The 565,412-nt window shown below is 44.6% G+C and overlaps 2 protein-coding genes and 4 long non-coding RNA genes across 16 annotated transcripts; 2 read left to right on the top strand and 4 right to left on the bottom strand.

Annotated features, from left to right (window-relative positions):
- Positions 1-61,550: 61,550 nt before the first annotated feature.
- On the bottom strand, positions 61,551-134,434 carry LOC145534770 (uncharacterized). 2 transcript variants are annotated; one of them, XR_014074978.1, is made up of 9 exons: positions 134,348-134,434; positions 130,726-130,899; positions 130,547-130,611; positions 129,783-129,912; positions 129,241-129,398; positions 71,049-71,284; positions 67,623-67,680; positions 63,778-64,579; positions 61,551-63,331 (listed from the first exon to the last, which is right to left on the bottom strand). It is a non-coding gene; the product is annotated as an uncharacterized LOC145534770 (long non-coding RNA). The 2 variants fall into 2 exon arrangements; XR_014074979.1 differs by having other exon boundaries at positions 63,778-64,574.
- On the top strand, positions 79,814-82,803 carry LOC145534775 (uncharacterized). Its single transcript, XR_014074984.1, has 2 exons — positions 79,814-79,948; positions 81,484-82,803. It is a non-coding gene; the product is annotated as an uncharacterized LOC145534775 (long non-coding RNA).
- A 9,553-nt stretch (positions 134,435-143,987) lies between the features above and the next one.
- Positions 143,988-545,381, top strand: CCBE1 (collagen and calcium binding EGF domains 1). Of its 9 annotated transcripts, none has more exons than XM_081563021.1 (13): positions 143,988-144,123; positions 145,246-145,276; positions 254,758-254,841; positions 328,080-328,160; positions 507,093-507,145; positions 517,707-517,841; positions 520,511-520,663; positions 530,002-530,105; positions 538,444-538,564; positions 543,114-543,253; positions 543,333-543,368; positions 544,096-544,131; positions 545,032-545,381. In XM_081563021.1, the coding sequence occupies exons 1-13, from the start codon at positions 144,000-144,002 to the stop codon at positions 545,263-545,265; spliced, it is 1,332 nt and encodes a 443-aa protein (XP_081419147.1). In that variant the 5' UTR covers positions 143,988-143,999; the 3' UTR covers positions 545,266-545,381. The 9 variants fall into 9 exon arrangements, with proteins under 9 accessions (XP_081419147.1, XP_081419148.1, XP_081419152.1 ...); XM_081563026.1 differs by lacking the exons at positions 143,988-144,123; positions 145,246-145,276 and adding exons at positions 241,297-241,452; positions 241,709-241,816; XM_081563022.1 differs by lacking the exon at positions 328,080-328,160.
- PMAIP1 (phorbol-12-myristate-13-acetate-induced protein 1) lies at positions 197,767-201,157 on the bottom strand. 2 transcript variants are annotated; one of them, XR_014074645.1, is made up of 3 exons: positions 200,935-201,157; positions 198,448-198,609; positions 197,767-198,416 (listed from the first exon to the last, which is right to left on the bottom strand). XR_014074645.1 is itself a non-coding variant. In XM_081561965.1 (2 exons), the coding sequence occupies exons 1-2, from the start codon at positions 200,990-200,992 to the stop codon at positions 198,503-198,505; spliced, it is 165 nt and encodes a 54-aa protein (XP_081418091.1). In that variant the 5' UTR covers positions 200,993-201,157; the 3' UTR covers positions 197,767-198,502. The 2 variants fall into 2 exon arrangements, 1 of the variants encoding a protein (XP_081418091.1); XM_081561965.1 differs by having other exon boundaries at positions 197,767-198,609.
- On the bottom strand, positions 282,810-286,941 carry LOC145534774 (uncharacterized). The gene is made up of 2 exons (XR_014074983.1): positions 286,771-286,941; positions 282,810-284,465 (listed from the first exon to the last, which is right to left on the bottom strand). It is a non-coding gene; the product is annotated as an uncharacterized LOC145534774 (long non-coding RNA).
- A 5,775-nt stretch (positions 545,382-551,156) lies between the features above and the next one.
- Positions 551,157-555,485, bottom strand: LOC145534773 (uncharacterized). The gene is made up of 2 exons (XR_014074982.1): positions 555,291-555,485; positions 551,157-552,087 (listed from the first exon to the last, which is right to left on the bottom strand). It is a non-coding gene; the product is annotated as an uncharacterized LOC145534773 (long non-coding RNA).
- Positions 555,486-565,412: the final 9,927 nt, after the last annotated feature.

Genomic DNA, 565,412 nt, shown 5'->3' with positions numbered 1-565,412 from the left:
ACTCAGAAAGGAGTAAATCGAGTGTCCCAAGGACAAGAAAAATGCTGCACATGGCGTTGTTTCATTTTTTGTGGCTGAGTAATATTTCATTGTGTGTGCGTACACACTGCGTCTTCTCTATCCACTCCTCCGTCAGTGGCCGTGGGTGTGCTTCCACGTCTTGGCTGTTGTAAATAATGCCGCTGTGAACATAAAGGTACAGGTTTCTAGTTGATTTTCATCTTTTCCAGATATACGTGGAGGAGTGTGATTGCTGGGTCATTTGGCAACTCTTATCTTTAGTTTATGAAGGAACCTTTATACTGTTTTCCTTAGTGCCATCTGTTTTCCTTAGAAGCATCTTTTCCAACTTACATTCCCAACAGTGTAGGAGGATTCCTTTTTCTCCACACCCTCTCCAGCACTTATTATTTGTAGACTTTTTGATGGCCATTCTGATTGGTGTCAGGTGATACCTCGCTATAGTTCTGATCTGCTTTTCTGTAATAATTAGCGATGTTGAGCATCTCTTCGTGTTCCTGTTGGCCATCTGTATGTCTTCTTTGGAGATATGTCTGTGTAGGTCTTCTGCCTATTTTTTGATTGGGTTGTTTGTGGGGTTTTTTTGATGTTTAGCTATATAAGTCATTTGGATATTTTGGAAATTCAACTCCTGTCAATGACATAGTTTGCACAAACATTTTTTGGCATTCTGTAGGTTGTCTTTGTGTTTAAAAAAAAATTTACATATTTTGCACAAGGTTTTAATACATATTGCCAAATTGTTTTCCAGAATAGTACGTTAATTTGCATTTCAACCAACATTTTAGTCAATTTTCTTGCATCATATGGACGATATTTGTTTAAAAGTTGTAGCAAATTTGATCGATTAAAATGTTTGTTCATTTTATTACTAATCAAAATGAATAAACTTGTATTGGTTTTTGAATGTTTGATTTATTCTTCTCTGTTGTCAGTTGTATAATCTTTGCTTCCATTTATACTATGTTGTTCTGTTTTATAATTTTATAGAAGCCCTTAATATGTTAGCTCGTGGTCAGTTTTATAGTTTGCTAACAGTTTTCTGTTTCTCATTTGACTTATATTTCATATGTTGTTATCCAAATAGTTTTAAATATTGATATTCATATTGTTTTTACTTTTATTGTTTTTGCCTTTTACTTCAAGCTTAAAAAGACCTTCTTACCCTAGTTCAATTCCTGATAAATGAACCACTTCCTTCAAAGTGATACACTTTCAGTGGCCATTACCTTACATTGTTAATGCTTGAAAGCAACTGGATTATTTTTCCGTTATACAGGATACCACAAATACAGGGTCTTTTAGTACAAATCAGAATAATCACCGCTTAGTGTTGATATGTTACTCAGGTATTTTATGAATAGAAAAGGAAAGTTTTCTACCCATAAAGAAAAAAGTTACTCAGAGTGCACTAAGGAGACTTTCAAGGCATGGAAATTACAGAGTGTTAGTTTCCCTTACTTTTTTTCCTCCTGGAATATTCCTGAGGGTAGAGGAAAGTGATTAATTTTCCCCAGGATAAGTGGCAGCAGAGCCTAAGGCAGCTGAAACAGCAAGCGATCCTTTGAATTTTCATTCTAAAGCTTAAACGTTTATGCACAATTTCCCTTCCCTGCCGAAGCTATCCATTTGGTTTTCTCTGTGTGCCCAGTTGCACAGTTGTGTCCAGCTCTTGGCAACAGCCAGGCTCCTCTGGCTCAGCTGTGTGCCCCTCTTTGCAACCCCGTGGACGGTATCCCGCCAGGCTCCTCTGTCCATGGGATTTTCCAGGCAAGAATCCCAGAGTGGGTTGCCATTTCCTGCTCCAGGGGATCTTCCCAACCAGAGATTGAACCTGAGTCTCTTGCCTCTCCTGCATTGGCAGGCTGATTGTTTACCACTGCGCCAGTTGGGAAACCCTGGTTTTCTTTAAGCCGGATTTATTGAGGTGTAATTTATATACAGGACAAATTACTCTTTCAAGTTGTATAGTTATGTTAATTTTGATAATGTATATAGCTGTGAATCATAACCACAATCAAGATACAGAACATTTCCATCATCCCAATAGTTTCCTTTGTGTCCATTGCAAGTGATACCCTGTCCTCACCTGCAGCCCTTGGGCACCACTGCCCTGACCTCTGTCCCTGTAGCATTGCCTTTTGGTAAATGTCATATAAATGAAACTGTAGGTTTTTGTGTTCACTTTTTTCATCAGCATAAATGATTTTGAGACTCATCACTGTTGCATTTATCAGGACTTTACTCATGTTGACTGCTGATAGTGGCCCATTGTGTAATTTTACCTGTGTCCATTCTTCGTTGACACTAAAATTTTTTCCTTTTTTGGCTGTTAGGAATAAGTGAAGTGAAAGGCACTCAGTCGTGTCCCACTTTGCGACCCCGTGGACTGTAGCCCGCCAGGCTCCCCTGTCCATGGGATTCTCCAGGCAAGAATACTGGAGTGAATGGCCTTTCCCTTCTCTAGGGGATCTTCCCAACCCAGCAGCTGAACCCAGGTCTCCCACATTGCAGGCAGATTCTTTACTGTCTGAGACGCCAGGGAAGCAAAGATACCATGAAATCTTGTGTACAGGTCTCTGGAGATATAGTTTCATTTGTCTTATTCAAATACTGAGGGATGAGACTGTGACTAGTATGATCATTGTATGTTTAAGTGTAAAAGAAATTGCCAACTTGGTTTCCAAAGTAGTTGTACCACTTTGCATTCCTGTGAGCGCTCTGTGAAAGTTCCAGTCATTCCCGATCCTTGCTTGTCAGATTTTAAAGTTTCAGCTATTCTGCTAGGTGGATAGTACCATCTTACTGTGGTTTTAATTTGCATTTTCCCAATAACTGTTGATATGAGTACTGGTTTTTAGTGCTGTGTCATCTGTATCTCTTCTTTGTTAAAATATCTTGTCTTCTTTTTTTTTTTGGCCAGCCAAGAAGCTTGTGGGATCTTATCAATAGCTCCCTGACCAGGTGTTGAACCAGGGCTCGTGGCGGTGAAAGCACAGCCCTAACACTGGAGCACCAGGGAATTCCCTTCTGCATTTTCATTGAGTCCTTTTTCCTATTATTGACTTGTGAGTTACTTAAATTTTAGATACAAGCCCTTCATTATAGATGTTTTGCAAATGATTATTCCATTCTGTGAGTTGTATTTTTATTCCCTTAATAATATCATTCAAAGGTCAAATGTTTCGGTTTTTTTTCAGTAAATGTTTAATTCTAGAATAGGTTCGGATTTACAGAAATAGTTGCAAAGGTTAATGCAGGAAGCTCCTGTATACTCCTCACCAGCTCCTCCTACTTTCACATCAACTATCATGATATGGTTGTCAACTAGGAAACCAACCTTGACACATTATTACTAACTGAACTCCAGGCTTTGTTTGGATCTCTTTCTGCCTCAAGAACTTCTTTTAGTTTGTGCAGGGAACTGGCAACAAATGCTCTCAGAGCTCATTTTGCTGAAAATGCTGTATTTTACCTTTGATTTGGAAATTTCTTTTCTATTTAAGTATAGCATTGCCGCGAACATTTTCTTTCAGATGTCATTCCGTTGTCTTCTGGCTGGGAGAGTTCCTGAAGATGTCTCTAATAGTTCTCAGCTTTGTTCTTCTCGGTGAGGTCCCCTCTTTTCTCGGGCCGCCTCTGGAAGGCTTTCCTTTTGTCAGGAGTTCTCAGCAATTTGATTTACTTTGGCCTGGTTTTCATTAGATTCATTCTATTTGGGGTTATTTGAAGTTTCTTGAATCCATGAATTTATAGTTTTCAGAAGGTTTATAAATCCGAGGGCCATTTTTTTCTCCAAGTATTTTCTGCACCCCTCTCATCTCCCCTCCTTTCGAGACTTCAATTACGTGATGTCACTATCACTTAAATTCTAATTTATTCCTGTCAATTTTCTCTGAGTTTCACTTTGGATAATTTATATTGTTATGTCTTCAAGTTTATGGATCTTTTCCTGTGTCATATCTAATCTGCTCTTAATCAACTGATACTTTGAATTAGATGTTATGCTTTCTATCTCTAAAGATTCCATTTCATGATGTTTTTAAATCTTGAATTCTCTCTTCATGTAATTAAAACTTTCTGCATGCCAAACACATTTACAACAGCTGCTTGAAAGCTTGTGAGATAGTTACAAATTATCTGTCATTTCCAGGTTTCTTTTATATACTGATTCTTTTTCTGATAATTGTCCTGCTCCTTTACATAGCTTGGGCTTCTCTGGTGGCTCAGAAGGTAAAGTGTCTGCCTGCAATGTGGGAGACCTGGGTTCAATCCCTGGGTGGGGAAGATCCCCTAGAGAAGGAAATGGCAACCCACTCCAATATTCTTGCCTGGAGAATCCCATGGACAGAGGAGCCTGGTGGACTACAGTCCATGGGGTCACAAAGAGTCTGATATGACTGAGTTACTTCACTTTCTTTCTTTTACATAGCTAATAAATTTTTTTTTCATAGCTAATAAATTTTAATTGGATTCTAGATAATGAATTTATGTTTTAATTTCTGTGTTTTATTGCTTTCCTTTAGAGAATTTTGGATTTGGATTTTGTAGGCAGTTAAAGCACTTATAGGTTGATTCTCTGGTGCTTTTATTAGGACTGGAAGCTTTTTATCAATTCAGTCCAGTTCAATTGCTCCATCGGGTCCAACTCTTTGCAAACCCATAGACTGCAGCACACCAGGCCTCCCTGTCCATCACCAACTGCCAGAGCTTGCTCAAACTCGTGTCCATCGAGTTGGTGGTGCCATCCAACCATCTCATCCTCTGTCATCCCCTTCTCCTGCCTTCAATCTTTCCCAGCATCAGCGTCTTTTCCAATTAGTCAGTTCTTTGCATCAGGTGGCAAAAGTATTGGAGCTTCAGCATCAGTCCTTCCAATGAATATTTAGGACTGACTTCCTTTAGGATGGACTGGTTGGATCTCCTTGCAGTCCCAAGGGACTCTCACGAGTCTTCTCCAACACCACAGTTCAAAAGCATCAATTCCTCAGTGCTCAGCTTTCTTTATGGTCCAACTCTCACATCCATACATGACTACTGGAAATACCATAGCTTTGACTAGATGGACAGAGCAGGTATAAAGGATACTTTACTTTACTTCAGGGCTAGTTTAGCCCTGCTACTAAAGTGTGACCCTCTCAAATGCTCTATTAAACTTGTGTATTCAGGGATATGAATTTCTTTGCCTTTAACCCTCTTGGCTCAGCTGGTAAAGCATCCGCCTGCAATGCGGGAGACCTGGGTTTGATCCCTGGGTTGGGAAGATCCCCTGGAGAAAGGAAAGGCTACCCACTCCCGGATTCTGGCCTGGAGAATTCCATGGACTGAATAGTCCGTGCGGTCACAAAGAGTTGGACACAACTGAGCGACTCACTCCCTCACTCTCTACTCTAGCTCTTGAAAACTCAGTCTATCCACAGCCCTTTTTCCTGCGTACAGTTCTCCCTCCAGTAATTGCTGTTTCTTGGAATTTGTACTTCCTCGGTCTTGCGAGGTTTTATTCTATACATACTCAGATTGGTATTTAGCCGAAAACACGGGGGACTCCTGCATGTCGTAATTGCTTCTTCTCTAGAACTCTGTCCCGCAAAGTCTGGCAGCCTAGGCTCCTTGAACTCCTTGTTCTTGAGTTGTCCGAGCGGTTTTAGTGATCGGTTCAGCTCATCAAGACCTTGCTGAGTGCTGCTTGGCCTTCTCTTTCGTGCTTTAGGAATTATCTCAGTGCAAAAAAGCAAGCCCACCTTAGGGTTCATCGCGCTTATTTACCTTATCCCAGGGACCATGGCCCCAGGGTGTCTGTTGTCTAATTTTAGAAATCAATTACTACTACCTGTATTCTTTCCTGTTTTCTAGTGGTTTCGGATGGGAAATGTGTTGTTACTCTTTCAAGGCCAGAAGCACCATATTCACTTTTTTTTTAAGTCAGGTTTTTTAATGAAATCAACAAAACTCACTAATTCAAATTAAATTATTTTGAATGGTTTCTCAATTATATTTAAGCATATTTAAAACCCACTTCACTAAATTGATTGGTGGGCTTGGTTTGCTGGCCTTAATTACCATTGTATCATGATTTTTATTTATAAGGTCATTTGTTTATTTGGTTTTTTTTTTCAGTCACTAAATGAATATTTATTCAGATGGTAATTGTATAGAAATTCTGGCCTAGTTATGGAGAATGCAGAAGAAAGTCGCAGCTAAATGAATTGTTTAGTAATGAAAGTACTTTAATTTTTATTATAAAGATTATGCATAAATAAACATTTAGAAACCACTTTGCCTTCTTTTCAAATGGTATGTATTCATTTACTATATACATATCAACTGTTTATATTTTCAAAATTCAGTCTCTCAGTTGTGTGATATCTTCTAGTATATCTTTCAAGTCAACAGACTTGAGTTTTCTATAGTTAAGATTTAATCTCAAAACTGGAATGAATTTACTTGAAATATATTTTGATAATAGTAACTTTTCTCTGGATTAGAAAAAAAATTTTTTAGATTTATAACTGTTCCAGATTTGTCACTTAGATTTTTAAGTTTTGAATATTTTTTTCTTGCAGAAGAAAAAAGGGGTCTTTTAACAATATTTATCCCGGAAAGTATATTTATTCTTTTTACTAATATTTCTTTTATGAAGAATTTCCAATTAAAAATGAAGAGAAGTTGTTTTGATTTCACATATTTTTCATACATCCATTTGACTTTGGAATTTAAAGAGAAATTTATCAGAGTGCAAGTAGTGAGGATGAAAAGCATCTATAGAACATGTAGAAATTTGATTTGAAGGAAGTGAAATGGACGTTGTGCAACCAAATTTACAGTTTTTAGTTTTCCCTTCCCAGTGAGTAGATGTCATTAGAGATTTGTTTGTTGCTTATAAGGTCAAAATAGCCATGTCTTAAACTTCATTAGAGGACATGAGAAAAACTGGTGACTGGATCCCTTCTCGGACAGGGAGGGAAAAACAATGACCCAGCGGGCTCAGACGTAAATTTCAAGTCTCTGATTTGCAGTGTAAGGAAGGGTCTTGCCATGAACAATTATGATTTGGCTGTTACAGGAAAAGATGAATAGAGAAGGTCCTAATTCATTCTACTAAGAATAACAATTTTTCTTCAAACATCTTTTGTTTGGCTCTTTAAGGAAGAATAAGGAAAAACTGTATTTTATTCATTGTTCCGAGGGGGCCATTTGTAATTGATAACAAATAATACAGGTAGCTCAGTGGAAAAGAATCTACCTGCAGTGCAGGAGACACAGGAGACGTGGGTTCAACTCCTGGGTCGGGAAGATCCCCTGGAGAAGAAAATGGCAGCCCACTCCAGTATTCTTGCCTGGAGAGTCCCGTGGACAGAGGAGCCGGGCGGGCTACAGTCCAGCAGGTCGCAAAGAGCCGGACACGACTGAAGCGAGAGCATGCGCACGCGCGGCAGAAGAAATAAAGAGAACACTTTGGCGTCGAGCAACAGGCTGCCCGTGACTCACGAGAAAACGGAAACCAGAAATAAAAGAAGATACTTTTAAACTTAATTTGTTTTTTTTTACCTTGGCTTGAGATGATATCCAATACGTGTCATCTTAAAATAGTCACTGGTCTAAGGCCATGAGAGGCACTCTCATACTTTGGTAAAGAAACAGATATGTGTATGTGTCCATGAACTTGCTTTTGATTACTCTGGGTTATTTTATACAAGCAGGACTGCAGCGACTGGGAAATGGTCATACAAATGTATTTCTCCATTATTGCAAAAACTAATAAGACCTTTGAAAGCGTCACTTAGCACAATTGACATCTTATTGTTACAACGTCATTTCTTTTGAAATCCTGCCACTTGGGGGTTTTTTGGCAGTTATGGTTCATCCTTCCCCACTTTCCTGAACTACTCAAGGCTCAAAAATTGTCAAGAGCTAATCTTTTGAAAATCCGTAGCTGGTTCTGTTTTTGTCTTGAGCCCACAAAGCCCACCTGTATCTGGACAACATTGCGTGGGGTTTTCTCCCTAATTGTTTCCTTTATTCGTTCGTGTCTTTGCTGCAGCGCGTGTTGCAGTGCACAGGCCTCTTGTTGGGGACCGTGAGCTCAGTGGCAGGTGGCTTTCAGCAGTGGTGTCGCAGTGACTGTTGCCCTGTGTACATGGGATCTTCCCAGACCAGGGATCGAACCCATGTCCCCTGTTTTGGCAGACAGATTCTTATCCAGCGTACCACCAGGGAAATCCTATTTTTTTTTTTTGTCCCATGCAGTTTTGGGTCATCAAGCACCTCACCTCAACCCCTTAAGTAGAAGCAGCTCTACTGAACACTCTGGATGACATGGGTGGTCAAAAAATTCAGGTCCATGTCACTCCCTAATTCCTCTCTTTCTTCCAAATTTACTTTTTCATTTTTCTACTGAACACAAAGAGGACTGGCAGAAGAGACAGGCCCTGCTTCTGAGGAGGTTTCACTGTATGGATACCCATCTTTTGGAGTTGGCCAGGGTCTTGACAACGAGGGCTGATGGAACAGATGAGGCTAGATTAATGAGTGTTTTCATGTTATTCTCTCAAACCATCACTCCAACAGCTTCCAGATGAAGCTGAATAGATGCCAACAGATGTTTGGTTGAAGATGAAGATGTCATCTGCCAGGTGCAAAAAGTGGCTACTTAAGTAAAATGACATGTAATACCCTCAAGTTGACTTCAAATGCTTTGCAGTGACCAGCTAACTCATGGGAACCGGATAAGAATAATCTAGTTTATAATAATAAGTATTTTTAGAGGATGACGTCTGATCATCTTTTTTTATTAATTTCAGTAGCACTAGAAGTTTTCTCCTATTACAAGTTATAGAATACTAGAAGCTTGACTTAAATAATTGAAGGAAAAATTTCAAAGTAATGATTATCAGAGGCAATATCAATCTATTATAGAAAATTAAAAGTAGTGGCTCTGGGATTATTAAACTGTGGTTAACAAATGATTGTTGTCCAATTTGTGTCCATTCTGTAGGTTTTTACCTTTAATATGAGGCTTCCCTGGTGGCTCAGATGGTAAAGCGTCTGCCTGCCAATGCAGGAGACCTGGGTTCAATCCCTGGGTTGGGAAGATTCCCTGGAGAAGCAAATGGCACCCCACTCCAGTACTCTTGCCTGGAAAATTCCATGGACGGAGGAGCCTGGTAGGCTACAGCCTTTAATATGAGGAACTTTTGTCTTTTTGAGGGTTGTTAATGAAACAGACTAAGTTAAAGCAGATATTTTACTTTTTGGCCATAAGCTATTCTGTGATTTTCTACAGGTTTGGTTTTAATTGAGTTGTTCAATAAGAAAAGAAAAAAACTTAGCTGATGCATGACATTCATCACTAAAATTTTATTTTTGTGATAAAATAATCAAGTTAGGTTCGATTTAGCCATTTACGTTATTTACCAGAAGCTCCATGATAATTTGTAAATCTGATGTTTGAATCATACTCACAGAAACACTGGTGAATTTTGTCATATTCGTCTTTTAAGCTCATTTTGCTGATGCGCACTTTGGAGGCTGTCGCAGATTTTTCCTTTGGGGAGCATTTCTTCTGTTCGTTAGGAGTTACTTAAGCACGGCTTTTCCCTGATTGCTCTTCTGCATGCTAGGAGGGGAACATAATCATCTCTGCAAGCTTGTCTCAGTAAGGATCGGTTCAATGGGTGACTTCAGCAACTATTTTTAAATGAAAATCACGGCAGCTCATAGTTACAGGGCGTTGGTTACAAAGACTCAGGAAATGAAGAGAACGCTAGGTGGGGTTTTAATTCCCCGTGATGCTGTCTGAGTGGTAACAGGTAGCTGTGAACGGTGACGGTGATGTCTTTACTACATATTCATTCATTCACTAATTTTTACCGTTTGGATGTGCTCACCACAATGAGAAACAATAAGATACACATAAGATACTACCACTGCCTTTCAAAGTGCTTATAGCCTTGTTTTTACTTAATTTTTATTGGCGTATAGTTGATTTACAATGTGTTAGTTTCAGGTGCACAGCAGAGTGAATCACTTATACATACATCCACTCCTTTTCAGATGATTTTCCCATATAGGTCATTACAGAGCATTGAGTAGTTTCCCGTGCTATACAGTAGGCCCTTATTAGTTATCTATTTTACTAATATATGTAGTAATGTATATATGTGGGCTTGCCGGGTGGCTCAGTAGTAAGGAATCCGCCTGCCAATGCAGGAGACACAGGAGTTGTGGTTTCCATCCCTGGGTCGAGAAGATTCCCTGGAGAAGGGAATGGCAACCCACTCCAGTATTCTTGCCTGGAGAATTCTGTGGACAGAGGAGCCCAGCAGGTACGGGCAACGGGGTCGCACAGAGCGGACGTGACCGAGCGGCTGAGCCCAGCGCGGCCGTGCCTCCCTCTCCTTTCCCCCTCGGTAACCACAAGTTTATTTTCTGCGTCTGTGACTCTCTTTCCGTTTTGTAAGTTCATCTGTACTGCTTTTGTAGATTCCACATATAAGCGATATCATGGATTTGTCTCTGACTTACTTCTCTCGGTATGAGAATCTCTAGGTCCATTCCTGTCATTCCATTCTTTTTAGGGCTGAGTAATATTCCATATGTATAGGTACCACATCTTTTTAAAAAAATGTTATTGGAGTGTAGTTGATTTACAGTGTTGTGTTAGTTTCTACTGTAAAAACAAAAAAAATTCTTTTAGTCTCCTTCTGTCTCAGTAGCTCTAAAAGCATGGAAGCCTCTTCCGGAATGACTCTGCCTCTGCCCCATCAAACTCACCCCAGTTCTCCCCAGACTGGTTCCCCACTGGCCTGGTCATTCCACTCTCCCTTTTAGAATTCCATTCCCTTTTCCTGACCCTTTCTCCCTTTACTCATGTAGATAAATCTAGCCTTTCTGGGCTTGTTCCAATTCTCCTGCCTATTGGTTCTCCAGACAAATGTACCCAAAATACCAAGCCCAGTAGTCTCCAAAGCAACAAATGCTTGTTCCTTTTTGAAGGTGAGGAGGAGAGAAGGCTATGAGTATGCACACATTGATATTTTTGCCTGCTTTGCACAATATCATGGATGTGACTACATTGTTTTCACGGTAACACGCTGCTTAGAGCTGGATAGAATCTCAGGCTGTCAGCTGGTCCTGTTTCTTGCTTCAAGTCATTGAGCTATTTATGCTCTAGATTATTCTGAGACTTGACAAGTTGGTTTGATACGCTACGGGTCGTGGATTTATGGAAAAGAACATGGATAACCCCCAGTCACTGACATTTTGATAGTGCTCTTCCAACCACACAATACTACTTGAATGTTTTTCATTTTGGCTGTTCCATATAGTTAATCTCTAAGAGTTCAATTTCAGTAAACTTCAATTTAATAACTAAATGTTGAACAATCCACCAAATTATAAACCCTCTACTCAGTGCTGGAGATTTTAAAAGTTACTTTTTATATCGCCCCAGCTTCAAGGTGTTCACAGTCTAGTGGAGAGGCGAATGCTCACCCTTCTACAGTCTAGGCAGCGGTTGACAGGCAGAATAAACACAACGAAATGAAACTGGGATGGCGCATAGAGAACAAACTGCTGTCTGAATGTTGAGCCGTGGCCACAAAGGTGATCTTTAGTGCTTTTGATATGTACAACCAGACTCGTGGCATAGCAATTAGAAGACATAGTTTTAATGCACAGTAAGTATTGAATCTTGTTTTATAAATGCTCTCTCCCTTTCTCTTCCTGGTTGCTATAAATGTTGTTCAGTCATCCAGTCGTGTCTAACTCTTTGCAACCCCATGGACCGCAGCACGGCAGGCTTCTCTGTCCTTCACTATCTCCCGGAGTTTACTCAAACTCAAGTCCATTGAGTCGGTGATGCCATCCAACCATCTCACCCTCCATCGTCCCCTTCTCCTGCCCTCAGTCTTTCCCAGCATCAGGGTCTTTTCCAAAGAGTCAGTTCTTTGCATCAGGTAGGCAAAGTATTGGAGCTTCAGCATCGGTCATTGCGATGACTATTCAGCGTTGGTTTCTTTTAGGATTGACTGTTCTGATCTCCTTGCTGTCCAAGGGACTCTCTAGAGTCTTCTCCAGCAGCACAGTTCAAGAGCATCAATAAATAAATATAAATGGATCATCTCTAGTTTGTCACCGAGTCATTTTCATTCCTCTGGTCTGCTTTATTTCTAGCCCCTTTTCTGAGAAGGTAAGCGGGTTAGTCAGCTAAACAGCCGTTGGGGGAACTACTTTAAATTGTTTTCTTGGAAATGGGAAGGTTGGTTTGGGGAAAAAAGTCGTCTCTGGGGACCATCCTGCCCTCCTACCTTTCTCTCTGTCTTCTTCCTTCCCTTCCTCCTCCTCTCTTCCCCGCCCCCCTCTCCAAGCTGGTGGTGGCTTAGCCACCTGTAACTTTTCAAGGGTGCCCCGGCTGACTAGATTAAGGACCTACTGAGTGCTTTCTTGTTCTGGGCCCATGGGAAAATCCTGAAATTTCTCCTTGTAATAATCCCATATTGGAACTAGGGGATAAGAAAAACAAAAATGCATGTTAACCTGTGTAAGGCAAATTCCACAGATTGTCATATGTGGCAAAGACTAGTGTGGGTTTAGGAATCGACTGGACTTATTTTAAATGGTAAACAAATGAGAATGATACTATGCTGGCCAACAAGTCTTGGCTCCAAGAAGACTTTTGATTTCTTAATGTTCTGCTTCTCTTTAAGATAAAATGTTTGAACTAACGGCCATTGGAACTTCACTTCTCTGACCATGTCTTCGGAACCAAAGGTAGATCTCAGTTCTGCATTGAGGAGGAGACGCAGATAGGGGCTGGCTCGTTCCCTTGGGTGGGAGCTGCAGGAGAGTGGGGGGCAGAGGGGATTGAGGTGGGGGCGAGGCTCCGAAAGGTCTGAGACCCTTTATAGACATGCTGGTGGGGGGAGGCGGCGGCCATTGATACAACACCCTTTCTCAGATGCTGGCCTGAATATTCTTCCTCATTGCCTCTGAATTGCACTGATGGGGGGACCTAGTGGTCCCAAAGGAGCATTCCCATCACGTTTACAGAGAGCTACATCCATCCATCTCAAGGGAAAGAATGCCAGGACTCTCTAACAGCTGTGCTCTGGCCAAGAAAGGGACCTGTCCCTTCTGTGTTCGGCACAGCAGTGGGAAGGACTCATTTCCTCTTTTCAGTGCCTCGTGCGGAAAGTGTTCGATGTGGTAGTTAGATATAGTGGAGTTCTTGTTTAGTCGCTAAGTCGTGTCTGACTCTTGAGACCCTGTGAACTGTAGCCCACCAGGCTCCTCAGTCCATGGGATTTTCCAGGCCGGAATACTAGAATGAGTTGCCAGTTCCTCTTCCAAGAGATCTTCCCAACCGAGGGATCAAACCCATGTCTCCTCCTTTGGCAGGCGGATTCTTTACCACTGAGCCACCAGCAAAGCTGGTGAGTTATAAAGCAAAACTTTGGCAAAACTCAAGTTATTGAGCTATTTAGCAAAGCTGTATTTAACTTATAGTTGAGTTAAAAAGCAAAACAAACACTTTTGCCGTGTCATTATTTAAGAGAGTCTGGTTTCCATTCAGTTTAGTGCTTTACATTCTTCAACACTGAACAGCAGTCAAGCCTCACCCTGCACACACCTCTCTCTCTTGTTCCGAAATTTCTGAAAGAAAATCACAGAGAAACCAGGAGAAGCCGGCTCTTGGGGGCCGCGTACACACAGCAATTAGGGGGAGTCGGTGTAGTTCACATGCTGCGTTTGTGACTCTGAAGTCACACGAAGTTCTCCAGTTTTCTGAGTTAAGGAAGGAAATCAGTGTCCGTTTGTTTCAAATGTACATCAAAACCACAGCCCTTTCCCCCCACACTTTGTGTCTCAGGGAATTAACAGCACCGGGAAACAAAGGAAACCGTGCTGGTAAAATTGAGCGACAGATACTGGACTCGAGCTCTAAAGCCTTTGAAGGTCCCCTAAGCTTTCTTAAAGCGTCTTCACAGATAATCTCTATCAGCTCTGTCTGCTCTAACTGGGTAGCATTTGAATTTTAAAAGAAACTCATTCAATCGTATGGTCCTGTTCAGGTTTGTCTTATGTATTGCGCTGTAGGAAGAACCCACACAGTTTCTGTTAAAGGTCATGTTTGTGTTCATTGGAGAAGTATCACAGTAGGCAAGGATCCCCGCTGTTTTTTCTTGGTGGGTTAGGTAGGTCTGTGTGATAGTCACAAACTCGCCTGTAACACGCAGACTGTCGTTTCTGTAGGAAGTTGTGAAGTCATGTTTCTAACGTTGACCTCCTGGAAAACCTAAGACACCAAATAAATACTGACAGCCGAAGGGGGAGCGTTTTCATTTTTCTCTTTCCCTCCTCCCTCCCCATCTCCCTCCCTCCAAGCCCCACCCCATATTGCTACCTAGCTATCATCTGTTACCCTTATCCCAGCGCTCTCTCCTTCACCTGTATTCTAAGTAGGCTTCCTACTTTCTGAGGCAGATCGTTTCCGTGTATCTTTTTTTACCACCTGACAAAAGACTGTGACCTGAAACAAATGGACAGCCAGGTATTTCTCCAGCCAAGATGGATTTATTTGAGATCATCAGAAAATTGCAGTTTGGGGTCTGCAATTATGATGAGCAAATCCCTGCAGGGCAAGGGAAGGGCCGAGTTTTTACAGAGGAAAAGGAAAGCCGGGAGAGTTATAGGAAACAGAGTCTCTGCTCTCCTCGGCTGAGTTCTTAGGAGGGAAGAGGCCTCTTCCACTGGTCTCTGCTTTCTTTCCTTGCAGGGCGAAAGAGCTCCCCCTGCTGGTCTCCCAAGTCTGTTTCATTGAGGTTTCTGGTTTTGGTTGTTGTTTAGTCGCTGAGTCATGTCCGACTCTTTGCGACCCTATGGACTGTGGGGGCCCACCAGGCTCCTCTGTCCATGGGATTTCCCAGGCAAGAATACTGGAGTGGGTTGCCATTTCCTTCTCTAGGGAATCTTCCTAACCCAGGGACTGAACCCAGGTCTCCAGCATTGCAGGCCGATTCTTTACTTCTACAACACCATAATTTCTTTTGTATCTTTTAAATCTCTGAATTTCTTAACCACTGCCTTCTTTATTTTTCTTGCCATTCTTGTCTTCCATAACTTTAGAAAAAAAGGCCATCTCCTATTATTCTTTACATTTATTTGGTATACAATATTTATCACTTCCTTCTTACTTCTTTAAGGATTAACTTTTCTGTCCACTTCTTTTGGAAACTTAAAATATTATCCAGTATCTTTTCTTGTCTGTGGCGATATTCTTTCCTTGGCGACTTTTCTGGTTCCTCTTTTTCTCCCCATCCCTTAACTCTGGCTGTAAATTAAGTGCCTTCATTTATGAGATAAGGCAGGCCGTGCAGTAGCTTCATGGTAAAAAACCACAGGCTCCAGTATCAAAAAGGCTGATGTTGGAATCCTGGATATTTGACCTTGGACAAGTTATTTAACCTCTGCAGTCTTAGTTTTCCTATCTGTGAAAAGGATACAGTAGTATTTGTAGGAGAAAGTAGTTGTAAGGCTTAAAACAGGTCTTTTATATTTAAAGGCTGGGCACAGGGCCTGACATGCAGTGAGCCCTCGATGACTGAGATATTAGTGTCCTTTGAGACATTTCTTCTTTGCTTCAAATATCATCATCCCTGTTAATAATTCCCAGACCTGTCCCCAGATATCAGTCCTGATGTGTGTCTCTCAGCTCAGCCCTGGATCTTCCATACCTACAGCAATATCCATACAGATGATGTCCAAAGTTGGCATGCCCCAAACTAGTTGGATTAAGAACATCCTGGAGAACACTGATACGGTGTCTTAGTAAGAATTCCTGTGACAGTGTCCTTTTGGGAGTTGACACTGTCAAGCAAACAACACTCTATAGTAAGATGGTTTTTCTCTGGTCTTTGGTGTGTCCATGGGTGCTCAGTCATGTCCAACTCTTTGCGACCCTATGGACTGCAGCCCGCCAGGCTTTTTAGTCCATGGGATTTTCCCGGCAAGAATTCTGGAGTGGGTTGCCATTTCCTCCTCCAACTTTGGTCTTTGGATTGTTCCCTAAATACAAGGAAACCTGCATGCCTTAAATATAAAGCCAACTGTTGCAACTTGATTATAATGTAGTGGTCTGAGTAGGTGTCTAGGCTACATTTGAAAGTTAAATGTAGCCATATTATCATTTTAAAGGACTTTGGGGTTATTTGTGCTTGATTGCTCTCCCTTCTCTACCCACACACACGTATCTTGTATTCATTTCAGGGAATTGGCTCATGTCATATGTGATTGTGGGAGCCGACAGGTTTGAAATGTGTAGGGTAGGCTGGAAATTCTGATAGAAATAGCTGCTGCGTCATTGAGGCAGAACATTTTCCTTCTCTGGGAAACCGTAGTTTGGCTTTTAAGGCCTTCCGACTGAGTGAATGAGGCCTGTTCACGTTACTGAGAATAACCTTACAAGTCAGCTGATTACAGATGTTAGCCACATGTACAAAATACCTTCACAGCAACACCTCGATTAAGGTTTGATTGAATCAATGCATACTATAGACCAGCCAAGCTGACCATTAAAACTGACCATTACAGACACTAACAAATTATCCCCAGGAGCCAACTCTAACCTTCTAGTTTTTACATTTCAAGACTTCGGGGAATTCTTGATGTAAGGTTCTATGTTAAGTAGCCCATTGACTGCTCTAAGGCTCTTGTTTTCCGCATGTCTCTGGATTTTACTCACCATAATAGACAGTATTGAACATGAGGTACTAGGCACTGGCCAGGTATGTGTGTGCTCAGTCGTGTCTGACTCTTCGCAGCCTCATCGACTGTAGCCCGCCAGGCTCCTCCATCCGTGGGAATCTCCAGGCAAGGTTACTGGAGTGGAGTGCTACTTCCTACTCCAGGGACTCTTCCTGACCAGGGATCGAACCTGCGTCTCTGGCGTTTCCTGCACTGGCAGGCGGCTTCTTTACCACTAGCGCCCCTTGGGGAGCCCAGCCAGGTGAGAGGTACACATATACCTGCATCTGTCCCCGGGGCTCTGCCACACCCTCTGCAGGTCCTCAGCACCCGATATTAGAATTACTGCAATAAGACCGTTCAATCTGACGTTACCTCTCCCTTGCTCTCCTCCTTTTATTGTTCTGGGAATTGACTGCATACTTTAACAGGCTGTCAACGCTCAGCATTAGTTTGTATATGGTTGATCTGAACCATCATTCCTGTTTCAGCCTGTCAGATTTTTCTGTGTGAGTGACTAAAGTTGCATGTACATAGGTATACATGTACTCACATTTACTTAGCTATTTAAATGCATTCATATTCAAAGCATTTATTCACACTGGATTTGTGTTCAATTTGTATTCATGTGTCAAAGTATTATTGAAACAAAAAGTAAATTTGCTTAAAGCCATTTAACAGCAAGCATAAATTTTCATTGTCGTGTTGCTATCCTAGCTTTCCTTCAGCTCCAAAAGGTCTACCAGATCAAAAGATCTACCATGAAGCCGTACCCTAACACGTGAAAGAATTAATTTTTAAACGAATGGATATGATTCTTCATCTGAATATCTTTCTCAGTTTATGTCTAAGAGCCTGAGTAGTTTTCCACTGTCATTTTTAAGTCCAGACAGCACTGTCTTCCTAAGGGGCTAATTTGTGAGGGGATGAATAAGGAACAGCAGGACTATTACCAATTGCCAAGGCAATTTACCGACCTAACTATCGCTAAGGACAGGAGGAAAGCCAAGCCAAAACTGTGTGTGCTTTGGCATAGCAACATGTCAATTAGAATATGGGCCTGGCACCCCAGTTTAAAACCTGAGGAAGAAATAAAATGGTAAAAAGACAAGTAAAGGAAAAACTGAAATGCAGTGAGCATCTTTAAGACAAGATCAGGATAGAATAGCTCTTGACTCAGCAAGACGCTATTCAGTTCCTTGCTTTTCCTTTTAAAACAGTTTTGCTGCTGTGATTGAATAATGTAACATTTCCCCTCTCTTTAATTCCCAGCTCCTTGGTAATATCCACTGCCTTAAGTGGGAGTGTTAATTAAACATGAATTCTCATATGGCAGGTGCTGTTCCTGTTTTGTCCATTTTTCTGCTAAAGGATGTTAACTCCACTGATCTGACATCTATGAATGGTATAATTAAGAGTATTTGTGAGGGCTTGCACACACAAATCTAGTCTTTATTGATGTAATACTCTTCATATTATATGACTATCAAGTGTTTATTATCTACATATCGTGGGAAACGACCCTACATTAACGTCTCCTTTGAGTAGTTACAATAATTTTTTCATAATAAATAATTCTGGGCAATAAATTCTTTGTCTAGGCACTGTGTATGTAGCAGCTATAGACTGTTTATTATTATTTGAGTTCATGGCAACCTTAATCAAGATGGAACATCTCACAGCTGTTTATGTCTTACTCTAAGCGACAGGGTTTAAATTTCTTAACGCTTCTTCATTTCAGATAACTCAGCCATCCATCAAAGCTGCATTGTTATTAACATAAAAATCAATGATTCAGCAAAGAAAGAGGATAGAAATCATATGTAAAAGACAGCCTTTGGCACCCTACTGGCAAGTTTACATATCCTCATTGTTACTATTATTTTGTTAACTTTAAAGTTCTGCCTTAGCTTCTAAGTTCTTTCAGCTGGGAGTATACTTTTTTTTAATATACTCCTCACTATAAAATTAGACTTCAGAAAAGCTATTCAGAGGCTGTAATAATAGAGTTGCAGTGAGTACAAGTCTGAGTCCACAAGCTCAGCTGGAAGAAGTGTTAGTCACTCAGTTGTATCCGACTCTGTGTGACCCCATGGACTGTAGCCCACCAGGCTCCTCCGTCCATGGAATTCTCCAGGCCAGAATACTGGAGTGGGTTGCCATTCCCTTCTCCAGGGGAATCTTCCCAACCCAGGAATCGAACCCGGGTCTCCTGCATGGCAAGCCGATTCTTCACCATCTGAGCCACTGGGGAAGCCCTCAGTTGGAACAGCACACTTTAAAAATGTTGTTTGAATGATCCTTGTTCTGCCTCTGGGCCCTCACTGGCATAGGTTCCTTTTGATAGGGTCACCCTAAGGTCCTGGGGCTTGGGAAGGGCCGTAACTTCAAAGAGGGGTCTTGAGGCCCTCCTGATCATGGATGAGACACCCCCATTTTCTTGCCTGTTGGGTCTCTGAGTTTTGTGGTCATCTTTGGCACGTCTCTGAACCTAGGGGTTTTATGCTGATTCTCCAATAGGTGCCCCACGGGCCCCCGGCACAGAGGTGTGAGCACATGGGGTGTGCAGGGGCTGAGAGCACTGCATCACTTCTGGTCCCTCCGGAGCCTCAGACCTGGCTCATCTGGGGTCTCCAGGAGCCTCTCCTGATGTCTCCTGTTGCTTCAGAGGTGCCATTCTCTGCAAAGGACTGAAATTTTAGAAAGAACTTTACAAAGGACTTATGCTTAAAAAAAAAAAAAAAAACCTGTGCATTCCAAAACCCTGGATACAAGAAATGAAAGACTTGAGCTACCCTGAGATGGGTGAGGATGCAAGAGAAAAATAATTAATTTATTAACATGAAATGAATTGCCATTTAGGTGTTAATGTTAGTCGCTCAGTCATGCCTGACTCTTTGCAACCCCATGGCCTGTAGCCTGCCAGGCTCCTCTGCCCGTGGGATTCTCCAGGCAAGGATACTGGAGTGGGTAGCCATTCTCTTCTCCAGGGGATCTTCCCTAGCCCATTTAGGTATTAATGCATCATCAGATTAATAAGTCAGCAACTTATCCTGCCACAAGATTTTTTTTCTCTATATGTAAAAAGTGCAGAGTGAGATTTGTAAGTTTTCAACACTTCTAATGTCTCTCTCTTCTGGTTCCAATTTTTTCTTTTCCTTCACGTGTCCAGTCACATGAACTTGAATTGATGGTAAAACAAGAGGAAGCATCTTTTAGTATGTTAAACAGATGATTCTATTCAAATTAAGAATCAAGGAAAAGCAAGCACAAATAAGTAAATGCAGTAGATATATATACTATAAAGCTTACTTGATAAGGATTGTTAAGATCGTTGAGCCATAGATCTCAGAGAAGATAAAATGTATTGATTGTCCTGATGCTGAGCCAGAAGAGTCCCTGGAATAGGATAACATGTGACAGCTGAGTGTGGAGGATGTGCTTGGTTCCAGGCTGTACTTAATGTTTGGTTCTATGGCTTGAAATATTCATACTTCTGTATCTTACCTACTCTTATCCACTCTTTTTATTAATTCATAACACCTGTTACTTAGTACATCCTTGTGTATTTTTCAGTGATGTGAGACACTGTCCGTGTATTTCCTTTCACATTTTGCTTTTAAGGGAGATTCAAAAGTATTAGCATTTAGTGAATTTTGCTCTATCAGGGGTGTTTGCTAGTAACTTCAAATAAGCTGTGTTATCTTCCCAACCACCACGTGTGAATATTTCCACATTACAAAAATGGTACCCACAGCTAAGGTGGGGTTAATAGGTTGCTGAGCTGGTACAGATTTGTATTCCACTCTTCTTTGATGTTCAGAATCAAAACATTTTGACTTCGTTGTATAAGTTTGAAGTTATATAGGCCTTCCATTCTGCTGATTCATTTGCAAAGTGACAATTTTAATCTTAAGAGAGTGTTATGTACTTTATTTAGATTTTCCATACTTTATTGATGTACAATCCTAGGACTAGACCAATATTCCCGGTACATACCCAGTTGTCGGTATAAATTGACAAAAATACAGATACTTGGGGAAGACCTCCTGAATTGGGGTCTCCAGGTGATTCTGTGACTGCAGTGTTCGGACTAGTTTGCAGATGCTGTTGGACAGGCTTAGTGGTGCCAGGCAAGGGCCATGTTTATCTGTCCGGTCGCCTCAGCGCTGACCCCTGTCATGCCCCTCTGGTCTCTCCACATTTGTCCTGGGCCAGGAAGAAGCCTCGGGGTTTCTCTAACACACCGAGGCTGCCAAGTCTTGACTGTGCCATGTGTTGCCACGCTCAGTCGTGTCTGCCTCTTTGCGACCCCGTGGACTGTAGCCCGCCAGGCTCCTCTGCCCGTGGGATTCTCCAGGCAAGAACACTGCAGTGGGTTCCCCTGCCCTCCTCCAGGGGATCTTCCCGACCCAGGGATCAAACCCACGTCTCCGGCCCTGGCAGGCGGGTTCTTTACCACTAGCACCACCTGGACTATGACAAATCACAAACTCTCTAGCCCCTGATGTTTAGTATGAGAATTTCTAGGTAAACACAGCTTGGTGCTTAACTTTCCTTCGGGTTTGTTTATTTCAGTGACCTCTGACCTTCCCGAATGGCGCGCCATTGCCACTGTCGGTGCTGCAGACCGTCTCGTGGAGACTGTGGAGCCAGAGCCACAGTCCCTGGCACTTGTGTCCCCAGGATGAGGCCAGGGCTCTTCTGGGAGCTAGTCAGAGGCCTTCGTAACCTGGCCCCTCCCCGGACCACTTCTCTCTCTCACACCGACGTTTGAGCCCTCACAAAAGTGAAGTCGCTCAGTCGTGTCCGACTCTTTGTGACCCCATGGACTGTAGCCCACCAGGCTCCTCGGTCCATGGGATTTCCCAGGCAACAGTACTGGAGTGGGTTGCCATTTCCTTCTCCAGGAGATCTTCCCAACCCAGGAATCGAACCCAGGTCTCCCGCATTGTAGGCAGACGCTTTACCGTCTGAGCCACCAAGGAAGTCCCCCCACACACCAGGCACGTGCTCTTCCCTTTTCCTAGAGTGCACGTCTCTCTCCTGTCTATCTGGAAAATCCCTGCTGATCATTAAAGCCCTGCGCAGGCCGTAACTTTTACATGAAGCGCTCTGAACCCTCCGTACTGTGTGACTTGCTTTTTCTCTGGTACCTCTTATGTTCTTACATAGAATTTGCTTTTTTGTGCATTACATTTCACAGTTTTATTTGTTGACAAGTTTGTCCTCACCAGACTACGTCTGTGAACATATCAGCAAGGTGGAGCCTGGTGCTGGGCAGACGGTAAACCCTGAAGTCAACCTCAGTACCTGGGGTGGACTGAATCCGATTCTCAAGCAGAGAGCCTTGGGCACCTATTAGAATGGCCAAAATCTGGGACAGCCAGCACCAAATGCTGGGGAGAACATGGAGCGACAGGAGCTCTCATTCTTTGCCGGTGGGAATGTGAGAGGGTACAGCCACTTCGGAAGCCAGTGCGGCAGTTTTTTGCAAAACTAAATGCAGTGTTAACCACATGACCCATTAATCATGCTCCTTGGTATTTATTCAAAGGAGTTGAAAAATGTATGTCCACACAAAAACCTGCATATGAATATTTATTGCCTATTCATTCATAATTGACAGAACTTGGAAGCAACCAAGATATTCTTCAAGAGGTGAATGGGTAAATAATCTGTGGTGCATCCAGACACTGGGATACTTCTCAGTGCTAAAAACAAAGGAGCTCTCAATCTATGAAAACATGGAGGAATCTTAAATGCATATTACCTAAGTGAAACAAGCCAGTCCCAAAAGCCTACATACTATAGGGTTCCAGCTATATGACATTCTGGAAAAGGCAAAATTATGATGACATAATTAGATGACAAAATTATGATGACAGTAGAAAGATCAGTAGATGCCAAGGGTTAAGGGGAAGGGACGGATGAAAAGCAGAGTCCAGAGAACGTTTAGGGCAGTGGAACGGCCCTGTACAGCACTGTAGAGCTAGACACAGGTCATTATAAATTTGTCCAAACCTGTGAAGTATGCAAGGCAGAGAATGAACTTAGTGAAAACTATGGACTTCGGGTGATTATAATTTGTCAGCATAGTTTCATCGGTTGAACACCCCCCCCGATGGGGGATGTTGATGACGGGGGAGATGGAGCGTGTGTGGCGGTCAGGGGGCGGTCAGGGGGTGTGTGAGAAAGTCGGTCCCTTCCGCTCAGTTTTGTTGTGTACCTGAAACAGATCTAAAAAATAGTATATTTTTTTAAGGTAATGAATATATTCATAGAGCATGATATACTAAAAAATACAGTATTCAAAACAGAAACATAAAACCTATCTAACATGGAAGGATTTCAATTTGCTAATTATTTTGAAAATACTTTAAGCTGTGCAGGAATTAACAAACATAAAAATGGTTTCATTGATTACCACTGGCAAAGACACTGACAACACCTATTTTCAACTTTGACCTAGTTACACCAGCTTAAAAATGAAATGTGGATAAATCATGATACACAAAAGTAGAGTTGTGTTATCTCTATTTTAGTATCTGGTGCTGGTTTATTTTTTCAATTCGTTAATCAGATGTATAAACACAACCTACTTGAGTCAGTTGGGAAGTGTTACATGGAGATATCACCACGTGGCTTCATGGTTTATGTATCTTTAATATCTGTAATTTAGGAAAATAATGAATACAGACGAGATTGTTTCTTTGGCCCAAAGGTATTCATCTGGTGGAAATAACCATTGGAACAACATCGGCATAAAATTAAAGTCTCAGACTTGAGAGACTTGACTGATAGAAATATAATCATTAAGAGCTTAGAATGCAAATTATCCGGTTTATTTTTCAACTATCTGTAAATATAAACTATTGTACAAACAGGTATTATTTGAAAGGTAAGTCTAAATGCCCCAGAGGCTAACCAGCCTTTCAGAATGCTGAAATGACTGAGCATTCATAAGTAAACCACAAGTTTCTAAATAAAATGGTTATTATACGCATGCAGGCACACTCAAATATATTTTTATATGTATCTATGTGATATGTATATTCCTTATTAGCTGATGTCGTAAACCCTACCATAACTACCTATTTTAGTATGTACATATAATATGCATGTGTATACGTATACCCACAATTATATATTAACACATGTTCTACTAACACAGTTTTTAAAACATACACAAATATTGACATTTTAAAAGTATAAGAGAAAAAATTTTAAGCCTAATATCTGACTTCTTTTTTGTTCATTTATGATATTGTTTTGAATCATTTTTCTCCCGCTATAATCTTACTAATGGTGTTCTCGTGGTTTACTTTTTAAATATCATGCTCATAGTGACCTCATGCTACCATGGAACGTTAGCTGAAGGCAGAATATGTATTTAGTATGAAGCTTATCATTAGTTATACCAGATGCAAATTCATGCGTTAAATAGTCTTGCTGATGTTAGTTTGGGGCTCTTGTCTGTTCCCATCAGATTATTATTATTTTAACCCTCCAGTGCATGGAGAGGAGCTGGTTTTAGCAGTAGGGAAAGGTTCACTCTGACATTTTCTCGCTCTTCTCATGTACCTTCACTATAAATATTTACCGATCACACATGGTTTCTTTGTGGGCATATTTTTCGACTTTTTATTTTGTATCGGGATATAGCCGATTAGCAAACAATGTTGTGATAGTTTCAGGTGAACAGTGTAGGGACCCAGCCATGCATACACATGTATGCATTCTTCCCCAAAGCCCCCTCCCATCCAGGCTGGCACACGACGCTGAACAGAGCTCCACGTGCTACAGTAGGCCCTTGCTGGTTATACATTTGTAGGATATTTTTAAGCAAAGTGTCCATATTGTAAAGAGCATTTGAGTTGAAATAATATATCCTATAAACACATTTAACCAGAAGCCCATCTTGTAATATAGAGTCCGCATCTTTATCGCCTTCTGCTGGTAGAACTGCCACTCTGCCCTGATTTCTGTCCTTGACACTTAACTAAGAGACATTTGTCAACCCCCATAGAAAATATTAGTAAAGCCTACATTCTTTCTTAGCTTTAGATAAATCTGCAAATAAAGCATTCATTTTCCCCACGCCCCAGTGGATTGTCTTGACAAATCCTGGTGTGAACACAAGCGTGCCACTTGGGAGGCCCCCGACCCCCATGCGTAATGGCAAGCGAATCGGCTCGCCACAAGAATGGAGTTCTTTGGGCTGCCTCTGTGCAAACAGCATCTTCAATCTGCAAACTATTTTCTAAATAGAGGCACAACTAAACATTTGTGACTTACTGAGTCTGGGCTAAAGCACGCACAGTACACTGAACACATGGACTGAGCAGGGCTCAGATGACCGGCTCCATAATACGGGGGACACGAAGCGAAGGCCACGACTGCTTGGCTTGCTGCGTGCTTTTCCACTGCTGTACGTAGTTCCATTCCTTCTTTGGATTTCCCAAATATTCATATAGTCCAGTGAACTAGTTGGATTCCAAAGGTACATGAAATCTCAAAGTTTAAAGGCACCTAGAATATATCTAATCTAACTCCTCCCCAAGGCATAAATCCCCTCTGCAAAGGCCTTAGAGGTGGAAGTCCAGCTTCTGGGTTTCCACCTGTAGAACGGACTGATTATTTCCTCAGTAGGTCAGATGTAATGGCTTCCATAATAGCTCCTAATCTTTTTAAGGTCAAACATCCACAGATCTTCAGCTGTAAGAAACATGATGAAGAATTTTCAACATACTGATGAATTCTGTCTAGGATCCTGTGATTTACTTCACCAGTCTTTTTCTAAAATATGAAATATATGTGCCATAAACATGAAACAGCAATTGAGAATGCTCCGAGTGCTTTGGTGCAGCATAAAAGTGATTGTATTAAGTCCTCTGATTTGGCCCTCACACTCTTAACGTCATGCAATCACTTTGCAGCAGATAAAATTTGATGATTCTTCATAATGCACGATTCCACCAAACAGACCTACTGTTTTTAAGAATTTTTGTAAGCATTTCTGCTAAGAGCCATCTCTTACCATTTTTTTTTTTTTTTGAGCATCTGACCTTTGAAAAGAATGAAATCCTAGAGTGTTTTTTTTTCTGCCTGTCTGTGTTCCTAATAATAACTCTATTGGTATGTTTTGATTTTGCATCCCTGGTTATCTGATGAACTAGCGCTAAGTTTTGTATCATATGTATTGCTTTGCCCCCACACCCTGCTCCACTGATTTGACTTGAGATTTTTCACAGTTTGAGAACCTAAACTATGCATCATTTTATTTGCCAAGGCATGTGATATACATTTTATAATATCAGATGCTTGATTGGATTGGATTCCCTGGTGGCTCAGATGGTAAAGAATCCGTCTGCAACGTGAGAGACGTGGGTTTGATCCTTGGGTTGGGAAGATCCCCTGGAGAATGAAACGGCAACCCACTCCAGGATTGTTGGCTGGAGAATCCCATGGACAGAGCAGTCTGGCGGGCTACAGTCCATGGGGTTGCAAAGAGTCGGACGTGACTGAGCAACTAACACACTTGATTTGATGGTCAAAGTAATGAACAATTATGTTGCAGCACTATTTTTTATTGTTTTTATTTATCATTTGTTTCTTGGCTTCACTGGGTCTTGCGCTGTGCGGGCTTCTCTAGTTGCGGGGAGCGGGCGCTCTTCTTAGGTGTGGTGTGCGGGCTCCTCATTGCGGGGGCTTCTCTTGTTGCCAAGCACGGGCTCGAGGGCTCGAGGGCTCCAGTAGTTGTGGCTCTTGGGCTCTAGAGCACAGGCCCCGTGGTTGTGGTGCACGGGCTTATTGCCCCATGGCATGTGGGATCTTCCCGGATCTGGGATTGAACCCATCTGCCTTGCATTGGCAGGTGGATTCTTAACCACTGAACCACCAGGGAAGCCCTAAGACCAAGTGTTTTTTGAAAAATAAGTTGGAATGAAGTGAGGCTAGGTATGCATGACTAATGAAAGAAGGAAGAGGTGTTGAAAGCCAGTGGACAGGGGAAGAAATGCCTGGTGGCAGCACAGGACTGTGAAGAATTAGAGCCCAGGCTGTAGGGAAAGCCCACGCGTGAGCGGCTGGTCTCCATGGCCTGGCACGTTCTGACTTTCTGGTTGGGAAGGACTTTTCTACATGACCCTTGTGTGCTTGTCCAACTCTTTGCAACCCATGGATGGACTGTAGCCCTCTAGGCTCCTCTGTCCATGGGATTCTCCAGGTAAGAATACTGGAGTGGGTTACCACGCCCTCCTCCAAGAGATCTTCCCGACCCAGGGATCGAGCCCTGGTCTTCTCTGTCTCCTTTGTTGCACGTAGATTCTTTACCTGCTGAGCCACTGGGGAAACCCATGAACCTTAGAGATTATTTGAATATTAGGATTAATATTAACATCTCCAACCCTAAGATGAATTTGTGCAGGTACCACTTATCATGTTTATGGTTAAGATGAGAACAGTCCCCCGACTCTTCTGCCCCGTATACATGTACAACTCGTACACGCCCCTGTTGACATCTGTCAGGCATATGCCCCTCCATGGGCCTGATGACAAAGTGGGCTTCATTGGCAGCTTCTCCCTTAGAGTGAATGAAGTTATTCAATCCTTTTCTGAAGCAGGTTTTCGTCTGCATATCTCTGACTTTCCTTGAAGAAAGGATATGTTGCAGGACCTTGAAGCCTCTATAAAACAGATCTTATGAAACTAACCTTTGTCTGGGGCTATCCTGCCTGTAAGAGCTTCCAGACTTTCAGTTAGAACTCCTGGTTGATTCCTGCCTGCCCCTGTTTCAGAAAGAGCCTTGATGATTTAAAACAATGGAAATTGGCAAACTGTATCAGAAATAGGGACATAAATCTTTCCTGAATGCTTCAAATAAATTGAAAAATAAGATAACGAAAAAAAAGCAACATTGCTCTGCTAAAGGAACAGCTTTCAGAAAGGTTAATGTAGCTTTACCCCTTCCTGTCTGTCAGGAGACTCTGGGTGGCAGGGAACTGCGGAGGTTGGGGGCCACATGGGCTACTAGGGATTTGCTATAGGGAGATCAAATAATGTAAGAGGGGAGGAATTGGGAATTCGGTCTATCAGATCACAGCAGAGGGCAGTCAGGACTTGTGGGTAGTCCACCTTTTTGTCACTGCTGAATATTGACAGGCAGCCTTGGACACCTGCTGCTGCTGCTGCTAGGAAACTGCCTTGTGGCTTAGAATCTCAAAAATTTGCCGATTTTCTATTTGGAGGCAATTTTAACACTCCAGATTTGGTCAGTAAGGATTTTTCCCATAATTTCATATTTGTTTAATGTTTACTACAGCCTAGGCATGCTGTTGTTTAGTAGCTAAGTCACATCTGACTCTTCTGTGACCCAGTGGACCATAGCCCACCAGGCTCCTCTGGCCATGGGACTTCCCAGGCAAGAACTGGAGTGGGTTGCCATGCCCTGCTCCAGGGGATCTTCCCGACCCAGGGATTGAACCCACATCTTCTGCTTGGCAGGTGGATTCTTTACTGCTGAACCACCAGGGAAGCCAGGGTAGGCGCGTTGGGAACAGTTAAAGAAGTTGAGGTCACGTGGTAGGGCTCATCCATCTCCTTCAAGGCTGAGCTTAAGCCCCGTTCCTTTTGATGGTTATGACGCCACTCTCTGATTTATATCATGGCCCTTACTGTATACAGCACTGTTTTTAAAAGGTGTAGTATTTGTTGAGCTCTTACCATATATCAAGCATTATTCTGACACTAATAATAAGGATTATTTCATCTAAGACCTTTAAGGAGCCCATGAGGTAGGGAGTAGTCTTGCCTTTGTTATCATTATCATTATTATTCTCACTCTCTGAAGCTATTTCAGTCCAGTGATGTTTTCACTTCTCTAAGCTCTTAGATTATGCAACAGAGCCAAGAAAGAACTGAGCCTCTTGAGCCCATGCTGTGTGGTTTATAGGGGTTAGCTGGGGAGGGGTGGGGGGTGTGGGAATCATGAGTATAAATATATTTTCTTCTAAAATGCATTTCAAAACTTAGTTTGTCTTGATCGTTGTCAGACCACCACAGTTATCCATCTGCCTTTAAGAAATGGCGTGGCTTCCCCACCTGCTAGTCCCAAGTCCCAGTAAGAGGGTTGGGAGTTCAGCATGTTGAGGAGAAGTCAGGGACATTAGGTTTGACCCTGAGAATCCGTGCAGAGGCTGTGTTGACTGTATAATCTTAGAGATGATGTATTCCTATACTGATAATACTTCTCAATGTTCTGTATATTGTCCTATGAATTAATATTTGGGTCTTTTAAATTAAGCTGTTCCCTCTGTCTACTCATAAACTCTTTTTGTTTTTTGGGTTTTTTAAATTAATTTATTTTAATTGGAGGCTAATTACTTTACAATATTGTAGTGGTTCTGCCATATATTGACATGAATCAGCCATGGGTGTACATGTGTTGCCTATCCTGAGCCCCCCTCCCACCTCCCTCCCCATCCCATCCTTCAGGGTCATCCCAGTGCACCAGCCCTGAGCACCCTGTCTCATGCATTGAACCTGAACTGGTGATCTGTTTCACATATGATAATATACATGTTTCAATGCTAGTCTCTCAAATCATCCCACCCTCACCTTCTCCCACAGTCCAGAAGACTGTTCTTTACATCTCTGTCTCTTTTGCTGTCTTGCATATAGGGTCATTGTTACCATCTTTCTAAATTCCATATATATGCATTAGTATACTGTATTGGTGTTTTTCTTTCTGGATTACTTCACTCTGTATAATAGGCTCCAGTTTCATCCACCTCATTAGAACTGATTCAAATGTATTCTTTTTAATGGCTGAGTAATATTCCATTGTGTATATGTACCACAGCTTCCTTATCCATTCGTCTGCTGATGGACATCTAGATTGCTTCCATGTCCTGGCTATTGTAAACAGTGCTGCAATGAACACTGGGGTACACATGTCTCTTTCAATTCTGGTTTCCTTGGTGTGTATGCCCAGCAGTGGGATTGCTGGGTCGTATGGCAGTTCTATTTCCAGTTTTTTAAGGAATCTCCACACTGTTCTCCATAGTGGCTGTACTAGTTTGCATTCCCACCAGCAGTGTAAGAGGGTTCCCTTTTCTCCACACCTTCTTCAGCATTTATTGTTTGTAGACTTTTTGATAGCAGCCATTCTGACTAGCGTAAGATAGTACCTCATTGTGGTTCTGATTTGCATTGCTCTGATAATGAGTGATGTTGAGCATCTTTTCATGTGTTTGTTAGCCATCTGTATATCTTCTTTGAGAAATGTCTGTTTAGTTCTTTGGCCCATTTTTTGATTGGGTCATTTATTTTTCTGGAATTGAGCTGCAGGAGCTGCTTGTCTGTTTTTGAGATTAATTCTTTGTCCATTGCTTCTTTTGCTATTATTTTCTCCCATTCTGAAGGCTATCTTTTCACCTTGTTTATAGTTTCCTTCGTTGTGCAAATGCTTTTAAGTTTAATTAGGTCCCATTTGTTTATTTTTGTTTTTATTTCCATTACTCTGGGAAGTGGGTCATAGAGGATCTTGCTGTGATTTATGTCAGAGAGTGTTTTGCCTATGTTTTCCTCTAGGAGTTTTATAGTTTCTGGTCTTACGTTTACATCTTTAATCCATTTTGAGTTTATTTTTGTGTATGGTGTTAGAAAGTGTTCTAGTTTCATTCTTTTACAAGTGGTTGACCAGTTTTCCCAGCACCACTTGTTAAAGAGATTGTCTTTTCTCCACTGTATATTCTTGCCTCCTTTGTCAAAGATAAGGTGTCCATAGGTGTGTGGATTTATCTCTGGGCTTTGTATTTTGTTCCATTAAACTCTTTTTGGGTCAGCGTACTGAAATTTTTTACCATGCAATGTGCAGTCAAATTGGGTGCTTCCCAGGTGGCTCAGTGGTAAAGAATCCACAGGCCAATGCAGGCGACGCAGGAGATGTGGGTTTGATCCCTGGGCCCAGAAGATCCCCTATAGGAGGAAGTGGCAACCCCCTCCAGTGTTCTTGCCTGGAAGATTCCATGGACAGCGGAGTCTGGTGAGCTACAGTCCACGGGGAGCAAAGGAGTTAGATATGACTTAGCAACTGAGCACACACAGTGTGTAGTCACAGTTACACTGAGCAGAGATGCTCAGAGGCCAGAAGATTCCCTTTGCTAGGAGCTGCAGAAACTGTCCTCCACCGTGCTTTTACCCATAGTTTTCTTCCTTCTTTTAGTGTAAGAAAGATGTCTTCTACTGATTTATTATATATTCCCTACCAGTGGAGAGCACAATGTTAGGGATACAAAGAACATTCATAAATATATTCATTCTAACAAAGAGCAAAGATAAACAGAAACTGAACCATCAGCTTTTTAAAATTTCAAGTCATTTATTCAGCTTGACTATGCAAGTGAATTTTCAGCCACACTGAAGCATTTTTAATCAAAGCTGTGCTCTCTCCAGCTAGCTTGGTAGTTCTGCCCAAACTGACTGATCCCAGTTAATAATGGGGAGCCACAATGGGTGGCATTTTAATTTAGAATTATTTTCTAGAATTTGAGTGACGTCTCACCACGACTTATATACCAACTACTTATCACCTTTTGCTCCTACCATGTCTCTTTCCACAGTAGATAATGGGGATTTTAAAAATAAAATACCTGTGGTTTGCTTTTTACATTGCTGATTATGCCCCAAGTCATTTTGAGTACTGATAAATTCCATAGAGTGGTTTTCACTCTTTCTTGCCAAATGATATATTACTGCAGCTTAATAATCCCTTCTTAAAGTCTCAGGGTGCCACGCTGTAGTGATAAAAGAGACTAATAATAATTTGAGGATTGGAGAGAACAGACTTGGCTTCCAAAACAGTTCCAAGCTAGTCATTGGAATAGGCTTCCTGTTATTTAATTGACCTCCCTAACACAGAGACGAGAAAAACAGAGTTTGTGGAGTAGAAGAACTAATTTAAATAAGACAACTTATGTTGGTTTAAGTATGTCTATTGGATCTAAACAATGAAGAGAGGTCATCACCAAAGCAAATACAGTTTCATATCATGGGTTCTTGTGTTGCCTGAGTGTTGGTCAAGGTTATTTTAGTTCTAGGCAACAAATGCTGACTCTGGCTAAAAAAATAAAAAAAGCACAAACAAATTTCCCAAAAGGACACTGGTTAGTGCTAAATATAAGGAGAACTGAAGTGAAATGATAGTCACTCAGTCGTATCTGACTCTTTGCAACCCCATGGACTAGACAGTCCATGGAATGCTCCAGGCCGGAATACTAGAGTGGGTGGCCTTTCCCTTCTCCAGGGGGTCTTTCCAACACAGGGATTGAAGCCGGGTCTCCCGCATTGCAGGCGAATTCTTTACCAGCTGAGCCACCAGGGAATTAGACTCAGGGAGAGCTGGTTGAGCCTCAGAAAGGGCAGGGCCAAATGGGACCAGTGTCCCTAGCACCATTTTGATTTGCGAGGTCTCCTTTCTATGCGTCTTCCTATAATGATATGGTTCTTTTATGCAAGCTTTTCCAGCTGGTGGTGGAAATGTCCAGGAGCAGGCTGATCAGCTTTTAACTTTGGGATTAGAGAGGGAAAGGACTGTCTTTGCCCAACTCAGAGTCAGAGACTCCTAGAAAGAAAGTCTCTTTGGTTTGGCTGGGATCATGTGATCCTCCATTATAAAGAGGTCTTGGAGGGTTAGTTCAGTTGGTAAAGAATCCACCTGCAATGCAGGAGAGCCTAGTTCGACTCCTGGGTTACAAAGATCCACTGGAGAAGGGATAGGCTACCCACACCAGTATTCTTGGGCTTCCCCTGTGGCTCAGCTGGTAAAGAATCCGCCTGCAATGTGGAAAACCTGGATTCGATCCCTGGGTTGGGAAGATCCCCTGGAGAAGGGAAAGGCTACTCACTCCGGTATTCTGGCCGAGAGAATTCCATGGACTGTACAGTCCATGGGGTCACAAAGAGTTGGGCAGGACTGGGCAACTTTCACTTTCACTTTAGAGGGTTGTGGCCCAAAGCACAGGCTCTGGAGGGGGACTGACTGCTTCCTCTGGGATCCTGGCAAGGTTACTCAGCCACCCTGCACCTCAGTATCTTCATGTGTAAGATGGGGATGATCATCAGCTTTTGAAGGGGGTTGCCTATAGACCCGGGCAGGAGGGACTCCCAGCGAGGTCCACACTGAAGAGGGCTGTTATCGGCTGAATTATGTCCCCTTTGAATTCATATATTCAAGCCCCAACCCCACTTTCAAAATGCTAGTGTGTGTGAAGTTAGTGTCTTTAAAGAAGTGATCAAGGTAAATGAGGTTGTCAGGGTAGGCCCTAATCCAGTTACTGGTGTCCTTATGTGTGTGAGGTGCTTAGTCCTGTCTGGCTCTTCTGTGACCCCATGGACTGTAGCCCACCAGGCTACTCTGTCTGTGGGACTCTCCAGGCAAGAATGCTGGAGTGGGTCACCATTTCCTCCTCGAGGGGATCTTCCCAACCCAGGGATTGAACCCATGTCACCTGTGTCTCCTGCATTGGCAGGCGGATTCTTTACCACTGAGCCACCTGGGAAGGCCCTGGTGTCCTTATAAGAGGAGGGAAAGAGGACGCACGAGAAGATATCGGGGTGAGGTGCACAGAGGAAGACCAGGCCAGGACACGGGGAATGCGGCCATTCACAGGCCAAGGAAAGAGGCCTCAGGGAAAATGACCTTGTTGAGAGCTCCCTCTCAGACTTCTAGCCTTCAACATTTCAGAAAATAAATTTCTATCATTTAAGCCGTGTGTGTGTGTGTGTGTGTGTGTGTGTCAGTGTCAGTGTGTGTGTGAGTCACTCCATCGTGCCTGACTCTTGCGACCCCATGGACTGTAGCCCCCCAGGTCCCTCTGCTCTTGGGATTCTCCAGGCAGGAACGCTGGAGGGGGCCGCCACCCCCTTCTCCAGGGGGTCTTCCCCACCCAGGGACCGGACCCGGGTCTCCCGCACTGCAGGCGGGCTCTTCACCATCTGGGCTGCCAGGGAAGCCCTTCGGGCCTGTCGTCTGCGGTCTTTTGTTCTGGCCGCCCTAACACTGGGGCTTTGCACACACCGAATATGGCAAGACTGTTTCTTCTTTTCACTCTCCTTTGAGAGTTTTGGAACACCAGTAACCAACTAGGCAGCTGGGAATTCTGGGAGAAGACCCCCTACACCAGGGGCAGTGCACCGAGCCCTGTGTGAAGTCAAGGGGACACCACAGCCTGCTTTTGCTGTAGACGCCCCCATGGGGGTGGCTGGGTGAACCGGGTTCCTCCCCACCCGTGACAGGGCTGTCCGCCCCTGCCCTTCTGCTCTGGTAGGACAGTTAGAGAGACTCTCCGAGGGGTCTAGAAATCCCAAGTGGGAAATGAGAGAGATGAGGGGAGAGTTCACGTGTACCCCTGTTCCCTGGGGACCCATTCAGCCCCTAGCTTGGTATCAGTGCTTTCACCTCAGGCATAGGCTTTATTTATAACCTTAAATTAATCATAAAAATGCAGCCCCCATTTTTGCTCTTGCCTGAGAACCTTACAAAACATTAGGGATAATATAAGTTAATACATGAATGTGAACATCTTCATTAGAAAAATAAGATAGCAGATATTTCCTTTACTCCCTAAACATTTTTCCCTAAAGTAAGGCGTTTACATGTGTCTTCATTTCAATGTATAGGCATAATTTTATGTTGGCTTTCTTCCCATCTCATACAGAATTACTAATGATAAGCGTCCTAAGGTAATGCATGGCCTCAAAATTTAAATAACATGATACACGTTATACTTGAAACCAAAACATTGGCATGTGACGGAAGATAAGGTAAAATAAATTACCCAGTTTACTGTAACTCTACCCCCTTGTTTTCACAAAACAATTTCAAGTGTTTTTAAGTGGAGAGAAATGTCCCATAATCTAAGTCGAGTTCTCTGAAGGACCTTTACCAACTCCAACTTCTGGGGAAGAAGATGAAAGAGAAACAGCTTTAGAGAAAGGAGAACAAAACTGTTCTTCCTACTTGAAAGAACAGGAATATAGAAGTTTTCGTCATTAACATGACGTTCACGTCTGCCCTGCTGCACTGCTGACGGAAACTCCAGAACGCGCACGCACTTGGGCTCCGTCACCGAGGAGCATGTTGAGCGGGTGAGGAGGCCTGGATGAAGTTTCGCTTTAGTCTGCGTGACCTAAGACATTAAAAATAGATAATAAAACTGTAGATTGGATTTGGTAATACATACGAAGTCTTTAATTTTATGCCAGAAGGAAATATTTCTTCTTGTCACCTCTGTCAAAATCACTCTACAAAAGATCTTTCTTAGTTTAACCTGAGATTTTATTCTTCAAGAGTATTTTTGAAACTGACTCAACTTGAAATAGTTTTAAATCGATCGCCTGTATAAACTGGTTCAGTGATACCTGTTCTTGTATCTTAACTATAGGAGTGAAGGGCAAGAACACTCCAGAGATGATGAGTTTTCGAGTCATGTAGTTGAAAATTGAGTGTATCTGTAAAAATTGTAGCCTTAGTAATTCATAGATTCATATCGTCTCTGAGAGTAGAATGTTAAGGCTATGTTTTAGTTCATTACAAAGCTCTGGGAAGAGCTTATAGGAAAAATAAAAAATAATATTAATGACAATAAGATTATAATATAAAATTTGTTGTATTTCACTTTTATAATAGTAGTATTAAGGACACTAATTCTTCCATTTAAAAATCCTTATGGAGCCCCCAGGACCCACTCAACTAACCTCTGTAGTAGTTGATAATAGTTGATAATCCAAACCAGGCTTGATCTCTGCCTTCTTAGTGCTGATGGCCTTGTGAGAAAAAAAGTATGACGTTTAACATCGTTCTTGTGACACTTGTTACCAAGAAGAGGTTTGTGTCAATATTAGTGCCTATGCTGTGGGTGCCAGACGTAGACAGATGGCTGCAGCAAAGTTTCCCTGAGAAAGTAATGCTGGCTCTGAGATCTGAAGGACAAGAAGGAATTAACTAAACAAAGAGAAAAGCAAAGAGCTTTCAAGGCATAAGGAACAGCATGGAGCACCGAAAGTAGGTCAGGAGGCCGAGATAATAAAGGGACTTAGGATGTCATCTGAGGCTGAATAATTGCTTTCAAAAGACTGTTAGTGTGTAAAGAGTTTGAGAGCGAAAAGGCTCTTTATGAAGTGATGCAGTTTGCTGCGCTGACAGTTGTAAGCCAAGTGCATAAAAGAATGAGGAATTAGATGTGCTGATTTTTTTACATGGCTCTGTCTCTGCCAATCAGTCACATTAACTGTTTGCACTGATGTCTGCAGGATCTGTCTGATTCACTGAGCCAAGTGATGGATGTTTGGTCCCGAAGCACATGGATGGCTTTTCCCATGTGTTGATATAAGATGTCCATTGAAAGCCATAGAAGGCTAGCTATAGAAGAGATGATAGAGGTCCCACAGGTCAGTCTTAACTTCCTCAAATAGAGAAACAGAGGCCAAGAAAAAGGAGCATTTTCTATGACTTCATAGCAACCTAGTTACAGAGGTGATATGAAAATATTAATTGATTGATTTCTATTCTATCACTTTTATTCCTCATAGGCAAGTTGTTGTGATGATATTACCTATTTTGGATTACTCGTAGAAGTAGTATTTTCCACTTCTACACAGCTTCAAAAAGAACATCACAGGTTTGAAAGCAGTTTAACACACTTTGGTTCTGTTAATGATATTGATGACCAGCTGTTGTAATATTAACAACACTGAATATTATCATGGCAGAGATCCAAATGAACAGAAGAGATTTTGTATATAGATTGCTGAATTATAGATTAAATACTTCATACAAACGAAAATCCTTTAAAACTAGACTTACAAGCAGCATGAATTGGTTTCTTGCTGCCAGCTGCTGTGAGTAGGCAAGTGTGGTGAAAAGGTACAGAAAATGAATCATCTCTATGAAAACAGAGCTTTGAATCCACTTTTCTTTTTCTTGAAGATTACCTTCTTGCTTTGTACTCACACATAATGTCCACTCACACAAACACACAAAAGTATTTTTCATCAGGCTTCTTTCAAATAGGTGGCATGATACAGCTTTTGGGAAGTTCAACTTGAAAACTACTCAGCCATATATCACAAGTCAATTTTTTAAAATTTTCTTAAATATTTATTTCCTTTGGTAAAAAATGGAATAGCTAAAAGGAGAACAGAAGGTATTTCTTTACAATCGTGCTCCAGTTCTATTTTTGTTGTTGTTCAGTCACTCAGTCATGTCTGACTCTTTGCGACCCCCTGGACTGCAGCACGCCAGGCTTCCCTGTCCATCACCAGCTCCCGGAGTTTACTCAAGCTCATGTCCATCGCGTCGGTGATGCCATCCAACCATCTCATCCTCTGTCATCCCCTTCTCCTCCCGCCTTCAATCTTTCCCAGCATCAGGGTCTTTTCAGTTCTATAGTCATTCTTTTTTTCATTTACTGAAGTATAGTTGATGTATTAGGGAAGTTACAGGTGTATAATATAGTGATTCACAATTTTAAAGGTTATATTCCACTTACAGTTATTTTAAAATATTGTCTGTATTCTCCATGTTATACAGTATAGCCTTGTAGCTTATTTTATTTTGTACCTCTTAATTCCCTACCCTTACATTGCCCCTCCTACCTTCCGTCTCCCCACTGATAACCACTGGTTTGTTCTCTCTGTGAGTCTGCTTCATTTTTGTTATACTCACTAGTTTGTTAAATTTTTTTAGATTCCACATATAAGTGATATCTTATGGTTTTGTCTTTCTCTTTCTGACTTGCTTCACTTAGTATGATATTCTCTAAGTCCATCCATGTTGCTGCAAATGGCATTATTTCATTCTTTTTTATGGCTATATAGTATTCCTGCGATAGAGGCACACCTTTATCCATTTATCTGTTGATGGACACAAGTTGTTCTGTATCTTGGCAGTTGTAAATAATGCTGCTATGAATATTGGGGTGTATATATCTTTTTAATTAGTGTTTTGGGGATTTGGGGATACATATCCAGGAATGGAATTTCTGGAATGTATGGTAGTTCTGCTTTTAGTTTGTTGAGAACCCTCCATACTGTTTTCCACAGTGGTTATAACTCTTTATATTCCCAACAACAGTGTATGAGGGTTCTCTTTTCTCCGTGTCCTTGCCAGCATTTGTTAGTTTTGTTCTTTTTGACGATGGCCATTCTGATGGATATCTCACTGTCGTTCCGATTTGCATTTCCCTGATGATGGTGATGTTGAGCATCTTTTCCTGTGCCTATTCGCCATCTGCATTTCCTTTTTGGGAAAATGTCTATTCAGTTTCTCTGCCAGTTTTTTAATTGGGTTGTGTCTGTATTCTCCATGTGTGTTTTTTTTTTTTTTGATGTGTGTTTTTTTGAGTTGTATGAGCTATTTATATGTGTTGTATATTAACCCCTTATCTGTCATATCATTTACAAGTATTTTCTCCCATTCAGTAGGTTCTGTTCACTTTGTTGACAGTTTCCTTTTCTGTGCAAAAGCTTTTAAGTTTAATTGGTCCCATTTGTTTATTTTTTGCTTTTACTTCCTTTGTTTAGGAGATAGATCCAAAAACATATTGCTCTAATTTATGTCAAAGAGTGTTCTATTCATGTTTTCCCTAGAGTTTTCTGGTATCCAACCTTACATCTAGGGCTTTAATCCATTTTGAATTTATTTTTGTATATGGTGTTAGAGAACAATCTATTTTCATTTTTCACATGCAGCTGGCCAGTTTTCCCAGCACCACTTGTTGAAGAGACCATCTTTTCTCCATTGTATATGCTTGCCTTCTTTGTTGTCAGTTAATTGGCATAAATGCATGGGTTTATTCCTGGACTTTCTATTCTGTCCCATTTGATGCTCAGTGTTGTGCTTAATAAAATGAGATTCCTCGTGTTTCATTATTACAGGTTCATTATTCATTATTAAAGGTTAGAAATTATTTCAGTTCTGGCTTTGTTTTGTTGAGGGGAGAGGGGTGCATCTCAAATACTGAAATTAAAAGTGATGAGAGACTTAAGTACCTTATTCCTGATGTTTAGGTTAAAAAAAATTGTTTGCATGTTTGAATGCTTCATTTCAACTCCTTTGTCTTTTATTGTATAGTAGATGCTTACATGGTGTTTCCTTAGCTAATTCTTTGCAGCAGAATTCACCATGTAAGTGTTTATTGTTATCTAAACTTTTTTAATGACTATTAAAATTTTGGAAAATAAATAAAATCACCGAGAAAAAAATGATGGGAGAAGCCACTGAGGATTTAACTGGTGTAACAGCTATTTGTGTGAACGAAGCACTAGGGTGTTTTCCTGCAATGCTCTTCATTGCAAATTCAGCATGTTGGTGAGCTTGTCTTAATGCACGGCTCCTCTAAGCTGGGCTGGAGAGGCCCCTCTGCGTGACCTTCCCTCTTGTGTGTCTCTCCGAGGACTCTGTGACCACAGAGCTGCAGTGGGGTTTGAAATGGATCCATCGAACTGTAAGGCCAGTGGCCAATGTTAAGCTGAGTTCTGTGTGTTTCATTCCCCGGACATAAAAAGAAGCTTTCTTCCTTTCCCACTTTGTATCCCTCCTACTGCTGCTGCTAAGTCGCTTCAGTCATGCCCGACTCTGTGCGACCCCATAGACGGCAGCCCACCAGGCTCCGCCATCCCCGGGATTCTCCAGGCAAGAACACTGGAGTGGGGTGCCATTGCCTTCTCCACCTCCTCATACTATTTATATATATTTGTCCTTTTTAGTACATGATGAGAATATATCATTGTCTCCCTGCAGAGCAGAAACTATGCCTCATATATGTTTCCATTCCCACAGTGCCACTTACCATGTTGAAGAAAACATGTGATCCGACCACCAAAAGCTGACCTAAAAATAGACTTTGAGAACAAACCACTTCTAAGTCGAGGGGCTCTAAGGAGTGTGTATGTACACACACCTGCATGGCATCACCTGGTAAGATCAGTCTGCATTCCATATAAATAAAGTGTGTATATTTGATTTTTATAAATAAAATGTATTATTTCTAAAATATCTGTATTCATGTGTTTCGTGCGGGCAAAAATATGGAGAAGACATTTAACTGGTGCTTTGTAATTAGTTCTGCGTGAATTTGTTGTTTTGATTTTTTTATTTACCATTCATCTTCATTTTCTTGAGTTCCTTTAAGAAACACATATATTCTTTCATCTGTAGTGTGTTGACCTGAGATAGACTGCCAGATGTTTCTCCAACAAAGATGAGTTTACCCAGGATCAGCAGAGAATTGTAACTTGGGGTCTGTAACCATAGCAAGCCATATGCCACACCGGTCCCGAGATGACAAAGAAAGGGGAACGCTTTCATAGAGGGGAGATGGAAGTGGGGAGGACTATGGCAAATAAAGAGTCCATGGGTTTTCAACTGGCTGAGACATTGCCAGGAAAGAAGAGTCTTTCTCCTTCCTGTTGGGCTCGGCCATGTCCCAGGGTGTGAGAGCTCCCCCTGCTGGTCCCCTAACTCTATTTAGTTGAGATTTCCATTTATTAATTTTTTACAAGAAACACAAAGGAAATAAAGCTTTAGAGCACTGATAAGACTTCTGATAAGAGTGAAGAATTGACTCATTTGAAAAGACCCTGATGCTGGGAAAGATTGAGGGCAGGAGGAGAAGGGGACGACAGAGGATGAGATGGTTGGATGGCATCACCGACCCGATGGACATGAGTTTGGGTAAACTCCGGGAGTTGGTGATGGACAGGGAAGCCCAGTGTGCTGCGTTCCACGAGGTCGCAAAGAGTCAGACACGACTGAGCAGCTGAACTAAACTGAAGAGGATGTTTGGCTCAGAGTAAGTGTAAGTGAAATGTAGATAGACGCTCTCCTGATGATAACTTGGTTTGCTGTTGTTCAGAATTGATTTCATTTGCTGACAGATTTGAAGGGATATGTAACTTTGATTTGGGGGTTGTAAGAAGGTGGTGCTAGGAGTTATAGTTTTCACTAGAACTCAACTTTAGGAACCAAGTTATCAGTGCTTCCCTTGTCCTGGAAATGGCTATGTAATAAATTGTACTCATGTGTTTCCTGACGTTTATCTTAAATAGAAATTCCTACATTGAAGGAATGTGGATATGCCTTCAGTAGTTCCTGCATTCAGAATTCTACTGAGCAGCAACTTTATCCAAACACTGTCTCAGACTCTGAGAATGCAGGGTGAATGGACTGTAGTCCCTCCTCTCGGGAAACTGTCTTTGCTGAAGAGCCTGTGCCTCCAGGTTAAACTGCAGGGGCTTGTTGGCACGCATGTGGGCATGCATGCCTGTGTTTCACCTGCCTTATCTAATTATGAGCATTCTTGTAGCATTTTCAATGCAAATAGATCCTAGGGGAAAGGTTTCTGAAAAGTGAAGAGCCCCAGTAACTACTCCGAGGCACCATCAGGAGGCAGTCATGGAGAACAGAAAGTACCTGGGCTTTAAAGCCGGTCAGACCTCGGCTGCAGCCTCCAGGCTTGCTTGCAGGTTTCACGCCTCAGGCTCTGGGCTTTGCCAGTAACCTGATGATACAAAACTGCCTCTCAGTGGTGCGCTAAAGATATGAGATATTTGGGTAAAGTGTCTGATTCCTGGTCAGCACTTAATAGTTGCCTAAGGTCATTTGAATACGATCGTAAATTATTATTATCAACAGTTTAGTATGGGAGAGCCAGCCTGCCATTGTGTTCAAGAGCCCTCTTCTGGAGTTCACCTGCCTGGATTCCACTTCTGGTCCTGCCAGGCTCCTAGTTTATTTGATTGTGGGGGAATCTCTCTGGGCCACTGCTTTCCCATTGGCATTTTAAATAAAGAGTCAGTTCAGTTCAGTCACTCAGTCATGTCCGACTCTTTGTGACCCCATGGACTGCAGCAGGCCAGGCCTCCCTGTCCATCACCAACTCCTGGAGTTCACCCAAACTCATGTCCATTGAGTCGGTGATGCCATCCAACCATCTCATCCTCTGTCGTCCCCTTCTCCTCCTGCCCTCAATCCTTCCCAGCATCAAGGTCTTTTCCAATGAGTCATCTCTTCACATCAGGTGGCCAAAGTATTGGAGTTTCAGCTTCAGCATCAGTCTTTCCAATGAACATTCAGGAATGATTTCCTTTAGGATGGACTGGTTGGAATTCCTTGCAGTCTAAGCGACTCTCAAGAGTCTTCTCCAACAACACAGTCCAAAAGCATCAGTTTTTCGGCACTCCGCTTTCTTTATAGTCCAACTCTCACATCCATACATGACTACTGGAAAAACCATAGCTTTGACTAGACAGACCTTTGTTGGCAAAGTAATGTCTCTGCTTTTTAATATGCTATCTAGGTTGGTCATAACTTTTCTTCCAAGGAGCAAGCCTCTTTGAATTTCATGGCTGCAGTCACCATCAGCAGTGATTTTGGAGCCCCAAAAAATAAAAGCAGTCACTGTTTCCATTGTTTCCCCATCTATTTGCCATGAAGTGATGGGACCAGATGCCATGATCTTAGTTTTCTGACTGTTGACCCTCAAGCCAACTTTTTCACTCTCCTCTTTCACTTTCATCAAGAAACTCTTTAGTTCTTCACTTTCTGCCATAAGGGTGGTGTCATCTGCATATCTGAGGTTATTGATATTTCTCCTGGCAATCTTGATTCCAGCTTGTGCTTCTTCCAGCCCAGCATTTCTCATGATGTACTCTCCATATAAGTTAAATAAGCAGGGTGACAATATACAGCCTTGACGTACTCCTTTTCCTATTTGGAACCAGTCTGTTGTTCCATGTCCAGTTCTAACTGTTGCTTCCTGACCTGCATAGAGATTTCTCAGGAGGTAGGTCAGGTGGTCTGGTATTCCTATCTCTTTAAGGATTTTCCACAGTTTGTGGTGATCCACACAAAGGCTTTGGTGTAGCCAGTAAAGCAGAAGTAAATGTTTTTCTGGTATTCTCTTGCTTTTTCAATGATACAACGTATTTTGGTAATTTGATCTCTGGTTCCTCCGCCTTTTCTAAAACCAGCTTGAACATCTGGAAGTTCACGGTTCATGTACTGTTGAAGCCTGGCTTGGAGAATTTTGAGCGTTACTTTGCTAGCATGTGAGATGAGTGCAATTGTGCGGTAGTTTGAGCATTCTTTGGCATTGCCTTTCTTTATGATTGGAATGAAAACTGACTTTTTCCAGTCCTGTGGCCACTGCTGAGTTTTCCAAATTTGCTATATTGAGTGCAGCACTTTCATAGCATCATCTTTCAGGATTTGAAATAGCTCAACTGGAACTCCATCACCTCCACTAGCTTTGTTCGTAGTGATGCTTCCTAAGGCCCACTTGACTTCACATTCCAGGATGTCTGGCTCTAGGTGAATGATCAGACCACCGTGGTTATCTGGGTCATGAAGATCTTTTTTGTACAGTTCTTCTGTGTATTCTTGCCACCTCTTCTAATATCTTCTGCTTCTGTTAGGTCCATACCATTTCTGTCTTTATTTAAATAGAGAGTAAGTTAGTGTTAATAATAGAATGTTAAGACTAGCTCCTAGTACATAGTAATTACTATGTGAGTTTTGTTAAAATTGGGGCTTCCCTGGTGGCTCAGATGGTAAAGTGTCTGTCTGCAATGCAGGAGACCCAGGTTTGATCCCTGGGTTGGGAAGATCCCCTGAAAAAGGAAATGGCAGCCCACTCCAGTATTCTTGCCTGGAAAATCCCATGGATGGCGGAGCCTGGTAGGCTACCGTCCATGGGGTTGCAAAGAGTCGGACACAACTGAGCGACTTCACTTTTGTAAAAATTAGTACACTCATTTTGATTCTACGATTAAGTTAGACAAAAACTTTCAAGATTTGGGAGACATTATTATCAATTTTTCAATAATGAGATGACATTATAATATCAAAGCAAACTACTAACTAGATTATCTCCACTCATGTGTTTGATGTGTCTCAGTAATAAAGATCACCAAGTAGACTAAGAAGATCTTATAGAAATAATTTTACTTTCATTCCTGTTTTGGGTACTGTTCTTTGTTTTTTGTTGCTAAATAACTTGAAGCTTTTGCATTTACATTGTATATGTGCTTATTCTCTCAGTCCTGTCTGACTCTCTGCATCCCATGGACTGTAGCCCACCAGGCTCCTCTGTCCATGGATTGCTCCTGGCAAGAATACTGGAGTGGGTGGCCATTTCCTTCTTCAGGAGATCTTTCTGACCCAGGGATCAAACCCCGTTCTCCTGCCTTGCAGAGCTCCCAGGGCAGCCCAGGCACGTTAGGGGAACACAAAGTCAGGCCTGCCTGGCCTCCCGTCTCCCTGGTGTCGGCACAGCCTCAGATGGGAGGGCTGTGCATCTGGGAAGTACGGATTCTCAGCATTTAGAGATGATTTATTTCAACCATCACATTTCATTGCTAGGGTAATAAAATTCCAGGGTGATTAACTGTCTCGTTTGCCACCTTGGAAATGTCTGAAGGTGAGAGATGTTGAAATTAATGGTTAAAATGTAACTTTTAAAATTACCACGGTGGCAGTCAGGATTTCCATAACCTGTTTTGCTCACTGTTACCAATACTGTTGGGCTGAACGTAGTTGCACAAGCAGGCTCACCAACATGACTCAGGTGGAATCAGCAGTGACATTTCTAGCAAAGGAGTCACAGCTGTCGTCATGGTCAGAGAACCAGATGTCACCGTTGTTACATTCCTGCAGTTATCTGAGAGTATAGCAGTGATATCGTCTGGACGTCATTAAGGCTAAGGAGAGTCTTATTTCACCAGTGTCAATACTGCACATATCAAAAGCCTAACTTATGTGATTTTTCCTCCCAAGATTTTAGAGATGTTTTTTAAAGCATCACTAAATTATCATACATTCTAAGAAACATTTGGAAAAGATAGTATTTGTGATACACACTGTCTAGTCTTGAAAGAAAATTTTGCCTGGTTTCTAAGCTATTTGATATTAAATTTTGTTACCTATCATTAAACAAGGTAACATTAAATAACTATCTTGAGATATTTAACTAATTTCATCTTTCTCATACTACTCTTTAAATGATACTGATAAATAATTAGGGTTGCCAGAAAAAATACAGTTGTCCAGTCAATTTAATTTCATATTAACAAAAAGAATATTTATACTATAAAATGATTCATTGTTTATCTGAATATCAAGTTGAACTGGGAGTTAAATGTTTTTATTTGCTAACTCAGACAATCCTATAAGTGTTGTCACAAGTCCAAGAAGACAACTTTGAAATCTGATGTTTGAAAGTCTAACACCCGTTTCAAGACAGAGTTAATAAGCACTATTTTTGTGAAATATCCTTGATGCCTCCAGGAAGAGTCAGGCCTCGCTCTAGCACCCATCTGTCTTGAAGGCGCCCACACCAGAGCATGTATCAGTTCAGGCCTCCCTTTAGCATCCCCCTGTCTTTAACATGCCCACACCAGAGCGTGTATCAGTTCAGGCCTCTCTCTAGCATCCCTCTGTCTTTAACGCGCCCACACCAGAGCGTGTATCAGTTCAGGCCTCTCTCTAGCATCCCTCTGTCTGTAACGCCCACACCAGAGCGTGTATCAGTTCAGGCCTCTCTCTAGCATCCCTCTGTCTGTAACGCCCACACCAGAGCGTGTATCAGTTCAGGCCTCTCTAGCATCCCTCTGTCTGTAACGCCCACACCAGAGCGTGTATCAGTTCAGGCCTCTCTCTAGCATCCCTCTGTCTGTAACGCCCACACCAGAGCGTGTATCAGTTCAGGCCTCTCTCTAGCATCCCTCTGTCTGTAACGCCCACACCAGAGCGTGTATCAGTTCAGGCCTCTCTCTAGCATCCCTCTGTCTGTAACGCCCACACCAGAGCGTGTATCAGTTCAGGCCTCTCTCTAGCATCCCCCTGTCTGTAACGCCCACACCAGAGCGTGCATCAGTTCAGGCCTCTCTCTAGCATCCCTCTGTCTTTAACGCGCCCACGCCAGAGCGTGTATCAGTTCAGGCCTCTCTCTAGCATCCCTCTGTCTGTAACGCCCACACCAGAGTGTGCATCAGTTCAGGCCTCCCTTTAGCATCCCTCTGTCTTTAATGTGCCCACACCAGAGCGTGTATCAGTTCAGGCCTCCCTTTAGCATCCCCCTGTCTTTAACACGCCCACACCAGAGCGTGTATCAGTTCAGGCCTCTCTCTAGCATCCCTCTGTCTGTAACGCCCACGCCAGAGCGTGTATCAGTTCAGGCCTCTCTCTAGCATCCCTCTGTCTGTAACGCCCACGCCAGAGCGTGCATCAGTGTGTTGTTGTTTTTCCTTACATCTCTCATACTCTAACCTGTGAGAGGAGGGGTCTGCTTTCTTCAACCTCGAGTCACCAGAATCTAGCTCTGTGCCTGACAGATTAAAGCAGATACTCGTGAATCATGAAAGCTCTTTGGTGCCCAGCCTGCAACCTCCTTCTGAGCTCCAGAGAAACGGGCATCCGAGGCACCTTAGCTGGTCCGCAGGCTCTTCCAGCTCAGCGTGTCCAAACTTGCTGTGCTGTCTCTTTGTGGGATCTGACCCTGTGCCTCCAGTTTCTGCCCTGGTCAGTGGCCGCACTGTTCAAGCCGTCAGCCAAGCGACCACCCTGGAAGCCCTGCGAGGTGGCCCCTTGCCATTCCCGCTTCCTTCATCTGTTCAGTGTGTAAGATCTCAAAGGTTCTCCTTTAGGATGTCTCGTACTCAGCCCTCCTTTCCAACCGCATTGTGAAATAATGGGGACGGATTGCAGCATCAAAGACCAAGTGGAACTGAAACTCAGAAATAATAAATTACTTCTGAATGTAAGCATTTTTGACTTCAGTGTCTATATGTAGTTCTAAAAACAACCACCCCCAAATATCTGATGCCCAGTTTCAAAAGAGAAGAACCTTTTACAGGGCTTCCCTAGTGGCTTAGCAGTAAAGAATCCACTGGCAATGCAAGAGACGGGGGTTCAATCCCTGGATCGGGAAGATCCCCTGGAGAAGGAAATGGCGAGTCTCCCCAGGGTTCTTCCTGGGGAATCCCGTGGACAGAGGAGCCTGGCGGGCTGCAGTCCACGGGGACACAACTGAGCGATTAAACAACAAATTTATGCCAAAAATAGTAGAATTTTTGCTTAAAGTCTAAAATATTCTATAGAGGAATATAATTTTATTTATAGGCAGTGACTGTACCTACAGGGTAACCTGATGTAAGTGATCTGACTTTGGTCATGTTTCCATAAATACTTTGAGTAGTTACTGTCCTCCTCAGGATCACGGGACTTGTTCTCACCAGGCAGTGGCAGGGTGCGGCAGGGTGGGGTCTTCTACAGCCTAAGCTAGTGCTTTTCCAAATATGTGCCTGACTTTGCCCTTTTTTTTCTTTAATTCTGAGTTTGTTTACTGTTCCACAAATAACTTTGTTAAGGAGATTATCATCTCTGTTTTTAAAATCAGTTTTATAATCACATAATCTTAAATATACACACACAACGTCTCCTCTAATGTCGTCTGAAAAATGCCATAGAGAAACTGTGTATCTGCATTTTTTCTGCTTATTAGCTAGCTGTCTCCCAGGAAGAAGAGTATGGGATTTAGAATGAAGAAGAATGGAATTCTTACTCCAATTTGGCTCCTTTCTGGCTGTTTGGCATTACATAACTTATCTGACCTAATGCTCAGTTTATTTTTAATGTGGGAGAATAAGACCTGTTTCTTATGCCTACTCTGTACCCAGCAATGTTGGTTTAGCTTCCTTTTTGTTGTTTTTGTTTAATAGCTAAGTCATGTCCGACTCTGTGTTACCCCATAGACTGTAGCCCACCAAACTCCTCTGTCCATGGGATTCTCCAGGTGAGAATACTGGAGTGGGTCGCCACGCCCTCCTCCAGGGGATCTTCCCCGCCCAGGGATGGAACCACTGTCTCCTCCGCTGGCAGTTGGATTCTTCACCACTGAGCCATCTGGGAAGCCCACCTTCCTTTTACCATCCTTTAAATGTTAGATGATTTACTCACATGAATAAAACTTTTTTCTCTCTGTTATAGCCTAAGTTATTTAATATTCCAATTATCTTTTTAAGAAGCAAATGGTCACTGCTGGGCTTCCTAGGTGGCTCAGCTGGTAAAGAATCCATCTGCAATGCAGAAGAGAGACCCGGCTTCGATCCCTGGGTCAGGAAGATCCCCTGGAGAAATAAATGGCAGCCCACTCCAGTATTCTTGCCTGAAGAATCCCATGGACAGAGGAGCCTGGCGGGCTGCAGTCCACGGGGTCGCAGGGTCGGACACGGCTGAGCAGCTAAACGCAGCACAGCACATGGTCACTGCTGTCTGGTTGTTTTGGCCGCAGACACCTGGCTACACAACACAGGCGCTGAGACATCGGTCTGGGGAAGTTTTACTGCTCTCTAAGTATAGTGTAAGTTTAAAACTGTTGTTGTAGTGAATCAATCTAATGTATCATCTCATCACATTACACTCACGTGTCTCCTGAGAAAGTTGTGCAGATCCGTGCCTGTGCTCATCACGGGCTAGGAAGGCGCACTGGGTGTGAATCGTTACCTTCATGCCCAGAGTTAATGGTTCTTTTTCCTGTATGCTGGGTCTTTTAGGAATTATGCTTTCCTTGAAAAACAACTACTGGATAACAAAGTATTTTTTGTGGTTCTTTTTTCATTGACATATAGTTCATTTACAGTGTTCCAGATATACAGCAAAGGGATTCAGTTATATATATTCTTTTTCAGACTTTTTCCATTATAGGTTACTGAATGTAGTTCCTTGTGCTATAGAGTGAGTCCTTATTAATCTTTTATGTATAGTACTGTGTATTTGTTAATCCCAAATTTATAAGTTTTCCCTCCCCTCTTTCCCCTTTGGTAACCAATAGGTTGTTTTCTATGTCTGAGAGTATGTTTCTGTTTTGTAAATAAGTTCATTTGTATTTTTTTTAGATTCCATGTGTAAGTGATATGTTTTTCTTTGTCTTTCTGACTTATTTCACTCAGTATGCTAATCTCTAGGTCCATCCATGTTGCTGCAAATGCCATTATTTCATTCTTTCTAATGGCTGAGTAACATTCCACTGTATATATGGACCACATCACCTTTATCCATTCATCTGTTGATGGACGCTTAAGTTGGTTCCATGTCTTGGCTGATGTGAATAGGACTGCTGTGAATATCAGGGTGCATGTACTTTTTCAAATTAGAGTTTTCATCTTCCCCAGATGTGTGCGCTGGAAAGAGATTGCTGGATCATACGGTAGCTCTGTTTTTAGTTTCTTAAGGACCCTCCATACTGTTCTCCATAGTGAATAGTATTTCCTATTCTCCACCAATTTACATTCCCACCAACCATGTAGGATCCACGTGCCCAGATCACAAGAATTCTCTTACCCTCTGAGTCCATGCTACATGTCTTCTCTCTTACACGTTGTTATAAGCTGAATTGTTCCAATGTTGAAGTCGTAACCCTGAGTACCTCAGAAAAGAAAGTGAAAGTCGCACAGTCGTGTCCAACTCTTTGCGACCCCATGGACTATACAGTCCATGGAATTCTCCAGGCCAGAATACTGGAGTGGGCGGCCTTTCCCTCCTCCAAGGGATCTTCCCAACCCAGGGATCGAACCCAGGTCCCCCACACTGCAGGCAGATTCTTTACCAGCTTAGCCACAAGGGACTCAGCATATGACTGCATTTGAACATAAAGTCTTTAAAGAGGTAACTCAGTTAAAATTAGGTCATTACAGGCGGCCCTAATCCAGCTGATCAGTGTCCTTCGAAGAAGAGAAAGCTTGGACACGTGGAAAGACACGGGGGAGGCAGCTCACAAAGACGGTGCCCGGACAGAGTGGACAGAGCGAGAGGGCGGCCACCTGCAAGCCAAGGAGAGGCCTCGGAAGGAGCCAGCCCCCTTGACACTTGGATCTTGGACTTCTAGCCTCCAGAACTGGGAGGAATAAACTTCCGCTGTCTAAGCTCCCTAGTCTGTTACAGTTTCTTATGGCCAGCCCAGCAAACTAGGAGTCACGAATGGTTTATGCACTGATAGACACTTGTTACAACCCACAGTGGGACAAGCACATCCCATTCCTGGGAATTTGAAAATGTCCTTAGGGTTGCATCGAAAGAACAAGCAGTCAGAAGTGACTCGTTTTTTAGGGAGGTTGAGAGAAAACGTCCATCATGTTGATTTCCAAAAGTCATGAGCATTTTGGATTTCTGTCCTTGCCATGGGTTAGTTTTTCAGCTACTCTGTGAACAGGTACAGTAAAAATGTCTTTCCACTAAAAGCCCTTTGCTCACTGATGAGTCAGAATCAATTCCTTCCAAATGAACTGAAGAAATACACTGAACACGCCCAAGCAAAGTTTATTTAAAGATGATACACATGGGGAAATGTTTTGTGAAATAACTCTTCTTGAGTTGGACTTGAATTAGAAAATTTTCAATTGGGAGTGTTTAATAACAAGTATGTCATCAAAATCCTCCCTCTTTCTGAACAAGAAATACTTTCTGGCTATGTGGATTTTAATTTGAATCCTCTTTTGTTGTTTAGATGCTAAGTCGTGTCCGACTCTTTGTGACCCTGTGGACTGTAGCCAGGCTCCCCTGTCCTTCACTGTCTCCCAGAGTTTGCTCACATTTATGTCCATTGATTTGGTGATACTATCTAATCGTCTCATCCTGTCACCCCTTTCTCCTTTTGCCTTCAATCTTTCCAACATCACAGTCTTTTCTAATGAGGCAGCTCTTCACATTAGGTAGCCAAAATGCTAGAGCTTCAGCTTCAGCATCAGTCATTCCAGTGAATATTCAGGGTTGATTTCCTTTAGGATTGACTGGCTTGATCTCCTTGATGTTCTAGGGAGTCTCAAGAGTCTTCTCCAGCACCACAATTCTAAAGCATCAATTCTTCAGTGCTCAGCCTTCTTTTACGGTCCAACTCTCACATCCATACGTGACTACTGAAAAAACCATAGCTTTGACTATACAGACCTTTGTCAGCAAAGTGATGTCTCTGCTTTTTCATACTCTTTCTAAGTTTGCCTTTATCAGGGCCTTCTTTGTCACTAGAGTAGGCCTTGCATGGCATTAGTGATTTAACAGGTAGCTTCTTTGGAGAGTGCAGGGAAAGATGTTAGTCCATGAGAAGAATGAGGTGTTTAATTGTCACTGTGATCCTTATGAGTCCTCCACTTTCCTTCCCCCTTTTCTGTGTTTGGACTACCGATAAGTACATGAACTTGACCTCGGAGCCGTAAGTTCATTGCTTCTGCAATGAGAAGAGAGCTGGGTGAGGAGTTAGACTAAGGTCTGCACTACTGTTTTAGTTCACTTGAAATCGAATCCTTTCTTGGCTTATATATCTCTTGTATTGTTCAGATATGCAGCTGTAAGTGAATTTCAGAGATGGATGATATATAAAAGCCTGTGCTTTCTCCAAAAAACATAATTATTTTTGTTGACTTAAGTGGACAGTTAGATAGATACTTCTAGACTGAGTCATTTTTATGTATAATAACAGGCATCATTTATAAAACTGGGACAAAAACTGATTATCACGTCCCTTTGGTTGTGCTTAGATTTTCTTCCTTTACAAGACCCACAGTTAATTATCAATTTTCCTTAAAAAGTTATTTATGTAAATATTACTTTAGAATTATATATATATTTTTTGTAAGGCTCATGGGGGAGATTTTAACAAAGAGCAAAGCTTTATTTTAAATAAACATATACACCTTGGCTAAGATGTATTTTTAAAATTGCCCTTTGCTATCAGCTGACCAAGATGGCCTCAATGCTCCCTTCCTTTGACCAAATTGGCCAAGTTTCTTCTTGACTATAGGCACCCACCTTCTCTTTTCTTAGAGCATTTATTTAGGAAACATGTAGTTATAAATTCTTTCTCTGTTCCATTTGAAATTAATAAATGTTAAAAAAAAAAAAAAGAACTTCTTGCTAAGGAATGTCTTTCTTAGGCACCTGTGAACAGTTCTTTTGAAATGTAATCTCGCCACGCTTCTCATCATAAAACCACAAAGACAGGAGAGTTTACTCTCCCTTTGTTGCCTGATTCTCTCACCTTTTCTCCAATCATCTCCTTCACTTGAACCATCCACTCCCATAGCCACACCTTGGATCTCGTCATCACAAATAATGACTCGGTCAGCTTTCCCCCTTCTCTCGTTGTCTGTCTCATTCCAGCCTGCTTGCCCAAATAACTCCCTTGTAACCATCCTCCACTCGCTCTGAGCCATCAGGCCACTGACCTGTTTCTTACCAATTCCTCCGTTACCGACTTCCATCATTTCTTGTCTAATTGAATCAGAAGCCATGACCTACAGTTGCAGCATTGCTCCTGTTGAAATCCTAAGTCCTGTCTTTTTCTCATCCAGTCCTGGGGGAATTTAGCTCTGCATTTTCTTCCATGCCTGAGCACAGTTGTCATTTTCTGAACGCTTCTGGAGAAAGTCGCTTGAAAAGGAGTATTAGTTCCAATATATTCAGGTTCCACTGGTTTCTAATGGACTTTTCACTTCCTTGACAATCCAACTAAAGTACTATTTAATGTATCTTCCAATCTCCAAAATGACTATTTCAAACTTTCTTTCTTCTCTGGAACATTCCAAACTCCATAATCCATCCTACTCTGTATTCTTAGCAGTTTTATCTAACTCTACTTTTCAGAAAAAGTACAAGGCATCAGATAGAAACTCCTTTATTCTCCACATCGAATATACATACCTACTTAGACCTGATTTCACCCTCTGATTCCCTTCTACTGCAATATGTGAGTTAAAGTATGCAGATAATACCCTTGAACATTTTTAAGCAGCTTTATTATATACAAAAAGCTACAATACTTATACAATTTGAGTTTAAGCTATGCATACACCCATGAAACTTATCACAACAAGGTGATAAACATTTCTGTCAGCTCCAAAAGTATCCTTGTGCAGTGTTGTGTGTGTGTGTGTGTTGTGATAACACAACATGAGATGTACACTCCTCACAAATTTGTTGAGTACCCAATGCAGCATTGTTGGCTCCAGGTACTGTGTCACACGTTACATCTCTAGAAATTATCCGTCTTGCGTAACTGAAGCTTCACAGCCATTGATCAGCAACTCTGCGCCTCCTCCTCCCCTAGTCCCTGGCAACCGCCATCATCTTCTTTGTGTCTATGAGTCTGATTATTTTAGATACTTCATATAAGTGGAATCATGCAGTATGTTTTCTGTGAATGGCTTATGCTCTCCAGGCTCATCCCTCTTGTCACATACGGCAGGATTCCCTTCTTTTTGAAAGCTGGATCATTCCCACCGTGCACATTCCTCACCCATTCACCTCCTAAGCCTGTTTTCCACACCCATTCTCCTCGGCCTCTCTGCCCACTTCGCTGGCTGCCTCCTGTCTCTTAAACACACACCAGGCATGCTCACAGCTCCGCACCTCTGCATTCTCCGATCCGTCTTCCTGGAGCGTTCTTCCCCTGCTCTGTTTGCATGGTCAGCTGCCTAGCTTCCTTGGGGTCTGAGCTCAGGTAGCATCTCGGGGAAGTCTTCCTTGGCTGTCTTATTTAAAATTGCACCCCCCTCTCCCCCTCCATCAGACACACCGTATTCCCCCATTTCACTTTACTTTCCTCTGGCAAACTACATATTCTGGCAATTTATTTATTTACTATTTACCTTGTTAAATGAGAAAGTTAGCCCAGTGAAAGTAGGGGGTATTTTTGTTCACTGCTGCTACCGCTAGCACATAAAGTGGGCTCAGTAAGAATCTAGCTGTTAAGTGAATGAATCACTCCTGGCAGTTTCTTCTTATGTAAAAAAATGAAATCAAAAGAGTCACATTACTGAGAAGAAAGCGAGGAAACCCAGATATCAAATGTAGAACACTCATTGTTCAGAAATGATGCTTTAGCCAAAGTTTATTCAAATCTAAGTTGGCTTATAGATAAAACCTATAACTTTTGTAAGTAACTTAATAATCTAGCCTAAGAATTTGTTAACTTGTAGATAGTGCAAACATTAAAAAAGAAATCTCAGCACTGTACAATCACTTATTTACCCCTAAGGGAACTCTGAGACACTGAGTGATTCTGAAGATTTTTATGAATATTTCAGGTGATAAAAGAAAATGATCAGAAATGCTTACGGACTAAATGCAGTTTCATCCATCCTGATTCCTTAAAAACTAGCAAATCCCCGTAGGGTTTGTGATACAAATCTTAGTGAGTCAGAAAATTCGGTCCACCAGAACACTCGATGCGTGCATTCAGACTTATTTACCACGTGCCTACTAAGTGCCAGACTCTCAGGTAAGGGTGTTGTGAGACAGGTGGGGGACACGGTCTCTGCCTGGGAGGGGTGCGTGCATGCGTGTTAGTCATCAGTCTCTCTGACTCTGCGACCCCAGGGACTGTAGCCCACCAGGCTCCTCTGTCCGTGGGATTCTCCAGGCAAGAGTGCTGAGGTGGGTGGCCATTTCCTTCTCCAGGGGATCTTCCCGACCCAGGGATTGAACCCATGTATCTTGTGTCTCCTGCACTGACAGGCAGATTTTTTACCGCTGCGCCACTTGGAAGCCCTGTGAGGGGTAAACCGTCTGTAAATAAGAAAGTTTACTGTATTTTCCTTCTTATCTCATCCTCTGTGTTGGAGACTGATACCCTTGTGTACCTGTCAAACAGACTCCTATGTTTACGAAAAGCACGTATTTTCTCTTTCTCAAGAGCACTACTTCCTAGCAGAGAATCTTCTCAACTAAAAAGTGACTATTTCTAAATATGCAGTTTGGTTGTTTAGTGCCTCAGTCGTGTCTGACTACTTGCCACCCCAGTGACTGTGGCCCACCAGGCTCTTCTGTCCATGGGATTCTCCAGACAATGATTCTGGAGTGGGTCACCATCTCCTTCTCCAGGGGATATTCCTCCAGGGATCGAACCCGTCTCTCCTGCATTGCAGGCAGATTCTTTACCACTGAACCACTGGGGAAGCCCAAAATATGCAATATCCTCTGCTTATTCACATGTGGCCTCTGAAACTATGACTTTTCATCTTTTATATCTGCTTTCTTCCTGTATCCAACATTATTTCCTCTTTTTAAAAAAATACAGCAATAATATTTCTTTGCTGTGGAACAGTGGCCCTAATTGGCATAGGTCATATTGCTTAGAGCATCAAATTGGTGTGTTGATGAGATAACTTATCTGACAGGTTTCTTCCCAATTTGGGGTTTATCTTATCAACATAATTACATTCATTTCCTTTGTTAAGTCAATCTCAGTTTACATTTCCCCTTACTTCTTTATTATCAGCCTCTGGAGATATTGATTTCATCTGTGATACATTATAACTGGAAAAATCGAGGCTAACATTCTTGCTTTGGCTAAAGGCAGTGTTTTAAAATGTGTGGTTTCTTCTTCTATGTGTAAATAATAAATCATGTCAAACCCTACCGAGTTTGGAATATAAAAAAACATTTGTTAGACTTCACCCCAACAGATTAATTCTTTCAGACTACAAGTGTGTCTATCCCTGGTCTCTGCTTACCTCCCAGAATTATCAAACTGCTAGAAGTAACAGGTGAACACTTGATTTCTTTAAAAGTATAATTAATTCCAATTTCTGAGTGATCAGATTAAGTATTAGGCATGATCTTTTATGCAGGGAACTCTATAAACCTGGGGATTATTATAGACATGAGAGGCATTTTGAGATACTAGCAAGAGGTCTGTATTAGGAATTGGGAGATTAAAAATCAGTAAGTGGTTTTGTAGTCTTCAGCCAATCTTTTAATCTCTATAACTTTGTTTCCTCTTTTGAAAAATGGAGCTGTCACTCACCCAGTTTATCTTGCAAGGAGCTTGAGATAATATAATGAGTTGTTGTTGTTGTTCAGTCACTAAGTTGTGTCCAACTCTTTGCAACCCCATGGGCTGCAGCACACCAGGCTTTCCTGTCCTTCACCACCTCCTGGAGCTTGTTCAAGCTCGTGTCCATTGAGTTGGCGATGCCATCCAAGGAATCTCATTCTCTGTCATCCCCTTCTCCTCCTGCTATCAATCTTTCCCAGCAGCAGAGTCTTTTCCAATGAGTCAGCCTTCAAGCAGCATAAAAACCGTATCTATGCAAATACTTTAAAAATTGTTAAAGGTGATATTTTGTAAATGTAAGACATTTCTTAACATTTGTAAGACCAACCTAGACAGCATATTAAAAAGCAGAGACATTACTTTGCCAACAAAGGTCCATCTAGTCAAGGCTATGGTTTTTCCAGTGGTCATGTATGGATGTGAGTGTTGGACTATAAAGAAAGCTGAGTGCTGAAGAATTTATTCTTTTGAACTGTGGTGCTGGAGAAGACTCTTGAGAGTCCCTTGGACTGCAAGGAGATCCAACCAGTCCATCCTAAGGGAGATCAGTCCTGAGTGTTCATTGGAAGGACTAATGTTGAAGCTGAAATTCCAATACTTTGGCCACCTGATGCGAAGAGCTGACTCATTTGAAAAGACCTTGATGCTGGGAAAGACTGAGGGCAGGAGGAAAAGGGGACAACAGAGGATGAGATGGTTAGATGGTGTCACAGACTCAATGGACATGAGTTTGAGTAAGCTCTGGGAGTTGGTGATGGACAGGGAGGCCTGGCATACTGCAGTCCATGGGGTCGCAAAGAGTCGGACATGACTGAGCGACTGAACTGAAGACATTTCTTATTTTATTTATGTTTTTGTTACTTTTAGCATTGGAAGGACCTTTAAAATTTTGTAGATTAATAAAAAAGTAATATCTGCTGTAGTCATGAGTCAATTAAACAAGATATCTGTTGTTAAACAGTCTATGGGTACATGCTCGGTCATCTCCGACTCTTTGTCACCCTTTGGACTGTAGCCCGCCAGGCTCCTCCGTCCTTGGGATTCTTTTGGCAAGAATACTGGGGTGGTTGCCATTTCATCCTCTAGAGGATCTTCCCAACACAGGGATCAAACCTGCATCTCCTGCATTGCAGGCGGATTCTTTACTGCTGAGGCATCGAGGAAGCCTCAGTCTATAAATGATGCTTAATAATGAATTTTTATGGAATTAAAATGTGCTAGCTCAGTCCTGATGCTAATTAGGAACTGAAAATAATTGTTCCTGTTTTCATTCTCAAGCAGAAATCTCTCTTGCCGTGCATCTGTGAAGCCCTAGTGGACTTTGTTCTGATTTATTCAGGATGTCCCCAGCTTATAAATGGATTAGGTTCCAAAAGTACATTTTAAGTAAGTGTTTTGGAACAGAGAAAAACGCTTTCTTCTTCCAATTAAAAAAGAAGAAACGTTTCATGCTTGGGGATTTTCCACCCTCTTGCCTTTCCTCGTACTTTCCTACCTGCCTGAGCGAGCTTGAATGTACTCTTTATCAAACCCCAGAACTGTGAGTTCTTTGAGAGCAGAGAATATATCATATTCACTTATGGGAACTGAGTGTTCCCGGTTTTCCAGGTCATTGGCCCATCCTTTCTTTCAATGTGCAAATATAATAGCAAGACTCCCCCATTGCCTCTAGCAAGACCATGAGGTCAGTGACGCTCTGTTACTCAGAGCGTCCCAGGGAAGCGCCACTGGGCCAGGTTCTGCTTGTCCTTCTCTGGGCTGCCCCTCCACATTGCCATGCAGGCTTCCCCGGCGCTTCCAGTTACCCAAGAAGAGGCTGCAGAGACTGAGCAAGTGTTCGACTATGACCCTGCATCACGCTCCTGGTAAAGAACCCACCGGCCAGTGCAGGAGACAGAAGAGATGCGGGTTGGACCCCTGGGTCAGGAAGATCCCCTGGAGGAGGAAATAGCAACCCACTCCAGAGTTCTTCTTGCCTGGAGAATCCCAGGGGCAGAGGAGCCTGGCGGGCTACAGTCCAAAATGTCGCAAAGAGTCAGACACGACTGAGCACTCATAACACCGCAGGAGAGGAATACTGAACTTGGGTCAGAGAATGTGTTCCTAGAGGCCCCGCGCCGTGCCTGCGGGGCGGGGTCCACTGCAGCCTCTTCACGTCTTGCCTTCTCCTCCCTGTGACCGCTTTTCTTTTCCCGTCGGGAATCCCCATCGATCCTGCCCTCGCTTCTCAAAGCACAGGTCCATTATTCCCCCTTTGTCCTTTCTCGAGCACACCGACAAATAAACCAACAGGAAAAGAAAAATCAGTTGACGTAATCTGTCAGACATCTGCCATCTCTGCCCCCAGTGATTGACACCATGAAGAGAACCTTTACAGAATATGGTTAGCCTGTCCATCAGAAGCCTTGGCTTATTTTTACCAGTGTTTAGGGCTGCCTTAAAACTGCAGAAAAAGAGGACTCATAGCTACAAAACTGCAGGCACTCACTAAAGTGGCTCCTGAGAGCAAAGAGGAAATTGGCCTTTCTTTTTTTTCCCTGTCATTCAGCTTTATTTTGAAATTGACTTTTCCAACCTTAGAAGTCACAAGAAATAAATTGCTTTCTAGCCACTTAGAAATAGTAATTTTGTCTTGTTTTTAACAATCAAGCGTTCAGAAATGGGCTCCATTTTATCTCCAGCATAGACCCAGTTGATACTGTGCAGTGGATTCATGTTTGTTGATGAAAAATTGAGTGAAGAAGCAGTAAGTGGCAACAAGCCTTTCCTAATTGTCCTTGTTGGAAGGAGCTTCAATCTGACTGTTAGCATTTTACATATACCTTCCAATTTTATCACTTTCTAACTTCTGTTATGATTCTATGTGTCCATTTCATGTTCCCTACTCTAAGTGCATTAAAAAGATGAAGCACATATTTTCATTATCATATATTTCATCCTATTTTATAAGTTTGTGCATATCCTATATGTTTTAGTGATTATGTTCCCAGGGAAACCTGTTTGACCATCCTTCTTTGCATCCATCCATTTCTTAGAGTAGCATAACAAGTGAGACATTCTGGCATGTTGCTTAAGGATGCAAGCATTGGAACATCACTTCCCCCATAGATAAGCTGAAAACAATAAATATACCTGCATCATAAGGTTCTTGTTCAGAACTGAATGACTGGATGCATGCAACATGCTTAGCTCAGAGCTGGATCTATAGTCAACCCTAAGAGAACTTTAGATATGATTTGTTGTTGTTACTAATTCAAGGGGGAAAAAGGGAAGTGTCTACTTGTCAGGACCTGTTGGGTGTTGAGGACAGAAAAGGGTTCATCTTTGGCCTAAAGGGGTGCACTGTCTGATGGGAGAGACAGACACGTGCGGTCAAATAAATACTCTGAAGAGCACAGAGGTGGAGCCTTCAGCCCGGCCTGGGGAGACAAGGCTGCGTCAGAAAGATTTCTTTGATTCCTGAGTTGTACAGTCACGTTGAAGCTAAAATGTAGTTACCCATAATAATCACTGGAAAAGTACTTATTTGGTATGAATAACTGAGCAAAACAGGAAAAAAAAATGCTGAAACTGAATCAACAATCATCTTTCAAGGCGGATTTAAGGTTGGCAATTGAGGAGGTGATAATTATACTTGTATCATTCGGCCAAAAACTTGGGGTTCCGAGGAAATGCAGGACCCCAGGTGTGGCACAGCCCAGAGGAGGCACCTGAGGTGAGTAAGGTACTAAGTCAGGTTTGGTCAGAATCCATAGTCACCATGTTCGTTCGTGGCTGGACCCGCCTCAGCTTCATGGAGAGGGGACTGAAAACCAGTTGCTTGAAGCCAGCCCGTGGTGGAGAGAGCTCAGTGTGGAAACCCTGGCTTTCTGTGCCCCTGGCCACCTCCATTAAGGGGATGGACAGACTCCCAGTACAAAGAAAAACTCTATAAATGGACAAGTCTTGGCAGACCCCAGCCTGCAGATGACAAGATTTTATAATTGAGAGAGGGACAACAAAGATAGACTCCTTTGGTCAGTAATTCCTGGTTCAGCTGATATGCAAAGAAAAAAAAGGTAAAGAAAGATGCTCCACAAATACCCTGTATTTACCATGCACAGAATTAAATTCATCTTCTTCCTTTTCCTTAATCAGCCCTTCTTCCTGCCGTCTTTAATTGGGCTTTGTCTATCTATACATTTGTGATGTGAAAGTCTCCCAGTCGTGTCCAACTCTTTGCGACCTTGTGGACTATACAATCCATGGAGTTCTCCAGGCCAGAATCCTGGAGTGGGTAGCCTTTCTCTTCTCCAGGGGATCTTCCCAACCCAGGGATCGAACCCAGGTCTCCTTTTATGCAAGGCCAGATGATAAATATCTTAGGCTTTGTGGCTATATAGTCTCTGTCCTCACTACTCGACCCTGCACTGTAACGTGAGAGCAGATATGGAAGCATGTGAGCACGTGAGCACAGCTGTATCCCAGTAAGCCTTTCATTACAGGCACTGGAATTAAATCTCACGTGACATAAAATATTACTCTTCTTTCCATTTTAAAAATCCCTGTAAAGGCATATAAACTATTCTTAGCTCACAGGTTGCAGAGAAACAGGTGGTGGGCCAGATTTGACCTGCAGACTGAGGTATTCTATTTTGTACTGTCACGAATGACCTTTCTAACAACTGCAGAAAGAATCAACATCAAATTGCTCATCAGAGACACTGGCCCCTTCACGGAATAAGTGCCTGCAACCTGTATTTCCACTCTCATCTCCAACCTTTTTCCCTGACTCAGATGCTTCCTGTGTTTCTGTCGTACTATTACCACATTGTCATTTATGATTCTAAAAATACATCAAGGATTTTAATGCCTTTGTGCCCTTTCACATGTTATCCTGTCAGAAAAACTTTTTAACTCATCTAATCAGCAGCTATCACAGGACACACATCAGATGTCTTATCTTTATTATCATTTTCTCTGAATCTGTAGTTCAGCAGAGTTCATCTTTTATTTGTATTCCCATTGTACTGCATACACATATTTTTTTCCATAAAGATTATCATGTGGTTAAAGTTTCTTTTTTAAAAACTTACTTAGCTTTATTCATCATCGTCATTAGAGTCATTTTTTTAAGTTTTTTTCACCTTAAATTTGCGTTTTATTTTTTTAAGGGTGATTTGATTTTTTAAATTTTATTGGAGTATAGTTGGTTTACAATGTTTTAAGTGTACAGCCAAGTGATTCAGTTATGTGTGCATATATATGTATATACACCCAGACATATATTCAGGTCATGAACTTCTTAGGAAAGTGTCCAATAAGTCTCTGTTAAGCAAATAGATATGTATTCCTATATAGCAAATGGGAATTTGCTGTATGACTCAGGGAACTCGAGAATTCCTAAAAATGCTCTTTGGTGTTCCATATTCCTTGATTCTTTCAAGATACTATCTATCTTACTGGTTATACTTGCAGTCTCTGGAGTCAGATTGCCTGGGTTACTAGCTCTGGCACTTACCAGCTAAATGATCATGGCTGAGTTTCCTAACCTGTTTCTACCTCATTTTATTCATCCATAAAATAGAATAATAGTAGTATGTTATAGGGTTATTGCAAGGACTAAGTAAATAAAAGTACTTAAAATAGTACCTTGGAGAAGGAAATGGCAACCCACTCCAGTGTTCTTGCCTGGAGAATCCTAGGGACGGTCGAGCCTGGTGGGCTGCCGTCTATGAGATCGTACAGAGTCGGACACAACTGAAGCGACTTAGCAGCAGCAGCAGCAGCAGCAAAATAGTACCTGGTAATAGGAAAAACTCAAATGATGATTATTATTATTTGTGCTTATTATCTTCTCCTTAGCAAGCTTTTTCAGTAAGTTACTATACATAAAATCCAACCAACTGGTCAAAAGTGTCAAAAGTATGTGAAGACATTTATTTGATATTGTAGAAATAAAAATCTCATATTTGTTTTATTGCTGTTCTAAATTTTCAACTTGTTTTTCTGAGCCATAGGTTATGTTTATTTCTACATCATGACTTCTGCTTTGGGTTTTCTGTTTAAATTTTTTTCCTCTTGTATTTCCAAATCCATTTAAATTTCTATATTATTGCCGTTCAACAGACTTCTACTTTATTTGCATGTATTCCATAAGTATAGCTCATCTTGAATTAATGGGGCTTAGGCAGGAGAAAGAACACCATGAAAATGTTCTGACTGAAACAGGCTGAGGCTAACTTCAAAAGAAACAAATGCAATTGGAATAATCTGTTTAAATCAGCTATTTGTCATGTAAGGGAAAAGAAAACAGTTCTTTTCATCTGGTCATTTTCTCCTTTGGTATAAAAAGTGTAGGCACCTAAGTTCAAGGTCACTGTGGAACCAAACTGTGGAAGTTTTTAGATGTTATTTCTTTGAATATTTTTCAGCCAAATCTTTCTCCCCACTTTCTGCATTTCCAGTGACATGAATGTTAGATGTTTTCTTAGAGTCCATCAAGCCCCCCAAAGTTCTGTTCATTCACTTTTTCTGGGTGGTTTCTGTTTTTCAGGTGGGCTATATCCTTCTGTCCTTCACGCTGATTAATTCTTTCTTTCGTCTCATTCTACTCTTGAGCCCATACAATGTGTTTGTAAATTTTCAGTTATGTTTTTCACTTCTCAAATGTCCCATTTGATTCTTCTTTATATTTCCAAATTCTCTGCTGCTTTTTCACATGTTTCAAGTGTGTTTGTAATTGCTTTTTGAAGCACTTTTATAACACTTGCTTTACAGTTTTTATCAAAGAACTCTGAGCTCTCCTTCATCTTGGCACTGTCTCATGCTCATTTAAGTTGTGACTTGCCTGGTTCTCTGTAAGGGTTTTATGTATGGAACTCTGGATCTTATTCACATCTTCTCTTTGATCTGGCTTCCTGTGACACCCCTCCATCAGGGGCTTGGGGGAGGAAGGGGAGGGTTTACTGCCGGTGAGGGTGGAGGTCCAGATTCTCCACTTGGCCTCCATGGCCCGAGGGGGTTTGGAGTGGGGTGGGAAGAGGGCTGAGAGCTCTGGCTCCTCAGCTGACACCCTGGCCAGGGGTACTTTTTCTTTTTTTCTAGGGTATTGGAGAGGGACTGGCTTTGTTAGCGTTGGGCCGTGGTGAAACTCCTGGTCTCCATTAGGCTTTCTTGACAACGTCCAGCGGTGGGGAGGAGGAAGGCTCTTTATCACTCATTACAGCTGGGTGCTGTGGAGGTAGGAAGGGAGATTGCTTAGAAGTTTTCTCTCTTACTAGGCTGCCCCTTTCGTGGTTATTGGCTTGAGAGAACAGGCTTTTGTTGGAGATTTTCAAATATCTCATCTCATCCATGTTTCTGAGTTGCTTCTCCAGCTCCAGATCTAGGTTGTGCAAGACCAAAACCCCAAGCAGCTCACCACCGTGTCATTTCTTGGGGCCCAAGATCCCTAGGTGGTCTGACTTCTCCCCACCTCTCCAAGCCTTCTTATGCTTGTTAAACAAAATGTCTCAGGTTTCTAGCTGTCCTTAGGGGGAAGAATAGGAGAAGGCACTTCTCTTGCATCTTTCCAGAAGTCAGGCATCTCAGACTTCTAACTAACATGAAACACTTCTTAACCTTTGAGGTTGTGCACATTTCCAGAAAAATAGACCAAGTCACTCAAATAAATTTAGTAGAACTCTTGTTCTTCCAACCTGTGATAAACATCCGTTATATGAGAGGTAAGAAAATATCTTCCAAATTTCTCTAGAAAATTAAGACTATCTTAAGAATAATTTTTAATATTTTATCACCACATCTTATAAAACACTTTCAATGTTTTATTTCCCAGCTGGATATCAAGTGTACCTTGGAGACAGTCTATATATCAGTGGAGCTGACTCAGCTATACTAAAAGTGAATTTAAATTTCGGTGCCTACATTTTTTAATACCAAAGGAGAAAATAACCAGATGGGCTCTTTTGTCCTTCCACCATAGCCCAAGAATAAACCCAGACAAAATTTCCATGAAAATGAATGAGCAAAACACAACATATAAACTAGAGTGAAGACTGAGCTTGACAAGTTTTCTGCATATTTCACATCATGTATTTTTTATCTTAAATTCAGATATAGGCACCACAAGCTACTAAATACTTACCAAGCAATCACAAATTGCCTACATCTCTATTGGAACTTGTACGATATCAGGTAAGCCTTTGTCATATCTATTCTGTTCAGCCTTTGTGTCATCCTTTTAATGGGTCTGTGGCATGTCGGGGTTGGGATGCTGTCTGTAGCTGTAGAATAATTTTTTGAGTTAGAGTGCTAAATGATCCAATCTCCCATTTGGGTGAAGTGTCAAAACATCATTGTCTAAGGCAGATTGTTTTCTAGAGCAGGTCTTGAGGACTCACGCAAGCATGCCTCTGGGAGGTTTTGATGATATGAGTAGTTACACCAAATTGCTCATGGCCATAGCTCTCTGGGGCCCTCCAGTGAGAATGTTAGAAATTAATTCAGTGGGTCAAACTGAATTGCTGTTTATGAGTCTCAGAATGTGAAAGAAAAAGAACTCAGAAAGAAAAAGAGAATACCATCCCGGGTAAATTCCCTCAGAGCCTTGTCAACAAGGTGTTGAATTTTTTTTTTTAATTAGTCCCTCATCAGCTCTATAGATGTGGTCCATGAGTTTCAGAAGAGATGTTTTCATGTCTTCTTTTAAAAGCAAAATAATGTTAGTCCCTTTGGCCACTGTTAACTTCCACTGAGAGGCTATAAAAGCACAAGCAAGGACTGACGCTTTTTTAACGTGCGCTGGCTGAAACCCCAAGGAACACAAGCACTTGTTTTATGAGGCTCTCACTGATGCTGTGTGTCCCCTGCAAGCAAACAGACTTCTAACTAACTTCAAACAGACTTCTTCTAGCCTTTGCTTGGTGTAGATTTCTTGCAAATCTGTACTGGGGGGAATAAAAAGATACCGTTTGAAAATGCATTGAGCAAGTCAGCTAAGAATAATATAAGCATATTTATTGTTTCTCTTTTCATTACTATTCAGCATACTGACGCATATTGTTCATGCTGTAGAAGAGGAGACTGGTAAAGGGAATGAATTAAAAGACATTTATATACGTCTCCTATTTTATCATTGGTAGGTTATCTGTTTAAAAGCATATGATTTCAAGAAACAGTTGGCTTTTTTTAGTCTTTTTTGTTATTTTTAAGATATAATTGACATATAACATTGTATTCATTTTAGGTGTACAACTTAATGATTTGATGTAAATATATGTTGCAAAATAAGTTTCATTTGTGTCTGTGCATGCATGCTAAGTCACTCAGTCATGTCCAACCCTTTGCAACCCCATGGACTGTATGTAGCCCGCCACCACACAATAAGTGACAAATTGTTTTTTCTTGGGAGAAAATCTGTTAAGATGTACTCCTTTAGAGGGGGAGCCTGGTGGGCTGCCGTCTATGGGGTCACACAGAGTCGGACATGACTGAAGCAACTTAGCAGCAGCAATAACTCTGCTTCAAAACAAACATATCAAATTGGTATTGTTTCCTATGAAAAGAGTGCTTGAAGATGCTGCCATTACAGAAATACTTAGGGACTTTCTGGTTCCTAACAGCTTTGCAGCCATGAAATTAAAAGACGCTTACTCCTTGGAAGAAAAGTTATGACCAACCTAGACAGCATATTAAAAAGCAGAGACATTACTTTGCCAACAAAGGTCCGTCTAATCAAGGCTATGGTTTTTCCAGTGGTCATGTATGGATGTGAGAGTTGGACTATAAAGAAAGCTGAGCGTCGAAGAATTGATGCTTTTGAACTGTGGTGTTGGAGAAGACTCTTGAGAGTCCCTCGGACTGCAAGGAGATCCAACCAGTCCATCCTAAAGGATATCAGTCCTGGGTGTTCACTGGAAGGACTGATGTTGAAGCTGAAACTCCAGTACTTTGGCCACCTGATGTGAAGAGCTGACTCATTGGAAAAGACCCTGATGCTGGGAAAGATTGAGGGCAGGAGAGGAAGGGGATGACAGAGGATGAGATGGTTGGATGGCATCACCGACTCGATGGACATGGGTTTGGGTGGACTCCAGGAGTTGGTGATGGACAGGGAGGCCTGGCGTGCTGTGGTTCATGGGGTTGCAAAGAGTCAGACACGACTGAGCGACTGAACTGAACAGCTTTTATAACAAATGTCCATTAAAATAAACATCATCTGTTGCAAATCTTCAGGTTTTGAAGGTAGGTTACTAGGTCACCTGAAACAAAGTCTTTTTGAATTAAGTAGATACAATAATAATTGAAAATCAAATAGTTTAGTTTAAATTAGTCTAGGAGCTGGAATACTGTCTTATCATGGAAACCAATCATTAAGCCAGTGTCCTACCTGAGTGTTGCATTATGTAAAAGTTATTCAATTTTCTACATGAGGAAATTGATTTTTTTGTGATGGGTTAAGGATCAACCAACCCTTCCACCTCAGGTGTGCAGAATGCCCTCTAGAATCCCTTCTCTTATTTTCTTGGAAACACTTGCTGTCTTGTTCAGTCGCTACCTCATGTCTGACTCTCTGCGACCCCATAGAGTGCAGCACTCCTGGCTTCCCTGTCCTTCACTGTCTCCCGGCATTGCTCACTCATGTCTGTTGAGTCGGTGACACCATCCAACCATCTCATCCTCTGTCGCCCTCTTCTCCTCCTGCCCTCAATCTTCCCAGCATCAAGGTCTTTTCCAATGAGTCAGCTCTTCACATCAGGTGATAAAAATATTGCTCTCTTGGTCTGGGAAGAATTGTAATTTCTACTGATGGTGGGGACTCATATCCTCATCTCAGCACGACTCACTGCCTTCCTCAAGAATTTACTCTTTTATGACTTTTTCTTTTCTTTTTTAGTTATCAGCAATCAGAAATTCAAGTCCCAGTCTTTATGAACAATGTTCCAGTTTGTTATCTTAAAGAGTTTGTCTTGAGCCATCATTTTAAACAGATAATTATGGACTTGAAAGTACCAAATCTGTGACCTTTTCAAGTTTTCCCTCTGTCTTCTGAGTAAGATTGTGATCATGTATCTACTTTTTTTTGGCCAAACACTCTGGTCCCTGACATTATTTGATTTTTTTGTATTCTTATTTCTATTCTAAATTCACTGCTTGTGTATCTTGGAAGTTTTCTCCTGTAAATAATAGTGGATTTTGCATCACTATACAACAAAGAAGTTGATAATATTATGCCTCAAATGTTGCAATAATTTTCATTTTTCTTCAAATAAAATAACTTGAGGCACACTTACCAAGTGCCAGAGTAAAAATGAGAATTTTATAAAGAGAGAGACAAGAGTTAATATCTCTGTACTCGTGATATGAAGTCACATGAATAGCTTTAATATGATTTAGGGGAAGCAGTAAAAGAGAACTGAACAGTACGGTGGAGGTCAAAAGAGGGAGTGAGTCACCCTGCCTCCCGGGGTTGGGAAGTGTCATAGGGATGATGTCATTTAAAATGACTTCCCTAACAGTGAGAAAATGGGGGAGAAAGAGACATTCTACGAAACAGGAGTAGCAGGTGCAAAATCAGAGCAGATGGAAAGGGCATGATGAAAAAGTATCCTAAAGGGAATAAACTATGGTGGGTGTGTGTGTGGGGGTGTGTATGTGTTATGGAACCGGCATACAGCTCATGGCTGATGATGTTAGCTTGACAGGAAATACAGCAAACAGAAGCTGATGATCTACTTTTTTCCACGTAAAAAAATGGCATTGCAGCAAATTGAATCACATGCACAGAGTTTACATCAGAATGGACATTACACCTTAAAGTTGCCTACCTGGCTCCACTGACTGCATTTCCCTTCCTCTAGCCGAGTTGACCAGAATAGTAAATACTGTGTTCATCTCCCACGTGCATACCGCTAAACTTCTGTGTTGCTTTTGCCCATTTGTAAAGTTCTATAAGTGGAATTATTCTATGTGGAGTCTTTTGTGACTTACCTTAATTGATAATGTTTTTCAAATTCCCTTGTAAGGATACACTCTGAGTAGAATTCTCCTGTAAGGATATACTGTTATTAGTTTCATAATTTTACAGTTGATGTACATTTGGCTTATTTCCATTTTTATGAATATGCTTCTGTGCATGGTCTTCTCATGTATGTGCAAGATTATAGAGTATATGTGGAGTGGCTGGAGAGAAGGAGGTTATGCACACATTCAGTTTTGCTAGGAAATTTTTTCTCTAAGTGGTTAAGTCAATTTACACTCCCACCAGCAGCAGTGAGGACTGTTGTTGTTTCTTATGCAAATGGTACTTGGCACTAATTAACCTAAATTGTTTACTAATATGCTAAGTGTGAAATGGAATCTCTGTGGTTTGTCTCCCTAACTATCCATGAGATTGAATGCCTTTTCATATGATTACTGGTCACTGATGGTCTTCTCGGAAATTCCTGGCCAATTCTTTCTATTTTTTCCTGTGAAGTTACTTTTTTCTCATGGATAAGCAGTTCTTTATATGTCACAAAAATTTTCTGACATTGTAGTTTAATTGTTTCACCTTCTACACGGTGATGTTTTAAAATTTAAGGTCCTTTTTACAATTTCAACTTTATGCTGATGCTAGATATAGAACCATCTGGAGAAATTGAACCTAGAGATGGGGCATCAGGTAAAAAGCAGTTGGAAAAAATGCAGATTATGAAGGCTTAAAAGTAAACAGTTGAAATAGAATATAATCTCTTAATGGGAGGAATCAGGCTGGAGTATTATTTTGGTAGAATTGACAGACATGAATGTCAGTTTGTAGGGATGAGTATGAGAACAGAATGTAGGGGACCACTTCCTTTTGTAATAGTGCCATTAACTATAGGCACTATTAGATATTAAAAATATGTTAATTTTGAGACAGTTGAATTAGAGGATTTTACAAGCACATAAAAGTATGGGTCTAGCTCTCAATAGTGGTTTGTGCAAGACTTGATATGTTAATCTAGGAATTATTAACTCATAGAAAATAAGCTATGGGAAATCACTTAAGGGTTCAGAGTTTTAGAAAGTCTGATTTCCACAAGAATTGGGACAATGGTCTTGTTGCCAATGTCCAGGAAAACGCATGGTACATTGTAGGTGCTTAATAAATAGTGTTGAACTAATGGATACGTTGGGCCATTATTTAAGAGCATGAGAAATAGAGAGTAGGCAGCCAAGGAACAAACAAGGCAGGAGAACCAGAAGAAAAGGGTGTGGAGACAAGAATGGAGAGACCCTTCAGCCGCATTAAGTGACCCAGTGGGAGGGTGGTTTCTGTTTCCCAGTTGGAGCCGATGTTGATGTTGAACGAATCAGTGAGCTGAGGAGTGCTAGGATGAGGGAGCAGACATCGTGAAGAGTTTAGGGGACGTGGTGATACAGGAGGAAGGCTGCGGTACCAGGTTCCCTCCAGTGAGGGCAGACTTGTACGTTAGTTCAGCTCTGCCAGGGTTCACTTCAGTTCAGTCTCTCAGTCGTGTCCAACTCTTTGCGACCCCATGGACTGCAGCACGCCAGGCCTCCCTGTCCATCACCAACTCCCAGAGCTTACTCAAACTCACGTCCATTGAGTCAGTGATGCCATCCAACCAGCTCATCCTCTGTCGTCCCCTTCTCCTCCTGCCTTCAATCTTTTCATTAAAAAGAGTAATTGCTACATATAAACATTGTCCAAAAGAATGAATTAGAGAGCGGCTGGAAAAGTATTGATAGAACGGAAGGTGTGTGTATGTTAGTCCCTCAGTCGTGTCCAGTTCTTTGGCACCGACATGGACTATAGGCTCCTCTGTCCACGGAATTCTCCAGGTAAGAATACTGGAGTGAGGAGCCATTCCTTCTCCAGGGGATCGTCCCTGACCCAGGGATCAAACTCCCGTCTACCCGCATTGTGGGCAGATTCTTTACCTTCTGAGCCACCAGGGAATGGAAAGGAGCTGGGTACTGAAAAAGCAGGAAACCAGGCAGTGAAAATCTGAGGAGCATTCCGTGAGTTGGGCTGGAGAAGGCTTCTCTATACAGAAACCGGAGACAGCTGTTGTGTGTGTGATGAGGAAAGTTCTAGCGAACACTTCGCTAACAGATGCGTGGTGTTTACGGGGCCTCTACAGAACCTCGAAGTGCTTACAGGGCTCATGTCCTGCGAGCCCCCGACTCTGTGTGCTTAAGGTAGATGCTGGGTCAGAGGAAAGCTGTTTCTGAGTTAGAAGACATTCAAGTGTAATGACTGTCTGTGATGAATGATTTTGGTAAAGGTTAAAATGCACCATTTAGAACTAGTGTATAACTTCCTCAAGGAAAAAAAATCTTCCAGTAACACCCTCTGAATTTAACTCAGTTTGAGAAGTATGCATTAGCAGGTCTCAGGGGGAGCCCTAGGGTTCAAAAAATTTCAATTAGTTGCTCCAGCTTCTCACGCTGGGGAAGAACAGTCACCCACAGGTCCCTGGAGGGGGACTTTGCTGCTTACCCAAGACTTAGCAGTAATGCCCCAGAATTAACCTTAATGGTTAGTTTTAACAGTTAAACTAGGGTTCATTTTTCTAATTATTAGATAAAGAATTTTTTAAATAAAGAGATTGCAGAAAACTTTCTACGGTCATTTCCTGAACCAGTACTTTTTTTAACTATAAACATGGCCTCATTCTCCATCCAGTCCGCATTCATTAGCTTTTTGTGGTCCCTTCCCAAACTAGAGTTAGAGAAACAATATTCACAATTGTTCAAATTCTGCCAAAAAAAAAACTATGTCAGGTTTTCTCAATCATCTGTCAATATCCAGGATGACTCTTTTTAGATACTGTACTGGGTTCTTGTTCTTATTGAAATCTCAGAATATTTGGAAACAAGATTATTGCAAAGGTAACTAGTTAAGATGAGACCATACTAGAGTAGGGAGAACCTTGGTGCAGTATGATGTCCTTATAAGGGAGAGAGACATACAGCGACGTAGCAAGGAGGCAGAGAGCGCTGTGTGTCTACAAGTGAGGGAATGCCAAAGACTGCGGCAGTGCTGGAAGCACGGAGAAGGCGCAGACGGATTCTCCCCAGAGCCTGCAGCGAGTGCACAGCCCTACTGACACCCAATTTCAGACTTCTAGCCCAGAAAACTGTAAGAGAATAGATTTCTGTTGTGTTAAGCCACCCAGTTTGTGGTACTCTGTTATAGCAGCTCTAGAAAACTACAGCTGCGCTTGACTTCTTCAGACAGTTTGGAACGAAAAGCTCCCCGATCCATTGCAGATGTCTTTAGACATTCAAGAGACAAGTGCAGACAGAGCTGGAAAGGGTGGTGTTCGAGCTGAAGGAGAACGTAACCACAGTCTGCTTCCATTAATATGGCCATTTTAGATTGCTGCCCCCCAGATTGGAAATCAAATAAATCAGTGTTCTCACCCGTTCTTCTCTTTGTTGATTGTGGGAGGTGGACTCCAGAGGGTTGACTTGGTCTGGCAAAATGTTGCCGTTTGTATCTTGCTGTAGGATTATGTAGACTTGGAGACTTGGCCAGGGAAATTGTCAAGTCTGAGCAATTCTAGAAGGATCTGAGGTGGAGTTTGGATGACCAGTTGAATCTGGTGCAAGAGTTGGCAATTTCCTAAATGGGATACTGAATTAGTTCCCCAGGGCTGCTACAGAAAAAAAAAAAAATACCACAGTCAGAATGGCTAAGACAACAGAAATACATTTTTCTCACAAATAGAAGGAGGCAATCAAGGAGACAAGAAGTTAGAGATGAAGGTACCGTCAGGATTGGTTCCCTCTGAGGTGTCTCTCCTTGACTCACGGATGGACATCCTCTTCCTGCCTGTCCTCACGGTCTTCCTTCTGTGCCCACGGGCCCTGGTGTGTCTCCATATGTCTGAATTCCCTCAACTTACAAGGACACGAGTCAGAATGGACTTGGGCCCACCCTCGTGGCCTCATCTCAACTTAATCACCTCTTTAAGGGTCTTATCTCCAAAGATCACCCCTTTCTGAGGTACTGGTGGTTATGGCTTCAACATACGAATTTTGAGGAGGGGGAGGCAATTAAGTTCACAACAAGCATCTAGGGAGGGTAAGTGATCAAGAGAGTTGAGAAGCATTTCTGGGCCCTATAACTGAGAAGAATGGAAGTTGGAAGAGGAGAATGGAAAACATGGATGTCTACCGAGGGTGTCAACTGCACACACTCGGGGGGGAGGAGCACTCCTGAGCTGATACGGAGAAGGGAAGAGCCTCCCGTTGGATTATCCAAGGGTGACTTTGTCAGGCATTCCCTCACAAATGAGACAGCAGAACAATAATTAAAGGTTTGAAATGAAATGAGAGCCACTGACGTTTACCTCAGAAAGAATTTCGTTTCTTTCTTAGCTTTACTCCTTTCTCTGAGTTCTCATCAGAATGGTTTTGTTCATCTGTACAAATGCTCAGTAAGAACAACATAGACCTTGTGTTTCTCATCCCTATCTGGAAATATAAAAGCAGGGCACAGTGTCTGCCAATAAAGAACAAACACTAGTAAAACTTCTGAAAAGCAGAATAATTTAGACAAAGTGCCAGCCCAAGGGTTGTGAAATGTGGACTCAACCACTGTCTTCATTATATGCATGTGGTAAGACTGATCCCTGACTCTTATTTCCCATTGCTGAAAAACAGAAAGACTACCTTATAAATAAGATTTACCCTTATAGTAAATATATTCCTTATCTGTCGGCCCATCAAGTTTAGGCCATAAAAAATTATTAAAAAAAGATTAGGCCATCATAGAATAAATGTCACCTGACGGCTTCAGCAGCAACATGGCAGAGATGATGGGGCTGTAGGGCCCTTGGTAAAGAGACGTCTGAAAGATTACCAGTCTAGAAAATGGGAGACCTTTCCCAGAAGAGTGTTACTAGCTCATTCTTATGGAGTCTGACAGACATGGCTTTAAGTTCTTTATAAGCATGAACCTTGTAAGGTGGATCCCTCTTATTTTTCTGATAGAAAGAAATAAGGAAATGGAATCAGAAGAATCAAGTAAATTGCCCAAATCACACACCTAGTAAATGATAAAGCTGGACTTTAAATGCAAGCAATCTTAAGTCTGCCCTCCCCACCACCACGCGATCCTGCCTCACATCAAAACGAGGCTATAGCTTTATAATCACTATAAATTTAATTATTTTAAGTATATGCATAATATTGAACTATTTCATGTACCATTTTAATAGAAAAGCTCAGGGCCCGTGTAACAGTGATAGAAATTAGAAAAACCTCTACTTAGAATTGCCCACCTAATCAAAGCCCAAGAGATAATTTTCAGTGCAAAAATCAATATATAACTTAGTGCTAGCTAGCTCCACAGACTCTAGTAGATAATTTAAACTATCATTGTAAATAATGCCTGGTGAGAACATATAATCACAGGAAAATATTGCCTTCAGCATGTTCAGTAGCAGCATTGAGGGCACTCTCGAGAGTGTTGCTAATGAAGATTTAATTTTTAAATACAGGCACTCCCCAACCTTCAAATAGGTTATGCTCTAAAAGTGCATTTGTAAGTTAATTTTTTTTACAACTCAGTGTTGTAAATTGTGTTTAGGTTCTAGGCAAGACAACAAAAGTTAGTCCATAATGTATCTTAAGTACTTTGGAGAGTGGTATTTATAAAGTCCTTATGTGGTTTATTATGGGCAATATAGAAACAATTTATAAAATGATTTTAAAGGCCAATTTAATTTTTATTCCTGCTCTCATAGGGCTTTGGTTCTATGAACTGTTAGACACAATTTGTTTTCATTTGATAGCCCAGTTTATGTCTGTATCTAAAATAAGAACATATTGTATACTATGATATAATGCACAGTTTTCTTAAATTTTAATAAATTAGCATTTTTAAAGTCTTAAAAAAAAAAAAACGAGGCCAAAAGTCTCTTGTCACCACTGTGAAATAGATCAAGGGAGCATCAAGTCCAAAAACAAGGAAAGAAGAATCAAGAGATCTCAAGTTACAATGATACAATGAGTTTGAAAGCTGGATGATCTTCAATAATGTGTTATTAACTTCAAACAATCAAGCCAGCAGGTACAGAAAACTCTCCATAGTAAGGAGGCTTGGAAAGGAATGTTCTCCTGGCTTCTCATCAGTGACAGAACATATTCTCAGTTTGTGGAAGAGCTGAAACCTGAATATCATTCAATCTACCTGTTCAAATGCTAACTTCAGCTAGAAACACCCTTGTAGTGTTTGTATTGGATTAAGCGTCTGGGCATCCCACGACCTAGTCAAATCAGCACATAAAATTAACCATCTGCTGCTCATAGCAGCAATAGTTAAGATACAGAAACAACCTAAATGTCCATCAACAGATGAATGGATAAAAAAAGATGGCGTATATCTATACAATGGATACTACTCAGCTGTAAAATGATGAAATAACGCCATCTGTATCAATATGGATGGACCTAGAGATTATCATACTAATCTCTATAATGACAAATACCATATGATATCACTTATATGGAATATAAAATATGACACAAATGAATTCAGCTACCAAACAGACTCAGACATGAAGAACGGACATGTGGTTGCCAAGGTGGAGGGGAGTAGAAGTCTGGGATTAGCAGATGCAAACTACTGTACAGAGAATGGATAAACAGCAAGGTCCTACTGTACAGCACAGGGAACTACATTCAACATCCTGTGATAAGCCGTAATGGAACAGAATATTAAAAAGAATGTATATATCTGTGATATCTGAATCCCTGCTGTGCAGCAGAAATTAACACAATGTTGTAAATCTGTACTTCAATAAAAAATGATTATAAAAAATGTTTGAACTGTGGTGTTGGAGAATACTCTTGAGAGTCCCTTGGACTGCAAGGAGATCAAACCAGTCCATCCTAAAGGAAATCAGTCCTGAGTATTCATTGGAAGGACTGATGCTGAAGCTGAAATTCCAATACTTTGGCCACCTGATGCAAAGAACTGACTCATTGGAAAAGACCCTGATGCTGGGAAAGATTGAAGGCAAGAGGAGAAGGGGACGACAGACGATGAGATGGTTAGATGGTGTCACCGACTCCATGGACATGAGTTTGAGCAATCTCTGATAGTCGGTGATAAGACAGGGAAGCCTGGCGTGCTGCGGTCCATGGGGTCTCAAAGAGTCAGACATGACTGAGTAACTGAACTGAACTGAATCACAAGGGACAAGACTCAATAAAATTAGAAATTAAATAAAAGTTACAACGGACATCACAGAAATACAAAGGATCATAAGGGACTACTTCAGCTCTACACCAATAAAATAGTCAGCCTAGAAAAAAAAATGGAGAAATTCTTAGAAGAAACCAACTTGCAAGACTAAACAAAAATAAATAAATAAATAAATAAACAGAAAATATGAACAAATCAATCACAAGTACTAAAACTGAAACTGTGATTTAAAAATTTCCAACAAACAGAAGTCCAGGACCAGATGGCTTCACAGGCAAATTCTATCAAACATTTAGAAAAGAGTTAATACCTATTCTGCTGAAACCCTTCCAAAAAATTGCAAAAGACACAAAACTCCCAAGCTCATTCTATGAAGCCACCATCATCCTGATACCAAAACGAGACAAAGATATTACAAAAACAAAGAGAAAATTACAGTCCAGAACATAGACACAGAAGTCGTCAACAAGGAAGCAAAAAGACCTATACTCAGAAAACTATAATATACTGATGAAAGAAATCAAAGATGACACAAACAGATGGAGAGATATATACCATATTCTTGGACTGGAAAAATAAATGTTGTTAAAATTACTATGCTACCCGAACCAATTTACAGATTCAGTTCAATCCCCACTCAAATTACCAATGCATTTTTCACAGAATTAGAACAAAAAAATTTTATAATTTGTATGGAAATACAAAAGACCATGAAAAGCCAAAGCAACTGTGAGAAAGAAAAGCAGAGCTGGAGGAATCAGGCTCCCTGACTCAGATTATACTACAAATCTAAGTTATTAAAATAATATGCTACTGGCACAAAATCAGAAATACCGGTCAATAGAACTAGAAAGAAAGCCCAGAGATCAACCCCTTGCACCTATGGTCACCTAATCTATGATAAAGAAGCAAGAATATATGATGTAGAAAAGACAACCTCTTCAATAAGTGGTACTGGGGAAACTGGACTTGTAAAAGAATGAAATTAGAACACTCTCTAACATCATACAGAAAAATAAACTCAAAATGGATTACAGACCTAAATGTAGGCCAGACACTATAAAACTCAGAGGAAAACATTTATGCAGCAATATCTTTTTTAATCTACCTCCTGAGTGTTAGCCACTCAGTTGTGTTTGACTCTCTGTGACCCCATGGACTGTAGCCCTCCAGGCTCCTCTGTCCATGGAATTCTCCAGGCAAGAACACTGGAGTGGGTTGCCATTTCCTTCTCCATCTACCTCCTAGAATAGTGAAAATAAACCCCAAAATAAATGAGATTTTAATTAAACTTAGAAGCTTTTGCATAGCAAAGAAAACCATTTAAAAAAGCAAAAAGACAACCCTCAGAATGGGAGAAATATTTGCAGAAGAAGCAACTGATAAGGGATTAATCTGCAAAATATGCAAACAGCTCATGCAGTTCAATATCAGAAAAACAACCCAATCAAAAAACGAGCAGATCTAAACAGACATTTCTCCAAAGAAGACATACAGATGGGCAAAAGACACGTGAGGAGATGGTCAACATCACTAATTATTAGACAAATGCAAATGAAAACTACAATGAGGTATCAACTTACACTAGTCAAAATGGCCATTGTCAAAAAGTCTACAAACAATCAATGCTGGAGAGGATGTGGGGAAAATGGAAGCCTCTTGTACAGTTGGTGGGAATGTAAAGTGGTACAGCCACTATGGAGAACAGGAGAGAGATCTCTTAGAAAACTAACAATAGACCTACCGTATGATCCTGCGATCCTACTCCTGGGGTGTGTGTGTGTGTGTGTGTGTGTGTGTGTGTGTGTGTGTGTGTGTGTGTGTGTGTGTGTGTGTGTGTGTGTGTGTGTGTGTGTGTGTGTGTGTGTGTGTGTGTGTGTGTGTGTGTGTGTGTGTGTGTGTGTGTGTGTGTGTGTGTGTGTGTGTGTGTGTGTGTGTGTGTGTGTGTGTGTGTGTGTGTGTGTGTGTGTGTGTGTGTGTGTGTGTGTGTGTGTGTGTGTGTGTGTGTGTGTGTGTGTGTGTGTGTGTGTGTGTGTGTGTGTGTGTGTGTGTGTGTGTATATATATCCAGAAAAAGTATACATGCACCTCAGTGTTCATTGCAGCATTATGGATAATAGTCAGGACATGGACGCAGTCTAAATGTCCACTGACAGGAACCTAGAAAGATGTAGTACATAGACACAATGGACCATTATCCATGAAAAAGAATGAAATAACGCCACTTGCAGCAACATGGATGGACCTAGAGATTCTCATAATGAGTGAAGTCAGACAGACAAATATCATATGATATCACTTATATATATGGAATCTAAAAAGTGGTACAAGTGAACTTATTTACAAGCTAGAAATAGTCACAGATGTGGAAAACAAAATTATGGTTACCAGGGGGGGAAGTGGGGTGGGTGAGGGAATAAATTTGGAGATTGGAATTAACATACACACACTACCATATATAACTAATAAGGACCTACTCGCCAGCACAGGGAAATCTGCTCAATATTCTGCAATGACCTATATGGGAAAATAATCTGAAGAGTGGGTATATGTATAACTGATACTTTGCTGTAGAGCAGAAACTAATGCAATAGTGTAAATCAACTATACTTTAATAAAAATTTTTAGAAAATAAGAATAGTACAGTTTTGAAAAAAATTAATCAGAAGGGCTCAAAGGGGAATTGACACAGTGACCCTGATCTGACACCATAGGCCCTACCTAGAGGATCAAAATTGGGCCCTGTTAGCTTTATCAAAATACGTGGGGTTTTTTGTACTAAAGAACAGAGAACAAATTATGAGTGATGTCGTAGCTTGTCAATTTTCATACAGTTCCTTCCTAATTTTAACACTAAAAAGCATTGCGAGTTTCAAAGCTTGGATCAGGTAGCGACAGTGAAGGGCCTCAGCAGACTGACGGGGACTCGGTGTCCCTTATTTGAACCCCACAGCAGCACTGCAGGGTCCTTGGACTCCTGCGCGGATTTCACGCCCTGGGGGGCAAGTACTGCAGCTCAAGAGCTGTCGACCAGCTTACGCTGGCGTCTTTGTCTAGGAAACTCCTTTATGCAAAGCAAAAGGCACTCACGCTGAGCAGCATGTGTGGCTCAGTGCCAAAACAACAGCGAATAAGCAACCTATTTCTATGTTCATTCTTCCGAAGTTTAGTTTATGTAATAGGAACAAATCATTTCCAAAAAGTAAAATGTATTCTGGTAAGCAAACAACGATGACAAATATGGTAGTCAAGGTTGCATGAACTCTGTCGGCATCTCAGCTTTCTTATATACCCTGCTCACTGTAAATCGTTCGCTTTTATTTTAGTAGAAAAATGGCACTTATGAACCTAGTTGCAGGGCAGGAAGAGAGAGGCAAACAGGGAATGGCCTTGTGGACACAGAAGAGGGAGGAGAGGGTGGGATGAACTGAGAGTGTAGCACTGACGTGTGCGGAATAGCTAGCTAGTGGGTCCCAGCCCCGTGCTCTGTGACGACCTCAGGCGTGGGATGGAGGGGCAGATGGGACGGAGGCTCAAGAGAAGGGAGGCTCAAGAGAAGGGGATACGTGTATACTTACAGCTGTTTCACGTTGTGCAGCAGGAACGAACAACATTGTAACTGTGCTCCCGTTAAAATACATAAAAAAAAATGTGGAACTAAAATTGAAAGTATATGACACATAGGGATAAGCCAATAAAGTATATGTTTTAGTCAACTTTTGCTTTCATCTCTTATTTTCTTGTGTTGTACTGTCTCCTATTAAAGAAGTGAATATGACTTTCAGTTCTTGCCAGGTGATGGGAAGAAAATAATTTCCTTTCAATAAAGAAATATGAATACCCAGAAAATTGGAGATTGTTTAATAACCAAAATGATAGGAGATAGCCAAGAAAATTCATTTAGCTTGTATTCTTGGGAATACAACCAAAAAATGAACTTCTCCTCCCCTTACCAGTTGGAAAGAGCAACGGCTTGCTGCAAAATGAAACAGCGTGTTTTGTAAAGAATCATAATAGTCATTGTTTATCAGAGCCTCCTTCACATGAGGTGCTGTGCAATTTCTTTAAATAGTCATTTAATCTTCAGTGTGCAAAGTGCGTATGTATTATTATCTCTACACATAGAAAGGAAAGTAAGAGAAGTTAAGATTTTTAGCTCATAAACCTAGTAAGTGGTAAAGCTAAGGTTTAAACCCTGATCCATTTGCATCCAAACTTGCTGTTTGCATCGCCCTACTACATGAATATCTGCTACACATTTATCAGTACTTTAGGCTTCGTCCTAAAACCACATCTAAAACCTCAAAAATAAAATTACAAATGTAGAAAATTGGAACGTTGCATTAACAAATGTTTGAAAAGAACCTATCATGGGTAAAGACATTTTCTCTAGACACTGTAGGAAATATAAAGATTTATAAGAGTCCTCAACCCGGCTTGGTGCTCTGTGATGACCTGGAGGCTGGAATGAGGGGGTGGGACGAAGGTTTGAGAGGGAAGGGATATCGGCATACACACAGCTGATTCACGCTGTTGTAAATAGGAACCAGCACAACATTATATGACAACCATCCTCCAAGTAAAAATTTTAAAAATAACTGTCCCAATATTCAAGGAGAGAATTAAGGCAAACACTGGATTTATTATGAATGGGAGAAGGCAGTATTAGTAATAAGTCCTACCAAACATAAAGTGGCAAAAATGCATGAGGAAGGATTCATATGGTCTAAACTGACTGAGACATGGAGCAGAAGGGGGACCTGTATGTGACTTGAGTCATATAGTGGATGGAAGTCAAATCCAGAGAGTCTTAACCAAGTGACCGGGCAAACTTGCAGGAGCAAAGAAAGACCCTGAGATTGTATGTGACTATTTGGTGCATCTGAACATGTTTCTAGGGAGGAAGCCTCGGTCTTCAGCAGACTTTCAACTCTGTCCATGACTCAGAAGGGGGTAAGAATCACTGTGGTAGAAAGGAAATAGAGGGGTGGGGAAAGTGAAGTGAAAGTGTTAGCCGCTCAGTCGTGGCTGACTCTTGTGACCCCATAGACTGTAGCCCACTAGGCTCCTCTGTCCATGGGATCCTCCAGGCAAGAACACTGGAGTGGGTTGCCTTTCCTTTCTCCAGGGGGTCTTTCCAAGCCAGTGATAGAACCCGGGTCTCCTGCATTACAGGCAGATCTTTACTGTCTGAGCCACCAGGGAAGCCCCACGACTGAGGGAGGGGAGCGATAAATGAGGAGTTTGAAGTTAATGTATACATACTATGATAGATGAAACAGGTGAACAACAAGGACCTACTGGATAGCACAGGGAACTGGACTCAATATCCTGTAGTAACCTATGATGGAAAAGAATCTTAAAAGTAGATAAATAACAATCACTTTGCTGTACACTTGAAACTAACACGGCATTGGAAAGTATACTTCAGTTTTTAAAGAGGAAGAAAACACCTGTGGTAGGAAAGGAAGCATGGGAGGGAGACTTCTAGCTGGGGCAAGATGAAAGCAAAAGGTGTGTTACTGAACAGGCAGCCCACAAGCCCGGCCAGGGTCGGAGGGTCCCGCCTGCAGAGAAATAAATGGAGGTACATGCAGCCCAAGACTTAGTAGAACCCACAGTCCAGATCAAGGACCTTGGAAATGAGACTTGGGCCAGGTTTTTGAGGAGGTTCATTCCATGAGATCTGTGCTCAGGAACAATTCATTTTCTAGTGATCTCCAAGAAAAGGAGAGATGATGAGCTTCAAAATCTACGTTAATGGGAAGTCTCCAAGCGTAATTGTGTTTAAGTGTTTCAAATGTTCCGAGTTTAAACAGCAACAACAAATGACGTGCATGTTTACATTTCTATTAGATACTTCTTCATTTGGTCTTTGGAACAATCTTGTTTTACAAGTAGAGCAAACATTCTGATTTTTTGGCTGAAGCAAGTAAAAGATAATCCAATTTAAAGCATCAGTTGTTCAGTTAAGTTGCTCAGTTGTGTCCAACTCTTTGCGACCCGATGGACTGCATAGTACTGTGTTTAAAACAAAGCCAAAGAGAAAAGCTTAGCATATAAAAGATGTAGTCGAGTATCCACATGTGTGCTAAGTCACTTCAGTCACGTCCGATTCTTTGCTGCCCTACGGACTGTAGCCCACCAGGCTCCTCCGTCCATGGGATCCTCCAGACAAGAAGACCGGAGCGGGTTGCCATGCCCTCGCCCAGAGGATCTTCCTGACCCACAGATCAAACTAGAATCTCTTCTGCCTCCTGCGCTGGCAGGTGGGTATTTTACCACTGGTACACCCCCTGGGAGATCCTAAAGTTGAGTATAAACTGCATTAATCTTCTGTGAAGCAATATTTAACTTTGGATCATATAATAAATGTTCTTTGAAGAAATAGTAAAGTAATTATTAGTAAATAAGAATGTAGAAATTATCCATAATCCTGTGATTCAAAGGTAACCACTATCTGCCTTTTGACATATTCCTTTCCATACTTATTTTTAAGTATCTTTGTATACATAGGGGCTTCCCTCGTGGCTCAGCTGGTAAAGAATCCACCTGCAATGTGGGAGTCCTGGGTTCGATCCCTGAGTTGGGAAGATCCCCTGGAGAAGGGAACAGCTACCCACTCCAGTATCCTGGCCTGGAGAATTCCATGGACTGTATAGTCCATGCGGTCAGAAAGAGTCAGACAGGACTGAGCAACTTTCACTTCACTTCACTTGTAAACATGTATATTTTAAAATAAATATTATATAGTCTTTGATAACTTGCACTCAAAGATATATCATTTCCATAACATGAAATATTGAATACATCTCTCTTCCTGATTTAATGATTACCTACTGCAGACAGAAACTATCATTCCTTAAAGTCTACTGTTTTGATTGTTCCTGACCTCATCAATGGTATATAAAGTGATCATTGTGTGAGAGCCACCAAAAAGGAATCTTGGTGATAAAAATAAGTAGGTGCTACGGAAATCGAAACTGTAATCAGAAATCTTCCAGCAAACAAAAGCCCAAGACCAGATGGATTCACAGCTGAATTCTACCAAAAATTTAGAGAAGAGCTAACACCTATCTTATTCAAACTCTTCCAGAAAATTGCAGAAGAAGGTAAACTTCCAAACTCATTCTATGAGGCCACCATCACCCAAATACCAAAACTTGACAAAGATGCCACAAAAAAATAAAACTACAGGCCAATATCACTGATGAACATAGATGCAAAAATCCTTAACAAAATTCTAGCAAACAGAATCCAACAACATATTAAAAAGATCATACATCATGACCAAGTGGGGTTTATCCCAGGAATGCAAGGATTCTTTAATATCTGCAAATTAATCAATGTAATACACCACATTAACAAATTGAAAGATAAAAATCATATGATTATCTCAATAGATGCAGAAAAAGCCTTTGACAAAATTCAACATCCATTTATGATTAAAAAAAAAAAAACCCTCCAGAAAGCAGGAATAGAAGGAACATACCTCAACATAATAAAAGCTATATATGACAAACCCACAGCAAACATTATCCTCAATGGTGAAAAATTGAAAGCATTTCCCCTAAAGTCAGGAACAAGGCAAGGATGCCCACTCTCACCACTACCATTCAACATAGTTTTGGAAGTTTTGGCCACAGCAATCAGAGCAGAAAAAGAAATAAAAGGAATCCAGATAGGAAAAGAAGAAGTAAAACTCTCACTGTTTGCAGATGACATGATCCTCTACATAGAAAACCCTAAAGACTCCACCAGAAAATTACTAGAGCTAATCAATGAATATAGTAAAGTTGCAGGATATAAAATTAACACACAGAAATCCCTTGCATTCCTATACACTAACAATGAGAAAACAGAAAGAGAAATTAAGGAAACAATACCATTCACCATTGCAATGAAAAGAATAAAATACTTAGGAATATATCTACCTAAAGAAACAAAAGACTTATATATAGAAAACTATAAAACACTGATGAAAGAAATCAAAGAGGACACAAACAGATGGAGAAATATACCGTGTTCATGGATTGGAAGAATTACTATAGTGAAAATGAGTATATTACCCAAAGCAATCTATAGATTCAATGCAATCCCTATCAAGCTACCAATGGTATTTTTCACAGAACTAGAATAAAGAATTTCACAATTTGTATGGAAATACAAAAAACCTCGAATAGCCAAAGCAATCTTGAGAAAGAAGAATGGAACTGGAGGAATCAACCTGCCTGACTTCAGGCTCTACTACAAAGCCACAGTCATCAAGACAGTATGGTACCGGCACAAGGACAGAAACATAGATCAATGGAACAAAATAGAAAGCCCAGAGATAGATCCACGCACCTATGGACACCTTATCTTCAACAAAGGAGGCAAGAATACACAATGGAGAAAAGACAATCTCTTTAACAAGTGGTGCTGGGAAAACTGGTCAACCACTTGTAAAAGAATAAAACTGGAACACTTTCTAACACCATACACAAAAATAAACTCAAAATGGATTAAAGATCTAAATGTAAGACCAGAAACTATAAAACTCCTAGAGGAAAACATAGGCAAAACACTCTCCGACATAAACCACAGCAGGATCCTCTATGACCCACCTCCCAGAATATTGGAAATAAAAGCAAAAATAAACAAATGGGACCTAATTAAAAGCTTTGCACAACAAAGGAAACTATAAGCAAGGTGAAAAGACAGCCTTCAGAATGGGAGAAAATAATAGCAAACGAAGCAACAGACAAACAATTAATCTCAAAAATATACAAGCAATTCCTGCAGCTCAATTCCAGAAAAATAAATGACCCAATCAAAAAGTGGGCCAAAGAACAGACATTTCTCCAAAGAAGACATACAGATAGCTAACAAACACATGAAAAGATGCTCAACATCACTCATTATCAGAGAAATGCAAATCAGAACCACAATGAGGTACCATTTCACGCCTGTCAGAATGGCTGCTATCCAAAAGACTACAAGCAATAAATGCTGGAGAGGGTGTGGAGACAAGGGAACCCTCTTACACTGTTGGTGGGAATGCAAACTAGTACAGCCACTATGGAGAACAGTGTGGAGATTCCTTAAAAAACTGGAAATAGAACTGCCATACGACCCAGCAATCCCACTGCTGGGCATACACACCAAGGAATCCAGAATTGAAAGAGACACGTGTACCCCAATGTTCATCGCAGCACTGTTTACAATAGCCAGGACATGGAAGCAACCTAGGTGTCCATCGGCAGACAAATGGATAAGGAAGCTGTGGTACATATACACAATGGAATATTACTCAGCTATTAAAAAGAATGCATTTGAATCAGTTCTAATGAAGTGGATGAAACTGGAGCCCATTATACAGAGTGAAGTAAGCCAGAAAGAAAAACACCAATACAGTATACTAACGCATATATATGGAATTTAGTAAATCTGTAAAGATAACCCTGTATGCGAGACAGCAAAAGAGACACAGATGTAAAGAACAGTCTTTTGGACTCTATGGGAGAGGGCAAGGGCAGGATGATATGGGAGAATGGCATTGAAGCATGTAAATTATCATATGTGAAATGAACCGCCAGTCCAGGTTCGACGCATGATACAGGGTGCTCGGGGCTGGTGCACTGGGATGACCCAGAGGGATGGGATGGGGAGGGAAGTTGTGGGGCGGGTTCTGGAAGGGGAACACATGTACACCCATGGCGGATTCATGTCAATGTATGGCAAAACCAATACAATATTGTAAAGTAAAAAAATACATAAATAAGTTTTTAAAAAAATCCAGGTCAGGGCTTAGTCCACAGGAGGCAAGCTCAGGGGCTGGACGTCACGGGAAATGAGGTCAGGGACAGCAGGCCTGGGGCTGACCCACCTGCCCTGCCTATTCCTCCTCTCTGCACACACAAGCCCCATCTATCCCGTAAAGTCTAGTCTGCAACCCCACCCCTTATAGCTCATCTAACACCACCTCTGAATTCCTGTGACACATTCCATCCATCCTACGTCATTTAAATATTTCGTTACAACCTGTCTCATCAGACGTTGTAGCTGTCTTATCTCTGCAACAAGCCTGAAGGATCCTTGAGCTTAAGTGCTGCACCCGGGATTCCTTTTCTCTCCTATGAGAGCAGTCATCACCGTGCTGGGTGTTTAAGGACCATCTGTTGCACGTAAAGTCCTTATTGAAGAAAACAACTCTTTATCTGACCCGAGAGAGGGCGGCAGCGCCACAGCGTGAGGAGCAGCGTCGGGGACCCGAAGCCTGATCTGTGGAGGCCTCGCCTCTGAACTTGGAGGAAATCCAGGCTGCCTCTCCCTCGTATCCATCTTTGACCACTGCTGTTCTTCACAGTGGCCCTCTGCATGTAACCTTTCTCTGACACTTTTCTTCCCCCAGGAGGATTTCAATCACACACCTCGAGGCTTTATATGGAAGCTAGACCCAGAAAATGCAAAGGGTTGCTGGGAGAACCAGCACCTTGAGGTCCAAGCCTATGATTTTGCACTCAGTCAGCACATAGGAGACAAAACTCTGAGCACGTCAGCTGTATCTCCTGGCCTGCCCACATGGCCACCCCGGACACCTGACTTCCCTGTGAGTGAACAGGCCAGCTGAGATGCGCTGAGCCTTCAATACAGCCCGGATTGCTAGTGCAGACCTGCCTAAACTAATTTACAGCTACCATTGACTCCAGACCCATGCCTTTCAGCTGACAAGGGCATTAGTTCACAGTGCTTGGAAGAGCTACATTGCTTTTTTTAACAGCAATTGTAAGAGTGCTAACAAAAAGCTGAGGATTTGGAGCATCAAAGAAGGTACTTCTTTTACTCTGGAATCATTGTATCTGATTTTCCTCACTAAATTCTGATTTTATGCCATGAATGCAAAAAATTGCTTCCTTTTAGAGCATTGAATAAGAAAGATACAGCTTTACAAATTCTTTGTTTTCTTTAAAGAAAGATCACTTTCATCTTTCTATTGAATGGACATAATGCAATAGTAATTAAAGGGAACAGTTTGCTGTAGGTGGCATATAAAAAACCTATTGCTTATAATTAAGTGAACATTGAGGGGAAATCATAAGAAAGGCAAATTTGCCTATAAAAAGTACACATCGTCTTCCAAGTACAAATACAATTGATAGAGGATATTTTGGAATATAAGCATGAAGTCGCCTGTTTTTATTTCACCTGAAATCCTCAACTCATACTGTCCTTGATTTGAGGTTCTATTGTTCAGATTACATCTGGAGTAGATCTCCAGTTAGTGTTGCCTATGACTGTACTCAGGTTTGATCCCTGGGTTGGGAAGATCCCCAGGAGATCTTGTGGATCTCCAGTATTCTTGCCTGGAGAAGCCCACATGATCTAGCATTCCCACTCCTGGGCATCCATCTAGACAAAATTCTAATTAAGATATGTCACACCAATATTCACAGCAGCACTTTTTAAAAAAGCCAAGACATGGAAGCAACCTAAATGTCCACTGACAGATATATATAGAACTTCCAGCTGTACAAGCTGGATTTAGGAAAGGCAGGGGAAACAGAGATCAAGTTGCCAACATCTGCTCAGTTCAGTCACTCAGTCGTGTCCGACTCTTTGCGACCCCATGGACTGCAGCACACCAGGCCTCCCTGTCCATCACCAGCTCCTGGAGTTTACCCAAACCCATGTCCATTGAGTTGGTGATGCAATCCAACCATCTCATCCTCTGTCGTCCCCTTCTCCTCCCACCTTCAGTCTTTCCCAGCACCAGGGTCTTTTCAAATGAGTCAGCTCTTCACATCACATGGTCAAAGTATTGGCGTTTCAGCTTCAGCATCAGTCCTTCCAATGAATATTCAGGACTGATTTCCTGAATGGACTGATTTTTAGAATGGACTGGTTGGATCTCCTTGCAGTCCAAGGGGCTCTCAAGACTCTTCTCCAACACCACAGTTCAAAAGCATCAATTCTTCAGTGCTCAGCTTTCTTCACCGTCCAACTCTCACATCCATACATGACTACTGGAAAAACCATAGCTTTGACTAGATGGACCTTTGTTGGCAAAGTAATGTTTCAGCTTTTTAATATGCTATCTAGGTTGGCCATAACTTTTCTTCCAAGGGGCAAGCATCTTTTAATTTCATGGCTGCAGTCATCTGCAGTGATTTAATTTCATCTGCGGTGATTTTGGAGCCAAAAAAATAAAGTCTCTCACTGTTTCCATTATTTCCCTGTCTATTCCTGTAAGTCCCTTAATCTATAACCTTTATAATGATTCTGTTTCCCTAACTGACAGATACACTGGCCTGGGCAGGGTTAGCAATCCTAAGCACATGTCCAGTTAAGTTCCAGTATAGTGGCTGAATATTCAGGTAGGTAAGAATTAGAGAAGAAACACCTAGTGAATGGAGAAACAAGGAGACAAGAAAGAACAAGGAACAGAGGATTGGCCGACAAGCAGAAAGTCCATGTGGGAGAGAAGCAATTTTTAAGGGCAAGTGGGAAACCAGCGGACAACAGACACAGCTCCAACACATGCTGGCACCGTGGCCTGGGCCCGCGTTGAATACTGCTGCCAAAAGTCATCTTGAAACACACAGTTCTCATATAGACACGTGATTCAACCTGAAAGCATCCTATTTTATCATAGTTCGAGTACTTCAGAGACTTCAGTAATTTAGTCCAAAGATGTCGATTTCTGGTGATCTAATTTAATATTGAGTTTGAGCTCAGAAAATCCAAGTTCATGGGTGTACTCCTTTTGGTATTCACTGACCCATGTAGAATGATATTGATAACAATAATCAGATATTTAATGGAGTCTTACTCTGTGCCATGCCCTATGCTAACAGCTTTACATGTATCATTGCATTTAAGCATCACAGCACCCTGTGAAAAGCAAATATTACTGTGCTCATTCCATAAATTTAAAAACCTGAGGCCTGATGAAGTTAAATTATCCATGCAGATGACACAGCTAGTGAGATCTGATCTAGCAATCCTACCCCAGCGCATATCTGAACAAAACTAAAATTCAGAAAGATGCGTGCACCCCTGTGTTCACAGCAGCACTGTTTGCTGTAACAGCCAAGACTTAAAAACAAGTTAAATGTCCATCAACAGGTGAGTGGATAAAAAACAATGTGGCACATATATATAGTGGAATACCACTCAGCCATAAAAAAGAATGAGATATGCTATTTTCAGCAACATGGATGGACCTGGACATTATCATGCCAAATGAAGTAAGTCAGGAAAAAGACAAATCCCATGTGACGTCACTTACATGTGGAATCTAAAATAGGAACAAAGGAATATATTTATGAAGCAGAGACAGACGGACATAGAGGACAGACTTGTGGTTGCCAAGGGGGTTGGGAGAGGGAAGGGTTGGGAGTTGAGGCTTAGTGGATGCAAACGATTCAATACAGAATGGGGAAACAAGGTACTTCCGTATAGCTCAGGGAAGTATATTCAATATCTTGTGAGCAACCGTAATGAAAAAGAATGTATGCGTATCATAACAATCACTTTGCAGTGCAGCCGAAATTAACACAACATTGTACATCAACTTCCACACTGAGCGGTAGGTGTTGATTTCACCTCCTCTGTAAAGAGTGCTCTCCTATACTTGGGCGTTGTGACTAATGGGATGCAATTCCATGAGACCTTCCTAGCCCCAGCCCTAAGAAGACGGGCATCGCCCCACTTAACATCCTCTTGGAATGTAGCCAAGCCGCAAGGAGTAGCTACAAGGAGGAGCGGCATGGTGATACCGTCAACATCAGGACCAGCTCGCTGTCATGTGAGGGACCCACTGTAGGACTCCAGCCCAGGACACCCCTGAGAGGGCCCAGTGCCAGACAACGCATCACTTAGAGAAGAACCAGCACCAGGGGAGCCCAGCCCACGTGCAAGAGTCGAGAAATAATTCAGTGGTGATTGTTTTAAGCTGCTAAGCTAGTGGATATGCTTGATTTCGAAAAAAGATACCTGAAAGATTTTAAAGTTTGGTATTTTACCTGTCGGTGCTACTGATTAGGAATAAATCCATACACATTATGCAGGCCACCAGCTATCTAACTGGCAATGCCCATGTGTTAGTCACTCAGTCATGTCAGACTCTTTGTGACCCCAGGGACTGTAGCCCGCCAGGCTCCTCTGTCGAGGGAGTTCTCCGGGCAAGAGAGTGGGTAGCCATTCCCTTTTCCAGGGGATCCTCCCAACCCAGGGATCAAACCTGGGTGTCTCACATAGCAGGCAGATTCTTTACTGTCTTAGCCACCAGGCAAAGTTCATGTGTGGCTATAAAACCAAATAATTTGATTTGTTGTTTTGTTTAAAATGAAAGGCCACTTCATTCATGAATTAAGATGGACTGCTGGAGAAATAAAGACACAGGCATAGGGAACAAATATATGGATGCCAAGGGGGCAAGGACGGGTGGGATTGACATGTATGCGCTGTATAAGGTAGGTGACTAATGGAACCTACTGTGTAGCACAGGGAGCGCTATCCGGTGCTCTGTGGTGACCTAACTGGGAAGGAAATCCAAAAAGGAGAAGGTGTATCATGTATCTGAATAGCTGATTTACCTTGCTCTACAGCAGAAACAAACACAATGTTGTAAAGCAACTATACGCCAATAAAAATTAAGAAAAGACGAACTGCTAGAGAATGTCATAATGACATGCTGCTTTGAATATTTTCCACTACTCAAAGTATGTACTTTAAAGAAATAAACATTTGTCGTAATATAGCAAGGAACATACATTTGGCTCTTTGAAAACTGGCCTGAGTTATTAAAACAAAAATGTTAAATAAGGAGATCTAAGGTACAGCCCTGTTTATAACGCTTGTTCTGGGATTTTATCTTCAAGGTTCTGTTCCCTGTCACCCTGGCTGACATGGGAGTTTCACAAAAAAGCTTCTCTGGAGCACAGGCACCCTAAGATACAAACCAGGGTCATCAGGATGGGCACATAGGCCTCTATCTAAACCATCAAAGACCAGTAAATTCCAGGAATTAAAGATAAAAAATTCTAAATTTATTTCAATAAGAAATGTCTAAGTCAACAATCAATAAACTCTACAATTAATCTTAAAAATGGACTTTTCTCAATTAAGTGAAACAGAAATTAAAAACTGTAACAGCAAAATATCTACCCAAATCAGCTTGGTCTTCATCTGGGATATTAGATTGGGAATCCCAGAGCTGCCGTTTATTGAGAATAAAACCAGACCACAGCTGTGAGAGGACATGCAGAATACTGATGAGTCTGTGATTTAGAAGCAAGAACATCATTTATTCCCTTAGTTTTACCTTTTAGTACGCTTCTATTAAAGCACATTAAATTTCCATATTTGAAATTACTCTGTGTTCCATGACACCACAGAAATGGATAAGGCATCTAAAATAAAGTTTAAGTGGCTGGGAAAAAACTATTCTGGAAATCAAAAATTGTCATAGTTGTTGACAATACTCAAATTTGGATAATCAACCATTCGTGAAATTTCTCCACTAACTCTTCATTTGTTTAACCAGAAGACACTAAGCCATGATACAGAGGGAGGTTTCAGAAATAAGAGATTCTCCTGAAGCAGATCTGAATTTGGCACAGCTAAGGATTTATAGAGAAAGACAGCTGGATGTGGCAAAAGGGTGGCAGTGGGCAGGTCAGGCGGGGAAGCCTTCATGGGGGAATAATTTTTTTTTTAGTTCAATCTTACAGTCTGGGACTTACAATGTTTCAACTTAGGATTTTTCAATTTTACAATGGTGCAAAAGCAATGTGCATCCAGAAGTCATACTTTAAATTCTGAATTTTGATCTTTTCCTGGGCTCTCTTGTGAAGCTCCTAGTCAGTCATGAGGGTAAACAACTGGCACATTTACAACCATTCTACACTCACACAGCCATTCTGGCTTTTACTTTCTGTGCAAAATTTAAGAAGCTGCATGAGACAGTCAGCACTTTATTATAAAATAGGCTTCATGTTCAACGATCTTGCCCGGCTGTAGGCTGATGGAAGTGTTCTGAGCATATTTGAGGGAGGCTTGGTGGATTCAGTGCATAAGTATCAACTTAGGATATTTAGAATTTACAGTGGGTTTATTGGAACGTAAGTTGAGGAAGATCTGTATTCTTAAGTTGAGGAAGATAAGTATTCTTAAAGGATAGAGAGCTTGGTCTTAAAAAGCAAAGACATTCTGAGAAAAGAGACCACCACACACAAGGAAAATTACCTAAAGTAGCATGGGAGATGAAAGATGAATGCAAAAGGGAGTGGACTTGAGGTAGGAAGGGAAAAGAGAAACTGAGGCAGAGGCAGGGAAACCCAGGGCACGCGGTGGGTAGAGGAGGAGAGAACGTGAGAACATGTTTTCCAAGCACTAACTAGTGGAATCCTTGGAAGAATGGCTCTTCATTGATGGGTTATCTACCCCAGATTGTCCTTACTCCAATTCAGTTCAGTTCAGTCGCTCAGTCGTGTCCGACTCTTTGCGACCCCACGGACTACAGCACACCAGGCCTCCCTGTCCATCACCAACTCCCAGAGTTTACTCAAATTCATGTCCATCAAGTCGGTGATGACATCCAGCCATCTCATCCTCTGTCATCCCCTTCCCCTCCCACCTTCAATCTTTCCCAGCATCAGGGTCTTTTCCAATGAGTCAGTTCTTCGCATCAAGTGGCCAAAGTATTGGAGTTTCAGCTTCAACATCAGTCCTTCCAATGAACACCCAGGACTGATCTCCTTTAGGGTGGACTGATTGGATCTCCTTGCAGTCCACGGGACTCTCAAGACTCTTCTCCAACACCACAGTTCAAAAGCATCAATTCTTCGGCGCTCAGCTTTCTTTACAGTCCAACTCTCACATCCATACATGACTATTGGAAAAACCATAGCCTTGACTAGACGGACCTTTGTTGGCAAAGTAATGTCTCTGCTTTTTAATATGCTGTCTAGGTTGGTCATAATTTTTCTTCCAAGGGGCAAGCATCTTTGAATTTCATGGCTGCAATCACCATCTGCAGTGATTTTGGAACCCAAAAAAATAAAATTTCTATTTCCCCATCTATTTGCCATGAAGTGATGGGACCAGATGCCATGATCTTAGTTTTCTGAATGTTGAGCTTTAAGCCAACTTTTTTACTCTCCTCTTTCACTTTCAACAAGAGGCTCTTTAGTTCTTCTTCACTTTCTGCCATAAGGGTGGTGTCATCTGCATATCTGAGGATATTTCTTCCGGCAGTCTTGATTCCAGCTTGTGCTTCAACCAATCCAGCATTTCTGATGATGTACTCTGCATATAACTTAAATAAGCAGGGTGACAATATACAACCTTGATGTACTCCTTTCCCTATTTGGAACCAGTCTGTTGTTCCATGTCCATTCCTAGCTGTTGCTTCTTAACCTGCATACAGATTTCTCAGTTAGAAATCTGCATACAGATTTCTCTAGTTAGAAGATTCAAAAACAAGATTTGGTTAAGGTTTTCTGAGACAATAGTGAACAGTTTTGCTAAAAATCCAAAGCCTTTAGCCGGACTAGTTCAGTTGCAAAAAGAGAAAATACAGATTTGAGGAGATAGGGAAGAAATACACAGCAAGACTTCTAATTAAATAGGAAAGACAAATTAATGACATTTATAATTTATTCTCCCAATATAGGGTTAGGACCAAGGCCACAACTTTAAATCTGAGACTGTGCCACCGTTTCCTGTTGCAAACTCCTTAAAATAAGAAATCGCATTAGAATACCTCCCTTAGAAGTGCTACAAGATAAACCAGAACTTTATATTATTAGTTCCTATATCATTTGAAAACCCATGGCACATAGAGACAAACTTTACTCCGGAAAGTAGATCATATTTATTTGGTTTTGTCTGTTTTAATGTGCAATAAAGATCAGGAATTGGAGACTTTTTCCCCCAGCAGTCGTTAAGTGTTTGTGGATCACCTCAACATTCTGGAAAGGATGACATCCAATAAAAGTGTGGCAGTTAATAACCATCTTTCTTTTCAGTTTTGGAAAGTACAAGATAATTCCAATGGCATAAATTAAAAAGTAATATTGAAAAAGAAACAAATCATAAAATGTGTTCAATCAAAAGGCCTGGCTAAAGCAACAGAAAGAGCACCTCGCACTGCTTGTCACTTGCGCTGAGCTAGGACGGAGGAACCAGGCTGTGAACAAGGCGGGAGGCTGACGTGCGGAGGACGGCTGAACAGAGAGCTGGGAAGATGGAACTGTGATGGGTAGCGTGGTTGTTTGGAAAAAGTGAATTAAGGGAGAAGGAAGAGCCAAAGGCCATTTCCAGAATTCCATCCGGATGACAGCCAAAGAGAACTCACTTAAACGTCAAGTCAGATCTTGTTCCTTCCTTTCTTCAGCACCACGCTACCGTTCTCAGTTGTGACCCTGTCTCCCAATACTACCCCTTACGCTCACTCTGCACCAGCCTGCTTGCTATTTCTAACACACTCCAAACACCCCGCGGGGTTTGACACTGGCTGTTCTCCTTGCCTGGGATGGTCCTTCCTCTAAAACCTGCTTGACTAGCTCCCTTACCTCCTGCAGGTCTCCACTTACATGGTAACTCCTCGGGAGGATCTATATTCACTACTCTTTTTAAATGGTATTAACAACTCCCCCCTCCCCCAACATTTTCAATCACCCTTTCCCTGCTTTATTTTTCATAGCCCTTATTTTACAACAGTATTTCATTTACTCTTCTGTATTATACTTATTTTGTATTGTCTTTCTGAGACTGAGAATAGAAGAGCAGAGATTTGGAAGAGGAGATAAACAGGTCACATTTAAATCAAATTGTGGTGTCCATAGGCATTTAGATAGAAATATTCAGTGTGCAGGTGGGCATACCGGTCTGGAATGGAGCTCAGTAGAGATTTAGATTTATGGAGCTATGAGCTAAAAGTCATCAACATACGTGCAGTAGAGTAAGCCGTGGGTAGAGATAAGGTCAGGATGTCCCGGACGGCTCAGTGGTCAAGAATCTGCCTGCCAGTGCAGATGTGGGTTCAATCCCTGCATCAGGAAGATCCCCTGGAGGAGGAATTGCCAGCCCGCCCCAGTGTTCTTACCAAGATTATCCTGTGGACAGAGGAGCCTGGTGGGCTACAGCCCATGGGGTTGCAAAGGGTCGGACAGGACTGAGCACACACGCACACACAGAAAAGATCACTCACAAGAGCGCGTGTTATTCCAGGAAGAGTTCTTGAGTGTAAGCAAAAAAACATTCAGTTACCTCAATAAGAAAGCGACTTTGCTTCTGGCAAGGACTCACAAACTTGTCACCATTCCTCCACCTTTATAGCACTTAGTCAAAGACCAGAGTTAAACACCAAGTTTGCTAAAAGTCTGTCACTCATCTCTGTCCTGTCCATCGGCGTGTGATGAAGGGAGCATCCTCTTACCCAGGTCGTCCCTCATCACTCATGTCATGGGGACATCCCCAAGAAGGAGATTTGCAGGCTGAAAGGCCACATGAGCACCACTTATCCACCCCAAAGTGTAGCGTGAAGAGAGAAAACGCATGGAAGGCCAAAGATGAAAAGCTGCTGCCTCTACATTTTAAAATGTGGATAGTAGCATAAAGCCAGTGATGAAGTCTTAGAACCATCCAAAGAATAGAAAGTGAACAGGGAAAAGTGGTTTACAGGAAGCAAAAGAAATAGCTAAGTGGTAGTCAGATAGCCAACACACACATGAAAAAACGCTCAGCATCACCGATTATTAGAGAAATGCAAGTCAAAACTACAATTAGGCCTCACCTCACACTGCTCAGAATGGCCATTATCAAAAAACCTACAAACAATAAATGTAGGCAAGGGTATGGAGAAAAGGGAACCCTCCTATACTATTGGTGGAAATGTAAATTGGTACAGCCACTACGGAGAACAGTATAGAGGTTCCTTTAAAAGCTAAAAATAGAGCTACCATATGACCCAGCAATACCACTCCAGGTACGTATCCTGAGAAAATTGGAATTTGAAAGGATGCAGGCACCTCAATGTTCATGGCAGCACTATTTACAATAGTTAGGACGTGGAAGCAACCTAAATGTCCATCAACAGAGGAATGGATAAAGAAGATGTGGTCCATATTCACAATGGAATATTACTCAGCTGTAAAAGGGAATGAAACAGTGCCATTTGCAGAGATGTATATAGACCTAGAGATTGTTACACAGAGTGAAATAATTCAGAAGGAGACAAACAAATGTATTAATAGTATCACTTACATGTAGAATCTAGGAAAATGGTATGGATGAACTTATTTGCAAAGCAGAAATAGAACCCCAGATGGAGAGAGCAAACTTCAGATACCAAAGTGGGGGGGAGGGTGGAGCGACCTGGGGCGCTGGGATTGACGTGTACACACTCCTGTATATAAAATAGGAAGCTAACGAGAACCTACTCTACAGCATGGGGAACTCTACGCAGTGCCCTGTGGTGACCTAAATGGGAAGGAAATCTGAAAAAGAGGGGATATATGCATGTGTACAACTGGTCCGCTTTGCTGCACAGCAGAAACTAATATAATATCGTATAGCAGCAACTATACCCCAATAAATATTAATAAAATATAAAATGAACATCAAGGGCAGCCTTTAAAAGTTGCCCCAGAGACTCCCAAGGTAAAACAGCAGAATGAAGCAAGAACCCAGCCCCTGGCCCACTTCAAACCTAACAAAATGAACAGCAGACTAGTGTTAGGACCAGCGCACTCAAAGGAAGGAACACAGCTTCGACGCTACTCTGGAAATAGTGACTGGACAAAGAGAAATAGAAGATTCTAGGAACCAGGGTCTGTGTCTTCCTCCTGCTCTCTCACCCCCCATCCCTCACCCCACACCTCCAGGAACTGGTGGGACAACAGTGAGATGACAGAGTCCTGGGGAAAGTTCACTAATGTCTTCAGTGAGGCAAGCGGTGAATGGACAGGGTGAGACAGCAGCCAGAGAAATATCCAGGGACCCCTGGAGGAGAGAATCTTCTTCATAAGTTCACCGTTTTCTTCTTTCTAGCCAAAAGAGAGCAAGCAAATGAGGATTCTACTCAAAATATATAAATGGCATCCAAAAAGCTTTTAAAGAAGATAAATAATCCAATAGGAAAATGGGTAATATTCACAAATGTCTCAAAAGAGAGGAAACAAAGATTATAAATACATAAAAGATGCTAAACTTCATTAGTAATCGGTAAAATGCATTAGCACCATAGTGAGAGTTTATTTTACACCCAACAAATTGGTAAACACTAAAACGTGTGGCATATGCAGTATCTAAAAAGAAGAGACACAAATGAGTTTATTTATAAAACAGAAACAGACCCACAGATTAGAAGATGGAATTGATGGTTGCTGGGGAGTGAAGGCGTAGGTAGGGAGTTTGGGATCAAGACATGTACACGCTGTTACATTTAAAATGGAAAACCAGCAGGACCCTACTGTGGAGCGCAGGGAACCCTGCTCACTGTCATGTGGCCGCCTGGATGGGAGCGAGTCTGGGGGAGAATGGATACATGTGTACGTACGGCTGAGTCCCTGTGCTATCCACCGGAAACTATCACAACATTCTTCATCGCCTACACTCCAGTATAAAATAAAATGCTTTTTAAAATGCAGTAATAAGCGTGGGTAAGGATGTAAAGGAATGGGGGTTCTCATAAACTGCCAGTGGGGGCAGAAATTATAAGCCCTGGAAAGCAATTCAGCTTTGTTGCGGGTTGGAGGAACCAACCCCACATCTGGGTATGCCACTCTGACCCTCTTACCAAGTGACACTTAGGCTACTAGTTTTGACGGGGGCCCAGAATGAAACAAGTTTCTGCAACAGCCACTATGGAAAACAGTGTGGAGTTTCATCAAAAACAGAACTACTATATGATCCAGTAATTCCATTTCTGGATATTTATCCAGAGAAAACAAAACACTCTAAAAGATTTATGCAACCTCATGTTCATTGCAGCATGATTCACAACAGCCAAGATATAGAAGCAACCTAAGTGCCTATAAATACATGAGTGAATAAAGAAGATGTGAGATATATATGTATATAGACAGAGGTTATTCAGTCATAGAAAAAGAATTACATCTTGTTGATAACACGAACGGACTTTGAGTGCTAAGTGAAATGTCAGACAGAAAAAGACAAATACTTCGTTATCTCATTTATATGTGGAATCTAAAAATCAAGACAAAAGCAAAAATGAACTCAGATACAAGCAGGTGGTTGTCAGAGGCAGGGGGAATTGGAGGCAAAAGTTGTGAAGTTTCAGTTTTAAGATACTCTTGGAATGTAGTGACTACAGTTAAATAAAAAGGAAAAAACATTAAAAAAAAATAGTAAGCAATTCAATTCCAAATGCCACAGTGAGTTCAAGTAAGATAAAAATGAGGACGTAATTATTGTCTTAGAAAAGATGCAGTGGAATAAATTCAGAGATCAAAATTCAGTGGCCCAAGAAAGAAAAAGGATGTAAAGTGTGAACAATGAATACAGGCAATCAAGAATCATTGTTCTAAGGTCCTAATTATATGCCTTCGCATTTCTACTTCTTGAAACAGATGCAAAGTAAATAAGCCTGTATGTTTACAAAGAGCTAGCCACCTGAATTATGTTTTATATGCTGTTTATATTAGTTAAAAATGTAATAATAATGTGACATATATTCAAAGTTAGGGGGTTGATTATACATATTAAGGTAAATGGAATATTGCACAACCATTTAAATAATGGGTAAGAATAAACCTATTCATGCAGAAATCTGTCCCTGATTCACTCTTGGATTGATAAAGTCTGAAATATTACATATGTTAGGATTTTGGTTTTAGAAAAAATTAATTTATTAAAAGAAAGAGATGTAGATAGACTGTATTTGTCTAATGTTTAAGATGCTTTGGGCTATCAATAACAGAATAACAAATTCATAGAGGATTAAATACAACCATTTCTTATCCATATGGAGAGAGTCTTTCAACTGGGCAATAGCAAGCTACTCAATGGTTAATTCAGTTGCTCAGAAACAGTGTCAAGGAGGTTTCTAGCTTTCACCTTGATCTTGAAGCTCATTACAGTCAATTACAGCTTAAAATCTATCGACCCTTCTCTCTTCAAGGGTATTTCTGAAAGAAGGGTTTTGTCCACACTATGTCAAATAAACATCTCTCATCACTGTCATTGCTCTAGCTCCCGCAGACACAGTGACTCTTTCCCTTCGATATGTGAGATGGAGACTCACTTCTCAGAAAAGACTAGCAGCCTGACTCTAGAGCATAGGTACCTTGGGATGGACCGAATGTTTGAGTCCTCCCAAACGTCTTGTGTTGAAGCCCTCAGCACGCCCTCCGTGTGATGGTTCTAGCGGGCGGGGATGTTTTAGGAGGTAATTAGGTTTAGATGAGGTCATGAGAATGGTGCCCCCATGATGGGATTAGGGTAGAGAGACCACAATCCTCTGTCTCTCCCCACTTCCCAGGCCCCACCGTCCTCCAGGTTAGGACACAGCAGGAAGGCAGCCATCCGCAAGCCCCCAAGAGCGCCTTTACCAGGACCTGACTGCCAGCACCTTCGTCGTGGACTTTTCACAGTTCTCACAGCCTCTAGAACTGCGAGAAATCAATGTTTATTGTTTCAACCACCCAGTCTATGGTATTTTGTTTTGGTAGCCTGAGATGACTAAAGTTATATCTAATTAACAACTCTTTAATTATATGTCAAGACGTCACAAATTTCAGGGAGTGCATAAAAACATACAATAATATATTTCAATAATATAAAAGCTTTAAATTTTTCTTTAAATTTTTGCCTTCTCTGCATTAAACTCTAAATGAATGACTCATGTTTCTTATAGCATGTCTCATTTTTATAAATCAAGAACTTATTAGCAGAATTTTGCATTAATTTAATTTCTGCTTTTATTTAACCAATAAAAATGCCAGTTAATGCTCAAAATGTTCTTGGCTATCTAGAGAAACTAATTTATGTACACCTTAAATTCCAAAGCAGCAGTGAATTAAAGGATCAAAAGAAAGAAAAATGGGGATAACACTTTCATGCAAAAGTTGAATACTCAAAGTCAAGTTGGAAAAATTAAAATATTGTATTTTATGTTTATTTCCTTATTATGGAATAGGTTATCATTATTTAAAAGTACATCCTGTATATAATAAATAAAACAAGTAATACTGAGCATATACTTGCATATTTGTTGCTTATATTTCTCTTAACTCCCCAAAAAGCGTGAAGACAACTATTAAAGAAGAACATTAAAATAATTTAGAAAAACAAGAGCCACTGATGAAAAGGTGGAGATAATGCTCCTGAAAAAATTTCATTAAGGATCGTTTCTGAGACTGAGCGATCAGTGAAGCTCTGAGCTTCAGTCAGGGCACAACAGACTCCTATGAATTAAGACACTATCTTTATCCAAGGCACTAAGTGTGTGTAGCAAGACTGCGTAGAACTGAGTATTGTTGTCATGGAAAGAAAATGTTTTCTTGTCTGGGAACAGCCCCCAGTTGGATAATTGTGTTTTATGCCAATTTTTCAACAAACCAGGCAACCCTGGAATGAAACGGTGGAGCTCTTAGGGTTTTTCTCCAGCGCTGCTTTGAACATCTCTATGAACTCAGGACTTGGTCCTCTTGAGTTAAAAGTTTAATAAGGTTCCACACATAATATAGTGGCTTTCAAACTGATTGAGGGATTTACATGGGGACCTCTGACAGCTCAGTTCTTTTAATATGTATTTATTATTTATTTGGCTGCACCAGGTCTTGCTTGCAACATGCAAGATCTTTTAGTTGCAGCATGTGGGATCTAGTTCCCTGACCAGGGATCAAACCTGGGCCCATGCATTAGGAGTACAGAGTCCAAGCCACTGAACCACCAGTCCTGAAAGTTCAGTTTTTGATAGCAGCTATGCCACATGGCTTTGAACTTTGCTAATAAGTTCATTTAGCTATCTCTTATCCTTTAGAGATACCTTCACTCAACAGGGTAACTCTGGAGCATCTAATATCTGAGGAAAAAATATTTTCACATTGTTTTTCTAATTATTCAAAAGCACATACCTATTTTAGAAAAGAAAATGTATTAAAAAAAAAAAACTTTAAACCCCTGTAGTTAATCCCACCACACAGAATTAACCCATCAACATCAAATATCTTTCCTAATTTTTTTCCGGACATGCACGAGGAAAGGGTAGGATTTAATATATAAATTTACAAAATTGAGATAGTGCTTTTTTTCTACGTGTGTGTGTGTGTGTGCATGCTCAGTTGTGTCCGACTCTTTGTGACCCCGTGGACTGTAGTCCGCCAGGCTCCTCTGTCCGTGAAATTCTCCAGGCAAGAATATTGGAGTGGGTTGCCATTTCCTTCTCCAGAGGTTCTTCCTGACACAGGGATCAAGCCCGCATCTCTTGTGTCTCTTGCATTGGCAGGAGGATTCTTTACCGCTGAGCCACTAGAGAAGATGCTGGAGCATCTTAACATCATACTCTTGGGAAATGTGATTATTAATGGCTGCAAAATGTTTCACTCGGATCGTCCCTGACTTAAAAGAACTTTCGAATTTGCAAATGGTGTGGGAAGGGCACACATTAAGTAGAACCCCTACTTCAGAATTTGCATTCTGATGTGTTCCTGATTGGCAGTCCAGTGCTGTCTTGTGATGCTGGGCAGTGACAGGCAGCCACGGGTCCCCGTCAGCCATGCCATCACCGGTGCAAATGACTGACACACAGCCAGCCCTTCTGTTCTTCCCTTTCACTGCAGTAGTCAGTCAATTACATGACATCTTCAACACCTTATTATAAAATGGGTTTTGTACTAGATTTTGTCCAACTATAGGTTTAGGGAAGTGTTCTGAGCTCGTTTAAGTTGGGCAAGGCTAAACTATGTTGATCGGTAGGTCAGGTGTATTAAAAGCATTTTTGACTTCATGAAATTTTCAATTTACAGTAGTGGGTTTATAACCCATCCTTCAGTTGAGGAAGATCTATATATGAATGTGCTGCACAATTTTTACTGAAACTATTATTGAAATTTGGTTTGTTTGGGGGAGGGGGATTTGTGTTTGTTTGTTGGACCAGGAAAGTCTTAAAAGGTTGGAGAGGGTAACCTACGTATGGAAAAATAGATCAAGATAAGTCTGCCCATTACAGAGGTCTTAATGCAGGTAAATGAGGAACATTTGACCCACGTTGCCCACTCATTTCTTAGCGTCCCAGCCCTCCTTCAAGGGACTCGGTTGCCAAAAGTCAGACTGAGCCGCAGAATAAAGGAGAACAAAGGTGACTCTGGGAGCTAGCAAGGCACATTTTCTTAATCATTTCTTTCTTTTCTAAAATACCACGTATGTGGTTTTTGAATAATTAGAAGCAACGATTTTAAAATATTTGGGTTTTCCCTCAGATATTAGATGCTCCAGAGCTGCCGTGCGGAGTGAAGATACTCAAAGGACAAGAGAGCTCGCTAAGTGCCAGAGCTCCACAACCCATGGAGTAGTTACACCAGGCGTGGTCTCAGGTGTGGGCCGTTTTTGTTATTCTCCACGGAGATGCCATGAGATGAGTGGTGAGCAGCGTTTCTGCACTTTTATAAATATTCACTGGCTAGTGCTTCAGTGAGCTGTGCGGGCTGTGCTCAGTTGTGTCCGACTCTCTGCGACCCTTTGGACTGTAAAGGGGTCGCACCGGGCTCCTCTGTCCATGGGAGGTTTCTAGGCAAGAATACTGAAGTGGGATGCTGTATCCTTCTCCAGGGGGTCTTCCCATCCCAGGGATGGAGCCCACATCTCCTGCATCTCCCGCATTGCAGGCAGAATCTTTACCACTGAGCCATCAGGGAAGCCCTGCTTTAGTGAGTTAGATACTTCCAGAAGTGTGAGCCAATGACTTTTGAAAACAAACTTATAATTAAGTGTTTAAGTATCAAGAAGCTGTGCATAAGCTGAGGGCTGAAGTTGAGGGTTTTTGTTTCCTATGTAGAAAGGAGATTTTGAGGTTGGGCTGCACCTCGGGTGACCTTGACAGGGTGCTGGGTTAGGGGAACCTTGACAGAGAAAGTTGGGAGGGCGGCCGGGAAACGCATCAGCGGCAGGGGCATCAGCCTTGTTAGCGTGACTCGGATCTCTCAGGTCAGTCAGAGAATCTGAGTTACAGGCCGGCATTTCCTCCACACTGGGTTATTACAGTATTTGCTTTCCGAAAACAAGGAAACCGAGTTAAAACACCGAGGAAAGAAAATTGCAAACAAATTTTTCTAATCCCTTGGAAACATTTCATTGAATACCACCTGGGCTAAACTGATCTTCAATATCAAGAAAAAAACGAAGATTATCCTAGATAATATAAAAGTTATCGAGTTTACAGGGAACTCAAACCACAGCTCTGTAACAACCCAGAGCGATGGGAAGGGGTGGGAGGTGGAAGGGAGATTCAAGACGGACGGGACATATGTATGTCTGAGTCTTTGCAACGTAACGGACTGCAGCCTGCCAGGCTCCTCTGCCCATGAAATTCTCCAGGCATGAATACTGGAGTGGGCTGTCATACCCTCCCCCAGGGGAATCTTCCCAACCTAGGGATCCAACCTGGGCCTTCTGCCTGGCGGCAGGATTCTTTACCACTAGCACCACCTGGGAATCCCAGGGACAGATGTATACCTATGGCTGATTCATGTTGATGTATGGCAGAAACCAACACAACGTTGTAAAACAACTATCCTTCAGTTACAATTTTTTAAGTCATCGAGTTTAAACCAGTGAAAGGAGTCAGGGAAAGTGACATCAAATGAGCTGCTCCAGGAATCAGAGGGGGAAGCAGGTAAAGAAGGTGGCAGACTCAGTGGGCACGTGACTGGAGGGAGAGACTCAAGACAATTACAGCATTACACTTACAGAATGCAGTAAATATTTAAATGGAAATGTCCTGTCCGTGCAGTTAAGCAGAGTAGTTTGTTATAGAATCTCAGCTGCGGTGCCAATAGTGGGTGCAAGTCCCCCCAGCTCAGTTCTGTGGGGCTGACTCACTTGTGACCTGGCCTCTGCTCAGTCGTAAATCAACATATATGAAGCTCCTGTGATGAACCCGGCTCTCTCCACCGACTCACTATTTATTCCTTTACGTGTATGATTGATACGAAGACATGGAAAAGCAGTTCACTCCTTACCTTTCTTAAATTTGCCAGTGAATTACATCATGGAGCTAGGGAAATGGAATAAAGCCATTCTGAAAGCAGTTTTTTGTTTTTTTTTTTACTAAAGCAGCACCAGCTGAAAAAAATTAATAAATGATGAGGTAAGTCTAACTAGAAGGAAAGGAGAACAGCATTCTAGGCTGGGAAATTAGGATGAATAAATTAACTTAGTCTAGAATAAACTTTCTTATGATCCGGGGACGTTGCGAATAAACATAATGATTGAAAGAAAGGCTCTGCAGGGAGATATGGAAAACTGGCGGAAAATAAGTAACAGACACCATACACTTTAGAAACAGGAAGATGGAAATGTACCTTAAAGGCAATAAAGAGCTTTCGTATATTGTTGAGCAATAGTGAGGTTATGCTGGCAGTATTTTAGCCTAGGAAGTGTGTATAGGGAAGATTTGGAGAGTCACCAGCAACCTTCAACAGGAGTGCAGCTGGGAAGGGATATTGGTGTTATTTGGAAAACTGGCAGAGAGAAGATAGAAAAGAGAAAAAATAGTAAGTTACTTCAAAGTAGGAAAAGATAAAACTTTGATTACATATTCAAAATTAAGATGCAAACTCAATTACTCCCACATTTCTAACCTAGGATATGACTAACGCGTTAACTGCCAGTAAGTGTGGGGAAAACTGTCTTCCCATCACATACAACACAAAGTCTAACTTTTTGGGCCCCAATCCAACAGATCCCCTCACAGTGTATTATCTCAAAGATTCAACTAGTATGTACTTAGTTGTCACCCTGTGCTCAGCGCAAGTCTGTGATACTGGTTCAAGCTTCGTTTCAGTCTCAAACGTCCTACTCCTTGGTATTTGGTGTCCTGATTTATATACCGAGACAGTATATGTTATTGTCACTGGTCTTTACCCCACCATATGTTCATAGCAAATCCATCAATATGCACTCTTTGTGACCCCATGGCCTGTAGCCCTCCAGGCTCCTCTGTCCATGGGATTCTCCAGACAAGAATACTGGTGTGGGTAGCCATTTCCTTCTCCAGGGAATATTCCCAACCCAGGGATCGAACCCAGGTCTCCTGCACTGCAGGTGGATTCTTCACTGTCTGAGCCACCAGGGAGGCCCTAATATGCACAAATCCCACCAGTATTATGAAGGATACCTTGAATGCTTTAGCTCTATGTCTCTCTGCTTTCTTACCCACAGCATACCTGCTTTTCTCATCCCAGCACACAAACTAATACTTACATTGTCCCATAATATTTTAGTGTTAATAATCTCATCCTCCTCCTTCAATTGGATTGAGACGCCATTGAAGACAGAACTCTACATTCTCTTTTGAGACAATCAGTGCTTGACAAACTAGATATACTACCTACTATTAATAAATTATTAGGGAAACTCATAGCCAAAAATAAATTCAAAAATTTGCTTTACTTTATTCTCTCATATCACAAAGAATGAATGTTTGCAATATAACTGCAAGATTAAAACAGCAAAATACCAAAACCAAAAAAAAAATGTGTTTGGGATTTTTGTAGTCTGGGAAGACATAAATCTTCTCAATCCTCTTTTAGAGTTTTATTTAAATCCATTAAATCTATAAAAGGGCAAGTCATTTTAAAAGGATAAACTTTAATTAACACTAAAGCTTCCTGGAGTGAGGTCAGCGGTATGGTGGAAGGAATTGTTCCCTTTGTTTGTCCCCTTCAGTGTACAACTAATAAAGCATCCACAATTCAATAAAGGCGGCTTTGCCCAGAACAGCAGGATGCTGGAGAACTTCACCCATCTAAAGTTAGGCGGACTGGAGCACAGAGAGGCGGCTGAACCCAGGGAGCGGCAGAGGCCCCGCCTGCCGATTCCAGCCTTCCAGCCACAGCAGCCGAGCCCCCGGCCCAGAGACCCTCAGAGCAGCAGGGGTGCTGTCCTCCTGGCCGCAGGGGTACCCCTTGCTGACTAGGCCGCGGAGGCAGTGGGGCCTGGGACTCCGTCCCTCAAATGCTGAGGTGCCCGTGACTCTGGCCCCTCGCCCTGCAGTGGCAGAGCCCGTGAGCCTTACAACGAGGGGCAGGGCAGAGGCACCCGGGCATGCCTGCCCGCCGCCTGCAAGCAGTGCAGCCTGCAGCTCACGGGACCCTGGGTGTGAGAGAGGAGCCCACGATCCTGGTGCCCCAGGAGGCCGCACCAGCAGGCACCAGCGAGGCCCAAGAAGCGCTAACGGGACGTGGGGAGGCGCTTGCAACAGAGGCAGTGCAGGACGAGAGGTACCAACTCTCAAACGTAAGCAGAGGCAGCTCAGGTCGCTCAGTCTGTCCGACTCTTTGAGACCCCGTGAGCTATAGCCCACCAGGCTCCTCTGTCCATTAGATTTTCCAGGCAATACTGGAGTGGGTTGCCATTTCCTTCTCCAGGGGATCATCCCGACCCAGGGATTGAACCCTTACTCCTGCATTGGCAGCTCAGGTTAAGAGAAACCAAAAGCCTGTGCTATAGCGCCACTTACTAGGAAACAAATGAAAGACATTTCATTCCTTACTATTGAATCATTTTAAGCAAGTAGCCTGGTGGGCTGCCGTCTCTGGGGTCGCACAGAGTCGGACATGACTGACGCGACTTAGCAGCAGCAGCAGCAAGCAAGTAGAAAGGTGTTTGCTACTTCAGATGCACCAGCAGGGGAACAACCCATCAAGCAACATAAAGCCACAGCAACGCCAAACCACAAAAAGGAAATGACCATCCCACAGAAGCCACACCTCAGTCACAGAACATTGTAATGTAACGGAGAGAGAACTCAAAACAGCTGTCATGAAGAAGCTCAACAAGCTACAAGAAAACTCAGAAAAATGTTTAATGAGCTAGGAATAAATTAATAAGCAGAAAGAATACTTTACCAAAGAGATTGAAATTCTTTTTTAAAAAAAGGGAAAAGAAGAAATTCTAAAAAAGAAGCAAATTCTGGAGGTGAAGAACTCAATAAACAAAATGAAGAATGCATTTGAGACCTTGGAAGTGAAGCAGACCATACAGAAGAAAGAGGTGAGGCTGGAGATAGAAAACTAGAAATGATACAGAAGAGAGAGAAAGAAGATTTTAGAAACGAGGCACTATTATAAGAGCTATCCAACTCTTACAGGAAAACCAGCATTAGCGTCAAGGGTATCCCAGCGCGGAAGACAGGGAGAAGAGAGCAGAGAATTTATTTACAGAGAAACCAGCTCAACATTTAAATCAACTACACTTCAGTTTTTAAAAATCATCACTGAGAAATTCCCAAACTTACTAAAGGAATTAAAAGCTAAACAAATACCTCTACCTCAGTGCAAAAAAGGCCTTCTCCAAGACACATTATATTAAGTATGTTGAAAGTCATATGACAAAGAATTTTAAAGGCAACCAGGACAAATACAAAGGCGACCTACAAAAGCAGCCCCAGCAGGCCAGCAGCAGTGCTCTCAGCTGAAACGCGACAGTCCAAGGAGTGAAATGACGTTCTCACAGTACTGAAACAAACACTGCCATCTGAGAACACTCTATCCAGACAGAAAGGAGAAGTACAAACTTTCCCAGAGAAGCAAAAGCGGAAGGAGTTCATCAACACTAGGCTTGCCCTACAAGAGCTGCTGAAAAGACCTCCACCACCAGAAGCAAAAAGGCAGAAGTACACAAGACTGAGGAGAGAAATACAATCAGAAGATTGAAACTCTTATCAGGGTAGGTTTTTAAGGTTAAAGGTTAAGGGGAAGGTGTAGAAAAAGTGAATATCTACTTTCATTAGCAACAAACAAAACTATAATTCAAAAGATACATGCATCTCCCTGCTCATAGCAGCACTATTCACAGGAGCAAAAACATCTATCAGCAGATGAATGGATAAAGATGTGGTGCATATATACCACGAACTGCTGCTGTTGCTGCTAAGTCGCTTCAGTCATGTCCGACTCTGTGCGACCCCATAGACGGCAGCCCACCAGGCTCCGCCATCCGTGGGATTCTCCAGGCAGGAACACTGGAGTGGGTTGCCATTTCCTTCTCCAATGCATGAAAGGGAAAAGTGAAAGTGAAGTCGCTCAGTCGTGTCCGACTCTTAGCGACCCCATGGACTGCAGCCTACCAGGCTCCTCCATCCATGGGATTTTCCAGGCAAGAGCACTGGAGTGGGGTGCCATTGCCTTCTCCACCACGAACTGCTACTCAGCCATAAAAAAGGACGAAATGATGCCAGCAATATGGGTTTAACTAGAGATTATCATACCAAGTGAAGTAAGTCAGAAAAAAAAGACAGATACCAAGTGATAGCCCTGATATGTGGAATCTTAAAATATGGCACAAATTAACCTATCTTCAAAACAGAAATAGACTTATAGGTACAGAGATCAGCCTGGGGTTGCCAAGGGGTAGGGGAAGAGGGGGCGAGAAAGACTATGGGTTTGGGGTTGGTAGATGCAGACTATTGCATTTGGAATGCATAAGCTACAAGGTCCTACTGTATAGCACAGGGAACTATTGGATTGGATATAATATGTACAATCTCCTGGGATAAACCATAATGGAAAAGAATGGTTTTAAAAAAGAATGTACATAACTGAGTCATTTTGTTATACAACAGAGATTGGTACAACACTGTAAATCAAGTATACTTCAATTAAAAATAAATAAAGGTAAAGAGCAACAGGAAGCAATCACCTAAACACAAACGAAAGCATATCAGAATCTAGGGAGGCAGCAAAAGTGGTCCTAGGAGGGGGGTTTATAGCCGTACAGGCTCACCTCAAGAAACAAGAAGAATCTCAAACAATCGAACCTTATACATGAAAGAACTAAAGAAAGAACAACGGCCAGAGTCAGTAGAAGAAAGGAAAGAATAAGACTCAGAAGTAAATGAAAAAGAGACTAAAAAGACTAGAAAAGATGACTGAAACCAAGAGCTGGTTCCTTAAAATAAATAAATAAAATTGACAAACCTTCAGCTACATTACTAAGATAAAAGCCAACACTCATAAAATTAGAAATGAAAGGAGAAATAACAATACCTGTCACAGAAACACAAAGGTTTATAATATTATCAACAAGTTCATGCCAACAAATTGGACAAGCTGGAAGAAATGCACAAATTTCTTAAAATCCTGCAACCTTCCAAGACTGAATCATGAAGAAATAGAAAATCTAAATAGCCTGATCATTAGGACAGAGTTTAAACAGCAATCAAAAAGCTACAAATGAAAGCTGTGAAAAGAAGGCTTCTTACACTTTACTTCTTTAGTTGCTTCCCTACCATCCTCCAAAGGCAATTAAAGAGGATTTTGCATTGTTGAAATATTTCACCAAAAAGTATTTTAATTAGTGAAAAGATAATAATAGATGTGTGGTGAATGAAAAAAAAAAAAAAACAAAAAACCCTCTGAAGAATCTTTGGAAGGGTAGGAAGGCAGAAATCAAATAGTAATTTAAGGAACCATTAGTAGCAGTGTTGCAGGGAGTGCTATCTTTTAGATAAGAAATAAACAGAAATTGGTCTTACAAAAGTTGTTTCATTCAAAGTTCGTAATTCGAAATGGATCAAAAAATAAATATTTATCAGTTGTATTTATTAAGTGGAAAATTTGAAAAACAGGCAAATCAAAGATCTGTTTACTGACCGACTGACAGAGTAACTGCATCCTGCAAAGAAAGTGCTAGTCGCTCAGTCGTGTCTGACTCTCTGCAACCCCATGGACTGTAGCCCGCCAGGCTCCTCTGTCCATGGAATTCTCCAGCAAGAATACTGGGGTGGGTAGCCATTTCCTTCTCCAAGGGATCTTCCCAACCCAGGGGTCGAACCCACACCTCCTGCGTTTCCTGCGTTGCAGGCAGATTCTTGACCACTGAGACCCTGGGAAGGCCCTCGGGGAGGCCCCTCACCCATTCCACTGGGTAAGGCCTACTGACCTGAAGCAAACAGACTGCAGATACTTTTCTAACAAGGATGTGTCTATTCAGGATCAGCAGAGGATTGTTAGTCTGGGTCTGCAACCACGTGTATGGACACATGACCACGCAGGGAAGGAGACTGCTTTTACAGGGAGGAAAGGAAGCTGGGCGGGCTATAGTAAACAGAGCCCGTGGCTTTTCACTGGCGAGTCCTTTCCAGGCAAGAAGAGGGCTCTTTCGTCACCTTGGCGCTGCTGTTCCGCTGTCCTCACTGGGTGTGAAAATGCCTCCTCCTGGCCTCTCAACTCTGTTCAACTGAGATGTGTATATATATACATACACACACATATATATAATATATAAAACATATATTTGCATTATATATATAATAAATGCACACACATATAAACACATATATACACACATGTTTTTACAGATTACAGGGAAAAGACAGCCAGAAAGCCCTCTCCAGACACCAAACCTGTTGGCCCTTGATCTTGCTTCGATTTTCCATTCTCCAGGACTACGAGAAATAAATGTCTGCTGTTTATCCACCACCCAGGCTATGGTGCTCTCTTACAGCTCTATCACAGCAGTCCAAACGGACTACGACAGCCTCTCCCCATACTGTGCTCTTTGGAAGGAAGTCGCTACGCACTGTCCTGCACTGAAGCAGTGAGGGACTTATGCTCCGCTTTCATGAAGAAGAGCGCCTACATAAATTCTTTGGAAATCTGCACCATTTTTTCCAAGACATGCCAATGAGAATTCAGTGTCCTCCTGGGGCTCAATCTGTTTGCATTTCACTCTCTTTCCTTCTACTTCACAATTGATATTCTTGCTTTTTCCTCTCAGTCTCCTGCAGAATATGGCATCTGCTTTGTAGCTGGTGTTAAGGTGTGGGTCTCAGGCAGATGTTATCAATATAACTTGAGAATTTGTTTGAAATGCAAATTCCCAATCTCTACTCTACTTTAGAATCAGAAACTTGGGGCAGAGCCCAATAATCTGGGTTTTAACAAACCTCCCAGGTCATCCACGTGGGTCGTGCTGTTAGAAGTCAGGATAAATGCATCCTTTTTTCATGCCCAGGCCTCATGCCTCATCTCACAGCCAAAAACCCCACTCCCTCCTCCTATGACTGGTGGCAAGTCTCAGCTTCAGTGTTGCTTTAACTGACCACTTAGCATTGAGACCTTAACCTCAGAACTCTCTTTTTTAATTAAGTGACCCCACCGACATCTCTGGCAACCTGGAAAGTTCAAATATTACATCCTCTCATTTCACTACTGGGTGTCCCTGGTGGCTCAGATGGTAAAGAATCCGCCTGTAATGCAGGAGACCTAGGTTCGATCCCTGGATTGGGACGATGCCCTGGAGGTAGGGCATAGCAACCCACTCCAGTATTCTTGCCCAGAGAATCCCATGGACAGAGGAGCGTGGTAGTCCACAGTCCAGCGAGTCACAAAGAGGCGGACACGACTGAGCGACTAAGCACACAGCAGCACGCATTTCGTTGCCAACACACTCCATCTCGCAGCTTCCATCAAGCCTGTTCCTGTTCTTCCCAATCTAAATTTCTCACTGATTTCCTAAAAGGAATTTATTTTTGATTGACACCCTCCTGTCCCCACTCTGTCCTTAAGCGATAGCCGCAGGTTTCTCTGTAGACACGAACTGTCTGATAAGTGATAAGACGTGCCATGCCCTCACTTGAACTGGATGCCTGAGTCACTCCTCTCCCTGAGAGCCCTGCCGATGTCCTTGCCTGTTGCAGGTTTCTAGCTGCGTCCTGCTTCTCCTGTTTCCTGGGCCTCCATCTGGTACCTGGAAGCCTGGAGCCAGCACTGACACTCTACAAAGGTTTTCAATTACTGCCTATGCCGAGCTTCATTACACAGCACACACTAAATGACAGGTGTCTGGGGACGCTCTAAGAGCCGCTCAGCAGCTGCAGAGCAGTTCTTAAAAGCAAAGAGGTTCTAGCCCCCCACTATCCATTTTAACTTCACTCTATTCTAAAACCGCTACACATCAAGTCCTCCGAGCTGTGAAGTATTCATTTCCTTATTCGTCGGTTACTGATACGCTTTATGAGGAGGCCTATTTGTATCACAGTGATTTCATGGAAACCGCTTATGAGAGGATAACTTTTGGAAGAAATGCTAAATGTTCATTTTCATTGAAATATCATAAATTCAATCCATGAGGAGTTCACTGAAACCATGATTCAGCCAGAACCTATTCCCTGAGGTAGTGACTGACTCATTTGAAAAATGTTTCTTGGCATATCCCAGTGCCTAGCCTAACTCTGTACTGTCCTTCGCTGTAATTACATTGACACATCTTTCTGATTTTATGATTTTGATAATTGTCCTCAATGGACATGTATCACTGTCATAAAAACTGGAAGAAAAACATTTTAAAAAGACAATTTCATTTGCAAGTATACGCTCCTCAAAATTCCACCATGAATTCAGTCAACAAAAGAGTGAAATATCAATAGTCAAGTTTTGAAACATTCGGTATAACTTACATGTTCATTTAAAAAGATGAAATGAAAAAAAAAAAAGATGAAATGACCTTTCTTCTGTATTCTTTGTCCATGTTTCAGATATAATCGTTAGAATAGATTTTTATAGTGGAATGACTGGCTTAAAGGGCTTGAAAAATTTTAAGACTTGATATATATTGCCAAAATCCATTGACTATAATTCTTAAACATATACACATACTGACTTCTTTTGCAATCTTTGAAGTAATATAAATTTAGTATCAAGTATAAGGAAAATGGGCTTCCCAGGTGATGCAGAGGTCAAGAATCCATCTGCCAATGCAGGAGACGCAGGTTTGATCCCTGGGTCGGGAAGATCCCCTAGAGGAGGAAATGGCCACACTCTAGTATTCTTGTCCAGAATATTCCGTGGACAGAGAACCCTCGCAGGCTACAGTTCATGGGGACTCAAAGAGTTGGACACAACTGAGCAACTGAGCATGCACACACACATAATGAAAATGCAACTGGTTTTAAAGGCCAAAAATTCACTTAATCTCAGTCCTAGAAATAAGTACTGGATGTCTCCACTTCAGTCTTTTCTCTGTGAGTGGGTGAGTGAAAGTCGCTCAGTCGTGTCCGACTCTATGCGACCCCATGGAGTATACAGTCCATGGTATTCTCCAGGCCAGAATACTGGAGTGGGTAGCCTTTCCCCTCTCCAGGGGATCTTCCCAACCCAGGGATTGAACCTGGGTCTCCCGCATTGCAGGCGGATTCTTTACCAGCTGAGCCACCAGGGAAGCCCCTTTTCTCTGTTATTTCGTCCTTTTTTAACACACTGGTTTAGAAGACAGTCATTCCATTTTCTTATTTTATGAATATTTATATTTTGAAATTCTAAATACTTTTTTCCCAAATCATATCAAGAAAAATTAACTTTCATCTTATAAAATTATACATTAGCATATTTTTATTTCCCTAGCACTTCCCTTTCCACAACTTCCCACTCTCCACTTAAATAATTTGGAGATTCTTAAATTACCATTTAACAGGTAATAGTTACTCATTTTTGCATTATTTTATAACTATAATTTCAATGATAGTTTAGACCCAACTCTAAGTTTGTTTTAGTTCTTACTGTCACTGCATTTATAAAGTTTCCTCTTTCTTGAATAAGCTAGACAATTAAATCCTTGTGAATGTGAAGCACAGGGTGGCCTAAACTTTTCAGAACAAGTATATAGGTGGCACACATTCTAAGTCTTTGCATATTTGCTCATAACTTTCATTTTATTCAACTTTTTGTCTACAATAAATATGTTTGAATTCATGCTGTTTAAAAAAAAAACAACCCTTCCTGAATGCTTGCATAGAAGACATAGATGGGAGATAGAAATCAAGATGGTAATGAGAGAGATGGTAGAGATAGATAGATATATGGAAAGTTACCAGTGTAACCAGGAAATGTCTGAGGCATTGTTTCACTAAAGTAAGTTCTGTGCAACATTATTAGGACACATGTTGAAAGTATTACCCCACCCAAAAGTGGTCATATAAATTAGAGACATACTGGATTAAAATAAATGGGCCTTGTATTTGTTTTTTCTGATTACTTCATTTAACTAGCAAATATACAGTGTGAGTCTTTCAGAAGCCATTATATTATGCAAAATCTCCCACACTTTTCAGGCCATGAAACCATTTTCCAAATGAGCACATAGAAAAATTAATGAACAGAAATCTCAGTTGAACAGAGTTGGGAGACCAGCAGGGGAAGCCCTCACACCCCACAGCACTGGCCAAGCCCAATAGGAACAAGACTCTCCTCTTTCACGGCAAGGATTCAGCCAGTGACAGGCCTGGACTCTTCGTTCCCTACAGCCCCCTAATTTCCTTTTCTTCTCTATGAAAGAGGGATGGGGTCTCCTTCCCTTCCTATGTGGGGCTTGCCTTGGTTTCAGATCCTGAATTCCAATTCTCAATAAACCCATCTTTGCTGAAGAACTATCTGGTGGTCTATTAGTTTCAGGTCAACAAGCATCAGATGAAAGTATTGTTCTGTGGGACACACTTTAAGAAACACGGTTCACGGTTTTGGCTTAGACTTGCCAATTTTGTTGGACACTTGGTGAGCATCTTTATTAGTAGATTAGCATGTGTTTCAGGTCAATCTCTTATTTCTAAGACTATCTGCTCTATTTTTTCTTCTGGGATTCTGATTGTAATTTAGATTGAAATCTCCAAACATGATTTTTCTCTCTGTCCTCTTTTCTTTCAACTTTCTAATGTTTTATTCTCTTCTCCTAAATCCCATTAATGTTTTCCATCAGAATCCAATTTATCATTGTAATATTTTCATTTATAATAAGAAATGTGTATAGTTAGTCTTCAATCTCATTTCTGCCACAGAGCTTCAAATCCTCAACATTTCCTGACAAGTATCTTTCATTATTCATAAGAAGCCCCTTTTGAACACACCTGAGTTTGTCAGTAAAGTATTAATAACTTTCAGAAAGCCCCTAAAGATGGATGCTACTTGCCAAAGGAATCCACCCTGTGATTAGAGGTTTGGACTTTCAGCCCCATCCCTCTCCCAAGCCACTTCCTCCCTCTGGGGAGGTTTCATTAACCGCTGCTGACCAGTGACTTAATCAACCACAGCTGCTTAATGAAGTTGCCATGAAAATTCAAAAGGACAGAGTCCAGAGAGCTTCCAGGTTGGTGACCAGTTAGAGATGCGAGGAGGCCAGCGGCCTGGAGCCGCCAGGCCCTTCTCCCCGTCCCCTGCCTTATGCATCTCTCCCATCGGCTGGCTCCCGAGTTGCATTCTTCTTAATAACCTGGTTCTCTAGGGTGTAAGATGTTTTCCTGAGCTCTGTGAGCCACTCCAGCATGTTAATCAAACCAGAGGAGGGGGATGTGGGAACCTTCAGGTTAGAGTGGTTTTCAGAAGCACGGGTGACAACCTGGGCTTAAGATTGGCATCTGGAGTGGGGGGAGGGGGTGGGCAGAGTGTGGCACTGAGCCCTTACCTCTTGGATCTGATGCTATTTGCAGGCAGATACCGTCAGAACTGAGTTAAATTGTCGGGGCCCCAGCTGGTGTCCCAGAATTGTAGGAAAGCATACACATTTATTTGGAGTACAGAGGATCCTCTGAGTAGTAAGAGTACAGAAAAACAGAAGGTGTTTTTGCTTTATAGCCATTCACCATTTCCATACTGATTTTACATTTGGTGATTATATCTTCCATCACCTCACTATATTTCCTGACCACAGATTCCTGGTCACGCAGTCCTACATTATTCCAGATGCAGATATTTTTCTCTGTTGACTCAGAGAATGAGAATTCCCCAACAGAGGTTCATGATCAAACTTACGAAAAACCTATGAGACTTTGCCTGAATCAACCAAGCATTGGAAATATATGTATGTTGTGCAAACACCTCACGGATTCAGGTTTAGCAGCGCAAGTAAATCAGGGAAGAATTAGAACAGTGAAGAGTTTTATCAGTAGATCATGTTTTCTGTCATTCTACCTAGCAATGTCTAGGACATCTTACACACACACACCCATGAATGGAAGCTCCATCAGTACAAACTCTGGGTCCTATTCACCATTGTTTCTCCGGGATCTATATAGAACAGAGTCTGACTCATCATACGTTTACTTACCAGCTGTCTATTCATTATGAGAGACAGAAACCCAAGAGAAACCAGATTAAGAATCAAGGGGAGGATGTCTCTGGAGGGACAGTGGATAAGAATCTGCCTGCTAATGCAGGGGACACAGGTTTGATTCCTGGCCCAGGAAGATTCCCTTGCCTTGGGGCAACAAAGCCTGTGTGCCTCAACTACCAGAGCCTGCACCCTCGAGCCCGTGCTCCAGAACAAGAGAAGCCACAGCAGTGAGAAGCCTGTGCACCGCAGCAAAGAAGAGCAGAGAAGAACCCAACGCAGCAACAAAGACCTAGCACAACCAAAAACAAGTAAGTTGCCTTTCCAAAAAAGCTAGCTTAAAAAACAAAATCAAGAGGAAAGTCTGGTCTAAATATCTAGGAAATTCAGAAGAGCATCTGTCTCCATGAGTTAATCCAGCTTCTGAAATAACACTGGCAGGACTCAGAGTCTGCTATCCATCTCCAAGTGAAGTCCCTTAAATGGAGTTCTCATAGACACAAGTTTAGGGTCCTTTCCTACCTCTAAGTCAAAATCTATGCTTTGAGGGCTGGAGTAAACTTTAGGAAGAGTCTGCTGCACCTAACCAACTCTGTTAACAAATTTGGAGGGAGGGGCGCCGTGATACACAGCCCAGGGGTCAGCAGGGAGGGGAGAAGGGGGGTCTGAACGGAAGGGGTCAGGGGGCCTTACCAGTTACAGGAGGAAAGGATTCCTGCGCCACGAAGCAGATGCTCAAGGAATGTATATTGAGTCAAAGAAGGAATTTGTCTCTCACAAACGTCCGCCAAGTCCCTCTCAGGCTCCACGTCCTATTTCCCTTTCAGTGATGAACTCAGCGGCAGTTTTAACCAGGTTCAGCCGGAAAAGCCACGTGGAAGTGTTCGTCGCTCAGCCACGTCTGACTCCTTGCGACCCCATGGACTGTAGCCCACCAGGCTCCTCTGACCATGGAAGTCTCCAGGCAAGAACGTGGGTGTACCTATGGCTGATTCTTGTTGATGTATGACAAAAAACCATAGAATTCTGGAAAGCAATTATCCTTCAATTAAAAAAAATTTTTTTTTTTTTAAAATGCTGGAGTGGGTTGCCATTTCCTTCTCCAGGAGATCTTCCTGACCCAGGGATCGAACCCAGGTCTCCTGCATTGCAAGTGGATGCCTTACTGTCCGAACTACTAGGGAAGCCCAGGGGTATGCTGAGGGCAAGCCAAATAGGGTGCTTTGTCCTGGATCCTTATTTTGCGGGGAAGGCTATGAATGACCTTCCCTAAAATTGTGCTACTGTGTAAAAGCTATCTCATAAACATTACTAATGATACCAACCTTTATATTCACATTTGGCTAATTCAATGATTTTAGCCACCTAAAATATTGAGGATTAGTCCCCAACATGTGTTGGATTTGCTAAGATTTTCTGTAAGCCCAGTATAGCAGTTGACGTGGACAATGTAAGGTCGATCGCACCGTGTAGCCCTTCTGGGGCCTTGCACCTGATAGCAGGTGCTGGTTCAGAGGAGAGAGAGGAATTAACTCCAGTGACTGGCAAATCGTATTCAGTTTATAGTTTCAACAATGACATTTTAACTGCTTTAAAAAGACATACCGTGTTAACCCTACCCATATTCTGTCAATGGTAATTCCTTCTGCCAAAATAAGATGTTTATATGCCAGGCCCCAAGCCTCCCGATGATAAGAATTGTGCTGACATCTAACAGAGAGGGATACACAGCTCAGTGAAGAAAAGTAACCTTCTCAGAAGGAAGATGCGGTTCCTAAAATTTCTCTGTGTGTTATGTAACCGTCAACGGGGTTCTGAGAAAACTTCCCGTGATGGTGTTTTACTTGGAATCTGAAATAGATTTCAGTCAGCTTTCCTAGTATTTTACTAAAAAGTGACTAACTTTCTAAGTAAAAAGCCACTGCTTTAGGCAGCCGTCATCATGCTGAACTCTTATATTTGTACAGAGTTTTAGAGTTTAAGTAGTACTTCCATTTATATATTTCTTATGAGCCCATGTATGTATTTCTTATGAACCCACACTTACTCATAATATCGACCCTGATGCTGGGAAAGATTAAGGGCAGGAGAAGGGGGCAACAGAGGATGAGATGGTTGGATGGCATCATTGACTCAATGGGCATGAGCTTGAGCAAGCTCCGGGAGACAAACAGGGAAGCCTGGCGTGCTGCAGTCCACAGGGTCACAAAGAGTCGGACGTGACTGAATGACTGAACAACAAAAGCGGTTCTAGATTAAACTGTAGCTAAAGTTTGTCTCTTAAAACCAAAAGACCCTGCACCTATGCTCAATTGCCCTGAGACAAAGGAGGCGAGAATATACAACGGGGCAAAGACAGTCTCTTCAAAAGATGGTGCTGAGGAAACTGGACAGCTACATGTAAAAGAATGAAACTAGAATACAGTCTAACATCATATACAAAAATAAACCCAAAATGGATTCAAGACCATTTAATGTTAAGACCAGATACTGTAAAACTCCTAGGGAGAAATAAGCAGAACACTTTTTGATATGAATCACAGCAATATTTTTTGGATCCATCTCCTAGAGTAATGGAAACAAAAACAAACAAAACCTAAGCAAACTTATAACCTTTTGGATAGCAAAGGAAACCATAAACAAAACGAAAAGACAGCCTATAGATTGGGGGAAAATATTGGCAAAAGATGCCACCAACAGGGGATTTCCAAAATATACAAACAGCTTATACAGTCAATATAGAAACTGAACCAAATTGAAACCAATCAAAAAATGGGCAGAAGACATAAATAAACATTTCTCCAGAGAAGTCATACAGGTGGCCAACCAGCACGTGAAAACAATGCTTAACGCTGTTAATTATTAGAGAAATGCAAATCCAAACTACAGTGAGATAATCAACCACCCCATACCAGTCAAAACAGCCATCACCAAAAATTCTACAAACAACAGGTTCTGGAGAGGGTGTGGAGAAAAAGGACATAGGAATCCCCGCTGTTGGTGGGCATGTATACAGGCGCAGCCCAATGGAGAACGGTAGGGAGGGTCCTTAAAAACGGAAGGTAAAGTTACCATGTGATCCAGCACCCCCACTCCTGGGCACACATCCAGAAAAGACGAAACTCTAATTTGAAAAGATGCATGAACCCCAGTGTTCATAGTAGCACCATTTACAATAGCCAAGACAATGGAAGCAACCTAAATGTCCATCAACAGATGAATGGATAAAGAGGAGGTATTACATACCTTAAAACAGAATGAAATAATGCCATTTGCAGCAACATGGATGGACCTGGAGATCATCATACAAAGGGAAAAGGCAGACGGAGAAAGACAACTCTCATATGATATCATTTATATGAGCAATGTAAAAAGAATTATACAAATGAACTTACTTACAAACCAGAAATAGAGTCACAAACAGAAAATAAACTTGTGTTTACCAAAAGGGAAAGGGAGTGGTGGACGTATAAATTAGGAATTTGGGATTAACCAATACATACCACATAAAATAAATAAACAAGGACCTACTGTATAGCACAGGGAACTATATTCAATATCTTATAATAACCCATAATGGAGAAGAATCTGAGAAACTGTGTGTGTGTGTATACATATATGTGTGTGTATATATATACATATACACATATATATATGACTCACTTAGCTGCATACCTGAAACATTGTAAATCAACTGTACTTCAGTTAAAAAAAGACGAAAATAATTGAGAAAATTACCATGTGCACATAATTACAAGGCAATATTGTAATAGTTTTTAAGTCTCCACATCACTGGCAAGAAAGCACTTTATCAGACTAATCAATTGCATTAATTTAACATCACTGAAAGCCATTTTCATGTGGGTGGACTATGCCATCACCAAATACTGCCACTGTGAAATATACCTGCCTCAATTATTGCCATAGAAGTTTATAAAATCAGTGATGATTGTTTGAAAAAGAGGTCTTTTATAAAAATTCTAATGTTTGGATGTTTGAAGCATTTTGACTCCCACTTAAGTGATTTTTTTTCTTGTATTTGTAACTTTGGGAAGTAAAATTTGTACTGAAATAAGAGGAACCAGAGATCAAATTGCCAACATCTGCTGGATCATCGAGAAAGCAAGAGAATTCCAGAAAAACATCTTTCAGTTGTTTCAGTTCAGCCGCTCAGTCGTGTCTGACTCTTTGCGACCCCATGAACCCCAGCATGCCAGGCCTCCCTGTCCTACACCAACTCCCAGAGGAGCGGTCGCAAAGAGTCAGACCCGACTGAGTGACTAACACTTTCATTTTAGACTATGAAGTCCTCCTGAAGAAGGAACACTTATCCATCTCTATATTCCTGAAACATATCACAGGGAAGGATCTAAGTAAATATTTGCCAAATGAAATAGACCCTGCAAGGAATGGAGGAACGGGCATGTATGGACTGAAAAAGCATCTGCTAGTAGACGCTTCTGTATTTTCCCATTGAACACCCACAGCAACCTTGTTGGAGACACGCTAACTCTCACGTTGGGAAACTGGCTTGTCAACAGGCCACAGCTGCAGAGCTGGTCAGCTCCAAAGCAGGTGCTCTTTCTGCCCCCTCTTGCTTCCTCCTTCTTGAAACAGATTACCTCCTACAGATTCTGCATCCTGTAAAAGTCCTTAGTCATAAAAGCATGACCTCTACAGCAAGGGGTTTTAAAGTATTCTTGAGTTCTCTAAGTGGGCAAAGTCACGTGAAAAGATGAAATAGTTTTCTGAGAGAATATTCAAATAAAGGAGAAAGCAGTGTATCCGGGAGATTATTCACTCAATTGAAAATACAGCTTCTAAAAGGAATTTAAAATGTAACCAGCATCCATTTTAAAGTAGAAGCTTGGCTGAAGAAGAAATTAGTTTGGGGCAGGAAGAGACTGTTTTATAAATAATGAAGGTAACTGTCTAGGTGTGGTCCTCTTTGCTGAGGTCAAGACAGAGGGGTCAAATATATTTAATTATTCATGTTCAGTGTGTATAACTTTTCAACTATTGTTTCTTACGGCGTATTTCTTTGGCCTACATAACTACAAGTTTTTCCTGTAGAGCGACAAAGCTGTTCCACCAGAAATATCTATCATTCAAGATTGCTTTTTTGCAAAAAGCTACTTTATTTTCAAATTTCAAGTTTTCTGTAAAATTAAAGCCATTTTGAGTGTGCCAGATTCCTTTAAATGCTCTTTAGCATTTTAACAAAGTCCTTATCTAGAAAGAGAAAGGAAGAGAGAGGGAGAGAGAAAGATTTAAAGAGTTTGAGAGAGAACTTGAGAGAGTCTAAGAGAGAGAGTCTGAGAAAGAGAAAGGAATCTGAAAGAGGAAGAAAGTTTGAAAGAGAAAGAGGTTAAAAGAGAGAAAGAGAAAAACAAACCCTGAGAAGCACTCTTTTCCTAGCTAGTCAAGGACGTTTTAAAGACAGGTGCCTACCGGTCCGGGAATGTGTCTCTCACGGGCACACTGCACCAACATCTCCAGCCCGGTCTCCGCGTCTCACTCTTCAAAATGCAGAGGGGAACTCTGCGTCTCAAACAACCGCCCCCTTTATTGCTTTCATTTAAAGCAGTCGTTCACAACGTGCTAACCCCACCACCCCATCACCTGGGAACATTTTAGAAATGCAAATTCTCCAGCTGCCCCAGACCCACGGAATCAGATCCTGGGGCGGGGAACTCAGCAGACTAAGTTTAACAAGCCCTTCAGGTGATTGAAATCCACTGATTTACAGCAGTCGTTTCAAATTTGGCTGCACTCTGGGCTCCTCTGAGTTTAAAACTACACTCTCGGGGTCCTCCCCTCAGATATTATGATGTGGTCACTCTGGAGAGGGCCTTGGGCAGCAGGAGTTTTAACAGCTCAGCAGGGGCCTTCCTCTGGAGGTCAGGTGGTTAAGACTCCACTTCCCAATGCAGGGGCCCTGGGTTTGTTCCCTGCTCGGGGATCTAAGATCTCAAATGCTGCATGGTGTGGGGCCAGAAAAGGAAAACTCACCCGATAATCCTAATTTGCAGTGACATTGGAGACCCCTTGCTTTAGAGCTTGTTTTACTCCTTACCCATGAAAATAAGTCTGCCTGGAAAGAGGTACCAGCTCAGTAGCCTAGACCCACTTCGAAAGACACCAATCGAAGGTACCCTTCCTGGAGACACTTTGCTCATATGTAAGCCCAGACACCAGGCATCCAGGGCTCCCCTGGGCCGTCTGAACCCCAGTCTTCTCCTGAGTACCCAGAGGTTCTACGTTGCACCCAGAGCTCCCTCTCAATTGAGTTCACCTGACACAGCAACTAGGCGTAGACTGGTGGGAAATGATGATGTTAAACATGATTCTTATATTTGATGCTGCTTAGTTCCAGATTTGAGGGTAATGCTTTTTTTTAAATAACTGGACCTCTTGGCATCTAAATTTGTGTGTTGTAAACACAAGCATCACTTAAGATACAAAGCATATGTTCCTTTCTGTTCTGTCAAGCAGCCTTGGTTGGGCCTTCCCTGGGCTCCCGTAGTTGCTTTATTTCAGCACGTCTGAGGCTGTCTTCTGGGTAATTGCTCTGTGCCTCTCGCGGCTTGTAGGCTGCAAGCCGAGGATGCATTTTATACATCTTGCATCTCCAGAGCCAGGGCTCAGCAGGCATGCTTTAGTATTTTGGATGAGTCAGCAACTGAACCATGAAAGCTTCTCTCAATCTCTAAGCAAGAATTTGTAGAGTCTGTCAGTGGCCTCGGAAAAAAAGAGGGCAGATTCATGGCTTTCAGCAGGACAGAGGCTATAAAAATGGGATTGACAAAAAGAACACTGAGACTGTCTCCCTTCTCTCAGTTTTCCCTTGTCCTCAACAAAGGAACTGATCTTCAGAAAAGCGGAAGGTTGAAAAACACAAACCAAAGGTTGAAATTTGCTTAAATTTCTGACCTTTTTAGGAAAAGGAGAGTGGGATGCATTTAAATCCCTTCAAAAATCAATGCAAAACAGGATAAAATATTCTTCAGAGACGCCGCCTCTGCCACATGTGTCTTTACCTGGTTTTGTCCACACAGGTTGCTCGGGCATGTGGGCTGCGGGCGACAGTGAGATCCAAGTATATTTCTGCACACAGTCAAGCCCTGTGTGTGTATTCGTCACTCAGTCATGTCCGACTCTGCGACCCCGTGGACTGTAGCCCGCCAGGCTCCTCTGTCCATGGAGTTCTCCAGGCAAAAAGACTAGAGTGTGTTGCCATTCCCTTCTCCAGGGGATCTTCCTGACCCAAGCCCTAGGAATACGTTAATAGTTTACTTAGGACCTATATTCTAAACGCATTCTCTAAAGAACAGGGGGGTGAACTTCCACACCTTTGGTGGGAATGTAAATTGGCGCAGCCACTATAGAAAACAGTCTAGAGATTCTTTAAAAAACATTTTGCGACCCCAAGGACTATAGCCTACTAGGTTCCTCCGTCCATGGGATTTTCCAGGCAAGAATACTGGAGTGGGTTGTCATTTCCTTCTCCAGGAGATCGTCCCGACCCAGGGATTGAACCTGGGTCTCCTGCATTGTAGGCAGACGCTTTACCGTCTGAGCCACCACGGTGTCTTAAAAAAACATATGATTCTGCAATCCCATTCCTGGGCATGTATCTGGAAAAGGCGAAAACTCTAAGTCGAAAAGGTACATGCCCCTCAGTGTTCACAGCAGCACTATTTACAATAGCCAAGACATGGAAGCACCCTAAGCATCCATCTACAGGTGCCGGAATAAAGAAGATGTGGTCCATATATACAATGGAATATCACTCAGCCATCTAAAGAATGAAACAATGCCATTTGAAGCAACATGGATGGACCTGCATGTCCCAGTCACTCAGTCGTGTCTGACTCTGTGCCGCTCCAGGGACTGCAGCCCGCCAGGCTCTTCTGTCCAGGAGATTCTCCAGGCAAGAATACTGGAGTGGATAGCCATTTTTTCCCTTCAGGGGATCTTCCCAACCCAGGGATTAAATCCATATCTCCTGTGTCTCCCTTATTGGCAGGCAGATTCTTTACCACTGAGCCACCTGGGAAGCCCTATGGGTGGATCTAGAGGTTATCGTACTAAGTGAAGTCAAAGACAAACATGATATGATATCATTTACTCATTTACAAAACAGAAACAGACTCACAGACATAAAAGAAAATGTATGTACCAAAGAAGAAAGAGGCAGGGGACAGATAAATTAGTAGGAGTTTAACAGATACGCACTACTATATATAACATAGATAGACAACAAGGTCCTACTGTATAGCACAGGGAACTATATTCAATATCTTGTAATAACCTGTAACAGAAAAGCATCTGAAGCTGTATGCCTGAAACTAACACAGTACTGTAAATCACCTTTAAATATATTTTTTTATAAAAGGAGTTGATGCAATTGTTTTGGGAAAGAGTCAAACCCTAAATATTTAAGCTTTGTGAGCCTCGTGGTCTCTTGTGACAACTCTCTGTGCTATCCTGGAGCACCCAGCATGCACGCTCATGTTCGACCCCAGGGACTGCAGCCCACCAGGCTCCCCTGTCCATGGGATTCTCCAGGCAGGAATTCTGGAGTGGGTCGCCATCCCCTTCTCCAGGGGCCACTCCTGACACAGGGATCAAACCCTCGTCTCCTGCATCTCCTGCACTGGCAGGCGGATCCTTACTACAGAGCCACCTGGGAGGCCCCACAGAAGCACCCAGACTGCAGGTGAACCAATGCGCAAGTCTGTGCTCTTGTAACATTTAATTGACAAGACAAGGCTGCGGGCTGGATTTGGCCCATTTGATCCCGACCAGGCTTCTCGGCCTTCCCCAGTCAACAGAAACGGACTAGAGGCCAGACAAGAAATTCAGTCAAGGCTTTCCTGGGGCTCCTGGGCTAGCTGCCGGCGGGCGTGAAATCAAGTAAAGGGCTCGCTGGCTTGCTCCTGGAAGTGGGGAGGGAGGACCTTGTTCCCTCCGTGGGGTGGGAGTAGAGGTGGGAGTAGAGCTGCCCAGGGATCGGGCTGGAGGGGGGCTCGGGAAGCTTGCCCGTCCCTGGGTGATGCTGAGCACGTGGGGCACGTGCAGTCCCTGCTTTCGTTCCCAACACCCAATTTTTCGCTCCCGGCTCTTCAGAAATGGCAAGTTTTTTTCTCTGCACTTTTTGGTGCAGGGTTTCCCCAACTGTGCCTGCACACAGTTATGTTTATTTCCATGTAGTTGCTTTGTATCCTGTAGCTGAAGGAGAGGAGGTGTGTCCAGGTGCAAGATTTGCAGCAAAGGGTCCCAGGCCCCAGACCTATCTCATGTTGGCTGTGTTTTGCCCACCTCTGATCTAAATCAATATCTGTATTTGAGCTACTTCCCTTTCCTCTATGTTATGTTTAAAAACAGTCTGGATTTTTTAGCCTCCAGTTCAAGAAGGGCTCCAAAAGAGGTATTTCTAACCTGGCCTGTGCATAGCACCCTGCAACAACAATCGTTAAATTCAGAACACAAAGCCGAGCAGAGCGTGCCTTTCAATCCTTGACCCTCAACCCCTTCATTCTTGTTTCATTTCTCACGTTCCCTTTGTATTCATGTTGCAAATGCTTCTGAAACATATGGACTCACAGTCCCTCCATCATCCTTTTGAAGCTGAATCCCTGCATGGACAGCCCAAGAATCATGTTTAAATAAGCACCCAGGCAGCTCTCATCCTGCTGAAGTTTGCAAACCCTTGCCCCCTGCCACCCTCTCTCCCAGCACCATCCCACCTTGAATATCACTTCTACGGAACCAGTGTCTTGGGGACCTTCTCATTGGAGGTGGGAACAGGTTTCCCAGCACCCCCTTCCTTATATTCTAGTGTTTCTCTAATATTAATGTTTATGATGATATCTACGGTTCCTGGCTGAGTTTAGAACAGATTAATAGTACCCTTGACCAATGGTCCAGAAGAGAAAGTCCTCCCGCTTTGCAGACAAGCTCTACCTGAGACACCTCTACCCTGTGGGCACATTATTGAACCTCTCTGGGTCTCTCTGGGTTTTCAATTTTCTCAACTTTAAAATAAGGATAGATTTTATTTTCTTAGTCTCCAAAATCATCGTGGATGATGACTGTACCCATGAAATTTAAAGACTCTTCCTCCTTGGAAGGAAAGCTCTGACAAACCTAGATAGCGTATTAAAAAGCAGAGACATTACTTTGCCGACAAAGTCCATAGAGTTAATGCTATGGTTTTTCCAAGGTCACGTCAAGCCTAGTATATTTTCTCAGAATTCTTGGAACTACCTAAAAGATTAAAGCAAGTTGGCAGAAACTACCTCCCTTTCTCTAAAAAAAAAAAAAAAGAAGTGTATATAGTGAGTAAGCCAATCAAGGTTTGAGTCCAGGCTCTGCTATTTACTCGCTGTATGACCTTAGTCTAGTTAATTAACACCTGGAAACTGGGACGCTTGCATTCTAGTCCTGGCTCTGACAGCACAGCTGCATATAACCCCATAAAATTACTGTCAGGCTGCACCAGGCATGGAAACATCCTACAGATGGTGTCTAGGCTTCTGTCTAAATCACTGTATGACCTGAGGTCTAAAATTGAAAATTTTGTATATAGTCGTGAAAGTACTGATTTAGTGAGTGTGAGAGGCAAGGAGAGCAGAGAAAGTCAGATCACTGGGTACATCTAGTCGAAACCAAGGACAGTCACAGCAGCGACAAGCTGGTCTCATAAAATGGAAGACTTCCACTCCCTCTTCAGAGAGTCTCACAGAGGAGCCCCAAGCTCCAAAAGGCTGTCGCAGATGCAGCCCTTTAGACCTTGACGGAAGTGCTGCCTCTCTCCTGACCACGAGAAGACAGCCCGCACCGCAGGGGAGTGCAGCTCGCCAGGAGGAGCGTCTCCTTCGCTTTCCAGCCAGAGGCTTGGGTTTAACTTCTGCAGACCCGGGGGTGGGGGAGAGCATGCCCCCTGGCAAGAGTACTGGAGCGGGTTGCCATTTCCTCCTGCAGGGGATCTTCCCGACTCAGGGACTGAACCCTCGTCTCCTGCATCTGCCAGCAGATTCTTCACCACTGAGCATCCTCAGTTCAGTTCAGTCGCTCAGTTGTGTCCGACCCTTTTTGAGCCCATGAACCGCAGCACGCCAGGCCTCCCTGTCCAACACCAACTCCCGGAGTTTACTCAAACTCATGTCCATTGAGTCGGTGACGCCATCCAACCATCTCATCCTCTGTCGTCCCCTTCTCCTCCTGCCTTCAACCTTTCCCAGCATCAGGGTCTTTTCCAATGAGTCAGCTCTTCCCATCAAGTGGCCAAAGTACTTGAGTTTCAGCTTCAACATCAGTCCTTCCAATGAACACCCAGGACTGATCTCCTTTAGGATGGACTGGTTGGATTTCCTTGCAGTCCAAGTGACTCTCAAGAGTCTTTTCTCCAACAGCACAATTCAAAAGCATCAATTCTTCATTGCTCAGCTTTCTTTATAGTCCAACTCTCACATCCATACATGACTACTGGAAAAACCATAGCTTTGACTAGATGGACCTTTGTTGGCAAAGTAATGTCTCTGCTTTTTAATATGCTGTCTAGGTTGGTCATAACTTTCCTTCCAAGGAGTAAGCGTCTTTTAATTTCATGGCTGCAGTCACCATCTGCAGTGATTTTGGAGCCCAGAAAAATAAATTCAGCCACTGTTTCCACTTTTTCTCCATCTATTTGCCATGATGTGATGGGACCGGATGCCATGATCTTTGTTTTCTAAACGTTGAGCTTTAAGCCAACTTTTTCACTCTCCTCTTTTACTTTCATCAAGAGGCTCTTTAGTTCCTGAGCCACCTGGGAAGCCCCTTAGCATCATGGGAAGCATCAGATAAATGCAACCTTCTGTGTTTAACCTAAATAACATGCATATATTGAGAATCCTCACAAGGACAGAGGCCAGGTGCCAGAAATGAATGTGTAGCTGAATCTGTGAACGGAGACACTTCCATCTCCCATCGTCATTTAGTGGCAAAGCACGTAACACTTTACCTCCGCAGGGAATTGACAGGGGCATTGTGTGGTCAAAGATTGGCTGGCCATAGCAAAATATACACACTTGACTGTAAACCTTCTACCACGTTATTTCTTTCATAAAATAAGGGGTGCGGGAGGATCCAGCTTCCAGCTCTGAATTGCTATGTGTCCAGGGATTTGCCAGAGCTAGCCCTACCACCTCTCAAGATCCAATTATTAAATATTCAGAAATTTTACAAGCCAGTGGTTAAACCTCAGATAACATGAAAATTGCTGTGTTTGGAATATTTATAGCACAGAAACTGGCAAAGGATACAACGTAGAGCTTTTTTTTTTTTTGAGAGCTAGCTTACCAGCATGTCGCTGAATATGAGCCATTTAACCACATACGGGGGGCTTGCGGGGCACAGTGTCAGAGGCTGTAAGAAGGTATTTCTCAACCAAACACATGGCCACCTTCCCAGGTGGCATCGGAAATACGAAGATACATTTTTGTTTGTCAAAATAACAGATGGGCACTACAGGCATTTAATGAGCAGACGCTTGTTATGATAAATATCCTACAATGTGTACGATCGTTGCTCCAAATGAAGAAACATCATGTCTAAAATGTCAAGTGCAACCCCACTGAGAAGCAGTACACGCAGAACAAATATATTCTAACACCCATTTGGGGTCCCTTCTTTGGACCTGTATAGAAGAGCACATTTATATGAAAATTATTGTCCATAGAACGAGCACGGGGCTCACTGGTGGTCCGAAGGTCAGGACTTCGCCTTCCGAGGCAGAGGGTGAGTGAGGATTCAACCCCTGGTCAGGCAGCTAGATCCCGCAGGCCTCTCGGCCAAAAAACCAAAACAAACAGAAGCAGTATTGCAACAAATTCAAGACTTTAAAAATGGTCCACATAAAAAAAATCTTAGGAAAAAAAAAGAAAGAGCAAACAGAAGCAGATGGGGCTCCACCCCAGAGAGAAACCTGCTGATAATTTATTCCCTAACTTCCTAAATTCAGTCTCCAATGGTCATTTGTCCTTTCTCCTTGATCGCACTCTCTGTCTTATTGCTAACTCCACTCTAAATCGTTAATGAAAATTTTCTTTTAGCCTAGCTCTATTGAGACACTGAATAAGGAAGGGGTTTTTATAATGGAAAAGAACATATATATATATATATATATGTATGTATGTATGTATGTATGTATAACTGAGTCACTTTGCTGTACAGCAGAGAATTTACAACATTGTAAATAAACAGAAAATAAGGAAGCAGCATGTTGGGCTGCAAGGGACAGAAAACCCAACTAGTAACAATTGAAGCATGTGATGATTTTTCTTTCTCATCCTGACATCAGGAGGCAGACACTTGTTAGTTTCTTTTCAGCAGCTCAAAGATAGTGGCTTCTTCCTAATGGTTTCAAGCTGCTTAGGAGGCTCTGCCAATCAAGGCCATTTCCCCAGGAGAAGATGAGGAGCCAGATCAGAAAAGGGAGTCATCTGTATCCAAAAGCAAAGGCTGTCCTAGAGGTCCCTAGACTCTGGCTTACCCTTCAAGGACCGGGCTTGATCGATGGTCCTGGATACACACCCTAATTGCCAGGGAGCATAAAGGGGATCTTAGCTTCCTGTGCTCTATCATCAGAGGAAAGTGGATTGAAATGACAGGTGAGAGAGCCAATCCCAGTGCGTGTCACCGGAAGAAACTTTCCTGCAGACCTTCCGGGAATATCGCAATTAAATATCAGCACATTAAAGGTACAGAAATAGGCCTACTCAGAACAGGTTCCTGTGTGTGTGTGTGTATGTGGGTTGCCCAGTCGTGTCCGACTCTTTGCAACCCCATCCAATAAGAATGGATTCTTCTTGTCAAACAAATACTACACAGCCACGGGCAAGCTGGCACTTTCGAGGGCCCTCATCCAGAATTGCTCTCTCCCACCTGGATTCGTTCTGAAGATCCCTGTCAATGTTCACTCTTTGGAGTCCATAAACAATGCATGTCAAATCATCACACTGTACACGTTAAATATCTTACAATTTGTTGTCAATTACAAATCGATTTTTAAAAGCCATGGAAGCATCAACAAAAGAAGAGATAAAAAGCAGAAAATATTAACGGCGTGCCCCTAGGTCCTCACCAGGAGAATTCTTCCCCATGGATTCTGCAGTCTCTTTCCCCTGGCTTCTGTTTCCACTGTGCAGAGATGAGTCAAGCCATGTCAGCCATGAATCACTCTTTAAAGTCCCCCTGATTCACAGTAAACATCCTGGGGAAATGGCTTCACTTCTCTGGAACCTTCAGGGAGAGAACACTTGGGTCAAGGGGATTTGGAAAGTGAGAGCCTCAAGGTTCACAGTCTTCATCAAATTAGCATTCAGCAGGAGGACCAGGGAAATCATAGTTTCCTGGGCCCTGCCCAGAGAATCCAATCCAGTCAGCCTGTGGTACACGGGTGCTCAGTGGATAAGTCGTGTCCAGCTCCTCGCGACCCATGGACTGTAGCCCGCCAGGCTCCTCTGTCCATGGGATTTTCCAGGCAATACTGGAATGGGTTGTCATTTCCTTCTCCAGGGGATCTTCCCCACCCAGGGATCGAACCCAGGTCTCCTGCCTTAGAAGGCAGGTTCTTTACCACTGAGCCACTAGTGAAGCAGTCTGTGGTGAGGCCCCAGAATTTACATGTTTAGCAAGGTCCCAGGTGATCCTGGTCGGGGACTGTGCTTGGAGAAACAACGCTTTCAGTGAAAGGATGTGGAAGGTCAACTTAAAAATGGTAGGGTGCTGAGAGGCATAACACCTAGTACTTCACCTGTGAAGGAAAAAGCAGGTTATCAGGAAAGGGGGATGGGAATGGAGAGAGAAGTCGTGAGGAGAGCATATAAGATGTAAACTAGCCACAACAGGGAGTCGTCAGCATTCACTCAGGGCTAACGCCGCCGTAACCAAAGTAGTTATGAGAACAGTTTTCATTGAGGAGAGTCTCTGTACTAGGGACCGTGCTAAGAATTTTGTGTGCATTTATCCCTCTTAAAACACTATGTATTAGGAATTTTATAAACCCCATTTAACAAGGAGACAGCAAGTTCGTGGGTCTAGTAATTGGAGAATCTAGGATTTAAAGTCACCAATTGCAGGGTTTATGGTATCAGCAACCCTGCTGTGTGTGTGTTAGTCGTTCAGCTGTGTCTGACTCTCTCTGACCCCCTGGACTGTAGCCCACCAGACTCCTCTGTGCATGGGATTCTCCAGGCAAGAATACTGGAGTGGGTTGCCATGCCCTTCTCCAGGGGATCTTCCTGACCCAGGGATCGAACTGGGGTCTCCTGCATTGCAGGCAGATTCTTTACCTTCTGAGCCATCAGGGAAGCCCAGCAACCCTGCTATTCTGAGTTAAAAGCATTCATTAAGCTATTTTGAAATGAATCTCATCCTAAAGAACCCACCTGACTTCTTTCTGTGGTCAGGGTTGAGAATTTGTCACAATGCATCCTTTAGATTTCCTCAATCTCTGCGGACGACAGTAGCAAAGCAAAACAGAGAGGGTGACAGGCCTTCCCTGGTGCTCCAGTGGTTTAGACTCCGCACTCCCAACACGGGGGGCGGGAATTAAGATCCCACATACCTCGGCCAAAGAAAGAGAAGAGAGAGATGTCAGGTGTAGCAGGATGGGGTAAGCTGGTTTCTCTGGAAGGGCCTCACAGCTTGGAGAGTCTGCTGTAACGGAGCTGACCCTCAGTCTTCCAGACCAGTCGCTAAGCTCTCATGACCCCAGTGGACTGAATGCCGCTTCATCCGTCTGTAACAAAGAGGGAATGCCTCCTTTCAGGGGTAACCAGGATACTTACATTATCCCCAGAGCAAGTTCTGACAAAACCAAATTATCTGGGACTCAGACTAATATTCAGAGTGCCATTTGGTGAGTCAGGCTATTTACAGGAAGTAAATGAAGATGCTGAAATTCAGCTAGTAGACCCTGGCATGGTTAGACAGGTATTTTCAGCCAGCATGCATTCCGATATCTGTATCTACGCTATACTGATTATTAAATATTTTTTGTAGTTAGATCACCTAGATGATAAAACACACAAAACCATAAATCACAGGCACTCTGTAGGAATGTTAATTTAGAAGTGAGCAGCAAATAAGATGATGACTGATATTGTAAAGCAGAGCATCTCATCAAGGAAGATATTGTAAATATTCAGTATATTTTGAAAGTAGGAAATACCTAAGAAGTTTTCAAATGGCATAGTTTTTTTATGTTTACATATTTGGTTAAAAAATAAGTTTATTTTGCTGGAAAATTCAGCTATATATCAAAGTGAATTTCCATATGATTTAGATGAGAATATATATTAAGAAACAAATCACTAACTATAAACCCCATGGAGGTGGCTCACCTATGGAATACTAAATTCACAGGGCAACAACATGGCTATTTATCTAAAGAGAAGTAAAGAACACATACTTGTAATGCAAATATTCCAATAGATCTTACAAGAGTCAAATGTCAAATGGCCACATATGAAGGCAGAATAATTTATTATTTTTGTTATTTTGACTTCTCCCAATGTAAATATTAATATATCCTTAATGTGTATAGCAAAGAGTGATGCTCACAGTATAAAGTCACACATTTTTAAACATGCTCAAAACAACACTTTCCAAAAACACTCATACAAAACCTCAAGCACCATTCAATTATGTAAAAAACTGAAAAATGTTGATAAGGTTGCATTATCCACACTGATGTGCTGAACTGTTAACTCGGGTTAGTTACTAGAACAGTTCTAGTCAATCGCCAAAGCATGGCATGTACTTCACTCCCCACTCGGAGTTATTGCTGCAAAAAGAAGCTACCACCTCGGAAGCGAGTTACTGTCTTGTTGCTCCATCGGCCCAAGGCCCAGAAGCATAGCGAGCAGTGAGCTCAGGGCTCACGGGAGCAGTGTGAAAAGATGGAAACTTCTTTAAACACCTAAAAAAATCAGCCTCACAGAGAATTATACTCAATGTTTTATGATAACTTATAAGGAAAAATAAACTGAAAATATATATATATGTATGTATAACTGAGTATCTTTGCTGTACACCTGAAACTGACACAGCCGTGTAAACCCACTATACCTCAATTAAAAAAACCATTTTCATCCATACACAGATCACAAGCGACTTTGTACTGTTATCATTCAAAAAGTATTTCAAAACTCTATAGTGCATACATTTTTCCTTGAACGCTTAAGTACCTCTAAAGAGTACTTTTATTTATAGACTTTCTGCAAGTATTAAAACCTTTAAAAAATGCCCTCAAAAATAACAACCCCTTCAGTGTGTGGAATTTTAAAACGTAAAGCTTTGGGCTATATGACAGTTGAACAAAAAAAATGTGAACTAAGACAATTTGCTCCTCCTGAAAGAAGATGCTGCCAGATTTATGAAATCCCCTCACAGTCTCCAAAGGTGCTGGTTGGTAACGTGTGATCTGGCGCCATCTACTGGGAAGTCATAGTAACTTGTCCCTACTTGTTTCTTTTTTTTTTTTTTTAATAAATTTATTTATTTTAGTTGGGGGCTAATTACTTTACAATTTATAGTTTTTGCCGTACATTGACATGAATCAGCCATGGGATTACATGTGTTCCCCATCCTGAACCCCCCTCCCACCTCCCTCCCCATCCCATCCCTCTGGGTCATCCCATTGCCCCTGCCCATTGTTTCTTAAATAGTGTGTGATTTATTATTTAATCTGTGAAATAGGTACTCCGGTGAGAGTGACTGGAAAGGAATTTGCTAATGTAAAAATACTATGTTTAGAGTGGGCCTTTGTTCCTTTTGAATGGCCATATATGTTGTCTAAGAAAATAGGTTGATTTAAATATTTACAAAACACCATACAGAAACTTGAAAGACTTGGACAAAAGGAGAAAAGGAATAGCACCAGGACAGAGACTGAACCTCTTGGGGATTCTTGGTGGCCAAGCGGCTGGGACGCCACGCTTTTACTGTTGCAGCCAGGGGTTCAGTCCCTGTGAGGAGACTAAGATCTCACAAGCTCCACAGGGCAGAAGAAAAAAAAAAAACCCTTAAGGTCACTCAGCAAAAGAAGGTGGGCATTGGAGACGGTCAGGAATCTGGTGCTGGTAACCCAGAGCCATTTCACCCATCAAAACTAAAGACCTACTTTTTCTCTTACTGTTTACAATTAAAGCTGGTTATCTAACGTAACATAAATCAAGACCTCTTCTGAATTAGCATTATGAGAAATTTATTCTAATAGATTTAATCCCTGGTGGTAATGAGAAGAAACTCTGAAGGCATTCTTTGAAACGTCAAAGAAAAATAAATACGTGGTTTAGCTTGACTAGAAGTTTCGGGATAAACCGTGGTTAGCGTGTGAAGTTCTGGGGCTTTGCTTGGGCCATAGAAACTACAGCCTCATAGGAGACAAGGTACTGAAAAATGCAGTGTGCAGGTAACTTGCTTGGTTGCCAAGAAATAATTTCTCCTTTCTCACATGTTTTTATACGGGACATCAAGGACATACTGTAGATTTCTTTATAGATACTTTTTCCTCCATAGATCTGAAGGAAACTGTAATTTCAGATCCCTGTGTTTGTTCATTGGTTTCACACACGTCTCCAAGGGGACCAACATCAGACTGTGTTCTGTTCCCACTCTGGGTGTATTTTCTAGCACAATGTCCAATACGCTGGCACATATACAGTACTCACACAGTAAAGTGTTAGTCCCTCAGTCGTGTCCGACTCGTTGTGACCCCATGGACTGTAGCCCACCAGGCTCCTCTGTCCATGGGATTCTCCAGGCAAGAATCCTGGAGTGGGTTCCCATTTCCTTCTCGACCCAGGGATGGAACCCAGGGTCTCCTGCTTTGCAGGCAGATTCTTTACCATCTGAGCCACCACGGAAGCCCCTACTCACACAGTAGGCACTCAGTAAGTGTTTTAATTAGGTAATTAAAATGTAAACCTAGGGCAGAGGTGGGGGGGGGGATAGGAACGCAAGAAAAGAATGATGAAGGAAAGAAGCAAGAAAACTCCAGAGGTCCCTTTACCGGCCCTCACAGCAGGGCCAGAAATCGCTCTGACACTAATATCTGAGCAGTATCTGTTTAAAGTGTGACCATGTTGTTTTTTTTAAACTCCAACTGCTATTTGATAGAAAAACACAATTTTCTTGGCAGGAAGATTCATTACAAACGGCTGAAAGCTAAAACACTACCATACCTGGCGTGTCAGTCAACGTTTAATCAGAGAAACGGAGCCGGTAGGAGTGATGGGCGTCAGAAGGGATTCATCATGGCCGTTTGACTCAAGGAATTATGGGAGCTGGCTAACCAGTCTACGGGAGGCGCTTACTTCTCGTGCCGGGGCCTGGCGTGAGCGGGGCTGGCCCTCAGGAGGGAAAGATGGATGTAAGTGGAAAACAGCAAGGAGGAACCGCAGCCTGCAGAAAGAGATGGGATGTATGTGTGTGTGTGTGCGTGCGCGCCAAGTCTCTTCAGTCCTGTCCGACTCTTTGCAACCCTATGGTCTAGCCCGCCAGGCTCCCCTGTCCATGGGATTCTCCGGGGAAGAATCCTGGAGTGGGCTGCCATGCCTTCCTCCAGGGGATCTCCCCGACCCAGGGCTCGAACCTGCCTCCAGAGACCGAACCTGTGGACGCTAAACCACCGTGAATGGGATGTGTATGAGAAGCCAAAGCCCGCATCTCTCATGGTCCCCAACTTCGGTGATGAGAGTGACCTGCAAGTGGCAAAGAAAAGGAAGGCAAATGAGACGACTAACATACGGTATGACTCCATTTTACTGAAACCCTTAAAACGACAAATCTAATCTAGAGGGACAGAGGCAGATCAGTTATTGTTCAGGACTGGGAACAAGGACGGGGGGCTGGATTAGATCACAGGAACATTTGTACATAATGGAAGTGATCTTGATTTTGGTGGTAGTCTACAGGGGTATATAAGGTTTTCAAAAATAATTGAAGTGTGCATTTTTAATGGGCACATTTTATCAGACATAAACTATACCAGAATATGGAGCTGATTTATTTTAAAATGAGACTGGAGTGAGTCCAGTTCTCCCACTATTAGCTGTGGGATTCTTTTAATCTTTCTTTAAAATCTATTGTTGGTTGGAGGATAATTGTTTTACAGTGCTGCATTGGTTTCTGCTGCACAACAGCATGAATCGGCTGTAAGTACACATAACCCCTCCCTCCTGAGCCCCCGCCCCTCCCCATCCACACCTCTAGGGCATCACAGAGCAGCGAGCTGAGCTCCCTGCATTATACCAGCTGTGGAATTTTTCTTCACTTAATCTCTTCTCTGTGCTAAATTTGAGGAATTAGGTTCTCTGACTACTGGGGAATTGTTTGCTGAAAACTGAAAACTTGGACAGGTCAGAGTCCTAGAAAATGTAAAAACTTTACCAAGAACAAGGGTGATCATTCAGCACTGTGGATGACATGAAGTAATTATGTACGAAAGGGCTCTAGACTGATCATCACCAGTGGGACGCTCACAATGCCCAAGAAGAAAGACCACATATTTTGACATTTTAATACTAACATTAGTTCACCATTGACCAAGAGCACACTTATTTGCATTATATCAGGGCAACCTCAGCCAGCATACTTAAGGTCACGGCTACCTCTTTAATATTTCTATTTTTTATTATACTGTGCCAAAATTTCCACCAGAAGAAGCTGACAAGGAGAAAAAGAGAAGAGAAGAAAAGGTCAGCACCCACAGAAAATTTAGACTTTCTTTCTGCTTTCAGCAGTCAGAGTGACTTTTATCACAGAAAAAAAGAAAAGTTGCTATATTTGGATTTCACACATATAAATATGCAAGGAACATCTGCTATAAAAAGCTTTTTCACTGTCCTGGATCCTAAAGGGCATGTCCTTTCACTTCTTCTTTACTCAAACATTTTCATTAAGACTTCCCAGAATAAAGGACAGAATGAGTCATCGTAACAAAAGCAAAGTGGAAACCCAGAAAACACTTTTTATAAAATGTGAGTTTTCAATGTCCAAATGCAAAGAGTTTATCATCTTCAAGTGTGTCATGGCATGTGCTATGTCAAACTGTACAAGTATGACTTAATTCTGGAAAAAGAAAAGAGTCTTTTTCACTCTCCTTTTAGAGGAAATGTATTTAAAATCATTACAACAGAAAATGATATGTTGTACTTAAAGCGTATGATTAGAAGTATATGTGATGTGTTGACAGTCATGAGCACATGTAAGTGTGCTTGCAACTGGTTAAAATTAAAGGAAGAGCATCCAAATAGTTGTGACTTTGCAGGTTAAAAGATTAAAAACTGTTTTGAAGGTTGGAATTAGTCCTCATAAAGATGAGAAAGCACTTTCATAAATTTTATTTTTGCTAGCAGAGAATCAAAATGGTTTTTGCTCATGAAGATGGGAAGAAAGAGACTATACTTTCAAAATATTAAAACATTTTTACTGACTTTGGCTTTTAAAACAGAAGTAGGGTCATTCTCTTATTATCACTCTTTCAGGAACAATAAAACCAAGCAAAATCTGAGTGCATGTCAGTTTCCACTTGCATGTTACATAACGGAAATGGGAATCTTTATGAACTTTGATAAATTCATTAAATCCACATTTGTCAGGCATGTGTATGAGATACTGTTCTAAGCCCAAGATAAGAATTTGCCTCTTTCTGAGACTTCCCTGGGGTCCAGTGGTTAAAACTCCACTTTGCAATGCAGGAGACGCAGCTTCCATCCCCAGTCAGGGGCCTAAGATCCCACATCCTGTAGAGCAACCAAGCCCGAGCCTGCACCCCCGAGCTTGCACCCCTGAGCCTGTCGCCACAGCGAGAGGATCCAAGCACCACAGCACAAAATCCCGCAGGCCACAACTAAGACCTGACGACAAAGCTAAACTAATTAATTGATTGATTGATTTTTTAAAAAAGAATTTGCTCTTTTCCTCTGGGAAAAAAAAAAAGCCATTAATCTCAAAACATAATTGGAAAGAAAGAACACCATTGTCTTAAGGGCACAGGCTTTCAGTGTCTTTCACTCCCCTGGTGACCTGAGATGACCAGGTTTCCCTCCCAGCACTTGGACATTGTGCTTCGGCCTCTCTGTTCAAGTGTCGTGTCCTGAGTTTCTGCGTCTAACCTTGTCCTTCAGGTTTCTCTCCACCTAAGAATCCTCCAGCCTCCACTCCTCTCTGTCACATGCCTCACAAGCCCCTGAGCCCCACATGGCTTGTTTGGGACATTCAGTATGAGCTGGGCCCGCAGAGGGTCTCTCCCTGCTCTGTAGCTCCATCCAGCGTAGAGCTCCTGGGTAGAGGGGAACTGAGGGAAGGGATGCCTTCTTCCAGAAGTTATACTCCAGAGACGCACTGGAGGGGTGTGAGTGTGCTCAGTCGTGTCTGACTCTGATGATCCCCTGGACTGCAGCCCGCCAGGCTCCTCTGCCCGTGAGATTCTCCAGGCAAGAGTGGGTTGGCATTTCCTCCTCCAGGGATCTTCCCATCCAAGGGATCAGAACCTATGTCTCCTTGTCTCTTGCATTGGCAGGTGGATTCTTTATCACTGAGCCACCTGGGAAGCCCCAGGTGGGAGCTTCCAAGACATCAAAAAAAAAAAAAAATCTACTCAGCTTAAAGTATTTCCCAGAAATAAACCACAAATCAGAGACTGATTTATGAGGACAGTTCCAGTTAATAATTGCAAACACACATTTGGAAGGTTAATCCCACCACTCACTCACATTAGGTCAATGTCAGTTAAGCTTAAGTGTAGCTTTGTTTGAAAGAAGAAGCCGAGGTCACCTGGTCTGTCTGGGCAGGTCTGTGTCAGCTTTCACACTGCTGCTGAGACTGGCATGCACGAGTCCCTCGATAAACAACCAAGATCATGGCATCCAGTCCCATCACTTCATGGCAAATAGATGCGGAAAATGTGCAAACAGTATCCGATTTCATTTTCTTGGGCTCCAAAATCACTGCAGATGGTGACTGCAGCCACGAAATTAAAAGACGCTTGCTCCTCGGAAGAATAGCTATGTCCAACCTAGACAGCATATTAGAAAACAGAGACATTACTTTGCTGACAAAGGTCCATATAGTCAAAGTTATGGTTTCTCCAGCAGTCATGTATGGATATGAGAGTTGGACTATACAGAAGGCTGAGCACTGAAGAATTGATGCTTTCAAACTGTGGTGCTGGATAAGACTCTTGAGATTCCATTGGACATCAAGGAGATCAAACCAGTCCATCCTAAATTAAATCAATCATGAGTATTCATTGGAAGGACTGATGCTGAAGCTGAAGCTCCAATACTTTGGCCACCTGATGCAAAGAACTGACGCATTAGAAAAGACCCTGATGCTGGGAAAGATTGAAGGTGGGAGGAGAAGGGGATGACAGAGGATGAGATGGTTGAATGGCATCACCCACTCAATGGACATGAGTTTGAGCAAACTCAGGGAGATAGTGAAGGACAGGGAACCCTGGCGTTGCTGCAGTCCATGGGGTCACAAAGAGTCAGATACGACCTAGCGACTGAACAACAGCAACAATATGATCATCAGAACTCTTATAGAATCCTGTAATCCACCAAGTAAATTTCACTTGGTAAAACAAGCCAAAAACTCTCAAAGTGCTCTTTTGTCACTCTATATTGTAATTTAAGAATGAACACATTAATTTTGTCTTAATTCCCTGGCTGTTATCAATTATCTTGGTTCTAGGGTGCTTTAAAACCAAGGCACAAAAGATTATCACTTGTATACATGTCTAACTTTCATTGTACAATATGTAAGGCACTTATCTTTGTGAAATATTTTTACCCAGTTTAATGCTATTTTTAAATGGCTCTTCCAGAAAATTACCTTCAGGTTATTATAACTGACTTTCTAGAAATGTAACAATGATCAATATTTAAATTTAAACATTCTTTGGAAAATTATTCTGAATATTATATTTATCATACTATAGTGAAATTATAACTTTTCTTAGATTTTAAGCCCCAAAGAAAATCATAAAAGACCAATGGACTTAAGTACTTGAACTGGCATTTCTGTAATAATGTAGTAAAAATAAGAAAAGATAGAACTGTATTTTAAGCAAATAAAACAAATGGCTAATAAAAAAATAAAGAAAGAAAGCAAGGAAAAGGGAAAGAACTAAAAGACAAATGGCCGTATTTGCACATCCATCTCAAGTTGGAAGCAGGGACAGGAATTAAAGAAGCTGCCAGTTAGATAGACCATGGCTGGGAATACCCACTGTAATAAACACGTCAATTCTCTCTAGATTAATCTAGGAACTCAACAAAATTCATTATAAATTTTATTAAAGCTTTATATGGAACTTGGCAAGCCAGTGTTAAACTTTATTTGGAAGAGCAAAGGGCCAAGAAATCAAACCTTTTTACCAGAAAGATAGGGGATGTCCTTGCTCTAAGAAATACCATTGTAAAGTCTAATGATTAAGACTTTGAGATTTTCACACGGTAAAGACAAAAAGGCAGTTAACACATTTTATAAAGTAAATATAGAAACACAAAATATCGCTGAACTAACACTACAAATCATTGGGAAAGAATGAACTATTCAAATACTTTTGGATCAATTGTTTATCTGTAATTTTTTTTTTAAGTGTAATTTAGATCGCTTAGATCACAACATACATAAAATTCTATTTTAGGGAAACTAAAAACCTAAATGTGATAAGCAAAATATTTTAAATTCCAGAAGAAAATGTAGGAGAATAACCTTTTCCAATTGTGTTCAGGAAGGAAATCTTGCATTAAGATACAAAAAGCATAAACAGTAAAGGGAAGTGAAGCTCAATGAGTTTACATCAATCCCTGAAAACTCTGTATGAAAAAAGACACTATTAAAAAGTGGAAATAAGTAAAACTACTAAAGTGTATGCTTTTTAAAGAGTTATTTGTATGGTATGTAAGTTATATCTCAATAAAACTGATATCAAGAAAGTGAAAAGTTCTATACATAAAATAGAAGAACAATAAGGACTTTCTGTATGGCACAAGGAACTATATTCAATATCTTGTAATAAAACCTATAATGAAAAAGAATCTGATAAAAAAATAGATACATATAGTGTAACTTAATCATTTTGCTGTACACCTGAAATTAACACATCATAAGTCAATTATACTTCAATATAAAGTTGCTTTGAAAAAAAAGAAAAAGAAAGAAAGACATTGAAAAGATGGAAAACAACAATGATGTCTGGCTTTGCATTCATAAAATCGACCAAAATATAAAGACTGACAGTACCGAGAGTGTGTAAAAGTGTGGAGTGCACAGATAAAGAGGCTGCCGGTGAGAGCAGAGATGCTTACAGCTCTTTGAAGAGCAGACACTGGGCCACTGAGGACCTAGAGGACATACATACATGTTTACAGTGGCCGCTTCTTAGCATCAAAACTTTTCCAAAATCATCTAAGTAATCACCAAGAGGGAAACATTTAAATTTGGAATATTCATAAATGAAATGTGATAAGGCAGCCAAGATGAATGAACAGGGCTATAGGAATCATCATGGTAATAATAACAGCTGGTTACTGCAGCGGGGGAGGAGGGGGGAGGAGGGGGGAGGAGGAGGGGGAGGGGAGGGGAGGGGCGAGGGGGAGAGGGGGGAGGCGGAGGAGGGAGGAGGGGGAGGGGCGGGTAAGTGAATCTGAAGGAGGCACAAAGGGACACAGGCAGAGCTTTGACTCAACCCGTGAAATGTTTTGCTTTCTGTTTCCAAAATCGGTGACAAATATAACAAAAATGTTATTTGTAAGATCTGGGTAGTAGCACATGTGTGTGTATCTTATTTTCCCATTTTATATATTAGGAATAATTTCATAGGAAATAAAATGCCTTTGGTGTTTAATAAACATGTATGGTTCTGAAATTAGAGTAAATAATATGTTTGGTATGAAAGCACACTATTATCAAAAATGTTTAAATCAAAGGGATCGTATACCTTCAGTTATGCAAGATGAGTAATTTCTGCAGTACAACATTATGCCTGTGGTTAACAGCACTGTGTTGTGGATTTTTTAACTTGTCAAGAGGATCGATCTCATCTTGTGTCTTACAAAAAAATTAAATAGATGATAGATAGGAATAGTGACACAAAATTACAGAATACCCTAAAAATAAATCCTATAAAATGTTCTCTGTGTTCTTACTAAAGCATACATGTAAGGGAGACAAGCAGAATTCGTGTAATGTTTTCTTTGGAAAATAAAGGCTGTTATTACTTTGTATTGGAGCAGAGTTGCTTTGCAATGTCGTGCTAGTTTCTGCTGCAGGGCCAAATGGGTCAGCTGTATGTTTATGTGTGTGTGTGCCGGGCTCAGTCGCTCAGTTGTGTCCAACTCTGCAACTCCATGGACTGTAGCCCACCAGGCTCCTCTGTCCATGGGCTTCTCCAGGCAAGAATACTCGAGTGGGTTGCCATTCCCTCCTCCAGGGGATCTTCCCAACCCAGGGATCAAACCCAGGTCTCCCGCATTTCGGGCGGATTCTTCACCGTCTGAACCACCAGGGAAGCCCATGTTTATATATCTCCCCTCCTTTTTGCATTTCCTTCCCATGTAGGTCACCACAGAGCACCGAGTCGAGTCCCCTGTGCTCATAGTTAGGTTCTCATTAGTTACCTGTTTTATACATCGTATCAACAGAGTAAGAGAATTCCTGTTGTTTAATCCAATCCATTCCTCCCCATTTTTACACGGAACTCATTATGTACCAATCTATTACTAACAGATCATTTCTTTTATTCTTTAGACCAGACCATGCTACTTCTATATCTTGCCTAATACATCATAATAAGGTAATAGCCCAATTGTAAGCCTTTTTTTCCCCCACTAGCCTGTCTCTTTGCCTCCTTTCTCATTCCATTTTTGGGTGACACCAGCTGCCGTATCTTTCACCTGTGAAGATACAGGAGAAAACAAGAGAAGAAGGGCGTTGGGGTTAAAGAGAGGTGTGACGTGGCAGGGAGCAATAAACGCCTGCCTCCCTTCCACCCTTCCTGGAAAACCAAGGAAGAGGCGCACAGACATAATGCAGACCCGTGTCCACAAGCGGGAACTCTGGCCAAATTTTACACTGAAAACATTAGAAAGATCAAATATAAAATTCTTTACTTGGATGCAAAAATCCCCATGCCAGATATACAGCGTAAGGACTGAAAGAACTAGCAAGCAGCCCTGTGTTAATTTTTTTTTTAATTGTATAGTTGACCAGATACTCATTGAAGTAAACAGTGAATCACTGCTGAGAAAAGAAAAAATGCTACTGCCGTTTTAGACAGAATCTGGGGAGGAAGAACGTGTGTCCCAGCTAGGGCCAGGGTGTCAACATCAGGGCCACTGCGTCTCAATCTGGACACCGTGCTTAAAGAGTCGCTTGAACACATTTAAAGAACAGTGCAAAGGGTGGGGAGGCCCATGACTATTTTATGAGCAGGAGTGGAAGAAACACAAAGAGCGCTGAGCTCCTGTGCACATAAGCAAGGAGTGAGATCAAAGAGCAAACTGAATCCTGCTGGACACAGACAACATCTGTGCCCATGACAAGGCGCTGTCGGAGATCTGGTGGGCCCGGAGTAAAAAGGATCTTTTACACTGGTATTACAGAGAGCCACTGATCCGTCTTTCTGAAGTGCCAAATCAACGCTTACGATGCACCTGTTGATAAGGATCAAGTGCCTAAGAATAAGGAAAAATAAATAATTTACTTTAAAAGGTTACATGTACAAAGCGGGTAGCATGATAGGACTTGGGGGACTGATGGAGTTGCTCTGGAAGTGGTTATACGACTCTACACGATGTCACAATTCGTAAGTCTGTCCACCCAAAACAAATAAACTTTACTGTTGTAAACAACAAAATAAATGAGTCAAGATATTTTAGGATAAGACAAAGCTAATTTTATCCATAGAAGGAAAGCCACTCAGTCCTGTCCAACTCTTTGCGACCCCATGCACTGTAGCCCGCCAGGCTCCTCCGTCCACGGGGACTCTCCAGGCCAGGACACTGGGGTGGGTTGGCATTTTCTTCTCCAGGGGATCTTCCCACCCCAGGGATTGAACCTAGGTCTCCCGCATTGCAGGCAGATTCTTTACCATCTGAGCCTCCAGGGAAGCCCAAGAAGCCTGGAGCGGGTAGCCTACCTCTTCTCCAGGGGATCTTCCGACCTAGGGATGGAACTGGGGTCTCGCAATGCAGGCGGATTCTTCTTTCTATTATAGGACGCACTGATTCCAGAGTAGAAAAAAGACAGAGGAGAGGCCCCGGCATTCACCCTTGTTGATGCCCTCTGAGTGGTGGATACACATCCCGGGCGCGTTAACAGAGGCCCGTTTCAGTCTTCCCAGAGCGGGGGACGGGGTGCTGGAGAAGAGGGGCCGCCTTCCCCCTTAAAGCAGAGGGAAGAGCCAGCCCGAGACTGAGGCGCAGGCAGGACCCCGGGTGAGGACGCAGTCCGAGCCGTCAGTGCCGGGCGCAGCCGCAGGGCCTTCCAGCGCCCACCGGGGGCCGGAAAGAGGCGCGGAAGGACCCTCCCCGGGGTCTTCAGGGGCCGTGCAGCCTGCCGCCCGCTTGATCTTAGACCTCTGGCCCCCAGACTGCGAAGCGACACATTCCCGTCATTTTAAGCTGCTTAGTTTGTGGTGATTTGTGAGGAAGCCCTAGCAAGCTCACACACCCACTAGACGCAAGTCACATCGGGTCCCTAAACACACCAAAAAACGTATCCCAGACCCGGGGACTTGGCCCTAACTCTTCTCTTGGCCCAGCGCGCGCTTCCTTGTGTCTGCACGTGCCCGTCGCCTCCGTCATTCAGCTCCCGGTTCAAATGTCACTTCCTCCATCCGCAACACTCAACCGAAAAGAGCCGCCAAGAGACTTTCAGTTCAGTTCGGTGCAGCACGGTAGCCTAACTGGTCACCTGCGTGGCCTACAGCGACCTGCTGCGCCCGGTGAGGGCACGTCCCCGCTGCCCGCTCGCCCCCAGCCCTGGCACACACTCCGTAGACGGCGGCTTGCTCTCCCCCGCTGCTGCATCCTGAGCGCCCACGCAGCGCGTCGTACTTAGTAGGGGACCAGTTGGTCCCGGTTTATCTGACTGTCCTGGCTTTAAACCTTCTTTAAACCAAAAGAATCGCATGTCCCCGGACAGTCTTGGGAAAGCAGGGATGGCTTATCCCACTACTGGTGAACACTCAATCCAGTTACCAGTAACCCCGCTGCAGGAACGAGCCTTTTAAAGAAATCAAGGTCTTCCTCCCTGAAATCCCACGTAGTGTAGTTGAGCATTTCGGTCACGAGGTGGCACTACTCTACTAGATTTATTAACACAGCAACTTTGATTAAGTCAACGACGCGAGGTAGCGTTAACATTCAAAACTGTTGAGGTATTCAGCTATCTTCATCTAGTACTATCAGAGTCTTCTTTAAGACTGAAGTATAGAATTATATATGTTTGAGGAACTTTTAATTCCGGTGCCTATTTCTGCCAATCATTAAATTTTTCCATATAGAAAAGAAAAGTGAATTTATAAATACTATGACTAATTTGCATTTTAATTCTGTTAAGACTTGCGTCACATCAGCTTGGAAACCCTACAGTTGGACATATGTAGCTGCGACTACAATAACATCTTGTATCCGAGGATTTAAAATATACAAAGTATTTGTGTTTTCACGGTGTGACCACTTGAATGTTTTGATAGCTGCAGAAAAAAAATCAACTTGACAGAAAAATCCTAACATCAGAAATATCCCAAAGTAAGCTTCCCTCAACTTCACAGATCTTCAGTAACAGATAATCCCAACCTGGTTTTCTTTTCTAGCCGAAACTTGTAAAATTATCACGGCAAAAGAGTTCACCTCCAGAATTCATGTCTGTAATAGAGATCTACTATGATTACTCTGGAAGTTAAAATTTACTCCAGGGAACAGTTGGGTGTTCTTTTGTTTGTCTGTTTTTGGTTTAAATCTCCTAGCATTAGATTTTTAATTGAAGTGTATTTCATCTACAATGTTGTGTTAGTTTCAAGTGTACAGCAAAATAATTTGGTTTTATTTTTATTCTTTTTCAGATTCTTTTCCACTACAGATGACTACAAAACAGTAAGTATATTTCCCTGAGCTACACAGTAGGTCCTTGTTCACCTATTTTATGTGTTCCAGGGAACTGTTTCTAAAACAGAGGTCATAATTCAAGGAAATGTTATCCTCTCTTATCTCCAAAGATTAAGGTAGTTCAGTCCTGTCTTGGCAAGACATAATGCTATGTTTGTATCATGCAACCAATAGTATATGTTATTTATAAAGAATATATGTTTATAGCTGAAGTAAAAGAATGGGCTGACAGATACCATGATGAAATCCTCATGGTGGTGACTTTCAGGGAGAAATTAAGGGAAATTGAATCAGGAAGGAGGTCAAGGGGACTACAGCTTAATTGGTATTATTTATTTTTCAAAAGAAATTATAAGTTTGATATTTTCTTGTGAGTGCTAATGTTGGCTATATTATATTCTGTTGTTTTCTTTCTTTCTGACTTTTCCAATTAAAAGAAGAAGAAAGAAAGTATTGTCCCCAAGGGTCAGTTGACTTTCCTGTAACAAGTCTGTCAATTCAAGGAAAAAACAGAATATATTCAAAGTGAAGCAGCCTTTGGCCTCCTTGAATGAAACTTTCATGGAGACATAAGAACCCAGGATGGGTTATTCTGATCGGAAATTGTTTTTTGTTTGATATTTAATATTTTTCTTCCAGTTTTATTGAGATATAATTGACATACAGCACTGTACAAATTTTAGGTGCTGTATTTTACAATAAGAATTTGACTTACATACATCATGAGATGATTATCACCATAAGTTTATTGAACATCTGTCTCATACAAATACAAAAGAAAAGAAAAAGGAAAAATTTTTTCCCTTGTGATAAGAACTCTTAGGATTTACTCTCTTTAACAATTTTCATATATAACATTCAGTAGAATTGATTATATTAATCATGTTGTTTATTACATCCCTAGTATTAATTATTACTGGAAATTTGTATCTTTTGACTGTCTTCACCCAATTCCCCCCTCCCCAACCCCTGCCTCTGGTAACCACAAACCTGATCTCTTTTTCTATGGGTTTGTTTGCTTTTGAAGTATAATTGACCTTAAGGACTGTGTTAGGTCCTGGTGCCCAGCATAGTGATTGAAAATTTCTAGACATTACAAAATGATCACCATGACAAGTCTAGTTGCCGTCTATCACCATACAAAGATATTACATCATTATTGACCCTATTCCCCATACTGTTGATTTCGTCGTATCCATGACTCATTTATTTTGTAACTGAAAGTTTATACCTCTTAATCTCCCTCACCTATTTCTCTGATTCCCAACTGCCCATACCTCCCTCATTAGAAGTTTCAGTGAATCGGTGGATAGGTGGATTTCTTTCTCTTTAAGTTTGCTATTAGAAAAGGGTGTTTTGCAACATGCTGTTCTGATGAGAGCATTGTATAAGTAATGACCTCACACACTAGAAAAAGATAGAGGAAGAGATGGGAGGGTTGGAAAATGAGTCAGTGCAATTGGAAACCGTTTACAGCAAAACAGTTGAAGATGACAGATGCCCAGGGAAATCTCTGGCATGTTCAAAATGCCAGAGTGTTTTGCTTTTCACAAATGCAGCATAACGCAGGCCAGAAACCCAAGGTTACAGGTGGGAAACATGTATGAGAGGCTCTAGGCATCTTTCCCTCCTTTCCGTGTTTCCGGTCCTTATCTATTTATTTGGCGGCATGGGGTCTTTGCTGCGGTGTGCAGACCTACCATGGTGCAGGACTCTCCAGTTGCAGCACAGGCTCAAAGAGGAAGCACATGGGCTGTTCCAAGGCACGCGGGATCTTACTTCCCTGACATTGGATCGAACCCGTGTCTCCTGCCCTGCGAGGCAGATTCTTAACCACTGGGCCACCAGGAAAGTTCCTCCCTGCTTTCAGTATTTTTCAAGTGAGCTTTAAAGGCCCTGAAGTAGCTACTTTTTAGGGGGAAAAAATATTTTAAAATATGTCTTTATACTGTGAGATGTTTTTCTTTAATATTCTTCAATATATCATTTGGTGTGGATCAGTTCAGATTCAATGAAAAAAAAAAATGCTGTCTTATTATCAATGAGGCTCTGGTCCAGATTCCTAATTCCTTTTCAGGAAATTAAAGCACAAACAGAGGTAAATAAAATACAGAAACAAGGCATTAATCCAACATCTTGTGAAAAGTAAACACAAATGAATAGAGGAAGCTTCCATAGAATTCAAGTCTCTTCCAGACACACCATAACTTTGTATTTGAGCACTTTGAATAAAATGCTTTCTAAAATTTTTTTATACTTACATTTATAGGACAAAACCCAACTTAACCTTTTCTTCACATTCAAAATGCTAGTTGTTACTATCCATAAAGGACTTGTTATACAGCATAGTGAGTTCTACTCAGTACTCTGTAATTATCTATATGGGAAAAGAATCTGTATATGTATAATTGAATTACTTTGCTGTACACCTGAAACTAACACAGCATTGTAAATCAACTATACACCAATATAAATTTTTTTTAAAAATGCTGATTGTTTTTGGGACTAATAAGTGGAGAGGCATTCTTGACAGCACACTAAATGCTGTTTGTTTATTTGTTTGTTAAGGATCGTACCTGCTTTGCATGAGGGCTATCTTGTTATTTGAACAGAGGTGGGAGTAGTAATACTTGTTGATCTGTTGTTCATTTAGGGATGTCTTTTTGTATATTTGTTTGTTTCTCAGATGTGTTTTTGAATCATTGTGACTAAGAGGCTTGAAGAAAGTATTTAGGGCAGGAACCAACAGAGATAGTTGGGTGGCAGAAATCTAAAAGATATGTGGAGTTCTCTACAGATACCTGCAATTAATTAAACCCCCTCTCTTTTAGGAACAACGACAAAAAAAATACCCTTTAAAACTCATTTTTCAGAATATGTTGATGCAGAGCCTTATAATAAAATAAATAGGTTTCTGTTTTGATCAGAGAGGCAGCAAGTATAGTGGTTAGAAGCAGACTCAACCAGAAATTTACTTGAATTCCTATACCTCTATTTCCTCATCTATAAAATGGCTATTATAGTACCTACCTCACAGAGTTTCAAGAAGAAAAACATGGGTCAGTATTTGCAAAGCACTTAGAACTGTGTCTGGCACATAGATATACAACTGTTATATTAACATAAGCTACACTATAGTAAAAAAAAATGTTAAAGCAATTTTGTTTGTTGTTCATGTTCTGTAATGAGATATATGTTCTTGTTTTCTACATGATTCTGAGAAAAAATGTGTATCTGATATATAACCCTGCCCGGGGCTGGCTTCATGCCCATCTCAGAAGGGCTCCATGCTGGATTTAATGCTTTTGTCTTGAAATTCTCCCTACTTTTTGAATGAGCTGTCCCCATTTAATTTTGCCCTGGGCCCCGCAGATGATGCCCTGATGTTGATGCTGAACACGCATGGTCCTCTTCTCTTCTCCTGGGTTCTGTTAAGCCCAGAGGTCCTGCGCTGGTGGCAGTACCCTCTCTCTGCCCACAGGTGTGGGGTGAGTTGCTCCGGAAGACAGAAAGCAATTGAGAGCTCCCAGGCACCTGGCTGGGTCTTTGCCTGCAGCCCCCAGCAGACAGCAGGGTCGGGGGAAGGCTTGCTTTGCTCCCTTCCCCTGCGCCCCTCAGACTTTCAGAGAGAATGCATCTATAAATATGCATTTATAGCGAGAAGAAGAAAGAGTTTTCCTTCTTGCACACACAACTTACACAAAAGTATACTTTATTGCGGGCCATGTCCCCATGGGAGTCGAATGGTCAAGTCCAGAGTTGCTCCCTTCCATTTGGGCCCTTCCTCGGGCAGCAGTGGCAGAAGGAGGAAGAGAGTCGTTCATTCTGGCGGCGCCACCTCTGACCACAAATCAGCCAAGCACCCTCGCTCTAACTTGGCAATTGTATTCAAGGGAGGACAACAGTAGTTGCCAGATTCTGGGACTGCCAGACATCAAAAGAAGATACTGTTGACAAAACCTGTTATCTGGAATGAGGTCCCTTCCAGTATTACTTCAGTAGTCACAGCCTGAAATAATCCCCTCTGCTCTCTTTCCTCAGGGGATTGAGGAGCCGAGTCACAAAGTAGCTGACTTCATCTTCCCAGTGGAAACTCTGAGCGCTGGGCTCTTTAACTCCATCAAAGTTTCCTACTAAAGGGTAAACAAAGGTTGCTGTTGTTCTTCAGGCGCTAGTTCAGTTCAGTTCAGTCACTCAGTCATGTCCAACTCTTTGCAACCCCATGAACCACAGCACGCCAGGTCTTCCTGTCCATCACCAACTCCTGAAGCCTACCCAAACTCATGTCCATTGAGTTGGTGATGCCATCCAACTATCTCATCTTCTGTCATCCCCTTTTTCTCCCGCCTTCAATCTTTCCCAGCATCAGGGTCTTTTCTAGTGAGTCAGTTCTTCACATCAGGCGGCCAAAGTATTGGAGTTTCAGCTTCAACATCAGTCCTTCCAATGAACACCCAGGACTAATTTCCTTTAGGATGGACTGGTTGGATCTCCTTGCAGTCCAAGGGACTCTCAAGAGCCTTCTCCAACACCACAGTTCAAAAGCATCAATTCTTCGGCACTCAGCTTTCTTTATAGTCCAACTCTCACATCCATACATGACTACTGGAAAAACCACAGCCTTGGCTAGACGGACCTTTGTTGGCAAAGTAATATCTCTGCTTTTTAATATTCTGTCTAGGTTGGTCATAACTTTCCTTCCAAGGAGTAAGCATCTTTTAATTTCATGGCTGCAGTCACCATCTGCAGTGATTTTGGAACCCCCAAAAATAAAGTCTGACACTGTTTCCACTGTTTCCCCATCTATTTGCCATGAAGTGATGGGACCAGATGCCATGATCTTAGTTTTCTGAATGCTGAGCTTTAAGCCAACTTTTTCACTCTCCTCTTTCACTTTCATCAAAAGGCTCTTTAGTTCTTCCCTTTCTGCCATAAGGGTGGTGTCATCTGCATATCTGAGGTTATTGATATTTCTCCCGGCAATCTTGATTCCAGCTTGTGCTTCTTCCAGCCCAGTGTTTCTCATGATGTACTCTGCATATAAGTTAAATAAGCGGGGTGACAATATACAGCCTTGATGTACTCCTTTTCCTATTTGGAACCAGTCTGTTGTTCCATGTCCAGTTCTAACTGTTGCTTCCTGACCTGCATACAGATTTCTCAAGAGGCAGGTCAGGTGGTCTGGTATTCCCATCTCTTTCATGTCCAGTTCTTTGAGACCCCATGAACTGCAGCAAGCCAGGCTTCCCTGTCCTTCACTGTCTCCCTGAGTTTGCTTAAACTCATGTCCATTGAGTCACTGATGCCATCCAACCATCTCATCCTTTGTCGTCCCCTTTTCCTCCTGCCTTCAATCTTTCCCAGCATCAGGGTCTTTTCCAGAGTCCTCTCTTCGCATCAGGTGGCCAAAGTATTGGAGTTTCAGCTTCAGCACCACTCCTTCCAGTGAATATTCAGGGTTGATTTCCTTTAGGATTGACTGGCTTGATCTCCTTGCTGGCCAATAAAGGTACACACGTGAAATAAATAATCACTGATCATGCATCTTCTTTGAGTGAGCTACAGAATAAGAAACGTGGGTTTTCCTCAAAGTGCTCATACTGTATGCAGGAGTGACGATCAAGGGGTAAACAGTTATCATATCAGATCATGGCTATTTTAATGAAGGAAAATGTAGACAGTGCTGAAGCATGGTCTGTTTTCTCAGAGAGCCTTGGGGAAGGCTTCAAAGGGAAGACTGGAGGGAACTCACCATTTGTACAGGGAGGAGGTTACACTGTTTGGAGCCGAGTGGGAAGGTGCGTGGCGTGAGAATCTGTCCACTCAGGACATCTGTGTAAGGAAATAAAGACAAGGGGACTAAAATAGGAGGATGGAGAGGACTTCTTTCTGTAGGTCAACCACTGGCGAGTCTTCACAGGTTTTTTAATACAGGATGTTGTGATCAGAATTGCTTAAGAAAGCAGTGCTGGGACTTCACGAGTGAGTCAGTGCTTAGGACTCTGTGCTCCCATTGCAGGGGGCAGAGGTTCAGCCCCTGATTGGGGAGCTAAGACCCCACGAGCAGTGCAGAGTGGCCAAGAAAGAAAGGAGTAGTCCTGGGCATAGTATAAATTACACATTGATGTGAAGAAATCAAGGAGGCAAGGGAATTTAGTAACGAAGAAACTATTCCCAAGTATCCATCAACTGGTGAACAGTGGAAACAGTGGCAGACTTCATTTTGGGGGGCTCCAAATCACTGCAGATGGTGATTGCAGCCATGAAATTAAAAGACACTTACTCCTTAGAAGGAAAGTTATGACCACCCTAGACAGATGGGGTCCATCCACACCATGGAATATTATTTGGCCATAAAAAGGAACAAAGTACTGATACATATGGGTATATATATATGGATATGGATAAACCTTGAAAACATGATGCTAAGTGAACGAAGCCAGTCAAGAAAGATCATACACTGTATGATTACATACATATGAAATATACAGAATACACCAATCTATAAAGAGAGAAAGTAGATCATTGGTTGCCAGGAGCTTGGGAAAGAGAAGATTGAGGAATGATTGCTACAGGGTGCAAGATTGTTTTTTGGGGTGATGAAATGTTCTGGAATTAGATAGCAATGATGGTGCACAGCTTTAAATATACTAAAAGCCACTGAATTGGACAACTTAAAATTACACAAATTAAAATTTAAAAAAAATTTATTGCCATTGCTGCTAAACAAACACAGAACTGAATAGAACTAGAACCAGAGAAAATAAAGAAATAGGGTGGACTCCAAAATATTTAGAAGATTCATTTTCAAGAATTTGCATTTAAGAAATATGGCAGTAAAAAAGACAGAGGGCTTTCAGTCTTCCAACTAAAGGCGGGATGGGGCTGACGTAGAGAATAGACAAAGAGGAAATATTCTTGCACGTACAGACCCAGGTTTCAGATGTGGCAGGGCAGGCAGTGTTACACAGGTTACACGAAGTTACTGCAGTTTACAGAGACAGAGGTAATTAGCAGGCAGAAATGAACAAACCATTTTTTTTGTGGACCTTTTAAGGAGGCTACATTTAGCAGGGGGGGAAATGTATTTCAAATTAGTACTTTCCTCTTGTTTTGTTTCAGAAGGAATTGTGAAGCCATTTGTAAAAATGCATAGTATACAAATGCTGTAGGATAAGTAGAGAGTGTGATTAAGGCAAAGGGATATTAGTAATAAAAATGGTCAAAGGAAGCCAGGGGATAAGTACCATATAGCGAGAGATATCAAAAGATCTCTCGTACTTTCCGAAAGCGGGTGCATACTGAGCTCTGAGGTTTGGGTTTTTGTTTTTTTTTTTAACAGCAGGAACATGAAGTACAAGTATTTGAGATGCCTGATCAGTTGGTTACAAGAGTCACTGGTTAATGAGAGGTTTGGATTCTTGGCTTCCTGTTAATTGAGGTTTTGCTATATAAGGCTTTCCTGTTTTGCAGATAAAACCGCCACTGCTGTCATGTCCAGGTGTGTGTGTTTTGTAGCGGGCTGTGCCTCCCACTCACTGGGGCTGTGGGAACCCCACTGATGGGTTCACAGAACAGGACCTCCAGGCATGCTCTCCTCAGAAGGAAAGAGCCTGCTGGGCAGACCAGCTGCTACTCCTTTCCAGCATTCAGCCACCCCAGCATTTGACCCTGGGCTCCTGTGTGCCTTCTCTGCAAAACCAGGCCTCTGCAAAACTTAGTAGAAGTGTCTTGAGCAGCAGAGTGTGAACATAAACTCCATCAGTTCTCAGGAGATGCCTACTATCTCCTTTCTCATCCCACCCGCCTTCGACACCCTGAAATACAGCAGCAGCTAAACTGCTTGAGGAGCCAACTGGATCCTGAGGATTAAAATGCATTGGAGCCACCACTGATGGCCCTTGAGTAACGCAGGAGATGGCTGAATGAATTGAGGTTGACAATGTCCTGTGTCAATTCCTCACAGCTGCACAGTCACTATCTTCCCAAACATAGAAAAGTGTAAGCTATGCAATGGCACATTTAGCTGTTTCATGGGTGTCAACCAGGAGCAAAGCTTAGATACGCCTAGAGGTCCATTTTGAATAAGAATTCTTGATAAATAACAAGGTCCTACTGTATAGCACAGGGAGTTGTCGTCAATATCCTGTGACAAACCATAAAGGAAAAGAGAATGAAAAAGAATATATATATATATATACACACATACACAACTGAGTCACTTTGCTGTACAGAAGAAATTAACACACACTGTAAATAAACAATGAACGTAAAAGTGAAAGTGTTAGTCACTCAATTGTGTCTGACTCTGAGCCCCCATATATACATGTGTCCCCCGTGTGTGTGTGTGTGTGTGTGTGCGTGCACATATGCATATGTCTGTGTATATGTGTGTGTGTAACTGAATCACTTTGCTCTACAGAAAAATTAACACATGTTGTAAAGAAACTAGCAAAGTGAAAGTGTTAGTGGCTCAGTCATGTTCACCTCTTTGCAACCCCGTGGACTGTAGCCCGCCAGGCTCCTCGGTCTATGGGACTCTCCAGGCCAGAACGCTGGAGAGGGTAGCCTTTCCCTTCTCCAGGGGGTCTTCCCGACCCAGGGATCCAACCCAGGTCTCCCATCTGAGCTACTACTTCAGTGAAATTTACAAAAACAAAAAACATTGGACATTAACATTAAAGATAGAAAAAAATAACTAAGGATACCTAGGGACTCATCTTGGTGATGAAACACAAATAATTGCTCCAATTCCTCAGAGCCAGCACAGAATTTAGGATTACTATTACCAGTTAAGGGGGTAGGGTATTTCTGTCTTTGAGATTCTGCTTTGATTCCTCTCTAGTAGGTCCAAGGAACTTTCTTTTAACCAGATGACAGCATCATCCAAAACAGGCATTGCCTTTGGAATGGGATGAAAGAAGTGAGAGTATTAGTCACTCAGTCGTGTCCAACTCTTTGCGACCCCATGGACTGTAGCCCACCAGACTCCTCTGTCCATGGGATTCTCCAGGCAAGAATACTGGAGTGGATTGCCATCCCCTTCTCCAGGGGATCTTCCCAACCCAGGGATATTTTGCTGTTGAAGGGCAGCCTGAGGAACTCGAGAAGGGGAAAAGAAGGGAGAAGAGAAGGCAAATAGGATGCAGTGAAGAAAGAAATGCTTCTAAAAATAAATAATCTACAGGATATATTGTACAATGCAGTGAAAAAGCCAATATTTTATAACTATAAATGGAATATAACGTTTAAAAATTATGAATTACTGTGGTGTACACCTGAACAATATTGTACATCAACTACACCTTAATAAAAAATAAAAAAAAATTTTTTAAAGAAGTTCTGACAGTGTAGTTGCAACATTAGTAAACACCTTGAAATAGCAAATCATTTATCTCTTTTTAGAAAAGTCATGATACCGCATCTGCCAGCTTGTCCTTCTTCAACTTACTGTTTTAGGCCTTAGTATTGGGAAGAGTTTGGGTATTTAAGCGTTTGGATATACAGTAGGTTATAAGAAAGCGCACGCTGTCTTGTAGGAAGGCACTAGGGTCTTTTGGCCGTGGGAGGCTCCAGTTCTTGCTCTGACTCTGCGATTAACCTGCCCAGTGGGCACAGGGAAGAGCCTCAGAGCGACTGGTAAAGCGAGGTGTTTGACGAAACTGTTCCCATTACCCTTCCTTTGTGAACTTCCTCTGATAACCTGATGCAGCGTAGTGACCTAGGATACAGTAACCATTGTTGGATAATGCCTGCCTTGAATCCTGGTCTTGCTGTTTATGTTGCAACTGTGCTAAGCCTCGGTTTCCTCAAGTATAATGATAATGAATATGTTGCCTACTTCATAGAACAGTTACAGACACTAAGCATTTGTATAAAATACCTACCGGGGGAACTGGCATGTACTAAGCTTTAAAGAATGGAGAAGGCAATGGCACCCCACTCCAGTACTCTTGCCTGGAAAATCCCATGGACAGAGGAGCCTGGTAGGCTACAGTACATGGGGTCGCTAAGAGTCAGACACGACTGAGCGACTTCACTTTCACTTTTCACTTTCATGCACTGGAGAGGGAAATGGCAACCCACTCCAGTGTTCTCGCCTGGAGAATCCCAGGGACGGCGGAGCCTGGTGGGCTGCCGTCTATGCAGTCACACAGAGTCGGACACAACTGAAGCAACTTAGCAGCAGCAGCAGCAGCAAGTGGCTGTGCTGGTGGTTGTGGCATGTGAACTCTTAGCTGCAGAATGTGGGATCTAGTTCCCTGATCAGGGGTTGAACCAGGGCCCCCTGCATTGGGAGCTCAGAGTCTTAGCCACTTGACCACCAGGGAAGTCCTAAAAATGAATCTTTTAATTAATTGTTTTCTCATTTCAAAGAGAATATCTCACTCTAAGACTTTTAGAAAATATTTTTTAATTATTTATTTTTTAAAATAAATTTATTTATTTTAGTTGGATAAAAAATAAATAAATAAATAAGAAAATATTTTTTAAGCATTAGTTCTTCTGAGGAAAGATACCCAGAAAGTGAAGCAGAATTCTTTCTAAAACACAAAACTTTGGAGATAAAATGACCCAGTGATTTTCAACTGTAGTATTACTGAATCCAAGTCTTTCAGACTTCAAAAGTCATCCATCCATTAAGTCGCAGAATGCACTGTTCTAAAATCCTACATACAATTACTGTAATTTGTGTTCTCTCTTTTTGGAGGCTCTGTCATTTTAAAGATTGTTTCTTTTCAAGGAGGGAAGTTGTAGAAACCATTACCAAAACATTTCTACTCGACCCTCTGCTTGTGATGGCCGTTTCCGGTCAGCGAGCAGCAGCTGCTTTTGAGATCCAGTTGCCATCTTCCTCTGCACCTGCCCACTCAGCCCAGCAGAGAGAATTCGTGGCAAGCATGGTCTCAGAGCCAGGAGCCTGGCAGCCTTCCAGGGTCTTGATGCACAGCTGGGAACAGGGTCCTGCCTTACCGTATTAACTCACTATGGCTTATAGGTGACGCTCATGAAAGAGCTCAGTAATTTATGAAGATCGAGTTTTGCTGGCAACTATGGGAGACAGACTTGGGGCCGTGAAGAGGAAAATAGAAAACATCACCAGGGTTTTTCCTTGTGCCCCAGTACCTATATTCTGACTGTTACAATAAGGTTATATGATGCTAAAATCCTGCCAAAAATATCAGCAGCCATCAAAAGGAAATTTAGGTATACGGACATGACGCGACTTAGCAGCAGCAGCAGCACAACATGGATGGACTTGGAAACCATTATGCTAAGTGAAATAAACCAGACACAGAAGAATAAATATTGTACGATTCCATTTATATGCGGTCCCTAGCAGAGGCAAATTCATGGAGCCCAAAAGCAGAATTGGGTTGTCCCAGGTTGATGGGAGGGTAGGGGAGAAAAGGGAGTTGTTGTCTAATGAGTAAGGAGTTTATGTTGAGGACAAAAAAGTTTTAGAAATGGATAGTGCTGATGGTTACACAACCTTGTGCATAGATATAACATCACTGAATTATACACTTACACAGGTTAAAATGAGGAATACTGTTTTGTATGTGCTGTGCTTAGGTGCTCAGTCATGTCTGACTCTGTGACCCCATGGACTGTAGCCCATTAGGCTCCGTGGGGATTCTGCAGGCAAGAATACTGGAGTGGGTTGCTATACTCTCCTCTAGGGGATCTTCCCAACCCAGGGATTGAACCCAGGTCTCCCGCATTTCAGGTGGATTCTTTACTATCTGAGCCACAAGGGAAACCCAAGAACACTGAAGTGGGTAGCCTATCCCTTCTCCAGGGGATCATCCCGACCCACGAGTTGAACCAGGGTCTCCTGCACTGCAGGTGGATTCTTTACCAATTGAGCTACCAGGGAAGCCCTCATGTTTTGTATATTTTACCACAATTGAATAAAACAAAATAATCAAGGCAGTGGGGAGGGTTTTCCCTGAACAGGAAAACCCTGTTCATTTCAGTTTCTCAGAGAAACAAGCAACTTCAGATCCAACTTAAATAGTAATCATTTGAACAACTTGCTTGAGTATCACACAGATCAGCTTCAAGATAGTGGTTATCTTTGGAAGGATGGGAAGGATACAGTGACCACTGGAGAGTTACTTTGACTATCTCTGTAACTCTCTATTTTAAAAAAATCTGAACAAACTATGGCAAAATAGTATCTGTTTGATGTGCGGTTTATAAGCATCTGTTACATAGTCCTCTTGCACTAAACAGATAACCGTTCATACCCTCGGCTTCTACCCTCAAATCCCCAACAGCCCCTCCCCACCCTCACTTTCTGCCCACCTTGCTTCTGCTTCCCAGAGAACATGGACCCCAGGACACTTCCTGAGCCTCCCTGACGACACCCACTCCACCCCCAGCAATAGCTAGACCCACACATCCTGCTTTCTTGCTCACCACCACAAAGGGACTATCGAAATCCACTTCCTCCTGTTCCCTGTCATCTCTTCAAGGCTGTCTCTGCAGTAATTCGTTATTGCCTGTCTCCCCTGCTAGAACACATTCTCCGTAAAGGCAGGGATCTTGTCTATAGGGATCTCGGATGTATCCTAAGCTGGAGATCAGTTGTTGGCATGTAGTAGACTTGCAAAAGTCTACTTTTATATATATATATATATATAAAATACTACTCAGCCATAAAAAGGAGTGAGATAATGTTATTTGTAGCAAGATGGATGGACTTGGAGATTACCATACTAAGAGACGTCAGACAGAGCAAGACAAATATCATATGATATCACTTACATGTAAAATCTAAAAAAAAAGAATACAAATGAACTTATTTACAAAACAAAAATAGTCACAGACATAGAAACAAACTTATGGTTACCAAAGAAGAAAGGGGATGAGGAGGGATAAATTAGGAGTTTGGGATTAACAAATACATGCTACTGTATATAAAATGTAAAAACGGCAAGCTACTGGATAGCACAGAGAACTATATTCAATGTCTTATAATAACCTATAATGGGAAATAACCTAAAATAGGAAATAACCCATATATACGTATATATATATACACACATATATATATAATTGAATTGCCTTGCTATGCACCTGAAACTAACACAATTGTAAATCAACCATACTTCAGGTTAAAATTTTGTCTTTTAATTTAAAAAAATTTTTAAAAAAGAAAATGTTCCAGAGATACCAATATTTCAACATCCAACTCACACTTCCCAAAAGTCACACACAAAATACTGTGTCATCCATATGTCCAATATTCTTCTAGAAATAGGGCTGTCTCCCATTCCATGGCATAGTGTCTCTGGACGTTGGACACCAAGGAATTGACGCAGCTCTCAGCAGTCAAGAAATGTGAAAGTCACTTCAGTACAGACAAAATCGGAGCCATCAGAATAGAAGTGGTTAAGAGCCAAATACACTTTTTAGACAGCAGAAAGTGCAAAGGTCAGTTCTATGTGACTAATTATAATACTAAACACCTTTAGTCTGAATTACGTGTGCTGTGTTTTTCAAAACACTAAATGAAATGTGGCTCATAGCACAAAAGTGGTTATTCTTTGCTTGGCCTGTATGCTTCCTGTCATCAAAGCAGGGCATGAAGATCATCATTAAAGGATTTTTTTCTTCTGACCTACTTGAGAACACTCTGAAATTACGAGTCATAAAACATTCTGGAAACTTGAAAATGTTGGCCTTAACAGTGACCAAGGCAGGGTGGGGGGGGCGGGGAGATGAACAAATGTGTACCCGGAGGGAGGTCTCTTCCAGCAGAATTGTGTAGATATTTTATTGTTTTAAAATTTTTCACTCTGATAAGTGACCTGATTAAAGTTGGAGGTTTGGGACAGTCTTTTATGATCTATTCTAAATTACAATTAAGAACAGGGTAACAGTTTTATAGCTTGAATATAAGTTCACAAAAATTTAAATTTACCTCTACATCCCGCATGTTTTATTTCTACAGCTAGTTATCCCATTGCACCTTAAATCCAGTGCACTTAGTACTGGGCGGGGGGGAGAGATTTTAAAGATGTTTTCTCTTGAACACATGGTACTTGGATGTAGCCTTGAGTAGATTTCGGGAGTGGAGGTTAAGCTTTAAAGAATAGAATTTCTCTTCCAGACAAAATTATGCTCCATGACTTAATTTAGGGGAAAACCAGACCCAAGGATCAGAACAGCTTTTTAAGACTCAAGGATTCTGAGTTAAGTAAGTCAGAGGAGAAATATCGTATGACATCCCTTATATGTGGAATCTAAAAAGAAATGATACAAATGAACTTACTGACAAAAGAGACTCGCAGACTTAGAAAATGAACTTACAGTTGCCGGGGGGAAGGGAGAGTCCAGGACTTTGGGATGGACAGATACACACTGCTGTATTTAAAATGGATCACCAACAAGGACCTATTGCCTAGCACAGGGAACTCTGCTCAATGTTATGTGGCAGCCTGCATGGGAGGGGGGGTTGGGGAAAGAATGGATACATGTATATCCATGCCTGAGTTCCTTCCCTGTTCATGTGAAACTGTCACAACATTGTTGATCTGCTAAACCCTAATACCAAATAAAATGTTTAAAATAAAATGTATCTTTTAACAACAACAACAAAAGACTTAGGAATTCTAGTCGTTTCTCTGGCTTATCCTTAATCCGAAGCGTTAATGATGGCTTTCACTTCTCTGAAGCTCAGTGTCTACATCTGATCCTGCGATAAAGATGCCACCCAGAGTTTGTTAGGTTGGGATTCAGGGTCCACTCTGGTGTCTCCTTGGCAGCTCAGCCCCACATGAACAGTCAGGACTCACATGCTCAGAAGTTGAAGTCTGCCGTTGTCAGTGCTACCAAATTTGTGTTCATGAACTTGCTTGTTCTCAGCATAAGAACGCGGGCATGTGTGCTAGGTCGCTTCAGTCGTGTCCAACCCTCTGCAACCCTATGGACCCACCAGGCCCCTCTGTCCATGGCATTCTCGGCACGAATACTGGAGTGGGTTGCCATGCCCTCCTCCAGAGGATCTTCCAGACCCAGGAATCGAACCCACGTGTCTTATGTCTCCTACATTGGCAGGCAGGTTCTTTACCACTAGCACCACCTGGGAAGCATAAGATTAAGTAAATGTTTTCTATTTCTCTTTCATTAGAACAAGAAAATATTTACAAAGGAGATCCAAATATGGTACTCATTACAGTCTAAAGTCAAGATACAGAGTGAAAGCTAATTATGTTAAAGGATATCGAGTCTCTTAGGAAATTTCAAACTGCCTTCAAATTTAATCAAGTGCTCATCTGCATAAATCCAACTCAAATCAAGGGGTCCTAGTAAGGCATTTCCGGAGAAGGCAATGGCACCCCACTCCAGTACTCTTGCCTGGAAAATCCCATGGACGGAGGAACCTGGTAGGCTGCAGTCCATGGGGTCGCTAAGAGTTGGACACAACTGAGCGACTTCACTTTCACTTTTCACTTTCCTGCATTGGAGAAGGAAATGGCAACCCACTCCAGTGTTCTTGCCTGGAGAATCCCAGGGACGGGGGAGCCTGGTGGGCTACCATCTATGGGGTTGCACAGAGTCGGACACGACTGAGCGACTTAGCAATAGCAGCAGCAGTAAGGCATTTAAAGGTTAGTTGTCTTAACAGACTCACAGACTTAGAGAATGTGCTTTTGGTTGCTGGGAGGGAAGGAGGGAAGAGGTATTTAGGGAGTCTGGGATCAACATGTACACACTGTATTTAAAATGGATAACCAGGGACTTCCCTGGGGGCCCAGTGGTTACAAATCCACCTTCCGATGCAGGGGATGTGAGTTTGATCCCTGGTCAGGGAACTAAGATTTCACAGGCCACAGGGCAACAAAGTCCTCGCGCTCCAACTACTGAGCCACAGCTAGACAGGAGCCCTTGGGCCACAACTAAGACCGACACAGCCAAAATTAAATAAACATTTTAAAATGAAATGGATAACCAACAAGGACCTACTATAGCACAGGGAACTCTGCTCACCTGGATGGGGGGAGAATGGATATATGTGTATGCACGGCTGAATCCCTTCGCTGTCCACCTGAAACTATCCCAACATTGTTAATCAGCTATGCCCCAACACAAAGTAAAAAATTCTATTAAAAATGATTAGTGGTCTTTGTCAAGTATTATCAAAATGGAAAAAATGCATATTTTCACTGACAGAGATGAGCTTATTTTAATATACAGTTGATATCATAGTACTATAGTTTAGCAAATAAATATTAACTGTTACATTATATAATATATATATATCTTCATGTTTACCGTTTCATGATGAAGCCACTAAAAGATTTATAGTTCATGTGTATACTTTGTGTTTACAATGACATTTCCTAAAGAATGCTTTTATAAAATCATTCAAATACTCTTTTGAGATTAAGACTTTTATTAATTTGTGTCCCATCTTGACAGAGATCATGTCTTATTCATGATCTTCTAATAATTCCCTGGTGGCTCAGCTTCCCTGGAATGGCTGCCCACTGCAGTATTCTGGCCTAGAGAATTCCATGGACTGTATAGTCCAAGGGGTCACAAAGAGTTGGACTCAACTGAGCGACTTTCACTCACTCTAATAATTAACAGGATCCTGGGACTGTATTTGACAATAATAAACATTTGCTGAGTAAAAACACAGGCACACATTGACATTAGCGAGTCATATTTAGAAGTCTGTCTCCCTCTTTAGCACGTGAGTTTTCGACATGCATAACTGAGCACCAATTTGATTTAGAAAACTTGGTCCTTAATGTATTTAAGACTGATTTGTAGTTGATCTCATTGCTTCTACTGAAGGTCACCAGTAGATTTAGGTTTTCTTACCTTTTCCCTCTTCCCTGCAAGTGTTCCTCGGGGACCATGCCCTAGGAGATGCCCTTCTGCCTACATTGGCTTATCCCACCTACAGAGATGTCCTCAAAGTCTCCTACAGGCAGCAGCTGCACAACGGTAAGGGAAAGACGGACCCACGCTTCTACCAAACAGGAACTATCTTCCACCCACCAGGGAAACAGCTGATACCCGAAGAGTGAGAATGGACTCATGGACACCGTCTGAAGCCTGGAGGACACCAGCAGCTTTCTATAGTTCAGGAAGGTGCAACCATGCAGAGAAAATAAGCATATAACTTCCCAAGTTCATGGCCACTGCTTATAAGGAACACCGCTCAGAGTGATCATCCACAAACCCAGCTTCTCGTGTTACACTGTTCGGGGGTAAAACTGATTGCTTAACACACTTGTCTAAATCTCTGTAGAAGCAGGTGCCTTGATAATATACCACATCTCACTAATCAGAGAAGCATCTAGAGGGGACTAGAGGGGACTGTTATAGACAATTTTAATGAAAAGAAACCACAATGTGGGAAACTTGGGCTTGGAAAAATGTCACGTTTCTATTCACTCCCGTTTTAAAATGAACAAGAATTAAGGGCAGAGTTTCTGACTAGAAACAGAAGACTAAGCTTAGGTCAATTTCTCCAACCTCGTAACTTGCTAGGAGTTTCAGAAGCAGATTTTGGACTTACCTTAAACGCTCAAAAGGCATACACTGCCTCGGTACCACTTTTGATTTCTGAGGTTCCAACCATGCTTGTTTTTAGTGAGCATAATCACACATACCTCTTAATAACTAAAATAATTCCAGCATCTCTCTCCCACCTTTATCGACAGAGCAAAATATACTCTATGGATTCAGAAGAAAGGATATTTTGCTCTTCCCTTGAGGTACCCATCTAATGCAGACACTGCAGCTGGATCCTCCCCTTGTCTTTTATAATTTAACCACGGCCTTGATATCTGGGGACTCTAAGCCCCAGCTGTTTTCAGTGGCTTTCCAGAAAACAGTATGTGTGTTAAGACACTGTGCTCCATTACCAGGCTAGACTTCAGCTTTAATAAAGGAAAAGCAAGCTCATTAAGACAGACCTGTTTGTAAAAAGAGTACTTAAAATTAATATCCTGGGGAAACCAACAGAACTTTCTGTTATCTGATTTCTTTCCACATATGGTTCAATGCTCTGCTAATGGTTTCCATTTGAAAAAGCAAATTCATTTAGAAAGAAAGATGTTTCCTCATGTAAGATTTCATGGTCTTCAGAATATACCAGTTCTTTAGAATTTGAGTGATTCAATCCAAGAATTGACGATCCTCAGTTCTAAACATAATTAACCAGTACTTTATCATACTTAGAGTTGCAAACGCCATTGGTTCACAGCTGGGGGCTGACATACACAACCTCTCAGCGAACTCTTTCACAAAAGTTAAAGAGATCTATGAGCACTGATAATTGTGTGGGATTAACATCCTTTCCTCAAACATCTGCCTAAGAACCATCCCACCTATCTGCACACATTTCCCGTGTTCACATCCCCGGCTCCAGTGTCTTCTTCCTTTCTGCAAAGGAGCCTAGCTTCTACTCTTGTGCATTGCTCCAAGTACCAAAAATCTCTGTGAAAATGATGGGTGCTGAGGAAGCCATTTAATGAGAAATCAATTCGTTATAAATCTGTTTCACTACATATATTTCAATTAAGACCCAAGTATGATTTTAACATCAGAGTATTTTGACTGAAGTCAGCCTCATCTGAATTGAGATACTTGATAGAGTAAAATGCCTTTCCCTTTTTCACACTCTATTCTTAAACAATACAGATCTCTTTCAGGAGACAATCTTGGGAGCAAAAGCAAAGGAAACTTCAAACTGAAAACAGCTTTCCCAGTGTATGTAAATGCAATCTAATAAGAGATATACTTAAAAGTATTATGAAATATGAGTTCCGTCCATGGACCTGATTTGTTAAGAGTCAACATATACCTTGATCTTTCTGTGCTTTTGAGCCAATTTCTTGAGGTGGTTTGGCACATGAATAATTAGATTGTAAACCAATTTAAACCAAGCGATCGTAAACCAAACCGGAGGCTTCCCTGATGGCTCAGTTGGTAAAGAATCTGCCTGCAATGTAGGAGACTCCAGTTCAATTCCTGGGTCAGGAAGATCCCCTGGAGAAGTGAAAGTCTACCCACTCCAGTATTCTGGCCTGGAGAATTCGTGGACTGTATAGTCCATGGGGTCACAAAGAGTCGGACACGACTGAGCGACTTTCACTCACTCAAACCAATTTCAAGTGGAAGGTTCTACCTCCTTACATGGTCGGCAGGACTGTAAGTTGGTGCAGTCACTACGGAAAACACGATGGAGGTTCCTCAGAAAACTAAAAATAGCGTTGCCGTATGATGCAGCAAACCCTCTCCGAGGCATATATCTGGACAAAACTATAATTCAAAATGATAGACACACCTCTGTGTTCACAATAACCCAAGCCATGGAAACAACCTAAATGCCCGTTGACATGCCCATCCTTAAGATGAACACTTAAGGAGATGTGGTGTATACACATACATGCTGTTGTCATTCAGTCGCTCAGTCATGTCTGACTCTTTGTGACCCCACGGACTGCAGCACGCCAGGCCTCCCTGTCCCTCACCATCTCTCGAAGTTTGCCCAAGTTCACGTCCATTGCATCGGTAATGCCATCCAGCCGTCTCATCCTTTGACACCCTCTTCTCCTTCTGCCCTCAATCTTTGCCAGCATCAGAGACTTTTCCAATGACCCAGCTATTCACATCAGATGACCAAAATAGATATACTACTGAGCCATAAAAAAGAATGAAATAGTGTCATTTGCAGTTACACAGATGGACCTAGAGATTATCATAGTAAGTGAAATAAGTCATACAGAAAGACAAATACCATATGTCACTTATATGTAGAATCTAAAATATGACCCAGGTGAACTTATTTACAAAATAGAAGCAGACTCACAAACATAGAGGACAGAGCTGTGGCTGCTACGGGGGGGGACAGAGGAAGGGTTGGACCAGGAGTTTGGGGTTAGCAGATACCAACTGGTATACAGAGTGTGCATAAACAGCAAGGTCCTACTGTGTGGTAGAGGACTCTATTCAATATCCTGTGATAAACTATAATGGAAAAGAATATGAAAAAGAATGTACATATATGTATATAACTGAATCACTTTGCTATACAGCAGAAATTAACACAACATTGTAAATCAACTATACTTCAATAAGATTATTTTTAAAAAATAATAAAGTTTGAGGTTCTAGCAAGATACTTATGTTTCATAGTAACTGGGTAAACTGTTAACAGTTCAAAAGAGTCTATTTGAATTCTGTTTTATCAGGGACTCCATTTTATTTCTCTTGAAAATGTAATAGCATTTCACACTTCCCTTACAATTTATAATTTGCAAGGACTTTTGACCTACGTAATCTCATTTGATGCTTATGTCAACCACACACGGTGACCAGAGTTTTTTGTTGAGGGTTCGGGGAAAGTATGGGACCCAGAGCAAACCTGGGCCTCTCAGCTCCTGGTCCAGTGCCCTTGCTGTTCTATCAGACTGACTCTCAGCAGTTAGATAAAACCCTCCACTGTTTGGGACTGTGCCTTCACTCTTCCATGAAAAACCATAGTGGACTTCCCAGGCAATCCAGCAGTTCAGATTCTGAGCTTCCGCTGCAACGGCCACGGGTTCGATCCCTGATCAGGGAACTAAGATCCCACATGCCACAAGGTGCAGCCAAAAAAAAAAAAAGCAATAAATAAATAAATAATTAGGATGGATGCTAAGTACAAAATGTATTAACATCAATATAACTGATTATGAAAAATTTTAGGCCAAGAAGCAATTGTGTTTGTTTTGCTTTGCTTTTATCAAGATTTTTTTTTTAAGAGCAGTTTTAGATTCACTGCAAAATTGAAGGGAAGGTGCGAGATTTCCCATGTACTTCCTGCCTCTGCTCATGTTTTAACCCTTTATTAAAACATAAATTTTAGTCAGAAATTTAGAACGTAACAATTGGGCTGCCATTCAAAATTCCCATTACAGCATTGTGCTCTTTGAGATTTAGGACAAGACCATGTGGCTCTAAAACAGAATCATGGTGATGGTCCCAGGGCTATATAAATTTACTAAGACTCATTGAACTTACAATGGGTAAAATTTATAGCACACAAATTACACCTCAATAAAGCTGTTAAAGCTACATACCCACTGGGATGCACTGAATTGTGTCACCCCAAAATTTACAGGTTAAAGTACTAATCCCAGAGCTTCAGAATGTGATGGCATTTGGAGACTGGGCATTTAAAGAGGTAATTAAGTTAACATGAGGTCATTAAAATGGGTCTTAATCCAACCTGACTGATACCCGTTAAGAAGAGGAGATTTAGACGCACACACACAGAAGAAAGACCGTATGAGCAAGGGGGAAGATGGCCATCTGCAAGCCAAGGAGAGAAGCCTCGGGAGAAGCCAGCCTCGCCGAAACCTTGACTGCAGACTCCTGCCGCCAGAAAAAATTAATTCCCATTAAGTCACCTCATCTGTGCTACTTTGTTTTGACAGTCTTAGCAAACATCCCCCCTATCTACCCCGTAAAGGTGCACAGACACACACATTGATGGACCTAGAGATCATCATACTGGGTGAAGTAAATCAGAGAGAGAAGAAAAACATCATATGATATCACTTACATGTGGAATCTAAAAAGATGATACAAATAAACTAGTTTACAAGGCAGAAAGAGACTCACAGACTTTGAAAACAAATATGGTTATCAAAGAGGAACGGTTGGGGGAGGGCTGAAGTAGGGGTTTGGGAATAACATGTTACACTACTACATGTACACTACTGTGCATACATTACTATAGAAAAAATAATTAATAAGAACCTGTTGGCTAGCACTGGCAACTCTACTCAATGTTCTATAATAATCCATATGGGAAGAGAATCTGAAAAAGAATGATATATGTATATGTATAACTAACCACTTTGCTGTACACCTGAAACTAACACATTATAAAGCAACTATACCCAATCTAAACAAAATATATACATGAAAAACAAGTAAAATAAACAAAGATACACACACATAGATAGACACAAATGCCATGTACACAAGCTATATGAAAACCTGCCTTTATGAATAGCTTTGAATTTTTACTTCTCCCCTGAGACACTATTTTACTCAAATTTTTCATGCTTAAGTTTCAGTTATTTATATTTTGATGTTACTTCTTACAGACTTAATAACACACTGCCAAAATTCAACATATAACATCTAAAAGCTACAGAGCTTTGTTAGCTACATAGCTCAACCCTACAAAAATAGAAGCAGGTAATGCTCAGTGGCGAAGAATGGCTTCCCCAAAGTTCCGCAGTCACCGTTGGGCCCCTTGAGAACCAGGAGCCAATATCTGGGTGTCTGTTTCCTCGTTAAACACTGAATGTGTTCTGAGAGTTGCGGTGAAGGCTGCCCGAAAAGCTGGGCCAGAGAAAGAGAAGATGCACAAACTGTGTTGAGTTCGTATCGTTAGAAAGCGTCGAAATCGTGCCATGAAGCACGTAGTATTTCTTACATTTCTTAACAGTAAAAATTCCCCTCGTTTCAATTCCCCTCTTAACTATGTACCACGGTGACACATTGCAGTACAGCGGGATCCTGAAATGACAGAAAAACACTGAGGTTAAGTCTTGTTTTTAGTCAGGTGAGTTGTGAGTTGGGCGAACGTGAAGCTCGTCGTTGTCAGGCGATGGAGCTCAGGTGCCCGTCTTCTCCACGCTTCATTGACAGGTTGGGCTGCAAAATGTGTGTTACTGGGTGCGATGTGCAATATTTTACAGGCCTTTTTCTTTTCATCATAATTGCAAGCTAAAGTTTAGCTTGATGTAAAGAGAGATTCAACATCTAAGAACCGTCTTTGAAACACAATACCATCCCCAGTTCTAAGAAAATAACTGGTTCTCTATAGAAGTGAAGGAAGGAAAATGCCCCCAACAGATGGAAGTTATTAATACTTTCTAGATCATCCTAGACGCTTCCCTGGTGGCTCAGCTGGTAAAGAGTCCACCTGCAGTGTGGGAGCCCTGGGTTCGCTCCTTGGGTTGGGAAGGTCCCCTGGAGGAGGGTCTATCCTACAGCCCTGAGCTGCACTCCCTCTGCTTTATACAGCAGCTTCCCAATGCCATCCACTGTATGCAAGGTAGTGTATAGATGTCAATCCTAATCTCTCAGTTCGTTCCACCTGCCCCTTCACTACTGTGTCCACATGTCCAGTCTCAACATCTGCATCTCTATTCCTGCCCTGGAATTATGTCCATCTGTACCATTTTTTAGAGTCCATATATATGCATTCATATATGACATTTGTTTTTCTCTTTCTGACTTACTTTACTCCATAAGACAGACTCTGGGTCCACCCACATCTCTACAAATCACCCATTTTCTAAAAATTATTCGGTTACTTAAAATACCTTACAGAAAAAGTGATGGCCAGGACAATGAAATGTCGGGTGGCCGTCTATAACCCAGAGGGGTATTCTGCAACTCCTGCTGTTTGTTTTCCTCTTTCTCTGTGCCTTTATTTTGGCCACTCAACTCTATTCTCTTTCACAGAGTCCACAGAATTAGTGACACAGGAGGCCTCTCAAGGCAATCACTAGGAAGTTCTGCTATATTTAAAGGTACCATCCCACTGTAGTAATCCTCTTTCCTCTTATTTTCTCTGGATTGACCATATTTAACAGCTACCAGTTGGAGCTACCATTAACAAAAAACACACATGAGACCCCAAATCTCTCAATTTCTGAAATCCTGACTTCGTAAATCTAACACATTCCCTGCATTAGCTGGCTGGTAAGTTTAAAATGTTATGCTTAATTTCTCTCCGTGAAAGTTGTCTGTATTTCCAAGAACATGTCAAGCACAGGTATTCACTTCACAGGCGAAGTTTTAGATCATCTAACCATGTCACACAGTCTGTGTTATTCCCTCACCTCTCAAATGCTTTCTCAAAAAAGCGTTATAGCTCCATGCTTACCACAAGACTGGAGCACAGGACAGAAAAATCAAAACATTAAACCAGCTCTTAGACTAAACTTCACTGGGTGTCAGGGTAAGTTTCACCAAAAGACAAACATCTACGCTTGTCCGGATATGTAGATTCATGGCCAGACTTAGCCAATGGTCTTTAGCTTCCCTCTTGGCTGTAAATCAGTGTAAGGAAAGAACCCTATTTTGCCATTCTGTCTTATTTCACTATGTTGAGACCCGTTTTCAAAGAGAATGTTGGTTGGTCATTGCAGGGCATATACTTATTATGAACATGGAGTTCATTCCTGATATAAAAGAAAATTAAAGAGTGCCAAAGGACGAGATTTGGGCTGAGAATGAGAGGGAGAACTGGCACTAAATCCAGCCAGAAGACCTACACGCTGATAGGGAAATATATTTGCAGCAAGTCCCTTATCCTCTGTATCAAGGGGGTCATAATAACTCCCTTCTCACATCAACACTCAGAAGAAAGTCCCTGAAGCAGAAAAGTACATGAGGGCCAAAGAAGAAATGGAGTCTGATGAAAGCACAAGAGAAGAACTATTAGCAAAATGATGACTAACACTTCTGTTGACGATTCTGCTGCGATGGGTCATCCCTTGGGGATTCTCCAGGAAAGAACACTGGAGTGGGTTGCCGTGCCCTCCTCCAGGGGACCTTCCCAACCCTGGGATCAAACCGGAGTCTCCTGCATTGCAGACAGATTCTTTCTTTACCAGCTGAGCCACCAGAGTAGCCCCTTTCATAGCCTCATAAGGTTTGGTAAATAAGCAACAGAATGGTTTGGAGTGCATTCATAGGAGAAAGAAACACAGCATTTGAACCTGTTAGGTGAAATTAAATCAGACACGATATATCTATATAAGGCTGACCTTGGAGATGAAGGAAGATGCAAAATCAAATTATGATAGTGAATATTTTCAGGGGCTGCGATGTATGATGTTTCTAGGTAGAGTTTAATTTACTTAAGAAAGATAACATGAAGCATAGCAAACATGCCGGTATTTAGAGGAGAGCATCATTTCTCTATTTGAAGGGAAGCCTATTAGCTACAATTCTTTGGCCAGCTGATCCAAAGAGGCAACTCATTGGAAAAGACCCTGATGCTGGGAAAGACTGAGGGCAGGAGAAGAGGGTGACAGAGGATGAGATGGTTGGATAGCACCGTCAACTCAATGGACACTTGAGCAAATTCTGGGGGATAGTGAAGGACAGGGAAATCTGGCGTGCTGCAATCCATGGAGTCGCAAAGAGTTGGACACAACTGAGCAACTGACCAACAACAACAACGATTAGCTACATTTTGGTAAACCCTAAGCCAAAGAACCTGTGAACTTCACTCCTCAAGCAGGAAGCATCTTGAGTTGCTTTAGTCTGTACTACAGGCTGGTCATTATAATATTTAGAAAAATGTCACTGTCATCTCCATATTTTACTCAGCATAAATATGTGGTTTCCTAGGGCCATAGCAAAGTACCACAAACTTCAGTTCAGTTCAGTTGCTCAGTCGTGTCCGACTTTTTGTGACCCCGTGGACTGCAGCACGCCAGGCCTCCCTGTCCATCACCAACTCCCAGAGTTTACTCAAACTCATGTCCATTGAGTCGGTGATGCCATCCAGCCATCTCATCCTCTGTCATCCCCTTCTCCTCCCACCTTCAATCTTTCCCAGCTTCAGGGTCTTTTCCAACGAGTCAGCTCTTCGCATCAGGTGGCCAAAGTATTGGAGTTTCAGCTTCAACATCAGTCCTTCCAATGAACACCCAGGACTAATTTCCTTTAGGATGGACTGGTTGGATCTCCTTGCAGTCCAAGGGACTCTCAAGAGTCTTCTCCAACACCACAGTTCAAAAGCATCAATTCTTCGGTGCTCAGCTTTCTTTATAGTCCAACTCTCACATCCATACATGACTACTGGAAAAACCATAGCCTTGACTAGATGGACCTTTGTTGACAAAGGAATGTCTCTGCTTTTCAATATGCTGTCTAGGTTGGTCATAACTTTCCTTCCAAGGAGTAAGTGTCTTTTAATTTCATGGCTGCAGTCACCATCTGCAGTGATTTTGGAGCCCCCCAAAATGAAGTCTGCCACTGTTTCCACTGTTTCCCCATCTATCTGCCATGAAGTGATGGGACCGGATGCCATGATCTTAGTTTTCTGAATGTTGAGCTTTAAGCCAACTTTTTCACTCTCCTCTTTCACTTTCATCAAGAGGCTCTTTAATTCTTCTTCACTTTCTGCCATAAGGGTGCTGTCATCTGCATAAACTTGGTGGCTTAAAAAAACAGAAAATTATCCTCTCACAGTTCTGAAGGTCAGAAGTCTGAAATTAAAGCATCAACAGAGCCATACTTTTTCTGAAAGCTCCAGGGAAGACCCCCGCCTTGCTTCTTCCTAGCCTCTGGCAGTGGCCAGTATTTCTTGGTTTGTAGACTCATCATGCCAGCATCTGCCCCTGTCCTCTCGAGGAGTTCTTCATTATGTCTCTGGGTCTTGATACGACCATACCACTGAGGCTTGGGGGATCTTAGGTGCCCGAGTCCTAATCATGAGACCACCAGGGAATTCCCAATACAACATTTTTATAGAGATATCAGTCATTGGATTCAGGGCCCAATCTAATCCAGTATGATCCCAATTTAACCTAACTAATTACATCTGCAAAGACCATGTGTCCAAATGAGGTCTATTCTGAGGCTTCAGTGGATATGAATATGCAGGGGGCATCATCCAACCCAGGAAACTGATCAATGATAAAAATATTTTTTAGGAATCACCTGTCTTCCGGAAGTCCACAATGTCTAAACATGTGTACTGTGTTCTGAGGCCAAATACAAGTACTCCAAATTATCCTTTTAAAAACAGGGGCTTTTTCCATTTCTTTTTTTTTTAAATAACTGAAATTACATCTAAGCTTTGAACAATTTCTGCTCTGGAGATAGCGGTGCGCACTACTGTTGTGCTCTTTACTTCTTTTTTTTTGTTTTAAAGCTTTTTTTAAAAACCAAAGATAGTTCCTTGAATTAAAAAAAAAAAAAGCTTCAGGCTGTTGGGGAAATCCATCACCTATCCATCCTTTAGGAACAGAACTTTCTTTAGGAATGTACTCTCATTTTGTGCTCCCTTTGCAGTTACAAAATGGGCTTCCTGTTTTCTTAAGTACTCTATCATTCTGACTTCTAACTCTCAATGCTTCTTGGCTTCAGTTACCAAAAACAAATAATACTATAGAAAACAGGACAGTCCTCATTATTCTAAGATTAAAAGAGCAAAGCCATGTGATTAAAATATAAATTTAAAATCTAGACTTGGTCTTTTCATGTAAGGAGAGTGAAAATCTCAGACATTATATATTCCAGAAATTTAATTTACAGCAGTGCTTACCACAAAGACAACAAAAAGTTGTATAGTAGAGACTTTTTTTTAATAACCTAAGTTTGGGGCCTAGGCTTGAAGGAAAAATTTTTTTTATTTCCCAAGAAATGAGGATTTTGTGAATTTTTGATTTTTTAACATTGATTTTATGGACCCTTTAACCTTCCAAGTTCTTGGGCTCTAATATGTTCCTTAAAGATGTTTTTGTCCCTAAAAGAAGAGGAAGCATTCTAAGTCACACCCAAACCTCTGTTTTCTCACCCCACTCAGGTTCTTCAAGGGGAGAGCTGCACTGCAGATCTGGGTGGTAGGTCTTGATTAGATCACCTCCAACTTCCCACTGAGGACTGGTAATTACACAGAAAGAAGGAAGAAGGACCTAAAGCAACTCTCCCCACAGTGTTTGCATTAAACATTCAGCAGTCAACTTCTTTCTGTCCTAAATGATGAAAGATTATTTGAAGTCAACACAAAAATACTTTTTGCATCTGATTTTAAAGCTGAGCCTAAATACAGTGAGAAGAGCATAGGAAAGCATGTAGATAGACTCTTCTAGCACAATCTCCTTCTGGAATTCCCCAATGCTCATTCCTGAGCAATATAGACATTACGTAATATGTAGCTTCCTTGACTACTTAAGCCAAGATAATCACATTAGTTGTTTCAATCTGGATAGGATCCTACCTGGCCAAGTCCCTAGCTAACACCTGGTTAGGTTTTATAGGAAAAAAGATTTTGACTAGCTTGGGCTAAATTGTATTTTATTTCTTAATCTTTAGAGTTTAAATCATTGCTAGAATTTCTAATTAGGCCCTCTAAAGCCCTCATTTCTGTATTAATTCAGTTCTGTTCAGTTTAGTCGCTCAGTCGTGTCCAACTCTTTGAGACCCCATGGACTGCAGCACGCCAGGCCTCCCTGTCCATCATCAACTCCCAGAGTTTACTCAAACTCATGTCCACTGAGTCTGTGATGCCATCCAACCATCTCATCCTCTGTCGTCCCCTTCTCCTCCTGCCTTCAATCTTTCCCAGCATCAGGGTCTTTTCCAATGAGTCAGCTCTTCGCATCAGGCAGCCGAAGTATTGGAGTTTCAGCTTCAACATTAGTCCTTCCAATGAACACCCAGGGCTGGTTTTCTTTAGGATGGACTGGTTGGATCTCCTTGCAGTCCCAGGGACTCTCAAGAGTCTTCTCCAACACCACAGTTCAAAAGCATCAATTCTTCGGTGCTCAGCTTTCTTTATAGTCCAACTCTCACATCCATACATGACCACTGGAAAAACCATAGCCTTGACTAGACGGACCTTTGTTGACAAAGTAATATCAGGATACTGATAATATTGTCTAATAATATAACAGAAGGTATCATATATGAAAACTGCTCTCCTTATTTTTCATTTGCCAGTCATTCACTTTAGACCATGTTGTTTGCAACAAGTACAAGGTAACCTCATGAAGTGGAAGCAGGCTAGAGTTCATTTCCATCCATACCCAAGACAGAGTTTAATTTAACATTGTGCTAAACTGAGACCACATCTCCTATGTAATAGAGGCCTTTACTTTTTATTTATACAGAACACATACATACAGAAAAGAGTTGGAAACGTAATTCCCTGAAAAAAAAGTTATGTATTTGAACATCTTTTTCTCTGTTATACAAATACACATCACTGAATTTATTATTTTAGAAACAAAATCTACTTAGTAATTATTTTAAACTGCTTCTCATTCAAATCATTTAAGTTTCTAATGCCCAAGACAACAGAAGTGTACTGGGACTCAGCACCCAACTGGGTGGTGTCTGGGGAAAGAAAGGAAAGATCACCTTCGCTGTATCCCCTACCCCATCCCCACCTCCCTCACTCCCCTGACCTCACAGGGGATCTTCACCCAGGTCTCCTGCACTGCAGGCGCATTCTTTACGTGCTGAGCTACCAGGGAAGCCCTCACTCTACCCAGGGTTTTCGAAATCCACAATCTTAATTTGAACCGCTGACTTGGTTTTTTCTGGCAGCTATAAGGGAACATCTTATAAACAGCAGAGATGTATTCCTCACAGTTTTGGAGGCTGGAAGTCAGAGATCAGAGTGGCAGCGAGGTGGGGCTCTGATGAGGACCCTCTTCAAGGCTCTGTGGATGGCTGTTTTCTCAATGTATCAGAGAAAGAGAGGAGGAGGGAGGGGGAGGGAGAGAAAGGAGGGACCCTCTGCCAGGTCCTCAGGACTCTCCTAAGGGCACTAATCCCACTCATGGGGGCTCCGCACTCACAGCCTAGTCACCTCCCGAGACCCACCCGCTGACCCCATCACACTGGCGATGGGGTTTCAAGGCATGAATTAGGGGGAGCAGAGGACACAAACAAGCGGTCCACAGCACACACACTTCTCGGATGGCAGCTCTGCCTCCCCGACTGGCTCCCTTCCACCCACTACGTCCTTTTTCAGTTTCATCAAGACCTTTAGACACCTGAACCCTTTTCTGCCGATCAGCCACGCCCACTGCCTTCCGTACCCGCAAAGTAAGCGGGGGTTCCCCACCTCCTTTCCTACCGAGCTCCTCGCTGACCTCCTCAAGTCCCAGCCCAGATCCAACTGACCCCCACCTTGTCGCTGTTGTGAACGGCCGGCCGGGGACGCGTCTCCACCCCACAGATGGGACTTGACCGCGAGGCTGCCGATCGCAGGCGCGTGTTTTCCTGCTCAGCTGTTCCCCTAGGGTTCCAGTGGCTATTTTCAACCTTCTCAGCTTTCTTCAAACCTTCGACCCCAGGACGGCAGATGCGGCCAGCTGAGGAGCCATCCGGCGTCTTCTTCTTCCAGGACCACCAGGAGAACTACACCCCGCCGCCCACCCTGCGCCTGGCAGCGCCGCTGGGAGCGGGTCCCGGGCGGGCTGCGTGGCATCCCTCCCCTCCCAGGCTTGGCCCCTGCAGTCCCCTCTCCTCCCCTGTCTGCAGAGAGGATGCTAATGCCCGGGGCAGACTTGGATGTCACCCGTTGAGAATCAGAGCCTGTGTCCAGCGTGGCCCTGAGTGACTATGTGAAGCAGATCACACACGCACAGAAGCGCACACCCCTCCACCCGCCCTCTCCGCGAGTCAAGTGAGTTTCCCGTGATGAGAAATACATTTTGGTCAATGAGCTTAGGTTAAACCCTTGGGGCTGCGTGGAGAGGGCATCACATCCAGCTGCCGGGCTGACCTAACTCCCCACCCCTCCCCCACCCTCACGCAGCACGTGGCCTTGTCTCTCCTGAAAAAGAAAAATGAAAATGCATTTTGTTCTCTGCTAAGTGATGGAGGCCAATTAACTGTATCCTGAGGAATAGTGTTTAAGGACACCTATTGTCTTCGGGTTTGAGTAAGCTCCCCGAATTGGTGATGGACAGGGAGGCCTGGCATGCTGCAGTCCATGGGGTCGCAAAGAACCGGACACGACTGAGCGACTGAACTGAACTGAATTGTCTTCGGGGCAATGCTCTCACAGAATTCATATGCCCACCAGCCTCTCAAACCCAGCGTGGAGGGGGCGATCTGAGCCCTGGCTCTGTACTCTGCCTTTCCCCTCAGAATTCTAACCTAATAGTTTTATACCCCAGAGTCTTTTATTGATCTTCCTTGTATTTCCATAACAAATACAGGTTTATAAGTTGAAACTGAAAAATTATTTCCTTTGACCATAATGTTCTGTGTTTATAAAAAGTATTTTTCTCTAGATTGAATTATCTTTACAGTCATTTTCAGTTGATCTAAGCACCTAAAAATTACCTACTTTAAATCATTAAATAATAAGTAAATATAAAGTAAAACATTAAGTGAAAAAATATAAGCAAAATATGGAATTCCTTCGTGGCCCAGTGGTTAGGGCTCTGCCCCCACTCCCCTTCCACTGCAGGGGGCGTGGGTTTGATCCCTGGTCAGGGAACTAAGACCCCACACCAGCCCCCTCCCCTAGAAAATACATACATGTACATGTGGATACAGATATAGATGTATGAAGCAAAAATGCAAAAAAAGTATACTGGGAATGAAGCTCTTAAGAGATGAATGGGTCCATTCTATTTAATGGTTTGGATTGTTTCTTCAATTATTAAACATATCTGTGGATAATAGGCTGAAATTAGTTTCCTGTCAATTTTATTCCTCTTTTCACTTTTTTGAAACAATTGTGAAAACTTTCTGCACATAAATGGATAGAAACCGAAGGGATGTGGATATAAAGTGTTGCTCAATTATCTAAACACTTCTCAGTTTTACTGATAAAATTCTTTTGAAGATATATCACTAAAAATAAGTTACCTTTTTAGCTGTTGATCACTAAAAACAAACCACCTGAGTAGGTGTCCGACTAAAAGCTCACAGGCAGCTTCTGTCCTCTGAAAGCTCCCTGATTTCCAAAACCCCATCAGCCCCTCATGAGTCACTGGCTTCCTCAGCCCCCCACCCACATTTCCAACTGACCCTCCCTTTCGTTCTCAGGGACGTTCAGACCCGGTGAGCAGGGGTGGGGTGGGGGCAGAAGCCTCAGTGAGATTCACGATGAATGTGTACCAGGTGGTTATAAAAGGTGACCTGAGGCAAACTCGCAAGTAGACTAAATTTTCGGAAGATAAACATATTGAAGTTGAGAACCAGGCCGTTCATTCCTGAAACCTCTCTGGGTTTGGGTGCCCCTTGGAAAGCCTTTGCATCCCCTCCCAATATATGGAGACCTGAGACTGAATGCCATTAGCCTGATGGCATTGATAGGGTCCCCAGAGGAACCACACTTGGGGTCAGCACCCCAAAAGGCAAATGCCATTTTGTAAAAAGAGTCTCTTCCTTTCATAGTGGAGATAGATCTCATAAATTTATTAAAATTTTTTAGTATAAACCAGGTTGATGCCACTCGAGTAAAAAAACAGCAGAAGGGATTTTAGATGCAGCTGTTTGATGGACTTCCCTGGCGGCCCAATGGTAAAGAACCCGCCTGCCAATGCAAGAGACTCGAGTTTGATCCCTGAGTCAGGAGGATCCCTTGGAGAAGGCAATGGCAACCCACTCCAGTATTCTTGCCTGGCAAATCCCACAGACAGCAGAGCCTGATAGGCTACAGTCCATGGGGTCTCAAAGAGTTGGACTTACAGACTAAACAACAAACGTCATTGTATTTGATTCTGGGATGGTTATTTTTAAAAGATAGGTGTGTTCTCTTGCCAAGACAGTTGGCTAGCCCTGCAACAAGAAGTGCTCTGTGGCCGCCTGTCCTGGGGCAGTTTGGAGTAACAGGACATCCACTCACCCCTGGAGACTTCTGGCCCCGCTGACATGACCTGCTGGACCTGGTGTTTCTCCCTAATTAGGTGAGGCGGGACCTGGTGTTTTTTAGAACCAGCACTTCAGGTGAAGCGGTGGCCCCTGTCCCCTTCTCTGCAATGAGTGACCGCTGGCCCCTGACCGACATGGTAAAAAATTCCAATCCTTAACTCTCTGTTGGACAGGAACAATACACCCCTTTACTCCCTCTGAGTCTGGGGAGGAGGCGTCAGCCAGCCAGCCAGCCTGTGCTCAGTCCTGTCCGACTCTCTGCAACCCCATGGACTGTAGCCCGCCAGGCTCCTCTGTCCATGAGATTCTCCAGGCAAGAACACTGGAGTGGGTCGCCACTTCCTCCTCCAGGGGATCTTCTCCACCCAGGGATCAAACCCGAGTTTCCTGCGTTGGTCGGCGGATATTTTACCATCTGAGCCACCCGGGAAGCCCCAGGGAGGAGGAGAGGCAGCGGTCCAACTTGGTCTGCTATTCATCCTGTGAGTCTTTGTTTTGTTTGTACAGAGAATCTGGAACTAGAAAGTGACTGTTAAGCAAATCAACACACGCCAGATTAGATGGTCCGTGGTGAAACAAAGCTCTTCATATCACACTGCTTCGCAGCCTGACGGTTAACTTCTGAAATAGCGCCCAGCGGGCATCTCCCTGACTCAGAAACCGTCGGGGTGAACACGAAGCGCGAGCCTGCGGCGGCCCTTCCTCCTCCGTCTGCTCAGAGCCTCGGGGTGTCCTTCCTCCTGGTCCAGAGCAGCTCCTCATTCCGGCTCCGGAAACCCCGTCTGCCTTGGCCTCTTCGGATTTCATCTGTCTCAACCCCACCCTTCTCCTGGAGCGTCAGTAACTTCTCTGCCCTCACCTTCCTCTCCCTGTTTGAAAACACTGAAGATACTCTCTAGAAAACTGCTCTTTCAAATGGTAAAAACGTAAAATCCAGACACAATCATTACAATACCTCGGAACTGCCAGAGGAAGAAACAGTAGTAGAGGAACAGACCAACTCGCATTCCACAATCTACTTCACAGTCAGGCTGGCATTTCAAATCCAGGGCAGAAAGAGGATTGTTTAAAAAGTGGTGTGGGGTGTACCCCCATGTTCATCGAAGCACTGTTTACAATGGCTAGGACAGCGTTTGGTTTTTGCTTTCTCATACCCCAGGCAACTAACTGGCTTGCGCTCATTTGGAAGAAGAATTTGCTTCTGCCTCTGGAACTAGAAACTTTGTCTTGACTCCGACTAGTTCAGTCGATTTTACAATGCCTATTTTTCAAAGGAGAACACTGAGACTTTGACATTTATTCAAGCCTAATCTGCCCAAGTTCACACAGCAACCGTGGTGTCAGGGCCTCCTAGCTGCGGTCTCTGTGCCGTTAGATTCAAGACCATTTGCTTGAAGACGAGATCTCTGCTGTCGGGGACCACACTGCTCCGTCATCTCACATGTAAGGTCTTGGTTGAGAAGGCCCTCAGAGCAGGGAAAAGGAGGAGAACCCTGCCTTGAGAATGAAGGGGGGATAGAAAGTGGCCAAGGACAGGCCACGCTTAGTCTCTGCACGTGTCCTGCCAGACCCAGCAAGAGTTCTTTCTGAAAACTCAAGGAAAGATGCAAGCTCGCTTGCTAAACCATCTGACTCTGTGACCCCGTGGCCTGAAGGTCCCATTGTCAACAGCTGTGTCCTGCCCTCCCCCCAGTCTCGTTCACCTGCCCCCAGAAATTAGTTTTATTCCGACTCAGCTCCAGAATTTGAGTCACGGACACACCCACACATACTTGGCAAGTCTTGGCCTAGATGTTCTGCCCACTCAGACCTCCAGACTTCTCTAACAGCTCTGAGATTCAGCTTGGTCTTTCTCAGCAATCACATGGTCCTTTTCTCAGAATGAAATTGCGACACGCTACCCTGCGTGACCCGTGGGGCAGGTCTGGAGAACAGGGCAAGATGTCCAGGGTGGTGATTGGGACAATGGATGTGAAGTGTGGATCTTTCCTGAAGCAGGCAGATTCTGAGGCATGTGTTAGGAAGCGTGCCTGGACTTGTGAGTCTCCAAGACAAGTGCTCATTTTCTCTTTTCAGGCCCTTGTGCAATTATCCTCTATTTCTTTTTAATTTGAATTAATAAGGGAATTTATTGGCTCATTTAACTGACCAGTCCAGGAATAGATCTGGATTCAAACAGGGCTGGATGCAAAATGTATGTTTTATTGCTGCCGTAGAATAGAAGGAATTGATGCAAGGCCAGGGAAAAAAAAAACAAGAAACAGGTGTATATTAAATCATTAATAGCTTAAAATCTTGCCAATACAATGAATGAAAATAGTAGCATTCTTATTTGCATTTCCCTAACCACGGATGGTCTAGTGGTTGAAGTGAGATTTGAACAAAAGTCCGTTGACCCAGAAATTCTTTTTTTTTTCACCAATACCCTATACTATATCTTTCACCTCAGCTCCACTTGGAATCACGAACTAGAAAAAGGCAGAAAAGAAATAAAACACTGCCTATCAGATCTAGGAAGATTGTCATCAGTTGTTAAATCAATGTGTTAGCTTTCTTCACAATGATAGCTTCCGCTCTTCCTGAAAAATGTTATGCCAACACAGAAAAACACTGACAGCTTTATGTCCATAGACAGTGATGACACTTTGCTAGGAATGAATAACAGTAATAGCAAACACTTACGTAACATCTACTGTATACCAGACACTGTGTTAAGTTCATCCCGTGTATTAACTCATTTCATCCACACAACCCTGGGAGGTGAGTTCTGCTATTGCCTCTGTTTACAAATGTGAGGACTGAACCACAGAGAGGTGAGATCATTTGCCTCGTGTCTCACAGCTAGTAAGTGACGGGTCAAAACCAGACTCTACATACCCATGGCTACCACAGAATCAGCAGCTTTAGTTTCTCCTGAGGCCCCTCACCTTGGTTTGTGTGGCTTCTCGCTGTGTCCTCTCGTGGTCGTTTGTCTGTGTGAGTCATCCCTAGTGTCTCTCTATGTATCCAAGAGATTCCCTCTCCAAGTGTGGTCACCAGTCAAATTGGATCAGAACTCACACTAACAACCTCCTTATAACTTAGTCACCTTGTTTAAGGCCCTAGTTCCCTGGTGGCTCAGATGGTAAAGAATCTGCCTGCAATTCGGGAGACCCAGATTCGACCCCTAGGTCAGGAAGATCCCCTGGAGAGTCCCATGGATAGAGGAGCCTGGCGGGCTACAGTCCGTGGGGTCACAAACAGTCGGACACATTTAAGCAACTGATACTTACTTAGCCCCAAACACAGTGTCACATTTTGAGGTACTGGAGGTTAAGTTCTCAAAACATGCGTCTGAGGAGGGGACACAATTCAGCTCATAACAATGACTTTGAAACCAAAAGATGATGAACCCTCAAGATGGAAGGACCCTGGGTCCCTCAATCAGTCCTTGGAAGAAAGACAACTAGCGTGTGTGTGCAGTCTCTTAAGTCGTTTCCGACTCTGAACAACCCTGTGGAACAGAGCCCACCAATATCGAAAGTCTCACGTCTCCTGCATTGGTAGGTGGGTTCTTTACCACAAGCGCCACCTGGGAAGCCCAACAGAAGGCGTAAGGACCTCAGCCAGGAGCATCAGCATTAGACTCTATGAGACCAACAAAAGAAATTTTCATTTTGCTAACTCAGGTTTTGGAATTATTTATAACAGGATTATTTATACACTCAGTAATACATATCCCTCCCTTACTGAGTTTGTCTCAGGGAATTAGGTATTAATATACTAGCTTCTTTGATGAAAAATGTGCAAACAAAGCGAAATGATTCTGGAGTTGTATCCTCCCAAACTGATTGGGTGAAACTGACTACACCCATTAGGTTCTACAATGAATTAAAACGTTAACACTAAACCATATGAATAATTCACACTAAATAATTCTCTAAGTGCAGCAAATAGTTCTGATCTTTATGTGTGCCTGAAAAGATCACAGAATTAACACTTTGGAATTAGCTAATCTGAGACTGTTTGGGAAATTGATCAAGCCCCACCTTCTGACAGCTTTACGATCTCTACTAGGTCCGTTGAAGTGTGACTCTGGAAGCAGAGGGCCTGCCAACACCCAATATTCTTCTCTTTGGAGGCAGTAAATTAGGATTTTAAGGGAAAAACTGAAGGAACTAGAAAGGCACCTTCCTGACAGCTTAAATGTCCTCCGCTCCGGAATGGGGGATTTATCACAGTGAGCTGTAGGAAGATGCTGAGCACAGACTTGGGATACAGGCAACTGATGCTGGTGGACCATCTCCCTGAACGAGAGGACACGGAAGGTGTGTAGGAGATGGAGATGCTCATGAAGAGAGCCAGGAGCCTGGAGGCCACACAGGGGACCCCCACAGCTTCCTGGTGCTGCAGACAGACAGCAGCGCTGCAGCTGGCCCCGCGACTGTCCACGTCCTCGCCCCGGTCCCAGCCTCACGGAATTCTCTCCTCTTCAGGTCTCTTCTGTCTTGGGCAATGTTAACTCATCTTCAGCGGTGGGAGAACTGGCTCTGCTTGCCCATCTATTTCTCCAAATCTTCTTTATCTTACACCTAGCTGTTGGCTTTTAAAACAAACAAAAAAACCCCCAAGATTTTGTTTTTCTTATTTCTCTGGTTCTGCCCGAAGGCAATGGAGCTTGGTTTCTGTCTGTTCAACAGAAGGAAGTTCATGAAGTATTCCGGCAAATGCTCAGTCAATATATCAAAGCATCAGCCTGCCATGCCATCAAAACAAAGAGCTGGAAAAAGGTCATCCTCATTTATATCCACAGCTTCCCTGGTGGCTTAGGTGGTAAAGAATCTGCCTGCAATGCAGGAGACCCAGGTTCAATCCCTGGGTCATGGAGATCCCCTGGAGAAGGGAATAGCAACCCACTCAAGTATTCTTGCCTGGAAAATTCCATGGACAGAGGAGCCTGGCAGGCCCAAGAACTGATGACTTCGAACCATGGTGCTGGAGAAGGCTCTTGAGAATCCCTTGGACTGCAAGGAGATCCAACCAGTCTATCCTAAAGGAAATCAAGCCTGAATATTCATTGGAAGGAGTGATGCTGAAGCTGAAGATCCAATACTTTGGCCACCTAATGGGAAGAACTGACTCATTAAGAAAGACTCTGATGCTGGGAAAGATTGAAGACAAGAGGAGAAGGGGACGACAGAGGATGGGATGGTTGGATGGCATCACCGACTCAATGGACATGAGTTTGAGTAAACTCTGGGAGTTGGTGATGGACTGGGAGGCCTAGTGTACTGCAGTCCATGGGGTCGCAGAGTCGGACACAACTGAGCAACTGAACAACAACATTTATATCTGGTTGGGGGAGAAAACAGTGAAAGAAAGCTGCAATATCTAAGGAAACATTTACAGGCAAAGGCAACTTGTCTTCCCATGGGAATTCTCAGCAAGGAATCCTCTAGGAAGATGGGGTCACACTGCACTTGACAAAGAAGTTGCCTGCTGTCAAGGAAAATGAAACACTCCTTGGAGACAACATGAAGTTCACAGGTTACCAGGCACCGGTGTTCTCTGGCAAAGGAAGCACGGTCCTGTTTGGTGGCATTCCAAAGGTACATGTCATCGAGAGTGTTCAAATCTGAGTCAAACTGGAAAGAAAGAGCAAGGTTTAGAAATTCTACATTTAACATCGAATTAAAAATAAGGCAGTCCAGAATGGCTGTTTCACAACAGGTCGAACAAGGTAACTGTGTATCAAGTTTAAAGCATTAAAAAATTGAAATGACATGCCAGTAGTCAGGCTTCAAGATGAGAACATTCAACAAGGCTTTGAGAGACATTTTGTATTTGAAAGTGTCAGGAAGCGACAGGAGATTATCAGTATTTTGGCCCCAACTGAGAGCATTATTTGGGGTGAGTATAATCCTCATTCTTTTCACCTTTTCTTTGAAGATGGAGAGCTCTGAAAAAGACCAGAGAATCTTCCTCAGACTCAGAAACAGTCAAAGGTCCACATAAACATACACAGAGAGACACTAGAAGTTGTCTCCCACTGCTGGGTCTATTCCGGGGAATCTGAGCAGAAGATGGTGAATGTTGCTGAGATGGATTTTGGTGGTTTGGCTGGTTGGGTAGGAGGGTGTTTGGTCTGGTTTACTGCTTCATAGGATGTATGGAATAGATGGAAACTCACAAGACAATTAGCCAAGATCATGCATCTTTGATGGGAGTTAAGGAATTACCCATCCTCCATTCTTCCCCCACCACCCTGACATTTTCTCCATGTGGGAACTGGCATCAGGAGAATAAGTGACTTTGCAAGTTCTTCCAGTAAGTTCATTGCAACATTTGGACAAGAGCCTGGTCGTCCTGTCTCTGAGCCTAAGGTTCTCCCCTACTTGAAACTCACTGACTCTTTGATGGTCATGGGCTTTATCATAAAAGTCGCCAACCGGGGATGAGTCAAGCCATCGTCCTTCACCACAACCATCAGCAGGATGGCCCGACTATTGCTATAGTTTGCACAACACAAATTTACGAGAAAGATGATACCACAACAGTGCAAGGTTCAGACACAGTGATCTAGAGGCACCACACAGAATGAGTGCTGAATAAGTAGTCTATTAATACATTAGTTAATATGTGGATAAAGTAGAGGGTGTTGTCGGGCCATTAGACACATAAGCAGCAGCCCACGATGTATCATGTGCTTCTTAGATCTAACATTCTTCAAATACTCGGCTGACAATGTAAACATAGAGCCCAGATTTGGCTCACTCTAGTATTCAGATGTTTCAAGTCAAGCATCAAAATTCAATATTTTAAACCAACTATACTTCAGGTTTTAAAAAACAGTCAAAATTCAGAACCGATGGGATGAAACGGACTGCAGTAAAGACTTTGTAATTAAAATACTCATAAAATTATATCGAAACATTGAAATTGTTTTAGACGTATTGGCCGTGATTATTTCTGTGACTGCCACTATGGGTAAATTCCTCCCCCTTTTTTCTACTTTTCTGCACATCCTGAATCTTTTTAAGATTAAAAATGTAATTTAACGGGCTTCCTTCATGGCCCAGTGGTAAAGAATCTGCCTGCCAATGCAGGGGTCATAGATTTGATTCCTGGTCCAAGAAGATCCAGCATGCCTCATGGCAATGATGCCCATGCACTACAACTCCTGAGCCTGTGCTCTAGAGCCCAGGGACCACAGCTGCTGAAGCCCACACACCCTAGAGCTTATGCTCCACAACAAGAGAAGCCACAGCAATGAGAAGTCCATGCAGCTCAACTAGAGAGTAGCCACCACTCATTGCAGCTAGAGGAAAAACCTCGAGCGGCAATGAAGACTCAGCACAGTCATAAATAAATAAGTGAATTTTTTTTTTTTTAAGTAATTTAAGAACAGCAGACCGATACAACAAACGAGTGACTACAACGAGAAAGAAAGAGACTCACAGATGCAGAGAACAAGCTGGTGGTTACCAGTGGGGAGAGGGAAGGGGGAAGGGCAGTAGCAGGGATAAGAGATCAAGAAGTACAAACAATTAGGTGTAAAAGAAACTACCAGGATATGTTGTCCCGCGCAGGGAGTATAATCAATGCTTTCAAGTGAAAGCAAAGTAAATTCAGTAGACAATAATAAACACAAATATAAAATAATGTAATGTATTAGATGAAGATATTTTTCAGTTACATTATTATCTTCTTCTCAAAATATTTAATCTGTGAAAGTGAAAGTCATTCAGTCGTGTCTGATTGTTTGCAATCCCATGGACTATACAGTCCATGGAATTCTCCAGGCCAGAATACTGGAGTGGGTAGCCTTTCCCTTCTCCCGGGGATCTTCCCAACCCAGGGATCGAACCCAAGTCTCCTGCATTATAGCCAATATTTTATAACTCTAAGTGGAGTATAACCTTTAAAAATTGTAAATCACTATATTGTACACCTGTAACTTATATAATATTATGCATCAAGTTTAATTTTTTTTTAAAAAAAAGCAGACGATGTTGACAATGAACTGACAGGAGTGAATGGAGGTAGTGGCTGTCACCTGCCCTAGGTCCTGGTTATACACCAGGCACAGAAGGGCCATGGCCCCTGCCCCTCGGGAGCCCCCCATTCTAGAGTGGGCATCAAACTCAGCAAATCAACATGTCTATATAAAGTGGTGGAGAAGGATAAAGCAGGATTAGGGTCTAGTGAATGATGGTGCAAGTTTTAAAAGGATACTCACAGAAGACTTCCCCGACAAGGTGATATTCAAGCTGAATCTAAAGAGACAAGTGAGGGCAGAAGCCGGGGACCCATCAGAAGACTATGACAATGACCCAGATGAAGAATGATGGCGAATGACGGCGGTCCTGATTGTGGGAGGACAGAGTAGGGTCACAATCAGACGGCCCAGCTGACACAATTGCGAGTGGAGTGACAGAACGTGAGGTGGAGGAGAAGGGAGGTGCCTTGGGGGTGTCAAGACACTCGCATTTGGCCTGAGCACACTTTGCTTCAGGACCTGCCCAGCTAAAACCCAGGTTGTTTAGTCGCTAAGTCGTGTCCGACTCTTTGTGACCCCATGGACTGTAGCCCGCCAGGCTCCTCTGTCCATGAGATTTTCCAGGCAAGAACACTGGAGTGGGTTGTCATTTCCTTCTCAAAAAAAACCCAGGTACCTTATGAAAGATTAATGAAGCTGCACTTTTCCAAGCACCTGCTACTTTTCAGCACACCGCCCTCTGCCTTTCCTGTGTCTAGATTCACAACAGTGCTGTTATCTCCATGTTAGAGCTGAACAAAAAAAAAGGAATCCTGGAGTAAATAACTCAGCCAGGGTCACCCCTCAGGTGACAGACAGAGCTGAGACTAAAATGAACATTTCCCAATGTCCCCGAGAGGCTCTTCCAGAGTCCAATGACTCCCAGATAACAGGCACCAAGTGTCCCAGCGTTTATATTCTCTGAAGTGCTCAGCAAAGCCTCTGCCTCCTCACAGTGCTTATGGAATTAATTCCCCACGGGGAGAGGTCACGAGTAGATCTACCCTGAGGACCAGGGACGTGGGCTTTGGAGTCAGACGGATCTGCGTTCTGTCTCTACCTCTGCGTCTAGTCTTCCGACTGGGCAAACTTCCAAACCTTCCATCTCCCTCTTATTAAAAAAAAAAGTGGGGCTAATCACTCTTAGCCCTGAAAGTTGTTGGAAGGATTAACTGAAATGATACTTACAAGGTGCTTAATGCGGGGCTGGCACACAGGAAGCAATGGGAAGGGGTAAACTATTATTAAAATGGGGACGGAGAGACAGGGTTTAATCCTCCCACTTCCTAGCCAGCTGTGCAGTCCTATAAACCTGTTACTTTAAGACCCTGTGGCTTAAAATAAAGCAACTGGGGAGGTCTCTGGAGCTCAGCTACACGCGGCCCCACCCTGCCAGGCCCCGCAGTGCTGGCTGGAGAGCGGCTCTGAGTCATCCCAGCTGCCAGCAGGGCAATCTTAAGTCCCGTGGGGCCCTGTGCCTGAGCAGACCCACAGCACCCCACCCCTAGCTTTCCTGTCTGCAGTGAGATAAATGACAAAGGGGAATCCCATGTGTGTTTCTGGGATCACAGAAAGGGTCAGCTAGGGGACAGGGTCTTATCTGAGCCTCTGTCCAGTTTTGAGTTACCTATGTGATGGCAAAGAGACCCCTGGCTTCTACAAAACCGGTCTGCAGAGAAAAGCAGACAAGTGGGTCATTAGAATTTTTCTGTGTGTGGGTAGCTAGTTAAACAATGAAAGCCATTTCTATATCTGACAGAAGAAGCTGAAATAGTTTCCGAGTCTGTTAACTTACCTGTTTATTTGTTCCCCTTCACTGAGCCCATTAAAAAAAAAAGAAACGAGAGAAAGACACTTCCTGATGATTGCCGTGCTGAGTCACCCATCAACTGTGGCCCGTTTTCAGGAAGGAATCGGCAGGTCTCAGAAGCTGGCTCACTCTTCAGGTTTACTTTAGATGCCCCATCCTCATCACCTCCTATCTTCCCACCTCCCTGGGGTGGGAAGGACTTGGACTCCCCCACTCTCGCTGCAGCCCCTTGGAAGCTATGAAGTACCCTCTTTTGTGCTGATTCTTTCTGCGTGCATAATGGCATAAGGAGGGGTGGAGGAAAGCCACAGGAGCCAGCCAAGCCGTCACACACTGTGCAATGGCAGAATCCACCAGAAGCCTATAGGAAGTTCTTGAAAGGCACACCAGAAGTATCTCAAGTCACACACTCACGGGGCCCCCAGGCTCTAGTTCATCAAGCGTTTATTCTTGTTTGCTCCCGAAAGGGTTTGTTGCTCAGTCATGTCCAACTCTTTGCAACCCCATGGACTATAGTCCACCAGGCTCCTCTGTCCGTGGGATTCTCCAGGCAAGAACACTGGAGTGGGTTGTCATTCCCTTCTCCAGGAGATCTTCCTGACCCAGGGATCAAACCTGGGTCTCCCGCATTGCAGGCAGATTCTTTCCCATCTGAGCCACCAGGGAAGCCCTGTTTGCTCTTAGAGAAGTGAACTACTTAATGTATTCTTTAAGATTTACTGCAGTGATGGACAGTCTTTAAAAATAGATTTCAAAACATCACCAATTCTTGGTCTTTATGCTCTGGTGATCCTTTCCCCTTGAGCGTGGGGTGGACCTAGTGACTTGTTTCTCACATGGAATATAGGGAAAGGGATGGGGTGTCTCTGCCACGATTAGGTTACAGGCAGTGACTTCCCCGTTGTTCCTCTTTCTCTCTCCCCGCCCCCCTCCCATTCACTTACTCTCTCTTTCTTGTTCTTCTCCAGCACTTGCTCTGATAAGTAAGCTGGAGACTCATGTGGCAAGAAGCCGAGGGTAGCTCTAGCCAACCACCAGATAGACACTGAGGCTCTCGGCCCAACAATCATCAAAGAATTGAGTCCTTCCAACAACCGCATGACAGGGCTTGGAAGTAAACCCTTCTCCACTTGAACCTTCTGGTGAGGTCATGGCCCTAGTCAACACCTTGATTGCAGCCTTGTGAGAGACTCTGAGACAGAAGATTCAGCTAATCCACACCTAGACTCCTAACTACAGAAACCCTGAGATAATAGAGGTGCATTGTTCAACGTTTTTAAATTTGAGGGTCATTTATTACACAGACATGTATAACTTATACACTCATCTCAGGCAACATCTACTCCATGAAGACTTCAATACCTCCTGCCACACACACACACACACACACACACACACACACACTCTTTGTGAGTCTCAGAGCTCCCTCAGCACTTCGTGCTCACCTCTTGGCCCAGTACGTAAAGGATTAATTGTAGTTTTCCGTTTTTGTCTTGGTCTTCCCACCAAAGAGACATGTGTTCGTGGTTGTTTTGTCTTATATCTGTAGTGTCAAATGTAGTTCTTAGCACGTATGATCAAAATTATCTTATGGATGAATGGGTGAATGAATGAGCAAGTGAATGAATGCCATTTTGCTAAGTGACACAGAGGATTGAAAAATAAATGAGATCTGTGTTCCACCTGTAGGAGCTTATAATCAACTTGGAGAAGCAGATAAAAAATTAACATAAATATGAATGAAATCTGTGTTGCATCATGATAAGAAAAATGTGCTATGGGCACATAAAAGATAGACTGTCATTTCTGATTGGGGAATCTGAAAATACTTCTTGAGGAAATGGCTTTTGACATTGGCCTTAAAGGATAACAGAGCTTTGAGTAGCCAAGATGAGGAGGAAAGGAATCCAAAATTAGAAAAAACTGTAAGCAGATCCTAGAAAGTCAGGAAATCTGGCTGGGGGACAGAGTCAGGCTGGTGCCCAGGGGAAGAAGCCAGCTGGAGATGAAAACTGGAAATCAGTTGGCTTCAAGGGGGCACATGAGGTCACCACTCTTAGAGAACACGATGAAAGCAGAACCTTGGGAAAGTGACATTTAAAAACCAAGAGGAAAGAGGAACTTGCTAAGGGTTGAGAAGACTTGACATAAGTTTGAAGGAGATGAGGCTCAGAGGTTGGATGTGAGGCAACACAAAGAGAGGCCGCGGAATGTGGCGATTGCTCGTGAACTTTAAGAAACAGCATCTGTGAAAGAGTGGAGAGGGAAGGCAGATTTAAAATGACAGAAATAGGGTGAGTTTTAGGAAACCACCCTAGGAAGAATCCCAGTGATAACTTGATAGACCTCCTCTTAAGATTTCTGAGTCTCTGCGGATTTTGATTGTGAAATAACTCATCTGCTCACCAACATCCTTCTTTATCTGAAATAAAAAAATACCTGACCCTATCAATGGGTCTGTACCTCTACCAATAATATACCAACATGATTACTATCAATTTATCATGTCTTGCTTTTTGCTAGTTCAGGGACTCACTTTTTATTCCAAACAACAATTCACTTGAGATATTCATCTGCCTACTTGGGAGCTTTGCTCTTCCATGTACATTGTGAATAAAATCGCACTGGGTTTATAAAAACTTTGCAAAGGAATGAAAATTAAATTCATTATTTCATTCAAGTTTCTTGAATGGTTTTCAAAAGTGTTCAGTATTTTTTCAAGATTTTTTTTTTTTAATGTGGACCATTTTTAAAGTCTTCATTGAATTTGTTACAGTATGGTTTCTGGGCTACGTGTTGGTTTTGTGGCTGAGAGGCATGTGGGACCTTAGCCCCCCAAACAGGGGTCAAACTCACACCCCCCACATTGGAAGGTGAAGTCCCAACCACGTGCTGCCGGGGAAGTCCCTCAAAAGTTTAAAAACTTCATCCATCACCATCCTGCACTCTTTCTGGACTTTTTTTTCTCTTTACTATTTCTTTTGCCATATAAATTACTTCTATTTTTCAATTGTGTTAAAAATGTATTTCTGATATACAAAATAGACTTATGTGCTGTGATGCTATATCCAGGCAACTTCTTTAGTCTTGTTCATTTTAATAGTTTACATTTAGATTGTCTTGTATTTTCTATAGTGACAGTCACATTATCTGCAAATAAATGACAGTTTTCTTCCTTTATAACTCTTTTTGTTTTTGTTTTTCTGATTTTACTGCTGTGACTAGAACTCAAATAAAGGCTTGAATACAATTTTTGGAAAACACACACACACACACACACAAACTGACCCTACCCAACATTTTTCTTTTCTCTAGTGAACAAGTTCACACAGCTTATAACTATCAATTCTGGGCCATTTATAGATATTTCATCTGGTTTTGCCCATCTGTGTCCTCAACTCAACTGTGAAGTCCGTAAGTCAGGGAGGACATTTTCTCCATCTCTTCACTCAGCAGGTACTTAATAATCTCAATAAAACCATGATAACATTCAGCTTTCATAAACTCTTTATCATCCCCCAGAGTTTTGTTTTTTTGTGGTTTTTTTTAGGAGCTATTTATTGGGAGCTTACTAATTGCCAGGCTGAGAGGTTTGCATTCATGATCTCTTTTAATCCCCTTATGAACTTTGTGATTCCAAGGGGCTGGGAGTTATGACTACCCCTTTCTTGCAAACAAGCCAAAAGTGGAAAAAAGAAATGGGGTATGGTTTATTTAGATGGAGATCCTCAGAGTTAAATGAGCTAAAAGTACATTTGCAAGCACATTACAACCACAGAAGGGTGACCAACTGCCCTGGGTTTACCTAGAACTGAGGCCACTCCCAGGACATGAGACTTTCAGTTTTAAAACCAGGGAGACTCAGGCAAACTGGGACCAAGAAACATTCCATAGTCTTCAGGGATGAGATAGTAAAATGTAATGATAAAGGGGGCCAGTAGCTGTGTCCCTTCAGGAATATTTATCATGAACAGAATTCCAATGTAACTGTAATATGATTTGGGTTGAAAATTATAGTAGAGTATGTTTCTCAACATACAGAAATATACACTTGTCATTTCACCGGCTTATTCTTCTAGAAAAGTGTGGTTTACAAGTAAGCCACACCTAGAGCACATTATCACCCTTCTTCCTCCTTATGTTCATTAAAATTTGGAAGAAAAGCCCAGATTTATCATCCTGGTTGGTACTTTCCCAGAGCCCCAAGGAGTCATCTGTTAAGCATTAGCCTGACTTCCTCATATTCTTCTATAACCACATTTTGAAAGTTAAACAAAAATTTTACTCTTGATTTGACATTTCTCAGAAATCTGTCCTTTTTGATGCGGCATCCGTAAAAACTTCAAAAAAAAAGGAGACTTTTTCTCACTTTCCTTACAGGTACTGTATTGTATTGCAAATGTCTCCCCCCGCCCCCCCCCCAAAAAATGGGACGTTTTTCCTCCTCTGTTCTACTCTCTGATGAACTGATACACGTGTGTTTCCTGAAGACAGAGGCTCTGGGAATCACTAAACAGTAACCTTGGTAAAACCGGAGGATGTCATAACCCACACAGCCACCCAGGGCTCCCTGCCTCTCGCCCAGCGCTAGTCCAAATGAGTCACCCATGCCGCGGGCTGGGTCGTTTCTACGTTCTCTATTGTTCGGGTTTTTGTGTGTTTGTTTTATGGTGGCACCGATTTCTTCTTCCTTCCTAATTCCTGCCTGGCTTTCTGAAATAGAGCAGCTAAACCGCTGTTTTGACTGCATTCTTCGAATCCCTTTCTTTCCCATTCCGAATAGCCCCTGCGGGTCTGTCTCAGGAGGTGCTGTTTGGGCGCTGGCTGGAGCAAGCGAGCCGGCGGGAAGCGGATCTTTCAGAATTCCTTGCGCACTTGACACAGATCCCCTCCCCGGGGTGCAGTGGACCTCGGCCTCCCCGCGGGCGCCCGAGTTTCCGGATAACCTGAGCCAGCTTCCAGCCTCCGGAGGCTAGGTGTCCATCGCTGGAGGTGGGGGTCAGGGCAGCCGTGCTGCGCAAGAGGAATCCCAGCTGCTGCTACCCTTACCGGAATGTCTCCTTCATCAGCTGGGTTAATAATCAACCTGCAACCCTCAGGAAAACCCGGGGGTAGAATCCCTGGCTGGGGAACCCTTAGCTTTGCTCCGGAATGAGGACTCTCCCCTGTCCCTCTGTGGGAAGCGGCCCTGTTCTGGGGGCAGGAGAGGAGCGCTTTGAGGTAACAAAGGCACGGGTTCAAATCCTGTGTCTTCCGCTGTTTGGCCAATTGACTCTGGGGAGATGGCTGGTTCCCAGAGGCTGTTCCCATCCCTATAGAATAAGAAAGCTGATCATGCTTTCCAAATTATAAGCACTACGTGAAACAGTAAAACCATCGTTTCTAAAATGCTGGGCTCGTCGTGGGTGATCCGTAAATGGTAGTTAACTTGGAACTTCCCTGAAGGTCCAGTGGTTAAGAATCCACCTCACAATGCAGGGGACACAGGCTGGATCCCTAGTTGGAGACCTAAGATATCGTGTGCCAAGGAGAGCGATGAAAGAGCTGCACGATGCAAGAAAGACTCCCAGTGCCGTGCAGTGAAAAATAATAGTAATAACTAAAAAATAAACAAAAATGTGAATGGTATTGATCTTGAAGTTTTGTCCACAGGACAGACTCAGAGGAGCCCTATGGAAACCCTGGGGTGGACGCCACTCAAGTTCCCTAAAGGCAGGTCTTCCCTTCTGTCCTGATGAAACAACTGCCGTCCCTCCCGCGCCCCACCACTGAAAACAGCCTTATCCAAATCTAGTCCAAGCTAACCAGACCAGTTCTTCTTTCTATTTCTTGAGATAATATTGTGTAAATCAAGCCGTGAATTTTTATATGAAAATGTGCAAGGGGCTTTGGGCAATTCAATAGTATTCATGAAACCTAACACAAAGGAGGTGGCAATAAATGTTCTGCCATCACTAAGAGGTCACAAATTAAAAGCAGGTGGCCTCATTAAGGGAAACGGCCACTTCCTCTCCAGTTCCACACTGCCCTACTGCCTTCCTTCAAAAGGTTTCATTTTAGTCTAATAATCTTAATTGCACAAGATTTTCCATAGCTTGGTGAAGAAGTTAATATCTAACCCTCTGTTTTGACAGTGCAGTTAAGGACACGCATAGAGCATGAGTGAGCCAGAAGTCAGGCACTTTCTCACCTCATCTGATTATCAAGATGGTTTGAAATGGGTGCATTTTACACTATTTTAGAGGAAAACAGAGGTCAAGTCATTTACCCAGAGTTCCTCAAACAGTAAGTGGTGAAATAACTGACTGACTCCAACGTCAGAAGCCAGTGACACTTGTGGACAGAAGAATTTCGTGGTTTTGCAAATAGCTGGGTAAAGATGTGAAGTTGGAAACGAGCAAATCTCAGAAGCTCCATCCGAGACCGTTAGTTGGAGAGCGTGACAAAAAGGAGAAACGCCTTTTTTCTAAAACACAAGAAGTATCAAGGGTTTTTTTTCCTTTTTTCTTGTTTATTCTATTTTCAACCCAAACCCCAGCCCAGGCTCCGTGTGATGTGCAATCTCAGAGTGGACAAGACTAGGAGGCAATATGAGACCCAGACTTCTAAGCAAAGGAATTCCAAATCTCTATCTACGACTCTCATTAATTTTCTGATATTTTGGTTTTCTAAAAAGCGGCCAGTTTGGAACAAGACAGTAGGTAGGTGTGACCATCTCACTATGAATTGATTAAAGCAATTTCTTTTTTTAAGGTTTTTTTTTTGGATGTGGACAATTTTTGAAAGCCTTTAGTGAGCCCATGAACAGAACTGCTTCTGTTCCATGCCTTGACCTCTTGGCTGTAGTGCATTTGGAATCCCAGCTCCCCCCACCCCCAATCAGGGATCCAGCCCATACACCCCATCTCCCCCATCCCCATGCTGGAAGGCGAAATCCCAACCGCCAGGGAAGTAAACAGTTTCTGAAAGTCCTCAAAAGAGAAGCTCCTGCTGGTGCCTGCATTGCACTGACAGTTTTGCTCTTGAACTGTGACCTGTTACGTAAGAATACTCAGGTGATTATATGGCCAGGTGTGTCCTCTTAGGTGACCCTCAGCTATTTCCAGCCTCATATAAGAAGCAGGCCTGACTGAGTGAGATCACCATCAGGGAAGCCAGGATGCATGGGTAATTCTCATTTCCCAGAAAATATTTACGAGTCCAAGAAGTCCCTGCACAACTTCCTCCAGGACTTACAATCAACGTTGGGGAGAAGAGTCTGCTTGGTAGTCGGTTCTCTTTGTTTTGTTTTGGGATGGTTTGGCTTTTTACATCCACTCCTTTACTTCTTCTTCAAACCCTTCAGTTCTCTCTGAATCCTGTCTGAAATAAGGGGGCGAGTAGGAAGTATGATGCAAGACCTTCTTTAGGCATCTTTGTCACCCCATTTTCTGTTTTGCACCACAAGGGACCTTGATGATCTGGGTCTGTGATTTCAGAGGAGTAACTCTGACTCAGACAGGCTGCCTCACTCAGTTCCATAGCTCAGCAGACTCTCAGACTCTTGCCTTGAAGCATCCAGCTCCAGCATGCCAAAGTGGGGTACCCTTTGTGCATCCTCACTCTCAGTCACTATTCTCTTTTCAAGGTGTATCTTCTGGGGCATCTTCCCCTCTGACAAAGGTTTGAAGAGTGTGACAGTTTATGCTGTTCCTGCCCAGTGCGGTGTTATGTATGTGAGCAGTTATTGCAAGGGATTAAAAACCATAATCACGGGGCCCAGCATTTTAGACTGAAGAACTTGTTTCATTCATAGATACAGGATAGATGATAGATACACAGATGCTTCCCAAATATAGGCTATTGAGGTTTTCTTTTAAATCTAAGTGCAAATCAAAAAGTATTTTTTAATTCATAGTAGCTATTTGTTGGTCAATAGATACAATTTTGTGAACATCATGGAATTTTTTGACATTTAAATAGAGTTCTCAAAAAAAAAGAAAATAGAGTTCTCAAATAGATTCACAGAGAATGAACTTATGGTTACCAGAGGGAAGGGATAGTTAAGGAATTTGAGACCCGCACGTACACACCGCTGTATTAAAAGTGGAAAACTGACAAGGACGTGCTGTAGCGTGCAGGGAACCGTGCTCAGTGCTGGGTGGGAAGGGAGTCTGGGGGCGAAGGGAACATGTGCAGGCATGGCTGTGTCTCTCTGCTGTGCGCCTGAAACTATCACATGAATTGGCTATACTCTAAAAGAAAGTTTTTTAAAAATGGGAGCTCTCAGAGAATAATGCTCATATCTGAAGATTGTGAACCATGCCTAAGCCTTCCTGTGTGACTCCTTATATAAAGGAGCAACAAGGATACTTTGAGCAAAACTAATTACCACCAGTGGTTCAGTCCTGGATATGCAGAGGCTGAAGGCCAGGGCCAGACAGAAGTCCCTCTTCCAGTGACCATCAAACACAGGCCCCGCCTTTTATGAAGCCAGGCCCCCCCCGCCCCCTCCAGTTCTGTAGCCATCACCTCCCGCGGCCACCTTCCCCCACGGCCCTTCCTCGCTCCCCATCTGAGGAACGCGGTTCACAGCCCAGGACCTCAGCAGACTCAAGTGGGCAGGGGTGGGTTGGAGAGGCGGCTCTGAGACAAAGGCGAGAAATCAGGAGTATCTTTTGCGCTCTCCCACTCAAACAGGAAGGCCACTTGGGTCACACCTCCTTCAGCACACGACCAGCTTCAGATGATGCAATACCTGCTGCTCAGGGCTGGGGCGGCAGGAGGCAGCAACTCAGGGCACCTACACAGAAGCAGCACCCAAGTCCCCTCGCCTGGCAGGCAGACCAACCAGGGACCCGGCCTCATCAAACCTCTCAGTCAGACGAGTCTCCGCCGCCTACCTTGGTCTCCAGGCATCCATCTGCAGCACAGGGCAGCCCTCGAGACCTATGCCTGGCATTCGTTTCCTATTTTTCACTACTTCCTTTCCCAATTAAAGCATAAGTCTCTAGAGAGCAGAAATCACACCAAATGTCCCGGTAGTACCCACTCCCACCACAGTACTGGAACAGAGGTGGTTTGGTCAAAAGGTAACTGCTGATGGAGGCTACTTAAAATATTTTGGTTTCACAATGAACACTCAGTAGCTCACACGATGAAAAATAAACACACAGAAAAGAATGATGGTAATTTTTAATAGGTTACAGCTACAGTATCAAATTTTAATTGTAAATATGTATAAATAGTTATAGACCATAAATATCCAAGGCAAAACATTCTCCTCTAGGCAGATGCTGCCCCCCCCGCCCCGAAAAAAGTCTTTGCAACTAAATAAACTTACAGCTTTAAGTAATACTGAAGAAAAACAGATGCTGAGGTAATTTTTCATCTAAAGTGACTACATTATTATTACATTACTACCATATTAAAACATTGTTCCCATAAGAGTTCAAGTACTTATGAAACCCTTGCCTCAAAATTTCAAAATTTCGTTTATTATCAAACAAAACAAAAAATAGTTTAATGATAAATAAGTAAAATAAATAAGATTATTCCTGCTGAAATTCAATCATGACAGTATTATTTCTTTTTTATATATTTGTGGAGTTTTGTTGATAGCATGGCCTTTTAATAATTGAAAACAACAGAATTCATGAAGCCCTTCTCAGAATATATCTATTACTCTAACACTATATATATACATATATATATATAGATTATATATATGTATATATATAGCAGATGAAGTTATGCATATGTATGTAAATGGGATTTTCATTCTGGATGAGCAATCTGTTCCTTTTGAAAAATATATGTATGTATCTCAATTATGAAAACATGCTTAATCTCTCTTAAAAGATCACTCTTATACAATATACACTGAGTATGAGAAAGGACATTTTACAGATTTTAGAAACTTCTTTAAAAACATTCATTTTTTTATCAAGTTATATTAGAATATTCATCTTACCAAGTTTTAATTACAGCAGTTAAAAAAAATCTATTGCTTTTGAAATTATTCCAAGTTATGCAAAATCTCCATGCTTCTTTTTCTTTTCTGCAAGAATCTCACTGGGACCAAGTAACATTTCAAATTTTCTCGAAGTCTGTCACTGCTCATGTTACGGCTCTCGGAACACTCAGTAAAAGGTCTTCTGAACAGAAACAACAATACATCTCATCTCAAAAGAAACTTTCAAATTAGTTTATATTTTGTAGTGACCTATGAAATTAACATTCACTATTACATTCAGTGTTCTCAGAAAAAAAAGTTTACTCTTAACAAAGTAATATATACAAACCAAAGATCACACATTGTCCTGGCACTGTCACCAAAAGCAGAAACAAACATGGAATAGACTCTGTTTCTCAGCCCCTGACCACAGTCTATAATCATTTGTCAGCTCCTCTTACACTGGGCAGCAACCTTCAGCAAAAATACCAGAACATGTCTCTAAACAAAACCAAAATGTATGAAGAATTGATCCCCTATGTTCAAAGTTCCTCCATTCTTGTTTTAAAATAAACAAAGTGGATTTTTAATGTTCTCAAATCCCAAACGACTTCTGGCAAACCTCCACCAGAAATTCATGTGTGATGTATCCATCTTCATTTCCAAGAGCATTCAAAAGCAACTGAGAGTTCCTTCAGCTTCTCCATTACAAGGCAGTCTCTCCTCTAATTGATGAAATTTGCACCTACTAGGGAATCTTCTGATGAAATCTGCACCTACTGGGGAATCCTCCATTTGAAAGGAGTCTCCTCATTCGAAAAGATTCTTAAGTCAAGTTCCTGAGCGGAGGAGTTTGGATATCAGATTCAAGAGTTTCTGCCGGAAATTGAGTTTGTCTCCAATTCTCCTCAACTGAATGGCACACTCAACTTCAGGATCTGAAAAGGAAAGCAAAATATTAAAGTTACACTGACGTTGCAAACTGCAACCAGCAACAGTTAATACACCCATCCCAAGGAGAAGTTGAGTATTTATCCCATAAAGCATTATCTTAACTTTACGTACACTTGTTTTCTGAATGTAAAGAAAGAAAAGCAACTTATACACACACGACATACACAAATATATAGTGACTCATAAACAACAGAAACAATTAAGCAAAAATAAAGACATTTAACTGTGATTTTTTTTTTTGTTGAGCATCCTGGATGAAGCAACATTATCGTACTTTCAAATATAGACATTTATGTCATACACCACACAAAGAGTGAGTGAGTTTCACAGCCTCAGGTGACGTCATCCTTTTCTTTCTCACTTAAGATTGGCTAGGGAAAGAAAAGTTAAATTCTTTTATGTTATTTTCAAGTACAATTCATTTGTAAATGGCAATAATTCATAGTTCAGATTACACCCTCATAATATGTAAATCTAAATGCATTATTATCCTCATTTAAACAACTCTTTCAAGTTTTCTCATGAAAGACTCATAAAAGCTTATTCTAAAATTAAGTCCACATTTTCTAAAATAACTTAAAATTTTAAAACAAGTTCTTCCCAATCTGTACCAATCCACTGCTTCTATGGAGATGAGTGAAGCAAAAAACAAATAATGTTTAGTTCACGTGTTTACTATTTTTTAAGATTAAGATACTGTAATAAACTGAATATAAGGGGAAAGTAATATTTATAATCTAATTTCTAAGTAAACTTTTAAAGTAAATGAAATCAACACCAAACCTCTACTGACCATAATTACGATTTTCTTGGATAGTTCAAAAAGCAATTCAGCTTCTTTTTGGTACATTTCAATATCATGATCATGATCACTAAACACCATTAGGACTACAAATTAAAAACTGATTTACTTTGTAAACAGTCCCTTCAAATACCTTATTTAGGCTCAAAATAACTAAATTCTCTTTTTACAAGAGCTGGGTAAAATTTTCATAATTCCTAAAAAAAAAAAAATTAATAATCCCTAACAAGACATCTAATAAATTTCCTGAGATATATTTCTTTATAGGCTATAGGATCAGGCATTTGGAGAAGTATTTAGTAAGACATGTCCTTTTCAGTTGAGTTAGAAATACTAACATAGAATCCTAAAAAAACAATTATTATTCAGTCTACTGTTTTGAAAGCCCTGAATTGTAACAGAAAAAAATTATCCTTTTCATAAAAAAAAAAAACAGCACCTAGTTGTTTCCTTAATCTTTTTATTACATCTATAAATGTATTAATTAAAAAACATAACTATATGTGGTGATGGATGTTAACTAAAGTTATTACAGTAATCATGTCACAATTGATAGATATATCAAACCATTATGCTGTACACCTAAAACTAAGACAATGTTATATGTCACTTACATCTCAATTTTTTTATGTCTTACCATCTAATCAAGTTTAAGAGGGACCTTTTTGCTGTCCCTTATTAATGGGGGCTAAGTTGGACGGTGAAGGTTATGCAATTCTGGCAACACAGCCAGAACTCTTGGACATCACAAAAGACGGACAGAGCTTCTTCCCTCCGAAGCAAGAGCCAGAGAGCAGCCTTGTGCCAACTTAGCCAGGGCCACACTGGCCATGCACTACTTCCTTTGCACGCCCCAGGGGCTCCATAAAATTAAACTAAGTTTAAAAGGGGCCCGATACCGTCTGATGTAACAGCAGTATGACCCACACGGATTTCCAGGCCACGGTCTTACTTCTTTGCTGCTGCTCCTTAGCAGATGTCTGCCTTGTTTGATAAGATTTATAAAAGCGGGGAGAAGGAGAGCTGACCTGAAATTGCTTAATGGGACTACACTGATGGGGAAGGGCGGAGGAAGGGATGGATTAAAAAACACTGTGGACCATCTCCTGTTTTTCTCCTATCCCATTTCTGTAACTAATACCGACTGTTAAGGGCCTGTCTCGCGAAACGCTGAGCGCCAGCGGCGCCCCCGGCCGTGACAATGACTTTCTCCGTGTGCCCCCGGGAAGGGCGAGCGTGGACAGAAGGCAGGCGAAGGAGAGGCGGCTTTCGGCCGCCGCTCAAACGCAGCAGCAGCCCCATCGCAAGGCGCGCCCATTCCCTGGCCACCGCCACCGCCCCGGGTTAAACCCGAACAGCGTCCCGGAGGCGCCCCTAAAGCACGTGCCAAGGCGCGGGTCCCGCCCGGCTCTTAGGCCCCGGGGCGACGGGCTGCCCCTGCCCGGACCGAGACCGCGACCCCGGCCCCCTTCCCGGCCAGATCTCCGCGGGTCCCAGCTCTCCTTACCTGCCGGGACCCGCGTGGGGCTCGGCTGGGAGCTCTTCCGAGCCCTCCTTCCAGGCATCTCTACAGACGGCCGCCGGCAGACCAGGGCAACTCAGGGGTGCAACCCGAGCACCTCGGGCCTGCAGGACGCGGGCCGCAAGCAGGGCGAACGGGCTGGAGCCGACAGTCCGCACGGAGCAGCAGATATGCAACCGCGCGCCTGCGAGAACCTCGCAGCTGTGGCACCCGCCGCAGCCCGCGCTCGAGTAAGACGGGGACTTCCCGGTGACGTAGCGAAACACGCCACGGGCCCCGCCCCCGGCCCGGCGCAGCGGGGGCGGGGCGGGGCCGACGGGCGGCGGGGCGGGGCCGACGGGCGGCGGGGCGGGGCCGACGGGCGGCGGGGCGGGGCCGACGGGCGGCGGGGCGGGGCCGACGGGCGGCGGGGCGGGGCCGACGGGCGGCGGGGCGGGGCCGACGGGCGGCGGGGCGGGGCCGACGGGCGGCGGGGCGGGGCCGACGGGCGGCGGGGCGGGGCCGGGCTCCGCGCGGAGGCGGGGCCCGACCCGGCCCGAAATGACTTCCTGGACCGAGGGCTCGGCTGCAGGAGTGGCTGGGTCTAGGAACTGCGAGTGGGGTAGGGTTGTCCTCGCGGAACAGCTGGGGATGGGGAGGCCTGGAGCGTCATCCTTGTTATAAACGGGCAATCGGAGACTCGTAAACAAACCCCTGAAGGGTTCGGCAAAGGACAGTGTTCAAACTCGAGGAGTGTGGGAAGTTCTAAGGGAAAAATGAGAATACTTAATTACAGTAGAGAAGCTGCCAGAAGCTTAAGTGAGACTGAAACTGGCTGGGACGTTCACTGCAAACTAAAAGCCTGGAGCAAAAGAGGAGACGCTGTTCGGATTTGGAAGATGCGTTGGGGGGTCGGGGGAAGTGGCTGTTCTCTGCCGCCGGGTGAGCACAGTGGTTTTAAAAGTAGAGCGTATTCCACCTGGGTCGGTCTCATACCTCCTTTCAGAGGCTTTAATAAACCAACAACAACAACAAAAAAAATAGGACATTATGTAGACAGCTTTCAAACGGTCCCCCGGGGGGAGAAATGAGGCATTTGGGGATCTGTATTTGCCCGATGTGGGGCTGGCCCTCGAATAATTCCATTATTATAAAGAGAAGCAGTCGTTCGTACTAGGGAACAGATCCTGAGAATTTGGCGCTGAGAGCTTCCGAAGACACTTTCTCATCCTATCCTCAGAACAACCCGACCAAGCGGACACTCTCACCATTGTGGCCACTTTCCGGGTGCGAAAACTGAAGGTTTATAGAGATGAGGTGAGCTTCCGAAGCTCACCCAGGCCGCGAGCAGCGGGGGGGGGGGGCTCTGAACCCAGGCAGGACCATCCTGAGCAGGACGTCTTCCCGCATCTGCGGCCTTCCCAGGAATCACAGTTTCTTAGAAAATAAGTGTTCTTTTTGTATGTGCGTGCGTGCTAAGTCGCTTCAGTCGTGTCCGACTCTTTGCGACCCCAGGGACTGTAGCCCACTAGGATCCTGTCCATGGGATTCTCCAGGCAAGAAAACTGGAGTGGGTTGCCATGCCCTCCTCCAAGGGATCTTCCTGACCCAGGGATCGAACCTGTGTCTCCTGTAGCTCCTGCATTGCAGGCAGATTCTTTACCGCTGAGCCACCGGGGAAGCCCTTCGTTACATATATTTCCTTTTATTATCTGCATAATGCAGAGGTTGCAAATTGGTTGCTTAGAGCTGCGTTGACTACGTAGAAGTTTTCGGTTTGGTTCACAGTACTGGTCTTGTGAAAATTCGAATTAGTTACCAGCATTTAAAAATTGAGAGATTGCATTAAAAGCTCAGATATCTGGCGGCATTTGGAAAATCATTAACTCTTGAAAACCCAAGATTCTTTGTGCGAAAGTGCAGGAGGGGGCTAGGATACGGTGACCGCCCTTAGAGAGACGCCGGGCCGGCTGGAGTCCTCACGTTGGCCACACCCCCTGCTGTTTGTTTTTCTCATTTACATTATCTGGCCCCAGTAGGCTGAACTTGTTTATTTACCTTGAGTCACTCAATCAACAAAAACCTGCAGGTATTTATTTGTCACTGGGTCCTGCTGAAATATAGACAGTGCCGTGTAAGCATGGAACAAAAATTACTCGATTTTAAGCAACTTAGTTTTGAGTGTGGTAAAAACATAGGGCTAAGAGTGGACAAAATTCAAGAGTTATCACCACAGGGTCCAGGAAACCCAGCAAGCCCAGCAGAGATTGTGCCTCGAAAGTCTTGAACCCATGTCCCAGAACTACTCTCAAGGCTCATTTTGATTGACTTAATACTTCAGGAATACCATTAGCGTCCTGCTTGGATAAATGAGTAAACTTCTCATCAAACTAAGCACCCTGAAATGCAATCTGTACATTCCACAAAAGAAAAACAAATCATACCTTGTTTACCTGCAAAGAGTGTGTCCTCTTGACCTCTGAGATTATCATCATAAAAGATCCTTGACCACGTGACCCATACTTGATACAACCTTTAGGCAAATTGTGGCTTTTAGGGAATTGCAAATTTAACTCTCAGGAAGGAAAAGGGAGGAGGGGGGAGGTGAGCTTCAGAGATGAGTCAAGTCAGCCATTTATGGAGGACTTGTTAAGATTTTGAATTTGAACCAGTGAAACAGTGAAGTCGCTCAGTCATGTCCGACTCTGGGATCCCGTGGACTGTAGCCTACCAGGCTCCTCCATCCATGGAATTTTCCAGGCAAGAGTACTGGAGTGGGTTGCCATTCCCTTCTCCAGGGGATCTTCCCCACCTAGGGATTGAACCCAGGTCTCCGGCATTGCAGGCAGATGCTTTACCGTCTGAGCCACCAGGGAATTAATGGTCTATAAACTCTTTTTCAGATTTAACATCCTATTAAGAGAATCAGAAGCTGTGTGTGAAATGGCTTTCTTAACTATTTGGACCCAGAGAATGACAAAATAATGATTTATCAGGAAGCATTAGAATCCCCTATTATGTTTCCTTAAAAAGGACTGGTGAAGACAATTTTTAAAACTATTACCAGGTTTTAGTTTTCGTGGACAAGTTTCCAAAATGACAGTGCAAACCTGGCCATGACTGTGTTGTCACTTAGAGTGTTAAAATATTTTCTAAAAAAAAAACACCCAAAAATAGCAAACATGATTACTAATAAAATAGTCATTCATCTGTTTCATGCAGAAAATAAGACTGGACAGGCAATGAAGATATGAGAGATGAATAAGGGGGGATTTAAAGGAAGCCTGGGATAAATTGGATAGGCTATAGGCTTGAGCCTGTTTATTCTGATAAAAGGAGACTTTTTTTCCCTCCTGTATAGCATAATTGTTAGCAAGAAGTCAGCCTGATGATCATTGGAGATGCCTTTCCTGCTTATTGATGTCTTAGTTAATAGAGACTGATTTCCATCTCTATTTTAAGGCAGACCCTGTGCTCCTTCTGGGGAGACGGTGCTTCCTACCCCCAGGGAACTTACCTCTGAGAGACGAGTACCACACAAATTCAATGTGCATATGAATCACCTGACTTGTTCAAATGCATATCTGTGGAGATTCTGCATCTTAAACTCTGGTAATGCAGATGCTCCCGGTCTTTGGATATCATCAGCAAGTCTGGAGGATGATGCAGGAAAGTACACAGGCAGGTGCAGGAGATGTACGTCAGGGCTCTGCAGACTGTGGGGCCTCCTGGGGGGCAATTAAGCAGAAAGGGCATCTCCATAGAGACCAAGACACAAATAGGAGTTGGCCAAGCAACGAGAGGAAAGGGAAGAAATATGCTCCATGCAGAGGCTGAGGAGCAGTGGAGGGGGGTTGGGGGGGGCAGAGAAGCCACCTGAGGAGTTTGCACATCTTTTCAGGGACAGTGGGGGCACCACGGAAGGTTTTAAGCATGTGAGATATGTGATCAAATTCTAGAAAGTTCACTCTGCCTGCAGCATGACCATATTAAACCAGATAACATCGGAGACAGTGTGACTGGTCAAGATGGGTGCTTAGTCCCTGAGACATGTCCTACTCTTTCGACCTCATGGACTGTAGCCCCCGCCAGGCTCCTCTGTCCATGGGACTCTGCAGCCAAGAAAACTGGAGTGGGTTGTCATTCCCTTCTCCAGGGGATCTTCCCGACCCAAGGATCGAACCCAGGTTTCCTCCATTGCAGGCAGATTCTTTACCCTCTGAGCCATCAGGGAAGCCCCAGTCAAGAAAGACATTATCATAATTCTTATATAAGATGGTAATGTCAGCAAAGACAGTCCCTTTTTTCAACCCTGTCTTGACTGAAATTTCCACATTTTCTGACTAGGATAGCACCAAGTTCTGTTAGAGCAAGACTTGAAATTCATCAGCGTAAATGTGATTGACATTTTCACCTATGTTAGTTTCCTAGAGCTGCCATAGCAGTGCACCCCTAATTGAGTTGCTTAAAACAATAGAAAGTTATTCCCTTGCAATTCTGGAGGCTGGAAGTTTGAAGTCAAATTTGGTGTCGGCAGAGCGGTGCTTTCCTTCCTCGCCTCTTCTAACTGATTGCAAGCGTCCTTGGAGATACTTGACCTGTAGGTGTATCACCCCCATCTCTGCTTCTGTCTTTACACTACCTTCTCCCCGTGTGTCTGTGTCCAAATTCCCCTCTCCTTATACAAACGTCATTCACTGGATTAGGGCTCACCCTCATCCAGTAGGACTTCATTTTACGTCGGCAAAGCCCCCATTTCCAAAGGAAGCCACATTCAGAGGTTGGAGGGCGTGGGAGAAACGGGGGATGAGGACTTCAGCGTATCCATTTGAGAGACACAGCTTAAGGCTTGACACCTACTTTCAGCAACTGCCTTTAAAAAAAATTCTGTACATACGGGTTTTTTTTCATCCAATTTGCAATCTGCACATTGACAAACCAAAAGGAGCTTAGTAAACTTGACGATGAATTGGAAGCAGTTTTAAATAAAGGTCAAAAGCAGTATAGACAAGAAACAAAATGACTTCAGAGGGAATAGGTTTAAAACATCTGTCAGCCACAGAAAGCATGTGAACCTGCGCGCACAGTCTTAGTTGGAGATGGTGGTGTGACATACCACCCCCCATCCACCCACGCCTCTGGACTCCCCACTCACAAAGCCAAACAAGAGTTCAAGGAATGCTTTGATGGAATTTGAAAGTTAATATGATTCCTATTAGTGTGATTTATAAGCACATTATAAAATGTGGAAAGCAAATGCTTATTTTAATTTCCCATTTTCTTTATTTTATTCTCTTTTGTTTATTAATTCTTTTCTGATTCCCCTCCCCCATGATCACAGATAATGATCATCAAGCACGTTTGTACTCTTTTTAACTGTAAGAAATAGGCAGTGGGACAGTCCAACAAGTCTCAGGAGAATGACGGAAATAAGTCAGGATGACCTGTGTATTCTTTAACTGAATTACTGATTTTCAACAACTAAATAAATCCAACTAGCTTAGTGCATTTCATTGAAGAAGCTATTACTAAATGCTGTCTAAGTTCATTAGAACCCAGAATATCTGATGATAAACAAAATGATTTTTAGGTTGTCATTGAGTAGCTAGTACTCTTGTGTAAGAGTTAGAAAGCAATGATTGTCTGAGTGTAATCTGTGTAAATACAACCACAGAATCAATTGATGAGTTTATTTAAAATGCAGACCTGCCTGACCTCAGGCTAGTGAATCACAGTCTGTAGGACCCTAGCCTGGAAATACACATTTTAGCAAACTTCTCAGACGATGTTTGTACACTAACAGAGAGGATGAAAAGGCACTTGAGAAATGATTTGCTGTTGTTATTGTTTAGTTGCTAAGTGTCCGCCTCTTTTGCAACCCCATGGATTGTAGCCTGCCAGGCTCCTCTATTCATGGGATTTCCCAGACAAGAATACTGGTGTGGGTTGTCATTCCCTTCTCCAGAGGGTCTTCCCAACCCAGGGATGGAACCCTGGTCTCCTGCATTGCCGGGTGGATTCTTTACCACTGAGCCACCAGGGAAGCCCTGAGAAATGATCAGTTCAGCTCAGTTGCTCAGTCATGTCCGACTCTTTGTGACCCCATGAACCGCAGCATGCCAGGCCTCCCTGTCCATCACCAACTCCCTGAGTCCACCCAAACCCACGTCGATTGAGTCGGTGATGCCAACCAACCATCTCATCCTCTGTCGTCCCCTTCTCCTCCTGCCCTCAATGTTTCCCAGCATCAGGGTCTTTTCAAATGAGTCAGCTCCTCGCATCAGGTGGCCAAAGTATTGGAGTTTCAGCATCAACATCGGTCCTACCAGCGAACACCCAGGACTGATCTCCTTTAGGATGGACTGGTTGGATCTCCTTGCAGTCCAAGGGACTCTCAAGAGTCTTCTCCAACACCACAGTTCAAAAGCATCAATTCTTCGGCACTCAGCTTTCCTTATAGTCCAACTCTCACATCCATACACGACCGCTGGAAAAATCATAGCCTTGACTAGACAGACCTTTGTTGACAAAGAATTGATACTTGACCTCAAATAGCTTACACTCTAATGAAAATAAAATAAATATGAATTAGCGGTGAGTAATTGAAAGTGGATTATAACTTACTGTGCAATTATGTGACACATGAAAATATTTTTACCATATAGTAACACCTAAGTAAAAATTATTTGTATTTTGTATACTTTTCTGTTTGAGTGTTATAATTCCCAATTTAAACAATCTAGATAGGGAAAGGGAAAAAAATAGACCTCTTAATTGCCATCAGAAGACAAAAGAAACCTGAATATCCAGAACCTGTAGGTTTAGGAAAAAAGGATTACAAACAATAATAATACATACACAATTGACCCAGAGCTTATACCTTGTGAATGGGGCAGAGGCAGAGCTGAAATGCATGGTGATTATGATCCGGAAGAGACAGAAGAGGCAAAACAGAGACATAGGTGGGGGTGCTTCCCGGATGTCCAGTACTTGAGACTGCCTTCTAATGCAGGCGGCAAGGGTTTGATCTCTGATTGGGAACTAAGCTCCCACATGCCACAGGCTGTGGTCAAAATTTTTTTAAAAAGAGACACAATTGATAACGGGAGGGCAATAGGGAATTAGAAGGTGTTTTGAGCATCCGGAAGCTCTGAGCATTACTGGTGCAAGCAGAATTGTTATCCAGCTGTGTGGCTAATTAACAGTTGCTTCCTCTAGTAGGGAATACAGTTTCACACCGCAGAGACTTGGAAATGGAGGAAGGCTGAGCTCTCAATTGCCCTCATTCGTGCCTAACCTAAACCAACGGCACCCTGGATCAGTGTCACAGAGCTGTCAGCCTCGGATTCCCCTGAGTGGGGATCCCTTGGCCTTCTTCCTCAAGCTCTCCCAGTTTGCTTCATGCTTCTGAGCCTTTGCCCTTGCCCTTTACCAAGCCTAGAATGCCTTCTCCCTATCTGTCCTTGACTAGAGCCTTCTGGCTATTCAAGTCTCAGAACAAAGCCTTTATTCTCAGGAAGCACTCCCTGATCATCCTAAAATCGCACATCCCTATCCTCCAAGGGAGGAGCTAGCAGGAAATAGGTTGTGTCCACTTGACTGGCTTGTTCATCATCTACTTCCCGGTTTTGCTTCCCTGGTGGCTCAGCTGGTAAAGAATCCACCTGTAATGCAGGAGACCTGGGTTCGATCCCTGGGTTGTGAAGATCCCCTGGAGAAGAGAAAGGCTACCCACTCCAGTATTCTGGCCTGGAGAATTCCATGGCATGTATAGTCCATGGGGTCACAAAGATTCGGACAAGACTGAGCGATGGTCACTTTCACTTTCCCTTTTGCAGTCAAACTTCACCTGAGCTCAGACCTTATAGGCTTGTTCTCCACCGTTGCCAGTCCCTGGACCCCTGGTGCAAAGCAGTTGAGGACACCAAAGCTGAAGGAAGTGAAGGTGGTTGCCTAAATTCCCCGCACTAATAGGAAACAAGTTGCCTCTGCAATCCGAACCGTCTTACTCTACACCTCATTCATCACAGTCATTGTTTGATAATAATAATAATAATAAAAAGTTAAGACCATAATCAGAAGAGATCACATATACTGGGCTTTTAAATTCTGCCTCTCTCTCTTTTTATTTTCTATAAAAATATTTATCTTTAACAATAAACCTGGCAGTCCAGTGGTTAGGACTCTGCATTTCCACTGCAGGGGGTTGGGTTCGATCCCTAGTCGGGGAACTAAGATCCTGCAAGCCACACAGAATGGCCAAAAAAAACCCCAAAACGATAAACCTCCATACTGAAAAGTTTGGAAGCTCAGAGGGAGAGGTTGGAGCGAGCACCCTTAGGACTCAGCGCTGCCCCAAGCGTCCTGTGGGGGCTGTTCTTTCTCTCTGCCTTCCTGGGTCCCCTGTGCTGCTCCGACTCTTGGAAGAGGCCGCTGCAAGCCCCGACTTCCTCCTCTCCCCTTGCTGGGTCTCCAGCATTCCCGCAGACCATTCCCGGAGATCTCCCCCCACACCACCCACACTGCAAACTTCAGTGTGAAACTTCCCCAGACCCACCGGCATGTTCTCTCACACTTCAAATTTGTACGGTTCAGAAGTGAGATCTTGGGACTTCCCTGGTGGTCCAGGGGTTCAGCCTCCGGGTTTCCATTGCAGAAGGCATGGGTTCAATCACTGGTGGGGGAATTAGGACCCCACACGCCAGGCAGCTTGGCCAAAAATAAATAAATATGAAAGGACAATAACAAATGATTTTTTTTTAAGTGAACTCTTAGAACATCCACTCAACCCCCAGGTTTGTAATGTCCACACGGAGTGCCATCCCCACCCCGAGACGCCCTCCAGAAGACCCGGGACGCACCCTTCACCCCTCCTGTTGTACCTTCGCAGCCAATCTACAGGAAGTCCTGAAGGCCGGGATGCTCTTCCCTTGTCTCTGCTTCTGGGCTCCTCCTCGGCCTCCCCTCCATACCCACTCCTCTTTCATCTGTTCACATTGCAGCCAGTCTCACTGTTTTTGATGCTAATTTTCGCTGGTCTCTTAAAACCTTTCTATCCACTGCCCACACTGCCTCCAGAGTGCTCAGATTTTTATTGGTCAAAGATAGAATTCCTGCTCTGCTCTGAAGGCTTTTGGGGGTCTCCAATTGCCCCTGGAGTCAAATAAAATATGAAAAACCACCTGCCAGAGCCAAAAGGAAAAAAATCGAGTGAGCATTTGTTTACTTGTTCTTTGTTTGTTTGGGCTGCACCGGATCTCCACTGCCGCAGGGTGGGCGTTCTCTAGTTGCAGTAAGCGGGGCTATACTTCCTTGCGGTGCGTGGCTTCAATGGCTTCTCTCAGCCTCCAGAGCAGGGGGTCAGTAGCTGCAGGGCACAGGCTTGGTTGCCCCGGGGCATGTGGGATATTTCTCCGACCAGGGAGAGAACCCGGATCCCCTGCATGGGCTGGTGGATTCTTCACCACTAGACTGCCAGGGAAGCCCTGTCCATTTGTTCTTATCCCCAGACAGGAGAGGGGTGTGGGGAGGGGGGACAGTGCCCAGGAGGAGATGCCACCTGGAGCTGTCCACGTGGGGAAGAGGAAAGATAGGAGTATGTGTATGTGTGTGTGTGTGTGTGTGTGCGCGCGTGCGCGTGCGCGCGGTAGTGGGTAGTTGATGGAGGGAGGGAGAAGGAGATGGAGATGCCGTCAGAGGGAAACCAGGACCCCCTCTCCCCCCCCCCACCCTGCCACCCTGCAGTTCTTAGCAGGACAAAGAGGGAGAAAGAAGAGCCACCAGAAATTTTATTAGAGATCTCAGGTGAGACACGACATCAGGGTTCGAAAATTGCATTGCCTTCTGATAGTCCAACACTAACTACATAGGAAATATAATGTTTCCAAAAATAGCAGCCATGTATAGTGCAAAGAAATTATTATAAAGGCACTCCCCAAGGCATATGCAAAACCCAAATGAAGAATCCTGCTTGTGTCCTGAAGGACATGAAGGCAGAATTACTCCTAGGTGAGAGGGAGGCCTGGTGTGTTGTGGTTCATGGGGTTGCAAAGAGTCGGACAGACTGAACAACTGAACTGAACTGAAGAGGTCTCTGCCCAACGCTTCTATGAATGTGATACAATTCTAGTTAAAGTGCCAGGGAGATTCCTTGAGGAATGTAACAAATTAAGAACTAGCCCTTTCATTTATTATAAAGAGAAATGGTTGAACAGAGCAAAGAGTTAATGATACAGGCCTCAAAACAGGCCATCAAGAACTATATGATGAAAGTGGTGTTTCAATTCAGTGGAAACAAAGTAGATTACTCTATAAAGAGTTTTAAGGGACTTCCCTCCTGGTGCACTGGTTAAGAATTCAATGCAAGGGACGTGGGTTCAATCCCTGGCTGGGGAACTAACTAAGATCCTACATGCCACGGGGAGACACAGGGCACAGTCAAAGATCCCACATGCCTGGAAACTAAGACCAGGCGCAGTGAGATAAATGACATTTAAAAAACAAACTGTGTTTAAGATGATTGACTACATATCCAGGGGAAAAAATTAATGTCTGATTCCTATCTCACTGTGCTTGCGTGCTAAGTCGCTTCAGTCGTGTCCAATTCTGTGCGACCCAATGGACTGTAGCCCGCCAGGGTCCTCTATCCCTGGGATTCTCCAGGCAAGAACACTGGAGGCGGTTGCCATGCTCTCCTCTCCTATCTCATTATCTGCACTGAAACAAACTCCAAAGGGTTCACGGGTTTAAATATAAACATTGGACACATTAAAAAAGTACTTGAAGCGATCATGAGGGAATATTTCCATAACCTTAGAAATGGATTGACCTGTGAACATCAGATCTCAAGGACGCATTTGACTTCCTAGACATGTGAAAATAACACTATCAACAATGTCAGGAGACCTCAGAACTCCTGAAGAACAAAGGCTGAATTCAGACCAAGGTCTGATCCAGGGTTTGCAGCGGCGGCAATAGAAGCACCGTGGCCTTTCGTCAGATCCCTCTCTGTCTCTCTCTCTTTTTTTATAAGTATAGATTCTTTTGTCAAAAATATTTATTTGCTTACTTTATTTATTTGGCTGCATCGAGTCTTAGTTTTGGCTCTCGGGCTCTTCTTGCAGCAAGCGTGATTCTCTCTAGTTGAGGCTTGAGGGTTCATTTGCCCTGCGGCATGTGGAATCTTAGTTCCCCCACCAGAATCGAACCCACACCCCATGCATTGGAAGGCAGATTCTTAACCACTGGACCATCAGGGAAGTACCCCCTCTTTTTTGAGTGTGTGGAGGGACAGATCTGATTCTAGCATACCTCTTCCCCCTACACCCCGCCATCTGCTAGGTATGATGCAAGGCCCAGGAAAGACTGGAGTAAAAACCTTGAAAGTTTTATGGCTTCTCTGGAAGTCAGGTCGGAGAAGGCAATGGCACCCCACTCCAGTACTCTTGCCTGGAAAATCCCATGGATGGAGGAGCCTGGTAGGCTACAGTCCATGGGGTCGCTAAGAGTCGAACACGACTGAGCGACTTCACTTTCACTTTTCCCTTTCATGCACTGGAGAAGGAAATGGCAACCCACTCCAGTATTCTTGCCTGGAAAATCCTAGGGACGGCGGAGCCTGTTGAGCTGCCGTTTATGGGGTCGCACAGAGTCGGACACGACTGAAGCGACTTAGCAGCAGGAAGTCAGGTATCCATGCTTTTAAGCTCACCTTTGCTGAAGCCCAAGTCCTAATTATTCCATCCTCCCAAACTGGAATACTTGAAACCGCCATCAGCAGTTGATTTCTCACCTCGCCTTTACCTCTCTCTTCAAGCTGTCATCAATCCTAGCTCATCTTTCTTCAAGGTGACCTTTGGGTTTAATCTTCTTCTTCAAATTGCTCTGCCAACAGAGCATGTGATCTCAGTCTAACTTTATTGAAAAAGTCTGCTTCTTGGACGCCTGTTCTTCTCTGCCGGTGGAGTGGCCTCACACTTCAGTCTGCCTGTAAAACACCAATTCCTTGACCTTCATTCCTTTGCTGAAGAATTTGTAGCTATCTCTCCATTGTCCATGCAAACAGGTCTGTACCCACAGTTTTTGGCTCACTGGTATAACAGGTCACTGATGGTCTTATGGGTCCCCTCAAATAGAACTGCACTCACATCGGGGGCATGACCCCCACCCCCTCACTGCTCCCTTTCCTCCAGACTAGCTGTTTCTATTACCCAGAGCCAATCTTCATCCTCATCTTCATCAAAACCCCCAGGGGACATTTTAAAATCTGTCAAATTTAGGGTGGTCATTGAAATGCTAGAACAATCAGCTTTATCTTCTTCAACAATAGTAAAAGCTCTGATGTCATGATCTAAGTCTCAAAGAATTACACTATATAGACAGAAGTCGGGTTAATGGAAGAATTTTGTATAAAATTCTCTTATGCCTTTTTTTCTTTTTTTGTCTACCACCTTCACTGTTTACTTAAATGGGTACTTAAACAAGCTCCTTCACTTCTCTAAGCTGAGGTTTCTTATTTGGGGAAGAGAGAATAATACTGCTAGTTACCCTACAGGGCTTTTTTTTTTTTAGTATAAAGTTGAATTGTTTAGTTGCTAAGTCATGTTTGACACTTTTGCGACCCCATGGACTAGCCCACCAGGCTCCTCCAACCGTGGAATTCCCCAGGCAAGAATACTAGACTGGGTTGCCATTTCCTTCTTCAGGGGATCTTTCCCACCCAGGGATCAAACCCAAGGCTCTTGCACTGATCAGTGGATTCTTCACTACTGAGCCACCTGGAAAGCCCATAAAATCGAATAATACAGGCGAATAGCTACTTCAGTGGATGTCACATCCGGAAGACTCAGGAAGACTGAATCCTTCTCCACCCGTCTGCCCACCAGCGTTCCCAGAAGGAGAAGGGCAGGGCAGGAAAGTGCGGCCCCTCCACCCTGCAGGTCCCGGTTCACGTGGGCGCGCCCCTCCCCCAAGACACAGACGCCCATCTGGAAACACTAACAGCTGCTGCTGGCTAAGGATGACAGGCCAAACTCCACCCCGCATCAGGCGGTAAGAAACACGATCGCTTTGCTGAGCTCTTCAGAGAAAGGAAAAAGGTAACAGGCAGAGAAAGGAAACTAAAAGAAAAAGAGGAAATGAATCACTTTCTGAGCCTCAGACCTCAACAAACACAGAGCGGGCTGGTGAAGGAGGGCGGAAGGGGGGGGAGGCGGTCAGTTCGTAGGCAGGTGACTTTTTTTTAGCTGTCTCTTAGGAAACATGCAGGAGCAAATATCCAAATTTCTGTGACTAAATAAAATTCTGGCGGGAAAGGAGCGTGGGATCGGAAACCAAGAGTCTCGCCGGCTCCTTTGAGGTCTCGAGGACGCTTGGAGGTGGCACAGAGGGAGACCCGGGCTCAGCACCTGACCCTGCTGGAGCGGGTCCCGCGGGAGGCCTGGGAGCCTGACGCAGATTCTGTCAGTTTTCCCATCACGGCTCAGTCATCAGCTTTGACTCCTGAGTGTAGAAAGAGTTCCAGGTTTGCGAGTCAGGAATCCACTCTGCCACTTAAAACCTAGCGTCTTCTTAGGCAAAGGACTTTTCTGGGTTCCAGATAGTCCATCTGTTAAATGCTCGTCTTAAACCCCTGTCCCCTGGAGAAGGGAGTGGCTACCCACTCCTGTATTCTTGCCTGGGAAATCCCATGGACAGAGGAACCTGGGATCAGTCCATGGGGTCACAAGGAGTCAGACACGACTAAACAGCAACAACAACAACCCTGTGCCTACTTTGTAAATTTTGGAGAAGATTAAGTAAGTGAGACAGTAGATTTTAAAAATAAATTGTGTAAATTCTAGAGTAATGGACATATATGATTGATTAGTATTGTTAGGACAGCAGTTCATCAATTAGAATGTGGTTATGAAGCTGTAATTGTAACACTGATACGACATGGCAGTTCCAAAAAATACAGTGATCTCACAAAAAAATCAGTAACTGTGTTTCCTAGAAGGAGAAGGAGTGATTGGTGGAAAGGGGTTTGAGGGTTGTGCATTCATACTAACTGCTCAGAGAATATGCAAAGATAATTGTAGAAAGGATAAATGCATTGCAGTCTGTTCCCACCATGGAATCCTATACAGCACTCAGAATAAGTGATCGAAAACTATCCAAGTGATGAAACATGGATCAGTATGACAATATGGAGTGAAGCAAGTCAGGCACAGGAGTATAGAGTGGATGTTCTCACCTATGAAAACTCCAAAGGAGGCACAGCTTGTCTGGGCTAATAGAAGTTGTGGTAGCGATCACACTGGGAGGAGTCCGTGACTGAAGACTTCCCTGGTGGTCTAGTGGTTAAGACTCTGCTCTCCCAATGCAGGAAAACTGGGTTTGACCCCTGGGAAGGGAACCAGAGCTCAGCTGGTAAAGAACCCGCCTGCAATGCAGGAGACCCCAGTTTGTTTCCTGGGTCTGGAAGATCCCCTGGAGATGGAATAGGCAACCCACTCCAGTATTCTTGGCTTCCATGGTGGTTCAGTCAGTAAAGAATCTGCCTGCAGTGCGGGAGACCTGGGTTCAATCCCTGGGTGGGGAAGATCCCCTGGAGAAGGGCATAGCAACCCACTCCAGCATTCTTGCCTGGAGACTCCCCATGGACAGAGGAGCCTGGCGGGCTACGGTCCATGAGTCACAAAGAGTCGGGCATGACTGAGCAACTAAGCACACAGCATGGGAACTGGATCCCGTGGGCTGCAATTAAAGATCTGGCAAATAAAAAAAATAAAAATAAATAAAATAAAAATAACTTGCTTTTTTTATAAAGTCATGGAAGACTTGCTGAGGAGTTTACCATCTTCCATTTCTTAATCTGGATGCTCTTTGTTTGCGTGTGTTCAATTTTAGAAAATATATCACACTTTTTTTGACTATGTTATATGTTCACTCAAAGTATAAGTAAAGAAATACTGAATGGGGGTGAGTAGGAGCCATGCTAATTGGACTCACAAAGAAATGATACAACAGTAAAAGAAATATTTATTTAAACTTTCTCAGGATTCACCAGATGGTATCCTTGTTCTTTAATCTCCAAGTGGCAGTTTAAGAAATTCACAGAGGCTGGCATTTGTTAGTGGCAGCAGAAATGAAAATACAGAGCCAAATGTGATAATAAAATCCGAGTCCAGGTGAATCAGTATGTTTTTCAGTCCAACCAAATAACAGAACAGTGAAATAAAGATCTGATATATGATTGGAAGACTTGTCAGGATTTTGAAAGGAAACCACAGAGGTGACAATATGAAAATATTAGAACCAAGAAGTGAGTGTAAGAGACAACTTTATATTCTTTAGAAATGGAAAATGTAGCCACAGAGTGTAGGAAATGTGGTTAAGAACCGGAAATAGAAGTCAAGCGAACCGTGGGGCTGGTAAATCCTCATCTTAGTGGCCATCAAGATGAAGACAACAGGTGTAAGCACTTTATCTTACAACTTCAATTCTGGGCTGAGCAGTGTAGGCGCAGAGTTGGTGGGTAGCGGGCTCATGGTTTGAACTGAGATCTTTGAAGTCCACCTAATATGAAATCGTCCTCCCTCTTCATTCCATTCCTTGCTGTCTTCCTTTACAACCTGTAGAAACTGTAGCTGGCCTGATTTCCTAGGTGGCGGTTTTTGTATTTATCAGTCTCCCAAACTAGACAGCAAGCTCAGTGAAGCGAAGGCCACACCTGATGTGTCTTCAGTGCTTCTTCCTGCCCTGGCCCAGAGAAGATGCTCAACTTTTATGACCATCTAAGGGCCTCCCGTGTGGCTCAGTGCTATAGAACCCACCTGCTAATGCAGGAGACGCAGGTTCGACTCCTGGATAGGGAAGATCTGGAGAAGGGTATGGCAACCCTGCCTGGAGAATCCCATGGACAGAAGAGCCTGGCAGGCTACAGTCCATAGGGTCGCGAAGAGTTGGACACAACTTCCAACTTAGCATGCACGCGCGCGTGACTATTTAAAGCAAGCCTTAACATGTGCCAGGGGAACAGGAGTTGTGCGATCCCGCAGACCAAGAGCAGTAGTTGTAACCTCACTCTGCCATTGACCTTCTGTGTTCTTGAACCTGAGGCTTCCTCTCTCGACCACGGATTTCCTCATGTGCATAAAGTAGAGGCTTGACTGATTACAGGTTGTCTCCGTTTTCTCCATTCTCATTCCCACTCCCTAAATGAAACCAGTTCACAACAACCTGCCAGTGGCTGATGGCTTATTACCATTCCCAGGGAGGGCTGCATTTTAAATAGATAATGCTCCACGTTAATCTCTGTTTTTAGGTTATCAGGCAGCAGGATAAGTGGAAAACAGTGGAACTGATCGGAGAGAGATAATTTTGGCAGAGGGCAGCCTAACCTAAAAGCCTACCCCTATGAGTCAGCTGTCTGCAGAGTTCCTGCTTTTCTGGGCTTCAGCTTCCTCCCTCCTCTCTTCTGATTTCACAAGGGCCGGAATTTTTAAATTCATTCCTGCCTACGACGGCAGCGGGCCCCTCTGAAGTCCTTTGTTCCGTCAGAGTCGGGTCTCTAGCAGCCCCAGATCTCTACTTTCCACTTCCTAGCGTAGGTTCCATCTGGCGGGCAGGCACTGTAGTTTGTTTGTGTTTTTCACGCGGCATGGTATCATCTCTTGCCAAACCCCCAGTTATTCATCGTGTTATTCTTCTGGAACTAAGTGTCCTAAGCAGGAAAATGAATGTCTGGGCAGCCGGGCCCAGGGTTGGCTCAGACAGGAAAACAAAGAGAGGAAGCACTGTGCAGTAATAACAATATTGGTTCCGAGACAGAATATAGCACTGGCCCAGGAGGGCTCTGTCCAGAGTCTTCTTGAGCTGTTTTGATCCAGTTGTTATAAGAACCTGCAGCCGTGGGGGCTCCACTTCCGCCACTGTCTGCACACACGTGCCGTCTCTCTCTCTAATCTGAGTCCTGCAGAGCCCTAAGCAAGGGCTCTGTGATCTGCCCAGCGGATCCTAGAGGGAGGGTACACTTTGTCTATTCACAGGCCCCCGCCCTTGTTTTTTCCTTTGGCTATCATCTTCCCCCTGGGAGCTGGGCTTCGAGGTGGCCTTCTTTGATGGCTGGGTCTTAACTAACCCTCAGGGATGGGCTGTCAGGGCCAGTGCTGGGCACCTGCCTCCTCCCACCCTCACCCCTCCCCACCCCTCGCCGAGAGCGGAAGTACGCTGGAATGACTTTTGTCATGGACTCTTCTCTCTGTTTGCTGGGCACCTGCCTCCTCCCACCCCCGCTCCCCCGCCCAGAGCGGAAGTACGCTCGAATGACTTTTGTGATTGTCTCTTCTCTCTGTTTGCTGGGCACCTGCCTCCCCCCGCCTCCCCACCCCCACCCCCCGCCCAGAGCGGAAGTGACGCTGGAGTGACTTTTGTCACTGTCTCTTCTCTCTGCTTTCATCTCGGCCTCAAAATCCAGCCTCTCTGCCCTCAAGGTTTATTACCAGTGGGGTTGATCTAAATAAACAGCCATGCCATCAAAATGTGCTGGCTCCCATCCCAGTCGTAGAACCATTTTCTTTTTTTCATGAGTCCCAGATTTCAAGAGATCTGGGCAGTTTCCAGGGCCATCCCCATTAACACCCTGAATGACAGAGACCCAAGAAAAGGAGGGGAAATTGCCAGCATAAGAGGGGCCGTCAGTACCAGCGCGTATCAGCGTGTGTGTGCTCAGTCACTTGTCAGTCACTTCCGAATCTTTGTGACCCCATGGAGCCTAGCTCACCAGGCTCCTCTGTCCATGGAATTCTCCAGGCAAGAATTCTGAGGTGGGTTGCCGTGCCCTTCTCCAGGGGATCTTCCCAGCCCAGGGATCGAACCCACAGCTCTAGTGTCTCCTGCACTGGCAGGAGCGTTTTTTACCACTAGCACCACCTGGGAAGCCCCATCCGTGTGACTTGTGAAAAATGTACCCCTCCCCTACTGTCTTCTAAGAAAGGAAAAGGCTACATATATACAGAACAAACACCTTTCATGGCAGAGTTTGCCTTAAATGTTTTTTGCCTCCAGATCAAAAACTAAACTTTCTAGTTCTAACTAGAAATTTAGCTTATGGCTACCATCCCCACCACTCTGTAAGAGATCAGAGGACCAAAAATACCTGCATCTCCTGGGAACCAGAAATGCAGACTCTTGGCCCCATTCCAGACTTACTGCGTCAGAATCTGCATTTTAACACCTCCTCCAGGGGATTCATATGCTCCTTAAAGTCCAAGAGGCACTGTGCTCCTCACTCACTGTTAACTTTTTTTAAACTAGCACCATGTGATCTGAGAGAATTAGGAGGTATTTCTGTGCCCACAATAGGCTGAGGTCAACCATTTACAGGGAAATTGGCAACAAGCAAGTGCATTGATTTCCATGCACTTAGCAGTTAAAAAAAAAAAAAGAAAAAAACCTCTGACACCTGCTGGGATGTGTAAAAATTGTATTTTCCAATCCTTTTTTTTTTTTTTTTTAAATATTTATTTAATTAGGCTGCACCAGTTCTTAGCTGTGGCATGCAGGCTCTAGTTCCCTGACCAGGGATAGAACCCAGGCCCTCTGCAGTGGGAGCTCAGAGTCTTAGCCCCTGGACCACCAGGGAAGTCTCCTCATCCTTTTCTTGTTTGACTTGTTTGGGCTTATTGGTAAAAAGCAGATTGGGAGTTTATTTGTTTTTCTGTATTTTTGGAAGACAAAGGAAGCATGCTTTGCTCTCAGCCCTAACAGACATGGCAGACAAATTTTAAATGCTTTAAGAGCTTTTGTAAAATAAGTAAGTAAACCAACGGATGTTTAACGTTAGTTATCTCTGTGAAGGAGCGGTGCTCTTTAGCTGGGTATTTGTGGGAGGCAGTAAGAGATGCTCCGAGATGGCTTTTTGCTGACTTCCGGTCATCAATGGGTACCTCTTTAAAATAACCACTATTCTATTGTCTTGTAGTATTGTAGTATTGTCTTGTAGTATTCTATTGTCTTCTATTGTATTGTCAGAATGCAAGGGCTCCCCTTAGACTAGATCTTAAACAAGTTAACAGTTTATGACTGTTTATAACTCTTTCTAACTTTTGTTCTTGAGGAGGAGGGCAGAGATGGGGAAAGGAGCTATGCAGAATCAGAGGTTCAGTGGGGAGCGATTGGCCTAGTAACTCCCATTTACACTTGTGTCTAATTTTCTTAGATATTAACTACATAGAATAACACATAGGTCAAATCTTTTCCACATCATAATTTCTTAAACATTAGAGTAAACAGAATATCAAATACATACAATCTCCTCCCCAAATGTTAATCCTGAAGATCTGATTGTCTTAAACATTTCTATACCTAATTCAAATTCTTCTCCAGGTTGAAAGATAGTAGTTAAAAAAAAAAGAAACTATCCTTTCAAACTACCCAAATTTGGGGGTTATCTTCCCATGTAATTTGGGGTATTGGAAAATTAATTGGATTCTTGGCAGACTCTCTGAAGGAACATGCTGAGTCTTATTTATAGTCTAGAACAGGGACTTGAACCTGCATCTCCCATAGCTATTATAACCTTATTTCAGCCTCTTCCATCCACGGGCTTCTGCAGCCCAGTCCGTAACCTGCCTTGTTGGTCTCTTAATTGATTTTGTATCTCTTTGGATGTTTAAGAAATGTGTTTCCGATCTTCCCAGGATTCTCTTCTTAAACTTCCAACCTCAGGAGCACACAATTCTTTTCCCACCTCTCCTCAGATTTATTGAGATAGACTCGAAATATAATATAGGGTAAGTTTAAGACACACAAATGTTCTGATCTGATACACTTACAAATGTATGAAAATGATTACCCCATTGTGTAGCTGACACCATCCATCCCCTCACATATGGTGGGAACATTTCCAAATCTATTTTCTCAGCAACTTTCCAAAATATAATACAGTCTTGTCAACCATAATCGCCATCTGCACATAATCTTATAACTGAAAGGACCACATGGTATTAAAGGGCTCTAATTAGATTCTGGATAAAGCCCATGGCCTTACATGACAATCTGGTTACAATGCCCAAGTCCATTCTATCGACACACTCCACCACACACACACACTCGTATGCACAGAGGCACAACAGCCAGGGAATATAGAAATAATTATGAAGGGCAATGATGTCCAATTTCAGAGTTAAGAAATATCTTTTACGTGAGAAGGGGAAATACACAAATTGTCCTGCTTTTTCAACAGCTTAGTACAATTTTAAGGAAATCAATATTTTTCTAATCAGACACAGTATATAACAATATATTTTAAAATAGTATAAAGAGAAAAGTGACATCTGGAAGGACTAGGAATGTTTGTGCAATCGAATGGTTTCTTGAGTAAGATCTCCTGCGTAACAAGGGGAAGTCATCTATTCTTGGTCCCTTGGATAGCCATCTATGTAAAGGAGGAAGAGAAAATTACCCCCTTCCCCCAGCAAAAAGTGTGATTTTACTTTAGAACAAATCAAGGAAATTAGATATTGTCTCTATGATTTCTCTGCTTGCATTTTTTTTTTTACCGCCATGTCATAACTTGTATGTATAAATTTGCTAAGTGTTTCTGATGAAACTGAAGGACTTTCTACTTCCTGATAAGAACTTTGGGGACTACAGCACAAGTCCGGGCCCCCTGGGACTGGAAAGGGAGGGCTTGCATAAGACACTCCCTGAGCCTTCTAGAGTCACCCATGCCCTCTGTCAGTTCCCATATAGTCAGAAGATTTGTAGCTGTGGTTTCTGATGTCACTTTACAGTGGGAGGGGACTCTTTCTGGGATGCTATTTTTAGCTGAGGTCTGTTTTTGTTTTTTAAGTCACAAGTTTCCAGTTCTATAATGTTATTATTCGGCAAATAAGAATAAGTCTCCTGTTTTTTGTTTTTTTATACCCACAGGCTTCTAGATAACTAGAAGAATGTAAATAGATTAAGTAATGGTTAAATGTGTATAAATCTCATATAGTGTATTATTTAATTGCTATTGCCACCATATAAAATAAATGTTGTTTCAATTTTACAAGATTTGAAAAACTGACCTTAGGCACGTAGCTAGTAAAGTGGGACAGAGGTGGGATTCAAACTGAGAGTCTCTAAGTTTCAAATTCAGGCCAGGTGAAAGTCCTTCTTGGTGGTTCACATCAGCATCTTATGAATTCCACTGAGGAAGGTTAAGTTCACGTGGTTTGAAATTATTACAAATGTCAAATATATCACCCTAATGTAACTTCTTTGATTGCTGAAATGACCAGATATGCACATGCATAAAGTCTCAACCCACTCCATTATTCTTGCCTGGAGAATCCCAAGGACTGTTGCCTGGGCTACCATCCATGGGGTCACAGAGTCATATATGACTGACTGTCATGTGACTTAGCACTCATAAACCCTAAAATAACGTTATAAGAGGATCTATTGTACTTATGGGTTCCCTTGGTGGCTCAGTGATAAAGAATCTGCCCACAATGCAGGAGACATAAGAGACGTGGATTTGACCCCTGGGTCGGGAAGATCCCCTGGAGGAGGGCATGGCAACCCACTCCAGTATCCTTGCCTGGAGAATCCCATGGACAGAGGAGCCTTGGCAGGCTATAGCTCGTGGGGTCGCACAGAGTCGTACACGGCTGAGACGACTGAGCACATTGTACTTATATTTTGGTTATTTGTTGCTTGTTGGTTATTCAGTCTTCAGTCGGAGCTATTCTAGAAAAGCGCCCTTCCAGGTAGACTTTGTAATAAATAGGCTGTCATAGTTTCTCTTTTACAATTTTTTTCTTTTATTTTACTATTTTTGGCCAAAACTTGTAGCGTGCGCCATCTTAGTGTCTAGATCAAGGATGAACTTGGGCCCCCTGCAGTGGAAACCTGGGAGTCACAGCCACTGAAGCACAGGGAGTTCCCATGGGCTGTCACAGTTTCCAGTGGAATCCTATCCATTTAGAACTTTGTCCTAAAAGGATTTATCTCAGAGAACAGTGAAGTTATTGGGATTGGAGGCTTTCTTGTGGCCTCTTGTCTTCTTTAGTTTGGAAGATTTCTAGGCTTTTTCTCCTTGTTTTCCAGGTTTCTTTATGGAGGACAGAATTTTGGAACAAAATCTGGACTCTCATTCTGGGAGACTGAAGGTGCTATTAATATAATGCCTGGAAATACTCATGTCTAAATGTTTGTGTAAATATGAAGAGAGGGCCTGTTTGTTTTCAGAGCAGCATCAGATATAGCTGTTTCCCATCCCACATAGATGTTAAGAAGAAGAAGTTTGGAAATTTGTGCCCATCTTTTTTTTTTTTTCCTCTGGCTGTGCTAGGTCTTTTCCCAGGTGGCTCAGTGGTAAAGAATCTATGTGCCAATGCAGGAGATGTCATTCAATGTCTGGGTTGGGAAGAGCCCCTGGAGGAGGAAATGGCAACCCACCCCAGTATTCTTGCCTGGGAAATCCCATGGACAGAGAAGCCTGGCAGACTACAGTCCATGGGGTCGCAAAGAGTCAGACCCAACTGAGTGACTGAGCACAGGCGGGTCTTCATTATGGCCCCACGCACGGCATGTGGGATTTTAGTTTCCTGACCAGGGATCGAACGCCAAATTCACGTTCCCTGCGTTGGAAGGCAAGTTCTTAACCCCTGGACCACCAGGAATTCCCCCCCCCTTTTTTTTTTTAAGAATTAATGGGGAACTACAGAGAACAGTATGGAGGTTCCTTTAAAAACTAAAAACAGAGTTACCATATAATCCAGCAATCCCGCTCTGAGGTATATATCTGGAAGAGATGAAAACTCTAATTCAAAAAGATGTATTCAACCCCAATGTTCATAGCAGCACTGTTTACAAGAGTCAAGATATAGAAGCAATCTAAGCATCAATTGATGAATGGATAAAGAAAATGTGATACACACAGATATGTGCATGTGTATATACACAACAGAATACTACTCAGCCATAAAATGAATGAAATAATGAAATTTGCAGCAACATGGATAGATCTAGAAATTATTATACTACGTGAAGTAAGTCAGACAAAGACAAATATATCACTTACATGTGGAATCTAAAAAAATGATATAAATGAACTTATTTACAAAACAGAAACAGACTCACAGACATAGAAAACAAATTTATGGTTACCAATGGGGATAGAAGGGGAGGATATATTAGAAGTTTGGGATTAATAGATACACACTACTATATATAAAATACGTAAACAACAAGGACCTACTACATAGCACAGGGAACTACAGTCAATATCTTGTAATAATGGAAAAGAATATAATATATACAATATGTAGTATAATGGAATGGAATATATAATGGAATGTATACTGGAAAAGAATCTGAAAAAGAATATATATATACACACATACATATAAAACTGAATCACTTTGTCCTGCACCTGAAACCAATACAACATTGTTAATCAACTATACTCCAATTTAATTTAAAAAACAGTTTTTTTAAAAAGTAAGTTGAGGAGGGAGGAGACATATGTATATCTGCAGCTGACTCATGTTGATGTATAGCAGAAACCAACATAACACTGTAAAGTATTTATCCTTCAATTAAATTTTGTTTCAAAAAAGTAAAGAAAAAAAAAGAATTAATGGTAAAGGCCAAAATTTTTATTGTGAAGGGCCAATGTCATAAGGCTAAATATTAGGATGTCCCAGCTGGACATTACTTATTTAAGTGTCTTTAACTATATTTTAATATTAACAGCAGCAGTGAAAGAGCAAGAAATAGCAAGAAAGAGCATAATCATTCAAGTCAAATTACTAATTCTCGATTTTTTAAACGGTGTAAAAACATCAAAAAGAAGGTCTCAAAAACACTTTAAAGAAAACAAAGCGTATATCCTTTACAAATTTTAGAAATAGTTGCTAACATGCATAGTGCTCGTTAGATTTTAAGAAGAAACAAGGAAGTAGTGAGTGAGTGGTGACCCTAAGGACACTGAATTGTAAGGAGAAATAGAATTCAGGGTTAAAGCCAAGTCATGAATAGTGAAGCGAAGTTTCAAGCCGGGAGTCTAGGGTTCGAATCCTGTCTGTTTCTAGCTCCATATGGTCCTGGGCAGGTCACCTCCTGTTTTTGGACTTCAGGGGAAATAATAGAAGGCCTGGCCCTTGTTTACTCTCTCTAGGGATCAGATTTCTCATCTGCATAGTCAAGGAAGTTTTGAAAGAAACAGTCTCCAGGTTATAACAAAGACAGTTTTCAAGGCAGCAAAAGTCTTCATCCTTCTCTTGGTTTACATATTCATTTTCTCACCCACTTCCACATCACAAAGCAGCTCAGTAAAACTGGAACTTTTTTCACCTATTTCTATAGCAGTGAAATTTCTTTTTATTTCAACATGCTCTTTTACTTGAAAATGCATGTTTTTAAAATACATTTTTTAAATGAAAATATATAATGAAAGATGAATAACATACAAATCAAAAACTGTCATTCACATTCAACCCCAGCAGGTTGACAGTGTCGTTCATTTTCTCCTCTCTGGTGATTTTTAATGACAGTATTTCTCTTTTGTAAGTGCCATCTGGGTAAAACCATTTGCTGTATTCATAATGTTGCCATGTTTTTTTTTTAATTAAAAATAAAAAATAGTGGAAAGAATGAGAGAGAGACATAATCCCTTTATCTTCCTTTTTTCTGTTAAATATAAATATATTTTTTCTTATATAAGTAATCTGTGTATTTTAAAAATTTCAAAAGCTTAGAAATATTGGAATTGAGAAGCAAAATCCTCTGTTATCTCATTCAACCAGAGATAATTATTTTTAGTGTATAACTTTCCAGACTTGTTTATGTGAATACACGAGCCTATGTACACATACATATTTGGAGTAAATCATAAGGCATTTCCTATTCTACAATCTTTTCACACAGTGATATATTTTAACAGCTTTTCATGTAACTCTCTCACTAGGCAAGTGGCATAAATAACAGTACGTGCCATTATTAATAACCAACCTACTGGGAATTCCCTGTTGGTCCAGTGGTTAGGACTCTACTTTCACTGCCGAGGGCCTGGGTTGGATCCCTGGTTGAGGGACTAAGGGCCACAAGCTGCCACACCGGCAGTTTAACCAAGCGTTTGTCCCTCATACACACTGTAGAAATTATTTTATCCAACTCGATATTTGTGCTTCACTTTATGATGTATTTTTGCATGTAGAGTTTTCATCTTTTTAGGCACTTAGAGTTGACTATCGCTCCCTTTACAGATTTTAGCATTGGTTCTATTCTAAGCAGGCCCTACCCCATCAATTGTAAAAATATTTTCCACTCTTTTCTACTAGTATTTTCTTTTACCTCATTGTGGTCATCCATGCAGTTACTTCTTTCTTTTTCTTTCCAGAGGAAAACAATTTGACACAATCTGCCCCCTAGAAAGGTGATCAGATCAGTCGCTCAGTCGTGTCTGACTCTTTGCGACCCCATGGACTGCAGCACGCCAGGCCTCCCTGTCCATCCAGAAAGGTGATAAGCATTTACATTCCCACCAGCAGTGAAGACAAATATGTTTTAATAGTGTTTGACCACATTGCACATTGCCTTTTATTTTAATATTTGTCAATTTGTAAAGGAAAAACAAATATTGCCTGCTTATTTTTACTTCACATTCTCTGTGTTTTTCATGAAACCATCTTTTATGATATGTGCATTTACAAATTTTGGTTTGTTTTCTCCTAAAACTGGTTATGTCCTTGCTATATTTTTCTCCTGAGCTTTGCTTTTATTTAATCAATTTGCAAGAATTTGTATTTTTGCAAGAATTTATATTTTCTTATACATTTACAGCACAATTCAGAAAAAGAATGTGAAAGTTATGACCTTTTTTCATAATGTTTGTGGCAAATGGTTTGGATTGTGCTTTAAACTGTGTGTGATAGGGACGAAGCCTTCGCTTGTGCAAACAGAGTTGTTGACCGGAGGTAAACATCGTAGTGGGGCGGGGTCCGGGGAGGAGGGCTGAAGAAAACTTTCCAAACAGTTTATGGTAAAGGCCAGGACAAAGCAAACCCATCTCCAGCAACTCGGCCCCACAAAGTGTGATTCATTCTCATGCTAACAGTCATGTATGGATGGGCTTCTCAGGGGCTGAGTCCGGGGCCCGCCCACAAAGGGCCGAGAGAGAGACTGCTGGAGGAGACAGGAGGCTAGAAGGGGAGGCGGGAGATAGATGCAGGGTCGCAGCGGCTCGCTGGGCTTCTAAGATGCCGGTAAGATGCTCAGGGGGAACCCCTGGAGGTGGCCGAGACAAAAAAAAAATGCATTTAGTCTCTGCTTTAGTTTATCCATGTGACCTATCGGTGAGGACAGAGAATTTAGTACATAAAATACTGTGCAATATAAATGTGCTTTTTCTCCCTTAAGCCAGAGCTCTGGAGTCACAGGTGTTTGGGCTCCAAAAGACACTCCCCTCTCCCCATGGCTACCCCAGCAATCATACACCATTGCATTTCACTTACCAACACAGAAAACAAATGATTTTATCCCTTGCCTATAATGTTCAATGTCGGCCAACGTCAAAGCTCTGGATTTAGAATCCTGGCGCTCCCCACAGCCACGCCAAGCTGTGTGTGACATCACCATTTCTACATCTACACTTCATTAAATCTTGGCACTTAGGTACAAAGCGCATGACGTTTCCCATCTCGCTATGCAGATTTCCATGGATATCTGCACATTATCTGGGTGTTCGGCAGCCACACCAGGAAATAATTGCTCTTTACACTTGCTGCAAGTACAGAGTCTCAAGACATGGATGTCAGATAAAGTTTCCCTATTCGACCTTTGTCACTATTTGCTCCACTTCTGTTTGTCACGAGCCTGCTCATAACACTTTCATTTACTGTTTCCTGATTACTGCAGGAGGATGATTGGAAATGTTCAGCCTGGCAATCACCATGTGTCCATTCACCTTCAAGCTTACTGAGTTTCGACTCATCTCTGCTTTCAAACCAAGTCAAACACCACTGCAACCAGCATCCACAAATGAACTGGAGTGCAGTGGTCGTGGGTGAGGACCCTTTCCTCATTCCTGAACCTGGAAAACACTGTGTTAGTCACTAGTCCAACTCTTTACGACCCCATGGACTGTAGCCCATCGGGCTCCTCTGTCCATGGGATTGTCCAGGCAAGAATACTGGAGGGGGTTGCCATTCCTTCTCTGGGGGGATTCCCCACCCAGTGATCAAACCCGAGTCTCCTGCATTGCAGGCAGATTCTTTGCCATCTGAGCCTACATAATAGTCACTAAACTGAATCGAGTAACCAACACACTCTGCCACTTTTCACCTTCCTGAGAAAGCTCGTGATCACTGCCTTGCAAGGGAAACATGACTTCATCAAATCAGGTATCATTAGAAAGTGTGGTCGAAACTGCCCTTGTAAAGGGAGCATGTACACACCTTCGCTTTGTTGACGCTATTTCACCTACCGTTTTTTTTTCCTGTGGCACTGCACAGTGATCAGTCTTATCTAAAGATGAGGTTAAGTCAGGGGGAAGAAAGGTAAGTGCAGAGGGATGGGAGGAAAAAACAGGCAAAAGTGGTCTGGCCGGAAAGTACATTAACCTGCTGCATGGCAGTGACAGGGTGTAAGCTTCTAGAAACACTCTGCAAAGCTCTACTTTGACCTAAAGCCACTTCAGTGAACAGCATCATCTTTCCTTTATGCTATGAGTATCATAGAACAATATCATGGCATTTTTGTTGTTCAGTCATAAGTCATGTCTGACTCTTTTGCAACCCCATGGTCTGTAGCCCACCAGGCTCCTCTGTCCATGGGATTTCCCAGGTAAGAACACGAGTGGGTTGCCATTTCCTTCTCCAGGGGATCTTCCTGACCCAGGGATCGAACCTGAGGTTCTTGCATTGGCAGGAGAATTTTTTTACCACTGAGCCACCAGGAAGCCCCATATCGTGGCATCATTTGTGTGATAAATTACTCTGAGAAGGTTGTAAACTCTGGAGGAGCTAAGCCTGTGCATGTGGAGAAAACTAGCCCTCTTAAGGACTTTTGCCTGATCCTGGATTAATTACTCAATAGCTGGGTAACTTGGTAGGGAGCTATTGGCGTAAGAAATTGGGATCCCAGAAGTGGGAAGGAAGGGAGCTGGTTGTGAATATCTGCACTGTGAGGGCTGAAAGAACTCCGTTTTGGACTGTCGGTGTACACGCAGGAGAGTTGCTGTGTGCTAAGCTTGGACTCTCCAAGTGTAGGCTTTTCTCATGTCAAAAGCGGCAACTCACTATCCACCCCTTATAACTTTCAACTGGGGAACTTCTGTGTAATTGAACCATTTCAGGCTATTTTCTATCTTTATGGAATCTTGGAGTGATGTTTAATTCTATTTTTAGGCCTGCACACCTACCCCAAACTCCTCTTTGCTTTTCAAGCGACAGTATTAGGTCATCAGAACTTTGTTTGCTAATAGTTTCCCAAGTTCCTCTTATTCATCAACAACTGCAGCCACACAGTCCCTTTATAAGTAACCCCTGACCAGGCTCTTTAATCCGCCTTATCTCACTTCTACGGTTTGTAAATGGAGTGTTTTCCCTAGAACTTCTTGGCAATCAAGCAAGCCTTCAGTTTGGAATGTCTTCCACTTACCGACATTTTTATTTTGAACCCTGGCTTTGGCCTTTGAACAGATATGTGTCATAAAGTCAATAAGCCCAGGCTGGATACACACACCTTTGCAGGGCTGGTTATGAAAAGCTGGGGCTGAGGGAGTAATCCTATCTGTGATGCAAACTTTGTTTACCAGAGGGTTAGCCCTCTGGAAGAACTCTTTGCATACAACTGAAGGTGAGTACAGGAGATGCCTGTGCCCAAATGTCCCGGGGCCGCGGTTCATTGTGATGGAGATGGCTTGTGTTAGGGATCTCGGCAGGTGTGGGAGGCTTTGGAATGTGCAGAATGACTGCTGGCTTTGTGCAGGTCGCTTCCAGCAGGCCGGGACTTTCCACCAAGAGCGTCTATTCAGCGACTGTGGACAGAACCAGACCTCCATCTCGGAGTTTCCCCCTCTCCTCCAGGGGGTCTGCAACTTTCTGAAAAGGAATGCCAAGTGTGGATTCCTCCCCTTTTGGTGCTGAGAAGGGGGTGCTCAACTGCATGGAGCGTCCTCTTGCGGTGAGAAGTGGTCTTCTTGTTCAGCCGCTCAGTCGTGTCTGACTCTGCAACTCCGTGGACTGCAGCACGCCTGGCTTCCCTGTCCCTTACTGTCTCCCAGAGCTTGCTCAAACTCAAGTCCATTGAGTCGGTGATGTCACCCAACCATCTCATCCTCTGTCACCCCATTCTCTTCCAGCCTTCAATCTTTCCCAGCATAGGGGCTTTTACAATGAGTCAACTCTTCACATCAGTAGCCAAAGTATCAGAGCTTCAGCATCAGCCGATGCTGAAGCTGAATATTCTAATGAATATTCAGTACTGATCTCCTTTAGGATGGACTGGTTGGATCTCCTTGCAGTCCAAGGGACTCTCAAGAGTCTTCTCCAACACCACAGTTCAAAAGCATCAATTCTTCAGTGCTCAGCTTTCTTTATGGTCCAACTCTCTCATCCATACATGACTACTGGAAAAACCATAGCTTTGACTATACGGACCTTTGTCAGCAAAGTGATGTCTCTGCTTTTTAATGTGCTATCTAGGTTGGTCACAGCTTTTCTTCCAAGGAGTAAGCATCTTTTAATTTCATGGGTGCAGTCACCACCTGCAGTGGTTTTGGAGCTCAAGAAAATAAAGGCTGTCACTATTTGCAGTGATAGGAGGAGGCTTTTAACAGTATTTCGGGAGGGAGCAGGAGGGACAGTCCCCCAGCTGGGGAGACATAAACAGAATCTCTAGTAACCGCTGTGGTTATAGCCAGAGAGGCCTGTTCCCGGCGCTAATTACATGGGTCCAGCTCAGGCTGAACGTGCCCCCAGGGACCAGAGGAACTCTGGGTTCTTTTTTACTACTTAGGCCAGATGTCTGCCGGCACCCCAGAGATAACCAGCTCAGGTCCTGGGCTCTGGGTCACTAATTACGGCCTCTTTCTGAGGTTGTCTCTGCTTGAGCCAGACCTGAAAGTGCTGTTTACCAACCAACTTTATCTACTTAGAACAGAGAGCCACCTCTTTCTATCTTGATTTATAGCCCAGTAAACACAAGTTATAGATTCTCTACTAGAGACTGAAATTTCCTGCAGGAAGAACCCCTGCCATATCTTTAGAGCCTCCGGGCTTAGCCCTGTGGCTGGAACAGAGAAAATATTGATAGTTCTTGACCGGTTAGAGTGAAATGTGATTGCAGTGAGCTGACACAGTCTCTCCAATTATTGAATAATAATTGTGATCATTGATTGGTCTCCAGGTGACTCACTGAAAAAGAATCTGTTTGCCAGTGCAGGAGATGCCTGTCTATGCAACAGACATGGGTTCGATCCCTGGTTCAGGAAGATCCCTGGAGAAGGAAATGGCAACCCACTTCAGTATTCTTGCCTAGAAAATTCCCATGGACAGAGGAGCCTGTCAGGCTACCGTCTCTGGGGGTTGCTAAAGAGTCGGACACGACTTAGTGACTAAACATTAGCAACACACTGATCTCCTACAAAGTGTCTCAGCGGACATATAATCTCTCCAGTCAGTGCGATCACCTGGCAAGATAGACATAAAATCCTCTTTCACACAAAAAAAGACAGTTGCTCAGAGAATTTAGGCAACTTGCCTACAGTCAGAAGCTGCGAATGGCAGAGCCAGGTGGTTCATTTCTCCAAGGCCCTTGGGAACATCTGCTCTATCGGCCCACCTCCCCGAGTTGCTAGAGATGGACAAAGGGAGACTGGTGTCCTGACTCCTCAAGCCAAAGCCTGGTGGAGTGAAGCAGGCGGGGCTGGACAGGGCTGGACAGTGGGGCCCTCCTTGCGCTTGATGTTGCTGCCTCGCACGTTGTCCTGTTCAGGAAGAGCGTAGGCCTTGGCTGGCTGTCCTCCCGCACCCGGGCAGCTGCGATAGCAACGCATCAGAGCCTCGGTGCCATGCTGCAGGGGCGAGGGACACACAGGCTACCTGCCTCTTGCCTATGAGCTCTAGAAAGAGTCAGAATCATCCAGAATTGGTGTTCAGTGGGAAAAAAGTGGAAAGAAAGCCAACATGCCTGTCCTCATTGAAATTCAAAGTCAGTCCTGTGAGACAGGAAAACACACGTGGAAATTGCGTGAGGCCTCTGTTTCGCTCCCCTAATTCTGCTTCAGTCTCAACTTCCGTCTGACGTCTGCAGGACGATCAGGAGGTTGTGGTCAGTCCCCCGGAACTGGCTGGGGTCCTCGCTCGGTGAAACCGTGGGTGGGGTGGTGGTCTCCTTGCTCGGCCCCTAGCATGGTTGATTGGTCTCTTGTTCTTGCCCTTCTCTGCCGGAGTGCATAGGTGCCCGCATGGGCCCTATCTTCATCCTCAAAGCCCCAGAAGATATACTTCTGCACCAGAGAATATGCTTCGAGGCATTTAACCTAAGAACAGCCTCTCCTTCTAGGAGGAAGGGTTCTCTCCCCGCACCGTGTACAGTCGCAGAGACTGGGTGAGTAATCGGAGCTGATGAGCACGTGCGCCGATTCCTTTAAGACCTCTCACCCATCAGCTACTGTTGCCTGCTTTCACCTCCATTTGAAAACTCTCGTCCGTCAGCCACTGTTGCCTGCTTTCACCTCCAGCTGCTTAGCTGCTAGAGAAGCAAACCTGTGGGACACAGAGCACTCAAGGGACGAGGGCAGATGGTGACCAGGCTACTTGACTCTCCTCATAGCCAAGCAGGTGCGGTAGCAGCTAGCAGGCTGTCCTCAGAGGCAAGGCTTCAAACTGCGGCTCAGCCGTGACGTTGCCCTGCGACCTCACATGGTCCTTAATCCTAATTCCCTTTGCCTCCAAAGTTGGGATAACTAACAGTAGTTCCTACTGCTTGGGAAGCTATATGTTAAAGGCTATAGACATCAAGCATATTATCTGCTCAGTAGCTCCTGGCTATCATTATACAAGTAGCATTGTGAAAATTCTTATCCTGTAAAGAATATGCTAGAATTTGGCCCTAACTCTTAATCCATCCGCATCTTCCATCCACGTCTTTGCTTTGGCTCAGTTGCGGTAAAGATCTCATAAAATCTCATGCTCTGTAATGTTATACTTATTCAAATACTTTCATATTCATTATCCCAGCACCTCCTGTGCTCAATCAACATTTCTTTAATATTTTATTTATTTATTTTGCTTACTTATTTATTTGGCTGTGCCAGGTCTTCATCATGGTAGGCAGTAGAATCTTTGTTTGTGGTAGGGGGGCTGTAGTTCGCTGCCCAGGGATTGAGCCCAGAACCCCTGCATTGGCAGCACAGGGTCTTAGCCACTGGGCCACCCGGGAAGTCCCAGTCTATATTTATTTTTATTTTTCACAGCTGTCTCAGGCTACATATGGGATAATGACGGTGGCATGTTATAAAGGAGGAGAATCTGCTAGGAGCTTCCAGGTGGGGCTGTGCTGTGCTAGTTTGCTAGGGCTGTCATAACAAAGCATCAGAAACTGGGTGGCTTGAAATAACAGAAATTTATTGTCTCACAGTTCTGGAAGCGAGAAGTCCAAGATCAAATGGTCGCAGGGTTGGCTTCTTCAGAAGGCTAGTGAGGGAAAAACTTCCGTGCCTCTGCCAGTAAGCCTCTGGTGGTTTACTGGTAATAGCCAGTGTTTCCTGGCTGCTAGAAACATCACTCCACCTCTGGCCTTCATCTTCACGTGGTGTTCCCCTGTGTGAGTGTCCTTTTCCCTGTCCAAATTTCCCCTCTTTATAAGGACACAGTCATATTGGGTTAGAGTCCACTCTAATGATTTCATTTTCACTTGGTTACTTCTGTCAAGACCCTATTTCCAAATAAGGTCACATTCTGAGATATCAGGGTCAGGACTCCAGGGTATGTTGTTGTTGTTTAGTTATTTAGTCGTGTCTGACTCTTTTGTGACCCCATGGACTGTAGCCCTCCAGGCTCCTCTGTCCATGGGATTCTCCAGGCAAGAATACTGGAGTGGGTTGCCATTTCCTTCTCCAGGGCATCTTCCCAACCCAGGGATCGAACCCTTGTCTCCTGGATTGGCAGGTGTATTCTTTACCACTGAGCCACCTGGGAAGCCTGTATATTTTCTGAGGAGGACACAATTCAACCCATAGCAGTAACCAGCCATGAAACCAGTAACCAACCATGAAACCATAATTGGAGAGCAGCAAGCCAGGGGTGGAGGCAGCAGAGGGCTGGTGGGCGCACCTGGGGAATCATGCACCACTGGTTTTGTAGCCCCACTGGGCTGGGAAGTACAAAGAAGGGAGATGGGAAACCAGACCCAAACCTTGAAGGGCCCTGATTCTCCCAGGGAGCAGGAAAGCTTTCAGTCTGGGAGAGAGTAGGTCACAGATCATCGTGGAGCAGCTTTGGGGGAGCTGGCCGGCAGGCCAGAGGAGGGGACTAGTGAGAAGGCTCCTCTCTGTTCTGTGGGCCACAACTCACGGGGGACAGCGTTCCGATATGGATTTATTTTCGGTGGTTCTGCGTCTTCGTTGCTGCGCAGGAGGGCTCCTCTTCCTCCTGGTGCACAGGCGTCTCACTGCGGTGGAGTTTCTTGTTGCTGAGCACGGGCTTAGGGCGCTAGGGCTTCACTAGCTGTGGCTTGTGTCACTCTAGAGTGCTGGTTTAGTAGTGTGGGGCACGGGCTTACTTGTCCCAGATGTGGGATCTTCCTGACCAGGGATCACACCCGTGTCTCCTGCATCAGCAGGTGGATTCTTATCCACTGTGCCACCAGGGAAGTCCCAGTGTTCGGATTTTTGAAGATCGTTATCTCCTCTCCACTTGGTCGTTCCTGCTCCAGGTTGAACGTGCCCAGGGCCTTCAGTCACACAGAGCACTGTCTGTCCCCTGCCCAGTTCTCAAGTGCCAGCTCTTGGTCCACACCGGGGGTATCACAGCTGACGGACGGCCAAAGAGGAAGAGTCGGGACTCAGGAGGCCGAGAGGGCAGGTGGCCACATCTGGAGCGTGCGCCAGGTGGCAAGACCATCACCTGCAGGGCCGCGTTTGGGTGTCAGGAGCAGGACTTCTGCACCCAGAATGGGGGCTGGCACGGGTGAAGCTAGGGAATTCCAGAGGATGATTGTGTGTCAATCGTCCAGGACAGAAAGAAAGATGGAGGCTCAACTGCCAAGGCTGTGGAAAAAAAGAGGGAGCCTCCTCTTAGGAATCAGACAGAAACTCAGTTTGGAACCTCAGCATGAAGAGTTTTTATCTTTTAGGCTGTGGGATATTAGTTCCCCCAGCAGGGACTGAACTAGGGCCCATGGCAGTGAAAGCGTCCAGTACTAACCACTGGACCCCCAGGGAATTCCCCACAATGTGTCTTCAGAGCCAAACCTGGTGCCCCGGTGATGAAGGAAGGAAGGAAAACGAAAGAAAGAAGAGAGAGGGGGAGGGTGGAGAGGATCCTTCAAGGTCATGGCAGCCTGAATTCCCGCCACTCTGTAAGAACTGAACCAAACACTGCAGTCTGGCTTTCAGTTCAGTTCAGTCACTCAGGCGTGTCCGACCCTGCGACCCCATGGACTGCAGCATGCCAGGCTTCCCTGTCCATCCTTTAACCAGAAGGAAAACAAGCTCTGCGCTGTGCATCTAGTTCTTTATCGCTAAATCTAGAACAAAATCCAGTTCTATGGAGCTGCAAAGAGAACTTGTGAAGGGCTAAGGGAACAAATGTGATTTCGAAATGCAACCTGGTGACACTGAGGACTGTAACCAGAGCCAAGAGCTGACGCAGTCCAGGGGGTCAAGGCACAGGACAAGAGCCCTCCTGACTGCCCCTCATTATTTTTGATTGGCCCACTAAGACTACCTCAGACCAATAAAGTGTCTGGGAGCCAATCCAAGCTACTTAACTCCGAATTACTGAGGTGCCAACAGGCACTAGGCTTATAAATATGTCTTTTATTACCTGGTTGGCTTAGCCAGGTCTCCAAAAGGAACAGTAAAGTTTTATGATGCACTTCAACAGGCTGATCTTCAGAGCCAGGGTTTGTCCTGGATGAAATTTTTCCCCTGCAGCCACCAAGGTCAGACTAGATCACCCAACCTTGCATTCATGCCACCAGTTGGTGGGCTGAGGTTAGATGGTCGGATCTAAATAGAGTTCAGATTTGATATAGTGAAATATCATCTTAATGTACACTTAGCCTTTTTGTAAGAGCTATAACTACGAAGATTTTCTGATTGCTTGGTCTGCTATTGTTGCTTTTTTTTTTTAACTGTTTAAAATTCCACCCTAGGGTAGGTAATTTGAAAATATCATTGTCTCATTCCTCTGAAAACATTTTTAATTTAATTTTTTATTTTATATTGGAGTATAGTTGACTTACAAAATTGTAATAGTTTCAGGTGTACAATAAAGTGATTCAGTTATACATGTACGTATACCCACTTTTTCAGACTCTTTTCCCATATAGGTTATTATAGAATATTGAGTAGAGTTCCCTGTGCTATACAGTAGGTTGAAATCATTGCCAGTTATTTCTATTCAATTTCTCTTCAGTTTATTTGCTTTTCCATGGAAATGCCATTTAAATGCAACCAAATTGTTTAAAAAGTAAATGGAAATAATTGTTAGAGTGTCTACTAATAAGCCCTAGAAAATAATTAACAATTTGGCTGTAATAAGAGCTCAAAAGAAATGCTTAATGTTCTTTCTAGGAGTAAATAGGACTATGGTTGAGCAGTATTTCAGTTATGGTAACAATCATTTCCCCAGCTAAAATTTGGTTAATGAAACAATGATTTTTAATTTGTGTTGTGGCATCTCAACCACTCAGAAGTATCCACAGGAATCTACAGTGGGTGGTAGAAAATGACAAGAAGTGATTCTAAGAAAAAGAAAAAACAAATTAGTGTTTTGTCTCTCATCCCCCAGTGAGAGAGCAGGTCCACAAAACATCACGATGTGCTCATCAAAAGTCCAAGTCAGAATTCCTTTCTTAGCTTAAAAATCTACCATTAAAATATCTCAGAATTTACCTGCCCCCAAACAAATTCTAGAATCATTTTGTCACTGGTTCAATCCACAAACGATAAAAAACATCAATGTTCTCATGAGATTTTGCTTCAAAACATATTTTAATAATTATCAAATGTAAAAGCTCAATTTTAAAAGAAAGTAGACTAAAACCTTTACACCCAGATCAGAGTGATTATCTTCAGGGTTGTCCTCAGGGTTCACTCAATGGTATCATTGCTGAGAAAGTTCTGGAAACTTTTCAGAACCCAAGGTATATTCTCTAAATGTCCTCAGGGGTATCAAATCTTTTTTCTTTGTTTGGAGCTTTGCTTTCCAGAAACAAGTTAAAGTTTATTCTCTGAGTACTGCGGGTGGTCCACCTGAGTAACACTAGCTTTAAAACTCAGTTTAGACTTGTAGGATGGATCTCCTTGTGTGGCTTGTAAATCAATTCTCAAAGCAACCCCAGAAGAGTTTTTGACGTGTTTTAAGCAAAGTAAAGATTATAGGCAGGAAGTACAGCTTCCCAAAGTGGCTGTTTTACAGTGACATTAATCTGGCTAGAAGTCACAGGGCATTTAAAAGTGAAATCAGTGTGAATTTATAGCCATGGTTCAAACACACACAATGCTGAAGGTGAAATGCTTTAGGGAAACATAAAGAAAACTTTAAAATGTTTTGCTTTTGAATCACATGCTTAGGGAGAAAATCATACGACTGTCTTCCCCACCAAACACAAAAGAGTGAGAGAGGAGAATTATTTCATGGCCTCCAATGCTGCTATTTTGCAGAGAGACTTCATGGAGAGTGGAGAACAGAAGTAACAATTACACAGGCCTTAGGCTGACAAGGGAGCCTGCTAACCCAGTTTATGGAGCTGGAACAATGCCCCCTGCCTCTCCATCATTTATGCCTACCGTGCACATGTGCTAATAAGCCCTAAAAATCCTGTGAGTTTAACATCATGGTAGTTCCCACCCCAAATACTCCTGTGATGGCTTGCCTTTATTTGCTGCTTGGGTTTTCACAGGACTTTCTTGCATGAACCCCCTGAGAGGCAAGAAACATAGGTAGCCTGCCCCCTTTATTTTTAAAATAATTTTTATTTATTTATTTATTTTTGGCTGTGCTGGGTCTTAGTTGCTGCACAGGCTCATCTCCAGGTGCAGCGAGCCGGGCCACTCTCGAGCGGGCCACTCTCTAATTGCGGCGCGGGCCTCTCACTATGCTGGCTTCTCACTGCGCTGGCTTCTCACTGCGCTGGCTTCTCACTGCGCTGGCTTCTCACTGCGCGGGCTTCTCACTGCGCGGGCTTCTCACTGCGGTGGGCTTCTCACTATGCTGGCTTCTCACTGCGCGGGCTTCTCACTGTGCCGGCTTCTCACTGCGCGGGCTTCTCACTGTGCCGGCTTCTCACTGTGCGGGCTTCTCACTGCGGTGGGCTTCTCACTGCAGCGGGGTCCTCTTGTTGCCGAGCACAGGCTCTCGGGTGAGGCCTGCAGTAGCTGAGGCTCACGGTCTCAGTAGCTGCAGTTCCCGGGCTCTAGAGCATGGGCTCAATAGTTGTGGCTCTCAGGCTTAGCTGCTCCATAGCATGTGAGGTCTTCCCGGGCCAGGGATCAAACCCACGTCTTATTCATTGGCAGGATTCTTTACCACTGAGCCACTAGGGAAGCCCCTGCTTCTTTTATAGCCAGAAATACTGAAGCACAGAGGGTGCGGTGCTTGGCACAGAGTTACTTGGCAATGGACATGGATTTCAGACTCCAGGCCTAACCAATTCCTGTGCCAGGGTTCTTTCAGGGCTGGACTAGATTCAGCCTAGCATTACGCATTCCAAAGCCTGCCTTGAAGTCAAGTATGAGGTCTACTTAAAACACAATTTTTAAAGATCTTTATTTATTTTAAAAATATTTTTATATTATTCTTATATAATTTTAAAGGTTACACTCCATTTTGGGCTTCCCAAGTGGCTCAGGCAGTAAAGAATCTGCCAACTATGTGGGAGACCCAGGTTCAATCCCTGGGTCAGGAAGATCCCTTGGAGCAGGGCATGGCAATCCACTCCAGTATCCTTGCCTAGGGAATCCCATGGACAGAGGAGTCTGGCGGGCTACAGTCCATGGGGTCACAAAGAGTTGGACATGACTGAAGCAACTCGAGCATGCAAGCATAGATTTTATAAAATAATGGCTCTCTTCCCCGTGGTGTACAAGACATCCCTACCTTACACTCTTTGTATCTCCCACGCCCTCATCCCTATATTTTGGCCCTCCCCACCCATTGGTAACCAGTAGTTTGTTCTCTATAGCTGTGAGCCTGCGTCTTTTCTGCTGTATTCACGAGTTGTATTTTCTATATCCCATATATGTGATATAAGTATTTGTCTGTCTCTGCCTGACATTGCTATTTAGTATAATGCCTTTCAAGTCCATCTATGTTGTTACAAATGGCAATATTTCATTCTTTTTCATGACTGAGTAATATTTCACTGGGGCTTCCTAGGTGTCGGTAATGGTAAAGAATCTGCCTGCCAATGCAGGAGATGCAAGAGACATGGGTTCAGTCCCTGGGTTAGGAAGATCTCCTGGAGAAGGAAATGGCAACCCACCCCAGTATTCTTGCCTAGAGAATCCCGTGGAGAGAGGAGCCTGGCGGGCTATATAGTCCATGGGGCTGAAAAGAGTCAGACACGACTGAGCACACGAAGCAATACTCCGTTGTCTGTATATACCACATCTTCTTTTTCCCATTCGTCTGTTGGTGGACACCTAGATTGCTTCCATATCTTGGCAATTGTAAACAATGCTGCTATGAGTACTCGGGAGCATGTATCTTTTGGAATCAGCGTGTTTGGTGTTTTGGACAGGTACCCAGGAGTGGAATTGCTAGGTCATATGTTAGTTCTACTTTTCGTGTTTTTTTTTTTTTTTGAGAATCTCTGTACTGTTTTCTACAGTGGCTGTAACAATTTATATATATTAAAAAAATGATAAAATGTTTTAGGCAAATCAAAAATATAGATATTGGCACGATGGATATCTGTAACTTACCATACCGCTTCACAGTTAAACTGCTTAAGCTAGAACTGAAGCCTCCTTTCACGACTTCCAAACCTCATTCCTCTGCCTCCCCAGGCGTAGCCACTCTGCTGGCCGAGGTGGACATTTGAGGTGTACTTTCTACTGGAAGACAGTTTGCTTGGGCCTTGGTAGAATGGATCTTAGGGTGTCCTGCACCTTTTCTGACACCTTGCCCCCCACTCCCCTGCCTCCTGGTGAACTAATTGGGTCTGGAGGCAGGTGCAGAGTGAGATGAGGCTTAAGGTGTACCTAACCAGTGCTGGGAGGTGAGGTTGTCTGCCTCAGAGCTGATCGGGTAAGGGAGAAGAGGGAAGAAGGAAGAAGGGCATTCAGCCTCTCCAAGAACTTGTGAAGCCGAGTATCTCCTGCCATATCCGTAAACAAGAACGTCATGGCCCTCCAGACGTGACTCTGAGCCCAGAGGGCCCCAAAAGGAAGAATGCTGCTGCTGCTAAGTCGCTTCAGTAGTGTCCGACTCAGTGCGACCCCACAAACGGCAGCTCACCAGGCTCCGCCATCCCTGGGATTCTCCAGGCAAGAACACTGGAGTGGGTTGCCATTTCCTTCTCCAATGCATGAAAGTGAAAGTGAAGTTGCTCAGTCGTGTCCAACTCTTTGTGACCCCATGGACTGTAGCCCGCCAGGCTCCTCTGCCCATGGGATTCTCCAGGCAAGAATGCTGGAGTGTGTTACAGGCCCTCCTTCAGATCTTCCTGACCCAGGGATCAAACCTGGGTCTTCCGCACTGCAGGCAGATCCTTTCCTGTCTGCGCCACCAGGGAAGCCCCTTTGTCACGCACTTCTGTATAATCTGACTTCTTCCCCCGCCTCCCCAGAGCAGTTCTCTCTGGACTACCTGAGACCCTGCCTCCCGGGCTTAAAGTCCTAAAAATTCCCACTGAATAAACACGACTTTCAGGTTGTGACTATTTTTTTCAGTCAACAAATAGCTGGGATCTCCCTCCGCCAGCTCCGTCACACAGTTTCGTTTCTCCTCCAGTGGGTTTGGGATGGAGTCAGGGAGGTGGAGTCTGGGAGCGCCTTCTGGCTTCTTTTTCTGTCTGGTTCCCTTGCCTCGGGGTTCCCCCTCCTACTGGGTGACATGTTCTACCTCAGGACCCGGATGGCGGACCCAAGGGTCTCTGCGGCCCACCCCTTCCGGTCTGCGGCCGGAAGCGGACCTCTTCCAGGAGCCTGCGGGCTCTGATTCGCTGTTTTCTGCCTCCACCGGACGTGAGCCTCCACCGGACGTGACCTACCGAGCCTCCTTCCCTCTGGATCTTTCAAACTGATAATTCTGTAAACCAAGCTGCAGTGAAGAAAAAAGGATTAGGAGACTCCACGTAAGGCCTGTTTGAAAGGTAGTTCCTTGCCTTGCCTTCTGGGGAATGACTTAACTGAGGGAATTTTCCGGGTCGAGGAGAAGAGCTCCAGGGTAGAGAGTGTGGTGGCAGAGATTTCTGTGTGTAAAACAGTGCCTCAGGCTCTAGGTCAACGAGAGGGAATGCGGCTTGGCCTTCACCGTCTTGAAAGGCCTCAAATTTGGGGCCTTGATGTCGTCTTCAAAGAACTGTCCCTAAGATGATCTCATAGTAACAAAACACGTTCCTCACGCAGCTTCAAACCTGAGCCTGTCCTCAGACCACACAGCCTCTCTGGGTACCACCGACCCACCATTTTTATAGATTCTGTAATTACTGCTTGATTCTGAAATCCTGTTTTCAGGTAATTATCTTATATTATATTATTGTATTTTTGTTTTAAAAGCATTCATTTATTAAATGTGCCTACGTTTAAAATACTTCATGTATTGGGAATTATTTTTCCAAACTTTTTAATTGGAAATTATAATTTCCCGAAGGGTAGAAAGACAGTGAAATGAACATATCCATCACTGAATTCACCAATTGTTAATCTTTTGGCAATTTTCTTTATCTCTGTCCGTATTTCCATATGTGTGTGTATATACACACACATATAGAAAAATACACATACTCAAATATTATTTTTCCTGTTAAATCATAAATTAAGTTGCTTCATCTCTAAATACTTCAGTATGTATCTTCAGATAATAAGGGCTTTTTCCTAACAATGACCATGCTATCAATATTATTACAACAAATTACCACACCATAGCAAAGATACATACTGTCAGCAAAAGGGGTATTATGCTCCCTTGAAGGTAGAGTATCTACTGAAATTATTTGAAATTCTTCTGTTTAGATTTCTCTTTCTCTGCTATTTATTGATGTAGTGTTAAATTAATTCAGTAGGAGCCCATTAAACTTAGGTGGCTCCTAATGCCACGGTAGCCTGTGTCAGCAAATGAAAACCTAAGCCTGTCAATGCTGGAAAATTATGAAATTGAAATCTAAGGATGATCAATCATCAACAGCCAACCAGGTTTTTGTTTTTTTTTTTTTAATAAATTTATTTATTTTAGTTGGGGGCTAATTACTTTACAATATTGTAATAGTTTTTGCCATACATTGACATGAATCAGCCATGAGTTTACATGTGTTCCCCTTCCTGGACCCCCCACCCACCTCCCTCCCCATCCCATCCCTCTGGGTCATCCCATTGCCTCGGCCCTGAGCCTCCGTCTCATGCATCGAACATGGAATGGTGTTCTGTTTCATATATGATAATACACATGTTTCAATGCCACTCTCCCAGAACGTCCCACCCTCACCTTCTCCCTCAGAGTCCATAAAATTGTTCTATGCATCTTTGTCTCTTATTCTGTCTCGCATATAGGGTTATCGTTACCATCTTTCAAATTCCATATATATGCATTAGTATACTGTATTGTTGTTTTTCTTTCTGGCTTACTTCACTCTGTATAATGGGCTCCAGTTTCATCCATCTCAGTAGAACCGATTCAAATGTATTTTTTTTAATGGCTGAGTAATATTCCATTGTGTATATATACCACAGCTTCCTTATCCATTCGTCTGCTGATGGACATCTAGGTTGCTTCCATGTCCTGGCTATTGTAAACAGTGCTGCGATGAACATTGGTGTACACGCGTCTCTTTCAGTTCTGGTTTCTTCGGTGTGTATGCCCAGCAGTGGGATTGCTGGATCATATGGCAGTTCTATTCCCAGTTTTTTAAGGAATCTCCACACTGTTCTCCATAGTGGCTGTACTAGTTTGCATTCCCACCAACAGTGTAAGAGGGTTCCCTTTTCTCCACACCCTCTCCAGCATTTATTGCTTGTAGACTTTTGGATAGCAGCCATTCTGACTGGTGTGAAATGATACCTCATTGTGGTTTTGATTTGCATTTCTCTAATAATGAGTGATGTTGAGCATCTTTTCATGTGTTTGTTAGCCATCTGTATGTCTTCTTTGGAGAAATGTCTGTTTAGTTCTTTGGCCCATTTTTTGATTGGGTCGTTTATTTTTCTAGAATTCAGCTGCAGAAGTTGCTTGTATATTTTTGAGATTAATTGTTTGTCTGTTGCTTCGTTTGCTATTATTTTCTCCCATTCTGAAGGCTGTCTTTTCACCTTGCTTATAGTTTCCTTTGTTGTGCAAAAGCTTTTAATTTTAATTAGGTCCTATTTGTTTATTTTTGCTTTTATTTCCAATATTCTTGGAGGTGGGTCATGGAGGATCCTGCTGTGATTTATGTCGGAGAGTGTTTTGCCTATGTTTTCCTCTAGGAGTTTTACAGTTTCTGGTCTTACGTTTAGATCTTTAATCCATTTTGAGTTTATTTTTGTGTATGGTGTTAGGAAGTGTTCTAGTTTCATTCTTTCACAAGTGGTTGACCAGTTTTCCCAGCACCACTTGTTAAAGAGATTGTCTTTTCTCCATTGTATATTCTTTCCTCCTTTGTCGAAGATAAGGTGTCCATAGGTGCGTGGGTTTATCTCTGGGCTTTCTATTTTGTTCCACTGATCTATATTTCTATCTTTGTGCCAGTACCATACTGTCTTGATGACTGTGGCTTTGTAGTAGAGCCTGAAGTCAGGCAGGTTGATTCCTCCAGTTCCATTCTTCTTCCTCAAGATTGCTTTCAGCCAACCAGGTTTTAAGTTATAGCCAATCAGTATTTTCCTTTCTCTGTTTCTACCTTTTCTCTAGAAAAGGCCTCGTAACCACTTCCAGTTTGATGGTGCCCCCTTCAAATCAATTTTAGTTCCAGTAAACTTAAAAGTTTTAATCTGCCTCAGATGATCATGTAACAGTTCTTAATCATTTATCACTGCATCCATATGGATGCATGGACATTCGTTTAATACTTTGGGTTATAATCCAGTGCTGCTTTGTTTACTTTGTTGCTACCGTTGGTCACTGGGACCTCGTTCAGGTGCTTCTTGTGACTTTTGATCCACTCCCATCCTTACGAATTTTTTAGGCAGATTTTTACAATTTTGTTTTGGACTCTTGCTTACTTTCTGACACAATAAGATGCTCTTGGTTCATCTGGTGTATTTTCTGCCTGAGTCCTAGAGCCAGCCATTTCTCCAAGGAGCCTTGTTTCCTTTAACTGGAGAATGAAATTAGAAACCAAGATTTGGGAGCTAAGTATGCTTGCTGCTAGCGGGGTGTCATCCCTTCTAGACCCTCTCAGCTGACAGAGCAAGGAAATACGTGTGTGTGCACTAACCTGTGGGCTTCCCTTCCCCGAGGGCTCAACTCTAAAGAATCTGCCTGCAAGGCAGGAGCCACAGAAGATGAGGGTTCAATCCCTGGGTCGGGAGGTTCCCCTGGAGGGACGGCAGAGCAACCCACTCCAGTATTCTTGCCGGGAGAATCCCATGGACAGAGGAGCCTGGTGGGCTGCAGTCCATGGGGTCACAAAGAGCTGGACACGATTGGACCGATTTAGCACACACATATGCACACTAATCTATGCCTATACACCTTTGTGTAAACATTTCTATTTGTAACCATCTATGTCTACATTACACTGAACGTGAGTTAATAGTGATATCTCCAACTGTAATCCATTACCACATGGATCATTTTGGCCTCTTCCCCTTGTCTATCTATCTGTAACCTCCCGTTCCAGCAGTGAGAAATCTAGCTCCCACCACTTGCCATCTCCTTACTTGTTCATTGAGTTTTAAAAAAACATTTGAAATGTTAGTATCCCTACTGCCATTGTTTTTGTTCAGTTGATCAGTCATGTCTGACTCTTTGTGACCCCATGGACTGCAACACTCCAGGCCTCCCTGTCCATCACCAACTCCTGGAACTTACTCAAACTCAAGTCCATTGAGTCAGTGATGCCATGCAACCATCTCATCCTCTGTCGCCCTCTTCTCCTCTTGCTCTCAATCTCTCCCAGCATCAGAGTCTTTTTCAAAGAGTTGGCTCTTCGCATCAGGTGGTCTAAGTATTGGAGCTTCAGTATCAGTCCTTCTAATGAATATTCAGCATTGATTTCCTTTAGGATTGACTGACCATTACTGCTATTATTCCTTCTGATGTTCTAAATGTCTCAAATCAGCCAGTGGAATCCCTTTCTGCTGTGTCCTCTCTCACAGCCCCTTTGGTCTTTGAGCATCTCATTGCTTTCGGGACGAGAAGATATTCCAGACTCACCTGTGCTTTGCTCTGGCATAAATCAGTCATATTTTAAAGAACTCTGATGCCTCACAGAAGTTACTGTATTTAGAAAACAAGATCAGGGTGCTTAGTTTGCAAATCGCTACCGAGTTTTTATTACTTTTCAGCCCTTTCAGTGAATGGAGCTCATCATATCTATATAATAGCCTCAATCTTCTGAGCAACATAGGAATCAAGGGCCCAGCCACACTGGTTTAAAAGCCTCAAGTCTACATTTGCTCATCCTAACATTTTCTTTTATACTGAATTTCTGTTTCTTAGGTAGAAAATCTGGAGGAACTAAGATTTTAGTCTGAATTTGATGTAAGGATTATATGTTATATGTAATATACTTAATCTTCAGTTCACTTCAGTTCAGTCGCTCAGTCATGTCCGACTCTTTACGACCCCATGGACTGCAGCACACCAGGCCTCCCTGTCCATTGCCAACTCCCGGAGTTTACCCAAACTCATGTCCTTAGAGTCGGTGATGCCATCCAACCATCTCATCCTCTTTTGTCCCCTTCTCCTCCTGTCCTCAATCTTTCCCAGCATCAAGGTCTTTTCCAGTGAGTCAGTTCTTCACATCAGGTGGCCAAAGTATTGCAGTTTCAGCTTCAGTATTAGTCCTTCCAATGAATATTCAGGACTGATCTCCTTTAGGATGGACTGGTTGGATCTCTTTGCAGTCCAAGGGACCCTCAAGAGTCTTCTCCAAAACCACAGTTCAAAAGCATCAATTCTTCAGCACTCAGCTTTCTTCACCATCCAACTCTCACATCCATACATGACTACTGGAAAAACCATAGCTTTGACTAGACGGACCTTTGTTGGCAAACTAATGTCTCTGCTTTTTAATATGCTGTCTAGGTTGGTCATAGCTTTTCTTCCAAGGAGCAAGTGTCTTTTAATTTCATGGCTGCAGTCACCATCTGCAGTGATTTTGGAGCCCAGGAAAATAAAGTCTCTCAGTGTTTCCAATGTTTCCCATGGCAGAAAGCAAAGAACTAAAGAGCCTCTTGATGAAAAAGGAGAGTGAAAAAGTTGCCTTAAAACTCAACATTTAGAAAACTAAGATCGTGGCGTTGGTCCCATCACTTCAAGTAGCTGGAGCCTGGGTTGGGCTTGTCTAATGACTCAGGGTCTCCGTCCCTCTCTGGAAGGTCCCAGTTTTCGTTTCTGCTGCATCTCTGCCCTCTAGTGGCCAAACAGAGTCAGTGGGCCAAGAGGAGAAGACGCGGCTTCTGGGAAACACCTTCAGGAACAGATTGGTGCCCACTTCAGGGTGCAAAACCAGAGCTACGAAATATCTAGCCTTCGAATCATCTCATAGACATAATTTGAAGATTATTAAAAAATACACAAAATAAGATGGGACCCCCACCCACACATTATAAGAAGCTTTGCTGGTTTGTTTTTAATTCTTACTTATTGGCGAAATTTATAGTGTTGCCCAAGCCCAGGAAAGGCAGATGAAAAATGAACAGGCAAGCACTATTCTGGAAGTGGAAGGGATATAACCTTTCATAAAGACGCTTTGGGGGCTTCCCTGGTGGCTCAGTGGTAAAGAACTCGGCCTGCCAGTGCAGGAAACACAGGTTTGACCTCTGGATCGGGAAGATCCCACATGCCTGGGGGCCACAACTATTGAGCCCGTGTTCTAGAGCCCACGAACTGTTGCAGAAACCAAGCCCCACACTCGGAGCGTTGGAGAACTCGGGTTTATTACACTGGCGGGCCCAGAGGAGTCAACACTCCAAGCTCTGAGCCTGGGACAAAGGGGTTACAGAGTTTTTATACACAGAGAGGCATGATTAAGCGGGTTTGCGGGTTTGCAGGGGCTGGGCGATTGCAAAGAGCAGAACAGGGGTGAGCGAGAAAAGCTCCAGTTTCTAGTATTGTGACTCCCCACTTTCTGAGACCTACGTGATCCAGACTTTGTAAGGAGCAAGCTGGGTTACAGACTCAGAAGGAGCAGGAGGTTATGCAAAATTTTAACTTTTCCTCTTCAGAACCACAAGGACGAAGCCCACGTGCCCAACTACTGAAGCTGGAGCGCCCCAGAGCCTGTGCTCTGCAAGAGGAGAAGCCATGGCAGTGAGAGGCCTGCACACAGCAGCAAAGGGTAGCCAGAGGTGAAAAAGCCCGCGCAGCAAATGCGAAGACCCAGCACAGCCAGAAATAAAGGAATAAAAATGGAAAAAAAGAGAAGATACTTTGGCAATAGGTTTCAATATGCGGCATGTTAATTTTGTTTGACCTAGGAATCCTATCACTGGGAGTTTATCAAGGATCAATTCACACAAAAGTCAAAAGATGTATACAGGAGAGTATTCATAGTCTAAAAGGAAAAATTGAAAATGGTCCATGTTCCAAATAAATGTGGCTCATATATACGGTATGTATGAATCTTATAGATCCGTACTTGATGGAATATTATAGATTCTGTATTTGACAATCCATAAATTGTTGAGTGAAAACAGGAGATTGTAAGCCAATAAATACTGTAACTCCATTTATTGACAATATATGTCTGTATTGGTATGTGTACTACAGAGGAAGATGTATTGGTATGTGCCTGCGAGAATGGATGCTAGAACATTCACAGTGGCTGTCTCTAAACGTTTGAATTGAAGGTTACTTTTATCATCTTTGCTTTTTGTTCTCGTTATTTGGCCCCACACGTTGGAGGATCTCGTTTCCCAAACCACGGGTGGAACCTCGGCCACAGTTGTGACAGCCCAGAACCCTAACCACGACGCCACCAGGGAACACTCTTCTTTGTATTTTTTTGAATAAATAAATGAACAAGTATCCTTTTTATGAAAAAAAGTAATGCTATATTTAAAATCAAGCAGAATAAATAAAATTGGTTACTTAAACTGTAAATAAACAAAAGCACATTTTTCTTAATCCAAAAGCCATGCTGAAATATTACCCATCAATGAAAAGGAATGAACAGCCAATTCATGGGACAACATCATACTGTGTGAAATAAGCATGTCCATTTATGTGACATTATAAAGGAAGAAACAAATCTACATGGATGGTAAACAGATCAAGGCTCACCTGGGGCCCTGGGTCTGGGATTAACTTCGAAGAGACACATGAAAAATGTTTTGGATTGACTGAAATATTCTATCTTAATTGGGGGGTGTCTAATGGGAATATATTTTTAAAGTCATGAACCCATACACTGCAGATGGATCCACTGAACACGCTGAAGCAAAGCTGCTCACATGTATGTGGAAGTCTGTGAGTTACGGAGACAGTGAGACTGATCTGGAGTTGCTAAACTCAAGATGGGCGTGTTGGGCAAGGCAGGCCCTGGGCACACTTGTGAAATCAGGAGGATTTGCACTTCCATCTCCCTGGAAACCAATCCAGTCTTCACCTCATTCCATCCATGACCTTCGACAATACCAGTTTTCACCTTCCCTAAAAAACAAAAATGCTCCGGAGCTTTCATGCAGAGAAATGTGAACATTATTAACCAGCCTAATGTTTTATACTGCCTGAGGGTGTTTTTATCAGGATTACAATCTAAATCTGAGGCTAGAGAAAGGAAACCCAATGAGAGACAGTGGAGTGGAACACCTGTGTAACAGGGTCTCTGGAAGACCCAGCAGGGGAACCCACTGTGTGGGGACAGTGTGCCTGGCTTAGAGTCCACTACCTTGTCCTTCCGTCTTCAGAGCTGCAACGTGTGTGTTAGTCACTCAGTCGTGTCCAAGTCTTTGCGACCCCGTGGACTGCTCGCCAGGCTCCTGTGTCCATGGAATTCTCTACGCCAGAATACTGGAGTGGGTTGCCATTCCCTGCTCCAGAGGATCTTCCCAACCCAGGGATCAAACCCGGGTCTCCCCCATTGCAGGCAGATGCTTTACCGCCTGAGCCACCAGGGAAGCCCTTAGAGCTGCAAGGGATCTTACAAGTCATGTATATTTATTCATTGGTTTGTAACCCCAGTTACTGAAAGCCTTCTGAGTTCCCCTGGGCCACATACTAAAGATACAGAAGAGAACGCAACAAGCGGATCCCACCCACAGGGAGCTGACTGTCATGTAGGACATTCCAAGATGGGCACTTGTCGGGAGTCACTATGAGGGACCACTGCCCCCAGAAGCTGTGGGCGGCAGGCTCACGGTTCTCCACGCTGTGCTCCCCGCAGCACCAGCGGCCGTGGGGCAGGCACATGGAAGACTGATGGAGTCAGCCCGGGACTCTACAGCTGAGGAAACTGGAAATAGAGACGATAAGCGGTTTTCCGATTGTTTGAAAGCTCGATGATGCTAAGGCCTTGGTTCAGAGGTATGCTAGATTAATGAATGGCTGTAGGGGAAGGCCCTGTTTTCAGACAGTTGTCTGTGTAATGATACTCATTTCATGACCCCGCCCCCCCATCCCCTTGTTTTGTACCCAAGTTAGATTTTTAAAAGAAAGAATAAATGTTCATTTCACAAGGATTTCATAGTGGGCTCACATTTGTAACATCTGAAATGTTATTTCCTGGGAGAGACTTGGGAGACAGAACAGAAGAGAGGTAAAAAGGCATTTAAAAAAAATCTCTTTTTATAAAAGAGAGCAAGATGACTTCATTCTAGTTGACTGGGTTTGGGTCTGTGAAATATAAGTACTAAATGTTCTTTTTTTAAAGTCAGGTTTAAAATTTACGCTCAATAACTTACATTTAATAAATTTGTTCTTTTTATGTGTACAGTTCTATCAGTTCAGTTCAGTCGCTCAGGCGTGTCCGACTCTTTGCGACCCCATGGACTGCAGCACGCCAGGCCTCCCTGTCCATCTCCAACTCCCGGAACTTACTCAGATTCATGTCCATCAAGTCGGTGATGCCATCCAACCATCACATCCTCTGTAGTCCCCTTCTCCTCCTGCCCTCAATCTTTCCCAGCATCAGGGTCTTTTCCAGTGAGTCAGCTCTTCGCATCAGGTGGCCAAAGTATTGGAGTTTCAGCGTCGGCATCAGCCCTTCCAATGAACATTCAGGACTGATCTCCTTTAGGATGGACTGGTTCGATCTCCTTGCAGTCCAAGGGACTCTCAAGAGTCTTCTCCAACACCACAGTTCAAAAGCATCAATCCTCCGGCACTCAGCTTTCTTTATAGTCCAACTCTCACATCCATACATGACTACTGGAAAAACCATAGCCTTGACTAGACGGACCTTTGTTGGCAAAGTAATGTCTCTGCTTTTTAATATGCTGTCTAGGTTGGTATAACTTTTCTTCCAAGGAGCAAGGGTCTTTAAATTTCATGACTGCAGTCACCATCTGCAGTGATTTTGGAGCCCCAAAAAATAGTCTCTCACTGTTTCCACTGTTGCCCCATCTATTTGCCATGAAGTGATGGGACTGGATGCCATGATCTTTGTTTTCTGAATGTTGAGTTTTAAGCCAACTTTTGCACTCTCCCTTTTCACTTTCATCAAGAGGCTCTTTAGTTCTTCTTCACTTTCTGCCATAAGGGTGGTGGTATCTGCATGTCTGAGGTTGTTGATATTTCTCCCGGCAATCTTGAGTACAGCTTGTACAGTTCTATGGATTCTGACAAATGAATACAGTCATAGAGACACCACCAGAATCAAGATGGCAAATATTTCCACTACCCCCCAAAAGTTTCCTAATGCCCCCTTTGAAGTCACAAGATAAAACATTTTGGAGGTGAACCAAAATTCCAATCGAGGTGTCTCAGTTGGGAAGCCAGATTTTTTTTTGCCTAGAAGGAGGCCGTTTGCAGAAATCAGATGTGCACCAAGCAACTAGCTTGTTTTTATAGCTTGTTTTTGTTGTTGTTGCTTCCTATCTGTTATCTCTGCTGTTCTTCCCAAGCAGTCTGTTGGCAAAAGTGATTTTAGCTGGGCAAGATTGGGTTTTTTGCTTTGCAAATTTACTTTAGATTTAAATAAGAATGAGATTGAATTACAATGGGACCAAAAAGCACTCACTTAACTCCGAGCCTAATTCTAAAACAACAAAACATTGTTGACTAAGAAGGAAAAAAGAGATGGGTGGGTTCCTAATTTGTAGACAGACAGCTTGTGACTGTGCCCAGTAGCATCGGACTCTTCGTGAGGCCATGGACTGTAGCCCACCAGGCTCCTCTGTCCATAAGATATTTCAGGGAAGAATACTAGAGCAGGTTGCTATTTCCTACCCCAGGTGATCTTCCTGACCCAGGGATTGATCCCTCATCTCCTGGGTCTCCCGCATTGGTAGGCAGAATCTTTTACCGCCAGGGAAGCACAGCCCAGCTGCTAGAATTTACTTAATTCTTGCGAGAGGAGGCAGGCGGGTGACTCTTGCCAGGTTGGGGGAGGGGGAGGGCAGGTCACCCTCTTGGGTGCCCACTGCCCTTCCAGGAATTCTCACCGTTAGCGCCACAGAAACTCTCCAGGAACAAAATGGAGCAAACAAATGCAGGAGGGTACAAATGTACTTTCACAAATACTGTCACCTGGAGTTACACCGCCACCTACAGACACATGAGTGAGCACGCAGATTCTCCTGGAATTTTCATCTCTTTAAAGATGGTTTATTTCAGATCAGTCCTTGGTAGCACTAAACAGAATTCTCTTTGGCTTTTGTGAAAAGACAAGTTTGATCTTTCACCTGGGGATGTGTGAAGGTCTGGGGTGTGTGGAGATAGCTAGTTAAAACATTGTTTTTCCATGCTCTGTTGCCTCTCGAGGCTGATGTGCGTGGATGCCTTTGGCAGGCGGAAGGCCTGCCTGTCTAGACGACCTAGGTCTCTGGTTTAAATTTAGCAAGATGCCTAGAAGTGGCTCATCCTGAGTGATCAGTGGAAATCAAGATGAAGAAGAAACGGTGTCACCAGGCTCTTGCAGGGACATTTGCAAAATGCTTTTGTATCAGAGTGACTTGATAGTAAGCCTCAGAACACCCGCCTGCAAATGGTTTAAACTTAGTGTGCTTGTTAAGTCACTTCAGTCGTGTCCGACTCTGTGTGACCCATGGGCTGCAGCCCGCCAGGCTCCTCTGTCCTTGGGATCCTCTAGGCAAGAAGACTGGAGTGGGTTGCCATGCCCTTCTCCAGGGGGATCTTCCCGACCCAGGGATGGAGCCCAGGTCTCTTAAGTCTCCTGCGTTGGAAGCTGGGTTTCTTTACCAGTAGCGCCACCTGGTGGGGGTCGTTATCTCCCTGGGTAAGAGCCCCGTGGGTCCCAGAGTCCAAGATGGGTCAACTGGCAGCTCTGTGATGTCTTCCAGGATGGAGACTCTTAAATGCTGCAGACTCCTTTACAAGCCCACTTTCCCTCTCAGATCCCTCATCAGCGTGTCTGAGTGTTCCAAGAAAAGTAGAGGAGGGGCTGATTGTTGCTGTGAAGGTAAAGCTCAACCTGGGATGGCGAGGGGTCATCTCATGTATGAGAGCAAACAGTCCAAACACCAGGGTGACAAAACATCAAACTGGCCACCGAGACAAGAAATGGAAACTCTGATCTGCGGGGTGAACTTGATGTGACATTCACTCACTACACACCAAGCACTGTTCTCAATTTATTACCTATATAATCTAGCTTTTGTTAGTTATTTTTTTTAATGATTTTTTTCTACTTTATTTATTAATTTGGCCACGCTATGCAGGATCTTAGTTCCTTGACCAGGGATCGAACCTGTGCCCCGTGCAGTGGAAGCACGGACCTTAACCACTGGACCACCGGAAGTCCCTTATATTATCTAGCTTTTTAACAACATACTGAAGTGGATACTATTTTCATCCCTGTTATACAGATGAGAGGATGAGACAGACAACATAAGTGACTGTTCAAGGTCACACAGACTATGTCTGCTTCAGAGTCTTCATTTTTAACAAGAATGCTTTGGGGTGAAGGTCATGGATTAAGAGATGGGCACACCGGAGTTGCCAGTGTTCTCTCCTCCAAAGCAAGGCTCTATCTACTGCAGAATTAAAACCTCAGGAGAAACCAGACCACTGTTTTTCTAGCTGGGTCACACTTAACATATCTGATTAATTCTCAGTCCTTTTCTGATTCTAAGTGTGAGTGTGAGTGTGTGTGTGTGTTGGGAGTAATTGATTGGGGAGGGTTACCTAGACGGTGTATTAAAAAGCAGAGACAATTCGACGCATGATACAGGGCACTCGGGGCTGGTGCACCGGGATGACCAGGAGGGATGGGATGGGGAGGGAGGTGGGAGGGGGGCTATGCAAGGGGAAAACATGTACACCCATGGTGGATTCATGTCAATGTATGGCAAAACAAATACAATATTGTAAAGTTAAAAAATAGATAAACTAATTTAAAAGGTAAAAAAAAGTATCAATAAATGCTAAAATTTTAAACCAAACTTATTTTGCAAAAAATTAGCCTTAAATATATTCGGTAAATGTGCTATTTTTAAAAAGTTATGTTTCAATAAAAAATTTTTAAACCAAAAAAAAAAAGCAGAGACATCACTTTGCTGATAAAGGTCAGTAGAGTCAAAGCTATGATTTTTCCAATGGTCATGTATGGATGTGAGAGTTGGACTATAAAGAAAGCTGAGCACCGAAGAATTGATGCTTCGAATTTTGGTTCTGGAGAAGACTCTTGAGAATCCCTTGGACTGCAAGGAGGTCAAACCAGTCTATCCAAAGGAAATCAACCATAAATATTTATTGGAAGGATGCTGAAGCTGAAGCTCCAATACTTTGGCCACCTGAGGCGAAGAGCTGATACACTGGAAGAGACCCTAATGCTGGGAAAGATTGAAGGCGGGAGGAGAAGGGGACGACAGAGGATGAGATGGTTGGATGGCATCACCGACTCAACGGACTTGCCTTTGAGCAAACTCTGGGAGACAGTGAAGGGCAGGGAAGCCTGGTGTGCTGCAGCACATGGGGTTGCAGAGTCGAACATGACTGAGCGACTGAACAACAAAAAAACCTATTTATAATACAAGAATTGTACTCATTTATGTATTCTTAAAGATGCATCGTTGACTTGGAAAACAGGACACAGAGCCCCAAACAGCTCAAGCTGACTTTTATTCTCCTTTTTATGGAATAAAATGGTTGCTTTATGGCCTGGTTTCCTTTGACTTTATTTTTATTTTTTCTCTAGAGCATTATTTGTTCCCAATCTTAAAGAAGCGTCAAAGGAACAATCAACCAAAATATGCTTTCAGAAAATGGGAGCTGCATCTCTGTGAGTAGCATTACCCATTTTGTTTCCTATTTCCTTGCTGCTCATTTTACCTTTCCCAGTCTGTCTGTTTCTTTGGTCTCAGAACAAATATCTTGGCAGAATTTGTTTGCCCAGGTTTGCAATTCTCTGCTCAAAATCAATTTTTGTGTATTTAGATTGTTGCTATGTGTAGTGTACCAAAAAATGACTAGACAGTGCTTCGAAGTTACCTGTGTGTGCCAGGGACTGAGATGAGTATTTTAAGGTGGTTTTGGGGGAGCGCTTGTGTTCTGAAATGGGTGGAAAGTCAGTCATTAACTGAAGGGAGGCAGATCAGGTGGTGGAAGGATGGACCCTCGCCTCAGCGGCGCCCCCTGGTGTCAAGACCCAAAAGTCAACCTCAGATGGGGAGGACTGCTCAGTAAGGATTTGCTCTCGGGGATCTTTTACAGGCGGCCCTAGCTGACCATTTCTTGCTCTGGGGAATCTCTGCACTTCTAGAGGCAAGGCCATTGTTAGCTGGAAGCCAGGAGATGGCGCTGGGAGCCCAACAGAAAGAATCACCTCTCCGCTGATAACCATGCGCATGTGTTAGTCTGACTTTTTGTGACCGCGTGGACTGTAGCCCGCCGGACTCCTCTGTCCATGGGATTCTCCAGGCAAGAGTACTCGAGTGGGTTGCCATGCCCTCCTGCAGGGGATCTTTCCAACTCAAGGACTGAACCTGGGTCTCCTGCACTGTAGGCAGATTCTTTACCATCTGAGCCGCCAGAGAAGTCCGGGTGATAAAAGGGCCGCCCAAATGCACGGCCCAGGGGTTTTTCAGATTGGCTTCCTCGTGGCCTCCGTGGCTTCCTCACACCCCAAAGGAATGTCCGTGCCCTAGTGTGTAAGGATCCTTGCCTTCCTCAACCTCTGGGGACACACGTGATATAAAACTGCCCGGGGAAGGCTGAACCGGCCCGTGAGGTTCTAGTTTTGCTGAAAAGGGAAAGGTGCAGGGGTTGGGAGGGCGGGGGAGGTGACTTAGGAAGGCTTTCTGGAACGCTGTGACTGTCCCAAGAGATAGCCTGGCATAAACGACAAAGTCGGGGGTGGGCGAACAGGAGAAGAACAGATGAACCCAAAGCAAACAGCAAACAAGTTAGTGGCAGCGTAAATCCTGGAGGAGCTCCAGGGAGCCTCTCAGCTTCTGCCCTCATGCCATGAACGCGTTTTATCCGGCTTTGTCCTGTGCCGAGAAAGTCTGATCGCTTTGATGGTGGGATTGTTCCATGGAAAATTCTCCTCTGGACAAAATCAGCCTCAATCTTTTCATCACACTGTCTCCATCACGTTTTCCTTCTCACCTGTAACCTGTGTGTTAGAACCCCTGTGCTCCCTGACAAGAGTAAGAGAGAGCTTTCTTGAGGTCGGTTATAGAGAGCGCAGTTACAGAGGAACGCAGCTCGCTCCAGCCGGGAGAGGATGCCAGCTCTTGATTAGCTGCACGTGTGTCTCATACTTGGTGAGTTACATGTGGAGGATGTTTACTCCCAAGAGATTCCCCCTCTTCCCCAAGCATGTTTTCAGTGTCATCCTCATGTCCAGCTTCATCCTCTTACCCTGGCCAATCAGCCTTGCTTATCAAGAATCACGTGATTAGAAAGATACAGCCACAGGGGAAAACACAGTCAAAAACGCATTGAGGTAACTGAAAACTTGAAGGACACTTTTAGCATGACTTTGCCTGAAGGTAACAGAAGGCTGATTAAAAATAGAGCGGGCTGGACCCAGGATCAGATCTACTAGATCAGAATTTCCAGAGACAGGGCCTGTAATCTGTACTTTAAGTCCCCCAAGTGATTCTTATCATCAAGAAGCAGGCTCAGAGATACAGAGAACAAACTATTCTAGTAGCTACCAGAGGGAAGAGGGGAGGGAGGAGAGGCAAGTAGGGGGAGGGGATTAGGAGGTACAAACTATTATTAATATGTATAAAATTAGCTACAGCATATATTCTACAACACAGGGAATACATTCAATATTTTATAATAATGAAATGGTTGTTCAGTCTCTAAGCCATGTCTGACTCTTTGCAAGCCCATGAACTGCAGCATGCCACACTTCCCTTTCCTTCAGCGTCTCCAAGAGTTTGCTCAAATTCAGGTCCACTGAGTCAGTGAGGCCATCCAATCGACATTTCATCCTCTGTTGCCCCCTTCTCCTCCTGTCCTCAATCTTTCCCAGCATCAGGGTCTTTCATTTAGTTGGTCAGTAACGAAATGGAATGTAACCTTTAGCAACTGTGACTCACTATACTATAACCCTGTAACATTATAATATACATCAAGTGTAGTAATAGTAGTATAGTAAGTAGTAGTGTTAGTTGCTTAGTCGTGTCTGACTCTTTGCAACCCCATGGACTGTAGCCCATCAGGCTCCTCTGTCCATGGGTTTCTCCAGGCAAGGATACTGGAGTGGGTTGCCATTTCCTTACTCCAGGGGAATCTTCCTGACCCATGGATCAAACCTGGGTCTCCTGCATTGCAGGCAGATTCTTTACCATCTGAGCCACCAGGGAAGCCCTTGTACTTCAATTTTTTTTTTAAAAAAAGCAGCAGCTTAGGAAATAGGACCTAAGAAATTGTCTTAGTTCAAGAGTTATTAACTGCCAGCAAAAGGCTAGAGACAGACATCTGAGGCTTTGTGAACCACAGAATCTCCATTACAGCTAGTCTGTCATACTGAGAAGGTAGCCAATATGTAAATGAAAGGACATGGCTATGTTTCAATAAAACTTTACAAAAACAGGCTGAGGGCTAAGGTCAGCTGACCCCTGGACCATTTGACAGGTAGGACACCGAGGACCAGAGGGGTGAGATGACTTGCTGAAGCCGCAGTTAATCAGTGGCCCAGCCAGGCCAAGGCGATGGGCCCCAGAACAAGGTTCCCTTTATCACTCTGCTGCTGACCCGGGTCCTTGGACTCTTCAATCAATAGGAATTGCTAAGTGGCCAGATGAGAATTCAAGCAAGGCTTTGCTGGGGCTTGTGCTACAGCACAGGGGAGTGAAAGCAAGAAACAGGGGACGCTGCTTACTCTCTGAGGGGGTCGGGCGGGTTCCTTAAAGGGGTGAGCGTGGAGGCAGATAGGGGCTCTGGCAGAAGGGTGGCTGAGGTGGACTGCCTGTCCCTTGGGGACGCTGCGTGCAGGGATCAGGCTTGGTGCCCTGCTTCCTCTCCTGGCACCTCAGAAGTGGTAGTTTAGTTTGGGGTCTTTTTGTATCTTGTGTGGGTGCGTGCTAGTTGCTTCAGTCGTGCACCACCCTTCACAACCCCATAGATTGTAGCCCGCCAGGCTCCTCTGTCCACGGGATTCTCCAGGCAAGAATACTGGAGTGGGTTGCCATGCCCTCCTCTAGGGGGTCTTCCCGATCCAGTGATCAAACCCGTGTCTCTTAAGTCTGCTGTACCGTCAGGCGGGTTCTTTACTACTGGTGCCACTGGGGAAGCTTTTTAATATCTTATTGTTTATAATTGCCCCGACTGCCCAAGCCTGCAGCTGTTTTTAGTCCCTTATCATTTCTTCGCTTTCTGTTGCTTGAGAAGACCTCTGTCCACTGAAGTAAAGGGTCCCAGGTCCCAGTTTATCTCAACCCCACCCCGTGTTTCCCTTCCAAGTCGAATGTGGATCCACTGAGGTTGACTCACTGCTTCAGGATGAACTTCTGCCATATCGCTTGTGGCAGGGATAGTTGTGATGAGGGAACATTTGCATTCTCTACAGAAAGAAGATCTTGGCATCCCCTTTCTCTGGTGGGTGGGTTTAAAAAAAAAAGAACAGGAACTAGAAAAATGAAGTATCGAGTGGTTAAATTAAACAAAACTTAGGAATTTTCTGTATCAACTAAAATTTTCAAAGCTCCAATTGGCTAACTAGATAAATAAATGTTCTTTTAAACTCACTTGTGACCAAGCCTTGAATCACCTTGAGGGGGCTTCGGGTTCTCTAGACATGCCCAGAGCCTCTGAACAACCTTCCCAGAAAGAGATGCCCTCCTTACGGCCAATTTCCTCCTTCCCTGCCTCTCGTGGCGGTGGGGAGCATCTGGTTGCCATTTTCTTTGGCCCTCTGAGGAACCGTCATTAAATTGCCACATAGTTGTTCATTTCCTGGCAAAGTGACCGATTCTCTCAGATTGTCCTCAGAAAACTTGTCCTGTAACCCTGAAATCATTTTTATGGGGTGGGAGCCTTCTTTCTCTGAGTCGTCCACACTCAGACTGCATGGATTTTGACCAGGTTCGATCTGCTGGTGAGTTTTGAGCTCAAAAGGAAGAACGTTGAGAAGAGGAGAGCGTGTTTTCCTCTGTTTGCAGGCCAGGGCCCGCAGTTCCTTCCCGGGGCATCCCTTATGGGGTGAGCCACGTTCTGAGTTGACCGCGGGGGAAACCAGGGAGCCGGGGTCCTGTGTGCTTCTTGAAGGACAGTCGTCCCTTTCGCTCAACCATCAGAAGCTCCTGTTCTTCTTCAGTGGGGGCAGGGAGCATTTGTTGTTTTGTGTGTGTGGTGGGTTTTTTTTTCTTGGTACCCAGAAAAAGCTTGCCTGGAATATGGAAACAGTCAGGCATTTTTGGAACTCTTGTAGAGTTAATTGTTGTGCTGGAATTTAGGAAATTTTTAGAAATGGAAAACAATGTAGAAATCACTGCTTTCAAAAAACAGAGAGCATTTGACATTCAAATGATCCTGGTCTTCTGCCCTTTTCAACTTTCTCATATTCAGGGTGCTTTCAGTAGCCTGCCATGGTTGGTGCTTTTTTTTTTTTCTCACCCAACTTTTATTTGGAAAAATCTTAAACCTACTGAAAAGCTGAACACAAATATAATCTTCATCTAGATTCAGCAGTTGTTAACATGTAACCACATTTGCTTTATTGCTCCACCCACCTTCACTGCCACCCCCACCCCACCCCCCGACACACACACGTTAGCTCTCCTGTGTTCAGTCGTGTCTGACTCTCTACAACCCCATGGACGGCAGCCCGCCAGGCTCCTCTGTCCACGGGATTCTCCAGGCAAGAACACTGGAGTGGCTTGCCATTTCGTTCCCCCGGGGGTCTTCCTGACCCAGGGATCGAACCCACACCTCCTGTGTCTCCTTCATGGACAGGTGGATTCTTTACCACACTTTCTTATTTCTGCTGCAACATTTGAAAATGAGTTGCTGGCATCATAACACTTTACCCCCTAACTATTCAGCCTGTGTCTCCTGAGAGTAACACAGCCTCCTACATAAACATTACATGAATGTTGTTCCTAAGAAAATGAACATTAGTTCCTTAACATTATCTAATATACAATCCATATTAAGATTTTCCCAATTGTCCCAAAATGTCTCTCTGTAGCTATTCCATTTTCTGATCCAGGATTCAGTCTAGGTTCACGTGGTACTGCTGTCTTTATCCTCCGGAGTCTCTTCTAATCAAGAACAGGCCTCTCATTTCTTTTTTGCTTTTTTCACGACATTGACATTTTGAAGCATCCAGGCCAATTGGTTTTGGAGAAGGTCCTCTATTCTGAAACTGTCTGACTGGTTTCTTGTGATTCGATCTGAGCTAAATACTCTTGCCGACCATGCACATTGGTGATATTGGATGCTTCCTCCCCATGTTATCTGGGGCCCATCACATTGACATTTAGTCTGACCCCTTTCCTGGAGTGATGTTTACCAAGTCTCTTCAAGGCAAGAATGTATTTTCCTTTTGTGAAGAGGAAGCAGTATGCGAGTGGTCCTTTGAGTCTGTGTGGATCACAAGTTCTCCAATAATCTTACACTGATGTTTTTACTGTCCATTGATGACCTTTGCCTGAATCCACACAAGGAGGCTGCAAAATCGTGATTGTTTTCTAATTTCATTTTTCTTTCCAGTTATTGGCTGGTATTGTTCTGTAAGGAATACTAAGCTGTGCTAAGATAGGGCCTCCTTCACTTTTGTTCACGGATTGTACACCAGGCAACTGCAACTACAGTAAACTCTTCACAGATACTTGAATTCCATAAATGAATCAATGTTGCCCATTTTTGTTTTCTTTCTTTTTTTTCATTTCTTATTAAGCAGTTTTGATCAGTTTTAGAGGGAGAAGTGTTGAGGGAATACTTGAAAAACTGGATGAAAACCAGTCTCTTATACAAGCAAGTTATACTTTAGTCCAGGAAAGCAAGCTGTTGATTTAGTTTATACTTTAAAAAAAAACAAACTGATATATGAGCACAGTTTAAAAGGCAAATAGTCACATTGCTAAAAATAAAACCCAGCATACCCCTTGCCTACCTCTTTTCAATATTGATTTTTCAATCTTTAGATAAATCATTTTCACCTATTTTAGCAATTCCCTACTATTTCTCCTCATAGTTTAATGTGTTTATGTATTCTTATGTTACTAATTCATATTCAGTATTTTTGCATATTGCCTAGTGACGTCCTCATTTGGAAGATTAATATTTATTGCTGTTAAACTGTTTCCTTTCCTCAGCATTTCTTTTCTCCACACCTCTATTCTCACCACTATAAGCATGTGATAAGTTTTGGTTAAATCAACATTTATATGCACAGATGAGTCATGTAATATACTTTTTGTACAGCTTTTTATTTTTCTTGGAGATACTAACTGCCTATTTTTTTTTCATTTGCTTAGTTTTCTTTGTATCATTAATCTATCTCCAAACTCTCCGCCAGCAGAATACATTTCCTTTCCGTAATTTCAAGCACATTTCAGTTTCTTTCTGTTTTTGTTTTGGAGACAGCCCTTCCAGAGCCCTTCACCCAGCTCCTGCAGCTGAGACTGCTCTCAAGGCCGGTTGTAAAGCTGTTATCCCAGAATCTCCCTTTCCCGTTATTCTTCCTCTTCTCCTTTGTTCATCCCACTTCCTGCATCCCATGTCATCTTTCTTGATTACCTCACTCATTTTGATGAAATTCACACTCCCACAGCTTTCTGAGAAATAAGTGGGAGGTGAATAAGATGGGACCTTGAATATTTGAAAAGGTCTTTAGTCTAGCTTCCTACTTGATTGACATGTGAACAGGATATAAAATTCTTAGTTGGAAATCATTCTCTTTCATAATTTCAAAGGAATTTCTTCATTTTCTGTTAGCTTATTGAGTTGTGTTGTGAAACCTGTCTTTTTGTGAGATGTGTGTGTGTGTGTGTGTTTTCCCATGTCTAAACGGTCTCGGGATCTCATTTTTGTACCCAGTGTTCTAAATTTTCACAGTGATTTCCTTGGTGTTTTTAAATAAATTCATTAGCCAGGTCACTCAGGAGATATGTTGAATCTGTAAACTCACGTCCTTCAGTTCTAGGGAATTCTCTTGAATTAGTTCTCTGTAATTCCTCTTCTACAGTTACTTCTTTTCTCTCTTTCTGGATCTCTTATGATTAAGATTTTGTACCTTCCAAACTAATCTAAACTTTTCTTTTTTTCTTTCTTATTTTCTGCTTCTTCATTTTCACATTCCTTTTTTCTGGGAGATTTTCTCAGCCTCTCTCTCAATAACTTTATTGAATGTTTGGTTTTTGCTACAATAGCTTTAATTTGTAAAAATGTTTTCTTTTGATTTCAAAAGTTCTTTTTCTATTGCTTCCTGTTCTTTTTTTTTCTTTAATACTTTTTATTTATTTATTTTATTTTATTTTATTTTTTTAAAATTAGTTTATTTATCTATTTTTTAACTTTACAATCTTGTATTTGTTCTGCCATACATTGACATGAATCATGAATGCAACATCTTTTGTTTTGTTTTTGTGCACTTTAATGATTTTTTAAAAATAACTTGTTGTTTATTTTTGGCTGCCCTGTGTCTTCATTGCTGCATACGGGCGACTCTCCCGTTGCAATGTGCAGGCTTCTCATTGCAGTGGCTCCTTTGCTGTGGAGCACGGGTTCGAAGCCCCCAGGCTTGAGTAGTTGCAGCACGAGGGCTCAGTAGTTGTGGGCTGTGGGCTTAGCCACCCCGTGGTGTATGGGATCTTTCTGGACCAGGGATCAAACCCGCGTCCCCTGCACTGGCAGGTGAGTTCCTATCCACGGCACCACCAGGAAAGTCCTAATGACTTTTAAAGAAATTTTTCTCTTTCCTTTGTTGTCTTTCTTCCTCTAAAGGTACTTTATCTGCTTGGTTTGTTCTCTGTTCTTTCATGTTTAATGCTTTCATTGCCTATCCAGTGACCCTCACCTGTTCTTTCATAATTAGTAAGACTCTGAGAGGGCGACTGCAAACTGCGTGGTGGGAGAGATTTTTCAACCTACAATTAATATTTTTTAATTCTACAAATGATAGACTCCTGGCATATCTGTCGGACACCTGAGTTATTGGTAATGGAGAGGGGGAATCAGATAATAATATCCTTTTATTCCTCTTCTGAGCTTGAAACTGACCGAGGCACGCAAATGGAGAACAGAATAAGAAGAGCTTTATTACTGATAATGTGATTGGAGAAGTGGCTTTTGACATATCGCCTAATTAGAACAATTCACACCCCTTCTAACTAACACAGGAAATCTCAGGTCTCCTCCGAACAGGCAGAGCATACCCGTAAATCTCACCACACGGTGGAGAGTAAACCTTGCCATACTTGCTCGGAAGAATGTCTGAAAGATCTGTATGCTGATGCTCTGCTTGCTTCCATTGAGTGCTTGTGGGGCTCAAAAACTTATTTTGGTGAATTAATCCCTGCCTTAATCCCCTTGGAATATTAGATCAAGCTGTGCGTCTGTAGTTTAAGGCAGGATACAGCCCCCTACCCCACCCCAAGGCTAAAATTTGAGCTTCCTGCCCTTTTCAGAACAGAAGCATCAATCTCCGTATTTTATTTCAATCCACAAGGTTATCCGTTGTGCCCATGCCTCAGGGTCCTTAGCTAACGTACCAAGACATTAGAGTTTGGGAGTTCAATAAACATCTCTACCCAAACTTGGAACCAAATGAGAAATAAGACATAGGAGACAAAAAAAAAAAAAAAAGAGAGATTAAAATGTCAATATTTTACTGATTAAGTTGATTGAAGAATGTGGATCTGAGGCCCCTTGGGTTAACTGGCATCATTCCTTATTCAACCTGGCACTGAGACAAAAGGGCAGCTGCAGGCTCCACAGAGTGACCAGCAGACCAGAGTGTGCCCTCTGTGTGAGCGTGAGTCTGCCAGAAACCCCTGCTGCCCAAAGCAGAGCCAAGCCCATTCAGCCCCTTCTCTCAGCCTCAGCAGTTGGCTCAGCCGTCTCCCATTGGCCGCTCTCTTTCGTTTGGAGGAGAACTCAAGGGAGCAGAGAGAAGCCAGAAGTGGTTGTTCAGCCTCTAAGTCCTGTCTGACTCTTTGCAGCCTCATAGACGGAGCACACCAGGCTCCTCTGTCCTTCACTATCTCCTGGAGCTTGCTCAAATTCATGCCATTGAGTCAGTGATGCCATCCAACCATCTCATCCTCTGTCGTCCCCTTCTCCTCCCACCTTCAATCTTTCCCAGCATCAGGGTCTTTTCCAATGAGTCACTTCTTCACACCAGGTGGCCAAAGTATTGGAATTTCAGCTTCAGGAATGAATATTCAGGGTTGATTACCTTTAGGATTGACTGGTTGGATCTTCTTGCAGTCCAAGGGACTCTCAAGAGTCTTCACCAGCACCACAATTTGGAAGCATCAATTCTTAGGCACTCAGCATTCTTTATGGTCCAATTCTCACATCTGTACATGACTGCTGGAAAAATGATAGCTTTGATTATATGGACTTCGGTGGCAAAATGGTGTCTCTGCTTTTTAATACACTGTGTAGGTTTGGCATAAAAAACTCAACATTCATAAAACTAAGATCATGGCATCAGGTCCATCACTTGGTGGCAAATAGATGGGGAAAACAGTGGAAACAGTGACAGACTTTATTTTCTTGGGCTCCAAAATCACTGTAGATGGTGACTGCAGCCATGAAATTAAAAGACACTTGCTCCTTAGAAAAAAAGCTATGACCAACCTAGACTGTATGTTAAAAAGCAGAGACATTACTTTGCCAACAAAGGTCCATCTAGTCAAAGTATGGTTTTTCCGATAGCTATGTATGGATGTGAGAGTTGGACCATAAAGAAAGCTGAGCACCGAAGAATTGATGCTTTTGAGCTGTGGTGTTGGAGAAGACTTGAGTGTCCCTTGGACTGCAAGGAGATCTAACTGGTCAATCCTAAAGGAAATCAGTTCTGAATATTCATTGGAAGGACTGATGCTGAAGCTGAAGCTCCAATACTTTGGCCACCTGATGACTGACTCATTGCAAAAGACCCTGATTCTGGGAAAGATTAAAGGCAGGAGGAGAAGAGGACGACAGAGGATGAGATGGTTGGATGGCATTACCAACTCAATGGACATGAGTTTGAGTAAGCTCCAGGAGTTGGTGAACAGGGAAGCCTGGCATGCTGTAGTCCGTGGAGTTGCAAAGAGTTGGACACGACTAAGCAACTGATCTGAAGTGATGTTTGTCATAACTTTCCTACCAAAGAGCAAGTGTCTTTAATTTCATGGCTACAGTCACCATCCACAGTGATTTCAGAGCCCAAGAAAATAAAATCAGTCACTGTTTCCACTTATTCCCCATCTATTTGCCATGAAATGAGGGGTTGGATGCCATTATCTTAATTTTTTTAATGTTGAGTTTCAAGCCAATTTTTTCACTCTCCTCTTTCACCCGCATCGAGAGGCTCTTTAGTTCCTCTTTACTTTCTGGCATTAGAGTGGTATCACTCGCATATCTGAGGTTGTTGATATTTCTCCTGGAAATCTTGATTCCAACTTGTGGTTCATCCAGCCTGGCATTTCGCATGATGGTACTCTGCATATAGGGAAAATAAGCAAGATGACAATATACAGCCTTGTCATACTCCTTTCCCAAGTTTAAACCAGTATGTTGTTCTATGTCTGGTTCTAACTGCTGCCTCTTGACTTGCATACAGATTTCTCAGGAGACAAATAAGGTGGTCTGGTACTCCCAGAATATCAGAGGGAGAAGAGGGAAGCCAGAAGTATTCTCCCATACTTGCTGTCTGGAGTGTGGTATGGAAATACTCTTACCTGTGGGAGACATGAGGAGTAAAGAATAAGTATTTACTCTGAACACAAATCTTGGATTTTCCCAAATGAAATTACATATGGAAACCATATAATTTAATCTCCAAACTGGGACATGTCTGGTGATTGATTGGGACCCCTATCAATAATTATTCCAGGAATATGAGCATAAACTGGGCTTCCCCAGTGGCTCAGTGGTAAAGAATCCACCTGCAATGTAGGAGACACAGGAGATGTGGTTTCCATCCCTGGGTGGGGAAGATCGCCTGCAGGAGGGCATGGCAACCCACTCCAGTATTCTTGCCTGGGAAATCCCATGGACAGAGGAGCCTGGTGGGCTATGGTCCATGGGGTTGCAAAGAGTCAGACACGACTGAAGTGACTGAGCATGCACATAAGCATAAACTAGAATCATCCAGGGCAACCAGGAGGAAAAGTCGTCTCACTTACAGTGAACGTGGGGATTCTCAGGGGATCTCTTCTCTCTGGATTGACATTCTTCCATTTTCTCAGGTAGTTGCTAGTGGATACTCACTCTTCCCCCGACCCTCTCCCTGAAAAGCTGCGTGGCTCGCAGAATCTTAGTTCCCCAACCAGGGATTGATCAGTGTCTCCTGCAGTGGAAACCCAGAATCCTAACCACTGGACCACCAGGAAATTCCATGGATAGTCACACTTCTGTGGCCTTTTCCTCTATATATTCCTTAGTCATCTCATAAGGAGGACAGAAAGAGAGAAAAAGTAAAACGTGTTCCAGTCATTTCAACTATAATAGGCATTTAAAAATAAATGTTGAGTGCATAAGTATGTAAATAAATTTTTAAAATATACTTGACAAAATTCTTTTCTGTGGAGATAGAATCTCTATTAACTGAAGGGAAATAACAAATGAAAGATAGGAAGAAAGAAAGAGAGTGTTCACTGAGAAACTGTGATTTATTCAGCTTTATTCTAAATTTACATGGATCCTGGTCCTGTCTCTCATAAAAAGTTATGCTCATCTAGCCAGGAAGTCACCAAGAGCCTATTTTCTGATGTTTAAAGAGAAACAATCTCCAGAAGGTTATTTACTATTAATATGCTTTACAGTTGGGGGAGATTTTTATTTTCATTTTTCATTTCCTGTTTCTTATCTTATGTTCTCAGATCGAGGCCATTCCTTGGCCAGAAGAGCACGTCTTAGTACAATCTGCCTCCTGCCATTTATCAAAACGTTGTCTTGGCTCTTTTCAGTTAATCAAAACCAGGAGGTAAAATTTCAGGAAAAGACTGAACTGTGTTTCTCACATCGAGGGTAGTGACTGTGTGTGTGATCAGAGGTGGTATTGGTATTAATACAGAAAGAAAAGCTTGGACTTTGGTCAGTGGTATGTGAGTTAAGGACTTTTAAAATGATGCCAATGTAGATATCAACTTATACTCTTGAAAATATAATATGATACAATACACATATGCCAGGATTGTTGATAACAATAACAAAGTTGATCAACTTCAACCCCAAACAACAGCTTTAGTATTGAACTTGTTTTGTTTTTCACTGAATAGGAGGAGGTGAATTTAAGGTTTCCATTTGTGGTTTCCAAAGAAGAAAGCAATTTGGCAGGGAAAGTTTCTCACTAAGGGCAAATAAATCATGCTGTGACATGAACCTGGCTTCCTTCTTGTCAATGTGATTATTATTTGTCAGCTAGGTGCCTGATTCATCTGTCAGAGAAGTTTCATGATGAGCAGCTATGACCATGGTAAATACCGAAACACACTGTTATATTTTTTTTGGCTTGAACCATTTGGGGAACCAGTGGTCAGTTTTCTATGGGAAAATAGAGTACCATCTTCCTTTGGGAAAATCTCTGATGTGTAGATGGAACAGAGGGAAAAGGATGATGGTTAACTTTCCTTGAATGTGTATTTTCTTGCCAGCGCCATTAAAAGTACCTTACATTTCACTTATTTCTCATAACTCTGCCATTTTATAGAAGAAAAATCGGGGCTTGGAAAGATTAAGCCTCTTTACCAGGGTCATACAGCTAGTAATCAGTAGATGTGGGCTTTAAACTTTGGTTTGTTTGGATTGGAAGACCAAGCTCCTAGCTGCTTTCCCACATGGCCTTACCTCCCTGCCTAGGAAATGCCATCTGCGTATCACTTTTTGTTTGTCGCTCCGTGTGGAGTTACTACCAAATCCTGTTAATCTCCCATTAGGGCTTAAATCCATCTGTCCATTCCTAATGCCAATATACCTCCTTATCTCATGTTGGGATCATATCACATTCCCACATGGTTTGCCTGTTTTTGCAGTCTCCCCTCAATCCATTTTATATACCACAGTCAGACCAATCTCCCTTTATTACCAGTTCCATTTTTTTTTTTTCTTTTGGCAGCAGGCCATGTAAGATCTTAGTTCCCGGAAGAGGGATTGAACCCTCAGGCCCTGCATTGGAAGCTCAGAGTCTTAACCACTGGACTACCAGGAGGTTCCCCTTCATCACCATTTTTAACATCCATTCCTCCAATGTAGAGGGCTTCCCAGGTGGCGCTAGAGGTAAAGAACCCACCTGCCAGTGCAGGAGATGTAAGACTTGAGTTCAGTTCCTGGGTTGGGAAGATCATCTAGGGGAGGACACGGCAATCCACTCTAGATTCTTGCCTGGAGAATTCTATGGACAGAGTAGAGTCACAAAGAGTCAGACATGACTGAAGTGACTTAGCATGCATGCAGGCATGCTGTTGGTGCTTTGCGTGGTTCTGTATAGATTCCATCTTTGAGGGTCTAGTCAAGTTCATAGGGTTAGTTCAAAGTATTTACACAACTATAGGCCCAGCATTGGGAGTAGAGTCACTATCTTGGCTGTGAGTACTTGGGTCTTGCCTGGTGATTTGCTGGAATGAGTGCAAAGAAGGAAGGGGTTGACAGTACCAATCAGATTCAACAGTCGGCTAGGGGCGCCCCATCTGGAAGATTGTAGTCTCTGTGAAGCGCCCAGTTTGAGTCTGAACCCTGTCAGGAGGAGGGAGGGTAAGAGTGGGGTGGACTTAGCGCCATCTGGTGGGGGGAGGCTGCAAAGTATGAACGAGCTGACTGTAACTGGCAATTTGATGCCACAGGAAAAGACAAGAAGGGCAGTTGGTGATAAATGAGAGGAAAGGTGGGCGCTGCCAGCAGATCAGGGGGCTGTGGACTGATGGCGGAGAGTGGTAAGAGGAGGATCACCCCCGTCTTCAATGTGAAGCAGAAGGAATAGGATAAGAAGCATTTATTTTCTTTATCTAGGACCCCACCATGATACCCAGCTTTCAGAGTAAAACGATAATAATAAATAAAATTTTAAGAAAAAAGAACAGGTATGCCTGCTGTCAGTTTGGGTCATATCAGTTGAAACAGTCGGATGTATCTCTTCTTCTTTTTTTGTCTGCACCACACAGCTCACAGGATCTTAGTTCCCCAACAAGGGATGGAACCTGGGCCCTTTGCAGTGAGAAGGCAGAGTCCTAACCACCGGACCTCCAGGGAATTCCCTGATTTATCTTTCAATCAAGAGTCCAAAAATATTTTGTGTGTCTACACTTCAAATTTTAAAAAGATAGTTCAGTTCAGTCGCTCAGTTGTGCTGACTCTTTGCGACCCCATGGACTGCAGCATGCCAGGCCTCCCTGTCCATCCCCAACTCCCAGAGTTTACCCAAACCCATGTCCATTGAGTCAATGATGCCATGCAACCATCTCATCCTCTGCCGTCCCCTTCCTCTCCCACCTTCAGTCTTTCCCAGCATCAGGGTCTTTTCCAGTGAGTCAGTTCTTCCCATGAGATGGCCAAAGTATTGGAGCTTCAGCTTCAGCATCAGTCCTTCCAATCAATATTCAGGACTGATTTCCTTTAAGATCGACTGGTTTGATCTCCTTGCAGTCCAAGGGACTCGCAAGAGTCTCCTCCAACACCACAGTTCAAAAGCATTAATTCTTCGCTTTCTTTATGGTAAAAGGAGTACTATTTAGTAATTGTCCATGCATGCTAAAGGGAAATGTGAATTGCACTTTCACTCTATATTGTGGTCAGTTCAAGAGGCAACGGAGAAGGCAATGGCACCCCACTCCAGTACTCTTGCCTGGAAAACCCCATGGACGGAGGAGCCTGGTAGGCTATAGTCCATGGAGTTGCTAAGAGTCGGATACGACTGAGTGACTTCACTTTCACTTTCCCCATTCATACACTGGAGGAGGAAATGGCAACCCACTCCAGTATTCTTGCCTGGAGAATCCCAGGGACAGCGGAGCCTGTGGGCTGCCGTCTATGGGGTCGCGCAGAGTTGGACACGACTGAAGCGACTTAGCAGCAGCAAGAGGCAGCAGCAGGAGGCAGACACTGTTCACATAGAGATGGAGTAAGAGCTAAACGACATTCTGAGACAAAAATATTCACAAAAAGTTGAGACCATGGGAGCCGGACCTGTAGGTTAAGAGGCAAAGGGGCATAGACACAGCCCCGTTTTTTTGCACACCCAGTTGTTAAAAACATGCCTATGAGAACGGGGCTGCTTTCCATGGGAGCACACACCCATGTTCGGCAGATTGAACTGCGGGCTAACATGACGGCTAACATGTTTTCCTCCTTCAGAACGAAATGGTGAGAGGCAAGAGCTTCAGAGGAGCGAAAGTTAATCCAATTCACAATCAAATGAACATGTTGTGGGTTCAGAGCCAACTCAGAGTTTGAGCCAGCTTTAGTCAGTCAGTGCCCTGCGTTTAACCAGCTGGAATGTTTTATAAGTACCATCCACTCAATCCTTTGACATGAAGGCTTTGCCTCTTGTTGGGAAATATGCGTCTCGTCATAAAAATGGAACACAATGTCCTTGGATTTGTTATTCTCTAGAGAAGGAGACTCTATGTGCTATATGCCAGGAATATAATAATAAAGCAGGGTAAATGCTGATTACAGTGAATTTATTTCAGGCATGAGCGACTGGGAGACATTTATATAGAGAGATGGATAGATTAGGAATATAAAAATTATAGGCGCCACTCCCACGTTACCAATATTTAAGAACAAACTCTCGATCACTCTTTCTTTTTTTTCATGCCCAGGAATTCATCAAGACAGAACAAGCCAAGAGCAAAGGACCAACTTCAGAAGAATTGTGATCGATTCAAAGTTTCTGAAACCAAAACTCAGTTATAGAGGAATCGGGACTAGTCTAGATATGAAACCGCATTCCCAGGCTTTTTCTCAAATATATGTATGCTTCTTTTTCTTTAGCCCTTGAAAAAAATAAAGATTGACACCTGTCTTGTACCACACATTTTATATGTGTTAAAAAAACCCAGACTGATTTGAAATTTTAATGGAAAAAAATAAAACCACATAAGAACCAAAGGGAAATGCAGGGAAGATAATGAAGAAAGAAGAAAGAAAAATAAAGTAACAAAAAACATGGATGAATATTTATATAATCTTGAGGTGCAAATGGCTACTTGAAGACTAAAACTAAAGGCAAAGCTTATAAAGGAAATGAAACCTACATCTGACTTTATTCAAGTTAAAAAGTTTGTGTTTTTTTTTCATTCAAGATTCAAGCACCATAAACAAAGGCAAATCAAAAGAATGTGTGCAAAATTCTCATTTCCTTTGGTTGCATATAATCCACTCAAGCTGGCTCCTGACAAAAGAAAAGGAACAGTAGATAAGGAGGCAGGTATCTCCCAGATTCCAAGGACAGGAGCATCACCAGACCTTAGGAAAGGGCCAGGCACAGGACGCCTAGGGCCCAAATGGTGTGATTCTGATTTTATCATCTATGCTTATTGGTTATCTGTAATACGTCTAAGAAGAGTAACTTCACATCTAGTATTTGGTGTCCAATACTTGTAAATGATTCATGATGAATGCTTGATTCTCCCCCTTTCATTAAAGACGTTTCACTGAGTGTATTGTTTTGGGTAGGAAATCTCAAGATCTACGGTCAGTCAGCTGGAGACACAGGAGAGCCAATGCTATAACATCTGTCAGTGTCTGAAGGTCGCAGAACAAGAGAGTCGATGGTTTAAGTTCTAGTTTGAGTTTGAGAATGAAGGCAGGAGAAGACAGAAGTAGGGAGTCCTATGTGGGGCTTCCCTGGTGGCTCAGTGGTGAGGAATCTGCCTGCCAATCCAGGAGACACACGTTCGAGCCCTAGGTAGGGAAGATCCCCTTGAGAAGGAAATGGCAACCCACTCCAGTATTCTTGCCTGGAGAATCCCATGGACAGAGGAGCCTGGAGGGCTATAGTCCATGGCATCACAAGAGTCGAACACAACTTAGTGACTAAGCAACAGCAACAGTAAGTCCTATGTAACTGTTCACTAAATAAAATAAACTGGTTAAAGCATTATGCAGCTTTAAAAAAAAAACAACAGGCAAGTCAGAGGGGGTAGATAATGTTATTCTCATTTTGTAGGTAGAAATCGTGAGACCTGGTGAAGTTGTGACTCATTCAAGTTCACTGGGACAGAGAGAGCTGCCTTGCCTTTTGGTTTAGTGCTTTTTCCATTTAGTAGTTGGCAACTTTTCATCTATATGGAAATTAAAACTAATGAGGCATGCATATATTAAAGCTGTTTCTGTATAAAAGTAAGTGCATACAGCCAGGATGAAAGCCATTGGTCAAGGGCTGTCTCCAGTGCTGTTTAGCCCAGTGGTTCTTTGGCACTGCCAGTGTTCATCCAACGTGTGTGATCATACAGCAGTGGTCACAGTGTCCTTTTGTTCCTTTTAAAGGGTTTTTTGATGGAATTTACAATAATCATTTGGACTCAGTCTAGGTCAACAATGAATATTTCCCATCAAATCCAAAAGGAAAGGAATCTTTAAGATAACTTTGGCTGTAGTGATTTTTACATGTCCCTCAATACCTTATGGGGCTTCGCAGGTGGCTCTAGTGGTAAAGTACCCGCCTGCCGATGCAGGAGACACAAGAGACGCGGGTTTGATCCCTGGGTTGCAAAGATCCCCTGGAGGAGGGCATGGCAATCCACTCCAGTATTCTTGCCTGGAGAATCCCATGGACAGAGGAGCCTGGCAGGCTCCATGGGGTCACAAAGAGTCAGACATGACTGAAGCAACTTAGCACGTATGTATGCATTAAGTTATGGGTAATTTTCAATCTAGCATAAAGTCACCAGTACTGATCTGGACCTGGTCAGGAGTTGGCTCTTCTCTGCTGAATTCAGCCCCTGAAATGCAACAGATGTTTCTTTTTAAAGTTTGAAGGAACCTGGCTGGCCCTCCTCCACTCGATCTCTCTTTCTCACGGGAACAAATGCCAGCAGAGTTGAACTCTGGAGATTCCAAGCTTGGTCTTATGGAGTTACCGGAACAGCCCAAGGCAAGGTTGTCTATTGTTAGGCTCAAGCAATGAGAGTATACTCTAGAACAGATCTGTTCCTTCACACACACACAAAAGGCACCATGCTCTGCTGTGTAGCGGCCTGGCATCCTTAGGAAGTCATCCAAGGAAGGAGTGAAAACTCACGAGTGAGCAGTGCTTTGAAATGGGATCCTCTCAGGGTTTCCAGCCCTTTAAGAGTGAACTCAGTTGAAAATTGGCTTCCATGGGACTGCCCCGGGAGCGCCTTACTGATAGTAGGTAACACAGAGTTACTCTGCAGACGTGTTGTCATTGTTCAGTCCCTCTGCTGTGTCTGACTCTTTGCGGCCCCATGGACTGCAGCACACCAGGCTTCCCTGTCTTCACCATCTCCTGGAGTTGGCTCAAACTCATGTCCATTGAGTCAGTGATGCCATCTGCAGACTGAACACTGTCTTTTAAGCTGGTTTTTCAGGAAAGGCACAATTCCACAGCAAACTTTTCAGGAACACAAGTTTCTGATCTCATCATATTGTCTCATCTATCTCCCCAGGAGCCCCCTTCACCCTAGAGTCTGTAAAATGGCAAGAGCTCTTACACTTCCAGAAGAAGCATGCCATGCCATCTCAAACAGAACTGTGTCAGTCCATTTTAAAGGGTAGATAAAAAGATGGGCCAACTGTTTTTCATCTTTGCTGTGGTCAGAGTAAGATGCAGTGGCTGAAGTTTGAAGGACAAGCTGTCTCCATTAGAGAGGAGAAAGGCCTTCATCAGACCAGGAACCCATCTCCCCCTTCCAGCGTGCTATCTTCCTCTCTTTAACTGAAGCCTCTGTGCTTCAGGGTCTGCCCGTTTGGTCCTTTATCAGCCTCTGCAATGATGAAAACACACGGTGCATTCAGCCGTCATTGTGGCTTCAGATACTTAGAGAAGAACTGCTTTCCCACACCCCTTCCTCCGATTTCTTTATAAGAAGGATACTTTCTGATAAAAGTAACATGCTTGTAGTAGAAAACTCGGAAAACGTGGAAGTATGTAAAGATCATATACAGCTTTACAGACACGTATCATACACGCGCCTGTACGCTCAGTCCTGTCCGACTCTGTGCGACCCCATGGACGGTAGCCCACCAGGCTCCTCTGTCCATGGGGCTTCCCTGGCAAGAATACTGGAGTGAGTTGCCATTTCCTCCTCCAGGGGAATCTTCCTGACCTGGAGATGGGGGATCGAACCCGTGTCTCCTAAATTGGCAGGCAGATTCTTCACCACTGTGCCACCTGGGAACCTCTACAAGTAATAGCAGTTCACTGCAAATAGACTTCGGCCCTTCCCTAGGCCAAGTGCTCCTAAAATATCCCATAAATGGCTTAGACATAGGCTGGCCACCGGTATGGTTAGTGTAGGCAGATGACTACATAATGCTTTAAAAAACCTGAAGAGGGTTTTCTGCCCTCAAATCATTTCTCTGTAATCCTTGAGTTTCTTTACTTTTATTTGACTTGATATTCTAACAAAGAAGATCAAGTTCTCTAAATTAGCCCGAGAATGGCTGTCAAGCACCTAGAGGGTATGTAGATATATATGCAACAGTTTCTATTGTTACAGTGATTTTTGTCATTTTATTTTGGCTGTCATATGGCTTGTGGGATCTTAGTTCCCTGACTAGGGATTGAACCTGCGCCCTTGGCTGTGAAAGCGTGGAGTCCTAACCACTGAATTGCCAGGGAATTCCCACAGTGATCTTCTTATTGCCTCTATACCAACTACTTTATAACTTATTTTTATGATATTTCAGGGCAGCAGAAAAAACAGCCCTTTGCCCGTTTTCTCTGTCCCAGTCTCCTAATCACTCCCACCTGAGGGATCCGTCCCCATGGTCATGTGCTGGTATTGCCCCAAAGCTTATTTTTCTAAACCATAGATTCTTCCTGAACTTATCAAAGTATGAACAGGTATTGCTGATTACTAAAGCGTGAAGGAATTGTCACCTGAATTTAATATTGTCAAAATGAGAAAGGGCTACCTGTTAGACATTTCTAAAACAATAGTTACTTAAGGTATTGCATCAATACATTTTATTACAAAATTTAGCCCAGCCTTGATATATGTGTTCTTATGCATAATTGATCATACCTAATGCAATCTTCCTACTATTCATTTTGAATTTCTAGATCCAAGATTATTTCTTTAGCACAAAGAGAAGGACCCATTCCAGGAAAAATTATATTCTAGATAAATGCATACAATGCATTAAAATGATGCAAAATTTTATGTAGTTTATATGATTAATACACATATAATTGATACTGAATACTGTAGTAGTGAAGCAAAATAGCAAGTAATATGCAGATTCAGTATGCAAAACACTCTAGTAGAAAGGTGAAAGAAATGACGAACAATGTCTGTTGACACTGGAATTTGAATTTTAGGAAGATTTTTGGTGACCTAACACTATTTAGAATGGTGCTATAATGTTTGTGGCAAAATCAGTTTGCTTCTCATATGAAAGTGAAAGTGTTAGTGGCTCAGTTGTGTCCTTTGCAATCCCGTGGACTGTAGCCCCCAGGCTCCTCTGTCCATGGGATTTCCCTGGTGAGAATACTAGAGTGGGCTGCCATTTCCTTCTCCAGGGGATCTTCCCGACCCAGGGATTGAACCCCGGTCTCCCTCATTGCAGACAGATTCTTTACCACATAAGTCCCTTCAAATTAAAAAAATGTATTTTTATTTGCTTATTTTTAATTATGTATCGTCTCTTCCAGTTCTACTGAAATATAATCGACACACAGCACAGTATAAGGGGTTCAGCATAATCATGTGACTTACATACATCATGAAATGATTACAGTAAGCCTAGTGAACATTCATCACCTCATATATTAGTAGATACAAAAGAAAAAAATTTCCTTGTGATAAGAGCTCTTAGAATTTATGATCTTAACTACTTACTTTCATATATAACGTGCAATCATATTAATTACATTAATCATCTTGTATCTTATATCCCTACTACTTCCTTATCTTGTAAGTGGAAGTTTGCACCTTTGGACCAGCTTCAATCAATTCCCTCTGCTTCTCTCTAACCCCATACTTCCAATCTCTTTTTTCATGAGTTTGTTTGTTTATGAAGAATAACTGACCTACAACAATATGTTAGTTCCAGGTACATGACATCGTGATTCAATATTTCTATACATTACAAAATGTAATTTCTATACATTACAAAATGATCACCACGGATAAGTCTAGTTACCATGTATCACCATATAAAGACATTATGTTATTGACTATATTTCCCACACTGCACTTTTCATACCTGTGACTCCTTTATTTTGTAATTGGAAATTTGTACCTCTAAATTCCCCTCACAATAGGAGAATTAATTTAAAATTCTAGGATAAGCCTGGTACAATAATTCCAAAGACTTTTGAGAAGAGACTCTGTATCAGAGAACAGTACCATTCTTTAAATTTTTGGAAGTAAAGGAAAAAAACGAATATAAATTCACGTCAAACCATGTGGGAGCAACGTGGAGTTGAAGCCGACGCTGTGACTTGCTCCCCTAGCTTGAAGTCAGCCACACTAGTAGATCTGTTCCTTCATTTATCCAACATTTGTTGAGCGCCTGCTACCGTGTTTGACCCGAACATCGAAGGTAAGTAAGATGAAGTCCCAGCCCTCGATGAACCTGGCGTCTCATGGGAGGAAGGAAACAGGAGCAAGTACAGGAGGGTCTGAGATGCTTACAGGCCAGACCAGGAAGGACTGCGCGCAGGAAGGGGGCCCGTTCCACCCGAGAGGTGGGTGGATGAACGAGCTTGAAGGAGCCTGGCGAGGAGTCGTCAGAAACAGAAGAGAAAAAAGGTTCAAGTAGTTCCCGCTCCCAGCTTGACCTGCGGGTCAGAAGGGCGCTGTGGATGAGCAAACATTCCCGGGCATCCGGGGAAAGGCCAGTTGGAGACACAGCTAGGGCGTTTCTCCACCTGCTTCAGCGCACGGAACGAGTGCGCTGAGAGAAGGCAGCGCCCGTCGGGCAGCAGGTGGCGCCGCGCCCAGGCTGCGGGCGCGGGGTGAGGCCCACGCGGCCTGACCCTCCAGGCCTTCGCCTGCGGGGGTGCCTGAAGCCCTGTGCCAGGTGCTTGCATGAGAGACTTAGCGACGGCCCCTCCGAGAGCATCTCTAGTCTCACACGTCTCCCTCCCGTGGGGTCAGCTGCCTTTTGGTTCACAAGTGGGAACGGATGAGGGCTGCTTGCTTTCGGAGAGGCCAGTGAAGGCGCTGAGACGCTGTGTTGTGCTCCAGGCTTACTGCCTGGTTCGGAAGACCCCGAGGATAGATGCGTGCCTCCTCTCCCGAGTTGCATCGTGTTCCTTAAAATGAGTGTGTTCTTCGTGGTTAAAGGGAGTTGAGGCAGAGTCTTCAGGACTGCATTTTGGGGAGATGTATCCCACGTTTGTAGGCAGCCCTGGAATCTATCTGCCTGCACATCACTCTTCCCAGGAGGAATTAGGTTGTGAGTCTCCAGTAGTCAGCTCTAAAACCCAGCCTTTAGGACCACAACTCATTTCTCTCCAGGGTCTCGTTTTGTCCGAGCTCCAGAGAGACGTGCAGATGGAGAGAAAGAGAGCTGGACTCTGGCAGTCCCTTTGTTTACACCGGATACTCCATGCCTAGCACACAGCCTGGGGGGAGCAGGAACTCCACAAAAATGTGGGGAATGAACCAAATCATAGTCATTAGGAACCAGAGAGGAAAACTTCCCGGTGGTAAATATTTGCATCTAATCTGTTTTGCTGTAGATCTTTCAGAATATTGTTTCTAATGCTAAAATGATTTTAATATTTTAAACACAGTGCTATTGCATTAAACTTTATTATGAGAAAATACAAAATTAAATGGCTAAGCAAGTTGTGCTTTCTGAGTTAAACACACCTACAGGGAATTTTTTTTTAAATATTCTTTTCCATTATGGTTTATTACGAGATATTGAATATATCCCTGAGCTATACAGTAGAGTCTTGTTGTTTATCCATCCTATATATAATCATTTGTATCTGCTAACTCCAGGCTCCCAGTCCCCACACCCCCTTTCCAGTTGGCAACCACAAGTCTCTTCTCCATGAGTCTGTTTCTGTTTTGCAGATAAATTCATTTGTGTCATATTTTAGATGCCACATGTAAGTGATATCATATGGGATTTGTCTTCTCTGGCTTTTTTCACTTAGTATGATAATCTCAAGGTCTATCCATATTACTGCAAATGGCATTATTTCATTCTTTTTTATGGCTGAATAGTATTCCATTGTATACATACCATATCTTCTTTATCCATTCACCTGTCGATGGACGTTTAGGTTGCTCCCATGTCTTGGCTATTGTAAACAGTGTTGCTGTGAACATGGGGCTACATGTATCTTTTTGAATTAGAGCTTTCTCCAGATATATACCCAGGAGTCAGATTTCTGGATCATATGGTAACTCTCTTTTTAGTTTTTTGAGGAACCTCCATCCTGTTCTACAGTAGCTGCACCAAGTTACATTCTTTACATTCTCACCAACAATGAAGGAGGGAGCACTGTTTTGTTTGTTTGTTTTTTCAATAGAGAGGCTACAGAGGGAGCTGTAACAGTCAATCTGTGACCTCGAGCATTAATGGCACACCACGTACTTAGAAAACACGAAGATTCTTAAATCCCATAATCAAATAGACAGAACAAACAATAGACTCTCTAAAAAAAAAAGCCAATGGACTATGACAGGGTGAATGAAACAGAGTAGATAATCATTGCATGTACGCAAGTGCCCATGTGGCAAGAGTCACATGTACCGTGTTTTCAAGGCCCAGGGCCCTGAGGTGTCCCAAGTCAGTGCAGCCCCTGGTGTGTGCACCCTAAGGATGAAAGCTTTTCCCGCAGTGTGCTCTTGGCTCCATATCGAGAATCCTAGTGAACAAGACGGGGTTAAATCCACACAGTACAGGAAGAACAGCATCCTGCTTTGGGAAATTAAATAGCACTAAAATGTGTTCAGGGTTTCCCAGGTGGCTCAGTGGTAAAGAATCCATCTGCCAATGCAGGAGACAAGGTTTGATCCCTGGGTCGGGAAGATCCCCTGGAGAAGGGAACGGCAACTCACTCCAGTACTCTTGCCTGGAGAATCCTATGGACGGAGGAGCCTGGTGGACTGCAGTCCATGGGGTCACAAAGAGTCGGACATGACTGAGCGACTAAACAACAACAACAAAATGTGTTGAAGGTATGTTCGGAGCCTGGGATGGTGCGTCTAACGTCTAGTGCCCGCGATATTTGCAGAAATAACTTCGCGAGAAAGGAAAGCAGAGACTACAGAGGGAAGGAGAGAAGAAAGTGAAGTAGACTGGAGAGGCCAGACCCCAATCAGTGGTCTCTCTCGTGAACCCTAATGGTGCAGACAGCGCTGAGCCACTTGGATTTGTCCTCCCTAGGAAAGCCCTAAAGTTTCCTCGGTGCCTTTTCTACCATCCAAACTTCCTTGTTCTAGCCTTGTTTTCCCAAGTCCCTGCGTTTTCCCCAACATCCTGATAAGTGACTCGCTCACTTGATAACTTAGTGAGGAAAGGTGTTAATGGCTGATCCTAGGGAGACATCAAACCCTCACAGAGCATATCTACATTTTAATTGTGACCTTAAATGCCTTAACATGAAAGGAAAAAACGAAAAACCGGCTAACTAAGGTGAGACTCTCAGGCACTACCAGAGGGCCAGTAGGAAAGCTCTCTTGGGTGAGGGTAATGAGCTTCTTGGCATTTTTTTTTTTAAAAACCAGCTCATCACAGGGTGGCTGGCATCCACTTGGGTGAGAAGCCAGCTGATACCTGTCTTCCAAAACGGAGTGTTGTATATTCTTTGGAAGGTCCTCTAGGAAACCATGGTAGCTCGCTTCTGGGTTTGATTTTCCAACATCAGCAAATCCAAATGTTTTATCCCCAAAGTCTTCCTTTAAAATTTTAACTCATTTCCCTCTGTTTATAGCTCAGTGAAGTTGGAAAACCCATCTCATTAAGCATCCCATTTACACACGTGAAGATCATAAATAAGTATCGTCCTCTGTGGGTAACCTCAATTTCTCTAGACCTCTCTTAATAAGTGGAGAAGGCAATGGCACCCCACTCCAGTACTCTTGCCTGGAAAATCCCATGGACGGAGGAGCCTGGTAGGCTGCAGTCCATGGGGTCGCTAGGAGTTGGACATGACTGAGCGACTTCACTCTCACTTTTCACTTTCACGCATTGGAGAAGGAAATGGCAACCCACTCCGGTATTGCCTGGAGAGTCCCACGGACGGGGGAGCCTGGTGGGCTGCTGTCTATGGGGTCGCACAGAGTCAGACACGACTGAAGCGACTTAGTAGCAGTAGCAGCTCTTAATAAGACCCTGTTTCATTCTGCTTTTAGCGCTGTCATAACCTTTCTCTGGATTTGCTCTGCTCTCTCGCCAATTTCTCAATGCAAGGGTTGTGCTTATTTGCTGTTTCACTGGGAAAACCAACAGCCAGACCGCCCACAACCGGTCTGCAGAGCTGCTGTTTCCCCATGGCACTGTCAGTCACCTCCTAAAAAGAAAATAAAACAATATCACAGTCTTTTTTTTTTTTTGTACCTCACCAAACTCCTCTAGTATGAAGACACAAAAGCAGAGGAAGATATCTTGTTTAAATTGTCCTTTATTTTGTACATAGTACTTAACAGGCTATCTTGACGGTAATGGATGCTCATAAAGATGCTTGGTGCTGAAGAATGGTTATTTCAGCCCAAACTATCCTTCTCCCTCGGTATATTGCCCCTGTTTTCCAACATTCATCTTCAGCCAGCAGACAAAATGTGGACCCTAAGCAAACGCAATTTATGCCCACTCTTTACTTGGAGCTTAATTTGTTGTCACATTTTTGGGTTAGCTTTTGAAAGCCCAGAGATTACATGTTAGGGATGATTTTCTTGGACGAAAGCCAGTGCTCTTCGGGATGTCAGTTCCAGAGAAACTTGGGACTTTTATCTCCTTGAGCAAGGCTTTTATCATCTCATCAGAGGGCGGCTGTCATCCACTCAGATGAGAAGCGGGTAGCTAAGTCCTCCAAGAGTGGAGCGCTGGCTTCTTTTGAAGGTTCTCTTGAGATACAGAAACCATAGAAACTGCTTTGGGCAGGAGGTGAAAAAATTAACAGAAATATAACAATGTTGTGTCATTAAAACGGTGGTTTTAAGGATCATGGTTTTAGAACTTCAGCCTCCTGGCTGAGACCCCTAACTCCCATTGAGGGGTGATTCAGGGGTCAAATTACTGCAATTTACATACAGACTCAATTCTAAGGGGCTCTCTTCCACCCTCTAACAGTATCTATCACCCCTAAGCCTTATTCCTTTACTTCTTAATACTTCATTGTTTTTACTCTAAAAGTAAGATATTCCCAACCATAGCCACAACAGAGTAGCCAACTTCAGGAAACTGACTATTAATACCACAATGTTATGCAGTTTCTAACCCATCTTCTAATATCGTCCATTGTCCCAATAATGTCTGAGAGCATGCGGCCCAGGATCACAGCTTGTGTTTTCTTGTCACATAGTCTCCTTTATTCTGGAAGTTTTCCCAACCTCTCTTTGTTGTTCAGGACATTGACATTTTTAAGATTGCAGGTCACTTATTTTATAGACATTGCCTCCAGTTGGCTATGTTGGGTGCTTCCTGAGAATTACATTCAGGTAGATTCTGAGGACTCTTCCATGAAAAGTCAGAAATCACAGACTCTTCCAATGGCTTCTCCAATCTCATCTCGGTTCAGCTCAGTCACTCAGTCATGTCCGACTCTTTGAGACTCCATGGACTGCAGCATACCAGGCCTCCCTGTCCATTACCAACTCCTGGAGCTTGCTCAAACTCATGTCCATTGAGTCGGTGATGCCATCCAACCATCTCATCCTCTGTTGTCCCCTTTTCCTCCCGCCTTCAATCTTTCCCAGCATCAGGGTCTTTTCTAATGAGGCAGGTCTTTGCATCAAGTGGCCAAAGTGTTGGAGTTTCAGCTTCAGCATCAGTCCTTCCAATGAACATTCAGGACTGATTTCCTTTAGGATGGACTGGTTGGATCTCCTTGCAGTCCAAGGGATTCTCAAGAGTCTTCTCCAACACCACAGTTCAAAAACATCAATTCTTCAGCGCTCAGCTTTCTTTATAGTCCAACACTCACATCCATACATGACTACTGGAAAAACCATGACTTTAACTAGATGGATCTTGTTGGCAAAGTAATGTCTCTGCTTTTTAATATGCTGTCTAGGTTGGTCATAGCTTTTCTTCCAAGGAGCAAGCACCTTTTAATCTCATGGCTGCAGTCACCATCTGCAGTGATTTTGAAGCCCAAAAAATAAAGTCTGTCACTGTTTCTATTGTTTCCCCATCTATTTGCCATGAAGTGATGAGACCAGATGCCATGATCTTCGTTTCCTGAATGTTTAGTTTTTAAGCCAACCTTTTCACTCTCCTCTTTCACTTTCATCAAGAGGCTCTTTAGTTTTTCTTCACTTTCTGCCATAAGGGTGGTTTCATATGCATATCTGAGGTTATTGATATTTTTCTCAGCAGTCTTGATTCTAGCTTGTGCTTCATCCAGCCCGGCATTTTGCATAATGTACTCTGCATATAAGTTATATAAGCAGGGTGACAATATACAGCCTTGACGTACTCCTTTCCCGATTTGGAACCAGTCTATTGTTCCATGTCCACTTCTAACTGTTGCTCTTGACCTGCATACAGATTTCTCAGGAGGCAGGTCGGGTGGTCTGGTATTCCCATCTCTTGAAGAATTTTCCACAGTTTGTTGTGATCCACCCAAAGGCTTTGGTGTAATCAATAAAACAGAAGTAGATGTTTTTCTGAAACTCTCTTGCTTTTTCAATGATCCAACAGATGTTGGCAATTTGATCTCTGGTTCCTCAGCCTTTTCTAAATCAGCTTGAACATCAGGAAGTTCACGGTTCACGTCCTGTTGAAGCCTGACTTGGAGAATTTTTAGCATTACTTTGGTAGCATGTGAGATGACTGCAATTGTGTGGTAGTTTGAACATTCTTTGGCATTGCCTTTCTTTGGGATTGGAATAAAAGCTGACCTTTTCCAGTCTTGTGGCCACTGCTGAGTTTTCCAAATTTGCTGGTATGTTGAGTGAAGCACTTTCACAGCATCATCTTGTAGGATCTGAAGTAATTCAACTGGAATTCCCTCACCTCTATTAGCTTTGTTCATAGTGATGCTTCCTAAGGCCCACTTGACTTCACATTCCAGGATGTCTGGCTCTAGGTGAGTGATCACACCGTCGTGATTATCTGGGTCATGAAGATCTTTTTTGTATGGTTCTTCTGTTTATTGTTGCCACCTCTTCTTAGTATCTTCTGCTTCTGTTAGGTCCATACCATTTCTCTCCTTAATTGTGCCCATCTTTGCATGAAATGTTCCCTTGGTATCTCTAATTTTCTTGAAGAGATCTCTAGTCTTTCCCATTCTATTATTTTCCTCTATTTCTTTGCATTGATCACCGAGGAAGGCTTTCTTATCTCTCCTTGCTATTCTTTGGAACTCTGCATTCAAATGGGTATATCTTTCCTTTTCTCCTTTGCCTTTAGCTTCTCTTCTTTTCTCAGCTATTTGTAAGGCCTCAGATGACCATTTTGCCTTTTTGCATTTCTTTTTCTTGGGGATGGTCTTGATCACTGCCTCCTGTACAATGTCACGAACTTCCATCCATGATTCTTCAGGCACTGTGTCTATCAGATCTAATCCCTTGAATCTGTCACTTCCACTGTATAATCGTAAGGGATTTGATTTAGGTCATACATGAATGGTCTAGTGGTTTCCCTACTTTCTTCAATTTCAGTCTGAATTTGGCAATAGGAGTTCATGATCCGAGCCACAGTCTGCTCCCAGTGTTGTTTTTGCTGACTGTATAGAGCTTCTCCATCTTTGGCTGCAAAGAATATAATCAGTCTGATTTCGGTGTCCACCATCTGGTGATGCCCATGTGTAGAGTCTTCTCTTGTGTTGTTGGAAGAGGGTGTTTGCTATGACCAGTGCGTTCTCTTGGCAAAACTCTGTCACCCTTTGCCCTGCTTCATTCTGTGCTCCAAGGCCAAATTTGCCTGTTACGCCAGGTATCTCTTGACTTTCTACTTTTGCATTCCAGTCCCCTATAATGAAAAGGACATCTTTTTTGAGTGTTAGTTCTAGGAGGTCCTATAGGTCTTCATAGAACCGTTCAACTTCGGCTTCTTCAGCATTACTGGTTGGGGGCATAGATTTGCATTACTGTGGATTCTCATCTAGAATGGAATTTATATACTTTACCAAGCCCTCCACACCCCACGTCCTCACTACTGGCCCTGGCACTCTCTCCGCCCCTGGCTGTTTGCACTTGCTGATACCACCTCCTGGTCTCATCTTCCCCTGGATCTTTGCCTGTCTTGTTCCCTCACTTCATTCAGGTACATTAAGCCACAAACTGAGTGGTAATCTCGGATTCCAATCCACAGCCTTCTTTCATTGTTTGGAGCCTCCCTTCCTGCCAGACTTCTGAATGCCTGCCTCTCCCTGTCTCCTACCCCTAGGATGTATCAATACATGTGTATATAAAACTGATTCCTAATTAGCTCTTGGAAAGGAACCTGGGGTCTCTTCAGTGTCAATTTTGTAGATGAAGCCTATATTTAGAACTCTATTAATTTAGGTGAGGGTGACATCTAGTGGGCCAGTGATGACAGTCTTTGAGCTAAAAGTTCTTGATTAACCCGAGATCCTGGGAGGAGCATAACAAAAGGTATAAATATAAACAGGAAACTGGTGTACTCTGTCACCAAGTGGTGGTAATGATTCACTATTTGTGAATGAAGTGTTCTCACCTTCATTCTTTCCAACTGCTTAACTGTCCCAATGTCATTCATTCAATAATGTACTTTTCCCCCAGTGATTTAAAATACCACTTTTAGTATATACTAAATTCCTTTGTGTTTTCCAGTAACAGGATATTTTTGTTATTCGTCCATGTTGATATATAGAGATGGGAAGATTTAAAAAGATGTTTTGTTTTCTCTCTCTAAGATGTGATGACTATGGCCCCACTTTCTGCTTCTGCTGACTACTCTTTTTTTTTTTTTTAAATAAAACCCCCTCTTGATGTGTGCCCCGTTTTCACTTTCTCTCATTCCATTTCCCCCCGAGCCCCATCAGTCAGGCCTTTGCAGCCAACAGGTCACCAGAACTCTCCTAGTCAGGGTCACCAATGATGTGGGTTCTGGGTTGTCCAGGATTGTCCGGGTTCTTACCTGTTGACCTGGCATAGTGATTATGAATTGGGTTCCCTTTCAGTCTCAAAAGTGTTCCGGTTTGAGTGATAAATTATCATCTTCCTACTGGTGACAACTAATACAGTCCACTCTGCCCTGACTCACCCGTGGTTAACACTTTCCCTCATGGCCTGTGTTATCTGTGCTTTCTCTGTCTTTCCTAAGGGCAGGAAAAGTCTCTTATGAGGCCACAGCTCAGTGATTAATTTCATAAACTTCCCCAGAAGCAATACTTTTATCTCATCTACTGTCCCTATTGTAGTTTTGTCTGTTGACCTAATAATTTCCCATATAGCATTCCTGTCTTCCCACCCACACCCCTGTAACCCTCACCCATATGTCATGTATAGGGTCCAGCCTGAGGCCAGACACTGAATTTACTTGTCTAACCTAGAATAGTTCTTTGTCTTTTACAGCATTGACACTTTAAGTCTTCCCCTACTTTTTTATCCCAGAACATTCTGCCTCTCCTGTGACTCACAGTCACCCTTTGATCACAGGGCTCACCGCCTCGGTGGGGGCTGAAGAGAAATCTATGGCCACCTTTCCTCCTTAGTCTTCCGAGAGAACTGGGGTCCAGGGTCCCTGCAGGAATCCGGGCAGCGGGGTGAGGGACAGAGAAGGAAGCCTGGGCGCTTCTGATGCGCTGACTGTGGGGCCCTACTCTTTCCCTGCCCAGCCGCCTTGTTTTGTTCTAGAAAGCCCTTGGCTTGGCCCCGGGGTGACCCCGAGTCTCGGCCACAGGGATAGATGCGGTGGATTCTGGGGGGTGGAGGGGAGCCTCCTCGAAGCCAGGGGTCAGAAAAGCTGTCATGGCGTCGGAAAAGCCGTCATGGCGTCAGAAAAGCCGTCATGGCGCCTCGCTCCATCGGCCCTCCCTTCCGGCCTCCCTCCCGCCTTCCCCAGCTGCCCAGGCTCCTCCGGTCACCGTCCTTCTCCGCGTCACCTAAAATCATTCCAGGTGCCTCCAGGAACACAGGGACCACCTGTTGAGAAACATGGCTCTCAACAGGCGAGCCTTCCTAGAGAAACGCCAGCTGATTCCCCACTCACCCGAGCCCGCGGGACCTCCGGACCCTGACCAACCCACCCACTTGTTTTTCATTTTGGGGGGCTGCACTGAGCACAGCTTGTGGGAGTTTAGTCCTCCTACCAGGAGTCGAACCCAGGGCATTTGACAGTGACAGCGTGGAGTCCTAACCACTGGGCTGCCAGGGAATTCCTGCGCTTCTTTTCTAAATATTGGTTGAGAAGAGACGGACACAGCTAAAACCACTTCAGCTCGGCAGGGCGAGGCCCCTGCCTTGTCCTGACGAGTCCCTGCCCGCTGGAGCCCTGACTCAGCAGAAGGTTTCACCATGGAGAGCTGGGAAAGACGGAAAGAAGATGTTTCCTGGAAACATCCTCTCTTCGTCAAAATCTCCAGGCTCTGCCGTGACTAGGAAACCTTTGTCTTCTGCCAGAGCACATGCTTTGGCCATGGCTTTGTTCTGTGGAACACTAGGCCTCGGGCTAAGGCAAACACCAGGCTTCCCCGCCCAGGGGGTCGCTCCATCAGGAGCAAACGATTTGCTGCTCACCAGATGAAACATGGACTTTCTCTTTTGAAGGTTTGAGAAAAATCAAAGGAAGAGAGAAATTAGTGGATCAAAGAGCTTGGGCAACAAACTGAACAAAGACCTTCACTTTCCAAAAGCATGTTTTAACATTTTATCTAAAAAAAAAAATCTTGCCAAAGTTTATAAACAGCACCCAGCTATCAGATGCAGCTTTAACCTGGGAAAAGTGCTTCCAGCCTTGTGACTGAGTTTGTGTGGCTGTGGTCACATGGATTTGGAGTGGAAACTTTTTTTTGTCACCTGGCTTATTGTTGTTGCCTTTCAAGGCCACACTATTTGTCTAGGCCATGGGATTACTCAATCAATCAAATATTTATTGAGTAACTAGACAACCAGTGGAAAACTTGGACCATATTGTGTTTCCTACTATCTTCTTTCAAGTCTTAAGACAATTGAGATCGCCGATGCTGGTCATTTGGAGCTTAGAAAACAGTCACTTGGTCAAAAAAGGAGGGACACATATACACAAAAGGAAATAGGCTCCTGTGACATTTGGCAAATGAAATATCCACACATTCAGTTGCCCTATTCCTGTATCTATTTACGAATGTTTCTCTCCATTTTAGCTGTTTTCTCTGTACTATGTTAACCATGCCAATGACATCCACTCGAAACTGGGTATTAAATTTTGGTCTCCTTAATTTACCATAGGAGCAGGTCCCTAGAGACTATTCAGTCAGTTCAGTCGCTCAGTCGTGTCCAACTCTTTGTAATCCCATGGACTGCAGCACACCAGGCTTCCCTGTCCATCACAAACTCCTGGAGCCTGCTCAAACTCTTGTCCATCGAGTTGGTGATGCCATCCAACCATCTCATCCTCTCTCGTTCCCTTCTCCCACCTTCAATCTTTCCCAGCATCAGGGTCTTTTCCAATGAGTCAGTTCTTTGCATTGAGTGGCCAAAGTATTGGAGCTTCAGCTTCAGTATTGGTCCTGCCAATGAATATTCAGAACTGATTTCCTTTAGGATGAACTGGTTTGATCTCCTTGCAGTCCGAGGGATTCTCTCAAGAGTTTTCTCCAGCACCACAGTTGAAAAGCATCAATTCTTCGGCGCTCAGCTTTCTTTCTAATCTAACTCTCACATCCATATATAAATAATAATATATGTGTGTTGGGAGAAGAGGATATACACACATACCTCTGCTAGGTGGGTGTGGAGAGAGTCACTCAGGCTATTTACCAACCTTTCTGGGGACATGTGGAGATTTCACTTCTCTGCCCACTTGAAGTTAGGGTTGGCCATCTGAGTGGCCAGTGAAACACAAAAATTGGTACATAGAAGTGGGCTGCTGCTGTAGCAAAGGTCTAAAGCAAATGGCGTAAGGGCCAGGAGGTGGCTGGCAAGGACACTGGACCTGCAGTAAACTGGAATGTAGATTTTACTCCTGTTTTTTTTTTTATTAAAAATTTTTTAAAATGTAATTTTAAAGGTTACTCTCCATTTACAGTTATTACAAAATGTTGACTGTATTCACCATGTCGCACGCTGTATCCCTGAGCCTATCATATGCCCAATAATCACCTCCTTATGGATCCCACAGATGCCTCATGCTCTCAGGCTGGCAACATCTTTTCCTTACTTTCTTGACACTTGAACTATACCAACATTCAACAATATATTCAATTTTGTTTAAAATTCACCTGTCCTAAGATAGTATACAATATTTTTAACATATGAGAGAAGACAAACATTTTTTTTTATATATTTTTATAGGAAAAGGAGAGCTATCCTGAGGTATTTGGTGTGAATTAAATTACTGCTATTGAACACTGAATCAGCTCCTGGCATGGGTTATGCAGTTACTGTTGCTTGATAATAACCAGTTACACACTTATCTAGGGGAGAAGCCTTTTTCAGACTCTTTAGGGATGGGTAACGTGGTCCCAGTATCTCCAGTGTGTGTGATTTTACAAAAGATAAGAAAACATTCTTCAAATCAATGCTGGACCCCTCTTCTGCGAAGTCCAAGGACATAACATTAGTTTTAATTCTATGAAAGTTAATCTGTGAGAAGTGAAAATAATCGAGTTGAGGATTGCTGCTTTCTGATGATCTAATTTGCTTTGGGAATAGGGCTTACACATTGTAGAGAAATGGAGAATGAACAGATTCCCTTCTGATCCCAGATGTGCAAGGCAAACTTGGCAAGTGTTGAACTGCAACTGGGTAGTGACGGGATTCCTCGACAAATGCCTGAAATGGTGCATCCGCACCGTCTTCTCTTTTGTTAATATTGTCTCTTCAACTTGGAACATTCTCTTTTTCTCCAACCGCCAAAAATCCCTCTTGTTTTTCCAGGTCCAGTTAAAATGCTAATCCTTCCTGAAACATTTGATAGAGGCAATAATGATAATATAATAGATTACATTTTTAGTTAGAAGTACTAGTTACAAAATATTTAGGTTCCCTTTTGCCAGACACTGGGTTAATTAATGCTTTGGGTGATTATCTCACTTACTTCTCATTGTACGCTTATGTTTTGAAACTGTTCTTCTCCGAATTAGTCATTCATTGGCTTAGAATTCTATAATTACAGAAATGCTCCATCTTGCCTTTGCAACATTTATACCTGGGTTTGATTCCCAACTCAAAAATTCACTAGACTAGCTGTGTGATCTTGAATAAGTTATTTAACTTTTCTAAACCTACATGTTAAGGATTAAAAGAACTGAAATGTTGCGAGCATAGCTGTGGTCCTGTGGTGGTCCATCATTTACAAGCCAGGATGCCCTTTGCCTCCCTCTTGTGCTAAAGCCCATGTCATCTTGGGTCTTGGCTTACTCTTTTATTTTGGTAGAATACATCCTCCAGATGCTCTTCGAGAAAGTAAACATGAGCCAGAGGCTGTGTTTGTGAGGCCTCACATGTCTGCAGTTTTATTTGACTGCTTCTTGAGAGGTGCCTGGAGCCTCCTCTTCCTGACCTCCTCCAGGTTCATCCGTATTAATCAGCTTGTTTCTAGGTTTTCCCCTCTGCCAGATTAGGTCCTAATGGTCTTTGGTTTCCCAAGTCGGTTCCTATTTAGTTCCAGCACAGTTCCCTGGGCTTTCCCACTTTCTGAAATTGTGTAGCCTTGTCTGAGACTGTGTAGTCTTCTCTTCACAGTCTCTTTGTTTTTGTGAGGTTATGCTTCTTTTTAAGTCCATCTATTGTAATGCAGTTCTGTTGGGGTTTTAGCAGGAACACAGATGCCCACAAGTATTCAGTCCACTACGTTTGATCAGAAGTGGGAGCTTGTTGTTTTAGCATGAGGCTTTAGATGGACAACTAGAGCTCGAGATGGACATACTTCTTTTACAGAAAGGTTGGAATATAGAAAGGGGAGTTGGGGAGGGGAATCAGGGATTCTCATTTGGGACAAGTTGATGTTGAAGTGCCTCAAGGACATTGAAATAGCGATTTCTTGGAGACCTTTGGATAGAAGAGCCTGGAGCTTAGGAGATAAGGCTGGGTTAGATAAGGGTATTTGTAAGCTGTCAGTAGGGAGGAGACAGGGCAAAGTGTGAAGGGAGCAAAGAATGGGGGGCAGAGAATCTGTAAAATAGCAGATAAAAGAGCATTTTGTAAAGACTAGATAATTACCCAGGTTTTGTTCTGCTACTTTCCAGTTTCTGGGATTAAAAAAATATATTTTAAAGCAGAGTTTCAAACTCTCCTCATTTTTCAAATAGACTTTATTTTTTTGGAGCAATATTGGGTTCACAGCAAAAAAGTACAGAGAGTTCTTCCCATAATCCCCTGCCCCCCCCACACCCAGCCTCACCATGTCAACATCTGTCCTGGAGAGCAACGTTTATTAGAACCAACGAACTTCACTGACTCATCAGTATCATTAATTTCCAACCAAAGTCCCATTGTTGGTTTTATTTAGTGTTCACTCTTGGTGTTGTACATTCTGTGTACACGCTATGGGTCTTGACAAATACGTAATGACGTGTACCTGCCATTATAGTGTCATACAGAATAGTCCCACTGCCCTGAAACTCCTCTGGGTTCCCTTCTTTTTAGGGAGTTACGCAACTTACCCTGAACTCCGGCTCTGCTTTCTGAGTCTTAGCCTCCATGAGACCGGAACAGTGAGATAACAAGGATAAAAAAAGGCCAAAAGAGATGGAGGGTTGCTCCCAAAACTGTGCACTATCTTAAAAGGCCTGAATGATTTATAGCCCTTCACTAAGAACTGTCTTCCTCCTTAAACACCCACAGACTGCAGACAGGCTAGAACCAGCCACCCCACCATAGAAATGGGTCTTCCTAGCTCATGATCCAGTAAAGGCTGACAGGAAGCCAAACGCATTTGACTACATTAGCACATCAGTTACCAGGCAAAGACACACATACACATACTACCTTCAAATGTAGTCTGTGAAACATCCTTCGAGGGAAAAAAATAAAAGCTAATCACTTAAAGGGGAAGGATTTGCTTCTAACTGTCACAACAATGTTTCCATAAACCATTGCCATGGCATGGCCCCTTTGAAAGGAATTAGAAGAATACAACTCTTAGCTGATCACGGGCATTTTCCTGTGTGCTGTAAGTCACTGAAGTCGTGTCTGACTCTTTGCGATCCTGTGGACTGTAGCCCACAAGGTTCCTCTGTCCATGGGATTCTCCAGGCAAGGATACTGGAGTGGGTTGCCATGCTCTTCCAAGGGATCTTTCTGACCAGGGATCGAACCTGGATCTCTTATGTCTCCCGTGTTGGCAGGCAGGTTCTTTACCACTAGCACCACCTGGGAAGCCCTAGAGTTTCCCTGATCAGGTTGAAACAATCCTCAGGAAAGAGCTTTGCTTCTGCTCAGGTGTGCGGGCAGGTATTCGGTTAAGAGCTCAGTGTTCTGTGCTGTGAAACAAGACAGAGACAAGCTTGGCCTGAAAACATTTAAGGGCAAGTGTTACTGATCACGAGACGATGAAGAGACCACTGTGGGGCCTTGTAGACCGATTTTGAGTGAAATTACACCCAATGTATCTTTTGGTTCTACTAGGACAGTGGTTTGCCATCTTGGCTGCTCATTAGAATCACCTGGGGAACGTCTACCATGAGTGATTCCCAGGTGTCATGGGTGAAGTTCTGTTTTAATTGGAATGATCGGGGCTGGTCATCTATCTGCCTATCAGGGCATCTGTCTATTCCCCAAAAGAGAGGTTTCTTTTGGGGAATCTACATGCTCACTGCATTGAGACCTCATGTATGAGTTAGGTTTGCCTGTGCCCCCAAGAGCTGAGGGAGCTCCATTCAGATGTCAGTCTCCACTGGTCACAGGGACCCAGTAATAAGCCCGCAGTAACACGATTTCTGTTGAATGAGCGTGTAGAGCCAAGGTGGTGGTGGTCAGGCGCTCTCGTCCCACAGCCGCTTGCTGTCGCCCCAGCTTTCTGAAAACATGGTTATCAAACAGCGGAGTGCATTTAAGCACTGTGCATGCGCGATATCTGCATGAAGCGGAACCTAGAAAGCTCTTGCAGTTGAGCTGCGCAGAGCTGAGTTGCATCACCATTGCTGCTGTGTCAGCCGTTAGAGAGTACACCATGTCTGCGAGCTTGCTGCTCTGCCAGTCAAGAGAGAACAAACATGCTTGCAGTTCCTGTGGCTCCTCGCATCTTCTTCCATCTTCCCCGCTGTGCCTCGCCTACCCTGGGTTCGGCGAACAGCAAGGCGGAGTATAAAGCGAGCATCCTCACATCACAGATAAGGGACCAACGCTGAGGGAGGCAAGAGCCCTCGCTCGGGGTCATGAAGCCAGAGCTGAACCAGCTCTAGAATCAAGTTCTCCTCTGGGGATCAGACTTCATTCTTTTGCTTCTTTGTTCACACTGCGTTCTGCTGCACAAATCAGCTCACCTGGCGTGTTTCAAAAAGCCCTAGCGTGTTAGCCCTGAGAGGGGCCTCTGCCTGGTTACCTGACTGTGTCTTCGAGGTTCGTTTCATGCAGAGGTGACGAGTGGGGGACAGAGGTGGAGGGAAGGGTCAGAATGGACCAGGATTGCAAGTCCTGTCCCTGTTGCCCTCAGAGCAACTCACAGTATATTTTGGTCTTCCAGAGAAAAAAAATTTGTGAAGGCAAATGTCCAATACTAAGAAACAGAAAAGTAATATTAAAAGTAACGGCTGAGTCCAGTGAATCCTCTAGTGTTACATCAGAGAAAACAAGGCCAAGAGGTTAAGACGTTTCCAAGCCTCAGCAGATGATGGCCCGGTCAAGAGTAGCCTCTCACTCTGTATCCATGTTTTCAGGGTTATAACCATGGACCATGAAATGATCGAAACCGCCAGAATGACACTAAGTAATGATGATTCTCATATTATTGCTGATTTTATTAGAAACACAGCGTTTGAGTGTGAAGCCTCACTGTTGTCTGCGTGCATGTGTGCTCAGGCGCTTCAGTCCTGTCTGACTCTCTGTGACCCCGTGAACTGTACCCCACCAGGCTCCTCTGTGCATGGGATTTTCCCAGGCAAGAATACTGGCGTGGATTGCCATTTCCTTCTCCAGGGGAATCTTCCGCCCAGGGATGGAAATTGGGCCTCCTGCATCTCCTGCATTTCAGGCAGATTCCTTATTGTTGAGCCTCATTGTTGTCAAGATGGATCTTTTTGGTGATGTGAATAAAAAACTCTATTACAGGCAAGTCCATTAGAATTAACGAGGGCATTTTATCAGCAGCCGCAAAGATGACATGATTTCTCTCCTATTTCAGCGATAGGTGTGAAATAGTAACAGACATCCCAATATCACTCCTCCTTGTGTTTCCAGTTCAACACTTCCTGGTCATGGTGGTTCACTCTTTCGATATTCTTGCTTTAACTTTTTGTTTTGAAATAATTATAGAGTCACGGGAGGTTGCAAAGATAGTACAGAAGGGTCCCAAATTCCTTTCACCCAGTTTCTTCAGGTGGTTATAGTGTATGTAACTATAGAACAATATCAAAATCAGAAAAACTGACCTTGTTACAATATGCAGTGAGTGGTATTCCCTCTCTCTTTTACTTTCATAATATTTTGGGGTGGTTTTTTATTGTGGTAAAATATAAGCTAACAAAAATTGCCCTATCATTAATTGTACAGTTCAGTGGTGTTAAGTACATTCACAGTGTTGTATAACCATCACTACTATCCGTTTCCCATACTTTTCCATCATCCCAAATGGGAGCTCTGTACCCATGCAAGAATAACTCCTGTATCTCCCTCTCTCTTGACTCTGGTAACCATTATTCTACTTTTTGACTCAAGAAATTTGCCCGGTATATGTCTTTTAATGTGTCCTTGATTCAATTTACGGTTTTGCATGAGTGTCCCTGTTTCTGTAGTTTGACCATTTTGGTGCTTTACCAGCTATTCGGTGCCCCTGAGAGCATCACAGACACTCAGATTGGGGAAAGTAAGATGTTGGTCGAAGGGTACAACTTCCAGTTATAAATCTGAAAGACATCCTGGGAATCTAATGTATAGCATGGTGACTATAATTAACAATAAATAACGAACAGAGGATGAGATGGTTGGATGGCATCACTGACTCGATGGACATGAGTCTGAATGAGCTCCGGGAGCTGGTGATGGACAGGGAGGCCTGGTGTGCTGCGGTTCATGGGGTCGCAAAGAGTTGGACACGACTGAGCGATGGAACTGAACTGAACTCAGTGAACATTAAATGGTATACTTGAAGTTGCTAAGATAACAGATTTTAAATGTTCTTACCACCACACAACATAATGGTAATTATGTGAGGTGATGGCTATGTTAATCTTATTGTGGTAATCATTTCACAACAGAAATGTGTATCAAATCACCACATTGCACACCTTAAAGTTATACAATGTTAAATGTCAGTTATATTTCAGTAAATGTAGGGAAAGGAAAGAGAGGTGAAGACCCAAACCAAGCAACTGACTTTTGTTTCCTCTGCCTTGGAAGACACAGACTCCTCCCTTCTCATTCCGGAAGCCCGATTTCATTGATCGATGTTAGACCTTTCTAAAGCTGGCAAAAGGAAGAAATGTTACATTCCCTTTTTATAGACTTGGAATCAAATATGAGACTGCTTAGCTTTACAGAGGAAGTGACTGTTATCCTAGCCAGCCCTGGTAATGGTTTAAAGATGAGGCATTACATTAAATACAAACAAACAGTATACAATAAAGGAGAGTTTATTTAATTGACTCTGTTATCTTTATCAGGGATCATTAGTACCTTGACTGTTTAGTAGATTTCATTAAATAATTTGGGCTTTTCTTTATTCTTTGCTTAAGGCAATATTCTTTTTAGCCTTTTTATGACCCCTAACGAGGATAGTAAGTTACAGCATGAGACTAGATTTTCCAAAACATGTTCCAATAGATGTTGCAGGGGAAAAAAGAAATTTTCTGTGGCCAAATACATTTGGGAAACATTGGATTAAACTGATTTAAACAGGTTTCTTTGCTACATTATTTCTCAAACATTTGATATCCTGAGTATAGTATGAATCTTCAGGGCATGTAGCCTGTAATGTTTCCCAAACTGATTTTTCTGTAGAATTGCTTTTTTGAGGGCCAACTTATAAGCAAGGTGTCAAAGAACACACTTTAAGAAAATCAAAATTAGACTAAGAAGAAAAGAAGCAACAAAGGCATATAATGTAATTTGTTTATCAGTGGGCTTGAGTAAGTTGACAAGTGTAACATATTTAAATCGGGTATATTAAAGGATGTGTTGGTTTTCAAAATACAGTAGATTATGGCATACTGCCAGCAGAGAGTTGGCAGTACTGTCTGTGATTAGTAATGAAGTAAAGAATGAACCTGTGCATTGGTCATACAGATGCAAAACCATTGTGAGTTTTCTTAGGAGTGTAATAAAGCTGCATTGTTACATAGAACTTGTGAAAAGATTTAAGACAGAAGAAATTGTCTTGGACCGCAATAAAAGGATTCGAGGAACAATGTCATCAATAACTGAAGTATACATTTTGTATTGAGAATAATTGTTAAAAAAAAAAAAGGAATAATTATGCTGTTATCCTACAAAAAACAGCCTACAAACACACACACACACACACACACACACACACACACACATCCTTCATTTAGAAATTGTCCATGACTGTTTTGCACTATACTGTCAAAGTTGAATCATTGCAACAAGGATTATATGGCCCCCAAGGCCTAAAATATTTACCATTTGACCTTTTACAGAAAAGCCTGTTAACCCCTGATATAAACAAACAATTGATAGAAAGAAATTTTAATATGTTCCTGGGTTGAATTGAATCCTATTACACCTGAAGAAGACGTGTGGAAGATGAGTAGGTGTAATGGGTTATTTGCAGCAGCAAAGGATGGGCTACTTTCTGTAGAATAGTTAAACCCCAGATACTATTTTAATGATATGGAGTCGATGTGGTTCCTTTGGGTAGAGCTGGAAAGACAGTTTCCCTTAGTTAGCAACTGGTGTATATACTACATTTTCTTGATCCATTTCTCTATGTTGATGGATCCTTAGATTGTTTCTGTGCCTTGACCGTTGTGAATACTGCTGCAGTTTTCATGGGAGTGAAAATATCTCTTTCATATCCTGTTTTCCTTTCCTTTGTTAATAAACCCAACCTTCTTGGGCACCTGAGATAGTGCTCAGTCGCTCCGCCGTGTCTGACTCTGCGACCCCATGGGCTATAGCCCACCAGACTCCTCTGTCCATGGGATTTCCCAGGCAAGAATACTGGAGTGGGTTGGTATTTCCTTCTCCAGGAGATCATCCTGATTCAGGGATCGAACCTGCATCTCTTGTGTCTCCTGTGTTGGCAGGCAGATTCTTTACCTGCCAGATTCAGTTACCTCCCCAGTCAAGCAAAACCCTCCTTGGGCTGGGTCTCCTAGACTCAGAGTTGCAAGTCTATCAGATTTCCAGCCTCTGTAGTGGCTCTGTCACCCTAACTCAATTCTTTCTGGAGTTGAAACACACAGGTTGCTTGACTTTCTGGGTTACTTAAAAGTACCAGGTAGGATGCATTTGTTAAAGTGAATTCATAGTTATTTTGCTTTGAGCAATTTGGGACCATTGAGATAGTTCGGAATTCTAACTTTTAGAATCCCTTTCTAGAAATTTTATGTTTGTATACTCCAGAAAGAATGATTTCCTTATCATATCTCTTAGAGATAACAATGAAACATTTGATATAGGTCATAGGTGAAGATTTAAATAAATATGAACATTTTACTAATTCTAGCCTCTGTTGCTTTCTCATGGCAATGCTGCAGCTGCTTAGTCGCTCAGTTGTGTCCGACTCTCTGTATCCCTGTGGACTGTACCCTGCTAGGCTCCTCTGACCATGTAATTTTCCACACTAGAATACTGGAGCGGGTTGCCATTTCCTATTCCAGGGGATCTTCCCGACCCAGGGATCGAACCTTCGTCTCTGGCGTCTCCTGCAGTGGCAGGCAGATTCTTTACCACTACTGCCACCTGGGAAGCCCCTCTTACAGCAACAGCAGGTGTCTGATGAGGCCATTCTCAAGGGAGCTGAGTCACAGACAAGCTGCCTCACAGACAGATGCCTAACAAACACACCAGGCACTGGGGCCCACAAAAATGGGGCCGGGGCGGCGGTTAGCAGGGTTGAGAGGGTGGAGCAGAGGGAGGAGGGGCGTTCAGAGCCCAAGCAGGGGACTGGAAGATTATTGCCTCAGGTTGACTAACCAGCTGACAATTCCGGGAAGTCTTTTAGGCGCAGCCCCTTTGCTACCATTTTACTGGATGTGGAAACCAGCGGGATCCCAGGCTGTCCCTACTTCAGTGTTAAATGGGGTCTCTGGGCAGACGTGCACGTTATATCAGGAAATATAGATCAGGATTAGATCACTGGGGTGTCTTTTCTCTATTACAGAGAGTAGAGATTCAAGTTCAAGGTCTTATTTATGACCTTGGCTGAGTGCTCGAGTGAGGAATATCAGTCCTGAATGTTCACTGGAAGGACTGATGCTGAAGCAGAAACTCCAATACTTTGGCCACCTGATGCGAAGAGCTGACTCCTTTGAAAAGACCCTGATGTTGGGAAAGATTGAAGGTGGGAGGAGAAGGGGACAACAGACGATGAGATGGTCGGATGGCATCACTGACTCAATGGACATGAGTTTGGGTAAACTCCGGGATTGGCGATGGACAGGGAAGCCTGGCGTGCTGCGGTCTATGGGGTCACAGAGTCGGAGAGGACTAAGCGGCTGAAGTGGAACTGAGTCCTCTAGTGAGTGGCCTCAGTTTTCTCATCTGTGAAATGGAAGCAACCAGGAGATGGCAGTCTTAGCATAGTCACCTCTTTGCATGACACCGTCAGAGACACCTGGGCAAACTGAATTCTTTGGAAGAGAACGGCCAGGACGATGACGGGGATGGAAATCTGAGCGTATGTGAGGAAAATGGGCACAGGCAACCTGAATAAACAGGTTTCTTATTTTTTTTCCAAACAACACTTTGGCGGCAAGATGATTGTCTTTATTCTGAGAACCCTTATGTGGAAAAGATAGTAAGTTCTCACACTTGGGCCAAGGGGTATAAGTGACAAGATCCATTTCAAGGAAGATTTTTCTGATAGTCAGAGGTATTTTGTAAATGGTATGCTCTGCTTGTGTGTTGGTGAATTCCCTTTTACTAGACGAAGCTTAATAGGGGATAAGTGACCACTTATACGTGCATTTGGACTTCAAAGGGGAGAAGCCATTGGAACACAATAAGGTTAGAAACTGTAATTCTCTACAGCTCTCCTGACTATTTTATTTTTAAAAAATGAACTGACATGTGAGAAAAAAGGTTGAAAAGACCGAGATTTATGGATGTCAGGGATGTCACAGACACAATGATGCCAAAGGAGTAGCAAGAAAGCCTTTCAGCTCTCATGTCCCTGTGCAGTGCGGTCCAAGGCGCGTGGCCAAAGGTGCACTCAGTTCAGTGGCAGGAGGAGAGCGAACGCTTTTAACCACAAGAAGGAAACGGTTTCAACTTTGTCTTGCCCTTCTACCCAACTGTATCTGATGGATTGTTTGGAGAAAAAAAATGGATTAAGATGGGATTAGGAAAAGTTTCAATCCCTGAGTTGGGAAGATCCCTGGGGGGAGAGCATAGCAACCCACTCCAGTGTTCTTGCCTGGAGAGTCCCCGTGGACAGAGGAGCCTGGCGGGCTAGAGTCCACACGGCTGCAAAGAGGTGGACACGACTGAAGTGCCTTGGCACACGCAGAGAAAGGGGCGGTGGCTCTTGTCTTTGCCCTCTTGCCCCACGGTGAGCAGTCCTGGGACTCACCTATATGTCCCACAGAGGGTGACAGCGAAGGGTGTCTGCATGATGGGGAAGAAAGCTGCAGACCCCCCACACCCAAGCAACTCACATGTAGAATTTCCTGCTCAGTGTCAATGAAACGCCGACCAAGAAGGCATCCTACAGAAAGCTCAGTGCATGCAATTTTTGGACTACATCACCTCTTGATACAGGCTTGCACGTGTGAGTTTTCAAGTAAATGTCACACATTTTAAACATAGAGTATAGAATATTAGCATACACTTTTGTGCTGGAAGCATTTTTATTTTATTTATTTATTTCAAGTTTATTTATTGACAGCACCAAGTGTTAGTTGCAGCATATGGGAACCAGCCTCCCCCACCAGGGATTTAATTCAGGCCCCCTGTAATCGAGAGTTCAGAGTCTTAGCCTCCAGACCACCAGGGAACTTCCTGGAAGCATTTTTTTTAAAAAATCAGATTTATTCAGCCTTAAGTAACCTATGTGTCACCAACCTCATCCTGCAATCCTGCAAACAGTTCCCATTTACCAAGAATGGTGAGTACACTGACTGACTGACCTGGGGACATTCTTGAGGAAACTGACATCTCATTTATACTAAGGCTAATTTTTCTTCTAACTGAATAGTTGAGACTGTCCCTCCTCAATGGTCCACTGGGTACTTGCGCTTACCTGGTTTCCCTGGAAGACTGTATCTTTCCTGGCAGGGCATCCAGGGTTGGTGGTGGCCCCCATTAATTCTTCAACGGTTTTTTATCCTCATGATGACTGAGAGTGTGACCTAGTGTCCTGTCTGACCACTCGAGTAGGAGGCTGAACTGTTAAATATGATTTCTGAGGACTCCTTAGAGGCAACAACTTTAAAGAGAGCAGGAAGGAAAGGGGCCTCACAGACTTACAACAAACTGTTCTGCTTGAAAAAGAGCGACCACCAGAAATTCAAGGAAAAGCCTCCGGATCGAACCCGAGATAAAAAGAGCTGATAATTACGCAAAGGGTTACGTAGGCTTTATTAGTATTTTCCAAATGAGGAAACATGTGGGTAGGAAGTGGTTTAAATCTGTTCAAGAAGCCAAATTATGAAAACAGAGTGAGGAAATAGGGAAGAGTCATTTAAAAGAAAGTAAATCATGAAAAGAGAATTCTAGTCCCTCTCCTCTGTGACCACATGGAATCCTCCTCCCTACGAGTGGACAGAAATCCTGCATTATCTGATAGAGGGTCCGAGGGACAGGGAGGCAGATGAGGAAAGAAAGGACGCTGTGAAGGGCATTCCAGGAATGTGGAGATGTTCTTTATCATCTACTTGCGTGAGTGTGGGGGCTTCCCGGGGGAGCTGATGGTAAAGAACCCGCCTGCCAATGCAGGAGACATAGTAGACACAGGTTCGATCCCTGGGTCGGGAAGATCCCCTGGAGTAGGGCATAGCAATCCACTCTAGTATTCTTGCCTGGAGAGTCCCACGAACAGAGGAGCCTGGCGGGCTACAGCCCATGGGGTCGCAAAGAGTCGGTCACGAAGTAACTTAGCACGCATGCCTGTGAGAGGGGGAAGGATTACGTGAGACGTGGGGGCAGGATTTAACATCAGCCCCCAAAAGTCTGCCTGTGCCATGGGTCGGCCTTGGAAGCCTTTAGCTCCCATTGGTCTCCCAGTGGAAACAGCTCCCAGAGGCCACCCAAGGAGGACGCTCTGGAAACTGCCTTAAGCCACAGGCCACCACTCCAGCTCCCCCTGTAACTCACCCCCACCCCCTTCCCCAGGAGGAAAAGAAGTACCAGCTCTCCAAGCTGAAGTTAGGACACGGCGAGTAATAAAGAGATGGGCTGCGGATGAGTGAAATCTCATAGAAGTTTCCTCTGTCTCAAGACTTTTCTCTTGCAGTGAGCTGGAAGGGCAATCCTGTGATATCAGGACCACCGACTTCTAGCATCTGATACTCCAGAAGGGACGCAAAGGGGTAGGCGGGGGCGTGGAAAACAAGCGCCCAGCCAGAACACCCCCAAGTGAGACAGATTCCCCAGATGCCCTGGACCGTGCTGAGGAGCCAGTGGGGATCAGCCCCTTGGGAAGCCGGGGCATCCTCCATCCCAGATATCCTGGCACTAATCTCGGTAAATCCAGGGCGAGTCACCGGTTATTCAGAGAGCGCTCGCTCCAAGCTGCTGAGGGAGGCGGTGCAGAAATACACGGCTATGACAAATGGCCTCTCAAGACGGCAAGTGTAAAGGAAGAAGGATGAGATGGAGGGCTGTGAGTTTTCAGGGTGAGAGACAAGCAGTGGCAGACTGTTGAGTGTCTGTCCTTCTGTGGCAGCCTAAGTGGGTGCTTCAGTGGCCTCCAGCTTTGGCCTTGTCCCAGAGGCCTAAGGTAGAGATACAAGCCCGGTCAGCCTCTGTTATGGAAGCCAAGACCGTGTGCTCGCTGAAGAACCAGTCACGCAAGGGCTGCAGTTAGTGGATGGAGGCAGCATTCTGGCAAAGACAGTGACTAATTGAAGAGGAAGGCAATCACCCAAGCGAGCACATTCTATTTACTGATTCTTAAATGGGTCACCCACCTTGTCTTTCTATGAATCTATTCATGTTTTCGGGACCATAGAACCAATTTAGTGATGGAAAACACAGTTGTAATTTATTACCTAACTCTGCCTAAGTTCCATGGCTAGGATGAGAGAAAAGAAAATGCAGGTCTTTGGGGGGAAATTTATGATCTAATTTGGAACTGATGATCAGGTTTGGAGCATCAGATGGACAACTAGATGCCTGAGGAGACTAGGAGGGGATGTGTCCGTGTCAGAAGCTGATGGAGTAAGATGGGTTAGGGAGCCTGCAGTGAGGAGAAGGGCTGGGGTTAGGCACGCAAGGTCGGGTGGCGTGTGGGGTCTGGGGGTCTATCAAGGGCAAAGGCAGAGAATCTTTGCGTGTGGAGTGTAGAGGGATCCAGCTAACAAGAATAGGAGATGGGGTGGTGGGGAGTGATTAGAAAAGGAGATGGGAAATACGGGAGTAAGGGCGTGGTGCTGAAATCAGATCTGAATCCCGGCACTGTTTCCTTGTAGCCGTGTGACCTTGAACAGGACGGTTAACCTCGGAATCTCAGTGTCCTCCTCTGTAAGATGGAGCTGTGTACTTCATCAGGCTGTGAGGATTAAAAGAGACAACACCACATCCGGACTTGTGAGCTTGCAACAAACACTAGCTTTTTTTTTTTAATTTGACTATAGTTCCTTTACAATGTTGTGCTAGTTTCTGTTGAACAACCAAGCGAATCAGCTCTGAGTATGCATATATCCCCTCCCTCCGGGACCTCCCTCCCACAACCGCCCAGTCCCTCTGGGTCATCACAGAGCGCCCAGCTGAGCTCCCCGGGCTGTATAACTGCTTCCTACGAGCTCTCTGGTTCACACATGGTCAAACACTAGCTCGTCTGTGTTCAGTCTGCTCTATCTGGGACTGTCTGTCTTATCGTCACTGTTTTCTAACTGTGTCAGTGTGTGGTTTTGAATAAGTATATGAGTGAATGAACGGGAGTCATGAAAGAGCAAAGTAACCCCAGTGAGCATACCCATAAGGTCATCACGAAGAGTACCAAATTTCTTTAACCTAATTGCCACCTTTATTGAGACAGAATTTCCTCCTTAGGAGTATTTCCACCATGGGTCATGGGAAAAGCAAACACACAAAACACCAAGAACCTGGTGTCTCGTTGATGGCATTACAGTTAAGAAGAGGATTATGCAAAGAAATTACGTATGGTAACATTATCATGTTCAAATAAATCCAGTTATTTATTTGTAGAAGTTCAGTGAGTGTTGGGTTTCTCTATAACAAAACAACAAATATCTCTGTCCGTTATATAAAACCCTAGCTACTTGTTCAAGGTCACAATAGCGAGAACTCTGGCACAATTTGAAGAACAGTATTTTTTCAACACAAATGATGCTGAATCCAATTACAGTTAGTCACAATAGCCAGAAAAATCAGATACTCCATTTAGTAGGTTAGTTTATTGTAACATAAATTAATTGGAATTTGAAATCTGACTCTGGGCCTGCACCTGGAGTGTCATCTGTTGTGTCTGATTGAAAGAGATAAAGGGAGTTGGCTGGGAGGTTACCATCGGGTTGGCCAAAACGTTTGCTCAGGTGTTTCCATGCCAGCTTACAGATAAAGCCAAACGAACTTTCTGGCCAACCCAATAATATTACTGTCGCACTCACTGAGGGCTTCCCCTGTGTGATTATGTCATCATCCTTGCAGTTCCAGGGATCGGAGGCCCATTCTGTAGTTCTGTCTCCCACAAGCCCTCAGTATCTTTTTCATAACTCCCCTACGTGCTTTCGCATCTCCCAGCATCTTTTACAGAGAGTTCTCTTCTGAGAGTGAGTTCTCCTTGCTGGTGTTGTTCAGACAATTGCTCAGCTCACTCCCCTTCTTTATTTGGCCTGCACACACATAGCTAAAGTCTCTTTAACTCAAATGAATCTTTAAAATATGTCCCAGACCCAGCAGAGAATTGAAATCATAACATGGCACATTCTTGCAGTTTTACCTAATCTCATCACTAATTACAGAATTATGCAGCGTGAGTCTCTGAACTTACCATGATGTCAGCTTCCATCTCATCCACTGCTGTTCCATAAGCCCAAAAGCTTTCAATAGATACAAATTGGAGTTGGAATTGGAAAAACTTTTGGCCAATGTGTAGCAGGTTTTCCAGAGAAGTATTTTTTCACTGATACTGTGGAAACCTAAACAAACTTCTCCCTTAGGATCATAGTAAGTCTGGAAACATCAGTCAGCCCCCTAAACACAGTCCAAGGTTTTATGTTTTCTGGGTGTTGTTTTTTTTTTTTCACAAATTGTCGGGTTTTATTCTTATCGAGCAACAAGCAGTTTCATTGTTTATTGGAACAAACAGGGCAAGTAACAATTCTTTCTTTCCAAATGCTGGATCTTTCCATTCATTTAAACAACAACAACAAAAAAATGTATTTCTGGTGTGCCCCTAAGAGGCAAGAATGTAGACCTGCAGAGCACGCCTTAGAAAGGATTTTCAGTGCCTCCCTCGGGTCATTTTCCCATGATCAGACTGTTTGCATTTTGCTCTCTTTTGAAATCTTTGCAAACGCAAATTGGATACAAACTCTAATTCTTTTGTGGTGGAACTGGAAGATACTTTAAAAAAAATGAATTAGGAATTGACATTCCTTGACTACATCTTCATTTTAAAGCAAACAAGCGGAGCTTCCAGTCTCTGAGCAAAGAGCTTATAGTGAGCCTGGATCGGGCCCGCCGGGAACTGCGAGGCTTGGCTGGGGTGCGGGCACTGTAGTAGGGGCGGCTTCGAGGGCAGAGGGCACACGGCTGCGGCAGAGAACCAGATGCTGACACTCAGGATGGGCGCGTGAGCACCGCTGAGGCCATAACTTAGGTCCTTTTCTCATCTGATTGAAGGGCGCATCTTACCCCCTTCTGTCGAGAGAACCATGTTTAAAGGCTCCACTGAGGCTCCCGTGCTCTTAGCTGGTGAACAATCACAGAGGAAGGAATTTTTCTTTTCATTTATTTTTCAATTTTCCTTTTCTCTCTTTCCCTTTCTCCCAGGAGGCTGTCCTTCCAGCATATCCTAGAACCAATAAGGAATGCCTCTGAGTAGAAATCAATTTTTTTCCCCAGTATTTTTCCATGTTATGGAAATTCTTTGTTTAGCCTGATCACACATTTTCACACCCAGTCTATCCGACTGATGGGTTGGTGGTTTTAGAATTCGGTCTGATCACTCATCACAGTCCCCAGGGTTTCCTTCTCACTTTATTTAGTGACTTAGTGACATTACTATGTGAAGTCCTCCTCTTCTCCATCTTAAAAAGACCAGTCTTCTTGCGGCATGATTTTCTTAAATCTGTTGAGTTTCCAGTGACAAATCCATGAATCCTTTTCTCCCTACTCCCTTATTGATATAAGCGAAGCTCTTGATTGGCCTCCAAGGAGAACAGGAGGATTCACTCCATTGGCTCTGAGCATGGTTTGCTGCCTTGTGTAAAAAAAAATCTTTGTGGACAGATTTCTTGAAGCATGAGTCAAGTCTTATTATAAGAAACTCTCCACTACAGCCCAATTCCTTTGCTGTGACACACGAACCATTATAAAACTTAAAGAATGTTGTAGCAGAAAGGGGTCGCAGACCCTATTGAGTGCAACCTTCTCGTTCTGCAGACAAGGAAACTGAGATTTAGACAGTTTTAATGAACGAGCCCAAAGAGAGAGAAATTGCATGGGGAGTTTGAAGATCTGGTACCCAATGTTAAATGTTAAAAGTTCCCAATGTTAAAGGAGAGTTCAATCCCATCTGAGTTCCCCTGAAAAGAGTATAATCGTGAATATGAGCTCTGTTTTGATCCTAATTTTAACCACATGTCCCAGAGTCAGGTTCAGCACTTAACTGGCTCTTGCCCACATTCCTGCTGAAGCATATAAACTGCCAGGAAATTAAATTTTGCTTCATCTTTTGTCTGATAGAAATGGAATCTTTGAGTAAGATGGTGTTCGAAATTCCTCATTTATAGTTAGAATTCCACTATTCCCTGTTCATTTTTATGAAGTGTTAAGCTGGTCATAGTGCCATACCCTAAAGTACAATGCCTGGGGTATTGCTGGTCCCATCAAGCTGCCTGATAGTGTGTGTGATGGGGAAATTTTAGCCTAACTTTGGAGAAGGTGCAGATGGGTTCAGAAAATCCACCTGTCAGGATTTTAAAATCGTCTGTCAGGCCATTAACACATCTTTGGTTTTCCTCCCACTCATCAGTAACAGCTTATTTATGATGACCATAAGAATCAGAAGCTCCAGAGCTTTGGATTGTATTTAAGACCTTGTTTTATTTTTATCACTGTCTGAATTATTATTAAGTTAGTTAAAAATGGCTGGTGGTTTCTGCCGTTTGACTTAGCCAAACTGAATCCTAATTTTCTTTAAAACAGTGGTTCTCAATTAAGAGTGACTTTACTACCCCTTAAGGACATTCAGAAAGATCTGGAGATGTTTTTGACTGCCACAAACAGTCAAAACACCGCCCGGGGTGGGCGGTGTACATGCTACTGCCATTTAGTGGACAGACATCAGGGATGTTGCTAAATATCTCACAATGCGCCGGACGACACCCCCAAACAAAGAATTATTTGGCTCAAAAAGCCAACAGTGCCACAGACATAGAGAACAGATTTGCAGTTGTCAAGTGGGAGGAGACAGAGGGTGGGATGGACTGGAGTTTGGGGTTAGTAGGTGCAAACTATTATATAGAGAATGGCTGAACAACAAGGCCCTACTCTACAGCACAGGGAACTATATTCACTATCCTAGGACCAGCCATAATGGAAGAGAATGTATATATATGTATATCTGTCTGTGTGGTCACTTTGCTATACAGCAGAATAATAACAGCATTGTAAATCAACTATACTTCAATGAAAATAAATTTGTTTTGTCTGAGCCTTTTTATAAAAAAAAATTTATTTACTTGTTTTGGACTCTGCTGGGTCCTCATTGCTACACGCAGGCTCTCTCTACTTGCGGTGAGCAGGGGCTTCCCACTGCGGTGGCTTCTCCTGTTGCGGAGCTTGGGGGCTCAGGGGCTCAGGAGCTCGGGGGCTTCAGTAGTTTCAGCAGGTGGGCCCCAGAGCTTGGGCTCTGTAGTCGTGGTGAGCAGCTTAGCTGCCCCGTAGCCTGTGGGATCTTCCCGGACCAGGGATTGAAGCTGTGTCCTCTGCATTGGCAGGTGGATTTAAATCCCAACCCCCCTATTTTTTTTTAAAAAAAGTAAATAGTGTCAAGGTTGAGAAAACTTGCTCCAAAAGGAAGAATAATTCCAATCTGCCTACCAAAGACAAGTGCAGTATGATTAATAGTCTTAGAATTTTTTAAGTTGGTAAATAAACATTGAAGATTATAACTCCAACTACCATTCTTCAGGGGAAACCAGAATATGTCAAAGTGAAAAATGTATATTTAATGGGTTTAAATAAAAACTAGAGAAGACAACTAAACATGAACACAGTGGTATATCATCAGTTCAGTCGCTCAGTCGTGTCCGACTCTTTGCAACCCCATGCACTGCAGCACACCAGGCTTCCCTGTCTATCACGAACTCCCAGAGCTGGTATATTATTGCATTCGGTAATTTTACTATATATATGTACATATGTACCTATAGACATACATTAGAAACCTACATACATACACACAAAATCTACCTTAACAAGATTCAGGGCCATTTCTATTCTTAAACTACAGTGAAAGGGACTTTTATCAATACTGGGTTGACACTTTGTCAGTCCTCATACTGAGGCATTGGTCATTCAAGGCAATATCATATGTTCATCCATAACATTTCTGGTGTTTTTGTCCATGAGGTTTTATCAGTTAGTCTTTGCTGCATATCAGTTAGTCTTTGCTGCATACATCATTCCAAAATTCAGTAGGCATTTGCTTTCATGATCTTGAGTCTATGGGCTTCTGTGGTGGTCCAGATTATAAAGAATCTGTCTGCAATGCAGGAGACCTGGATTCAATTCCTGAGTCAGGAAGATCCCCTGGAGGAGAGAATGGCTACCCACTCTAGTGTTCTTGCCTGGAGAATTCCATGGACAGAGGAGCCTGGCCGGCTACAGTCCATGGGGTCACAAAGAGCTGGACACGACTGAGTGACTGACACTCTCACTTGAGTCTGCAGGTTGATAGACGTGCTGGTTTAGTTTGCCCAGTTGGGTGGTTCTTCTTGGGGCGCTGGGTCTTGCCTAACTTGGCTGCTTCGGCCTGGGCTTTGCTTCATGCGTGTTCTTTCACTTGGGCTGAAGGAGCAGCTACTTTGGGGAGGATGTTCTCCTAGTGCTGACAGATGTGCAAGACGGGGAAGCAGAAATGTGATGCCCCTTAAGATCGGGGCTCGAAAGCGGCACTACTGTAATTTCTGCCTACATCCCAGTGGCCAGAGCGAGTCACAAGGCTTGGGCTGGTAACAGTGGAGTGGAAGTTATGTTCTCTGTCCTCAGGGGGAAGAACTGCAAAGTCCGACGACAAATAGTGTGGAAGTTGGGAACCATAATTTAATCTACAACAGACATTATGGTAGCTCCCTATGACACCATCTCAGTAGTTCAGTAGTTTCATGGGTCATTTTAAAGTAGCTCTGACACCTTGTGGACACCCTTTCTGACTAGATCATCAATAACCATATAATTTTTGTTTAATTTGTTCAATTGTGAAATTAATAAAAAATATTTATTTGAGAATATATGAAAAGTACAAAAGATGAAAATAAAGAAAAAATCATCCACAATATTATAATCCACAGAAAATAATGTTTTGGTGCATTTTTTAGCATTAAATTGCTTTGGGATAAGAGAATTAACTTTTGCCTATGTTGAGAATTTGGAAAGTAGTAAAAAGAATAAAAATCACTTGAAATCCCACCCAGTTGTCTCTGTTAACACTTTTCTATGCACAGAATTTACGTAATTGGTATCAAACTGTATCTGAATTTCTCATCCTGACATTTTTCACCAAAATATATGTTAAGTATTTCCCATGTCATTAAATATGCTTTGCAAACAAAACGCTGATAGCAGTCAAATATTCCAGCACATAGCAATTCTCTATCCAATCACTTGTTTAAACTATTTTTATCTTCATCGTCAGTCCTCCTAAGATGGTGTTTTCTGCGCTAGTTATAATGCACATCTTTGAAAAACAGGTTCAAAAGGACTGTATCCCTGATATCAGTCAAATTCTGGTTTTGTACGACTTCACTAGTTGACATAGTGCTTGAAACAACTCAGCTATTTCTAGCAAGGCTAGCGGCGGGAGCCAAACTTCACGTGCACCAACAACATTCACAATAATTCCTTGGAAGTTCATACCTGGTTTATTTATTATCCTGGAACTAATATTAACATACGCTTTCCTGCTGATACTGTCTAGTGATTTTCTTCTAACGACTGACGGTAGGATATGTATTTCATTTGGTGATTGTGTACCTAGGCAAAGAGGCGCATTAAGGCTTTAAATCACAGAAGGAGTTCTGAGGAGCCACGTCGACCACTTAGGGTGCGGCAATACTAGGATATGGATGAGGCTTGAAGTACTAGCTGGTGAAAATGCTTTAAGGATTAAGTTCCAAAGGTTTAACCTAACTATCCCTTTATACAGGGCTTCCCCGATGGCTCAGTGGGTAAAGAACCTGTCTGCAATGCAGGAAATACAGGAAACTCGAGTTTGATCCCTGGGTGGGGAAGATCCAATTTGTAGTATATAAAGGGATCAATTTGTGGTATATAAAGATTGACATCAAATATTGTTGATGTCAAAAAGGTTGGCATCAAATATTACACACTGACATCAAATATTGTTAAGGGAGACATACAAGCCAGGTGTCTTCACTTTCTAGGGCTGCCTTAAGAAAGTACTACCAACGAGGTGTCTTAAAACAACAGAAATTTATTGTGTCGTCGTTCTGGGGGCTGGAAGTCCAAAATAAAATTGTTGGCAGGGCCACGTTCCCTGTGAAACCGGAAGGAGAGGATCCTCCTTGCCTCTCTGGCTTCTGGCGTTTCCCAGCAATCCTTGGCATTCCTTGGCTTGTAGATGAATCGCTACAGTTACTGCCTCCATCACATGTCACACAGCCATCTTTTCTTGTCTGTCTTAGGGCGTCCCTGGTGGCTCAGATGGTAAAGAATCCGCCTGCAATGTGGGAGACCCGAGTTCGATCCCTGGGTTGGGAAGATCCCCTGGAGGAGGGCATGGCAACCCACTCCAGTATTCTGGCCTGGAGAATTCCTCGGACAGAGGAGCCTGGCAGGCTACTGGGGGCGGGGGTGGGAGGGTTCACAAAGAGTCAGACAACTGAGACACTAACACTTTCATTTCACTTTTCTCCTCCTTATAAGGACAGCAGTCATACTGGATTAAGGGCCCATGTTACTCCAGTATGACTACATCTTAATTAATTACATCTGCAATGACCCTGTTTCCAAGTAAGGTCACATCTGAGGTGCTGGGGTTGGGATTTCAACATTTTTTTTTTTTTTTTGACTGTACCACGTGGCCTGTGGGATCTTCGTCTGTGACCACAGATGGAACTCACGCCCCCTGCAGTGGAATATCGAAGTCTTAACCCCTGGACCGCCAGGGAAGTCCTCTCAGCATACTTTTTTGAGGATACAATTCAACCCATAACACCAGGGAATGGAAAGTTAAAGCCCTGAGTAATTGAAATACCCCATGTGAGTATTTGTTCCCATTGCTTGGCTGGAAACAGTGAATACATAATAAAAACATCTTTCTGCAATTGTGGGATGGCATTAATGAATAGAATAATGGGAACTTCCCCTTTGATCACTGCCCAACATATATTCTTTAAAGAGTATCATGTGAGCATTCTCGAGGCACAGCATTTCTACGTACAGCGCTCATAACTTTAGCAAGGACACCTCCTTAGTTAACTTCTGTTTTCTGGGAATTTCCCAGATTTCTCTGGATTTCAACACGAGTGATATGACCCAGTAACAGTAGTGTGTGATATAGGTCGATATGACTAGAAAGGACAAATTTTTCTAATTCCACACATGGTCCGCAGTTTGGCTAATCGAGTGTATCTCAGATGCAGAGGAGCCAAAGTAGAAGATAGTTCCCAGAATGTGCGTTGATTAGAAAAGTCTGCCCAGTGTATTCCAGCTGGAGGCCAACTGGCAATGTCTTGACTCACTAAGGAGAGCAGCGCAATGTGGTTTCCTTCATATTTGCTCTCCTCATCATTCTTGATAAGTCATCATTGGCCACTAGGATCTTTCAGAAAGCACTTATGTAAACCCCAAAGCTCACTGATTTATTGGTTGTTGTGTAATAAATCAATTACACACAGACATTGTCTGTAACCAACATGCTTTCTTCAACCAACTGTGCTTATAGAATATCCGTAGCAGTATGAAGAGCTTGTAGCATGTAAAACAAACCCACTGGTGGAATGATTTATGGAATACTCCTAGAGCAACTTCAACCAGGATACTTAAACAGGTTAAGATCATTTTTCTTTACATTAGGACTGATGAGGGACAGCAGAATGACATTTTGTATCAACAATACGCCCCTCAGTAGAATTTTAAGCACCACCTAAATGTTACTCATTGCTCCTGTCCTCTGGGGTAGGCACTTCGTTTCACAGGAGGGAAATCTGAGACAGATAACTAGGTGCTTTCTTCTGATCCTGAGGGTCTGATAAAATGAGAATGTTTATTTATGATTTCTACAGTCGCTAAGTGTGTACTCACAGGATCATGTACACAGTATGCTTGCTGGGTCCAGTACTCCATCTTCTGTAGGACTTTTATGTATCGGCTTCCCTGGGGGCTCAGACATTAAAGAATCTGCCTGCGGTGCAGGAGACCCAGGTTTGATCCCTGGGTTGGGAAGATCTCCTGCAGAAGGGAATGGCAGCCCACTCCAGTATTCTTGCCTGGAGAAACCCATGGACAGAGGAGCCTGAGAAGCTCGGTCCACGGGGTCGCAGAGTCAGAAACAACTGAGCGACTAACACTTTCACTTTTAACCTCACATTACACTTTGTAACGAGAATTGTCATCATCTCTAGTTTAAAGATAAGGAAGCTGAGGACTAGCAAGGTTAAGTAACTTGACTCTGATCCCAGCTTATAAGGTACAGTGTGGCTGGAAACCCAGGGGGTGCTTCCAAAACCTGTCCTCTTCCTAAGTTTGGTTTATTCCAGTTATTTTAAATAACATCCTTAAGTTGTCTCCTCTGTCTCTTTTGAAGACATGCTGCAGCTGTGTTTCCAGCTGATGCCTATTCCAGAATATATCATTGATTCAAGGGGTAGCTCAGAGGGTAAAGAATCTACCTGCAATGCAGGAGACCCGGGTTCGATCCCTGAGTTGAGAAGATTCCCTGGAGGAAGGCATGACAACCCACTCCAGTATTCTTGCCTGAGAATCTCATGGACAGAGGAGCCTGGTGGGCTACAGTCCATAGTGTCATAAAGAGTCAGACATGACTGAGCGACTAATGCTTTCACTTTTCACTTTAGTCCCAGGAGCAGTCAAGTCAGGGACCCAAGATGGAACAAACAGGACCGCATCTGGTCAGACCCTCATCCTTGTCATCATCTTGGGCAGACTGCCTGTGATGTCCCCACTCAAGGTCCAGACAAGTCTGAGTCAGGGGCGGTGGTTTCTCAGCCCCAAGAGGCCAAGACTCTTCTAAATTGGACGCAGGTTGGAGGTGTCAAGAGTTCCAAGTGCCTCCCTTGCATTCCTTCCAGCTCACATGAGCTGTTATTCTTCCCATGGAAAGCACCACTGGATGCTTTTGTATGAGAAGGAGGATTATGTGAGATTATAAATAACACTCCCCCCACCCCCACCCCCAGGAGCATATTCCAGGAAAACATTTTGGGAGCCTAGAGGAAGATGAGTAAGTAGAAACAACCTTGGCCAGCTGCAACTGTGTCCAAAACACGCCTTCTGAGTTTAGAGCACAGTGACCTCACCCTGCAGCCGTGTGTAGCTGTGGGGACCACCGCCTCTCTCCCTGCCTTGTTCCTAAAGCGTCTGATCGATGTACAGGGACACTTCCCCCCAAAGCAAAATAAACCCAAACAAAATACCACCAAGCAGCTGCCCCCCCACCCCCACCCCGTGACTGAATTATATGAGGTGTCAGAAAACCATTCGGATGGCGTTCCTCTATGGGGAAAGCAAGGGATGGGGAAGAATGGCTTCCCAACTCCCCTCGCTGTTCAAATTTTTTTTACAAGGCTTTTTGCTAATGTTTCATGGAGGGAAATGACAAAGCCGTTTCCACTCAGTCTCCCTGGTTTGTTGGCCCTGGGGGATGGGGGATGTCGCTGTTCCTTTTTGAGACTCGTAAAACGTTTGTTGCTTTCATACTGAGATGGGAGGTCCCAGCCTCCCACATGCCTGCAGGGGGAGGTCTCCACGCGAGGCTGCAGGGTCCTGTCCCCACCCCAGCCCGCGGAGGCTCACCATCGCCTCTGGCAGACCTCCCCGTGGTTACAATAACCTCCCAGCAGGGGCCAGGCCACCTCCAACAGTCACAACATCTCTTTAAACGGGAACTTCCAACCTCCTCTCCCACTCGGCCTCCCAGCCCCACGGCGCCATCGGGAAGGCTTCTGATGGAACGTTCCTTCTGTCTCCTTCCCCGCCTGCAGGCGGTGATGCTGCGGTGCAGTTGCTAGGCAGAGAAGAACTTCAGGGGGAACTGGGATCTAAGTTCCCCGTTTCTTCAGTTAACTTATCTATTGGCTGTGCCAGGGCTTTGCAGCAGCTGCAGGACCTCTCAGTTGCAGCATTGGAACTCATACTAGTAGCATGTGGGGTCCAGTTCCCTGACCAGGAAGAGAACCCAGGCCCCCTGCCTTGGGAGCGAGGAGTCTTGGTCCCTGGACACCACCCGGGGAGCCCCAGAACCAGTATCTACAGGGTCTAGAAGCCCACAGTCATCTGCTAACAGAGGCCTGGACTCCAGCCCTCTGCCCACCCCGCTCAGCCCTGCTGGGGCGGGGGCCAGCTTTCCGTCTCCAAGCTAGTTCTCTCTCTGGGGTTCTGCTAAGTCCTTTGTCTTAGGGCTCCTACACATTCAGTCATTCCCCTGCTGTTTGTGCTTTTGCTCAGGAAAGCCAGCTACGGCTGGAAATCCTCAGAAGCTGGGTTGACAGAAAAGAGGTGTTGGTCGCTCAGTCTTGTCTGACTCTTTGCGACCCCGTGGACTGTAGCCCGCCAGGCTCCTCTGTCCATGGGATTCTCCAGGCGAGAATATTGGAGTGGGTTGCCATGCCCTCCTCCAGGGGGTCTTCCCGACCCAGGGATGGAACCTCTGTCTCTTGTGTCTCCCGCATTGGCAGGCGTGTTCTTCACCACTAGCACCACCTGATAAAAAAGAAGGGGAAAGTCAAATAACCGTGGGCCCCACGAGGCTTCTGATCTACGCTGTAGCCTCCAGCCCCGCTGAGGGGGCAGTGGATGTGGGTGGGGTGAGACAGGCTGGTTTGGACGCTGGATGCCAGCTCTCAGGTTTTGAACCCAGAGCCGCTGATATTACTCACTGCTATGATGTTGATGATAAAACTTTGCAAATGGCGCCATAGCGACATGTGAAATGAAGATACTAGAATCCTTTCCTTCAGTATGGCAGAATTGTTTAATAAATAGGAGAAGTTCATTCTATGTGAAAAATGCAATGATAAATCTTTTCTTATTCAACAACCATTTGTTAGGAACGTGTCAAGTATGAGGCCGAAGTGAAATATTTAGAGATTTACAAGTTTCCTTGTCTTCGATCCTGAAGCTTGGGCTCGAGGCTCTAGCCAAATCCTAAGTGGCTCTGAATTCTTTTCCTGCAAACAATGTAGTAAAAAGTCCTCCTTTTGTTTGCACGTCCGTCTGCTCCTGTTCCCGCCCCTCCCCCCGGGGTGCCTGAGGTTTCTCTGATTGTGCTAACTAACCATTTGCTCGCTGAGGTCCCCATTGACTCGTTATGAATTTGCAGGTGGCTGCTGGGAATTACGCACGGTCTGTGGCCACAGAGCTCAGCAGAACTTTTGGCTCACGCGGGGACCACTCTTGGAAACGTGCTTCCATAAATCACCCACTTGGCCAACTAATCATAAATGGCAAGAACTTATCGCAGGACAGGGTGGAATGAACTTTAGATTCACTTCCTCTTTCTTTAAGGGAACCCCAGACCTTGTTTGCCAGCAAAGCCCAAGCTCTCCGGCTGGGTGACTCAGGCTGTTAACGGAGACCAGCCCCGTCAGGGAACCGATGGTGACAGACCCAAATGAGCTTCCTGTAGGGAGGGTGGCCTGGGTAGTGACTCCCTGTGCAAAACAGCCTTTTCAGATAAGAGCCGAGCCGGTCCCTGGTGGCTAAGTGTGTGGTCTCCCAGACCAGACAGCCTGCATCAGATTTCAGGCCACTGCGTACTAGCCAGGGACCCTGGTTGCACAATCGGCCTGTCCATGCCTCAGTTTTCCTCATCTGTAAAATGGGGATAACTATATTTACCCGGCAGGCTTGCTGGGGGACTGGATGACATCACCTCAGAAAATCACTTAGAACAGTGCTTGGGACAGAAGGAATAGTCGATAAAGGATTGTCAGGACTGTTATAGAAAGAAGATGGGGCACAAGCTTAACCTCGAGAGGGACGCCTGGAGGCCCGTGTTCTCACTAGGAGCACATGAATTTCACAGTGTCGTGAAGACTGTGCATATGATCCCTACTCTGGCACTGGCACCCCAGCCTGGCAACAGATGGTGATATCACACAAACAGGATTATGGCCCTTTCAGGGACATCCCCACCCACCCCCAGCCCCAGCCAAGGGGAAAAAGCCCATCTCGTGGGAAAATATAAGGTGACACTTCTCAGGGAAGGGGGTTTTGAATTGTTTTGGTCTCAGCTTAATCTCAGGGGAAACAAACTCTTCCTTGACATCCAAGTTTTCTGTACCAAAGTCCCCCTCACCCAGGAATGATAGCATTTTGGAGGCTTCTGTTCAGTCTAACTGTTTTCCTTCAATCCCCCAAACTGCTGCTCTGTTTTCTTAACCTTGACCTAAGATTTCAGGGAATTCAGGGCAAAAGAAAAATAAAGCTAGCCTCAAAAATCATTACCACAGGCTGCAAACTTCCTCATGTTGTGGAGGCCACCTATTGTTGAGCTGCGGCCACTTCCCAACTTTTCAAAAATGTCCTGATTTCCTGAGACAAGGCCTAATACCTTCTGAAGGGTGAAAAGCTTGCTAGTGGAGGACACAGCTCAGTCTGCTCCAGTTCATTCATTGTGTGGAGAACAGCTTGGCCTGAAGAGAAAGAAAACCGTTTTTGTAGAAAGGGGCTGTTAAGTGGAGGCGGTTGGAACCACTTGCCTCCTGACCCTTTCCTTTGAGAGAGGTTTGAATGTGGATGGTGTTTTTGTAATAAGTGAGAAATAAATAAATACAGAGGCACGGTGCGGTCACCCCACGCTATGGGAGCTCCTGAAAGAGTCACAGGCGTTTTGTATGTTGGGGTCAAATGTCCGAGTCTCCAGTTAATGGTGGTCTTCTCCAGAGCGTTGGGCTTTGGTGCTGGGAGTAGGGAGGGGATGCTACGTGGTTTGCCTGGCTTTTTGTGGTGATTTCCACTGAGCTACTAATACCTTGGGGTCCACGACGCGGGACCCTAGCTGCTTCACGGATCACTCATCTATAAAGGAGGGAGCTTAGGTTTGAGGATCGCTGGCAACAAGCTGGAAATCAGCGGCCTCTGATTCCTCGGTGCTGGCTTTGCTGCGTTCTCTCTGAGAGGGTTGCCTATCAGTCCTCTCTCTTCCGGCTGTCTTGGGTTTTCACTGTGCTGAGTAGCTTTCTCTAGTTGTTGGGCTTTGTTGCCCCCTGGCGTGTGGGATCTTAGTTTCCCTGACCAGGGATCGAACTCCCGCCCCGTCCATTGGAAGACGGATTCTTCACCAGTGGACCGCCAGGGAAGTCCCACCAGGCCCACCATTCCTTCATCCAGGGTTGGTTCCAGCAAGAACTTAATCAACACGCTCTATGCTGGAGTCTTCAAAGAAAGGGAAACTCTAGCAATCCTGCTTCCAGGTCCTGCAGAAGAAACGAAGCTCTGCTGACACTGTGATTTCAGCGCAGTGAGACTGGGGTGGGGCTTCCGACTGCTAGGACGACAAGATAATACCTGTCTGCGGTCACGTCTCATCACACCCACAGGAATGCCTACGAGCTGCTCTCTCCTTCTGCCCTGGCCGCCCCTCGCCTCTGAGAGCAGCGCCCGCCTGAGGTGTGGTTGGCCATCTCGCTCCCTCCCGCTCGGAGCTGGGGGTCCCTGGGGAAGGTGGTTGTCTTCTTCATTTTAGTTGCTAACACACCCAGCGTTGTAATTGTATGTATTGCCTTGGTGGGTTAGTCACTGCGTCGTGTCCTTTGTGACCCCCTGGACTGTAGCCCGCCAGGTTTCTCTGTCCATGGGATTCTCCAGGTGAGAATACTGGAGTGGGTTGCCATTTCCTTCTCCAGGGGATCTTCCCCATCCAGGGATCGAACCTGGGTCTCCTGCATTGCAGGAAGATTATTTACTGACTGAGCCACCAGGGAAGCCCCTGTCAAACAGCAAATACAGCAAAAAAAAAAAAAGAATAATTTTTTTTTTTTTCCATGAAAGAAGGTAGGGAAGGTATTTCTCCCTTCTCTTACAGCAGAAGAGCAGGTACAATCATGCCATGCCACGCCACGCCAGTGTAACAACACATAAACATCACTTTGGGAAAGAAAGGTCCAGAACAACATGTGCGGCCACAGCAGGTGAGCTGAGGGAGGCAGGCAGGAGTGGGAGAGTCAGAGAGGCCATCTTATACACTCGAGAGGCTCTGGAACCAGAACCTTCAGGGCTGCGGGGTCTGGGAAAACTGGAAAGATAACAGTATTCTAAGAAAAATATTTTCACCGTTCCTCTCGTCACCACAGGACAGCTCGGAGAGAAGGTAACTGCCACGCTAAGATAGGAACGCAAGGGCAGGAGGAGCCAGGGCGTCTAAGCGGTGAGACCCGACCGCATCTAAAGGCATAAGGGAGACGCAGCCAGGGAGACGGCTGCGGTCGCAAGGAAGAAGTGACGAGCGGGTGGGAGCTGGACTCAGGGGCAGGCTGGGGGCAGGAGAGGGGCAGCACCCGGGGTTTAGAGACAGGTGATAAAGGACATGAGAGTGGGAGGTGGATGCAGGTCTGTTTAGGGCGGGATTTCCCAGCCTTGACACCACTGACATCTTGAGCCAGACAATTCCTTGCTGCGTGACGGGAGGAGGGGGCTGCCCTGTGCGCTATAGGAGCTTGAATAGCATCCTGGTCTCTGCCCACCAGATGCCAGAGCACCTTGGCCCCCAGCTGAGATGCCTAAAGTGTCCCCTAAAGTGTCAGATTTCTGCTCGGTGACAAAACTGACCCCCCCATCCCCACCCCAGTTGAGGAACGATGACTTTGTGGGAGCAGTAGGGTTGGGCAGGGAAGCTGTCTTACACTTGTGTACTTGGGGAGGACACACCTGAAGCGAGAGCAGAGGGGCTTCCTGGTGGTCCAGTGGCTCATCGGACGGCGCGTTCACCCTCCAGCCTAGGGCGTGTGGCTTTGATCCCTGGTTGGGAACTAAGATTCCACACGTCTCGTGGCCAAGAAACCAAAATGTAGAATAGAAGCAATATTGTCACAAATTCAATAAAAAGACTTTAGAATGGTCCACATTAAAAAATCTTAAAAAAAAAAAAAGCATGGATGAGCAGAGGAGCAGAAGGAAAGTAACAGAGAGTCAAGCAGGGGACAGAAGGGGAAGGCTGGTGGGCGAGGGGATGGAATCTGACCAAGGGAGGAACTGCAGGAACATGATCGATGGGAGAGAAAACTGAAGCAGAAGGCAAACAGAGACAGGAGAGAAAAGGACCCCAAGGAGACCAGGGACGGCTGGCCAAGGAGGACGCACACGGCCAGAGAGGCAGTTGGCTTCAGGTGGGTCTCGAGGGGCTTTAACGGTGGGTTACCCATGTGAGGGGTCAGGCCCATGAGTCTCGTATCAGGACGAGAGGACTCGAGAGCCAGATACATGGCAGGCTGCATACACATAACTTTCAGGCTCATAATAATATCCTGCAGATAAACGCTGGAGCTGAGAGACGGTCTGAAAGCTCTCAACTCCCTTCCCAATGAATTATCAGTGCAGTCATCAGCGATCAAACCAAAGAAATGACACTAAAAGTACACTCAGGTCCAAACATCACCCATCAGGCAGAAGGAAGATAAACAATTACCCTGCTATACCCCAGACCCCAAGGGATGTATGTGGATTCCATGAACCTAAACCAAAGCAGCTCGTTTTACCTGACATTCCTTCAGGATTCCGAGTTGTTGGTAAAGATTAGGGTGGAAGAATGCAAGCCTGTGCTAATCTGAAATATCTATAAGCTGACAACCTCTGAGGACTGTGTGTGTGTGGCGGGGGTGGGAGGAGTTGGGGTGGTAAGGAGTAGGGAGAGGGAGAGAAGCTGAGAGAAAGATCAAGACCAGAATTCTTCCAACTTTCGTGAGCAAACCTTGGTTGCCACTGTTTACCTTCCACTATTTCTGGATCTCAAAGAGTCAGTTTCCAGGTGGAAGGTGTTTCCATGGGACTATGCCAGACTTAGAGGTTTGCGAGACGTTTTGCCTAGGTATTTCTCTGTGGTGACTACAAAAATAAGCTTCCCCCAGCTCCGGCGTGTTTTCCTGATAGCTGAGTTCCATGAGAGTTCTAGGTTTGATAAAGACCTGTCTCAGGTCCAGGGCTAGAATGGGACGGACGGTTTGCAAACAAGCCAGAGCTCCAAGGGTTTTGAAACCGGATCTCAGTCTTCTCAGGTCAGCATTCCCATCCTCACATGAATCAGCGGACCGTCCGGCTCCACAGGGGTGGGTGTGTCCAGCGGATAAAGCCCGTGTTGCTGCAAGGAGAGCGGTCAGCGAGTACACTCAGGTGAGGCCTTACGGGGTCAGCTGGTTGACACAGAGCCGTGGAGGAAGGATCGTGCCTGAGCACAAACCGTGATAGAGTCTCAGGGACACTGATTATCACGGTGCACTTGGGGCCTTCTGTGGCTTTAATGACATCCCTGAGCAAACATCCCAGATGTAGTCTGTCTCTTAGGAGAAAACTGCCCAGATCTTTGCTTTTCCAAAGGGCAGTTTGGTGCAGCGTTAAGAGCACAGACCCTGGGGCTAAAAATGCCCCAACTCAAACCCAGCTCATTGCTCACAACTTGGTCCTTTAGGCCAGTGAATTAACATCTCTCTTCAGGGACTTCCCTGGGGGTCCTGTGGCTAAGACGCCATACCCCCAGTGTAGGGGGCCCAGGTTTGATCCCTGGTCGGGGAACTAGATCCCACATGCTGCAACTAAAGATCCCGCTTGCCACAACCAAGACCCAGCACAGCCAAAGAAATAAATAAATACTAACAAAAAAAGTATCTCAGCTTCTCACCCATAAAAAGCAGATGATAATAGAATCCGTGACAGAGGGTCACAATAAGGATTAGATGAGATAATACTTGTAGGCTTTCTTTCTTTCTCTTTTTTCTGGCCATGCTGTGCCCCATGCAGGGTCTTAGTTCCCCACCAGGGGTCAAACCTGTGCCCCCTGCAATGGAAGCCTGGAGTCCTAACCACTGGATAATACTTTTAAAGTGCTTTTAAAAATACATGCATGTATCAAGTGCTCAGTATTTGTTGTTATTCTTTGTGCCAAATTATTGGAAAATGATCATTGTCCATTAAAAGCATGCAGGAATGTGTCTTCTTTGGTATTATATCATGAAGAGGCCTCCATCTTGGTTAACAGATGTATCCCATGTTCTGTTAGAATCTAACAACCTCTAACTAGAATGCTAAGATTTTTAGGCACCATATGGACTGCCTCATTTTCTTTAAACAAAACTGCCCACCCAGGAGACTGCCGTCTCCTTAGGCAGGGGCCCTTTACTCTGTTGCAAATGTTCCCAGCCTGACCCAGTTAGAACGGCTCAACAGAAAACAATGCGGTCGCACCGATGCATAGAGTTGAAGAGACTCTTCACACCACTCTGGAACCGACCACAGCTGGGTTTTAACTAGCCAGTTCCTGGAGTACATTTACACCATGATTTGCTTTAAAATATATAAACGTCAGACAGGCACAGTATTCAGAAACACAACTATTTTCTAAGGGGAAGTATGTCCATTCTAATTTCTAACAACTGTTAGTGGCTTGACTTACCCAGGGCCTTCCTCACCTCCTAATGTTTACTTAAAGCCCAATGGTAGTGACAGCAATATGAATCCTACTGCTTAGTTTAGTCTGTGCTATGAAAGGATGTCTCTACTGCTAGCCATCTGTCCATTTCACAAAGTATCTTTTATGGAAAGTAAGTTAAATGTGACTGGGCAGATGACCCATCATAGCTGCACTCAAATTTTCAAAGATAATTAAAATTATGTTTGCTTTCATTGATTATCTCTGATGCAACAGGCATGTTATAGATCTCATTTACTCTCTTCAATGATGCTGTGACTTGGAGGTTGTTGTTTCTAATTATTTATGGATAAACTGAATCCCAGAAAATTGTTCAGGATCATGAAGGTTTTAGTTTTAGAGCTGGATTTCAGATCTAGATAAATCTGATTTTTAAGTCTAACTCCTTCCTCTTCCCAGTGCTATTTCTCTAAGTGTATTTTTTTGGGGGGGTTGCTGCAAGGCATGCAGGATTTTAGTTCCCTGACCAGGAATCAAACCTGTGCCCCTGCAGTGGAAGCAGTCTTAACCACTGGTGTGCATGTGAGTGCATGCTCAGTCATGTCTAACTGTATGTGATCCCATGACTGTAGCCCACCAGGCTCCTTTGTCCATGAGATTTCCCAGAGAAGAATACTGGAGTGGGTTGGCATTTCCTTATCCAAGGGATCTCCCCAACCCAGGGATTGAACCTGAGACTCTTGCATCTCCTGGATTGGTAGACAGATTCTTTACCACTGAGCCACCTGGAAAGCCTTAACCACTGGACTGTCAGGGAATTTCCTCTAAGGCCATTTTTTAAAAGGAGGGAGGTAAAGTCAACCTCATACCTGGAGGAAAAAATTATTTTTTATTATAGTAAGTACCACGATCTGCTAGCATGGGTAATGCAATTATATTTATTCCACCATAAAAGATACCTTGGCTCAAATCAGAAAACTTCTATTAAAGCCAACATGGTTATTACCTATCAAATTGAATTGATGCTATATTACTGAGCTATCTTCCAGTTCTCTATAAATACTAAATAAGTACCTTACTCCTACAGTGGTATGGGATACAAAGAGAGTTAGCACTACGAAAATAAAGCAGAGAAGTTTGTAGGAATGGCTGATACTCCAAGGAGTCAGTTCACAAATCCCGGGTTAATTCTCATGCCATGTTCTCCAGCAGAGACCTCATAGCGAGGGGCTGGTGGCTGTTCCTCTAATGCTGGACCCTTCATCCTTGTTCATGCCTCTGGGGACCACAAGAGATGGGGTCCTCCTAGCCGCATGTCCTGCCTTCCCCATTTTCCCCACAAGGAGCTGCAGAATTGAATGGAGCTAGAACATTCTTCTCCTCCTAGAAACCCCAGGTTTGATCCTGCAGCTGTGACTGGCCAAGGAGACGGCCAACTCCTATAGTCTAGACAAACTTCTTTGGAAGAAACCCCAGACACTCAGAGGGAGAGAGAGTGAGTGAGTGAGTGAGTGAGTGAGTGTGTGTGTGTGTGTATATTAGAACTCTCATGAACATGATATCCAAATCACATAAACAATTTTTCTGTATCTTTTTGAGACATTCAACCAAGTAACAACAAGTTTCTCTCTGTTTAAAAAGATTTTGCCCACTTTTCTTTTAGCCACCTATAGGCATATAAGGCTACCCAATCTTTTAACATTACCTTTATTTCAGAGTTTGGCAAAAATTGTGTGATTCTGTCACAGACATAGGAATCAGATGTTTCTTCCTGTCTTGGGAGAAAATTCCATAGATCCATAGCTTGAATAATACTTTCAGAATTTGGACAAGTTAAAACGAAGGCAGACTAGTTGCAAAGATGGTGTACACACCCCAAAACCAGGGCTTGAAAGCCCTTTGGCTGTGTGAACATGTTTGAGGCTTCTTGCCTTGAGCATGTCCTCACAATGGCTCGGAGACTGGGGCGCTTTGATACTCCTCAAGGGGTAACCCAGATTCCCTAAGCAGACCTGGCCATATGTCAGTCAAAACGGAAACTGAAGGAAAAGTACCAGGGCAACCTGTTTATTCTCAGGGTATGTGTTCATATGCGTGTCCCTAGCAGGTCTGCATGCACGCTGCCCAGTGCTTGCCGGGTCTTGCTTCTTTGAAAATACCTTTCGATGACTATTGCTATCTTCCAGGGAGGCCAGCAGGAAAAGTCTGTGAATCTTTGTTTAAGCCATTTATAGGTTTTTCCATGATGGCTACCTTGAATCTTGTAACTGATCAGGTAATTATCCTGAATTGAAATTTGAGACTCTGAGAACTGGTTTGTGATTCGCTCTATTTTTTGTTTTTAATATTTATTTTTGGCTGCATTGGGTCTTAGTTTTGGCACATGGGCTTCTCTTGGTTGAGGTCCAACACGTGGTCTCTATAGACGGCAGCATGCTCTCTCTAGCTGAGTCTTGCAGGCTCTCAGATCCCCAACCAGGGATGGAACCTGTGTCTCCGGCGTTGTAAGGAGGATTATTAACCACTGGATCATCACTGAAGTCCTGCTTTAAATGAGTAGGAATTACACAATCCTGCAAACTAACTTCACTTCAGCTTCATTTTATTGCCCTCCCCTGATTTTCCCCTTTGCCCTAATTGCTTTATCTAATCTGCTCCATACCATTTGTTGTTCTTAGTAAGTTATGTCCGACTCTTTTGCAACTCCATGGACTGTAGTCCGCCAGGCTCCTCTGTCCATGGGGTTTCCCGGGCAAGAATACTGGAGTGGGTTGCCATGCCCATTTGACAGCTAGATTAAAGAGAGTAGATCTTAAAAGTTCTCATCACAAGAAAAAAAAAATGGTACCTTTGTGTGGTGATGGATGTTAACCGGACTTTTTGCGGTTATCATTTTGCTATAGACAACATACTGAATCATGCTCTACACCTGAAACTAATGCATTATATGTCCATTTGCCTCAGTTGAAAAAATGAAAGTTAAAAATGTTTAAAAATGAGTGGAAGAAGCCATGGTTCTTATTTCAAAGGATACTCTGCCAAGTGGCCTAGTTTTTTTCTTTTCTTGCTTCACTTTGCTTGTGTATGCTGGCCCCTGTATTCTCCAGCCAGTCAGCCCCTCCCCCAGACAACACTCAGAAGCTCTTAACCATAGCTGGTCCACCAGGAGGTGGAATTTACAGCACAGTCTATATCAAAGCCCTTGGCACAGCCTCGCATCCCTAGGACACGGTGAATTATATAACTATCTGCTCTCTGCTGTGTTTCAGGGAAGCTGACAGGTCTATATGGAAAACATCACGGAGAGTGGTATGCTGAAAAGTTAACAGTCGTACAGAGCCTCCCTTGAGGAGCACTGAGGTCCACATCATTAATCTTTATAACACTCCCATGAGAGAGGCAGGAGGTGCGTCCTCTCAGCCCGTGTTTCAGAAGTGAGAGAATGGGGCACATCAGTGGGGGAGATGAGTTAGGGTATCAGGAGAGAAAAGCCCAAGCCCCTGGAGGTCCCTGCCACACTCAGCTGCAGTCTGACGTCTCCCATGCAGGCTGCAGCCTGAGCTAACACAGGCTTTGTTTTTAACGGGCGTGTATAACTTTTCAGGGGACCAGAATGCATACAGGACAATCACATCTCTTTCCACTCTGCTGTGCTTTCCAGCCCAGCTCCCCAGGAAATGTCCTGTGCGGTCCATAGCTGCCAGTGGATTTAAACACCAGGTCTCCAGGCAAAGGTTTTCAAAAGGTCTCTACCCCAGCTGCCCTCTTTCAGACATGCCCTCTGGCCACCCAGCCTCAGGGCTTCCTCCCCAGGCAAACCTGGCCTGTTTGCTGGACCCCAGCACATCCTTGGATACCTCTTCTCATCCGGGCTCGGTGGAGGGGCTGAAAATAACCCGGCCTCAAAGTCAGCTCCTTGACTCCCAAACCGACTCCTCCCAAATCAACAGATTTGACTTTGCTTTTATCATCTACAGCCTGAATTATTGTCTCGGGAAAGCTCCCTGTCCCCATATGTGGCTTATAAACTATTTAATGAGATAACTGATGACTTGTAGATACCCACAATTACAACAGTAGAAAAGCAAAATAAGAGGAGAAAAAAGACCGTCAGATGTAAAAATAGAGTAATAGGTATGAAGAATAGATCTTCCTAAGAAGGGCCTCTAAAGTGACACAAATTTTATAGCCTCTAAGATGGGTTTCTTTTTCAGGTGCTTAGAGGGGTATCTCTTTAGGAACTCAAACAGCTGTTGTGAAATAAACTATCTAAAAGCAGAAAGTTAAAAAGTTAAAACTGAAAATCCTGTGTAATATAATCATTTAGGTTCAAAATAATAACAGTTAATTCTCCTGAGCACTCAATATATATATATACCAGCCACTGTGAAAATGTGTCATATGCATTACCTTATTCATTACTATTAAACACGTATAGGGAGTTTTCTCCATTTTACAGATGAGAAAACTAAGTTTCAGAAAGGTCACTTGCCCAAGGTCACTGACCTTGGAAGCCAGGCATCCTGGGTTTGAATCCAGTTTTTTTCTTTCTGACTTTATGATGGTCACTGTCAGGTTTTACAAGTTTCTGAAATGTCTCCTGACCATGTGAAAATTCACTTCTTTTGTGTGATTTCATATCAAGTCTGATTTGTACTCTGCCATGCCTGTGTAAGTTTTGTAGGAAAACCCACCTCGCTGAAGTCGGACTCCTACTTTCAAGGGATATGGTATCAAATAAAGTCATAAATGTGAAAAACCTTTGGAAAATATAAAAACATTCTACAGAACAATGAGGATACCACTGCTTTAAAAAATGTCAAGATGCAGGTGACACGCAGGATGATTCTCGGTGGCCCAGAATATTTTGAACCAAAATGCCTGCTCACCTAACCCATGAGCACCCTAGTAACTTGTGAACAAGCTGTCTTTTCATCTCCTCGGGAAAAGCTGCAGAAACCACAGGCTTGTTAGAGGCTGGGCATTACAACCTCGAGCTCTGGCAGCTCGTTTCTGAGCCACGACCACTGTGGCTCGCTCAGGGAGGCACGTTTATGTCAGGAGTTACTCTTTAACAGACAGGCACGGAAACGCCGAATGGGCAACCAAGTGTGAAGATGCAGAGGCTTACGAGTTACACGTGGGTCACCACCAGCTGACCCGATTAACGGCCCGGCAGCCCGGGGGTTTCAGGAGACCCCTTAACAGCCTTGTTAACCAGCTGGCCGCAGGCCCCTTCAGTGTCTCATCTGACCTTCGAGGAGTTTCCAGCTCTCACCTGTGTGCGTGGTGTGACACAGCATTAAAGCAAGAGGGTTTTTTAAAATTAATTTATTTAATTGGAGGCTAATTACTTTACAATATTGTGGCGGTTTCTGCCATACATCGACATGAATCACCCACGGGTCTACTTGTGTTCCCCGTCCGGAGCCCCCTCCCACCCCACCCATCCCTCTGGGTTGTCCCAGAGCACCGGCTTGGAGAGCCCTGCTTCATGCATCGAACTTGGGCTGGTCATGTTTCCCAGCCCTCGGAAAGGGCTGACCAGAGCTCATTGCTTGTTTGACCGGAGGGCTAAGGGACTGGAGACAGACACGCTCTAGTTTCAGGTCTGGGGCCGCCTTCACCTCCTGCGTCCTCCCTTCTACGAAGGAGATGGGGGTTGGGGGACGGGCAGTGTAGACGCTCGAGGGGCGGGAGGCAAAACATGGGCCTGACCCGCGTCCTTGGAAGCCAGCCCACCACGGGAAGGAGGCGTGTTAAGCCTTCTGCCCCCCGCCTCCTCCCCCGCCCCGGCTCCGCGACCCCGGGGTAAAATGCCAGCGGCCGCCCGCGCTCCGCACGCCGCGCACGGCGCCCAGCGGAGGAAGGGGCCGGTGGGGAGGGTGCCGCCCTGAGCCGAGCGCAGCGCGTCCGTCTGTCAAGCGTGAGCCTCGGCACCGACACCGCCTGGACCCCCGCGGGCCCTGCCCCTCTGCCCGGCTTGCGCCCCAGCCCCGAGCTCGACCCCGAAGCCGCCCCGAGCCGCGCAGGTGGCTCCGACGCCCCCGGCCTCGGGCGCCCCCCGCCGGGGACAGGCAGGCGGCGGCGCGCGCGGAGAAGCCGGGCGCAGGGCTGGAGAGGCAGTCGGCGCCGCCAAGAAGCCGCGAGCGTCCCCGATGGTGCCGCCGCCTCCGAGCCGGGCAGGGGCGGCTAGGGGCCGGCTGGGCAGGAGCCTGGGTCCGCTGCTGCTGCTTCTGGCGCTGGGACACGCGTGGAGCTACCGCGAGGAGCCGGGCGACGGCGACAGGTTCGCGCTGCGGGTCCCTGCTGCGTGCGCGCCGGCTCTCGGGGCGCAGGCGGTACCCTCTCCCCACCCTATCCCGCTGGTGCCCCGCGCGCTCTCGGTTTTCCCGGGCGCTCACCCCTCCGAGGCGAAGGAAAGCTTCGCAGACTCCGGGGCAGGAGCCTCTTCCGCGCGCACACCCCGGGCTCTCGCATCCGTGGCTCGGGGCTTGGTGACACCGCGCGCCGCCCTCCTGCCGCCGTCAGTGCCCCGCTTCTGCACCTCTTCCCTTGGGGGCCGGATTCGCTGCGTGGGACCCTCGCCGGGCCCTGACCTCGGGGTCCTCTCCGCGTCCGCGCTTGGGGACCGGCGCCGTCTCGGCGCGCGGGACGCGGGTGCCCGCGCGCACTGCCCTCCGCTCTCGCGCGGAGCGGCCAACCAAGTTCCCCTAACTTTTTCAGAGAAATCTGCTCCGAAAACAACATCGCCACTACCAAGTATCCGTGTCTGAAGCCTTCGGGGGAGCTCACCACGTGCTTCAGGTAAGCCCCGGGGCTCGGCTGACCCGGCTCGCGCGCCCCCGGGCTGGTCGGGGAGGCGGCGCCCGCAGGAGGGGCTTGGAGGCTCGCTCGGGGACCGCGGCCCCCGCGGGGGTACTCCGTCCTCCCTGGTGCAAACTCTTTTTGTTTTCCTTGTGTGTGTGGTTTCTGAGCCGGAGCAACCGTGGGCAACTGAGTGTCCGCACCTGGAGTTCGTGCCCTCAGAAGCAGAGGGCGGTGGTTTTCCGCTCCCCGGGATGCTGGCGTGGTGGTTGGAGAAAAGGTTGCCAGTTCCAGGAAGAAAGGGGATGGGACTGTGGGGTGAGCGGCGCGGCATAGCGAAGATGAGCGGTTGTGCTTGCGTTTTGTTTTGAGCATAAAGTCAACAAGGAAATCCTCAGTCCTTGGCTGTGTGTTGACCTTTTGCCGGGACAGAGTGTAACTTTGTCACGGCCTCTGGGCGGGCGGTCGATAAGGTTGTTCGTAAAAGCCAAAAGCGTCAAGATCGTGGAACCACGGAAGAGGATCCATCTACCTGAAAATTCGGTCCGCAGATCGCCTGGGTGCTTGTTAAAAGCAACTGTGATGAGAGCCGGGGCGTCTGATATGAAAACTGCCCCCGGGTGGTTCTGATTCTCAGCGAGGGGAATCGGGGTTCCCTGCGTGCCGCTCTCTGAACTGAGGGGCGGTTCGTTGTCACCATAGGTGACTACAGGCGCACTGTCCCCGTGCCTTCACGGGAAGGAGGCACGCAGCCAAAGACTTGTGAGTTGCCTGCATTGTAAAGGTATACTGTTCGAGGTCCAGGGATCACACACTCCCAGCAGACTCCATCTAGGGGAATCCTGCACTGTCTAGGTGCCAGAATCGATCCTGGGCAGTACAGGATAACAGGGTAATCCTCAAAAGGGAACTGGAAAGAGAAGGAGGTCGCCCTAATGATGCCGTAGCGGATGGCTCCTGACGGTCTCAGCTGTGAAAAGCTGCATGTGCTGTAAGGCCCGGATGTAAGTGGTTCAGGGCTGGTCAGTTTAGAGGCACAAAAGCACCACCAGTTATGTCGCAGACCCCAGTTTAGAAATCTGTTGGCAACAGAATGACAATGATCACTTAAGGGAGACAACAGTCCCGTGAATCCTTGGGAAGGGATTCTCTGAGCCATGGGCGGTAACCATTGAACAGAAATGCCAGTTGTTAGGGAGGACTGGAGTGTGGTTCTGTTGACTGTAAAGACCTGGAGAAGTTAACAGGGTAAGCAAGGTCTACCCAGCTGGGGGACCTGACCTGGTGGTGCCGGCTTCAGGATTCTGCCTGGCTCCAGCCCTGTGTTTTATCCACACTGTTTCTTAGGACACATTTCCCCCTATCACCACAGCATAAAACCTCTGATTTAACATGGAATGTGTCCCTGAGATGGTTTGCTCATTATTTGGTCCCTGAAAGGCTTCCCATAAGTCAATGACAGTTACAGAATGCATGTCCAATTTTCAGAAACCATGAGTGCCTGATTAGCGTTCTAAGCTGATTTCGTTTGTTATGCTGTTACTATCATTCCCCCCCACCCGGAAACTTTTAAAAACAGTGTGGTGTTTTTTCCTGCACTGAGACTCTACAGGAGTCATGAGCAGTGTCTTGATGTATTTTCATTAATGGCTACTCAAAGAAACGGCTTATGAGAGCTAACAAAAGGATATCTCCCTAGGAGAAAAGAGCTTGGAGGAATGGGAGGGTGTTTTCAGCTGGAGAAAATGGTCCCTGTGAATACTGTCTCTTTGGTTTTGCTCTCAGAGTTCTAAGTGTACTTCACTGACTTCATACAACTTCCATAGTTCAGTAACTTCCTGGAGACAGTCAGTTGGCAGCTGCTGTCCCTATTTTGAACCTCGAGGATGGAGGGACGCTGGGTGCTGATTGGTGTGTGAATCCTGCTGTCTTGGCCCTGTAGATCCTTGTTCCTCCCGGTGTGGTCTGGAAATTGGCACAGGCATCATCTGGGAGCTTGTATTGTCTTGGGGCTCTGCCCAGCCCTCCTGATTCAGAACTTGCATGTTAATGAGATGTGCATTAAGGCTTGAAGGGCTGCCATGGAAACCAGTGTCTCAACACAAGTCATGGTACAGACCCATTTGGACGGATCCTCAGGAGCTCAGAGGCCTCCACAGTTGAGCGGGTAGTTAGTCCTTCTACCATAAAACCAGAGAAAGAGCCAGCTTCCCAAGAAGCTGGACTCGTCAACTGTTGGATGACCCTTAAGCTGAGGGAAGTGTGTCTGATTGCATAGAATCCCAGTTTTAACGGAAGTCTCTAGTGAAAGGATTTTTGCACAAGAGAATGGATCCCAGAAGTCACTCCTGAATTGTAGAAAGTGATTTTTTTAACACTGACTTTTGAAAAATCATTGGCATGGAGGATGAGTTTAATATTAAATAAGTAAATGAATATGGTAGATGTGAGTTATAAATCTGATCTACCATTATTCCTGAAAGTATATGGAGGCTTAAGTATCATAATATGGGAAAGAGAAAGATGGGGTGGGAATAATATTTGTCCTGGACCCCACCCCTACCTGCGTACAGCTGTTTTCCATGGTTTTACCTAAGCAGCATCTTTCCACTTTAACCTTGTATTAAATGACAGTTGGAGGATTTACTGTATATTCAGCACAGTCCTACACACTTTATGTACATATAGCTCTAATGCTCAAAGCCACTTTGTAGCGTGTGGGTGTCTGTTTTACAGAGAGAACTGAATGAAGCTCTGGGATTTAGTCCACTTGCCCAGAGTCGAAAAGTTAACACACGTGAGAGCCCAGGTTTGTCTGACTTCAAAGCCTGGGCCCTTTCATCATCCTGGAGGTGTCTACAGATGAGCCTGAATTTCCAGATCTGGGATCTAAGTAAGGAAGGCTATAAATTTAAACAGATACAAACTCAAGACAAGTAGTTAGGTAATGCCAGCATCCACCGTGACCGCAGTGGTTTTCTGAGTTGCCATTGCCCTTGATCTGTCTCAAACAATTGACTTTATATTATCATATTATGCACAGAATTGGTTCATGCATGGAGAGCTTTCCTTCCTTGTAGAATTTCTTTCATCTTAATCACAGTCTCTGTCTCTAGAGATTCTACCCCATTGTGCTTTGAGCCAAGTCCCTGAACTTGATGAAATACTGAATGAATGCCTTTGGCAGCTTAAAGGACACGTTCGCTCAGTGTTGTAATCTGACATACGATAGAGCATATCTTTTACCAGTAGTTAAGATTTCACAGTTTGTGTGACTTATCTAGGCTCTAAATTTATTCTACCCAAGCACATAAAGTTATCATGGCATTTACCCTCTTGTGGCTATTAGTTTTTTCCTGTTCCCAAACCATGTAATTTCGGAACAAAATGTTTGGGTTTACTTTTTGTTATTTAGTTGCTAAGTCATGTCTGACTCGCTTCACTCCATAGCCCTCCAGGCTTTTCTGTCCACAGGATTTCCCAGGCAAGAATACTGGAGTGGGTTGCCTTTACCTTCTCCAGGGGATCTTCCTGGAACAGGGCTCAAACCTGGGTCTCCTGCATTGGCAGGTGGATTATTTTCATAGCTGAGTCATTGGGTCTCATCAGTAAAATGACATGTTAAAGGATTTTTTAAAACCAGAAAATACATTTGAGTGTAGGAAACATTAAGACATCAACTCGAGTCTGTATCCAATAAGCATGCTAATTAACTCTTTGGATACATGAGCCGATTAAGGATTTGAGCATCTATTATGTGCTTAAAATAATCCTAGAAAACACTTGAGCAGTCTCTGGTCAAGTTTTGCAGAACTGATTTTTCGACCAAGGGCTCTAACTGTAACCAATATACAATGTACATGACTGAGTTCAAAGTTGCGTAGTTTAGATTATCAGTGATGGGGAAAGAGATTAGAAGCAGCTAGGAATGGCTTTATGGACTTGATTGTTTTTAAGTGATTTTTTTTTTTTTTTTTTTACAGAGGGGTTTGTGTTTAGGTTGGATTAGCTCTGATCCTCAGCTCTCTGGTTCACGGACCCCCAGGGGAGGCCCTCAGCTCGATTAGTCCCGTCAGTTGTGTCTCATTAGGGTCGTGTTCCCGTGGGAAATAATGACACTGGGATGTAAAAACTCCCACTTCAAGATAATGCAGTGGCATTGCCAAATCCTGTTAGATTATGGAAGTTAACGTGATATTTCTGCAAATGTGTTTACTTGGAAATTGGAGAGCAAGAAGGTTGCTTAATTAGAGCAGCCATACCAGACAGAGAGCCCGGGACTCTAGCTAAGGCTCCGCTGGAGGCAAGGCTGGAGACTATCCTCTCTGCCAAGTCTCTGAGTTCTTATACAGGGCTTTGATTATGTCAAACGTGCATAGTATAAAAACTCGATGCCCCGGGTTGAATTCAGGCTCTTCTGCTTGTTCTATAACCGTGACCATTCCCCAGTCTCCGTTTTAGTTTTCTCCTTGGAATACACGAGGACCGTGTTAGTACCGGAGAGACAGGGTTAGACGGAAGATGAGAGGGCCTGCCGCCCGCGGGAAGCCCCGGATGGACACTGCCCCTCAGGCCCACTGCTGCGTCTTCCCCGGTCCTGCGTCTTGAGTGCACGTACTGAGTGCTCAGCGGACATCTGCTGAGTTTTGAACTTGACAGTCGAAATTTTTGAAAGAGCAAATTCAGACCATAGCCAGAAACGCAGAGGGTGTTTATACAGCAGTCACATGTCAGCTGTTTTTAGGTGCTTTTCCAAATGTAGGCTAGCCCAGTAATCTAGGGCCTTGGAAGATTACAAAAAGGCTATCTTTTGCTTCCTCCCTCCTACCTGAGTACACGATGTCCTCTATTCATGTAACTATAAAAGCAAGCGGAAGGCATAGCTGCCCCCATTCTAGAGGCTCGTAGAGGGTTGCCCTCTGTCCAGGGTCATGAAGGGACTGATGGGGAGAGACCGCAGTCAGGTCCTCAGCCCAGTTCTGGTCTCTGCCTTCTGCCTCCCATCCTGTGGGCCAGCATAGCTCAGGACCGGCTCCGAGGGTGACTTAATCAGGGCTCGTGGGCCCCTTGGAAAGAGCATTGTATCTTTATGACGGCCGTCCGTATTCTTACCATGAGGAGGAAGCGGTCCCAGTGTCGTGAAGATCAGAGCAGGGGACAGGCGGGCGTGGCTTCGTGCCAAGCCGCCCGAATCGCAGATGTGTTGGAGGGAGCCTCTTGTTCCCGCTGGATGGTTAGCTTGCGAAGCCCCTGAGTCATCTGTCCTCTCATTCACGACTGTAGCCTCAGAGGCTAGTCCTCCGCCTGGACGGAGTCCATGCGCATTGTCTGCCTGCATACGAGTGGACGAATGTTAATGTTACCAGTAAGCAAAGAACTGTGACCTATCTTTGAGGTCTTCCCAGAACTTCTGTTGCTATCAGAGTATGTCTCCTTTTCTAGCTCTTTTTTTTTTTCCTTCTAGAAACCGGATTACTTGTCCCTCTGAGATGCTGCCATTGTTTGCATGAGTTCCCACCTTGACCTGCTTAACTTTAGTTGCGGATGTGTTCCAGGAGCTGACTCGGGCAGGCCAAGCTCACTCCGTGAACTTGTTACTTTAAGTAGTAGCTGAAGAGGGCGTGCACAGTTCCAGCTGGCGTGATGCCCGCGGACGCTGGTTTGGAAGCGGTGGTGGGTCACAGTGTCACAGGGGGTCCCCCTCCCTCCCGCACCCTGTTACTTAGCTTGAGCAGGTGTCCGAGGAGGGGAGGGGGTGTGGTGCAGGATGTTGGCCCAGGCAAGGTTCTGTCTCGCTTTTCACTCATTGTCTACGGATCAAGACAAAACGATAGGAAACAATGGACCAGTGAACTGACCACAAAAGGCCTTGTGGTCACCGGTGTCCTTTGGGACCGGGTCCAGGTGCTACTCGTTGTCCCCAGAGTTGTTGGTGCCTGACTTTCTATACTCATTCCACTGCCTCTTTTCTAAGCGAAGCTGGGAGGTGGGTGCACCCGGAAAAAGCAGATACTCTTTCTTCTAGAGCACCCCGTCCTCTCAGGCGGTTCTTGCCTTTCAGCCGGCAGTTTAAGTGCCAGTCATACAGCTTTTGCAAACTCACCACCCTCCTGCGTGATGGGACCTGCGCCACTTCAGGGCATTGGGGGAGCTGCCTGATTCAGGCCGTGACTGACTCTCTGGAGAGCCAAGGCCTCCACGCAGTCGCACTTTGCTTTTTTTTCAGTTTATTGCTTTTTATTGGGAGGATGAAAAGGTAATCAGCTGTACCATCTGCAGCTTCTCTCCTGCCAAGCCAGGTTCTTTTCCATAAAGTCATTTACCAGTTTCAAAGTTTTACCAACAATTTCGTTCACTCATTCAGAGCTTACTATGTGCCAAGCACTTCAAATATGTATGTGGTATATAAACATGAGTTGTTTTTACTATGAAAAAAATATATATATGAATAAGGCAAGAAACCCCCCCCCCAAAATCTCTGCCCTCATGGAATGCATGGATTTTAATTCCATTTATTTTTCAGTAAAGGGATTTCGAGCCGAGGATGTCCTTGGGGACGTTTATAAGATGATTATCTTTGGCACACAACCGATGTCACACTTAGGGAGCTAAAAGCTTAATTTCCTGTGGCACAGCTGTGTCCTTTCAGCAAGAGAAACCCCACAGCTCCAGGCCAGGGACCCAAGAAGCCAGGGACAGTGGTAACTAATGTGTTTTTTTTTTTCCTGCTAGCAGGAAACTAGCACATGCTACAAGCCCCTTGCTTCTAAGAATTACTGGAATGTAAAGCATTACAAAGAGAAAGTGAATTCTCTGGCGGTGTCCTCCGAGGCAGCATCAGATTTGACCACCTAGGAACAGATAGCTCATAGGGACCCAGTTCACCTCAGCAGGGTCGCCCCACTTTTCCCAGCAGTGACTTTAAGCAGAGTGTTAAGAGAAGGCAAACCCCTCCTGCATTCCTGACTCTCCTAATAATACAGCCCAGGTCTGTGTTCAGAAATGTTTCTAAATCTTCTGGACAGTCTGTTTTCAGCCTGTAGAGGCCAGAGCCACGTTACGTCTACATATTTAATTTCAAGGAAAGGACAGGCTTCCCTGGTGGCTCAGTGGTAGAGAATCTGCCTGCAATGCAGGAGTTGCAGGTTCGATCCCTGGGTGGGGAAGATCCCCTGGAGAAGGAGATGGCAACCCACTCCAGTATTCTGGCCTGGAGAATCCCATGGACAGAGGAGCCTGGCTGGCTGCAGTCCACGGGGTCGCAGAGAGTCAGACACGGCTTAGTGACTGAACCACCACCACCAAGCAGAGGACATCTTTCCAGCTTCAAGGTGTGACCCGTGAGAGTCAAAAGCAGGCGTCCGAGTTTGGAAGGACCGATATGTTGCCTCCTTGTTTGGGGTGTTAGAACGTGAACTAGGTCATCTTTCCGTGCCCTTTGCGATTTCAGAGACATGAACCACATCCATTCTAGCCTTACCGGTTCTCCGCCTTTTCACCCCTTGCCCACTACCCTGGGAGTTTCCCTGGCATTCACCCCTGCTGGAGTGAGGCCCTCATTTGTGGTCCTCTGGGAATGCCAGGGGCATCTGTTAGCCTGGTTGCTGCTGCTGCTGCAGAGAGCAGGCGGGAAGCCGGAGGGCCCTCTGCACTGGGATCTGGCTCTGGGAATTCGGTAAAAAGCAGGGATTGGCCTTATGCAACCCACGATCTGAGAACGTGTTTTACCTTTTTTTAAAGAATAGATTCTGGCCATGCTGGACCCTCACTGTTCTCTCTACTTGCGGTGAGTAGGGGCTCCTCTCCAGCTGAGATGCGCGGGCTTCCCCCTGCGGTGGCTTCTCTTGTTGCCGAGCCCCAGCTCTGGGCACGTGGGCTCATTAGGTGCAGTGCACGGACTCAGTAGTTGCAGAGCACCAGCTTGTGTCTGCGGAGAAGGCAATGGCACCCACTCCAGTACTCTTGCCTGAAAAATCCCATGGACAGAGGAGCCTGGTGGGCTGCAGTCCATGGGGTCGCTCAGAGTCGGACATGACTGAGTGACTCAGCAGCTGCAGCAGCAGCTTGTGTCTTCCCCACAGGGAGAGTCTTCCCGGACCAGGGTTTGAACCCACGTCCCCTGCATTGGCAGCCGGAGGATTCTTAACCAGTGGACCACTCAGGACGTCCCTTATGTTCGTTAGAGGGTTAAACTAGGCAACAGACCTTACTTAGCCCCAAATCTCAGATATTTACCATCTGGCCCTTCTCCAGGAAAAGTCGGCCAACTTCTGAAGAGCCATCTTAATGTGAAGACTGGGAGGGGGTTTCTCCATTCGCCTGTGACCTCGTCCCCAGGTCTGAGTCCTCAAGGAGGTAACCTTGAGGACGTTTAGTCAGCTTCATCGTTGGGGCCTGCACTTTTGTGTGGCCGTATTTTATTGTATCTGGTCTCTGGCCCGAGTGGTTTTGACTGTGACTTGGTTTCCTGATCTTGAGGAATCAATCATAGTTATTGTTGAGCTGGAACGTTATTTCTAGTCATCTTCCCTTAAATGATTCTCCACGTGGGTGTAACTTGTCAGAAGCTGGTTTTACTGCAAGTAGTTAAGCTAACTTACTGCTGCTTGTCTACGTGTTCCCAAGCCTGGCCTTCCTCTGCCAGCTGAGTAATCCCTGGGTTGCCTTGGCCGAAGGCCCGCCATCCCTAATTCCATACTTCGCTGATTCCCAACTTGCATATTCATCATCACATGCTTTGACTCAGAGCCAACTCTCCATCAACTTGTGAGCTTTGAATTTCTACAGTGGAAAATTGCACACTGAAAAGTCAAATGATAGTGTATATATTTGGGTGAGGGACGTACATCTAGAGGAAACGAGCGGAACAGTCATTTTCAGTGATGAGGACCCTCAGTCACAGTCGCAACATCCCGCTTTTCCTTTTATGGCTGACAAGTATAGCACGCTCAGTTGCACTGTACACAACATTGGTAATTAAACTGTGGAACTTAAACTCTGAACTGCCTTTTAACAGTGCCACGTCTTTGATTCCATAAAGATCACAGAGACGCCTAGAGAGTGATGCCTTTGGACACTGAGTGTCGGGAAAGAAGGAAAGAACTATTGAAAGGGAATATTCTGAGGAGAGGGGAGCAGGACCTAATGGTGTTTTGGAGAAAGGGAAGGAAAATGTTGGCATGTACCACCTGACATGTTAGGAAAATAAAAAGTGCTGTGGGGTAGAGGAAAGAAGAAAAATCCAGGGATAAACACGTGATAAGGAGAGTGTCCTGTGGAGATGAAGTCAGGTGAGGAAAGGGTGTTTCATAAGATGTAGCGCCCAGTGGTGCAGAGGGGCTCGGGGCGCTTTCTGGTGTGATAAAAACGCTCCGTGTCCTGACTGTGCTGGTGGTTACACAGCTGCATACGTTTGTCAGAACTCCTCAAGTTTGCACTTAAAATAGATGAACCTTATCTGATATAATTATTCCTCAGTAAGGGCTTCCCAGCTGGCTCAGTGGTGATGAATCCACCTGCCAATGCAAGAGACCTGGGTATGATCCCTGGGTCAGGAAGATCCCCAGGAGGAGGGCATGGCAACCCACTCCAGTATCCTTGCCTGCAGAATCCCATGGACAGAGGAGCCTGGCGGACTACCAGTTCTGCTGCTGTTAAGTCACTTCAGTCGTGTCCGACTCTGTGCGGCCCCATAGACAGCAGCCCACCAGGCTCCCCCGTCCCTGGGATTCTCCAGGCAGGAACACTGGAGTGGGTTGCCATTTCCTTCTCCAGTGCATGAAAGGGAAAAGTGAAAGTGAAGTCGCTTAGTCGTGTCCGACTCTTAGCGACCCCGTGGACTGTAGCCCACCAGGCTCCTCCGTCCATGGGATTTTCCAGGCAAGAGTACTACCAGTTCATGGGGTCACAAAACGAGTCGGACGTGACTTAGCGACTAAACAACAACAATTTCTCAAAACTTATTTTTATGTGTCTACTTGAAAGGTTAGTTTCTATGACATTGGCTTTTTTCCTATACACCAAGTAGCTAAATAAGTTATATTTTTTAGTCACTGAAAAAAAAAGTTTCTGTCGAAGTCACGTGGGAGCCTGTGACCTTGGTAACCAGCCGTTTTAACCGACTCAGCTGAACAGAGGTTAAATGAAGGGCAAGCTGAGCTTGTAAAGGTCGACGGATTGGCGAATGCAGTCCCCACAGCGTCCTGCTTGTGATCAGCGCGGTCCCTTCCGAGGCTGGAGCCTGACTGAGGGGCAGCGTGGGGACCGGGCCACGACCTGCCTTCCAGCTGTTCCTTCTCTCTGCTGCCACTTGACCGCGCTCGTGGTAACGTGCCCATGTTTCACTCTGGAATTTCCCTCCAGTGAAATGGCCCACAGCTTTTGTGGTGAAAAACTGCAAGGCAGAAAGGAGGTTGGCTTCCTGGGGAGGCCAGAAAGACCACAAGACTGCTCCTTGGAGGCAAGGTCATTGCAAAAAAAAAAAAAATGCACTGGAATTTAGTTCTGGAAGATTCTGAAAGGTTAGAGGACTCTAGAAAGTAACATCCATGAGGTTTTATCTCTGAGAAAGTTTGGCTGAAAGATTTTAATTCTGTACAAAGCAGCGTTAATATTCTGTCAGTTCTCTGGAAATCACTCTTGCCCCTCGGCTGGGAGGACACGGGGAGGTAGAAGTGTGGAGCTGTGTATAAAATCTATGCGGGGGTCACTTAATCAGGCGACCTTTTCCACCTCCTGGAATCCAGCTGAGAGGAGGGGAGAGGACGCAGAGGGTGGCTCTGAGGGAGCTTTGGATACAAAACCAGAGACTGGAGATTCGAGAGAGGCGTGCTTCCCTCTTGACTGCCCCGTGCGCGAAGGCTCACTGTCAGAAGCTGGCTTCTTGTCCCGCGAACTCCCTCTCAGGTCCCAGGGCAGGTGCGTGGCAGAGCGGGGATTCTACACCAGACAGTGTGCCTCCGCTGGACACTTCTGGAAGGCCTGACACTTAGGTTACCTTGCCTTCTGCCAGCCGCGAATTAAGAGAGACATGTAGACCAGGGAAGGAGGGTGCTAGAGGTAGGAACGTCAGTCCTGCTGGTGACAGCGTGAGTCAGACACATCAAAAGTAGACACGTGAACCAACACCCGTCTCCCCTCTCCCCTGACCGTGTTAGTTTGTCAGGAGCACTTAGGCAAACTGCCGTAGACGGGGAGGCTTCAACAAGAGGTTCTCTTGCAGCTCTGGAGGCTGGAGGGCTGGGATGGGTGTGGTGGCGGGCTTGATCCCTCCGGAGGCCCCGCCCTGGCTTGCAGATGGCTCTCGGGTGTCTTCACACGGCTCCCTCTGATCTTGTCTGTCCTGGTCTTCGTCTCATAGAGACACCAGGCCCCACTGCATCATGGACCGTTCTCACGTCTCATTTTAACTTGGTGGCCTGTTTAAAGTTCTGGTCTCTAAACAGTCATGTTCTCTGGTACCAGAGTTAGGACTCCAAGGTCTGAGTTTTGGAAGGACACAGTTCAGCCCTTCACATCCACCGCCAGTAAAGCCCGGCACATCCCAGGGCCAGGTAATGAAGGGGATCCTTTCATGCACATTGATTTCCATGGGCATCACTGTCCACCATGGCGATCCTGAGTTATCCAGTGAAATTAAAGCGCCTTCAGCGATGCCGCTAAAGAAGGAAAAGGACTGAACTGTAACACTGTTAGAGATGACCCCTCTCATGGTACCTCTTTCTCTAGCCAAATGTTGGAGGCTCTGATATGTTCTAACTTGCTACATCAAGACAATGCTGATGCCCTATCCCCAGGCCTACTGAATCCAAATCTGTCTTTTAACATGTCCCTTGGTGTTTCCGGGACTTTCTGGGTGTCTCAGTGGTAAAGAACCTGCCTGCCAAGGCAAAAGACACCAGAGCCTCAATGTTTGATCCCTGGGTTGGGAAGCTCTCCTGGAGGAGGAGGGTGTGGCAACCCACTCCAGTCTTCTTTCCTGGGAAATCCCATGGACAGAGGATCCTGGCGGGCTATAGTCCCTGGGGTCACAATAGAGTTGGACACCCTTGGCGACTAAACAGCAGTCACAGGTGTTTCTGATGCACGTTAGACTGAGAAGCCCTGTCTTGAGGGTCACCGTGCTGCCCCAGGGCCCCTTTCCTCTCACGTCCTTTGCTTCCTCCTTGCAAAGCACTGCCTGTGGCTGAACAGCCTAGACTGTGCGTGGAAATCACCCCGTGAGCTTTTAAAGCCATCCTGCTGTCCAGACGGCACCCTAGACCAGTTGCTTCAAACTCCAGAGGTGGGTGTCAGGCACTGGGAATTTTTTTTTTAATTTACTTTTAATTGAAGGATGATTGCTTTACAATATCATGTTGGTTTCTGCCATACACGAATCAGCTACAGGTGTGTGTACACGTGTCCCTCCCTCCAGGCCCTCCACCCCATCCCACCCCTCTGGGTTGTCACAGAGCCCCGGTCTGAGCTCCCTGAGTCATTCAGCAAACTCCTACTGGCCGTCTGTTCCACGCACAGAGGGTACACGTTTCCAGGCCGCTCTCTCCATTCATCCTGTCCTCCCCTCCCCTCCCGTGTCCGTAAGTCTGTGCTCTGTGTCTGCGTCTCCACTGCTGCCCTGCAAATCGGTTCATCCGTACTGTCTCTCTAGAGTCCGTAGAATAGGTTCATGCGTACCATCTTTCTAGAGTCCATAGAATAGGTTTATCCATACTGTCTCTCTAGAGTCCGTAGAATAGGTTCATGCGTACCGTCTTTCTAGAGTCCGTAGAATAGGTTCATCCGGCCCGTCTTTCTGGAGTCCATAGAATTGATTCATCTGGCCCATCTTTCTAGAGTCCGTAGAATAGGTTCATCGGTACCATCCTTCTAGAGTCCATATGTGGCCCCAGAAATGTTTGAAGCTCTTCGTACGATTCCCTCACGCAGTCAAGGTTGAAAACCTGGGGGACAGAGCGCCAAAGGGAGCGGGCCGCCTGGTTCTCTGCCCCGGGAGAAGCGGCCCCCGTCCCTTCCTTCTGTGGCCTCCAGGCCCGGTCCTCACGTCCTGTGCAGCCATGGCAGGTCCGTGCCCCTCAGCAGGGATGTTTGTCCCTAAAGCTGGTGTTGGTGCCTGGGGTCCCGCTTTCCCCTCCTGCCGTTGCCTTTCTGCTCTGAGTCGGTGGTTTCCAGGGGCATTCAGGGGACCGCTGGAGTGGCTGGGGTGGATCAAGAAGGGCGGCCCATTCCTTGTAAGCTTGGTCTTTCTTAAGCTGATCAGCCCTAAACCCCGTGAATTCCATCATTTCCCATTTCCTCTCGCAGCCTCTCAGCTTGGTGTCTGAAGCTACTTAGTGACCTTTGTTGCATTTTGATAAAAAAAAATATTTTGCTTTGTGGCTGTATATGAACCTTCTCCCAAGATATAAACACAGCTCAGCATATTATAAATGAACACTTCTCAGTGTCAAGCTGTGTTTTTCTTTCCTTTTAGGAACACTGGTTTTTTCCGCATCGTGTGATAGGGGATCTGTGTGCCGGCAGGTTCTTTTCCCATTCCGTCTTTGCGTTGCTCTTCAACTCCTCACGCCTCCTCCCTGAAAACTGAAAAAGCTTCTCAACCTCCAGCTCTTTATAGGTTTGCATTAACTTTAGCAAAATGAAACTACGAGCTTTGTGGTTTGACTGTGTAGTTATCACCTAAGACCTATATTTACCATACGGCCTTAAACCAGGCAGTCCCCAAATAGGTCCGTGTGGAATGCAGTGATACATACATATAATTACATCTTTTTTGAGTATGGCAATCCTGCTGCTAAATCATAGAAACAGAAGTTATTATGAATTGAGAAAGGAAAGGTAATTGTATTTCCTGGGTAGATGTGCTCTTGAGGTTCTTAATAATGGATTTCTTTGAATTGGAGGCTGGCAAGATGAAAGCGGTTCATGAATGACCTGAGTTCCTAACAAATGTCCCGAGTCTGACAGCGTGATGAGTGTGGCACTCTGTTAGAAAGGGTACAATAGGGGTGGAGATTGAAAACCTTAGGTGGAAGTGTGAAAGGGGCCCAACAATTTATGAGGCACTCCTGCCATCCCCACTGTCTTCAAGTCCTTTTCCAGAGGCCCATAGGTTTGGGAAACACATTTCCGGGTGTTCGCGCACATGAAAAGTTACATCTGTGAAGGGCATCTTGAGGTCGGGGACAGCGGATGCTCATGACTGGATGCTCTGGTCTGATGGCCCTGGCAGTCCAGCTTCCCTCCTGCTGACCCCACCCTGCTGCCCTGGGGCAGGCGGAGATTGAGGTCTCGGCACACCTGGAGCCCTTTCTGGACAGTGAGGGGGGTGTGTGTCTGTCTGTCTGTGTGTACGTACATGTATGGGGATGCTCCAGCGCAGACCACTCCCCTTACAGCTCTTAGCCATCTAGCTCTGTTTGTCCAAAAGCTGTTCCTCCGAATCCTGCCTCTCCAGTGAATCCTTCCTTGGCTTTTAAAATTTTTTATGTATTTTTTAATTGAAGGATACTTGCTTTACAGAATTTTGTTGTTTTCTGTCAAACCTCAGCATGAGTCAGCCGTAGGGATGCATGTATCCTCTCCCTCCGGACCCTCCCTCCCCATCTCACCCTCTAGGTTGGACTGGAGCCCCTGTTTGAGCCTCGGCTGTTTTTAACAGCAGTTTTTGCTGTCCATCCTTTAAAATAGTGACTTGCATCATCTGAGGATATTTATTCACCCCTTAGCTTATACTCAGCTTGACTCTGGATCGTCCTGACACACTTGGTTATGTGCTCATGTGGGTGCCTTCGATGTGATGGAAGTCTTGGTTTGGTGCAGCCCAGGGTGCTGTGGGGACCATGTCAAACTCCTTGTGCCTGAAGAGATGAAGGTTTCATCCGTTCTTAGGACTTTCCACCTGAGGGGCTTGACTCCCAGGGGAAATTGACATGATGATGATGAGCGGAAAACACCTTTTCAGAGACGTGTGTAAAGGAAGAACTGTGCTTTCTAGTTCCCGCAAAGGAGCATAAGAAAGAGGTAATCATCTTTTTCTTTTAACTTTACCTGTTTGATGTGATAGCAATACTTGCTCTTGACGTGTTTTACATCATGAATGACTTGGAACGGGGGATCCTGAATAATCTTGCCCTTCCAGCATAACGACAACCAGGGGACTGGAGTGTGTTTTCCTGATCTTTTCTGTGCCTTTACTAACGAACATACTCACACTTGTTACTCATGGAAATGGGTTGGTTCTGCAATTGCTTTTTTCAAATAACAATAGGTAAAGAACACTTATCATTATGTGGGATGCTAATTCATTTTTACAGCATGATGTTTCATTGTATGGATGCATCACAATTCATGTCTTCACTGGAGAGCTCTTTATAAAGCAGTTAGCAGAGGCTGAGGGTTTCAGTGGGTTCATTTAAGATGCAGATGTCAAATACATCACGTTTTACCTAAATGAATCAGAGAAGAATCTCGAGTCACCAGACAGTGTTTTGGTCTGGAACCTGCAGGGTGTAGCCTCCAGTGTGTGGCCAGGGGTCCCTGTAACCCCCCCGGCTCTGGTCCTCGCTGTGGGGCCGGGGGCTTTGATCCGATTCCTTCTAGCTCTGGCGGTCTGTGACTGGTCACTCCCTGCCCCGCAGGGCAGAGCAAACAGAAGCCAGCTTCGTTTACAGCCCAGGGGGTTTGCTTGACATGAGGAAGGACGTTGTGAAGTGTAGAAGCTGTGGATCAGTCTGGATTCTTATCTCTAATCAGCCTGAGAAGCAGGGTAGCCATCTGTGAGCTGTCATTCTAAACTGCCTTGGGTAGTTTTTCTTACCCTGTGTGTGTGTGTATGCTCAGTCGTATCCAGCTCTCTGCGACCCCATGGACTGTAGCCCACCAAGCTCCTCTGTCCATGGCGTTTCCCAGGCCAGAATCCTGGAGTGGGTTGCTATTTCCTTCTCCAGGGGATCTTCCGGATCCAAGGATCAAACTTGCATCTCTTGGCGTTACCTGCATTGGCAGGTGGATTCTTGACCACCGGCGCCACCTGGGAAGCTCTAGTTATTTATTTAAAGAGAAGAGAAATCTTTTTTTACTCGCCAAGCATATACTGTTGAAAGCACCCTTCTCTTTGCTGCAAGCACGTGCTGGGTGAGCCCGGGGGGCCGTCACAGTGTTAAATTCTCCCTACCCCTGTCCTGTTTGCTTTCTTGTGTTTTTCTTCCAGACGTGCTGTCCCTCAGAGTAGGGAATGGGGCTGAAGATCAGTTTCTTCTCTTAAGGAAGAGCCATACTCCCGTGGTGAACCTCCCCTTTTCTAGAGAGGAGAAATTGTTTGACCTGGGGAGAAGGAAATGGCAACCCACTCCAGTATTCTTGCCTAGAGAATCCCATGGACAGAGGAGCCTGGCGAGTTATAGTCCGTGGGGTCGCAGAGAGTCAGACCTGATTGAGCGACTGCAGCAGCAGGGGAGACGTGGTAATAAACATGGGAAGCGAGGGTGACGTCAGATGAGAAAGCTTTCTCATAAAATCTCCTTCCCGTCTTTTAACCTACTGTCCTGGGCTTCCAGTTGCACAAACATTTTATTACAAGCGTGTTTCAGCACGTGGATGTCCGTGGAGTCTGTTTCCTCTGGGATCCTTGTGAAGACTGCGCGTGCTCACTGGCTCGCTGCTGCTGACTTGCCAGGATGGTCAGCTTGCTGCCCTGGTTCTGGCTCCTTATTTGGCTCTGTCTGGCCTAGAGGGGAAGAGCGATGATGAAGCAAGGCCGTCAGGTGCATAATTTAGATGAAGGGCTCTTTTTGGGGTTTGTGTGTTTCAACTAGATTCATGCTCATGAAAGGATGAAGCTTCACATGAATTACTCAGATAATTATCAGATTTTTAATCCCCTTTTCCATGTTTAGGTGGTCTAGTTTAACAAAATGCTGTCACACTTGAGTTTTGAACTAAATCAACAGGCTCCTCGGGCTTCCCTGGTGGCTCAGACGGTAAAGAATCTGCCTGGAATGCGGGAGACCTGGGTTCTGTCCCTGGGTTGGGAAGATCCCCTGGAGGAGGGGCATGGCAACCCACTCCAGTGTTATTGCTTGGAGAATCCCATGGACAGAGAAGCCTGATGGGCTGCATTCCATGGGGTCACAAGGAGTCGGACACGACGGCACAGCACAAATAGGCTCCTTGTGAACTCACTTGCCTTGTCCGCATACCTTCTGAAAGAGTTTTCACTAGGGTGAGGTTGTAATTTGGATGGAAATAAATCTCCATCGCAGCCTTTGCTTTTCAATGTGCTTTACTTGCATCGTAATCTTAAAGAAAAAATGTACAAACTTATCTTCTTTGGAAGATGAAAATCTGACCATATTTTCCTTCCATGTGTTTTTTTAATTAGGAAAACTTCAAATAATGCTGTAGGAGAATCAATTTCCATATACTCATCCGTCATTAAGATTTTGCATTATTTGCTTTATCTCTTATTTTCTAAAGGATGTGAAAGCAAACCCCAGACATGTCATTTTATCACGATATATTTTAGTATTCATCCCTAAGAAATGTAACGTATTTTCGTACTGCCAAAATGTCATCACACCAAAAAATTTTTAAACATCTCCCCCTTCCCCAAATAAAATTTGGGTTTTGTGGAGTTATTTCTCTTGAACTAAGTCATATGGGTGAGGGGGTACTTCTGTCACCACTAATGAGTGATATTACTTTTGAACAGATGTGTGTAGTTCTGAGAGTTTCTAGAATAGAAATGCCATGAGGGCACCCAGAATGTCCCGTTGTTGTGCCCTTTGTGACAGGGAGGAGCTCTGGATGAGGCATGGCCCGGTGAAAAGATCATTGTCACAAGTAAAAATATTACTTCATCTTAAAGGTAGTTCCATATATTTGAGCCCCAGGATAGCATCATATGAATGAGATATGTTCTTAGCAGATGAAAATGTAGTTTCAACAGGAAAGCTAACATTTCATTTTTATATTTATCTGTATTTATAATTCACTTACATTTAAGGGCCTTTTACACCCAAATGAACAGGCCTTTAAAAATTTCCTTTTTTTGCACAATTTTTAAAGGTTACTTTTCATTTAGTTACTACAAAATATTGTCTGTATTCCCCATGTTGTATAATAACATCTGCAAGCCTACCCTACATAGCAACAATAGTTGAACCTCCCCACTGAAACACACACACACACACACACACACAACCACTAGTTTCTTCTCTATTTCTGTTAGTTACCCTTTTTTGAACAGGCCTTTTTGGTAGCAAAACTATTCATTGACGCTTACTTGCTTCACTAATAGCAAAATCAAAAAAGTGACTTAGATTTTCTGAAATGAAGGGAAGCCATAATTGTCCTTTTTTCTTTATATTCTGATGTCATCTGTTTATGTACCTTTTCAATGTTTTACCTATTTAAAATCAATGGTATAATTTACCCTGCATAGTTAACATCTTACATACACATTAGCTTCAAACATTTAAATTACACCACGGCTGGTAAGACAAACAGCCAGCCCTCAACCCCTCCCAGACCTTCCCTTCCTGCCCCTTAGCAATTATTCCAATTTTTCAACCTTATTCTTCTGAATTTTGTGTCCATGGCCCTAAATAACTTACATCACAGCATAATTTATTTTCAGTTTTCGGTCCTGTCTCTCGACTTCCTTCTCGGGGAGAAGAGAGTTTGGTGTCGGGCACCATCCACACGCTTATTCCCCCTTTGCTCGTCCCAGAGTAGTTCTGGATTGATCAGTTTCCATTGTCTTCATTGTGATTGCAGAGATGCTTTGGTGTCTCAGCCGTGCTGGAACAATGTTAGTCCTTTTTTCTACTGTGTTTTGCCTTCCTTATAAGTCGTTATTGTCCCATCTTTTGCCTTTTTTTTTTTTTAAGAAGAGAAAAATGAATTGACTACCCAAGCTACCCTCATTTGTATAAAGTTCCTCTCAATATATTCAGACTTTACTAGGTGCCCTGTCGTTTCAACCATCTTGAAGAAATTCCTCCCAGAACCTTGAGGCCTGTCGTGATCCAGACTGGTTTCTAAGTCCTTTGAGGCCTAGGATTTCTCTTACTGTCTGTGAGCCAGGGAAATCTGTCTGGTGTTGGATTCCAGGTTTTTTGGAGCCCATGTTTTCCCCTTTCTGATTTTACTTCTTTTGGTGGAGTGCATAAGTTCCCTAGTGGCTCAAGGCGGTAGACCAGGGTTTGATCCCTGGGTTAGGAAGATCCCCTTGAGATGGGAATGGCAACCCACTCCAGTATTCTGTCCTGGAGAATCCCATGGACAGAGGAGCCTTGGAGGGCTACAGCCCCTGGAGTCTCAAAGAGTTGGACAAGACAGAGCGACTGACACTTTTTTCATAGTCTAGTATTTCCCTGAGAAAGGGTCTTGGGAGGGGTATTTGTTGTTGTTGTTTTGAAGTTTGGTGGTTCACACATCCTGCTCTCTAGAGCTCTGCTGGTTGCTTTTACCACATTTCAAGGGTCGCGCGTCCGAACAGACTGAGTTTTGACTCTCCGCTTCACTCCCAGCACACAGCCTGCTGCCTTCACTTGTGGTGCTAATGCCTTGTGAGTTGCTCTTGAGAGAGATGCAGAAGCAGTTGTAGAGCATCCTTTTTTGCGTGTCCTGTGTGCCCAGTCTTTTATCACATATATGCCAATCTGGGCTCTGACTCCCCTGCCACCATCACCTTTGGCCTGATCACTGCAGCATCTCTTTCCTTCCTGTCCTGTCTCTTACAGTTGGTTCCCGTGCAGCAGAAAGTGAGATCCTGAACCTTTTAACAGATGGTGTCCAACCCAGGTTTTTTTTTTTAATTAATTTATTTTTTGTTGAAGGATAATTGCTTTACAGAATTTTGCTGTTTTCTGTCAAAGCTCAACATGAATCAGCCGTAGGTATACGTACATCCCTCCCCTTTGAACCTCCCTCCGTTTCCCTCCCCATCCCACCCCTCTAGGTTGATACAGAGCCCCTGTTGGAGTTTCCTGAGCCACACAGCAAATTCCCATTGGCTCTCTATTTTACATATGGTAATGTAAGTTTCCATGTTACTCTTTCCATACATCTCACCCTCTCCTCCCCTCTCAACCCAGGTATAAAACCCTTGGAGGCTTTCTCATTAGCCGCGAGACAGAATCTCTACTCCTCACCCTGGCCTGTAAGATCCTGAGTCATCTGTCCACACTAATATGTTCTCCTTCCTCTGTTCAGCTCAGCCTCCCCATGTCTTTAAATGAACCTACTTATCTCCAGTTGTTGCTCATTCTGTTCCCTCTGCCTGGATTAAAGGTCTTCCCCTGCTTTTTTTTTAAAAAAAAAAAAAAACTAATCCCAGCTCCCAGTCCTTCAGAATTGAATTCACCTCCTTTGTGAGATGCTCCCCAAACCCTTTATTTACAAGTACCTCCCTCTGCTCTGTGGTTCTCCGGTTCAGGTCCTTGCTTCTTTCTAACACTTTAAACCACTTGTAGCTTATTTTCTGTTTCTTCCTGACTAGAGGAGGAAAGGGGCAGAGCCCGTTTTATTTATTGTTTGTATTCCCTGTCCCTAGTGCAGAGTTTGGTCTGTTTTCCCTGCAGGATGCACATCTGTGATAAGGAAAGTGAGTACACATGGTTACTGTCTAGTAAGGTCACCCTCTGAAACAGAGCCATGTGTATTATTCGTGGACTTAAATTTATCCTTGGATCTAGTCCAGTATGTAAGGCAGTTTATAATACATAAAATATGAAGGGAGCATAAATTAAAAGGACAACAAGGGCTGGAAGCTTAAGAAATGAAGCCAGCTCCAAGGGCAAGAATGTGCACCGTGAGGACACTGATGTGCTGTGGATGGGCCACTGGGCTCTGAGCTCTCTAGCAGCCAGTGAGAAAAGATGGTTCATACAAGTCCACACGGTGAAAGCTGAGCATTGCTGGGAAGAACAACAACTGTTCTTGATGTTTAGACTAAAGAGAAGTTTCATCCAGAGGTCACTATAAAAAGAATAGATAACATGAAAATCATCCCTATAATGGAAATGGTAAGTTTCATAGGTGGGGGTGGGTTTCCCAGGTGTCTCAGTGGTAAAGAATTCGCCTGCAGTGCAGGAGATGCCAAAGATACGGGTCTGATCCCTGGGTCGGAAAGATCCCCTGGAGGAGGAAACAGCAACCCACTCCAGTATTTTTGCCTAGGAAATCCCATGGACAGAGGAGTCTGGCGGGCTACAGTCCAAGGGAGTTGCAAAGAGTGCAATATGACTTAGCGACCAAACAAGTTTCACAGGAGTAGTTCTTACTATGACCCTCCAATATAGGCGCTGCTGTCCTGCCAAATGCAGCTTCTTTAGGGACTGTGCATGGGACCCTGCGATGCTGTCCTGGCTCTGTGAGCCAAATGGAAACAGCTACACGTGCTGTGCGATGATTGCTCTTACTGCTTTGGTTTATGCTGCTGCCATTGCAGGAGATGACCTAGTGGTGGCCTGGAGTGGGAGGGTGGATACCCTTTTTTTTTTGCTTTTATTTGTCACTTCCTCGTTGTCCTAACTAAATGCTGCTGGCCATTACCACTGCATTGTTTTTGCACTTGCTCCTGTTGAAACACCTTCAGAGATCCCCTTCTGTCCTAGACTGTTTTGGCATCTTCTATCCCATCAACAGGTCTGTTTACACACTTCCTCCAGCAGCATCTTCTAGCTTCAACAGTGCTCATCTCCCAGTGTTTTGAATGTCCAAACCTTCTTTTATCTTCATCTTTGATAACTGTCTCTTCACTCTGGATGGACTTGGCTTTCTCCTCCATCTCCTGAATGCTGTGGGGCTTGCCTTTAAGAGCTTAAACATGTTCACAGTCAGTGGAATGCTAAAGAGTGGAGATTAAAAGACAGAGGAAGTTATTTTCCTTAGCTTTGTAAAGTCAGTGTTTGATTGTGGGAGCTGTCCAGTTAGCATGAGTCTGTGTGGAGCAAACCTGTACTGTGAGGAACAGAAACCTTCATGAGTTTCATAACCCTGTGTGTGTGTGTGTGTCTGTGTGCACACATGCGTGTCTGTGTGGGTGGCAGGCGATGTGGCTATAGATTTCAGTTAAGATTACTCGATATTCCCGCCCCCCCCCATGAAGAGCCCAAAGTAGTCAGTCACTGAACATACCGATCATAGAAGCAGAATTAAGAGATCTTGCTTAGTGCCATGGGTAGGATAGAAAGCAGAGATTTCTTCTGTAGGATCAGCTTTAACCCGAATACAGTGCAGCAGATTACAGAGCTCCATTGGTGTCACGAGCAATCACTGTCTTAACAAAGCTTTCTTCCCGGGACTAGAACTGCTCATGGCAACAGTAGTTGTTGGGATACTTGGTTTGGGCAGCTGAGTTGGTTTGGGCTTTGGTGGAGACGACTTTCTTTCTTTTTTTTTTTTTTTATAAATTTATTTATTTTAGTTGGGGGCTAATTACTTTACAATATTGTAATAGTTTTTGCCATACATTGACATGAATCAGCCATGGGTTTACATGTGTTCCCCTTCCTGGACCCCCCACCCACCTTCCTCCCCATCCCATCCCTCTGGGTCATCCCATTGCCCCGGCCCTGAGCCCTTGGGAGACGACTTTCTTTCAGTGGTCTTCAGGGATCTAAGTTGCGGTTGATCTTAACTTTGGGGGCTTTATTAACTCTCCTGTTTCCATTTGATGCTTTATGAAAATTCATTGGTGATAAAGATGTGTTTAAGAAAGTACCAATGATCGTCTTGAAGATAGAAAAGGAAAGGCCTTTTGAGCAGAACCTGGATATGATTAAATGCTGGGTTTGCTCAGGGATGTTTAGGTTTTACAGCTGCAAGCCATTGTTATTTATCAAATTCCTACAGAAAATAACTTCTATTGTATACCTGAAACTTGAGATCCTAAATCCATTTCCCAGCCCCCCGGGAGCAGTTATTTTTATAATACAGTTGTTGATTATACAAGATTTCTTAGAAATGCAAATATTGTGTAAAGAAGAGATTGTGTTAAGTTTTTCTGGACAGTGCCAAATACGCACTGAGAAACATAAATTTTGGTTGTGTTCAGAAATATGGACTTTGCTTATAATAAGAATTGTAAGTAATATGTGCTGAGTACTAACTGTGTCGCAAGCTCTGTGTTAAGCAGTATGGTTTTCTTTACCGCTCTGGGCAATCTTACGAGTAACTGCAGTTGACCTTTGAACAATGTGTGGTTAGAGGCACCGACCCTCCATAGTCAAAAATCCGGGATAACTTATAGTAGGGGCCTTCTGCACCCCCACTTGTATTTACTACTGAAAAAATATCCACATATAAGTGGACACATGTAGTTCAAACCCATGTTGTTCAGGGTCAACTGTTTATATTCCTCCTTTTACCAATGAGATAAATGAAGGCTTAGCCTTGTCAAGCGACTTCCTCAACGTCATATGGCTTCTTGAGTGGTGGGACCACGGCGTCGTGTGTCCGGTTTTGATGGTCTATTCTTTATTCATTCCTTAATCAGAACCTTTGTTTCTTCTGGTCATCTCTGGCTGCTTTGGGCTTCCCAGTGGGCTTCTTACCCCTGAGCCACCGTGGAAACCTCCCATTGTGTCCGCAGCTCTCTGCAAACCAGCATCTCGCCAGCCTTCTCCTTGTTATCGGCGGGGCCAAGATTTTCCTGGCTCATTGAACCTGCTTTCCTGGAGTGGATGTTGATCTTCCTTGCCTTCCTCCCATCCTTTCCTCTATCGAATCCAGCCCTTAATGAGAGCCTCAGAACGCGCCTCTTTTCTTCCCCTTCAGCACTCGCGTTCAGGCCTGTATCACCTCATCCCTCCCTGAACAGTGTTCACTGTAATCACCCTTCTTGCCTTATCTCCTCCTCTTCTGCAGCTGCTAGGCTTTGGAAATACTGTTAATGAAAACCACGTTCTTGTCACTTACCTCCTCAAGGACTTTCTCTTCCTTCCGGTCCTTATTGCTTGGTGCTTGAATTGCTTTCTTAGCGTTCAGGACCTGTCAGCTGCTTGCCTTCCCCAAACTCAGTCACATTTAAGTGAGAGTTCTCCCCTGGTGGCATTCAGATACTCTGTGCAGAGCTCTGCTCCAAGCCACATTGTGGCAAAACTTTGAGTGTCAGTCTTGGGTTTAGATTTTATCTTGAAAGGTTTTGAAATGCTCAGTTCAAAGGAGTGATGAGATGGAACATTGCTTGGGAAGACTGATGTAGGGTGGTGGGATGCGTGGTAGTGAAGAGAATGTTTGTCTAAGGAATAGACGGGCTGATTGGCTTTGAAGTACTGGCCCTAGGGCGGTGGTTACATAGTTGGATTGTATAGACTGTAAGCCATTCCATAGCTGTGAACACACATATGTGATTTTAGGCAAGTCTAAATTATGAAAGAGGCTGATAACATCTCCAGCCTCATATATCTCCCCTTAGAGGCAGGCTTTCCGTCCTAAGCCCATGTTTCATCAGCTCAGACGTGGGTTGATATTTCACTTATTTTTTGCTCCACTTGAAAGAATATTACCATTTATAAGCTGATTGAAAATTGCAGTGGATGGAATATCTTCCCCCAGATTCATATGTTGAGACCTAATCCGCAGTGTGATGGCATTTGGAGGTTTTGCCTCTTGGGAGGTGATGAGGTCGGGAGGGTGGAGCCCTCCTGAATGGGATTCCAGCTTCTATAAGAGAAGCCAGAGAACCCTTTGCGCCACGTGAGCCTGCAGCAAGAAGACAGCCGTCCGTGAACCAGGAAGATCTTTCACCGGATACCGAATCTGCTGTCACTCTTGATTGTGGACTTTCCAGTCTCCAGAACTTTGAGAAATAAGTGTGTGTTGTTTAAGCCACTCAGTCTACGATATTGTGGAGCCTATGGTATTGAACTCTAGAGGAGTTCCAATAGACTAAGAAAAAGTTTCTTATGAAAGTGTTCATTTCTTTAATTGTGGGATGAAAAAATCAACAGGAATGAACTGTAACCATAATTAAAAACATAACGCTTCAGGGTCTTGCCTTTTTAAAGAAAAGAAAAGGCACACCCTTCTCTCAGCCATGTCCTGTTGGCTGGAACGCAGACATGGTGCAGGAACTAAAATAGAAGCACACGTTGGAGATGCGACAGCAAGGGGCAGCAGCTCCTCAACGCCGCAGCCCGGGCTGTTCATGCGCATCAGGCAGCAAGAGGAGGAAGCATGTGTCCTGTGAAGCCAGTTACTTGACTCTGTAGCAGCCGGCTAGCCATTCAAGCTGATGCAGCATCTGTAAAGACATTGATCGCGGCTCCCTTTTGTCGAGCACCCCGCGCCATCCGCACACCGTGGGCTCATTTTACAGTGACCCCGCGCAGTGGGTACATCTCTCAGCTAAGCAAACAAGCTGGATGTGGTAAATAAACTTGACCGTGGTCCCACACCCCGGAGGTGGACCTGAAGCCTGGGTTCCATCGGGGTCTGCCTGACGGACTTGAATTTTTATCCAGTCTTAGAAATTTAAGTGACTGTGTAGGTAATGGCCAGTCTGCTGGTAGTGGGGCTGTTTTTCATCCCAGTTGTTGGGGGCAGGTTCATTCTCTGTCCCCCTATACCTTGCTGTCTACCCTTTTCCATCCTGCTTTGTGTCCTGTGTTCCAGAGCCTGACTCTGAATCACACGCCTTCTGGCTTTCTGTAGGGCTTAGCCAGTAACTGCCCCGGCAGCAGCCAGTAACTGCCCCGGCAGCAGGGCGGAGGCTGGGAAGAGAGAGGTTGATGTATTACTTGCCCGCTCCCTCCTTCCGCTCCTGTGGACTCTGCTGTTGGCTGAGTGCATCCGTGAAAGCCCACAGTCCCGCCTACAGCTTCTGCCTCCATCCCTCTGGATTCCTGCCACTGCCTTCTCCTCTTTGCCATCAAGCCAGTGCAGGTGAGTTTCCCCCTGTTGTTACCGGCCCCGTGCTTCACATCCTGAGTTGGTCTCCCTGAGCCCCGTGCGTGTCTTTGTAAATAGCTCCATCACAGAACTTCTCTCCTGGATCCCAGAGGACCGCGTCGGTAGTTTCTAATTTCCATAGTCAGCGTACATAGGAAGTAGAAAAGTGTGCCTTGTAGATCTGTTGTAGCTTTTATGACAACAGCAAACCCTGCCTGTGTTTGGACAGTTTCCACACGCCCTGCCTGCTTCTCCCGAGTGATCCCTTTCTGGCTCATGGCAGCTGGCTGTGTCCTCATGCTGAGTGCTCCCTGCTTCAGCAAAGCTAGAGGGAGCTTCCCCAGCAGGTCTCTAAAATGCTGATGCTTTTTCTCTCTAAAGAGATTGTAATCACGAAGCCCTAACCTGCACCCACACACAGGACAGTCTCTCAGAGGGCGGCCCGCATCGTTGGCCCCCGGCTCCTGTGGAATTACCGCCAGCTTTATTACCGCAGGGTTTTGCATGTTATGTATCCTTCACATGTCGGTGAACTTGGTGTATTAACTTCGGCCCCCAGTGTTCCTGCTCGGTTAAAGCCATGTTCCTCAGCTGACAGTAACAGCCACAAAGCAAATGGATGTTCAGAGACCCATTTGCTCGGTCTCCTGGTTAGCAAGGTGCTTTTTCAGTGAGAGGCACTTAACTAGGAAGACGCTGGCCCAGAGGGTAGAAATGAACTCACCTCATTTATATGAAATGTACGTGTAACATGGCTGTTCTTGAGTGCACTGCTTCTTGACATCCAGAGATTAGCTTTTATTTTCACCTTCAGAAGAAAATCACATATTTTCCTATTGTCTACATGGTGAAATGATACCCAGATATTTCCACAAGATTGAGGCGTTTGCCATTGGCTCTATAGAATGTGAGCATTTCCACATAAATTAGTGCTTAAAGCAATATAGCATAACCTTGGTTTTTGGATGTTCATATTAGATTGCTTTATCTGATAAGCTTAATAGTTCTCCAGAACTTTTTTGGAAGGGGATAAAAATGCCTGTGAATTTCTTTCTCTCCTATGATTACCTGGCCAATTAGTCGTGTTCTGCCTCTCCCATAGAGGGTCTTATAACCATCCCCCCAATAATCATGGGCTCCATGTCAGCACAACATTTTATTCTCCTTTTTTGTGTCCCTAACACCATGCCTGGGGCCAGTCATATGGGAAGTGCTCAGTAAATCTTTAGTCATTCATTCATTTTCTACACCTAAGCACCTTGACTTGGGGCCATTCTCGAGGCCCATTCTGTTGTGTGCTCTTTAATGTACGTGCCTTGATTCAAGCCCAGCTGCCCTGGGGCTCTCACATCCTGCCTGCCAGCTCTTCCTCCCCTCGCCTGGCTGACTCCAAGCTGTGCTTAGGTGCCGAGCTCAACTGTTACCCTCTTCTGAACCTGCTCTCGCATTATGACCCCCCCTCCCCCCAATACATTCCCAGATCTTCTATGTCACGCAGTTATCACATTTGTAACTTGCATATTTGGGCGACTAATTCCCTCCACCCCACTAGACTGTTACACAGTGAGGAAGGAACCTGTCCATTCTGGCCACTTTGCTGCCACAGTGGCTGGCATTGAGGAAATTGTCAATATTTAGGGAATGAATAGAGTTGATTCTCATTGCTTGCCAACCACATATTTGCAACTTTACCTGCTCAGTAGCATTTATCTGTTAACCTAAAATGAGCACTTGTGGGACTTCTGTGGTCATTTAGACCCCTGCAGAGTAGTGAAAAATTTGAGTGTCCTGATGTGTGTTTTCAGCTGAGGTTGAACAGCTGATGCTGTGCCTCCTCCCTGCACCACTCACACTATAAGCAAGAGTCCCTTTGTAGTGATATGCTCAGTGTCAAATTTTTAAGTTTTGTGGGTTTTTTTTTTTATGGTGATTTTGCTGTTTAAAATGCCCCTAAACTTCATGAAGTGCTGTCTAGTATCCCTAAGCATAAAAAGGCTGGGATGTGCCTTTCAGAGACAATTATGTGCTTTGTTCAGGCATGAGTTATAGTGCTGTTGCTTGTGACATCAGTGTTAGTAAACTGATTTTTATTAAATGTCTTCGAACAGAAGCACACATAAACAGGGTTATGTATTGGTCAGTTGATAAACTTGCTGTCACCAGAAGCTTGCAGGAACCTCAACCCTCCTCTAGGAGCCATGGTTCAGTATTTGTGAATTTCATGTTTGTTGCAGTTACAGTTGTGACAGCTATAGTAAAACGTAATTATTGTGAATAATGAGAATCAATTGTACAGGATCCATTTCTTGAACTGTGGAAACTAAAGCTCGAGGAACTTCAGTGTCTTGTACCAAGGCAGACAGCTAGTGAGCACGAGACTTGAAGCTGTCATTCATTCAACAAATATTTATTGAGCCCCTACCCTGAGTCAGAACCTGTGTACATTTGACCCTCATATCCTTAACCCTCAAGCCAAATGGATGTGAATGCAGAGTCCTAACTTCTTCAGTAAATTATTGTAAACAAGGTCAGTCGCAATGGACATGAGTTTGAGCAAACTCCGGGAGTTGGTGATGGACAGGGAAGCCTGGTGTGCTGCAGTCCATGGGGTCGCAAAGAGTCGGACACAACTTAGCAACTGAACAACAACAACAAGCTCAATCACACACATCACCCAACTCCTTTTGAGCTAGACCAAAAATATTTACTTTGTGTGTGTTTTTTTTTCGGTCTCCAGTCTGTAGGTCCATAGAGACACCCGTTAGATGGCCGAGATGTTTTTTTAAGTTGCAAAATTTTCCAGCTGAATTCCACAATGGGAGTATGTTAGCAGTATATTGTTGGAACATCTCCAGGGAAAATAGCTTTGGTCAGGGGGGGAAAATACACATTAAAAAAAAAATTACCAGTACATGATCATCAAGTAGTCATAGGAGGAAATAGTTTACAAAGATGTATTTATTTATACATTTCTCCTCAATCCCAGAGTCTGCCAGGTACTGGGAATGTCAGGGCAAAAAATGGGCATTTGGAAATCTGTGGTTGATTGACATTTTGGCCATGGAATTAGGGAGTTATTCCGATGAGAGAATAGTTTCAGCTGATTACTTCCGTGAATCTAATTTTTTGAGCCTCTCAGGAGTAATTTGGTGATCACTTGATATCTTTGCAAAACCAGCTGGGTTGGGTTTTCATTTAATGTAGAGACAGAAGACGGGAACCACGTCTTTGACTTAGGTGGGCATGACTTTTATAAACTCCCTACGAAGGAGGCAGTAAAGAACGCATAGAAATGTCAAAGCTGAACTTTAGCAGTATTTATATAGTGTGGTTCAAATAGTTTATATTCACCAAATGCTTAATTGCATGCTCAAAAAGGCTTTGTCATCTGCATAAACATGCCCAGAATATCACAAGGGGAATATTCTGAAAAGAGCAACTGAAGTTGATGTGTAGGAATCAGAACGCAGTTGCTGAGAATGAAATATTAAACTGTTTTCCTTCGTACACAAGACTGTGTAAAATGTAAGGACTTGGGGTCTCTCCGAGAAGTCAGTTTCTCTTTCAAGGACATTTGCATTTCTTTACTCATCTTAAATAATTCTATGGGAATGTTTGGTTCTGTGGACAGAAGCCATTCTGAGTAATTCCATGGATTCTACCATATTTCACATCACCTCCGTGACCCCTGAAGCAGGGCTAACCATGCAGAGGGGGAAGAGGGGGCTCTGGGAGATGGCTCCCCAACTAAGTAACCTGGCTCTCACCCCCTCCAAAACTGGCACGAAAATGAGTGGAAAAAGCCAGCCAAGCCCCCTCCCGCCTTCTCCGTGTGCCCCTCAAAGCAGCCTTTTCGTAGCTCCTTGCTTTTTCTGGGAACTCTGTTCTCTGACCTCCTTGACCGTGGCCTTGGCTTAGTTACTCTTGGAGCTCCCACACCTGGACCGGGGTTCCCTAATGCACGGAGCCCTGATGCACGCTTCTTTCTTCTGTGAGAAAGGAATAGAGCCGTGTTTGCTTCGTTAAGATCCAGCAGTAGCTGAGGTGGTTGAAAGGACACGTGCTTTAGACTTGGCGAGCTGTAATCGAGTGCAGTTCTGACCCTAGGCAGTCACAAGGGTAGTGGGGCCCTTTCCTTGACCCTCAGAAGCCCAGTTTCCCCATCAGTGAAATGACTCTTGAGGATGAAATGAGCTACTGCATGTGTTAGGCCCATGGTCAGTTACTACTGAGTTTTGTGCTTTTGTGAGAAGGTTAATGTTTCCAGGAAGGACTGCAGCTAGCAGGTAAGATGCTTCTGTTGGAATTGAGATAAGGTGTCCCTTCCTCTAGGCTGATACAGAGCAGAGTGCAGGCTGGATTTCAGCCCCCAGTGGCTCTCCCAACTGGATGCCCATGTTCAGGGCAAAGCTGGACAACCGTGTAGAAGTCCTGAGTCCTGGAGAGGCTGCTGAAGTAGACGTCTAGAGACTTATGCATGGGATCCAATAAACTCGGGCATTGCGTATCATCTGGCTTAGGGACACTTTTAAAGAGAGAAGAGGAAAATGCTCTGAAGGAGATGCTAGGGATAAAGGGACTCAGTGTCACAGACACAGAACTGGGAGGGACCTCTGAGCAATGTTATGTCTGTACCTCCATCTCGCTGCTGTTATTTAGTTGCTCAGTCATGTCCGACTCTTTTCGACCCCATAGACTGCAGCCCATCAGGCTCCTCTGTCCATGGGATTTCTCGGGAAAGGATACTGGAGTGGGTTGTCATGCCCTTCTCCAGGGGATCTTCCTAACCCCGGGATCAGACCCTCATCTCCTGCATTGGCAGGCAGATTCTTAACCACTGAGCCACCAGCGAAGCCCCATCTCATTGTACAGATGAGCAGTTTGTGGTCCAAGAAGCTTTGGTCCACGTGTTTGATCACACAGCTCCCTGCTGACAGTGGGGAAAGTTTCTACTTTTCCACGATCGGAACAGACTCTCCGTTTGCTCCGTATACATCAGGACAGCATGGCCAAGCCCAGCCATGTTTCCTGGGACCCTGGCTCTTTAGAAACCCTGGTGTTGTGGTCAGGCACATCCAGAGCCTGCTTAACCTTTCTGGCTACACTCTGGATGAGACTCGATGGGTTTTTGTTCCATGTCCTGTTTTTCCTCTCATTTTGGCATGCAGTGAATCCTAACTGCTGAAAGAGCAGCCAAATCACTTGCAAACTCTTTTTTCCTTTTTTTAATTATATTTTTGGCTGCTGGGGTCTTCATTGCTGTGCACGGGCCTTCTCTAGTGGCGGAGAGCAGGGTCTGCACTTCCTGCGGTGCCTGGCTTCTCCCTGCAGGGGCTTCTCTCGTCGGGCAGCACCGCCTCTAGAGTGCTCGGGCTCCGGGAGCTGTGGCACCGGGCTTGGTTGCCCTGCTGCGTGTGGAATCTTCCCAGACCAGGGATCGAACCCGTGTTCCCTGCACTAGCAGGCAGATTCTTAACTCCTGGACCACCAGGGAAGTCCCTGTAAACTCTTAATAGAAATGCTGAGAGTAACTTTCTGCCAGTTCACCTCCCCACTTTTTGGTGCCTGAGAGAGAGTCAAAAGCAGGCCTTTTATGACTTACTTGGTTAGTCAAAAGCCATGTAAGCAGTCTGTATTGGATTTAATGGTGTCTGCACTGGCTTCTCCTATTCAAAATTGGCTCCTGTTTAAAAAAAAAAAAGATCATGTCAGTTCTTTTAATTCAGTGTATCAACAAGCATTTATGGAATGTGTGGGTGGCTCCATTTCTTTATAAAGTTTCTTTAACACAGTCCTCAATATTTACATGAAATTTTTCTCCAAGGAGATCAGAGTACTAACAGTCATTATTTCTCGACCCTGACAGCTCTGAGATGTGTGCAGAAGGCATGCACAGGAACATGTGACATGAATAGGCCCGAGTTGCTTTCCATTTCCAGTTTTAAACATTATCACTTGGGGGGTTATAAGAACCATAATGGTGCTGATGGAAATATAAACTGATCGAGCCTTTCTGATTATGTAGCCCTGAGCACCCCATTCATTGCATGGAACATGATCACTTACAATAAAGGGTCAATTAGATCCAGTAATGTTTATTGAGTACTTATTACTATGTGCCAGGTACCACTGTATGTGCTCTGCGTGTCTTAATTCATTGAATCCCACAGTAGCCACAGGAAGTAAGCACCATTGCTCTCTGTATTTCACAGATGAGTAAACTGTGACACAGAAGTTAGGTACCCTGGCAGAGGTCACACAGCTCATACGCTTGGCTCAGCAGTGAAGAATCCGCCTGTAGTGCAGGAGACGCAAGTTCAGTCCTTAGGGCTAGGAAGGTTCCCTGGAGAAGGAAATGGCAACCCACTCCAGTATTCTTGCCTGCAAAATGCCATGGACAGAGGAACCTCACCGGTTACAGTCCATGGGGTCACGAAGAGTTACATACAACTTAGTGACTAAACAACGTTCCAAAATTGGGCTGTCTGCCTTCGTGGCCCGTGGCTGGCTTCTCTTCTGATGTCCTGCCTCTGAGAGCAGGACATTATAATGTGCCCTCCTTACAGCCTAGTTGTGTGGGGCTTTAAGTATCTATTATTTCTTCATCAGACTGTTTTTTTAAATTATGGGACTCTTCCTGGTGGTCTTGGAGAAGGTAATGGCAACCCACTCCAGTGTTCTTGCCTGGAGAATTCCGTGGACAGAGGAGCCTGGTGGGCTACAGTCCATGGGGTCACAAAAAGTCAGACATGACTGAGCTAGTGGTTAAGACCCTGTGCTTCGTTGCAGGGGGCACAAGTCTATCCCCAGGTCAGGGAATTAGGATCCTGTATGCTGCACAGCCAAAAAGAAATTTCTAATCATTTCTACTCATACAAGAGACTGTGTTCTTAAGCCTAAATATTGGTGTTATCAACAATCTTGGTACTCAGGTAACCCCAGGAATCAGTGAAAGCAGTCCTTGTTAAGGAGGATCCTGAGAGTTGGGTGCACTTTGGGAACGTAGACGGCGGCTGGCTGTGTCGTGAGTGTCCTGCTCGGTCAGATAGGCACGTGGAGGGGACATTCGTCTTGGGGTCTCTAGTCTCCCCTCCCCCATCCCCTCTTTCAGAGCTGCTCAGTTCAGCCACCTTCTTGGGGTTCCCTGGCTCTCCAGCATCCCTCACTGTAGATCTGCCTCAAAGCTTCAACTCTTGCCCTTCTGTTCACATACAGCCCCAGCTGAGGCCGTGGGGAACGAGGAATAGAAATATTCTGGGGACTTGGGCCTGCCCTTCCATCATCCCAGAGAATGATCCATGAAGCTGGTAGATTGCATGAGACCTTAGATTCATTTTCCCAATTGTAATAGTTTCTTTCTTGCCTTTTAGGATCTCTGGGCTTACTTATTGGCAGATTACAGTGGTGGCCTCTGGGTGCTTCAGCAACCAGACATAGATGCTTTCGGGCCTCCCTTCCCTCTAACCAAAAGTTACCATTACTTGAGTAGAAAGTAATACTAACCAGAAGAAGTTTCTGTAGTAGAGGAGGAAGCCTGTGAAATTGGTATTTGGTATGTAAGAATCTTTGTTCTTGAGGCAAATAATAAGCCTTGTATTTACAACTCCATCACTTAAAAAAAAAAATGCTGACCTCTTAAAATATATTAGTTAACCAAACAGTTGCCCTCTAGATACACATGTGAATGATTAGGCCCAGATGCTGTTTCTGACCATCAGGAACTAAAAACCAATGACCTGGAATTCATGTCCTCAGAGCGGGGTCCCTAAAAATTCTTCTCTTGTGAAGACCCAATTTAAAGCAGTGGCTCTCTGGAAGGTAAATTAACTTAACCTCCACCCTCCTTCCCTGTATTGCAAACTGGCAATTAGTGAACACCCAAAAAGTCTTAGTGTTCAAGTAGTTAGTTGCTCTCCTAAGATTTAAAAAACTTAAAATACTCTTTCAGATGTTCTGCAGTCCCATGTGCCACAGCCATGAATGCTTTGTAGGGTTTTCAAATTTTTTCTCTACTGTTTAAAAATAGTATAAAATAATCAGCTTTATTTTCTCATTAAGTATGATAATTCCTGTTGACTGTGTGTCCCCTCCCCCAAACTCTACCCCGCCCTCTTGAACCCTCTTCTTTCTGATTCACTTGAAATGGACCTGCACATTGAAAATCTAATTGTAAAATTACAGCGTGCAAGTTCCGTTCCTTGGGAGTGGTCCTCAGTCTTTTGGAAAGAGTGCAGAGTAGAGATTATATTTTAGGGCACCTCATTGTCCCTGCCCTTCCCTCCCACCTCCCCCGCACATTCTGTAATTGTGGCTGCCACATTCAAGACAGTCAACATTAAAGCTAAATGGCCAGACTGGGATGCTTACAGGTTTGTGAAAACATCCCAGACCTGTTATCAGGCTTCATAAGAAAAGTGAATGTGGTCGTCCTTCTTGCTTTCCCAGTGGTGTGTTTATTTCAGATGGGGCTCTGATGTCTGATGGACGAATGCCAGTCCTTAGGAGCCAGGTACGGGGTTCTCATGTGGAGACGGACAGGTTTTGGCTAACAGCTGTGACCTATTGGCTCTCTGAAGCTCCACCAGCCTCTTGGGGGATGTTTTGACCCAGAGGAATCCTTTGTCTCGGGCTTGGCCGAAGGCGCATGTGCAGAGCCTAACAACTCTATGATAAACTTTTATTGTCACACTGCCCCTCCCATTTTCTTTCATGTTGTTCATGGCAGGTTTCCTGCTACTGAGGCACAATTGAGTAGTTGCAGCAGACTGTATGGTCCATAAAGCCTAAAAAATTTTACTATCTGATCCTTTACTTAAAAATGGCCAAGAGATGCTATGTCTAGTTTGTTTTTTAACACATCTTTGAATCTTGTCTCATCATGACCCTCGCCCTTCTGCTCAGTGGCTTGGCCTTCATCCGCTTGATTTTCATCACGTTGCTCCCAAAGGGTGACCAGTCTCAGGGAGCTGTGCTTGGGGACTGAGGCTCCTGACCCATGTTTGCAGACATTGTCCTGGGATTTCTGTGTTGCATGACGCTCACCAGTATTGGTCACAAGAAAGAAAGAAGAAAGAAAGTGAAGTTGCTCAGTCGTGTCTGACTCTTTGTGGCCCCATGGACTGTAGCCTGCCAGGCTCTTCCGTCCACGGGATTTCCCAGGCAAGAATACTGGAGTGGGTTGCCATTTCCTTTTCCAGGGCATCTTCCGACCTAGCGATCGAACCCCGGTCTCCTGCACTGCAGGCAGACTCTACCGTCTGCACCACCAGGGAAGCCTAGTATTAGTCACAGGTGTTATCTAAAAGTGTGAAGCTGAATTTAAGAAGGAAGAGAGACCAGCCCCCTGTAGACAAGCTGCCTCTGTGTTTAGATGACAGTGTCGAGACTCTTGGGGACTGAGGGACTGTCTGCAGTCACAAGTGCAGGGAGTGGCCATCAGGGTCTACTCTGGGACTCCTGACTCTTGTTCCAGTTCTTTCCACAAACACCATGTGGCTGCCACATGCACTTGCCAAGACAACACGTGCCGGGTGAACCTTTGTTTCATGTGAACATTTTCTTCCTTCATTTCTACCATATATGGCTTGTTACCAGGTTGGCCAGAGAAGTGATGTGTGCTAAGAATAAAAAACAAAAATCCTGTTAGTGCTGAGTATGCATCACATTTTCCTTTTTCACTATTTATTCAGTCAGTACTCAGCCATCAAACAGAATTAAACGTGCTTTTAACTCTTCTTGTCAGTAATTCTAACACTAACCATTTTCCCCAGCCTAGTTTTAAACTACTGAATTATGTTTCTTTCTCTTTAATTTGCTATTTTAGCAATGCTAACACCACCTGGCTACCTGTATAGCCTTCTAGAATCAGCAGTTTTATTATTAATGTTCCCTGTCAAGCTGACATTTTCACTTACAATGTGTCTAGGTGTTTACATTTTGTAAATAACACAGTGAAAGTGTTAGCCGTGTTGGACTCTTTGCCACCCCATGGACTGTAGCCTGCCAGGCTCCTCTCTCCATGGGATTCTCTAGGCAAGAATACTGGAGTGGGTTGCCATTTCCTTCTCCAGGGGATCTTCCCCACCCAGGGATCGAACCTGAGTCTTGTGCATTGTAGGTGGATTCTTTACCATCTGAGCCACCAGGGAAGCCCAGATAACACGGTGGTCATCAAGTGTAATCCACTTCTGATACGACTTTCTATTTCCTGCTCATCAATGGGCTCAATGTTAAATTGGATAGTAATTAATATTATTTGATTTTGAATTATAATAAAAGATTAGTCCAGTGGAAACACTACTATACCTACTTAGCAGTTTTGTTTTTTTCCCTCTATTGTCAGCCTGGGATTTCTTACTCTGTTGGGAACACAGAGCAGCTTCATGTTGAGAGTGAATCTGGGGGTTTATTGGGTGACCTTGAGGAATTTTTTTTAACATCTCTGAGCTTTAGGTTTCTTATCTATGAAGTAGAACTAATGGTACTAATCCCATAAAATTATTGCAAGGAGAAAGCTGGTAGAATGAGCGAAAAGCATGTAAAGTTCTGTGTTTAGCACGGTGTAAAGTCTTCAGATAGAGGCCTCTATGTGATTTTTTTTATTACTTCATTAATTTAAAAAATTTTTTGGAGTGTAGTTGATTTACAGTGTTTTAGTTTCTACTGTACAGCAAAGTGAGTCAATTATATACACACCTACCAACTCTTCTTTAGATTCTGTTCCTGTATAGGTCTTTACAGAGTGCTGAATAGCGTTCCATGTACGATTCAGTAGGTTCTTATTAGTTATCCATTCTGAATATAGTAGTGTGTGTGTGATTTGTTAAATGATTTTCTACTTAAAACAGGCTTCCCTGGTAACTCAGACAGTAAAGAATCTACCTGCAATGTGGGAGACCCAGGTTCAATTCCCAGGTCAGGAAGATCCCCTGGAGAAGGGAATGGCTCCCCACTCCAGTATTCTTGCCTAGAGACTCCCATGGACAGAAGAGCCTGGAGGGCTACAGTCGGTGGGGTTGCAAAGAGTCAGATACAACTGACTGACTAACACTTTCACTTTTACTTTCCTACTGAAAGTGATGAGCCCTCAAATACATTGGTTTTATTAAGCAGCTGGACTTAAAAAAATGACCAGATTAAGTTTGCCCTTAATTGGGTGTGAAGAATTTTGAGATCTTGCTCCATCCTTGAAGGAGGGACCCTTAGCTGAGTTCAGGGTGTCTATCAAAGGCCTTGTTCGGTCTCCCCAGGCCCCTGGGAAACAGGAGGGATGTTTGCCAGCTCTGTGTGGCTGGGACAAGAAGAGCATCAGTCTTTGCGAGAGCTGGAGGGGAGGGTGTGACATCAGAGGGGACGTTTCATCCAGGCTGATGCCACATCCGTGTGATCTTTTTTTTTTTCTTGGAATGTGGCAAGAGGGGGTTCCGGAAAGTGAAATGGTTAGAACAGTCTGATTCTGCCACCTTTGCAAAATTTTATATAAAAGCACATTCACAGTGGGGTGGACATCAGACTTCACTAGAACTGGAATTCCCTTTTGCCCAGCTAGAGAAATGTTTTTCTCACTTCTGAGTCCAGTTGGGATGACAGTGGAAGCTTCTCTGCCACTTCTATTTTTTAATTAATTTCAAACTGAAGTATAGTTGATTTACAATATTAATTTCTGCTCTGCAGCAAAATGATTCAGTTATACAAGTATAACTTTCTTTCTTTAGTCTTTTTCCATCATGGTTTATCATAGGATACTGAATATAGATCTCTGTGCTATACACTAGGACCTTGTTTGTTCATTCCATATAGATTAATAATAGCGTACATCTAGTAACCCCAACCTCCGCTGCAAGCTTCCCCTCAGCCCTCCTCCTTGAAAACCATAGGTCTGTCCTCTGTGTTTGAGGCTTCCTGAACTCAATCACGTTAGATTTCCCAGGGAATGATAACAGCTGATGGGAACAGAGGTTGCATGTCATTCGCATGCAGGCCCCTGGGGAAGCAGGGGACACTTGGGAGAGGGCTGGAGCCAAAGTGAAGTGGCTCCTGCTCTGAGCAGCCAGGCTTGTCCCTCCCCATCCCATTTAGCGTGTCATCCAGGCCGAGGTGGATCGGGGAACCAGCCTCTGCCATTCTGCGTTTGTTCTTTTTTTAAAAAAACAGGTCTCCTTACATCCATGGATTTTGTCGTTGTTGTTCTGTGGGCAGAAGCCATGTTGAGTAGTTCCATGGATCCTACCATATTTCACATCACCTCTGTGGCCCTGAAGCTGGACTAACCATGCAGAGGAGGAATAAGGGGGTTCCCCAGCTGGGTAACCCCGGCTCTCACCCCTCTCCCAAACTGGTACCAAAACAGGTGGGCAAAGCCAGCCAGGCCCCCCCCTCTTCCCTCCAAGCAGCCTTTTCCTGGTTCCTCCTCCTGCTGGGGACTCTGCGCTCTGAGCCCCTCGACAGTGGCCTCAGCTCAGTCACTCCTGGAGCTCCCACACCTGGACTGGATTTGCCCGGCTCCCCCTTGCGTGGCCCCTCCCACAGGCCACGTGGAAGGATGTTGGCTCCATTAAAATCCCACAGTAGCTGAGCTGGGAGGGGGTTGAAAGAGCACGTGCTTTAGAAGCTGCAAGCTGTGGACCGAATGCAGGTCCGCCGCTAGGCAGTCACGGGGGCAGCGGGGCCCTTTGCTTGACCTCTCGGAGGCCCAGTTTCCCCACCTGTGACATGACTCCTCAGAGGGCGAGATAAGCTCATGCATGTAACATGCCTGTCACATGTTAGTCAAGCGCTCTGTTGGGAGGAAGAATTGGAAAAAGGTGGTCAAGAGTTACAGACTTGAGTCTGAAGGCAAGTAAGTGCTGTGGATGCCATGTACGGTGTGGTGACTGCAGTTAGCCCTGCTGTGTGATCCATCAGAAATCAGTTAAGAGAGTGGATCGTACGTTCTCATCCCAAGGAAAAATTTGTATTGAAGTTGTATGAGATGATGGATATTAGGTAGACCTGTTGTGGTCTTTTCACAACGCATCAATCAAACTGTCGTGCCGTATGCCTTAAACTTTTACAGGGACGTATGTTAGTGATTTCTCAGTAAGCTGGTTTAAAGTGCTCAAGTAGGAGTAGCCACCCTTTTGCATAAAGCCTTGAACTTAGAAAGGACTTTTTCAATTTGATGAATGAGGAGAGCCGGGTGTGGATTTGTCTTGCTTTTCAGTGTGGAATGTTGACTGCCCCTCGGGCTGCCGAACACATGGAGGGGATTTTCCAGGCTTATAGGGTTGGCTGAGGAAGTCCCAGTAGGGGATCGGGAGGCTGAGCCCCAGAGGCAGGACCACCAGGGTCAAAGGGGGCCCCACCCTGGTCTCCTGGCAGCCATTCTCCTCTGGAAGGTAAGGGCAGGGAGAGAAGTTTCTTGTATTTTAGTAACTAAACCGTAATCGTGTGTTCTGTTTCATAGGCTGCTTCCAGTCCAAGCTTAGAAACTCACACCGGACGTGGGGCACTGTGGGTTTTCACAGTCCTTGCTGTGTCCTCCCATTTGGCCTTTATTTTCCTTTGCTCTGTCCATTCGTATACTTGTCAGTTTAGTGTTGATGTAGTCATTTGCTTAGACCTGGGTTCGATCCCTGGGTTGGGAAGATCCCCTGGAGAAGGGAAAGGCTACCCACTCCAGTATTCTGGCCTGGAGGATTCCATGGACTGTATAGTCCTTGCGGTCGCAGAGAGTCGGACATGGCTGAGCAACTTTCACATAGACATAGACATAGAAGCTCTGAGATGGTCTGGAGGTAACAGCATGTGCAAAAATCTAAATTGCGTCTGCACCTTTGGGAATAAGCCAGTAAATTCTTTAATTTTCATTCATTATTTCTCTCCCTCTGTCCCTGTCTGTCACACACACACAGAATGCACACTTTAAAGAAATTTTTACTCACTCAGAACTCATTAGGGTTTTAAATGCCTTGTTTTCTTTTTTATTCGGAATCAAATTTATGTTCAGTTTATTTCATGAAAATAATTGAAATGTGCACCAAGGAACAGAACACTGAAAATTCTGTCCTTTCTTCGTAAGTACACAGCAGAAAATTGCATGTTTTAATCAATTGGAGGTCATCATTCACAGGTGGAGGGAAAGGCCTGTAACATGAGTGCATTCATTTTTTTTTTGGACTCGACTCAATTATGCAAAGTGGCCAGAACCTTCTAAAGAGAAGAAATGAACAGACATGGAAATATGCTGCCAACTCAGTTAGGAGTAAGCTGGGTCATTACAAAATCTGATTGCAAAAGAACACGTTCATGGTAGAAAGCTTGGAAAATATAGAAACCTACAAAAGTGTGAAAACAAATCAACCACAAGTTGCATTATCAATGTTTTAATGATTAGCCTTCCAGTCTTAATGTATATGTGTGAGTGTACATTTCTCATTATTCTCATTTGTACGTGTTTTGAATCATATTTTTCCATGCGTGCATACGTGCTCAGTTGTATCCGACTCTGTGACCCCATGGACTGTAGCCCACCAGACTCCACTGTTCATGAAATTTTCCAGGCAAGAATATTGGAGCGGGTTGCCATTTCTTCCTCTAGAGGATCTTCCTGACCCAGGGATCAAACTCGCATCTCCTGTGTCTCCTGCTTATCAGGCGGGTTCTTTACTGCTGAGCCACCTGGGAAGCCTATTGAACTGTACCCCAAATTAATCAAATTAATGTAGAAGTGTAGGGGCTTCCCTGGTGGCTCAGATGGTAAAGCGTCTGCCTTGCAATGCGGGAGACCTGGGTTCGATCCCTGGGTTGTGAAGATCCCCTGGAGAAGGAAATGGCAACCCACTCTAGTATTCTTGCCTGGAGAATCCCATGGATGAAGGAGTCAGGCAGTCTACAGCCCATGGGGTTGCAAAGAGTCGGACACGACGGAGCGACTTCACTATAGAGTGACTATTCTCACATCGTTAATTATAGAATCATTAAAATAATATGGAATAATTATATTGGGGGATGACTTAATAGGCTTCATTGCAAACATTTCAAGGCTGTAATTTTTTGTTACTGAATACATGGTGGGTATTTTTAGATAGAAATGAAACCAAATGTAAATAGGGATTAAAGAAGAGAGTCTGGGAAACTGTTACCAGGGTTTTTGTTTTTTTTCCTTTTTTCTTTCTTTTGAAGAGTCTAGCCTCAGCATCAGCTTGTTGTTCTAGCCACTATTTCTATTACTGGATAAAATCAAGTCAGCAAATTTCTTTAGAGCTTATGTTCCCATCCATAGACCACAGGATGATCAGAGTCTGTCATATTGTTTTTTTGTTTGAAGACTGGTGGTCCCTGGTGTGTGCTTGGGGGCTCACATGGGCTCAGTGACTTTCTAGAGGAATGCTGCAGGGCTCTGGTCGGCGTCTTGGGTTCTCCGTGTTCTTGCAGCCCTGCTGGTTCCGTTCACTGCTTGGCTGATGGTTAAAGCAGACGGTTCAGCACCTCATCAGGAAGCAGTTTTGAAATCATTGCTACACAAGACCCATCAAAAATCCCTGCTGAGGACTTTGAGAAGGGGTGGTTATGTCTTTAGGGCAGCTGTTCTTAAACACATTAGGTCATAGAGCCATTTAAGGGTGGATATGCTGCCATATATCATGCAGTTCTGTGTTAATTTCCCAGGGTTGTGGTCCCCTAGAGCCCGAGCTTACTGTCTTGCCTCAGATGCTCTAAGCTCTCTCCCTGCATTACCCCCTCCCCCCCAGGGACCCCCCTCCCCCGCCAACATCCTCTGAGCACTGGCCACTGCTCCTCTGGGTGACGGGCTTAGCACATCCTCACCCACCCGCTGGGCAGGGACCATCTCTCCTGGCAGGTGGTCCTCCAGGGCAAGGTCCCTCTCAGGATATCCCAGTCCTGAGACTTCCCCTAGGTTCAGATCTCTCCCTCAGGAAACTCACACTTCCTTGGCCCCAGGAAATTCTGAGAACGATCATCCATCCCCGTGGCCTTTTAGGCTTTTGTGTTGCAATTCCATCACAAGTTACTATGCCTTACAGGCTCCAGCGAATACAGGTTGTACCTTAAGTTGTTCTCTGGAAGCCCTCTCCCTTGGTTTGAGGCAAGAGGAGGGAAGGTGTTCTCCAAGGAAATATTCTCTACCTCTCTTACACGACTGTCTTTTAAAATTTATTTTATTTTAGTTTTGGCTATCTGAGGTCTTTGTTGCTACGAGGGCTTTTTCTACAGTGTTCGGGCTTCTCATTGTGGAGCACGGGCTTCTAGGGTCCACGGGGACATCCTGAGAAGGACCTTGCCCTGGAGGACCACCTGCCGGAAGAGATGGTCCCCGCCCAATGGGAGGGTGAGGACGTGCTGAGCCCGTCGCCCAGGAACAGCGGCTGCAGTGGTTGTGATGCATGTGCTGAGCTGTTCTGCAGCGCGTGGGATCCTCCGGAACCAGGGATGGAGTCCATCTCCTGTGCTGACAGGCAGATTCTTTACCACTGGGCCACCAGGGAAGCCCCCTTCCCTGCTGTCTTGTGATGCCCTTGATTTAGGTGGTGGGCAAAGCCCAGTGGAAATGATTTCAAAACCACTTAGGTCTTGGATTACGGTGTCTACAGCTTCCTTTTGAATAAGAGATGGGGGAGTCTTTGCCCAGATTATTTTGTCTAGTTTATGGACAATCTTGAGACAGAGTGTTTGATTCTAACATCTTAACCTGAACTGTTCTTTCCATGGCTCAGCGTAGGGGGAGCTTAGTGGGATGGGGTCTAGGAGCCAGGGATGGCTTTGGACTGGGAAGGAGCACAGTAGTTACGCTGAGGGCTTCTGAGGGGTGACTCCGGAAGGAGAGGAGTAGCTGTGAACCCTTGCTCTGCGTGTCGCTCGCTGAGAGGCTGGAGGACTTGGTCCAACATCGCTGTGGTGTTTTCCATAACCACGTTCATGTGTCTCAAATAGTCAGCTCTCAAATCCTGGTTCTCAGAAGTCATTTGTGGATCTGTGACGTTCCAAGGTTTTCTAAACCAACAGACTGACACTGGGAGCAAAAGTAGTGTTTTGATAAAATTTCATTTGTTTCTACTACACTGTAGTTGATTTACCCTCTTGTATTCATCTTTGGTATACAGCATAGAGATTCAGTGTTTTTATAGATTATACTCCATTTAAAGTTCTTACATGATAATGGCTATGATAACCTGTGCTATATAATATATTCCTGTTGCTTATCATTATTTTTATATCTATAGAAAAGACAGACTTGACAGCAAGAATTGGAAATAATATCTGTCTTTTCATTGATACCTTGTGGGAGAAGCAGGAAAAGCCTCTTCTCTGGTCTTTAATCCATATGTAAACGCTATTCTAACTTAGCGACTGGCAGTGAGGGGTGGGTGGAAAGTCTCTCCCATCCACCCCGCCCCCAGCTTGGAGTTACTGGTAACTGTGCAGGGAGGGAGGGGTGAGAGGTACTAGGGATGCATCTGTCCAAACCCTTCCCCACACATTGTACCAATTAGAGACTCACTTTTATTAAGTTCATTGTAATGCAAATGGTCCTTGAAAGGATTAACCACATGGTCATTTGATTACATAATCAAATTGTTCTTTTCCTGGTGCGGTGGTTCTAAAAGAAATAGCATGACTGGGAAAAACAGTGATTTGGGAGTATTACTTCTTTACTTGAGGACAGACTGAAATGGCCAGGATGATAGGATCTGGGAGGGGTCCTTTCTAGAGCCAGAGAGTATAGGAACAGCAGACTTCGTACATTCAGTCAATAGACTCCTTAGGTGATCTAGATCAGTGTCTCAATTATGTTCAACAGAAGACTAATCCCATGGGATGTTTCATAGAGGGAGAGGAAGGGCCTATGGTCAAATCTGTTTGCAAAGCATTCCTTGTATCCCTCACCTGGGCATTCAGTATATTTGTTGTTCGGTTGCTAAATTGTTTCCGATTTTTTGCGACCCCATGGACTCTAGCACACCAGGCTTCCCTGTCCTTCACCATCTCCTGGAGCTTGCTCAAACTCATGTCCATCAAGTCGGTGATGCCATCCAACCATCTCATCCTCTGTCACCCTTCTCCTCCCGCCTTCAATCTTTCCCAGCATCAGGGTCTTTTCCAATGAGTTGGCTGTTCGCATCAGGTGGCCAAAGTATTAGCATGTTAAGGGTTCTGAGAAGACTTGCTGTTTGGAAACTTGTTTAGCTGGATTAAAGAAGTGGTTCCCTAAGTTACTTGACCAAGGAACACCCACTGGGAATACTGAGTGTCCCCTTCTTGAGAGTGTTCTAAGCTTCCAGAGCAGCTGCTATGACTCAAGATGCTTTTCAGGCTCTGGTTAAATTGCTTTGAAACCAACAGAAAATTTGCTCCAGTTGGCCTCTGGTGTTTTGTTTTCTTTACCTCAAGGGTCAGTTTGAAGTTAGAGAGAATCACATATTTAAGTTAAGATCCGATGAAAAGATAAACAGGTTAAATAAGACGAGAGAGGGATGACAACATGAAATGATTGGATATGTAAAATGCACCCTGGTATTATTTGTGCACACACATACACACAGGCTTTGAATGCATTCCTTAGTCAGGGCTTTGTTAATGACTCCATGAAAATAAATAACTCCATTAAAGTTAAAAATCTAAACCTTCTATTTTTAATACCTCCAGTTACTTTATAACATCTAACCAGTCCATCCTAAAGGAAATCAGTCCTGAATATTCATTGCAAGGACTGATGTTGAAGCTGAAACTCCAATACTTTGACCATCTGATGCGAAGAGCTGACTCATTTGAAAAGACCCTGATGCTGGGAAAGATTGAAGGCAGGAGGAGAAGGGGACGACAGAGGATGAGATGGCTGGATGGCATCCCCGACTCAATGGACATGAGTTTGAGTAAACTCGGGGAGTTGGTGACGGACAGGGAGGCCTGGTGTGCTGCGGTCCATGGGGTCACAAAGAGTTGGACACGACTGAGCAACTGAACTGATGCTTTAAATTAACACACCTCAGTCAAAAGCCATGGAGAAGGAAATGGCAACCCACTCCAGTGTTCTTGCCTGGAAAATCCCAGGGATGGAGGAGCCTGGTGGGCTGCTGTCTGTGGGGTCGCACAGAGTCGGACATGACTGAAACGACTTAGCTGCAGCAGCAGCAGCAGTCAAAAGCCATAGCTTGTCCCTCGTTTGAATATAACTGACTTTTCTGAGAGGTATATTGGAGTTTAATAGCAAATTAAAGACATCTGGGAGGAGACAAAGGAAAGCGACTGATGGTAAATTATCCGTCTGCCCTGGTGTCACCCAAACATCTATTCATGAACTCATTAATTTTTAACAGAATAGTCTTTTTCCTAAATGTAAGCGTTCCCCCTGTAACTTACTTTACTCCTCCAACACTGTGTTTTAAAGAATCACTTTCCCCTGTGTAGTTGGCTCATTGTCCCGGCAGCAGCGTCTCCCATCATATGAGGACAGCGCAGCTGACTCTGCTTTAGCTGGTTTGTCCCGAGGTTTCTGCTTTTATAGTACTGATGCCGTGGACGTTCTTGGGAGTGTCTTCCAGTGTACACAGTAAGTTTTTCTCGAGGCTGTCTCCGAGCATGGACCTGCAGAGCCTTGGGGAAGGGCTGTTGAGCTTGGCTAGCGAGCGCTTGTTTTCTTCAGCAGTGGTGGATGAGGATTCTCATTGATTCACACACAGAGGCTTTGTCTAACTTTGAAGTTTTTATCATATGGGCGTGAAATGGTGCTTCTGATTTTATCATAGGGTGGTTTAATTGGCATTTCTGATTCCTAATGAGCTTGGGCATCTCTCCATGAGTTGTTAAGTCGTCTGTGTTTCCTCAGTGAGATGCCCTTGACCCATTTTGCTACCAGGTAGTTTTTTCCTTCATTAATTGATTCTTCATGGATTTATCATTATTCTTACTGCTTTGTCTGTTTATGTGTTGCAGAAACTTTGGATGAGAAGATACTTGTAACTTTAATATAACTGAATTTATCTTTTGATATGTACTTTTAGTTTTAATATCCACCTGTATTGTCTCTCAAGGTTTTATAGCTTTTCCTTCTCAAACCTACCTGGAATTGATTTCATGTACTGTTGAAGATGGGCTTCCCAAGTAGCGCCAGTGGTAAAGAACCTGCCTGCCAATACAGGAGACGTAAGAGACCCCGGTTCCATCCCTGGGTCAGGAAAGTCCCCTGAAGGAGGGCATGGAACCCACTCCAGTATTCTTGCCTGAAGGATCCCATGGACAGAGAAGCCTGGCGGCTACGGTTAGGGTCGCAAAGAGTCAGACATGACGGAAGTGACTTAGTACACACACACAGTGTAAGATATGAATCCAACTCGTTTTTTCCCCTAATGGAGAATCAGTTGTGCAAGCCTCCCTTATTTAATACTCCATCTGCCCTTCCATGTCATCAGTTATAAATCAGTTTTCCACAGGTACATGTATCTGACTTTTGACATGTACATGAATTGTACATGTATCAATTTTTGTTCCATTTACCTGTCGTTTTATTCACCAATATTGAACTATTTTGATTACTGTAGATTTATGTATCTTGATATTTAGTAGAAAGTTATCCCTACCTTGTTTCTCAGAAACACTTTGGCTCTTCTTGACTATCTGCATTTCCTTTAAATTTCTTTTTTAGAACCAGCTTAAGTTTCACCAGAAATAATTAAATATAAAAATCAAAAATTTAAAAATTATTCCCCAAGAGTCTTCATACCCATGAACATATTTATCTACTCTTTTATAAGTTCCTTAATACATTTTAATAAAAATGTCTAATTTTTTCCATAAAAGATTATAGGCCTTTTATTATGTGTATTCCAAAATTTTTCAATATTATAAATGGAATCCTTTTCAAATTACATTTTCTGCTTCTTAATATTTGAGATTTATATTTTTGCATCCTGCAGCAGTGATAATCACAAATTTTCATATATTTATATTTTTCACCTTATTAGTTTACTTAAAATCTCTAGTATAGTGGTTCTCAAACTTAACCATGCATCAGAATTCCCTGGAGGACTTCTTAAAACACACATTTCTGGGCTTCACTGTCAAGAGTTAGATTCAGCGGGTCTAGGCTGAGGCTACAGAATGTTCATGGCTAACAAGATCTCTGGAGATGTTGATGCTGGTCTAGGACTATACTTCAAGAACCATTGCTCTGCACTCTGGTGGTACGGTGGATAAATCCGCCTGCCTGTGCAGAGGACGCGGGTTTGATCCCTGGTTTGGCAGGTTACACACGCTGCAAGCAGTTAAAGCCAGCGTGCCCAAGCTTAGACTCCACACCCTCTAGGGCCCTCGAACCATAACCAGTGAGCCCTGGGCAGCAGCTACTGACGCTTGTGTGCCCAGAGCCTGTGCTTCAGAAGAGCCTCCACAATGAGAAGCCGGTGCACCGCGACGAAAAATAGCGCCCCCATCGCTGCAACTAGAGAAAGCCTGCGTGCAGCAATGAAAACCCAGCGCAACCAACGTAGGTAAATAAATAGTTTTTAAAAAATTGCTCCAGTACAAAAGTGCAGTATAATTGGAAGTTGATCCCTTGTCGTTGTTTAGAGGAATGCTTTAGACATTTCACCATAAGGTATGTTGTTTGCAAGGAATGTGTGTGTTCTCTGTCAGTTGAAGTATAATTCTATTTCTTCTTTGCTAAGAGTGTGTTTTGAAATTATGCATTGATGTCGAATTTCATCATCTTCACCTTTTTGAGATTTTTTTTCTCTTACAATTTATGGTTGTGAGATAATCAACTTTCTCCTTTTGCTTAAAACCCCTATATTCCTAGGATAAACCCATCCTGTTCATGATGCCTTATGTTTGTGGTACATTGCTAGATTCAGTTGGTTAATATTTTTTCATTATGCTCATGAGTAAGATTTCCATTTAATTTTCTTTTCTCTCGGCGTCCTTGTTTGGTTTCATTATCCAGGTTATGTTAACCTTACAATGTTAGCTGGAAATTGTTGCATCTTTCCCTGTTAGCTGAAAGAGTTTATGCAGATTGGAATTATCTGTTCCTTGCATGTTTAGTAGAAGTTGCCTGGAAAACCATCTGGACCTTGTTTTTATTTTCTGAAGCATTTTAAATTGCAGTTAATTTACGGAATGGTTATAGAAATATTCATGTATTCTGTTTTATCTTGAATCACTTTTGTTAAGTTGTATTTCTCTAGGAATTTATCTGTTCCCATGAGTTTGTCATTTTTAAAATTTATAGGCGTGAGCTTTATTATATTACTTTAAAATCACTGCTGCATCTGAATTTATGCACTGGTTTTCATTCCCAGTGTTTATCTTCTTGAGTTGTTTGCTCATTGATCTCTCCAAAGTTTGCCTACTTTCTTTCCAAAAGCTTCGCTTAAATCTTTTCTCTTTGATTTCTTTGTATTATTTTAATTTTTCCTTCCTTTTACTTCTTTGATTTAATATCCAAAGTTTAATTTTGTTATTTTTTTTCTTGTCCTGCTGGTTCTTGTTTTTCTTTTTCACTTTCTTTTGGATTGACTGAGATTAACACACTTCTTTCAGTAAATGATGAATTGAATTATCTTTTTTCCTCCTCCTTCTATTAGTTCTGTGTTTTGTTTTAGTGAAACATCTGCTAATTTTAATTTTGAGGGATTAAAAAAGCATGCAGTCATCAAACATTAAATGTTAGATTAATAGTGAAAGAAGACATAGCACCAAAGTAGCAATAAACATGAGCAATTAAGATTAATTCATATTGTTTGTGTAAGACACACTTGATTTGTAGTTGCATGTATAAATTCCAGCTATACTGCTGGGAATTAACTTTGAGTCTTATAAGCAGATTACTCTCTTTACATACCTCCATTCTTGATCATTTGAGAGCATTACACATGATTAATAGTTCCCAGCATTTATTGAAAGTTTTTTCAAAAGATTCTGCACTGTAGAGTTTTACCCTGAGAAATACACACAAAAACATTTGATCCTTAGGAGACTTCACACCGAGGATTATTGAATTTATTTGCACAGTTAAGACAGTAGGTACAAAATCGGTGTCTTCACCTCCTCTCAAGTAACTCGGAGATCACCGCTTCCCCATGGAACTTGCCTTTCTCGTTCCCGGACGAGACGAGTTAGACGTTACTGTTCACTTTGCTGCCAGCGTTTGTTTCGATGTGTCCACCTGTACCCAGTATGGGTGCTCACTGTCCTTCTTGTACCTCTGGTCTTCTATGTGGGATGATAAAGGTGCCTGTTTTGGAAATTCATTTATTGAGGATCTGTTTGTGGTAGATATTATTTTCTTTCCTTATAATGGTGATATTGTACATTTGAAAGAGGCCTCTTATTCCTTGGAATATCAAGTGCTGTTATTTTCAGAGTGTGATAAGCCTTACTCTGTCTGGGTTCCTTTTGTGTTCTGTGATTTTGAACCGTGAACTCTTGTTGCTTGGATCTTCATCTGTGGGACTTTCTCAAGGTCTGGGATCAAATTGTTTTCCTTCAGAGAAAATTTGTCATCCTATCTCCAAATACCTAGACCTGAGACCACTTAATAAGAAATGTATTGTATGCTTTTCATGGAAAACTGATTGAGGTCTCTGATTTAAAAAACAATTTTTTTAACTTTTTATTTTGTATTATGTAACAGATTAGCAATGTTGTGATAGTTGGAGGTGATCAGCAAAGGGACTCAGCCATACATATACCTGTTCTGATTAAATTTACGGAGTGTTTTTATTCTTGCCATGTAGTGCCAAGATCAAAATGAATGTGCTTATCCTAAGTGGTTAGCGTCTATTTTGTCTGACTTTAATATTGCTTTTTTTCATCATCTTTCACTCTGCCTGCCTTTTCTGTCTCTTCATATTTTAAATATATCTTTTCTAAGCAGCACAGGTTAAAAGTTTAGTTTTTACAACATAATCTGATTATTTTAAAAAGACCTGTTGGGACTTCAGCTGTGATGGATTGTTTCTGCCTTGTCATTTTGTGCTTTTTTTCCTGTGCTGCTGTCTTTTTATTTTCCTGTTTTCCTTTGAGTTTTTCAATTAAACATATTATCTCTCTCTTTTTTGGGAAGTTGAACATTGCACTTGTCATTTAGTGAGTTACTCTTAAATTTTTAATACGTGCATTGACTTTCAAGTCTGTTGTTAGCCAATACCTTCTCCTCCTGAATAATAAAGGATTTTATTACTTTGACCATACCTTCTGTAAGTTTTGATCAATATTTTAGATATTTAGTTGCTGATTTTTTTTTAGATTTCACCACGTTCATCCATCTCTTTGCTTACTTTTCCTTACTGCATCTCAGACCTCCCTTTGGAGATAACTGTTGTTTGCAGTGAAATACACCCATTGGCATTTTCTTGGGTGATGTGCTATTGATACTTTCTCCTTTCGGGTTTGCTGAAAATCCCATTTTGCTTTGTTTCCTGAATGGCAGGATACCTATACACACGGTTCCAGATTGATCGTTATCTCCGCACAGTACTTTGACATTCTTCCACTGGCATCTGGCTCCCAGTTATAGCTGTTACAGTCTGATGTCAGGTTGTCACTGCTTTGAAGTAGTCTGTCTTTTCTGTCTGCCTGTAAACTGCCTCTGCTTTCTATGTTTTTATTTTGTGTCTAGCTCCCTCCCTCTCTTCTTTCTTCCTTCCTTCACTGATTGGAATTGTGTTTCCACAGTCTGAGCATTTGGTCTTTCATCAATTCTAGGAAATTCTTCTCTCTCCAAATGCTGACTGTCTTTCTGCCCTCCCTTTTGGATTCCTAATTAGACATTTGTTGGACCTTCTCATTCTCATAGTTCTCCTGTCACGTAAGCCCTCTTTTAAATTGGTTTTATCATTTGAAGGGTCATACTGATATCTTTGGGTTTTCTAAATCTTTATTTTGATTTCTCTTTTGGTTTGGGGTTTTTTCCTTTTCTGACTCTAGCTCAGGGAGTTTTGTCTCCTTAGTGTTATGTAAGTTTTTGTCGCGAACTCATACGTAGCTGCCATGATCTGCGTGCCTGTGAGGGTGCTTAGTCATTGAGTCGTGTCCGACTCTTTGTGACCCCGTGGACTGTAGCCCGCCAGGCCCCTCTGTCCATGGGATTCTCCAGGCAAGAATACTGGAGTGGGTTGCCATGCCTTCCTCCAGGGGATCCTCCTGACCCAGGGATTGAACCCACATCTCCTGTGACTCCTGCACTGCGTTTGGATTCTTTACCACTGAGCCATGGGGGAAGCCTGCACAAGCATCCTAAAGGGTCTGGCTTGTTTGAATGTTTGCTCTTCCAGTGAGACTTGGGTTGGCTTTTGCCCTAATACCCTGAAATACCTTTGTATTGGTACCACTTCAGGTAATTTTCAGCTTGGGGAGATCCCGGGTCATGCAGTTAGGATAAACGCAAACCCTGAAACTGTGTGAACACAGATCTGTGGTTACAGATTCATGGGGGAGGCCTTTTCTTTTTTACCTGAGCTGAGGCCCAAACAAGTTTCCTTGTTGCTTTCCCTTGCTGGTCAGCAAGTTTTCCTCGGCACATCCTTTCACTGAGTGTAATTGTTGAGAGTCCTGTTACCATTTTGCAACAGGACAGTACAGCTGATCCTTGAACATCAGGGTGTGTGTGTGTGTTTGTTTATGATGCACTTATAACTTATAGTCGGCCCTCTGGATCCATGGTTCCTCTGCATCTAGGGATTCAACCAGCCATGGACGGTGTGGTACTATAATATTTATTATTGAAAACCATTTGCATATAAGTGGACCCACACAGTTCAAACTCATGTTGTTCATGGGTCAACTCTATTTGACTTCAGTTTGAACTTTAGCCTATAAAGTTCTAGGTTTTACTTCCCATATTAAATTCACATCCCAGTATATTCAGGCTGTTGAGACCCAGATTACCAGGAAATCCTTCATCTCTTGGTTGTGCGTTGACTACAACCCCTACAAGTTCGTAGACACATCTTCCAGGCCTCTTTTGTTTCCCACATTGACGGTGTCTCCCTTAAGGTCGGGGATGTTCATCCACAGCTTGATTAATGTTTTCCGATGGCTTAAGTCAAGATATGACCCCAAGTTTTAGTGTTTGTGCAACTGAAAAATTTATCATTTCTGTTTGGGCCCCATGTCAAGTGGAAGGAATGTTGATACCATAAAATAAATTAATATTTTGCTATAAAATTTATGCTTTAAAAAAAATCTGAGTTACATAAGTGTGTGTGTAATACCAGAAGAAGTGGCTTGTCTTTGGGTAGGTTGGCCGCCCTGCATTCTCCTGGCTGCTTAACCCCTTAACGATTCAGACAGTGCTCTCAATTTTCCGCCCCAAGGGCTCTTGCTGGCTGAGTGTCCTTCAGTAACTCTATGGTGGATCCAGAAGAGCCTGGAAACCCAGTTTAATGAAATGTGCAGACGATGCTAAGGGAGAGAAGTGTTTCATTCTCAGTGGGGACAGGAGCTCAATAGCAGGAGGAATAACTAATGCTATAAGCAATAAATAACAAAACGAGAGAATACGCCTGCACTTGAACTAGAGAAAATTAATGTACCTTTGGAAAAACAGTCTGTGGTGATTCTCTGAGCAACGATCTCGGAGGGAAGATTGGATCCAGAGAAGAAATGTGAGAGCGGAGGGTGGGAAGTTACGCTGCGGTTATTTCCAGCTAATCGGTCATTAGCCCAGCGACAGGGGGCTGAGGAAGTTTTAGACTTTTTAACAACAACAAAAAATTTGTTGTTATTCTTGCATAACAACATAAATACTTGCTGCAGAGTGCCTTACTGCTTTGAACCCGCTAACATCCATCACCGAGGGTTATTTGTCATTTGCTGGGTTTTACGAGGCATTGTCCCTGTGAGCTCCCCAAGCATGAATTAGAGGTGCGCTTAGGGAAGAAGGAAGCTGTTTTGAATCATCCTGTTACTGATTAAGTTATTTGAGCACAGAATGCTTAAGGCCAATTTAAAAAGAAAAATGGCCAAGCCTCGAGAGTGGGCGTCCGACTTTGACCTCATGATTCTCTTCCTTGGTTCATGCCGTTCCCTTCCTCGTAAAATCACTCCCTGTCATGAAGGCGCAGCCTGGAACCTCTGCCCGCCAGGGCCCTTCCCTGACTCCCAGCCCTGAGTTATGTCTCTTGTGAGCTTGAGGTGCTCCTGCAGTCTTTGGGGGCCTTTTTGGCTGTCAGTGAAGTGCTTGGATTGGCTCGTCTAACACGGTCTATGGAGAGTCTGCTGTTGCTCTATCCTGGGGCCCAAAATTGAGTGTGTGGTTATTCCTTCTCTTTTACTGGACCTTAAAGAGATTTTTGGGTTTCCCAGGTGGCTCAGTGGTAAAGAATTTGCTTGCCAATGCAGGAGATGTGGGTTCTATTACTGGGTCGGGAAGATCCCCTGGAGGAGGAGATGGCAACCCACTCCAGTATTCTTGCCTGGGGAATCCCATGGACAGAGGAGCCTGGTGAGCTACAGCCCATGGGGTCACCAAGAGTTGGACACCACTTAGCGGCTAGACGGCAACAACAGTGAAGAGATTTCTAAATTCTTACAAATGTCCATGTTCAATTCTGTTTGAATCCAAAGGACAAAAAATGGCAATCCAGGGCTGACTACAGAGGAAGGTACTAAATAAGTAGTGACCGGGATTTCCCTGGTGGCCTAGTGGTTAAGAATCCGCCTTGCAGTTCAGGGGATGTGGGTATGATCCCTGGTCAGGGAACTAAGATGCTTCATGAAAGTTGGTCATGTCTGACTCTTTGTGATGCCTTGGACTGTAGCCTCCCAGGCTCCTCTGTCCATGGAATTCTCCAGGCCAGAATATTGGCGTGGGTAGCCTTTCCCTTCTCTAGGGGATCTCCCCAATCCAGGGATCGAACCCGGCTCTCCCGCATTGCAGGCGGATTCTTTACCATCTGAGCCACCAGGGAAGCCCAGGTACCTCTGCCATAAGGCAGCTAAGCTGGAGCACCGCAGCTAAGACCCAGACCCTATGCAGGCGAATAAATAATTTTTTTTTTAAGTAGTGAGCTGACCCATATTTTTGCTGTAACACATTTCCTATTATCCCCTCACTCTACGATTCCCATGCAGACCACCAATACTTCATTTTAAGGGTCTCGTCTGTCTCCATTGGAGCCTCCCAGGTGGCTCAAGTGGTAAAGAACCCGCCTGCCCGTGCAGGAGACACAAGTTTGATCCCTGGGTGGGGAAGATCCCCTGCAGGAGGAAATGGCAATCGGCTCCAGTGTTCTTGCCTGGAGAATCCCCATGGACAGAGGAAGCTGGCGGGCTGCGGTCCATGGGGTCGCAGAGAGTCGGACACGGCTGAGGGACTGAGCGAAGCACTGTCAGTTTCCATGGGGAACCCCAGGTTTCTGCCTCTCTGGTGCAGGGGTGCCACCTAGTGGGGAAGGATGGGAACTGTGGGCTGTCTTGGTGCCTCACCCTCTCTCCAGGTTCTTTAATTTAGGAAGCCAAGAAGGAGGTGCTTTGGGGTGAGTTGCAGCAGGGGGACCAGAGCCGTGACGCTCTTACACAAGGTGCGGTAGCCTGAAGTCTGCACGGTGTGGTCTGAGGGTAGCTGATCTAGACACTACCAGTCAGAGGTCCTTATTCCAGTGGCCTTTCATGAATTTCGGGTGGCCGGGTCTTGTGCCCGTCCCAGCTGCATGAACTCCAAGAGGGAAGCAGATCATTCCCCACGGGGAAATGGAAGTGTGATTTCCAAAAGGGAAGAGGACGGATGCTGGACTTGCAGAGAACGGATGTCCGTGACCTTGGTCCTAGCACTCGAGAGCCCATTACAGGCAGCACGTCATTTGCCTTGACAGCTGCCAGCATGTGTGCATTGCTGGATATCCAGTACATGCTTCATAACTCCTGGCTAATGAGGAATAGATGGGCAGGGAGGGACTGTGAGCGCCACAAGGCCACAGGGCCCCCGGGGAAAGGTAGAAAATCAAGGCTATGTTGTGTGGGTAAATTCAGAAACAGCTGTGTGTTGGTTTCAAAACTTAGCCTCAAATTCTTCGAAACTCTTTTAGCTGAGAAGTCATGTCTCCGTCAGTGTAGTATAGCAGAAGCCACGCTATGAGACTTCCTAAGGCAAGGTGGCATCAGACCCAGCCTTGTTTGCTGGGACACGGGATCTTGGATCCTGCGTCCGTCACGTAACTTCCTAGTGAGCCACCTGGCTGCAGAGGCTGCGTGTAGGTGCTCCGGTCAAAGGCCTCAGCTGAGCCCCGCCTGCGACTGGTCCAGGCTAGAGCACCAAACGTGAGAGCGAGGCCGGCCCGTGGCCTGCCCACCCCCTGGCTGAGCGACTCTGCAGACGCTGATGCTGCGTGCAGCAGAAGAGCCACTCAGCTGAGCCCTGCCTGAGTTCCTGACGCAGCCAAGTGTCAGACGATAAAACCGTGGGTGCTTGAAGCCACCACGTGTTGGGGTAGCCCGTTACCCAGTGATGCAAAATGGGCACACACAGCCATCTCTTCAGCCTGAATGAGGACGTCAGGACTGGTCACACTTCACGTTACGCTGACTGTGATCTCAGCCCACATGTGCTATAAAAAGAGCTGTTTATGAAGAAAGATTAAATGATTTTTTTCCCCCAAAAGGCTTTTAAATAATACGTTTGAATAGATACATGTCTTCCTCCAGCCAGCAGCTCGCTGGCAGGCTGCTCCCTCCTGTTTCAGGGAGCTCCGTGCAGCAGGACCGAGAGGCAGACGCTCGCGTCTCTCTGGCTGTCACAGCTTTGCTGCATTTCGTCCCCGGGGACCCGGAGGACTTCTGTTTCCTCGTGCACATGGATCTTGGCAGACGCGTGGAGCGAATTCCACTGGCACTCTTGCAAAATCGGAAGGAGGCTTCCTTTCTGGAATTTTGGTTGATTTTTTTTTTTTTCTCTCCCCTCTTTCTTCCCCCTGAAGACGTAGCCTGTCCTTTGTCCCAGAGCCTTGTTAATGCCTGGGCAGGGGGAGGGCCAGCGTGAAGTTTGGGAAGGCCAGGGACTTGACCCACATGCGTCTTCCTCCGGCCCGAAGCCTGCTGCCCGTGCTCTGGGCTGTCCTGGCCTCCCGTCCCTCTCCACCCGCGGGCACCTCCCCACCCCTGCCAAGCTGCTCTGACCCAGCAGGCACGTGTGCTGTGTGTGTGCCTGAGAACCCAGTTTCATTAGGAAGGACTCTCAGCTCAGGGTCCACGCCATGGCACTGGTAACCCACTCGCTTAACAGAGCAGGTGACTTCTTGGTCAGAAGCTATGGCAAGTAGATGGGCAAACAGCGGGAATAATAGCTGACTTTATTTTGGGGGGCTCCAAAATCACTGCAGATGGTGACTGCAGCCATGAAATTAAAAGATGCTTACTCCTTGGAAGGAAAGTTATGACCAACCCAGACAGCATATTAAAAAGCAGAGACGTTATTTTGCCAACAAAGGTCCGTCTAGTCAAAGCTATGGTTTTTCCAGTAGTCGTGTATGGATGTGAGAGTTGGACTATAAAGAAAGCTGAGCACCGATGCTTTTGAACTGTGGTGTTGCAGAAGACTCTTGAGAGTCCCTTGGACTGCAAGGAGATCCAACCAGTCCATCCTAAAGGAGATCAGTCCTGGGTGTTCATTGGAAGGACTGATGTTGAAGCTGAAACTCCAATACTTTGGCCACCTGATGTGAAGAGGTGACTTATTTGAAAAGACCCTGATGCTGGGAAAAATTGAAGGTGGGAGGAAAAGGGGACGGCACAGGATGAGATGGCTGGATGATATCACCGACTCAATGGACATGAGTTTGAGTAAATTCCAGGAGTTGGTGATGGACAGGGAGGCCTGGTGTGCTGCGGTCCATGGGGTCGCAAAGAGTCAGACACGACTGAGCGACTGAACTGAACTGAACTGATGTCCCGAAGGGGCCAGGACAGCCCTCCTCCCTCCCCAGTCAGTCAACCCGCAGTCAGGAAGCCCAGACCCCACACCAGAGAGTGTTATAGATTCTGGGAAGGTATTGATGAACAAAATGCACAAAAATTCCGTGTTTGTGGGGTGTACTCTCTTGAGGAAGCGGGAGAATAAACAATAAGGACATGAAACGTAGTGTTCGGAAGCTGGAAGTAAAAGAACAGATTAAAACAGGATCAGGGATGGCTGGGGAGGGCTGGCGGTGAGAGTGTGGTCAGGGGAGGTCTAATCCAGAAAATGGCATTTGAGCAAACACCAGAAAGAGATTTGATGAACCAGTAATGCGATATCTGGGGGGAAGGGCATTCGGGGAGGAAGAGACCCTTGGTGGACCGGCCTTAAGCTGGGAGCGGGAGGGAGCCCTGAGTCACTGTCTGTGACCAGGTAGGAACAGATGAGCTTGGAGGGCCGTGTGGGCCATTGCAGGGGAGCTCAGGCTCTGTGAGATGGGGAATGTTTTGAACAGAAGTGATAGGAACTGATTTCTGTCTTGGGAGGATCTGGCTCCTGACTTAAGAATAGACTGTGCGGGACTAGGGTGTCCTCAGGAGACCCCGTCGGAGGCTGTTGCAAGAAATGTGGTTGAGAGTGGGTGGTGAAAAGAGCCCCTGTGGGTAGCGATGGGAGAGGTGAGTAGGAGTGGGATTTCCAGTGCATTTTGAAGGTAGAACTGAGAGGGTTTGCTCATGGGATTGGAGTGAAAGCAGAGGCAGGGATGCGGGTCTGTGACTAGGAGGCTGGGGCAGCTGAGAAGGGTCTGGGGGCAATGAGCTGTTTAACTTGGGCAGTTTTGTTTGTTTTTGACACACTGTGCAGCATACGGGATCTTACTTCCCTGACTAGGGACCGAACCCATGCTCCCGAACTGGAAATGTGAATTCTTAACCACTGGACCACGAGAGAAGCCCCCTGGGCAGTGTTGCATTGGGGAGGGAGGGCTGTTGGACATCCAGACAGAGATGTGAGTGGGTGCTTGGACCTGCTGGGCTGGTGGTCAGGGCGAAGGCCAGGCTTTAACAAAGACACGCTTCCCCAAAGGTTGCCTGGTTTCAGGTTAGATTAGGGCTCATATGTAGCTGTCACGATCTGCATGCATGCTAAGTCACTAAATTCTGTCTGTTTGTGACCCTGTGGACTGAAATCCACCAGACTCCTCTGTCCATGGGAATTCCCAGGCAGGAATACAGGAGCGGGTTGCCATTTCCTCCTTCAGGGGGTCTTCCTGACCCAGGGATCGAACCCACATCTCCTGCATTGGCAGGTGGATTCTTTACCACTGAGCCACCTGGGAAGGCAAGTCGTTGGATTAGCACCCACGCTAATCTAATGTGACCTCATCCTAATATCTGCACAGACCCTATTTCCAAATAAATTCATTCCCCCAGGTGACAGAGGTGAAGCCTTGAACATATCTCATGGGGAACTCAGCCTACTCACTACGGTACTGAAGGAAGAAAACAGAAGACTGGGCTGTAAAATGCAGCATAAGCTAAGGCAGTGCTGCTTTATCAAAATAAATAGCTGATTTAGTAATTGGCATCATATTTCTTTTGTAAAACTTTGGACTACTACAAACAAGTTTTTTTTTTTTTTTTTTTTACAAACAAATTTTAACCACCCTCCCCTGATCGTAACATTTCAGATTGGGATTTGTTACATACAAGTGTACTCGGAGTAGGACTGGTATGTTTTGCCGCATGTGTCATTCCAGGAAACTTCCCAGAATCAACGTGAAAAGGAATGGACTGAAATGGTGGTCTTTATCCAGAACACCCATGAACTGCTGAAGGACGAAATCAGCTTTGTGCTTCTCTAAAATGGAGAGGAATCAAAAGAAAGGTGATGAGAGTGATCTCTAGCTGGGAACGGGATTTACATGAATTTCTAAGACCACGGACCAAGTTGGCAAGCATGGAGAGAGGCAGAAGAGGGCAGGTTTAGGACAGCCCAGTGCAAACCCCAGCCCTCAGTGCCTCCAGGCCTTAACTTTCCTGTCTGTAGAATGGGCACATTGACTGTACTGATCTCACAGGGTTCTTTTGAGGATGTAATGAGTTGATTCCTATGGATGTGGTGCAGTGCAGTGGTGAGAGCGTGGGTTCTGGGGTGAGGCAGCCCGGGGACCCATCCTTCCCCACCACCTATTCCCACAGTGACCTTGGATGAGGTCCTCAGCTCTCTCGTTTGTCTCTCTGTAAAATAAGAATAATACTTCGGTGTGTATGCCCAGCAGTGGGATTGCTGGGTCATATGGCAGTTCTATTCCCAGTTTTTTAAGGAATCTCCATACTGTTCTCCATAGTAATGTTCATCGCAGCACTGTTTACAATAGCCAGGACATGGAAGCAACCTAGATGTCCATCAGCAGACGAATGGATAAGGAAGCTGTGGTACATATACACAATGGAATATTACTCAGCCATTAAAAAAAATACATTTGAATCAGTTCTATTGAGATGGATGAAACTGGAGCCCATTATACAGAGTGAAGTAAGCCAGAAAGAAAAACATCAATACAGTATACTAATGCATATATATGGAATTTGAAAGATGGTAATGATAACTCGATATGCAAGACAGAAAAAGAGACACAGATGCATAGAACAGTCTTATGGACTCTGAGGGAGAAAGTGAGGGTGGGACATTCTGGGACAATAGCATTGAAACATGTATATTATCATATGTGAAACAGAACACCATTCCAGGTTCGATGCATGAGACAAATGCTCAGGGCTGGGGCAATGGGATGACCCACAGGGATGGGATGGGGAGGGAGGTGGGAGAGGGGTTCAGGAAGGGGAACACATGTAAACCCATGGCTGATTCATGTCAATGTATGGCAAAAACTACTACAATATTGTAAAGTAATTAGCCTCCAACTAAAATAAATCAATTTATTAAAAAAAAAAAAAAGAAAACTAAAAAAAAAAAGAAAAGAATAATACCTACCTCATTGTTGCTATGAGACTAGAGGAGTGAATATGTGTAACATCCTTAGAGCAGTGCCTGACACAATAAATGCTATTCTTTCCCACATTACGGTGTCTGAGTGCCAGGGTCACAGCAGAAGCTCAGTAAGTAAATGGTAGCTGTTCCTATCATAGCTGTTACGTTCTTCTCCCCATCCTGTCCTCACAAGCAGTGTCTGAGCCTTCTATGAGTCAGCTAGGCCCTGAAAACAATGTTTTCCTAGGGCATTTTACATTGTGAAAAGCTTGAACTTTCTAAACAGATGCACTGAGAAGTGACTAACTTATCCCAGAACATACTGTGGGATTCTTTCAATAAACCACTTAAACCACTTGAAGATGGAACTTTATTTACTCTCTCAATAGGCCTTTTTTGTTTTTTTCAGGGACTTATTGCATAAAGTGGAGGAGATACTGAGATTAGGTAAACATCCTGTTCCTTTGTCCATTGCACATTCGTCTGAGGCAGTATCCACTTCTGTGCTTTGGTACTTCCACTCAAAATGTTAGGCTCTTATATTTTCTTACTAACTTCACCTCGATGATCATGACTGATTTAAGAACTCCAGACTGTCAGCGTTGAATGTTGCCTTAGAAATTCCTAAATCACACCCGCTGCTGATTCTGCACTTAAGAGTGTTGACTCAGTTGGTGAGAAGGTGGCTCTCTTTCTAGAACTTACTCAGTCTTCTTTGCACGCAAGGAGGCTGTGTGTCTCCAAAATTCCCTTTAGACATTGGTACCTGGCTACGATTTGATGCTATTATGTGGGCCTAACCTTCTACTTAACACAGGACATCTCAGATTCCATTTGTGACATTAGGGTCCAACCTGGGATGGTGGTGGGGGTGGTGGGTGGGGTTAAAAACACTGAATGTGTTGGCCTCCTGGAGACTGAGTGTGTGATATGTTAAATCCTGCATTAATGCATAGCCATGGTTGAGAACCATCAGTTATCATGAGGTACTGTTGCTACTGAGTTCAAACTTGTGCTGCTCACCACAGGAGAGGCCAGTAAATCAAAACACAAGTTGTTGGGACAAGGAATAGAGACTTTAATTGAAAAGTCAACAGACCCAGAAGATGGTGGACTAGTGTTTCAAAGACCATCTTAACCTGAGTTAGGATTCATGCTTCCTTTATACTAAACGGGGTGATGGTGGTGTGATTGATTGATGCAGGCTTCTTGGTGTCAGAATCCTTTGTTCTTGCAACTGTCCACACAGGTCAGTTCATGGTGTTCCTGTAAATCTTCAACTGACATGCTATTCTCTGTTCTTCAACATTTTGTCTCCATATGAATGGAAGAATGTTATACCTTTAAAGGTCAGAGCCTTGAGAAAGGGCCCTCCTGTCTGTTGTAGACAATAGACAACAATTCTTGTAGCAAAAGCGACAGACTACAAAGTTGAAGAAACAGATCCAGTATGGAGTCAGATTTGTTCTTCGCTTTTATACTGTTTCCTTTTAAGTAATAAGAGCCTTGGGCTTCTCTGGTGACTCAGTTGGTAAAGAATCTGCTTGCAGTGCGGGAAACCTGGGTTCAATCCCTGGGTTGGGACGATCCCCTGGTGAAGAAAACGGCAACCCACTCCAGTATTCTTGCCTGGAAAACCCCATGAACAGAGGAGCCTGGCGGGCTGCAGTTCACGGGATTGCAAAGAGTCAGACCCGACTGAGCTGCTAAGCTTGATCAGAGCCTGGTGATTGATTAACTGATAAGAGTCTGGGGAATGACTGGGGCCTGGTGAGCACAGACGGGACCTCGGGGAAGCAGCTGGCCACCGGAGGCTGGTGGCAGGTCTGACTCTGAGCTCGTCTGGGGCTCACTGTATTTTGGGGGTTTTTGCTGTGTCTAGAAGCCTCACAGTAACAGCTGTGGCTATGTGCTTGCACTAAGAGGAAGCTGGGGACCTCTTGGTCTTTGGTCAGCCTGTTCTGTGGCCCCTGCCTCTGTAACGGTACTGAAAAACTCAATTGTGCCTTCTGTTTAAGCATCAGGAAGCCTAACTCTGTTTTTTCTTCTTAGTCCCTGGAGTATACAGAGGTTGGAAAGTTATGTTTGCTAGATGTTGGTATGCCAACAATCACAAATTTTTAAAAACGGAGGAAGCGGTTGAAATCGCCTGCGTGTTTCAGGAGTGATGCCTGCAGCCTTCCTCCACTGCTTCCTCCTCCCACCCTCGCACATCCCCTCAGTTCAACTCGAGATGCTCTTGTGTCTGCAGCTGGGTCCCACATGTTCTGTCATGCCTTGGAATGGTTCTATCACAGGCCAACGGGAATTTGAGGCTGAGATGTTAAGGTCTGGCCAATGAAAAGGAAATATCAATAATGTCCTCTGCCAGCCTGGCAGTGGGGGGAGTAAAGGCAGCTAGTGCTGCGAAGAACTTCTCGACCAGAAGCTCTGAGAAGCAAGCAGGCAGCTGCACGGCTTCAGTTGCCTTTCTTGTGACCTCAGTTGTGCCCTGGCCAGACCACCCTCCTCCTTATGCAGAAAGGTAATTGTGCTGCTCCATTCAGTTCATCACACATGCACACACACACACACACACCCCTCCAACATTTGGAACGAGTTATTCCTAGTGGCCTTGTGGTTTGGGTCTTTATGCACTGGGGAACATGTTTAATAAAAACCACACGATTCGTTCTGACAGCCTTGGACCGTCTCCCCCAGAGTGAGGGGCTGCTCGTGACTGGCTTTCTTCTGTTTTCAGCCTGTGTGCTTTTGATTGCACAACCAGGCATTCCTTTGAATTCATGTGTGTCCTTAAAAACAAACCAGCCGTGCTTTCAACATCGCAGACTCTTCCCCTCTCTGTGGTCGCTGGTGGATGTCTTTACCCTTCAGAAAGGAGAGAAGGCTGAATCAGAGATTAGTAAACAGAAAGTGCCCCCTCCCGGCTCGGGAGGCCACTCTGTGCCCCTGAGCCCCTAGCAGGCAGGGGGTGAGACTCGGGAGAGGGTCAAGCCCGCGGCCGCTCGTGTTCTGCGTGGGTGGGTGCGTTCCGAGGGTGTGATCCTTCAGAGTCAGGACCCAGGGGGACCCCTGTGCTCGGTAAGAGGCAGGGTGCCGCCCGGCGGGTGGGGACAGAAGGCAGCCGGGCTTGAGTTCCTGCTCCGCCGTCTCCACGTTCTGTGTCTTGGACGTGTGCCTTGACCACGCACCGTGTCTCTTCCCTTTTGTGTTGTGGGAGACGGTGATGGTTCCAGGCTGACTGAAGAGTAGACAGAATTTTCACAAATGGCAGCAGTTACCCGGCAGCGGACGCGGTAATTCAGTGCAATCAGCGGGCCCTTCGCCTCCTGTCGTTGGCGCTGCTTTTGAAATCCCAAACAGTGTTAGGTTTCTCTGTCGCGTTTCCATCAGATCTGGCTCTGGAGAACTTTTGACTTGTACCAAAACCCTATACCAATCTGGAAGAGCGGCTGCTCGTGAGAATATTTAAGAGAATGTATTGCAGACGGTGCCAGTCACTTCAGTAGATGAGGTCCCGCAAAGGTCTGAGTAACCGAACTGGCAGGACTGTTGAAATCTGCGTCTGTTTGGAATGGCCACCTTGAGGTCAGACGATCATTTGGGCAGGACCATGCCCGTTGATTCATCCATGCAGGACTTAAGACGGGTGGCCTTGTGGCGGCCCCATCATTGAAGGGTCTCCTGAGCACTTAGCTAACAGGTGGGAAGCACCCTTGGGGAGTGTCGTGAGAGAGAACAGCAAGGGACATGGGACCTGCAGTGAGATGGGCACCTACTGACGAGGTGGAGCGGTGCTGAGAGAAGGCAGGCTTTGACTCACTCAGGGGCAGGGCTGGGGGTGCGAAAGGGCCCCTGCAGGCGGGTTTCTTGGCGTAGGGGTTGCACGAGTGTCTCGTAGGCTGGGGTCTCCTGTAGATGAAGTGTGAGTGTGAGTCTGTGGCCGGACTCTGTAACCATAGTGACGTCTGGGCGCTGCGTTCCCCACATAGTCAAACTCCTGCGTCTGATATTAAGGCAACAAATAAAGAGCCAGTGGCTGTGTTTCTCCCCACCCACAACACGGGCTCCCCCATTCTCTCACCTGGGGGCTGGGGCCGTGCAGATGACAGGAGGGAGATAAGCTTTGGAATCGGGAGATCTGAGTCCAGCTGGCAGCGGGACCGGCAGGTTTCTCACCTCTCAGCCTCTCTCTGCTCATCTGCAAAATGGGAATGGTCCCATATCTTTTTGAAGGACTGGTTTGGGATTTGGTTACAATGTTGGTAATGGGAGGCGTGCAGTAGTTGCTTAAAATTGTAGCACTTGTTATTTAGGGTTATTTATCGATGTATCTGAACATAAGAGATGTGGGTTCAATCCCTGGGTCGGGACGATCCCCTGGAGGAGGGCGTTGCAACCCACTCCAGTGTTCTTTGTCTGGAGAATCCCATGGACAGAGAAGCCTGGTGGGCTACTGTCCATAGGGTCGCAGAGTTGAACATGACTGAAGTGAGTTAGCACGCACGCTCGCACGCATCCATGCATCTGAGCCCTCCGTATTCAAGGGTGGGAGGCTCAGCAGTGCCCATCCATGAGCAGGGGGAGCCCTGACTCCAGTGCTGCAGCGCAGGTGGTCAGGCAAAGAGAGAAGATCGATCCAGGTTCAAGTCCAACAGGAATGAGGGGCTGATTCAACTCGTCCTGATGGACTGTCCATCTCTGCACCTTGAGACCAAGGGTAGGCTCCAGACCTTTCCCTCTTAAATCTGCTTGATCTGAGCATGTGTGGGCTTTGTCTCGGGCTGTTTCCCAGCAGCCCCTGGATTCCCAGCCCTTGCTGTGTTGTTCCAGAATCCTGGAAGCCTTTCCAGGATAGCAGTGGCCTCCTGGATTGTTCTGACCATCTTATTACATCTTCCCAGCTTCTGAGTAGCACTGCATTGGACCACATTGCTTCCTTCAAACACCTGCTCTGCCAGCAATGGTCACCCCCTTCCCGCCCCAGCATCAAAGTTCACTTGCCCCAAAGGGTCTGGCCAGTGCAGGAACGTTATCCTGGAAACCCTTCCCGTTGGCAACCAAGCTGAGATCCTGCCAAATACAATACGAGGACTTGTACTGACTCAGGTGAAAACAAACAAACTCATTTGAAAGTGACAAGGGGCTCAGCTTTTTCTCTGGACGCTCTCCCTACACTGCTAGGGGGAGATACGGAGCCCTGCAGGTGGTCCCTTCCAGCTCAGAACATGCCCAGGAAGCCCGAGGAGAAGTGGATTTCTCCTCCTCATCCAGGAATTCCTCCAGGACCCTGGAGAAAGAAGGAAGAAGCACGGAGGCCCGAGGTGACACAGAGACGTGCAGGCCAGCGAGGAGGCCCGGCGCGGGGGTCTCGTGCTGCGAGGGGGCGTGTGCGCGTCTCTGTCTCTCTGCACCTGAGTGTCCTCCTCCACTGTCCCCCTGCCCCCATCCCCCTCCTCTCCTGGCTCAGCTCACACGGATGCGCCGGAAGCTGTAGAAACGAGAAATGGGACAGTGAGTCCCTGCCCTCCCTGGTGTACCTCTCTGCCATCAGCTTCCCCCTGTGACTGACTGGTGTTCAAAGGATCCGGTCTCTCTTCTTCATCAGGGATGTGTAGACCCCTAGGAGTTTGTGGAAGCTGTTGCATCATAGCTGAAGTGGGGGCCTCCCTGGCGGTCCAGTGGTTAAGACCCACACTGCAGGGGCTGCGAGTTTGACCCCTGGTCAGAGAACTAAGATTTGCATGACACGCAGACCACCAACAAAAAAGCTGAAATTAGGTATGGATGTAGCTGAAATAGTTTGACTCCTTCCCTTCATCAAAATAAGGGGAGGTTTTATTTTTATGTATGTGGGTTTAAAACATACATAAAATGTGCTTGGAGCAATAAAGTAGTGAGATTATGTTGGGAAAACTTCAATCAAGGAGAATTTTGAGATGTGGCCAGTCCAATAAAATAATAATAAATGTAAAGACGAAATCATTTCAGTGTGTATCGTATCCCCCCAAATGTTCAATGGGATAAATCATAAAAAGAACTATAACATCTGAGACTTTTATATATAATCAAGCAGATACTACAAACCAATGAGAAGGAAGAATTAATATGCAGTTTTAGAACAACAGGTTTGGAAACACCTTAGTAGATCTCTCACATGATAATCTAAATAACTAGACATTGAGGAAGAAGTAAAATATTTTGAAGTTTCATTTTAGGATTTAGGCAAATAGTAAATGCATAATCCATGATGGTATCATGACTTCCAGTGTGATTACTAAATCATTTATGCTTTTAATGTAAACAGATACTTGGGGAGTAATACATACGAAGATTTTTCAAGTGATTTTCGGTTTTCATTTAATAGAGAATTAATTTCTAAGTGCTAAAAATAGGAAATCCTTGTAATTTGTAATTATGTGTGTGCTAAGTCACTTGAGAGTGACTTAGAGCCTCTTGCTAAGAGCCTCTTGATGAAGGTGAAAGAGGAGAGTGAAAAAGTTGGCTTAAAGCTCAACGTTCAGAAAACTAAGATCATGGCATCTGGTCCCATCACTTCATGGGAAATAGATGGGGAAACAGTGGAAACAGTGTCAGACTTTATTTTTTTGGGCTCCAAAATCACTGCTGATGGTGATTGCAGTCATGAAATTAAAAGATGCTTACTCCTTGGAAGGAAGGTTATGGCCAACCTAGATGGCATATTTAAAAGCAGAGACATTACTTTGCCAACAAAAGTCCGTCTAGTCGAGGCTATGGTTTTTCCTGTGGTCATGTGTGGATGTGAGAGTTGGACGGTGAAGAAAGCTGAGCGCCGCAGAATTGATGCTTTTGAACTGTGGTGTTGGAGAAGACTCTTGAGAGCCCCTTGGACTGCAAGGAGATCCAATCAATCCATCCTAAAAGAGATCAATCCTGGGTGTTCATTGGAAGGTCTGATGTTGAAGCTGAAACTCCAATACTTTGGCCACCTCATGCGAAGGGTTGACTCATTGGAAAAGACCCTAATGCTGGGTAGGATTGGGGGTGGGAGGAGAAGGGGACGACAGAGGATGAGATGGTTGGATGTCATCACCGACTCGATGGACATGGGTTTGGGTAGACTCCGGGAGTTGGTGATGGACAGAGAGGCCTGGTGTGCTGCAATTCATGGGGTCACAAAGAGTCGGACACGACTGAGCGACTGAACTGAACTGAAGTCACTTGAGTCTTGTCCAACTCTTTGTCCCCAAGGACCATAGCCTGCCAGACTCCTCATTCTCCAGGCAAGAATACTGGGGTGGGTTGCCATGTAATTATGAATGTTCAACAATCTTCATAGAACATTGAAATCAAGTAACAATTTTACCCAGGACCTGAGGTAGCACATGTTCATTCTATTTCTCCATCAACCTCTCTATAAAGTATAGAATAAAATAGTTACATAAAGCTTCTTGGTCTCAAATCAAGTAGTTACACTATTAGCTTAAAAAATCCAGGTAGTTTATAAGCACATCATAAGAAATCTGAGCACTTTCTTTCATCCTAAGTAGAGACAGATACCTTTTAACTGCTCTCAAGATTTAGTCCCAAAGGAAAACTTTTCTTAGGAAGACATCTTGGATATAGATTTCTGAAGGTCATACAGTTAGACTTCACAGAATGCGAGTTGGCTGCTCCAAATTTTACATCTTTATGTACAATGAGGGCTTCCCTGATGGCTCAGACAATAAAGAATCCACCTGTAATTCAGGAGACCTGGGTTCGGTCCCTGAGGCAGGAAGATCCCCTGGAGAAGGGAATGGCTACCCATTCCAGTATTCTTGCCTAGAGTAGGTGTCTATTCCCTTTTCCATCACAAAACTAATATAAAAATTAGATATGGGAAAAAGTTTAAATTTTATGTGTGTGTGTGTGCTAAGTCGCTTCAGTCATATCCAACTCTTTGTGACCCCGTGGACTGTAGCCCACCAGGCTCTTCTGTCCATGGGGATTCTCCAGGCAAGAATACTGGAGTGGATTGCCAATACACAAGTACCGTTAGTTCAGATTGGCTGTCTAATATTTCTCAGATTTTCACTTAACTCTTAAAGATAGACTCCATCTATCGTGGACCTTACGTCTACAGATACATGTCTTCCACTGAAGTGAATGGTGTGATCCATCAGTTAATTTATCCAGTGTCTGATTAATCCTGCACAGCGTGCTGTCTTGATTAGATCAGACACTGTGCCTTGTTCTTTTCAGAGGGGGTGGGGGTAATAGATCAAATAGGAGCTTTTTCAGACTTGGAGACCCCGAGGTCAGCACAGCTCAGGTCTGACCTTAGTAATTCCCAAGTCAGAGAAGTATGGTCCTGAAAAATGTTTCTGTTAACATGATGCCTTACAAGCTTAAAAATGAAAAACCTGCTGGTATGATTCTCCAGGGAAAAGTGTGGGTCTGAGAGCCATCCCAGGCAATGGGGAAAAGTCTGAAAAGTACCCGAGGGGTGTTAGCCCCCTGTTTTCACCCCACGTCTTGTCCTGTGACCTGCTCTTGCGCAGATAGGCAGTCACGCCCCTGATGGAAAATCGCATTTCTTTCCATTTTAAATAAAATCCCTCTTCTCATGGTTCTTGTTCCTTTTCTTGGCAGCTGACTTTTGGGCTGAGGCGCATCCTTTCAGATGAGGCCTTGACTGTAGTCTAGACTTGTGGTAACACAGGTGCTGTCTTTAAAGTTGGCGTCCCTGAACAAAGAGTCTCAGACCCAAATCTGTATGCTTTTCAAAATTCCCTTAGACTTTAAAGAAGTACCTGAGTGCCGAACGTGTGCAGGGAACGATGGGAAACACGACATAAACATCTGGTTCCTGTTTCTAAGGAGATTGGAGAGTAATTTTTTCAGCACCCTCCCCCCAATCACATGAAGCCACAATCTAGTGATTATGGCTAGATAATCTAGTGATTATGTTGAGCGTCATTTCTGCTATCATTGTATTAAATTCCTATGGTGCAGTGGTTTCCAACGTTAGCTGTTCACTAGAATCCCCACGAAGCTTTTAGAATCCCTGATGCTTGGGTTTTGCTCCCAAAGATCCTGATATAACTGGTCAGGGGAGAAGTCTGGACTCCTGGATTTGCATGGCCAAGGCTGAGAATCAGTGGCTACCCATTACCCTGGGAAGCAGAGAAGACAGCTTTATTCTCACTCAGCATAAGTGATGAACCGTCTTACCTAGCGTTACCCAATTAGTCAATGGCAGCGTTAGGATGAAAAGCAAAGGCTTCTGTCCGGGTGGACTTTGAAGTTAAATTTGGCGATCTGTCCACCACACCAGGGGCATCGTGTGCGCTTCCTTGGTTGTTGCATTAAGAATCAGTTTCTGGGAAACGTCGTGCACTTGGTTTGATCCTGGAATCGCTCCCACCTTCCTCGTCTCTCGACCGCGCCCCGAGCTTCTGGTGCGGGTGGGAGACAGAAGGAGGTGATGGGGCCCTTGGAGGAGCCAGCAGTGAAGGGAGGGACTTGGCATGACGTCTCTGAGGACTCCCCCAGGAGGCGGGCTCCAGCCTTGGCACTGCCCCCCTGAGCCCCAGGCTAGCATCCCTCCTCTGGGGAGCCGGCCTCCCAAAGGAGCTGGGAAAGGGGCGGCTCCTTCATTTGTTATGTTCTTAAAACATACGCTTGAGACGGATTCAGCACGTCTGAGATAGCGCCACCTAACCTGGCGTTCCTTACCGCAGAGTCCGTGTCAGCCACACTTGGGGTCCCCCATCCGGCTTCTCACCATCGCGTGGCAGGGCCTCCTCTGGCTCACCTCTCGTGTTTTTCTTTCCCTTGTTGGCCAACCTTTCTTTTAAAGCAAGCGTTCCCCGTATCTGCCATCTTTTGATCTCTCTCCCTCTCTCTGCCTGATACCGCACCTCCCAGCACCAACGCCCAAACACAGCCTGGTTTGGCGAGGCTGCCCATGCTCCGCAGTTCTGGAGGGCCCTCGGGAGCTCGTAGCCCACTGACCCTGGGTCAGGAGGAGGGCCCTGGGCGCCTGCTAGCTGCGAGGAAGCCAGGCCGCCCACTCGTGCGCTTGGGACCTCGTTGCATAGCAGGGCCTGGTTGCCCTGCTTCTGTGACTCCTTTAGAATTTCTCTTGACCTCAGTATGGCCATAGTGGTAGATTTTTTTTTTTATAACCTTTTCTATTTTTCTCTCTTTAATTTTTATTGGAATATGCTTGGTTTGCAATGTTGTATTAGTTTCCAGTAAAAAAACAAAAACAAAGAAACCTTTTCTGCTCTAATAATAGTCCCTTTGGAAAGCATACTTTTTCTTGTAAAGGAGCTTGACTTATCTGCTTTCCCCTTTCTTGTTCTTCTCTTCTTCAAATATTGAGTGCCTGCTGTGTGCACTGATCTAGCTGTGTCAGTGAATGAAGCATTCACATGGGTCTCGCCTTCTTAGGCACTGTTGGTGTGGAGCAAGGGAGGACATTTATTTAGCACCTACTTTGTGCCAAGAATAACCTCATACTTTACGGAGCAAGGCGGCAAGTCAAATAAATAATATGCCAAGTACTGTGTTGATAAAAAGAGTAAAACAGTTCCTGGCCCTCCGTTCACAACCTATTTAGGAAATAAACTGAGAATTAAGTATAGCTTAGTACAGGCGAGATGTATAATGTACAGTGGAAGCACATGTGATCACCTGTTCTTTTCCCTAACAGATCAGGAAAGGGCCAACCCATGCGAAGGGCGTTGGGAATGACCTTGGCACCTGAGCAGACAGGGAAGGAAGCTCTGTTTGGGAGGAACTGGGCAGGCCGGAGCGCAGAACACGGGTGATGAGCGTGGTGTTGACGTACGGCCAGGAGCGAGGGCGTCCGCCAGGGTATGAAGCCAGCGGTAAAGCTTTGAAGAGCCTTATAAACCCATAGGGATGGCCCTGTGGATAACAGGAAACTGTTCCAGGTTTTACAGAACAGTGTGTTCAGAGCTCACCTCGGCAGAGCGAGGGGAATGCACAGGGCAGACTGGTCAGGATTCCGAGCCCTGGGTGTCTTCCATTCAAGACGTGGTGACGGCTCTGGTCTCCGTCACAGGGCCATAGAGTGGGCAAGAGTAGAGGAGACTGGCGTCTGGCTGTCCGGCATCTGTGCCTGGATGTGCTAAGCGTGAGGCAAGCAAGGAGTCGGAGGAGACCAGGTTTCTGGCTTGGGCGTCTGGAGGTGCCATCAACTGAGAACAGGGACACGCCAGGGCTTGGGGAGGAGGTTGTCAGGGAGCTTAATGGCTTGTGATGGGGACGTGTTTCTTTCTCACATCTTAACGTTTGTCCCAAAGTCAATCCTGACATGTAAGTAGGTGGGATAGCATCACCCCATTTAATACCAAATGAATGAAAGTTGGGACACCGGATATCACCAGCTGGAGCTCTGACTGCCGGGGTCAGTGAAGGCTGGAGGGAGAGGGGTTAAACTCCAGCCAGGTTCCCAGGAGGTTAGCTGCAATCCCAGTATTCAGACTCGTCAGGATTGAGAAGTTGGTAACCTGTACTTAAGTCTTAGGGCTTCTCAGGTGACACAGTGGTAAAGAATCCACCTGCCAGTGCTGGAGACCCCAGAGACTTGGGTTTGATCCTTACTTAAGTCTTAGGGATGGGGACTGAGACCATTTTCTTTCTGGACTGTATTGATATAACAAGTTTAAAACAGGGTGTTGAAAAATTTGCCTTGGCTGTCTTCTATTCTGTATCTGGTCAATGTGCAAAGCCAGCCAGCTCAGAAAAAATCCCCTAAAATTAGTTTAGGAAGGCAACTTGGCAGTTATCTGGGAAAGCTTGATTGTTTCTTTAGTGGATTAAGTGTGTTTTAAATTCAAGTGAAAACTGAGTTAAGAAAAATGATAAAGTAAATTAAGCACTTATATTTATGATTAAAGACCAATCTGTGTACATCTGTTATTTTAAATATTAGTGATATTTAAAATTAATAAAAATGTTCTCTATGAAAGAAAACATCCTTCTGCATAAACTTAAAATAGGTGATTGAGGGACTTCCCCGGTGGTCCAGTGGTTGAGATCCCGTGCTTTCAGTGAAGGCGACGTGGGTTCAATCCCTGGTCAGGGAATTAGGATCTCGCCTACTCCATGGCACAGCCAAAAAAAAATAAGTGATAATTGAGTAAGAGGTTTGGACTTCTGTTTATAAGTATAGGAACATGAGAGACATTAATTTTACTACTTAATCATAGTAAAAGAAATTGAAGATGATTCCAAGAAATAGAAAAATAGCCCATGCTCTTGGATTGGAAGAATTAATGTTGTTAAAATGACCATACTGTCCAAAGCAAGCCACAGATTTAATGCAATCCCTATCTAAGTACTCATGACATTTTTCACAGAGCTAGAACAAATAATCTTGAAATTTTATGTAGAACCATAAAAGACCCAGAATTGTCAATGCAGTTCTGAGGAAAGAGAACAAAGCTGAAGGCATAACCCTCCCAGACTTCCGACAATACTGCAAAGCTACAGTAACCAAAACAATGTGATATTGACACAAAACAGACGTATGGATCAGTGGGACAAAGTAAGAGAGCCCAGAAATAAAGCCACACACCTATGGTCAGTTCACACACCTATGGTCAATTCACCTTTGACAAAGCAAGAATATGCAAAGGAGAAGAGACCGTCTCTTCAACAAGTAATGTTGGGAAAGCGGACAGCCAGCCGCATGCAAATGAAGTTAAAACACATCTTCACACCACACACAAAAATAAACTACAAAGGACCTTAAGACTTAAATGTAAGATGACACCACAAAACTCCTGGTGTGTTTCACCTGGTAAAACATTCTCTGACGTAAATCATGGCGATATTTTCTTAGGTCTCCCAAGGCAATAGAAATAAAAGCAAAAATAAACAAGTGGGACCTAATCAAACCTTAGAAGCTTTTACTCAGTAAAAGAAACCATAAACAATGTGAAAAGGCAGCCTACAGACTGGGAGAAAACATTTGCAAACAATATAACCAATAAGGGGGTAATTTCTAAAATACACAAACAGCTCATGCAACTCAATAACCAAAAACCCAAACAATTCAATCAAAAAATGGGCAGAAGACCTAAATAGACATAACTCAGAAGACATGAAAATGGCCAACAGGCACATGAAAAGATGCTTAACCCTGCTAATTATTAAAGAAATGCCAATCAAGAACTACAGTGAGGTACCACCCCACACTGGTCAAATGGCCATCATTTAAAAGTCTACAAATAACAATTTTGGAGACAGGGTGGAGAAAAGAGAACCTCCTACAGTTTTGGTGGGAATGTAAGCGGGTACAGCCATTATGCAAAACGGTAAGGAAGTTCCTCAAAAAATTACAAATAGAGTTGCCACATGATCCAGCAGTTCCACTCCTGGGCATATGTTTGGAGACAACTCGAATTCCAAAAGATTCGCACCCCAATGGTCGTAGCAGCACTATTTACAGTAGCCAAGACATGGAAGCAACCTAAATTCCCATTGACAGATGGACTGGGTACAGAAAATGTGGTGCATACATACGTACAATGGAATATTACTCAGCCATGAAGAGAGTGAAATAATGCCATTTACAGTAACACGGGTGGCCCTCGAGACTATATTACTAAGTAAAATGAAACAGAAAAAGACAAATACTATACGGTATTGCTTACATGTGGAATCTAAAATGGGATACAAATGACCTTATTTACAAAACAGAAACAGGTTCAGACATAGAAAACAAACTTAAGGTTACCAAAGGAAAATAGGGTTGAGGGGGAATAAATTGAAGAGTTTGGGATTAGCAGATGAAAACTACTGTTGATAAATAAGGACCTACTGTACGGCACAGGGAGTTGTACTCAGTGTCCTGTAATAAACCGTAATGGGGCTGGAGTCAGCTGTACTCTGCATAACTGAGTCACTTTGCTGCTCACCAGAAAGTAACAACACTGAGAATCAGCCATACTTCAGTTTTTTAAAAACCCAGTCGGAGTGCTATTTTAAAACTAAAGTTCTGGGACTTCCCTGGGGGTCCAGTGGCTAAGACTCCACGCTCCCAATCCTGGGGGCCCAGGTTCAAACCCTGGTCAGGGAACTAGATCCCACATACTCTAAAAAGAACGAATCGTTGAAAATTTCCAAATGCAGTTTAAAACATTGAGTGTAATTGGAAGTCCCCCTGAAAAATAATTGCAGAAAAGTGCTGATATGGATTCGTATGCTGAACTTCCTTAAGGCATTTGGATTTTTAAATTTTAATACATTGAGTGTTCTTCAAACGAATGAAAACTCAAAAGTACCGTGAATGAGTTTCTGTATACAGAAAGCACTCTCAAGAGGACAAAACAGCCACTGACATAAAATATAGTTTACGGTTTGCGTTCTGACTCTGCTCACATGGTGATGAATAATCCCTGTGCCTTGCCGGCCACTGTGTGGCTGTGTAGTTACCCTCATGCGTGTGTACACACACACATGCACACGTACGCACGCGCCTCTTGGCCCCTGAAGTGCAGGTCTTTGCCCTTCCCCACTCCTTCCCCCACTTCAAGTCCTGGATCACGGAGCTTCCTTAAGATCTGTCTTCTCTGAACTCCGTTAGTTTAAAGTCCACACCGTGCAGTTAAGCCATTGATATGTTTTCTCATCACGGTCTCTCTTCTTTCTGTATGTAGGTCTTGATTCCTGCTCTGGTTAGGAAGCTCATCTCTTTATTTCTCACATCTTCATTCCAGCCAGTGTTCTCCTAGATGTGCTTAGAGAAAAGAATGAGAAAAGGAAAAGCTGCCCCTGTGTAAGAGTCGTCTGTCAGGCGGTTCCATGGCACGGCACGAACTTAGCTTCAGAATACCGTGGCTCCCGACTCAGCTTCATTACTTTCTTCTCGGTTTACTCAGCTTTTTAGCCCAGTGCCTGGCACATTAATAAAGCCCCATAAATGCTCGTTGTTTCAGTAAGCCAGCTGCCCGGAAAGCTTCCACCTTCCAGGGAAGGAGGGACGTGGCACCAGCTTCAGCTGAGGATGCTCCTCTCATCCGAGCAGCCTACAGGGAGGACGGGCAGCTGGGGTGGTACGCGGGCCCCTCTGTGATAGCCCTGGGGTTCTGCTGTCCCGGAGAAGGTCGGGGGTTGGGGTCCTCTGTGGAGCACATCCTTCCGAGCTGCCATTGCCTCGCTGGCTAGAAGAGAGGGTTAGGCCGCATGAAAAGGCGGTACTGCTGCCAAAAGATGAAGATCCTATTTGACACTTGGGATTTGTCCCAGTCACTCTTAACCCATGCAGAGGGGGGCGAGGATTGTTGATAAGAAACCATCCTTGTAGCCTGCCTTGTAGGCTTGCTGCTTCCACTCTGAATTCTACGACCTCTTAGCAGGGGTGTCTGATGACTCCAGAGTGGGAATAATATTGTAAAGGCTCCAGAGTGTGCAGACTGAATAGGTTTCAGCTAGCAAACCAGGCGGACCTCATCCTGCTCCTAAGATCTTTTAGATATCTGTTTCCTCAGTGGTGGTAAACCTCAGTCAGTGGATACTTCAAGCTGAACTTGGTATTTAAGCCTCAGTCTCGGTGTTGAAACCTGTAGTTCAGGGTTAGAATTGCCCTTTTTTCTGCATTCAGTCAGCAGAGAAATGCTTCTTGACAACCCCTCTGCCTTGCCCAAGTATGTGTGCATACTCAGTTGTTCAGTTGTGTCCAACTCTTCGTGACCCCATGGACTGTATAGCCCAGCAGACTCCTCTGTCCATGGAATTTTCCAGGCAAGAATCCTGGAGGGAGTTGCCATTTCCTACCCCAGGGGATCTTCCCGACCCGGGGATCAAACTCGCGTTGCATTGGCAGCAGGTTCTTTACCACTGCACCACCTGGGAAGCCCTCTTGCCAAGGGTAGGCTTCTCCTAGAAGAGTTTTCAGTTGTGATCTGTTTTCTGAAAAATCTTTGTTGCTGTGTTCCCTTCATGAGCTGTGCTCACAGGGTTGGAAGAAAGGCTACACGTGAACAGGGGTCCTAGGGGTCCTTTCCTTTCGTTACCACCCTCGATTCCTGCTGACACACTTGCCAGCCCTCAGCTGGAAGCAGGTGTAGATGACGCACTACTTGATGAGACCTAAGAAATGACAGAGGATGCGCACTGGTGCCCTGGGACATCTGACCCCAGCTCAAGGCCCCGTTTTCACGATGGGAGAACCTGCGCCAGCTGGGAGACCTGCCGGGTACATTGACCTCCCAGTTCTTAGAAAAAGCGTGGTACTGCAGACAGTTTCTGTCTTCATTTTCTTGATGCAAAAGCCTGAGATCTACACAGTGGAAAGTAATATGGAGAGGCGTATGAACCTGATTCAAAGGGCATTGGCTAGCAGGGGCCCTTGTAAAATTAACTTTTCATAAAGGGGCCTTGGGGCTGTGCTTGCCAGCCTCCTGTTGGCAGCGCGTGGATCCCGGGGCTTTGTTAGGGAAGGGAGGGGCTGTGTGTGAAAGGCACTCTGCCTGCTGGCTGCTCAGGGGACGCACCCCTCACCTTCGGTCTCTGCCTGGGGCTCGGCTCAGATCAGATGTCTGCCTGGCGGTGGGGGGGTGGCAGATTGTTGTCCGGGGGCGCTTTGGAGCCCTCTCAGGAAATGGCTACAGCTGCCCGTGTTTCTTTCCCGTTTCAAAGACAGGTCAGACAGTGCGGTTATGTGTGGAGCATCAAGCGAACGTCTTCTGAAAACGAACGCTCCCACAGTCCCCTCAAAGCACTTTAGGCCAGCTCTGTGGGATTCCAGAACCTTCTATCGCTCTGTGGTTTGTTTTATCAAATGCTGCTCGAGGGTAAGATTGCCTTTGGCTGGAGTCTAGCCATGCTGTCTGTTCTGGCGGCTTGTTGGTCTGTAACGTGATGACAGGGTGGCTTTGGGGGAGGAAGGGGTGGGGAGAGATGGAACTTAGAACAACATGAGATGGTCTTTGTGTCAAATGTCTTACCTTGGGAATTACTTGTAAACAGTTTATTCAATGGTACTTAATATGTCCAGAAAAGTATAGCATGCCTAAATGTCACTGAATCCAACACCCTTTATCAGATGTTTCAGTATAGTTAACACACTCCTTGGTCTTTCTTCCTGACTTCAGTCCCCATCTTGTGCCAGCCAGATTTAGCCACTATTTTAAACCTAGTGTTTATTGTTTCAACATACTTCCTTTCACTTTCATTGCTTTTACATATGTATCCCCTGATATATTTTTATGTTTGTAAATCTCACATAAATGAAATGTTTTCCTTATTCTTATGTGAGTTTTCTCTTGCTCAGTGTTTGGTGTTTGTGTGTTTTCCTGTGGACCCAGGTAGGTCTGGGTAATCCATCTTCACTTTTTTGTGAAATCCCATTGCATGAATATAACTAATTCCAGAGTATTGATTGGTACAGAAATGCTGTCTTAGTAGTGAATGGGAGTCTTTTTCTTGTCCAGTCATGGTTGAAATAACTGTCTCCCAAAGCTGGATCGTTTTCTGCTGTGAGTAGATTTCCTAGTAGCTTATCATTTGGAGAACTTATGCTTTGGTAACGTTTGTTATTAGAAGGGGAATGAACCTTCACAGAGGGGCTTCCCCAGGGGCTCAGTGGTAAGGAACCCCCCTGCCAACGCAGGAGACACAGGAGATGCGGGTTCAATCCCTGGGTCAGGGAGATCCCTGGAGGAGGGAATGGCAGCCCACTTGAGTATTCTTGCCTGGAAAATCCCATGGACAGAGGAGCCTGGTGGACTATAGTCCAAAGGGTCACAAAGAGCCAGAAGTGACTGAGCCCAGACCCTCTCAGAAAATGCCTTTTTGCACTCACATAATCAAATCTGAAGACTGGATTGCAGGAGGATAAAATGGATATGAGGTAAAGATACTTTTAGAGTGAAGTAGGCCAGGAAAGTGTGAAGTCCTTGGCTCAACAGTGGCCGTCGGGATTCAGAGAAGTGTAAAGATGTGAGAAAGGGGGAGAGGAGCGAACCTCTAGGACTTGGTGGGACCAGATGTGGAGGAAACGCCGGTTTCTGTCTGGCTTTGGTTTCATTATTCACTATAGACCAGTCTGTAGCATATGAAATTCTTAGGAGGGAACCAGTTTAATGGTGATGAGCATGGATTAAGGTTTAGACCGGTTGAGTTTGCAATGCCTGTGATGTCCAGCAAGCACCTGCATATGTGAGGCTGGTCATTGGCATATGAATGTCGGATGAAACCATGGAAGTAGATGTGACTCCAGAAAAGAGTGTGTGCAGTGAGAAGGGAAAATGGCTGAAGACAAAACCCATCAGAACACCGAGGAGCCCGCGAAGCAGTGTGAAGGATCAAGGCCTAAAAAAGAGGGAGATGAGTGCTGTCCTGATGATAGGGAGAGGTTTCAAGAAGGAGGAATTGACCAACAAACCAGAAGTGACAAAAGTCAGGTTAGGCGAGACTCAGGTCCACTGGATCTGGCGTCAAAGAGGACATGGGGGCCTTCAGGAGAGCCATGTCAGGGGAAGGGTAGGGGTAGAGACTGGATTATGAGTCAACGCTGGATCATGAAAGAAGGGAAGCAACAGAGGCAGACTCCAGTTCCAAGAGGTTAGGTTGGGCCTGAGCAAAACAGATGGCAGCAGGAGAGTAATGGTAGGGTCAAGGGAAGTTTGGTTTTCAATCTAAGAGAAGCACAAACATGTTTATGTGCCAAAGGGGGAAGGATCCAGTATAAAAGGAAAACTGGATGATGAACAAGAGAGGACGTAACCAAATTGGCCCATGGGAAGGAATGGAATCCAAAATAAAAGTGGAAGGGTCATCTCTGGGGAAGAGAAATTGTTTCTTTCCTCTGAGGAGGAATAGCAGAAGGAAGACGTGTGAGGATGTAGATAAATCGGCAGAGAGGCCAGGAAGCTGAAGCTGTTTCTACCACTGGATCTGCAGGTTGCTGCTGCTGCTGCTGCTAAGTCGCTTCAGTCGTGTCCGACTCTCTGCAGTCCCATGGACGGCAGCCCACCAGGCTCCCCTGTCCCTGGGATTCTCCAGGCAAGAATACTGGAGTGGGTTGCCATTTCCTTCTCCAGTGCATTAAAGGGAAAAGTGAAAGTGAAGTCGCTCAGTCGTCCAACTCTTAGCAACCCCATGGACGGTGGCCTACCAGGCTCCTCCATCCATGGGATTTTCCAGGCAAGAGTACTGGAATGGGGTGCCATTGCCTTCTCCGGGATCTGCAGGTACCTTTCCTTTATCCACCACTGATTGGGAGAAACTCCTAATTGTCTTACGAGTCATTCAGCATCACTTTCTCAAGAGCTGCACTGTCCAATAGAGTAGCCATGGGCCACTTGTGGCCGTTGACATTTAATTAAAATTATATACACTTAAGCGATTTTGTTCCTAAATGCTGCCTGGTGGTTCAGATGGTAAAAAAATCTGCCTGCAATGCAGAAGACCCGGATTTGGTCCCTGAGTCGAGAAGATCCCTTAGAGAAGGGAATGGCTTCCCACTCCAGTATTCTTGGCTGGAGAATTTCATGGACAAAGGAGCCAGGTAAGCTACAGTCCATGGGGTCAGAAAGAGTCAGACACGACTCAATGACTAACACTTTCACTTTTCAAGAGCTTCTGTTCCTGAATGCTCTAACCATGTTTCAAGGGTGCAGTAGCCACGTAGTGGCCACCGTATTGGACATCAGAGCTGTGGAACATGTCCAACATCATAGAAAGCGGTTAGCCAGGCCTGTGTTAGAGACCTCCCTGAAAACTTCCCCACGAAAAGCCCAGCCTTCCATTTGAATCAGACATTCATCCTCCTCTACAAGGATACTTGATGCCGTTCACCTCAAGTGTCAACTACTTAAAAGGCAATTTTAAAAATATATAAACTTTACATGCCGGTAGCTGGATCAGACAGAGTCTGGTTCACAGGAAATGCTAACTGGTCATTCAAAACGCAAGTGAATGAGCAAACTGAAAAGTGAGTGAACGAATGAATGGGCATCTTTGGGCCTTAAGGCGGTGAGGCTTGGGGTTCTGTATGGATCAAATACGTGTACGTCCATCCACAGTAAACACCTTATTTTTATTATATAAGACGTTTGTGTTATTGTTATTCACTCAGTCATGTCCAAATCTCTGTGACCCCATGGACTGTAGCCCACCAGGCTCCTCTGTCCATGGACTTCTCCAGGCCAGAATACTGGAGGGGGTTGCCATTCCCTCTCCAGGGGATCTTCCCAACTCAGGGATCGAACCCAGGTCACCTGCATTGCAGGCAGATTCTTTACCATCTGAGCTACCAGGGAAGCCCATTACATAAGGTAAATACCTTATAATAATAAATTATATTAATAGAATTTGAAATGTTCACAGTTCAATTCCATTTTTAGCTTAGAAATCTTTACTTTTTTTGAGTAGTTGACAGATTTTAGCTTCAGACAAAGAACCTTCCCCAGATCATTTCATTGCTGATATAAACTTAAAATTAGGCCTTATTCTTGTACTTTCCCTGGAACGTACCTCTGAAGAAGGCAGTGGAGGCCCATGGGACTTCATTTCCTTAGAATGCCTTGGTAGTCCTTGGTAGGAATAACACAAAGTTATTTTGTCTCCTGTCTTGCACCTTGGCCTGTTTGCTAAATAGTCTATTTAACAAGCCAGAAGTAGGGCCCTGGGGTCTGGAACACAAAGTTCACTATAGTGTTGACCTATAAGAAGTTTTAAAACTCATTCTGGGAAAAAAGCTTTGTAAATACCAGCTAACGCTTATTCAGTACTTGTGAGTCAGATACTGAGTAGCTTGTTAGACATTTCTTTTTAGTTTTTAGTATCAGTACCTCAGACACATGCCTTTAATTATCCCCATTTTGTATACAGTAAACCAACAAGCTGTGGCTTGGAGAGATTAATAACCGTATTTGTGTCCCATAGTGAGTGGCTGGAATCTGAACAAAGGCAGATGCTGAAGCCTGTGTCTAAGCACAGTGCTGCATGAGCTCCCAGGCTTCCAGCTCTGGGATGAAATCTGACGCTCTCAAGGGCAGTGAAAGAAACGAGAGAAGAAGAATGAATGTTGACCTTCAGCCGTCTTCCTTTTTGCTTTGGTTGGTCTGTAGTATTGGAGCAGTCTTGCCTCACTTTTATTTTCACAAGCAGCCCCCAAGTAGTGAGTGAGTTGTGCCCCATAGTTCATTGTATGTCAGCTATTTGAAATTTGGAATGGTTCTGCAAACTGAACAGTATTGGAAATGGTGATAGGTCTCCATTGCGGTGCAGCTGCATCTGTGTCGTAGTTCATCTTTGAGTTGGTTCAAAGATGATCAAGCATTTAGCGTGAAGAGGAGGATCTTCATGTTGTACACAAGCTCGTGAACCATGGTCTGCAGCACTGGTATATGGTTATATGAGTATCAGCCCAAACTATGTAAAATTAAAGGACTAAATCCTCAACTGTACGTTTCCAGGTATACTGGACAGGATTTCTGCATTAACTTTTGTCTAAGAGTAGATACCATTCTTTCTTTTCATCAGTCTGATGTGATGAGTGTGCTTATGGGTTTTCATTAAGAATGTGGGTGTTCACAGTAAAAGGCTTTTCTGAGCAGCTGGTAAAATGTAGAGCAAGAGAACTAGCATTTGTGTTTATAAGCGTAAGATGAACCCATTTTGGTTAAGGAAACTTAGACTCAAAAGTCAGATTTCTCGGATAAAAAGCTTTAACCGGATTTTCTTTGCATTATGAAACAGCCAGAGTGACAAAAAGGTCCAAGATAAAATATAGCCTCCAGGGATTATTCTTGATGTGTTTCTTGACACCCATCCAAGGTTTATGTCACCCCGTGTCCATGGAGATGCTTGATTTACAGCTGCCTAGCCGGCTCCAAGACAGGGCCAGAAGGTAGTAGGGATTTATATATGGATGTTCTTTCAAGATGAAAGTTGTGTTTATTACTTCTTTGTCCGAAGATGATTTGTAATGGGATGTCATAACAGCCTTGTTAGGTTTGTAGGTAATTAAAACAAAGTCTCGTTTATAAACAAAAACAGAGGAAAGGCACGTAGGAAGTCAGCATTTCACGGCTGCAGTTTGTGCTTGGCTGTGTGATGGCTTTCTTCATCACAGATGCTTTTCTGCTTTCCCTGAAAGGTCACTGTATCCTTTTCTCTTGCATCTGAGGAATTTCCTTCTGAGCAACTGAAACTCCAAGTTGGGGTAGTTCTGATGCTTTTAAGCTCAGTCATGGAGCCTGCAGGAGACCCTCAGGCATGAACTGCCCTCCGAGAGCTCTGTGAAGCATTTTCCTGAAGCGGTTGCTGAACAGTTAAGGATTAAGTTGTATTAAGAAGAAAACTCTGCTTGTCCAGCTTTATGTTTGGGGTAAATTGGAGTTTATCCCAAAGCACAGTAGGAGCTGAGATAAGCCTGGTGGCTTGGGAGGGTAACTTGCCTCAGGCAGGAAGCTAGAGCTGGGAAACTCAAGCGCTCTGGTTTCTGACCTCAGCCGATCTCCAGCCCCAGTTTCCAGAGACCTGGCCTAGGAGGTTTTCCAGGGAGCAGGTCACTTCCACTTTCACCTTTTCCCATGGAAGCTGCCAGGAGGAGGGCAGGCCCTCCCAAAGCTGCCTTGCTGGGCTGGGGTCCCGTTAGCTCTCAGGGAGTTGAGCCTTCTTCCGGCGTTTTCTCTCTGATGACAATCCAAACGCATTTTCTCTCTCCTTTTGGGGCGTCCTGCCTCCTCATCCAGCTAGGAACGCCTTATGGCGGGTAAGTGCGAGGCAGAGGGCGGGGTCCACGAGATCACGAGGCAGGAAGGGTCTGCATGGAGGTGGGAGGGGCTCCCTGCAACCATCGTTAGGTGCCTGGTTCCCCAGCGAGGTCTTCACCTGTGAAAGAAGACCGGGAACCTGCCCACCACGGTCAGCACATGAGATGCTCGGGACCCGACGGGCTAGCGCTGGGCGCAGTTTCCTCTGCCACACGCCCACCTGCAGCACCCACCTGCACCGCTCTTTTTTGTCCTTCAGGGGTCAGTTTGAGCTGTGCTTCCTCCACGCAAAGCCCTCCCCGTCTTTCCCGGGCAGTGAGGCACTCCCGTCCGTCTGTGCTGGGGCCCTGTTCCCGCCCTGGGCCCCCCTCGCTCCTTTTGCCTGCCTCCCACCGCTGCCTCTGGTCATCGCAGGTCTCTTCTCTGGATCCACAAGATTAGGCTTTTCTTATTTTGTTGTTGTTGTTGCTTTAAGCTTGCACATATCCGCACAGAGGCTTTATTGTCCTTAAAACAGTTTAGCTCTTACCTGTAGCATGTTCCAGAAAATGTTCTATCAAAAAGAATGAGGCTCCTATTGCTGCCAGACCCCTCCTCCTCTTTCCCTATTTCTCCTCACTTTGCCTCCTGCGGGACAGGCCCACCAGCCCCTACACCATAGGAGAGGTGTCCCGAGTGGGTACTTAGCAAAAGCTGCTAAGTGATAAGTTTTGAGAGACATGGATATATCTTCAAAATACATTTAATGCTAAGCCATCAAAAATAGGCAACTCATGGTTGAATTTTGAAGGACCAGGAGTCCTGGTCAAGTGCATATCAAAGCTATCATCGTGAACAGTAGTTCAAGTTGACCGTGGATACAAATACTTATTGGAGCAATCATACACAGTGGAAGTTGTTCCTTTACTAACTCTCCCATATGTATCAGCATGAAATCACCATTTAATTGACATTGCTTAATTGGCATTTTTCTGCTGTAAAAGTAGATGAGGAATTAACTCCTAAATACAGGTGATTGTAACCAGGTGCTTAGGATGCATGTTAGTTTAGATCAAAGGAGTAGCAAAATTGCTGATGTTTATGTCTGTTCTAGTAAAGTGGTCTGTGGGGGGAAGGGTCGGTTTGAGACTGCCTTTTGCTTTTTAGTGGTTAAGTTTCTATTTTGCTTCTCCTTCACCCCTAAGTGTACAAAGAGGGTGAACATCTTCTGTATGGCTGGGACCATGGCTCGGCCCAGTAACACTTTTGGCTTTGTAGGGCCCTGGACACCTAACAGCTTCCTGGAGTGAAGAGGGGCCCTGCTTAGACAAGATTTCCAATTCCTTCTGCCTCTTTTCTCCCTTGGATCCTTCCTCATTGGCCTGCCCGAGATGGGATAAAGTACCGAGAGAAATGGGAGGGACCTTTTCCTCCTCTGACTTTTCAAAAAGTAACAGATACCTTATCAGCTGTCATGGGTATGGAGTGTCAGGCTTTCTGCTTCACCTCTTTATAATCCTGCAAAGAGACATAAGAGACGTGGGTTCGATCTCTGGGTTGGGAAGATCCCTGGAGTAGGAAATGGCAACCCACTCCAGTATTCTTACCTGGGAAGTCCCAGGGACAGAGGAGCCTGGCGGGCTACAGTCCATGGGGTCACACAGAGCGGGACACAACTGAACATGCACACAACCCTACACAGTGCGTCCTCTTTGGACGCAGAAACTGAGGCCTGGAGAGGATGGAAACCTCTCAGCCCGGGGAAGGTGGATAGAACTTTTGAGTTCCCTCCAGGCTGCAGGCGCTACCTCAGATCCCCTTTCTGATGTTTGAACTGTGTTTTCTCTCTCTTATCTGATGATGTATTTGCTCAGTCTCCAGTATTTTCACAAGGATAAGAGGTTGTCTTTCTCCTAAAATAAAATTAGTATGTGTCTTTATAAAAGATAAGAAAATTTTCTGGGATGGAAGGAAAAAAACAACTGCTTTGTAGTAGGAGCTGGATGTTAATTTCATTTTGTGTTCTTGTTGAATTTCACAACAACATAGGAACATAGAATTACTTTGTAGATAATTCTCTCATTACTTTAAGAGGAGCAAAACCTTATTTTCAAGCTGGGAGCTTTGCTCCCTAGAGAAAGCCAAAGACTACATTTAAGTCAGATGTTTTACAGAGAGGTGAGCCATCATTATCTGTATCATTATCAAATTCTGCCTATTCACAGGAGTAGAGGAGAAAGATTGTTTCAGAAATGATAAAAACTTTATCAAAACCTTTCAGCCAAGCACCTGAAGGACCTAGGTGACGTGGATTGATGCATCCTTGCAACGCAGAGTTTCTCCCATTCCTTCACCTTCTGAGAGCAGGGTTTCCAGCCCCAGGGACTAAATTCTGTGCCTTGATATTTGAGGCTGTAGGAGCCGTGACCGTTCTTCTCCCAGTGGTCATTCCAGAACCTTCTGAGTGAGTGCTTAGCATTTGACTGTGGTACCCACACACCCTGGATTTTTGTCTAGGATAACCTTAAACTCAATATTTTGTTTTACTAGTCTTTGGTGTGTAATGATAGCTAACAAATTGAGTGTTCTGTGTTCCTGGGAGCACACGAGTGCAATTGAAGCATTTTCTCCTTGAGTTTCCACCACGACCTTATCACTTCATGTTATGGTTCCAGACAGGCACGGAGGTTTGGCGAGGTGTCCAAGGGATGGGAGCCTGTGAATGAATTTGAGGCCAGGTTTTAACCTCAAGGCTAACTTCAACCCTGGGCACTTGACCATTTGTCTGCAGAGTCTTTGGTTTTGTCAGACCCCATGCTCCCATTTGGGGTTGGAAACTGGCCACCATACAGCCTTCCCCTCCGTGGTCTTGGGGTCCCACTGCTATTGGGCAGGATAACTTATATCCCTCAATCCTGGGCACTTGCCCTTTCTGCGGTCCTGTGGGCTCGCCCCCTTGCTCAGCGCCTGGCTCCTTCCTGTGGGATCCTCCTCCCCCATTCTGTTCTGCCTTCCCTGAGTCCTACTCATGCGTCAAGGTCTCCCACTGTCTTTCCTGGTTCTTCCCGCTTGTTGTGAGCCTTTCTTGATCTCTCCCCACTCGGGACACGGCCTCCCCCCTTTACACAGTGGCTCATCCCACGCCCTTTCTGTGCTTGTGTATTGTCTGTTGCCACAGTGTGGTGTTTTCTAGCAACGTCTCTGGTTGTTGGTCCGTTGTTAAGTCGTGCCTGACTCTTTGCAACCCCATGGACTGCAGCACACCAGGCTCCTCTGTCTTTCACTGTCTCCCAGAGTTTGCTCAAATTCAAGTCTATTGAATCAGTGATGTTATCTAACCATCTCATCCTCTGCTGCCCCCTTCTCCTCCTGCCCTCAATCTTTCCCAGCATCATGGTCTTTTCCAGTGAGTCAGCTCTTAGCATCAGGTGGCCAAAATATTGGAGCTTCAACATCAGTCCTTCTAGTGAATATTCAGGGTTGATTTCCTTTCAGATTGACTAGTTTGATCTCCTTGCAGTCCAAGAGATTCTCCGGAGTCTTCTCCAGCACCACTAGTCTAAAGCATCAGTTCTTCGGTGCTCAGCCTTCTTTATAGTCCAACTCTCACATCCGTACATGACTATTGGAAAAACCAAGGTCTTTGCAGATGGGGAAATGTTTTATCCATCCGGTGGTTTTATGCTGAATTTGTAGCATAAGCACTTGGATACAAATGAAATGTAAGGGAAGAAGGCCAGGGCTTTGAATCTTGAATGCATTGCTGGCAAATCTTAATGGAAGACGGAAGAAATCACACGAAGATGATAATGCTTGTAACCTCAGGGTCTTTCTCTTGACATGGTTATCAAAAGGCAAAAGCAGAACAGAAAGAGACAGATGAAAGAAAGTCATGAAAATATTTAGCTTGTTTTGTCTCTCCAGCCTCTCCTGTCACCCTAAAGGATCCTACTGCCAAGAGCTGGTACTGTTCTTAGGTTTTCACTAGCTTTATGGGACCTGTCATATGAGTCAAGGAAAGCGTGCGTGAACTGTGATGGACCCCTTTTCTTTCTCTCATTCCAGTCTTGTCTGATGTCTAAAATATCCACAAATTTGAAACATTTTTAACTTTCCTGTATAAGCGAGCTGATCAGATGTTAAATTTGCTAATCATTTAAAGATGTGCAGAACGGAAAAGGTCCTTTTGGAAAAATGTGGTCCACAAAGCCCCCTCCATGTCCCAAGGTCTCTCTCTCAGAAGCAGTGGCTCCAGAGAGCTTTCTCTGCAGCGGCCCTGCCTCCTCCCCTTACCCACCCCCAGCCTCAGTTCAGCCCTCAGCTGGGACCCCCAGCCCCAGTTGAGGCCAGCTCCTCCCATGTGGATTCTCCCCCCCGCAGCAGCTCGCTCCCTTCTCTTACGCAGAGAAGTGTAGGCCTCCCCTGGATTCTCCAGTTGGCATCCTCACCCCTGACCCCCAAGGCCTGGAGTTGGTATCCCTTAAGTGATTTCAAGCTCGCTGAGGCGTGGCAGGGAGGAGGGTGTCAATAGTAATGGTCTTTTACCATCTTTGACTAAAGCCATTTCCCACAGGAGAGAAAAGGGGGCCCCAGGTTCTGCTTTAAACAGGAGCCTGTTTAATTAGCTATGTCTGTTTTCTTTTAATTACATTCATTACCTATCATCTAATAGGAAAACTTGTATTGAGGAAACATATGTTTAGCCCAGAACACTATTCATCCATAAAAGAAATTTTGCCATTTACAGCAACATGGATGGACTTGGAGGGTGTTACACTTAGTAAATATAGACACTTACAAAGATGAATACTATCATCACTTCCATTTTTAAAAAATTTAGTATAAAACATAAACAGATTCACACATACAGAAAACAGTGGGAAGAGGTAGGGGATGAAGAGGTATAAACTACTAAGTATAAAACAATAAGCTATGAGAATATATTCTATAGCACAGGAATATAACCAATACTCCATAATAACTTCGGAGTATAACCTACAAAAATATCAAACCGCTATGTTGTACACGTGTGCTAAGTCATCTCAGTCGTGTCTGACTCTTTGTGACCCCATGGACTGTAGCCCGCCAGGCTCCTCTGTCCGTGGGATTCTCCAGGCAAGAACACTGGAGTGGGTTGCCATGTCCTCCTCCAGGGGGTCATCCCAGTGCAGGGATCAAACCGCCTCTCATGTGTCTCCCGCATTGGCGGGTGGGTTCTTTACCACTAACTCTACCTGGGAAGCCCCTCTATGTTGTACACTTGAGGCTAATATAATGTAAATAAACTAGACTCTGATTTTAAAAACCTTGATTTCAATTCTTTTAGATAAATACCTATCTGTTGGACACTATTTCACCTTTTAACACTCAGATTTTCGAGAACGCATCTGGAGGGACTTAGAGAAATAGAAGGAAGACATTGGGATACTATTTAAACAGCTGTTTGATTCTTAAGGAGGAGGGTAGAGGATGCAAGTTGCCTTTGTTTGGGGCCCGAGTGTGGCAGGAACCATGAAGGGAGAGATAATTTACTTTTCACGAGGTTGCCTTGGCTTGTTGGTTGGTCTCTGCTGAAGCGAACATCTCCTGTACCTTTATCTAGATTGGCAGGAGGTGGAGAATAGAGGGAAATAATCTAAACCCAGAACTCTGCTTGGGTGTATCAGGGACTGTGGTTCTAGAATGTGCCAGGTGAGAATGAGTGATACTGCTGTTGAAATCAAAAGTCCCCCTTTCCCTGCAGGGAAATGGTGCCCATGCAGGTGCCCACTAAGTCACATGGCTTTGGTTTCTAGACCAGAGGCTACCATCATTGGTGATCAAATGGTGCCCATGCAGGTGCCCACTAAGTCACATGGCTTTGGTTTCTAGACCAGAGGCTGCCATCATTGGTGATCAATGATTAACAGCCCATGTATCAGACTTAATCAGTTACAGGTTGTACAACTGATAGAAGTTGGATGATGTGAACAACCTTGATTAGTGCCTCCACCCCCCATCCCACCAAATGCTGTAAGTATTCAAATGTTAGCACAAATCAAGAATCTTGGGAATACTCAAGTCAGCACTGCCTGCAGCCAGGATTATAAAGATTATAAATATGTTCAGCGAGTTCAGAAAATTTTAGGCCTTGTCTTCTGTAATAACATTAGGGTTTTTGTTTTTTTTTTTTTAACTTTTGGGGGAATTTTTCTTAGGAAAGTAAGTTTTTTTTTTTTTTCGTTTTATGTGCTGTTGAGGGATAATGGCAATGTAGATAATCTAAAACAGCTGATAGAACAAGCACAGAATTGATAGTTTGGTGCTGGAATGCATTACAGAAGTTATTGTTGGCAACACTTAAAGCCTCTTCATGTTTTTCTTAAGCTAATTTGAAAATTAGAAAGTGTCCTCTAATCACACAGCTTCTAATGGAAGGAGGGTGGTATGGAATTGCACTGAGCGGCAGAAAAGCGCTTGCTGAAGATTTAAAGATGCCCACAGATAAGCATCACTTGAACAACTGAGATGGCCAGGAATTGAGTCTTTTCTCAAAGCTTTTTATTTTGAAATGAGATACAGATCTAGAAGGACAACTCAGAACAACTGTGCAGCTTAATGTAAGGCAGACACCTCCAGCCCCACGCAAGTCCCCCGCGTTACCATGAATACGTGAAACTTTCATCCTTCCGAAAGTAACCACTCTCCTGGGACTTCCTCCCGTGTCTTCATAGTTTTATCATCTGCACGTGTGTCCCTGAATCTTGGGGCTGGCCCATTTTTTAATTCAAACTATCTTTTAAATCTTTAGGTTTCTCTCTGTCCCTTTGTCTTACAGTTTGTCTGAGGATCTTAGGCCCTTTGGTCTGTAGAGTTTCCCACACTCTGCATTTTGCTGATTGCACTGATTGCTTATTCTTACTGAGATATTTTTTTAATGAGAGTAATTTTTACTTATTTTTTAATCGAAGTATAATTGCTTTATAATGAAGTGTTTCTGCTGTACAACAGTGTGGATCAACTATATGTATATATCCCCTCCCTCTTGAGCCTCCTCCCACCTCCCCCATCCTATCGCTGTACGTCATCACAGAGCGCTGAGCTGAGCTCCTCGCGCTACAGAGCAGGTTCCCGCTAGCTAGCTACTTTACACGTGGTAGTGTATGTATATGAACGTGTTAGTCACTCAGCTGTGTCTGACTCTTTGCGACCCCATGGACTGTAGCCCGCCAGGCTCCTCTGTCCGTGGAATTCTCCAGGCAAGAATCCTGGAGGGGGTTGCCTTTCCCTTCTCCAGGGGATCTTCCCAACCCAGGGATCGAACCCAGGTCTCTTGCATTGCAGACAGATTCTTTACCATCCGAGCTACCAGGGAAGTCCACAAAGCACATTTAAATTCCAGTGTTTTCTTATTAAGTGTTTGGGTCATTGCAATGGCGCATGCGTGCTACTTGCCTCTGAAGACAGAGGCCAGGGATGCTGCTACATGCCTTACAAGGTTTACAGACCACCTCCCTTCCTGCTCCTCAGCAAATAAGTAACCAGCCCCAAATGCCAGTGGTTCTGGGACTGAGAATGCCCTAGTGGTGGGTGTATTTGGAGGGACCAGAAAACCCCCTTCGATTCCTCTTTTCCTTAAGTTACCCAAAATGGTAGCCACCATGGGACGTCCGTAAGCTAGAGGAAGACAAGATTAGCCTCTGTTACCCCGTTAGTCTGGGCGTTTCCAAGCTGAGGTCTGCCGGCTACGCTTGCACGTGACTTACTCCTGGCATCCAGTATCTGAGGCTTTGGGACTTTTCGAGAAAGTTGAGGGGACACAAGGTGGGAATGCCTTGAACATTTTCCACCAGAACTAGAAACTCTGTCGGGTAAGTTGATATTTCTCCTGTCAACATATATTCTGCTTTTCTGCCTTTCATTGTTAAGCAAAATGAAAAGCTGTTGCTTCAGCTTCAGATGCATTGGCAAGTGTTGCTCAAATGCAGGGAAATAAACAAAAGGAACCAAAGGAAAGAGGGCAGAGCTCTGGTGCCAGTTCCCACCCCCCGCGGGCAGATGGGAACCGCTGTCAGGCCCAGAGCCTGGCCAGCGTGTGGCAGACCCTTGAGTGCCCAGCTGATCATGGTAGGGCATAGGACTCGAGGCGAGTAGGATAGTCCAATGGGAGGAGGACAGGCTGGCTCGGGGGGCCCCCACCCCCATCCTGGCCCAGCCAGCAGCTAATGCCTTACAAGTCATTAGGTTCCCAGCCTCGATGGCCTAATAGCACAGGTGAGAATGTTGACCTAAATTATTTCCGGTGTTTTCTAATCCTAAGACTTTCAATAATCAACAGTGGCTTCACCCTCTTAGACGGTTTTCTGTAGAAAATGAATTCTATTCAAATCAGATGTGATTGGCTCTCTTTCAATTATGGGAAATAGAGGCGTTTCAGAATGACTTTCTTAGGCTGCTCTCCTGGCTTCAGACGCCCAGAGGTGCATTTCCCTTTTGTGTGCGCGCGCTCAGCATCACTAGTCACTCCAGTAAAGTGAGGGCGGAACCTGGTAGCAAGGCGTGTCGTCTTCTAACAGCGAGAGTCAGGTCAGCGTGTCCTGTAAAATGGAAATTCCTGGGCAGAATAGAGAACGCTGCTATTTGGGGACAGTCCCAGGCGGACCTCACTGAGGCAGCCGGAGCCCTGAACATTTCCTTCGGTTGCCCTGTTCCAGGCGGGTGGGAAGTGCTGCACACAATGCAGGCAGTGATAAAGGTCCTCTGGAATTCAGTGTTTTGGGAGGGGAGTCCCTTGGCTGCGATGTGGACAGATGTATTTCGAAGGGTGATTGAATGAAAGGTGTCCTCATTTGTGACCACACGAGTGGTAGTTTTCAGCCTCTGCTGCGTGTGAAGTAAGGAGCTTTTAAAGCACCCAGGAGACACAGGTGCTTTAAAAGCATGGATGTTGGCATCTTGGAGAAGGGGATCCAGGTACCCACCTTTTTTAAGGATCCTCACGAGATTCCCACATGCAGCCGAAGTCGGGAAAGCTGTTCTTGGGGGATGTTGATGAGGTTCCTGATCCAGGGCCTGTTCGTGCCTTTATGGAACCGTCAAATGTCACTGATTTCACCTCTGTGCCAGAATTCTTCCCTTCGTAGCTAATTTTAACAAACCGAGAAGCTAATGAGTGCATTTGCCAAACACGCAGTTATAGCAGTTGTCAACAGATGAATTGCCTGTCAAACTTTTGTCAAGGGGATTCTTGTATTTTGATAGATGTTGAATAAGAAATAATATAACATTCCATCTGTGAGAATCTAGTGATTAGATGTCAGGGAGGCTGAAATTAATCTGTCTTTAAGCTGGCAGCATGACAAACATCCGTATTTGTACTGTGACTTTCTTCATGTTTTTAATAATAAAGGCAAGTATCTTCTTTTTAAACTATCTCAGCTCTGTAGGATTGTGCTTCAGTTGCATCACATCGTTGACTTTTTTTCTCTTTACATCTATTCAAAATTAATTTGTTAGGGTAGTACAGCAATTCCGGTCTTTGTGAGTTTTCCCAGATACATGGGGTGTGTGGGTCACAGGCTTGTTATATAGTCTTTATAACCTACTCATGTTTTCATGGATAGAACTGATTCTTAAAAATCCACAGATCTTACTGATGCTTCCATTTGCATGGCAAACAAATTGGAGTATAGTTTCATCAAATATGACCTACGATGTTTGGGGAAGGCTTTGTGATACTAGCTTTAGAAATGGCAGAATAGCAGAAGTGCCTTCAACCACGGGCAGCTTCCACTGGCCCATCATGTTTTTCCAGGGAGGTTTCCTTTTCCTAAATTAATCTTCAGACCCTGTTGTACTGCCAGACTTGGCTTTGGCCGAAGAGAGGACCATCTTCATCTCTGTTACCCAGAGACTTAAAGCAGCCTCCCACATAGACATGCCAGCCCTGGGGCCCCATAAACTGTCCTCCCTCTAAGAGCTCACTGGTACGAGTGTGGAATTAATGCTTGTGCCTTTCTCAAACTCTGTCATCCCTTCCCCATCTGTATCTGAATTCAGGTTATTCAAACACTAGTCACAGACACTTCTGCTTCCCACAAGCCCAGCTGTGCCCAGGGACCCTTCAGAGGAAGGAACAAGGGTGTTGGATTGCCTTTATGCCAGCCAGCTGGCCTTTATGCAGATGTACTACTGGGATTTCTCCAGGTCCCGTGCAGAGAGGCACATCCGCGACAGGACTCAAGTTCAGAGGATGAAAGGGGTTCGGGAGGAGTCAGAACAAAAGGGCCTCTTCAGGTGGACAGGGCCCACTTTGCAGACTTGTTGGCATCCTCGCTTTGAAAGAGGGCAGACGGATCCCTGGGGAGATGGCTGTCTGGATGAGATGCAGGAACTCAAATGCGAAACAAATGGGTGTGTTTCGCCTCCTCCATCCCTTTGTTTGGCTCAGAAGCAGAAGCCTCGATAAGGCGCCCGTGGTCGGGGAGGGGTGGGCTGGAGGGGGTGAGTGGATGGGGAACGATTTCAGGGGTCGAGGACCACGTCCTGGCTCCACTCACAGCTCCTCACTGCAGGGGAGATGGCAAAAGTGATACAATCCCACACTGAATCAGAACCAAGTAAAGGGGGTGAGAAGTAGCTTTTAGTCTTATGCCTCTGTCTCCTAACAGCTATGGTATGTTTTTTCTGCCTTAGTCATAAATGTCGAGGTTTCTGACAAGCCTCAGACTTCTACCCCCTTTACTGTTGACATTTCTAATGAAGCCGCTCACCAAAAAGCATATTTGCTGACTTACTTTACACTTGACATTCAGGGGAAAATGACTGTGCAGCCCATGTAGGGGAGGAAAAAGTAAAAACTATTTGAAAAACAACGATCTGAATGGTATAGCCTTTTGGGAAAATTGTTTGACATTTTCTTACAAAGTTAAACATACGCTCATCATATGCCCAGCAATTCCACTCCTGTGTATTTAGCCAAGTGAAATGAAAACCTGTGTCCATACAAAAATGCGTATGCAAGTGTTTACAGTAGCTTATGTCGATAATCTCCAACAACTAGAAACAAGCCACAGACCTTTCGTCGGGGGTGCACAGGTCTACGGCGCGTCCACGCCGTGGAGACCCTGCTGAGCAGACAGGGTGAGCCGCTGTCACCAGGAGAACCGGGCCGGGTCCAGACGCGTCACACTGAGCAGCGGAGGCCAGATGCACAAAGGCTACAACCTCCTATGTGATTTCCCTTCTGAGTTATTCTTGCAGAGGAAGAATTCAGTTCAGTTCAGTCACTCAGTCGTGTCCGACTCTTTGCGACCCCATGAATTGCAGCACACCAGGCCTCCCTGTCCATCACCAACTCTCGGAGTCCACCCAAACCCATGTCCATCGAGTCAGTGATGCCATCCAACCATCTCATCCTCTGTCGTCCCCTTCTCCTCCTGCCCCCAATCCTACCCAGCATTAGGGTCTTTTCCAATGAGTCAACTCTTCGCCTGAGGTGGCCAAAGTATTGGAGTTTCAACTTCAACATCAGTCCTTCCAATGAACACCCAGGATTGATCTCCTTTAGGATGGATTGATTGGATCTCCTTGCAGTCCAAGGGACCCTCAAGAGTCTTCTCCAACACCACAGTTCAAAAGCATCAATTCTGCGGCGCTCAGCTTTCTTCACTGTCCAACTCTCACATCCATACATGACCACTGGAAAAACCATAGCCTTGACTAGACGGACTTTTGTTGGCAAAGTAATGTCTCTGCTTTTAAATATGCTATATTAAAGGAACAGAAAAAAAAAATTAGTGCCCTGGGGCTGAATGGGAAGGTGTCAGTTAAAGGGGCAGGGAGGAGAGGATTTGTGGGTCATGGAACTGTTCTTTCTTGAGGGCGATGGTAGTTACTGACTCTACCCTTATCAGATCTTGGAGAACTGGACACTGAAAAAGGTGCATTTTACCGGATGTAATTTATGCGTTAATAAATTTAAAGAAAAGAAAACAGAGATGGGTGGGGAGACAAACGCACCCATGGGAGTGGGGGGCTGTCTTAGCCAGTGTCTCCCGCCTGCAGAACTGTGGCTGTCAAAGTCGATTGGGTCCAGTGTCCTGAATCCTCTCCAACCAGTTTAACTTAGGACTTTATGAATGACTCCCATGGGACGGGTTAATGGGGTCCGAGGGCGCACGGCTGAAATAACGACAGTGCGGTTAGCTTCGGTTTGACATGAACAATGAGACACTACAAGGGTCATCTGGCCTCCATTCCCCTTTACCTTCAAATTCTGTTGTCTTTTGTCTACACCGGTCATGTTATGCTAGTTTGTCGTTAGATGTTCATTCCTGGTATCAAGATCTTGATTAGAATTCGTTGAATATTCTGTCTCTGAGGTCACTTTTATAAAGACCTGTCATCACTATTCCTAGAGGTTTGTTGTCCTGAATGGATTCAAGTGATCTGAGTGGATTCCGTGAGATCCAGGCTGTTGGCTTTATGGATAATCTAGGAAGGGGCGTGATCTATCTTGACCCTGTCCTGCTCTTGAACCCCTTGCCTTGTGACGTTGCCGTCTGTCCCTCTGTGTGTTTTGCCTGTATTTTGCGGCACCGCAAGTAGGAGTGTGGATTAGTTTGCTAGGGCTGCTGCTACAAAGTAATGCAAACTGGGTGGCTTGTAGAAAAGCTTCCTGTTTCTCAGTTCTCAAAGCTAGAAGCCTGAGATCCAGGTGTCGGGGGGTGGGTTCTCTCTGGGGGCTGATGCAGGAGAACGTGGCCCATACCATCTCCCCACCTTAGACCTCCTCTTGGCTTCTGTGGCATCACCCCGATCTCTGCCTTCCTCTTCATGTGATGTTCTCCTGGTGTGATGTCTGTATCCAGACGGCCCCTTTTTATAAGAACCCCAGTGTATTGGGTTAGGGGTCCACTCTAGCGTGACCTTCCTGACCCAAGGATCCAACCTGGCGTCTCTTACGTCTCTTGCATTGGCAGGTGGGCTCTTTACCACGAGCACCACAAGGAGTCTTAGTATGACCTCGTCTTAACTAGTAGAGTCACATTCTGAGATTGGGGCTCCAACAGAGGATTCTGGGTGGGGACACGATTCAGCCTATAACAGAGTGTATCAATTAGTGCTTTTTGACTGGAGGAAGAGTCAGCCACCTAGAGGTATAAACTGAAAGGACTCTCCTCACTTCCAGTTGGGCAAACACATGGATGCCACAGGATCCATGGTACTAAAGTCCATGGTACTAAACGTCTTGCCAGGCTGCAGTGCAATCTATTTCATGAACACGACATCAAAGCAGACTGTTGGTTTAACCTTCTTCAAAACTAGAACACAGAAGTGTAAAGACACATTCCTTGGAATCCATGAGGAACTGAACTGAAGCACTGTGAGCAAGGAAGTTGGTGAAATCTGTGAATGGTTTTGACCCAATTTTTAACAAGCTTTTTTTAGGCAGTAGAATTTCTCCTGAGAAAGTGTTAGTCCTTCAGTTATATCTGACTCTGCGACTTTGCCAGGCTCCTGTGTCTGTGGAATTCTCCAGGCAAGAATACTGGAGTGGGTAGCCATTCCCTTCTCCAGGGGATCTTTCTGACCCAGGAATTGAACCTGTGTCTCCTGCATTGCAGGCAGCTTTCCTTGCCATCTGAGCCACCAGGGAAGCCCTAGAATTCCTATTACAGTGTTTTAAAGCTAGAGCTCATTTTCTCTAATACACAGCATTAGCAATTTGCTGTCTTGTCAGTGATTTATTAAGGAAATATTTTATGGTATGACTCTGAGCTTCAATTTTAGGTCATTATTTTATTTCCAGTAAAGTTCTAGAAGTGTGAAAGCAAAGAGAATCTGACCAAAACACCATACTATAAATTATGTGAGAGAATCACACCTGAAGTCAGTCTCAAAAACGCTGTGGTCAATGCCTGCTGATGTTACTGTAATCTCGTCACGTGGGTGACGCTGGTGCGAACCAGGGATGACTCAGCTCTGAGGTAAGTCGGGAGTTACTGGCACCTGTGTGGCCTTTTAATGCCAGCTGCTGTTCTAGTTAGCCTAGTACAGAGACATGGGGACACATGAGCCTCTAGCGTCTTCAGCGTCTCAGGACTTTGCCTCACGAATGAAGCATGGATGTTCAGAGCTCAGAGTTCATTCTCTTACACTGTCCTGGGTTTCAGCTCCCTGCCATTTGAAGGCTGGGTCACCCTGCTTGTCTACATTTGTTGAAGTTTGGAAGTGAATGAAGTTAATCCAACCAAGCTTGCCTAAGCAATATAAATTATCTTGACTGATTTACATATTTTGAAACTTTTCATAAAGCAGACTTACCCCCCCCCAAATCAGTGTGATATGAAATCATGATAGAGGATGTTTGGGGGGGTGGGTACTGTTATATAGTCATTTTTTTTCTTTGAAGTAATTCACTTGGAAACATTGTCAAAACAATCTCTGGCCAAGTCTGCGCAGTGCCATTTCACGTGGCTTTAATTATGTTACCCCCCAAAACCCAAATGCACATATGATATTATTCTAACATCTCAGAGAATTGACCTGTAATGACAGGAAATCCGGGACCTCTTTTATTTAGTCTCCCTATAACAACAATTGGTTCCAGCTTCACTAGGGCAAGGGGGAAAAATCCCATAAGATTGGTGACAGCTACAATAATACTGCCTCGGCTTACACTCAATAGCAAAGCTGATCTGATGCCCTAAGACAATTTTTAAAAAGCACACATTCCCTCACTGTCATGGGCTTGCTTCGTGGTCTCTTTATGTTCATGCTTGCTGACTGTGAAAGTGCCAATGAATGCCACAGTGATGCCATGTAATCTGTTCTGTTCATTTATGTTTTCCCCCAGATACCACCTCTGCCAAAACAACCGCTGCAGAGACCCATTCTGGTGCCATTCTTAGGTCGTTCTGAAAGAGATGGAGGGGAATCACTGGGTCTCTTCAGTGGCCGAAGTCTATACTAGACTAGGCTCTTCAGGAGTCTAAAGACAGTGAGCTCTGGGGCTTCTCTGGTGGTCCAGGGGTTGAGAATCTGCCTTGCAATGCAGGGGACGTGGGTTTCAATCCCCGGTCCGGGAACTAAGATCCTACATGTCGCAGAGCAACTAAGCCCGTGCGAGGCAACTGGAGAGCCTGTGCACTACAAAGAAAGAGCCCACACGAGGCAAGAAAGACCTGACACAGCCAAATAAATGAATGGATATTAAAAAAAGAAAGAAATGTAGTGAGCTCTGACCGGGGTCCAGACAACATTTACAACTGGGCCTCTCGCCCAGATTTTGATTAAGTAAGTCTCAAGGTGGGACCTGAGAATTTTCATTTCTAACAAAACCCCAGGCCAGGACTATTTGAGAATCACTCTTCTGTGTGTATCAGAGAGAAAATATTAGGTTAAATCAACCTTGGTGTAAAGACGCTGGTGTTCCTACTGATTGTCCATTTCACCTATTCATTTATTTTAGTATTTAATAGAACTACTATATGGGTAGGTGTATCTTAAAAAGTCACTGTCAAAGAACTTATGACCTATATTTTTTAAGAAGAGCAAAAAAAGAAACGTGTAAGGAAAAGTCATGTGATTGTGCAAAGAATACACAACTTTGTGCCTAATGCTTCAGCTTTGTCTGGTGCACTTCAGCAAGCCGACCTCTGAAAGGAAGTAAGTTAGTCTTGGCCTTGCTCCACTGTGGACCAAAAAGAGGAAAAAGCACATTTCACTTTGGGGGGTTGGCTATGACCCTGATCAGAAGCGGTGGGGTGATTTTCTGGCTCAGGCTCATATATTTCAACTCAGCAGTCAACTTACTCCTCTGATGGAGCATGAAATTGAAGCAAGATGGCCCCCCAGCTGCAGGACCAGCTTGGTGGGATCTGGGCCCAGGGCACTGCTTAAGGACCACATGAACACCAGAGGCTCTGATGTCCTGATTTTCCTCCTGGTTGGTGGGTGGCGGAGAGGGCCTCTGGCTCTCTGGGAGCCCGTAGGCTGGGATTCTGCTCTGGTGCCTTTGCCCAGCAGCGGGTCTGCCCTTTGTCCTCTCTGGAAACCTCACACCCAGAGCACTTTTCATATTGCATTCATGAGCTGCCCCAGCCCCCCACACCTCCCTGAGGGCACCTTCCTTTTCATTTTCTGGGAGGTCACTGCCCTGGACCCCTCTACCCTGGCTGTGACCTTGGGGACCCTGCCCTGGGCTCTCGCTCACCGCTGTTTGGGGTGTAAGTTGAATTGGAAAGAATATACATAAAGGCCTGCAGAGGCCGGGGATGGGAGAGTGGACCTGTCTTCCTTACACGTCATTGTACTCCCTGATCAGACCCTGGCTCTTGACTGTTTTCGGTTCTGGCTCAGAGGCCTGACTTTCACAGCCCCTCCCCACCAGTCTGTGTTTCCGAGGGTGGCTCTGCCTAACCTCACTGATTGCTTTGTCCTTCCCGTGTGTAGGCTCCTGTCCCGCCTCGAGTCACACTGTTCCTCTTCCTTGTGAGTGGCACCGGGTAGTCAGTAGCACACTTGTGTGTGCGTGCTAAGTCACTTTAGTCGTTTCCGACTCTCTGCAACTCTATGGACTGTAGCCCACCAGGCTCCTCTGTCCATGGGATCAGGCAAGAATACTGGAGTGGGTTGCCTTGCCCTCTTCCAGGGGAACCTCCTGACCCAGGGATCAAACCCATGTCTCTTTATTAGCAGGTGGGTTCTTTACCACTAGTGCCACCTGGGAAGCCCCAGTAGCACACAGCTTCCCACATAATTCCTCTCTCAGACTCTCCCAGGAAGCTCCCTCCCCTCAGCCAGACTAAGGAAGTTACTGCACTCGGCCCTTCAGTATCTTTTCATATTTTGAAGCCCCAGACTTCAGAGAAAAGACTTTGATGAGGGTGAAGTGACGTGAAGGTGTTAGTCGCTCAGTCGTGTCTGACTCTTTGAGACCCCATGGACTGAAGCCCACCAGGCTCCTCTGTCCATGGGATTCTCCAGGCAAGAATACTGGAGTGAGTTGCCATTTCCTCCTCCAGGGGATCTTCCTGACCCAGGGATCAAACCCCATTCTCCTGCACTGCAGGCAGATTCTTTTACCATCTGAGTCACCAGGGAAGCCCCTGATGGGGATGATTAAGGTTAAATGAGGTCATGAGGGTGGGGCCCTGATCTAGTGAAATTAGTGTCCTTAAAAGCAGAGACAAGCAGCTTTCTCTCTCCACAAGCTCACTCTCTCTCTCACTCCAAGAGAAGGCCATGTGAGGACAGTGAGGAGGAGGCCGTCTGCAGCTCAGAGCTCCCAGCAGACACGAGCGCCTGCTGACGCCTTGATCCTGGACTTTGTACTAAGAGAAAATAACCGTTGTTTAACCCGGGCAGCCTGTCTGAGCTGAGACAGGAGGGTTCAGGTTTGAAAACTGCTGAAAGGACCCCTGCAGGGGCCCCCCTTTTTGCCCCAGAGGAATTTTCCTCACTGTGGTTCTTTGTGTGAGTTCAGGTTTCAAAAGTTAGAAAAATAATAGCCATGACAGCAATTTTAAAAGGCCCTTCTGAGTGAGTGGGCAAATTTTAAGTTCAAAACAAGTTAACAATTCAATAGTGCAGTTTAAAAACAACATTAGGAAAGGGCTGTGTGTGCTCAGTCACTCAGCCGTGTCTGACTCTGTGCGACCCCACGGACTGTAGCCCACCAGGCTCCTCTGTCCATGGGATTCTCCAGGCAAGAGTACTGGAGTGGGTTGGCATCTCCCACTCCAGGAGATCTTCCCTACCCAGGGATCAAACTCGCATCTCTCATATCTCCTGCATTGGCAGGCAGGTTCATTACCTCTGTGCTGCCAGGAAACCCCTGCTTTAGATCAGTTCTGATCTGGTGCGTGAAATCTGAGCCCATTGATAAAACCTGGAGTGAACCAGTCTGCTTATCCACATTACTGATACTGACTTTTATTCCTGTCAGACGCAGAATGGGGTTTGGTTATTGTTGAGCAAAATAACATAGTTGGCTATGGACTTAGACAATTCTAGGCAGAGCATTAGGCCAACATCTGCCCTGAAAATGGACACAGTGAAGGGACATCAGTTACCAGCAGGGAGTTGATTGCCTCACCAGTAGAATCAATACTTTACCATCGAATCTACCTGGTAGCAGCTGGGGATGCACATCAGGATGGTGTCAAGGATAGAATGGGCGTCCCTGGGGGCTCAGTGGTCTTATCCGCCTGCAGTGCAGGAGACGCGGGTTTGATCCCTGGGTCAGGAAGATCCCCTGGGGAAGGAAATGGCAACCCATTTCAGTATTCTTGCCTGGGAAATCCCGTGGACAGAAGAGCCTGGAGAGCTACAGTCCATGGGATTGCAAAAGAGTCGCACATGACTTAGCAACTAAACAACAGGGATCAAACATGATCTTAATCCCTTGGTCCTCCACCCCTTTCTCCTGTGTGTGTTTCCCCATTCACTAATTGAAGAGTTCGTGTCCTCCACCATTCACGCAAGCAAAAACTATTTCATGAAATAAGATAGTAAATGAAAAGAATATGTAGTACTTTTCCATAATGCCAGACAGAGACACCTTGGAAATGACCAATTCCTTTCGCCTCTTCACTTTAAAGATGGAAAAGAAACAATATGGTACATGATTTGTGATGGTGAACGTGGTAGCCTTAGGAAGCTTGTCTTAAAACTCAGTGTATTGTTTTATTTTTGTTTTTATCTTAATTTCTCGTTTTACCCTGACTTTCATCTGTACTCTTAATGTCTTATGAGGCTTTATAGATTTTTTGGTAGCTAGACATTTCAGGAAGCAGCCAATAATTTTTCTTGGTCGGGGGAAAGGCAGAGGGAGTGATATTTTTACAGAAGCAAATGTTAGCCTGCCACTCTGTCAGTGATGATACTTCTTATAAGGAAATGGAGGGATTTTATTAATATGCTCAGATAAGATTAGCAGCATCCGCAAACAGGATCCCTGGCAATGCACAGCAGAGCAGAGAGCTCAGTTCCTGTCTCGGAAGAGCGAAGTGCTTTTTTCCTGTGTACTCTGTTATTGGGACTTTTTCCAGACACGTGTGAAGAGGCTGTAACTAATGGATTTAACTGGATATACCTGTATGTGGTTAAAGCTGTTAAGTGACATAGTACTTCTGTCCTCTTAGGTTCAGTTCAGTTCAGTCTCTCAGTCGTGTCCGACTCTTTGCGACCCCGTGAATCGCAGCACGCCAGGCCTCCCTATCTATCACCAACTCCCGGAGTTTACCCAAACTCATGTCCATCGAGTCAGTGATGCCTCCAGCCATCTCATCCTCTGTTGTCCCCTTCTCCTCCTGCCCCCAATCCTTCCCAGCATCAGGGTCTTTTCCAATGAGTCAACTCTTCTCATCAAGTGGCCAAAGTGTTGAAGTTTCAGCTTCAACATCAGTCCTTCCAATGAACACCCAGGGCTGATCTCCTTTAGAATGGACTGGTTGGATCTCCTTGCAGTCCAAGGGACTCTCAATGGTTGGATCTCCTTGCAGTCCAAGGGACTCCCAAGAGTCTTCTCCAAAACCACAGTTCAAAAGCATCAATTCTTCGGCGCTCAGCTTTCTTTATAGTCCAACTCTCACATCCATACATGACTACTGGAAAAACCATAGCCTTGACTAGACGGACCTTTGTTGGCAAAGTAATGTCTCTGCTTTTTAATATTCTGTCTAGGTTGGTCATAACTTTCCTTCCAAGGAGTAAGCATCTTTTAATTTCATGGCTGCAGTCACCATCTGCAGTACTTTTGGAGCCCAAAAAAATAAAGTCTGACACTGTTTCCACTGTTTGCCCATCTATTTGCCATGAAGTGATGGGACCAGATGCCATGATCCTAGTTTTCGGAATGCTGAGCTTTAAGCCAAATTGTTCACTCTCCTCTTTCACTTTCATCAAGAGGCTCTTTAGTTCTTCTTCACTTTCTGCCATAAGGATGGTGTCATCTGCATATCTGAGGTTATTGATATTTCTCCTGGCAATCTTGATTCCAGCTTGTGCTTCTTCCAGCCCAGCGTTTCTCATGATGTACTCTGCATATACGTTAAATAAGCAGGGTGACAATATACAGCCTTGACGTACTCCTTTCCCGATTTGGAACCAGTCTGTTGTTCCATGTCCAGTTCTAACTGTTGCTTCCTTACCTGCATACAGGTTTCTCAAGAGGCAGGTCAGGTGGTCTGGTATTCCCATCTCTTTCAGAATTTTCCACAGTTTATTGTGATCCACACAGTCAAAGGCTTTGGCATAGTCAAGAAAGCAGAAATAGATGTTTTCCTGGAACTCTCTTGCTTTTTCGATGATCCAGCGGATGTTGGCAATTTGATCTCTGGTTCCTCTGCTTTTTCTAAAACCAGCTTGAACATCTGGAAGTTCACAGTTTCACGTATTGCTGAAGCCTGGCTTGGAGAATTTTAAGTAACCTCTTAGGTTATTTTTTGATATCTTTGCTCAAATTTCCTAAATTTCACAGCATTTCTAAAGAAGAGTGTGATTAAGTTACTAGTAAATGATCCTAAAAGAAACCAACCCAGAATGTTCATTGGAAGGACTGATGCTGAAGCTCCAATACTTTGGCCACCTGATGCGAAGAGCTGATTCACTAGAAAAGACCCTGATTCTGGGAAAGATTGAAGGCAGGAGGAGAAGGGGATGACCCAGGATGACGGGTTAGATGGCATCGCTCACTCAATGGACATGAGTTTGAACAAATTCTGGGGACTTAGCAAAGGACAGGGAAGCGTGGCGTGCTGCAGTCCATGGGGTCGAAAAGAGACATGACTTAGAGACTAAACAACAAAATGATGCATATGAGCCTTAAGCAAGCCTGTTCAATATTAAAGTGACCTCACCTCTCCCCCTGTAGCTCATATGGTAAAGAATCTGCCTGCAATGCTGTAGGCCGAGGTTCGATCCCTGGGTCAGGAAGATCCCCTGGAGAAAGAAATGGCAACCACTCCAGTACCCTTGCCTGGAAAATCCTATGGACAGAGGAGTCTGATGGGCTACAATCCATTGGGTTGCAAAGAGTCGGACATGACTGAGCGACTAACACTACACCTTTCCGCCTGGCAATTTCTTCTCTAAATGGTCACAAGAGGCAAGTGGCTGTTAAAAAAAACAACAACTGGCGGTCAGAGGTTGTGAGGTCAGAGGTCAGGGGTCCTAGGTGATGGTGACTGGGGACAAGGGTCCTGAGATCGGCCTGAGAAGCTCTGCCTGAGACTGTTTTGCTCATTAGGTTGGATTTTGTATTTGACCTTTCTTGGGGGAGAAGAAAATTTGAAAACTTGATGGTGTGTTTGAGAATTTAACAGCCTCTTTATCTGTGCTGTTCTTGAAAAAAAAAAATGTTGACAACTCGTCTTCCCGTCTCTTTATCCCTTATATTTCTTTCAATTGATGGATTTGTTTGCACACCTCTGCGTATCACCCAGGCTTCTGGAACTCTCCGCGTCAGCCAGTGTGGGTTCTTCAGAGAAGGAACCTCAATTCCTCCACTTGCTCAAACCCGCTCTTAGTCCCGGTCTCTGCTGCAGGCTCCCCAGACAATGCCATTTCTTCTCTAAGCTCCAAGGTTTTACTGCTGATTCGGAGGTTTTGACGAATAACTTTGTACCTTGTGGGGAATCCGCGCATGTGTCTTACTCCTAAATTTTAAACTCCTTTGTGAAGATCTGGGTTCTCATCCTCTTTCACATCCTTAGCACAAGAATCCCTCACACCTGGAGGCATTCAACAGGACTGGCTGGATTGAAGCCTAGGGAAGCCAGCTTCTGAGCATCCCTTAACCTTGGCTCGCTTCCTCCAGCAGGGGCCTCACTCTGTGGATCTGGGGCCTCTCGAGGCGCAGTGCCCTTGGAGTCCTTCCTTCAACCTCTCTGCATCCTCGGCCAGCACGGGCAGCTCCATGGCAGAGGGAGGAAGTGGTACCCAGCTGCTGCCCTGGGTCCAGCACCAGCCTTGAGAGCAGGCAGAGCGGGGCAGCTGCCTCGCCCCCGCTTCCAGACCCTGCCCGCCTTGGCCCGTGTGCCCCGCACGTGTATGGTGCTGGCCATTCTGAGAAACACAGTTCCGTCATAGCTGAGCCGGTGCAGCTTGACTGCAGCAGGGTCTGCACATACATAAAGATCCCCATAAACAATGCAACCGGTCTCCTCTTTGTTTTAACTTAAGCTCTTAACAAAATGGACTTAAGCTTGCAAGGACCTCTTTCCTTGGATACTCCCACTTCAGTGAAACAAACAAAAACCCCAAAACCCCAGTGTGGGTTGGAGAAGTCACAGGCTATGATGATGTTTTCCTTCTCCAAGTAATTACTAATTTCAGAGCTGATCGCAGCATCCTAAAAACGGCTGGTTCTCCGCGCAGAAGTGTAGTTAGATTCTGACACACAAGGTTGTTGCCCGGCCGTCTGCTCGCTCCCTGCCGCAGGGTCTTTGACTCCAGCTGCCTTTCATGTTGCATAAAGCCCTTTGTCCTCCGCAGCTGGGTCATCTTCAGTAAGTCCTTACAGCGCAGCTGACGAAGGTCAGTCCCGAGCTCCCATTAGTCATCTCCAGGAAAGGAGGCTGGGAGGCGGGTGCTACTGCAGTTCACGTCCTCCTGTCCCACGGACCCGAGGCCTCTTCATGCTCTGGGCTCCATCACATCCCCCACTTTAACTACTCCTAGAAGACAGAACACAGCTGGGCCTGAGCACCCTGGGGACTTGTCCACAGCTGGGGTTTGACTCCGTTGAGATTCCAGGAGTTCTCTGAGGACAAGATGCCTTGTCTGTATTTTGTGAGTTTGCCAGGGGGCGCCCAGGTCAAGATCAGCTGAGATGTCTTTCAAGGCAGGAGCCAGACAGGAGGTCGGTGTCAGAGGAAGGAGGAGCAGAGGTCCTGGGGCAGGTGTGGCTCACCTGGGAGCTTGCAGAGCTAAGATCTGGAGACCGTGGTCCTGAGCGAACCCTGGAAATGAGATTCTGAATGCCCTGAGATTCTCAGAAAGTGCTTTTCATTACTGAGGCTGCAGGCAACAAAGCTTCCCTCTGGCATTGCTTGCGATACCCCCGAGCTCCTGAGCTGTGGTTTTCCTGCCAAGACAGGATATCGTTTACAACAGATGGAGTTGGTCTGTTTCTTCAGGATGTCCAGCTGTGACCATACACTGACCTCCCTTCACAGAGTGTAAGGAATGACTCCAGGTCAACGGCATTCACACGTGATGCAGCAACATCTTTTTTTTTTTTTTTCCATCTTTTGCACCTTCTGAACGGAACTGAAGATTTCCACTGCAAATTAGCTCTGTAGCTGTTTTTCTAAAGCAGCTTTATGGCTGTCTGTCTAATCTTTCTGAAATTGAAAAATCATGCCAAAGAGTGGGCACAAGAACCAAACTCTTGAAGTATGACATTGGACCTGGGCTTCTGGAGCAGAAACTGCATATCACGTTTTGGCAAACATAATGGAGACAACGAGGGATGAAGGTGTAGGTCGTGGGGTCCCTGTGCAGCTGTAAGTGGCTGTAACGCACCTACTGAAACTTGCCATCAAGTTCAGCTCCCTGTCCCAAGAGAAGGCACCGAGGATCCGTATGTCCTTTTAAACTTTCAGTCTTGTACCTTTCAGTGTAGGGCAATGAAAGCTTTTGAAAGTTTTACCTTTCAAAACTCCTGTTGAAGAGTTTTAAAACTATGCCATTTCAAGAAAAACAAGTTTAAAATTCTGAAGTGATTTATCACAAAACTTCTCTTTATACCAGGGCTTGCCTGGTGGCTCAGCTGGTAAAGAATCTCCTTCAATGCAGGAGACCTGGGTTCGATCCCTGGGTTGGGAAGGTCCACTGCAGAAGGAATAGGCTACCCACTCCAGTATTCTGGCCTGGAGAATTCCATGGGGTCGTGAAGAGTCGGACACAACTGAGCGACTTTCACTTTCTCATTATAAGAGCGGAATGGGTGAAACGTGCCATTTATACACTGAAATATGAAAAACACACATGCCTATTTATGAAGTTGGCTGGGTGAGAATAAAACGAGTGTCTGAGCCAGAGGAATCTAAGAAATCACATCCTCCAACCGTCTTATTATATGAACGCCTTTAAACCAGCGCCGGGATTAATGAAGGCCTGTGCTGCTTCCTGGCAGAGAACTAGACTTGGACACTCGTGAGCTCTCATTCCTGCCTCCTTTACATCATACCTCTAAGCCGCTTGCTTTATTCTCTCCAGACACTGGGGCAGTCAGCTGGAGACAGGTGCTCCCCATCGTTTCTTGAAGTCATTTCCGTGTGGCAGTTAACCTGCACCCCCAGGATACTTTCCCCACCATCTGCCTCCACAGGACTGTCTTCCTGTGTGTGAGTCCAATCACCCCTACTGGACTGCCGGACACCTTCTCATCTCCTTGGCACATAAAAGCTGATGTAAGCGGGAGAGAAGAGATCCTAGAAGCTCGTGGACATCTGGCAGGTCTAAGTGTGCTGAGCCCTCAAGAGCTGGCCATTTCAGCCTGTCATTCTGCACAGAGCTCATCTCTTATCAGAAGCCCTGTGGTCTTCTTGGCCCCTTGGAACAGTGACACAAAAGACAGTGGGAATGATATAAGCACTGTCAATAACAAATAGCTATTTTGGTTGCTCCAAGGACCTCTGACACACAGTGAAGACAAGAAACGCCTTGTCTGACACTCTGCGACCCCATGGATTGTTTTCAGCCAATCATTAAAAAAAAAATGTGTAACAGACAGTAGGTGACATACTCAGTACATAACATCCACACACAGTAGTGATGAACTGGCAGCAGAGATGACCCAGCTCCCTCCCTCCTTCACTTCAGGCCAAGCTTCTGATCTGGAATCTTCTCTCTCATTTCATTGAGCATTGATCAGTAACCAGACTTCTCCCCTAGATGCTAGTGTCCACAGCAGTGGCTTCTCCAACATCTGGAAGGACATAGAAAGCTTCTCCATCGTGGGCCAGCTCTACAATACCACAGACGTTTTATTTACACTTCCTGGACTTTGTTCCGCAGGCCTCCAAGTCACCGCACTGCTGACAGGGCCTGCGATGTTGGAGGCGTAGCCTGGCGTTCCGCGGCTGACCACGGTTACAGAAAACGGCAGTGGCATTTCGGCCTCACTTGTCGGAGTTTGGGGCTCAGTAGCAGAAGACAGCCTACAAGGCAGTATCTACTCACCTAGAAAGTATGCTTTTCCCAAATAAAAATGGTACTAGGGGCTGGTCTGGATTTTGCCCCCAAATTTCTCCCCTTTTCCCTCATCCCTGGAGCAGGAAGGCTTTTTAATGGCTTGAGTTTATGATGCTGCTGACGAGGCTCCTTCGGCATCTTTCTGACTCCATGCCCACTTCCCGGGCAGGGCTGTCATGGCATCTGGGTTCCCTACGCCTGGCTGGTGCTCTGGTTGTGTGTGACTGTAATCAGGACCTCAGTTTCCTCATCTGTCAAATGAAAGGGTCCCCTGTATCTCTGAAGTCCGTGGCGGTGATGACGTGCGCCTGTGCTCAAAGGCGGTTGAGTGGTGTCAGCTAAGCTGTAATGTACCTTTGACTCTTCTCAAGTAACGGCTGTGATCCAATAGACAGAGACTCTCCCTCAGTTTAACTGTTTGGCTCCAGATGAGTAGAACAGGGACCATTAAAAAATTATCTCATTGGCTTGGCCAGGGTGCTGCTGTCTTTTATTGATCCCAGGATTAGGATGGTCACCCTCCTGAGGATATGTTGGCTGCAACCTACGTCTAGGGGATAACTCCTGGCACACGGAGATGATCGCCCCCGAAAGGCTATGTGAGTGTGGCTGTGTGATTAGTAGAGTCCATTTTTTCCATCTCCACCATATCTCCCCAGGGTTACTATTTTATCTTTGTATGGTTATACACTGGACAATTATATGATCAGAGAAAGACCAGCTTCAGTTCACCAAGGAAAACTGTACCCTTAGCCAAGGCTGAGCATTCATTTCAAAGACACAGATAAACAGTGTTTCTTTTCCCTGGAATGATTGATTACATGATTCTTTTATTAAAAAGGCAAGTGGAAATACTCCATCTGACACACTTTCAGTAGGCTGCCGCTTAGCATGTATTGTGATATGAAATATGTGTGTGTGCTCAGTTGCTCAGTTGTGTCTGACTCTTTGTGACCCCCATGGACTGTAGCCTGCCGGGCTCCTCTGCCCCATGGGATTTTCCAGGCAAGAATACTGTAGTGGGTTGTCATTGTCTTCTCCATGGGATCTTCCCAACCCAGGGATCGAAACTGTGTCTCTTGTGTCTCCTGCATGGGCAGGCAGATTCTTTACCACTAGTGCCACCTGGGAGGCCCATGACATGCAATGAATTTAATAAGGTATTTTCCTCTTTGATTTAGACAACTTCCCAGAGGAGTCTTTGCAAACCTGATAGAAAAAACAACATTGGAACTGTTGCCAACTTTGACTTACTCGTCTTTAAAATCATTAAGTGAACAAACAAATACTTGGGGTAGCTGAGGCATAAGGAGCCGGCAGATTGCTTCCAGACATCACTAGCATCAGGATGCACGTGAACAGGAGGAATGTCTCTGTTAAGACATATAATCTAATCTTACCAAAAACTGGAGAAAGAGGAGAAAACTTCTTTCTCGACACCCTAGTTATAGATAGTTCTTGAACAGATCCTCTGATGAAACATTCTACATGTGTTACCCCAGCGATCACAATAAACACAGAGGCAGAGATACCCTGGAGACAGCGTGGCCACAGGATTTTGCAGCTCTTTCCATCAACAGCTGGAGACTGTTTCCCCGCCCTCGTGGCTTCCTCTGGCCAATAGAATGTGACACCCGTGCTGACGTGCCTCAACCACGGGAGGCCTGACAGCTTCTGCCTTCTCCTCTTGGAATATTCCTGCCCCTGAAGGAAGCTCGGGCTAGACAGCTCAACGACGAGAAGCCCATGGAGGGAGGGGCCCAGGTGACAGCCAGCACCCAGGCACCAACCGTGTGAATGAGTCCATCTTACACCCTCCAGCCCCAGAACAGCTGCCCAGATGGCTGGAGCCAAGTGAGCCAAGGCAAGAACTGCCCAGCTCAAATGGAGACTGATGATCCAACAAGTAATGGTGGCTTTCAGCCACTGAGTTTTGGGATGATTTGTTACATGGCAACAGATAACTGATACGTAGTTGCACAATCCACATGAAGAAGCTGAGGATCAGGAAGGTTCAGTAACTTGCCCAAGGGTTGTAGAGGCAATAAGTGGCAGAATCATGATTTGAACTAGATCTTTATGATTCCAGATTCTCCTTGGCTTGGCTAAAAGCCAACTCCCACTTGAGTTGAAAAAGTCCTGAATTGCTGGAAAGGTAAAGTTTTTTTTTTTTCTTTAAAGGACTAGTCTCTTCTAAACAGATGATAAGGACTGATTTTAGAACATAATTTTGTAGAAACAAACACAACATTGTAAAGAAAATATTTTTAATTTAAATGTATAGAAAAAATAAGTTTCCTGAACACAAAAGCAAAAACCATAATTTTGGTTTTAGTCTTTCTTTTTCTCTTCATTAGGACCTGTTTCCCAAAACACTTTCAGAACCTGTTCTTTGGGAGCAGGATTCTTGAGCTTACAGGATTTATCAGGTGCTAATTTTCTAACCTCATGGGGCTTGGGCAAGCATAACTCATCTGAGGTCAAGACTTTGTAATTGTAAGGACTTCCTGGTCCAGTTCACTTAAGTGAAGGAAGATATTCACTAGGGAAGTGAGCCTGCTGTAGGAGTCGGAGTTCTGAAGTTTGAAGTGCAGTCATCCCTTGGTGTGTCCAGAGGACTGGGTCTGACATCTAAGGATGCTCAAGTCCCACTGTTGGTCTCTGTGTCTGCAGCTCTCCCTCCTCAGATTCAACCAATCGGTGCTCTTGTAACACTGTAGCTGTTGTTTAGTCACTAAGTCCAACTCTTTGCAACCCCCTGGACTGTAGCCTGTCAGCCTCCTCTGTCCATGGGATTTCCCAGGCAAGAATACCAGAGTGGGTTGTCATTTCCTTCGCCAGAGGATCTTCCCAACCCAGGGATAGAACCTGCGTCTCCTGCATTACAGGTGGATTCTTTACCGCTGAGCCATGAGGGAAGCTGATAGTATAGTATTTGTTGAAAAAATCTGCATGTAAGTGGACCCGCACAGTTCAAACCCAAGTGTACAGGGGTTGACTGTATTTTGGGTGAGGGCCCTTTGGAAGAGCTAGACCATCGATTAGGGCTCAGGAAACTTTTCCCATGAAGGGCCCGGTGGTATTTTAGGCTTTTTAGGCCACCTGGTCTCTGTTAAAAGTACTCCGTTCTGCCCTTGTAGCTTGAAATCAGCCATAGGCAATAAGTAACAAAGCTGTATTCCAATAAAACTGTATTTATAGAAACAGATGTGGGCCAGATTTTGACTGTGGGTCATAGTTGGCCAGCCTCTAAATTAGAGGAAGCCTGCCCACTAAGAGGCCATCTGTGGCTGGTTTGAGTGTTGAATGCTCACGTAGCTCCCAGGTAGCTGCTGTGTAGACAAGCTAATGCTAGGAGTCGATACAGCCTATGGGATCAGACGGTGGGAGATGCTTTCTAAGGATTCATGGAAGCACCCCTTCCAGTAACGCCATCATTCCAGTGGACTCCCGAGAAAGCCAGGTGGCAGGCATTTGGGCATGGCAGCCAGCCATCTGGCACAGGGAAGCTTCCTCAGCTGTGTCCTGGGGCAAAGTCCTTTAAGTCTCGGCATGCTTATCTGTGTAATGGGGAGAATAGTGAGAAGCAGACTCTGCAAAATGCCAGGCTCTCTCTGCCATGCTGGTGAGGTCTTCACCCTGTGCTCGTGGAGAGGAATCAAGTTCAGTGTCATTATCTCCCAGTGTTGCTGTTGTTCAGTCACTCAGTCGTGTCTGACTCTTTGCGACCCCACGGACTGCAGCACACCAGGCTTCCCTGTCCTTCACTGTCTCCCGGAGTTTGCTCAGACTTGTGTCCACTGAGTTGGTGACGCCATCCCCCCATCTCATCCTCTGTCATCCTCTTCTCCTCCTGCCTTCAATCTTCCCCAGCATCCACGTCTTTTGCAGTGAGTCAGCTCTTTGCATCAAATGGCTAATGTACTGGAGCTTCAGCTTCAGCATCAGTCCTTCCAGTGAATATTCAGGGTTGATTTCCTTTAGGATGGACTGGTTTGATCTCCTTGCTGCCCAAGGGATGCCCGATATGGGGAGCAGCTATAGATCATTAATGTGGTTATTGCCCACAGCTTGACTAACCGGGCCCTGTATCACTGCAGCGCTGTTGACCGCTGACCTTGCTATCCATCTACTCGTCTGAGTTTTGGCATCTTCCCCATGGCATTCACTCAGTCGGTGACAGAAGGCAGTGGGGCAAGTGGGGGCTCAGTACCTGGTGTTGCCAAGGGCTTAAGCAGCTGCCTGAAGGGTTACCTTCCTGGGCCCAGGCACAGCAGATGGCGTTTATTTTTAAAATCAGCCTCCATCAGTGAGATCATGTATTACATGCTCTTAATTCGGTTTACTTTTAGGGGCTCTTCTATCCCTTCGTGGAGTGCCCATTAGTATTGTTTGCTCCTCCTAATTGCAGTGTGTTGGATTTAATTCTGTAATTTTGCTGGAATGTGTTTGGAGATGGTGGAATAAGAATTCAGAAAGCTTATTAGTTCATCCATCACGGTGCGTGTAGATTTTATTTTCACCAATGTTAGATTCCAGAATACTGCCATATTTAAATCAGATGTTGCCATTTTGAAGTGTGGATTATCTTTTATTTTAAAAGGACACGTAAAACAGTCGGAGCTTTATTTTCAAGAGAAATGGAGAGCCTGGCTGTGCACAGCATCTTCGTTTTAGTTATACTCTTAGTTTTAAGGGCTTTCTGCAAATAGTTTGTTGGTCCATGATTTCATTTTCTGATTTGCCCTACCTGGGATTTATCAGGAGAGCTTCCTGGATTTTTCCTTCTTTTCTCTTTATTCCTTGTGATGTCTGAAAGGAATCACAGTGATTACCTAACCACACCCTGCAATCTCTACCCTTCCTCTTTTACAGCCTAGAAAATCAAAGCTGCCTTCCTAGGTTTTCTGTTAGATGTTGTTGTGGACTGAACGTTTGGGTCCTCCTCAAAATTCACGTGTTGCAATCCTAGCCTTCACCTTGGTGGGATTTGGAGGTGGGGCCTTGGGGTGGTTATTAGATGTGAAGATAGAGCCCTCATGAATGGGATCAATGTCTTTATAAGAAGAAAGGGATAGGGTGACTCTGGCCACCTGATGCGAAGAACTGACTCATTGGAAAAGACCCTGATGCTGGGAAAGATTGAAGGCGGGAGGAGAAGGGGACGACAGGGGACGAGATGGCTGGATGGCATCACAACCTGATGGACTTGAGTGAGCGAACTCTGGGAGTGGCAGGGAAGCCTGGCGTGCTGCGGTCCATGGAGTCACAAAGAGTCGGACACGACTGAGCAACTGAACTGAAGAAGAAAGAGATGGTTTTCTCTCTGCCTCCCCCAAATTTCTGGTGAATGCACAGGTAGAAGATGACCATCTGTCTCGAGCCAGGAGGTGGGCTGTCACCAAACTCTGGACCTGCCGGCACCTTGATCGTGGACTTCCCAGCCTCTAGAACCATTGAGAAATTGTTGTTGTTGAAGCCACCCAGTCTGTGGTAACTTGTTATAGCAGCTGGAACTAAGACATACGTGATTCACTCTACTTGGGGAATGGAAGCCAGAGCAATTGGGAAGTGTCCCCGTGACTGTAGTTTCTTATCAGTGCAAATGCTCTTGCTTGCTCTCATAACAAGGACACCTTTCTCCCCAAAACAAGAACAATGAGCTGAGAGTAAAGAGGGGGCTTGACCTCTCAGCCTGGGTGGACCACTAACCAACCATGTGATCTGGACCCTAGCTGCCTTATTCATAAGATGAGGTGACCACCTTGGATGAACTCGAGTCTTCTCCAGCATTCCCAAATGTTTGGTCATCACAGAATTGGCACCATGTGATGGAACAGCTGTTAAGACATGTTCAATTTAGTATAAAGCACTTCAACCTCTTAATGGCTATCTCTTCGTCCATGGGGGCAAATAAAATTATATATTAAAGTAAAAGTTCAAAATCTTGGCCAAGATGCCCAATGTTCATCTTTCGGTCAGGTTGCCTTTCCAGGCATGAGCAGGACCATCCCAGATTTCTGCATGTAGAACAGCAGCAGCAACCCAAGCAGGGCCAAGTCCTCCTAGTGACCCCAGCCCGCTGCTTCTGCTGGGCTCGTGGGTCTCGGGTGAGGATGTGCGTCCTGGCCACGTGCGCACTCTGAGTGTGGAAAGGCCACTGTGGGCCGAGGGCGAGGGCACATCCAGGGCCGAGTGAAGGCGTCTGGACTTAACTCGTGGGAATTGCCTAATGAGATCTGGTTGATGAAGATTAACTTGGGAGTAAAATGATGACCCAAGATTCTGTTGATTTAGATAATAAATGGACTTAAAATTTCTATACATGTAAAACCTGGAAGATGAACAAATTTGACTAATCTTTTACCATATAGAAGATTAACACATTCAAAAAGCTGACTGGGAAAAATGTCCACAGCATATATAATGGGGAAAAAGATGAACATTCCTCAACTATAACAAGTTTCTACAACTCAATAAGAAATAGAAAATTGGATCAAGGATTTTGTTATCTATTGCTGTTGAACAAACTATGCAAAATGTACTGGCCTGAATGAACAGTTGAGTATTAAAGGTCATGACACTGTAGTCTGGAACTCAAATGAGTTGTTTTTCCCAAGTGGTGTCCACTGGAACTGAAATGTTCCAGGTAGCTTCTCGTTGATGTGCCTGAGGCCTCAGTTGGCCTGACTAGAACAGACCAGCATCTCAGTTTCTCTGAGGCCTTCTGACAAGGAAGCTAGACCTTTACCTGGTGGCTTAAGGCTCTAAGAGTGAGCTTTCTAAAGGGAACAGCCCCACTGTGTAAGCGCTTATCAGGCCTCTGTTTCCCTGACGCTTGCTAACACACTATTGGTCAGAGCGAGTCACATGGCCAAATCCAGCCAGTGCAGGCGGTTATAACACCCGAGCATGAACAAGGGTGTGACCCGCTGTAGGTCCCAGTGCACAGTCCACTATGGAGAGGGCAAGCAGGTCACCGGAAAACAGGAATGATTAATAAACCTGAACGATGCACATTTCTTATAAAAATGATGACACTGCTTTCATATGGAAGTTGATGAATATGCAGTATCTAGTTATTAATAAAAAGAGTGTTGACAAGCTTATGGGAGAATCTCATACATTTCCCTGGGAGTGTATATTGTGGTCTTTTTAAAAGGTTTTTTGGCAGCGCCGATCAAATTATAAAATGTGCATGACTCAGCAAATTCCACTTCTTCAGATAAAAATACTCCTACAGGTACCCCAGAATGTACTACAAAGGCATGTTTATGTATCGTTATTTGTAGTGGCAGTAAAACTAGAACACTAAAGTCCATCATAAAGTTATCATAAAGTTATGATAAATCTATATAATAAATATTGAACAGCTTATATTAAGACTTAGTTAAATCAGTGGTAATAAATAAATACAATAAATATCATAAAGTTATCATAAAGTTATGATAAATCTATACAATAAATATTGAACAGCTTATATTAAGACTTAGTTAAATCAGTGGTAAAGAATCTGCCTGCCAACTCAGGAGATGTAGATTCAGTCCCTGGATCGGGAAGATCCCTTGGAGAAGGAAATGGCAACCCACTCCAGTATTCTGCCTGGGAAATCCCACGGAGAGAGGAGCCTGGTGGGCTACAGTCTGTGGGTTTGAAAAAGAGTCAGATGGGACTTAGCGACTAAACAACAAAATCTGTATGTACTAATGTGGAGTGATATAGCCATTATGTGTCACCTTTTCATGAAAACAAAAATGTGGGGTAAGTGCACACTCAAGAATGAGAAGTAGACTTGGATTGGGAGTGTATTTTTACTTTTTTTAAAATGAGCTTTTGATTATTTGTGATTTTTTATCATGAGTATGCATTGTTTCTTTGATGGGAGAAAAAAGGGAAAAAATGGAGACCCCTTTAAAATATGTGTGTGTAAATGTTGTATGTACAGATCACACACAGATGTAGATGTATGTACAGAGAAGGGAGGTAGGAGAGATTTCCTTGGGTCCTGAACATCTTCCGCCTGAGAAACCTCTCCTGACCCCCTGTTCTCCCTGCAGTGCCCTCCAGGCTTATTCTTTGTTCTGGAAAATTAAAGGTCTGTGAGTCACTTGGAATTCATGTAATAAAAGGCATATTTTTATGATTTAATTTGGAGCTTTTAGAGTTGCACGTTGATTCTATTAACATAAAGCTTTGCAAAGATCTTTTTTTTCCGTGTCTGAAATTCGTATTAGGAATGAAGACCTTGAGAAAGTGTGACTCACTAGTGTACCCATCGCTCAGCTAGGTGCAGTGAGGCATAAGCCACTCAGTGTCCTCCGACCTAGCCTGGAGTGAGTACAAGTCAAAGCAGGGACTTCTCCTTAGAAGGTGGAATGGGAAAATGGACCTTTGGTATCCAAACTCGCTCCGAAGTCATTAACATCTTTTTTAAAAAATTATTTATTAGGCTTTGCCAGGTCTTAGTTGCAGCATGTGGGATCTAGTTCCACGACCAGGGATTGAACCCGGGCCCCCTGCATTGGGCACTTGGAGTCTTAGCCGCTGGACCACGGGGGATGTCCCTATTAATATCTTGTTTTGTGCTGTGAGGCTTCTTAAGCCACATCAATGGAAAATGACGGATCTGAAAGAAAGAAATTTTTTGTTTTCTCGTCCAGAGCTTCTGCAAGTCAGGTGTGCTTGAGATGCAGGAGTGTCATTTAATTTGAATAGATACTTTGCAAGAGGGTTTCAAATCTTGCCATGTTTCTGAGGAAGAAGCAAGGGTGTGGAAATAGACCAGTAGTTTTCATTTCATAGTGGAGGGGTTAATTTCATTAAAACTTCTTTATTAGTAAAAAGCAACTTGAAGCAAAATGGTTTTCACAGACAACTATATGCTTAGAACTATTACATCTTGCATCATAGTTACGGAGAAGGATTCAATTAAGCTTTAAGGATGACCAAAAGTAGCACAGAGAAAGTTTGGTTTCTTAACATTAGGAAAAGTTTTTATTGTGTAACCGATAAAATGCATTAAAGTGACAGAATTCATGTCATGCCTTTAAATCAGCTGTTTGTGTATTATCTTTATTCTCCTGGATATTTTATACATTGGGCTTCCCTGATAGCTCAGTTGGTAAAGAATCTGCCTGCAATGCAGGAGACCCTGGTTCGCTTCCTGGGTCAGGAAGATCCGCTGGAGAAGGGAGAGGCTACCCACCCCAGTATTCTTGGGCTTCCCTTGTGGCTCAGCTGATAAAGAATCCGCCTGGGTTGGGAAGATCCCCTGGAGAAGGGAAAGGCTACCCATTCCAGAATTCTGGTCTGGAGAATTCCAGGGACTGTATTGTTTATGTATTATCTTTATTCTCCTGGATATTTTATACATTGTTTTAATGTTTGTGCTGTATAAACAGTAAAATTTAAATAATACTCAATGTTTTATTTTCCAAGTAAAGCACTTTTATATACTACAAGCAAAGATATCCTTCTTCTAGAATACCTGTGTTACAACTTTCTTATTTTGTGAGAAGTGCTGCTCATATAATATGGACCGAGAGTCCCAAAGCTGTGAGAATTTGTTGTTTCAGAGCCTCACATACTGGTTTCATAGATACAATCTTTGTAATCCTCAGTCTTAAAAAAACCTTAGCTGCCATAATGTTTTCCTGTTTAAATAAGTTGTCTAACTTACTTGAAAAACATATATGCATGATGAAACCCTTTCCTTCTTACAACCTAAAATAAACTGTAGAAAAATTTATTTTAAGTCTTCTTCTGGATGAAAGTAAAGAAAAATAAAGCTACCTAATATTGCATCTTTCATTTAAAACTCTTTTCCCTAAGTGATGTTTAATGCGAGTTCGCATAAGCCTGGCACAGACTTCTAGATTCTCTCCCAGGATTTGTCCAGGTGGGATCTGGGGTAGGGGGTGTCACTCATGGAGGACCCTAGTACCCCACCCCCCAGTCAAGGACGGGGCCCTGGACTCTGCATTTTAAACTATTCCCAGGTCATGTCTAGTGTCTAAGGAAGTATGAAACATTTAGGGTTGAGCTGGGGGGAAATCTGGGACTTCTTTAAGGAAGCCAAAATTCTGAGGAGAATTCTAGTTAATGCTTCCTGGCTTGTTCCTTAGGAAATTTTAAAGAGGTTTTCAAAAAGAGGGAAGAAATCGCTTCTGGGTGGCCTGGGTTTGGCGGGATCTTGGAGGAACTGGTCTTTCTCCCTGGTGGGGTTTGAGAGGTTCTCAGGAATGGGGAAGCCAGCTGTGGCTGAGGGAAGAGGGACGTGTGAAGGTCAGCGCTTGGAGGGGGTCAGTCCCCTGGAGGCGCTTCCACGGGGGCCCTGAGGTGCCCGGAGGAGAGGGAGCTGGCGTTTCTGCCGAGGGTGGGGAGGCGTCCATGGGCTGGTGGTGCTGCGCCATTTCCAAGTGCTGCAGCCCGGTCTGCCATGGACTCTTGACCAGACACGTTTTAGCAGGGCTACTGGTTGCCCAGCAATATGGCAGGAATTCCTGGAAGCGGTGTTTGCCTTTTCTAGTGCGTTTCCTTTTTCAGATGGGCACACAGCGGCAATAACCGTAAGAACGACTCTCTTATCAGTCCCACTAAAGGGATAGCGTTGTTTCTCCTGATCCGCTGTGGTTTTATTTTTATGATTTATTTTCATTCTTTTCCACATTCTTTTCCCTTGGAGGTTATTACCGAGTATCGAGTAGAGTTCCCTGCGCTGTGCAGTAGGTCCTTGTTGGGTGTCTATTTTGTATGTGGTGCTGTGTGTCTGTCCGTCCTAAGCTCCTTATTTCTCCCTCCTCCTCCCCGCGTTTCCGCTTTGGTATCCGTAAGTTTGTCTTCAAAATCTGTGAGTCTGTTTCTGTCTTGTAAATAAGTTTGTTTATATCATTTTAAAATTAGATTTCACATACAAGTGATATCATACGATACCTTTCTCTGACTTAGTATGGTAGTCTCTCGGTCCATCCATGTTGTTGCAATGGTAGTTGCATTCTTTTTTATGACTGAGTCATATCCCTTTTTATATATGTACCACATTCTTCATCTGTATGATCACTTTTAAACATCTAAACATACATATAATTTTTAAAAACCGTTGTCTTCAGTCTCTGACACTTCTCTCTGTGCTGTAGGTTTGCACCGAGGATCAAGTTCTGCCTTTTGTATGAGGACTAACCGTGTATCACGCCAAGTGGCAATGTTTCTGTGGCACCTTGTCTGTGGAAATTCTGGAATCTCATGTTTGGAAAGGTGGCTACGGCTCCTGCTGACCAAATAGCCCTTAAATCTTTACACTTTCATGATTGGCATATATAATACATTATTCAGCAATAATGCATTGCCGAATACAGGACATTCGTATGTATAGGAAGTTCTTTAATGAACGACTCTGACGGGAAGTAAGATTTCTGAATTAATCAGCAGTCTGCCCGCTGGCATCCTGGCTCTAATGCTCACGCTGGTGAAAGCAGCTGACAGGAGTCTGGTGTCTTCTCCATCCCAGCCCGTCACCTGTGTGAACACTGGGAGGGCGTCATCCTGCGTCTTCCTTCTCTGAGCTCGTTTCCTTCAACACGTCCCCCCGTGTCTCCTTACTCCTGCTGATCTCTGGACGGCTTGTTATCAGCGACCCCTGAAACGTGGATGCCTGGAGCTACATCCCAGTCTGCATGACAGCATTTAACAGAACCGTTACCCCTTTCTGGATACCACATTGCTGCTGAAATACCCTTTTTCCCCCCCTAGTTCTATTGAGATATCACCAACATATATCATTGTATAAGTTTCAAGTGTGTAATGTAATAATTTGATTATGTATATATGAGTTAATTATGAGTTAATGTACATCACCTTTCTTCTTTACAGCTTTTTTCCTCTTGTGATGAGAACTTTTAAGGTCTACTCTCTCCGCCACCTCCAAATAGACACTGAAATTTGCTAACTCTGGTCACCATGCTGTGTATTACATCCCCGTGACTTACAACCAACAGTCTGTACTTTTTGACCACTTCACCCAGTTCCCTCACACCTCATCCCCTGCCTCTGGAACCACCAAGCTGATCTGTTTCTATGAATTTGGGTTTTTTAGATTTCACGTGTGAGATCATAACAGTGTTTGTCTCCCTCACCTTCTGAAGCTGGTTTTTAGAATCTAGTATGCTTTGTCTTTCTAGATCTCGCTTCACTTAGCACAATGCCCACAGGATCCATCCATGTGGTTGCAAATGGAAAGAGCTCCTAGTTTTTGATGGCTGAATTATATTTGCAGCAACCTTTTCTTAACTCATCCCTTACAGCTGCTGTATTGTAGAGCAACCCACACTTAGGGTTAAGTAAGACCTTAACCTCTTTGGCAAGCTGGCTGTTACTAAGCCCATTCTAACCTTCTGAAATGGGTTTTCAGAATCCAGTATACTTGTTGCTGTGTTAGATTTTGCTTCTTTTTATAGTCTGTTGATCCTTCGGGAGTCTCACCCCAGCTCATGCACAGTGGAGAGAATGTGGGACTTATCACCAGAACACAGTGTTAAATCCCAATTTTCTCATTTGTCAGCTGAATTCTGTTTGCTCCCATATAAAATGAAGATGGTCATGATACCCACTCAACCAGGCTTTGTAAATGATCACCAGATCATTTAGCAGGTGCTTCCTGAGCTGCAGAGCATATAAGATGGATATGAAAATATATTTTAGCAGTGAAATGCTATGGAAAATCTTAGATTCTGTGAATTTGCTATCCACATCCCATTTTCAAGTCACTTGTACATTTAGGCAAACATTGATCAAAATTCCTGTCTAAGTCATTAATGAGTATGTGGAACAATCTTGGGCCAGAGAGGGATACTAATCTTTTAGTGCCCTTTGGACCAACTGATTTAACAGTATCTTCCAAACACAATATATATTTCCCCAGCTTATTCCGAAGATCATAAGAGACTATTACATATCTTGTTGAAACCCAGATATTTTCACAACAGACTGTGTCCACTTCCACTAGTTTTGTCACCTTCTCCAAAAAGTAGTAGGGTTATTTGAAAGTGCCTGATCTCAGTAGACTCAGTTTGACCCCCAATGATCCCTACAACTCTCTTTATTACAAAGTTCCATTTAAAAGTACTTCCCTAGAATTTTGCATGTGTTTGTTGTAAAGCTCCATGGTACGCAGTCATGACCTTGGCTTTCTCCTCTTTGTTCTGATATTTGGTTTCCTATCATCAGTGCATTTATCATGACTTTGTTTTTTTCTGGCTTTGAAAGAATATTATGTAGAATTTAAGTGACCAAATTCTCAAGATAATCATCCTTGATTCCTCAGGTTGAATAGTGAAAGGTTGTTGCTAAGCCATGAAAAATGCCAGGATTCTTGGCCTCTGAGGAGAGCAATTCAATCTGGGGCTGGATGAGGCTTGATTGTTCAGAGCCTTTGTGTGATAAAGTTTTATTAAAGTATAAAAGAGGTAGAGAAAGCTTCTGACATAGACATCAGAAGGGGACAGAAGGGGCCAGAAAGAGCGCCCCCCCTCACTAGTCTAAGCAAGGGGGTTGTATACTTTTCAAATTAGTTATTACAATAAATCAAAAGAATGTTCAAAGTTGTAAAAGTTTTACCAGACCCACTCCCACAATTAACATTTTGAGGTAATAGGATTAGAACTTAACAACAGAAAGATCTTAGCAGACCCATAGTATACATTTCCCATAATATACATTTTAAGGTAACAAGATTAGTCAGAAGGTTTTCAGGAAGGAGAAGCTGTCCTCAGGCAGGATACGTTGTTGTTATAGAATCCTTAGTACAGAGTTTAAACTGAGTTGTTTGTTGTGTAGTCTTCAGTTCTGGGCTTAAAGATAAAAATGTTTTATGTGACTAAGACTAAGAAATGTAGGGGAAAAACGTTTGTCCTTTCCTTCTCCTTGAGAATTTCAGACCCCTGTCTCCTCCTCGGGAACCCTGGACTTCTTATCAATCTGCCTAGGGATTGACTTTCTCAATAGCAGGCATCATACTAGTAAACAGTGAAAAAAAAAATGGATGGTTTACAAAGTTACTGCATATAAATTCATCATGTCATTAAGCAACCCCAAGAAATGGGTCAGATATTAATGTCATTTTGTAATGAGAAACAGTCTCTGAGAACTTAAGTGAACTGCCCAAGATTCTCATGTCAGAAGGACGAAGGAAAGATTCCAGTGTAATTCTTTGGACTCCAAATTCAGTCCTGCCTCTAGAGAAGAAATAACTAGACTATATTTTTGATTTATTTTTCTAACAGTTCTACTTTACTATAAAGTACTGACTGGACAGATGCTATTCCTTAGAGTTTGTCATTTTTTAGAACAGGAATACATAAACCTTTTCTATTAAGAACCAGATACTAGATACTTTGGGCTTTGTGGACACATATGGTCTCTGTCGTAGCTACTAAACTGTGCCCTCACAGCATGAAAGTAACCGTAGACATTAGGTAAATGAAAGGTCTTGCTGTGTTCCAATAAAACTTTATTTGCAAAGATGGGTGGAAGGCTGTAGTTTGCTGATGTGTGTTTTAGAGCTTGAGTTCATTAAGAAATGAGTAAACCCTGGTGACACAGAAAGGTTGGGTTCATTTGTGGAAGCGGTTATGTTGAGATAATTTGTGGAAGCGGTTATTTTGAGAAACAGGATTGCTTTGGTACTTTAGCCTAAACCACTACTGTTTGAAACTGTAAGAAGTCAGAAAAGACCCCTTTTCCCCCACCCCCTTAAAAAAAAAAAGATGACAATGCTCCCTTCTCCCCATGACTACCCACACTTAATACCAAGGTTGACCACAGTCCAGCTAACATGGACAAAACTGGTGCTTGGCTTCATTAGGATATATTTGACCCAGAATTATTCCAATTTATGTATGAGGCTTAAATTGTACTGCTTTTCTGGGCCCTGTATATAATTCTCTCAGATAACAGATAAAAACTGAGCTGTTGACCCTTTTGGGTGTGAGAACCAAAATGAAGAACACAAAAACCCAGAACAAATAAATAAAAATGTCTAATTCTAATGTTTAACTACCTTGCTTTATGGAGGAAATGTTAAAAGGCACTTATAGTTAGTTCATCAGTTTCTCAAAAGTAGTAACAATGGATTAAGTATACCCTAATCACTTAAAAACGCCTCTGACTCCTATTGTTTTATTTATCATGTGAGATAAGTTTATCTCAGAACTCAAGATTTTATGGGCTCTGAGAATTCCTTGCAGGGCCAGTGGTTAGGACTCCACACGTTCACTGCCAAGGGTGTAGGTTCAATCCCTGGTCAGGGAACTGGGATACCACAAACCACATGGCCAAAAAAAAAAAAAATTTTATGGGTTCGAGGTTATGTAGTCATCTTTAAAAGCAACGAAGTGTATTAAAGGGGAATCCTCCAAGGGGCACAAGGACACGTAAAATTTGAAAAAGCTTATTTATCAGTATTTAATACAAAATAGTTTTGTATTTCAAAAACAGCAAACTCTCGCTATAAAAGTAAAGCTTGACAGAAATCTCAGTCTGGTATAACATGATTTAAAAGAAGCTTAAAGTCATGATTATCTTTTTATGTGGTTTTTAAAGCATATTTGACAGTATAAGCTTTGGGACAATAAGAATTTTTCATTTTAGTTTCAAAAATGATAAATGGACATTTAGAAGTTTTAAGGAACCAGAAGATACAGTCAGATTCATCCAGCCCTTGGGCGACCAGGATGTTATTGCAAATAGCTTTCTACCTCATCTGATTTTCTGATTAGTTGATAAGCTTTGTGTTTGCTCTCTATTACTGCATACCGAAATCTCCCCCAAGCTTACCAGCTTAAGACAATGCATGTTTATTATCTTTGTTTTTGTTGGTGAATAATTCAGGCTGGGTCCTTTTTTGAGTTTCTTACAGCCTATGATCAAATGTTAGTTGGACTATGGTCTTTTCACAGTTCAACTGAGCGAGAGTTTGCTTTCTTGATCACGTGGCTGTTTTGTCTCTCTTTACATTAAGTATTGATTTTTTTTTCCAAGTTGTCATGTATAGCACTCTGAGTCTACTAGTTCCGTATCTCAGCACACTTGCCCTTTTGAAAATATTAGTATTGTAAGCCATGTAAGAAGATATATGTCTGTGTATATATCCTCTATGTTATAAGATAGCCAAGAAAAAATGTGTGATTTATAGAGAGAAGGCAGGAGCAGCAGTTGTGAGATGTCTGTTGACGGATTTTTTTTTTTATTCCTTTTGAAAGTATCTCAATAGATACAAACATGTTTATGATTATGTTTAATGGAGCTAAGTTCTGTGGAATAATGGTTTCACTGGAGACCTTTAGGAATGCAAATTAAGAGAAAACAACTGTGCGTGTAGATTTTGAAGACTGAAGATGGACATTTCTTTGAAGTTCTCTGAAGTTGGGGAAGTATCTGAAATTTACTGTGGACTTTTGAGAATGAGCTCATCTGTTTCATGGCTTTTACACTAGCTAGTCTTATAATATATTGTAATGTGCAGGTAGTACTCTTGACATCCTTAGTATAAGAGACTGTAACTCTTTAGATGCATTATCTATTGGACATGTTGAATGACAAGCAAGATGTTCAATATCACCTTGTCTTGCCAATGTAGCTTATTTATAGCTGTACTCACTTAGAAACACTACACTTACCATGTTCCAGGAATTTGTCAAGGTATTTTAAAATAACTCATTTAGTCCCCATAACACCCTCATGACATAAGCCCTTTTAGTATCTCCGTTTTACAGATGTGAGAAGTGAGGTAGAGGAGATTAAATGATTTGCCCAGAGGCGCACAGCTAGGAAGGGGTAGAGACCTGTGAGTCAGATTCTTTAAGGTGCCTCATTTAGTTCAACTTCGAGTTTGATGGATGAGATGAAAAGTGTATTAAAAGTAGAAGGATTAGCTAGGTTCCTTCTGAGTAAACCTACTGAACGCTGTATTCTTTATTTGCTTGCTAAATGAAGAAGCGTGGCAGCTGCATTCTCAGTATACGTCATCTTGGTTTAGCTAGCATTGTATCACCATGGTTTAGCTGGCACTATATCACCAATTTATATAAATATAGATCACTAAGAATCTGAGCTTGAAATTTAGGGACAAGATTGGAAAGCGTCAGCCTTGATAATGGACCAGAGCTCATAATATAGATGGATGAGATTAACTGTTGAAAAACCCCAGCCCAAAAGGTAGTTTTTTTAAAGTTTTAGTTCCTGCGGTCAGAAGACTCCCAAATACACCCAGGAGCTGTGCTCTAAGAATTATTTTGCTTTTTCCAGTTTACAAGTTAGCAAAAAATAAGCAAAAGACAAAAATGTCCTTTTATTTCCTTGATTTAGTGTCAAGAAATGAGGCTGCCCGTCTGATACAGTTTTGCTCCAGGAGTTTGTGCCCATGATTCTGATTTGTTTCGGTAGCACGTTGTGGTTCTCTACTTTGTTATCCTTACCTCCACTTTTCTCAAAAGCTGATGGTTCCTCAGTCCAAGGCAACCTTCGCTTCCTTTGTACGCAAAACTCTTCCATACCGGATGAGACAGCCAAGGCTCCTGGAACTTAGTTTGACCAAGGTCTCACTACTAAGTAAGGGCTAGAGTTAATATTCTTAATCTCTTGAGATTCAAAACCCATTTTTAAAACTATTTTAAATCTTTGCAAGTGCTCTAGAATATCATCAAAACGCTTTGTATTTACCTGAAAAAAATAATTGCAAACACGGTTGCAGCTCCCTGTGTATCCTTTTCCCCCAGAAGAAACTCACAGTCTCTCGCATCTGAATTGTGTTATATCTCAGAAATGTTCTTTTACTGATACATGTGTCTATTCTTTATCAGTAAATACTGTAATTTTTTCAGGTATTTAAACGTTGACATTAATGGTATCGTGAATGTACCTATACTCTCACAGCTTACTGTTACTATCTTACGTTATCAAAATGTGCTGTTTTTCCGTGTGAGTGAGCGACAGTTTTTACTATCTCTTGTTGATGGACGTTTGGGTTATCTCCCAAGCTTTTAGCTATTAAGAACAGTCCTGAAATGACTGTCATCTCTCTTGTGTGTGTGCCCTTGTACTCGTATGCTTGAATTTCTCAGTGTTCTTAGGACTGGAGCTGCTGGGGTAATACATATATTTTCCATGTGTGGTGGTGGTTTAATCCTCAGCCATATCCAACTCTCGTGACCCCGTGAGAGCCGGCCAGGCCCCTCTGTCCATGGGATTTCCCAGGCAAGAATACTGGAGTGGGCTGCCATTTCCTTCTCCAGTTTTTTTGCGTGCGGCTCTCAAATTGTTATGCTAAGTCTCACCTACAGTAGCAGCATAGGAGAGTTTCTGCTGCTCTCTCTGCTTATCAACACTTTGTTATATCAGGCTTTTAGGTTGCTGCCAGTCTGGTAGGTCTAGTAAAATGAATCTGAGTTTCTCTAATTACTTCAGAGGAAAAAGTTATTTTTTGTGAAAGAGAGCTAATGCTTATTGAGTTTCATCTTCTTGTGAAACCTCAGCACAGTCTCCACTCATCAGCTTTGACATTCTCAACATTTCTTATGTTTCCAGCATCAAGATTCAACCAGGCTGCTGATTTCATTTACTGCTGAAGGCAAAACTACAGCATTCTGAATTGCATGCTGTAAGATCAAAGAAAGGGTAGTACAGTTTTTTTCTAGTCTTGCTATTACATGGATTTTAGAAACTTGTAGTGTAGAAATTGTGCTATGGGGAAAGTATAACAAAACATTTCATTTACCTCTCAAAATTAGGAATAATTTTTTAGTTGGGAATAACAAGGGATAAAAGGGGATTTTCTGTCTTCTAAACCTTAGCAACTACTTAAGGCTTTTCTGCTTCTCATTTACCAGTGAGTGCTTGATTGTTATGTTTATGATTAACTTGGTGACTTGCAAGAAAATGTGCAGACTGAACTACAGCTCTGGATTCAGCACCCAGAGTTCTACTAGGAGGCATTTCCAAGGGGGTTCTGGGAGGTTTCTGGAACTGAACTAAATCTGGGTAGAGTCTCATTGTCTAGAGCAGTGGTTCTCAGGTGTAGATGAACATCAGAACCACCGGGAAAGGGAAAGGGAAAGTCGCTCAGTCGTGTCCAACTCTTTGCCACCCCATGGACTACACGGTGCATGGAATTCTCCAGGCCAGAACACCGGAGTGGGATAGCTGTTCCCTTCTCCACCTGGAGGGCTTGTTAAAACACGGATTGCCTGGCCCCATCTCCAGAGACCGTGGTTCAGTGGGCCTGGGGTGAAGCCATAAAATTTACTTTTCTAGTGAGGTTCCGGTTGATGCTAATGATAGGGACCGCTCTTGGACCACTTGGGAGAAATTTGCCCTCCAGTAGAGGAGCTACTGGGCCAGGAGGGGGCTCTCAGACCGAGGGTCCAATCCAGATGGAGTGTCATTATGTAATATTACTGTGCGAAGGTATGATGTGTGGATAATTTCTTCTTTGTGCTTTTCGGCATATCTCACTTATTTTAAGGCAAGCATGTGTTTTTCAATGTTAAGGACAAAACTAAAAGTAAGGCTAAGTGAAGACTCGGGGCCTCACAGATTAAGAACCATCTGCTATTTGTTGAATCCCTGTTTTGAATTTGAATTTTTAAAATTCTGGCAAGTGTTTCAGGCCATGATACCAATGTTACAGGTATGTTATTTTTAGGTCAGTAGACTTTTAGGAATGTGTGGCCAGGCACACTGTGTCTAAGGTGGCTATAATCATGTGCTTATTTGTCATGAGCCAGCATTTATAATTTCCACGTGCCAGGTTATGAACAGTGAAACAGTTTTAAAAAGGCATGGAGGCTATGACAGTCTGCAGAGTTTTTCAGTTATTTGGGATCTCTCAATAAAATCAGAATCGGCCAAGGTTCATGGATGTCCAGAGTATGTGACAGTAGGAACATCTGGTGATTGCCTTTACGAAGTGCAGTTATGATGGGGGTAAATGGATAAGTTCCCTTCGCCATATGTGTACACATGGACACATACATATACAACCCATATATATGGACCTCTTGAGTAACTTGGACATTATAACCAATATGATCTAATCTTTCTGTGATGGAAAAGCAAAATACTTCTGTTTATAAAAATAATTGTGAGTAGACACATGGTATGTAGGACGAGTTTTAGAGTGCTGGTAAAGACCTGTGTTTTAACGTGGATGCTATTTTCTACAGGTCTTTCTTGATAAGCAGTCTTTGCACTTAATATATAACTTTTGTGTTGGTTTCTGTATATATTTTATGTTTCACAATACAGTGCTTTGAATGTGAATAAAATTAGAACCAAATTAAATTGTTTTCCTTTCACATTGCTTACATTTCTTTGGGAGAGTTATGCATGCTCAATAAAGTTAGTATATTTATCTTTGAGCATGTGTGAATATAAAAGTTGACACGTGGGACTAACAGCAGTATGACAATGTTACTCTCTTTGTAGTCTGTTTTTACAAATAACTGGGCTTATATGGGAGCATTTATTTAAAATTTCCTACAAAGTTTGCTTTGGCTGAAGTTTCCATTTTTTCATTTTTATTTCAAAATACAGATCTAGATTCATAATCTGAAGTAATGGGAAATCGTATGTATGTCCGTCTGATGTTACTAGCATTTCATTTTAACATAACAATTCTACGAGTCATTTTCTTCTGAACCTAACTGTGCTCAGAATAAAACGTAATTTCTTGTTGGAATCTGCTTTCTGTTTTCTTGTCTTTAAAGGTTTTGTTTAAACATATATTAAACATGATGGAATGAAAAGCAAGAATAGCTTAGGGAAAAAATTAAAAAAGCACTAGGCTCAAGGTTTCAAAATATTATGAAAAGGAAATAATCCAATGCAATGCTTCCCTTTTATGTTGACCTCGTCTCTCTGGCTCTCTGCTTTGCGCCCACACTGAAGTGTTCTGAAGCCCACAGACTCTGGGGGCCTGCCAGACAGGAGGTTGCAATTACCAGGCAGAGGCAGCAGTCCTGTGAGCCACTGACGCGATTTGGTGAAAATGAACAAGCCCTAGATATGCTCGAGAATAATTTTTTATTTTGTATACTTGTTCTCGCAGGAAGGTTTAATCTGATATCTCTGCGTTCTGAGTCCTAAAAGTAGCTTCATGTGGGAGCAAGAAAGTGAGCTTTGGAGTTAGATATATACCCTCCCCTCCTATTCCAGGCTATGTGATAATTAATCCCAGTTAACTCCCCAACTTCTGTGAACGGTTCGGGTTGTGGAGTGGCTATCATCATGTCCCAGAATTTTGAGAAGGACGTGAGACAATGTATGAGAAGAGGCAGGGTGGGTTATGGACGTGGAGTAAATGTTAGTTCCCATCTCTTCCTGCCCCATCTGGTCGGGGCACAGCAGCAGACCAGGCAGCTTTGTGGGTTTAGCATGCTCTTGGTCAAGGTCCACGTTGCTTGGCTCCGTCGTTAAAAGGAATGAATTTAACATGCCTCAAATCGTGTTTCTTCCTTTCTTCTTTTTCTTTTTTTAGCTGCATCTTTAGGCTTTCAGAACCTTAGTTCCCTGACCAGGGATCAAACCTGGGCCCTCAGCAGTGAAAGCATGGAGTTCTAACCACTGAGCCCCCAGGGAATTCCCCAAACCGTGTTTTTTGACATACATCCTACTTTCCAGACATTCCCCACATAAAAAGACAACGACCTGAGAACATTAAAGGAGGAGCTATATAGATGCTCATGTGTGTATTTATTCTCTGTCTAGTAGATGAAGATGACACAGAAATAGGTTTTTAAAGCAAACTCAGCTGATGCGGCCCATGCTCATACTGGGGGCCTAAGGGAGAAGTGACGCTTGGTCCCTTTCAGAGGAAATAGTGAGCTGTGTTGCTCGGTAACTGATGGGTCTGTTTTTCCTTCTTTTGGGTGCCCTTCCCCCACCCCTAATCCTTAGAGTCCACAACTCACTCATTCTTAGCGTTCCCAGCATTGGGCACCATATCTGCTAGTTGGATGAATGAAACACTTGTATTTGAGTGAGTAAATGACCTGTACAGGTTTGTCCTGACATACACGTGTATGTTCCTATGGCATTTTTTAAGCTTTATTTTCTTTCTTTTTACAGTAGGTTCTTGTTGATTATTTTAAGTATAGGAGTGTGTGCATTCCCAGTTATCCTTCCCTCCCACCCTTCCCCTGGGGACCATAGTTCACTCCCTAAGTCTGTGTACAGAAATGTACAGAAATGGACATAACATTTCTGTTATGTAGAAAAGTTTATTTGTATCATTTTTTAAATGATTTAAAAAAATTATTCCTCATATAAGTGCTATCATATGATATTTGTCTTTCTCTGCCTGACTTACTTCACTTAGTATGATAATCTCCAAGTTCATGTTGCTGCACATGGCATTCTTTCTTTCTTTTTAATGGCTGTGTAATGTTCCCTTGTATATATGTACCACATCTTTATCCATTCATCTGCTCATGGACATTGAGGTTGGTTCTGTGTCTTGTCTGTTGTAAACAGTGCTGCAGTGACCACTGGGGCTCATGTGTCTTTTCGAACTAGAGTTTTCTTCGGATATATGTCCACGAGTGGGATTGCTGGACCATGTGATAGCTCTATTTTTCGTTTTTTAGACAAAATCTCCATACTGTTTTCAGTAGTGGCTGTACCACCCTTGCTTACTTTCTTCAGCTTCTTCTCAATTCGCTGAGGTGTTTGTTCTTTGCTTTTCAGTTTGTAGGGACACAAGGACCCATCGATCATCTTCAGGCTTTGTATCTGCTTTAGACGGCCGGCACGTCCGTGTTGTTAGATGTTAGAACTGTGGGTGACAAAGTGTCATCTGCCTCCACGTTGCCTCAGTGAAGAATCAGGGGGAAGGGACCAGAGTGAGCTGTCTCAAGTCATCAGGGTAAACTGACCGAATTGGGGCTGGAGGTCAGATAACTTGACTTAAATTCCAGTGCCCTTTCTATCACACTGCACTGTCCAGAAGATTATCTTTTGGGTTCTGTCTCTCTTTAGTTATCTTACTTTTATATATTTCCAGGACCACAGGTAGGACAACATGGAATTTTAATGATGAAAGAATGAGTATTTGTGTGAACGACTACAGCTCTACTACTACTACTACACACACACACACACACACAGATGTGCACACACCCACACACACCCCCCACATCAGATTTCCTAACTGCCGTCCCTAATGCCCTTCCACCACTTGTCCCCATTCTCCTCTGCAGACGGATCCCCACCACTTTTCCATATGCACCTTCTGCTCTCACCAAGTCCCGAAGAAATGCACTGTCTTAAATTTATCCCTCCCTTATTTTTTCTGAAATCATAGAGGTGGCTGGTAACCATTAATTGAGACTTAATTCTACTCCCAAGTCTTCTGAGAAATCTTCCTTGGTTCTCACCCTGCCCCGCCCCACTCTTATTGTACAGTCTCAGGAAGCCTGCAACATTCAAGACTCTACTCCTTATTTGTGCTAATCAGCTACTAACTTGAGTGGCTTCTTTTTTAAAAAATAAATTTTTTTCTATTTATTTACTTGGCTGCACTGGGTCTTAGCTGAGCCACATGGAATATTCAGTCTTTAGCTGTGGAATGCAGTATCCTTTAGTTATGGCACGTGGAATCTGTTTCCCTGACCAGGGATCCAACCTGGGCCCCCTGCATTGGGAGCTCAGAGTCTTAGCCCCTGGACCTCTGGGGAAGTCCCTTGAAGGACTTCTTTTTATTTCATGCTTATGTGTCTCTGTCCCTACATGAGTTGCTGTTGGAAGGTATTGCTTTCTTGTCCTGTAAACACACAGTAGGTACTTAGTAATTGTTTTGTTCCTGAAGACAAAATATTTTTTTGCTACTCTTAGTTTTCTTTTATTCTCTCTAATACGAGATCTGATTTGCTGGCTCATGAGACTCTTGGACAAAAGAGGGGAAAAATCACATGTGGCTGAAAGTAAATATGGTTTTTATTTTTATCTTGAACGTGTCTCTTCTTGCCTTTCACTCCGGCGGGGGCAATGATGAGACGGTATTTCCAGTGTCTGGGTCGTTTCTTTTTTAGCGTTGGGAGTTCGTTTTGTTCAGTAGTGGTGTGGCCAGCTCACTGATTTGAGGGACATCAGATCATCCAGCGCACCTTGGGATCCTAATCTGAGGGACATCAGATCATCCAGCGCACCCTGGGATCCTAATTTGAGGGACATCAGATCACCCAGCGCACCCTGGGATCCTAATCTGAGGGACATCAGATCACCCAGCGCACCCTGGGATCCTTTATTCTGCTGGAAGAACAGTGAGTGCTCGGATGCATCTAACAAGACAGTCCTCTCTAGAGGGAGTTCTCAGTGGGATTTTGGTATTTTACTGTAACAATTTTGAACCCGTCAATTCATAGCCCTTACTTAGAATGGAAGAGTTTGCTCGTTGTAATAAAGCATCAGATTAAAATATTGTGTTTAAGAAAAATATTACAGATAACTCAAGGAATAATTAGCTCCAGTACTGGCTGCATCATAATTTGGAAAGCTGTATCTAGAATAGCAATAGTAACAATACCTAGTACTATTGATGAACAAGGAATTGAAGAAGAAAACTCTCTAGAACAATGGGAAGGTGGTGGTTTATGGAGACTGTTCTGTGTGTGGTCATCACTCTGTTCATCCTCGGTTCCTTTGTTTTGTGCCGTAAGCCATGGCTGAAGCCAGGTTTTCCAGAGAAGTCCAGAAGCCATGTCACTTCTGTGCATGCCAGCTAATGAAAAAGACTGGAAAGAAATTGAAAATTATCATCAAAAAATGGGATGTCCACCTTCCTATTCAAGATGAACTCTGACCCTGACCCCATTCCCTCCTGCTTCCTCGAAGACTTTGCTAAATTGGTCATCTTCACTCAGCTATTTTCTGACTGTTGTTGTTTAGTCACTAACTCATGTCGGACTCTTTTGCGACCCCGTGGACTGTAGCCCGCCCAGCTCCTCTGTCCATGGGGTTCTCCAGCCAAGAATACTGAAGTGGGTAACCTTTCCCTTCTCCAGGGGGTCTTCCCAACCCAGGGATCAAACTGATGTCTCCTGCATTAGCAGGCAGATTCTTTACCACGGAGCCACCTGGGAAGCCCATTTTCTGACTACTTCTCACCTAAAGTATACTCCACAGCATCTGCTTGCTCTGGACAATCTCTCTCTCCCTACTTAGCATCGAAATTTCCTAAAAGAATCCTCCATCTCGCCGTCTCCATGGTTTCATGTTCAGCTTTCCCCGCTAATGCCATAGTGATAAGGCTTTTGCCTCAGTGCTCTTCTGAAATTGTTGTTCTCGAGGTCGATGGAAGATAGTCTTACCGCATGCAGTGTCCACTTTTCAATGCTTCCCATCGAGCTGTCTCCCCGCTCAGCTGCCCTGAACATCCTCTCTCTGGCTCTGATCTCTTTGACTCCTTCCCCGCAGCACACTCACTACTGTTTCTCCAAGCTTCCATCCTCAGCTCACTGCCCGCCCCCCCTCTGCCCCGCTGGGGGGCACGTCTCTTACGAGGGCACTGTTCGCTTTCCCTCTGTGGCTGATGACTCCCAAATTTTCCCTCCACTCAGACTCACTGATGGCTGAACTCATCTACTTGATCTTCCAGGAGAACTTCAGCTTCTGGATTTTGCCCCCAAGCACCATTAGCAGCACTGCCCACCCACACTTGCTAAGACGCTTCAGTCACGTCCGACTGTTTGCAGACCTATGGACTACAGTCTCCTGGGCTCCTCTGTCTGTGCAGTTCTCCAGGCAAGAATACAGGAGTGGGTTGGCACTTCTTTCTCCACGGGATCTTCCCGAACCAGGGATTGACTCCGTGTCTCTTACATCACCTGCACTGGCATTGACAGGCAGGTTCTTTACCACTGGCACCACCTGGGAAGCTAGAAACATAAAAGCTGCCCTGGATTCTTTGTCATCTCCTGCATCTGATCCATCAGCATGTCTCTGGGTTAAATTTCTAAGTAATTACTTCTTGAATCCACCCCCTGATGTTGGATCTTTTCTCTCTGGACCCCGATAATGGCGTCTCCTACTACCTGGTCCCTCTGACTTCAGTCTTGTCACCCTAAGATTCTCCTGTTTTCTTTCCAGAAAGTTCTATCTGTTGGTACCCAACTAGATTGACCATGTATACCAGTTTGACAGCTATAGTCCTTGGAGTGTAAACCTATTGAAGCCTTGGTTATTTTTTTCTGCTAAGGGAGGATTACATCAGAGGAGCCCCTCTCTGGCTTGGAAACCTCAGCCCAGACCTAGTAAGTCTGGACACAGCAGGAACCTGAGACCTCTGAAACCAAATGATGGACTTGAACTAATTGAATCTTCTTAGTTAGGTAACCAAGTGATGGGGACATAGACATTTTGAGGCTTGGAGTTTTTTGGTTGCTTTGAGTTCTTTTCATTGGGAAGGGGAGGTATTTTGGTAATAGAGATGATTTTAAGGAGGGTTTATTAGCCTACCACCAACTTAGTCCATAGCCGTCCAAATGTGAAGGAGAAAAATTGACTTTTGGTTCCTTGACTGAAAAAATAGTCCAGATGGAGACTGACTCTAAGGACCTTGCTTCTCTTTAAGACCTAAAAGGCACGTTCGTAGTCCAAGGGCTGCATTTGGTTTGGCCTCTCTACCCCTATGGTCAACACACAAAAGTAGACGCTAAAGCTGACCTTTGATCATCTCCCTAACAGATTTCGGTTTGTAAATGACTCACCTAGATAAGGGGAGGGGCTGAGTCCTAAAGTGGGCATTTAGTGGACATGAGTCAACAGCACAGGGAGGCACACGATTTTCTGTCGGGGAACAAACTACAGACCTAGCTGGCTTCGGGGATTTGAGCCTTGGGTCACCCTGTCCTGGGCTTCCCAGGTAGCTCAGACGAGAAAGAATCTGCCCACAATCCGGGAGACCTGTGTTCCATCCCTAGTGGGGAAGATCCCCTGGAGGAGGGCATGGCAGCACTCCAGTATTCTTGCCTGGAGAATCCTATGGACAGAGGAGCCTGGCGGGCTACAGTCCATGGGGTTGCAAAGAGTTGGACACAACTGAGCAACTTTTACTTTCACTTCAAAGACCACCCAGCTGGTATATAACAAACCCAGAATGTCTGACTTCCAGATCTGGGCACTTTATTGGTACACAGACTGCCTTGTTACTAAAGTACCTGCACACCTCGGTCTCTGCCCGAGCAGTATCTCTAAGCTGGGAATGGAGTGTGTCTTAATTCCAACTACTATTCCTGCACCACGACGAACATGGGCATGTGTGCTGAGTTGCATCTGACTCTTTGCAACCCTATGGACTGTAGCCCGCCAGGGCAAGGAGTGGGTTGCCATGCCCTCCTCCAGGGGATTTTCCTGATCCGGAGATCGAACCCATGTCTCTTAGGTCTCCTGCATCGGCAGGCGGGTTCTTTACCACTAGGGCCACCTGGGAAACAAGATGAACACATATGTCTTCAACTGGCAGACAGGTTTTTAAACTCGGTACTCAATGCCGATGATGGTGAAGGAGGGTGGACATATTTACCTCCTGCTGACAGGAGTGCTGGGGCTTCCTGGTCAGTGATGTGCTAATTAGGAGGTTTTCAGTCTTGTTTAGGAACATATAATAAGGAAATAACCAGGATTCATGTAAAAGATGTCTATTAAAGGGTTGTATGTCTTAGCATAGAACTTCAGATGATACAAATACACACTAAAAGGAGAAAAGTTAAATGTGGTTTAATCCTCTGATAGAATAATGTAGCCGAAGTCATGTGTTCACACAATGTTTAATTACAAAAGATACAAGACTTTCAAATTAAAGCCAAGAATAAAATAGTATGAAGAGTTCAGTGCTAAGTTTGTAGGACATGTGTATATGCAGTCTACAATATAATATAAACAGTATTTATAAGAAATGGGATTATGAAACATTTGTCACTTATTCATGGTTTGCATTTTCCGAATTTATATAACCACCAGATTGTGTCTTAGTATCGAGGAAAAATAAGCATGACTACATTTTTTTTCTCAAAAAGATGTTCCTTAAGTCCAATGAATTTGCCCTTTTAAAAGTAAAACTTCTCCAAATTTCTCCCTCTGCGAAGCCTACAGGTTTCCAGTGGCACTTTCTTCACGTTAAAAGACAAAAGCAAAACCTGGTCAGGTGGCACAATGGCTTGGTTTGTGAGAAGCCAGTGGTGATATCTGATCTCTTCTTATATCAGCTGAGCCTGGAGTGAGGTGGGCACAGGAGCAGGAAAACCTTGAAAGGGAGCCGTCCTCAGACGTGGGGTGGAAAAGAGGAACAGACTCTACAGAGGAGCCTGGAGTCCACTGCTAGTTATCAGGTCCATGCACTGTTCCCAAAATCCTCTTGAAATTCCCTCTTGACCCCTCATATTTTTGGGAAATGCTTCTCAAAAAAAAAAAGTGATTTCTTTTTCCCTGGGAAGGCTGCCTCCCACCAGGCTCATCTGTGGTCCCTGTAACTCGTGCATACTTTTCTGTGTTGTCACCACAACCAGGAACCAGGGAAGTCTATATTGTGTTGAAATCATGAAATAGGATCCAAAATCTGATGCATGTCAGAATTGGGGGATTTTTTAGGTGCGTAATGCTTTTTAGAATTTGGCTCTTAATTTTCAACTCAGCAAACATTCTTGTTTGCTTAAAATAGTCATGTCAATTCTTATGGAGCAATATTCGAATGTGAGTATAGCGCATGGAATTAGAGGATGTTGGCAGACAAGGTGAAAGATCCCACTTTGGGGCTATAAACGCTGCACTCTGGCTGAGGGATGGAGACAGACGGACCGAGGCCCAGGAGATGGGCGGCATCGGGGGAATAACGCGGAGCAACTGCTCTGTGGTCCTTTTGTGACAGAAAACCAGCAACAGTCTCTTGCTTTTTAAAAATCGCGATTTCAGCCGAACACCCAGCTGTGTACACTGCTGTGCCTGTAAGAGAGTCTGTGCCAAACTGGGTTAATTTACAGTTGTGTTGAATATGTCGGGGGACTTAAGGCCTTAAATGAACATTTTCCAGAGAAGAAAGGGGCGGTAAGCATGGTGCTCCTTTTGGCAAAGAGCCAAGTTCAATCCAACTCAAAGTCTTTATAGGAATTGCAGCCCTAGGGCCGTGTCTGCCAGAACCGCATCAGGAAACAGGAATTCAAATATTCTGACTCTTAGGGTCAACCTTGTTTCCTTCTGTGGGATTTTAGCTGTGTGTGTGCATGTGTGTGTGTTACATATGTGTGTGTAAAATTGCAATGTTGCCCCTCCCTGTGTGGACTTTTTTTTTTTTTTTTTGACAAATTCTCTGAAAAGTCCAGAAATTCCCTGGCGGTGGAGTGGTCAGGACTCCACACTTCCCCTAGAGGTGGTATGGGTTGTATCCCTGGTCAGGGAACTAAAAATCCACACACCAGGGGAAAGTAAAGTTCCTTGGAGAAAGTTTGACATGTGTTCTCACTCAGAAACTGACTTTGAGTCGTTGTCAAACCAAGCAGGTAAACATAGCCTGTGCTGAATTCTACTTCATCCAAAACTCCTCCTGTTAATGGGCCAAAACTTATATTAATATTTGACACCTTAATTTCACTATCAGCATGAATTAGTCCTTCATAACAGGCATGTTTCCCTTGGAAGATGTGAGATCTTCCCTGTAGAAGCTGCTTCTTCTAGATATTTAGTAAAAGTCATTCATTTTAGGTGAAAGTTGATCAGACTCAGGTATTACTTTTAAATTAAAACATGGGAGAATAAGTTGTTTCTCTAACTTTAAAAAATTTGCTAGGATTTGAAAGCCTTGGAAATATCCCAGAACTTGAACCAAGTAATTGAGTTTAAGGAAATCTTACAGATGGGGCCGAAGGTTATGAAAATAGAACGTAGTAAAATTGGGTCTAAAAATAGCAAAACCCGCTGCAGCCATCATAAATGAAAGATTTTGAGAATCAGTGCATATGCTGTGAATGAAGTGAAAGACGCAGCCTCCATCGTGATGTCAGTATGAGCTCAACTATTAAAAAACATTGAATGCATGTAAGAGAGTAAATGGATAACTGCCAAACGCTTCGTATCCTGGGTTGTGAATTTATGGGTGATTCTTTTCAACCAGTGTAGTGTGAGAAAGCTTATTTTTTCAGACACACACTCACTCTGGCTATTATCACTTGAATAAAATGCCTTTCACACTTGCAGTTCTGTGTGTGAGAGATTTAATAGCATACTTCCACAGTTCAGTTCAGTCGCTCAGTCGTGTCCGACTCTCTGCGACCCCATGAATTGCAGCACGCCAGGCCTCTCTGTCCATCACCAACTCCCAGAGTCTACCCAAACCCATGTTCATCAAGTCGGTGATGCCATCCAACCATCTCATCCTCTGTCGTCCCCTTCTCCTCCCGCCCCCAATCTTACCCAGCATTAGGGTCTTTTCCAATGAGTCAACCCTTCGCATGAGGTGGCCAAAGTATTGGAGTTTCAGCTTCAACATCAAACCTTCCAATGGACACCCAGGATTGATCTCTTTTAGGATGGATTGATTGGATCTCCTTGCAGTCCAAGGGACTCTCAAGAGTCTTCTCCAACACCACAGTTCAAAAGCATCAATTCTGTGGCGCTCAGCTTTCTTCACTGTCCAACTCTCACATCCATACATGACCACTGGAAGAACCATAGCCTTGACTAGACGGACTTTTGTTGGCAAAGTAATGTCTCTGCTTTTAAATATGCTATCTAGGTTGGCCATAACCTTCCTTCCAAGGAGTAAGCGTCTTTTAATTTCATGGCTGCAGTCACCATCAGCAGTGATTCTGGAGCCCAAAAAAATAAAGTCTGACACTGTTTCCACTGTTTCCCCATCTATTTCCCATGAAGTGATGGGACCAGATGCCATGATCTTAGTTTTCTGAACGTTGAGCTTTAAGCCAACCTTTTCACTCTCCTCTTTCACCTTCATCAAGAGGCTCTTTAGTTCTTCTTCACTCTCTGCCATAAGGGTGGTGTCATCCGCATATCTGAGGTTATTGATATTTCTCCCGGCAATCTTGATTCCAGCTTGTGTTTCTTCCAGCCCAGCGTTTCTCATGATGTACTCCACATATAAGTTAAATAAGCAGGGTGACAATATACAGCCTTGACGGACTCCTTTTCCTATTTGGAACCAGTCTGTTGGAACATGTCCAGTTCTAACTGTTGCTTCCTGACCTGCATACAGGTTTCTCAAGAGACAGGTCAGATGGTCTGGTATTCCCATCTCTTTCAGAATTTTCCACAGTTTATTGTGATCCACACAGTCAAAGGCTTTGGCATAGTCAAGAAAGCAGAAATAGATGTTTTTCTGGAGCTCTCTTGCTTTTTCCATGATCCAGTGGATATTGGCAATTTGATCTCTGGTTCCTCTGCCTTTTCTAAAACCAGCTTGAACATCTGGAAGTTCACGGTTCACGTATTGCTGAAGCCTGGCTTGGAGAATTTTGAGCATTACTTTAGTAGCATGTGAGATGAGTGCAATTGTGCGGTAGTTTGAGCATTCTTTGGCATTGCCTTTCTTTGGGATTGGAACGAAAACTGACCTTTTCCAGTCCTGTGGCCACTGCTGAGTTTTCCAAATTTGCTGGCATATCGAGTGCAACACTTTCACAGCATCACCTTTGAGGATTTGAAATAGCTCAACTGGAATTCCATCACCTCCACTAGCTTTGTTTGTAGTGATGCTTTCTAAGGCCCACTTGACTTCACATTCCAGGATGTCTGGCTCTAGGTGAGTGATCACACCATCGTGATTATCTGGGTCGTGAAGATCTTTTTTGTACAGTTCCACACTGGGCTCTAAACTCTGAGGATGGGCTCAGCATCTTTTCTGCCAGAACCTCCCACAATGCCTGTCACAGAGTAGGCGGAGGCGGTCTGTAAATCATTCTTTGAATGGATAGATTGAAAAATATACAAATATATGCGTGTGTATGTATCACTTTGAACTTGCACTTTAATGAGCCTTAAAACTTTGTTAGGTTCTTGATAAGCTCCACAAACTTCAGAGTGCTGACTCCATAAACTAAAAGTAATCGCATCTCACTCACAAACCCTGCCTGCTCCTAAGTGTGGTGGTATGCCACTGTCATCAGATCTTCTGGGATAAAACCAGATCTAGTTATAAAGAGGGCTTCCCTGGTGGCTCAGACAGTAAGGAATCTGCCTGCGATGCAGGAAATCCAGGTTCGATCCCTGGATCAAAGAACTGAGTCTGTTTACTTTTGTTCCCTCCCCTCCCTGCCACACCGTTCTAACAGTCCTACAGCCTAAAGAGAACTGTTTAATTTCAAACAAAGACTCTGGAAGCCATACGTTTTCTAGCTCATATGGAATTGCTTGCGGAGACGGTCTTGCATCCAGAGGACTCATTCTCATACTTAGTGTAACATCAGCCTGCAACCTCATGGTATCTCTATGTTTTTTTTCTCCTCTATCTTTTATTTTATTCTTCTTAGTGAGTTCCCTTCCAAGTAAGTCTGAGGACCTCAGAGCTGGCGTTTTTCTGTGATGAGCCCCTTGGTGGGGGGCTGTAGAGCTGGCCAGGGTCCAAGACCCCGGGGAAGCCCATCTCAGCTCACGAACAGAGCAGCCTGCCTGATCCAAGTTTGTGTGTTCACTGCCGTCTGGCTCTGATGGGTGTGTCTAACATAGGAGGTGTTTTGTTAATGGTTTAATTTGGGTTCCCCCAGAAGTTGTTCCCGGTGACGCAGTGGTAAAGAATCTGCCTGCCAATGCAGGAGGTGCAAGAGATACGAGTTTGATCCATGTGAGTTTGATCCCCTGGAGTAGGAAATGGCAACCCACTCCAGTATTCTTGCCTTGAAAATTCCATGAACAGAGGATCCTGGCTGGCTATAGTCCGTGGGATCACAGAGTTGGGCACGACTGAGCACTCGGAAGCTGACCCTGCGACCAGGTTTTTAATCATGTGTGGAATTTCTGGGAGATGATCCCAAGGAACACTCCAGAGGAAATGAGACAGGGTAGGGAAGGTGGCTAATAGGGGGTGTGCCTGAAGCAAGTTACCACTCTGCGGGGCTGGAACTTACCCTGCCAGGAACTGTGGCAATAGTGTAAAATTTAGAGCCAGGCCAGGAGCTGCCAGCCATTGGTTGAGGGCTGCTCCCAGGGAAGTGTTAATTTCCTGGCACTTCCGCACTGTGGATGGCCCTGCCAGCAGGCCTGCAGGCTCTCATAGCCAGAGAAGGCCCTCAGTAAAGTGGTGCAGATGCTGGCTGCAGCAGGTTGGCATCAAAAACTTTGCGTGGGGCCCCAGCAGTCTCTGTGCTTCCCAGATGGCACTGGTGGTAAAGAACCCACCTGCCAATGCAGGAGACTCAAGAGATGTGGGTTCAATCCCAGAATGGGGAAGGTCCCCTGGAGGAGGAAATGGCAACCCACTCCAGTATTCTTGCCTGGAAAAATTTCATGGATAGAGGAGCCTGGAGGGCTAGAGTCCATGGGGTTGCAAAGAGTCAGACACGACTGAGCAACTGAACACATAATTCCAATAGTATGTGCTTCAGCCCTTCTCCGTGTAACCAAGCAGCCACACCCTCCATGTGCCCCCAGTACGCCTTTGTTTCTGTGCTGTTTGAGGGGAAGTGACCACCTCCTGGTCCACACGGTGATCAGCAAATAGGCAAGTTTAACATACAGGGCTTGAACTAGAGACACAGATATAGAGAACAGACTTACGGACACCGGCAGGGCGGGGAAGAAGGAGAAGGTGAGGAGAATGGAGAGAGAAGCATGGAAACATACGTTACCATGTGTAAAATAGATAGCCAATGGGAATTTGCCGTGTGACTCAGGGAACTCAAACGGGCTCTGTAACAACCTAGAGGGGTGGGGTGGGGGGGAGGTTCAAGGGGTAGGGGACGTGTGTACACTTATGGCTGATTCATGCTGATGTGTGGCAGAAGTGAAACCAATCTTATAAAGCAACTACCCTTCAATTAAAATTTATTTTTTTTAAAAAGTGAGCATGAGGGCCAAACAGGGAAGACCCAGGAGCAGACCTGTGATGGAGAATTGTTTATAGTGGTCGCAAAGAGTCGGACACGACTGAGCAAGTTCATTTTTTTTATTTTGTGAATGGTTTTTTTTCATTCATGACCTTTTAGCAAAATGTGCGTAAGCGCTCTCGGAATACTGTGCCTGCTGCTGGCTGGGAACTGAAGAAGCAGCTAAACGCAGAGGGGCGGAGGGACCCCCAGCGGGAGTCTGGGCGGCCGCTCTGGAATCCCAGCCTGTCAGCAGCTCGGAGCTGAGTTTTGTTTTCCTAATCTGTGGATTTGCAGGATTCGGCTAGCTGGCCACTCGGGTACCCTTAGTGCGCCTCCTCCTCTCCAAACGTTGATATGCTGATAATGCATGGATTTCTTGGCTTCTTCCTGGCCAGTGTGACATACGGACATATTCTCTCAAATACGTAAGCCACGCAGAGGAAGGAACTTCAGAAGATTCCCACCAGAGACCTGGTGAGGGTTCTGCAGAAAGAATCTTTTTAAAGATACCTCTATAGTTTGAAATCTGATTCTCCAAGAAGGTAACTACTCATGTCAAGGAAGGGATAGACATTAAAAACTCTTAAGTTCTTAACACAGATGTGTGTGTCTACATACATATCTAAGCACATATTTGTGTGTGTGTGTGTATCTGTACATATAAACACACATATTCACACATTTGTGTGTTTCTGTGTATGTAAACACATAGATACACCCATTTGTCTGTGTATATATACATACATATTTGCAAGTGAGAGAGTTTAGAGCAGAGAGGGAAACACAGTGCTAAATGGGTTTGATGTGGTTGTATTATTGAAAAGTGACTCCCATCCAACCGCGATCTGAGAAGCCCCCTGGAGGGGAAGCCTGAAGAATTGGTTTGTTGTTTGTTTCTTGTTTTAGAGCTACCATGAGTGTGTCTTCTGGACTCCCCAGGTGGCTCAGTGATAAAGAATCAGTCTGCCCATGCAGGAGGTGCTGGTTTGATCCTTGGGTCAGGAATACCCTCTGGAGGAGGAAACGGCAACTCATTCCAGTGTTGCCTGGAAAATCCCATGGACAGAGGAGCCTGGCGGGTCACAATCCCTGGGGTCACAAAGGGTGACTGAGCGCGCACAAGTGTATCTTCAGAAAAATGTCAAATCACCACCGGGGTTCCAGCACTCCTTTGATCCTCCTGTTTCATGGCCAAACCCACAGAACATCATCCCCTTTCTCATGAGGCTAATCACAGGTCAGGCAATAAGAGTACAAGCTTCCTCCACCCCAACTTCCCAGAGAAGCGCCCAGCTGGGTTCAGAACCACGGACAGTGTCGTGTGAGGTGCCGGTCCCCTGCCACCCAACAGCCTTGGATGTGCTGAGCGGTCCTGCATCCATTTTAATCTTTGAAATGCCCTCATCTCTTTGATCACGTGTGTTGTGTGGTCAAGAAAGTGTTTATTGTCTTTTTGAAACTCTGTGGCTGTGGCTCTAACCCCCTGCCAGTTAAACGGCTCATGGCGAGGCAGAAAAACTGAGCGCCCAGAGAGCTCATTTCTTTGCTTGCTGTTAGGAGCATCTGTTTGTAAGTGCAACTTATAAAGGACTTTAGGAAGAGAGAACAGAACTTATCAGATGGTCTCACTTAATCAGTGCACACACACTCATCTTAAAATGAGGCTTCCACATGACCGGGGGCTTTGGGGTCCAGTGATACTTGATGGACCAAAAATAAAATAATGGAGCATATATAGCATAAGCAGTAAGCTTTGGTTCCAGGTTATATGGGTCATACGTGGTGCCTCCATGGCACAGTATCCTTTATAAGTGAACAAATGACTTTTTACCTGAAAAGTGAAAGCGTTAGTCACTTAGTCGTGTCTGACTCTTTGTGATCCCATGGACTATAGCCCACCAGGCTCCTCTGTCCATGGAATTCTCCAGGCAAGAATACTGGAGTGGATAGCCATTCCCTTCTCCAGGGGATCTTCCCGACCCAGGAATCGAATCCAGGTCTCCTTCTTTGCAGGAAGATTCTTTAACATCTGAGCTACCAGGGAAGCCACTGAGGCAAAACCAAAATAGCTAGTCATTGTGAACACACATCCAGTTCAGTTCAGTCACTCAGTCGTGTCCAACTCTTTGCAACCCCATGGACTGCAGCATTCCAGGCCTCCCTGTCCATCGCCAACTCCCGGAGTTTACTCAAACTTATGTCCATTGAGTCGGTGATGCCATCCAACCATCTCATCCCCTGTCGTCCCCTTCTCCTCCCGCCTTCAATCTTTCCCAGCATCAGGGTCTTTTCCAGTGAGTCAGTTCTTTGCATCAGGTGTCCAAAGTATTGGAGTTTCAGCTTCGGTATCAGTCCTTCCAATGAATATTCAGTGTTGATTTCCTTTAGGATGGCCTGGTTGGATTTCCTTGCAGTCCAAGGGACTCTCAAGAGTCTTCTCCAGCACCACAGTTCAAAAGCATCAATTCTTAGGCACTCAGTTTTCTTTATGGTCCAACTCTCCCATCCATACATGACTGCTGGAAAAACCACAGCCTTGACTAGAAGAACACACATTAAAACCAGGTGAAAACTCCTCCTGCCCTGACAAAAGGAACCTTGCCCCCGAGGTAGCCAAACTGAATATTCTAACAATGCCATATGTCCAGGATTCCTCGACATTAGTCAACAGCAGCGTGAAAGAACAGCTTGTTTAAGGGAACAGATGAGTTAATCCGCAGTGATACAGTTCATACGGATGCCCTGCTCTATCAGCATCCTCTGCTCAAAAGGGCTTTAGCCATCTCATCTATTCCCCTTCTTGCAGAAATGAAGAGAGAGAAGCTTAAATGTTGCATGACCAGTATAGTGTGAGATCCCCATCTCCAGTGACTTGTCCTGTCTGCCATGGGGAAAATGTGAAATTCTTGGTTTAGACATTTCTGTTCATGAGGTTTAAATTTTAGGTATCAGTAAAAATACCAGGTAAAAATGTGGTATTCAAGTGATCTGGCTGGCAGTAGGAAGTTCAATCAGTATTTGGTTTATTTCAAGGTGACCTAATATGAGATATTGTTAGGAAAGATGCTTTTCTAAGGAAAACGCAAGGGAAGTGGTTGAGTTTGGACGGAGACTCTATCCCAGCACACGGTGGCGTGGGTAGCCATCGCGGACGCTCCTGTTTGTTCTCAGCATTTGCTATGATGTTCTGGCAGCCACTTCGCATGTTATCATCCACTTTTACCGATTACACTGTAACCCTGCCCACGGGGTCTGAGGCTGGACTCTGAAGAAAGCATCTGGAGTCTCAGGGACCAGGTCACAGCGTGGAAGCCAATTAAACAGAAATTTGGTTAGCCCAGCCAGGAAGGTCTCTGGCAATGAGCCAAATCATCTCCTAAGAGGAGAAACAGACCCTGAAGCTGAGTCATCACAGGAGGATAAACAAAGATAAACCCTGGCGACCCCCTCTGAAACTTTCCTTTTCAGCACAGATCATTTTACCCCCATCAGTGGAATGTTAATGACTCACAGGCACCCACGAGGTACCGTTGCAACAACAAACATTGATTGCTGCTATCGGCCACTTGACATGCATGCTGGCCCTTCTCATTTTCACTGGCTCTTTCTTACTCCTCAGTATTAATGAAGAGTTAGAGATGTTTGCATTCCTAGCCAGAGAGAAACTAGAGGAAAATCTTTGTCCTTGGTCCCTTTCTTTGGCAACACGGCTTCTTTGTATAAGGGCAATTGTGCTCTGCAAAGTTAATTAGAAGATAAAAACACGAATGTGTCTTTAGCACCAAGGTAAGACAAGTGCCACATTTACACATGACTTGCGTTATCTCCCCAACCTCCCCTCAAAGCTTATAAAGTCAATCTTCCTATTGTGCCCATTTTGCAGGTGAGAAAACTGAGGCTCAGAGAGATTAGCTTGTCCAAGACACAGCAGAGACAGGATTTGAATTTGGGCAACCTGATATCGCAGTCTCTTTCCTTCTGCCTCCCTCCAGGGTGATTTTACAAGGACTAGAGAGAAAGCAACCTAGAGCCAGCACAGTTTTTAAGGTGATGGTGGTTTTCCCAAAGCATCATTTTTCTTACTATTAATTTCTATCAAAGTTGAATTAATTTACAAAAATTACTTTGGCCTTCTAACCTGAAATTGTGCCCCAGACATTCTTGCAGGAGGGTCTGTGTTGACGAAGCAGACGAACTGCTCAGAGATGGAATCAGAACCTCATGAGCTGCTGATCTTAGAAACTTGGAGCAGAGTGGCTCAGAAAAGATCTAAAGAGAATCATAATCACCTGATTTTGAAGATGAGACCATTTATGGGCAAATTGTAGTTCAAGATCCTTCTTGGGAGAAGCAGCCCCTCTTGTTTGCAGAGGAAGTGTTTAGCACCATCCCTGGCATTCAGTCAGTGCTTAATAAGTAGTTACTATTTTAATTGTGGGCTTCCCTAGTGGCTCAGATGGTAAAGAATCTGCCCAAAATCTGTGAGACTCTGCTTTGATCCCTGGGTCGGGAAGATCCCCTGAAGAAGGGAATGGCAGGTGGCACAGTACTAAAAAGAACCTGGCTGCCAATGCAGGAGATGCAAGAGATGCAGGTTTGATCCCTGGGTTGGGAAGATTCCCCTGGAGAAGGAAATGGCAACCTACTCCAGTATTCTTGCCTGGAGAATCCCATGGACAGATCTGGCACCCCCTCTACAGTCCAGGGGGTCCCAAGGAGCCGGACATGACTGAGCACAGATTTTAATTACTGAGCTCTATTGTAGTGATTCTTGAACAGTTGGTCTTTAAATAAAACATAGCTGTTATTTTTGTAACTAAAACACCAGTGCAGAAAACTTCAGAACCTGTTTCACGACTCATCAGGTCCAGCAGGTGGTCTATGAGGACTGACCATGCTCTACTGGGGGCTTCATTCTAGTTCCGCTTTACCTTCCTACCCTTTTCTCTTGCCCTCTCACTTTCATCCTTGTTGATAGATCACTTTACTCTGTATCATCTTTGGAGAAAGCTACAGTGTGCATGAATTTAAAAGGTAGATACCAGAACTTCCTGTTTCTCAACTTTGCAAACATAAAAGTAAAACCATATGGATGAGAACCTGGTCCCTGATTATTATAATTTCAGGTTCCTCTGTAAGGACAATTGAATTCGAATCAGGAGGGTCAGAAATTGGAATGAGAGTTATCGACGGCCACTGAAAAATCTAAGGAACTGTGGCCTAAACGACTTAAAGTGTATCTGCTAAAATGGATGACTTTCCCCTTGTGTTTTGATGATTGAAACCAAAAGGCTTTGTTGTCATGGTCAAGAGTGCTCCGGGGTAAGGATTAAGTGTGTGTGTGCTTTAAAGTCAGCAGATGCCACTTAAATTAAGGCTGCAGCCCTTTTATTTTATTTTTTTAAGAAAAGGGAAAAAAAGAAAATATGCCTGAATTCCCCCAGGGAAGTCTATATTCCATAGCAAACAAAACCCCAGCCAGAAGCTACCCTTCCGAACACAAGGCTTCAGTCTCAGGGTCTGAGCCAGCTGCAAATGTCATTCGTGCTTTTCCAAGTCGGACGAGCCCCGAAGTTGCTGGTCTTGGCCGCACCAAGGGCTGAGCTCTGGGAAAACAAAGTGCCGGATCAAAGCAGCAGAGACCTGCCCCCTCGGCCAGTCTCTGGGAGGGCTGCGTGTTGATGGAGGAGCCAAGTCAGAGGAGCTCCCAAGAGTCCAGGCAAGGTAATCAGCACTTATTAAGTGCCACTGTGTACCACACTGCTTCGCAGAAGACCGATGGGGGCTGTAAAAGATTCAGAAGTGGTCCCCTCCCTTGCAGAGCTTACTGAGCTTGCAAATTTGGGAGAGACAAGCAGTGCGGTATGAGTGGAAGTTCTTTAAAAAGAATAACAAAGCGATGACCCTCTGCCAGGTGGTGGTCATACTGCTGTTTTTGTTAGGATTACCAGGGTGACTGCAGCCACGAACTTAAAAGACAGACGCTTGCTCCTTGGAAGAAAAGCTATGACAAAACTACACAGCGTATTAAAAAGCAGAAACATCACTTTGCCAACAAAGGTTCGTATAGTCAAAGTTATGGTTTTTCCAGTAGTCATGTACAGATGTGAGAGCTGGACCATGAAGAAGGCTGAGCACCAAAGAATTGATACTTTTGAACTCTGGTGCTGGAGCTGGAGAGGGCTCTTCTTGAGAGTTGCTTGGAGAGCAAGGAGATCAAACCAGTCCATCCTAAAGGAAATCAACCCTGAATATTCCTTGGAAGGACTGCTGCTGAAGCTGAAGCTCCAATACTTTGGCTGCCTGATGGGAAGAACTGACTCATTGGAAAAGACCTTGATGCTGGGAAAGGTTGAAGGCGGGAGGACAAGGGGGTGACAGAGGATGAGACGGTTGGATGGCATCACTGATTCGATGAACATGAGTTTGAGCAAACTCCAGGAGATAGAGGCAGGGAAGCCTGGTGTGCTGCAGTCCATGGGATCTCAAAAGAGTCGGACACGACAGAGCCACTGAACAACAAACCACAAATGGCTGCTGTCTGATGGAGCTCAGCTGGGCCATTCGAGCCCCTCGTCCCCCTGGCAGCCAGCCCCCTGGTGGCCCCAGGCACAGCGTACAGCCTGCCCCTGAGCAGGAAGGGGCCTGCCCTCCGCCTGCTTCCTAGGAAACGGTATGGACCTCAGAAGGAGCGGTCAGACATGAGTCTGATTTTCTGCTCTGAGCCTGTTTTCTTATCTCTCGTTCAGCTCTCAGTTGGAGATGAAGCTCCATCACCTAAATGTCACACGGCCCCTCCTCTTGTCCAAGGAGAGTGTTTGCCAGTTTGCAGGGCAGCTGGGGGCATCTTCTGTGTCCCCTCCAGGGTCACAGGCTTTCTTCTGCCCCCGGAGCCCACCCGTCCTGTGTCCTTGGTGGAGCTTCGAGCTGCCTGCTTGTCCTGTCGACTCCACACCTGCCGGGTGACGGGAAGTCGTGGCTTAAGTTAGGGCAGCCAGGCCGTCTCAGAACGGACTCACCGAGAACAAAGGCGACCGCGGAGACGCAGCCTTTCCTGGGAAGTCGGACGGGAAGGTCACCCCCCTGTTCCTGACCGTCCTGCCTCCCCTCAGACTCTCCCTCACAGACCGAGAACCCTCACCCCCGGCTTCAAGAAGACTATGCCTTCTCTGACGCAGGAAGTCTCATTTTTTTTTTTAATCCCTGAGTCTCCTGTCACAGGGGGCCTTGGGACAGCCGTGTGGTCTGCCCTGAGCCGTCTGGGTCGGGGAGGGACCCACTGAGGAGGCTGAGGAGAAGCGAAGCTCTGTCCCTCACGTTCCGCTCAGCATGAGGGCTGTGGACCTGCTCTTGTTCTTACCCGGGAGCCTGTTCCCTAACACGCCTCTCAGTGACACTGACTTTTTTCCCCTTCATTGGCAGCCCAGCTGAATCTCGCCCAGCAGAAGGCGTGCAATTCCTATGAGCTGAACCGTGAGAAGGTCCCCAGGGAAGGGGGGTCTCCATGGCGGGCTGAGGAGCTCGGGGGGTGGCCACACCACACGAGGATGCCCGGCTCCTCACAGCTGCTCAGCCGGTTCACAGGGGACGGCGAGGTGCCCGACACACGCTGCGTTCCACCTCCTCACAGATGCGTCTGAGGGCAGGGTTCCCAGCTCCTTCATCACAGCCCTTCATGTTGCTAGAAGCCAAAATCTACCTCCAGTGAAAACAGGGTTAATTGTGAGGCTACAGTTGTTGTTCAGTCGCTAAAGTCGTGCTGGCTCTTTGCAACCCCGTGGACTGCAGCACGCCAGGCCTCCCTGTCCTTCACCATTTCCTGGAGCTTACTCAAACTCATGCCCATTCAGTCAGTGATGCCATCCAACAATCTCCTCCTCTGTCGTCCCCTTCTCCTCCTGCCCTCAATCTTTCCCAGCATCAGGGTCTTTTCGAATGAGTCAGCTCTTCGCATGAGGTGGCCAAAGTATTGGAGTTTCAGCTTTAGCATCAGTCCTTCCAATGAACACCCAGGACTGATCTCCTTTAGGATGGACTGGTTGGATCCCCTTGCAGTCCAAGGGACTCTCAAGAGTCTTCTCCAACACCACAGTTCAAAAGCATCAATTCTGAGGCACTCAGCTTTAATACAGAGGGACCACCAAACCCAAGAACAGAAAATGAAGTATGTCTGAGCCTCGTGTGGTCAAGAGTTGGAAAGTTAGAGCCTAAAGTTACTTTTTTCTGAATCAGTAAGCGCCTGTTCACTCTTGTAACAGCTTCTCTTGCGTTTTCTCATTCCACCTCTTCCAGTTACCATCTTCCTGTGCTTAGTCAACACGTCACATCCCCCCACCCCCCACCCCCAACACACAAGAGGCTTCCCAGCTTCCAGGGCAATCGATAATCATCGGTGCCCTGTTTCCCACAGCTAACTGATGCCATCAAGCTCTGTCGGTTAAAACTCTGGAGCAAATCTGATTGGCTTAGCCTGGCGTATGGGTGGGCCCCCTCAAGGCGACTGTCTACTGATGGTGGGAGGGATGTGTTTTGAACTATGGAGAGTCATTCAGGAGCTGTGAGAAGGTCAAGTTCTGTATGCTAGAATACAATAATATTGGATATTTGGTTCATGATTAAGATACCTATTTTTGTGTGTATTTTTAACATCTCTGAAATTGGGATGTATCTTTTGTTCACTATACCCAGGCAGCAGTTACGATAGTTTTGTCAGTACTTGGTGGTGGCGGTAGTCGCTCAGTCATGTCCAACATTTTGCAGTCCCATGGACTGTAGCCCACCAGGCTCCTCTGTCCTTGCAATTCTCTAGGCAAGAATACTGGAGTGTGTAGCCATTCCCTTCTCCATGGGATCTTCCCAACCCAGGGATTGAACTCAGGTCTCCCACATGGCAGGCAGGTTCTTTACCATCTGAGCCATCAGGGAAGCCTCTTGTCAGTACCTACAGGTGTATAAACGGCAAACATGCCAGCCTCAAAATGGGCATCAAGAGTTTCAGCTACTTGGAAAAAAGTCCAAAAACACAGTAAAGCATTATTCACAGTTGACTTTAAACTCCTAAGAACCAAAAGGTGGTGGGGTGGTGGTGAATCCAGTGTCTTGGGGAACTATTCCCAGAGCACGAATCAAGAGCAGGCTCTAGATATTCAGAGAGTCAGCTGCAGGGCTGGTACTAATAATTTCTAACTTTTATGGGGTCTTCTTTAAAATGCTGCATCACCAGTGCTCCCAAAGGCTCAGTGTCATTAGGTTGGAAGTTGGACACCTCCAACCAAAATGGACAATGTTTTGTGGTAAAGCACAGAATTGACTCGCAGAAGAGTGATTCCCAAGAGATAGATTCCATATGTGAAGACATTTTAAGAACATTTTAACCAATCACTTGTTTTCTGTTATATGTATCCACATATCACTATATGACTGTCTAATTAGGATTAAAAGAGGTATTTTTGTAAGTGGAAAAGAATTTCAGTGATAAAGCATTGAGTCAGAGTTCAACTGACAACTTAAAAATTGTTACATGAAATAATGGTGCATCTTACAGTTGACAGTGTCTCAGAGTCCATGAAATACAATAACGTCATTCCCTGGTGGCTCAGACAATAAAGAATCTGCCTGCAATGTGGGACACCCAGGTTTGATCCCTGGGTTGGGAAGATCCCCTGGAGAAGGAGATGGTTACCCACTCCAGTATTCTTGCCTGGAGAATTCCATGGACGGAGGAGCCTGGCGGGCTACAGTCCAGGGGGTTGCAAAGAGTCAGACACGACTGAGGTAACTCCGCACACATTGCAGGCATCAACAGTAGAGGCTGTGGAATTTGAACCAGCAGACACTTTGGGGTGGGGTCTGGGTTGGTGGGGAGGAATGATGGGCACTTGTCTAGATTTGCGCAGTAAGCACGTCTGTGTATAAATTGTTTGTGACGAGTCTGTAGATAGAGCAACATTCCTTTCAAGAATTGTTTAACTCACACTGGGATTTCAGACATTTACGTGTCAGAGGAAGAGCAGGAGGAGTGCTGGGCGTGGTTCTGAGAGGGGCAGAGACAGGCCCACGCAGCTGGGCACCAGGGAGGACTCCCGTCTGGAGAGGAGCCCAGGGACTTGACCCCATAGGACCCGACAGGCCCTCGCAGGGAGCCTGACTGTTGTAGTTTTTACTTGATTTATTCAGCTTCACCGGGTCTCAGTCGCAGCCCGTGGGCTTTTCTGTCTTCACTGTGGCATGCAGGATCCCTTACTCATGACGTGGAGGATCTAGTCCCCTGACCAGGGATCCAAGTCGGGGCCCCTGCGTTGGGAGCGTGGAGTCTTAGCCGCTGGACCATCGGGGAGGTCCCTTGAGCGTTGCTTTGTGTACAAGGGGATGTCGCTGGGGGAGTCTGAGCAGAGGGGCCGTTGACGTTTTTTAAAAAACTATCTTACTAGGAAAACAGTCTCATATAGGGAGTAAGGAAAGAAAGCAGAGAGACCGGAGGTTGGTAAGAGTCGGCACCTAAAGACAAAGGGAGGGTTAAAGGAGAGATGAAGAAAAATGATTCAATCCTAATGAATAGGTCATCATATTGCCTCCGTCAGAACTCGTACACTCAGCCAGGCAGGGCAGATGGCCCCAGCCTCGGCTGCTATTCCCCTGGCAGGGAGACACGGTGGTCACCGCCCTGCGAGACAAGCGCCACTGCTCCCTAAGTCCCCGTGTTGTTCGCGGTTCGATACGAGGGGGTTTCCAGGCTGGCCTTCCAGTGTTGGAAGCCTGTGGGCTCGTGGTGGCCGTCACAGCCTAAAACCCCAGCATCCTGTGGCCTGACATCTGGGTTCACGCAGTTTTCTTGTTGGCTTCCAGTTCTCTTGGCACTGAAATTTGAGCAGTCACTCTCTTCCCCAGCCTTCCCCTAAGACAATCACCAATCCAATCACCATTCCATCACTTTTTGTTGTTTGTTTTTTGTGATGACTCAGATTTGCTTTATGAGATACATCCTTTTTGCTATTTCCAAATAGTACCTCGAAGAGTTTGGCCAAGTTGAGGGGAGGCTGGTTGATTTCTGTTTATCAATTGTCAAAAGTTATGCCCTTGAGGGTTGACATACTGAGGAAGCTTGTCTTTAGGTTGGAGATGCGAAGCTTCCAACTAAGATGCTTTTGTTATGCATCATAATTTTGCTTCCTCAGAATTGTTATCCTAAAGATAAGTTTGTAATTCCAAAGCCAGGTTTAACCAGGAAACATACTGTGCCATAAGATAGCAAGTAATTTTTAAAAAATTAGTCATGAGCTTTATAGAAAGAAAACAAAACAAAAATTGCTTTAGAAGCTGCCTTAACTACACTACAGGCGAACCAAGACAAAGTTCAGTTAATAAAGTTTTTATACTCATGTCCTCAACCACAAACAGGAATGGAATGTGATTTGCAGTGAACAAACCGTTCCATCGCTTTGAAAACATGTTGGGACACTTAAACAATTATTCCGTTTCTCACCCAGCTCATTAATAATGACATTCCATAAATCAGCCCTATCTAAAATATTTTCAGAACCAGTAAACCATCTGGATTTCAGGAAGGCCATTAGAAAGCACACATGGAATAATTGTTTCCTGATTCCCTCCTGTGTGATTCTGGCCCATTTCCATGAGGCTCTGAAGTTCCTCTTTGGTGCGCTGTGTTCTGCAAACTTAAGAAACATGCTCGATTCCAAATGTATCCAAAACTCTCATGCTTTTAGTGTGTGTCCATGAGGGATTCTGGTTAAGGACCAAATTCTTTGCTGTTTTTCCATTTCTTTACCCTTGCGTTAATTACATTCAGAATAAAAATGTTAGCATTTTCTTATATTTGTATTTGTCATGCATCAGTGAATGCACAACAGTCAGAATGAAATTGCCAGAATTTTCCTTTATGTATTAAACAGTAGCCAATAGTCTATAGAAAGCATCATGAAAGGTGTTCGTTTTTTTTTTTACTATCCAGTAAAACATGCATATAATTTTTTATTCATGTTTGCATCTTTACACTGATAACCTTTCAGTTAGCCTTTGATTTTCACTGTTAAGCAGTCAGTGCCCAGGAAGGAGCTATCAATGTTGATAACTATGGAAATAACGTGACAGCCGCCACCCACGTGGTCAGTTTCTCAGAGCGTCTGCTTTATTGAGGATACAGGACAGTCTGGGATCCACAGAAGCACTGACTTCCACCTTTGGTTGTTTGGAATAACCATGACCTAGAAGCTTACTTCTGGTGGTTCCCAGATCCAACATGACTGAGCAGAAATGTTGGTGTTTACAGAAGACAGGGAAATGGGAATGGGGACCTTATGATGGGACCCAGCAGCCAGTGTCCATATGTAGCTGCATCTGATGAAAAACTAGTTTCACCTATTGGCCTTTTGTATAAGTTATGTGACTTTGTTGTTCATTATTTATATTATTAAGAACCTAACTTGATGCCTGCGCTGTGCTGTTTTACATAAGCAATTCTTGCCTTTGTAATAATACTGAGGCAAGTTTCAGATTGCCTTTTCACAAATGAGGAAACCGAAGCTTGGAGAGGAGAGCAAGTCAGTTACTTGCAAGGTCACACAGATAGCCTGTGGATGGGCTGAGATTCTAACTCTGGGGTGACTCCAAAGCCCAAACGCTTAATCTGTGCTATACTGTCTTCCTTAGTCCAGAGAAATGCAAACTGCCATAACACATAGCTTGTAGGTTAATCTGAAAAATAAGGAGATAGGGAAAGATGTAAAAGGCTGTGATTAGGTATGTATTTACTGCTGATGGCATAGGAAATGCTGGCTGTGTGCATTGTGAGATTTTTGAGGGATGCTTTCAGTTCCGCTGGGTTTGCTGCAGACCCTGATGTACAAAGTGTGGGTAATGGGGCTCATGGGTGGTAAAGGGGGCAGGGCCTGAGCACAGAGTTGGGGCAGGACCCCAGAGGCAGCAACCTGGCCTCGCCAAGGTTCTCCTTGACTGATGATGGGAGATGAGGCTGGAAAAGGAGAACGAAGTTGGAATGTGAGGATTGTCAGAAGCCAGGGAGAGGGTTATGGATCCGCCATGGGAGGGCGTGAGCCAGAAAGGCTCAGTGGAGGATTTGGGCATAGGCTTGAAGGGCGGCGGTACTGCCGTGGCCGCGGTGAGACTGAAGACCTGGGAAGCTGGAGTTGGGAAGATCAGCTCAGACCTTCTTTGCCATTATCTGGGGGCAGGTGGATGTGACTCGGATGCAAGCGACAGGAGCTGTAGAAATGGAGATGGGGTGAGTGGGAGCCCGGTGTCCTTATGAAAACCGATAGGACCTTGATGTCTGGGGAAGGGGAATGAACAGGAGAGTGAAAGCCGAGAGGGCTGAGAGAAGTGAGGTGAGAGATTTCAGAGATGGTGTTGGTTTTGGAAAGAAGATGGCATGCTTGACTTTTCCAAATATTCACGAGAGACCTTGTGAAGTTTTCCCAGGGTCTCTGGAAACCGACTCAAGCTGGAATGAGAGGCTGGGTGGACGTCAGGGTCCAAAGTTACGTTGAAGGTCACGAGGGAGGCTGAGTGTGGAGCTGAAAGAAAAGAACACAGCGGCCAGACAGAGCTCGAGTTGGAGAAGCCTTGGCCAAAGAGGCTTGAAGGAGAGGAAGGCCCAGTACAGGAGTTCTACTGTTGTTTAGCCAACTCTTCTCGACCCCATGGACTGTAGCCCTCCAGGCTCCTCTGTCCGTGGGATTTCCCAGGAAAGAATACCAGGGTGGGTAGACATTTCCTTCTCCAGGGGATCTTCCCGACCCCAGGGATCAAACCCGCATCTCCTTGATTGGCAGAAGGATTCTTTACCACTGAGCCACCTGGAAGCCGCAGCAGAGAGACTGGAGCCTTTTTCTGGGGAAAGTAACAGTCACTTGACAGGAAGGAAGGATTTGGGTTGGCCCTTTCCCGCTTTGTCATCCCGTGAGTGATCACCGTGTGATTGCAGCTTGAGCTGGCAGCTTTCACCTGCCTCTTCAGGATGGGCTCTCCGTCTCTGCGCTCCTGCTGTCTGCGTGGGGAGCTGGTCTGTGTGGACCGTGTCAGCAGCACGCCCACATCCACTGGCTTCCTGGTGGGTGTGACCAGCGGGGACCCCCAGGTGAAGCTTCGAGGGAGGAATAAGAGCCTGAGGCTGGGGCGTGTATTTATCCCTCCCGCCCTTGGCTGCAGGCCTCTGCTCCACTTCACCTGATCTGCTCCATGGTTTCTCCCCTGGGGCTCAGTCACTCTCCCTCCTTTCGACCTTTCAGGGCACGAGGTGGTGTATTAGTTTCCGGGGGCTGCCATAACAAATCACCGCAAGCTAACCGGTTTAAAACAACAGACATTTATTCTCTTCCTGTTCAGAAGTCTGAAATCAGGGTTGGTTCCTCCTGCAGGTCCTGGAGGAGAATATCCCATGCTTTCTCGTAGCTTCTGGTAGCTTCTAACAGTCCTTGGTACTCCTTGCTTTAAAAACACACCCCTCCGATCTCTGCCTCCATCTCGAACGCTTATCTTCTCTGCATCTCTACATGAACTTTTCTGCTTTTCTTTCTCTTACACGGACAGTGCCACTGGATTGAGGTCCTGACCTAATCTAGTATGAATTCATTTCGGTCCTTTGCAGAGTCCCAGATAAGATCACGTGCTAGACAGACACGGATTTACGCAGCAACACCTTGTCTGTGGTCAAGTACAGGTGAGCAGGATGCGCTTGCCGGGGCCCTTGCACCCTGCCCACATATTTGTCCTTTAGCTCCTTTGTAAACAATTCCTCCTTGGATTGCCCTAATTTCAGGATGACTTCCATTTCCAGTTGGGACTCAATGAACATCTCCTTGGTAAATTTCTTACCTCTTATAAAAAACCTGTATCAGAACTAACTCCTCATAGCTCCTGCTTTGGGCTCAATTGCCAGGAAATTAGCCCTAAAACATACTGTTCAACCATAGAAGCTCTCTTGAGCCTAAATTCTGCTACATCGATCTTTTGTCTTGAACGACTGCTATTTTGTTCTCATTTTAACATGTCTTTATAAATTATTTGACAAGATAAGAAATTGTGTAATTTAGTAAGAAAAATGCTGGTTCTCTAAGTCTCTTTCCCCTGCCAAATTGCTGATGATTTAAAGCTCATCCTCAGAGGAATCAAATTTGAGCACCTATTTTTCACATTTTGGAAGAGATATATTTGGCTAATCTAAAGCATTATGTCAGGACATATGTATACCTATGGCTGATTCATGTTGAAGTATGGCAGAAACCAACACAGTTTTGTAAAGCAATTATCCTTCAATTAAAAATAAATAATTTTTTTTTAAAAGACAGCCTTTTAGGAAAAAATAATAAAGCATTTGTGTTTTGAATGCACACTAATGGATCATGCCTTATTGAACATCGAAAGGAATGTTAAGTAGGTTTTCCTGTGTGTGTCATTCTGAGTTCGTGTGTAATTGTGAGAACCCAGCCTCATCATGGTGAGCGTTTCGAAGCATAGTTAGCACAGCCTGCAGCGTGGGTCCCGGGGACGGTAACTCCTGCCCTGCTGGGCCGTCTCTTGGTTGCATGTTTAGTTTCAAGGTGTCATCATGTGCTCCTTTGCAAAATGTCGAGGACTGTAACATCCAAATCACTGTTTTCAGCTCTTGGCAGTTTGAATGTGGCCCAACGTTCTATCCTCCTGCATTTCACCTTCCACCCCTCTAGGGTGCTTGCAGCTACGATTAACGTAGCTGGCATTTTTCATAAACTTTTAGGGCCGGAAGGATGCGTATAAGCCATGTAACCCACTTAGCTTAGCTCCCTCATTTTGTGATGAGACACTGAAGGCCCAGGGAGGGGGAATCGGCCACCTGGAGCCCTGTGATGCATTCCTGATGCAGTCGGGACGACGCTCCCACGGCAGAGTCCTTGCCGCTATGATTCGCTCCACGTGACCTTGAACAGGGTCACAGCGGCAGAGAGCAAGTGCTGTGGAAGTCTGGCTGGGGTGAGGGGTGTCACTTCCTGTCTGGCTCGAAGAGCCAGCGCCACATCAAAGAGGAGGAGATGAAGATAAAGCTTGGTGTGTGGACAGAGTCAGCTAAGTTCCAGCTCACGTGGGGAAGGCAGGAGGACAGCGTCCATTCTAGCATGTTACCATTCGAGTATATTTGCCATGGAGCCTGCCTAGCCCCGAAACACAAGATGTAAAATGCAACTGATACATCTAAGGCACACCCAATGTAATATACTGGTCAGTTTAATTCAGGCACTGGCTCTTTATTTAAACAAAGAATTAAACCAGAATCCTCAGTCAAAAAAACTATACTTGGGCTAAGAAAGGAAAGGGTTAGATGTTCTAGGATCAGATACCACTGCTAATAATGAACCTTTAGTGATGAAAATACTTCCGAGTGGAAGAAAGGTAGACTAAAATGTCAATGAAACAAGTTTTAAGCTAGAATTTAGTTTTTTTAAAACAATTTCTTGTGATTATTTCAGAGATAAGTAAAAATCTGTAAAACTCAAGAAACTGTCAAGAATGATTGTACTGAGACTGCATGCATATATATAGTGAGTCGTCAAAACTCAGTGATTTTTGCTAACTGTTTTCTGACCTTGAGATTCTGTTCATTCAATCAGTGAGTCACCTGGGCAACATACATTTGCACTCACTTTCTGCCAGATCTGGGGAGAATCACAAGAATGAACAAAATAAGCTTCTTTCTAGGAGCTCACAGTCTGGGTGGAAAGACAAATGTGTAAGGAAGTGAGAGAGGAAGGAGGAGACAGGATGTTTTAGGGGAGGGATCCTCTGAGGTGGACGTTTGATGAGACTGGGTCACGGTGGGGAATGATGGAAAAGCACAGGTGTGGCCACCTGTGCTTTGCAAAGGACTGGACTGGACTTGTAGACAGTGGGAGCCAGAAGACGGTAGCACATAGGGTGATAGGTGTGTATTTCAGTATTTGCACTTGATGGAATTAAGGGTACATTGGAGGCAGGAAGATGAATTTAAAAGGCTACAAAGATGGTAAGGGTAAGAGATTTTAAGGTCTGAACTAAGGTAGTCTGGATCAAGGATAGAGAAAGAGAGGTGATTCCCCAAAACATTTTTCAGTGTCTGTCCTGGGACAAGGAATGTTGTGTAACAGTAAGATCAAGAACTCTGGCTTTTGAGTTGGGCAGATCTGGATACAGAGTCCAGCCCTGTCTTATAGGCCAGTGACCCGGTAAATTGCTCAATCTCTCTGGACCCTTGTATGGTAATGATAATGCCTCTCGGTGGTTCAACCGTACAGAGCATTCAGCTCATAATATGCACTCCAATGATAGCTGCTGTTCCTGTTGCTGCTCTTAAGACCCAGATGCCCTGACGTCTGGCGGGTTTATTGTTACCAAATCACTTTCCCTGCAGCTGACACGGATGGCAAGTGAAGGGTACTTGATTTCCGTAGGAGTCATTCCCTTGCTCACTCGTGGCTGTCAGCTGTACCCATGGCATGGCACAGCCGGCTGGGCCATCTGCCCATCACAGGCTGGTCCTTACAGGATGGGCACAGATCCATCCCCAAGGAGAACACTTGTCTTGCTGACAGCAGAACAGAAGCCTGTCCTCCCTTACAAGAGGGTGGCTTTTTCTCTGCTTATATTTGCAGATCGCTGTTGGTTCTGTGTTCCTTTTTGAGTGGGTTTATTGTTCACTGGTGACATAGAATGTTATGCATCCTTTGATGGGGGAGACAGTGCAAGATTGGAAGGGATTCAGCAGTCCGCCTCCTTGCTAGTGAGTTATGACTGTTTGATTTAAGCAACCTAGCAACAGGATCAGTGCCAACCACAAAGCCCAGCGTCCTTGTGGCTCATTTCTGCAATGGAATTTATGGCCTCCTGTCTTCTTTTTCTTTTCTTTTTTTCCCAAGGAAATTGGATCCACAAAACCAAGGTCATGTAAGCTTGGGAATTCCAAGGGCCCAGAGTTGGGCTCAAGTTCATCAGGCGAGTGTTTAGAACTGCCCTCTGGCTCACCTTTGTTTAGATAAATAATTGAAAGTGTGCCATTTACAAGGCTCGGGCCTCAGAGGCACGCAAAGGAATCTGGCTGAAGGCTCCTTAATTGAAAGCAGGAGATAACCAACAACACAGCCTGTTCCTCTCTTGGGATGTTAACGTGGGGAGAATTTATTTTCTTTGGAATTTGTCTTCTCTGGTTGCCCAAATCAGGACGACACACACACATGACTCTCACCTCGCAAAAAAAGGCAAAACTTGTCCCGCATCCTGCCTGGGGTTTGTTCGCATTTCTGGGGAGGATGCAGTGCAATTGAGCGCCAACGACATGCAAGGCCCGGGCTCAGTGCTGAGCGCCTCGCCCCGAGGAGCCCCCGTCTGGGTGGAAACCGAGGAGACGTTCGGATTTCAGGGCCTTAGATCCCTGGTTCCCAATCCTGGCTGATGTTTCAAAATGCTGATTCCCTGACTCCAGCCCCAGAGATGTGATTATTTAGAGGCTGAGCCTGGGCGTAAGTATTTTTTCATCTTTTTTTTCCCCCAGAAACAGTTCTCTAGGGAATGCTAGCATGCAGCCAGGACTGAGAGCCACTGTTGGACCGGGTTGGTTTGGTCTCTTTGATAGCGGGCATGTGGGTTTTCAGAGGACATGGAAATCCCTTCATGGTGGGTAGGAATTCAGAGAAGCCTTCTTGGAGGAGGAGGAGAAAGTTGGCGTGGGTAGGATGTTCGGGGCTCAGGCAGGGGAGGGCTCATCACACTTCAGTTCAGCAAGGAAAGAGCGTGCAGGGGTTTCTAGCAACTCAGCGCTCCCACTTTCAACCCAGCACTTGCTCCGTGTTGCTAACCACCCACTATCCCGGCCTCTGTCTTCAAAGGATAAATTGGCTCTGTCTACGTTTGTCCCTTATGGCAGAAAGCGAAGAGGAACTAAAGAGCCTCTTGATGAAAGTGAAAGAGAAGAGTGAAAAAGTTGGCTTAAAACTCAACATTCAGAAAACTAAGATCATGGCTTCTGGTCCCATCACTTCATGGCAAATAGATGGGGAAACAGTGACAGACTTTACTTTTTGGGCTCCAAAATCACTGCAGATGGTGACTGCAGCCATGAAATTAAAAGATGCTTGGTCCTTGGAAGAAAAGATGAGCAACCTAGACAGCATATTAAAAAGCAGAGACATTACTTTGCCAACAAGGTCCATCTAGTCAAAGCTATGGTTTTTCCAGTAGTCATGTATGGATGTGAGAGTTGGACTATAAAGGAAGCTGAGCACCAAAGAATTGAAGCTTTTGAACTATGGTGTTGAGAGTCCCTTGGACAGCAAGCAGATCAAACCAGTCCATCCTAAAGGAAATCAACCCTGAATATTCCTTGGAAGGACTGATGCTGAAGCTGGAACTCCAATACTTTGGCCATCTGATGCCAAGAGCTGATTCATTTGAAAAGACCCTGATGCTGGGAAAGATTGAAGGAGGGAAGAAAAGGGGACGACAGAGGATGAGGTGGTTGGATGGCATCACTGATGCAATGGACATGAGTTTGAGTAAACTCCGGGAGTTGGTGATGGACAGGGAGACCTGGTGTGCTGCAGTCCATGGGGTTGCAAAGAGTCGGACACAACTGAGCGGCTGAACTGAACTGCAGTTTTGTCCCTGTGCAGTAACCGTGGGTCCAGAGCCACCCCAGAGCTGGCGGGTGGGAGGAGAGTGCTGGCCTAGGGAAGGAGGGCAGCCCCAGCACGCAGTCCCCAGCATGGAGGCAGGCCAGTGTTCCAACTGAGGGGCCCTGGCACTCCTGGGCTCAGAACTCAGCTCTGCTGATGGCGACGAGAGTACTTCCACGTCTGGATTTCTTTTTTTGCGTCCAGATCTTTTTCATGAGCAGCTGTTCTGAGCCAGGCACTGTGCCTCCTGCTTTTGGGACTGAAGCACTGGCTCTAGCCCTTCTTCACAGGATGACCTCGGGCTGGATTCTTAAGCCCTGGTAGTCGGTTTCTTCACTGTGAAAGGGGGTATCAGGGACTGTCTTGTGGCTCTTCCTGAGGATTTGATGAACGCCCACAGGAGGCGGTGGTTTCTCAGCCGTGACTCACCCTGGGAGACGTCACAGCAGCATCCTTCCCTCCCCTTGCCATGCCCCTGCCGTCTCGGGGAGGGGCCCCTGGCTGCATTAGGGGCCCAGCCGGCGGAGGAGGCGGGCAGGGCCGTGGCTTGTTGGCCTCTGCCGGAGGGCACTGGGGCTGAGCCGTGTGTTAGCTCTGCTCTCGCTGTTTCCACCGCCGCTGCTGTCCAGGATTTATCAGACGGCGGGTCCAGGCAGAGCCCCCTTTTAGGACAGGATGGGGTCTCGTTAGGAAGGGTGTCATTGGCAGTCTGTGGATGGAGCCAGCTGTTGTCCCTGGTCTTCCGCCTGAAGGGATGCTCCGCCCAGGAGACCGTGGCCCACTAGAGTCAGGGTCTCTTTCTGCAGAAGGAAGTCAACCAGACAGAGGAGAATCCCCTACCCGGGACCTGCCTGACCTTCTCTGAAAGGTCCCCACCGCTGTCAGAGCTTTCCTCTCTGCGGCTGGAGGTACAGAAAGGGTGGGGAGGGTGTCACAGTGGCCTGTCTCGGGGTGAGCCAGGAGGTGAGAGGCCGGCACTTTGGCAGGCTCCCAGGATCCGTGAGAAAAGGTTGTGCTGGAGATCTAGCTGGTTAGCATAGAGCCCATCAGTATAATTGTGGAGGAAGGCTGGCACTGAGTGGACATCTTTGGACCTGGGGGCAGGGTTTGGAGAGGACAGTTTTCCTCTATTCTCCAGGAAGCTCTCTCTTGATGCAGGGCAGCCCCTGCTGGAAAGCTAGGCCCTACCTTCTAGAACTAGGACACCTAGAAGTGGATCCTAATTCCATGATGTCCACCTCCTGGTAGCCTTCTGCACAGCTGTCCACAGTTCCCAGAGCACCAGGAAGATGCTGGACCAGGAGGAAAATGCCCAGAGCAACTGTGGTGGCTCCTCATGAAGGCCTTCTGGTCTACCCCACACTCCCAGCACACACAAACACACTTCAGTCCCCAGAGAGATCAGCAAATCTCCCCAGTGTTGAAGCGGTACCTCAGGTCCGGTGTGGAAGAGACAGTTGCTTCCCTGGTATCATTTATTAGACATCAGAAAGCACTGCCCCTCGCCACCCCTTCTCTCATCACAAAAGCATCCCTCTCGGCCCGGTATTCGGGATTCTTTATTGTAGTGCCTGACATTCCATCGAAGAGTTACCCCTCTGAGTTGAACGCCATCCCTTTTTACAGTCAAAGCCCTAAAGGAATAGTATCTTCTCTGGGTGCCGAGTTCTCCTCATGGACTCGTGCCTGCCTCTGCCCTAGGATTAGATGAAAAGAATCCTCTGTCACTAGACTTTCTGGCAAGACTTGGGCTGTATGAGAACACAGCACTGAAGCTGCTTGTTTTCAAACCCACGTGTATCACTTAATCATGTAGCACTATTGGCTCTTCATCTTAAATGCCATCCGTGGGATTGGGAAGAAAAATGGCACTCTCCAGCTTCTTCTGAGAGCCCCGTGGCCTGAGGTTACATCAGGAGAGCCACTTAGAAAGCACTTCAAAGAGCTGGAGGGGGGCGGTCTGTCAGTAATACGACAGCAAGAAGTGATCAGCATCAGCTGCATGAAACTTCGATGGATCTGCGTATTAGTCTTATCTCTCCTCTCTAATGGAGCCCACAGCAGGATTTCTTTTGGCTGGAGGAAGGAGCCAGACCCAGGGAAAGGCAAACAGAAGACAGAGCCCCTGGGCCACCACCTATGAATTATGCACTCAGGTGGCCAGAGACACCGAACGTCCCTGTTACTTAAAGAGAGCTCTCGTTTAAAAACTCACTTTCTCACTCCTCTTTGCTCTGCCTGGTACAGCTAATTTCTCATTGTTGAAGCTACCTCTCGACCTACAACTCCCTCTCAAGTTTACCAGTAAATAACTCACTAATGCCCAGAACACCTGGAGGCTCCACTGTTACTGACAGAGCCCAGTTCTCGTGTGTGATAAGGGCTCTGTCTACAGGTTAATGAACACATTCATGTTTGCCGCTGTCCAGGGGTGACAAAATTTCTGTCCGTGAAACAGAAATGTGTTCTTTTGATAAAACACACAGCTGTGGTGGAAACCCTACCTGGAATTAACCCCCAAGTCAAAAGCCCCCTTTTTTTTCCTTTTAAAAAAAAATTTATTTTTAATTGGAGGATAGTTGCTTTACAACACTGTGTTGTTTCTGCCATACATCAGCAGGAGCGGTCATCGGTATACACACGTCCCCTCCCTCTTGAACCTGCGTGCGTGCGTGCTAAGTTGCTTTAGTCGTGTTGGACTCTTTGCAACGGCATGGACTATAGCCCACCAGGCTCCTCTGTCCGTGGAATTCTTCAGGCAAGAATATTGGAGCAGGTTGCCATTTCCTTCTCCAGGGGCTCTTCCTGACCCAGGGATCGAACTCGGTCCTCCTGCATTGCAGATGGATTCTTTACTGTCTGAGCCACCAGGCTTGAGGGTACTTGCGTAATTCAAGAGTCTTGCTAGTAAGGCACTGCCTTCTACTACCATGTGACGAAGATCTCAGTGCTTCGTCCCTAAGGCCAAGATAACCAACTCCTCTGGGTGCCCTGTCTCTGCCCTGAGTGGCCTTCCATTCCCACTCCTGTTGGGATACAGCTTAATCATCCTGTAAGATTCCAATCCCAGTCCACAAAACATTCCCAGACCACACTGGGCTGGACCTGGCCTGTCCTGTGATAATTTGGGGTGGACTTGAGTGCCTTTTAACATGCTGAGCATTTTATTATTTTCAGAGGTCATGTTGTCGTTGAACATTTCTTACATTCTGTGTCTTGCACAAGTGATTGTGGAAGCTCTTTTTATCTTAGGATTCCTTCTACTTCCAAGGACGTGCATCTGTGACTTCCCAGGGTCATATTATTTGTTGATTCAGTGTAAACTAACATACTGTTTAATCTTCCAATCTTTCCAGTACTTCACAGTGTTTCCTCATAACTTACATTCATTTAATGTATACTTTAACCTCCAACGTTGAAGGAACACAGAAGAGCAACAACAATAATAAGCACTACTGCTGTTACTATTGCTACTGCTGTCATTATCCATGTCCCTGTATTGGCCATTTCCCGTATAACAGGTCCTATACCAAGTACTTTGTCCATCTCAGTTAATATTAAAAATAACCCCGACAACGTATATACTGATACTGCATTTTTCAGAAGAAACTGAAGTATAAGTTTATATATAAACTTGTATCAATTCATGAAAGAGGAAGTGGTAGAATCGGGTTTCAAACTCAGTTCTGCCTGACTTCAAAATAGTTGTCTGTAACTGTGATACCGTTCAGTGTCTCCGTGTTTTTCCATTTGTTAATAGTTTTGATTCATTTAGGCTCCTATACGCCAAGGCCAATACTGCCACTCAGGATCCAAAATTAATATCCTGGGACAGTTTAGTCTGGACAGGGGGGGCCGAGTTGCCAAGCATCTCCTGGATTCTGGTTCCAGCAGCACCACTGAGCGGTCTTAGACAACTTGCCGAGACTATCTGAGTCTCCCAACTCTCTGTCACAAACAGCAGAGCATGTGTTATTTACTGCACATAAAGTTGAATAACTTTGGCCCCTGGAGGCAATTGATTTGTCATTATTTCATGCAAGAAACATTACTGGGGTTAAATACTTCTTAGTCTCTTCTCATTGCTCCTGGTGGTATTTTAGTTGCTAAGTCATGTCTGACTCTTGTGACCCCATGGACTGTAGCCTGCCAGGCTCCTCTGTCCATGTGATTTTCCAGGCAAGGGTACTGGGATTTCTCCTGCCAGTCCCTAATTTCTTCTCCACCTTGTAATACAGAAAGGGAGGAGGGAAGGAAGGATGAGAGCACACGGGAGGCCAGGAAAGATTTTTCTAAAAAAGAAAAGGGAAGATAAAACCATAACCCGTAACTTGTAAACAGCTTCTTGGATAGTTTTTTCCCAAGGAAAGGGTTCTGGCCACGTTCAGTTCAGCCAAAATGTGTTGACTATCTGATCTTTAAATAAGACTTGATTTCTGCCCTGGAGGAGTTCATGGACAGTTAAAGGAGGCCGACTGTGTTGTGTATGATGATAGAGACATACATGTCCTCCCATGATTCCCAAGACAGTCTCTATGGAGCAACTTGTAGAATCCCAAACTGTACCCTGTCGTCATGCATCGTACTTATCTTTCTGAGGCACAGCCTCTTAAAATTTGCACACACACATAAAGGAAAGCGTAATAAATGGCAGACTCCATAACAGACTTGATATAGAGACATGGGCAGCTCTCCTTTCTAGTTACGTGATGCTTCAGGTATCAAGGAGCTTAAGTGTTTCAAAAATGGGTATACCCTTTAGAGGAGAATGGATATATGTATTTGTATGGCTGAGTCCCTTTGCTGTCTACCTAAAAGTATCACAACATTGTTAATTGGCTATGCTCCAATATAAAAGAAAAAGCAAAAAAAAAAAAAAAGAAGTCCTAAACAGTGTGAAAAGGCGAGAAAAAAGATAAAAAGCAAAATAAATGGTTTCCTTCTCCAGAGGATCTTCCCGACTCAGGGATCGAACCCAGTCTCCTGCATTGCAGGCAGATTCTTTACCCATTGAGCTATGAGGGAAGTCGTATACCTTGCACCAGAAATATCCATTCCTGCACCTTAGAAATCCTTATCAAGTTGAGCCATGTGTTGGCCCACACATGTTAAACTCCTGAGGACCACCACTTGAGAATTTGTCTAGAGGTCATTACTGAGCTCTAGGTCCTAAGAGAGCCACATTGCTTCCCTGAGGCTTCTGGACGGTCCCATAAAACCAACTACACATGCCATGTCTGAGAGGCCGCCGGAAGTTCTCATTACTTTCCCAGTGTTTGTAAAACATTTCAAGATGCCAGCTCGCTCACACCAGTGTCTGGAATGGTCAGGGACTGATTTGTTAAAACAAGTTCTCCTAATTCATGGTGGTTTTCTTTTTCCCGTGGGGATTAAGGGTGTGCAGTTTTTTGACCCATATTTTTCTCTGATGAAGAAGTGTTCCGAAGTGGACTATTTCGTACTGTCATTCATAGTTTTGCCTAGAATGGATTATTCCTTAGAGACAGGATTTTGTTTTAATCATCCTCAATGGAGTATAAGTTACATCTGATAGAAAGGCTGAAATTTTCGGTGGACAGTTCAGTGAATTTTGACAGAGTAGACACCCACGTGACCGCAGTGAAGATGCAGGCTTTGTCAGCACCCTGAGAGCTAGGGAGGACGGTAAAGATCACCCCAGTCCAAAGCCCTTTGTCTCCTGGAGGGGGAGGCGGAGGCCCAGAGCCGGGACAGTGGTTTACTTGAGCTCACTTGTCTAGTCTGTCAGCTTCCCCAGCTAGTCCTTCTCTTTTCCTCTCTGGCTTGCTAACTCAACCCAGCTCTCCCAGGAGGCCTCCCCAGATCATGTCCTTGTCATCGACTTGTTTATATCCAAGGCTGTGTTTCACCTGTCCCTGTAAAGGCTGCCACCAGCACACTTCCACTCTCGCCTCGTCCTTGAGCTGTTAGACCTCACATTGCGGGCAGTGATGTCTAAACTGAATGTCATTAATACCTTCTAGTCTTCCAAAAATTCATGCTGTAAAAATCTTCTGTATCTAGCTCCCTTCTGATTTAACCCTCTGTAGTACTCTTGCCTGGAAAATCCCATGGACGGAGGAGCCTGGTGGGCTGCAGTCCATGGGGTCGCTGAGAGTCGGACACAACTGAGCGACTTCACTTTCACTTTTCCCTTTCATGCACTGGAGAAGGAAATGGCAACCCACTCCAGTGTTCTTGCCTGGAGAATCCCAGGGACGGCGGAGCCTGGTGGGCTGCCGTCTATGGGGTCGCACAGAGTCGGACACGACTGAAGCGACTTAGCAGCAGCAGCAGCAGCAGTTAATAATGATCTCATTTTCCAGGCAGCTGCACTGCAGTCAGTCTCTAGTCTTGGACGTCCCGGTTTTTCTTATTCCCCCACATCCAGTGTTTTAGGAAATCCTATAGATTTCTACCTCTGACATTTCTTTAAAATCTGTTCTCATTTTTCAATTTCCATTACCCTGTTTAAACCCTCTTAATCTTTTGCCTCAACTATTTCAGTAGCATTTTTAGCTACTCTATCACAATCTCTTTTTTTTTTACTTATAATTTTTTACGTATTTATTCTTTGGCAGCCCTGGGTCTTCATTGCTGCATCTGGGCTTTCTCTAGTTGCAGTGAGGGGGGAACTAATAAATAATCAATGGCAATTGCTTGGCTTGGTGTATCATAAGCACTCGGTTACGTGTTAGTTGAATGAAATCAAGCTTAAAGCTTCCAGTTCTGAACTGAACTGAAATTTCTGGTGGGACATTGGATCATTATTTATGTAGTTTGGTATCTTAAACAAATACAGGATCCCTGCTCTCACCTGTAAATGATCTGGAGGTAGCAATCCCACTTTCACTGTTGTGAGTTTCTCCCTCCAGGGACTTAGACCTGAAGTCTTATCAGTTGTATTTTGTTTTCTATAAGGGTTTATATGTGTGAGGCATGGAATATGTCATATCATGATTAATTAACCTAAGAAAGGATCTCAGATCAGGTCCCTTCTGTCTTTCAAAGTCGTTACAAGTAAGATCTCTAAGACTTCCTCCTTTAATTCCAGAATGACTGACCCCAGGCAGAAATCTGAATCAGCGAATTGTGTTTACATGTTCCTGCACTGAGCTCTGTCTGGAAATGGCTCATTTACATGGTGAAGTGCAGGAAAGGGGGCTGAGCACCCATGAAACTCTGCCCACTGTATGGAAACTAGGATCGTAGCCCTGTCAAAGCAGAGTTCTTTAGCTTTGGGTAATTTGCAAGGAAGGTTCAGATGTTTGCATTTCATAAGGCTCAAGGGCTCCATGCACAGTAGTTACTGGAGCAGAATGAACAGCTGCATCTTCCCCAGGCACCTTTTAGCTGACTAACCTTGCGTTTTAGTAGCCTTTCTTCCATGGCTTTATTTCCTTCGGTTATTTTAGCTTTGGGGGAGGGAGGGGTGTCCCATGCTCCTATAGTGAAACAAAAACTACTAGCTTAAACAAGATGGAAGTGTGTTTCTCTTGCACAGAACTGTTCATGGATCCTTAGCTCATGGTGGCTGGACAGCACCGTGCACTCACCTCCTTGTATATTGATCTCTCGTTGCTGAGGTGTGCATCTCATTGTACAGGACGGCGCACCACCATCGCTCACGCTCCCACTTGTGAGAAAGCGAAGGGGAGGGCATGCGCCCCTTCCACCTGAGGGTGATGCCTGAAAGCTGTACCCAGTATGGGTGCTCACATCCCACTGGCCAGGCTTATCCACAAGGCTGTCCCTGGGGGATGAGAAGGTGGGAAATGCCTCCTTCATTCTGGGCGATGAGAAGGTGGGAAATGCCTTCTTCATTCTGGATGGTTATGTGCCTAGCTATAATTTGGGCTTTTGTAACAACAGGAAAAAAAAAAGAGAAAATAGATAAGGAGGAACAGCTAGCTGTCTCTGCCTCAGTAATGACTTTTTGAAAATGCAGGGGTTGTGGGTAATACAGTGCTTTTACTAGGGGAAAAAAATAAAGGCAGTATTTAGAAACAAGCTTATGGGTTATTTGCCTTTGAGCTCTGGCTTCATGCAGGTTCCTGTTCTATTCCACAGTGACAGTGAGAAGTTAATTTTTCTCTTCATTTGAAAATATAACTTGTTGTTGTTATGAAAAGTAACACCTGAGAATTATGGACAACTTAGAAAATACAAGCCAGCAAAATGAAGGCAAGGAAGATGCCTCCAGGTTTGCATGAACATCCTATTAAATAATACACTAAATTCCTGAAGCAATTTCTTAATCAGTTCAGTTCAGTTGCTCAGTCGTGTCCGACTCTTTGTGACCCCATGAATTGCAGCACGCCAGGCCTCTCTGTCCATCACCAACTCCCAGAGTCCACCCAAACCCATGTCCATCGAGTCGGTGATGCCATCCAACCATCTCATCCTCTGTCGTCCCCTTCTCCTCCTGCCCCCATTCCTACCCAGCATTAGGGTCTTTTCCAATGAGTCAACCCTTCGCATGAGGTGGCCAAAGTATTGGAGTTTCAGCTTCAACATCAGACCTTCCAATGAACACCCAGGATTGATCTCTTTTAGGATGGATTGATTGGATCTCCTTGCAGTCCAAGGGACTCTCAAGAGTCTTCTCCAACACCACAGTTCAAAAGCATCAATTCTGCGGTGCTCAGCTTTCTTCACTGTCCAACTCTCACATCCATACATGACCACTGGAAAAACCATAGCCTTGACTAGACGGACCTTTGTTGGCAAAGTAATGTCTCTGCTTTTAAATATGCTATCTAGGTTGGCCATAACCTTCCTTCCAAGGAGTAAGCGTCTTTTAATTTCATGGCTGCAGTCACCATCAGCAGTGATTCTGGAGCCCAAAAAAATAAAGTCTGACACTGTTTCCACTGTTTCCCCATCTATTTCCCATGGAGTGATGGGACCAGATGCCATGATCTTAGTTTTCTGAACGTTGAGCTTTAAGCCAACTTTTTCACTCTTCTCTTTCACCTTCATCAAGAGGCTCTTTAGTTCTTCTTCACTTTCTGCCATAAGGGTGGTGTCATCCGCATATCTGAGGTTATTGATATTTCTCCCGGCAATCTTGATTCCAGCTTGTGTTTCTTCCAGCCCAGCGTTTCTCATGATGTACTCCACATGTAAGTTAAATAAGCAGGGTGACAATATACAGCCTTGACGGACTCCTTTTCCTATTTGGAACCAGTCTGTTGGAACATGTCCAGTTCTAACTGTTGCTTCCTGACCTGCATACAGGTTTCTCAAGAGACAGGTCAGATGGTCTGGTATTCCCATCTCTTTCAGAATTTTCCACAGTTTATTGTGATCCACACAGTCAAAGGCTTTGGCATAGTCAATAAAGCAGAAATAGATGTTTTTCTGGAACTCTCTTGCTTTTTCGATGATCCAGTGGATATTGGCAATTTGATCTCTGGTTCCTCTGCCTTTTATAAAACCAGCTTGAACATCTGGAAGTTCACGGTTCACGTATTGCTGAAGCCTGGCTTGGAGAATTTTGAGCATTACTTTACTAGCATGTGAGATGAGTGCAATTGTGCAGTAGTTTGAGCATTCTTTGGCATTGCCTTTCTTTGGGATTGGAACGAAAACTGACCTTTTCCAGTCCTGTGGCCACTGCTGAGTTTTCCAAATTTGCTGGCATATCGAGTGCAGCATCACCTTTGAGGATTTGAAATAGCTCAACTGGAATTCCATCACCTCCACTAGCTTTGTTTGTAGTGATGCTTTCTAAGGCCCACTTGACTTCACATTCCAGGATGTCTGGCTCTAGGTGAGTGATCACACCATCATGATTATCTGGGTCGTGAAGATCTTTTTTGTATTTCTTAATAAATACTGTATGTTGATTCCAGGTGACTTGGTGAAAGCAGTTGGGTTGAGACCTGATGGTTTCAGTTTGTCCAGAATATAACTGGACACTCCATGTGTGGGGTAAGCAAGTCCTGCCAGGTGCCTATCTGCTCAAACACACTCCTGAACATGACTCCTTACCCATCTTTCAAAACCACAAGTCTCTGAAACTTCCGTGATATTATTCTGTTTGCCTGGGAGGAGCACTTTCTGGTTAAAAGGCTCGAATCAAGCCCGTCTAGTTGGGAGGTGAGTCATTTTATGGACTCTACTCTCAAGTCATCTGGTGTGAAAGGAATTCTACTAGCTCTCACAAAGTCATACAAAGCTCAACAAAAGTTTCCACAAAGGAAGAAGGTTAAAAGGAAGAGAGGAATTCTTCCTCACTCTAAGGTTTACTAAAAAATCCAGGACGACTTTTAGATGCTCAGTTCAGTTCAGTCACTCAGTCGTGTTCGACTCTGCGACCCCATGGACTGCAGCACGCCAGGCCTCCCTGTCCGTCACCAACTCCTAGAGCCTGCTCAAACTCATGTCCATCAAGTCAGTGATGCAATCCAACCATCTCATCCTCTGTTGTCCCCTTCTCCTCCTGCCTTCAATCTTTCCTTGCATCAGGGTCTTTTCCAAGGAGTCAGTTCTTCCCATCAGGTGGCCAAAATACTGGAGCTTCGGCTTCAGCGTCAGTCATTCCAGTGAATATTCAGGACTGATTTCTTTTAGGATTGACCAGTTTGATCTCCTTGCTGTCCAAGGGACTCTCAACACCATGGTTAAAAAGCATCAATTCTTCGGTGCTCAGCTTTCTTTATAGTCCAACTCTCACATCCATACATGACTACTGGAAAAACCATAGCTTTGACTAGATGGACCTTTGTTGGCTAAGTAATGTCTCTGCTTTTTAATATGCTGTCTAGGTTGCTCATAGCTTTTTTCCGAAGGAGCAAGCGTCTTTTAATTTCATGGCTGCAGTCACCATCTGCAGTGATTTTGGAGCCCAAGAAAATAAAATCTGTCACTGTTTCCATTGTTTTGGATGCTCAGGCCTTTAATACTGCCCCAAGGGATTCATGTTCTGTGTTCTTCCTGGCAGAAGTTTCTCGTGAACTCCCTGCTCAGGCATACCACAGCATGGCTGGGCTGGTAAGTATAAATGATGCACATTGTCCCTACACTGTCTCTGTCTCAGCTGTCTTCATTTAGGACTGACTAGTTGAAGATGTGAGGAAGCCACCATCCATCTGCCTTTAGATGACATCACCAAGAGAGCTTCATTGTCTTGGAATGAAATATTAAATTGAACGTCTTCATTTTTTTAAATTTGTACTGTAATTGATTTACAATGTTGTGTTAGTTTCAAGTGTACAGCAAAGTGATTCAGTTATACATTTATATCTGTTCTTTTGCAAATTCTTTCCCCTAAGTTATTACAGAATATTGAGCAGAGTTCGCTGTGCTGCGCAGCAGGTCCTTATTGGTTATCTGTTTTAAATCAGGTAGTGTGTATCTGTCAGTCCCAGGCTCTCGCTTTAGCCCTCCCTCCCCATCCCGCCTTTCTCCTTTGGTAACCATAAGTTTGTTGTCTATGTCTGTGAATCTGTTTCTGTTTTGTAAATAAGTTCATTTGTGTAATTTTTTTTAGATTCCACACATAAGCGATATCATATGATATTTGTCTTTGATTTACTTCATTCAGTATAACAATCTCCAGGTCCATGCATGCTGTTGCAAATGGCATTATTTCATCCTTTTTTACTGGCTGAGTAACATTCCATTGCATACATGTACCATATCTTCTTTGTTCATCTGTCAGCAGAGATTTAAGTTGCTTCCATGCCTTGAACATTGGACTGCACGTATCCAAAAGGGCTCTTTAAACATTTAAGACCTGTGTGTGCCTGGGCAGGGTTATCTACCCATGAGTGGGCTAGATGCTGCTTGGTTCTCTGAGTTTGTGTCCTAGTCTTGAACTTCTTGGATATAGTTTTCCGAAAGAATATACCTTCTCCCTCTTCCCCAGCAGGCAAAGGGTATCAGGGTAACTTCTTGTGTTTGGGCTGGGAACAGGAAGTCTAACTTCTCAGCAGACTTTCGGGTCATCGTGCTGTCTTCTGGCCTCCGCTTTCCCCAGTAACTGGGGTCTCTGGTTTTGATGTCTTGCTGAGGTTCTGCAGCCTGGGTTGGATGCCTCTCCATGATCACCTCCTCTGCAGACACTTAGGTTTCATGTTACTTCACTCTGCAAAATTACTTCCCATCCTTCCATCCATGGACCGTGTTCATATTCAGTTGACCCTTGAACAACATGAGTCTGAGCTATACAGATACACTCAGTACACAGGTTTTTTTTCAATAAGTATACAGTCGGCACTCCATACCTATGGGTGGATATGGAGTGCCAGCTGTATTCATTGTGCTCTGCCGTTTTATGTAAGCGACTAGAGCATCTGGGGACGTTGGTATGTGGAGGCTCCTGGAACCAATCCCCTGCAGTTAGCGAGCAATGACTAGACTCTGTTCTGAAGTTAGACAGTTCTCCTAAATCCATGGGACACGCATTTGCATTTTATTTCTTGTTCTCGGGGTTGTTTGGGGCTAACTTGTAAAAGAAGATGACAAAAATGTCACGTTTCTATCATTTTGAAATCAGAAGTTTCTCTCCCTCCCTTCCCTTCCCCTTCTCTCTCGGTTTTGGAAGCAGTGGCATCTGCCGTTGATTAAGAAATGGAAGAAAGTGATGAGTTAAAAGAGGAAGGCATCTGGAAAGAGCTGCCTTTGCTGTTTTCCTGCTGTGTTCATAAAGCTGTGACTTAGAAGACCTTTCTGACCCCAGACTAGGCCCTGTGATAGGCACCTTTATTATCTGTAATCCTTGCATTAATCCCATAAAGCAGATTTTATTGTTCCTGTTTTATTCTTGAAGAATCTGAAGCTCAGAGAGTTTAAGAAATGAGCCCTAAGGTCACACCCCTTGCTCTTTCAAGGTCAGAACCAGAATTGTAAACCAGGCTTGCTTGACTCCACAGCCATAGCTCCATCCAGCTCAGCACCACAGACTCCAAATACTCTAAAAAGTACAGTTCTTTCATGTTTTAAAAATCCTGATATATCTGGTCTAGGCCCCTTTTCAAAGGAAACCCCCGAGTAAATCTTGGAAAGATTTACTGTTTCACTGGGGCAAGTATTGAAATACATCTTGCCTACTATCCCTGTAATTCTGCAGGCAGTGGCTTTTTAAAAATTTCTTTTCTAGACTCTGGTAACTCACAGCAGACAGTTGGATGATGAGATCTCTGTTATCTTCATTTTCCTGATTTAGTTTTTCCTTCCAAAAGCTTTCACACACACTTGGTTGGTGGAATATATTTCTGACTGCACTATTTTTATTTATGAATTTTTTATGTGTGTTAATACTCAGGGGTACCCAGGGGAAGCCTCCACAGACTTTCCTGATTACCAGATGTCGCCCTTTCTATGTAACAACCATCTAATCGCCACTTCCTCTTGCCAAGAAATGAGAAAAGCATTTCTGCATGTGGAAAACCACACTAGGACACGTGAAGCGTATTAAGAAGGACTGTTTCCCCTGACTCCACATGCACTTTTCCTGTCTGGGTTTGTTTTTCTAAAAGATAAAAACCACACAGCCATGTTTGCTTTAGAGTTAGATATAAGAAGTGTCCGTGCTTGCATAACAAGGAGATTTTAGTTTGGCTGGTGCAACTTCATCATTACGTGAGTTGTGTTGTAAGTAATCTCTGCCACGGTATAACATGTGTGGCCAGTGTTTATTTTGTTATGCTTTGGACTCTTTCGTTGTTTAAGTGGTGATTCATGATTGATGGCTGTTTAACATGCAAAATACTGCTGTATTCCCAGGAGCTTTGGGGAAACAGGCAGGTACCGTGGAGTCTCAGAGCGCTTTCCCTTGAGCAGAAAGAGAGTGTTAGTTAATGCAGTTAAGAAAAAGCAGCCAAGGGGAACTTGGCTCTTCATTGAGCAGGTATGTAAATGAAGCGGTCCATCCCGAAGCTCAGATTTTCTGACAGAGCTCCGTAGCCTTTGGAAAGCGTATCAAATCCCTATGTTATCATTTAATTTCACGAAAAAGCAAACGACAGGTGACTTTGGGCTCCACTGTGTGGGTGATCCCAAGCCCCTGATGTGCTCGGAAAGGCTAGAGGCCCAAGTTTAGTGTCTGAGATGTAGAAGAAGAGATCGTAAGGATTTCATTCATTTGTATGAACTTTAAAACGCCACAGAACATCTCAGAAGCAATACCTTAGATGTGCCGTTTAAGTAGAAACAGACAAACAGAACCATATGTTTAAATGTGGGTTATACTTGATGTGTCAAAAACACATGCCTTGCCCCTGCATCCAGCTTTCTTATGAATCACTCAAGTTTCGAATCATCTAGTACACTGCTCTTCCTCTGATGGTTTTCTGTAGGACAGCCTCAAGGAGTACAGTAAGTAATAACCATGAAATTTTCTGTTAAGCCAGTGTTCTTTTTGGTTGTTAGGATCTTGGACTTTTTTAAACCATGGAAAACCAGGCAGAGTTTATTTCATAGATTGTAAAGGTAGGTCTTAATACCTCTGTTACAAATAATAATAATCATAAATTTATACCCCATGGGCTTCTCTTGTCAAGTAAAATTATAATTTCATTGAAGATATTGGGAAGTTATGTCTAATGGGAAGACTCTGGAAATTGCCACAGATCATCTGTATCAGTAAATTACATACACATATGTATTTCTTTTTAACATAAAATGTGTTGATGAGAGATTCAAAATAATCTATACTGGGTGGACCAGTACAGGCAGGCAAATGTATCATTTGTTGGGAGATGGGGTTGGGCTTAGCTGTTTCGCTCAAGTCTGCTTTGGGAGCATCCCAAATGTCACTGCATTTATAATGGAAGCCCACTTATTTTACTTTTGAAATAGGATTATCTGTGGAATCTGGGCTGCATGTGAGATGTTGGCAGGGAGGAATGAGGTGATATTGTGACCCAGTTAGGCATCAGGATGTTCTCTTAGTGGGTGTGATGTTTATAAATTGCATAAAATAGTTAATATAGTTATGACCAACCTAGACAGCATATTAAAAAGCAGAGACATTACTTTGCCAACAAAGGTCTGTCTAGCCAAGGCTATGGTTTTTCCAGTGGTCATGTATGGATGTGAAAGTTGGACTATAAAGAAAGCTGAGTGCTGAAGAATTGGTGCTTTTGAACTGTGGTGCTGGAGAAGACTCTTGAGAGTCCCTTGGACTGCAAGAAGATCCAACCAGTCCATCCTAAAGGAGATCAGTCCTGGGTGTTCGCTGGTAGGACCGATGTTGAAGCTGAAACTCCAGTACTTTGGCCACCTGATGCGAGGAGCTGACTCATTGGAAAAGACCCTGATGCTGAGAAAGATTGAAGGCAGGAGGAGAAGGGGATGACAGAGGATGAGATGGTTGGATGGCATCACCAACTCAATGGACGTGGGTTTGGGTGGACTCCAGGAGTTGGTGATGGACAAGGAGGCCTGGCGTGCTGCGGTTCATGGGGTCGCAAAGAGTCAGACACAACTGAGCAACTGAACTGAACTGTTAATAAAAATTTTGTAAACTTTTAAAGCTTGGGAAAGAAATTGCCTCAGCTTCTCCTATGAGTGGTCATTCCCCTAGCAGACCAGTTCACAAAAGTTGATTTGACCAAAAAGATTACACTGACTTGTAAAAGTAGAAAATAATGCTGTTAATATTTTTTACTAAAATGGGATGGAAAAAAATACATTTGAGTCTGTCACATTCTTCTTAAAGAGACACAGTGCCTTGTCTAACCTGATTGAAGGTTTTGACCATTTGATGAAAATGAGAACTTGCTTTGGAATATAGGTAAATGCCTAATTTTCCATATCAGTGGTTTGTGCCCCTGGTTCATACATACAGATGACATGTTAGCACAGGTGCCATGATAAGTTGCAGGTGATATGCAGCTCCTAGCTGGTGAAGCGTATGTAACGTTTTCCCTTTCTGTTCCACGTGGAAGGCATATCCAGATGCAAATGAGGGAGAATGACATTGCGATGAGAATAACCTTGAATGTGATTTGTCTTATGGCTACAGAGAGTCTTTTCATGGTAGTTTAACCATTATAGTCAACTCAAAATATCTCAGTGCATTCTTGAGATTTGCAGACTCACAGGACTCTAGTTAATTCTTGGACTCTGAGTTAACATACATTGAGTTGGAAGTGGTACTTAGAAAGTAGCTGGGAGAGAAGGGAAGGGAAAAGATGGAGGCTGGAGACATGGGGAGCTGACATTTCCTACTTTTTCCTTCATTACAAGTTTATTTTCCTTTATATCATTGGCTATAGTTGCCTGTTTGTGTCTAATAATTCCACCCTCTGGGTTGTCTGAAAACTGGCACCATTGATTGTGTTCTTCCTTGAGAATGGGTTATATTTAATACATGTTATGTTATTGAGACCCTGCATCCTGATGTGCTAATCCAGAGGGTATTGGTGTTTTTCTTTTAGCAGACAGTTAACTAGAAAAAATGCACACTCTTTGGCCTGAAGAAGTGGCAGCTCGAGTCTTCCTTCAGCCCCTTCCGTCTTCAGCTGAGACGTGTCGGGTCTGCTCCTCACACACATGGACTGAGGAGAGACCAGAGACCTGGGCAGAGTTTACACACAGAATTCAGGGCTCTCCTTCCCAGGACCCCCTCTCAAATTCTCATGACTCTGGATGTTTGATCAGGCCAAAAAATACTGCAAGTTTTGTTGGTTTTTTTCTCAGACTTTTAGCTTCCACATGGCATCTGTGATCCGCATTCAGGGTAAAGCCCATGAAAAGCAAGAAAATTACCCTCTGTCAGTTCCTTGTTGAACATTTAAAGTCACCTCCTAAATCTGTCTGCTTTTATCGACTCTCCAGAATCATCAGGTAGTTTTTTGCTTCTGTTTGCGCCATAGTTTACAGCTGTTATCTGCGGAGGAGGTTGGTCTGTTAGGAGGTCACAATTCTATACCAGAGATGCGATCTCACCAGTGAGATTTGCATTTTGAACTGATGGTACCACTTCTTGGGCAGAGATGTAAGTCTCAGATGCTTATGTTAGTAAATGCCTGTTAGCTGTTCTTAAAAGTCAGATACTTTGGGATTCTTTGGATGCCTTATGTGGTCCAGGTCTTTAAAAAAGGGAGGGTGGCACTCGAATGATAGAATGCTTGGGCTCCAGTCCCAGGCTTGATAGTAATTAGCTGCCTAATTATAATAGTTATCAATCATTATGTTATGATTATTGTACTATTATAACCAGATAATTATTAGCAAGTCATGTGAATCCTTGTCCTGTAGGATGATGTCCTATAACACACTAATCATCTAATATAAATTTCTTGAAGTCTCAGAGTTAATTCACTTCATAGGATCCAAAGGATTAATGCCATATATTAGGTGGGGAAGAGGTGTGGTCATATGGTCCTGATAAAATTTTTTCCTTTTATCTCAGATTCCCTCCACTATGAGTTTCCTTTATGCCTCAGTTCCTTTTAGGCACAAGTTACTTCATTCAAAAACCACTAACTGAAAATAATGATATTTTTAATCTAACAGATCATGTTTAAAATGTGTTTTTGTTTGTCTCTCAGGAAGAAGTGCTGCAAGGGGTATAAATTTGTCCTTGGACAATGCATCCCAGACGGTACGTGATAAAAACCATTGTATCTTCTCACCTTGTTCATGACTAATCACCAGCCGTCTATAAAGTTCACATGTACTACACATGACGTCTATGTGTTATCTGTGCATGCATGTGTAATTTCTCTCTTTTTTTTGGCTTTAAATTCTTCTAATGCCAATTAGATTGTACATGGCCGGCTCTAGCTAAATCATTACCCAGCATACACACACATACTGAGTAATTCTTATATTTCAGGTTTTGTGTTGTAGAGACTAATTTCCTACTTGTCATTTCATGCACAGTTAGGACACACCCATACTTCCCAACCTCTCTACCTGCTTTTCATCTGCTAAAATTGAAGCCCCTTCACATGATCATCAGCGAACACTACTCAGCCCAGCACTGAGGAGACAGAGTAATGTCAGATATGGCCCCCGTCCTTAAGATGCACACCCTCCAGCTAGGTCGTGGATGGCATGGAAACAGAGATACCTGGGGCTTAATCATGTTTCCACATTGCCATATCCATCTGGGCAACTGTAACAAAAATGCCTGACTGTGCGGAGACTGGAAAGGCCAAGAGGAGGCACAGAAAAAGCCCAGTGTCTGGTGGGCCCTTCCTGGTTCACAGACAGCCATCTTCTTGGTGTGTCTTCACATGGTGGAAGGGGCAAGGGAACTCTCTTGAGTCTCTCTTCTAAGGGCACTAATCCCACTTATAAGGGCTTCACCCTTCTGGTATAATAATCTCCCAAAGGCCTGTACCTCCTAATATACCATGACATCATGGGACTAGGATTTCAACCTGAATTTCAAGAGGACACAAACATTCAGTCCATAACACACATCCTGCTAGCCATGACCTTGGGCATATGACTTTCTAAACCTTAGTTTTTGCAGAAAATGCTAATTATTGATTTGTGGTGCGTTTTAAGAGTATTACCACATGTAAACTCCTCGGAGCAGAGGCTGACTCAGTGCTTGATAAATTGCGGTTGCTGCTATTACTGATAACTGCAATATGCATAATAGAGACATGCATATTGCGGGGCGGGGACACACAGCCCCAAAGACCAGCACGGTCACAGGTGGTCTCAAGGAGAGGAGATCGGAGCTAGGTTATGAGGAAGGCAGGACTTAGACGAGTAGGGGGAAGAGAATTGCAGAGGACTCCAGGCAGAACGCTGACACAGAAAACACTAAAAGCTGTTGGGAGAGCCTGAGATTCGTCTGCCAGCCTGGGCTGGGCTGGAGACAGGTGAGTAGGGAATGCGAAATGGTTTTCTTCACTGTTGGCCAAGAATCCAGGTCTCTTTAGAGGACTTGGAACCCAGCCAAGCTAGTTACATTGCATTATCTCATAAGGAGCAATTCCTTTATCAGTTAGAGTTAAATGAATCCTTCTTGTTTATTGCCCTGTTTTGCAGAAGAGTTCATTAAACCATAGCTTGCTGACTCTGAGAAAGCTGCTTTGGGAAGGTTGGTTAGGAAATTTATTCATGTATTTTGGTTTATGTGAGTCTCTCCAAGATGGAATTTCTCACTGCCAGCTAGTTTTGTTTGAGCTTGGTGGGGAAAAAAACCACAAAAGTCAAAATAATTGGGTTCGTTTATAAGCAGCTTCTCTCAGTCACCAGCCGAGTCCTTTATATTTCAATTTGGTAGATATGGAAAGAAAATTAAATCTTGGCCCATCAATTTGAGATCTCAGTTAAAGACCTTGCCCAACCTGATGAAAAACACATTACATGGATACCACACGCTTCGAGTTTCTTTAAATAATAGGTGTTGTGGCTTCTAACATCTAATCCTAAAACCAGTCTCCCTCACTCTACAGTAAGACATTATCAGCACCCAGGATTAATTTAATTTAGAACTGAGTATTTCCAGGAAAAGTGGTCCAAGTGCTGAAAGTTGCTTTGCTATAACTAGCTCTCTGTTCCATCGCTTTTCACTGGAACATTTTTTAACGTTGATTTTATTTTCCTCTGTGGGAATAAGTCAGTGTATGTTTATTTGTGTTTATCACTAAAGAAATCTTTAATCATAAATGTTTCTGTTTCCAAAGAATGCAAAGTGTAGGATTTCAGAAAAGATGGTGTATTAGTCACGATACTCCAAAGAAACAGATTTATTTTAAGGAATTGGCTCATGAGATTATAGAGGCATGCAAGTCCAAAATCTGCAGACTAGACCAGCAGGCTGCAGATCTAGGGAAGAGTTACAGTTTGAGTCTGAAGGCCATCTGCTGGCAGAAGTCCCTTTCTCTCGATGGAGGGCCACCTTTTTTTTTAATCTAGGCCTTCAACTGATTGGATGAGACCCACCCACAGTATGAGCAATCTGCTTTACTCAACATCTACTAATTTAAATGTTAATCTCATTAAAAAAAAAAACTCCACAGAAACTTTTAGAAAAATGACCAGATATTTGGGCACTGTGGCCTAGCCAAATTAACACTTAAAATTAGCCATCACAGATAGTAAGAGCAGACTAGAATTTCTATGCCAGGGAGGAGAAGCTGCAATTTAAAAGTGTCATGGCCTTTGCCTCATATTTGTTTAAGTTTCAGCACTTGCGTCTGTGGGCCAAATGTGGCCCACCACTTGTGTTTGTAAATAAAGTTTTATTGAAACACAGACATACCCATGCACTTAAATATTGTCTATGGCTACCTTTGCCCTACAAAAGCAGAGTTGAGTAGTTGCAACAAAGGCCTGCCTGCAAAAGCAAAAGTGTTATCTGGCCCCTTTACAGAAAAAGTTTGCCAACCCCTGCTGTAAGTGTTTTCTATGTTGGCCAGATGATAGGCTAATTGGACTTATTCTGGTTCAACAATTACTAATTGAGCACAAACTGTAGGAAGAAAATAGTGCTGGTTACTCCAGGGAAAGAGTCCCTGTCAGACATCCAGTCAGTCAATCATAATAGTAGTAAAAGAAGCTAAAGAACAGCTTTTACTCACTGCATCACCCAATTTAATCTTCCTAAAAGCAGCATGAAGCTGGTCTTACCAGTATCCCTGTTTTGCAGGTAAGGAAGCTGAGGCTTAAAGACCTCAGGATCACAGAGAGGGTGGCAGGTGGGGAGGGTTGGCTCCAGACCTTGTGCTTCTCCTCACACTGCATCGTGCCTCCTAAAATAGAGCCTGGCACACAGCGGGCCTTCAGCAGATACGGCAAAGCAGGTCCAGTCTTGTGTGATTGGTGGGATACAGACACTAGACTCTGTGGAGGACTTCAAGAAGTCTTCTTAAAGAAGTGACATTTGAACTGGCATTTGAACTCGAGATAGGGTAGGCACAGTAATGAAATGCTGAGAGTAAGAGCGGAGGGTTGATTGGACGTAGAGGGTGAAAACAGAATGCACAAAAGTGTCAAGGTAAGAAGATGAAAGTGAAAGAGGAGAGTGGAAAAGTTGGCTTAAAACTCAACATTCAGAAAACTAAGATCATGGCATCCAGTCCCATCAGTTCATGGCAAATAGATGGGGAAACAATGGAAACAGTGAGAGACTTTATTTTGGGGGGCTCCAAAATCACTGCATATGGTGACTGCAGCCATGAAATTAAAAGATGCTTGTTCCTTGGAAGAAAAGCTATGAGCAACCTAGACAGCATATTAAAAAGCAGACACATTACTTTGCCAACAAAGGTCCACCTTGTCAAAGCTATGGTTTTTCCAGTAGTCATGTATGGATGTGAGAGTTGGACTATAAAGAAAGCTAAGTGCCAAAGAATTGATGCTTTTGAACTGTGGTGTTGGAGAAGACTCTTGAGAGTCCCTTGGGCTGCAAGGAGATCCAAGCAGTCCATCCTAAAGGAAATCAGTCCTGAATATTCATTGGAGGGACTGATGCTGAAGCGGAAGCTCCAATACTGTGGCCACTTGATGCGAAGAGCTGACTCATTGGAAAAGACCCTGATGCTGGGAAAGATTGAAGGCAGAAGGAGAAGGGGACAACAGAGGATGAGATGGTTGGATGGCATCACCGACTCGATGGACATGAGTTTGAGTAAACTCCAGCAGTTGGTGATGGACAGGGAAGCTGGGCATGCTGCAATCCATGGGGTTGAAAAGAGTTGGACACAACTGAGCGACTGAATTGAAGGAGCCATGGGTGTGGTAAGGGATGATGGGGAAGAGAGTGTATTCCTTATTGAAGCATAAGGAATTCATGAATGAGTCTTAAGGTTGGACGTGTTAGTCTCAGGGATAGAATACCAGACCTCAGATGTAAGAGTGAGCCATTTATATGTCATGTTAATGAGCATAGTTGACAGGCTTTTTGAGCAAGGTGGTGACACATGCAGAGCTATGCTTTCAGAATAGTACAGGCCTGGTGCTGGTACATAGAATGGACTTAAGGGGGAAGAATCTTGAGATGAGGATTCACAAGGGAGGTTCTGAAGATCTGAGAAGGATGACAGAGAAACAGAACAAGTGAAAATAGAGAAATTGTAACAATAAAGCTACATGGCAGAAAGCTGGTAGTCACTGGAAAACCAGCATTAAAAAGGGAAAGTTGAATGAATTAACTAATCTTGCCACCTCCAGAAATCCTGCAAAATAGGTCAGGGAAAAGGTGTATTGTGGAAAGCAGAGGGTTCACAAAAGACACATAAACCCACGAAAACAAAGAAAACGGAAGAGGAGAGAACAGCAACACGGTTTTGGAATCTGGAGAAAAGAGAGGTGGTCAGTAACGTAAGCAAAGTGGTCAACTTGAATCCTTAACCAGCATCCAGGTAAAGTAAGGAACAACCCAATTTACACCAAAACAAATAACAGTCAGAGAAGCTAAAAGTTTCCTGAAACAGAGGTCCTACAAAATGGAAAGTGATGTCAGAGCAGGAGAATTGACTGAAAATGTGTTTAAGAAGAAGTCAGACTCCCAGAACTTGTCCTCCATTCCACTGAGACAGAATATTGCCCCTCCCAAGACCAGCAAAAGACCAGAGATGCTGATTCTTTTGAGAGGGTACCCAGAAGGTCCTGGGACTGTGGGGTGCCAGTCAGAGATGGAGGCAGGGCTCTGATACTGAAAATGGAAGGGTTTATTTAGCAAAGGACTGCTTACACGTTAAATGTCGAAGCCCTCAGCCTTCTGCTCCCCGTGAGTTCCAGGATCGGGGTTTACTTTACTATCAGGTAAGGGCTTGGAAACGTCTCTGTGGACATTCTGAACAAACGCAGGGAAAAGTCCTAAAGAAACTAACGTTGAAATGTACCAGCCAAATCATTTAAATGAAGCCCAGTGTTTACAAAGTCTGCTGCAGGCAGAAAGCTTCTATTTAGCCAATTTTATAGCCTTCTATTTAGCTAGTTTTATAGCTTCACTTCCATTTAGCTATAATTTTTTTTACTATTTTAGTTACTCTATGTAACCATGAATCAGTTACAGCAGACATCCAAACAGGACCACCACTCATTAGAGGAAAATTTACAATAAGAAACGTACAGAGGAGGGAAAAGTCTTGGAGAAAACACCACGCAGAAAGAAGGAACTTCAAAGTAACTACCATTTATATGTCAGTGAGATACAAAGAAAGGCAATGCCAAAGAATGCTCAAACTACCGCACAATTGCACTCATCTCACATGCTAGTAAAGTAATGCTCAAAATTCTCCAAGCCAGGCTTCAGCAATACATGAACCGTGAACTTCCAGATGTTCAAGCTGGTTTTAGAAAAGGCAGAGGAACCAGAGATCAAATTGCCAATATCCGCTGGATCATCGAAAAAGCAAGAGAGTTCCAGAAAAACGTCTATTTCTGCTTTCTTGACTATGCCAAAGCCTTTGACTGTGTGGATCACAATAAACTGTGGAAAATTCTGAAAGAGATGGGAATACCAGACCATCTGACCTGTCTCTTGAGAAACCTGTATGCAGGTCAGGAAGCAACAGTTAGAACTGGACATGGAACAACAGACTGGTTCCAAATCGGGAAAGGAGTACATCAAGGCTGTATATTGTCACCCTGCTTATTTAACTTATATGCAGAGTACATCATGAGAAACGCTGGGCTGGAAGAAACACAAGCTGGAATCAAGATTGCTGGGAGAAGTATCAATAACCTCAGATATGCAGATGACACCACCCTTATGGCAGAGAGTGAAGAAGAACTAAAGAGCCTCTTGATGCAGGTGAAGGAGGAGAGTGAAAAAGTTGGCTTAAAGCTCAACGTTCAGAAAACTAAGATCATGGCATCTGGTCCCATCACTCCATGGGAAATAGATGGGGAAACAGTGGAAACAGTGTCAGACTTTATTTTTTTGGGCTCCAGAATCACTGCTGATGGTGACTGCAGCCATGAAATTAAAAGACGCTTACTCCTTGGAAGGAAGGTTATGGCCAACCTAGATAGCATGTTTAAAAGCAGAGACATTACTTTGCCAACAAAAGTCCGTCTAGTCAAGGCTATGGTTTTTCCAGTGGTCATGTATGGATGTGAGATTTGGACGGTGAAGAAAGCTGAGCGCCGCAGAATTGATGCTTTTGAACTGTGGTGTTGGAGAAGACTCTTGCGAGTCCCTTGGACTGCAAGGAGATCCAATCAATCCATCCTAAAAGAGATCAATCCTGGGTGTTCATTGGAAGGTCTGATGTTGAAGCTGACGCTCCAATACTTTGGGCACCTCATGCGAAGGGTTGACTAATTGGAAAAGACCCTAATGCTGGGTAGGATTGGGGGCGGGAGGAGAAGGGGACGACAGAGGATGAGATGGTTGGATGTCATCACCGACTCGATGAACATGGGTTTGGGTAGACTCCGGATGTTGGTGATGGACAGAGAGGCCTGGCGTGCTGCAATTCATGGAGTCGCAGAGAGTCGGACACGACTGAGCGACTGAACTGAACTGAACTGAACTGAGATACAAAAATGGTATAGCATCCATGGGACCAGGACATGATGTTATTAAAAAGGAACATTGAAAGAAGAAATAAAGAATCCTCGGAAATTAAAAACCTGATAAAATGGGAATGCGGGAGGGGTTGGGAGATGAGATTGAGAAAATCTCTCAGGAACAAGAGCCTGAAGAAAAAACAGATTGAAGAAATAAAAAATAGTAAAAGAAAAACTGTGAGACTATTAGAGGGCCAGTTCAGGGCGTGCAACATCCAAATGATTGAGTTCCACATAGAACAGAGGAAGAAGGGAGAAATCATTAAAGAGTAAATCAAGAAAATTCTCTAGAATTAAAGGATAGGAATTTCTAGATTAAAAGAACCTGCCAAAAATTGGAGGGGTCCCACATAAAGACATCATTGTGAGATATGAGTAGCCCGGAGCAAAAAGAAAATACTAACTAAAGGAGAAAAAATGAGATTCATTCAAAAGATCAAGAATTAGAATCTCACAGGACTTAACAGCCAGTCTGAAAGCTAGATGACAAGTGAGCATTTCCTTCAAAATTTTGAGGTAGTTTTCCAAACCTAGAATTGTATACAAACTAGCTATAAGGGTTGAAAAAAGGCATTTTTAGGCACACATGATTTCAAAAGTTCAGACCCTCCTCGATTTGTCTCTCTCACAACCCAGCTCACTCCCCAGCCATGTTCTCATACTTAATAATGTGTATACATATTTTAGATTCTTTTCCATTATAGATTATTACAAGATTCTGCATACAGTTCCCTTTGCTACATAGTACCTCCTGGTGTTTACTTTATATGTAGTCGTGGGTACTGTTAACCCCACACTCCTGATTAATCCCTCCTCCTCTTTCCCCTTGGTAACCACACGTTTGTTTTCTATGCCTGGAAGTCTGTTTCCATGTTGCAAATTTATTTGTCTTAATTTTTAGATTTCACACATAACTGATAGGTCTTTTTCTGTCTGACTTCACTTAGTACGATGTTCTCTGGGTCCATCCATGTTCCTGCAAATGGAATTATTTTGTTCATTTCTGTGGCTGAGTCATATTCCATTGTATATACATACCACATCTTCTTCACCCACTCCTCTGCTGATGGGCATTCAGAGCGCCTCCACGTCCTGGCTGTTGGGAACAGTGCTGTGAACACTGAGGTGCGTGCTGTCGTTCAGTCGTGTCTGACTCTTTGTGACCCCATGGACTGCAGGCTTCCCTGTCCTTCACCATCTACAGGAGTTTGCTCAAACTCATGTCCACGGAGTCGGTGATGCAATCCAACCATCTCATCCTGTCGTCCCCTTCTCCTCCTGCCCCCAATCCTTCCCAGCATCAGGGTCTTTTCCAATGAGTCAGCTCTTCACATCAGGTGGCCAAAGTATTGGAGCTTCCGCTTCAGCATCAGTCCTTCCAATGAATATTCAGGACTGATTTCCTTTAGGATGGACTGCTTGGATCTCCTTGCAGTCTAAGGGACTCGCAAGAGTCTTCTCCAGCACCACAGTTCAAAAGCATCAATTCTTCAGTGCTCAGCTTTCTTTATGGTTCAACTCTCACATCCATACATGACTACTGGAAAAAACATAGCTTTGACTAGATGGACCTTTGTTGGCAAAGTAATGTCTCTGCTTTTTAAAACACATGTAGTACTAGATAACTATTTTAATACCAGGAAAAACAAAAGGGTCTTCCAGAAAAGATAGGGAATTAGAGGATGCTTTCAGACTCAGCCAGAAATAGTTTTTATATTGTCATTATGGTGCCAACACTGAAGACTTATCAAACACAAATGTCATGGAGCAGACAGGGGCAGGCTGGAGGCGGTTAGAAGTGTGGAGGTGGTTGGGGAACCATTGGTAAAGCTGAACGTGTCTCATCCAAAGCTAGAAATCCACGGAGAGTACTTAGCACACAGAGGAGGGGAAGCAGTAGTGTAAGCTGGACACCCAGAGACACAGAGGCGAGTCATGAAAGAGTCAGCGAGGCGAGGTGGCAGCAGTGCCTGAAGGGAGCTGGAATGGGGAAGAGATTGGGGCTGCTGTTTTTCAAAGTCGGTCTTATTTGAGCATAATAGTCAGTGCGGGACCCCTGACTTCCCTCTGCTCCAGCTGCTGCTCGAATGGCTACAGCTGGGCAGCCCACAGCCAATCCCGGCTGAGCCATTGTTCTTAAGCAAAGAAAGCACAGAACGTGGGTCGCCTTGAGGTGATGCTTTGTTGAAGAAAACGCGTTTGATCAGGGACACACACAGGCAAAGCCACCCTGGAATCACGGCTGCGGAGAGGAGCAATGAGCAAGGGCCGCCTTCCAAGCCGTCATGCGTTTGCCATGATTCTGGTCTCGCTGACCCCGCCCGCACCGAGGCCTGACAGCACCCCAACTCCAGCTCCGAATGTGGCCGAGCAGAGCCAAGCTCCCTCCGTGTCCGGGGCTGGTGTGTTTGTCAGCACCTGGGGAAGATAACGCACTGATTAATGAGATGCTGGTGCTAGTCCGAAATAAACTCGGTCTGAGCTCCTGACTTAGAGCCAAGTCCCTTCAGAGGCTCATTAAACGTTAGTTTGTTTGTAAGGGCTGAGAAAGATGGAGACGCCTTGATTCTTGGCGAAATAGAGCATCCACCCCAATTTGCACGGCGTTAGGGCTGGAAGGACATCTCCAGCCATTCGACCTTACCCAGCATGCAGACTCGACACTCCCCCGCCGCCTGCCCGCCTCCAGGCCACCCAGGCGTCAGCCTCCCTCACACTCCTCCTGGGAGCCTGCCTGACTTTCAGCACCTCCACCCTCACATGGCGACGCCAACGCCCATCATCAGGGCTGGCTGTTCTTCAGTGGTCAGCTGGAAGGAATCCCCCATGTCTACAGCAGCTGGTGGGAAACAGGAAACAGGCCCCAGGTAATTCAGCAGAACCTGGCCGTCCAAGGCGTCTTTGTTCTCTGGATGAACGGCAGAGATCAGCTACTGCAGCAGAAACTAACACAGCGTGGTAAAGCAACTGTTTGCCAGTTAAAAAAAAAAAATGATCAGCCGCTGAACTGCACACTCTGAAAGGATGAATTTTGTGCTATGTGAATTATATTTTAAGACAGCTGTTCAATTCGAAAAGAAAAAGGGAAAAGGCAACAAAAGAGAAATAAAACAACTCTTGACCGTAGTGGAAATTCTCATATCAATTTTTAGAAAGAATAAACATGAAAAAAAATGTTTAAATAAACATGAAATTTTAATATCTATATATTGACCTTTCAAAAGTTATATGTTGTCCAAGAACCCAAAGGAAAATCTCCTTTTACCCCAGGACCTGTGTATTTAGATTTGAAGATCTTTGAGCTAGATGAATGTGAGGTTACTTTTACATAGTAAGCACATTCTACATAGATTGTTTGTGCCAATCAATAAGCTATTACAGTTTGTAATGATGCTCTTATAGAAAAAAAAATGATGGTGAGGTGATGCAGGGGGAGATTGCAAGTGATATTTTCCTTGAACCTTTGAGATGCTGAACACTTGGTTACCCATTGCAACACTCCTGGAGGATTCCCTGTAACCTGAAGAGTTCATTCTCTCCGCACACAGCCGGTCACATCACAGTTGACCGTGAGCTGAGAGCAAGCTGGAAAGTCCGTTCCCGGCCAGGGCTGGGTGGCCCCCGCCTCCGCCTATGAGTGACTGTGGTTGATGTGAGCTCACACCCTTCTTTTTCAGATTATGATGTGTGTGCCGAGGCTCCCTGCGAACAGCAGTGCACAGACAACTTTGGCCGGGTGCTGTGTACATGTTACCCAGGATACCGCTATGACCGCGAGAGGCACCGGAGACGGGAGAAGCCCTACTGCCTGGGTGCGTGGGCGAGGTGCCCAGCTTCAAGGATGTGCCCTTTTCTGGTGATCCTACTGGACATTCTTCGTCAGTGGGGACCCCAGGGGCCACTTTGACCCCTCCTGTTACATCCTGGAACTTGTATGGATGGAGTTGGGTTGGTACTTACATCCTAGTACGTGTTGGATGGAGTTGGGGTGGCACTTACATCCTGGTATGTGTTGGATGGAGTTGGGAGGTACTTACATCCTGGTACGTGTTGGATGGAGTTGGGAGGTACTTACATCCTGGTACATGTTAGATGGAGTTGGGGTGGTACTTACATCCTGGTGCGTGTTGGATGGAGTTGGGGTGGTACTTACATCCTGGTATGTGTTGGATGGAGTTGGGAGGTACTTACATCCTGGTACATGTTGGATGGAGTTGGGGTGGTACTTACATCCTGGTGCGTGTTGGATGGAGTTGGGGTGGTACTTACATCCTGGTACGTGTTGGATGGAGTTGGGAGGTACTTACATCCTGGTACATGTTGGATGGAGTTGGGTGGTACTTACATCCTGGTATGTGTTGGATGGAGGTGTAGTGGTACTTACATCCTGGTGCGTGTTGGATGGAGTTGGGGTGATACTGTTCTAGGGGTCACTGCCTGCACCATGATTATGAAAACTAAGGGATCCTTGAGGGAGGGGATACCACTCAGATCCTCACTGGCAGTGAGATATAAGAACACGAGAAGGGGAATATTATCAAATGAAAACTAGAATAAGGTTACAAAAAAGAATATTAGTGAGCAGAAATGGGAAAATGCAGAACGAATGAAACGAGAAGGAACTTTCTCTCAGAAGACTGCTGGTGAGAAAGACTGGGAAGGAGGTGGGTCCGTGCGGCGGGCAGGCTGGAGGTGGGTCGGAGAGAGCTGCAGCCTGCCCGGAGCCCGCTGGGCAAAGCCAGCATGTCCGTCCCCACCGGCTCGCTCCCTCCACCCCCTCTCACTGGGCTTCCCAGCCCTGGGCTCCTTGGGTGTCTGAGGCAGGTTTATGGTCCTTGGTCCCTGGAGCTGCTTGTATCTTAGTGTGATCCTTCCATGGCTAAACTGTCTCAGAAATACCTGGGCTTATTGCTTTTAAAAAAAAAAAAAAAACAGTTTCCTAATCTCCCCTCAACTCCCGAGGGTAGATGCAGAAATCTACCTCTGCACAAATGCACAGTGAAGTTTGAGTTTCAGCTCAAAGATGGACTGGGGAGACGGAAGTGAGATCTGAGTAGAAAATAAAGCAGTCGGCTTCTCCGCCCCAGGGGGGTCTGGAGAGCCTCATTTTAAGAAACGTCCTAGATGTTAGGTCTCCTGGCTTCTCCCCGACAGCACCTTGGATGGCGCCTCCCACTGACCAGGAATGGAGTTGAAACCACCCAGCAAAGAAAGGGGGGCCTGTGGGCTCTCCTCCGGAGGGCGAGGTACCCCCGTCGGTCACCATCTGAGGTCCCAGGGGTCATGACTGATTCCAGTTGCGGTGGCTCCGGTACCCAGTTCTTCTCACCTGGGGCCAGCAGCACCAGCCTGCAGCTACGAGTTCCACCTCTTCCTCTCCCGTCGCAACCTTGTCCTCCCTGCTGTGGACAGTAGAGGCAGCCTCGTCCTTGGGCTCAGGGCTCATGGACAGAGGTGGTCAGCCCGAGGAACTGCAGAGAGGCGTCGGCTGTGACATCTTAATCTTCAGGTGACACGGCATGAACTGCCATGTGGGGAGCATCCAGAGGACCACGTGCCCCTCGTGGGCACACAGGGTCTCCCAGAGGTGGGTCCCGGGCAGCTGGTCCAGGGAGTGGCTGGGTCAGTGCCGGCATTCTGGAGCGCTGGGTTTGGCCCTCTCCTCTGGACGCGTGTGCACAGTCTGGGGCTGTGTATCCTGGCCCTGGCCCGGTGTCCACAGCCAATGAGCAGGAAATGGGGTCTGGGCCTCCCTCTCTTCTCCAGCGGGGAAACGGTGTGGTTTCCACCAGTTCAGTAGGGGAGCAGGTCTGAGACGTACACGGTTCACTTGGACTCTGGCCGGCTCCTTGTTTGATGGTGTCGTGGCTCATTTCCACCTCACAGGAGGGGTCTGTTTGGATCATCGATGGGGCTGAACTTTCCTGGGGAAAACTCTGTCCATTAGACCCACTGTGACTATTTTCCTTTATCAGAAGTGCCTCTAACTGGGAAGGAGCCAGTGGCCTTAGGTCACCACCATGCTGTTAGGAGCCTACGGTCAGAAAGGGATCATAAAAACCCCGTGCACACTAGGGTCTTGGTAGGAATTGATTTCTACGAAAGTGGTTTTCCAAAACATGTTGCCATCCATTATCTCATTTCCTCTTCCAAGGAGCCCTGCAGAGTATTTAGGGCGGACTTCACTGCCGAGTCCTCCAGTGAGACTTTCAGAGGCTAGCAATGCCTGCCCGGAGCCACGTGACTTGGTGGCAGCTTAGCCCCAACCAGGAGCCCCATCAACCATCCCTTTGTTGCCATGGTGACCTTGCCGGAAGTGCTCTTGTCCTGGTCGGCCCACGTCTCTAGCTTCCTGCTTTCTCCCAGGCTGTGGTGAGAGAGGTCTGGCAGAGTGTCCTTCACTGACATCAGCAGAAGGGCCAGGCCTGTCAGGAGTCAGCTCTTTGAGACTGAGCGTTCTCTGCATTTGTTTCAAACCCAGATATCGACGAGTGCGCCACAAGCAATGAGACGCTGTGTGCGCATGTCTGCATCAACACCCTGGGGAGCTACCGCTGTGAGTGCCGAGAGGGCTACGTCCAGGAGGACGACGGCAGGACGTGCACCAAGGAAGACAAATACCCCAACGACACAGGTGAGTACGCCGAGGACAGCGAACAGCTGGGGACCAGCTGTCAGGCGCAGAAAAACCACACAGCAGACCCTGAGAGCAGCCGGGGTGAGTCATGAGCAAGCTGCAAGGAGTGACGTGAAATGTCTGCGTGGAGTCAGCACAAGGGTGGGCAACGGGGATCGTTGGACTCGATCAGAGGGCTCAGTGAGATGCTTTCTAAAGCCTGAAGCATGTGAGGTCGAGGTGCCCAGAGGTGTGGAAAAGCAGAGGCTCACAGTCTTTTGAGCAACAGGGTTGATTGAGAAAAGACGTTTGCCGTCCCCCTTTTTAAAGAATCTGCCTGCAATGCAGCAGACCTGGGTTCAATCCCTGGGTTGGGAAGATCCCCTGGAGAAAGGAAAGACTACCCATTCCAGTATTCTGGCCTGGAGAATTCCATGGACTGTATGGTCCGTGGGGTCGCAAAGAGTCAGACACGACTGAGCGACTTTCACTTCCAGTGAGTACTCAGGGTTGATTTCCTTTGGGGCTGCCCTGGTGGCTCAGATAGCAAATCATCTGCCTGCAATGCTGGAGACCCAGGTTTGATCCCTGGGTCAGGAAGATCCCCTGGAGAAGGAAATGGCAACCCACTCCAGTATTCTTGCCTGGAGAATCCCATGGACAGAGGAGCCTAGTAGGCTACTGTCCATGGGGTCGCAAAGAGTCAGACATGACTGAGCGACTTTACTTGCTTACTTACTTTTTTAAAATTAGAATTTGGAATTAAAATCCTTTTTGTCCCGTGGTGGAGGTTTGGGGGAGGGGGACTGTCCACTTACCTCTTAGGTTATGCCCTAAGTTGAAAGGAAGGATCTCGTTGGAAAAAGAAAAATTGAAACACGAGGTGCACTTTGCCACTGACACATTAGCATATAGGCTGACTTGAGAGTCAGCAAGAAGAAAGCAGCTTTCTAACTGTTTGTCTTGGAATTGGATTTCTCACTGTGCTCCCAGATGGGGAGCCCATGGGCTTGGGCTGTTGTTGTGGTTTAGTCACTCAGTTGTGTCCGACTCTTTGCAACTCCATGGACTGCAGCACGCCAGGCTTCCCTGTCCATCACCCAGAGCCTGCTCAAACTCATGTCCATTGAGTCAGTGATGCCATCCAACCATCTTGTCCTCTGTCGTCCCCTTCTCCTCCCGCCTTCAGTCTTTCCCAGCATCAAGGTCTTTTCCAGTGAGTTGGCTCTTTGCATCAGGGGGCCACAGTATTGGGGCTTCAGTCCTTCCAGTAAGTATTCAGGGTTGAGGGGTCCTCAACCTGGTAACCCTGCTGTGTCTTTGTCTCCCATTCCTATTCAAGTGAAGTCCTGTTTGCCTGGGTGTGAGGGCAGCATTGAGCAACCCAGTCTAGAGATAACCAGCAGAGGGGGCAGCAACCACTGCTGAATGGGGTTAGAGGCTAAGGGTCTCCAAACAGCAGGACCTGGGCTGTCTGTGAGCGCTGCCCAGCTGGGGGTGGGGGTAGTGTGGCCTGCCCAGAGACCTGACCTTACCTAGCAGAGTCCAGAGGAGTCAGATGGAATTTCCAGAGCCTAGGGGAAGATTTCAGACTCTGAATTGACTTGTTCTTTGGTCTCTGGTGGCCTCCGCCTCTTGCACTAATTCTTAGCTTCCTCATCCTCATCCCTCTAAAGCCACCCTGTCCAGGGATGGGTCTGAGCCAGAGGCAGTGACAGGCTGGACTGTGATGGGAGATACTCACCTCCAGCCTTGCTTGTGGGCAAGGTGGACTCTGAAAGGGGCCCAGCCCAAGGGCCAGGGCATGGGAAGGTCTCACTGCAGCTTTGAAATTAACAGTCTCTTGTGCTGAGTTGGTCCTGTGACCACTCAGGTTTCCTTTCCTGAAAGATGAATTGCACTTTTTAAAAAATATTCAAACACACAAGAAGTTTCGGTACAAGAGACCAAGAATTTAAGTGATGACCAATCTGACTTCTAAAGCTGAGAATTCAAGAAAAAAATAAATAGGAGTGGTCTGAAGTATTGATTGATTTTTCCCCTTCTCTACTGTTACTTTCATTTAAAGACTATTTTACCAACCATTTATTGCAGCATTTTTCCACATTGTCTTCCATAGGGCTTTGTGGTCCTGGGAGGTGTCAATAGCCTTTCTTTGTTTGAAAGATTCTGTGTTCAGATGTTCAGGGAGAATGTATTTACCACACTTGCTTCTACAGGATTCATGATATGAGTGTATTAAATGCCTGGAGCTTGCCATTAAAGGGCTTCCCTGGTGGCTCAGACAGTAAACAATCCGCCTGCAATGTGGGAGACCTGGGTTCGATCCCTAGGTGGGAAAGATCCCCTGGAGGAGGTCATGGCTACCCATTCCAGTATTCTTGCCTGGAGAATCCCACGGACAGAGGAACCTGGTGGGCTGTTCCACAGGGTTGACAAGAGTTGGACGCGACTGAGCAACTAACACATGTGCCATTAAAAAATGTTCATTTTGATTAAACCTGCTCTTCTCAAAATTATTTTCTGAAGACACAACCATAGGCGTCTCACAGATGACAGTGTCCTGGAAAATACAGTTGGGAAAATTCTAATGTATTAGCATCAAAGAGCTGAGCACTGCGGCCCAAAGTTGATAGGTCATCTGGTCGACTTTCAGGCAAGGATGGTGTCATCGCCAGATGAAGCAGCCACAGTCCGAGGTTGGGCGGCGGGGGACTGTGGGCTGCAGATCACAGGGCCTCTCATGGGTGAGAGCAGGCTGACGCTCGTCCATCCCGCCCCGCAGAGAGGCGGCCGTTCCTGCTTACGGTAATTTCAGCGGACGGGGCCAGGCTGTGTCGTCAGGAAGAGTGGTCTCATGGTGAATCCTCCGGGCTTTGCTGTGACACACAGCTCACTGCACGGCTGGGCCTGGGCTTTGAATTCTGTCTCTCCTCCCTCCTCAACTTCCTCCAAATATCACAGCTACAAAGAGCGGACTGTTCCAGTTTTTAAAACTATCTGTGGTCTCCCACTGCCGTGCCCCCTGCAGCCGCATTCTGGAAGAATCTCTCCATATTTCATTTGCAGTAACTAGTCTCTACTGAATTCACCACGTAGTCATGAGGACTCATGGTTTGTTTTCGTGTTTTACTGAGAAAAACGTTCCAACACCGGTAACCAAGGACATCGGGGGTAGGAGCTGAGGGGAGTAATTCATACCCATAATTAAAATTATGGGACAGGACAGGCACATTCTATGCCTTGAACGTTAGAATCATTACTTAAATGCTGGGTGCCTGAGGAGGTGGGGAGTTGGCTTTGATGATTCAGGCAACAGGAACTAAGTGTTCTGGATTCACCTCTGCAGCGGCTGTGATGCACTGGCAAGTTCCTTGGCTTGGGAGTTAGGAGAGCTGGTAGTCAGAGTGTCTCCAGCGTCTACCAGCTGGATGTCACTGCACAGGCAGCTCTCCCGACCTCAGTTTCCTCCTCTGTAGACACAAGCAGGTTGGGTTAGGTGAGCACTGAAGACCCTTTTACCATCACAAATCTTTTCCACAATTTGATGTGATTTAGACAAAGATCCATATAGTCAAAGCTATGGTTTCTCCAGTGGTCATGTACAGATGTGAGAGTTAGACTGTAGGGAAGGCTGAGCACCGCAGAATTGATGCTTTCAAACTGTCATGCTGGACAAGACTCTTGAGACTCCCTTGGACTGCAAGGAGATCAAGCCAGTCCATCCTAAAGGAAATCAGTCCTGAATATTCATTGGAAGGACTGATGCTGAAGCTGAAACTGCAATACTTTGGCCACCTGATGTGAAGAGCTGACTCACTGGAAAAGACCCTGATGCTGGGAAAGATTGAGGGCAGGAGGAGAAGGGGACGACAGAGGATGAGATGGTTGGATGGTGTCATTGACCCAATGGACGTGAGTTCAAGCAAACTCCAGGAGCTAGTGAAGGACAGGGAAGCCTGCTGTTCTGAAGTTCACAGGATCGCAAAGAGTTGGACACAACTGAGTGACTGAACAACAACCAAGTGTCAGCAGAAGTAACTGAAGCCCTGCCAGCCCCACAAGTCCCTGAGCGGCTTGTGTTTGTGCTTTCATCTAAGCGAGTTCAAGACTCGAAGGCGTGCCTGGCCTCAGCACCTTCTAAACCCAGAACTTTGTCCTACAGTATCTAAAAGATGAAGAAGTATCATCCAGATATTTAGCTCAGTGATAAGGAAAGTTAGAAGCCAGACCAGCCCCGCATCTGGGACGCCAGAGGCTGCTACACAGTTTCATCCGTTTTGGACTGATTCTTAAGCCCCATATTTCATCACAGTCATTTTTCTTTTGAAGAAGAGATAATGATGGAGTATAAACACGTGTGATATAAACCCCTCTTCCAAAATCCCCCCCCTTTTTCTTTAAACTTTGCATTGTCTGCTGTCTGTAATGTTAGAGGAATTTTAAATCGACTACTGTCTCAGCTCATTCTTCAGGAAGCACGTAGACAGCAGAAGGGCTGGCCTTAGAACGAACTCTGCCCATGGCAGGGTGGTCGTGTGCCCACGGGCGTGGAGACGCAAGCGTCTGGCCAGTAGGCAGGAATGTCACACTCCGCCACTTTTTCTCTTTTCAAATATGTGTCTGGAGCCAGTGACGTCACCCCCAGGACATCTGTGGTCCCGATGCAGAGACATGGACGTGCTGGCTCCACCGTAATTAGCTGGCTGGTCTCTCTTTTTCAACTTCTGTTGTTTTTTTTCCCCTGATAAAGTGACCTTGACCCCCAACATCACTTATTACAGGGACGGCCAGGTGTTTCATATAACTTTCAGGCTCCACTAATCCATAGATCAGCCGTTCTCAACCTGAGGAGCGTTCAAAGGCTGATACCGTTCCCTTGCTGTGACCCCCAGATGAGTGGGGTGCAACATGGTCTTCAGGAATTTTAAACAGCCCCACCACTAGCACTGCCCTAGATGGTTGCAATGTGCCACCAGAATTGAATACTACCCACCAGGCACAAATCTGCAGTCAACTTTTAAAACCACATGTATTTGGTGACTCTGCCTGTATGAAATATGTTGAGACCATTCTTTAGTTTTTCCAAATTTGTTACATATTACTAATATGGTATCTCAGGAATTCTGTTTATAATGCTTGCAATGTACAGCTCCCTCAACTTCAGTAAAAATTAGAGCTACATGCCCCCCTGTGGCTTGTCGATAATACTGCACCTCTGAAATCTGAAGGTGTTGGAGCAGGGTAAGGGATGGCTCTTTTAACATGGTCAAAGACGCATGACCCCATTGTTAATGGAGAACATGGAGTGTCAGGGATGTCTACCCACATTTCTAAAAGAACTGCTAATGTAGCCTGCGGGGGATTTTCTTAGCTCCACATTTTGCTGTATCCTGCATTAGAATAGGATACATGAGCTCCGGTTCAGAACAGATTGCATGTTCTGTGTCTACACCCACCATTATTTATCGTCAGACCCTGTGGAAGCTGTTCCCAAAGGATGATGCAAAGAGCCCTCCCTTGATCTGTAATTTTGCAGGAAACTTAATAAATGCCGATAACCAACCATGACAATGATGTTAACGTTTCTCGGGCGCTTGCCGTCAACCGGGCACTGCTCTGGTATCTTACAGGGGTTGGGTCCTTGATGCCTCGTAGCACCCACAGGTGACGGCGGTTACGGTCATTTTACCATTCCAGGAAGGGATGGCCGCAGAAGCCGTGACCTAGAGTCAGCAGCAGGGTTCGAACCCTGATCGTCCGACTCTGCCAAAGCCTCCGCCGCTCCTTCCTCTGCTCCTCTGTGACTGTGGGAGCTTCCAGAGGCTTGGGGACAAATTTGCCCTTGTTCTCTGAGTTTTGATAATTCCACAAAGAGACAGGGAACAGGCCAGGGATTTTCAGGTGAGCCGTCGTTCGGCAGAGCTGTTTCCCTGGAGCGGTGATGCTGAACTCACAGGTGCTTCAGAGTCACATGGAGACTGTGATGGGAAGTCTCCATCACCAGGCCGCACTCCCCGGATCTGAGATCTCTCAGAACCCGTATGCTGCTGGTGTCACTGACCTAGTGATCAGGCGTGAGAATCCCTGCCCGGAGCCCACCTGGCAGGCCGCTCTCAGGTGTCCTGAGCAACACCCCCAATGGCAGGCTTGCCGCACCCCCAGAAGTGCCTGCTTCAGACCCTTTAACTGTTCATCCTCTGCACACGGCTTTCTGGGGAACCTAAACCAAATGACCGTCCTCTGCATCTTACTTTCCTTATCTGTAAAGGAGGTCAAACTAGAAATACACTGATTCTAACATTCCATGATCTGAATGAAATAGCATCCAGAGCCTGGTAAAGAGGTTTATTATCGTAAAAATATCAAGTGGCCTTAATCACACCAATACTCAGTAAGTTTAGCTGAGTGTATAAAAATAGAAATGGACAGGTGGGCTTTTAACTCTTGTTTGTGATGGACCAGTTCTGCCAGCAGGGCTGGGTCCTTAAAAGGAAGGTCAGTCTCAAATTGTTGAACAGGTATCCTCATTTAACATTGTCGGCACCTCATATGGGGCTTGGTAAATAGCAGATTTTCCGTAATGGATAAGAGGGGGAGAGAGAGGGATGGATGAGAGATAAGTGGGTGGGGAGGTGGGATGGATGAGATTGCATATATTGACCAGTCGATGGGTTGAAGGGGATGAATGTAACTTGGGAGAGTTGGACGTCCTCCAACTGCCCTTAAACCTGACAAACCTGGAGCCACGGTCATCTTCCTGTGCAGAAACGTCCACCACCCTCTGCCGTCGGCACAGCCGAAGTTGGGTGAGGCTTCAGTCCTTTACCACCAAGCATCTTCTTGCATGAAAATTCCATCCCATCCCTACTATGCTGGAGATGGATCTAAGCTAGCTCTCCTCCATGTTCAAGCTCTGTGTGATCAAGCTCCATAGGCAAGTGGACTTGTAAACGGTACATTCAAAGGGAATAGAGAGTCTGAAGGGATTGCCTGAATGGGCTCAGATTCAGGAAATCTCAGTTCTAAACCCACACCAGTTAATAACTTGCTGGGTAACTTTCCTGACATCACTGAACCTCAGTTTTCCCTCGTTCTGTTGTTCGTGTTAATCCCAGAATCCTTGACAGTTTTATCAAGCAAAGGAAATTCAAAAGAGCTTGGTGGGCCTGAAGCCTCTGCCAGGCACCCTCTCCTGTTTACTAGAACCCAGCCTTGGGCCAAGGATTTAATAGGCATTGCCCCAGTTCGTCCTCACAATAGGCCTGGCTTATAGGAATTACTATTCCAGTGTCGTGGTTGAGGAAATCGGGGCTCACAGTGGTGAGATCACTTCCGCGAGGTCCCTGAGCTAGTGGCAGAGCTGGGGGGTGCACCCCTGCGCCGACTCTGAGGAGGTCGTGCCCTTAACCGGCATTTCACCAGCTCCACTTCACCCTCTCCACAGACCTTTCTCACAGCTCGTTGTGACACAGCTGCGACGTGAATGGAAACGGTCTCCCGCGGGTACCACCTGAGCGTGGTTGGGGCGGGGGCGGGAAGCTCCTGGTGGAACGGAATCAGCCTAGAAGACGGGGATGAGCTAGCCGCCCTGTTACATCTTGCGCGCGCAGGATTTAGAAAGAGGCTGCCTTGGTAAAGAATCCACCTGCAATGCAGGAGACCGGGGTTCAATCCCTAGGTCGGGAAGATCCCCTGGAGAAGGGAAAGGCCACCCACTCCAGTATTCTGGCCTGGAGAATTCCACAGACTGTATAGTCCATCGGTCGCAAAGAGTCAGACAGGACTGAGTGACGTTCACTTTCTCGCCTTTCTCCCAGAGGTCTGAGTGCTTTACGCGGTCACACGCTGGAACAGAGCTGCAGGCTGTGTGTTCAGGGATCACAGTGTTGCTTACGGCAGCTCGGCAAGACTGAGAGCCCCTTCCCCGACCTCCACCTGCTGGCTTGACAAGTGGGTTCCTAGCCTGTGTCCTCCAAGCCTCAGGCCCCCCACGCGGCGCGGGGGTGCGGTTGGCCAATGAGCCCTGAACACGCTCCACCCCCCACGCCGCGCTGCTGCTGAGGGTCTGAGAACTCAGCTGCCAAGTTGCCGTTGGGCATCCTCCCCTCCCAAAGAGTGTCTCCCAGACGAGTTATCTCAGCTCTGGAGGCTACATGTCTGGGATCACGGTGTCCGTGGGGCTGCCCCCTCATGAGGGCTCTGAAGAAAAATGTTCCAGGTCTCTCTTCCAGCTACTGGTGGGTTGCCAGCAGTTTTTTCCCCAGAAGGAAAGGGCTTTATTTTTCTCTCTAACCACAGCTTTACAAGCAAGTTTTGTTTTTCTTTAATTGGGGTATAGTCATTTGGGTTTCCCAGGTGGCACTAGTGGTAAAGAACTCTCATGACAGTGCAGGAGATGTAAGAGACGCGAGTTCGATCCCTGGGTTGGGAAGTTCCCCTGGAGAAGGGATAGGCTACCCACTCCAGTATTCTTGGGCTTCCCTTGTGGCTCAGAAGGTAGAGTCCGCCTGTAGTGACAGAGACCTGGGTTCGATCCCTGATTTGAGACGATCCCCTTGGAGGAGGGCATGGCAACCCACTCCAGGATTCTTGCCTGGAGAATCCCATGGACAGAGGAGCCGGGCGGGCTAGTCCATGGGGTCACAAAGAGTCGGACACGACTGAGCGACTAGCCACACAGAATGAAGGCTGTGTAGATACTGGGTCGTGTCACCATTTAGCATTTCCTTAGAGAAATGTGATTTTACAGAAGGCTCACGGTGCTGCCGATGCTCTACAGGACAGCAGTGGGACCCTGCCCGGGCCCGTCCCGGTTGGCCCTGGATGGGCTGTGCCCAGGGCGCCTGGTGCTTCTTCCGTTGACGTTACAACTCAGCGCCCAGCCCTGGTCTGTGACCCTGCCTAGCCTGGCTGCGCTCCCTTTGAACAGCTGGATTGTCAGAGGTGATCCAGTCCAGCTTTGTGAGCACTGGCCCGAGTCCTGTCACCTGGGTTTGGGGGATGATTTGTGGCTTGTGAATGTCGGCTCTTAGAGGGGAGTGTAAGTCATGTTGGGTTGATAGAGCCTGCCTAGTGGTAAAAGGGCCACAGCTCACTTTTTCACATGTAGAAGAGGAAGGTGCTAGGGTGACTAAGTGGAAACAGCTGAGCCCGGAGTGTAGGGGGGTCCCCTCCGCTGACCCTGTGGCCCAGGCATGCCGCTGGCGATGCAAGAGGTATAAAATCGCCATCCTCCATCCCTTGCGGATTTTAGCATCAGCCGGCCCACCTGCGACCGCCCTTCCTGACGTGGTCTCCTGGGGTCTGGATGCCCCCAGCTTTCTAGGCAGACTCGAGTCCGTCTCCTCCCTCAGGGCACGACGAGAAGGCGGAGAGCGCGGTCCGAGCCAGCACCTGCTGTGCCACATGCACGGACTTCCACCAGATGAAGCAGACGGTGCTGCAGCTGAAGCAGAAGGTATGTGCCCGGCGCGTTACAACCATCGCGTGAGATAAAGGGAGGTGGCGGGACGTCTGGAAGCAAGAAGAGGGTGTCCACCCACGACTTGGTTGGATATTCCCTGAGGTTGGTGCCAACTAGGTTTGGACTGAAACGCTTTGCCCAACCATGCTCAGAGCTCATATAGTTCAACAGAACAACGGAGGCAGGGGGTTGGTGGTGGTGGCTGTTCAGTCGCTCAGTCGTGTCCGACTCTTTGTGACCCCATGGACTGTAGCACGCCAGGCTTCCCTGTTCTTCACTGTCTCCTGGAGTTTGCTCAAACTCATGTCCATTGAGTCAGTGATGCCATCCAGCCATCTCATCCTCTGTCACCCCCTTCTCCTCCTGCCTTCAATCTTTCCCAGCATCAGGATCTTTTCTAATGAGTTGGCTCTTTGCATCATGTGGCCAAAGTTTTGGAGCTTCAGCATCAGTCCTTCCAGTGAATATTCAGAGTTGATTTCCTTTAGGATTGACTGGTTTGATCTCCTTGCTGTCCAAGGGACTCTCAAGCGTCTTCTCCCCGTCACAGTTCGAAAGCAGTGACTAGTAAAATAGACTGCTAGGTAAGGGGCACAGGAGAAGTGGAGAGAATGAACTGTGATTGGTGCGACTTTTTGTGAAATGAACATTCTGATGCGTGGCCCTTTCATGATTCTAAATAGGATAGCGTACAGTCATCATTTGCTTGTGTTTTATCAATAGAAAACATCTTCTTTATAAACTTCCACAGCTGGTGTGAATTTCTGTAGCAGCTTTATTTTTCACATTTAAAAGTTACAGCCTGTGCTTTGGGCTCCACGCACCTGGGAAAGCAGTTGCTTGGGTGCCTCGTGTCACCAAGGGGGAGGATTGACTCCTTTTGTCTGAGGCTCCCACACATGCCCAATGGACCAGATTTCTAGTAATGTCATTGTGCTGAGAGGCATGTCCCTGGGGAGGTTTAGAACCTTGAAATCGTGCCGTAGGCCCTGGTCGATGGTGTTTATTATACCTGAGGTCAGTGACTTCACCAGCCTGTCAGCAACTCAGAAATTGCTCTTCTGCTGATAAAACATAAGCTTGCTAGTTTGTTTATTTAATTGGTTCCCCTCGAGGCTCTTAGTACATCAAAGAAGTGTGTGTGATCTGTTTAACTTTGGCATCTAGTTATTGTAAAGGGCGAAAGGGTAAGATTAGACAGTATTGCTTTTCTGTGTTCAACAAACATGCTGGCAGCCCCAGTGAGATCCATAGCTTCCCGTGAAACAGGCAGGTCAGTAGGCTGAAAAGATCAGGGCTTTGCCGGCTTGTGGTACACGAAGGGGTGAAGATCTTGCAACTTTAACAGAAGCATGTACCTGTGTGATGTTCCAGTTCCCAAATAGCTTGTAATCTGATCACCCAGGCAGAAAAGCTTGTAAGTGCATCAGTGTAAATTCAGAGTTCTAAATAACACTCCCCAGACAGATATCCTCAGGTTGAAACTTGGATTGGTATCAGTATTTATTGAGTTGAGTCTGGAAGAGTTCGTGGATGAAGTTTGCATTTCATAGGCCAGAGGATTCGGGCCTGAGGGAGGCAGTTGATGGATGATGGATGTCTCAAGGCCTCATGCTACCCTCTGTTTTCTTCTCTGGAGAATTAATAATCCAAAAGCTACGGAGAAGCTCTTTCTAGCCTGAGTGATTTTTACAGTTGGTGCTGCTAAGTCTCGCTAGTTCAGAGAGTCAGTTGCTAATTCACCATCTGGCTTTCCCCTCCCCTCCCTGCAGTGTTTTATGATCCATGAAAGAAGAAATGTTATGAAGATACTTGAAATTTTATGTTCCCCTTAAGGCCCTTGTAGGTGAGCCGCACACAGATCCGGCAACAATGCTTGTTAGCCCTGCAGTGAGTCTCAGGCGTGGGATTTGGCCTGGAATTGGTCTGCCTTATACCGAGTTATCCTAAAGGTGGCTCAGTGGTAAAGACTCTGCCTGCCGATGCAGGAGAACTCGGGTTCGATCCCTGGGTTGGGATGATCTCCTGGAGGTGGAAATGGCACCCCACTCCAGTATCCTTGCCTGGAGAATCCCATGGACAGAGGAGCCTGATGAACTACGGTCCGTGGGGTTGCAAAGAGCCGGACACAACTGAGCAAATGAGCAGCCACATACCCGGTTCTCCTACAAGCCCACTGTGGCAAGTCTGAGCTAAAGCTGACATTAAAGGAACTTCACAAGGAACAATGCATTTTTTAAAATTTTTATCTATTCACTTTGTTTTTGGCTGCACTGGGTCTTCGTTGCTGTGCAGGGGCTTTCTCTAGGTGCAGCGTGTGGGTTTCTCATTGCAGCGGCTTCTCTTGTGGGGCACGGGCTCTAGGAAATGCGGGCTTCAGTAGTTACAGCACAGGCGCTTCATTGCTCCGCCCCCTGTGGGATCTTCCCTGACCAGGGATCGAACCCATGTCCCTTGCGTTGGCAGGTGGATCCTTACTCACTGTACCACCAGGGACGTCCAGAGCAGCGCATCGTTAAAGGTGCCTGGTAGAATGTGTTGTGTTCTGCCGTTGATGAAGCAGTTTCACAGCCAGGATCCCGTTTTATTCTCACCGTGATACCCGCATTGTCAGAGAGCTGCAGTCACTGCCCGGGAGGCAGCCCGGAGCCTCAACCCTAGGTCTCCTGATTCCTCCTGTGCTGCCGCAGGGCTTGTTGGCTGCGTGCTAACCTCCTCTCACAGATGCTGATGCCATCTGTTCTGTTCGCGAGAGAGCATGGGACAGCTGCCCAAATACGCTTTGGCTCAGAAGTAGATTACCGGGTGTCCTGGACCGTGGCCAACCCCACAGTGTAAAACCGCACACAGATGTGTTGAGCAACACCGTGAGGGTGCAGTCAGTGAGATCCCGACTGTGGGAAACTCTGCAGGGCCAGTGCCCTGGGTTCCTGGTGGCAGAGGCTAAGGGTAGGAAAAGTGGAGCAGCCCCTGCAGGTGAAAAGCAGCTGAAAAGATGTCTTGTTTTTTTAAGTGGGTAAGACTAAACCATAGCGTCTAGCCCTGCACAGTTGGGTGATAAATTATTTTTTAAAGCACAGAAAGTGATTAAAATCAGGATAGTAGTTCCTCTGGGGGGAAGGAGGGGTGATTGGGTCAGGGCATGTGGACCAAGTTCTGATTTTTGACTTAGGTGTTCATTAAAAGGGTGTTTGCGTTACAAGATTTCACTGAGATATAGACTTGTGGGGGTTTTGTTTTGCTTTGTTTGGGTACATTTTTTAAATTTATTTGTTTTGGCCACAGCAGCACACATGGTATCTTAGTTTCCTGACCAGGAGCTCAACCTGTGCCCCCTGCACTGGGAGCACAGAGTCTCAACCACCGGATCACCAGGGAAGTCCCCAGATTCTGTGCTTCTATTTTCTAATTAAAAATGTTTTTTTGAAAATGGTGTAAAGATTGAAGCAGGGAGGGGTCTCAGTCCCATCAGAACACCGAAGAAAAATCTGAGCCAAGGGAGCAGTTTTTTGATGTATTATGTTTTTTAATGATACGAAGAAATTATTTGTTCAGCTTTGACTTTTTAATTGAAATATAGTTGATTTACAATGTTATATTGGTTTCAAGTGTTCAACATTGTCGATATTTTTATAGGTCATATTCCATTTTAAATTATTATGAAATATTGGCTGTATCCCCTGTGCTGTACGATGTACTATTGTAGCTTATTTATTTTATACATAGTAGTTTATACTTCTTAATCCCCTACCCTTTCCCTCTCCCCAGTGGTAACCGCTAGTCTGTTCTCTGTATCTGGTAGTTTTCCATTTTGTTATATTCATTCATTTGCTTTATGCTTTGATTTCACCTGTAAGTAATCACAGAGAGTATTTGCCCTTCTCTGTCTAACTTATTTTACTTAGTACAATGCTCTCCTAGTCCATCCATGTTGCTGCAGATGGCAAAATTTTCATTCTTTTTGTATATCCAAAGAAAACAAAGGCTCAGATGGTAAAAACTCTTCCTGCAATACAGGAGACCTGGGTTCAATCCCTGGGTCAGGAGGATACCCTGGAGAAGGGAATAGCAACCCACTCCAGTATTCTTGCCTGGAGAATTCCATGCACACAGGAGCCTGGTGGGCTACAGTCCATGGGGTTGCAAAGAGGCAGACATGAGTGAGTGTCTAACACTTTCAAAGAAAACAAAAATGCTAATTCAGAAAGATACATGCCACCCAGTGTTGATAGCAGCATTATTTGCAATAGCCAATGGAAGCAACCTAAGTGTTGATCAACGGACGAATGGATAAGGAAGCTGTGGCGTGTACACATATACACACACATAGACACAGGGGAAGGAGCGAGGTTTTAACAAGACCCTCGTGTTCCTGTAGCAGAAATGATCTGAGCTGAGGCTGCATTGCTGCAGGGCAGTCAAGGGAAATGTGCGAGTTCGGTGAACCCCTGCCGTGGCCTGTGACGGACTGGAACATGATGAATGACGCGAAGGCATAGAATGAAAATCTGCCTTAAATAAGCTTCCTGTCTTAGCTGAGAAACCAAGTCCACCATGGAAGTCAGCCCACACGGCCGAGTGGGGTGGTGCCGGCAGCGGAAGCTTCGGAGAGAGAGACCGACGAGGTTTCCCAAGCCTGAGCGGCTTTGCAAGCTGGCGGCTGTTCCTTCGCTCTAGCGCTGTCTTTTGTGCCAGCAGACATATGGCTTCTCAGTTCTTTGCTCTGCGACCTCAGGCTAGCTGCTCTGTACAGTGGGTCTTCTCAGGAGGCCTGGGAAGACTAATCCGTATGAAAGTGACTGCAGGTTGCTTTGCCAAGTATCATGAGTAATATTAAGAGAGGCAGCTGGGTGTTGTGAGGACCACAGATTCTCGGTTTAAGCCCTAGCCCCACTGCTTTCTGGCTCTGTGACCCTGGGTAAGTGACTTAACCTCTCTGTGTCACAGATCTAGAAAAAGAAGATAACAGTAATACGTACTACATAGGACTTCAGAATCATCAGGTGAGTAAGTGTTCATAGAGGGCTCAGAATAGTCCCTGCCACCTAGAAAGAGCTCTGTAAATATTCTCCAAAATATAAGAAATGTGAATTATGAGTGCGAATAAAGTGCTTTACAGGCCGCGGCTCATTTTTCCCAGTAGCCCTTGTGAGGTAGGTGCTTTATTACAAAGGCCAGTGTGAGATACTGATATCCGTAATTCCGCTGATTGGAATCCACGAGAAACGCAGACTCTTCTTACGAACGTCTTCCCAAACACCTGCGCCGCCTCAAGCCCGTCATCTGCTGCGTTTGTGTAGAACTTCAAGCCAGGGTTTCTGGACGACTGCCTCCACGACGCCAGCACCTTTACTTTGCGCTCGTCCTGCGGACACTTAGAGGTCTAACTGGCGGGAGCCAGGAGGTAATTACCCAGCAGGAGGTCAGCCCCGAAGCTGAGGTCCATGTTGACGGGGTCACCGCATGAACTTTACAAGGAAGCAAAGAAAGCTAGACAGGGCATGGAGTGGGCTGGGCTTGGTTATATAATTTTCATCCAAAGACTTGCTCGTCTGGTCTGAACCTCTAGTTTTATAGACATGAAGATGAGAACCTGGAAAGGCGAAGGGACCTATCCAGAGTCACACCGCTATCTAGAAACAGCCAGGAGCACCCCCCACCCCCGCACCCACCCCACGGGGCGTCTGCACTGTGTCTGTGGTCGTAGGTGCCGGCGGTTATTAGTCTGGGCACTGAGCCGGGCGCACTGTCATCACTTTCATCCTCCCAGCAGCCCTTCTTAGGTGGGTATTATGATCCTTGTTTTATAGATGAGAAAATCAGGCTCTGTAGCTTGCCGGGATCCCACAGGTAGATCGTAGCAATTTGTTGTTGTTCAGGCGCTCAGTCGTTTGCAACTCTTTGCAACTCCTTGGACTGCAGCACGCCGGGCTCCCCTGTCCTCCACTATCTCCCAGAGCTTGCTCAAATTCCTGTCCATTGAGTCAGTGATGCTCTCTAACCATCTCATCCTCTGTCGTCCCCTTCTCCTCCTGCCTTCAGTCTTTCCCAGCATCAGGGTCTTTTCCAATGAGTCAGCTCTTCACATCAGGTGGCCAGAGAATTGGAGCTTCAGCATCGGTACTTTCAATGAATATTCAGAGTTGATTTCCTTTTTGATTGACTGGTTTGATCTCCTTGCAGTCTAAGGGACCCTCAAGAGTCTTCTCCAGCACCACAGCTCGAAAGTATCAATTCTTCAGCCCTCAGCTTTCTTGATAGTCCAACTCTCACATCCGTACATGACTATTGGAAAAACCATAGCTTTGACTAGATGGACCTTTGTCGGCAAAGTGATGCCTCTGCTTTTTAGTACGCTGTCTAGGTTTAACATAGCTTTCCTTCCAGAATGCAAGCATCTTGAATGTGGCAGGACTGAGACTTACACATAGATCTGCCTGATGCCAAAGCCCATACCTAAAATTCACGTTTCAGTTTTCCTCTTCGAAGCAGATAATCACATTGGACCAGCCTTCAGGGGCCAGTGTTGCCCACTCTGTCCTCTAACTAGAGTGCTTTTGCTTATAAATTCCCTTCACTCGGGGGTTCTGACCCTCAGAAACACAATCTCCTCTGGATTTTACACCCCTGAATCAGCTTTCTGGAAGGAAGAGGCTAGAACTGCCATTTACCAAGTACTTAGTATGGCTTCCCTGGTGGCTCAGACAGTAAAGAATCTGCCTACAATGCAAGGTATCTGGGTTCAATCCCTGGGTGGAGAAGATACCCTGGAGTAGGAAATGGCCACCCACTCCAGTGTTCTTGCCTGGAGAATCCTGTGGACAGAGGAGCCTGGCAGGCTACAGTCCATGGGGTCACACAGAAGGTCAGACACGACCGAGCGACTGGCACTTTCCCTCCCACCTAGTATGTTCCAGCTCCTCTCCTGGGCACCTGACACACAGGGTGTAATCCTCCCAGTTCTAATGATGGACATTTTCAGTGAGGAAATGGACGTTCAAAGCATTTAGTTCTTAGCAAAGGTCTCACTGATTCCTGGCCTTGAGGAATGCAAAAATCATTCATGTCTGAGGTTCCTCTGGCTTCTCATAGAATGAGCCCCTGAAATCTGAGAGAGTGAGAGAGCAGGAGATCCCACCCGTCCACCCTCAAGGAGATCAGGCCTGGGTGTTCACTGGAAGGACTGATGCTGAAGCTGCCGCTCCAATACTTTGGCCACCTGATGTGAAGAACCGACTCATTGGAAAAGGCCCTGATGCTGGGAAAGATTGAGGGCAGGAGGAGAAGGGGACGGCAGAGGATGAGACGGTTGGATGGCATCACCGACTCAATGGACATGGGTTTGAGTAAGCTCCGGGAGTTGGTGATGGACAAGGAGGCCTGGCATGCTGCAGTCCATGGGATCACAAAGGGTTGGACATAACTGAGCGACTGAACTGAGCTGAACTGAGAGGGCGCGGTGGGAGGGGGCACAAAGTCTTTTAAGACCTTGTCTCAGAAGGTACTACACACTGTCGCTTTTGTCTTTTTCTGTTCATTAGGTACCTAAGCACAGTGGGTGAAAATTTAGCCTCCACATTTTAAAGGGTTTCCCTGGTGACGCAGATGGTAAAGAATCTGCCTGCAATGCAGAACAGCTGCGTTCAATCCCTGGGTCAGGAAGACCCCCTGGGGAAGGGAAGGTCTACCCACTCCAGTATTTTTGCCTGGAGAATTCCATGGACGGAGGAGCCTGGCGGGCCTTAGTCCATGGGGTCGCAAAGAGTTGGACACGACTGAGTGACTAACACTTTTAAAGGGAGGGGTGCCCCAACATTTGTGGACATGTTTTAAAACCATCACAGTCACTATTTCCCAACCAGCTGAGCGTGCAGGTGACCTGTGAGCCGTATGTTTCCTGGCTCCCAAGGCTGAGATCTTTCAGAGCCAGGACCCTGCCTTGGTCACCGTGGTCACGTTAGAGACAAGCGCAGTGCCTGGCATGTAGTAGTTGCTCAAATATTTGATACATAAAGAACTTAACAGACTGAAAGCCTGAAGCAGATCGACTGTGTTAATTACGGTATTCATGAGTCTAATGATATTCAGGCAGACCGGAGCCGATCCAGGGCCACCCACTAGGCAGCTGAGCGATCTCAGGCAAGTTGTGTTGACTGGAAGGCCGCTGGGTTTAGAAGGAGGATCTCTCCAGTCCTTCTGGCTCTGACTGGTTCGGATAAGGGGAAAGGAGCCGGGAAAGGCGGTGAAGCCTCTGCAGACGACACGAGCGCAGCGCGCCGCCTGCAGTGGGGCCGGCACTGTCTCCTGACCCAGGTCCCTCTTCTCTTTGCAGGTTGCCCTGCTCCCCAACAGCGCTGCTGACCTGGGCAAGTACATCACTGGCCACAAGACGCTGGCCTCAAACGCCTACCTTCCAGGTCCTCCGGGCCTGCCTGGGGGCCAGGGCCCCCCTGGTGAGTATGAACGTGAACGTGAGCGTCTCCCGTGCGTCTGATTCTTTGTGAGTCCATGGATAGTCCATGGAATTCTCCAGGCAAGAATATGGGAGTGCCTAGTCGTACAGAGTCGGACACGACTGAAGCGACTTAGCAGCAGCAGTCTTTCCCTTCTCCAGGGGATCTTCCCAACCCAGGGATCGAAGCCAGGTATCCTGCATTGCAGGCGGATTCTTTACCAGCTGAGCCACCAGGGAAGTGAGTGTGAAGAGGAACATGAAAGGGTAGTAGGTTCACCAGCCAGAGCCTGCCAGGAGCGCACGTCTAGTGTGGATGGAACAGAGTTCTTTAGCTTCCATGGGTGGGAGCAGAAGCCAGGGTCCAGGGAACTCCCACGCCTGTGTGCCAAGAAATTGGCAAACCTGAGAAACTCTCATAACCTACATTCATTGTCCTGGACTGGACCAGATTCTTAACGATCATTGTTAGGTTACAGAGAAACAAAATGCAAACTCGTTTTAACACTCGCACGTGTGAGCGTAGGATGGTGTACTGAGCATGTCCGGGCTCATCGCCCGCTCTCATTCCTGGCCAGTCTCGTGCTACTGTTTTCCAGTCCTCTCTGCTCCTCCTCCTGTTGTTTGTGAACACACTTACGTTGATATCTATTTTTGTATCTGTCTCTGTGTTTCACTTTATTAAGTCACCGTCACTGAGATACAAGTCTGTACAATAAAATGTACACACTCAGGTTACGGTTGGACAGGTTTTCCTGTATGCCTGCACGCTGTGCAGGCTCAGTCACTTTGGTCACATCCGACTCTGCAATCCTATGGACTGTAGCTGTCCAGACTCCTCTGTCCATGGGATTCTCCAGGCAAGAACCCTGGAATGGGTTGCCATTTCCTCCTCCAGGGAATCTTCCCGACCCAGGGATCGACCCCACGTCTCCTGTGCCGTCTTTGTCTCAGGCCAATTCTTTCCTGCTGAGCCACCAGGGAAGCCCCGCACGCACCCTGTGTCAAGCCCTTACTAAGCACCACTTATATCTGGTCTACACCCAGATATAGAAACTTTCCATCACCCCCAGAAAGTGCCCTTGGCAGTCTACATCCTCAGCTCTGGGTAACCACCAACCTGCTTTCTGTCGCTGCAGTTTTGTCTGTTCTAGAAATTCAGGAAAAGGAATCTATTCTTTTGTCTGGCTTCTTCAGCATACCGTTTTGGAGATTCCCCCCTCTGCTCTGAAGAAAATCCCAAACATCCTGTCTTTCCATCCGGAAATCCTCAACGAGAACTTAAAACATTGATGGGATGTTTTCTCCTTTATTATGAGTCCCTCCATAGAGAGATCAGTGTTTTTTTTCCATACAGTGAAGGAAGTATTAGTCGGGTTAGCACATGTGCTGAGACTTGGATGCCTTATCCCCACGCTCATCTTTTAGCAGTGAGCTGGGTGTTGTGAGTGACCTCCTGACATTATAATGGAGACAACAAGACACACAGAATGAAAGCAAGTAGAATAAAACAGGACCTGTCTCCCCCAAGTAAAGAATTCAGGTGCTTCCTGCTGTGGAAGCTTAAAGGGAGAGATCAGTGTGGCCTGCAGTGATCAGGGGACTTGGGGCTCAAGCTGGACGTGGACGGACATGAAAGGGTAGGACTGGTTCAAGCTGGAAGGACACGGGCGGGTTTTAGGATGGAAGGTCAGCAACAAAGGCTCAAAATGCTTTCTAAACTGTGTGTTTTCTTCTCCACTAATACCTCCCGGTTTCCATCAAAACCCCGATTCCTGGGTCTCAGTCTGTAGAGACCAGAAGCTGGCGCAAGACTTCGGTTTCTCCCCTTGTTCGTTCCCTTGACTTCTTTCCTCCAGCAGACCCCACACACAGGCAGCCTCTCGCTGCTTCTAAGTCAGCTTGGGTCTCTTCTTATACACTGACTCTTAGCACAGTGTTCTCTGTCCTTCTCTAAGAAAACATCCTTGCTCTGCTTCCCGGGAGGAAATTCATCCCCAGGCCAGTCTGCATATCACTCCAACAAGGACATTCGAGGAACAGGGGAGCCATTGGCCGCTTTCTTCTTAATGAATGACTTGCGGGCTTCCCATGCCAGTCTGCCATCTGGTTTCTAGCATAGCGTGAGCTGTCCAGGGGCCTCGCTGGGGCAGAGAGTCACTGAGGACCAGCTTTGGCAGCGTCCTTGCTTTTCCTCCGATCCTGTTTGCTTCTCCCTCCTGGCTTCTAGCATCATGCTGCGTGATGCTCTCCACTGGGATGTGTTAGGGCAGCTAGAGGGAGAGCTGGATTCTCTTCCCCTTAACTAACATTCCAGTCCTGCGTCTGATGAATCACGGCCTGGGGCACCAAGCCAGGAGCTCTACCAGGTTGGAGTCCTTTGGCTTTGGTGTCGAGGGAGTGGTTGCTGCTCTCTGCCCCTCACTGTCACAGAGAAGGGGCTGACATTTGCTCATCAAAGCCCCACAGTTTAAAGGCACTTGACACAGTGATCTCTAAAGCTCATTGACTGCCTAAATGAAGGTAAGATATCATCTCCGGCCTGTCCTTGTGTTTTTAGAGGTTAAGTATTTTGTTATGAGAGGGAGCTGGTCCCTTTCCCCAATAAACTCTTTCAAGGATGTACCTGGAACCAGCATTTAGAGGAGAGGGGTGAGACATACTTGGATGGAATTATTAAGTCTTTAATGTCGGCTTAATTATGTTATGAGCTAGAAAAGACTTCCCCAAATATGATAAGTCTGAAGTCTTTGGGGTTCATTTTGTTTTGTTTTCCAATGCCTGAAAGTCATTCCATTCTATCACTGTGTTCTGCCAGTTGTAGGAGCCGTGTACCATCAAAAAGGAACTCCTATGCGCATTTGAAAGAGGGGAGTCAGTATAGCACTAAGGAATACGTCACTGAGAGAGAGTGACAGCACAGCAATCAGCCTAGTCTCTTCGTTAACGTCATTTGACGTGAAACATGTACTGAATAGCCTTTTCTGTACCTGGGCTTCTCTGAGAGTGTGCTGACAATTAAAATACAGCCATAAAGTTGACGGTCTAAAAAGGGTTAAAACACAGCTTCCTTCCCTATGCTTAAGAATGAAGCTGGAGCCTTGCTTTCTATCATATACAAGATGGATTAAAAACCTAAATGTAACACCTGAGACTGTAAAACTCCTAGGAGAAAACGTAGGTGAGAACGTTCACAACATTGGCAATGATTTTTTGCATATGCTTCCAGAAGCACAGATGACAAAGGCAAAACTAGAGCTGAAATTCTCCCATCTGTTCAGGCAAACTAGCACCTTTAACATGTGTTGTTATCTTAAAGTCCCTGTGTGACAACCCTAACATCTGGGCTGCCTCTGAGTCTGAGTCTGTTGATCGCTGAATTTCTTCAATGGGAGCTGTTTTCATTTTGAGGGGACTAGTTGTTGTTTGGGTGTTGGTTTGAGTTTTTTTATAATGTGCCTTAAAATTTTGACCTGAATGCCAGATACCGTTTGCAGAGGAACAGTGGAGACTGGGTACACAGTAATTACTCCCGGAGATGGGTATGCAGGCTGCTCGCAAGAAGAATTGGGTCAGTTTAATGGATAACTGAGCCAGGTGTGGGTGTGTTGTCACTGACTACCTCTAGTGTTCCGTGGTCTCCCAAGTTTTCAGGTTCCTTCGATGGTAGGATACTATTACTTTGGTGGGGGGTGAGCAGTGGGTATATAGTTGTTTTACGGGCTTCCCTGGTGGCTCAGATGGTGAAGAATCTGCCTGCAGTGCCGGAGACGCATGTTCAACCCCTGGGTGGGGAAGATCCCCTGGCGAAGGAAATGGCAACCCACTCCAGTATTCTCACCTGGGAAATCCAATGGACAGAGGAGCCTTGCTGGCTACAGTCCATGGGGTCACAAAAGATTCGCACATGAGTTAGCGGCTAAACAACAGCCAAACTGCTCTGTGAGGCAGATTCTTATTAGCCCTGCTTTACAGATGAAGGTTCACAGAGGTCAGGCAGCTTGTCCACGATTCAGAGGCAGGTCCCCCTGCTGTTGAAACCTGTACCTTCAGCCGCTCCCCAGCTGCCTTGACCACTGCCCTGCAGTGATGGGGGGGGGATGCTGAGAGCAGATGGTCCTGAGACTGGTGAAATTAAAGAGCTTAAAGGAGGTGAAAGACACTGAAGAGGTGAAATGGTCACTGATTGGATGAGGAGCTTATGGAAATAGAGGAATTTATAGGAAGTCTCCCAAGTTTCTGGCTTGAACGTGTGGGGATGGGAGGTCCGTGAAAGGAGTGGGAAGTCTGAATCGGTTGGCTGTACGCCTGAGACTAACACATTGTCAGTCAACAATATTTCAATACAAGAAATGCTTTAAAAAAGAATGGGGACAGACGGCAATTTTTGGTCATGTTCAAAATGCCTATGGGACATCTCAGTGGAGAGGTCAGAAGGCAAAGGTCAGAGGGCAAAGAGAAATGGCTGCAAGGGGCGCCTGGACTGTCAGCCAGCCAGAGTCCTCGTCCCCTCCCGGGCTGTGGACTAATGAGATGCTCTTTGATTGCAGGCTCACCAGGACCGAAGGGGAGCCCTGGCTTCCCGGGGGTCCCAGGCCCCCCGGGGCAGCCCGGCCCACGGGGCTCGATGGGGCCCGTGGGCCCGTCTCCTGACCTGTCTCACATTAAGCAAGGCCGGAGGGGCCCTGTGGTCAGTATTGCATCAGAGCTCCCACCTGTGGTTGGGGAAAGCGTGTTCCTTCTGTAAACGAGGTCCCTTTGTCTTGTAGGGTCCACCAGGCGCCCCAGGAAGAGATGGCTCTAAGGTGAGTCTTCTGAGTGGTCCTTACACGCCCCGGGGTCCTCAGTCTCCGCCTCCTTGCAAAGCGCTCAAGCACAGTTCATTGTCCCCGCTTTGCATGTGGCCAAGTTGAGACACGGATATACTTTTTGTCCCCCAAGCTGGGAGGAAAATCTAAAAAGCCATTTTCTTAAGATATGGAACAACCATAATAACAAAAACAGCTGCAAAAACTACTTCGAAGAAAAAACTACCCCTTATAAACGTTAAGCCCCCTGGTTGTCAGGGCAGCATGTTTTTCTGTTTAGCCAGGCTTCTCTGTGGGGCTGTTTGACGTGCGTTCCTAATTTCTTTGCTGTGTTTAAGTCAAGAACAGGAGAAGCTCCAGTCTCTGCAAGTGGGTGGTTTCGCTCTGGGGGGCTGCCTGCCCCGCTGGCCTCATAAAAAAGTCAGTGTGAGTTACTTTAGAAGCTTCTAAGCTATTCCACACGCTGCCTGGAAATACCAGCTTCCCTCCATTCGGATCTGGTTGGAAAACACACGGCCTCGGGGGAAATGGAAATTCGAGGCACTTGACTCCAGCCTTGCGGTTCAGAGCAGCGGCCCCAAGAGTGCAGCGGGAAGCTGGTGTCTGTTTCCTGTAGGACATACTTGCTGTCTTGTGCGGGGAGATGGGGCGGTGGTCTAAATGGAGGCGGGGGTGGTGGCACCCACGTGGCCCAGAACGCTAACCCTGACCCTTCTGTTTTCAGGGGGAAAGAGGTGCACCGGGCCCCAGGGGGTCTCCAGTAAGTAGCCCCACCTGTCCTGCTTCCCCAGGGCAGTGTGCTCCCTCTCGGGGGAGCCTTCCTAGTTCGTCTTATTAGCAACAGCCAGCCCCTTGCAGCTGTGGCTCAGCCCGGCCACAGAGAGTTCCGAGGTTACAGGAAGAGTCACAAGAGCCTTTGGCAGCTGGTTGGGCTTTAAAAAATCACTTCCTGGTTTTGTTGTTTTTGTCATGGCTAATCTTTATTTGCACTTCCCTGGTGGCTCATCAGTAAAGAATCTACCTGCCAATGCAAGAGACGTGGGTTCGATCCATTGGTTTAGAAGATCCCTTAGAGAAAAGCAATGGCTACCCACTCCTCTGTTCTTACCTGGAGAATTCCGTGGACAGCGGAACCTAGCAGGCTACAGTCCATGGGGTCACCAAACAGTTGGACACAACTTAGCGACTAAACAGCAACAACAACAATCTTTCCTTGGAATGTCTTCTCTTAAGATTCAAAACCCTAGTATGTCCTAAGTCTGTTTCCAGGTGTGTCTTACAACATCGGAAGTGGCAGAGCTGAGGTTCAAATCCAAGAGAACCCCAGCCTCTTAACCACTGCTCTCCGCCTCCCAGCGTTCTTTGGAAAGTAGCCTAGGAGGGGCATTCTCATATCCTGTCATTCTGCCAGGTTTGACAGAGCCTGAGAGCTAGGAGAGGTCCGTGTGCCACCAGAGCGCGCCCGGGAGGCGAAGGAACACGGGGTGGCATCCACCAGCTGTTGTTTATGGGCCTGACGTTCCCCCCGTTTGAGACGCAGAGTTGACTAGTTGGTTGCCAGCAGATGGCAGGGCAGCTGACCATGGCGCCTCCGGAAGCCCTGAGTCAGCCAGAGGGGTGGGTCTCTGTTCGTCTGGTTTGACTCCTCTCTCCTGTGCAGGGACCCCCCGGTTCTTTTGATTTCCTGCTGATCGTGCTGGCGGAAATCCGTAACGACATCACCGAACTGCAGGAAAAGGTGTTCGGCCACCGGACTCACCCTTCAGCAGAGGAGTTCCCGTTACCTCAGGAATTTTCCAGCTCTCCGGAGACCCTGGACTTGGGCTCCGGAGATGACTCCCAGGGAAGAACTGAGACAAGAGACTCGGGAGCCCCCAGAGACTTCTACCCTTAGTGCCCCCCATATCTTCATGCCAAAGGAAGAGTGTTTTCCCCTGCAGTGAAGTCCTCCAAAGAACAAAACCAAAACATCACTGGAGACCTAAAAAAAGATACGTTTTTTATTTTCTCTACTCTTTCCCTTTCTTCTTCCTACTTCTCGTCTTCCAGACACTGTTTTCAGAGTCTCCTGCTAGACATCCTAAAGACACCAGGGAGGAAATGATCGATTTCAGTGCTTCCCCCGGAGAATCTACAGGGCAACTTTTACTTGAATTCCTTATTTTTCAGGGACTTCTAATTTCTGAATTAGGTACTCACATTATCTTAAAATTTGGCAGACTATCAAAAACGGGGAAAATGACAAGGTGAGTTCTAAGAAAATGTGAGTTTCAGTTCAGTTCACTCAGTTGTGTCCAACTCTTTGTGACCCCATGGACCGCAGCACGCCAGCCCTCCCTGTGCATCACCAACTCCCGGAGTTTGCTCAAACTCATGTCCATCGAGTCGGTGATGCCATCCAACCGTCTCATCATCTGTCATCCCCTTCTCCTCCTGCCTTTAATCTTTTCAATCACAGTCTTTTCAAAGGAGTCAGTTCTTCACATCAGGTGGCCAAAGTATTGGAGTTTCAGCTTCAACATCGGTCCTTCCAATGAATATTCAGGACTGATTTCCCTTAGGATGGACTGGTTGGATCTCCTTGCAGTCCAAGGGACTCTTAAGAGTCTTCTCCAATACCACAGTTCAAAAGCATCAATTCTTTGGCACTCAGCTTTCTTTATGGTCCAACTCTCACATCCGTACATGACTACTGGAAAAACCATGGCCTTGACTAGACGGACCTTTGTTGGAAAAGTAGTGTCTCTGCTTTTTAATATGCTGTCGAGGTTGGACATAACTTTTCTTCCAAGGAGCAAGCGTCTTTTAATTTCATTGCTGCAGTCACCATCTGCAGTGATTTTGCAGCCCCTCAAAATAAAGTCTGTCACTGTTTCCATCTATTTGCGATGAAGTGATAGGACCAGATGCCATGATCTTAGTTTTCTGAATGTTGAGTTTTAAGCCAACTTTTTCACTCTTCTCTTTCATCATGAGGCTCTTTAGTTCTTCTTCACTTTCTGCCATAAGGGTGGTGTCATCTGCATATCTGAGGTTATTGATATTTCTCCCAGCAATCTTGATTCCAGCTTGTGCTTCATCCAGTTCAGTGTTTCTCTTGATGTACTCTGCATAGAAGTTAAATAAGCAGGGTGACAATATACAGCCTTGATGTAGTCCCTTCCCGATTTGGAACCAGTCTGTTGTTCCATGTCCAGTTCTAACTGTTGCTTCTTGATGTGCATACAGATTTCTCAGGAGGCAGGTAAGGTGGTCTGGTATTCCCATCTCTTTCAGAATTTTCCACAGTTTATTGTGATCCACACAGTCAAAGGCTTTGGCATAGTCAATAAAGCAGAAGTAGATGATTTTCTGGAACTCTCTTGCTTTTTCAATGATCCAACAGATGTTGGCAATTTGATCTCTGATTCATCTGCCTTTTCTAAATCCAGCTTGAATATCTGGAAGTTCACAGTTCACATCCTGTTGAAGCCTAGGTTAGGGAATTTTGAGCATTACTTTGCTAGCATGTGAGATTAGTGCAGTCATGGGGTAGTCTGAGCATTCTTTAGCATTGCCTTTCTTTGGGATTGGAATAAAAACTGACCTTTTCCAGTCCTGTGGCCACTGCTGAGTTTTCCAAATTTGCTGGCATATTGAGTGCAGCACTTTCACAGCATCATCTTTTAGGATTTGAAATAGCTCAACGGGAATTCCATCACCTCTAGTAGCTTTGTTCATAGTGATGCTTCCTAAGGCCCACTTGACTTTGCATTCCAGGATGTCTGGCTCTAGGTGAGTGATCACAACATCATGATTATCTGGGTCATGAAGATCTTTTTTGTACAGTTCTTCTGTGTATTCTTGCCACCTCTTCTTAATATCTTCTGCTTCTTTTAGGTCCATACCATTTCTGTCCTTTATTGAGCCCATCTTTGCATGGAATGTTCCCTTGATATCTCTAATTTGCTTGAAAAGATCTCTAGTCTTTCCCATTCTATTGTTTTCTTCTATTTCTTTGCACTGATCACTGAAGAAGGCTTTCTTATCTCTCCTTGCTCTTCTTTGGAACTCTGCATTCAAATGGGTATATCTTTCCTTTTCTCCTTTGCCTTTCACTTCTCTTCTTTTCATAGCTATTTGTAAGGCCTCCTCAGACAACCATTTTGCTTTTTGCATTTCTTTTTCTTGGGGATGGTCTTGATCCCTGCCTCGTGTACAATGTCACGAACCTCCGTCCGTAGTTCTTCAGGCACTCTGCCTATCAGATCTAATCCTTTGAATCTATTTCTCACTTCCACTGTATAATCATAAGGGATTTGATTTGGGTCATACCTGAATGGTCTAGTGGCTTTCCCTACTTTCTTCAATTTAAGTCTAAATTTGGCAATAAGGAGTTCATGATCTGACCCACAGTCAGCTGCCAGTCTTGTTTTTGTTGACTGTATAGAGCTTCTTCATCTTTGGCTGCAAAGAATGTAATCAGTGTGATTTTGGTGTTGACCATCTGGTGATGTCCATGTGTAGAGTCTTCTCTTGTGTTGTTGGAAGAGGATGTTTGCTATGGCCAGCGCATTCTCTTGGCAGAACTCTATTAGCCTTTGCCCTGCTTCATTCTGTACTCCAAGGCCAAACTTGCCTGTTCCTCCAGGTGTTTCTTGACTTCCTACTTTTGCATTCCGGTCCCCTATAATGAAAAGGACATCTTTTTTGGGTGTTAGTTCTAGAAGGTCTTGTAGGTCTTCACAGAACCATTCAACTTCAGCTTTTTCAGCATTACTGGCCGGGGCGTAGACTTGGATAACTGTGATATTGAATGGTTTGCCTTGGAAATGAACAGAGATCATTCTGTCGTTTTTGAGACTGCATCCAAGTACTGCATTTTGGACTCTCTTGTTGACTATGATGACTACTCCTCTTCTTCTAAGGGATTCCTGCCCATGGTAGTAGATATAATGGTCATCTGAGTTAAATTCACCCATTCCAGTCCATCTTAGTTCACTGATTCCTAAAAATGTCTTGCTGTCTCCTGTTTGACCACTTCCAACTTGCCTTGATTCATGGTCCTAACATTCATGGTTCCTGTGCAATATTGCTCTTTACAGCATTGGACTTTACTTCCATCACCAGTCACATCCACAGCTGGGTGTTGTTTTTGCTTTGGCTCCATCCCATCATTCTTTCTGGAGTTATTTCTCCACTGATCTCCCGTAGCATATTGGGCACCTACCGACCTGGGGAGTTCATCTTTCAGTATCGTATCTTTTTGCCTTTTCATACTGTTCATAGGGTTCTCAAGGCAAGAATACTGGAGTGGTTTGCCATTCCCTTCCCCAGTGGACCATGTTTTGTCAGAACTCTCCACCATGCCCCGTCTGTCTTGGGTGGCCCCACATGGCATGGCTCGTAGTTTCACTGAGTTAGACAGTGGTCCGTGTGATCAGATTGTTAGTTTTCTGTGACCGTGGTTTTCAGCCTGTCTGCCCTCTGATGGAGAAGGATAAGAGGCTCATGGAAGCTTCCTGATGGGAGAGACTGACTGAGGGGGAAACTGGGTGTTGCTCTGATGGGCGGGGCCATGGTCAGTAGATCTTTAATCCAGTTTTCTGTTGATGGGTGGTCTGTGTTCCCTCCCTGCTATTTACCTGGGGCCAAACTATGGTGGAGGTGATGAAGATAATGGTGGCCTCCTTGAAAAGGTCCCATGCAGGCACTGCTACACGCAGTGCCCTGAGCCCTGCAGCAGGCCCCCGCCGACCCACGCCTCTGCCGGAGACTCCTGGACACTCCCGGGCAAGTCTGGGTCCGTCTCCTGTGGGGTCACTGCTCCTTTCTCCTGGGTCCTGGTGCACAAGGTTCTGTTGTGCCCTCCAAGAGTCTATTCCCCAGTCCTGTGTAAGTTCTGGCGGCTCTATGGTGGGTTAATGGTGACCTCCTCCAAGAGGGCCTGTGCCATGCCCAGGTCTGCTGCCGCCAGAGTCCCTGCCCCTGCGGCAGGCCACTGCTGAGCCGACCTCCTCAGGGGACACTCAGACACAGTTCTGTCTCAGTCTTGTGGGGTCCCTGGGTCCTGGTGCGCACAAGGTTTGTTTGAGCCCTCTAAGCATCTCAGGCGGGAATGGGGTTTCATTCTAAACGTGAATTCACCCCTCCTACCATCTTGCTGGGACTTCTCCTTTGCCCTTGGACATGGGGTATCTCCTCACAGTCACTCCAGCATAAGTTTACTTATTTTAAAAAAAATATAGATACATGTCCCCAAATAGACTACTAAACCCCCATATCAAAATCAACCGTTTTCAGTGAAAAGGGGGAGATGACAATATATATTTAGCTCAGTGGATGATTCTTTCTCCTTGTCAATCTGACAGATTTAAAATATTCTATCCTCCTATCCAACCTTGCTTACCTGAGTTCCATCCCTGGGTCGGGAAGATCCCCTGGAGAAGGGAATGGCAACCCGCTCCAGTACTCTTGCCTGGAGACTCCATGGACAGGGGAGCCTGGCGGGCTACAGTCCAGGGGATTGCAAAGAGTTGCACATAACTGAGCAACTAATACTTGAGTAATTTTGATTAAAGACAGAAGAGGAGTGGAGATTAGAATAGATGGAGAAAAATCACAGTCCCGTATAGACTGTCCTGTAAGTGGCCACATATTAACACTCAGATATGACTGTTAAGGGCTTCCCAGGTGGCACTGGTGGTAAGGAACCCGCCTGCCAGTGCAGGAGAAGTAAGAGGCGCAGGTTTGATCCCTGGGTTGGGAAGATCCCCTGGAGAAGGAAATGGTTACCCACTCCAGAATTCTCGCCTGGCGAATCCCATGGACAGAGGAGCCTGGCCGGCTACTATCCTTGGGGTTGCACAGTCAGACACGACTGAAGCAGTTTATCACGCATGCACATGATTGTTAAGGGTTCATGCCACACTTATCTATAACTATCCTATTCAAAGAAGAAAATTACTCTCACTGTAAGGAATAAATGCTGTTTTCAAGACAAAAAGTGAGTGAGTACAGTGCCCTGGTTCAGTGAGCTTCTGGTTTGCCAGGACATTTAAAAGCTGTTAGGCTGGCCAAAAAGTTCCCGAATGTCGGAGAAATTTCTGGCCAACCCGATATTTAATTGAATGAGTGGGCTTGCTTAGTATAAACCACAAGGTTATTTGTTAAAGAAAGGCACCTGACCCTTGGGGAGAGGTGCAGAGGTTCCTGGCTGTGACCGGGTACCCACCAGACGCCTTTAGGCTGTGATCCAGGTTGACTCAATGGACAGTGGAGCTCAGCGCTGGGAGGAGGTTGCTTGGTTTCTGTTGTTGGCAGGGGAGTGGGATGATGATGAGGGGGAAGATAGGAGAACCTTGGGCAGGGGCACCTCTGCATCACAGAAGCAGGTAAACTGCGGGCTTCCCTGGTGGCTCAGCTGGTAAAGAATCCGCCTGCAATACAGGAGACCCCAGTTCAATTCCTGGGTCAGGAAGTGCCCCTGGAGAAGGGATAGGCTACCTACTCCAGTTTTCCTGGGCTTCCCTGGTGGCTCAGATGGTAAAGAATCTGCCTGCTTGCAGGAGACCCAGGTGTGACCCCTGGGTTGGGAAGATCCCCTGCAGGAGGGCATGGCAACCCACTGCAGTATTCTTGCCTGGAGAATCCCATGGACAGAGGAGGCTGGTGGCCACAGTCCATGGGGTCACAAAGAGTCAGACACAACTGAGCAACGAAGCACAGGCATTAGAAGCCCTTGTCTGGGGCCAGCCAAGCTTGCCAGCATATTGAAACTAATACATGATTGAAAGATCTCTTGAATGGGGAGTAGAAAAACAACAGTCTTCCTCGTTTGCCAAAAATTTGCTTCCCACCCTTCCCATTTTTCCTTAATTTTCCATACTTTAGTCCAAGTTCCAGTTCTTGTAGGTCTTCTTGATTGCCCTTCCCCAGCAAACACAGGAAGCAGTCGGAAACTAGATTCCCAAACCTCCCCTGGAGTCGTGTTTGCTCTTACACCTCCGGGTCCTAGAGGGACCCACATTCCAGAAAAAGGCTTTCTCTGGATCCACAGGCGCGTCTGCTCCTGTGGAATGTTGCTGGGGGAGTTCATGGTCTTAACGGGCAGCTTACAGGTTCCTTCATGTCTGCTTTGTCGTTTGGCACCCAGGACGGTGTTTCACGGACCCGTTGAGACCTCTGCCGTGCGTTGAGCGTCACACGAGACCACTGTTCCCGCTCCCCCTTGCTCGTGTCCGCCTTTCTTACCCTGCAGTGTCCCCCTGAATTTCCTGGTGGCTTGTGTTTAATTTTCTTTCTCCGTCTCCTTTAATGCTGCCATCAGTTCACTCTCCTGGGAGAGCTGGTTTAAAGACAATCTCGGTGGCTGTTCCTGTCGTCTTCCCGCAGGACGATAGGAAGGGCTATGTGTGCAAATCTGGAGTGACACCAGCCTTTCTTCCCTAGTCCCAATCCTGTTAGAAACAGGGCTCCGTCAGCCAGCCGGGGGCCAAGTTTGTCACCAACACTTGACTCCGCTGCTTCTCCCCTGCACCAGGTCCCTAGCGACTGTCCACCACGACGTCAGAGCTGAACGCAGACACCTCCCCAGAGCGCCTTTCCTGGGATCCCTCCTGCCCGCTTCAGTCTCTCTGGAGCGTAACCTTCAGAGCAGGAGCCCTCACCCGCCGTGGGTTCCCAGAGATGAACTCAGCAGATGTGGATTCCCATCTGGAATGTATTTAATGTTTGCCTGCTTGTGAAACACAGTATTTAAAGTGTGTGGATGGATGAATGCTTAAAAAACAATTATGCATAGGCTCTATGAGAAATGAGCTTCATCTTTGATTTTTTTAATGAGGAATTTTATTACCTTTTAAACAGTGAACTGTGTGTAGAAATATCATTTTTTTTCTTCTATATTATTGAGTACTCATAAAATGCAACTAAACTGCGTGTTTGGCCAAAAGCTAGGATAATATATTAACGGAACGAATGGAATAACAGAATGAATGGAAGGTGGTAATATCTGGGATTTATGAGATGCTTCTGAATAGTATTTTCTAGTAAAATACACAATAAGCTATATTTTATCATCTCAATCTGCTGGATTGGACAAATTGTAAAATAATTATTTATCCTCAGATTTCCAAAACTTGGACTACTACCACAGGATAAAATATATACTCTGTATACCCAAATTATATTTTTCAAAGATAAGATATAATAATGCATTGTTATTCCTAATGTATCTTTTAGCTATGGATGGAAAATCAAAGCTTCACTATCTAAACAGGACTTCTGCTTAGAACCTAATAGAATAGGCTTTCAGGGGGAAGGGGGCATAAAGTTTGTTAGTCTGAGTAATCTGCTTCATGTTTCATGGAGGGAAAGGTCTTTCCCAGAAATGTTGACTTCAGTTTTTTGCACTCTGATAACTAGAACTTAGAATAGGACTTTACAGATTGGCTCTGTTTCAGAAAGCAATGGACATAAAATTCCCCTATCCAGAATAGGAGGGGGTACATTTTAGTTTAAGAAAATCCTCCTCCCTTTCCAGTTGCAGAGGGAGATGTTATAAGCTTTACAATGCCAAAGCCTTGGGGCCGTACTAAACAAACGCTGTCTTGTCTCTCCTGTATTAATTCTAACACCTGCACAGAATGAACTGGCAACTGAAGTCATTTCTACCGTAGAAACTCAGACAAGTGTGTTTCACAGCCAAGCAGGTAAATAACAAGGGCACGTTGGCGTTTGGTGTGGGGGAGGGGGGTGTCACTCCACCAGGTACCAGGCGAAGGGCCCCAGACTGTGGCCCTGCTCCCTTTCTGGGGTTCGTGACACAGGGGACCTTCGTGACTAGGTGCCCGGCATCTCCCTGGTTGACAGAAGATCCTGCCTCATACTTGGGGTGTCCCTCCTCACTTCTGCCCTCCCCCACTCCAGCCTGTCACAGAGCAGCCTCAGTATGTAACCTTAACGTCTTTCAGATAACCTTCCCTGAAAAGGAAGTTTATCCACCGGAGTCCAGGCCAAACAGCTAGTACAACAGAGCCATCTAAAGTTTGTAATAATGAGTTCAGGGAAACAGATGAAAATTTTCCTGGCATAGTTAGCATGTATGTTTCACAAGAAATCAAAAACTAACTTTCCATTTGAGAAAAAAAAACAAACATGACTGTAATTGTTAAAGCATAAAACCTTGGGCTTCACATGCTCTTGCAACAAACACCGCCTTAGACATATCATGGAAAAGAAAGACCCTTTTATACATTCCCCCCAGGGACCTCAGCATTCTTTATGTGAGATCCTCAAAGCAAGCACCCTGGGGAATTCCACCTGTGTGGTGACTCTATTTTTATTTCCAGTGCCCAGCCATATACTTCAGTAGCTGTGTTCATTATTTATAACAGGTCCATATAACAATTGAGCTAGTATTCAGTTATGGATGTGATACTACGACGTGCTTTTGACAAGATTATATATGCCTGATAACAAAGTTATTTTTCTTACATGGTTGTACTGTGTTTTGTCCTGACACCCAGTCCTAAAGAAGTCTGTATACAAGGTGAAGGAGAAAGAAATGTCAGAACATGCATTCTGGGTAGGCTACCCCCTGGGGGGCTGGGTGTGGTCCCAGCATTTGGGTCTGAGCCGAGGTCTTAGGACCCAGCTTCCACTGAATCTGAGTCTCAGAGGCTCACCTCCCCAGTTGGGGCAATCCCCTGGGACCCCCATAGTGGGATTTTCAAACCAGGAACTCGCTGAGGATCCTTGGAGATGCTTTAGGGGGAAGCTTGTGAGGGCATGTCCCCCACCCCATCCCGGCCCCTGCAACTCCCACTGCACCGTGACCAATTCAGCCTTAATTGGTTTGGGATCAGAATTCCATGTAAAGTTTCCTTTGGAGGGGAAAAAAAAGCTGACTACCTAAAAAAGAGGTTAAAATAAAGTTTTGGGGAAAAGCCCCATGCATGGTAGCTGAAGTTCCCTTATGGGAAGATAAGAAGGGAATTCTCATCAGTTGGGCAACACGGGAGGTGGAGTTATATAATGAAAGGAAAGGTTATTTCTAAGCACTATGTAGCATTCTTTATCAGGGTGCCTTAAACACCCCCCAAATTAGTTTATGTTTATACATCTTACTTTCCTTTAGCAAATATTTATCAAATGCTTGTTGTCTGCGGCACACTGCACTATGCACACCAGACACGGGGGAGCAAAAAGTCATAACCCCCGTCCTCCTGGAGATTTTTGGCAAAACAGACACAGCTCCTTCCAAGCAAAATGAATTAATTACAGAAATATGCAGTTACAAGCTGTGATAAGTGCTATGAATGAAAAGCGTTGGGTAAGAGCTCATGCCCACAGGGCCCACCTCTCAGTCCCCGTGCACGCGGAGCGTCTCACACACACCATTCAACAGCATCCATGCCAGGGCCACACGAGACCTCCAGCCCTTGCAGAGAAAGGGCTTCATGAACCCCCTGGATGAAACAGCGGCCAATGGAAATCTCCTAGAACCCTTCCTATAGGATGCTTCTAGCCTTCCTGATGGAAAAATCAGCTTAGTGAACCAAAAGCTGGGTGATTGCCTTTGGATATTCCATTTGTACGGTTGGCTGGTAACCTCATGTGCCCCCGCGTTGGTTCCCAGCAGAGTTTGAGGTTCATTGCCTCCCAACCAGGCCACTACAGTTGTGAAATAGCTGCCTGTGCTTTTGAACCGCCCCCCAGCTCATGTGCGGATTCTCACCACCTGCTCACATCTAGTTAACGTGGTTACCAGCTGGGCCACGTGGGAACCTGCGCTCAGTTGCCACCCAACAGGCGACTCAGCCAGGGCAGAGGGTGGGCAGTTGCTGGTGAGCTGCAGGGTTCTGGGGAACTGATAGAGATGTGTGTTCGTTTAGTCCCACAGCCAGGGGATTAAACAACAGAAATGGGTTTTCTTACAGCTCCGGGGCTGGAAGCCCAGTGGGGGTCAGCGGGGCGGGCGCCTTCTGGAGGTCCTGCGGGAGAGGTCGTCCCACGCGCCTCGCTGGTTTCGGGGCAGTGCCAGTGGTCCTGGACCCTGCGTGTCTGACGTCGCGTGTTGTTCTACCTCCACGTCACCGTGTCCCGTGCCTTCACGCGGCGTTCTTTCTGTGTGTTCCGTGTCTCTATTTTCACTTCTTTTAAAGACACTGCTTATTGGATGAGGACCTGCCCTAATCCATTATGACCTCATCTCAGTTATATCTGCAAAGACTCTATTTCCACATAAGGTCACATCGAGAGGTTCTAGATGGATGTGAATTTTGAGGGAGACCCTATTCAACCCAGTACAAGAAGACACTGTTCTCCCTACCCATTGACCCCTGTCACCCTGCTTATTTCCTTTAACAGCTTTTTTTTCCCCAATCTGAAATTCTTAGCTGGTTCCCGTCATGCAAAACAAGTTTACTGAGGGCCAAAGATAGAACAAGGGATGGTACAAAGACCCTGATGTCATAGAGTCTGCCTTTTGGTCTAGGAAGACAGACAGAGATGTGTTTTAGGATTCTGCAGAGAAACATAACCAATAGGATATATATATGTGGGTGGATGGATAGGTAAATATAGATGTGTATATATATGTACACACACAGAGATTTAATGAATTGGCTCATAGTGATTGTAGAAGCTGGCAAGTCTTAAAACTGTACGGTAGGCTGGCATCATGGAGACCCAGGGAAGAGCTGATATTGCAGTTTGATTCTAAAGATAGATCCTGGCACAATTCCTTCTTCAGGGTCAGTATTTTTCTGTTAAGGTCTTTGAGTCAGTGAGGCCCATCCACATTACAGAAGCTTTATGCAAAGTCTACTGATTTAAATGCTAATCTCACCTTTAAAAAGTGCCTTCCCAGAAACATCTAGAATCATGTTTGCTCACTTATCTAGATGCTGGTACCAAATACTACGCCTAGCCAAGTAGATACATAAAATAGGCCGTTACAGTATGTATAAGGTGTTGAAGAAGAGCTATGGGGGAAATTAAGTAGGGTGGAGGAGTATAGCAGTGAAGGGTGGGAGTATGTATTTTAGGCGGGGCCTTCTGGGAAGACCTTACCAACAAAGGGGTTGTGAGCAGAGGCTTTAATGGAGAAGTGAGCCATGTGGAGATGCCGGCCGAGAATGACCCACAGAGATGCACCTTGGGGACCTGCTCGGGGCGCTCAAACAGTAGCGAGGGGTCGGAGTGGCTGGAACAGAATAGACCTGGTAGGAGATGCCTCGGGGAGGCAGCCGGAGCCCAAGTAGAGCCTCAAGGGCCTCTGTTAGGACTTCACATTCCCTTCTGGACCTGTGGAAGGTCTTGAAGGGGCAAGGGCGGAAGCAGGGAAACCCGCTGGGAGCTGTTGAAGGAAGTTTCTTGGTTCCTGACTGTCTCTGTCTGTGAGAACTTGCTGCTTGTCTGATGTCTGCTTCCTTGTTAGACTAGACACTTCGGAGGAAGGAATTTCTGTTTTTCTCTGCTGTATTCCCAGCATCTGCTCTCATGCCCAGGACCCAGTAGGATTCTGATCAATGTTTTATAGTGAATTTGATAGAATTACACATTTAGTCTTCCCCAAACCCTTTAAGACTGGTACTTTTATCATCTTTAACATATTCATAAACTGAGAGGTAAAATAGCTTGCCCAAGGTCACACAGCTAAAACGTTTGTAACGGGTATATTTCAAAGCACATTAATTTACCATCATATTCATCCTATAGGATACAATGTAGTTCAGCCAACCAGCCCACATTCTGCCCCAAATTGGAATCAAACATAACTTCAGAGAATGGGCCTCCATGATAGAGAAGGCCAAGGTCACCCTTTTGCTTCACCGTGTAATTTCCTAATCTATATGGAATTGACAACCTTTCTGACCTTCTGATACAGGGTGACTGGCAAATGCACACAGACGATCAACATGTATTCTCAAGGAAATGAAAGAATTACGAAACTCTCATAGTTACTATTACATGGTATTGGGTATGGCCCAAAGATAATTGGGAGTCAAGACTCAAAGAGAAATACAATAGATTAAATAACACATTCTCTAATAGAAGGAAACATGTTATTCTTCAGGGAAGGCTTTTTTTTCTAATAGGAATATATCAAATGATTATTAGTCACTGACCAACATACAAAACCATTTCTTATGAAGCCTCATGGAGAAAGTGAGGGAACAGAAGTAAGCGTGTTTTATTCACCTGTCTCTGCGGAGGGGTTAATTTCCTGAGCTTCGGGTGTATGTCTGATGGGTGAACTTAAGGAAAGGATAAAGCCTCGAGGAAACAGCCAAGCAGATCATAAGATCAGCAGCTCTCAAACGTTTTTGACATTGACTCAGTGGAAAAACACACACATTCTACACACTAACCCAACGCTTGTGATAACTGAAACAGATTTCATAAGATTCACCCTTATATGTAATGATGCAGTCATATGTTCTCTGTATGATTGCATTTTAAAAAAACTCACAAACACTAAATTGATTTTATGACTTAGAAGGAGTGGCAGCCCACGGTTTGAAAACCACTTGCTTAGGCCACCTGCTTCTCAAACTTCATCGCGTCCCTGAACCACAATCGCAAAGCGGGGGGCGGGGTGGGGGGAGGGCGCTTAACGAGCTCCAGGTGACGTCACCGCCGCGGCTCTGCGGACCTCACCAAGGAGGGGCCCATCTGTCCTGCAGGAGTGTTACTCTGGGCTTTAGATAGGATCAGGAGAGAAGGCAGATTGATTTAGGATTCTGACAAGATCAGGGATGCACATATGGCTATTGTATTCCAGTTACGCAATCCCTCCTGCCTACTACTTTGCTCAAGAAAATATGCTTTCCTTGGGAAATGGCACATCCGAAGACAGCTTCAAATAAAACTTATCTCACCATTAGCATTTGGTGAGGAATCAAGTTGAAAGCCAGCGAAGGGGGAAAGAAGTGTCTAGAGGGAGAATGGAGACCCCGCTGGGGACCCGGCAGGATGGCAAACGCCAGCTTTGTGCGGGTTTTGCTAATATTGGGGAAGCCTGGCTCCCGGAGACGGGAGCACAGAGACGAGGTCCCGGCAGCCCGTCGGCGCAGCCGGCTTCGCCTCCTGCTGCCCGCGGTGCCCGTCTTCACCAGCGTCCCCACCCCGGGCGAGACTCTGGATTCTTGGCCGTCTCTGGCGGGGTGATACCTTGGGTCCTGAATTCTAACTTCTCCAGTCTCTCTTCTGTGGCTGCTTATCCCCTTCTGTCTCTGACCTGCCAGTCACAGCGCGAGTGGAAGCTGGGTGGAGAAATGATTAAGCCAGAAGGAAAGTTATATCTATGGAGTCCTGCTTTGTTGTAAAAATAGTTTTTATGATATGTGGGCGTGGAACTGTTTCCAAAGTCAAGTTTTGCTGGGTGTTTTGTTTTTTCTTTAGCTGTAACCCATGGGCGTTTGCGGCGCTTTCTGCTTCCCCCCCTCCCCGCACAAACACTGTGATACCCTGGATCAGCCCTGAGTTGGCTCGGAGACGGCCGCTGACCCTCCTCCCCCAGAATCCTAGATAACGCACGGCGTCTCCTTAGTCTGCCGTCATGCCGTGTCATTGAAAGCCCATGTCATGCAGAATATTTCTCTTCTGTACCAACGGGATCCTTCATTTACAATTCAGTTAAAAGTCTCAGCCAAGACCTTCTATACAGATTGTAGAGAGCCATGTACGAGTGATTTGCCTTCAGAAAAAAAATCTGGAGAGGAGAAAGGTGCCACAAATTGAATTAGACTCAGACTGTTCAGAAAGTAAGTAACAGCTGGAAAACATTTCCGAGATCCCTTGGAGGCGCCTTCCAAGGACAGCCGCCAAGCAGCGTTTCTTTCCGGGCTCATTGTACGCGATGTTGGCAGCTGCGGTCCTTGCCACCAGCCAGCTTGACACACACTGAGCGTATAAATATTCACACGGCGTGGGAAGAGAGCCTTTACACTGACAGGACGTGATTTGGGTGTTCCAAATAGGTGAAAGCAGCCCCAGGGGACTGGCTCTCCCAGCTCACGGAGCATCCTTCCGCCGAGGATCAAATCTGCAGCCCGTGCTGGGCAGCACCTTCTCAGAGCCACTCTGACAACCCTCACTTTCTTGCACCCGAGTCTTCCTCTGGGGGCCTGATTACTGGACCTGAAGTTCCACTCGGCGGCCTGTCTGTGGTCAGATGGGACCAGAGGGCTGAAGCCGCCCGCGTTCCCCTCCAACACCCACGTGGGCCTCCTTTCCTCAGGCAGTTCAGTCTCTCTCCTGCCTTTTACTTGATTCCCGAGGTCCCCAGTGAGACCAGGGAAATTTCGTTACTGTTCTCACGCTAGAGTTGCCTTGGGGTCCCTCGGGGGCTTGGGGGTGCTGGTAGGGATCCTGGGTGCATGGAGGGGCCTCAGGGGAGTGAAGGACCGCCTTCTGAAGAATGGCAAATCTGCAACCAACACCCCAAAATACCAGGCCTCCCCACCCCCACCCCTCGCCGTGAGTCTGCCCAGGTCTGAAATCCTCACCACTAACTTCCCCTCTTAGGGGCCATCCACTCGGGTTACTGCTCTCAAAAGCTGGTTTATCCATTAGCCAGCAGGTACATGGAAAACTTAGTCACCTGACTCTATATCGAGACCCAAAGACAAAGCAATTTGAAGGGAGTTTGTGATCTATAATCGAGAAAAACAGAACTAATTTCAAGGCTAAACTCCGGCAGGGCTAGTTTCAGGAAAGGAAGGTAGATTATAAGAGAATCCAAGACAGCGACCCATGGGCTCTGTCACCTCTCCTCTAGTTCAATGAACATTCTCTCACCACCATCACTGTGAACTGGGAGGCCTCTGAGACGTTTCCATTGCTAGCTGGGTGCCACCGCCCTCCCTCCCCCCACGTCATACTAGGGGAACGTGAAGGAATGAGTTCAGCCTCACTGGCAACAATTCAGATCAGGGCTGTGTCTGGGTCAGTGTTGTGCCAGGGGCTTCTCCACCTCCCACTCTTGCTGCCTTCAGAGACCGCATCCTTTCTTTCTCCCAGATGGAAGCTGGAAGTGGTGATGGAAGTTGTGCCAATCTGCCTCCTACCCGTCATCATAAACTGCTCGAGAACAGGCATTAACATCTTCATCACCTCCGGGGAACCTAGAAGTGTTTGATGCACACACATTAACAGTTCAGAAAATGTTTGCAGGAGCAGCCAATTGCTAAGGATACAATCACAAGTGGCCCCCAGTTACTTCCATTCACTCAACTATTCAGCAAATGATGCGCCGGCTGACCGCTCTGTGACACGCGCCGTGTGAGCACTGGATGTGTGATCAATATCAAGACCAGCCGTGGCCCCCGTCTTCATGGGGTTTTGAATGGAATCACAGGCCTATGTGGACACACACTGAAGCTCAATCACCTTTTAAATTTTTGTGCAAAAATTTTCCCAGGGATCTTTCATTTTACAATTCAAAACTGGATGCTTCATTCTAGGCAACACCTCCAGACAACACTGGCCAAAAGGACAGAGACTGTCAACAAAGCCTGTGTCTTTCTGCTGCCTCTTCTGCACTCAGTGTGTATTTACAGATGGGTTTGCTGCTGCTGCTGCTAAGTCGCTTCAGTCGTGTCCAACTCTGTGCGACCCCATAGGCTGCAGCCCACCAGGCTCCCCCGTCCCTGGGATTCTCCAGGCAAGAATACTGGAGTGGGTTGCCATTTCCTTCTCCAGTGCACGAAAGGGAAAAGTGAAAGTGAAGCCGCTCAGTCGTGTCTGACTCTTAGCGATCCCATGGACTGCAGCCTACCAGGCTCCTCCGTCCATGGGATTTTCCAGGCAAGAGTACTGGAGTGGGGTGCCATTGCCTTCTCCACAGATGGGTTTAGCAAGCTGCAAAAGCCTGCCCAGGATGTAGAATTTTCTTATTGAAGCAAAATTGTGCTTTAAGCTGGAGCTGAGGTCAGAATGCACTAGGAATGCCCACAATCTACAGTGAGCACCTTCAAACAGGCAGCAACCACCTTCCCCACGGGACTTGCAGCTCCTGTGCAGAATGGTGCTCCCCACCCAGCCCTCACTCAGGACAGGAGGGCTGGGAGAGGAAGGTGTAGACAGGCTGGTAAAAAAGACAGTGTTCTTGGGGCCGAGTTATTCCCTACCCACAGGGGTCGGGGCGGGACGTTTCCCATCCTTAACATCAAGTGAGGTGCCACTCGGAGAGGAGGACCCAGAGCACCGCGGTGCCCCTGAGAAGGTTCGAGGGCAGCTCGCTCTCCAGCTGGCCGTGTGCTGAGCTGCTGAGCTCACCAGCCTGTGCGGTTCCTGCCACTCAAGCAAAGCCCTGCGCAGGCATTCCCTGAGAAGATGCTCTTGGAAGCAAGGAGCCGGGTTTGCTTTCCTTCTTCATTGTCTCGGTGATGGGCCCGAGATCCAGGAACTGTGAATCTCTGCAGGCAAATTCACACTTGGGTGGGTTTCTCCCTCCCACTCCGAAACCAAACGACCTCAGCACTGGGTTTGCCACACACATCTTCCAATTTTTACTTCCCCTTGGCATTCAGAAGAAACCTCTGGATTTCCTCACAGGCATCCCCCAGACACTGGGGCTTCCCAGGTATCTCAACAGTAAAGAATCTGCCTGCAAGGCAGGAGCCACAGGAGACGTGGGTTCAATTCCTGGGTGGGGAAGATCCCCTGGAGGCGGGCATGGCAACCCACTCCAGTGTTCTTGCCTGGAGAATCCCATGGACAGAGGAGCCTGGCTGGCTGCAGTCCATGGGGTTGCAATGAGTCGGACACCACTGAAGCTACTTAAGCACGTCTCCCCCAGACAGCATTAGCTGTGAAATACCAGGATGGTTACAGCTAAGACTTCTCTCTTCTATACCTCCAAACACCAAGGGGAAAAAGAGAGGGATGCTTGGGCATGGGTGCCCTGAAGAGAGGGGATGTATTAATACTTACATGTAGAGAGGACTCACCTGCTTTGGTGAAGTCAGAGGCCTGGCAGAAGTAGCCTCTCCCTCAGAGCCGGAAGGCACCTGGTTTCTTGTCCCTGGGAAGAAGATAGCGATGCCTCCCTGCCCAGGCTGTGTGCAAGGGGTCCCGGCTTGCATGTGAAAGAGCGAGGAGGTGAGAAGACCAGAGGGATCCCGGCCCAGGGGCCCCTCCCCGCTCTGACCCTGGCAGTGACCAGTGACTGCCCTCCAGGAGCTTGAATTAGCAAAGGAGGGGATAGAGGAATCTCAGACCAGACCCCTGCTCCCTTCCAAATGGACAGGCCCACAGCCCTGGCCTCTGCTGGCGGTGGGGAGCAGGGAAGAGCCAAGCTTTAGGTCAAGTTCAAGTTTAAAGGGTTTCTTTTTTGGGTTATAATCGTGTAATTAGGTCATCAGATCACCTTGTGGGAATAAGTGTTGTTGACTTGAAATTTTTTTTTTTAACTTTTTATTTTATATTGGAGAATAGCCGCCTAACAATGTTGTGATAATTTCAGGTGGACACCAAAGAGACTCAGCCATAAGTATCCATGTATCCATTCTCCCCCAAACTCCTCTCCCATTCAGGCTGCCCCTTAACAGTGAACGGAGTTCCCTGTGCTCTACAGCGGGTCCTTGTTGGTGATCCGTTGTAAATACAGCAGTGTTTAAATGTCTGTCCAAACTCTCTAACTACCCCTTCCCCCTGTCCTTTACGCCAAGTTTAAAGTGTTTTAAATGAACAGACTTTGGTCTTACATCCCAAAGGCAACTAGAGAGTTAGAATTTGGTCATGATTTTGTGAAAAGAGCCACAACCAAAAAAGGGGCAGGGGGGATTAAACAAAAGTTTTAAAAACATTTTGTATCCGTAATAAAGTTAGACTTTTCAATAAACCAGTTACAGATGTGATACATTTTTTTAATTAGTACTTTCAAGTCCACTTTATAGTTACTTCCTTGGGGAATCTATTCAGATATCGTAGTTATGCACAGAAATCATCTGTTTGTTAAGTCTGCATGGGTCCACTTGCTAAGCAAGTACCTAAGAAACTGTGGATCTGAAAAAAATAGACATGTTCCTTCCTCTTCATGAGATACAGCATCCTACTGCCGTTAGCACCATCCATCAGAACTCTGGGCTCTGTTTGCAGAAGAGAGAAGTCTTTGCTGTAACCATCCTAGTATTTCACAACTAATGTTGCTGGGGGACGCATGTGAAGAAATCCAGACACAGCAGGGATCTCTTTTGAACACCAAGGGGGGCAGAGAATGGAAGACATGCATGGCAAACCCAATGTTGAGGTCATTTGCTTTCAAAACAGGCAGGAGAAACGCATGCTAGTGTGGACTGGCCTGCAAAGATTCATGATTCTTGGATCTCAGGCCCACAGTTGAGATTACGCTGTGGACACTGAGGATGTCCACATACATCTCTCTGTAATTATTCTTGATTGAGGCTGGCTGACTCTGGGGGAGGGGATGGAGGGATGGGGAGGAAAACAATTATTCTCTGGCCAGGCTTATCTAATTCTAACTTGTGCGTTTGTGGAAGTCAGTCAGTAACACTGTTAAAATATTTAATGTGTGTTTCATGACTTTTTTCAATCTTTTTTTAAAAAAATACTTAAAAATATTATGATGTCTGTTATATGTCTGTAAATAATCCCATGGGGTAGAAAAAAATAAAGAAGATGGTCCAGGGATTTCTCTGGTGGTCCAACGACTAAGACTCCGCGCTCCCAATGCAAGGGGCCCAGGTCGGGGAACTAGATCCCACATGCAGCTATTAAGACCCAGTGCACAAATAAATACATATTTAAAAAAAAAACCGATTGTCCATGAGTTGATAACTGTGAAAGCTGAGTGGTGGGTGTATAGGTGTTCATTGTAATAGTCCCTCTACTTTTGTATGTTTGAAAATGAAACGGTCTATAATGAAAAGTCTTTCAAAACCGCATGAAGATTTAGTGGCTTAAAAATATCATTTTCTGGTTATCCAGCGGAAGTAGAGTGGAGGACAGGGAGCCTGGCGTGCCGCAGTCCACGGGGTCACAAGGTCAGGTGTGACTGAGCGGCTGAATAACAACAACAGATGGACGCCTTGTCCAGCTTAGGGTGGAGATCACAGCCAGTGACCACCTGGGCTGCAGGTGCCTGTCGTTTGAGGAGAGGCTCTGAGCCTCCTTTCTAGAAGGTCCTCACTTTACAGAGTCGGGTCTGTCCTGGAGAAGTCAGAGGCATACACTCTGGGTGAAATGAAATCCCAACTCTCTGGTTTTTATTCTGCTTTTCTTTTTTCTTCCTTGCATAATGGGTTCAGTGTCTGTGGAAGAGGCAGACATTTCTGGGCAGGGTTTTTCCTCTAAAACCTTCCAGTGGACTCATCGGTGTATTTGGGGATTTCTCACAAGCATTTCCTGACCCATTTCATCCCCACGGCCAGAGGCAAAAAGGCCAGGACCAGGTCCAGTCCCCAGTGAGAAGAATGTCAAGCCCCAGCAAGCTGAGACTCTTCACAGGGAATCTGCTTCAGGCCTCTTTCCACGCTGCCAGCCCCACAGGTTTGTCTCGGCTTCTCTCTACTCCCTTTGGTCTCAAATAAGAAACAAGGGTAGAGCGGGACTTAAGTCTCATGGGGAAAGAGGCTAAAGATTTTCCTTTTTGCCCCGAGTCCCACTGGCCAACTTAGCAAATTCTAATTCTAAATGAAATAGAAACTTTGGTTTTCTGTAAAATAAATAAATACAGCACCTGCCATGGTGGAAACATCTCTGCTATTGATGGTAACCCAACACATTGTCTTTTCCTCTTTCTTGCTGGCTGGGATTTAGATGTGATGTTGAGAAGTTAAGCAACCATTCTTACACCATGAATTGAACTATTATTGTTCTTTGGTCGCTAAGTCATGTCCAACTCTTTGCAACCCCATGGACTGCAGCACACCAAGTTCCCTGTCCTTCACTACATCCCAGAGCTTGCTCAAACTCATGTGCATCGAGTCGGTGATGCCATCCAAGCATCTCATCCTCTGTCGTCCCCTTCTCCTCCTGCCTGCAATCCCTCCCTGCATCATAGTCTTTTCCAATGAGTTGGCTCTTTGC

Source organism: Giraffa tippelskirchi, chromosome 14, assembly GCF_054371585.1.
Source record: "Giraffa tippelskirchi isolate mGirTip1 chromosome 14, T2T-mGirTip1v1.2.pri, whole genome shotgun sequence".
NCBI lineage: Eukaryota > Metazoa > Chordata > Mammalia > Artiodactyla > Giraffidae > Giraffa > Giraffa tippelskirchi.
This window is presented reverse-complemented; position numbering and strand designations above follow the sequence as displayed.

Excerpts from the sequence above, each read along its gene's own strand:
- CCBE1 (XM_081563021.1), top strand. The coding sequence starts at position 144,000 with ATGTCACTTCCTCCATCCGCAACACTCAACCGAAAAGAGCCGCCAAGA. Across the intron at positions 517,842-520,510 it reads GGAGAAGCCCTACTGCCTGG|ATATCGACGAGTGCGCCACA; the intron begins GTGCGTGGGCGA and ends TTTCAAACCCAG. Across the intron at positions 543,369-544,095 it reads CAGGAAGAGATGGCTCTAAG|GGGGAAAGAGGTGCACCGGG; the intron begins GTGAGTCTTCTG and ends TTCTGTTTTCAG.
- PMAIP1 (XM_081561965.1), bottom strand. The coding sequence starts at position 200,992 with ATGCCTGGAAGGAGGGCTCGGAAGAGCTCCCAGCCGAGCCCCACGCGG. Across the intron at positions 198,610-200,934 it reads CCCCACGCGGGTCCCGGCAG|ATCCTGAAGTTGAGTGTGCC; the intron begins GTAAGGAGAGCT and ends TTTCCTTTTCAG.